The sequence below is a fragment of the Schistocerca cancellata genome, chromosome 4 (assembly GCF_023864275.1).
Source record: "Schistocerca cancellata isolate TAMUIC-IGC-003103 chromosome 4, iqSchCanc2.1, whole genome shotgun sequence".
Lineage (NCBI taxonomy): Eukaryota > Metazoa > Arthropoda > Insecta > Orthoptera > Acrididae > Schistocerca > Schistocerca cancellata.
In genome coordinates this window covers 585,313,586-585,819,336 of record NC_064629.1, presented here as the reverse complement: position 1 = coordinate 585,819,336, position 505,751 = coordinate 585,313,586, and the positions used below count along the sequence as shown (strand labels likewise).

Below are 505,751 nucleotides of genomic sequence, written 5' to 3'. Positions count from 1 at the left end.
ATGCATTGTATACATAGTTTGCACGTTTGAATACGTGAATTTACAATTCAAGAGCATGCAATAACAAACAGGAACGAAAAGCTACAGCGCTTTTTCCCCATATCGACATGAGCAATATTTACGAACATATCATTTTAGTTTTGGTATAATACGCTCTAAGAAAAGAAAAGGCGCACCCCGAAGGACTTACCCGAATGGGAAGGAAATCGGTAGATGTGATGTACATATACAGACAAACAAACGATTACAAGGTGTACAACTTTGCTTCCGCTGTTTGCCGATAGGTGGCGACAACGGTAAGTAGCGGTCGAAAGAAACAGATCGCAGACGTCAGGCATTTAGCTTGCACCTCGGTCAACATAACCTCATTCAAACATTAGTCGATTTGTGTCTGCATCACAAAGTTGTTCTTGATTGAAAATGCCAGTTTACGAGTCTAATTCTCGTCATTTGCTGGAGGTGTTACTGTTTTGTTTCAATATGAAGAAAACAGCGGCTGAGTCTCATCGAATGCTCTCAAGTACGTATGGTAAGGACGCTATTAGTGAAAGAACGTGTCGTGAGTGGTTTCAACGATTCAAGAACGGTGATTTTAACGTCGTAGACTGGTATAGTGGTGGAAGAGAGGATGCTTTCGAAGATGCAGAACTGGAGACATTGCTGAGTGAAGACTCTCGTCAGACTCAAGAAGAATTGGCACGATTAGTGGGTGTGACACAGCAAGCCATTTCAAAACGTCTCAAGGCTATGGGCAATGATTCAGAAATAAGGAACTTGGGTCCCGTGTGAGCTGAAACCAAAAGACGTTGAACGGCGTTTGTGTGTTTGTGAACAGCTGCTTCAGAGGCAAAAACCGAAGGGATTTCTGCATCGCAGTGTGACCGGGGACGAAAAATGGATTCATTACGATAATCCTAAACGCAAAAAAATCGTGGAGATATCCCGACCATGCTTCCACGTCGACGGGCAAACCGAATTTTCACGGCTCCAAGATCATACTCTGCATTTGGTGGGACCAGCTCGGCGTCGTGTACTATGGGGTATTAAAACCAAGTGAAACAATCACAGGTGCTCGTTATCGAACACAGTTAATGCGTTTCAGCAGAACGTTAAAAGACAAACGGCCGCAATACAGCGAGAGGCAGGATAAAGTGATTTTGCAGCACGACAAAGCTCGACCCCACGTTGCAAAAGAGATCAAAACGTACTCGGTAACGTTAAAAGGGGAAGTCCTACCCCACCCGCTGTATTCTCCAGACATTGCTTCCTCTATCACCCGTTTAGATCAATGGCGCATGGCCTGACTGACCAACACTTCCGATTTCATGAAGAAGTCACAAATTGGAGCTATTCGTGGATCGCTGCAAAAGATGAACATTTTTTTCGACGCGGGATTGTACATTGCCCGAAAGATGGGTGAAAGTGGTGGCTAGCGATGGAAAATACTTTGAATGATACATGTGTAACCAATTTGTTTCATTAAAGCCTCAAATGTTGGGGAAAAAACGACGGAAGCAAAGTTGTACACCTTACAAAATTTCAGGAAAACTGGATGATCTGCTCAAAAGAAAGAGTTTCACAAACTGAGCAAGTCAATAAAGCGTTGATCCACCTCTGGCCTTTATGCAAGCAGTTATTCGGCTTTGCACTGATTGGCCGAATTATTGGTTGTCCACCTAAGGGACATCGCGTTAGATTCTGTCCAAATGACGCGTTAAATCGTCAAAATACCGAGATGGTTGAAGGACCCTGTCCATAATGCTCCAAATGTTCTCAACTGGGGAGGGATCCGGGAGGGCTCAAAATAGGGTCTGGCAAGGTGACAGAGTTTGTTACAACCTCTCCGTCCCCCCTTCCACGAAATTTTACTTACCGTCAGTCTCACTTTTAATGTGACACAGATGCTTACGATAATAATAATATTAACAACAATAAATTGTATAAATTTTTTTAATATAATAATAATAATAATTTGATTACATCAATGGTCAGTACATCTCTTTGGCAAAAACCAAGAAATTGCAGTTTGGAGAAGAACGGTATTTGAAAAGCATTCGTTCAAAAATCGGAGAAGTAAATGTGTAATTCAATTGATTTAAGACTATAATAGCAACAGACTCACACAAATTTATACTATGTAAAGTCGAAATGTGCTTTCACCATTATCAGAATTTCACTTAGTATTGCGACTATGTACCCAACTCCGCCCATTATCGCTGTACGAATGTGTAAATGAGAGAAATACTACCATTTTTAGTGAGAGGTAAGGGGTGTTCTTTCTATTTATGTATTGCTTGACTCAGATTCCTATGGTTAGCCCGTTCGCATTTGTGACAGTTGCGCAAAGTGACCCTTGTGCGGAGATGGACTGTGTTGACATTTATGAGGATCCTACAGATAGATTTTTTGCTTCCACGTGCGATGGCTTCACCAACTCACAGCCGACCTGTCACATTCCAATCTAAACTAAACCTCGAACTAAGTTACAGGTCACTCTGTCACCACAACCAGGTTCCTTGTTTTCACGTTAGTTGGCTTCGCCATCTCACAAACAGACGACCTGTGAAAAGCCGTTTATCCCAGCAAGAGCTCCAGGCTCCGCATAAATATCTCTCGCCAGATATTCCTCACAAGTGTTCCAACTCCAACCAGACCTCCCTGAGAACTCTCGAACCTCGTCGGATTTGCTGTCGGCAGCAGGCATGGTCAGCGAATCCCCGATAGCTGAGTGGGCTGGCACGGTAGCTCAGCGTGTTCGGTCAGAGGGTTAGCTACCCTCTGTAATAAAAAAAACTGAGTGAATGGATCAACTAAGAACATAAACGGGTGTCTTCGGATGTCCGCCCCGAACAAATTCAACGAACAATATAGAGTAAAATGAAAAAGAAAAAAAAAAGTGGTCAGCGTGACGGATTGCCGTCCTACGGGCCCGGGTTCGATTCCCGGCTGCGTCGGGGATTTTCCCCGCTCAGGGACTGGGTGTTGTGTTGTCTTCATCATCATTTCATCCCCATCCAGCGCGCAGGTCGCCCAATGTCGAATGTAATAAGACCTGCACCAAGGCGCCGGACCTGCCCCGTAAGGGGCCTCCCGGCCAATGACGCCAAACGCTCATTTTCCATTTTTATGGTCAGCGAATGGGCGCCTTTCCTGGCCGCAGTGTTTTCCGCTGGCGGCAAGGACGAAAGCCCATCCAAGTGGGCAAGTAACTACAATGTATCCTGCGTTAAGCATAGATCGTAATTTTTTAGAATTCCTTGCCGTTTTAGAGACTGTTAGTTTTCACGTTACTTTAGACTCCGAAAGTTAGCTGAGAAATTTAAAAACTTGTGTATGTAAAAATATAAACGCTTTTATAGCACGTATTATGTAAGTTCTTCAGAAAGTAAGTTACATATGTCGTCCCACGCTAAGACCATTGCGCAAAAAGAATAGTGAATCGTCAGGAAAAAGTAAAAACGTACATATTCCGGGTTAATGCACATACAGTACTGCTGTGGTGTGGATAACTGGTGCATCACAGTGCGCAATTGAAATGGCGCGGGAACTGGAAACGTACATAGAAGTCCAGATCTTGTATCATGCGGTTTTCATCTTTTCGGTAAGTTGTAAAAACGACTGGGGAAAGAGATTTTCCAAAGATAAGGACGTTCACGCAGCGTTTATCGAATAGTTCCGTGACAAAGGAGCGGATTTCTGTCGCCGAGAAAATGAATGATTGGTAAAATGTCCTGACCGTTGCTTGAAGAGAGTTGGTGACAATGTTGAAAAATACAGTTATCTTAGTTGTGTCAGTTTGAAGTGTAGTGAAGGATTCAATAAAAGTTACTTGGCCTGCCGTAGCAACGTGTAATTTAATTTTTGAAGTATCCTCACAACTAATCTTGATGCATGAATATTCTAAAATCGCGTGCTAGTGTCAATAATTCAATGAATTCCTGGATTCCAATCCACTCATTGGGTAGCACACGATCTATTAAATTTAACTGATGAGATGATAAAATACAAAAATGCAAGGAATTAAGTAAGACAAAGGGAATACAGAAGGCTTAAAAATTATATTAACTGACAGTTCAGAGTGGCAAGTCAGGTATGGCTGGAGGTGAAAATTAAAGTTGTATAAGCTTGCATTACTACGGCATAGATAGAAGCTTTGAATATGGAAATATAAGAAGCCTTTGGGATCTTTGCTTTTCGCGGGCGAGCGCTCTACCGACTGAGCTATCTAAGAATGACAAAAAAAACCTGGAGAAAAGGGAGACAGTTTCATAAATCTCAAGAGCTTAGATAACAAGCCAGTACTAACTAAAGAAGGGAAGGCAAATAGGTGAAAGGAATATACAGGGTGTCAGCGGTATAAGTGCAAATATCTTTATTGGTGACTCAGGACAGTGTACCGAACAACGTTGTATCATTATTTACTTCATCTGGTTAGTACCTCCAAGTTGGTTATTACCTCCAAGTACATATGGCACGAGCAAGCCATTAATACTTGTTTTCCCCTAGGAGCAAAACGGGGAGTCTATACTGATAGCTGTAGTCCACTTAAGGTGTAGTTACGACTGTGCAGAAAACATCAGGTAGTAAATTATGTGACATGTTTGTGGGAAGACTGTTAGATGCAGAGAAAAAACAACTAACGCTCTGAAGTGGGTATATATTAAGGTACTAATGACTACAATATCTGCACTTACATCCCTAACACCCTGTATAGAAGTTCCACATAAAGAAAAGAAACTTAAAAGACACAGTTATGGAAAGGGGAGAGCACGTAGGTGAAAATGAGATGACTAATACGATATTGCGAGATGAATTTAATAGAATATTGAAAGACCTATGTCTAAATAAGGCACATGGAGTAGACAACCCTACCTCAGATTTTTTTAGATCCTTGTGGAAACCAAACATGACAAAACTGTTCTTCCAGGTATGCAAGGAATATGATACAGGCGAAATAACTGTAGTTTTTAAGAAGAAAGTAATAACCCCAATTGCAAAGCGTGCAGGTGATGGGTGGTGTAACTATTACCGAGATATCAGTTTACTAAGCCATGGTTGTGAAATGCTAAAACGAATCATCTACAGAAGACTGGAGTAACTGGTAGAAGCCGACCTAGGGGAAGATCAGTTCGGGCAGAATCACGCTGAGCAATACTGACTATACGACTTACTTTCCAAGATGGATTTAAAAAAGGCAAACCCACATTAATAATATTTGTAGGTTTAGAAGATTAAATAATTTGGACTGAATTACACTGTTTGGAGCTCTGAGGTCTCTAGAGGTGAAATACAGGAAGTGGAAGGTTATCTGTCGCTTATACAGAAATCAGACTGTAGATATGAGATTCGAAGAACACGAAAGGGGCACATAAGTCGAGAAAGGTGGGAGTGAAGATTGTAGCCTATTCACCAATTTATTCCATCTATACATAAAGCAAGCAGTAAAGGACATGAAGAAAAGATTTGGAAAAGGAATTAAAGTCTAGGGAAGGGGAAACAAAAACTTTTAGATTTGCCTCTGACATTGTACTTCTGTTAGAGACGACACATGACCTGGAAAATTAATTAGATAGAATGGATATAACTTAAAAAGAGATCATAAGGGGAACACAAGAAAAAGCATAACAATGCTTATACAGAGTAGTCTCCATCAGGAAATGGAAAGCAACAAGTAATAGATCGGTTTTGCTATTACGGCACCAAAATGGTTGGTTGAGTGGTTGGTTGTTGGAGTTAGAGGGAATAAACTACGAGGTCATCAGTCCCTTCATCCTATATATATCGAATCAGGAACAACCCTCAGAGGAAGGATACAAAAGGCACATCCTAGGAAGCCCGATTGTAAGCAAGATACAATAAGACAGAGACAAAATTAAGGAGAAGTAGGAGTGGAGTGAGAATGGGTAAGGTGGGCGAGCCGCTCTGCCCACAAAGCAACAGGAGGTCCTGGGAGCACGGTATGCAGTGGGAGACGCACCGTCTGCATCCCACCAGCACCACCTCATCGTCTGTCACCCCAAGGAAACGAGCAAAACAGAAGAGATGAAAAAAGTTTAGGAAGGGTAAAACATTAAAAACGGCAAACATAAAAGAACAAGGAGAAGAAAAAGGTGGGAAGGGTTGGGAGCAGGCTAGACCACTGAGCATGGGCCGCCATGCGACCTCTGGGCGAAAGCAGGTGAGGGGTGCCCCTCCAACCCCTCAGGCAGTCAATGACGCCAAAGTGCCCCCTTCACAGAGATGAGTAAAAACCACCTACACAGGTGAAATGTAAAACCAGGTAACAGCTTTGGCGTCACCTGCTAGCACCAGAGGAAGTGTGTCAGGAAGTTTGAGATATCACCACAAAGCAAACAAATTTGGGCAGTCAAGTAGGATGAGATCCACTGTTAGGCAGGCACCACATCGGCTGTAAGTTAGGTCCTCACATCAGAGAATGTGGCTGTGGGTCAGCCAAGTGTGGCCAATGCATAACTGACAAAGCACATTAGATTCCCTGAGAGAAACATGAAGGGAAGACTGCCACTTGATCATGGTCTGCTTTATTGCCCTCAGTTCGTTTGGGGAGTCCAGGGTGAAGCATTCTGAGTTTCACACATCCAAAAACTGATGGCATAGAGTCAACCAAAGAGCCAGTGCTGGGACACTCATTTCCAAAATCGGTATCCTAGTAGCAAACTTTGCCAAGTGGTCGGCATGTTCATTCCCTGAGATTCCATGTCCAGGGGTCCAAAGAAAGACGACTGGCCATCCAGTTTGACAGATGTCAGAAAGAAGATCCTGGATAATGGTGACCAATGGGTGAAGAGGGTAGCACTAGTCAATAGCCTGAAGGATGCTCAGGGAGTCGCTGCAGATTAGAAGCATCTTGCCAGTGCAAGAACAAGCATAGCTAAGAGCTCGTTTGGTGGGCATTAATTCCGCAGTGAAGATACTGCATCCATTCAGCAAGGAATGTAATCCACTGCATGTTGCATGTGTGTATGCAATACCAGTTTGTTCATCGACTGTTTAACCATCAGTGCATATGACTTCTGAACCTGGAAATGCATCAAGGACAGCCAGGAACAGGTGGCAAAACACCACAGGATCAACTGAATCTTTCGGTCCACAGGATAAATCTAGACAGATATGAGGTCAGGACACACGCCATGAAGGTGTACACAATTGATCCTTGCTCCCTGAACAAGAGGCAACAGTGGATGAAGTTGGAGTTCAGAGGAGAGCCACTGTAGTCGAACTGCAGTTGTGACCCCAGTTCTGGGTCTCTGTTGTGGGAGGTGGACCTCCGTACTAGGAAAAAGGACATGCTAGTTTGGAGGCTTAGGGGGGCTATGTTGACACCTGATCCATAGCGGAGGGACCCCAGCCTCTGTGAGTAGGCTGCTCAGCGGGCTACTTAGAAAGGCTCCTGTTGCAAGTAAGACCCCACCGTGGTGTATCTGGTCCAGTGACTGTAATGCTGAGGGTGATACCGAACCACATGCTGGACTCCCATAATCAAGACAGGACAGGATCAGAGCCTCATAAAGCTGCAGAATGGTAGTGCGATCTGCACTCCAGTTAGTACTGCTGAGGCAGTGATGTGCATTAAGTTGAAGCCAGCACCTCTGCTTAAGTTGGCGAAGATGGGGAAGCTACGTCAGCCAGGCATCAAAGACCAGTCCCAAAATCGGTTATGTTTCCACCACACTGAGTAGCTAATCGTTGAGGTAAAGTCCTGGTTGTGGATGAACAGTATGACAGCAAGTCTTGGCAGCCGAAAGCTGAAAGCCGTGGGTGAGGGTGCAACACTGTGCTTTTGAATGGCGCCTGCTGTCGGCGTTCAGCAACACCCACATTAGAGGAGTAATAGTAAGAGCAAATATCATCATCATAGAAGAAGGGTGATACTAAAGACTCCACAGTTCTGCTATACCGTTGCCAGCCGGTGTGGCCGAGCGATTCTAAGCGCTTCAGTCTGGAACGGCGCGGCTGCTACGGTCGCAGGTTCGAATTCTGCCTCGGGCCTGGATGTGTGTGACGTCTTTAGGTTAGTTAGGTTTAAGTAGTTCTAAGTTGTAGGGGACTGATGACCTCAGATGTTGTCCCATAGTGCTCAGAGCCATTTGAACCATTTTTTTTTTTTTTTTTTTTTTTTTTTGCTAGCTAGACCATTGATGGCCATTAAAAAAGATGGGCCCTTAAAATAGATTTCTGAAGAACCCCATTCTCCTGGATATGGGAGGTACTGTGGGAAGCACCAACTCTAACACAGAAAGTATGGTGTAACGAAAAGTTCTGAACAAAAATCAGAAATGGGTCCCACAGATCCCACTAATGTTAGGTAGTGAGGATGTGGTGACATAAGCCTTTTGTAAGTCGAAGAAGACAGCAATAAGGTGTTGATGTTGGTCAAAAGTTGTCCAGATGGCAGACTCCAGGCAAACCAAATTATCAGCAGTGGAACGGCCTTGGTGAAAACCACACTGGGATGCAGCCAGAAAGCCATGAGACTTAAGAAGCCAACACAGCTGCTGGATCACCATGGATCATGCAGCTAACAGAGGATACTGGTGGGACTGATAGGGCAATTGCTGTCCATCTCTGTGGGATACTCACCCTGCTTTAGTACTAGGACGGTGCTGTTCTCTGACCATTGAGGTGGGTGATCACCCTCGCTCCAGATACAGTCGAAGATGGCAAGGAGATGATGCTGACAGTCCACTGATAGGCGTTTGAGCACTTGGTTGTGGATGTGGTCTGTTCCTGTGGTTGTATCATGGCAAAGGGCTAGGGCACCGAGAATTCCCACTCTCTGAATGGAACATTATAGGGCTCCAGGTGGTGTGTAGTGAAAGATAAGTGCAATCGCTCAATCTGCTGTTTAAGGACATGGAAGGCAGGTTGATAGTTCTCAGACACAGAGGCTTGAGCATAATGCAGAGCAAAATATTGGGCTACAGCATCTGGGTCAGTGAAAACAGCACCGTTCAAGGAAATACCAAGTAGTCCTGCAGAGGACTGGTATGCATAGAGGCGTCTGATCTCCACCAAAACCTGGGAAGGACACATACGTGGTTCAGTGGTTGAAATGTACCATTCCCAGAATTCTTGCTCCATCGTTTTATTGCGTGGTAGACTCAGGCACAGAAACAGTTAAGGGCAATGAGGTACTCGACTGATGGATGTTACTTATGAAGAGCCAGCTTATGGTCTCTAATGGTCTCGGCAATTTCCGAGGCCCACCAAAGCACTACCTTCCAATGGGGGATCCCAAAGAATAGGGCGTTGCTAAGTCGGCTGTTGATAGAATGGCTGCTGTTGCATTCTGGACAGCCTCATCAGTGCATTTAGTGGGGGGCTCAGAACGACAGTGGAGGTGAAAACATCCCAGCTGACATTGTGTAGAACCCATCTAGGTGGGAGCCTAGAGGAGTGACGCTCAGAAAGGGACAGGAAGACTGAGAAGTTTTCGCTACCATACAGGTTATCGTGAACCTTCCAGTCGATGAATGGAAGAAAACCAGGGCTGCAGATAGAAAGACGAATGGCCAAGTGAGTTTCATGTGCCACACTTAAGTGTCTGTAGGCACCAGTATTCGAGAGACAGAAATCAAGATCTGCCAGTAGGTTTTCAAGGTCTTTACCACTGCCAGCGAACGTGTTTCCACTCCATAAAGGGTCATGGGCACTGAAGTCACAGACGAGTAGGAGAGGTGGGGAGAGTTGAGAAGCCAATGCAGACCATAGTTCTTAGGTAATCCACCATCATGAGGAAATTAACGCTACACATGGGAAAATCCTGAAATGCCCTGATCTGAACAGCCACAGTCTCCAAAGCTGTATCAAGAGGCACAAGATCGCTGTATACAGTGTTCAGGACACATGTGCAAACTCCACCTTACTCCCTATTACAGTTGGCACAAGTTTTAAAATACCCCTGGTAGCCATGAAGGACAGGGGTCTCTGCCGCTGGAAACCAAGTTTCCCGAAGGGCAATGCAGAAAGCAGCGAAGGAGCTTAAAATAAATCGTAGCCCATCCAGGTAGTGGAAAAAACCACTACAATTCCACTGGAGAATCGTACTGTCGGTATACTGTGAGGGTATGAAGAGACCAAGGAGGCAGGTTATGTCCCAGGGTCACCTGCTGCCACTAGTTGAGAGGGTACAGAATTATGACACATAAGTTTTGAGACATGTTGAGTGTGGTGTGACCTGGAGCCTCAGGAGCCACCAAGATCGCTGCCACGACCACAGAAGCAGAACATGTGTGATCCGGTGGTGGAGGGCCACCAGAATTTCCTTCATGTTGGAAGACTTCTTTTTGTCTTTCTTTTGTTTAGGAGTTTGGATGACTGGGAAGGCTTCTCCGAATTAGTTTCAGGAACTGAAGAAGAAGATTGTGAAGCCCTATCAGCAGCAGCATGTGGCTCCTTCAACCACTTGCTGGTATGCGGTTGCAGACCAGCAGAAACCTCAGAGGGGAGTGGCCCGAGGGACCTCTTCCTAGCGCGAGAAGCCAGTTGAAGGTGATGTGTCTCCACCTGGGGGATGGGGAACAGCGTACCCAGTGGGTGGGAAGCCTTTATCCCCAGAGTAGAGGAAACAGCAAGACAGCCCACAACCATCAGGGGACAGGTATGCTCATGTGGCCCTGAGGGCTCACTGCAGAATGAATAGTGGAGGACACTACTCTTGGCAGAGAGAGCGACATCATCGTATTTGCAGTGTACGACTTGGTCATGCATGCAAGATGTAGATGATCATACTTTTTCCTCACCTCTTGGTATCTCAGTCTGTCCAGAGTCTTATATTCTTGTATTTTTTTTCTCTGTGAAAGACAGTGGACAGCGCAGTCTGGTGAACAGGGAGAATGGTGCTCTCCACTGCTGCTGCACATGTGAGGCGAGAAGCACAAGGACTTTTACATTTAATGCTCGACCACAATCCCTAAAGACAGGGCTGGCATCGCAATGTGAAGACATGTGCCCGAATTTCATATGTTTGAAGCTCCACATTGGTTTGGGGAATATACAATTTCATGTCACATCAGTGTACCATCACCTTGATCTTTTCAGACAGCAAATGGCTCTCAAAGGCCAAGATGAAGGCCGCAGTACCAACCCTAACGTCCTTTGACCCCCTGTGAACCCGACTGACAATGTGTACAACCCACATCGCTCCATGTTAGCACATAGCTCATCATCAGACTTCAAGAGGAGTCACAATCGAAAACGATGCCTTGAACACTCTTTAGACTGCTATGGGGAGTGATAGTCACCAGAATGTTACCTAGTTTGTTACAAGCAGGCACCACCAGTAACTGGGTAGGGGATGCTATTTTAAACAAAACTGATCCACTCTTCATTTTGGAGACAGTTACAACTTCCTCAAACTTGTCCTCTATAGTCTCTACAAAGAATACGGGCTTTATGGCCAGAAAAATCCGCATCTGTCCTTTGTCCTTGTACAAACCAAGTATTGGGGGGAGTGTTCTCTGCTTATTGCTTAACCAGATGTTCCTCCCAGGGCGTTGCCAGGGAAGGAAACGTTTCGGGGGTCATCTCTCTTTGCACTGAAAGAGTTCTTTCCTTCGGAAGAGATTGCTGGGGCCATGTGACTACCAGTGGGAGAAAGCTTCATCCGCTGTATATCCAAGTCATCTTCCATGGTGCCACCCACTCTGAACGGGAGCTCTCCCCATGGGGGCGACCTAACCTCAGCAACAGCTAAACGGCCAGTAATCCATTGCTCGGAGTCGCTGTACGCCAGTCATGACAGGCACATAGTCCTTGGCATACATGGGGAGGTATCATCTCAGGCACCAACAGTGCGATCTCTGCATGGTCAGGGGCCTACTACTGTGCAGCTGTTTGACAATCCCCTCACAATGGGATGGCTATCACGTTGGTTTTTGGCTGTAGTACCTTATTGGAAAGGAAATGTGCTAAGATGGAAAGGCACAAAGGTGGAACAGACACCACACTGGGCGACCTTCCCTGCACGATCCGCATTTCTGAAAATTTGAAAAAAAAGCGGTGGCAGATAAAACGCAACAATGGGGACCATGTATTTATCGACGAAAAGGTGTAGAGAGTGCTGGAAATGAAAATTAAAACCAGGACCCTAAATCATGCACCACATCCAAGCGCTTCTACACCAGGAAAACCATCCAATGGAAAGGCAGAGGGAGAAAAGGATAGTCTTGCAGCACAGAAAGGGAAGTAGTATTGCAAAGACTGGGGCCCCAGGTAGCCAAGCATATACTCACAAAAGGATTTCGAGCTTTTCCGGGGGGGGGGGGGGATTTGCACCCAGTTTACCTGAGGTTCGTTTGAACTGTTGTCCGAGGGCTCACGTGCATGAGCAGAGCGTAAGTCGTGTATGACCAGCACCGTCTTCCTCTTCTGGGTACTTGAAGTGTGGCTGCTGGCTGTATGAGCAGTAGCAGCAAGCATGCAGATGCTACCCAGGAAAATATTTTAGGCGCGCCAAGCTACCAGATTCACATAATCATGGAATACTAAAATATGTTTTTATTTTTAGTTTTCTGATTTTATTTCCACGCTATTAGCAACAAAGAAACAATCGTCTTGCAGAACAACAAAGTCATTTTTGTCGGTTTGCTAAAGAAATTTGGCTTTTATTAATCTTCTCGGCAGAGGCAGTGAATTTATTTGAAACGAAGTGCTTCATTCCACATTATTGCCTAGTCTGAACTGTTCGCTCAATTTTAAATCGACATTTTTGTGTTCTGACACGTATGGCATTATGCCATAATGAAGAATCAAACATAAGATATACTGTACTAGTACACCAAGAAAATTGCCAACCCAAAAACCAGACTGGAAAGCTTAGTGCCAAGTACTTCATCACTGCTCATACGAAGGTGCACTTTAAGTTGAGTTACTCATTTTAGTACGATTTACGAAATTCCCATGCCCTTGGAGTACCCTCTGATCTGCTTTTTTATGACGTAATGTAAGATCTCTTAATGCTGTACACATACGAATATAGATAAATGTTCACTTCAAGATGACTAAGCAGAAAAATTTGGTCAGCAGTATTAAATAGAATATTTTGTTCCGAATATATTGAAAGCTTTAACAGAATTTTAAAAATCTTCCGTTTGAAAAAAAAGAACGATCTTTTTCGATCACATGACATGTTTCAACAGTTGTGTGGTACCTCCTCCAGGTTTAAGTTATTTCTTAATTTGTGTTGTTTACATCTTAAATTGGTGGATTATAGGAGTGGCAGCACACTGTGTTTTATCGTTGTAACTCCCCACATGGCTTCTTATTTATTCCTAGAGTAGAATATAAACCGCGTGTTGAACAGCTTCTTGGCTTCACAGATAACCTTTTTGTTTTATATGATTGGAAGTAGTCATGAAATAAGTTACTGTCCCAAGATCTAGTGTGTACAAGGAACTGTATTTTTATTTTTTATTTTTGCAAGAAATTTGTATTCCTTCTTACTAGCGTATTACAGTACTGTGTGGATGTAAACCTCATTGGAAATGCTACATAACAGTATTGCAGGGTACAAACAATAATTAAAAAAGTCTATGTTAAAGTCTCCACATAGCAAAATATTAGGATGCTTTGAGCTGTAGAGTCTAGTTCTGAAATGACTATTATGCCAAGAACTGCTTCCTTATTTTGCATTCCTTATCTGGAAGCTCTGATTTCTCTTATTTTATTAAGATGATCATCTCTCAATAAAGCAGTTTCGCAATAGGGGGAGAAAACTGGAGATTAAAATTTCGTGATGAGAACACGCTGCAACGAAGGACGCCTTTCTTTTAATGATTGTGACCCCAACTTGCGTGTCATATTCATGACTCTCTCTCCTATTTCGTGATAATATAAAACGAGCTATCCTTCTTTGGACTTTCTCGATGTTCTCCGTCAATCATATCTGGTAAGGATCCCATAGCGCACTCCAATATTCTAACAGAGTACGGACAAGTGTGGTGTAGGTCTCTTTAGTAGACCTGTTACAGCTTCTGTTCTGGCAGTAAGACACAGTTTTTGGTTTTCCTTCCACACAAAATTATGTATCGTTCCAATTAAATCAGTTCGTAACTCTTGTCTCTAGATACTTAGTTGAACCGACAGCCTTTGGATTTGTTTGATTTATCATGTAACCGAAATTTAACGGATTCCTTTTAGTACTCATGTAGATTACCTCACACTTTTAATTATTTACAGTCGGTTACCACTTTTTGCACGTTACCGATATTTCCGTTAAAACATTTCGGAATTGGTTTTGATATTCTGATGACTTTACTAAAGGATAAAGATAGTATCAACTGCAGACAGCCTAAGAGGGCTGCTCAGACTGTCTCCGAAATCATTTATATGGATTAGGAACAGCAGAGTGCCTGTAACACTTCCTTGGGGAACGCCGCATATCACTTCTGTTTTACTCGATGACTCTTCGTCAATTACTACAAAATTTGACCTTTCTGACAGGAAATCACGAATCCATTCGCACAACTGAGACGATACACCGTCGCCACGCAATTCGATTAGAAGTCCCTTGTGACGAAAAATATCAAAAGTCTTCTGAAAATCTAGAAATATTAAATTAATTTGGGATCCCCTGTCGATAGCATTCATTACTTCATGAGAATAAAGAACTAGTTGGGTTTCACAAGAACTTACTTTTGAATACATTATGGGAGTGAACAGTGATCAATGTGTTACAAATATTTACTATCAAAAACAGTCTTGATCACAATTTATTTTTTACTGTGATCATCTTCAGACCAATGAGTATGAACCTCCTTCTGCTGGAGAATCATTACTGAGTGATAGTAATTATTTCACAAGAACGATTGTACCGAACCCTTGCTGTGTGTGTGTCAATGGATCCTTTCCTTGGTGATAATTCATAATGTTTGAACATAGTATAATTATGTTCCAAAATCCTACTGCAAATCGACGTCCGTGGCATGGGTCTGTAATTCAGTGGATTATTCCTATTTTCTTTCTTGAGCATTGGTGTAACCTGTGCAACCTTCATGTTTTTTGGTACCGGTACGGATCTTTCGTTCAGCGAACAGTTGTAGACGATCGCTAAATACGGAGCTATTACATCAGCATATTATGAAAGGAACCTGTTAGGTTTAGGATCTGGACCGGAAGATTTTCCTTTATTAAGTGATTTCAGTTGCTTCGCCACAGGATATCCACTTCTCAGGTACTCATGTTGACAGCAGGTCTTGGTTCAAATCCTGGGCTCTTACTTCGTGTCCTTAGGTGAAGGAATTTCGGAAAACCGGATTTAGTAATTCCCCTTTAGTGGCACTGTCATCGATAACATTAGCATGCGTACTCTGTCCTAATATGAAAAATCGTTGTGCTTTGTCACCTAGAAACATTTTTGTTCTTTTTTTACTTAAGTTATGATGTTAAGTAAGTTGTGATGAATACTCTGTTCTTTTAGTGCAACATCCGTAGTATAGAATTTTATAATGATTATGTATCTTCGAGTTAGCAATCACGACAATGAACTGCAGAGTTAACCAGGACTATTTCTCCTACGTAATTCTCGCACCATTACAAAGTTTCATCTCCCGCTGGTATCCCTATCAGATTCTATACCAGAGTTCAGTCCGAATTAGTCTCCTTTTAACAAAAACCCATCGTAGTTTCCTCGAACAAAAAACGCTGCTCAGTGGTTGGAAGAAAGCACAGGTCACACCCATAGACAGGAACCGTATCAGAAGTGAAGCATAAAACTAACGTCCAACATCCCTGAGATCCATTTGTTGTAGAATCTTAGAACATATTCTGATCTCAAACATGATGCTGTATCTCTTCCATGACAAACAGCATGGATTCCGAAAACATCGACAGTGTGAAACCAACTAGCAGTTTTTCCATCTGACTTCCTGAAAGTCGTGAATCAAGGCAGTCAGGTAGATGCAGTGTTTCTTCACATCCGAAAAGCGTTTGACTCCGTCCCACATCTATAAATTTCAAATGGCTCTGAGCACTATGGGACTTAACTTCTGAGGTCATCAGTCCCCTAGAACTTAGAACTACTTAAACCTAACTAACCTAAGGACATCACACACATCCATGCCCGAGGCAGGATTCGAACCTGCGACCGTAGCGGTCGCGCTGTTCCAGACTTTAGCGCCTAGAACCGCTCGGCCACTCCGGCCGGCACCACATCTACGCTTACTATCAAAAGTGCGATCGTATGGGGCATTAGACGAAAATTGTGGCTGGATTGATGCTTTCTTGATAGAGAGGACGCAGCAGGTTATCGCAGATGGAGAATCAAGAACAGATGTGGAAGTAACTTCACGTGAGCCCCAAGGGAGAGTGTTGCGCCTCTGTTGTTAATGTTGTATATTAATGACCTTGTAGATAATATTTTAGGCTCTGAGCACTATGGGACTTAACTTCTGAGGTCATCAGTCCCCTAGAACTTAGAACTACTTAAACCTAACTAACCTAAGGACATCACATACACCCATGCCCGAGGCAGGATTCGAACCTGCGACCGTAGCAGTCGCGCTGTTCCAGACTATAGCGCCTAGAACCGCTCGGCCACCCTGGTTGGCAATATTTTAGGAACCCCAGACTTTTCGCAGATGATGTAGTTATCTACAATCAGGTGAGGAAAGTCATGGGATACATACTAGTATCGTGTAAGACCTCTTATTGCCTGGCGTAGTGCAACAGTTCGGCGTAGCATGGACTCAACAAGACGTTGGACGTCCCCAGCAAAAATATAGAGCCATGCTCTCTCTACAGCCGTCCATAACTGCGAAAGTGTTGCCGGTGCAGAATTTTGTGCACGAATTGACCTTTCGATTATGTTCCACAAATGTTCGATGGGATTCATGTCGGGCGATCTTGGTGGCCAAATCATTCGCTCCACTTGTCCAGAATGTTCTTCAAAGCAATCGCGAACAACTGTGGCTCGGTAACATGGCACATTGTCATCCATAAATACTCCGTCGTCGTTGTTTGGGAACACGAAGTCCATGAAGGGCTGCAAATGGTCTCCAGGTAGCCGAACATAAACAATGCCCGTCAATGATCGATTCAGTTGAACCAGAGGTCCCAGTCCATTCCATGTAAACGCAGACCACAGCATTAAGGAGCCGCCTCCAGCTTGCACAGTGTCTTGTTGACAACCTGGGTCCATGTCTTCGGGTGGGTCCGCGCCACACTCGAACCCTACCATCAGCTCTTACCAGCTGAAATCGGGACCCATATGACCAAGCCAAGGTTTTCCAGTCGTCTAGGGTTCAACCGATATGGTCACGAGCCCAAGGCAGGCGCTGTAGGCGATGCCGTACTGTTAGCGAAGGACACGTGTCGGTCGTCTGCTACCATAGCCCATTAACGCCAAATTTCGCAGCACTGTTCTAGCGGATCGTTCGTCTCATGGCCCACATTGATGTCTGGGCTATTTCACTCAGTGTTGCTTGTCTATTGGCACTGGCAACTTACACAAACACCGCTGCTCTCAGTCGTTAAGTGAAGGCCGTCGGCCACTGCGGTGCCCTTGGTGAGAGGTAATGCCTGCAGTTTGGCATTCTCGGCAAACTCTTGACACTGTGGCCGCGGAATATTGAATTACCTAACGATTTCCGAAATGGAATCTCCCATACGTCTAGCTCCATCGACAATTTCCCGTTCAAAGTCTTTCGATTCCAGTCGTGCAGACGTAATTACGTCGGACACCTTTTGACATGAATCACCTGAGTACAAACGACAGCTCCGACAATGCACTGCACTTTTATACTTTGTGTACGCGATACTACCGCTATCTGCATATGCGCATATCGTTACACCACGAGTTTTGTCGCTTCAGTGTATAATGAGGTAGTGTCTGGAAGGAACTGCACAAATGTTCGGTTAGATCTTGATAAGATTTCAAAGTGGCGAAAAGACTGAAAACGTGCTTTAACTATTAGGAAATGTAAAATGGTGTTCTTCATAAAACGAAAATAACGTGGTATCCTATTATTACAATATCAACGAGTCACAACTGAAATCAAAAATGCTTCAAATGGCTCTAAGCACTATGGGACTTAACATCTGAGGTCATCAGTCCCCTAGACTTAGAACTACTTAAATCTAACTAACCTAAGGACATTACACACATCCATGCCCGAGGCAGGATTCGAACCTGCGACCGTAGGAGCAGCGCGGTTCCGGACTGAAGTGCCTAGAACCTCTCGGCCACGGCGGCTGGCACAATTGAAATCGGTCGACTTATACGAATACCTGGATGCAAAACTTCGCCGGGATATGAAATGGAAAAATCACAAAGGCCGTGCAAGGGAACACTTCGGCGCATTCTTAGGATACTAGGGAAATGCATTCAGTATACGAAGGAGACTGCATAGAAAGTACTCGTGCTACCCATCCTAGAATACTGCTCAAGTGTGTGGGACCCGTACCAAATAGAACTAACAGTTTATATTCAACGGAAAAGAGAATGATAGCACTAATGGTCACAGGTTTGTTTCACTAGTGGGAGATTGTGACGGAGACATTGATGAAACTGAACTGATAGACGCTTAAAGATGGAGGCCAACTATCCCGAGAAAGCATGTTTAGGAAATGCCAAGAACCAGCTTTAAATTATGAAACTATGAATATACCACAACCTCCTACGGATCGGTCCCTTAAGGATAGCTAGGACAGTTTAGACTAATTAAATCCCCCACTGAGGCATTTAAGCAATCATTCTTTCTCCGCACCATACGTGATTGGAACGGGAAGAAATCTTAATGGCTGGTACAGTGGGAAGTACCCTCTACCATGCACTTCACAGTGGTTTGCACAGTATGGATGTAAATGTAGACTTTTTTATAGAGATAATTGTTTTCACATTTTACGTCACATATAGAGGACGCACACGCGTTGGAGTGGGAGAAGAAGCTATGCACATCTGATGTCACCTAAACAGGATTAACCACAACTCCACCGACAAAATTTCAGAGTTTGCTCAGGGATATTTTCTCAATATTTTAGTATAAAGACGCGTAGTCTCCGGTGGCGCGTTACGAAGTAAGAGTGTAAATATGACATAACAGGCTTTGTTACTAGAATTATCTTTGTTTCTGTGAAACTGCTTTCTCAACAGTGAAAAAGGCGGTAATATGTAATCACGAAAATCTAATAACGCGAAGAGATGAGGTTATTCGTGGACGCCCATGTAAAGATGCAAAACTGCTGTTACGGGCCTGCCAACGCTGCGGGAACAACTGAGCATATCGTCGTGGTGCCGTTTTACCATTGTGTTCAGTGAAACCACAGACGCGATTCGTATGTGCAGATTCTTCATGAGTAAACCTGTCCATACCGTTGTATATTCACTGATAACTTACTAACACTGCTGGAAAAACCAACCCGAGACTGAACCGAGAAGTATCGAATGCAAGCTTGAGAACAAAGGGTAAAGTAGGCCTTACTATTGTCAATAGCAAGTACCGTCAGTGAATGGAATAAGTTTGTCTCCAAACAAGACACACAGCTCATGTCATCACCAGTGTCACTGCTGTGCCGATATTTTCAATTCAGTAGCGGTAAAAGGGATAAAAAACTAGCGAAGGGTAATTACTCTATAACAAATCACTGGCTACCAACATAGTCGGAAAACATCCCAGTGCAACCTGCGAAATTTTGTTGGTGAAATTCTGCTTAACTCTGTATACGTGAAAAATAGCCTTTTCGTTAGAATGAAAAAGCATCTTATGCACATTACACGTACCGTATGCTGATCCACGATTACAGATCATATTTTATTTTAAAGTATGCTTTGTCGAGTAGAAGAGATACGATTTTTAAAACCCGTTTTTGTAGTTCGGGTTTAACTTTTCCACTGTATTTTCTGAAGATGTGTTCGTAAGTAAAAAAATTATTATTGAGTCCGACAGAAAATAAAAAGCTATAATCGCTTCCGATTGTAAAAATTTGGGCGTTACACTTCTGGTTCGAGCGTGTCCAGTCCTCTTCGTCAGGTCACCATGTAAGGGCGGAGCGGCGAGGTCCCTCGGTGCTTCTGCGTGCCACGCAAGTCGTGGATTTGGGACGGTGGGGTTAGTGGACCCTTCCTCGACCTTTTCTGGGTGCAATTTACAGGACACCCAGCAAAATAACTGACAATAGCAGGATTAATGCAGATATAAAACACTGACTGACAACAGGAAGAATAGTATTTCTGAAAAGGATATGTCACCATCGAACATAACTTTAAGTTTTAATGTATCACTTCTCAGCCTAAAGGGGTGAGGATTTGGAGAAAATATTAGCTCAACCCGATTTCAGTGTGGGAAGGATTTTAAGTTTTTGGTTGTTGTTTCTTTATTTATACCTTTAATCTTGCTTGATAGACGGCCTCGCGTTTCTATCCTTCTCTGTTAGGTACAGCCACAGTTTTGGTCACTTGTACTGATGGTAATGTAGAGACCGACGCAACGAAACACACAGTTTCTGAGGCGAATGACAGGAGAGATCACGAGGTTTCCAATAAGGTGGAGCCCCTCCACGCCCACACCGGCATGATCGCCAACACGAAAGTTCTATTGCCATCTCTTCATAGGGGTTAGTGTTCACTAAGTGAGGTCTTCGCAGGATGTGGGTACTGTGATGTTTCTGTGCGTCTTGTTATGCTTAACAATTAATACGCGCTCATTTTGAGATAGATTGGGTCGAAAATTGTAGGAAGTGTAGCGGTTTGAAGGGCAGAAGCTGGAAAAAAGTGTCACGACAAGAGACAAGAGAAAAAAAACCTCTGCGATAATCTGGTCGGGTAGTAAGAGCAGTAGCGGATTGCTTGCTGTCTGCAACAGATCATGCAAGAGTTAGGTAAGTTAGTAGTGGAGTATCATGCAGGCGGACACCTTTAACGTTGCGATGCGTAGTCATTCGTCGGCTGCAGCTGGGTACCGGCGTTGTTTTCTCGGTCAGCATCAGCATATCTGTAACAGTTGAATTCGTCAGCGGTTAGTGTCCGATAGGTCGTATACCGGATGCACAGTGTAGAAGGGTGGTATTGGCGGTTTGTGCGTTACTGTGCTAGTTTTTCCTTGTTGTTGCCTGTTGGTCGGCTGTGATAACATCTGCCATGTACAGTCAATATTGCTGATATGCAGGGGCGTTGTCGCTTGTGGGTATGTGTTAGGAGGGAGAAACACCCAATCGCAAACGTAAATCACGCAAGGTCTAAACTTTGCTATTCAATGGTACGTAACTAAGACTTGAGTGACTATTGAGAGACAGGTTGCAAACGTCGAGTTGCAATATACACTCCTGGAAATGGAAAAAAGAACACATTGACACCGGTGTGTCAGACCCACCATACTTGCTCCGGACACTGCGAGAGGGCTGTACAAGCAATGATCACACGCACGGCACAGCGGACACACCAGGAACCGCGGTGTTGGCCGTCGAATGGCGCTAGCTGCGCAGCATTTGTGCACCGCCGCCGTCAGTGTCAGCCAGTTTGCCGTGGCATACGGAGCTCCATCGCAGTCTTTAACACTGGTAGCATGCCGCGACAGCGTGGACGTGAACCGTATGTGCAGTTGACGGACTTTGAGCGAGGGCGTATAGTGAGGATGCGGGAGGCCGGGTGGACGTACCGCCGAATTGCTCAACACGTGGGGCGTGAGGTCTCCACAGTACATCGATGTTGTCGCCAGTGGTCGGCGGAAGGTGCACGTGCCCGTCGACCTGGGACCGGACCGCAGCGACGCACGGATGCACGCCAAGACCGTAGGACCCTACGCAGTGCCGTAGGGGACCGCACCGCCACTTCCCAGCAAATTAGGGACACTGTTGATCCTGGGGTATCGGCGAGGACCATTCGCAACCGTCTCCATGAAGCTGGGCTACGGTCCCGCACACCGTTAGGCCGTCTTCCGCTCACGCCCCAACATCGTGCAGCCCGCCTCCAGTGGTGTCGCGACAGGCGTGAATGGAGGGACGAATGGAGACGTATCGTCTTCAGCGATGAGAGTCGCTTCTGCCTTGGTGCCAATGATGGGCGTATGCGTGTTTGGCGCCGTGCAGGTGAGCGCCACAATCAGGACTGCATACGACCGAGGCACACAGGGCCAACACCCGGCATCATGGTGTGGGGAGCGATCTCCTACACTGGCCGTACACCACTGGTGATCGTCGAGGGGACACTGAATAGTGCACGGTACATCCAAACCGTCATCGAACCCATCGTTCTACCATTCCTAGACCGGCAAGGGAACTCGCTGTTCCAACAGGACAATGCACGTCCGCACGTATCCCGTGCCACCCAACGTGCTCTAGAAGGTGTAAGTCAAATACCATGGCCAGCAAGATCTCCGGATCTGTCCCCCATTGAGCATGTTTGGGACTGGATGAAGCGTCGTCTCACGCGGTCTGCACGTCCAGCACGAACGCTGGTCCAACTGAGGCGCCAGGTGGAAATGGCATGGCAAGCCGTTCCACAGGACTACATCCAGCATCTCTACGATCGTCTCCATGGGAGAATAGCAGCCTGCATTGCTGCGAAAGGTGGATATACACTGTACTAGTGCCGACATTGTGCATGCTCTGTTGCCTGTGTCTATGTGCCTGTGGTTCTGTCAGTGTGATCATGTGATGTATCTGACCCCAGGAATGTGTCAATAAAGTTTCCCCTTCCTGGGACAATGAATTCACGGTGTTCTTATTTCAATTTCCAGGAGTGTATTAGTGCGCCTGACGCTGCTGTCGTCTGGACCCGAGTGTCTTCGACGTGTTCTCTCTTATCGATACTCGGGCGGGAAATCCGCATCACGCTCGGATACTAACTAGCCTTGAGAACATGATCTTGGCTGTTAGCGGTGCGAGGGCTGGCGCCCAGCGGAGTTACCCGAACCCCATCAGTTAGAGGTGCTCCCTTTCAGGCCCAAAGCTGTTTCTTTAATCTGCGCAAAGCGCGTTGTACGGGAGATACAAAATACAGACTAAATGTTATGATCGCAGCCTACTAGGCTCGTTTAGGGATTAGAGATCTTTCCCTTCACTTCCCACCGACTTCCAACATCATTGACAAAATATGATGAGAAGTTCTGGCAAGACACGATACTTTTCAGGGAGACTGTGTACTGTATACTTTTTCCAAAGGAGTGCTGGTAGCGGGGGTATGGAATGACCAATGAAACTGCACGCATTCGAGTAACAAGCCAATCGTTCTGTGTGGCGGGCCTGGGTGGTTGAAAAGCCTCAATTTTTAAAAAATTTCGGGGGTGGCTTGGAGCTAACGAAATCGAGGAATCGGGGAGAAGTCCAAGTCGTGGGTAGGAATGCTGTTTGAAAGTGTGATTGGGTTCTGATTTCGAAACTTGACTAATTCATAGTGGTCGAGAAACTTATTCGTCCACTACAAAAAGCTTTTAAGAATTTTCAAGTGGGTTCACTTCTACGAGCGTGGATTTCTGATCAATTTTTTCCCGGTGGTTGTAGGCGCGTGTCGCGGTTCATTGAGTGAGCATGTAATTGAAAGGCAGCGGCCTCGTATTATACCATTGAGCTTTTACCAACGTGGACATAGTGTTTCAGGAAATAGGAAGCTTGGCGAGGTTTAATTGGAAACTTCATCTATTTTTATGTTCATGTGTGCATTCAACTGCTACCCCAATTTTGCCTTTATGGAGATTTCTGCGGAAGATGCAGAGAAGCAGATGGTAGCGTTATATTTATTGTTAACGGTGTACGTTCTCCAGTCCAGTGGCCGTACGTCGGAATCTTTTAGGATGCAGTTAAACTTCTACAGGGGATTTACCACTGATGTCGAAGTAGGACAATTTTAACCGTACCGTGCGAGTATTAAGACATTTTTTGTTACTGTAACAGTGCCGATAATAAAACCAGGTTCGCCAATAACCTTTCCCTAGTTCATCAGTAGTGCTATGCATCGAATAATTAGTACCCAGGATCCCGACCGCTTGCAACAATGAGAAATGGCGCGAAACTGCGTTCTCTCCGAACACGAAACGAAGAAATATTTCCAAGTCTTAGGAAGTCTTTTCTGAAAGTTTTTGTTTGGGTATAGCCTTACACAGGGTGAACATTAATAAAACCGACAAACTGCAGAGATGGATTCCTGACTGGAAGTGGAGGAAAAAAGTCCTATGAACATGTATCCGAAAATGGACGATGGGCGTGCAACGACAGCAACTCGTCCCGGAACACAGTACAGTACAGTACAGCGTCGCATCAACTTCACAACAGTTTTTCAAAGTGGCCTCGGTGGGATGCAATACACGTCGCATCATGTACTGCCGCACTCTGATGACAGAAGTCCCCCGGCGGAGGTTCGAGTCCTCCCTCGGGCATGGGTGTGTGTGTTTGTCCTTAGGATAATTTAGGTTAAGTAGTGTTTAAGCTTAGGGACTGATGACCTTAGCAGTTAAGTCCCATAAGATTTCACACACATTTGAACATTTTTGACAGAAGTCCTATAACTGTGATGGTCTGGTGCTAATTCATGGACAAAATCCTTCCCGTAGAGGGAAATCCGCTGCTGATTATCCGTGCACTCGTTTCAGGTGATAAGTTTAGTAGCGGTTGCCATACAGGACACACATAATGATACTTTGGCTCACACCATGTTGCCGGCTCACTTGCCTGGAACTTGTACGAGGGTCTGCCTCAATATCCTGTAGAACTCAGCCCTCCAGATCTGGTGTACACACAGTCCGCTGCCTCTCTGCACGGTCTTCTGTCTCAAAGGACCAATGGTCACATAGACGCCCAAAAAAAGGCTTGAACTGTTGTGTTGTCTGGTTAGTGTCTCTGAGGGTATTTGTTTTGGTATAGTCTTGGTGCTACCAACTTCCATCTGCTTCGCCGTACACACACACACACACCGTCTCGGCTTGTTCTCAACATGAATACCAGATCATTCTGCTTACAGTACACTGTGTCAGTAACACAGCCTGCTACACACAAGGAACACACGGCATGTCGTCAGAGGAACTCTCATTCGTCAGCGCTATCTACCGTGGCAACGATGCATTTCCGAACACACGTTCACAGGCCCTTTTTTTCTCCATTTCCAGTCAGGAATCCGTTCCTGCAATTTGTCGGTTTCTTTCATGTTCACCCTGTATGGAAGTGAAATGTGTTTAGTAAATAGCACAGGCAGGACGAGAATAGATTATTTTGATCTGTACTGATACAGAAAGACGCCGAATATTAGATGGGTAGATTGGATAACTAATTAAGAAGTACTCAACCGAATCGGGCAGGAATGAGGTTTATGACACAACTTGACTAAAATTAGGGATACGGCGATAAGACACATCCTGCGGCATCAAATAATATTAATATAGCGATGTGGAGAACTGGATGAGGTAAAAACTACAGAGGGAGAACAAGATTTGAATACATTAAGAAGCTATAAATGGATGTAGGTTGAAGTGGTTGGGCAGACATGAAGACATTTGCACATCATAGAAAAGCGTGGAGCGCTGTCTTAAACTAATCTTCAGACTCTAAAATACTGCAACAGGGAAGTCAATAAGATACAGTATATTCTTTGCCTCAGTAGGTGGTGCTGATTACTGCAACTGTTTCTCACACAAGTATGTTACTGTAGAGACCGGCTTTGACAAGTGAATTTGAATTAACATGGTCTGGTATTTGCATGTTTTTTATACAGTGAGTAAGCTCGTTTTAGGTAAGCAATTATCCTCATCTTCCTGAGGATTCAGTGATGTACTTTTATAGCTGTCGTGCAACGCTCGACTTTTTTTTTTTTTTTTGAGTTACCTGCAAGATGCATACGATATATTTCCTTTTAAGACCTCGTCGCAGCCTGAGAGAGCTATTACGTTGACAACAACAGATTTTTCGGGTTTCTAAAGTCTTAAGGTTTACCTGTCCTGAACTGAAAGCACAGTGCTGCATCGTCATGATCCTACTCGATGCCTTCCTACACCATTTTAACATTCGTATCATTACAGCTACAGGGGTAAATAAAATGCAACGTCGAATCGGTGCCAAGGTGTAACTTGGCGTTTCCTCACATTTACGATACTACCATCAACACTGTTGTTATATTTTTAATGTTATTACACCTTCAATAATACTGTTTTATTATTATGGTATATTAATGTAATCATGATACAGTCCATCATGTTCTTACTGGCTAATCACATAAAACTGGAAACTAAAATAAAGGTAATTAAATTCTACCCCATCAAAAGTATCAAGTCATTCTTATGTAAAGCGGCATTGATCACTAGATGTCACAATAGGCAGACCCGCCAATATAAAAGGAGGCAAGGAGTATTTTGTTGACAGTAGAGAATAGCCGTAAGGGGGATAAAAGATTTTTTTTACAGGGAAAATTATGTTCAGTCATAAAAATGCTACAGAGTTTCATATTTCCAGAGCCACAACCATCACGAGGGGTATTTCCGGTACTTCATTCAGAGTCGAATGTCTTCGGATTGAGACTGCAATCGTAATATTTTATTGTAAGTACAGTGATAAAATGTGGCTGGTTTCATAGGATGATTCTGCTTAACTTACGTGGAGCACGTAGCGGCTGTGGCCTGTAGCAGGAACAATTGACATTCGGCTTAATGGCAGGAGCCGTTTGAACTGGCCAGGCTGGAGTACAAGAATGCAGCCGACCTAACCGTGTCACCCTCTGGTGGCTGAATAGAGAACTGATACTCAGTATGTGTTGAGCAGCCTTCGTGATCACGTGTGTTCTCCATAGAAATTTGAGAAGATTCAATATGGAGACTGGTTGACAGCTTCTGCACATTTCCTGTCTTTATTTGGTTGAGAGAACATCGATTGTGGTGTGTACTGTCTGCATCTAGATGATGAAAGACTTGTGGAAGAGATGTTTACTGGTTCTCTAGACTTGAGAAATGTCTTAGTTGACTTTGCAAAGTAGATGGAAGATTCGGAATCTGTTGCATCATTACAATGAGTATTCGTTAAAAAAATGGATCGGAGATTTTCTCAGCTTAGGGACTGGGTGCTGTGTTGTCCTTAAATTCGTATCGTCACTACTGACATGAAAGTCGCCTCACACCCACTGTCGCATCGTCTTTCGACTACTGAAATGGATGCATGGGCACAAACCAAAAGCCAATACATTGGGAAAAAAGAGCAACAACATAATGGAGCACAACGGAGACAAACAAACGTATCACCTATAGGGGTGACCCCACCTACCTGGAACGACAGAAGGGCAAATGAACATAAACATTGTAGTACATAAATTAAGCCTTTTTTAGTACAAATTTCTGAATTTCTAAATGAATTGCTTTTTTCCTTTGTAACTGCAGTTGTACTGTTATTAGTGTCTGTATGTATGTATGTATGTATGTATGTGATACGTAGATAATGCATGTACATAGTACGCATAGTACGTACATAACACCCAAAACGGATTATTACTAAAATGTGAGAATTATGGATGGCTCTATCGTGAAACGAAAGACCAAAATGCAGGACACCAGAAAAAGGATAAAGACGTGGGCGTACAGAGGTATTTTTCCGTCTCTCTACAAAACAAATGGATCACGACAGATAATCGATAATAGAGTTGAGTAGGGTAAGTCTGCGCGGCGGGTACGATTCCGCAACGCTAATATCTCAGTTTTAATAAGCCAGCAGTTGGCTACTCTGCAGGACACGAAATAGCCTCTGTGGTTGACCATTTGTTGCTGTAGTTTAATGGCTGTCCTCGTGTTAACGGCTGCGTTTTATGTTGCGGAAATATGCTACAACTCAGGCAATAATGGGCTACGAATTTTAACTATTCCACTGTGTACTACGATGTATTTTCAGTCTTGTGACATACACTCTTGGAAATTGAAATAAGAACACCGTGAATTCATTGTCCCAGGAAGGGGAAACTTTATTGACACATTCCTGGGGTCAGATACATCACATGATCACACTGACAGAACCACAGGCACATAGACACAGGCAACAGAGCATGCACAATGTCGGCACTAGTACAGTGTATATCCACCTTTCGCAGCAATGCAGGCTGCTATTCTCCCATGGAGACGATCGTAGAGATGCTGGATGTAGTCCTGTGGAACGGCTTGCCATGCCATTTCCACCTGGCGCCTCAGTTGGACCAGCGTTCGTGCTGGACGTGCAGACCGCGTGAGACGACGCTTCATCCAGTCCCAAACATGCTCAATGGGGGACAGATCCGGAGATCTTGCTGGCCAGGGTAGTTGACTTACACCTTCTAGAGCACGTTGGGTGGCACGGGATACATGCGGACGTGCATTGTCCTGTTGGAACAGCAAGTTCCCTTGCCGGTCTAGGAATGGTAGAACGATGGGTTCGATGACGGTTTGGATGTACCGTGCACTATTCAGTGTCCCCTCGACGATCACCAGTGGTGTACGGCCAGTGTAGGAGATCGCTCCCCACACCATGATGCCGGGTGTTGGCCCTGTGTGCCTCGGTCGTATGCAGTCCTGATTGTGGCGCTCACCTGCACGGCGCCAAACACGCATACGCCCATCATTGGCACCAAGGCAGAAGCGACTCTCATCGCTGAAGACGATACGTCTCCATTCGTCCCTCCATTCACGCCTGTCGCGACACCACTGGAGGCGGGCTGCACGATGTTGGGGCGTGAGCGGAAGACGGCCTAACGGTGTGCGGGACCGTAGCCCAGCTTCATGGAGACGGTTGCGAATGGTCCTCGCCGATACCCCAGGATCAACAGTGTCCCTAATTTGCTGGGAAGTGGCGGTGCGGTCCCCTACGGCACTGCGTAGGGTCCTACGGTCTTGGCGTGCATCCGTGCGTCGCTGCGGTCCGGTCCCAGGTCGACGGGCACGTGCACCTTCCGCCGACCACTGGCGACAACATCGATGTACTGTGGAGACCTCACGCCCCACGTGTTGAGCAATTCGGCGGTACGTCCACCCGGCCTCCCGCATCCTCACTATACGCCCTCGCTCAAAGTCCGTCAACTGCACATACGGTTCACGTCCACGCTGTCGCGGCATGCTACCAGTGTTAAAGACTGCGATGGAGCTCCGTATGCCACGGCAAACTGGCTGACACTGACGGCGGCGGTGCACAAATGCTGCGCAGCTAGCGCCATTCGACGGCCAACACCGCGGTTCCTGGTGTGTCCGCTGTGCCGTGCGTGTGATCATTGCTTGTACAGCCCTCTCGCAGTGTCCGGAGCAAGTATGGTGGGTCTGACACACCGGTGTCAATGTGTTCTTTTTTCCATTTCCAGGAGTGTATTAACACACCGACATTTCTGTCAACCAGTTTCCATGTGCAGACGAAAGCTGCAGTCTCGTAGCACGGGGCAAGTTTACGCGTCGCAAGTGGAGTAAAACTGCGCAGTGCGTTCTTACCCCACCCGTTATAACGTTGATATGATTATGAACGTTACAGGTGGAAGATATGCGATAGTAGTCTTCAAAGACTCATTTTTTTCTATTTAGTGTTTTCAAAAGGAAAATCGAACGGAAGCCATGCACTCCAGAAACGCTAGAAGTTGCAAAATAGGGCTTGAAAAATAGGACATATGAACTACAAGTAGCGAGGGGGCTTCGAATAGGTGATGCTGCCCTCAGGAATCGCCTTAAAGAGGTACGAGGCCATTCCAAATGTACTTTTATATCTATACTGTTTTTATTTTTATTTTGGGGACTGTTGACTACGTAAATGTAAAATTAATACTCCTGCCCCTAATTTTTTTCATGGCTTTGGAGTAAAAAACCTGGGAAGGTTCGGAAGAACTTTTAAGAATGAACAGGAACTGGAATTCGCCGAACATTGCAGATCTTTGGGTAGACATTGTGTATGACACTGAAAGACTTCAGAAGATTAGTTCATGACTACTCTGAGGGGAATAGCATAAAAACAAATTTTGACAAAAATCTTAGAATGGCCGGAAAGGACTGGACTTATGATTTCATGCAGAGACGAAACCTTAGACTTCGCATCATATAGAATCCTAGTCTCGGACGTGAGATGTGGTTCAACAAACAGGAAACGAGCATGGCCTTTGATAATTTCTCGACGCAAATGGAAAGATATAAATTTGAACCTCATCGCGTATTTGACACAGATGACTCGGGGATTACAACTGTTCCTAAAAAAAATTCCGGAAGTGATTGCAACATGTGGCAAGAAGTACATACGCAAAATTGCATCTGGAGAAACAGGTCAGTTGATAACGGTTGTGTGTTGTATGGGAGCTGGGTAGAGTTAGTCCCTCCAGGAATAATATTTCGTTAGAAAAGGATGAAGAAGCGTTTCAAGGATGGTGCCCCTTCTGGGTCGCTAATTATGTGTTAGGACACTGGGTACATCAACTGAGTGGTTGGTTGGTTGGTTTGGGGTATAAAGGGACCAAACTACAGGGTCATCAGTCCCTTTTTCCTGAAGCAAGCAAGGCTCAAGATACAAAAACGCCCAAAGTACGTTTGAGAAAGTAAAAGGGGGAAAAGAAATAGGGAACCACAACTAAAAAGAAAACGAATGGAACGAACAAAAAACGGGGAAAACATACACCACAAGGAAAAGTAGAAGAGGGTATTAAAACCATAGAGCGGATGGTCTGGGCTGGCTAATCACAATAATAAAAGAGGATGAGCTAGCCACTCTGCACCACATTAAAATGTCCACCCCAAAAAGACAAGGTGAGATGAACACATGTAGGGAAAAGACGACCACCAAGACAAACAAATGCAAAGAAAGTGCGACAGAGTTGAAATGGGGGGAGGGTGGCGGCCTCTGAGAGAATGCTAGATTCCCACACTTAGATAGTACGATAAAAAAAAAAACCTCAAGAATAAAACATAAAACTAAATCTACTGTTGAAGCATTGTCGCCCAACACCGAAGGTAGGGTGCTAGGAAGGTTAAAAGTCCGCCGCAGAGCGGCTAAGTGTGGGCAGTCCAGCAAGATGTGGACGACAGTCATATGTGAGCCACAGTGACAGCGAGGTGGGTCCTCGCGACGGAGGAGGTAGCCACGTGTTAGCCACGTATGGCCAATGTGGAGCCGGCAGAGAACCACAGAGTCCATGCGAGAGGCCCGCATGGATGTCTTCCACAAATTCGTAGTCTCTTTAATGGCACGCAGTTTGTTTTGCACACAGAGATTATGCCATTCCGTCTTCCAAAGCTGAAAAACCTTGCGGCATAATAATGGTCGCAAGTCAGTTACAGGGATGCCGATCTCCAGAAGCGGTTTCCGCGTAGCCTGTTTGGCCAGCCTGTCAGAAAGTTCATTTCGTGAGATTCTGGCGAGGCCTGGGGTCCACACAAACACCACAGACCACAGAACAACTGAACCGTTCCAGGGCATAGATGGACTCCTGGATGGTCGCTACCAAAGGATGGCGGGGGTAGCACTGGTTGATAGCTTGTAGGCTGCTCAAGGAGTCCGTGCAGAGAAGAAACGAGTCGCCAGGGCATGAGCGGCTGCGCTCAAGAGCACGAGAAATGGCCGCCAGCTCTGCAGTGAAAACACTGCAGCCATCTGTCAAGGAGTGCTGTTCAATATGTCCTCCATGAACATACGCGAAGCCAACGTGACCATCAGCCATCGAGCCGTCGGTGTAAACCACTCCATGGTCCCGGTACATGTCGAGAATCGAGAGGAAGTGACAGCGGAGAGCTGCGGGGTTAACTGAGTCCTTAGGACCATGTGAAAGGTCCAGGCGAAGCTTCGGCCTAGGTGTACACCATGGAGCTGTACATGAATGGACCTGGAGTATAGGTGGTAAAGGTAAGACTCCGCTTCACACAGAACAGATTGGACGCGAATCGCAATCGTAAGCCCTGACCTGGGCCTCCGATGCTGGAGATGAACCGCCGTGGATGGGAAAAGGAGACGGTTATTCGGAGAACTACGAATGTGTGCAACGTAACTGGTGAACAGTTGTGCCCAACTAACCTTCAATGGAGGGACTCTGGCCTCCACCAGGACGCTTGTCAGCGGACTCGGCGGGCATTGAGGCGCTGCCAGCACATCCACTTCAGCTGACTAAGATGAGGAAGCCACGTCAATCTGGCGCAGAAAACCAGTCCTAAGAATCGATATGTCCCCACTACAGTGAGTCGATCGTCTTTAGGGTAAATATCTGGTTCTGGATGAACGATACGACGCCGACAGAAGTGCATGACACACGACTTTGCGGCTGAAAACTGGAAGCCATGGGCTACAGTCCATGACTGAGCCTTGTGGATGGCTCCCTGTAGGCACCGCTCAGCAACACCAGTACTGGAGGAGAAGTATGAAATGCAGAAGTCGTCTGCATACAGAGGTGAGGTGCTGCTAGACGGTTAATGGCCACTAAAAATAGAGATACACTCAATACAGAGCCCTGTGGGACCCCATTCTTCTGGACATGGGGGGGGGGGGGGGACTATGGGAAGCACCAAGTTGGACGTGGAAAGTACGGAGAGACAGAAAATTTTGGATAAAAATCGGGAGTGAGCCCTGGAGACCCCACTCATATAATGTGGCAAGGATGTGATGTCGGCAGGTCGTGTCATAAGCTTTTCGTAAATCAAAAAAGACGGCAACCAGGTGTTAACGTCTATTTGGATGGCAGACTCGAGGGAAACTAGATTATCAGTGGTAGAGCGACCCTGACGGAAACCGCCCTGGCATGGAGCCAGTAAGCCACGTGACTCCAGGACCCAATACAACTGCCGAACTTACCATAAGTTCTAACACCTTAAAAAGAAAGTTGGTGAGACTGATGGGCCGATAGCTATCCGCACCAAGTGGCTTTTTACCGGGTTTGAGCACTGGAATGATGGTACTCTCCCGCCATGGCGATGGAAAGACGCCATCGCACCAAATCCGGTTGAAGATGACGAGGAGATGTCGCTTGTACTCGGAGGAGAGATGTTTGATCATCTGACTTTGGATCCGATCTGGCCCAGGGGCTGCATCGGGGCAATGTGCAAGGACGCTGAGGAGCTTCCTCTCTGTAAATGGAGCATTATAGGGTTCACTGTGACGTTCAGTGAACAAAAGGGCTTTCCTTTCCATGCGCCGTTTGAGGGTGCAAAATACTGGGGGATAATTCTCCAACACAGAGGCTCGAGCATAGTTTTCAGCAAAGTGCTCGGCAATTGCGTTTGCGTCGGTAGATAACACGCGTTCATGTTAATGCCAGGAACACCTGTCGGGGTCTGGTACCCACAAACACGTCTGATCTTCGTCCAGACTTGGGAAGGTGACGTATGGCACCCAATGGTCGAAAGGTACCTCTCCCAACACTCCTGTTTCCGTCTTTTTATAAGCTGACGAATGTGGGTACGGAGCCATTTAAAAGCTATTAGTTGCTCTTAGGAAGGGTGCCGCTTACGTCGCTGTAGAACTCGCCGACGCTCTTTAATGGCCTCCGCGATTTCCGGCGACCACCAAGCTGGACTTTAACCGGGGCACCCTAAAGAAGAGGGGATCGTGTTTTCCGCCGCAGAAACGTTCGTTCTAGTGACTTGCTCAACTACCACGTCGATGGAACCATGTGGGAGAGATTCAACAGTGACAGCATAAGTGAAAGTTTCCCAGTCTGCCTTGTTTAAAGCGCATCTTGGTAGACGTCTGGGGAAATGGTGCTGGGAGAGTGACGGGAAGATGGGAAAGTGGTCACTACCACACAAGTCATCGTGGGCTCTCCAGTGGACAGATAGGAGAAGTCCTGGGCTGCAGAGAGATACATCAACGGCCGACTAAGTGCCATGAGCCACAATGAAATGTGTGGGGGCCCCAGTATTTAAGAGGCAGAAGTCGAGTTGAGACAGGAAAGTTCGACATCTCTACCTCGGCCAGTAAGCACAGTGCCACCCCAAAAGGTGTTATGGGCGTTAAAATCTCCCAAAAGTAGGAAAGGTTTATGGAGTTGATGAATCAGTGCAGCCAATGCGTTCAGGGGTATTGCATTATCTGTAGGAAGATATACTTTGCAGACAGTTATTTCAAGCATCGTCCTTATCCCGACAGACACCGCTTCAAGAGGCGCTTGAAGGGGCACAGGTTCACTGCATACTGAGTTCAGGACATATACACGAACTCCAACACTCTCTTATGGTCGCTACGGTTTTTGTAATATCCCCTATAGATGCAGAGGGCAGGTGTCCGCATTGCCAGGAACCAGTTTTCCTGGATGGCAATGCAGAAAGCAGGTGTAAAGCTTAACAGTTGCCATAGCTCAGCCAGGTAGTGGAAAAAACCGCAGCAATTCCACCGGAGGATGACATTATCGTGAGGCTGGGAAGGCATGAAGCATGCAAGGAGGCTGGTTGTGCCTCAGGGTCACCTGCTGCCACCGACTGAGTATTTGTATCCATTCCTATTGTGGATGAGGCATCAGTGAGTTCCAGGTCCTCAGGGGACGATGAGATCTCCACCTCATCCGCAGGTGCAGAATTGGTAGGGAGAGGTGGTGTTAGGGTCACTGGAGTGTCCTTTTTCTTAGCAGACTTCTTTGTTTGCTTGCCCTCTCGCTTCTCTTCAGGGGCTTGCTGGGAGGACTTCTCCAAAGTAGTTTCAGGCACAGAGGTAGACCGTGAAGCTCTTCGTCCAGCAGCTTTTGGCACCTTTAGCCACTGGCAAGTGTCCGCTGTGGCATAAGTGGAGTCCTTGGGAGAGAAGGTTCCAAGGGACCCCTTCCGCACAAGAGGAGCCAGAGGAGGCTGTTGCTTCTCCGGCTGGGGCGAGGGGACTGATGTCCCCTGCATCTGGGGGGCCCTTGTTCCTGAAGTAGGTACTTTGGGAGCAACGGAAGGAGATTTTCCCCCTACTACCAAGGAGGTGGATGTATTCTGGAGGCCCAGAGGTCACACCGTTCGTGGCATGGAGTGTGGTACGACTGGTACTTGTGACGGCAATGGTAATAGAGTTGCAACATATGTGGACGTCAACCAAATGGGGTGTAATCGATCAAATTAACGTTTAGCCTCTTGGTAAGTCAACTGCATGATTTTCCGCTCCTTTTGGAGTACTGTGCAGTCTGGCAAGCAGGGGGAATGCTGCTCTCCGCAGTTGATACAAGTGGGAGGAGGCACACATGGAGTATCTGGATGCTGTGGACGTCTGCATTCTCGACATGTGGCGCTGGAAATGCAGCGGGAAGACATGTGCCCGAATTTCTATCACTTAAAGCACCGCATGGGAGAAGGGACGTATGGTTTAACGTCACAGCGATAAACTATCACCTTGACCTTTTCAGGCAATGAATCACCCTCAAAGGACAAGATGAAGACACCAGTAACAACCTTGTTGTCTTTGGGTCCCCAGTAAACGCGCTGGATGAAATGAACACCCCGCCGTTCTAGATTGACGCGGAGCTCGTCGTCAGACTGCAAGACGAGGTCGCCATGAAAAATAATCCCCTGGACCATGTTAAGACTTTTATTGGGGAGTGACAGTAAGAGGAATATCACCCAGCCGGTCACAAGCGAGTAACGCCCAGGATTGGGCTGGGGATGCTGTCTGAATCAAGACTGCACCGCATCTCATCTTGGACAGCGCTGCCACTTCCTCAAACTTATCCTCAAGATGTTCAACAAAAAATTGAGGGTTCGTAGGTAGAAAGGAGTACCCGTCCATTCTGCTACAGACTAAATACCGAGACAAATATGGCTCTCTTCTTTCTGTAGCCCTACATTCCTCCCATGGTGTAGCGAGAGAGGAAAACGATTTAGGGTCATATCTGTCAGCAATGTACTCGATCTTGCCATTTTTAGAGACTGCTGGCGCCGTACAGTGACCAGCAAGACATGACTTAGTCCGATTCATTGCGGGTCATCCGCCCTGATGCCACCCACTCCGATCAGGGGCTCTCCCCACAAGCGCCATCCAGCCATAGCAAATGCCACCTGGCATGATGGCCGTTGCCGGGAGTGCTGATGCCCCAGGAAAATAGGCATCTACTCCTTGGTATACGTGGGGAGTTTACAGCTCAGGCATCAGCAGTGCGATCCATGTGTTGTCAGGGGACTATCACCAAATAGGTACATGATGGCCCCACCACGGACTGGCTACAGTGCTGGTTATTGGGTGCAGAGAAGTCCAATATTGTCATGGGGGTGAGAGGACAGGAGGCTACGGAAAAAGATGACATACCCCGGAAAGTGTCCTTGCCCAAATAGTTGAATTGCAGGTGGAGATGTAAAGCCATGACAAGAGGTTCAGGAGATTGAATCTAAGGCAGTATGGATAACTCATGCACCACGCAAGTAGTCCTTCCCCATATGGCCCGCACTTCTGTAGAGTTTGGAAAGTGGCAGGTCGAACCATAAAATGGGACATGAACTCATGGGGCCGAAAAGTGTGAGACACTTTTTAGTCGCCTCTTACGACAGGCAGGGATACCTCGGGCCTATTCTAACCCCCGGACCCGCAAGGGGGATACATCAACTGAGATCTGTATTTCACTTGGCTACAACATTTTGAGAAACATACACAGCCGACGCAAGAAAATCCAGTCTTGTCAATTCCGGAAAATCACTCGTCACGTTTGTGTCTCAAGGTCGTTCTTTAATTCACAGACCATTTCTCGACACAGCAACCACAAACTGCTGTAGTCACTGGATCGCTGCTTATTCAAGCCGCTGATGGACTTTTATTCACAAGAATCCGACGAGTGGCTTACTAATCGCGCTGGATATGTATTTGCGCAAGAATTTATTGCTGAACTGTTTGGAAACTCTTGTCAAAAGACGGCCACTAAGACGAAGGCAACAAAGGCGTTCAAGATATGCGGCATTTACCCAATCGATCGCGACATATTCCTCGAAGATGATTTCCTGCCTTCGGCCGTTATAGAACAAACTGATAAATCTAATGATGCATCCACAGTTGAAGCTGGATCTCTCCTGAGCCAAAGTTCACAGACATCTATAAATGAACCACAAGCAGCACGAAGTACTTCAGTTCCTTAAAAGAAATAATTCCTTTTCCAAGAAGAAAAGATTACTAAAAAAGACAGAAGAAAGGGAAAAAGTCAGAAACAGTATCTGGGACGCAATCGAGAACCAACAGGAATCCCAATCAACAGAACAAGAAATAAAGAAACAAAAGAGGAAATTGTTTGATTCAAGCAAAAAAAAAAAAAAAAAAAAAAAAAAAAAAAAAAAAAAAAAAACTTCAATACGTCGAAGGAAAATCCACAAACTTTTCACTGTCCAAGCTGTCCACCAACACAAGGCTGGATTCAATGTCTTAAGTGCGAGGAGTGGTGGCATGAATCTTGCTCTTGGTGTGAAGGTTCTGGATACTTCATTTGTGATCTCTGTTAAATAGGTTTTCCTCCGGCTGGAAAATTTTTGCAGATTTTTGTTCACCGGCCACAGAATTGATCATTAAATCAAAGTATCAAAAGTAACTAGATGCTGAGAGACAAGGTAAATTATTTTTATGTACGCTATAAATGAAATAAAGCAGAAGAACTGAATGGCACATATGTTTTCTCATTTAACAACAATGAGCAAATTTACCCCACTAGAAATGCGCTCTTACCCTAAGGTCGGGTAATACGCCACATTTGCATTATTTTTTACTTAGTGCGAATTACAGTTTAAATTAAGTCAGTTAAAATTCCAGTTAAAATATAATTGTAATTCGTGAAGTCTCCTTCAGTAAAATATTAAACCCTATAGTATTAAATAATATATAAATAATATATGGCAACGGATTTGCCGCAGTGGCTACACCGGTTCCCGTGAGATCACCGAGGTTAAGCGCTGTCGGGCTTGGTCGGCACTTGGATGGATGACCATCCAGGCTACCATGCGCTGTTGCCATTTTTCGGGGTGCACTCAGCCTCGTGATGCCAATTGAGGAGCGACTCGACCGAATAGTAGCGGCTTCGGTCAAGAATACCATCATAACGACCAGGAGAGTGGTGTGCTGACCCCATGGCCCCTCCTATCCGCATCTTCCACTGAGGATGACACGGCGGTCGGATGGTCCCGATGGGCCACTTGTGGCCTGAAGACGGAGTGGTTTTTGTATAAATAATATATAATAAATATAATAAATAATATTATATTATATTATAATAATACATAAAGATATAATAAATAAATAATATATAATATTAAATAATATAATAATATAAAACCTTAAGTGCGCACCCTTGCCCCTCTTAAAACTATCGGCACGAAGCTCCACAATGCACTGTAAAATGGTTTGCGGAGGCTGTAAGTAGCTTAAAACAGCAAGAATCGTAGACATCTGACGATGGCAGCCTACTGTCAAAACTTTTCTTTTTCAAACCTACTTGCAGTTCAATAAAGCACGAGTGAAGCAGCAAAAATTGTTTCCGTATGAGCGGTGCGTACCTCCCGCTACTGTTGGGGCGCCGCCGCCGCTGCCGCCGCATTGTCGCCTTGGGAAAGGCGGCTGGTGGTGGGGGTCCCGGCCCATAACACCAGCGCTCCAGCGCGGCCATGCTAACAGTATTCCGCTGGACTCCACCGCAGCTGTACGCGATCCAAGATGGCCGCCGCCTGCATCGCTGTGTTTGCAACATCCTTGTAGTATCCTCGCTCCAGAGTACCACATTTCGTGTCGAGCAGCTGCTTCAGCGTCCATGTATCCGTCCGACGTACCAGGTGAGCGTCGCCTGCAAACATTCTCTTGCACAGCTGTTGGTTGTCGCTCTCGAGACTACTCGCTTTTTCGTTGCATGGCACACAAACATCTGCCGGCATTCCAAAGTTCATAGACCAAGCGCGTGTGTCATCACTGCCGGGCTCTCTTTTTGTTGTTAGAGCCCCTGACAGCAACGCAGAAAACTGCACTAATCTTTAATCGCTGTACGCTTGTATGTTGTTCAGATAAGCTTAAATGGAGTATGTTAAGTGCGTAATCAAGCGCTCTTTTCATTTAAATAAAGAACTATATGTGTGAGTGTAGGATAAGAGAAAAAATTGCCCTTTCTTTAAAATGTGATTATTATTAAAACAGTTTTAAAAAATTAGACGAACTAATTTGCTTGAGAGAACCAATTACTTATGGGATACTGATGACTACTTGCTAGACAGTTATCCCATAATAAATATTGGTGCCTTCTTACTAAACGAATCGATATTTAGTTCATGCAACAAGTTCATGCAATATTTTAAACTTCTCAGCGGACCCAAATAGCCATTTTTCCACGTGTTTTCTTTTTCATATTTTTGAAATTATAACTTTCAGACCCGTGTCCTATAGTGTAGACGATGCCAAATTATTTTAAAAGTTGCCGTGTTCATTTGTGGAATACATGAGCAGATTTTGTATCTGTGTAATCCCAATTAGCAACAGCAAATTCTTCATACAGTTTTTGTAAACTGATGTGTTGCATTTTATAATTCTGTGAGCGGATTGTAAACCTTTACTTGTCTAAAAGAATGTTTTACTGGAGAGGTGGCACTGTAAAGAGCTCACCTGTTGCTTTCAGCAGACACCGCTGTCTGTTCTGAGAGCAGAAAAAAATAGCTATATTTCGGATGTGAACACTGGAGAAATATTTAAAGCCGTACCAGTGTGTGTGTGTGTGTGTGTGTGTGTGTGTGTGTGTGTGTGTGTGTCATTAGAGTTTTGTCACGTACGGCCTGTGTCCGGAAAGCAAAGGTTCATATGCTTTTCGTAGCAAGTTGCTCTGAGTAATTTACAGAACTTGAAAGTAACGGACTTTTAATATCTTATCGTGGTATTGATGCTCTCATGCGTAAGATGCTTGGGTTGAAAGGAGGCGAATCGATCAACGTGACTCTGGAAAAAATTCTGTTGGGACGTAGGACATGCAATACATGTAACTTGGCTTTCGAGAATTGATGGCCAAATTACGCGAGTTAAATGATTTGGCCGATAAGTCTCTCGTCTCTGTGGTGGATTATACAGCAAGTTTTCCATTCATTAGGCTAAGGAGGATACAAGGAAGGTCATAGGGTTTTCGCTAGTTTTAAGCAGTTCAGTTTAGCAAAAATTTTGATTTCCGTGTTAGCCTATGAGCAGGGGTTACATGTCAGTCACTGTTGATTTCGCAATAGCATAAGATTTGTGTCAAAGGGTGATTAGGTACTGCTGTCATTTGCTAATCAATTCGGTAGTAGTGTGAGGGGAAAAAAGCCTGCATGCCTCCGTATGCTAATCGGCGCTGCTAAGAAACATCGCTCCCTCCTTTATTCTGTAAGCTGTCTCGTTCTTGGGGGAAAATAAAATTTTCTTCAGATTCTTCCAGTGGATGTGATGTCTGACTTCCTTACTAGTTTCATGTGGTGGTTTCACTTTGAATACCATAGCTACTGCAGCATAGAACTAGATACTTGACGATTGATATTTTACAGGAATTGATCACAAATCCTCAGATCAGTGAGTATCTCCGTCTATTTATGCGCAGTAATTTACAATCAATCTAGGCCACGAACATAGAATGTAGAAACTGTTCACTCCGAAATACGTTTAGAGTTACAGATTAAAGATGGTCAGAGTAGAGATCTTTTAGACTAATGCCTAAAGCGGAGTAGAAGTAGGGGAGATTAGGTAACGGAGCACCAGTCTAATAATTCAGACCTGCATACAAGCTTTAATTTCTGTTTAAAGTTTCGGTGACTTGCGCTGCTGAAAAGGCTTTGTTTTATAAAACATGCTGCATGGTCTGATTTCTCGTTGAATCTTGTACGTCGTATCTAATAAGCTCTTTCATGCTAAGAGCAATATTCGGACGGATAACTAACTGCTGCTCTGGGTATATAAGAATAACAATTATTTCTTGTAGTGGACTTAAGAGTATCTTGAAAAAAATAAAATAAAATGTTTTTATCTTATCATGAATCAGTTCAAGCCTCCCTAGTCTCTCTCTCTCTCTCTCTCTCTCTGCGCCTGCTGATACCTGCATCATTACAATACTGTTTCTCTCCTCCTCCCCCCCCCCCCCCCCCAAATTGCATTCTTTGTGTTTTCATATGTCTGAAAAGGTGGCAACAGGCTTTGGCTTTCGTCTCAGTGACAGTCAACGATCTGGTTTCATCATCTAGACTTGTCCTCGATTCCAGGGGTTACTCAGAAATCTGAAGTTGCTGCCTCTTTTGCTTTTGCACTTTGACGTCTTTCCGGAAGTTTTTTGTTGTAGCACCTTCTACGAACTCCAAATTGATTTTTTCTGTACTTACAACGGAAACGTGCAGAATAGAAGGCAAACTGCGCGAAGATCGCGGTACACGTTGTGCGGTGTTTAACTCGTTTTAATGAAATCGTTAAAGTCGGTTATTGCTATTAATACACCCCTGAAAGCACTACAGTTCTCAAGGATCAGTATTTACTCATGTGCACATAATGAATACTTTAAAAAAGTCTTCCACCCACAACGCCAAGAATTTTAGAACCACCTTCGTGGAGGTTGGATAAGGACGTTAAAAGGTAATTATAGCTGCATGCAGTATTGAGTTGTTTGAGCTTTTCATTTTTCTCCTTAAATGAAACAATCGTATGGCATTGATGGTCAGGAGACCTCACGTGGGGAAGTTTGGGCGCCGAGCTGATAGTCATTTCAGATGACGCTACATAGGCCGACTTGCGTATCGATGGTGATGAAATAACACACCTAGTCCCTGAGCGGAGAAAATGTCAGGCTTGGCCGGGAATCGAACCCAGGCCCACTGCACATGTAAAAAGGGCTGATCACTCAGCTAAGGAGGCGAGATTTTTACCAACAGTTCGATTTACTATGTAGATCAACCAAAAACAGTAGTTAAGTGTTAGTGTTAAAGTACAATCGCCACAGTCTACTTGTTAATGGAAGGCAAATAATAAATGTGAAGGATTACACTGATTTGATAGATACCGCATACAAAATGTTGACTACCAGGTGACAGAGAATAAAGCTGTTGTATCGGATATATTTGTTGCCAGGGCGTATCAAAACCTGAAGACCTAACTAAATTTTGATGCACCCTGTTTACTGTCGTTGTATTGAAAATAAGCCCGATAAAGGTACGAACTGAAGAGACTGAGAAAGCTTGTGCTTAAGACACAAAGATAATTTAGTTGAAGGAATGAAAGTTAAAATGGCGAGAAGAGGCGAAAGGGAGGACTGTGCAGAAAAAAGTCAGGTAAGGATAATTTCGAATTAGACGAACTTTGGAATGAACAGAAGATAGATGAAGAATCGTGGGAGTGTATGGCGGAGTGTCTACGTCAGTATGAACGACTGCGGCATGTTTAGTTGGCGTATAGAGCCTGGGAAGTCACTGCCTGCCTCAAAAAGCGTCCTCAATTTCTTATTCTTACGGCACGTATGCACGATATGACGGAAGCTACACCGAGCGAGGTGGCGCAGTGGTTAGACACTGGACTCGCATTCGGGAGGACGACGGTTCAATCCCGCGTCCGGCCATCCTGATTTAGGTTTTCCGTGATTTCCCTATATCCCTCCAGGCAAATGCCGGGATGGTTCCTATGAAAGGGCACGGCCGACTTCCTTCCCCATCCTTCCCTAATTCGATGAGACCGATGACCACGCTGTCTGGTCTCCTTCCCCAAACAACCAACCAACCAACGGAAGCTACAGAACTGTCTGCCTCGAATGCCGATTGTGTAAACTTCCCCAACAGTTTCGCGAGAAAAACTTCACCTTTCTAACAGTTCCTCGGTTCCCCATCACGTACAGGACACGTCTTATCGCTTTGTAGTATTACACCTCGATATTTAAACGAAGTGTGACCTCCAGAAGTTCGCCACAAAATTTGTAATAGAATAATATCGGATTATTCTTATTTGTTGTGGTTGTTACCTTGCATTTACCCACAATAAAATCGCCTAATGAGGGCGGTGCCACAAAGAAGTAGGAAAATATGTCGAGGAATTGTCATGCTAAATATCTTAAAATCGTACGTCCGCCGGAAGTTGACGGGTATTGTCCATTACTGTTGTTGGAAAAACCTTCGCCCTTGCAATATCACATTGCAGGCCGGTTGTTCGCCCCTGTCTGCTTCACAGCTACGAACCGGTTTTCCCGGCCCATTTGAGACCTTATATTTTACGTGGAACGGAAGCCAAAAGGAATTCCCTGTCCTAAGCCAAACTCAAGAGAATTTTGAGTTTAGCTTGACCCCTGACCGTTATGAACATTATTGCATTGCCTTCACTCACTGAAACAGCTATTTCCCGAAAGGCACTCTGACCTACACAGCGCAGTGACAGGAGAGTTTACTCAGGACGAATTAGCTTGGATCCTGTTCTTGATCGTTAGTTAGAACCGTAACAGATTGCTCGTAAGATACATAATCTGTAGGCAAGTCTTGTCTACATCACGGAAGTGTTCCTCGTAAAACGAGTCGTTAGAAGATATGAGGCCCAGGACTACGTTTCTGGAGGAAAGCTGACGCTTGTCCTTCCGGCAGATAATCCTCCCTGTGCCCCTTGGCCAGTTTTTGTGAACGTGAATGGTGCCATCGGCCCAGCGGGACTCCTTCCAGAGGAATGTGGCCTTGGAACGCCCCACACGAGCGCCATATTTCTGCGCTTCCTCACGTTGTATGGCTCTGACAAGAATGTGCTGACGTTTCTAATCGCAACTCTTAATAATGTGTATTGTGTAACCAGAAAGTTCGACAAATAATTTCGCAATTATCAAGGAAATGTTTGTTCTGTGTAGACATATTTGAACAAATACCTTGCTCGGCCTTAATTTTTCCCTACTGTGTAAATTTTCTCATTAGTGAAGAGGTAATTTCCAGTCAGGATTATTCGATAAAACAGTATTACTTGTGTGTTGGGTCGTCTGAGTGGTAAATTTGTGAACTTTCTCCTCGTTGAAATAGCACTTTTTACAGAAGCTTAGCTCTTGCGTGATGCAACAGTTAGGTGGTTAGAATTCTGTTGCTCGTGCCACTATAGTGAATATCTGAAATCTAGACTTTTCCACAGTTATAGCTTAAGTGCTGAATTTCACGACGGAGAAATACGAATAAGTGTCTAGAATTCGTAGAAATGGTGGAGGAAAACTGTCTACTATAAACAGAACTCGCGTTGGTGGTCATTATGGATTACTGGCTGCGCTGGTCGGCTAGGTAGAGTCGCTAAGATTCCGTGCCCAGCAGCATAGCTCGGCTACACAGCAAGTACTCGACGAGCCTGATAACACCTTTACACATTTATTTTATGCATGGTTAGCCGTACTTGACTACTACGCTCTCAAGAACGTATTACGTTAATTCTCTTCTTCCTGCATTTCCCCTTCTCATAACTTACGAATGGAGCTTTTCATATAAGTCTCGAATGACCTTGTCGTGGTAGGGAAGAGACATAAAGCCCTTATCTTGCTTGTTCATGTACAGGTATTTAGTACTTAACTCCTGGCGCAGTATTCTGAGTACCCATAAAAATGCGATAATTCTTGAATTACAGAATTCTGCAGTAAAGTGATATGAACCACATAAACTGGACTCTTTAACACTCTGATTTTATTGGGGTATTGTAATGTTGGCTCCGTACATATCGAGTGTACAGGTGGCGTAATCTGTGCGACCTGATGTTTTCCCAGGTCATTTCTATCTTCGTAGCGCCTGTCAATCATTTCTCTCTCTCTCTCTCTCTCTCTCTCTCTCTCTCTCTCTCCTGCTAATCTTACCCTATTATTTCTTTTTCTTCAGACTAGTTAATTTAGTCTCAAAACTTAATTCCTGATGTACTATTGCTGTACATTTGTTAGATGTCATTACTTCCATTAGGAAAGAAAGTAACGAGTAAATTACTTAATACAAACTTAGACTGACATTTCTGAAATACCATAAATTAATTGCCATATGTATACTACTATATTTCTCTTCTCGGATGGGCCGCGTAAGGATCACTTGCCAAATTAAATTCCTGATTCGTTGTTCTTTTCCTATTGGTCAGTACTGTTAACACCTGTTAACTACATTTTGCCTTCCTTCCATGCACTAAACACATTGTGATGTTAGCTTACTCAGGATGTTTGGTTAAATGTAAGAGCGGACCTGAAGGTCCCGAATCTTCTCAGGAGGAATAAACAAGTAAAAGTTAAGGTTTAATAGCATTGCTTTATTTTGCCTGAAGTAATGCACAGACTGTCGAATATCTTGAATCTTCCTGTACTGCACATATTTAATTGGAGTTTACATGGCCGTTTCAGAATTGTCGATTCACGAACAGCTGTCCTTCTGAAGACACATCTGTTTCGAATGAACAGCAACCTGGTTGTGCAAGCATGCTTAAATTTATCGGAGACTGTTCTGGCAAGGGTGGGTCAGCAGCACCACAGCCCCTTATGATCCTGCAGTTTCCCATACCTGTACTTCGACCACCATTTTTCTGAAGTCACAGTGACAAGAAGATGCAGTTTCAAAAGTTTGATTAATCATCATGTTATCCATTTTGCTTGGGGAACACCGCAGCTGTTTTCGTCTGCTGGAATCCTAGCTTTTCCTGTGGCTGCTTGCAGTATTTCCTACAGTGTAATTTGATTATTCACCGACTGCTCTTAGCTGCCCGTGAAGTTCTGAATGTCCTGGGCATGTTCGCGAGACTAAGAACTTCAGTGATGACTGGTCTAATTCAGTCTCATATGAGGCGTTCGGGATAGTTTCATGTTAGTAATGAGAGAGCGTCCACAGAAAACTGGACACACATGGCACTTTTGGGTACTATGTTGCATGATTTTAGGAATGTTACCTCTGGGATTATTCGCTTCCGTGTTGGTGGATTATCAGACCACGAATCGGAATGATATGAAGACTTCCTAGCAAACAGGACTCAGCCGTTCTCAGTGCGGAGATGGTTAGGAGCAGAAGTAGCATAGGGCGTGCCTTGCAGATATGATATGGCCGTGACTGTTCTCGAGATATAAAGTGTTTCACAATTCCTATGAAGGTCGGATCACTTTCAAATCTCCCGCTTCACGGATCGCAAAAAGCGGAGATAATGAGCTCTGCCGTGCGGAGTGGCCGCGTGCTTTGAGGCGTCATGTCACGAACTGCGCGGCCCCTCCCGCCGGAGGTTCGAGTCCTACCTCGGTCATGGGCGTGTGTGTTGTTCTTAGCATAAGTCAGTTTAAGTAGTGTGTAAGTCTAGGGACCGATAACCTCAGCAGTTTGGTCCCTTAGGAATTCACACACATTTTTTAATGAGCTCTGACCCGTGTATTCTACAGGAGCCCATAGCATATGGAATGTTTCGTGTACTCGTCAGGTTCTCTTCTGCGTAACGAAGGACGTCATTCAAAGGCTAGAGTGCGGCGCATCTGTGAAGTACCACGCTCTTATTTGCGAACGTGCCTATTTCTCGCAGCCGTTGTTGTAATTGGACGAAAATGGTATGTGATGTTATTACAGTAGGGACTGGGGAAGGCGCCCTCTTCTCAGTTTGTGTGCTTATCCTCATGAGGGGAAATTTTAAAGCGGTTTATATACAAACGACACATTTCTGGACATCGGTTCCATACCATAGCTTCATCTACGAAGTTCCCTCTACAACCCCATAGAAACCTGAATTGGAATCGTGGAACACCATGTGTGTAGGCTGTCCACGGATGATGCAGATCTAATTTAAACTGGAATGTAGCAGATTCGGTTTCACAGGAATAATAATTGCCTACAGAAATCTCGTGCAATATGTTTCAGAATACTGTCATTGCGGGACCATTATTTAATAAGTAGAGACCGGATTATATGCATCATAAAAACCTTAAAATGTGCATGAAAAATACGTAAAAATGCATGAAAAGTGTCGCAATGTGCAAGATCGAATGATAAAAAAACATGGTAGCTATTGCGTGCTTTGATATAAAAGTCGAACCTGTGCACATCAGTCACGAGGAAGAGCGCCGGCTACGCGAAAAATCGGAACATTTAGAACGCTGATTTTTCTGAATACTTCCTGGTAGAGGTTAGGAAGGGGGCCTTCCTGGGATTATTTGCTAAAACTTTGCAAAATGGGGAGGCATACGGTGCTTCAAGAATTGTTCTTTCTTTGCTATTGTTGTCGGTAACAAGCAGATGCGATGTGAGTGAGTCGCAGCTACAGGACCAACTTCGAGCTATATTGCACGCAGAGGGCACACTCAAAAACTAATATTTTATTTAAATACATACAATCATGAATTTTTTGAACAGCATTAACTTTTAATTGATACTATTGGATGAAAGTATCATTTACAATATGTTTTACATTTTTCTACTACTGTAAACGTAAACGACAAAGTACTGTTCCAAATGTTGGGTAGTACGATTGTGTCGTCGTTCACTCAAAACATTGTTATAAGCAGAAAAGGACCGTTCTACATCAGCTGAGGTAACTGGGCAGTATTTGAATTTGGGTGATATGTTGGCAGTTATTGTTTCTGGTAGAAGTTCACCTGTCCCATTATTAAAACTATGTTTGACACAAGGGTTCAAAACCTGGGTTACTGTTTAAAATGTTTTCAAACTTCTAAGTTTTCCTGGGAATGTCTCTGGCAATGAGGAGTGTAGTAGAATAATTTTATTCATTAACTGAATAGATTCATTCAACTCCAAACCGTGAGTTTCAAGCTTTTTAATATTTGTAGATATATGGGAAAAGAGTGTGCACTATCGAAGTCGTTTGTTACCCCTCTAATGGCCTCGAAATGTTCATTGTAAAACAACTCAGCGTCGACCCACGTACCCCAACGAGTTACCACTGGTTCGGGAGGTAAAGGCACATTTAAGTTTCTCTTTGTAAGTCTTGATGCAGGGGCCTTTAGAAACACTTTCTTTGTGGACGAAATCAGTTTATTTACATTCACAAACGTGGAACGTACTTCAGCAAGGCGATGTATTCCATGAACAAAGCACGTCACATGAATCAAATTGGAATAAAATACTCGGAGGGCTTTTCCTGCTTTGATCATGTAGGGAGCAGCATCAGAAGAAACACAAACATCCGTTCGTCTGCCGAAGATTCTGGCAGTATTTTTCTAATACCCTCATTCACAAACCTGGCGATCGTAGAAAGATATACTTTCTCAAGTTGTTTGCAGGCCACTAAATAGGAAGAAGGCTCTTCTTTTAAGGCACCAACAATTAAATTTGAAATGTAACGGCCACATGTGTTCCGATAATGCTGTCCTTCAGTTCATTGCGTATTTCTTCCAGAACATTTACGTAAATTGTCGGTATGTAATTTTTACGCAATATTGATTTATCTGGTATATTTTGACCTAAGCAATATTTGCGCAGGAAGCCTTTGAGGATAGGGTTTGTAAGTTTGTTGAATAGGAATATTGCTTGCAATGAGTGCTTTACATAGATACCGGGAAAAAAGTCCGACGGATGGCGCTTCATCTGTTCAGAATAGCAATAATTAGCATAAGAAAGTAAGACAAAGCAAAGATGATGATCTTTACAGGAAATGCTCACTGTCCACCATCATTTCTCAACAATAGCTGTAGTCGAGGAATAATGTTGTGAACAGCACTGTAAAGCATGTCCGCAGTTATGGTGAGGCATTGGCGTCGGATGTTGTCTTTCAGCATCCCTAGAGATGTCGATCACGATACACTTGCAACTTCAGGTAACCCCAAAGCCAATAATCGCTCGGACTGAGGTCTGGGGACCTGGGAGGCCAAGCATGACGAAAGTGGCGGCTGAGCACACGATCATCACCAAATGACGCGCGCAAGAGATTTTTCACGCGTCTAGCAATATTTTTTTTTTGTTCTAATAAAACCTCATGTCATTCCAAGCATGTGTGTCAATTTTTACCTCTCTATCTCCGTGGTTTATTAAGTTTCCAAATTTATACTGACTTTTTGATCACCCGGTACATGTTAAACCGAGTTTTTGGTTACCTTTCGACAAATCCCTGCTACTGCAACTTGCTGTTGTCAGAAATTGTTGTCGTAGTCCTTTCTTGTGCACTGCTGCGATATGAAGACTTGTCTTGACATGCTGATCTATTTGAAACTTTTTTTTGGACTAAACGTTTTCCTCGCAAACTCGACAATGTAAAGCAAACATGTAAATGTTCCAGTATGGTTACCTATCCACGAAACTTTTGTTTCTTCGGGCGGCATGGCGCACAACACGTTACACACTACACGTCGTACACACGTTCAGTTGTGTATAAGTAAACAGAAAGATAAAGTGAAACAATGGACGTGCGACTAAAAGCTTGCGTAGTTTGTTGCCGACGCGTACGGTATGACAGCGGAGGGGATTAAGCGGGAGCACGGGCGCAGGAGCATTGACTCTGTCTGCCTGTTCCTCTTCTGGAATGATTTCGCTAGGCAGTGGCCTCTCGGTTAGCGATTGCACGCAGTTCTATGTCGCGGTCAATTCGTGAGACATCAAAACTAGATCGAGCTAGAGACCGCCCGTCTAAATTTTAAAATGTTCTAAACATAGAGCGAAAATATGCATAGTAACTAGGTTTTAGTTGAAATATGCCATAACCGATGAAAAGAAGCCAAATATGCAAATGCATATGCAACATGGAAATGCATATAATCCGGTCTCTATTAATAAGTTAAGAGAGGAGTAATGAGTTCGTGAAGAGAGGCATGATTCAACTTCTTTTACTCAACGCGAGAGCAACACAGAAATAGTCAACAAGTGGAGTCGAAGACGCTAAAAGGTAGACGTTATGCGTCATAGAAGGCTTACTCTTACAGTTCAGATGCGGACGCTAAGAGACCAGACAATTCTTTCTTTCTGAAATGTATTCGCAAATTGCGAACACGACTGTGCGCGGAGTATACGACATACTAGTAACATACGAAAATTTTAGATGTGACATGTGAAAATTACCGAACTATCAGTTTAATAAGTCACGGGTGCAAAATACTAACGCGAATTCTGTACATACGAATGGAAAAACTGGTAGAAGCCGACCTCGGGGAAGATCAGTTTGGATTTCGTAGAAATATTGGAACACTTTAGGCAATACTGATCCTACGACTTATCTTAGAAGAAAGATTAAGGAAAGGCAAACCTACGTTTCTAGCATTTGTAGACTTAGAGAAAGCTTTTGACAATGCATACTGGAATACTCTTTCAAATTCCGAACGTGGCAGGGGTAAAATACAGGGAGCAGAAGGTTATTTACAATTTGTACAGAAACCAAATGGCAGTTATAAGAGTCTAGGGGCATGAAAGGGAAGCAGTGGTTGGGAAGGGAGTGAGACAGGGTTGTAGCCTCTCCCCGATGTTATTCAATCTGTATTGCAAGCAGTAAAGGAAACAAAAGAAAAATTCGGTGTAGGTATTAAAATCCATGGGGAAGAAATAAAAACTTAGAGGTTCGCCGATGACATTGTAATTCTGTCAGAGACAGCAAAGGACTTGGAAGAGCAGTTGAACGGAATGGACATTGCCTTGAAAGGAGGGTATAAGATGAACATCGACAAAAGCAAAACGAGGATAATGGAATGTAGTCGAATTAAATCGGGTGATGCTGCCAGAATTAGATTAGGAAATGACACTTAACGTAGTAAAGGAGTTTTGCTATTTGGGGAGCAAAATAACTGATGATGGTCGAAGTAAAGAGGATATTAAATGTAGAATGGCAATGGCAAGGAAAGCGTTTCTGAAGAGGAGAAATTTGTTAGCATAGAGTATAGATTTAAGTGTCAGGAAGTAGTTTCTGAAAGTATTTGTATGGAGTGTAGCCATGTATGGAAGTGAAACGTGGACGATTACTACAGGGTTACTACAAATGATTGATTTCACAGCTCTACAATAACTTTAATATTTGAGATGTTTTCAGAATGCTTTGCACACACATACAAAAACTCAGTTTTTTTAGGCATTCACAAATGTTCGATATGTGCCCCTTTAGTGATTAGGCAGACATCAAGCCGATAATCAAGTTCCTCCCACACTCGGCGTAGCATGTCCCCATCAATGAGTTCGAAAGCATCGTTGATGCGAGCTCGCAGTTCTGGCACGTTTCTTGGTAGAGGAGGTTTAAACACTGAATCTTTCACATAACCCCACAGAAAGAAATCGCATGGGGTTAAGTCGGGAGAGCGTGGAGGCCATGTAAAGCCCTACACCCCATTGTGCTATTCTTGCTTTGACTCCTGACAGGTCGACCTTGTCTTCTCCCACTTCCTGGCCTGGGGGCAGAAACCTGAAGTGTGGCTTCAGCCGAACAAAACTGAGTTTTTCTACTTATCTGTAGTGTGTCGTGATCATATGTCAATGAATGGACCTACAGTGAATTTACGAAATCGCTTCAATCATTTGTAATAGCCCTGTAGTTTGGACAAGAAGCGAATAGAAGCTTTCGAAATGAAGTGCTACAGAAGAATGCTGAAGATTAGATGGGTAGATCATAACTAATGAGGTGTTGGATAGGATTGGGGAGAAGAGGAGCTTGTGGCACAACTTGACTAGAAGGGATCGGTTGGTAGGACATATTCTGAGGCATCAAGGGATCACCACTTTAGTATTGGAGGGCAGCGTGGAGGGTAAAAATCGTAGAGGGAGAGCAAGAGATGAATACACTTAGCAGATGCAGAAGGATGTAGGCTGCAGTACGTACTGGGAGATGAAGCAGCTTGCACAGGATAGAGTAGCATGGAGAGCTGCATCAAAGCGGTCTCAGGACTGAAGACCACCACAATAACATGTAAATTTCTGCCGGATCGGGAGTCGAATCCGGATTTCCTGTTTTACGCGAGCGGTTGCCTTAACCACTTTGGCTCCCCGTGCACGACTCACGGCCAGTCCCAAACTGCCGTATGTGCTGATGTCCACTCCCCGTGGTTCTTGCATGCGAATCTAATGATTCCCGCACAGAGAGAGACATTGTTTTTGCTCTCCAGATTGCCGTTTTTGGCATGAAATTCAGTAGTACAGTGTCTGTCCGAAGGAACATTACATCGAACCACACACACTCCTATAATTTTTTCTGTCTATATATATCTCGTGAATATATGTTTATACTCCGGTAGCCACCTTATGGTATGTGGCGGAGGGTACTTTGTGAACCAGTCGCTTCCCTCTTTCACTATTAGTCGTGAATGGATCGGGGGAAGAACGGTTGCTTGTAAACTTCCGTGTTACCTTCATGATCTTCTCGCGAGATAAACGCAGGAAGAAGAAATATATTGGTTGATTGTTTTAGGAACTTACGCTCCCGGAATTTGAACAGCAAACCACAACCTGATGCAGAACGCCCCTGCAGCGCCTGCCACTGGTGTTGGCTGGGCATATCGTTAACGCTTCCGCGCTTACTAGATGAACCTGTAACGAAACACACTGCTCTTTCTTGGAACTTCAGTTCCTCAGTCAATCCTATCTAGCACAGATCTGACTGACGAGCAAATATTAAAGTATTGGTCAAACGAAGGTTTTATAAGCAACCTTCTTTGTATGTGGACTACATTTCCTAATTTCCAATAAATCTGGCATCTAAGAATTTGAAGTCATTTTGACTATTTTTCGACCGTGACTGTCTCAAGTAATATGTAATTTTTTTTAATTACCGCTATCAGTCACAAAATTTGATAACTATTGTATTATTTGTTTATTTTGCTACATGTTTCGAGGGAATACCTCATCTTCAGGCTACATGGCATTACAAAAACAATTTCACGATAAGATTATACTGATGTTACATAATCTCTTCATAAGTTTGACACGTCTGAAAAATTTATTTTACTGGTTCGAAGTTCAGATCATGACTGGCTACTGCTAAAAGTGGTATTTTCCACATTCTACGTGTATGTTATTGACAGAAAATACATCATGTTACATGCACTCACTCAGACAGGATATTATGAGTAGATGCGTTTTTCAGCATATTTGTTCTTGTGGATGCGGATTACAATTTTCTATATATAGGTGTTGGCTGTCAGGGCAGCATATCTGATACCGATGTCGTCAGAAATAAAAGGAAACTTTGGTAAAGGCTCTATGGAAAGGCTTCAGTTACAAATTTTGAAGAACAAGTAGAGTGGTGGAAAACGCTTTTCGTGTTCCAATTTCTGTGGTTAGATTTTTTAAGAAAACCGAACTTATTGAAACCTTAAAAACGAAGGCTTATGGCCACACTATTTACAAGGGAAACTCCCCATCGCACTCCCCTCTGATTTCGTGGCAAGCTGGCCAAGTGGATAACCCGTCAAAAACTTAACACAGATCAAGCACGAAAACACGAGAAGGTGTACTCAACTGTGGAAAAAGAAGCAAAACAAACAGTGAATGGTCCAAGCCCAGGATCTGTAACATCGAGCTTAATAGATGAACCACGGCGTCGTGGTTGTGTGATCTGACTGCGAAGGAGCGTTTTCAAAGCTCTCTCGTGCCCCTCTTTTTTTTCCCACAAAACTGAAATTTTCGTCCGGTCATTGGCGTGTCTGTTCGCCTTCTGCAGTTTTGGTAGTCTTGCCATAAGTTAAAAAGATAAAGAAATGTGGTACACGTGTGGAGGTTCCTTCTTTACACCTGGATGTCGCAAACGGTCATTACACCACGACACAGAGAAATCTGAATACAACGAAGAGACAGTTCATAATTCTGTGAAGAAGAAAAAAAAATGTGGGGCACGAGGGAGACTTGAACACGGATCTCCCCATTCGCAGTCCAACACCGTGACCACGCAACCATGACGGCGTGGTTCTCCCAATTATCTCGATGTTTCACATCTTGAGTTTGGACCATTCACTGTTTCTATTTTGCTTCTTTTCTAACATTTCGGTACACTTTGTTTTCATGATTGATCTGTGTAAGTTTTTGACAGGCTATCCATTGGGTCATCTTACCACTAAATCTGACGTGGTCGCGTTGGGGATTTTCCCTTGTTAGGCCTACATAACTTTTCGAGAAGACAACAAAGTTCACGGGCACTTTACACTTCTGTAGGTAGTCTCTATACGAAAATCGATGGATTAGTAATTCCCGGTCGATGGAAAAACGAATGTGAGGGATCTTTATTCAGGCCATTGAGAATACTGCGCTAATAGCAGGCAACAATGACAAGCAAAGCCGTTGGCGCCTCGCAAGACAAACAGCATAATTCCTTAGCAGTACAATTATAGCCCAAATATTATGAAAGTGCTTTCTTTGCATTCCTACTCCTCTTCCCTTTCTAACATTAAAACTAGCGTAATGAAAAATACGCTCGCCTTACAGTGTATTCACAGTCTAGTGCGATTGCTTTTGTCTGTCATAAACTCGTGGAAAGTAAGCCACCTTCAGACATAACCAGTTCCTCAGTAGCTGTTAATTTATGTGGCCCTGGTATCTGTGCTTGCTGTATAAATGTATGGTTCCACCTTTAAACACTAAACACAAATTTTCTTCACCGAAAAAGTTTCGTTCTAATGAAATATCGTCAATGCTAAGCGAATTACGTGTATTTTATAATCATTTTAAGACTTCAAGTTTCGTAAATGAGCCTTTTCCATCTAAAAACATATGCAATCTGCAGGCAACTTCAGATGTTTTTTTCCAAAAACAAGACTTTCCGGTGAAAATCTGCATCTAGTAAATGCACAGACGGGTATCACATTGTCGGTTTTCTAAGTGCAATCTCAGGACTATGTATCTACATATCATTCATACCCAGAAGCTGCTGTGTGACGTTTCTTCATTCAAGGCTGCTCTCTTCTATAGGAAGCTACTAAAGATGTTTTCTTTAGCATGTCAAAAAAATGGTTCTGAGCACTATGGGACTTAACTGCTAAGGTCATCAGTCCCCTAGAACTTAGAACTACTTAAACCTAACTAACCTAAGGACATCACATACATCCATGCCCGAGGCAGGATTCGAACCTGCGACCGTAGCGGCCGCGCGGTTCCAGACTGTAGCGCCTTTAACCGCTTGGCCACCACGGCCGGCTTAGCATGTCATTTCCTCTTTTTGTCCTTCCATGCGTCTCCACGTGTATCTTTGCTGTGGTGGTCTCTGCTTTTCGGGCCCCACGACACGTCTTTCGTACAGCTCTACCAGGGCAAGGCACGTCTTGCTGTTTATTTCTGCAGCGCATAAGAAGTAGAACTACCGTCTCGAGTGCACGAGCAGAGCACACTGGTATCTCGGTAGCTACGCGATCAGCGCGGCGGATTGCTAAGCGAAAGGGCACGGGTTCGGTTCCCGGCCAGGTGAGAGATTTTCTCCTCCCAGGGGCTGGGTGTTGTGTTGTCCCTACCGTCATATTTGACATTGCTCTTGAAATAACTGAGTGGCCACGGCTCGAAAGCCAATAAATAAAGCACTAGAATCTCTGCCGCGGGAGCGATGCGCCGCAAGTTCGACCGCGGCGACCGCCACATGCTGCAACACCACAGCAGTACAGACCGCGTGAGGCGCTGCCTCGCTCAGTAGGTATGTGCTCCCAGCTGCGAGTCCCCGATCAGTCGGGCCCGTGTAATGAGCAGGATCTCCGGTTTCACGCGGCCAGCGCTGCGATGGTCGTAACTGCCGACAGCACGCTTTCCCGGCTCTCCCCCACAGCTTTCCTCTCTAGCGACGGACACCGATAAGCTTTACGAACACAGTCCTCTCGGCGTGGAATATATCTCCATTATCTGCATCTGCTTTCCACAAGTCAAAGTACAGTATGTGGCAGAGGCTACATAGCATGCCTGTATCATATTTCCAACTCCGTATTCCTGTCGTGGATCGTGTGCGGGAATGAAGACTGTCGACAGGTCTCCATTTAAATCTGAAGGGCTCTGAATTTCCCGTTATGCTCTGTTCTTCCACGAGACGAAGAAAGCAGATACCGGCGCCCAGGCAGATACAGTGTTCCCTGGGTTCCGGAAAGCGTTTGATACAGTTCCTCACTGCCGCCTAACGAAGAAAGTACGAGCGTACGTAATCAGATCCGCTGTGTGACTGGACTGAAGAGTTACTAGCAAAAATAACACTGTCATTCTCAACGGAGAGAAATCTTCAAACGTAATAGTAACTTCGGACCTACCCAAAGCAGGTGTTACAGAACCATTACTTTTCACAATACACATAAATGACCTAGTGTACAACGTCGGAACTTGTATGAGGCTTTTCGCGGATGATGCTGTTGCATATAGAGAAGTCGTAAAGCTAGAATACTGTAGTTAAGTGCAGGAAGAGGTTCGACCTTTGGAACAGGGATTCGTAGCTGACCCGCAACGTAAATTGAACGTATCCCGCATAAACAGGATAACAGATCCATTATTACTGTCCGCCGCTCGTGGTCTCGCGGTAGCGTTCTCGCTTCCCGAGCACGGGGTCCCGGGTTCGATTCCCGGCGGGGTCAGGGATTTTCACCTGCCTCGAGATGACTGGGTGTTTGTGTTGTTCTCATCATTTCATCATCATCCATGAAAGTGGCGAAATTGGACTGAGCGAAGATTGGGTAATTGTACGGGCGCTAATAACCACGCAGTTGAGCGCCCCACAAACCAAACAACATAATCATCATCAGATCCATTATTATACGATTATATGGCTGCGGAAAAATCACTGGAAGCAGTCATATCCATATAATATGTAGGCGTATGCGTAAGTATCGATTTGAATTTGAAAGACCACATAAAACTAGGCGCAGGTAAAGCAGATGCCAGATTTATGTAAACGTTTCTTTTAATTTACCGCTACCAGTCACAAACTTTTAACTATTGTATTATTTATTTTGCTACATGTTTCGAGGGAATACCTCATCTTCAGGCTACATGGCATTACAAAAACAATTTCACGATAAGATTATACTGATGTTACATAGTCTCTTCATAAACGCTGTGGTTATTCTGTCGAAGAAGAGGAAACTTAGTAAGATGCGATATCACTTTGGAAGCTGGACTGATGTTTGCATGGAAACGTTTTGTAACAGTCACTCATTTTGTTCTTGTGGCGTGGCAGTCTCGTGCGGTAAGCTGCGGTGTTACCATTTCCGTGCATCTCTTGGAAATACCGCAGCTCATCGCGACGAGACTGCCACGCCAGAACAAAGTGACTTACAAAACATTTTCATGCAACCATCAGTCCAGCTTCCAAAGTGACATCGCCTCTAATTTACATCTTCATCCACGAGATAACCACAGCGTTTATGAAGAGACTATGTAACATCAGTATAATCTTATCGTGAAATTGTTTTTGTAATGCCATGTAGCCTGAAGATGAGGTATTCCCTCGAAACATGTAGCAAAATAAACAAATAATACAATAGTTAAAAGTTTGTGATTGGTAGCGGTAATTTTTTAAAAAAAAGAGCTGAGAAAATATGATCTATGTATATTAGCACAAGTGAGGCATCCAATAAAATAATGTAATTTTCGATGCTGATCTGGGAAAATATTTGTACAATTAGATCACTGAAAATAACACCAGTTCCTGAAGTTTCTGACAGCGCTAAAGGCTCTCCAGCAACAATTTTACGTCGTGCTTCTGCTACGTATTATATGCCCTAAAATAATGGTAATGCAAATCTTGTATTCCAAATCCTTGAAAACACATCTGGATTCTTGTGTAAATAATCAGTGTAAAAGTCCAATAAAAATTCGAATTCTACGTAGATTTTGATTAAATGTTCTTTCAGGGTCTCGTAGATGAAATCACAGATCCCAAGCACAAATTTTTATACATTCTGGAGACGCAGATAAAGTATTTCAAGCTTGTACAAGTGTCTCGTGTGGCTGCAAATCTAAGTAATTGTGAAAGTATCTGTCATAGTAATTGCTTCTCGAAACTGGGTGTCTATTTTTCTTCCTTTTGACTCGATCATCGCGTTTAATTGTTCGAAATCTCGTAACAATAATCTAGTAAATTTTTAATGGTCTCTTTCATCACTTTTCAGGTGTCTGATACCATACTACATTCTTTGGAGATACAATTGTCTTCAAGCTTCTGAACATGGCAGCACTTCAGCAACTGTACATGAAAGCGCTTCAGTGGGTTATAAATAACAGCCAACCAGTTGAAAAATACACGTTTATTAGACCTTGACCACGGTTTCGACGGTTTCAAAACAGTCTTCTTCAGAAGATACTGTACGCAGAATCACATTATCTGTAGCCAATGTGGGAGTTGCTGGCTCTTTCTAGTACATATCATCCACTTAATCACCCTTTAAAATACATTATTTAAAAGTAGTAGCCTTCTACTATTTTTTGACTGTTTTAAGACAAAGCCCTACAGTAGACGTCTACTACTTTATATAACTTATTTAAAATGGTGACTAAGTGGATGACATGTACTAGACAGTCAACGACTCCCACACTGACTATAGGTAATCTGATTCTACGTACAGTAGCTTCTGAAGAAGACGGTTTTAGAAGCATCGAAACCATGGTCAAGGTCTAACAAACCTGTATTTTGCAACTGGTTGACTGTCAACTCTAATCTCTGCAATTCTCTTCTAATAACGCACTTCTGGTTGCGGATTCCTAGCGTTTTCGATGTTATACGTCAGTATTAAGGCAGCCGCTGCATGTGTCGTGTACATAGTGTTTCCGCGTGCATTGATTACCCAGCGATCAGCAGCGAGTAAAGTCGCGTATCGACAGGGTGGCCACCGAGCACGAACTGTTAGACACGCTAGCGGGGTCAGTCGATAGGTGGCTTCGATGGATGAAGAAAGGCAAATCTAAGTTTATAGCATATGTAGACTTAGAAAGTTTTTGATAGTGTTGAATGGAATATTCTGTTCGAAATTCTGAAGGTAGCAAGGGGTAAAATATAGGAAGCGAAACGCTATTTACAACTTTTACCGAAACCAGACTGGGGGGTGTGGGGGGAGGGGAAGGGAGGGGAGTGGAGGAAACAGTGGTTGAGAAGGGAGTGAGAAAGGGTGAAACCTATCACCAACATTATTCAGTCTGTACGCTAAGAAGCAGAAAAGGAAATATAGGGGAACTTTGGAAAGAATAAAACTTTGAGTTTGCCGAAGACGTTTTAAATATTTCAGCTATGGAAAGTGACTGACGGGCTGTTGACGGAATGAGTAGTTTCTTGATAACAACAAAAATAAAACGATGATGATGAAATGTAGTTAACTAAATCAGGCGATGCTGATAAAATTAGGTTAGGAAATGACACTAGCAGTAGTAAGAGTTCTGATATTTTGGCAGCAAAATAATTGGCGATGGCCAAAGTAGAGAGGATACAACAGTGAGACTGGCAATAACAAACGAATTTCTGAAAACGAGATATTTGTGAACTTCGAACATAAATTGAAGGATTAGGAAGTCTTTTTTCTGAAGGTATTTATCTGGAGTGCAGCCATGAACGGAACTCAGACATGAACGATAAGCAGTTTTGAGAAGAAGAGAATAGAAGTTCTGAAAATGCTACAGAAGAATGCTGAAGGTTCAGTGGGTAGGTCGAGTAATGAGGTGGTAGAGTATCGAATTGTGGAAGAAAGAAATTTATAGCACAGACTAGAAGAAGGGATCTGTTGATACGTAGAACACATCCTGAGGCATCAGGGAGTCGTCAATTTGGAGAGGGGGGGGGGGGGGGGGGAGTGAGTGTGGGGAGTAAAAATTAGAGACCAAGAGACGAATAGAATACATTAAGCAGGTTCAAATGGGCGTAGATTGCAGTAGTTACAGATACGAAGAGGCTTGCACAGGATAGACTAATCTGCATAGTTGCAGGCAAGTAGTTTACTATGACCTCTACCACTTAATACGAATTTTACATATTGTTTTAGACGCAGATTTCTCCTAAAGTGTATTCGCGAACAAAATCAAAGCAGACTTAAAACGTATAGCACGATAATGCCTTCTAAGGGACTATGAAGTTGATATAAACAGCTAAGTATGTTACTCCTACCTAAATGAGGCATCGGTTCAGTGCTAGCGGAATACTCTCGTCGCTTCTTAGTAGAACAACATAATTACAAGTGGAAAACCAAAATATTGTGTACCTACCACAGGATTAATTTATTCAAATAATAGATTTTCCGCTTAAAAGGTCATTAGACTTTCAGTGACTATAGTCATCAGAGTAGTTAAATATTTGTAAACAATATTGGATAAGATGTTACTCATCTAGAGTCAGGCACGAACACTAAATAAATGTCATCGTTGACAGTTGAGTCGTAATGAAATTAAAACCTGAAAAGGTGAACAGTATATAAATGTAAAGGGAGCAAACAAAGACAAACATTAACACAAAATTCGAAAATTTTGCTTTTATTACAATTTATCAGCAAAATAAAATTAGTAGTGGACAAGAGTACTAAAAATAGTTTGAAGAGGTTTTGCGTTGAGGAGAAAAAGATAGAACTGACAGTTGTAACAACAGATAGTATGGGTTACATAGACAATCAAAATAAAATCAATAAATACAGGAAAATGGAGGAATAGAAAGACACATACAGAGCGGGAAGCCTTCGAAAACTGTTAGAATTTTGTGAAGTTTAGAAGAGGGGGGAATTATTGAGTTGTGCTTGGTAGTTTGATATTAAATCAGGACTGTGAGCCTGATTTTTATTGATTTCCAATGTTGAGTTTTTGGTCTTTGTTCGCTAAGTGGAGGACATGGATCTATCTGTGGCGGGTAGCTATGGCCCTTTCTCAGTACATGCTCAGCAAATGTGGAGTCATAATTCTGCAGTCCCCAGCAGTGTTAATGTTCATGCAGCCTAGTTGCTATGCCTTTGCCTGATTGACAAATTCACCATTTCACAATCAGGACAAATAATTTCATATAACCCTCTGTCGGCTAGTAACTGGGTCTTGTCTTTGCTTCTGAAAATACACTGGAATGTCGTGTTCCTCACATAGTAGGAAATCGTGTAGTTTCAAGAGTTCAGTGTTTTTGCAACGTTCTGTGATACCTGTCGTAGGTGTGGGATTGTACACTGCAGGAGGAACATAGAAGATGGGCATAATTTTCAATTGAGGTGGTCAGTCAGGATAGGATTTTTGCCATTGGTTGCGGCAATAAGTTTTATAATTTCACGAAGAGTTTATTAACAAATCACAGTTGCAGTTCATACGGTTGGCGACTAGTTCATTCTCAAGCCTGACCTACTGAGGCTACACTGACAGTGCCTCATCTTAATAACAAACATCAAAATGACAATAGATGTTCTATAAAGTGATCGCAGGTGACTCACAATACTCAGCAAGTCAGAATCAAGCTGAGTTTTATGCTAACTATCTAAGTAGGCTCATGAAGGTGACAGTCATCTGCGATCACCCTATAGAGCATGTACTGTCATTTTGATGTTTGTTATTAAGATGAGGCACATTCAGTGCAGCCTCAGTAGGTTATGCTTGAGAATGAACCAGCTGGTTGGAAACGTGTCGCCAAATATATGTACTGCAACCGTGACTGATATGTTAATAAACGCTTCATGAAATATTAAAAAGGTTGCTGGTTCTGTATCAACAAAATGGTGAAACTGAAAAATTTTATAATGTCTAACTCGGCTTTGAAATCTTCTTCGAACAACGGCTAATTCGATGTTAAAATCAGTGTCCGTCTATTATGATGTATATTTTACACTGTTTCCAAAAATAAATTTGTGTGAGTATGGTCTGTACACAGCGATCTGTTCCTGTTCTCTTCGTTGAGCTTAACTAGCGTTCAGAGTCTACTGACGGCTACAGTACGTTAAATTGTCATCTACCCTTCTCAGAGTGATGAGACCTCTCCCCCACCCTCACCTTCCTTGTTCAAGGAACCACCTTAGTGTCAGATATTAAACCGCAAGTGCAATTCATCGAACGATCGTACTATTCAGCGTCAGAAGAATTATTACTGTGGAAGTATTTGCAGCAACAAGTCACTGTTTGGATTATCAAATATATTTCGTTACATTGAGTTTAAGGTAGTTTCACAACAACGTACTTATTTCGTGTAGCAAAGCCAGATATTTATCTTTCGTAGATGGATTTGTAAATTTCTGAAATCGGTAAAGTGAAATAAATAATGTAGTGACTAGTTGCTGCAGATCCTTCCTTGTATTAGATCACTCACGGTGTTCCTTAATGCACCATTAAGAAAGTCATGTCAAAATAAATCTTCTTGAAAAGAGTAGAACCACCACTGGAAACCCTACATCCTTGGTTACACCTTCATAAACGAATGATTTTAAATATACAGAAAGAGTGACGTGTGGTTGAAGGAAGCGAATTTGGTGTAATTGTTCACATGGCGGCGGTGTATGTACTGATTTCGTGGCCGATACACTGTTGTAGGTCGCGAGTAGTACCGCTTGGCTCTGTAACCTTGGTCCACGCTCCACAAGGGAGCGGTCACGGAGCCACGTCACTCGCTGGTCTTTCTGCCGACGAAATATAAAACCCGACCTACAGGACCAACGAACGAGCGCGCGATCAGACATCATTGCTGTTACACAATTGACGAAGAAACTGAGCAATAAGCACGCAAGCGCAGTAGAGTTAATAGCTTATGATGGGACTTATTTATAGAATCGGTGGTCTAGTGCTAGAACGGGAGAGCGCGTGCCGATAGTTAAAGGTCGCGGGATCGAATCCCAGTCGGAACACGAAATGTTTCAGTCTGTCTTCACCTCTTCGAATTCCCCGTGAAACTTTAGCTACCCTTTCTCCAGTAGCATTACTGAAGTGAAGTGTCACGTAAGTCGCCGAAGTTCTATCCAATTGCATCAGGCCATTGAGCCATACGGATATAATACTAATAACGATTGTTCCCCTTTAGGAGAGTGATTGAACTAGAATTCATAATTTCGTCTCCGGACGTTTTTCTTCTTTGCTTCCCAAAAACTCATCCTCTCAGAATGCTCCTTCTTCCGTTCTTCTGTCCATATTTTACCAGGCTGGCGCGATGTTCTTTCCTCAAACTTCACACTTGTGATTTTATTCCGGCACTCAGTGCAGTCTTAGAGATCTTTTATGTTGATTTGCTGCAGATCTCTCTGGACTTCTTTCAGCCATTCTGTGCCGCATTTACTCTTTGTTATAATACTGAAAAGTTTCCTTGCTGTTCTGGAGTATTCTGTCCTGTAGATGTGTGTGTAAAATTTGGCCCAGCGTTTTCTGATTTCGTCTGGTCTTTATATAGAGCTCGTTTTGTGGTCTCTTCATCCAAATGTAGTTTTTGTTGATTGCCCCGTAAATCTTCCTGAGAATTTTTCATTCCTGCTTTTCTATTTCCCTAATTTTTGACTGACCATCAATCACCATTGTTTCGGCTGCGTAGATTGCTTCTGGAAGAATCGCTGTTCTATAGTGTCTTAATTTTGCGTCTGTCGAAATGCACTTCTTGTAGCAATGCGTCCATGTTAGCTTGTAGCCCTTCTGGAGCTTGATGATTCTTTGTTCATTGGCGATTCGGTTTTAATCCTGAGGACTGTATAGTTTCTCAGAGGTATTTAAAATGGCAGACTTGTGCAATTTTACCATGTTTTGTGATTAAAGGGGATTTATCTTCTCGCTGTATTTGTTTTTTTTTTTTTCACAAAATATCTGTAGTCCGGTTTTTTGTGAAATTTAATGTTTTTTCACTGTGTAAATTGATTTTGTTCCGTTATTGGTGATAATTGCAATATCGTCAGCGAAAGCAAGGCACTTGACTTTAATTCGGTTCTCTTTTTGATACGAATTTTGATGCCCTTTACATGAGATTCCCATTCTCTGATCTTTTCTAGAACAATGTTGAAAAGCATTGGGGATAATCCTCCCCCCTGTCGGACTCCAGTTTTGATTTCAAAGGGTTCTGATACTTCGCCCACGAATTTCACTTTGGATGTTGATCCTGTAAGTGCCTGTTCTGTGATTTTTCGTGACTATCGGTCGATCCCAAATTCTTCCATGAATTTAAACAGGGTTTCACGGTCCACTGAATCGTATGCTTTCCTGAAGTCGATGAATGTAATTACTGTGTTTCTGCATTTCCTTATCTGTAATATCGTCTTTAAGCACTATGTGTGTTCCGCACATGATCGTCCTTTTCTGCATCCGGCCTGGTATTCACCAATTAGGGGATCTGCTTGAGATTCTATATTGTTTAATAGTGCTTTGGAAAGGATTTTGTAAGCGACTGGGAGCAGGGAAGTTCCTCTGTAACGTATTTGCACCGTCATCCATATGTCTGATATTATATGATGTAGTTTCTGCAATGATCGATCTTCTCTTGGTGCTTTGTTATTTTCCAGCTGTTTGACTATCTCCATAATTTCTTAGAGATCCGGGGCATGAGAGTCTAGGTGTGTGAATACTGGAGAAGACAAGTTTTGAGGTCTGTTTTTGGGTTTTAAGAAAGTTCTCCCAGTTTTCTTCAGTTTTGTGCACATTGATAAAAGTGTAGGATTTATTAGCTGGTTTTACTGAAAGTAGGGAGACTCTTCCGTTGGGAGACGTGAATTCAAGAACTGAGTCGAGTATGGAAATGTGTGTGGCGAATCCAGTTCCGAAAAGTGGTAGTCTGTCTCTTACTTTTATGGCAGGTTTGCTCTTGAAGATTCTGTAATTATGTGTTAAAGTGTCCTTCATCCATGACTCTTTTCTCTTGCAGTGCAGTGATTTGCCGGCCGGTCTGGCCGAGCGGTTCTAGGCGCTTCAGTCTAGAACCGTGCGACCACTACGGTCGCAGGTTCGAATCCTGCCTCGGGCATGGATGTGTGTGATGTCCTTCGGTTAGTTAGGTGTAAGTAGTTCTAAGTTCTAGAGGACTGATGACCGCAGATGTCAAGTCCCATAGTGCTCAGAGCCATTTGAACCATTTTTTGCAGTGATTTTCAGGTCAAATGTTCTCGTTGCGTTGGTGAGTTGCTTTAATCTGCCCGTTTTAGTAAGGGTGTTCACATTAACTGTGCCAATAAAGTTTTTACGCTTCGTATTGGGATTGTGAGAAGTCTTTGACAAGCTCCGATTCTTCTCCGCATGGTGTCCCTGATCTCCCAGAATCAGGTGAATTCAATCTATCGACTGGTGCCTGGGGTAGTTACTCTGGGGTCGTCTTTTCCATCATGCCTGAAAGTTAAATTTTGGTTTTTGTGGTGATATATGCTGAGAACACAGGTATACGACTATATTTTTGAGTTGGAGAATATTTTAGTGCAGCCGCCACAACTAGAGGAACAGATGCTGACCACTGGCCGCCAGATGCTGAACAGACACCACTGGGTTAGTGTTTTTTGTTGGTTTTTGGTCCGCCCTGGGTGTTTCATTTCCCCAGTACCATCTATATCTAGGAAGCTTTCCCCTATCCGCCACCCAGGGAGGCGCCCGATGGGGTTTCCAACAACCACATACGTCTTATTATTATTATTGTTGTTGTTGTTGTTGTAGTAGTAGTAGTAGTAGTAGTAGTAGTAGTAGTAGTAGTAGTTGTTCAATTAACTTTTGTAAATCCCGTGTTTGTATGTATAGTTTGCTTCCTAAGTTTTGTCGTGTTTAAATCTCTCTACGCTCAGTCATACATTATTTATTTTGATTTAACATGCAAAGACCTGCAACTGGAATCGGCGCAGTACCGCGTTGGAATGATGGTAACTCCGCTTCGTCATAAACAAGTCCCCAGAACACATTGCAATTTATGGTTTATAGTGAGAGTGTATTGATGCCACATTGGTACGCGTACACCACTTTTCGGTCTGCAAGAGTTAAAGTTTTTCCTTGTCTCACGCAACGTATTTTCTTATCTACTTCAGATTTACTCCGGTAACGGTATTCTATTGGTCCGATAGGATTGTGGGACTGCAGTTTTCGAGGTGAAACAGGACGCAGCAAGAAGTACGCAGATCTGAAAAATTCATTAATTTTGTCAGAATCGAACATAATTTTGGAACATTCTAGCTATATTTGTCAGTAATGCCTGTTCAGACACTTCGAAAATTCAATCTCAACGTTTGAAAAATGTAACGCACAGAGGTTTAGGCACAAGGGGGTGAAAATTTACCAAGCTCACGGTGGAGGATCCAGGCATTTTCAGAGACGACAAGAAAAACTAAAGAAAAAGACATAATGAAGAAAAGGGCTGTTCCACAGCGTGATGTCGCTGTTGACACTGAGACAAGGTCTGTTACGATAGTATGCTTCATGCTTATTTTGCGGCTTGGATTACGCAGATGTCAAATGACAAGGTAAAACGTCCAGAGTTGGAGCACGAGTCGGTAATATGCCCATAATACTCTGTTTGGCCGTTCTTTTCCGATATCAAGTAAAACACTGTGCTACTGAAATTAGTCCTCGGTATGATCACAGTTGTACTTACAATTACCAGTGCCAATGTCCGGTTGGTTGGTACGAAACAGCGTGGTCATTGGTCCCATAGGATTTAGGGAAGAATGGGGAAGTCGGTCGTGCCGTTTCAAAGGAACCATCCTGGCGTTTGCCTGAAACGATTTAGATAAATCACGGAAAACCTAAATCATGATGGCAGGACGACAATTTGGAGCGTCGTCGTCCCGAATCAGAGTCCAGTGTGCTAACCACTGCGGTACCTCGATCGGTCCCCTTCCTTCTCTTTTCCCCGTCTCCCCCCCCCCCCTCCCTTTTTCACCCCAACGACCATAAGCTTTCTTCTACCTGCACTAAAACAAATATAAATGCGCCTGGTGTGGCCAGCCGGAGTGGCCGAGCGGTTCTAGGCGCTTCAGCCTGGAACTGCGCGACCGCTACGGTCACAGGTTTGCATGCTGCCTGGGGCATGGATGTGTGTGATGTCTTTAGGTTAGTTAGGTTTAAGTAGGTCTAAGTTCTAGGGGACTGATGACCTCTGATGTTACGTCCCATAGTGCTCAGAGCCATTTGAACCATTTTGCGCGTGGTGTAACAACTACGTAACTGTTGATGTATCTTAAGCACTGGTGTTTTCATTTCAACCAGACCAGGAGAGCTACCACATCTGGAAGGAGTACAATATTCTGCAGCTCCTTATGGAATTGTCGTTGACCATGGCATGTTGTGCTTTTTCGTATCCAGCTGCCCAGTGTGGTTGACGCCGAAGTGTATCAGTCAGCTGTTGTATTGGTGATGTGTAGAAATGTGAAAAATATGAGAATTATCAGGGGCTTGAGGAGTACTGTTTTCTTCTGTATTCGTGCTATCAGGATAATCATTGCCAGACCTGAAGACGACCACCTCCCCAAGACATTCTTGGTAAAATTAGCCTTTCGGTGTGCTTAGAAAGTGCCCCTGCTAGCCGAACCACGGCAGCATGGATCTGTTTAGCTACAAAGTTTCGAATCTGCTGAAAATGCCAGCGCGTCATTGTGACTTATGTCGTCGATAGAAAAGAATTTTAACTGTTGGCAGAAAGTCTGACTGGGTAGCCATAGCATGAGAATTGTCAAAATGCACAGAGCAGGCGAGAAGTTCTCCGTATTCAGTAGTTTCTCGTGGAAACTTACAGCAGTGCATAAGAAATAGAGAATATGCACCCAGCACCAGATGTTCAACGAAGATTGTCTTATTGTCACACAAATAGATTCAGCGAGGTCAGAAAGTGTGGCTGACAGAAAGCTGCCGCTGGATCAGATGCGGAAGGCGCATGCTTAGTGCTGCCAGGTGTTCTCCGCTTATGCGTATGACAAATGGTACCCTGCTTTGACCGCTGCCCACGGCACGTGTTTAGCTGCAGACAATTCACGTTGACGTGCTATCCACTGTTTCTCTTCCTGCGGGCTACAAACTGATTATATACGTCTTAATAATTTAGCTGATATTGATGGCTGGGAATAATGAGTGGTGACGGATAAATCACCTGGCAAGTACTAAAGAAAGTGGAGCATAACAGAAGACAGCGGGAGGAATGGCAAAGAGATTACCGAAAGGGGAAGAAAAGCACTTGGATTCTGCGAGGAGTGAAAGTCCGGTCTGCAACAAGCATGTACCACCAAAAATAAAAAAAAATGTTACACCAAGCATATTATGCTCCAATATCCAGGAAATATTGAAAATTTTTGGTAAGGTCTTATGAGACCAAACTGCTGAGGTAGTCGGTCCCTAAGCTTACACGCGCGGGAGCCGAGCACGTTAACGCGCAGCTTCCGGGATTTGAGGGCGAGCCTGCCCCAGATGGAATCCGCCTCGCAGATTAACGACGTTTGCTTGCAAACGGGGCAAACCGAAGTTTGTTTTTAGGCTGTTTCCCACATCCAGGTAGGAGAATACTGGGTTGGTACCCACGTCGTGCCTCAGATACACGCTACGCGAACATTTAGAAACCGTTCTCACACTTGAATACGACGTTTGCTGTAAGGCACAGACAGGCGTGTACACAATTTCCGTCCCGGGATTTTGGTAGCGTCAGGAAGATACCCGCCCATCAATTGTCACTACCACTACAAAAACCCGTATAACAATGCCGACCCCGTAGGAGACCGGGCGAAAGGAAGGAAGGAAGGAAGGAAGGAAGGAGAGGGTGAGGGGAAAGGGAGGAGGAAGGAATAATAAGAGCCTTGCGGTTCTAGGCGCTACAGTCTGGAAACGCGTGAACGCTACGGTCGTAGGTTCGAGTCCTGCCTCGGGCCTGGATGTGTGTGATGTCCTTAGGTTAGTTAGGTTTAAGTAGTTCTAAGTTCTAGGGGACTGATGATCACTGCAGTTAAGTCCCGTAGTGCTCAGTGCCATTTGAACCATTTTTGAATAATAAGAATAAGAAGAATAACAAGAATAATATTTAAACTAATACAGTGGAAGTTGCTTTTCAGAGCTTGCCAGCATTTTAATTGCCTTTAACTATACATTGTTTTGAAAGAGGTGCATCGCAAACAAATCAAATGTATCAGTGAAGAAGTCAATATTTTTAATTTAAAAAAAAAAAAGCTTAACCAAAATGACCGTTTCCGTCAAGACCATACTATAGTTGGTGGAAAAATTAGACGATTCGAAAGGTAAGTCTTCCGACGTTAAACCTATGGCCATAGGAAAAATTCTTGTAGTTTGGTCTTTGTAGTAATAAATGGATCATTCATGCTCGAGAAGGTTGAAATCTCCATCAAGCTCTAATGGTGCGTTTGAAATAAAACCACGAGTTCTTGGGATATATCAACAATTACGTAGTAGTTGTTACACCATGCGCATTTATATTTGTTTTAGAAAAGTGTGAATTTTTCTCTTCTAGGAAGCATACGTTCTTTTCGTTGTTCACTAGAATTTTCGATTCAATGGTGACATACGTTACAATGAAAAGTGTTCACAGTTGCTGACTTTGTTATACTGGCGACAGAGCTGAAGATCAACACAATGATTGTGAATTTAGTTATGTGATACTCTTCGAAATCGTCCCCCCCCCCCCCCCAGGCATTTTGATAACGCATTTTATAATGTACAGTCTTCCATCACAGTTGCGTAGTATTCATACTCTTTTTTTAAGGATGACTGTTGTTTTGTACTGTTAAGTTTCTTGCCTTCTTGGAAAACTTATCTCTGAAGCTGGAAATCATTATGACTTTCAACTTTTGAGGACATCGTTTATAAGGGAAATACATTGAAATGAGTTTTTGGTGTAATAAATATATTAATCCGAAGCTTTGTAATAAACCAACAAAAGTTAGGTAGGAAAGAATGCATTCCCTCTAATATTGGAAAACGTTGATTTTAGTGAGCGTAGATACATCTAAACGTTACTAATCATAGTGCCCTGACTTATGTTTTTGACAAACATTTTTTAATTAAATGTTAATAACTGTTTTCGTAGGGGAATAAATACGTATTCTTTTCAACTGTACAGGCAACATTGCTTGTCATGTGTTACACCTTTGTACTCAACGAAAGTGGTTCCGAGTTAAGACTTGCATCTTTTAATACTTATATTAACGCAGCTCCTCGAAAGGTGTATATTTTGTAACATTTTACGTTGTCCAATCCCATTCCTTAAATTCTGTGTTCCCCTAGCAGTATCTAGACTAAAGTAATTTATGGTAATGCTGTAATACACAAATTTCATTTGTATGGCGTGTAAAATGTCGTTTCCGCGCCTGTGGGGCTAGGCTGCCATAACATTGAACTGGTCGCTCTAGATTCTTATTCTGATAGTGGCTTTGCATACACAGTGTGATGTGAGGGAGCCACCGTAGCGTTGGCGTGGTTACTGGTCATTGACCCCGTTGCAGGCATTTGTGGCCCATCTGCGCTACACGTGTCATGCCCTCATAGCCAGTTGACGCCTTGTCACCGTACCATTCGCAAATGGGAGGATATCTTAGTCAATTAGAGATGGCTTAGAGAAGGTAACAATACTCACAGAACAGTCTTGTATGATAGGTCAGAGGGTTTTTCACATCGGCAGTGGAAAGGTCTGAACGCTAGTAGTAAGGAGAGGTCCTACCAGGGACAGCACCGAACACAAAGTGCGATTACCAAAATAGGAACGTGAGAATACCTATCACTGTGGCTGAAGTAAGTCATTTGTGATCAGTGCTGAATGGCTAAAAGGGCAATTGTTAAACAAATTTAGGATGTTGTCAAGTACTAAAAACATCCAGAAGTTGGTTGCTGACCTTGCTTAGAGAGCATATTTGCAGTACTGTCGGCTGTTGGGCGAAGAGTTTTCAGCAATTTTGATTTTCGAGGGCAAATTATTGAACCTACGTATTTAGTTTCGTCAGTAACTTTGTGCTAGGTAATAGGGGTAACTGAAAATTGGAGAAGGTTTAGAAAGAAGAGACGTTGGACTTTGCTAGGACTGTCAAAAGTTACGAAAACTGCATTGTTTCCGTGGAACATAAAATGTGTTTCTGTGATTCTAATTTTTAAATCTTTGGGAACACTTTTTACAGATCTGAAGATGCAGCAAGAAACGAATCAAAGATAAAGTGGAGACTTTCCGAGGTGCGGTTCAGGAATTCCTAAGTGTATTCCATAGTAACAGGGTCCAAATAAGTGGAGTAAGATTTGACACTAATTAGTCTCGCATTTTACAGCGATGCTGGCGACCCTTTTTGGGAAAAAATGCCGTAAGCATAGTGATATAGAACGTGGAGCAGGGACCATCGTCAAAATATTTCTTGTGCCGTCTGTGGAATAATAGGGTAATCGTGTGCGTCGCAATCATTTGAAACATGTGAATGACTGTAGTGGACAGCCTTTAGGCTTCATAGGAAGAATGAACATTAAAGAAGTGGTGATCTTTAAGAATGGGGTTTACGTCAGAGGAAAAGCATTTAGCCAGACTTGACTGTTGTTTCACTACTTTCTTCTGTACACTAAGTATGCAAAAGACAGTTACAAGGAATATTAGCTTATGTTTATATTCGCAGCTGTTCCCTCAAGTACAAATGAGGAATTATAAACTGGGAATCGTGGCGTAATACAGTGAAAGAGGGAGTACTAGCAGAAAACTTCAGTGATCCATAAAGATCAGAATAGTAATTAGTGCATCCTTCTATGAGAACGACAATGACAGAGCTGAGAGCGACGCATGTCTTGGAGGAGGGAACTGATAGACGTAACACAATTCACGTGGCAATCTCAATCTGGTTGGATTGTATACTTTCTGTCTAACAGTGAAGCAGTAATTCTATCACATTCTTAACACTATTCCAATTTTTCCTATCCTTGTATCGATGTCTATTTCTGCTTTTCTGTTCATATCATCTGCTAATTTCACCATTTTTATTTCTTGCTCTTCATTGGACCAGTCAACCTCATGCTCAGGTTTGATTTCCTTCTGTGCTGCTGCTATGCACGTCAGTGAGTAATACTCCCATCAGGCAAGAACGTTCTGTTATAGAATATTATTTAATGTAATTTCAATAAGTTAGATATTCCAGTCATTATTATTATTATTATTATTATTATTATTATTATTATTATTATATAAACCTGATATTAAACTCACAACAAGGTCCCCTCTGATCCCTGGTTCGACGTACGAGAGGACCTGAGAACCCTAAATTGCCAGGTAAAATAAATACATGGATAGATAAATGAGTAGTACTAAACAAAAATTACATGCATAATATGCACGTCATCAGGTGTTCCCCCAATGTTTTTAATATATGTTGTTGTTTGTAGATAAATTGGAGATCATCACTGACGATGTGGCCTGTTTGGGGCTGTATAATAAAAAAGTCGAACTGTTGGAGGTACAGGGCAGAAACAGTTACGGCACCACTTGCTGCTAACCAATACATACAATTCTGATATACGTTTCTGTCGGCGGATTTAAGTGCGCATGCCACCTCGGACCAACTTGTATTCATTCTGACAGTACTCCCATTCGGCTCTAGAAGTCAATAGAAGGTTTCATGTTACCTGTAAAGGTATAGCACCCATAGGTTGGAGACTGTAGCAAAGGATCGACTTAGCCAAAGACGTTGGGTTAGTTCCAAAACGTGTCTCGGGATAGCACTGAAGTTAGCCATATGATACTGACAGGCTGAAGAACTCAGTTGGTTAATAGCTCTCCTGGTGCGAGATTGCTTTTTGTGCAGAGTATTAATCCGTCTGAAAGTCTGCGTGGAACCCGCACTCGCTGAAGTTTCTGCAGGATGCCTGTTTTGCGTAGCGGTCGTCATTCACATACACGAGTCAAAAATTAAGCGATTATGCAGTAATCTAGACTAACATTGAGGTAACCGATGTCAGAATGCCGAATTATAGCAATTCTGCTTGATAATATCAGGCCAAATTTAAAGTGTTGCACCGAGCAAGCTACCGAGGATTGACAGTTACATACGTCAGCCATCCAGCTCAGCTTTTCCTAACCACTTCATGTGAATACTGGAATAGTTCCTTTAACATGACTTCGTCGATTCCGTTTCTCATCACTGTGCACATAAGCAAATTCTCTTTCGTGACATCGGCGCCGACGGCGCGGTAAACGCTCAATATATTTTGTTCATATTTGTCACAACACTACTATCTGACGTCGCAGAATATACACTGTAGCTATAAACAGGCCGGATCTTACCGACAGTGTCACTATAGAGACAGTGATTAGTGATCATGATACATAACTACGATGGTTACTAAAGTTAATAAATCCATCAAGAAGGCTAGGAGAGTATTTTTACTGAAAAAAGTGGAAAAACAGTTGTTAGCATCTTACTTGTCCAATAAATGGACATCATTTAGCTCCAATGTGATGGATATAGAGGAATTAAGGGCAAAGTTTAAACACTGTAAATCGCGGTCTGGAGAAGTATGTACCGAGTAAGTTAAGTAAGAACGGAAAAGACCCAACGTGGTTTAATAATAAAATTCGTGTGCCGGTCGTTGTGGCTGAGCGGTTCTAGGCGCTTCAGCCCGAAACCGCACTGCTGCTGCGGTCGCAGGTTCGAATCTTGCCTGGGACATGGATGTGTGTGATGTCCTTCGGTTAGTTAGGTTTAAGTAGTTCTAAGTTCTAGGGGACTGATGACATAAGATGTTAAGTCCCATAGTGCTTAGAGCCATTTGAATAAAATTCGGAAAACGCTGAGGATGCAAAGATTGTTGCACTCCATCCTAAAAAAAAAAAAAAAAAAAAGCGCAAACGTCGAGAAGCAAAAGTTAACAAATTCACGCGTCTGTAAAAGGTGGATGTCCAAAGCATACAGCTACTACCAACTGTTTTACCACAGCGGAAGATCTTACCGAGAACCCTAGTAAATTCTGGTCCTATGTAAAGTTTTAAATTCCGCGTTACAGAAATCATTTAAGCAGCAGGATCATACAAACATACTGTCGTTTGACCGTCGCACACTCTCCCGTGCGGAGAACGTAGTAATAGACTCTGGCGTAGAGCAGCAACTGATAGTTAAAACAAATAAATCTCTAGGACCGTATGGAATAGCAATTCGATTTTATTGTGTGAGTAGCAAAACACTTCAGTTTATTGGGAAATTTTAGGAAAATGCGGTTCATCTATAAAGGGACCGCATATAGGAAACGAGTGTGACCCATTCTTGAGTACTGCTAGTGTGTTTGGAATCCCCACCAGGTCGGATTAAAGGAGGACATTGAAGGAATTGAGGCGTGCTGCTAGATTTGTTGCTGGTAGATTCGATCATAACGTATTATAAAGATACTTCGTGAACTCCAATGGGAATCCCAGGGGGGAAGACTACGTTCTTTCCGCGCAACACTTTGGGGAAATTTAGAGATCAGCATTTGAAGCTGACTGCACGACGATTTTACTGTCGCCTACATACAGTTCGCGTAAGGACTGTGAAGGTAAGAGAAATTAGGGCTCATACGGAGGTACATGCACAGTCGTTTTCCCCCCTCACTCTGTTTGCGAGCGGAACAGCAAAGGAAATGACTAGTAGTGGCCCGAGGTACCATACACCATGCACGTACGGTGGCTTGTGGAGTAGGTATGTAGATGCATATGTAGATCTATCTGGAAAATGTATGTTCTGTTGAGACCCTCCGTAATTTCTTTTTCACCGTGCTTACGAAAAGTTTACCCGTTTCATTATTTATTTATTTGATTTTGTGTGATCCAATTTTGCCATTTCAAAGCGTATTTAGCCATTGCTGCTTGGAGGGCATAGTTTACATATGCACCTTACAGTAATTGCGTCATTCATTCTTCTTCGAATATAGAAGACAGAAATTTAACATGAAACTACAGGAACAATGCACGGATTTGATTAAAACTGCAGAGATTTCTAACGGTTTTGCCTTCGGTGGTCCTTTTGGTTGTAGTTTAGAGCTGGATATTCGCTTCATCTAAAAATCTGTCCATGACAGCGCACTCAGCAGGACGTAGCTGACGGAGAATTCTTGCAATAGCAGGTAACAGAGGTATTCTTGCTTTGTGTATCCCGTATAAAGTCCGTTCCGTTGACTTTCAAATCTTGAGCATCCCATTATCATGCAGTTGAGATATGAAAGTTAATATGGCTGAGCTTCGCTGATCGAAGATTGACAATCTTTTCATCCTGTACGTATATGAAGGGTAACATCCGTACTCCAACTTACTACAAATGTACGGATTTAGATCATCTCTTCTGACACAGTTGAGGTTATATGAAGTCTGGATTTCACACAGCGTTAACCGTTCGGCAACTGGAAAATATGCAACACGCCTTTCCGTGCTGTATCTGCATCCATTATTTGCAAATCACTGAAGTGGATGACAGAGGCTACTTCAGTTTTACCATATATTAGTTTCTGCAAGTTCCATTATGCATGGAGCGCAAGAAGAATGACTACTTAAAATTTAAACGCCTCTTTCCATGCTGTAATTTATTTAATCTTGTCTTAGCGCTCCCTGCGGAAACGATACATGGGGATGTGTAATATATTCCTAGATTCGTCCCTTACTACTGGGCCCAAAAGCCTTATAAGTAAGCTTTCAAGAGATAGTTAACGTCTTGCAGTTCAGGTTTGTCAGCATTTTAATTGCGCTCTTCAGTGAATGAAACAAACGTATGACCATTCGTGCCAGTCTTCTGTGTAAAAGTCTACATCCCCCGTTACCTCTTGACTGCAAGAATGCTTTATAAGCAATGTGTTTCCCTAAAAAAACGGTTCTGTAAGTTGGTGAGTATGAGGATTCACTGAAATACTCAAAGTAGTAAGTGGCATAATGCCGAAAAATCAGGCTCTTTCGTTGTAAAAGCTAGATGTTTAATAGCATACTTATAAACTAGGAACATCTGCTAAAAGTTACATAGGATGTCCCACACTGCACCTGTTGCGCAAGCATACCTCTAACAGCGGCCTTGTCTAAGGCTCGTTAAACAAGGAAAAAACTTGAAAGAGCTGCAGAATAAACCTCGTCCGCAGTATATGCCTGTCTTACTTGTGACACACACAACTTCAGCACACGGAGATGTGAATTACTTAAATATCCCAAAGGCCTCTGCACATGATTACGTCAAACCAATATTAATCCAAAATGCATATAAGTTATATGGCATTTAAAATTATAAACAATATATGAAGGTAGTAAAAATTTTACACGCTGTAATTTATCGCTTTCTTTGTGTGCGATTTGTGTCTTACTAGGTTCCCTAAAAACCCGAAGCATTGTACCACCTAAAAACTGAAACGGGATATACACTGGTGTCCTAAATTAAAGCAGCAATCAGAAATTTTGCAAGGTTGCATTTATTTTGTCACAAAACATATAAACATTTGATAGTAAAGTAGAAACACTGTAAAGGATACAGACTATAAGCAACTGCAACATGCATAAATTCAGATAACTGGTTAATGTGCTCAGTGTTGGTTGTGACCACCTCTGGCAGCTTGACAACGACGGGGCGTACTACGAATGATGTCATCAATCTCATGTTAAGGTAATAACGCCCATTCTTCCTTCAGAACTGCTCGCAAGTCTTGGAGAGTTGTCGGTGGATGCTGACGTGATGGAACCGTCTCCATAGCGCATCCCATACGTGCTTTATGGGATTCAAATTGGGAGAGCGAGGCGGCCACGCTTTGCTGCAGTATATTTTGTTTTCAAGAAAACATAAACAACCTGTGCTCCATCAGGTGGGGCATTATCGTCCATCAGTACGAAGTCTGGACTCACATGAGGTCCGGAGATCTCGCCACAATATCTGACTGAAGTTAAACCTTGCCGATTCACCCGTACAGTTTAATGAAGAGGTGTTCGAGCTGTCAACATTATCGGTGCCCACACCATTCGGGATCCTCATCGATATCGGTCTCTTTATATAATGTTTGGGTCCCGAAATCGTGTTCCTTCAGATATGAATCCGTTGACAATAATTCTCCAGACGTAATCGGGACTCAACTGTGAAAAACTTTGGCACACATTTCGACCGTCCAGGTGGCATTTGGAAGACTCCACTCCAGACGTTCCCTTCTGCGAAGACGCGCCAGAGGCACACATACAGAAGGTGTCAGAGATTAAAGGCCACTCTGCCGAAGCCTTCTGTACACCATTTGCCTCTAAACAACACGTCCAGTGGATTCTGCGGCCGGATATCAGTTGGCTTGGAGTACTAAGGGGGTACCGTCGTGTCCTTAGGACCAAAGAACAATCCTCTCTTTCTGATGCTGCACGTGGTCGGACCTGCCCTGGTCGTCGGGATACAGCTTTGGTCTCTCTAAACTGTCGCCACGTCCGAGAAACAGAACCATCGGGCCACATCAATTTGTGACTGTCTTGTTTCCATTCTTTCTATGGCCTTCCACCGCAGTGTGTCTGGTAGGAGTCTTCTATGTGCCATATTGCACAGTCTGTGACTGTATACACAGCAATTGTGGATGTGGGACTACCCGACAAACACTTCCTTGTTTGATAGGTGCCCTTACACCATCGTTGACATGGTTGTTCGTTGACCAGAATGCCATCTTCCATGCAGAACACGGTCGTAATGACGTCTGTTGTCAGCTTGTATGATTACATCGTGAATTAGACACAGAACCGTGATAGCGTTACGGAGATGTTTAACAAACTCAAGTGGCAGACTATGCAAGAGAGGCGCTCTGCATCGCGGTGTAGCTTGCTCGCCAGGTTTCGACAGGGTGCGTTTCTGGATTGAGGTATCGAATATATTGCTTCCCCCTACTTATACCTCCCGAGGAGATCACGAATGTAAAATTAGAGAGATTAGAGCGCGCACGGAGGCTTTCAGACAGTCGTTCTTCCCGCGAACCATACGCGACTGGAACAGGAAAGGGAGGTAATGACAGTGGCACGTAAAGTGCCCTCCGGCACACACCGTTGGGTGGCTTGCGGAGTATAAATGTAGATGTAGATGAACGGGGAAATAGCGATTTGTTGCTTCAATTTTGGACACCAGTGCGCAAAGGGCCGGGTAACCTACGGAACATTTTTGTTCTACATAGTTATTCTCCGGTCTGTTACTTGAAAATAAACAGTATTCATAGCGAAACTGATATTATCATTGTTTAATACAGGTTTTATTCGAAACCTGTTGATTTGTAACGTTAAACAGGGGGTGGCTATAACAAAAATACAGAAAACAATACAGATATATCATATAGCTCTAGTAAACGCAATTTATTCAACATACAGGTAAAATTAAAAAAAGAAAACGCTAAACAAAAATATATCTGACATCGCTTTAATACTGTGTCGAACTTACGTGAAACACGTTTCTGTTATTAATAAACAGTTTTCGCATTTATCAGTAATAACAGGAAAATCTTGTCCTTGAGCATGATGATGAACGTTCTGTTGACTACAAAATAACAAATGGCTCTGAGCACTATGGGACTTAACATGTGAGGTCATCAGTCCCCTAGAATTAGAACTACTTAAACCTAACTAACCTAAGGACATCACACGCATCCATGCCAGAGGCAGGATACGAACCTGCGACCGTATCGGTCGCGCGTACAAAATAACAATCAAATTTTTTTGTTTCAGCGTGTAAATTGTACTTGCATCCAAATTAATTGCTTTGGTTACACAGAAGAGCAGAAGTTACGCAATCATCTCACTTCTCTTACTTACAAAATGTAATTTATATTCTGTAAAGATGTAAAACACACAATGGACTAACATTATGCTCTAATTATGTGCAAAACCAACCAACCAAACAATAGTTTCTCTCGTACGCATTAATTTGTTTCTTTCTCTACCAATTCTACCAATACTGCCGGTAAGCCAACCAGTTACTACGTAATGTATGTAGTGTGTCAACACTGCTGAATCGTAGTTTTGGTAGAGCGCAACTCTACATAGAATTGTGCGCAGAATGCAGGGCAGGTCTCTCCAGAGGCGGACAGCAGCATCACCAATATCTCTCTCTCTCTCTCTCTCTCTCTCTCTCTCTCTCTCTCTCTCTCTCCATGAATGGGCACAGCTAGGATACCAGATAGTAGGATCCTGTGTTTGAATCACGATGCGAGGTACTGGCGTGCTCTCGGATTGAGGAACTACTGAAGTGGACGTGGCGTATGGTAGAAGCCTGACTTGGCTGGCTACAAAAACCCAAACTGGGCGTATGAAGCGCTGACATGGTCATGTAGACGGATGTAGCAGATGTAACGCGCGAAGTATTCATGGTAAGTTTTAACCGTTTTTCACTACTCCTGCCATGCTGACTTCAATCGTAATAGTGGAGGGTCGGTATAACGATCGGCTGCACTAGTTTACCTCTAAAATCCTCTGAATAAATGTTCAAAAAAGTTTTAAGGGCGTAGAGGCAAGCGGAAGCCTTTTAATACACAGCGACAGTATTATCTGCTCAGTTGAGATTCTCATCCCGAGCTAAATCTTAGTTCTTCACTGATTTCTGTTATGGTATTAGAATGCCGTCAAACAGAACATAAGGTAATTATTCACAGAACTCTGAACTTAATAATTATGGAATACTTAAGGTTAGTTGTGGCTTCATTGTGTTCAAGTCCCAGGTTCTGTGGCCGTGTTACCATTCATCTGGACGATCGCAGTACTGATACCTTCAGGTCTGGAACTCAGTTAAACCTGGAGTTCGTCGGCGTGGAAATGTTTACAGGGCTGAATCGACGAAATATCATTCATGTACTAGGACGGTTCGATAAGTCTGATAATTTCCATGGGAGACTGAAAATTTTTTGTTGTACCTTCATGGTTGCTAAGCTCGATTATTCCAAGGATCGTATAAAGAAGTTGAACACTGTGCAGCGTATAGTTCATTCTTGACAGCCGTCTGCATTGATCAGTGTGTCGACGGCGATTGAAGTTGGAGAAAATAAAGTTTCGTGCTGTTATTAAACATTATTTGAAGGGTTGAACTGCTGCAAAACTCAAAGCAGAATCGGATGAAGTTCACGCCGGCTCTGTACCATCATTGAAGGCCGTTTACTTTTGGATTAATGAATTCAAATGAAGTCGGACAAACACCGAAGACGAAGTGCGCTGCTGGTGTCCATTTGGGGTCACCACTAGGAAAACCATTGACAAAATCCGTGATCCCTTACTGCAAGACTGCCGAATAAAAATTCGTGAGATAGCTGACACTGGAGGTATCTTAATTAAGCGTGTGCGTAACATCTTGCACGGAGAATGGCTATGAAGAAACTGCGAGGTGAGTGCCACGATTGCTCAGTCGATCAAAATCGCATCCGGCATAACATCTCAGCACAGTGTCCGGAGATGTTGAATAGCAATCTGCAAAACTTCTTGAGTCGATTTGTGACTGTTGATGAAACCTGAATCCATCGTTACACACCAGAGTCAAAACGGCAGTCAAAACAATGGGCAGAGGCTGGTGGTTGTGCACGAAGAAGGCAAAGAACATTTTATCAGCTGGTAAGGTGATGGGATTGGGATTCCCAAGGAATAATCCTCATAGATTACTTGGAAAAAGACAGAACCATAATTGAACCCTATTGTGCTTCATTGTTGGATCATTTGAAACTTGCATTGGCTGAAAAAAGACCAAGATTGCAATTAAAATTGTGCTCTTTCACTAGAATAATAGCCGTCCGAAGTGGCCGTGCGGTTCTAGGCGCTACAGTCTGGAACCGCGAGACCACTACGGTCGCAGGTTCGAATCCTGCCTCGGGCATGGATATGTGTGATGTCGTTAGGTTAGTTAGGTTTAAGTAGTTTTAGGTTCTAGGGGACTGATGACCTCAGAAGTTAAGTCCCATAGTGCTCAGAGCCATTTTAACCATTTTTAACTAGGATAATACACCATCGAACACATCAGCAATAACAATGGCGAAAGTGCATGAATTTGGCTTTGAATTGTTTCCCCATCCACCCTATTCACCGACTTAGCCTCCAGTGACTTCTTCCAGTTCCGTAACAGTTTAGCTTGGTGGGAAGAAATTTTCATCAAATTAGGAAGTGGTAGCTGCAGTCAACGGGTATTTTACAGAGTTTGACAGAACCTATTTTTCCGATAGGATGAAAAAAGTTGGAGCATCGCTGGACCAAGTGTGTCTCAAAGGATACTGTCAAGTGCGGTGAGTTGTTTACGCTAAAAGTATTCTTTCTTGGTTTTTTACCACACTTAAGAAACCACTTTCGTACCAGCAAAACAATAATGAATCTAGATTGACCGCTGTGAGACTCCTTAGGGAATATGCTTACAGGGAGACTTCTCATTCCCACAGATATCACGAATATCGCGTTTCACGTGGTGTTTGGCATTTCCCCGGTCGTCAAACTTTTCTACCGTTATACTCTGTTGTTCCACACATTTAGTGTCGTTCGTGGCTCTGTCCGGATTTTACTCACTTTATTAATCGTTGTAGTAAGAATAGTAGCCTTATTGGTGTGCGAAATTATTGATAAAGCAATGCTGAAGGTACTTCACAAGCACTTGCGCAAAGCGAATGTCGCAAGCGGAACTGGTGACAGGGATGACGCGTGCGCGCGCCTTTCCGTTAGCGCACCGCCAAGGCCAACATTCGTCACCTATACCATACGGCTTCGGGGAGAAAGCGCGCTCCGCGATATCATCAGATAGCTTCTGAGTGGCCCGCGCAACAGCCCACTCACCTCGTGTAACTCTACCGCCTGGTCCTCCGTGGCTATAAATAAACACAGATATCCTCGAACCATTGCACAGTACATGCCGGCTTATACTTCTTACCATTATTTGTAGCTCTCATTCTGGTTTCGATTCGGGTAACCATAGTTTGGAATCCGCAGTAAACTATAGGTCCAACTGTACCTAAAAGATCAAGGGTAGGCAAGTACGTACGTAGCACATGCAATAGGACCTGCGAACCGTACAAACTTCCCCGAGCCGAATTGATTCATATTGACTGTGTGTGTGTGTGTGTGTGTGTGTGTGTGTGTGTGTGTGTGTGTGTGTGTAGGACAAGGCTACGACTTCAACATTTGTAAACGGGAAGGCGCAACTCTCAACCGTTTTCGAGAAAATAGTTCGAATATTATATACGTTCTCATTTATGCTTTGTTGGGCCGCTAGTTTTCACGGAGTCCGCAGCTGAGAATGAAGGGCTTTGTTTCATAAGCGCTAGGGGTGTCTATCGAATCTCGCTGTTTTTTTCCATTTCCGTGTAGTTCCAGCCATAGATTTGTCATGACCGTACAAAGTATCAATACTCAATAATTCAGTCACTATTTTCCTAATCTTTAACATGAAAACAGAAGCAAAGTTTTTTTCTTAAAGAAATTGGAAATGAAAGCACACACGAGAACTTTCAATCATATCTGTGTAGTCATTTTGTTGTATTATTGTACCTACAATTTTGAGAAGTATAATGTGTAACCTATGCAGCACTGCACGAAGCAGGCTGATGGTGATAGTAGAAACATGGAAAACTAATTATCGCGACATACAGCAGATGTAATGAACACCTAATATTTGCATTTCCACGAATTTTTTCAGTGCGTTAATTGCAAAACCAACTTGCTTCCAGTCATAAACGGTTATCCATCGTCATTCAATATCGAAGCATTGCACCGGATATTAGTGTAGGTAACTCTCAAACAGTAGTAGTACTGACAGCGCGATGCGGTCTAGAGACCTCACGCTTATGAAACTAAACGTCAATTCGCTCGGATGCTGACTCCGTGAAGACTAGCAGATCTTCAAAGCAGGCAGCATAAGCCTATAATTTTGAAAAATCCGTTTTCTCAAACGGTTGAAAGTGAAGTCTTCCCGTTTACCCACGTTTAGTCCTAGTCGTATCCTACACACCCTGTCAGTACGAATCAGACCGGTGAGGGGTAGTCCGTACCGTCCTCTCGTAAGCACTGCGATCTTCAAACCAACATGGAGGTTTATTCAAAGAAAAAAAGATTGTGCGCCTCCGTACATAACTCTAGTCTCAACGATTCTCTTCGAACGTTGATCCACAATTCCTATGAATTTTAATTATTCCATATTGCCTGCAGTTGTTAAGCTAAAAGCTTTGGTACAGTTTCGATGACCAAACAGCTAAGAAATGTAGCTACGCATTTCAAAATAGCGTGAAGCCGAAAGTTCATAACCTAAAAATTAAGTTGCAGGCAGCTTTAAATAATACTAGGCATCGTAAGTATTTGGTGCTGTGCCTAGTAATAGACGTAATTAGCAGTGAATGCGCGACAAATTTGCAGAACTCCCCCAGTAAATACGAGTATTCACGTGGCCTATAGTTAAAAGAAAAAAGACGTGAACTTCAGAGTGTCCCGTTGGCAACGAGGTCATAGACAATCACCACGTCGAATGGGATATGGGTAGAGGAGGAAATACAGTATTCTTTGAAAGGAATGATTCCGGCATTTGTATTAAGTGGTGTAGGGAAAAGATGGGAAAACATAAATAAAGATGACCGAAAGTGGATTCGAACCACCGCCCTACTGAGGGAGTCCAGTGTCTTAGCACAGTTCCACCTGTTTCAATCACTCCGTGTAACCAAGTTTGCTTATCGCTCCCATTTACGTTCCTGAAAAATGAAAATCCTACTTGTATTGCCGAAAATTCCTGTAACTACTAGCAGCTAACGTTTTTGCCTTTTTGATGCACAGTTTCTCACCTTATTTTAGCGGCTGATTAGCACTGTCTGTTGGTCCGCCTTAACTGAGATCATCTTTCAGATCTTCTTGGTGCCCGTTCACTTGTACCATAGAGGGGGTTCAGGGGTGCCCATGATTGCTTGACCGCAGCATGCAGGGGACAGCCTGCAAGTCAAGTTTCTAGTTGGTCGAAAACGTTCGTCCGCCCCAGCTCCAAGGGAAATGTTAGTTTCTTGTACCAGTAGTGCTAGTTCCTCCTGCCTAGGGTTGCCACAAAACTGGGAGATTTTGTCTTTTTAAGAGTTGATGAAACTTGCTGGAAGTGTCAGCTGCACTGTCATAGAACGACAGTAAGATGACAGTTTGCGACACTGGTCTTGCGTGTGGAGCACAAGGGTTTCGATATCCCTGCCGGCGATAAGACTGAATATTTTTCTACGATCGTGGTTTAGACGGTTTCCATGTTAATTCCTTCGGGTGTCTTACAGTGTGTTCCTACATCTATCCTTGTTCTGTTACATTGCTGCTCCGCCATGCTCATCAATCTTTACATCTACATACAAATAGTTCGCAAGCCACCATACGGTGCATGGTGGAGGGTACTCCGTATCACTGCTGTTCATTCCCTTGCCTACTGAACTAGCTAATGGAATGAAGAAAAAAAGACTGTGTGTATGCTTCTGTACGAACCCTGATTTCGCTCGTCTTCGCAGTCATTACGCGAGACGTACGGTGACGGCAGTAGAGTCGTTACACAGTCAGCCACAAATGCCGGTTCTCTACATTTCCTCAACAGTGTTTCGCGAAAGGAACGTTGTGTTAATTCCACGGATTTCCATTTGCGTTCACAAAGCATTTCCGTAATATTCGCGTGGTGAATGAACCTACCAGTAAAAAAATCTAGCAGCAAGCCTCTGAATTGCTTCTGTCTTTCTGTAATCCGACGTGCTGGGGACCCCAAAGACTCGAACAGTACTAAAGATTAAGTCACACTGGTGTACTGCACGCAGTCTGCTTTATTGATGCCGGCCGCTGTGGCCGAGCGGTTCTAGGCTCTTCAGTCCGGTACCGCGCTGCTGCTACGGTCGCAGGTTCGAATCCTGTCTCGGGCATGGATGTGTGTGATGTCCTTAGGTTAGTTAGAACTGCTTAAACTGAAGTCTAGGGGACTGATGACCTCAGATGTTAAGGCCCATGATGCTCAGAGCCATTTGAACCATTTGTTTATAAATAGGAGATTTATTTACCGCCGTTCGCTAGACCACTAGGCAAGACTGGAATCTAAAGATGATAGATTGGTGCTAATACGCTGTGTACCAGCCACTTGCCGAACACAGCAATGAAAGTTAAAGTAGTCCCTCAGTGATAGCATGAGTGAAGGGTGGCAGAACCAGGAAACATGCACCGCAGTTCTAGCCAAGGTCCTAGTGGAGATGGGTTGCTGTTGCCTTCCTCCGACGTGCTATGGAGTGTTAGTCTGTATCTGCCTCATGTAGACGACTGAGTATTTGTATAGTGTGGGTTTGTGTTGTTGTGGACGAAGCTCGGTCCGGGGTGCCAGCATATAGCTGAGCTTTGTCACCATCTAGCGGACGGATCACAGTTGAGTCTCGCATGCCCTCACTTCGTGAGGAGCTGTGGAGAAATCTGGATTTTAGTCCAGTGCATTGGCGCGAATACTGGTGATCAACTACTTCACACCACCGCTTCTCCCTTTGCCGGCCAAATACTGGCAGTGAAAATTTTCCCCCACCATGATTCGAACCCCTAGAACTCCCAAGTCGAGCGCAACAGCACAGGCGTGCGTTGGGGAGCTCGCCTACGGATGCGGGTGTTAGAGTAAAGTTGCAAGATATGAAATTGAAATTGGATTGTGGAGCGCGCGTGTGCTGTGTGTTGCTGCCGGGTCAGCTACCAGTCGCGGCACGACGCTCTGCGCTTTGTTCGCCTGTTGGCCACGTCTCCCTTCTCGCGGCGCGGCACAGTTGCCGAGTCACTTTGTCACTGGACTTCAAAAGTGATAAAACTCTGCCAGTTGATATTACCACTCTGATGTGGGCTTCCATTACAAAGATGCTAGTTTCCTCTTTCTTCAGTCGTATACGAAGAAGGGTGACACGAAAGGCCGTAGGTTAGACATTCGAGAGGGAGTCATGGGCATGAAGAAAACTCTGAATTGGCAGACACTTGAAAAATGACATAAATTACACCGCGAAAGCCTGCTGACAAAGTTTAAAGAACCAGTATCAAGTGACTGGTCTAGAACCACGAATTTAGGCAATCACGACACATTCACAGTTGGACGGGTATAAACCCTTTCGTGTAAGATTCTAAGTGCTCTCCACCTTGCACTTCGCAGTGGCTAGTTTGTAGATAGTATATATACTAACACGTAATTTCTTTATCTAAAAAATGATTCAGTGTAACGCACGAAAGTCCAGTGTCGTTATACGAAACTGGGAAATAATTCAGTCGTTACGGCGTAAACGTGCCACTCATACTGCGTAATAAGTAGTTAAAATAATGACGATCGTCTAAGTAATTGATTGTGATCTGTGTTCAGTTCCCTGTAGGACTCCATTCAATACTGTGTCCTCAGTGGAGATGATATCTCATTGCACCACGAAGAATGAGTAAGTAAACGACATTAGGCTGTGTCGAGAAATGATATTCAGTCATTGAAATACATCCATAGTCTGGTATGTCGCATATCTCATGACCTACATTCCCATGATGATGTATTAATGGTATGGAAAGAGGAATACATCTGAAAAGAAAAAAAAATGTATATTGCGGCTGGATGTTATTTCAGTATAAACCTCGGCATCCAGTCGAAACGTATATAAGGTATTTCATCAGGAAAATTTCGTGAAACACAAAAAAGTAGTAAGTCAAGTGCGTCACAATCTGATGCAACCCTGTTGATATGACGCTCTTTGGCGACATCCGTGACAATTTCTCTGCTTCTTTATTAAAGCAGCTTCTTATTTGGCCTCTGTAGGCTGAATGGACCCCATACTAGACCTTCCCACCAAAGAAAAACCTGAGGTAGTACCGGGAATCGAACGTGGACCTCCGCGTCAGTACTTAGACCAAGGAGGCGACCTATAGTTAAGAAAATTTCTTGAACCACCCAATTTCTAAATTTGTTTGGAAATCAAAAGTATGTATTCGAAATACGGATTACAATTATGATTATTTATGACTTGAAAGAAGTTACATCTTGGGAGGGTCCTTTCATATTTTAACCCCATTGCAAATAATGTTCAAACGAATATCGTATCGGTTTAGAATTAGCGTTTGCACTCAGTTTTCAAGTATTTCGTCACATGTGGCCACGTAGCATTCCCATCTCATCAAACTGGTAGACTCTAATGGTTTCCTACGTATTTTTTTCGTCATTTAATTAGTCACCTTAATCTAAATCTTCACATGCTGTAAAGAAGAGACTAGCCCCCCCCCCCCTCCCGAAATGCGGCATAAGTCTTGGATTAGTGCTTTAAGAGAGAAACTCCTCGGGAATCCGTAATTGCTGGCACCGGGAGCCGCGACTATCAGAATGCCGTTGACGAAACTCCTCGCCTTCATCCTTGATAAATTGCGCAGGCCGCGGTGGCAAGCAGCGTCGCCTGTGAATCTTAAGCGGCCGTCAGACGTGCCACATTGGACCCGCTTAGGATTCATCGCGCGCCGCGTTTCGTTGCAAAACTGGCGGCGGCCGTTTACGCCAAGTGTTACACGGGGACGCGGCTTTTGCTGTGCCAGCACACCGGCTAATGTCCCAACTGTCTCTGCGAGCTTAATATGCTACAATCATAGGAGACAAGTGGAGCAATCCATGCGCCGCTGTGGTCGTATTTGAAGGAGTTAATTTCTGCGGTTTTCCTAAATAACTAAATGTGAATGCCTGGACAGTTCTTTGAACAAATTGATGGGCTGATTCTGTCTTTCATCTTCATCAAACCCAGCTAGAGCTCAAATTCGGTTTGAACATGAGAATACTTACACTGATGTGACAAAAGTGGAAGGGTACCTCATAATATCGTGGCGGACCTCCTGTTGCCCGGCGTAGTGCGGTAGATCGACGTGGCATGGACTCAGCAAGTCGTTGGGAGTGCCTGCAGAAATATTTAGCCATCCTGCCTCAACGGCCGTCCATAATTGCGGTGCTGCCGGTGCAAGATTTTGTTACGGAACTGACCCCTCGATTATTTCCCATAAATGTTCGATGGAATTCATGTCGGGCAGTCTGGGTGGCCAAATCATTCACTCGAACTGCCCAGAATGTTTTTCAAACCAGTCGCGAACAGCTGTTGCGCACTCTCATCCAAAATCCCATCGTTGTTTGGGAACGTGGAGTCCATGAATGAATGACTGCAGATGGTTTCCAACAGAACATAGCCATTTCCAGTCAATGAACCAGAGGACCTAGTCCATTCCATGTAAACAGAGCTCACACGATTATGGACCCATCACCAGTTTGCAGTGTGTCTTATTGATAACTTGGGTCAAAGGCTTCGTGGGGTTTGCGCTAGCCCCTAACCCTACCATCAGCTCTTACCAGCTGAAATCCGGACTCATCTAACCAGGCCACAGTTTTACAGTCGTCTACGGTCCAACTGATATGGTCACGAGCCCAGGAGAGGCGCTACAGGTGATGTCGTGCTTTTAACAAATGCCCTCGCGTCGCTCGTCTGCTGCCATAAGCCCATTAACGCCAGGTTTCGCAGCACTGTCCTGACGGATACGTTCGTTGTACGTCCCACATTGATTTCTACGGTTATTTCAAGCAGTGTTGCATATCTGTTAGCACTGACAGATCCATGCCGACGCCGCTGGTCTCGGTCGTTAAGTAAGCGGCCACTGCGTTGTCCCTGGTGAGAGGTAATACCTTAAATTTGGTGTTCTTGGCACACCTTGACACTGTAGATCTTGGAATACTGAATGCCCTAACGATTTACCAAACGGAATGTCCCATGCTTCTAGTTCCAACCACTGTTCCACGTCTAAAGTCCATTAATTCCCATCGTGCGACCATCACCACGCCGGAAGCCTTTTCATATGAATCATCTGAGTGCAGATGACAGTTCCGCCAATACACTGCCCTTTTACCTTGTACGCGTGATACTACCTCAATCTGTGGATGAGCATATGGCTATCCAATGACTTCCGTCACCTTAGTGTAACAGATATAGTTACGTAAGGGTCCTTCCCTTCTACAGCCTTATGAACCAGCCGCTCAGTCGTATGGACCTATCGCGCAATATGACATCCAAACGACGAAGTTGCGTGGCACTTTCCTTTCCGTCCCTCTGATTTCTACCTGGCTCTCCGCCTCTGGTCGGCCGCGGTAGCCGAGCGGTTCTAGGCGCTTCATTCCGAAACCGCGCGACTGCTACGGTCGCAGGTTCGAACCCTGCCTCGGGCATGGATGTGTGTGATGTCCTTAGGTTAGTTAGGTTTAAGTTCTAGGGGACTGATGACCTCAGATGTTAAGTCCCATAGTGCTCAGAGCCATTTGAACCATTTTCTCCGCCTCTAACGCCGCCGCAAAGATCAAATTGACAGCCCATCCTTCCCTTCTCCTATAAACTTTAAGGCTTCGACTATTAAAGTTTCATGACGAGTGATGATCTCCAAGTTTATTTTCTTTAAACCCCCAAAAATTCATTCATTTCCCGTTTACATAGATTCTTAAAGAAAAGTAAAGGAAGGCCACTTACTACAGCTCTGTTGCTACGGTATATTAAACCTCAGTTATTGCCTTCCTCAGACCTTCTAACTCGCCCAGTATCATTTACCCAGTCAAATATAGAAGGATCGACAGCTTAATCTGAACTCTGCATGTTTAAAATTAACAAACTGCCGGAAGTTAAAGAAATAGATAAAGTTGCAGATAAAAATATACTAGGACGATCTGGAAATCGAACCCGAGATCTTTTAATTAGCAGTCTGCCACTTAACCACCGAGCAACCAGTCATTCTATGCGTTTACGATGTAGTAGTTCATTTAAGTAAGCCCGTTGTAGTCAGATACTTTGAGTGCCAACTACCGGGTAAGATATGTCTCGGAACATGTTGAGAGCAACTGTAGGCTGCATTTATAAATATCACAATTTGGTTCTGCAGGGTTTGCCTTATCAAAGCATAATCCTCTACTGACATAACGAGTAAACTTCGCAGACAGGCTGTAACAGTTGCATTGCACTTCAGTGTGAACTGATCTCACCGAGGTAAGAGTTCACACCTCCTTGAACAGTAGTTGAGACATCGGCGACTGCATCCACGTCTCTAAAGGAACATGACGTTGAAGAGAACAATAATGCTTTCCAAATAAATTCCGAACTAGTTTTCAGCCGATTATCTTAAAAGTATTTGCTGTCGTCAACCACACGCACGTGATTTCGGAAAGACTCTGTGCTGTTGAAGGCCACAAGAATCAGAACCCCAATGGAATACGTCTTCGTCGCAGTGTAGATTGAAAAAGGCGACAAGGGTATCCATCATTTAATAGCCGTCTAATTTAAGTCCTGGTTCTGATGTCTTGATCTAGGAAGCTGTTGTGCCATCCAGAACGATTTCTCATGCCGGTGAGATCACCATGAGAGTAAGGGCTCTGGAGTTAGGCGTACCAGGGCTTGAAAGGAAGCATCGTGGATTTATGAATTTGAGGAACATGTTGCAATCTGACAGCTCGAACGTGAGAGGTCGAAACGCAGCTTCCAAGCACTTCTGATCGGTGATAATACTGATATCATCGTTACGTTTGATAGCAGGTCGTATAGACAAATTTGTCCACCTACAGGTCCCGCAGTAGACCTGTACGTCTACACAGCCATCTCATTTCGCCACTGAACTGAAGTACATCGATGATGGACGGTCTACTGGCATGGTACTTTGCTGGTAGTCGATGCCTTCTGATACCTGTCCTATTGAGTGTAGGTGTATTTGGGACGTTAGCAAGAAGTACGTATGCGGCTCACATGCATGTCCCATTCAGTTGTTTTAACTACAATATTTACAACATCATTTTGTGTGCTGGGGTCCACATCAGATTGTAACTGGCGCACTTGTGCACGTCATAACATCCTAAAATACGGTGGTCATTGATTGCACGTTTGTCTCAACATCATTCTTGTTGCCGGCCGGTGTGGCCGTGCGGTTAAAGGCGCTTCAGTCTGGAACCGCGTGACCGCTACGGTCGCAGGTTCGAATCCTGCCTCGGGCATGGATGTGTGTGATGTCCTTAGGTTAGTTAGGTTTAATTAGTTCTAAGTTCTAGGCGACTGATGACCTCAGAAGTTAAGTCGCATAGTGCTCAGAGCCATTTGAACCATTTGAATCATTCTTGTTATCAAATAAACGTGCGAAATGAACTGCGGGGAATATGGAATAAAATGATATTCAGCTGATTGTAAACCAAACGAATTTGCTTTGTTCATTAGTCCTTTTTGATAAACAGTTTTGTTTACGAGTATATGTACTGCCTAATGAAAATATCTCGAATGGCCACAGGGTTGATTCGTGGAACGATCTCACAGAAATACTGGGAAATGCGAACACAAATCCGAATTCGAATATCTCACGAAAATGTATTGAAGAGAAGATTATACCAGCAACACTTCACAGAGAGGCAAATAAGCAACCACTCTGCTTACTCTTTACGATTATGCAACAGGAATAAACATGACTATATGGTACAATAAAAGCACCCTCTGCCACGGACTTCAGTTGTTTGCAGAGGCTGTATGTAGAGGATAATGGGCTCTGTCAGCTTCAGCTTCTCGGGATGGGATTGCTAAGCTTTCCCCTTTGCGGGGCTCGCACGTACTCGTCAGCTGCAGAGGTACGTGTTAATTCCTGCAGCATCCAACAAAACGTCGAGGAGATAATTTAGTTTGGAGGACGTCTGTGCGTCGTCGAACATCCTTGGCCGTCCGATGACGTACCGCATTGAGCTCATCGCTGGCAACAAACGGGATTTGCTTGTGACTAGTTTGCCTCGCCTACACGAGTAGTCATTTCCCCACTATTTACACGGAGCTCGTCGTGAAAAATACACAGAGCATGAAATGTGAGGGTGGAAACAAGGAAATTAAAAAGATATAGTCCCTAACTCGTACGAGTTACCTCCGTTAAATACGACGGCCCTTAATCATCAGAAGTCTTTCACTGTTAACGCAAGCGGTGTATTTTTGATACGTAATGTACTGAGAGCAGCATGTGAACTGAGAATAAGGAAGAAGTCACCGATACTCGAATTAGCATTTTTCTTTTCTTTATGTGTCCGAGTGCTTAAACCTTGCAAGGACGTATCCGAATATTTGCAGTGTTGGAATTTTAAGCCATGGTTTGATACTAGGCGCCTGGAATGAATAGTTGCCACAAGAAACGTGAGCATGCATCACGTTCTCTTCCCCGATGAGTGTCGCATATGCCCTCAACCAGACAATCGTCGGACATGTGTTTGGAGGCAACCCGGTCAGGCTGAACGCCTTAGACACACTGTCCAGCGAGTGCAGCAAGCTGGAGGTTCCCTGCTGTTTTGGGGTGGCATTATGTGGGGCTGACGTACGCCGCTGGCGGACATTGAAGGCGCAGTGTATTTTTCACGTCCCAGTTTCCTGGTTCGAAGTCAATTGCCTGGGTTTTTGCCAATTCAGAAGTGTTATCGATGCATTCTAATGAACTGCCAAACAACGAATATAATAGTACCAAAGAATTAAGCGATAATTCTAAATAATTTATTGGGATCTTACAATATACGTGTTGAATATATCGATTACAACAACACCGCATTGACGAAAGTTATGTTTAAAACAGAACGCCGAATACACGAAGTAGACAAGGATCTTCTCTACCCTGACAGTATTTGAGTATGGTTTGTTACTGTACAGTATATACCCACGAAGTTAAGGACCCTTCCAGGTACAACTATCTTTCTTTATCCAGAAAGGGAGAGGGGAGATAAGCTAATTAAGTTTGTTCACTAGGTAGCGTAACAGAGGCATAACTGTGTTTTCTTGTATTATGTCGATGCATAAGTCTGTAGCTTTTTCTTAAGTTTAATAAACACAGCAGATACACACAACAGATTTTAGTCATAAACACTCCTTCACTACTTACAACAGTCTGCCAACACAGGAGTAACTTTCCGATTCCGCGTCAGTAGAAATCACGTGGTTTTGAGGTGAAGAACACGTGGAGCCATGTTCTGAGGGCATTTTCATCCGGAAAGGAAGTTCTGTCTAGGTTGTTAGAGAGCGGAAAAGGTGAAAATCTGAGAGCGCTAGATCAGGTGTCTTTTGTCAGTCTAGTAGGATGCGGACGGGAGTTCTCGTTGAGTAGCACCACTTCACGAAGTCCTCCTGGACTCTTGGACTGCCTGTGCAAGACGTCTCAGTCGTTGACGTCAAATGTCAGCTGTGATGGTTACACCTCGGGGAAGCAACTAGTAGTAAACTACACCGTCTCTGGTCCACCAGATGCATATCTTTCGTGGATACCCCAGGTCTTTATACGGGGAGCTTCTGTTTTGTTTGTCCTCAGTATTTTCTTTCTTTTCCTTATGTTAGCATAAAGACACCAGTAACGATACAGGATAGGAATGGTCGGTGTTCTTCACGAGCCAATTGATGACAAGCAGAGATGCACATATGGTCACACGCTGATTTTTGTGACTGCGGATTAGATCATGCGGTACCCATAGCATGCAAATTTCACATAACGGTGGAATGATCACAGTTCATCACATTTGCGAATTATAGAGTACGCTTATGTGGATCATTGTGTATTAATGCGTTTAAACGATCATCGAACTCCGAAGTTCTTCCTGAACGTGGAGAGTCACTAATGTCTCCTTAAAACGAGAAAGTCTTCTTTCAGTTTTGAGATGATCAGTTCTTCTTTAATTTTTAATTTCGAACAGTGTTTCGCAAGCATAAATTTCGTCCGGGAGATTTCCGGTTTTATAGTGTTGGTCCTCGGTGTCCATTGAAAAGCGTTTCTTATAGACTAGTCAGATTAGAAATTAAGCTTTTTCATTTTGTTGGTTATACTGTATTTATCCATGTTTTTTCCCCTTAAATTGTGCTTGATGAATTCTCAAAGAAGACTTTACTTACGCACAGGGGTATCATGGGCGCGATCTCTGTTTGGTGAAGGATAACTGTAGTTGTACACTGCCGGAATAAAATGCAACATCCTCAAGGACTATGTTCAGCAGTATCGAGGTACAATACGTGCATACTGAGGAGTGTAGTGTTAGTGAACCATTTGCACGGTCATCGGCGATCAGCTGGCGCTTAGGAGGCTTGTCTTTGCCGAATTCAGAGGTGAACAGTGATCTCAACATCCATTGTAGGGTTGTAGGGTACAACAATCCCCCACCGACAAGTACGTACACCTGTTGAACAACTGTAGCCATTTGAACAGGGTCGAATTTTTGGCCTGCGGGAAACTGGATGGACGCATCGACGGATTGCTGCACTTCTTGCGCACAGTGTATCGGTGATGTGTAGCTGCTTTCAGCAGTAGTATGTGAAACATTACCATACATGCGGACCGAGTTCTGGACGTCCGCGTAGTACAGATGAACGTCAAGATCGACGCACTGTTAGAGCAGTGGGGGCCGACCGATGACCATCCTGGGAAGAAATTTGAGCGCATGTTGCACTTTGTGTTACCGAGGAACATTGTGAACCACTTGCTTGCAGCAGGACGAGGATCACGTGTGTGTCTGGCCGGGCACCCACTGACATCACTACACGCCAAGCACGACTAATATGGTGTCGTGATAGGGTCGACTGTAGGGTGGAATGGTGCTCTTTCGTCTTTAGAAATGAGAGTGGGTTCTGTCTGTATGCGAGTGATGCACGTACGCGTGTGTGGCGTAGACTTTAACTGCATATTCCAAAGTGCATGTGCCCATGTCACACAGGTGCCATCCCAGGTGTCATAGTCTGAGGAACCATCAGTGACAGCTCGCGTCACGTTTGGTGTTCCTGCAGGGTAAAGTAACCAGTGCCGCTACATTGCTATTTACATTTCTTCAACAGTTAGGTGATGAGTTTTTTCAGCACAACAGCGCACGTCCACATGCGGCTGCTGCTACGCAACGTGCTTGCTGTGCTGTACTGCTACTGTCCTGACCTGCAAGATCACCAGGTCTCTCGCTAATTGAGAATATATGGGACAGAGCCTGCAAGAACCGCTGCCGGATTGCAACAAAGGGTGCGAGATGGTTGGGACAGCTTATTGTAGGTGGTCATTCGGCACCTTCGTTGACCATCTGCATCTGAGAATACACACCTGCACTGCCGACAGAGGGGGCCGTGGGGTTACACTGTGTATTGATGCGGCAGTTTGGGCACCCTTAACTGTGACGTGTGTGTTTAATTTAGTCTGAATTCATCATATGCCCCATAAATGGTGAACTACCTGCCACGTCACTTGTTACAAAAACGTCCTTCTCCTTGAGGGTGTTACCTTTCTTCCGACACTATTTTTGAGGGGATTTTTTTTTTTATTTAGTGGTGGTTTGAGCATAATCTTCTTCCAAGCCAAGAACTAAGAGCCAAGTCATCGGTAAGCCCCAGGCAGTTTGTGCTTGTTGAGGTTTCGCTCCAATTTTGATTTCAGCTGAGTTATCATTTTTGCCAAATCTTCATGATGTTGTCTAGGGTTACACTGAAAAGCAGTGAGGGTAATCCATCATCTTGCTTAGGCGCTGGTCAACAGCAGGTACGAATTTTACAAAATGCATAATACAGTGTTATGCATTTTCTAAGATTATGCTCCCCTTCAAATTACACATGTAACTGCTGCAGTAGAAAATGTAGGTTGTAATGTTTGGAAACAGTAAACTGTGAAATCGACAGCTTGTTTGCAGCCACAGAGCTGTTTATTTTCAGCTGACGATTGATAGTACTACTGATAATTACATGCGGGCGCTTCTCGTCGTGACATGAAGGGAGGGGGAAGCGTTCTTTTTGGGAAAACATGAATTCCCGCAGCAGGATTCTTCAGTGAAAGATGACGCTCTACGAAATCTTGGTCTTCCTCAAGGTCGAGCACCTTTTAAGACAGTGTGGTCCAACAGTTACTTGGCGGGTCTGAGCGGATAATAAGGAAAACAGTTAGACAGCCTTAAGACGTCGTTGCCTCCCGCGTAAATTACGTTGACCAGGAAAGCGGTGCTGCGACTAACTTGTGGTTTCACTCACAGTGGCAAAAACCGATATGATTAGTTCCAAGCGGTGACATTGCGCAGCTATTCCGTCACGCATCTCATTTTTAATTAGAACGTGAAGATGATGATACTTGATCTGTGACGAGGAAAATGAGATTTATAGTGGTGGCGTGGTGACGTAGCTGTTGCCAACAACAATAACTTAAATGTTACTGCATTCTTACATAAGTCTTAGCACTTGTTTGGTGGATAGTATACCTTTATCCCCACGATATTAAATAATTAGCGAGGACGGGGAAAAGATTGCCGTATGTCCGCGCTGTGCGTAATGGAATAAATTTTCAGCACTTACAGATTACACATTTACCAATGTGTGATAGCAAAAATTCAAACCGGCATTTTACACCGTGGGATAGTATTGCTATACTACTCATTTAATATTTACTGTGCTCCAGTGGTAGGTAAATGCCTGAGTGAGGTGACACACTGGTTACCACACTGGAGTCGCATTCGGGAGGACGCCGGTTCAGACTCTGTTTCCTTCCCCATCCTTTCCTAATCCGAGCTTGTACTTCGTCTCTAGTGACCTTGTTGTCGACGGGACGTTAAACTCTCTCTCTCTCTCTCTCTCTCTCTCTCTCTCTCTCTCTCTCTCTCTCTCTCCCTCCCTCTCCCCCCTCCTGCTAGTGGTAGGTGAATGAGCAAAATACTGGTGCGTGTTCAGGGCAGTACGAAGTAAAGTATACCAAATGTGACGGATTAAGTGGAGCACTAGTCACAGACATTGCTTCTTAGCTTCAACTGAAATCCTGGGTGTTTATTATCGAAGTCCATCTACTCACAAAGGTCCAGTGTGGTCTGTAATTATCGTATGGCCGCGAAACTTGGTAGGCATGTTAATGCTTAAAGCGGAACCGATTTACGCCAGAAAAAATTAGTTCCAGTTTTGGCCACCAGGTGCAAATCTCCCGCTGTGAATGCAAGAAAGACTTAGATCTATTTCCATCTGTAATACATTAGGAAAGGAACGTGGGCACTAAAGGTCAATCAAGTGAGAAAGGCACAATGTTGATCTTATTATTAATCGCCGCTTACGCAGTTTGTTTCATATGAACACCGGAGACCTTGACGAGATGCTGCATCCGTAAACGGACATGATTAACAGTTGCTCGCAACTGTTCCGGGGTGGAATCTGACCAACTTGTTCCCGTATACTGGTCTTCACATCAGATAGAGAGCAAACGTGTCCTTGGTAAACGCGTTCTTTTAGACATCACTAGACCCAAGAGTCACATGGATTCAGATAAGGTGATATTGCAAGCCATGCGTCTGAGAAACCTCTGGAAATAATACGTTCATGGAAGGTCGTATGAAGCAAATCTTCCACTGGGCGAGCGACGTGAGATGTTGCCTCATCTTGCGTGAAAGCACACAGCTGGGCTCGTCCAGAGCAGGAATCAAATACGATACGAGGTCGTCTTAATAACGTGCAACCGTCACGGTATACCTGCCTTGCCCTCTGGGTGTACTCTCTTCGAAGAAAGGACAAAGAATAAAGGTGCTTTTGAGTCCACACCCCAGAGTCCCATACGGCGAATGCAATGGCTCTTCGTGCCCAACACGCGGTTTAACGGTTCCGCAAATTCCACAGTTTTCTGTATTCACTGCAACATGTAGTGTAAAATGTGCCCCGTCATTCTATAGAGTATTGCCCGGCCATACGTCATCAACTTTGATCCGTGCCAGAAACCGAATAACAAATTCAGAACGTTCCTGCGGATCATGATATTCCAGTTGCTGCATCGTCTGGATCTTGTAACGGGTACTATTATAATATATGCCGCAAAAATTTACGTACTGGTGACCATGGGATGTAAAATTCATGACACTACAAGAGCACTTAGCATTACGCGGGGCAACTGCTGCTTGGTCAGTTACAGCCACAGCAACCTCGTAACTGTCGTCGGCCGGATTAGGACGCTTTCCTCTTCCAGGTGCCACACCAAGCTCACCCGCGTTCTCGAATTTCACTACCATCTTCTTTAAATCATTTAAGGACATTGGACTCTCCTCAGACCTTTGTCGTCATACTTATTCAATTCAGCACTGTGATTGCTGCCGTTCACATAAAACTGTTTCACTAACGGCGCCCGATCTCTCTCCTCCATAGCTATACTGTTAACTCACGTTATAGCTTGTAAGACGACAGCGTGTGTGTTATACAGTCATACAAACGGTGTACAACGCCACACTTGTACCTGGCGGCCCAAATTGGAACCATTTTTTTTCCAGCGTTAATCGATCACATTAACGCATTAGCACATCTACCAATTGTCGTTACCATAGAATAATTACAGTCCACGCTGGACATCCGTGGGTAGCTACACTTCAGTTATAACCATCCGGTATATTACGCAAACGTTGTAGCCGGTAGTGTTGGCTGGCAGTTGTGACCGAGCGGTTCTAGGTGCTTCAGTCCGGAACCACGCGACCGCTACGGTCGCAGGTTCGAATCCTGCCTCGGGCATGGATCTGTGTGATGTCCTTAGGTTAGTTAGATTTAAGTAGTTCTAAGTTCTAGGGGACTGATGACCTCAAAAGTTAAGTCCCATATTGCTCAGAGCCATTTGAACCACAAAAAGGGGTCTGACACGTTATTAGGAGGTATCCAATGTATTGTATACCTAGAGCCAATAGCTCGGGAAAACACAGATAATGGTATGTTATAATGCTTGCCAGTGTTCGCAGAGGAGGGTTTAGAAAGAATACCCGGAAAATGTGCTTAATGCGAGACGGAAGTACGCCTGCACAGCACACTCCGTGCACAGTCATGCAACGTTTATATGGCAATGTACTTGAAAACCGCTCTCTCCCATTAATATTCTTTTGGAACCGTTTTCTAATAACTAAAAACTTATCACGGCACAATCCATTTTTAGATGTATGGACGCGAGAACGCTTCCATAAAAAAGGCATGGTTGCTTCGCTAAATTATAGAGTAAAAACATTAGTTGATTATCCATATTGCGAATTATTGCCCTGCCTCTTTGCGAAATGTCAGTTTACGAAAGCTTAGAACTTTAATGTATAAAATGGCAGCGGCCCCACAGTTCGTAAAAATGATTCTGATCAAGATGCGGATTCTCAACCCCTCCGACCTCGTCACTGGTCAGGGACATTTTCGTCCGAATTTTAAACGTTGTTGTGAATTAATTTAATATTTTAATCTTTCCGAACTGTTAATGTGCTTCCAAACAAGTCGATCCCTGAAGCTTAAGAATACTTCTCTTCAGAGCCAGAAGAATCATACAAGACGGTAACGCAGAAAAGTTAAAAAGTGCCTAAGCATCAGTTATCATTGTTCCCCCTTTGTAAAAAAGAACAAGGAAACTACTGAGTTTTCTGTTTACACGCGCTTCATACGGCTGATTCGACGTGAGTGAAGAATGGAATAATTATCTACCGCAGATAACGTGCTGACAGTATTTTGCAGAACAGAATTGGCTAGGCTTATCAGGTAATGGGTGTGTTCTGCACCGAAACGGAAGCAATGAAACTGGTTGCATCGTGTAGAAAAGGGAGTGAATTAGTTGGGCCAATTTCTTTACGAAATATGTTGGATTAGTAGTGGTCGCGTCTGCATACGTTCCTTTTATTGCTCGAAACGTTTGTACGTGTCTTTTCAGCAAGGCGGTGCATAATTTACTTAATGTCTGCATTTTTGGCACCCAGGTGATAGGTTTTGATGAAACTTAAGACAGAGCGAGGACGAGAGCAAATTGACATTACAAAGTAAAAAGAGGTACGTACAGGCACCACCACACGAAACGTGCATCCTAGGCCCTAGAGTATGCTCTCTCCCAATAACACAGAGAAACGTGTGTCGGATCATCTCACGTTTCAGGAAGGCAACCACCTCTAGTCGTTTAAGGTTTTTGCCCCAAGCACGCGATAAACTAACAGTAGTTGGACGTGTGGGCTGCCTACACACAACATGCTGTCTATGGCACGGTGGTATTGTAATTATATTTTAGAGAGAGAAAATTTTTTGTAGCATTTAGGGTGTAAAAGTGTTGTTTGCCTCGTTTGGAATGTCTCGTCATTAAACTATTAACTGGCCGAGCGTGGGGACCAAACCCCACGATATGAAAGTCTGTCACCCTATTCCTTCTGATTAAGATTTCACACCACTTAAAGTACCTGTAACGTGATATATTTTCCATCAACTTAAATTCAAACGTCGCACTGAACACCGTGGCCTATTGCCGTAAATATGCAGTACATCCCACCTTTACTCCATTGTCACACGCTCTACATCTTTCTCCAGGGAAATTTCAACATCCTTAAACCTCCAGGCCGTGAAATTCTGTGAAATCTTTCCATCTAATCAACAGTAATCTGTCCGACTTGTCTCGTTGCAAACGAATGCCATCCTCCAATCTAACTCGTCCTAATCACCTTTGGACAAGTATATGCCCACCTATTAGATCCTTCTGCTGTACACATCCTACAATATTTTGTACAGGGTGATTCCGCTACGTGGGGGCAAACCGCAGGAAACCATCCTTGAGAGGATAGCTGGCAAAAACGGCCATGTGTGATCATAAGGTCAGAAATGCGTTCCAAGGGAGGTACACCCAGTTGCTGACGCTAACACGTTATCAGCACTGAGCATGTGGCCCGCTAGCGTGGGGTGAAACATTTTCCACGAGGACTGACACTGTCCCTATGCCGTACAAGGCGTCCAGGCCTTATTGCCTACGGACTTAAGTCTACTGCACCGGTTTTGTCGGTGGTTCTCGTACAGACGACCACGGTTCTCGATTTGTCATCCATCCAATTGAAAGGATTGCCTTCACGAGTGGTAGTATTGTCAACCTTGAGAACACCTACCTATGGGCTACGGAGAATCTCCATGGAATGTTAACAACGAACAGTTAGCATCTAATCAGCCTCAGTGTGTGGGCGGGGATTATTAACGATCGCCTCGTGGGACCACTCATCCTCAAACGCCTCAGAGGCGAAGAGTGTCTGAATTTCCTGCGGGTGACATTGCCGCCCCTGTTGGAAAACACGTCTTTGGTGGTATGAAGGGTAATGTGACTTTACATGATGGTGCTCTAATTTGCCATCTTCAGTGTGGGGCTAAAACACTAGTACCTAGTACAGGCAGAACATTCCTGCTTATATCGTGTGTTCTCGCATGTGCTTTTAATCATGAAATCTTAGGCTGTCAAAGTATCAAAGATCTTTTATCTCCACCGTTAAGTGAGTATACCTCAACTGAAAAGCATTTCTGGTCGCACAACCATATGACATTTATTTGCCTCCTACCCTACCAGGGACCGTTGCTTACGGTTCGTCGCCATTTAGTAAAAGTACCCTGTATAATATTAGTACCAATCCTATACTGATCCGTTTACTAACCAAAATTATCCTAAACACTCGCCCAATCGTCGTCGTTGTCGTAGAAAGCATTTTACGCGGTTTCATCACGTAAGTGTTTATATACACTCTCTCCTTCAATGACTGAAAAGCGGCGGCTACGAGGCTGCCAGCCCACCCCCAATAAGGCGAATGTAAATAACTAACTACCAAAAAAGTCGGATCGTTTATGTTCGGAGTAGGCTTATAATGTCGCCTAACATAGCATACATCTAGCGACAGTCAGGTTTACCGTAAGGCCTCGTGTTGAGAACGGATTGCATTGTCGTGTTGGAATTTCCGATATGTCTGTGTTTTGCACAAACCCAGATGAATTCGAGTTAGTCTTAAACTTCATCTCGGTTATTCTGTAATTAGTGTATATGTGGTCTTCTGTGATATTTCCTCCCAGTGTGTAAGATTGCTTCAGAAAAGGTAAAATTCAAAACTGTAGTTGTCGGGTGGCTATAATTGAAGTACAGCTAGTCACGGAGGGTCCAGAGTGGTCTGTAGTAATCGTATGGCAGCGAAACTTGGTAGATATGCTAATGCATAAATGCGGAACCGGTTAACGCTGGAAAAAGAGTTCGAATTTTGGCCACCAGGTGCAAATCAGCGCTGTACACTATTTGTTTGACGGTATAACGTCCACGCTGTCATTTGACAAGCCAGTACAGTTAATAGTAAAATCATCATTCCTTTCTCACTTGTTTGACCTTTTCTGTCCACTTCCCGTTCTTAATCAATTACATATAGAAATATTTCTATACCGCTTTCTTACATTCACAGCGGCATATTTGCACATGGTGGCCACAACTAGAACTTTTCCAGCGTAAATCGGATCCACATTAACGCGTTAGTATATCACCAACGTTTCGCTGCAGTATGATAATTACAGCCCACACTGCACCTCTGTGAGTAGCTACCCCTTCATTAAAATCACCTGGTACCACGATGAAATGAGTCAAGTGTAAGTTGTCAATGTCAGTGCCCACTCGGCAGTACACCAAAACAAAGCTTTCAAAGTATTTGAATGGTGCAGCGGTTAGACTGGTGGTACAGAAATGCCAGTACTAGCCACTAGAGGCCGCCTGCAGCAAATGGCTCAGTCGCAGTTCTACGGCAAATCAGTTTCCCGCCACAGCCGAATGGCGTCCTACACCCAAATAGCCAGTCTTGCTTGTCGGGTACTTCCCTTACTAAGGTCGTTATTGTAAAGCAGCCTGCACTTAATTCAGTTTTCGTAAGGCGCTCTTGATGCTCCATTTGACATCGAGGTGAAGCTGGGCAGGAGTAACTACAGTCAATCATTGCATCCGATCTAGTGGCAGTTTCGCGTGGTAAGATATCGGGGCGTGATCATCGTTAACGCACGTTGTAACAGCTTGAGATGCTTATTTGGCAAGCATATTTACCGTCTTCAACAAATTTCATTTGTATTGTGGAAAGAAAAATTTATGAAGCACTCGTTCTCGACACGTAATACCAGCAACTACTAAATTAGCAATACACCAATAATGTTACTCCTGCGGAAGGATACTCATTTGACCGTGGTCGCGCATAATGGAAAGTTGTCGGACTATTATTGTTTCCCTAAAGACTTCTATAGCAAGCAAGCAGTAGGAGAATAAACGGGAATCGAACCAAGGTCCTATTAGTAATCAAGTAAACAGCAATTACGTAAAAGGAAACGGTCGCAGCCTAATTAGGTAAAGTTGTACCAAGTACTAGGATGGTTTATAAAGTAAGTTAACTATTGGGAATGACATTACTTGATACTGAAATTCTGTTTTGCTGATAAGACAACTTACACACTTTAGCAAGTAATGTACCAATGATTTGACATGAACTACACAGGAGTATTAATAAGTTTTGGCACTAACTTTCCCTCAATAACACTATCTGTACATTAGAGTAGGAAGCTAATGATCTTTATGGGTAAATGATTACTAATGGTGGGGGACAACTGACTTGGACAAGGTGTTCTTTTGTAAGTTGAATTACATGAAATTACTACCGTTGAAATAGTTATGAAGTAGTTTGTACTGATTATTATTTGTATTCTCAAGGAATATTCACCTCCTTATACTGTTTACTCAAATGGGACATGGGATACCTGAATATAGCATAGCTTGAATAGTTTTAGCTATTTGCTTATCCGTAGTACGCACCCGTTATAGGAATGGAAGTTGCACCTCTTGAGTACTGTTTCTGTAACATGAAATTTAAATCTGGCTCATCTATTAACATGGGGACCCAGAAAATAGTTTATCATTAGACTTAGATCTAGGCTGAACATTTTAGTGACAATACAATGTTAGAAACACTGTTAAATAAACAACACATTGAGTAATGAACAGTTATTTCAATAAGAAGCATCTTTAAACTGAATGCTTCTAACTGTACTTTGATGAAACTTTAACTATCATTTTAAGAAAATTACTTGGAGTATTTGAAAAGTTATGGTCAGTAAATAATTATGAACTATACAACTCCGCAAAATTTATTAACTGTTGCGAAAGTTTACTGAAATGATTTTTAGTTCAATAATATGGGATACTCGAAAATATCGTAGCCCTTGGGATAGGATCCTGTCCAGGTAAAGGACTAAGGATAAAATACGGGTGTTAAAAACGAAGTTTACCACCGCATAACTAGTCCATGAAATTATACAGTACTCAACTTGTAATTTGAGATGGTGATGGCAGTGTCGGTCTTCTGTGCTATTCAGAAAAGACGGCAAAAGTATCCATGGCTCCTGCTGTGTAACAAGCTCTGAAAATTCTCGTCTTATCGTCGGATTTTCGTAGCACAGTGCTAACCAAAGTATGTCATGAATAATAAACTATATTATTTCCGCATCTGAGGCTATATTATATAATCTTGCAGTTCTTCTTGCCTCTTCCTGTTCACAAGATGCGCACACTTCGTCTGCTAGCCACCGACTGACTCGCCATACAGGAACCTTGCAGTTCGACCGCCAGATCCACCTTTTCTGTTCCCAGCTGCCCAGTTCCGTAGCGGAAAGACTTCCCTCCAAGTTTTACACGATTACAAACCTACTTTCCCTATGCATGGACCAGTCTTAGTTTTTACATTTTATTTGGCTGTGTACTACTTTTGAAATTACATAGATTGATAACAATGACTATTTATGTCATAAATAATGAATAAAACATTCACATAGACGTAACATCAAAGAGCTTTGTGATATAGAAGTCACGTTAAGTAAAAAGAAGTTACATAAGGCCATTATAGGTGATATCGATAAGTGTTATATACAGTCTTAACTCTTCATTTTCGATCACCAGCAGATATCCAGCCTACGTTTCAAGCTGAAAGCCATCGCTTTCTTATTAATTTGATCGTTGTAGCGTTACAGTTCGGCTTACGGGAATCATACTCTTCGCCTGTACTTTATTTCCGTTTATGTAGAATTTGTCCTCCCTGTCTCGAAGTCACCATACTCTGGAGCGTTATTCATGCTGTAATCTATAGCAAGGCAATCTTACTGTAATATGGGCGTAGCGAACAGCGGAAAGCAGGCTAATGCTGCAGCGAACACGAGAATAGTTGCGAAGCGAAGCTGCTCCGAAGTTTCGTCATCGGTTAGTGCCATCCTTGCAACTAGATTTGCTGGTGAAATATTCAGAAAAAAAATGTATTTCGCAGCGAAATCTAGTTCTTAGAATCTTACTTCAAACACTTTCTGTCTCTGAGATTTCTTGATGGTGTAAGCATACAGTTTGATAGCGATAGTGGGTATACGGGATATTTGTGGCGTGGCATGTCGTGGGCTGTGGCTGTCGTTGGTCACATAGGAAGAAGCTAGTCTCTTTCCTGATAAAAAGTACACTGACACCCCTATTCACCCCTAGAGATCACGAGAGGTGGAACTGTCAGTGTAAAAGGAGACGAGGAGTATTGTGTTCTCAGCAGAGAAGCAGAACATCAGAATTGATCGGTCAGGAATGCTCAGGGACTTCGAACCTTGACTAGTCAATGGATGTCACTTGCGTAAAAAATCCATCAGGAACATTTCAACCCTTCTAAAGCCGCCCAAGTCGATTGTTGGTGACGTCACTGTGAAGTGGAAAAGCGAAGGGACAGGTGCAACGAAACGAAGACCAGGCGGACCTGTACCGACGGACGGGGACCGTCGTACAATGCGGAGGGTAGTTGTAAGAAAACAAAAAAAGTCACATGGAATCAGCAAAATAAATCACTAGAGTTGAAAACTGCTACCAGTAGTCCAGCTAGAACAATGACTGTGCGTAGGAAGTTAAAAAGAATGTGGTACAATGGTCGAGCAATTCCTCATAATCCACACATTTCTGCAATCAATGCTAAGCTACGCTTGAGGTGGCGTAAAACGCGACGCCACTCCACGGTCGATGAGCGTAAACTAATCATTTGGCGTGATGAATCGCGCTAGACTGTGTGGCAGTCCGGTGTGGTAGGGCGTGGGTTGGGGGAATGCATGCTTGGAGAACTCTGCTTGCCATCCTGTGTAGTGCTATCAGTAAAGTATAGAGGCGGTGGATTGGATTGGGGGTGTTTTTCATGGTTAGCTTGGGATCATTTTACTGCGCTGAAGAAAACGCTAAATGCGGAAGAATATGAACACCTTTCCCAGCTTTGTGTACTGCGTACTCTACAGGAACAGGTCGCAGCCGATGATTGATTGTATCACCATGGCAATGTAGCCTGTCATAAAGTAACATCTTTAAGACAATGGTTTGTGGGCAATAACATTCCTGAAATGGAATTGGCCTGTCCAGAGTCCCAACGTGAATTCATTGGAACATCACTGGGATGATTTATAACGTCGACCAGTGTCCAGATCCTAACGTCCAACCAGACTACCTTCTGCAGTTTCGTCTATTGAGGAAGAATGGGCTGCAATTTCTCCGCACACTCTGACACCTCATTGAAAGCGTCCCCAGCAGAGTTTAAGCCGTCATAAATGCGAAGGATGGACACACGTCACATTAATGTCCACTGATAGGTGTCCGGATACTTCTGATCACATGGTGTAGTGTGTAGCTGTCTGTGAGGTGGGTTCAGGGGTGACGGAGTTACTGATCAGCGATTTACGAAGGTAGATCCTTGGAATACTGATAGCTGAGCAATTCAGTACTGAAAACAAGAAGTGAGGTAGGTTTCCCGAAAGAGTGTATAATTCGATGGTGCCTGCACTATCCGTGGCAAAAAACTCAGTGAAGAGTAACTTTATCTCTGTGGCAGTGATCGCTGAACATTTAAGATTAATACAAGGAACCGTAGCCTTAATGAGGTACAAATGACGTCAGAAATGAATCAGCATTTGGAACATTTGTGTAATGCCTGCTGGAGTTGAACCGCACGGACTCCACTTGCGCAACCGGATAGCAGTCAGCGAAGCCTAGACCACTAAGAATACGTCTTCTCGACAGGAATGGCGAAAACGCAATGTAGCGTCAGCCAGAGATAGTTGAAAGAGGGTAATAAATTCGATGACACATGTATCACCTTGTTTGCAGCAACAGATAAAGTATATTGAAGATGGAATATAAACTTCCAACTTACTGAACGTGTAACGTTCTGTCCGTTCGTAGTACAAGCAGCGTTTCGCGGCTTCCGCTTGTTCAGTTACTCTTAACAACTAATTGGTTGCTCGGAATATGAAGTGCATTCTATAGTACAATGATGATTCGATTCAATGGACATGCTCTTTAAAGATGTTCTGAAAACATTGCTTGTATTGTCCACATGTTTGTTTCCTTCTTTACCCAGTAAACCACATGGGTTGTTGTCGCTTCTATAAATACCAGCATGAAGAGCTTTTCCCCTATCATCGTCGACGCAACTGGGTGCTCCCTTCGTTCTGAATGATACAAAACTCCTCTGAAAACCATTCGTGAGTTCGGAGCATCCATTCCACTAAATGTGACATTAACGATGTTCTTTTCAAAAGAGGGCTTCGAAAGTTGGAAATAGGTGGCGGCAGATTGAGGTCGTGATAGTTCAGTCGTTACGAGCACTGCCATGGAAAATTGGGTTCGGGTTAAAGTCCTGTTCCAACATAGAGCTTTAAACTGTCATGAAATTTCACTAAGTGAATTTATTCGGTACATAGAAGTCGAGTATTGTGAAGATAACCTCACGTCCAGAACTAAGTTTGTTTTTGAGTGTTATTCTTCTCGAGCTAGTGAGAGAAGTCTCATATTCCGACCAAGTCGTAATTTTCGGGCAGCAGGCATCTCGTTTGACATCAGCTAACTTGGAGGCATCAGTTCCTTCCTCGATGTATATATTGCCAGTAGTGCACTTCTTGCAAAGCACCTATTAGCGCAAGCTGAAAGATAACAACATAGAAGGCGCCTCACTTTGGTCTAATTACTTCGTAAGTAACGGGACATGTCTTACAGTTAGTACCTCGAGTAAGTTGGCACAGTGATGACGCAATAAATTAGTATTCTGAGGGAAATTATGCCCAAATAACTCCATCATTAGTTCTTCCTTGGTTTTCCTAAAGTCTCTCTACGCGAATTTGGGAATCATTACGGTAGATGGTTTCTAGTTTCCTTATTAAACTGAACCAAAGCTTCCATAAGATGACAAAGATCTTCACAGGACATTAACTGTAAGTCTATTGCCCTCCATCACTACCCTTCCTTTTCTTGTAATCGTCGTCTGATCCGTGTAGCACGGTTACGCCCGTGCTGACCAAAATCTTTCTTATAGCTCTGTTATTCTTTGGTTGTTATGGACGAGTAGATAATAACGCAGTCATCTACCACTGTAGTAGAAAAGGCCGGTTTGCATATTTTTTATACGACTCACGCTCTTTTTAAAGTTAAACTGAAACCAGAAAAACAAGTTGAAACTGGCTATCTTTAATAGCTTGCCGAGATCTCTAGTATTGTCTGTCATTTATTACTCCGTGTTATAATTTTGCCCCTCCCGTTTCCTTGTGTCCAGTCATAAAATATCTCTTCCAGATGCAACAGGCTCTTATCCAACTATGTGCCATACCACCGCAAGTGCAGAACCTGCTCTTAACTGGAGGGTAAACTGTTCTAACGGGGAGTACCTTTCACTTTGTGCGGGTGATATCAGCATTGACTGAAAAGTGCAAGAACCTCCCCGTCACCTCAATTTCCGCAAGCACCTCCCACTCTGAGGAATCGCTACTATTGCCTCTTCGGTAAATTAACATCATAAAAACAGCTGCGGTGCTCTGGCTCACATAACGAACAATGGCCGAGAATTAGGCTCTTGTATAAACCATGACACGGTAAATACATTAGGGCATCCCTTCCAAAATAAACGGTTAAAGTGAATAGCCGTCCTATGCAAATCAGGAGCTTAGCTTCGGTGCGTCATGGCGCATAATGCTCGATAGAGTGGAGAAAACGGTGGAGGCGAGTGACACGTCGTGATGTCTGCTTTCTCCTTAGCGGAAAACCTGGCAGAAGCCCGTGTTCGTGTATTCCGTTCCGTTTTCCCGCTGAAGTAAAACAGAGTAAGTGATCTTTGGATGAAGTTCAGGTACCACTCACACTCGTGCACCGATGACGATTATGTAAAAAACTTATTGTGGCTGTAGGAGAACTGCGAAAATATAACTCCGCGGATATGAGAAATACGAGAACACACATGAGAAAGAAAGGTTTACCATGATTAATAAAACACACACACACACACACACACACACACACACACACACACACACACACACACACACATACATTTTCGACATATCATATTGCGAAAATACAGAAATCGTAGATAAAATTGTAAAAGAGACATGATAAAATGCGATCCGGAGATGTAAAATGAAATTTTAATAGTGATTACAGCGGCATTAATAGCCGAGTGTGTCTGTATGCGTCAGTAGATGTTCAGTCGCCTTGAATATCATTCCGAAAAATATTTTTCGTCGTTTCTATTAATGACCAGTTGACCCGTGCGAAACTTTCGCACTTTTATAGTTTTAAATGACAGTATCTCGAATGAGTGTAGTCGTTGGGATAAAGGTAGTTATGGGAATGAAAAGAAAAATCTTTAAAAATGAACCGAAAGACGTGAAATAATAATCAAGAATTTGATACAACCTTGTGTATACATTGTCATGTGTCCAAAAAGGTTTTGCACTCGGAGTGTTTGTCCTGGCTTGTACGACGCGCGAAGATAAGGGGCTGTCAGTAGAGCCACTTAACCTATAATTTTTACTCTACAACCGTGAAAAGTATATTCATTTAGGAAAGTCAACTTGTACGACGGGCAGAGATAATGGACTACCGCAGTGGTCACAGTTATTATCTATGACAATGCTGTATAAAAATTACTCAGTAAAGAAGTACTTTAAAACAGATGAAATGGTGTTTGTTATAAGATAATACGAATAGGCAGTATCGTATTTCTGATTAATAAATAGCTTCGTAAAAGTAGGTATGAAGCTGTGCATCTGATGATGCCCTTTTGCCTATGATAGTTAAGTCTCTTCTATGTTGAAATGACCCATAAATAGTAAATTGTAGTGTAAAATCGGTATGCAATGTCAGAAGAAGGTTAAAGAACCTTTCTAACGATACCTAATTAATCTCTGTACGATTAGTATATGTTCAGAGAAAGGGATGTTGATTTGAGAAATAATATGTATGAATCGTCTACTTCAACAGACGAAATTTAGAATGTTAAGCACCTCGCAAACTTTATAGTACGTGCGATGAGTGTGGACAAGCATAGCATAAGCATGGAATTTTGTAAAGCATCTCTTCCGTAAGTCCTCATAATTTTTAGGTCCAACTACACTCGCGCCATCCTCAGTCGTACCAGGGACTGACACCGCAGAAGGCATATCAAGGCCGTGTCTGGAGCCAGTGGTCCACGCATGGGGTAAGCGCGTTGGGGAAACCTTCTACCAGAGTGCAGTGTAACCCACTGTGGCTCACGACGTAGGTGGGCTAACTACACAGGTGAAATTTTGATGACAGATGTGATCGAAAAGTCTTCTCAGTTTTCAGTCTCCAAAACCCACTGTAAAAATGTTAAATTAAGAAGGCGTGCGAGTCTGACAATCAGCTGTTAGAAAATGCATGATTCGTACGAATGACAAAACATCTGCAAATTTCTGAATGTGAGAGTAACACTCAGTCGTTCAAACAATAACGTTCCCAGGAGTTCTCCATGTTCCCATTATAACCGCTAAGCTAGGTTAGATTCAGTTGCTTAACACACACAAGATTTATTGAAGTTGATTTTCTCGTAAATGTAAGTTGTGTAAAAGTTATGCGAATTACTCATTGCGGTTCATAAAGTGAACTAAAAGACAATCAAATGTGACTGATGGCGGCATATAAAAACATTCAAATAATATTCGTGCTCATGTTCGCCATTGAAGTCACAGCTACGTTCAATAGGCCTAGAAACCTTGAGTACTTCAATTTTAGGAATATAAAAGCAACTAGTGAATACTTCCGTATAAATTACTTGTATACGGAATTCAGCTATGGACTCCAAGGAATAGGTGATAGCCTTGGAGAATGTTGAAGATATAATGGATAGAGGACGTTATAAAGTAAGCAAGCATACAGAAAATAAAGAAGCCACATAAGTTGAACATCACTAGCAGACAGTAGCCACCTCTTTTCAGAAAAGGTCTATAGTAATCTTCCTAAAAGGCACAGTGACGAGAAAAGGTGCAGAGAATTTATCAGCCACAAAAAAAATGATCGTATGGCATTGTTGGCCGGGATGCCCCCATTCGGGGGAGTTCGGCCGCCGTATTGCAAGTCCTTTTTAGGTGACGCCACATCGGTGACTTGCGAGCCAACGATGATGAAAATGATGGACACACCCAGTCCCCTGCCGGGAATCGAATCCGGGCCCCCTGCGCGGTGGGCGGTAACGCTATCGCTGCGCTACGCAGGCGGACTATCAGCTACAGAGTTAACAGCACGGCAATCAAGACATTTACTTAACTAAGGAGAGTAGCTGCAGGCCATATCTAACGGAGTATCTTTTTTTAGCATAGTGAACCAGAATAAGTAATCTGCAGTAGTATAATTAGTACCTTAAGTACCAAGTACTACTTACGGTAAAAGTTACGGTGTAGTGGTAAAAGGCAGTGCCTTAATCCCACACATGAAGTACATTAGTCTATTTAGGTTTTCTTGGGCAGTAGAAAACATAGCACCACCTCCGTAGCCGAAGTCGCTAACGCACGTTTCTATGGATGTCGACTCGAAGGTGGCCTATTTGCAATCTGCTGGTAGAAGAAACTTTCCTCATCAGGTTTTGGGCGGCAAGAGGAGGGGAGAGAGATGTCGAGGTACAGCTTCTGAACAGTGTCTTACGTCAAATTTCAAACCTTCCCACAACGTGTCACAGTATGAGAGCGTATAACTTGGTTGACTGTGATACATTCGTCCATTTTATAGGGTCATAACGCTCGGTAGCTCCCTATTTGCTTCTGGAGAGAAGCAGTTTATTTGCTGACATCGAATTTTACCACCTCCCTTCTTTCTCGTCATAAACATCGTACTCATAACACTAAATTTCACACGCGTTCATCAGACATCTACAGTGGACACATACTCCTACAACAGCAACACTTCTATGAGAAAATGTGCGATTGTGCACGAGGAACGAAAGCTTTCCAATTACGTGGTTGAACATTATGTCATGGGGTCTCCCAGCCAGCAGTGCCATATAACTTCGATAAATCGTGGTCATAAATACATTTAATGTGACATTAGAGTAGTTGGAAGTCTTCTTAAAATTACTTGGCTCAGAAATGTCTCCCAGAACCTATTATTATATAAAATGTAAAAAATTTAGAAGTTGATACTTTATTAACACGATAGCCCGGTTTTAATATCTCTGTACAAGTTTTGGGATTCGATCCTCCGTCTGTCCTAATATGGTATCTGCCATGTCACGTGACTTTCTCTTCTCACAACGCTTCGTAAGTGAAAACGAGATATTGCACTTGATTTGAGTCGCCGTTAAACACACGTTGCACAATATATGCTGGATCTGACATTCCATTTCGAGGAAGCGAAGAGCATGTAACTTCTAGTACAAGAATGCGTAGTAAATTTGTGGTCAAAAATCCTTCAAACTGACTTTCATTTTTGTCTGCCTTATGCGTACTAGAGTACCAAAGAAATTCTAAATGCGTTCCATTGGCATCAAGCGGTTCCGTTGTGTATTATTCCAGCTTCCCTTAAGAGATGTAACCGTGACATTTAGTCTGGCACATCTGTGGATGGCGTTGAACTCTATAGAAAGGCAGGCGTTAGAGAAATCTTGGCGGTAGCTCTCGGCCGCATCCGTCACTGCCTGGGAGTCACGGAGAAACCTCCGTAGAGTTTAGGTGTGAAAAGCGATCGTTCCGGAGCAATTTTCAATCTTCGAAGAAGCATAGGGAAATTGATATTCTACGATCGCATCCGTAACCGCCAAGGGGCTCTGATCATTAATTAGGGTTGTAGTAACGAATTGTGTTGTTTCTTCTTGGGTAACCACACTTCGTGAGCGCAATTTCAATCTCCGTTAGAGCAGCTGACAACCGTTACTGTCTCAGAAGCTAGATATAACCTAGGCAGAATTTGTTGCGTGGTTCCGTATTACTTCTCAGTGTACGGAGAGTTCCAAATGCTTGCTTACACACACCACACACACACACACACACACACACACACACACACACACACACACACATTGGAGCAGAAGATGTATATTTAGTCTTAGGTGTCCGCCAGTCACCGTGTCAAGACTTTCTCTCTGTAATGTCAGTGTATGAAGTGCCAAGGTCTTGGATGTGGAAATATTAGGCATCAGTATTCTAAATTAGTCATTTGATTCACCGCTGCGGCAAGTATGCAGATTTTGTGGAACTGTCAGCTGGGAGTTCTGTACCACACCGGTCGCAGAACACTAATGTTAAGACTGAGCGAAATGGCGCTATAGCTGTACATTTTACTCGCATTAGAGTTACAGATACCCATCTCGCCACCCTTACTTGAAGTTTTCCATAGTTCCTCAAAAGTATTCAAAGCTAATGGCGGGGTATATCTTTCAATGTCACTACCGATTCCTTTCTCCATTGTAGCCAAAGTCCGCCTATGTGGCTGAGCCGCCAGTTTGCATGATTACTAAGGAAAGGACGTGTGTTCGAACCGTGGTGTCGCCAATGAGTAATTTTTTTGATCGTGAAACTAAGCAACTGCCGAATGGTATTAACTAAAGTGCAGCTACTCACTGAAGTCCAGTGTGGGTTGTAATTATCGTATAGTAGCGAAATTGGTATATGTTCTAATGCGTTAATGCGGAACTATTTACCCTCGAAAAAATTGATTCCAATTTTGGCCAACCGGTACAAATCTGTCGCTGTACAGCATGTCGTCCACGTCTCTGGTGTTCATATTCAACGAACTGTTTAAGCAGCGGTTAATAATAAAATCAGCAATAACCCTTTCTCACTTGTTTGACCTTTCCCGCCCACGTCCCGTTCATAACCAATTACATATGAAAACACTGCTATACGTCTTCCTTGTATTCACAGCGCCCGATTTGCACCTGGTGGCCAAAATTGGAAATAATTTGTTTCCAGAGTAAATCGGTTACGCATCAATGCATTAGAACTTCTACCAAATTCCCCTACCATTCAATTACAGCCCACACTGGACGTCTGTGAGCAGCTGCACTTAAATTATAACCACCTGGTTGATGGTGATGGTGATGGTGATGGTGATGGTGATACTCTGCAGCATAACAGAATGTGTTTTGTGCTGACTACATGGGCCAATAGCGCCGTAGACAAGGAAGCAGTGACAAATCAACGCATCTATTGCCGTATAACCACAATAATGTCAAAGAATTCAGTTTATCTTTGTGAACCAGTGCTGTGCGTATGACTGATCCTGACGGGACAATAAATGCTAAGGAACGATACACACTAGATGCTACACCGTGTCAAAGCATTCCTCAGTGTACTTCATGCTTCTGCACACAAACCAAACATCAGTGCAGTACGTACTTATCACGCCACATACAGAATCCTGTGGAAGAACATTTCATGTCGCAGCCACATCGTCTGTTAGCATATTCTCGGTACGCTTCGTGGTCTAGTGGCTAGCGTTGCTGCCTCTGGATCACGGGGTCCCGGGTTCGATTCCCGTCCGGGTTTGTGATTTTCTCTGCTTGGGGACTGGGTGTTTGTGTTGTCCTCATCATTTCATCATGATGATTCGTGACAGTGGCTAGACTGGACTGTGTAAAAAAAAAAAAAAAAAAAAAAAAAACTGGACTGTGAGCAAATTGGGACTTTGTACGGGCGCTGATGACCGGCAAGTTGAGCGCCCCACAAACCAATCATCATAATAATCATCATCGCCGCGCTTATTCATGTAATAGTAGATTTTGTGCTTTTGTATCTTTTTAATCTCTCTCTCATTACATGCTTTTTCTTTACACCAAGGAAGGTCGCATAAGAACTTGACTTTCCTACTTTATAGACCCAGAGTTTAGAAACGAAATGTTCAAGTTGTTGCAATACTTGCACAAAAAACGGCCATACGCTGTACATAAACAGTAACGTAGACGTGTTGCAACATTTTAACGAAAATTGGTGCAACAGTGAAAGTCATCTCCATTCAAGAAGAAAGGTATCATTGACGTTATTTGGTGATTCGAAAGAAAACAATATGCAAAGGGTAAAATGAAAAGACGATATGTACTGCCTTGTAAATTATGCCTGTATGTAAGTACATCATTGAGAAAATTTTTTGTAATATTTCTAAGACAGTTTTTCTGCTTCTCATCCCGTAAGTGTATAGAATTTACGATACGACCTTTTCAAGAACTATGTCTACATTTTTTGTCCATTAATGAAGTCAAATAATACAGCTGCCAATTCCTGAATGCTGAGACTATGTCCTGACCTTTTGTAAGATTGTTGGGCTTTCAGAACTCTTTACTTAGCAGTGCGATGAAGACTGATACGTTCCACGTCGTGTGAAGAAGAAGCAGCAAACACCACACACACACACACACACACACACACACACACACACACACACACACACACAGTATGACGAGTCGTTATCGTACATGTTTCTTTGGCGTCACAGTCCTCCTTTCATTCCATCGTGGTCGTGATTATGGGGCGGGCAGGAGGGGGGGGGGGGGGGGAGGAGGAGAAAAAGAGGCCAAGAGTTGACACAGCAAAGCGAGTGTTTCGCAGCTCTGTTCGAAAGTCAGACATTGATACGTAGTTCTATGGAATGTCGCTATAAATGGCGTAAAATATGTTGCAGTTATAAAAATCTACCATTCAGTGACCTAATCATGACTGTAAGAAATGAGTCTATATTTTGCGATAAGTGCCGCTATTAGATCGCACTTTTTTGTATTGGGAGCAGAACGAAACTGGCAGACCGGAAATGTGACAACAAAGTTCATCGTTCCCGCTGCGTCATATCGCCGAGTCTAAGGTCAATAGGCCGTGGAAGCAATTGAGTCTCCATCCTCGTTGCGAGTCCAAGGTTTCGCATCTGCGCCAGCGGTCGTGGCCTTTGTGGAGTGTGTTGCCCGAGTCCGTCGGGTGTTCGCGTAAAAAGTGAGAACAGGCGTAACGTACACACTTACGCATTTTTTGGAACAGTTTGTTGTGCCACTGGTGAAGTGTGCGAAAACTACAGGTGCTCTTACATAAAGTAGGTATGTGGTACATGACAGGAGTCTCTTTCCAGGCGTTATTCTGGTGTTGCAGGGTTTCCGTAGCATGAATGTTTGCCATCAAATGATCTTCCTGCGGATAAAGCAACGTCTTTAGCGAAACCACGAGTGCCGTCTGTGTATTGACAGTTAGCTTATTACGTATCTGTGGTTAAGTTGAACAACTCTAGTACCCGCCTAGAAAGGCGAAAAACACAGAGTATCGCAGATATATTTTCAATTAAATTGGCGCGCAAATTCATTACGTGTCTGGTTAAATTGCATCTCGCTAACAGTGAAACAGTGTAAGAGGTGGTCACATTCTAATGATATTCGTGGGACGTCGCGAGGATATAGGTCATTGCAGGAAACAATGTACAGGGTGGTTATAATGAAACTTCTTGAGCCAGTGTAGACGGAAAACTATTTATCTTTTGAGTATCGGACTTCATAGGGATGATAGTCAAACTGTGCGTTGCAGGATTTGTGTGGTTACTAGTGTTACGTGTCATTACTTGCCGTTTGGTGCCGATATTAGTACGGTGGCGTTGGAATCAAACAAAAGCACAAGTGTGCATTACAGTTCTAGTTTCACATGGGCCTGGACAAGGTGAGCAGGCCCTCACCCGTAAAGTCGTTTTATCAAAACAACAGCATTAGTGCTGGTGCTCTTCGTGAGTATCGACGCATTAAAGGCGTACGGAAAGGTCCTCTTTCCGCACTGGGGTTGAACATGATTTGGAAGTTCGAATGAACTGGCGATTTGGGGACTACTACTGGGGAAGGCCGACGCCCAGTTGCGCAACAAATTGTTAAAGTAGTTACTGCTGCCATGGCTGAGAATGCTGGACGCAGTGCGCGAACTTGAAAGAGGTCACGTGCTTTGTCGCGACAGCTAAACATTCCTTGGTCCACCGTTAGAAAAGTGTTGCGTACAGCTGTGAAATGGTATCTCTAGAGCGGTTTCAGGCTGTCGTTGATGCTGAGGGCCGTCACATTGAGCTACATTTTTAACGTGGATGGTAAACACCGTACGCAATTAACAAATGTTACCCTCTCTTGTGGAAATTAAAATGTTTCTTTCAATGGTTTGTTCGTTATTTCTCTTCCGCATGTCCTTAAAGTTTCCACAAAGTCTTTGTCCTACGATCACTCGTTTCCCTAGTAGAGTCCCCTCATATAGCGGAAGTTCAATTATAACCACCCTGTATCTCGTTACTAGGCCGGTGGCGCAAACCGGGGCGGTTCTAATTTAGTGTGTTTGCTCCGGTCGGCCGGCGGCCGAACTCCTGAGGGTCCCTCGCTGGACGCAGCCGATGCCATGCCAGCAGGGTTGCCAAACGTCGCCGACCCGCCTCCTCCCAGAATCAGGGAAACGGCGACACATTGCCAGGCACACATGTGCGGTTGAAGAGTTTTACGGGCTCAGCAAGTAGCGGCCTGGAACCTCACGTGGCTACTTTGAATAAGCACCGTGAGTACGGTGGCATTTGTTTTGGGTACATGTTTCCTAAGAAGTAACAGGAAAGCGGCTGCATTATTGTGCATTTCAACCGTGAGAATTGCTATAATAAACGCACTAGACAAGTACCGAATGATCAACACGGTCAAAATCTTAATTGCTGGACGTCTATGTATAATACGTGCAATATGGAATTAATTTTTTTCATTTTTGCCTCTAAACCGGAAAATATAGAGCTTTTGCGGATGGCACTATACGTATCCCAGTGTCAGGTTAATACGAAAAGTGCCACACGATGTAAGCACTCTCTGAGATCAGACCGAAACTGTTGCATTACAATTCCATTACAATGAACTGCAACCCTGGATGGTAGTATGAAGGGTAAATCCGAAATCCACTGATAAAATATCGGAGGCTGTTCAGGTATATTTTCAGCGTATTTTGGTATGAGGGATCGGCCGTCTTTGGTGGCTCTTTACAGAGTAATAATGTAATTATGATTTAGTCTTCGTTACATCAGTTACATTTGTGTGTCCGAAGATACCTCTACAAGAGTAAAATAGCCTTAATATGCAATCACCAAAATGTACAGCAGACTATGGAAGAGTTCTGTTGTGGCTGCCGTCGCTGTGGGAACAGCTCAGCGTAAAGTCGTTGTGGCGCTCTTCCACTGCATTCCCTCAAGTACAAGAGGTGCATATCGTCCAAATATTTCCATTAGTAACCTATCCATACTGCCATGTGTTACTGTTAACGTGCAACTAACACAGCCCGAAAAACAAACCCGAGATAAAATCGAGCAATACTGAACGCAAGCTTGAGGTCGGAAGGACGAAGTGGGCATTACTATTGTCAACAGCAATTACAGTGAGTGAATGGAATAAGTTTATTTTCAAATAACACACGCAACGCCTGTTGCCGACGTTTGTACTGTTCAACAGCTATTGTCGGTACAAAAGAAAGATAAATCCGACGAAATGCAATTACTGTAACTGTCCACTGGAGACCACCGGTTCCTTACATCACAGTACTCGGTAAATATCCCAGCCTTCGAAATTTTGTCGGTGGTGTTCGGTTCCACCTCGCATAAAAACGTCGGTTTGGCGAAAGTAAAATCCATTATCAACTGTTCATTGAAAACAGGGACTACGTGACATTCGGTCGCCAGTCACAAAGTATTATACCGCTGACAGTCTTTGAATAATGTAAGTTGGTAAGGTTACTTTAAAGACCATTATTTACTACTACAGTTCCCATTAGCTCATTTAAACGAATGTGGGAGGATACCAGTGATAAAGTATGATCTTTACGACCTCCTGTGAATAGAATGTTTCCTGTAGGTAGAGAATCATGAAAGAAGGTTGTATTCATGGAAGATCCCTGGAGATACTGGAAGGTTTCAGATATATTATATAATGGTAAGACAGAGATTTAGGAACCAGATCTTAAATTGTAAGACATTTCCAGGGGCAGATGTGGACTCTGATCACAATCTATTGGTTATTAACTGTAGATTGAAACTGAAGAAACTGCAAAAAGGTTGGAATGTAAGGAGATGGGACCTGGATAAACTGAAAGAAACAGAGGTTGTAGAGAGCTTCAGGGAGAGCATAAGGGAACAATTGACAGGAATGGGGGAAAGAAATACAGTAGAAGAAGAATGGGTAGCTTTGAGGAATGAAATAGTGAAGGCAGCAGAGGATCAAGTAGGTAAAAAGACGAGGTCTAATAGAAATCCTTGGGTAACAGAAGAGATACTGAATTTAATTGATAAAAGGAGAAAATACAAAAACGCAGCAAGTGAAGCAAGCAAAAAGGAATACAAACGTCTCAAAAATGAGATCGACAAGAAGTGAAAAATGGCTAAGCAGGGATGGCTAGAGGATAAATGTAAGGATGTAGAGGCTTATATCACGAGGGGTAAGATATAATGCCTACAGGAAAATTACAGAGACCTTTGGAGAAAAGAGAACCACTTGCATGAATATCAAGAGCTCAGATGGAAACACAGTTCTAAGCAAAGAAGGGAAAGCAGAAAGGTGGAAGGAGTATATAGAGGGTCTATACAGGGGCAATGTTCTGAAGGACAATATTATGGAAACGGAAGAGGAGGTAGATGTAGATGAAATGGGAGATATGATACTGCGTGAAGAGTTTGACAGAGCACTGAAAGACCTAAGTCGAAACAAGGCCCCGGCGGTAGACAACATTCCATTAGAACAACTGACAGCCTTGGGAGAGCCAGTCCTGACAAAACTGTACCATCTGGTGAGCAAGATGTATGAGACAGGCGAAATACCCTCAGACTTCAAGAAGAATGTAATAATTCCAATCCCAAAGAAAGCAGGTGTTGACAGGTGTGAAAATTAAAGAACTATCAGTTTAATAAGTCACAGCTGCAAAATACTAACGCGAATTCTTTACAGACGAATGGAAAAACTGGTAGAAGCCGACCTCGGGGAAGATCAGTTCGGATTCCGTAGAAATGTTAGAGCACGTGAGGCAATACTGACCCTACGACTTACCTTAAAAGAAAGATTAAGGAAAGGCAAACCTACGTTTCTAGCATTTGTAGACTTAGAGAAAGCTTTTGACAATGTTGACTGGAATACTCTCAGATTCTGAAGGTGGCAGGGGTAAAATACAGGGAGCGAAAGGCTATTTACAATTTGTACAGAAACCAGATGGCAGTCATAAGAGTCGAGGGACATGAAAGGGAAGCAGTGGTTGGGAAGGGAGTGAGACAAGGTTGTAGCCTCTCCCCGACGCTATTCAATCTGTATATTGAGCAAGCAGTAAAGGAAACAAAAGAAAAGTTCGGCGTAGGTATTGAAATCCATGGGGAAGAAATAAAACTTTGAGGTTCGCCGATGACATTGTAATTCTATCAGAGACAGCAAAGGACCTGAAAGAGCAGCTGAACGGAATGGACAGTGTCTTGAAAGGAGGATATAAGATGAACATCAACAAAAGCAAAACGAGGATAATGGAATGTAGTCGAATTAAGTCGGGTGATGCTGAGGGAATTAGATTAGGAAATGAGACACTTAAAGTAGTAAAGGAGTTTTGCTATTTGGGGAGCAAAATAACTGATAATGGTCGAAGTAGAGAGGATATAAAACGTAGACTGGCAATGGCAAGGAAAGCGTTTCTGAAGAAGAGAAATTTGCTAACATCGAGTATAGATTTAAGTGTCAGGAAGTCATTTCTGAAAGTATTTGTATGGAGTGTAGCCATGGATGGAAGTGAAACATGGACGGTAAATAGTTTGGACAAGAAGAGAATAGAAGCTTTCGAAATGTGGTGCTACAGAAGAATGCTGAAGATTAGATGGGTAGATCACATAACTAATGAAGAGGTATTGAATAGAATTGGGGAGAAGAGGAGTTTGTGGCACAACTTGACCAGAAGAAGGGATCGGTTGGTAGGACCTGTTCTGAGGCACCAAGGGATCACCAATTTAGTACTGGAGGGCAGCGTGGAGGGTAAAAATCGTAGAGGGAGACCAAGAGATGAATACACTAAGCAGATTCAGAAGGATGTAGGTTGCAGTAGGTACTGGGAGATGAAGCAGCTTGCACAGGATAGAGTAGCATGGAGAGCTGCATCAAACCAGTCTCAGGACTGAAGACCACAACAACAGGTAGAGTTCGTATCCACCGCGTCGATCAGTTGTTGATAGAAAGAAAAACATGGGTTTCTTGTCGCGGCCTTTACTTTGACGTGTGTTTAAGTTCTCTGGTAGGAAAATTACCAGTAGAGTTCTACATCTACATCTACATCTACATTTATACTCCGCAAGCCACCCAACGGTGTGTGGCGGAGGGCACTTTACGTGCCACTGTCATTACCTCCCTTTCCTGTTCCAGTCGCGTATGGTTCGCGGGAAGAACGACTGTCTGAAAGCCTCTGTGCGCGCTCTAATCTCTCTAATTTTACATTCGTGATCTCCTCGGGAGGTATAAGTAGGGGGAAGCAATATATTCGATACCTCATCCAGAAACGCACCCTCTCGAAACCTGGCGAGCAAGCTACACCGCGAAGCAGAGCGCCTCTCTTGCAGAGTCCGCCACTTGAGTTTGTTAAACATCTCCGTAACGCTATCACGGTTACCAAATAACCCTGTGACGAAACGCGCCGCTCTTCTTTGAATCTTCTCTATCTCCTCCGTCAACCCGATCTGGTACGGATCCCACACTGATGAGCAATACTCAAGTATAGGTCGAACGAGTGTTTTGTAAGCCACCTCCTTTGTTGATGGACTACATTTTCTAAGGACTCTCCCAATGAATCTCAACCTGGTACCCGCCTTACCAACAATTAATTTTATATGATCATTCCACTTCAAATCGTTCCGCACGCATACTCCCAGATATTTTACAGAAGTAACTGCTACCAGTGTTTGTTCCGCTATCATATAATCATACAATAAAGGATCCTTCTTTCTATGTATTCGCAATACATTACATTTGTCTATGTTAAGGGTCAGTTGCCACTCCCTGCACCAAGTGCCTATCCGCTGCAGATCTTCCTGCATTTCGCTACAATTTTCTAATGCTGCAACTTCTCTGTATACTACAGCATCATCCGCGAAAAGCCGCATGGAACTTCCGACACTATCTATCAATGTATGGTAAATAGACTGGTGTGCAAAACTTGAGGACGAAAGTAATTTTCACATACTGTATCACTGCTACTTAAATAGTGATGAAAGTTGCACCATACACAGAAAAAACTGCTACAGTTCAGTAAAAAAGTTAACTGAAAAAAAATACGCACTGAGACGAACAGAAATGACACTTCTCTTCGAAGACAATAATTAAACTTTAGTCACTGTAATTCATAACGGTCCACTGGACATTACAAAGGGCGGGACGAGGTCCTTTATAGGCTGTGTGTGACCACAGTGAACGGCTGCTCATGCTCTGAGACGTGCACTCCTGCTGGCCACACGGCTGGTGAAGAGTTCTTGTGGTAGGCCGATCCATTTCTCCACCAGTGCGGTTTACGACTGCTGGGTCGTCGTTGGTGCACGCGGGACCTTCTGAAATACGTGTCCCCAACGCATCCCACGTGTGCTCCGATGGGATTTAAATCTGGGGAACGAACAGGTCAGTGTATTAGCTGAATATTCTCTCTTTCCAAGAGCTGCTTCGATTCGGTCGCGCATTGTCATCCATGAAAATTAGGTCAGGGCCGAAAGCCCACCATTACAACACTGGCTTTTACTGCGCTTCTCCCACTTTTACCTAACGAGGAACAACTAATTACGTCTGACAATTTTCTATAGGGAGTTACAGCGTCTGCATCGGAGGTCATAAACTGTACTCGCAAACTACCGCCTAGTTTAACGTGATCGTCTGTCTTCTGCTGCTCTCCCTCTACGCCAGGCCTTCCCCTCTGAATACTTGCACCATCCCGTATCAGTGTTCTGTATCACATTTCTCCTCCTTCACTGTGTCTCCTCCCCCGCATCCCCCCGCCCACCCCATTTTCGAAATTAATTACAGTGGACGTTTGTTCTCAGTACTGTCTCATTTTCCCCTGTAAGTTCCTGATAATCTCGTGTGCCAAGATACGCTCTTATTCTGGATGAAAGAGTAACATTCAACGCTTTACTAACAATGCGATCATCAAAACAAGAAACCAAATGGATAAAGACGAGTGAACGTTTTGCATTCATCATGTGTAAAGGAAGGAAACGGCAGATAAATTAATTCAATACTGCTAGCCATGACATGAGCGCAACTACACTGATGTGCAGAACGTACGAACGAAAGGAACTTCTGCATAAAGCGTCACTGCCAACGCTGCATAATGCGTCACTGCCAACAAACTCGGTGAAACTTTAACCCTACATGGAAGGACCTGTTACAGCATAGTACAGAAAGTAACAAATACCTAATGAAACTAACAGAAATGACACTTTTATTCAAATACAGTAATTATACTGAAGTCACCACGATTTATGATGGTCCCCTGGATATTACAAAAAATGGGGTGTGCATGACGCTGTACCCTTTCTGCTAGCGCTTATTTTCAGAAATAGCACCACGGGAAGGGGTACAGTGTTACAATAACGTTGACCAGTGTGAGTGCGCCGTGTTAAGTTCTGGAGGCCAATTGGTCGATGCAATATTATGCGCCTCCACACTATACCACCTGGACTACCAAAACGCTCGTGTTCGACGAGAGTGTTCCTGGGTGCATTACGTGTTAGATTGTCTCGCCGTATATGAGGGTAGGTCAAGCATTGTCGAACACGTTCGTTTTGATGGTCTAAGTATTGCGGTGTGGGATGACATTGCGTTTCGTGGGCATACTGACCTCCAGTGTCTTTGAAACTGTACACTCACCGGCTCCCAGTGTACTTCTATCCTATGTGAGTCTCCTTAGGGGTGCATTCGGCTCTAGTTTAATTTTTGTGGATGACGCATCGAACAGCGCAGGTGGAAGAGCTCTCGGAACGAGAGGATATCCGCCGAACGGACTGTCGAGCCTGTTCCTCAGACTTAAATCACATCGAGCACGAGTGGGATGCATTGGACACACTTACAGTATCTGCGGCGCGTCCACATGCGCCACCGACCATTCGGCAACTGTCAACTACGCTGTTTGAGGACTGGATCGCCATACTGCAAGAACTCCTTACAAACCTTGTGACCGGCATGTGAGCACGTTGCCGTGCATGCACTGCATTCCGTGGTGACTAAACACCCTGTTAAGAAACATGCCCTGATTTTTGTAATGCCCACGAGACCATCATAAATCGCGGTGACTTCAGTATAATTACTGACTCTGAATAAAAGAGTAACTTCTGTTCGTTTCGTTGGGTATTTGTTACTTCCTGTTCTATGCTGTGACAGTTCCTTCTACGTATGGTTAAAGTTTCACCGAGCTATGTTGCCAGAGACGCTTTATGCAGAAGTTCCTTTCGTTCGTAAGTTCTGCACACCAGTGTAGTTGCGCTCATGTCATGGCCAGTAGTATTGAATTACGTAATCTACCGTTTCCTTGCGTCACACATGACGAATGCAAAACGTTCGCTTGTCTTTGCCCATTTGATTTCTTCTTTTGATCATAACATTAAACGTTCATCATCATCATTTAAGACTGATTATGCCTTTCAGCGTTCAGTCTGGAGCATAGCCCCCCTTATACAGTTCCTCCATGATCCCCTATTCAGTGCTAACATTGGTGCCTCTTCTGATGTTAAACCTATTACTTCAATATCATTCTTAACCGAATCCAGGTACCTTCTCCTCGGTCTGCCCCGACTCCTCCTACCCTCTACTGCTGAATCAGAGTCTCTTGGGTAACCTTGCTTCTCCCATGCGTGTAACATGACCCCACCATCTAAGCCTGTTCGCCCTGACTGCTACATCTATAGAGTTCATTCCCAGTTTTTCTTTGATTTCCTCACTGTGGACACCCTCCTGCCATTGTTCCCATCTACTAGTACCTGCAATCATCCTAGCTACTTTCATATCCGTAACCTCAACCTTGTTGATAAGGTAACCTGAATCCACCCAGCTTTCGCTCCCATACAACAAAGTTGGTCGAAAGATTGAACGGTGCACAGATAACTTAGTCTTGGTACTGACTTCCTTCTTGCAGAAGAGAGTAGATCTTAGCTGAGCGCTCACTGCATTAGCTTTGCTACACCTCGCTTCCAGTTCTTTCACTATGTTGCCGTCCTGTGAGAATATGCAGCCAAAGTACTTGAAACCGTCCACCTGTTCCAACTTTGTTCCTACTATTTGGCACTCAATCCGTTTATATTTCCTTCCCACTGACATTACTTTCGTTTTGGAGATGCTAATCTTCATACCATAGTCCTTACATTTCTGATCTAGCTCTGAAATATTACTTTGCAAACTTTCAATCGAATCTGCCATCACAACTAAGTCATCCGCATATGCAAGACTGCTTATTTTGTGTTCACATATCTTAATCTCACCCAGCCAGTCTATTGTTTTCAACATATGATCCATAAATAATATGAACAACAGTGGAGACAGATTGCAGCCTTGTCTTACCCCTGAAACTACTCTGAACCATGAACTCAATTTACCATCAACTCTAACTGCTGCCTGACTATCCATGTAAAGACCTTTAATTGCTTGCAAAAGTTTGCCTCGTATTCCATAATCTTGTAGAACAGACAATAACTTCCTCCTAGGAACCCGGTCATATACCTTTTCTAGATCTATAAAACATAGATAAAATTCCCTGTTCCATTCATAACACTTCTCCATTATTTTCCGTAAGCTAAAGATCTGGTCCTGACAACCTCTAAGAGGCCTAAACCCACACTGATTTTCATCCAATTGGTCCTCAATTAATACTCGCACTTTCCTTTCAACTATACATGCGAAGATTTTACCCACAACGCTGATTAAAGAGATACCTCTGTAGTTGTTACAATCTTTCCTGTTTCCATGTTTAAAGATTGGTGTGATTACTGCTTTTGTCCAGTCTGATGGAACCTGTCCCGACTCCCAGGCCATTTCAATTATCCTGTGTAGCCATTTAAGACCTGACATTCCACTGTATTTGATGAGTTCCGACTTAATTTCATCCACCCCAGCCGCTTTATTGCACTGCAATCTGTTGACCATTTTTTCCACTTCCTCAAACGTGATCCTATTTCCATCATCATTCCTATCCCATTCTACCTCGAAATCGGAAACATTACTGATCGCATTTTCACCTACATTGAGCAACTCTTCAAAATATTCCCTCCATCTGCCCAAGGCATCCACAGGATTCACCAGCAGTTTTCCTGACCTGTCCAAAATACTTGTCATTTCCTTCTTACCTCCCTTTCGAAGACTGCTAATTACACTCCAGAATGGTTTTCCAGCAGCTTGACCCATGGTCTCCAACCTGTTTCAAAAGTCTTCCCACGATTTCTTCTTGGATGCTGCAATTATCTGTTTGGCTTTGTTTCTTTCTTCAGCATAACTTTCTCTGTCTACCTGGGTTCTGGTATGTAGCCATTTTTGATACGCCTTCTTTTTCCTTTTACAGGCTGCCTTGACTGTATCATTCCACCAAGCTGTTTGCTTCATCCTACTTTTACACACTACTGTTCCAAGACATTCTTTAGCCACTTCTAGTACTGTGTCCCTGTACCATGTCCATTCCTTTTCCAATGACTGTAATTGACTACATTCAACTAACTGGTACCTTTCTGAGATCGCTGTTATGTACTTGTGCCTGATTTCCTTATCCTGAAGTTTCTCCACTCTTATCCTCCTACATATGGACCTGACCTCCTGCACTTTCGGCCTCACAATCCCAATTTCACTGCAGATTAAATAATGATCAGTGTCATCAAAGAATCCCCTGAATACACGTGTGTCCCTCACAGCCTTCCTGAATTCCTGATCTGTTATTATATATTCAATGACAGATTTGGTTCCCCTGCCTTCCTAAGTATACCGGTGAATGTTCTTATGTTTAAAAAAGGAGTTTGTGATTACTAAGCCCATACTGGCACAGAAATCCGAGAGTTGTTTCCCGTTCCCGTTGGCCTCCATATCATCTCCAAATTTACTCATAACCTTTTCATACCCTTCTGTTCGATTTCCAATCCTGGCGTTAAAATCACCCATGAGCAGAACACTGTCCTTGTCCTTTACTTTAACAACTACATCACTGAGTGCCTCAAAAACTATCCATCTTACCTTGATCTGTCCCTTCACAATGCGAATATACTGACACAATCCTAATTTTCTTGCTAGACACTGTCAAATCTATCCACATCAGTCGTTCGTTTACATACCTTATTGCAACCACGCTGGGTTCCATTTCTTTCCTGATGTAAAGCCCTACACCCCATTGTGCTATTCCTGCGTTGACTCCTGACAGGTAGACCTTGTATTCTCCCACTTCCTCTTCTTTCTCACCCCCTTACCCGAATGTCACTAACAGCTAAAACGTCCAGCCCCATCTTACTTGCAGCCTCTGCCAGCTCTACCTTATTCCCAGAGTAGCCCCCATTGATATTAATAGCTCCCCATCTCATTACCATTTGTTTGCCAAGTCGTATCTTAGGAGTCCCTGGTTTGTCAGTTAGAGGTGGGACTCCGTCACCTCCAAAGGTCCGAGGCATTTTGCTCTGATTATTGCCAGCATAATATTTAAAGTACCAGGGAAGCAGGTTGCTAGCCTTACTTGTCCCGAGTCCATTGGGTTTTACCCCTAACGGCTGAGGGACTAACCGGTGGATTTGGTAGTCTTTGCTGTATGAGCACAAAGGTGACCACGACTCAGAATATGTCAGAGATGCCCAGCCTTATTCCGAAGTAACTGGTATCCAGACTGTCGGGACCACTTACTTGGCCACTCATACGTTGCCCGTGGTTCATGAACTAGGACATGACTACAGGAACCCACACCATGAACCACAAAACGTTACTCTTTCATCCAAAATAGTAGCGCTCCTTGGCACAAGAGAGAATCAGGAACTTACAGGGGAAAATGAGACAATACTGAGGGCAAGCGTCCAGTGTAATTAATTTCGATGCGGGGTGGGGGGAGGGGATGCGGGTGAGAAGATGGAGAAGATACAGTGAAGGAGGATAAATGTTGTGATCTTAACACAGATACAGGGTGGAGCAAGTATTTTGAGGGAAAGGTCTGGCATAGAGGGAGAGGAAGAGCAGCAGAAGACAGACGATCAGGTTAAAGTAGGCGGTAATTTGCGAGCACAGTTTATGATCTCCGATGCAGACGCTGTAACTCCCTAAAGAAAATTGTCAGACGTAATTAGTTGTTCCGCGTTAGGTAGCTGATAGTGGGAGAAGTGCAGTAAAAGCCAGTGTCGTAATGGTAGGCATTAGCGCATCTGCTGCTCTTGCACTTTCACTTTCTCCGTGCCTGATCACCCCGGCGCTCCGTTTCAACCTGCCTCGCTGCGAAATGGAAATTTTCCAGTCTCTTCTTGTGATCGACGAAACTGTGTACTATTCTGTTCCTCCGGTGCTGGCATCTCCGATAATCGGATAGCAGATGATATCGAAGCTGTTTCGTACAGATACGAGAAGTTGGTATATTTTGCCCACTGTCCGATTTTACTCTTTGTATTATTCGCTCGTGTACTTCAAAAAAATGGTTCAAATGGCTCTGAGCACTATGGGATTTAACATCTATGGTCATCAGTCCCCTAGAACTTAGAACTACTTAAACCTAACTAACCTAAGGACATCACACACATCCATGCCCGAGGCAGGATTCGAACCTGCGACCGTAGCAGTCGCGCGGCTCCGGACTGAGCACCTAGAACCGCTAGACCACCGCGGCAGGCTCGTGTACTTCAGTGGCTTCCCCGTTAGCACTGTATAACACAATACCGTAGTATTACTGTCAGCTTTTTTTATCGGGTCTGTTTTAATACAGAGCGAAAGTCGATGTAGTTACGACAGATTGCATGTACATAATTTAAATACCATAAAAATTATGTCAGAACTGTTTTCTGATAAAAGCTGCTTTGTCAGAAGTTCTGTAATTTAGCCTCTAGTCACGCCACATACATAATTGCTCGAAACTTGAATGTGAGTGGTTTTCAAGAAAGTGAAAAAGAACATTTTTCCTTAGGTACAGTTCGTCATTAATGCATCCAAGCGTGGTTGCGAGTCGTAATGCATACTAAAGATGAACGTTATACGAATGAATTTAACCCATTTTATACTGACTTCTTGAATTATTAACGTCTAACTTGTATGTCATTTCGATCCCATTTGAAAAAACTTTGACTTGACTCAGGTGAATTACTTCGGACAACATAATTTTCTTCACGAGTAATACCGAGCATGCTTACCGAATTTTTATGCAGGTTTCCATAACCCACTCATTGATGCAACCGTTCCCTAACTCGGTAACACAGCTGACTTCGTTAAAAAGTCCAAAATATTGACACTTTCGTCCCAATGTGGACAGGACCATCAGAATTATTGTATATAATGGAAAACATGTAATTATTTTCGTTGGGGCCCACAGAATTATTGTTGGAACGAATTGATTATGTTCCGGTGTCAATAAAAGGATTAGAGATTCCTCAAAATACTAGCGATAACGTGTACCGAGACACAGATTACAAAATTAATGAAAACATTAATTTTGATTGAAGAGGGGGGACTTAAAACTGATATTGCATACCATGTTTTGCGCTCCGAAACATAGAGGGTGTCAGAAGACGAAAGGTACCTTTGAAGAGTAATAGTATTAGTGACTCGAATCAAAAACTTTAGACGGACATAGGCCCTATACCGAATGGTTTCAGAGGTAGGCAACATTTAATGTACGTTGTTTATTTTCTGTATTATTCAAACAACGTACCACTGGCCTATAAAAACTACTTCAGGTACAGAGCATGTACGTCGCGTGAGATTTTCAATATCCTCGCGCTCTCTTCGCGAAAACTATTAGTCCTAGAGAAAAATGAACCTTTTTTGTAGGAAATGTAATGTTCCGCAGCTCGTGGTCGTGCGGTAGCGTTCTCGCTTCCCGCGCCCGTGTTTCCGGGTTCGATTCCCGTCGGGGTCAGGGATTTTCTCTGCCTCGTGATGACTGGGTGTTGTGTGATGTCCTTAGGTTAGTTAGGTTTAAGTAGTTCTAAGTTCTAGGGGACTAATGACCATAGCTGTCCCATAGTGCTCAGAGCCATTTGAACCATTTTTTTGAAATGTAATGTAGTTTAATTTTTTACTGCAACACGTTTTCTATGGGGAGTGCTGTTTTTCGAGTTATTCAAGGAGAAAGTACAAAGGTCATATTAAATGTGTTCTACCTCGGAAATCATTCGGAATAGGGCACATGTCCGTGTGAAGTTTTTCGTTTGAATGACAATCACCCCTAAAAGCATGTACCTTTGCTCCTGACTCGTCCATTATATACAAGCGCCCATAGAAAAAATAAGTATTGCAAGAAAACTCGATATCCTTGAAAAATACGTTCGGAATCAATGAGACCAATAAAGGTACTAAGGTACTGAAATAGTTTCAGAAGAAATTTGGTTCGGCAGGTGCAGAGAAGCGAAAAGTCGTGGAAGAGGAACTGCGAAAGGATACTCAATGACTTGAGACAAGGCCTGTCAACAAAATGAGCATGTTTCGTAGATTCTTATCGTTTCTGTTGCGGAGCAAGCTATCTGCAAAGTAATCTCCACAGTCGTTAAATGCATATAACTTTATAGCTGTCTGTTACCCTGCAAGACATCAGGAGGCGATTACTGCAGCGATATCGCAGATCTTAATTATGTTCTCTGTCCTCTGAGACGCGTAGTGTGTACTCTTATCACAGCGTATTGCAGCTGCCAGGGAGGGATACGCATGCTGCTTGTCACAGGATCCTTGCGACACCGTACCTGTGCACATTCAAAGAATAGGAAAAATTAACTTCTTTTTGTATTAATATATTGTTTGTATACAAACGGAAAAACCCCTGTGGCTGTGGTGGTTGGTCAGGTCCAGTGGACTGTGCGTTGGCTTTTGTCATCTGTCCCCAGCTTTTTTTTTAATTTTATTTATTTATTTATTGGCTTTTGGGACGTGCCCGTACAGCCATCTCAACTGTGGAATTTCAATTGTGACGATACAAACGTAAGAGCAATACAATATCCAGTTCTCGAACGGAGAAAATCTGACTGGCCGGGAATCGAACACGGTCTCCTTTGTGCGCTCTGAGAGTTTCGCGGTGGCATGCTTCAATAAAATATGTTTACAAGCCGCATCATTTCGAATAAAACACTCGAACTTTCGACATCTGTCTCTACCACCGTCATCAGGAGTTGAAATAACTGGCCTCCACGACTGGACGTTGTTCGTCTTATGTAGACGTAATGGTAGCGTCTGGAACCTTCCCGAGGAGTGACGCATGCGCAGAAGACAAGGCGGGCGGCGGCTCCGTCCCACCGTGGGACTGAGTGATGTCACATGGCACGAGCCGCTGGCGCCACGTTAGAAACTGCCGCTCCTGCGTCCCTACAAGCGTCAAGCCTACGTTTGTGCTTTTGCTTAAATGTCCAAAGCCCGCCCCCCCCCCCCCCCCCTTCTATGACCTGTTAAGTTCGTATCTCTGGTCTCTGTTGAAACTTGCTGTTCATTTTAATTTCGGCCTCTTCTTTGAGAGCAGAACACCGTGCCAGCCCTAGAAATCATTGATATCAACTCCTGATAACGATGGCAGAGACACCTGTCGAAAGCTCAAATATTTTATTCGGAACGACGCGGCTTGTAAACAGATCATTTTATTGAACCAGGTTCCTTTAGTTAGCAATCCGCCGCGCTGATCGTGCAGCTACCGAGACGGATATGGCTTCTTCCTTCCATCATCTCGTAAGTGTACCCACTTGTTCCTTGCCTACTACTGTCATATTCATACGTATCTTTGAGAATCATTTTCGCCTGTGCTGAACACTCAGTTCCTATCCGCTGGAATTCACGTTAACGCCTATGTTTTCCTCCCAGTGCAATTGTTCCATATAGCAGATATGGCGTCTGCTATGCTACACGATTGCTGAAACTATAACAGTTCAATTAAATTGGACGAGAGTGGTTTTGAGAATAGATAGTTTGGAAATGGTAGAGTCGTAGAGCCAGGGTATGGATGGATATTTCAGTAAAAACAGAGCACAGTAACATTCTCACTCGCCATATAACTGCTTTATATCCATGCCGCGATGAAGAACAGGCTAAAGTTGACAATCGTTCAGAAGAATCACTGTGGAAAGAAGTGTGACACTGAAGTACTGGGAATTATGCGATGCGTTTGACGTTCTCTAAGGCAGTAGATACTGCGATAATAAAGAACAGTTCAGTTGAAGAGAAATTCATATTCTAATAACGGCAATCACAGTAGATGGATGCACAAATATAGGTGCAATGACGGTAATGGGGTGAAGAAACGTTGCATTGTGGATAATATATTTCATCTGATCGACGGAAGGAAAAGTACAAAAATATTCAGGGAAAGGTAGGAATGAAATAAATAGGAAGCTCGGGGAATCCAACGCGAAATGACGGCAGGAAAAATGTGAAGAAGTAGAAAAGTGTTGTTGGAAGGACTGTTTCAGCATACAAGAAAGTCAAAACCACCTTCGGCGAAAGTATAAAAAAGGGCGTTAATATTAAGAGTGCAATGGGAATTAGACTCTAAATACAGAGGAAAGAGCGGAAGGGTGGAAAGAGTACACTGAAGGCATTTACGCGTGGGAAGTCTAAATAAGACGACATACGGGGTCACGTAATTTTGAGAAGAAAAAAAATTTTTTTTGAAATATTTAAAATCAGGTACGGCCGAAGGGATAGATAGCATTCCACCGTTGTTTATAAAAATCATTGGGAGAAAGTGGCAACAAAACTGCTATTCAAGTTGGTGTATAGAATCAGAGACTGGCGAAGCAGTTTCAGACTTCGGGAAAAACATAATCCACACAATCCCGAATACAGCAAGAGCAGATAGGTGTGAGAACTAAAGCACAATCAGCTTGATAGATCATGCATTCGAACTGCTGGCAATAATGATACACAACACGAGAAAAAACTTAGCACATGTTAGATAACAACAGGTTTATCTTTATGAAAAGTAAAGGCACCAGAGGCAATCCTAACGTTGCGCTTAATAACCGAAGCCAGATTTAAGAAAATTCAAGACATTTTCATAAGACTTGTCGGTCGAGAAAAAGCGATAGACAACCTAAAATTATGCAAGATGTTCAAAATTTTGAGACTGGGAATAAGCCATAGGGAAATGTGGGTAACATACAGTATTTACAACAATCTAAAGAGAACAAAAGAAATGAAATGATCGTATGGCCTTATTGACCGGGAGACCCCGTCTGTCGTTGTTCGGGTGCCCATTGGACGCTACTTCGGCGACTTGGGCGTCTTTGATGAAATGATTAGCACAATACACACACACATCCAGTCACCGAGCGAAGAAAATCTCCGACCCGGCCGGAAATCGAACCAGGGACCCCGCGATATAGAGACACGACGCTACCACCAGACTACGGGCCGCGGACAGAACAAAAGGATGCAAAGCTAAGAGCGAAGTTCTCGGATTAAAAGCAGTGTAAGACAGAAGTGCAGCCTTTCGCCGCGTACTTTTCAGTCTATACGTCGAAGAAGCAATGACTGAAATAAATGTTAAAGAATGGGATTAAAATGCAGGGTGAAAGGATACCAATGATACGATTAGCTGATGACATTGCTTAATGAAAGAGAGGAATAATGGAAAACCTGTTGAATAGAATGGAGATCAACGACCACGCACTGTGAATTGAAAGTAAACCGAACGATGACGAAAGTAACGAGGATGAGCAGAAATGAGGCTCGCGATAAACTTAACATCAAAATTGGAGACCACAGAGTAGACCTTGGAAGCAGAGTAACACATGACAGAATAAGCGAGGATGACATAAAATTCAGCACAGGCAGAGACGGCATTTCTAGACAAGAAAAGTCGACTAGTCTCAAGCAAAGTCCTTAATTTGAGTAAATTTATGAGAATGTAAGTTTCGAGCACAGCATTGTATGTTATTAAATCGTGGGCTGTGGGGAAAACCAGAAAAGAAGGGAATCTAAATGTTGGAGAAATGCTGCTATGGAAGGATGATAAAAATAAGGTTGATTGGTAAGATAAGGAATGAGGAGATTCTCTGCAGAATCGGAGAAGAAAGGAACGCTTCGAAACACTGACAAGAAGGGACAGAATCATACGTGTTAAGACATCAGGAAATAGCTTCCACGGTACTAGAGGCAGCTGTAGACGGTAAAAACTGTACGGGGAGACACAGAGGTATTTATCAAACAAATAATTGAGGAGTTGAGTGCAAGTGCTAATCTGAGATGAAGAATTGGCACAGGACCAGAATACGTGGTGGACCGCTTCAAACCAGTCAAAAGGCTGATGACTCGCAGAAAGTCTAAAACTCTTAAATTATTTTACAAAATATTACCACGCGTTATATTTTAAAACATTTTAAAAGCTAACGCTTGACAATCTTCTGTAAAATACACACAAACACAAATTAGGTTAAGAACATTATTTGACATTAAATATGACACAAAATGTCGTACTAATGTATATCGCCATTACGTTTGGCGGAGTGGCCTGATTCTGACAGTATCACTCAAACAGTAGGAAACTTCGCGATGATATCTAGCGTAAATCACAAACTCGACAAGGTCTCAGACGACGAGACACGTTAAGTCACACTTTGTGTGTAAGATGCGGTTACAGAAACAAATTCAGTATAGAAGCGGCTGTTGCATTTGCATGTAAAGCAAAGGAAGTCCGCAAAATGCAAGCCAAAAGAAGAAGCCAATCGTTGAATGGCTGCGGCCAACAATTGCTTTCTTCGTCTTAAAGATGGAAAGAAGAAAAGAGGCCATGTGCACACACATCACAAAAGGCTGTGAAAGATTAAGAATATCACAAACAGTAGATCTGAGACGATTACCTATCTTCCAAATTTTCTTAAACTTTGTTGGTTTGCTAGTGCGTCAATATAAGTACTGCTAATTATATATTCACAGTTCGCTGTAACTCAATTTCTTAAACGCGTTGAGAAACTAGGACGTTATCAGACGAGTGACTCGCTTATGATATGTAAGTGTTTATAGCCTGAAAGTCTCCAAAGACAGTGTCTGGAAATACCTTATCTGGTACTATTTGCAGAACATTCGTTGTCGGGGCTTATCACTCAGGACTCTACCAGCGATTTAGCATTTGTTCGTTAAACTCTCTTAGCTCATCGAATCGCTGACTTTCAGACAGAGAATGTCTCCCCTCGTAGACATGTGTTGCACGCGGTGGCTACAGGAAACTGTCTGCGCGTGCTGCACACACATCTGCTCGGGGAGTGGTGCGAAGTGGCTTCGTCCTACTGCTACGACCTGGCACCTGTCTTTAAACGGTAATGTTATCCAAATTTTCAACCAAGACGAGAAGAGCCTGGAGCTGACAATTTTCCTTTATTCGTTGCACATCGTTTTAAGTGAATTTCTAGTGCAACGAGGAGCTGATGACCAAGATGTTATAGTACTTTAAACCTATAATTATCATTTATCATCGATATTAGAGAGTTCTATGACGTATTCTGCTGGTGGGTTTAGACTGCTCGCTACCTTCCACTTCACAATCAATATTAAGCGGCACAAGCAGTAGTCAGTCATCTACGTGATACATATAAACATTTGCCAGCTCCAAATAATAAAACTGCCGTCCACTGCGAGCTCTCGCAGAAGGGGATTTCAGCTTCGTTGCACATCCTTTCTGTGACTGATTAGTTCGTATGTACTAAATAAGCGGGGCTATAAAGCTGTAAAAAGATTAAAATACGAAACGAAAACGCGATATTCTATACATTATTTAATATACGGTACAAAGTATGACAAAACGATGTTATTAGTTTCCGCTCTACGCTTGAATCGGCTAATACAGTGGAAGAAAATAAAGGAGTGAGATAGAGGAATGACAAGTTCCTTATCCACTTAGACGTATAAAGTAGTGCGGAAATCTTTCCCCAAGTCCCAGTTGTAGGGTAAAAGTGCATAATACGTAGTGACTCTAAGTAAAAAGTAATTGGGAATAATAGTGATGTAGTCTTGGGGCCTGGTATGTCTTTACAGTTTCTCGTGCTAACTCCATACTGTCGCGGAAGGCAGTCAGCTCTCGTCCATTAACTTTATTTTCAAGGGAAATTAAATTCTGAGTACTGGGGGCGGATAGACGCGTCATTGCTCCTACGAAAGCACGTCCTAGTACTCTGCCGTCAGCAGTTCCTCAGGCGGGAAGACGCTTCGTGACATTCTGCTAGCGAGGGGAGTCTAATGTGTTTTCTCTCTGTGCTGTGGCCAAGTGAAAGCCGCGCACCAAGTAATAGCAACTCCAGAATGTGTTACGTTCCGATCCAAATTACATACTGGGATGCAAACAGAAGCAGAGGTAACTTTATTCACGTGGTGGTCTGAATCCGGCAGGAAATTTCCTCATCGCAAGGACGCAAATCAGCTACAGTGGCGAAGCGGGTGCTTTCACTTGCATTTCAGTTTCGTGTATTAATACTACAGCTCAAAGATCGGAGGAGAGCAACGGTATATTATCTCAAACAGGACTGTGCTTAGTAAAGGGACTGATGACATCTTTACTACGCACTTGGCGTGTGTACTAGAAAAATTGTAACAGATTACGATGGGTGTCACGTATCAACTTTCCGTGAACTGTCGAGTTCTGTATTAGGTAAATTCGCCGCAAAAGTCAACGACATCAGTTATTGTAAGAGAGGTGGCCAGTTAAGTTATTCCTTGCTCTGTAACGTCGTGTCTTGGAGCGCACGGCCATATAAAGTACCTGTTGAACACAGGCGTGACCTGGACGCTAACCGTGGTACTTTTGCGCTCCTCAAAAGAGCGGTTATAGCATCCAGTATCGGAAACATCCCTTTCTGCTGTCTACGCCGTAAGTTGCATCGAATGAACACTACAAACATCTGTGCATTAACGCACACAAAATTCTTGTCTGTTGAAACGATGTGTCAAGTAAAAAAAAAATATATATTCCATTAAAATGACAGGACAAAAGTGCCTGGGTTGGTACTTAAATGCTACGTCTCGTAGCTGAACAAAATACCTGGATTGGACTTGGCAGAGGCTCAAGTGGGCGGAAGAAGTTGTTCGTCACGAAGCGGTCTTTTTTTTCTGGTGGCGGAAATTTCGCGCAATTTGTCAGATCCCCGTCTTCCTCTGCTGAGTTGGACTCGAGAGAACTTCAAATCGTTTGACGACTGCCTTTTCTGTTTTCGTCATTGCGCACTTTGTTTTCGTCATTGCGCACTTTGTTTTCGTCATTGCGCACTTTGTTTTCGTCATTGCGCACTTTGTTTTCGTCATTGCGCACTTTGTTTTCGTCATTGCGCACTTTGTTTTCGTCATTGCGCACTTTGTTTTCGTCATTGCGCACTTTGTTTTCGTCATTGCGCACTTTGTTTTCGTCATTGCGCACTTTGTTTTCGTCATTGCGCACTTTGTTTTCGTCATTGCGCACTTTGTTTTCGTCATTGCGCACTTTGTTTTCGTCATTGCGCACTTTGTTTTCGTCATTGCGCACTTTGTTTTCGTCATTGCGCACTTTGTTTTCGTCATTGCGCAATTTATAAACAGTTTCGCTGCTGCTCTATTTGAGATGTAGTGAAAAAAAGCTTAAGTCCAGCGCAAATATGTAATTCGTCTTTTGTGCAAAGTAGGAAGTTATCACCACATTACTGGCAGTGATGTCCTGGATGACATCAGTGTTCGGCCATGACACACTCGGCACAGGTGTGAGATCAGTTAAGTTATTCCGGTCACTGTACGCATGGCCTTTACAACATCGTCGTGTGCGCAGGTGTTTGACAAGCAGCGCAGTGTTTTATCACATTCTGAAAGTATACTAAAGATAAAATGCTACAGTAACATTGTACACTGCAACTGCCTGATCTTCTCTGCAAGTCTTGGAATTCAGAAAATAACTTCGATTAAGAGTAAACCCTGGAGAAGGTGATGTTGGACGCTGGGGTATAGAGGGAAGTTAACGTACTACAGATTCCCAGAGGTTGCATTGGGTTCAGATAGAGATTCTGGGAAGCCCAGTCATTCAATAATGTTACTGTCCACGCACTGTTGCCTCACAGATTCTGATTTATCACAGGATGCGTTTTCATGCTCATACAATCGTTTATCGTCTCTGGACTTTCCTTTTGTGTACACAGTACACAAAACCGTAAACTGTGTTCATATTCCTCCGCATTTAACGGATTCTTAAGGGCAATAAAGGGACTACACTATAAGCACTCCAAACACCCGCATACCGTAATACCACCACCTCAGTACTTCACTGTTCTTACCTTATACCCTTCCATCAGTTTTCCACAGGCTATGGCGTGACTGATGACTCCAAATCACTCGTTTACTGTTATCCACTGACCAGTGACGTCGGTCGTGACACAAATCAAGCATTGCTAGCACTGATTTCAGATATGTGTGAATTGTGGGAAACTACTTGATCACTGTAATCTATTCTTTCTAAATCCTTACGCACAATCAATGTACTAGCTGGACTGCTGGTAGCACTTTGCAGTTTTTCCGCTGATTTCATGCAATTTTTTTTTCAGCCACCCTCCGCACTATTCAACGGTCCCTGTCCGTCACAACATGAGAGCTGCCTGCTCTCGGTTTGGCTATGGTTGTTCCCTCGCGTTTCCACTTCAGGCAAATCACCTGCAGTGGACTTGGGCAGCTTTAGGAGGATTGAAGTATCCGTGATGGATATATTACACACATGACATGCAATGACTAGTCCACGTTTGAAATCACTAAGCTCTCTCAACTGACCCATTCTGCTGTTACTGCTTCGCCACTGACTACATAATACTCATCGCATCGGCATTTATATGGACGGATCTGCCTCCCGTGAAATGTAATGATCAGTTCCACATTGCATAGGACTGTTCTGATAGGTACATTAGATAGTGTATAATGAAAACTAGTGGTGGTCAGCCTGTTCCCTACCGCCCATTGGTGGGCGTGCCAGGTTTCATGGTAAGTGGGCGCATAAAGGTAAAGATATTTTCATTATGTTTTCATAAAATGTTGGCATAAAGTATTTGGTAAGTAATTACTATTACATGCTTTAACTTGCTGCAACTCTGCTTTCTAAATTTTACGACTTAGAGTTCCTTCCTTATTTCACGAATCATCATTACTGTGGAAGTGCTTTGCGCTCAGAAAATTTTGCTGCTAACAGAAATGCTGCTAAGGAAATGCAGTCCAAAAACAAAGGAAGTAGGTTGCAGTACACTTGTTCGCCCACTGCTTGAATACTGCTCACAGGTGTGGGATCCTTACCAGATAGGGTTGATCGAACAGAGAGAGAAGATCCAACGGAGAGCAGCGCGCTTCGTTACAAGATCATTTAGTAATTGCGAAAGCGTTACGGAGATGATAAAGTCTAGTGGAAGACTCTGCAAGAGAGACGGTCAGTAGCTCGGTACGGGCTTTTGTTGAAGTTTCGAGAACATATCTTCACCGAGGAGTCAAGCAGTATATTGCTCCCTCCTACGTATATCTCGCGAAGAGACCATGAGGATAAAATCAGAGAGATTAGAGCCCACACAGAGGCATACCGACAATCTTTCTTTCCACGAACAATAAGAGACTGGAATAGAAGGTAGAACCGATAGAGGTACTTGAAGCACCCTCCGCCACACACCTTCAGGTAGCTTGCGGAGTATGGATGTAGATGTAGAGATACAAAACTGGGTCCTGTAGGTAAGAAAAGGTTGACTACCCCCTGATTTAAACGATGAAATACCGGAGACGTTTCTTGAGAAACTGATTTCAGATTTAATAGCTAAAATGTGTTATTACGCCAGGAGCCAGTTTCGGGAGAGTGAGTATCGCTGTGAAGCAGTCTAAATGGTGTGCAGTGGGTGCAGATGCTGGCTGCAGCGGTTGACATTTGCCCGCAGTCGTCCTTGCGTTGCTGCAGACGCTCCGACGCTCCGGCCCGTGCCAGCACTGCCTGCCAGGCTGACATTTTTGCTCCTCCGCGGCCGCCCCAATCGCGAAGGACTCCCCGTCGTCGTGAAAGTGCAGCTGCCAGTCTGGAAGGAGATACGTGTAATGCATGAACAAGAATTTGCGATCTGGTAGTACATTCGCGCGTGCGGAGCTTAATATGCAAATTCTTGAGCCTGGAGTTGATCTCGAATAAGAACGCACCTAGTGCAGTCTTACATGCTTATCTAATGTCTTTACAGATTTACCCTTTAATACGTTAATTTAAGTATGCAGCGGAAGGGAGTAAAAAGATAATCTTTTACTGTCTGAAAATATTTTTATATATTTACTACCAGAGAAACCCGGCATTGCGTGGGTGACAATACATGGCATGGGAGGAGGCATCAGTACCATTTTTTTTTTGTATGAGATGCATATAGTCTTATATCTCTGTAACGATATTATAAATGGAGTTACCCTGTTAATAAGATAGTTTGGTCACGGTGCGATGCAGTACTTGTGTGTGGTTGGTAAAAATCCACGAAATATGGAGCAATAAATATTCTTGAGTAAAGCTAAATAATACGTGACTTAAGAACTTTACCGTGTGTGTGTGAAAATGTTTGCATTATTTCATTAACGATGAAATGCAATGGTGATAGTCCCAGCCTGTTGCATCCATACTGTGGTGGGTGATAATGGGTTACTGTGTTCGGCAAATACCTCTCAATATAATGCGCAATGTGGAACACTTCCCTACACCTATGACTTTTGAGCTTTATCGTATTCGTGAATGTACTTGCTTACACAGTCCTTACTCTTTTCCATGTCCGCAGCTTGTGGTCTAGGGGCTAGCGTTGCTGCCTCTGGATCACGGGGTCCCGGGTTCGATTCCCTGCCGGGTTGGGAATTTTCTCTGCGCGGGGACTGGGTGTTTATCCTCATCATTTTATCCTCATCATTTCATCATCATCATCAGTTGTGAGACTGACTAGATTGTATTGTGAAAAGAAAATGGACTGTGTAAAAATTGGGACTTTGTTCCATCCATACCGGCATTAACATTGCGTTACGCCGACATACTTAACCGCGGGTAATACCACGGGGCCAATGCTGGTTTAGTAATATGTATTGTCTTAACATAATTGTGTTTAAAAAAAGCTGGAAGGGAATGAATGTTGTTAATTTATTTCATTAGGCACTTATTTTCTAATGCATACACATAAGTGTATCATCTTACTTTCACAGTGCTTACTAACAGAATATATTTGCAGTGATTCACGAAAACACGCCAAATTACTAAATAAGCGAAATGTTTATCCGGAATCACTGTAGTGTACCATTCGATAATTCATTTGTTACTTAAGAGCATTTTTATCTTTGAGTCTAACTAGATGGTTTCCTCTATGTATGTGTTGATCGTCGGTAAAGTTTCATTGATGAAAACGGGTTCACGGATTAAAAACTGATGTATTTGATATCACACGTCGTTATTAAAGTATGAACGAAGAAACCGCGCAAGCATCGTACTATGTCGAACGACTGAAACAATAAACGCGTTTTCACATGTTCGGTAAAGTTTGTCAGAGTATAAAGCTTTTTCGAAGAGTATTTATTGCTTCATATTTTGCGGGTTTTTGTTCGCCACACTAACCCATTGCAACGTACGGCTACTAAAACTCCCATAACAGCAACACGAGTGAGCTAGATCGTACAAAATATTAAAATTATCTCAAACAACAAACTAATATCAATGCCACGAATATAGCCCATTGATACCTCCATCATCACCAGGAAAGTAGAGTGAGTTCTAGGTCACATTTGATATCAAATTGATATGCTAATTAATTAAATTGATATCAAAAGTGGCATATAACTCTGCATACTGCACTACTTGGGTCACGAGAGTGAAGCCTACTTTTGCTAATGCTTACAATGTCCGTGTGAACGGGGCTGTTAGCATTTTTCTGTGCTTTTTTGTATTCCCTTGCAAGTATACTTACCCGCCGCAGTAATCGAGGTGGTATGTGGCGAAGTATGCGTAACCAAAAAAGTAGGTATGGGTCTGATGGTACCAGTTAAAAGACGCATGTTATGGTTGAGCTATGTATCAACACGATTTGTGTGAGGACTATTCATCCAGGCTGGTGTCCATGATGTGCCAAAGTTTTTCTGGAGGATGTTATTTATAGCTTTGATTCTGGTAGCTGTTCGTAATAGATTGTGCTCATAACTGAGCGTTGTGTCAACGTTCCTCTAACCAGCTCGGGACTTTGACGATCTAACTTGCCGATTGGACAGAATTTGGCATGGTATTCCTCTAGAGGACATCCATCTCTTTAAATCAGTGCCAACCCGAATAACTTCTTGCATAAGGGCTAGAGGTGGACCAACGTATTAATTACTTGCTCAGTTTGTGAAGCTATTTCTCTTGAATAAATCACCCAATTTTTCTGAAGTTGTAATTTGTCTGTCTCTACATGTGCATTACATACCGATTTCCATACTATTCGGAAAATTGTTTCTTGGTGGCGTTTTTCACTTACTCTTTGAGTTGGAGTGTATTTTTGGTTTCTTTTACGTAAGAGTAATCTTCCGACAAGGTGGACAGCGAACTCTTTGTCGGCCATCTTGTTGTTTAGATGAAATGTTGAGACATCTGTCTTAGTGGCACTTGGCTGCAACCTCCATTTCAGAAAATATTCACCAGTAGTTAATAAATCATTGGTTAATACGGACTTCTTAACTTAAAGAGCTCTATGCTCCGTTGCGAGTACCCAGTCATCATACTCAATATTTTTTGATATGAACACTAGGACAGATCACTGTGGTAGACCATTGTTTAGCTTCCTCTGTGAACTCATCTTGATGCCCATCAGTAACATCGGTTACTGCGTATATAACTGATTAGATTGCAATTTTTAGGCTTCGGATGATTTGTAGATGTGTCAGAATGACACATTGCTTCCAGACAGTATCATAATGCAGCTGGCAGATCAGTGTATGCGACTGGCGTTGTCTCTACATTGTGGAAACCAGCTTCACGTTGTTAGGGACAGGACTTGATCTGTGCAGCTGCGGTTAGGTCTGAATTCTGCCTGTTCGACCGGGAAGATTTTGTGACAGCCTACTGTACACAATTCTTTCCACGAGCTTATAGAGAATACTAAGTAAAGCTATGGGTCGATAACGTTGCGGCTTGTCGTTCGCTTTACTTGGTTTCAGTAAGGCTACGACTGTTGCACGTTTGACTTCATGCAGTATGTTGGCCGTTTGCAGAATGTTTGTAAAGAACTCAGCCAGCCACTTTTTCAACTACTTTGCCGCAGCACAAAAGGAATTCTGAGTGAATGCCATCAAATCCTGGGGCTTTCCTTGGTTTCACTTCTTTTATGGTGCTCGTTACTTCTTCAGTGCTGAATGGCAGAGTGTATTCAGTTCGTGTCGTAATGTATTTTGAATGCCTTTAATGTCTCCTTGGCCGCAGCAGTATGTGCTCGGACTTCAGGAGCTCTGGAAGTGGACACAGAGTTGGCGGTAACTTGCTTAGTGAAAGCATCATATGTGCGGTCTATTGGGGTGCTATTTTCCTGCAAATTCTTAAATTAGAGCGCCTCGCCCCCCTCTCGCCTCAACACGATCGTTTTTCAAACATTTTAACAACAAAAACAATGCTCAGTGAAGGATTATAATACTAAGGGAGGTGACTGACCTCTGCGCTTAAAAGGGATGAGCCAGCCATTCTAAAACTCAAACTTACAACCTGTGAGCTTAAGCCTGAGACTCGACACTCACAAAATTTTAATAGCTCTTCCAAATACGTCAATTAAAATAGACGGCAGATGTCCATTTCGCACAAACTTGGGATCCTCCAATCGAAAAATGGGGTCGTGCTAGTTCGGAGTAGGGTAAGAATGATTTCTGCCTTTCGGAATGGCTTGTCTCTAGTGTGCCATGGTCAAAGTGCAGCTTATTGTCCCTCAGTACCACCTACTCCTGCGCGCAACTACTATGACCTCTTCACTCAACAGCGAGATTACGGCCTGCAGTTGAGACACACTGTCTCCTGAATGCATCGTTGGCTGCTTTTATGTCAGCGCATTTCTCCGACTTCCTAAGTATTCAGTAGAATAATTCTCTTACATCTTCCGTTGAAGCAGTAGGAGGAGTTGTATGTATTCCGGATCACTGTCTTGATGGGCACATCTTACCACCGTAATTTAGGTTTCATGTGGTTTTCAGGCAATGCCTATAAGGCTCTTTCGACAAGGGAACGGTAGACTTTTTCTTAAATCTTGCTTCTTAACTATTCGATCTCTGTTGAGCAACAGGCGTATTCTTCTAGATTAATAAAACACAAATTTTTGAAATACTGAGGGTATGGTTAACAGCAAACTCTGAGTGCAGAATACTTACAATACCAGCGAAGGAGTCTATTGTGGCCATTTTGATGCAAATATGCCGTAATGATTATCAAATTGTTTGGAGGAACGGTGCAAAATGTTGATCACGTAGGCGAAGACAGGTTGTAGATCATGTCATAAGCGTGGAACCGGTAGCAACACATTTTTCCAGTTCGGGCCGTGATGCAGTGCTTCAGAGGTATGCAGTATGAATTTGTAACAAAAGACAAACTGCCTGGTGATACGCTCTTCGCTGACAGCCAGCAATTCTCACGACATCGCCGCCTCTTCCTCATTCTGGTTACCTCTGTTCCCAGATCGCTGCGTGAGCCGCAGTTAGTGCAATTACTGTCATGGTGCTTTGCTTTCCGGAAATACGTTAAAGCCTTGTTCTCCCTACCATTTTACTTGACACCGAATGTTGGCTTTACCAGGTAAGCACAGCTAAACAGTTATCTACCGTTGCAGCAGTTCCTGCCAGTATTCACCGTTTTAAGTATCGTCTTGTTTTTTACCTGCTGTCAGGGAACGAAAATCAAAGCAATATGAAGTTAGTTTTGTTTGAAAGTGCATACCGTTGAGCGGCTCTTGCGAACAAACTGCTTTACTAGTTACAAAATAGCTTTTAGATCCCCTTATCGTGACGCCATCTTGCAGGTAAGTGACCGGTACTTAAACGGTTGCGCTTGTAAAATGTTTAGTCTTCCAGCACTCTCTATAGTTTTCGAGATCAGTATTAACGCTGTTTTCCGGTGGGAAGGTGCCCGTAAAGCTAGCCAAGGTAACATGAAACCACTGGACATGATCTGGTTTTCGGATGGAGCATCTCAGGAGCCGCGAATGTAATACATAATCTGTCTTTTCCTTTCTCATGTCTTACCTTGTTAGATCTCTTCGCGATACGATGATGGAGGATGATGATGTTTGGTTTGTGGGGCGCTCAACTGCGCGGTTATCAGCGCCCGTACAAATTCCCAACCTTTGCTCAGTCCAAACTCGCCACTTTCAAGAATGATGATGAAATGATGAAGACAACACAAACACCCAGTCATCTTGACGCAGGTGAGAATCCCTGACCCCGCCGGGAATCGAACCCGGGACCTCGTTCTCGGGAAGCGAGAACGCGACCGCGAGACCACGAGCTGCGGACATCACGATACGAACGTAGTTCTATCGCGTCGTAAACTATCTAATAAATGTACTACTCAGGGCACAAATAATACGGCCCTATAAGAAGTTTCCTTGTTTTTCTTTCGTCCCTGAAGATGGTTTGTGGCCGCAGTGTGCTGTATAGATAAATCCCTCTGCCCCCTTCATCTGTGTGGTTAATGCTCATGACGAGGGTAGGCAGTTATATAAATAAGTGGCCGCATTTTGTCTACTTCGTATACACTACGCGTGTACTCGGTTACTTTAATGTGATTTATGATTTTCTTTATTACACTGTTCAATGGCGCGTATACACTCCTGGAAATTGAAATAAGAACACCGTGAATTCATTGTCCCAGGAAGGGGAAACTTTATTGACACATTCCTGGGGTCAGATACATCACATGATCACACTGACAGAACCACAGGCACATAGACACAGGCAACAGAGAATGCACAATGTCGGCACTAGTACAGTGTATATCCACCTTTCGCAGCAATGCAGGCTGCTATTCTCCCATGGAGACGATCGTAGAGATGCTGGATGTAGTCCTGTGGAACGGCTTGCCATGCCATTTCCACCTGGCGCCTCAGTTGGACCAGCGTTCGTGCTGGACGTGCAGACCGCGTGAGACGACGCTTCATCCAGTCCCAAACATGCTCAATGGGGGACAGATCCGGAGATCTTGCTGGCCAGGGTAGTTGACTTACACCTTCTAGAGCACGTTGGGTGGCACGGGATACATGCGGACGTGCATTGTCCTGTTGGAACAGCAAGTTCCCTTGCCGGTCTAGGAATGGTAGAACGATGGGTTCTATGACGGTTTGGATGTACCGTGCACTATTCAGTGTCCCCTCGACGATCACCAGTGGTGTACGGCCAGTGTAGGAGATCGCTCCCCACACCATGATGCCGGGTGTTGGCCCTGTGTGCCTCGGTCGTATGCAGTCCTGATTGTGGCGCTCACCTGCACGGCGCCAAACACGCATACGACCATCATTGGCACCAAGGCAGAAGCGACTCTCATCGCTGAAGACGACACGTCTCCATTCGTCCCTCCATTCACGCCTGTCGCGACACCACTGGAGGCGGGCTGCACGATGTTGGGGCGTGAGCGGAAGACGGCCTAACGGTGTGCGGGACCGTAGCCCAGCTTCATGGAGACGGTTGCAAATGGTCCTCGCCGATACCCCAGGAGTAACAGTGTCCCTAATTTGCTGGGAAGTGGCGGTGCGGTCCCCTACGGCACTGCGTAGGATCCTACGGTCTTGGCGTGCATCCGTGCGTCGCTGCGGTCCGGTCCCAGGTCGACGGGCACCTGCACCTTCCGCCGACCACTGGCGACAACATCGATGTACTGTGGAGACCTCACGCCCCACGAGTTGAGCAATTCGGCGGTACGTCCACCCGGCCTCCCGCATGCCCACTATACGCCCTCGCTCAAAGTCCGTCAACTGCACATACGGTTCACGTCCACGCTGTCGCGGCATGCTACCAGTGTTAAAGACTGCGATGGAGCTCCGTATGCCACGGCAAACTGGCTGGCACTGACGGCGGCGGTGCACAAATGCTGCGCAGCTAGCGCCATTCGACGGCCAACACCGCGGTTCCTGGTGTGTCCGCTGTGCCGTGCGTGTGATCATTGCTTGTACAGCCCTCTCGCAGTGTCCGGAGCAAGTATGGTGGGTCTGACACACCGGTGTCAATGTGTTCTGTTTTCCATTTCCAGGAGTGTATATGAAGAATAAGGAACTGTGCTCTACATTGAGAACTGCGTCTATGGAATGTAGCTACAAACTGAAATGAAAGCGGAAGCACTTTAACTCAGTTTCGCAGACGAAACAATATTCCGTCTAGTTAATTTCCGTTACAGAGTTCTTGAAACTTCCAACAAGTGGTCAAGGCAGATGACAAATGCAAGAGACGGGCGAAGGCACACCAAAACGTGTTAGTCTCAGGAATTTCTTCTCTTTCAAAAAAAGTGAAAGAAGACGTTATATACTGAACGGAGTAAGACGAAACTTTACAAAACGAACTGGCACATGTAGTATCTGACGTGCACATTATTTTAGCACTCCCGCGTAGTTGCGTAGCTATTGTAACATAAGCTTAGGACAAATATAGAAATTGCCCCCCCCCCCCCCCGTTCTCCCCCATCACAACGTCACCACTATCGGTAACTATCAATTTTTTAAACTTTTCCACTTCTTAGTCTGTTTGTTCGTTTGAGATCAACACTACTTTCTAATGAAGCAAAACATAACCCAGGAAGCATTAGGCTGCTAGCCCGTGACCACACGTAGTACTCGTTGTCAGCACGCCGATAAAACTTAAAGTATCACAATTAAAAGGTACACATTTCAATAATTTTTGTGAGATACGAATTCAACCTATGAAAAGTTCAAAGTCCCATTGCTCACAATTATAACGCGATTACTTCTTCATTGTTTCTTTGCCGATCAATCCATAGTCGTAGTATACAAAACAACAAACACTTCAGCTCTGTTGACTCACTTGGCATAACGAGTGTGTTTCCATTTAGTAGCCGAAAGCAAGACCATTTTCGTACCAGAGAGAGGTTGATCTTACGGAACTGTTCCTCAAAACAATCCAGTCAAAATCTCTTCATAATTTTCTTTCAAATATCTCCACGTGGGACGAACTTGGCGGCAACGTGACGCATTCCAAGATGCTGTGTCAGGATTTTGACACGATCCAACTGAAGTGTTACATTCTTCTGCAATCTCTCGAACAGTCTGTCTTCGATTGGCACCCACAATTTCGTTGACGTCCCTGACATGAGAGTCATCGGTAGACGTCGAAGGGTGTGCTGAATGAGGATCATCTTTAACTTCCATCCAGCCAATTTTAAACCTTGAGCCATACGCAACTAAGAGTACAGCGTAAGCACTCATCACTGTAGGCTTCCTGCATCAGTTGGTGTGTCTCTGTAAAGGTTTTCTTGAGCTTCACGCAAAATTTAACGCAGACGCGTTGCTCCTCTAATCCTGCCCTCTTGAAATTCGCGCACTGTGCGACACAACGCTCTACTCATTACCGCACTGAATAATAACTAATACACATGCACATTAAACACAGGCGTGTGCAGAGATCCCAACCGCATTTCGCTCCAACACATCATTGGCGCAAAATTACGGACAGACCTCATTTCTCTTAGCCCGTCACAAAAATGTTGCCCCACGAAAACGGGCGCATACGTATGCGCAATGTCTGTCGTCTTCTAGTTAAGTAACTGCTCCCTGTTGTGACTTTGAGATCAAATAACGAAGACAGATGACACCGTAAGTTTCTCTCTGTGAAGCGCAGTAGCCATTTTAACTTACAGTTGAGCCACTGAGGCGATAAAGACCGAATTACACGAGAATGAGCGTGTGAACCATCGATTACACTACAGCTGTCGCGCGCTATCTGAGAAAGTAGCATCTACGATCAGGGCAGTAGTTAGTTCGTGCCCTCCATCTCATAATGCGGACATACCTCTTACTCTCAAGTATTTAAGGGGTGAAGAAGTGAGTTTCGGTATATGTTTTAGGTATGGCGGCCACAATTGTCCCTTCTTGCTTTTTATTTGGTATTATATTGCAGTTCTAAAATAGTTATTGTTCAGCGTTTGATAAACAAAATACATGACCAAAAATGTCTTCTGTAGGGTTACCCAATACTTTCCTTCTTCTCCGTTTCAGTGTTACAATTTGATTTTCTTTTTGTATGAAGTTACAAATGTTTCAATTTTAATATTTTAATACAGAATTTCATATCGCTGTAACCACATCAAATTAAAACGTTAAATTTATGTAAGTTTTATTTATATAAGCTTCTTAAAATACTTTACTTTTGTGTATTTCTTGCGAGGGTAGAGGAGTTCTCATAAAACTTGGAAAATCACGAAATGTGTTATTCTTCAATTATTGCGGTCTAGGACTGCCAGCTCACTATGCAAATTAACATCAGTTTCGTCACATGTTATTTTTATTGCAGCCAGTCATTGTCAAGCTTTGCAGAACATTGACAATAACTCTACCAGTGGCGATTTGTCTGTAACCAACTCAGTGTTCAGAAATATTACCTTCCATAATACTGTTGGAGAATTTTCGAGTGGTGTCACTTTCTGATAACGTCACTTGGTCATATCAGATGTATAGCTCCAAAGAGCAAATTATAGAACGTAATGCCTAAACTACAGTGTATCTGTTCATAGATTCTATGTACGTAAGGCATCAATACACGCTAAAAATGCTGGCAAGATCATATTCACTGAATTTCGTACACACATTATACGTACATACGAAACGCAGATGAACATATATCTAGCTACAACTTTATAACAGCTCCTCACCGCTTTTTATTTTTTCAAAATTTCCGTGAAGGGCAGCTGTTTAGGGTCGGGTCTGCATCCAGAACTCTGTTTCAACTTCCCACATTTCAACGAAACACTGTACGCTTCGCAAAAAGTAAATATATACCATATGATTTATCTTTAAAATTCAAAGTGGGAAGACGACAGAACTTTCTCGCTGAGATACCACAGGGCAGAAATATAAACCTTTGGCAAACTTCCACATAGTTTCTCTGCACATCATGAACATGCACTGTCTATTTCCGTGGTTTTTAATTTTTTAAATTGATACTACTTAAGTAGTGCAACACATTTTTACCTGTATGTCAGCTGTATTAGAACATTTAAACGCCAGAGAGAGAAAAGTATGCACTTCATACTAAACTTGAAATTCAGCTAGAGTAATGGTATTACACAATCAGTTCACAAGAACTTTATTCTAATAAGCAGTTCTTATTGTCGCAATCTGCTCATATTTCTAGTAGAGGTAAATACATAGGTCCCTTCACGGGCGGAGAAGCTACCACAGATACAAAAGGTCTGCTGTACGGTTGGTGCCTCCGCTGTCGGGAGGTTCTAGGAGACCGCAAGCCGGAGAATCTCCTCCGATTTTTGTCTTGCGACCGGTCGTTACACCCGACCACAGCTTCCCTGCAACCTGGCATTAGACTCTATCGTCTATCGCAACCGTAGGTTTTTAACCCGCTTGTGATCCAACGTCCGTATGAGGTAGCATTCCTACCTGCTGCTGTTACTGTTCTTGTTCTGTATCGCTGGAAGTAATGTATGATAAAGTGGAAACGGTGATATTACGTAACAAGGGTCGTCGGACAAGTTTCTACCACAGTTAAAAACAATATTTTGTTTTGGACAAATAGGTTAATGTAGATTTCAAGTATTCACAATTTCTTGAGCATTCAGACGTTGCAGTATGTCTTCCCAAGCTCTAATATTTATTCATTTGCTAGCTAAGTACCCGGCGTTGTCCAGGTATGTATTCTAATCCTGTTAGTCCATCTCCTCCTTCCCCCTCCCCTCCCCCACCCCCACTCTCTCTCTGTGCATCTCGTGCTCTTTCCTTTGCCTGTCCATTTCCTTCTCTCCCTCTCTCTGTGCAATTCCTCCTCACACTATATGGGTCCAAGATATCCTTTGGATACTGTCTGTGGAATTTGTTGCGAACAGTGATAGTACGAAAGATGTAATAAATTAAAACGCCGTGTATTCGGAATTTTTCCAGCGGCATATGTCTGCGGAGTACCTTGCCCCTGTGCTTTGCTGAGAATGGTTTTACCGTACCCTTGATACGATCAGAGACAGGACTGGTACACCCGCACGGGTTAGTCAATCGCCTAATTGAAAAGGCAGGTTTTCGTCATTCGCCCCCCTAGCGGCACTCATCCTTCGCATCGTAGTTCGCGTTTATTCTATCCGTTCTATGCAAATAACAGAGTGCATTCAGTGTTTGTGTTACTGAGAGAGGGGAGAGGATGAATCTCAATGTCGTCACATATCCTACTTCTCTCAATTAAGGTCGTAGAGGCCGCGCGCTTAACGTTCCCATCCAGCAGGCGGATCGCTCCCAACATACGCAGATCTTCTCACTCAGCAAAACACTGCGGCGAGCTTTGGGGTTTAACTGAAGACATTGATGATACAGAGCTGTTAACCATCACGTCTCCTCGTCTATCCGGCTAATGCATCGTGATGAAAATTTTGTCCACCAGCAGAATTTCTACCGGTTGCCTCTACGCCGAGTGCTACTGCCCCTAGCCCCTGTTAGAACTCTGTAGCGTAGAAGACGTAATAAGAAAATCGTAAGAGTGGATCAGGACTCCATCCTTCGTCCCCCAATATGAAAATAAAGCAGCGACAATTGAGGTACATCGTAACCTTCAAAAAGTTACAGTAATCCAGAGGGCAATAAAATTTTTATGTTTTTGCCTTGCAGCGAAAATCGCGAAGATAAACGTGTGGGCTTAGTATTGGACACAATAAAGAAAAAGAAATGAAAGAAATGACGTATGCTGTGTTTCGAATAACTATTCTGCACTAATGCTATACATTTTTTTTAGTTAAAGTAGGCAAAGTACGGTACAATTGGAGAAATAAGTATGTGAAAAAAAAACAGTAGGAGAAATTACGAAAAACAATGGGGATAAAAATATAGTATTGAAAAAGTTGTCATAGGACTTGTGGAAGGATTGGTACTAGATAAACATGTGAAGCATCAAACCAGGAAAGTCCAACAAAACAAAAATTTCTATCATTTTGAGCTTCTTTGGCCAGAAGTAAAAATTTGCCGTACGTATAGTTAATCAGTCTCTGAAAGCAGTCGAATACAACTGAGTGTATACGGTAATGCTTTCATCGTAATATCCGAAACAGATTTGTATAATCTGGACACGGAGTTAGAACAGCCTTCTATTGTAGGAATTGAAGCGTGTTAGCCGGCCGAAATGGCCGTGCGGTTAAAGGCGCTGCAGTCTGGAACCGCAAGACCGCTACGGTCGCAGGTTCGAATCCTGCCTCGGGCATGGATGTTTGTGATGTCCTTAGGTTAGTTAGGTTGAACTAGTTCTAAGCTCTAGGGGACTAATGACCTCAGCAGTTGAGTCCCATAGTGCTCAGAGCCATTTTTGAAGCGTGTTGATAGCTTCTGTAAGGGTCGTTAACGATACACCCTAAATACCGTATTGAAGTTCGATAAGAGTGAAGTGACGTCGACACCTATACTCTGCGAACTACCTTGGGGTTTGTGGCGGAGGTTACTTTATGTACCATTGTCACTTCGCTCTTTTCCATTTCCAGTCGTAAATGGTTAGCAATCAGAACGATTGCTGATATTCTCCGTGTGAGCTCGAATCTCCCAAATTTCAGCTTCTTGGTATAACACACGTAGGAGGAAGCAATATATTGGTTAACTCTTCTAGGTGAGTACGCTCTCTGTATTTGACAGTAAAGCACATCGTGATGCAGAACGCCTGTCTTGTAGTATACGGCACTGGAGTTGGCTGAGCATCTCCGTGACGCTTTCGCACTTACTAAATAAACCTGTAACGAAACGCGCTACTCTCCTTTGGATCTTCTCTTTTCTTCTATCAATCCTACATGATACAAATCCTAGACTGCCAAGCAGTATGAAAGTGTCAGTGGAATGAGGCTTTTGTAAGCTGTCTCCTCTGTGGATGGACTGAATTTCCTGAGGATTCTTCCAGTGAATCTCGGGCTGGCATCTGCCGTGCCTGCGATTACTCTTTGTGATAGTTCAACTTTCAGTCGCTGCAAGCGCATAGTAATAGATATTTTATGGGTCTCCCTGCTCCCAGTGATTGTTGTATGAAGCAATCCTACAATAATGACTCTTCCTGTCTATTTGCGTGCAATGCGTTAAATTTGTTTAGGCGATGAGGATAAAATGTCAGTGCTTGTACCAAGCGTCGATTCTCTGCCGGGCTTCCTGCATTTCGCCCCATTTACTAGCGTAGCGACTTCTCTCTATACAAAATCATCTGCGAAAAGCCTCATGGAACCTTCGACGCTGTTCATAGGTAATTTATATATTGTGAAACGTAATAGTTAAAAAACTCCGTGGTGAGGTACGCCCAAAGATATTTCCACGTCTGAAGATTCCTCTCTGTTAGAAATGACATGCAGTGTTCTGTTTGCTAGAAACTCGGTCCACCCATACAGATGGTATGACATTCCGACACTCCTACGTCGTTCTTTAGGGGCAGTGCGGAACTGTATCGGACACCTTCCAGAAGTCTAGGAAGACGTCTTCAACATGAGCACTGGTATCTACTGTTTCCTAGAACCCGTGGACGAACAGAGCGACCTGGGTTTAACACGATCGAGGTTTTCTTTCGTTCCTTCGAAGGTAAACCTTTTCATCAGCTTTAAGTACAGCAGTTCTGTTTCATCCACTGAAGCTATGCCAATACAGCATATGCAAAACTCTGGTTTCTATTCATCATTTTGATTTGCCTTGTGTTGGCCGTGTTTGCAGTTAAAATTGTTGGATATGAGGTCCACCAGTTATGCAAAACACCGTTTTTTCTCAGTTCCTAAACATGTTTCGGCACTACTATGCCATCAGTGGGTTTTCTGTGACGTGAACATTTTTGCAAGTGCTTGCCACACGAAAACGTAAGTAAAAACGAATATAGGCGCGAAAACATCGCGACAAACTAAATTACATTCCATAAGATAGTTTTTTGCTGGGAGTTAACCTTTCTCATCAACATCGTTTGGTTGCAGATGACAAGCTACCTGTAGTAACACACAGGTGATCCGGAAAATTCATGCACACCAAATGTAAAGGTATTTTCAAAAAGAAACGATGTATTGTTTGAACTAAACATCCACGTAATTTTATAATCACTTAACAAAAATGTTCACATTACGGAATAAATAAAAACGAAAACCCACTGATAAAGGTGCCGAAACATGTTTGGGTACTGAGAAAAAACGGTATTTTGCTTAACTGACGGACCTCACATCCAACGGGTTTCTATTATTTACGATTTGCAGATCTCTGTTTCTTCGTCAGGGTATGGAATCAAATGCGCCTCATACTGAAAAATTAAGTGGAAATTCTTTAAATTGTGGCTTGGGTTTCAGGAAACCGGAAAAACCCATTTCATTTCATAAAGAACTATTATTACGAATGTCGTCCTTGAAATAATCATTTTAAAAACTTTCTGACGTGTCCAGTTGCTTCAGATTTCTTGCGAGGTTGGTTGCGCGTGTGTAGCACCCACTTGTTTTCACGTGGCTTTCGGTGTATGTAAATCACCCGCACGTTATTCCACGAAAGTCACGTGCCCTCCTTTTGTCCTGAGTTTACCTAACATTCGACTATTTATGCAAGCTACAAATGCATTAAGCCCTCAACGGCCTGTTGAGATATAGAGCAATAGCTTCGTTTGTCAGGACGGTACGCTTTTGCTGTTCACCAGTTGAAAGAACTATTTGGCACCCGTCTGACGAGGTTTAGAAACGCTGCGGGAATCTTAAATCGGGATACCTTCATGTGTTTATAACCTGTCTGCTCCAGAACAAAAGACCATTGTTTTATATCGGTCGTTGGTATTAACCTGTTTCATGGTATGTTTACTGTTTCTGTCTCTCAGGGTCGATGCAGATAAACTGGCATTTTGAAACTTAGTTCTGCTGATTTCGTTACCCTACAGACTGCGATATTAGGACCAGATAGAACCCTTGAAGCTATGCTATATACGCAGAACGATGTGAGAAAACAGGTCTTCACAACAGGTAAAGGCAGTTTTTTTCCGTAGGTGCGGGTCGCTTGAATTTCTGTACTGCGCCCTTGCACGGCGGTTATAGAGTATAACATGGGAGAGTGTTCATACTGGTAGTAGCACACAGTGGGAGATTAATAGGCCAGTGGCGTCATGGTTGAAGTTTTGAATGAGGTATTTTGCCACGGACGGAAGCTCGCAGTAAAAGCTCTGTTTCTCTTTGTTAGGAACGACGAGCCAGCGTCGCTGTCCTGACGCTGCAGCAACGTTACTCTGCTGTCAGCGATCGTGTAAGCTAGCAAACAAGCTCGCTAGAATCACATGGTACACTTACAGGGTGTGTTCTAATAAACAGGGAAAACTGACACAGCTGAAAGTATAAGACAACGGAAACAAAAACTTATCAATGAAGATGGGTCCGCAAACGAGCTGTCTGACACACAATTACGAGTTTGTGGTTACGGGCCGTCACGAACTTAACTAGGACAATATTTCATATTTAGTACAGAGTGGTTGTAATTAAACCGCAGCTACTTGCAGAGGTCCGGTGTGGGCTGTAATTATCGTATGGCAGCGAAACTTGTACATACTCCAATGTGTTAATGCGGAACAGATTTATGCTGAAAAAAGAATTAGTTCGAATTTTGGCCACCAGGTGCGAATCTGGAGCTGTGAATGCTGGAGAGATTCATAGAAATGTTTCCATATGTAATGAAGTAGGAATGGGACATGGGTAGAAAAGGTCAAACAAGTGAGAAAGGCATAATTTTCAGATCATCATTAATTGCCGCTTACACAGTTTGATCAGTATGACCACCCCAGACGTCGACGAGATGCTGTACAGCACCAGATTTGCACCTGATGGCTAAAATTGGAACTAATTTTTTCCAGCGTAAATAGGTTCTGATTTAACACATTAGCATATCTACAAAGTTTCGCTACAGTACGATAATTACATCTCACACTGAACCTCCGTGAGTAGCTGCACTTCAGTTGCAATCAGCCGGTACTAATGAGCTTGAAATGTAAACTTTATTATGATGTCCCCGTGTAATTGTTGTCGAATTCCACCAGCTGTGGTACACGAGTTACGGGCACCGCCACATTTCGCTACTGGTGTTACGACGTCAAATGCGATAAAGTGGACACATCAAGAATAACCTGCAGCTTAGCCTCGAAGACACTCATTCTAGTCCCTAGATTTCCTTCTTTGGTCTGTGGTCATCACAAAAGTGAAGTGTACAGCAGTCCCGTTAATAGGGTTGTCAAGATTTGAGAGATGACCCGGAGCTGTTTAAAAATATCGTAACTCGCTGCAGGCACTAGTGCAGTATTGCATCCAATGCGAGCACGACAATTGGACCACTTCTTTTACAGAGAGCAATGTACAGTAAATTGTATCACGTAACGTTTTGAAGCAGTGCTCTATTTATTGCTAAGACAGGACATTGGTGAAATTTTATCGCTATTAGGTGGGGATTTAATTGAACTTCACATTTCAAATACTTCTGTTCTAACCGGGCCAGGATTTCGTACTGAAGTCAGTAGCGGTTCGTAACCACACATCCGCAGTAGTCACGCAAACGGCCCGTTCGTGCACCCATCTTTAATGCAACTTGTTCGCTTCTGTTGTCTACCTTCATTCTTGTTAGTTCAGCTATTAATATGTGCCGCGTGCTGACGTGCTAATTACAAACATGTTCTAGACAATTGCGGATGGATTACACTACTTGACGTTAGCAAAATAATAATCATACAGTCTAGTTATTGCTGCTAGTACAATGAACGACACGATCATTTAGATAGTATAAAAGGGGCGATTAAAAGTTTCTGTTCGAAGGCCGTACAGTCAAGAATCGGTAGGGCAGTCGGGCAAAATCGCCGTGAGCATTCAGGCAATCATTCCACCGACGCACCAGTTTCAAGATACACCGCGCCCTGCTGCGTGAAGAAGTCCGTAACTGCCTGCTGCACATCCACGTCCGACAGGAATCTGCGACCCTCCAAGATCTTTTTTAAGGGACAGGCGTGAAAATCGCATGGGGGTGAGACCAAGACTATGGGACGGGTGCTAATGTGTGTCCCACATGAGATGGTGTTACTCCTGCGTTACGACATTTGCAATATGGATACTTGCGTTATCATGAAGCAGCAGCGACCACCACAGAACTTGGCGCTCCGTTTCACAACGGTGATTTTCGATAGACAAGCTGCACCATACACGCTCTTCATTCTTCGATGGATGTCTACCGGTGTTTGTTCTTCGGCAGCCAAGAAAAGGATAACAGCACGTTGATCCTGTTTGGACGCATTTGGTAATAACATCGCCATAGTTAATTTCCGCAGTTACCGCACGCACTTAGGAAAAACACGACTGCCACACTGATTCCTTGTCTACATGTCGGTGCATTGGAGTCGAACTACGTTGCATATAAACTGCACCAACGCCCACAGACGGAAACTTTTTTGATCGCTCCTTACACAGACTTCATTTCCCCTTCCCTATAGGGAAGGGGAAAATGCATTTAAAGTTATATTGTGCTGTGACGGGGGTTGCTTAAACCTGATAGATATCAATAAAACAGTAAGAAGCGCACCCACTGTTAACAGCAAAGCATTATCCGCATCTTTTTTGAACACACTTAACGACTGTTCTTTAGTACTTCACTTCGGCAATTTCCTGAATCCAAAGGTACTGGACAGTGGCATCGCCTGTATAGTGTGCCTCACGAGAGCTGTTAACGCATGCTCCATAGGATTCAAGCCTACTGTACAGACACGTAGGTTCACGCGGTTTCGGAACATTATAGTGTCTCCACAGCGCGGGCGATTCACTTGGGGGCGGGCGTTGTCTGTTGTGAAAATGTCAGGGCCCACTGCTCCAAACTAAAGTCAAGCGTCCCTCCCCAGCAACTGTAAACAATACCGTTCGCCCATGACCGACCATATTGTGAAGATACGCATTAGTATTGAACGCCCAAGTCATGAATTTGCACCCATTATGATTGGACGTTCTAGTACATTTCACGCATAGTAACGGATTCCTTCCACCTGCAGTATCAGGACTCCTTTCTTACATGGGACCCAGCTTTTGAGCACGTAATCACACTGCACAAAAATGGTTCAAATGGCTCTGAGCACTATGGTACTTAACTTCTGAGGTCATCAGTCCCCTAGAACTTAGCCCGCATCTCGTGGTCGTGCGGTAGCGTTCTTGCTTCCCACGCCCGGGTTCCCGGGTTCGATTCCCGGCGGGGTCAGGGATTTTCTCTGCCTCGTGATGGCTGGGTGTTGTGTGCTGTCCTTAGGTTAGTTAGGTTTAAGTAGTTCTAAGTTCTGGGGGACTTATGACCACAGCAGTTGAGTCCCATAGTGCTCAGAGCCAACCCTAGAACTTAGAACTACTTAAACCTAACTAACCTAAGGACATCACACACATCCGTGCCCGTGGCAGGATTCGAACCTGCGACCGTAGCGGTCGCGCAGTTCGACTGTAGCGCCTAGAACCGCTCGGCCACACCGGCCGGCCACACTGCACAGCCATCGTAAAATGTTTCTACTGGAAATATGGGTTGGAGGAATGACAGTAACCAAAAACTTCAGTTCTTGAATAGTACAACTTAATTCACTGCTGCTTTGTCCACATGACCACCTACGGGTGAAAAGAGTTGAAATATATATATATATATATATATATATATGTCATTAAAATATAAGGGACAGTAACATGAAAACGAGACAAATGGAAGAAAAGTGAGCTAACTTTTTATTCGTTCAAAAGTAATCGCCATAACTATTAATGCCTTTATCCCGCTGTGAGACAAGGTGGTAAGTACCTTCAACCTACATAGAAACCAGACGGCAGCTGTAAGAATCAAATGGTACCAAAGGGAAGCGGTAGTTGAGACGGAAGTGAGACAGGATTGTATGTAGCCTCTCTCCAATGTTACTCTGTCTATACGCTGAGTAAGCAGGAAAGGAGAAATTTGGAAAAGGTGTTAAATTTGAGGGAGAAGAAATAAAATCTTCGACATTTACTCATGACATTGTAGTTCTGTCAGACGGCAAAGAACTTGAAAGAGCAGTTCAACGGAATGGACACCTTCCTTCAAAGATTGTATAGATGGACTTTAACAAAAGTAAAAAAAGGATAATGTAGTCCAGTTAAATCGGCCGATACTGAGGGAATTATATTAGGAAGCGACACTAATAGTAGTAGATAAGTTTTGGTATTTGGGCAGCAAAGTAATGGACGGTGGCCGATGTAGAGAGGATATAAAATGCAGACTGCTAATAGTTTGAAAAGCATTTACGAAGAAGAGAAATTTATCATAGATTATAGATTTTAGTGTTTGGAAGCGCTTTCTGAAGGCATTTGTCTGGAGTGTAGGCTTATATGGAAGTGAAACGTGGCCCATAAGCACTTCGGACAAAAGAAGAATCGAAGCTGTTGGAATGTGGTGTTACAGACTCTTGAAAGTAAGATGGGTAGATTGAGAAACTAATGAGATAGTCCTGAATCGGATTAGGGAAACAATTACTTTATGGCACATCTTGATTAAAAGAAGGAATCTCCTGCCAGGACACATTCGGGGGGGGAGGGGGGAGGGAGAGAGAGAGAGAGAGAGAGAGAGAGAGAGAGAGAGAGAGAGAGAGAGAGAGAGGGGGGGGGATGTGACTAGAGGAAGACAAAGGCATGAGTACAGTATGAAGGTTCGGATGTTTGTAATAGGTTGCTTTAGTTACATGGAGATCAAGAGGCTTCCACTGGATAAAGTAACGTGGAGAAAATGCACCAGACCAGCGTTGTTCGGACTTCGCCCATAAAACTGTTAGGCCAAAGGGCAACGCACTAGTCGTTCACTTTGTGCTTTGTGTCAGTGTCGAATCAACACGAGTGTGTGATAGACTTTAGAGGCCTGAAGCAGCTACTGTAGGAGAAGCGAATTTGTTAGTTTTCGCCAGCTGCACCTTCCGCGATTAGCACAGTTATGGTAACTGCAGCTTCCATCTGCCGTGAGATGGCACTTTTCTGCCGCCACCACTGCAGTCGCACTGTAGTGACCAGCCGCACTCCTGCGATCATAATCGCTCCTGTGGTGCCATGTCTCCGGCAGTATTATTTAATGCCCGCGGCAGTATCGCACTGCCGCCCACTGCTTCCGCCTTCGTCACTCACGGGATTGCGCCGTGCAGCAGATCTTCCTGATTATCGCAGGCGCCGCTGTTGCATGTGCCGCTGCGACGGACGGCTTGTCAGTGGCTTTTACCGATAAGTTTACACGGAGAGCGTAGGGCCGCAGCGGATAGTTGTCCCGTTGTCCCGTAGCAGATGTGAACCAGTGCGCAGTAAAATACACTACTGGCCATTAAAATTGCTACACCACGAAGATGACGTGCTACAGACGCGAAATTTAACCGACAGGAAGGAGATGCTGTGATATGCAAATGACTAGCTTTTCAGAACATTCATACAAGTTTGGCGCCGTTGGCGACACCTACAACGTGCTGACATGAGGAAAGTTTCCAACCGATTTCTCGTACATAAACAGCAGTTGCCGGCGTTGCCTGGTGAAACGTTATTATGGTGCCTTGTGTAAGGAGGAGAAATGCGTACCATACGTTTCCGACTTTGATAAAGGTCAGATTGTAGCCTATCGCGATTGCGGTTTGTCGTATCGCAACATTGCTGCTCGCGTTGGTCGAGATCCAATGACTGTTAGCGGAATATGGAATCTGTGGGTTCAGGAGGGTAATACGGAGCGGTGTCGTGGGGTTTCCTACGAGCTGTGGCGCACTAAACCTGTCAGAGGCCTGGACAGGCAAAACAAATTGAGGCTCCCCTTGCTGCCCCCTCCCACCCTCCTCACCACACAGGAGTTCTCAGAGTTTCAAACGCAAACGGAAGTAAGTCTCACTTTGCTAATCATCTTCATTTTGTGTCGTGATAATTTACAAGGTATAACGTTATTTTACGTAACACTGAAAGTAATTGCTCTCGTAATCTCGTTGCTATTATTTAATAGCTATGTTGCCCCTTATACTACAGAAATCATTACATGATTTCTGTTGTTCGAATCTATTATTTATGTTTCGCAACTAAGTCGGCATAGAGCGAGCAGGGTGTATAAAAATGAATCCCTATTTCCCAAACTAAGAGGAAGGTCACTGTCTACATGAAACTTCGTTCAGTGCATGATGGAGGGTACTTTACTTACGGATTTCAACAAAGGCCGCAGTGTTGCTCCGATCTTGATGAAAGTTTGTACATTCGATCTTCAAACAAGGGGAATCTCACCGTCTACGTGAAATTTCATACGGTGTATGGCGGAGGGTACCTTATAACAGAATTACACACCGTTTGACTGATTAGCTTGGGAGTTGGCTCATGTATGTATGTATGTATGTATGTATGTTTTCGTGGTGAAGGCATTTACACAAGCCAATGTGTTCTGGATTGCGGAGGGTTGGCCTACCTTTAAATAAATTCAACATCGTTTCGTCAATCAGCATGAAAGTTGGCAGATATACGTATTTTTTCATAGACGGGGAAAGAGGAGATGGCATGACGGAGGCGGAGGAGGAGATATACGGAGAGAGGAGAACGTGATGGGGGCGGGGAGGGGGAGGAGGTGCATCCAGAGAAGTGAGAGAAGCAAATTAAGAGAGAGAGAGGGAGCAGCAGGTAAACAGAGAAAGGGGGAAGGTGGTGAATGACTAATGGAACACTGTAATAAATACATAAATTAGGGGTGTTATTGTGGATTTGATGTACTATTAGAAAAAGCGGAGGAGGAGGTGGACAGAGACGGGAAGGTGGATGGTGAAGGAGAGGAAGAGGAAGTGTTGTGAGAGAGGGGGACATATGGAGGAGATGGAAAGAGAGACAGATGGTCGGAAGGAGGGGGTGGCTAGAGAGACGAGATAGGGCTAAATGGACAAGAGAGATGAGGGAAGAGGGGGATGAACTGACATAAAACTGGGATGAATAAACACCCGCGCAGCGCCGGGTTTACTGTTAGTAATTAGATAAATATTTATGCGACAATGGGCGTGTTCATCTGAAAGAAATTACAGAATATTTTCCTATGGTTAGATGCGGCGTATTAAGTCTCCATAACTAGAGTATTGTTCTTGATGTCTACAGATGATAAAATTCGTTGCTTAATATAGAAGACTCCACCAAAGTTAATCTAGTTGGAATTTCATCTTTATAAAATGAACTACATAATAATAGGCTGAAAAATGCTCTTGTTGGAGCACAATAAAGGCAAATATGATCGTGTTTAAAAGACTCGACAGAAAAGTGGGCAACCAGCTGTCTGAGTCCTCATTCCGCCTTCCTCACCAAAAATTCTGGATGCTTCACAGGACGAGTGACCGTCTTATGTAAGAAATTTACCAAGTAAAATTTCAGTTTTGTTGAATTAAAAATTCAATAAATAGCAGATTTTGTATTAGAACTTTAGAAATACCGTTAAAGGCGCACTTCAATCTCAAGAGTCTTCATATGTTTTCATAATGTCTTTTAATCTTTTGTCAAGATCTACGTACTTTTTTCTTTCTTTTTTGAAGAGGTAGGTCAATGGAATCTCTTTTAATTTCAAAAATAGCATTCGCTGCCTTCTTCAGATTTTGAATCAGGAAGTACACATTTGGATGTTTCTGATTTATTGAGGAGTTCAGTTTTCTATGCCAACCTTCCACAGCATTAGTCGTTCTGTGTCGTTGGTTAAAAAAATTATACATTTCAATAGGTATATTAAGATTTTCCATCCTCTGATCAACCATATAGGCTGCAAATGCTGTGATCTTCTCTCCACTGGGCATTTGTTCCATTATTAAAATCCACGCTTCGTCGACATTGGTAAGTGGAAGATGTGCCACTGCAACACCCATGCGACAAAACAATCTGACTTCCTCCCCATCCCTGTAGTCTTCCGTTAATCCCAGTTCCTGTATCTTCTTCCGCAGACATTGGTTAAAGTGAACATTACAACCGGAAAGTTGTGTTCCAGGGAACACTGAATTCATTGCTTCAATTGTAGCCATTTCAAAATCTAGCACTGCAGTTTTTAGTGACCACCCAGGCATCTTAGATTTCAATCCAGAAAAAAGTCTTTTTTATGAATTTTGAATTTTGTTTGGCAGCAAAGAAAAAACAGGAAATATCTTAGCTGCCTCTTCTGTACTTCCGATGTCGACATGGATTGTGTAAAATTGTTCGAACTGTTTCGAGCAGCTGTCAAGTGTCCCATCCATAAGCATAGTTCCATTGTCACAAAGGATTTTCTCTGCTTCTTCACAAGCAAATACTAGAAGTGTCTTGCCTGGAACAGAGCCATCATCAATCTTCAAAAAACTATTACCTTCCATTAATTTCAAAAGGTCTTCGCTAAGGTGAATTTCCGAACTAGAGCCAGGGTTCTGGGTTGTCCCAATAGCTCCTCCTCTCGCCTTACACAATTGAGTCTTGGAGCTGTCATAGTTCAGAATATATGCCACGAATTCTAACCCTTCATTTTTCAAATCTTGAAATTCCTGCTTAAAAATTCTTTTCTTCAATAGCTCTTTTTCTGCAATTGTGTATTCTTTTCTTTATCTCTACATCTGTTTTGTCAGGTGGACAAGAATGTTGCTGTTGAGCAACGATTTCACCATTTGCAATTTTTAAACGGCCTTTGCACCTACTCCGTTCATAATTGACGCACATCCAGTTCGTATATTCTTCATTTTTCCTATAAATACGGTAGCGATGACAATCCTTGATAAGACACAGCCTCCCTTTCGTTGTTATCACTTCCATCGTGTATACTGCATAGAACAGAAGTCGTATAGGAAAACGCACTGAACGAAACGACGACGACACTGTCTGAGAAACGGTGACAACACCTGCACTGGGGGTGAGCGACTGGGGTAGACAAGCAGTGGGGGAGGCTCAGTTGGCAAACACCTCGTTAGGGACCGGTTGCTCGGGACAGCTTCGCTACCTGCTGCACCCTTGTAGGAAACCCCACGATAGGAAACCCCACGTAGCCTACGGAACGTCGTGCTGGATCCCAACGGCCTCGTATCACTAGCAGTCGAGATGACAGGCATCTTATCCGCATGACTGTAACGGATCGTGCAGCCACGTCTCGATCCCTGAGTCAACAGATGGGGACGTTTGCATGACAACAACCATCTCCACGAACAGTTCGACGACGTTTGCAGCAGCATGGACTATCAGCTCGGAGACGATGGCTGCGGTTACTGCGGTTACCCTTGACGCTGCATCAGACAGGAGCGCCTGCGATGGTGTACTCAAAGACTAACCTGCGTGCACGAATGACAAAACGTCATTTTTTCGGATGAATCCGGGTTCTGTTTACATCATCATGATGGTCCCATCCGCGTTTTGCGACAACGCTGTGAACGCACACTGGAAACGTGTGTTCGTCATCGCGATACTGGCGTATCACCTGGCGTGATGGTATGGGGTGCCATCGGTTACACGTCTCGGTCACCTCTTGTTCGCATTGACAGCACTTTGAACAGTGGACGTTACAGTTCAGACGTGTTACGACCCATGGCTCTACCCTTCATTCGATCCCTGCGAAACCCTACATTTCAGTAGGATAATGCACGACCGCATGTTGCAGGTCCTGCACGGGCCTTTCCGGATGCAGAAAATGTTCGACTGCTGCCCTGGCCAACACATTCTCCAGATCTCTCACCAATTGAAAACGTCTGGTCAATGGTGGCCGAGCGACTGGCTCGTCACAATACGGCAGTCACTACTCTTGATGAACTGTGGTATCGTGTTGAAGCTGCATGGGCAGCTGTACCTGTACACGCCATCCAAGCTCTGTTTGACTCAATGCCCAGGCGTGTCAAGGCCGTTATTACGGCCAGAGGTGGTTGTTCTGGGTACTGATTTCTCAGGATCTATGCACCCAAATTGCGTGAAAACGTAATCACGTGTCAGTTCTAGTATAATATATTTGTCCAATGAATACCCGTTTATCATCTGCATTTCTTCTTTGTGTAGCAATTTTAATGGCCAGTAGTGTATTTTGAGACATACACGTAAATATTCTTCTTCTAAATACTCTTTTACGCGATCGGCTTTGTGTCAGCTGAATACTCCATAAGTGTGTGCACTGCAGCGCTTACGTAGTTTTATTACTCTACGGGATCTCATCTGTTTAGAACGGTCATTTTCGTTCACACGTCAGCGTCAAATTGCGTTTGTTGAGAGACAGTGACAGGTGTGGCATCTAAGCGGTGAAATTAGATCATTCTTTTTACGAAATAATCTAAATATAGAAACAAAATGCGGGGACAAGCAATGACGATCGTCTATTAACCCTAAAACACTAAAGGGGGCGGGGTTACTGTAGCATCCTAAATTTTACGACTCTATATTTTAATGCAAAGGAACTCATAATTTATAGTTTATGCTCTAGCTGATTGCAATTATAAGGTCTCCAATGATATGTCACATACGAAATGCCCTGTTTTACATCCTATATTGCCAATACGAGAGTGGCGGTAACCTTGGATTGGTACCAACTGCGATCGTAAATTATACAGTGGAAGATCTTGTAAATGGTCGTGTGGTACATTCCTCACACTCTTGAGAATAGGAAAATTGTATTCAAACGTTTCAGAAATTTATTTGCTCTAGAAAACATTCACTTGCAAACCATCAAACAACATAGAACGCACTAAATAGCGCCTTTTTACTTTATGCTATGTATCTCGTTTTCTTGCTAAATGCCAAATATCATAGAAAAATATTTTCTCGTCAAATCATTGACCTTTTTCACTGTTGAAATAATTTTCCTTAAAACATGTTTATCTATTTACGTTCTGAATAGTACATGGAGTAGGCTTTTTCTCTGTAAAACGTACATACCTTTTTGCTTCCAAATATTTCGTGGCAGAACAAAAGTAGGAAAAAAATTAGGGCTTTGTTTGCGTGACACATTGCAAAATTACACAAAGCAAACAATACAATGTTTGAGAGAGACGAAAACATGAAATGCATTTCTATAATGGGAGTGAGCTCGGGCAGAATAGGATAACTTCGGATGTTAGCAGACGCCGCCATAGTCCCCTGTGTATGCGCATGCGCAGAGTGCAGCATACTCGCAAATTTAGAACTCCACCCTCGGCACAATGTATAGACCATTGGAATCATATATACATTCGCGTCGTGGTTGGTTGCTGATTTACAACACAGGCAGGAAAAGCACACGCACTTAGAGTAGTCGATTTTGACCAGAAAACTGCTCGCGTGGAATGGGCGTCAGGTTTTGTGTTGTCACTGAAATGAGTTAATAAAATACTATGGAACTTGCATGTGTAATTCAGACTAGTAGCGTTAAGATCTGTGAACGTATGCGTGTCGGCGGATCTCTCTCGTTACATATACAGGATGCGATTGTAAACTGTAAGTCTGTGCTGGCTGCGGCTCTCTAGCGAGACAATTTTGGAAAGTGTGCGCATGAGTGCGGTGCATCCGGACAGCGGGTTAGCGACTGCTCAAGGACAAGGCCGCATAGCGGCTGCCGGCCGTGGCGCCGCTACCGTACAGCCAGCGACCTTGCAGACGTCGCAGGCCGCGCCGCGCCGCTGAGGTCGCAGCTCCTCTCAAGGCTGTACAAATCTTGCCCAATTATCTTCCAGCTAAGGCGCTGTCAAAACGCGATGCAACTTTTGAATCCATTCGTAGACAGAGGTGTAGTAAGCATCTACAGTGGGAGTAACTGTATCAGCAGATCAAAATCCTGTCTCCGAAATTTATAGTCTTGTTGCGAAAATAAGAGTCGTAAAATCACGGAGTCCGAATAGTGTGTAAGAGTTCAATAAAGATTAATATATTCAAATTTTGTATCTATCGTAGCTACTTGTGAACACATGCCCAAGGTGACTGTCATTCACCCAACTAAAGCTGGGAGTGAAGGGGTAGGGTGGTGGTCGTCGTCGCTTTGGTGCAGTCCTCCAGAAGAGTATGGGCGTATTATTTGGAGGTTACGCATCCTAGCCGGCCGCTAGTGGTCGTGCGGTTCTAGGCGCTTCAGTCTGGAACCTCGTGACCGCTACGGTCGCAGGTTCGAATCCCGCCTCGGGCATGGATGTGTGTGATGTCCTTAGGTTAGTTAGGTTTACGTAGTTCTAATTTCTAGGGGACTGATGACCTCAGAAGTAAGTCCCATACTGCTCGAAGCCATTTGAACCATTTTGAACTATCCCAATAGCTGGAAGTGTACGCCACAATCTCCATGTTATATTTCATAGGATGACCTGTGCCAAGACGATGTTTGGCAATAGCGGATTTGCTGGCTGTTGTAAGAGTGTGCGCCACTTACGCTCACAGGGGAAACTCCCATTGGATAGCCTGTAAAAAAAAACTGTACACCGTTCAAGCATGAAAAGAGGAACAAGGTGTACTGAACTAGGAAAAAAGAAGTAAAAACAATGAACAGTCCCAGCTGAAGACATTCAACATACAGCAAATTTAAAGAGCAACTGTGCCGTAGTTGTGTGCTCACGGCGTTGTATTGCGAAGGGGGAGATCCGTGTTCAAGTCTATCTCGTGACCCTTTTATTTATTTATTTTTTTCTCACAAAGTCTTGAACTATCAGTCTGTTCGACATGTCTGTTCGCAGTATTCAAATTTCTGTCAGTGCCATGTTGTAACATCGGTTCGCAACAGCGAGGTATAAGGAATGGACGTCTTGACGACTGTACTTCCTATTTGTTCTAAACAAGTACATTATGTTATGACTCATGCGTTCCGTTTTGTAAGTTTTGACTCTTGAATTCCTGTGTTGTAACATAGTTTGCCCCCAATTATTTGCTGTTTTCATTTCTGTGCGAGCTCTAGGCAGCATCTGACCTGTTCTCACTATACATCATTTATTTGCACGAGTCTTACTCTATAACCGACGTATAGTATAGCAATCGCCAAACTACAGAAGAACTGACACATCATCGACTGGGCGGACAGTTGATAATTTTGTGAAAAGAAAAATGGGGCACGAGGGGGATTCGGACAATAATCGCGCGCTTTGCTGTTAAACACCGTGACCACACGACGACGACACCGTTGTTCCTTAAATTCGCTCCATGTTGAATGTCTTAAGGTGGGATCGTCCATTGTTTCTATTTTGCTTTTCTTCCTAGTTCAGCACACCTCCTTCCTGTTTTCATGCTTGAACTGTTCAGTTTTTGACAGGCTACCCACTGGGTCATCTTACCACAAAATCTGAGGGGCGGGCGATGGGGTGTTCCCTTGTCAGTACACCCGTCGTCCACAGCCCTGACTAACCAATATGACACGCCACAACTCCAAGGAATACGGTTAACACCAGCCTTACACAAAGATCGTCCTTTACGGAACCTAAAAGGACCCTGATCTTAGATGGTGGTCGAAAAAACAAACTTTGCGTCATATGTACACAAAATACCACCAATCCTATTCGAAATATCCCTGTGTAAGCGAAAAAGGCCGTAGACTCGGGTGCCACCTCGGTATTATCACTCACCCGGTGCATAATTCGTCGATAGTGCAACGCACGTCTGCTATGCCTTCCACTATAACCGTTCTGACGAAAGATGACTTAGAGATTGGCTAACTCACCTGACAAACTCTCAGGGTCCCAGATGACACGGGTCCTGTGAACCAAGGTACAAAGTACCCCGTCACCTTGGGCCTATTGGTGACAACTATCTGCGTGCAGATATGTCAGTGTGAGTAAGCTTCCTATAAACAGCATGTCGCAACGTACCATCATCCTACCTTACGGCCAACACGCAAAGAAGGTAAGACAGCTATTCTTTTCCGCCTCCATCGGGAAACACAAATGGCTCTGAGCACTATGGGACTTAACAGCTGAGGTCATCAGTCCCCTAGAACTTAGAACTACTTAAACCTAACTAACCTAAGGACATCACACACATCCATGCCCGAGGCAGGATTCGAACCTGCGACCGTAGCGGTCGCGCGGCTCCAGACTGAAGCGCCTAGAACCGCTCGGCCACCAACGGCCGGCTAGGGAAATACACATTCAGGTGGATTGAATTCAGGTGTTCTTAAAAGTTCAAATTCTCAGTGCCATGAGGCAGTTTGTTCGGGAGAATCTCAGCTCCAACATAAGATTGTTCTCCTCGCTTTCCAGAAGCGCTAGTTTCTACAGGTAATGAGCGAGTGGGCTGGCGCAGTTGTCACACACTGGACTTGCTTTCAAGAGGATGGGTGTCCAAACACCTGTCGGGCTATCCAGATGTTGGTTTTCCGTGGTTTCCCTAAATCACGCAAGGAAACTGCTGGGATTGTTCCTTGGAGAAGGCTATGCCATATTTCCTTCCTTTGCCTTCGATTACCTCGTGGTCGACGGCAGTTAAACCCAAATGTTCCTTCTGTGTCACTGCAGATAATGCACAGACTGCCTCTGCGAAATGAACTGGTACACAACCAAGGTGATTAACCTTGTTCTGCTTGGTGACAAGACTGGCAAATCGAGTAGAGCAGGATTATGTACAGTGGTTGTCGCATTGCAGGAAGCGACGTGTTGGAACCAGAATATGTTAGATGACGTGGAAACGTAGTGGCTCTGTAGTTCTTACATGGATATCCGTCCGCCCACATCCGATCTGTATATTTCGTCTCGCGTTCATTGGCCTTGTAGATGTAAATTTTTCAAGAAACAGGGAATTTAAATTTACGTTGTTAACATAACACTATCAATGATGCACCTTAAGTATGTTCACTAGATTCTGCTTATTACCTGCACCCGATATGGGTGGAAAGATAAGGTAATTGCTCTTGTAGCACAGTCCGTACGAGGTAATAATAAACACCGAGCTTATTTGTGATTAGTCATTCACTCGCGTGTTGATTACAGTGAAGTCTGTACCCTATTAGGCTCTCACAGTCAGTCCGCTTTTGTACTGTGAGCAGAGCAGTTATTTATTACAGATATTAGGTACACATTTGACACATTTCTAGATTTCGTAAACTGCCTTCAGCTGCAACAAAAAAAAAGTGAATGCGCTCGATTTCATTGCAGGAGTAGGTTTCACCTTCCTACGACGTTAGACATGTAATAATTAGCAAATAATGTAAAATTTTTAGTGTTTACCCTTACTTTTCCTGCATCAGTGAGGCTCACTTTGGGTAACTTTGACCTAACAACCAGGTTAATTACTTACTGAATGTTAGGCTCAGTGACTTCACTGTATATGACATATCGTTCATATCCCAAACTGTGCTACGCTCTTTCTCTTTGGACGAGCGAAAGTCTGAACCACGGATTCTGCTCAGAACCGATCACCTCGCACGTACTAAGTTCTTTATTGTACATAAATTTCCGACGAAAATAGCACATAATGCTACAACAGTTGCGATCTCGAGCCATAGCACACTCCTTCATAACTTACGTTGTTCTCTTCGTAACTTGATTTGTTTTATTCCATGTTTTAACGAACTGTTTGAAATTGTGACTATATCTAAGTTGTGCGAGGTTTTCATCCTGCCTTTTTGCGGTTGGCTTCCTCACACAACGTAAAGTGATGCATAATGTGTACTGAAAAGTAGACTTGAAAGCCGTAACTGCGTAATAAAGAAAGCACAGTGAATAGTCGAGGTTTTCACTAATTTTCTACCTTCTGCTGGGTTTCGATATGAAAACATAAAAGGAGTTGTATGCCGGATGACTTTGTCTATTCTGTGAGGTCTCTCTAGACAGGAACACTGTTTCCGGTGGACGATGTGGCTGTGCTGTCCCAGCACAATGACATTTAGTGTGTGGCGGCGCCGGGAGTGGACTCCACCTACCTGGAAATTCATTCACCCGCAGCTGGCCTTGGCTGTGACGTGTCGCCCGTCTGGCCACACTGGCCAGCATGGCTGCAGCTGCCGCTGTTCCGTTCAGGTGGTCCCGCTATGTATTGCTCCCCTCCCACCACCTTTATTTTTGGTATCAACTCGGCAACAAAACGTTACAAAAATGTGACAAACAGTATGTGTGAAAATATTTACAGCATCACGAAATTGTTTTTGTTTTCCGGGAAATGTGCAGAAAGTAAAGGATACTTTTTTAAGTGGAATCAACTTATTGGTGGAATAGATGCACAGTGCAGCTGGATAGGTGGTACTGTACAGGTCCCGTCGTTACTTAATTTGCTGGCTGGGACCTGTGAAAAAATAAACTGGCTTTCACACAACCTGCGGACACATGACGGTAAATGCTTTGAAATGTAGCCTATACTTCCACATTATGTACAAACTACTGGCTAAATTGAACAGTTTAAACTGGCTACAAGGACGGGCTGTAAATGTACAGAAACTTAAAACTGTACTTCGCCGAACATATGTAGCCTTTGACCACACAGTTAGTCGCAGCTGGAGTCTCACGAGAACGCAAGACTGCTAGTAACACTGCACGTGGTAATGAAATGGAACAAAATGTATCTCCAATAGTGGATAAAGCTAATGGTAGACCTTTTTTATAGGCAAGTTGCTAGGAAATGGCACTTCATCTACAAGAAAGAAACTTTCAGATCATATACTTGAAGACGGCGCAGATGTTCACTGTTCCAGTCGTATTGGTCTAAAAGGGGACGTAGTGTGTAAAATGAATGGTAGCACGATTGTCAGTGGAATTATTCATTTTCGGAAATATGTAACACTGACTCTGATCGATCGAACTGGCAGCCACTCTACGAGAGAAATCTAACTATAGGAAGATTTCAACGAATCAACTTTTAGGAAGAAGTCTAGAACTATCATAAAGCCCCCTAAACAGCGCTCCCGCAGGAATGTTGTATAAACATCAGACTAGTATCAAATAAAAACATACCTCCCTTGCTCCGACAGTGAATGGCACGGGGAAATAGTGTTCTCAGTGCTTTTTGTATCTCTGAGGAAATCTAAGCTCACGAGACTAAATAGCATACAGAGATTCTCATGTTGGTAGCAGATTTGGCACAAACTAAATTTGTAGCTAAGGGTGGTGATGTATAGAGGCGCAACGAACGGTAAGACTCATCCCGATCCTAGTTTGTGGTACCTCTAAATTGTCGGAGGTAACGAGACACTGAGAGTTATACGACTGACACATCTGACGATCGTGAGCGATTGGATATCAGAATTATGACTTACTGAAAATGTAACGGTCGCACGGCATGAAACAGCTTTGTTAGATTTTTTCGATAATCTAAATTGTATGCGTTACAGCAGACATTTATTTAGCCAGACCGTGACTGCAAAACGAGAACGCAACAGTGCAGCAACCACACTTAGCTTGAAGTTGAAACCTGGAAGAAAATTTATCCTTAACGTGAAAATAGAGGACGGAGGACGTAAATGAACGTAAAGGCATATCACAAATATTGAGTATTAGACACCTTTTAAAATACACATTCGTTTGTCTTATCCCGAAAGAAAGTATGGAAGAATGAAATACAATGCGTCTGATGCAAATACGGGATAAAAAAAAAATGGTTCAAATGGCTCTAAGCGCTATGGAACTTAACATCTGAGGTCATCAGTTCCCTAAACTTAGAACTACTTAAACCTGACTAACCTAAGGACATCACACACATCCATGCCCGAGACAGGATTCAAACCTGCGACCGCAGCAGCCGCGTGGTTCCGGACTGAAGCGCCTAGAACCGCTCGACCACAGCGGCCGGCACTGGATAAAAAGAAATTTGGGGAATGATAAACACGTAATTTCAGCCACTATCTCACGAAAGTAAATAAGGAAAGTAGTTACGGATTTAGATGACAACAATGTTAGCTGCTGTCTGAGTTACCTACATGAGCTGGAAGCAAGCTTGTAAAAATTCTCACTCAGCGGAAAAGTCGGAAGTAGTTGGGTTGAATTTCCAGTCCGGTCATCGGGTGGAAGCGAAAACGACGCGTTTTAGGAGGCAAAGATTTACAGCATAATCAGGAGAAAACAGTGTACTGTGTTTCTGTGTTTTGATGAGATGAACATGTGCATCGCGAAATCGTACCTAAGCAGCCAGTCACGGCTTCAGCGCATATGTTACGGACTGAACACGCAAACAAAAACGTAAGACGTTTTAATAAAGTTAAGGACCACTGATGATGAAATAGATGTGCCAAAATATTTATGGCCAAAACAGTGAGGACAAACTTTGTTTAGCCAAAATAGGTTTTGACAATCAGTTTTCGCAAATATGGCTACTACGTACAGTAGGGCCTGTACGATGTACTTTAAACAGGTTTCTAGTAGAACTCAAAATTTTGATTGATAAATTCGAGACGGCAAATCTGAGTTGAAATCCTTTCTTGTGGCAAATTGCTTTTGTTCTGTAATGGAGTTTCGCTACAGTTTAGAGGCTTTTGTTGTAATGCGTTATATATTTGTATATATTATCGCAAATCATTTGGTTTCGTGTTTTTAATTATTGAGTTTTTATTTTAAACTATTTATGTGAATTTATGAATTACGTAGACTTGTTGCATGATCGTGTAACATTGGCTCTCATGGGCTCCAGGAAGTTCAGGACTAATGATCAACAAACGGCGATAATAGCATTCATTAAATCTCAAAGTAAGTTTCAAGAGGTTCTAAACTGATGTGTGTGTGTTTGAAGCTTATAGACGGTATATTTTCCCGGTTAGCGCGAATTTAAATATAGCCAGCTGCAGTGTTGCGTATGTCCTCAGATAGCGTTGTTGTGCTCTCGTGGACGCTGGGAAGTTTTCAGTGCTTCCGTCGCCACAGGTTCGTACCGCGCTCACAACTCACTCCCCTCCCCTCCCCCCCCCCCCCCCCAAGCCTCTCGCACTCTACTGCATCTTCAATGTCCACAGAACTTGGCGAGATGAGTATGGTCACAGGAAACACGTCACTTCTTTCCTCAGAAAACCGCTGTCGACGTCCAAGACCAGATTGAGTAACAATTCTGGCAGCTTTCTGCGCAAGAAAGAGGCCTGCGGTTAGAGAATAGCCGACGCATATGGAACTGCGTGGCACGTGTTTTCCATGCGCTGGAGCCAGCCCAAGCAAACACTGCTGCCATTTCTTTCATGCTACACACATTGTGGACGGAAAGCATAGATTTGTTTTCCCGCGACAAGCAAAATGATTTTTCAAGCGGAATTTTACGTGCCAATTAGACAGAGCGGTCCCAAAACAGTCTAGTGCGATATTTGCTTCAGCGCCGTGAACTAAGTGAAAGTAAAACACGAAGAATAACCAGTACCCCATCAGCGAATGTGTAGCGCTGCTACACGGCGGTAATTGCGCGGGCCGGGTGGTGCTCAAAAAATGGTTCAAATGGCTGAGCACTATGGGACTTAACATCTGAGGTTATCAGTCCCCTAGAACTTAAAACTACTTAAACCTAACTAACCTAAGGACATCACACACATCCATGCCTCAGGCAGGATTCGAACCTGCGACCGTAGCGGTCACGCGGTTCCAGACTGAGGCGCCTAGAACCGCACGGCCACACTGGCCAGCGTTGGTGCTCAGTCTGTCACGAAACACAAACTATAAATTTTTTGAACTGAGACCGGAAAACAGAGGAACTATTTATAAAGATTGTTTTACAATGGACGGGTGTAATATCTTGGTAATATTATGGCTAAAGAACCGTGCAATATGCGATATGGTAAGATTCTCCTCCACCGAAGTAAATGCCTCCTTAACAGATGTCCCTTATTATTTTTCTTGTTTCTTAAAACTTCATTTGTGAAGTAGACTTCTTGAGAAGGAAAAGGATTCCGATTCTCGCCATTCAGTAGCTAAACTGAATTGCTGGAGGTGATACAATGCTCAAAGTGTACAGTCTTAGTTACCCCGGTGTCTCATTGTACTCAGTAAGGCACAGCCCGTATGCAATGGTAAGCCAAAGCGCTGGACAGTACCCGGCGCTACTGGTTTGCGGAGCGTCAGCCGTTTGTGTGGAAGTGTCCACTCAGCGGCGCGGTGCCTTTGGTGCGTGCTGCCATGTCCCGCTAACACGGCTGACCTACACTTACCAGGAAATGAACTTCCGGGAGATGAACATTTTACTTTTCCTTTTCCTGCGCGTAATTTGCTCTCAAAGATAATTAACAAAGACTGGGCGTGCAGGGCGCAGTTACGTAGTGGATAGGACAACAGCATTTACCATGCAGCACACAAAGGCGCACTATGAAGTATAAACTGCTAGATTGTTTTGAGAGAGAGAGATAGACGGAGACGTTATTTCCTGTAGAACTGCTGTCCTGCTGTGAGGCACAACCATCTTCTTCAAAAAGAAACAACGAATACTGCTTCTAATTAATAGCTGGCCGTGGCCGGGTGGTTCTAGGCGCTTCAGTCTGGAGCCGCGCGACCGCTACGGTCGCAGGTTCGAATCTTGCTTCGGGCATGGATGTGTGTGATGTCCTTAGGTTAGTTATGTTTAAGTAGTTCTAAGTTCTAGGGGACTGATGACCTCAGATGTTAAGTCCCATAGTGCTCAAAGCCAATTTTTTTTGAACCGAAGAAGCCACATGCCACTCGACTCATAAAATTAGTCTTAGCCTTATGTACTACTCATTAACCGGCGAAAAAGTTGTACTGAGTGTACCCGGCGCGTCTATGTCGCGTTTGGTTATTGGCTCTTCAGCGAAATTTGAAAACGGTCTTAGTATATTTCTGAGAGAGCCGGATAAATAGCCGTTAGTTAGGGCTGTGTGGCATACAGCTGTGGTCAGGTGGCAGCATCGGGGTCGCTTTCACGGAGCGTGACCGGAACGGTGGTCGTCGCAGCCCGAATTAAGGCTCATGACGTTACAGAACGTACCCAACTCTCCACAAGTATAGCTTGTGCCGCGATTACTGTGTTTGGCAACTGCTACGCGTTTCCCAGTTATCCAATGTGCGTGAAGTTACCGGTTGTATGCAGCAATGCTGTCGTTATGGTCAGTTCAAGATTCGTTGTTCCACTAATGTGACAATGGCGAGGAAGGTCATGTCAAACCAGTTTCTCTCACATCATTAATTTCTTCGGGAAACAAGCAGTTGACTCAGATACAGTATATACATTTGAAATTCAACATTGTCTGTAAGATGAGATGGACAAACTTTGACATAAATTATTTTAAAGCTGAAAACTAAATCTACCGTAATCCGTTAATTACAATGGACCATAAATGGCCTTGCTTCCTTTATTCACGTTGTTGTAAAATTGAGCCAATCAGGAAGGAAGGAAGAGTAGAATTTTTACTGTCGACAACGAGGTCATCAGAGGCGAGGCACAAGCTCGGAATAGGGAAGTAAATCGGCAGAGTCATTTTCAAAGGAATCATCCCGTCATTTGTCTTCAGCGATTTAGAGAAATCGCGAAAAACAAAATTTTGGATCGCCGGACGGGAGTCTGAACTGTCGTCCTTCCGAATGAGAGTCCAGTATGCTTAACACTGCGCCACCTTGCTCGGTTTAAGCCAACTCAGCATTCTTCTGGAGGAATCCTAAGGCCTGTACGTTTCGTTCAGAAGCTGGGGGGGGGGGGGGGGGGGAGAGATAATGTAAGCGTTATAACATGAAACACAAGTTTTCAGTAATGAAACGGATGGACGTTACTGGAAACTAGTTTCCAATAATCTCTGTACAATCGTCTTCAAGTCTGGACTTGAATTTTTGTTTTTCATGAAGTGTAAAATAGTTGATTGGCGACTCCATGTTGTCTTGTGCACTACGACCAGGTAACAGGTATACTTGAAAAAAGAGACAGCATTGGTCGTATATTTTTCTATTGCAAAATAGATTTTCTGTCACTGAGTGACCATCTTCAGTGCTATATTGTATAACAAATTGGGATGCACTGTTGTTACTAACGGCAATCACACAGACTGAGCTGGACATAAACTTTATCGTTAAATGTGAAGTAGTTATATTTTAAGCAGAATGATAATAATTCTATGAACTCGTTTATTTCCACGCTGGACATATTACTGTGGTTTTTGAAATTAGCGTCAATAATTTGTATTGTTTCATCAATCGGGATATTCGTATAAAATTGACAATGTCTAGCGAAAGAAACGTCATAGTGTCTGTAATAGGTATATCTTTTATTTTCTCTACTAATTGGGTACTATTTTTAACCGAGAACTGTTGCACAAATTTATAATGCTTATTCAAAATAGACATTTTTTCGCAACATTCACCAACGGACCCCCTCTCCCATCAACTATCGGTCTAACGGGATTAGATTGCTTATGAACCTTGAATTGTGATCTATGTGATTGCCGTTAGTAACAACAGTGCATCCCAATTTGTTATACAATATAGCACTGAAGATGGTCACTCAGTGACAGAAAATCGATTTTGCAATAGAAAAATATACGACCAATGCTGTCTCTTTTTTCAAATGTAAAATAGTTGCTGCAACAAACAGGAAAGATGGCTTGTACTCCTTAATGTAGGTTTGAAAGTTGACATATTAGATTGAATAATATTGAGGTTTATTGTTCTCAATCGGAAACGTACTAAAATTCTTTGTCTACACACTAAGGAACAGCTGGAGGCCTTCCCGTTACACTGCGTTATGATTAAGAAGAAAATGCCAGATAAATCCAATTTATTTGTTTACATCGCCAAAATCAATCAAGTATCATTTTATGATAGGAATAATAGAACACGATGACAATGCTATTGACACCTTTCGCCCCACATAGCGAATGGACTGTAGCAGACAACAGTTCGACGTGCGACGCATAACCTGCTACGTAAAAATACGAACGCTGTGTCGAGACGGGCAATAAATAGTAATTCAGTATATCTAAAGTGGCGCAGGTTTTTTCCTAATAGAACGTGGTGTCATTTTCCCTACTATTTGCAGCTCATTGACTTCTGCAAGCGTTCAAACCGAATAAGGAAAATATATAATGAAAACAGACATAACGCCATATCATTTACAAGCGGCTGATAAGGCAGCTCCGCTGATTACAACATGGTTTCACCTTGTATCAAGCGTGCTAATTTTTCGCTGATCTGGCACTACAGTTCTTGACAAGTGGTTATAGTTAACTGGCTTTGACTCTGAGAGAAGGTCGTAGCGTGTTGTCGAGCTAGTCGAGAGTAAATATAGTTTCCACGGGGGACACGTGGCAGGTCCCTGCTGTCCAGTATAGCTGGGATGTCACTGAAGATACGACACGGTTCTGTCGTTACCCGGGAGTACACGGCACGTTGTAAACGACGGAGGCACAGTGGTCTACCTTCACACATTGCGCATACCCTCGCCAACACAGAATAAATTTTCGCGTAGACACAGATTTATTCGCACGACGGGAGTCTGAATAGGCCACCCTTGGGATCCCAACCATCAGAATGAGATGATAAATTAAATATGAGCTGAAATGCCCTGCCGAGAAGTTTAGCTAATATTTGACTCAACAGATAGGAAAAAACCTGGCTCACAAATAGTTATCTGCTTTTGATATCCTTTCCAATTTCGAACCCAGTTAGTATTAACATTAATATGTATACTTTCGCAGAAGTCTGTAAGATAGATATCTACCGTTACAGAAGTGATACGCACACACTTACATAAAACCATGGGAGTGTCTACGATTGTATAGGCTATCGGTACAGTTGGTGACCATAAGTCCTACTGATAAATCGGTCAAGTATGTTTACTGAGATTTTCGAAATAAGTAACCTTTATACTCCAGGAGCGCCTTCCGGTGTAATTTGATGTTTACGTGTTATATACGTAATGCCTCTGAGGCGGACAGAAATGGGTTTTAAAGTTCCAGATAAGTCATTTTATTACTCATGTCATCCTGCGTCTGAAGGGCTACCTGTGAAACCACTCACGTGATTTACAAGCTAAGCTGCAACCTCTGTGCTGCATTCTATGTAGGCATGACAACCAACAAGCTGTCTGTCCGCATGAACGGCCACCGACAAACTGTGGCCAAGAAACAAGTGGACCACTCTGTTGCTGAACACGCCGTCAAACATGATATCCCTCATCTTAATGACTGCTTCACAGCCTGTGCCGTATGTATCCTTCCCAGCAACACCAGCTTTTCTGATTTGCGTAGGTGGAAACTTTCCCTGCAATACATCCTTGTCCTCGATGGTGAGTGTTAATCGGAGGTGAGGGTATCATCTGGAGTGCCCCAGGGAAGTGTGGTAGGTCCGCTGTTGTTTTCTATCTACATAAATGATCTTTTGGAAAGGGTGGATAGCAATGTGCGGCTGTTTGCTGATGATGCTGTGGTGTACGGGAAGGTGTCGTCGTTGAGTGACTGTAGGAGGATACAAGATGACTTGGACAGGATTTGTGATTGGTGTAAAGAATGGCAGCTAACTCTAAATATAGATAAATGTAAATTAATGCAGATGAATAGGAAAAAGAATCCTGTAATGTTTGAATACTCCATTAGTAGTGTAGCGCTTGACACAGTCACGTCGATTAAATATTTGGGCGTAACATTTCAGAGCGATAGGAAGTGGGACAAGCATGTAATGGCTGTTGTGGGGAAGGTGGATAGTCGTCTTCGGTTCATTGGTAGAATTTTAGGAAGATGTGGTTCATCTGTAAAGGAGACCGCTTATAAAACACTAATAAGGCCTATTCTTGAGTACTGCTCGAGCGTTTGGGATCCCTATCAGGTCGGATTGAGGGAGGACATAGAAGCAATTCAGAGGCGGGCTGCTAGATTTGTTACTTGTAGGTTTGATCATCAAGCGAGTGTTACGGAAATGCTTCAGGAACTCGGGTGGAAGTCTATGGAGGAAAGGAGGCGTTCTTTTCGTGAATCGCTACTGAGGAAATTTAGAGAACCAGCATTTGCGGCTGACTGCAGTAGAATTTTACTGCCGCCAACTTACATTTCGCGGAAAGACTACAAAGATAAGAGAGATTAGGGCTCGTACAGAGGCATATAGGCAGTCGTTTTTCCCTCGTTCTGTTTGGGAGTGGAACAGGGAGAGAAGATGCTAGTTGTGGTACGAGGTACCCTCCGCCACGATTGCGGAGTATGTATGTAGATGTAGAAATATCGCTTTAAACAAAGAAATAACTGTAATTTATAAAACAACGTACAACATGAAACTTCCTGGCAAATTAAAACTATGATCTAACCGGGACTAGAACCTGGGATCTTTCCCTTTCGCGGGCAAGTGCGCTATTAACTTAGATACCCGAGCACGTCTCAAGACCCGTCCTCGCAACTTTACTTCCGCCAGTGCATCTCCTACCTTCCAAACTTCCGGAAAAGTACAACACGTCTACAATTTAACTACACGTACTGGACAAATTGTTAATTTGGTAAAACACGTACTAAATATTTTCAGTCCGTTGTGTAATGCATTTCGTCGCGTAATATATTTCGAAGAGCGTAAACAATGATTTGAGTAGCGGGTGGTGGGGTGGTGGTGGTGGTGGACACTGAATGGTTACGGCAATAATAAAGACGGAGAATAATCTATTTTCGTTTTAACTCTTCACCATTTTGATAAATATTAGTCTGCCACGAAGATTTTTCGAAAACTGTACTTCCCCCTCACCAATTTTGAACGCAGCAGGAAAGATCAGGGTGACGTAATATCAGTACACAAAGTCCCATTTGCGACATATCCGTAAAGTGGCATTCGGAGCGTACGTTCAGAGCCTTGCAGAAACGTGTTAATTCCCTGTAAAATGATAAATTTGTTGCCTTGAAGCGTAAAACCTGGTTGAAATTTTCTCTAAATTCCTTCCGGTCGTTCACTTTAGAGCTGACGCGACTCAATTTTCTTTGTAAATTAAAGGCGATGATGCGGTTCCTAGCTGCCTGCTAAAATTACACCGCGTAAATGCAGGAAGTATCATAACTTTCACGAGCTGTCGTAAATCTATGGAGGAGGTTGCGTTATTCTTTTTTTATCATGACGCGGTTTAGCACCGTTATCTCTCACGAAGTTGTGCTAATCCTCGTAAGGCATGAACCAAACTGACGTCTTATTGGAAATACTTTGCGGCTTTCTTTTCTTCTTAGGATTGGTTTTTCGTCTGAGCTCTTGATATTCATATAGATGCTTCTCTTTTCCTCCAAAGCCTCTTTAATCTTCCTAAATGTGGCATCTATTTTACCCCCAAGTGAAATATACTTCTAAATCCCACAGTTCGAAAAAGGCGGGAAACTCAGTTGTCAGAGGAATAAGGAAGCTAACTGAGATAGGAATCCAATAAACCATAAATGTACTTGACGAGTATGGTGTCGAAATGGCACGATACAGGATTCGTATTTGGCGCAATGACAGTTAAAATATCCGCGTGGCCAAGATGATTTGTTTTCCGTAGTTTCCCTCAGTAGCTTAAGGCAAACGTCGGTACGGTGCCCTTGAAAAGGGTACAGCCGTTTTTCTTCCACGTACTGCCCCAACACAAGCTTGTGCTCGGTCTCCGATGATGTTAAATGACAGTCTTCTTTCTTTAGCTCTTCTTCCAAAAACGGACATAGAAAGTTGAAATCGCACTTACCAAGACGTTACTGTTACTCCACATGACCCCTTCGCTGTTCGGTCTACAATACAGATGATTTATCCTGGTCAAAAATCCGGTCCATGTGATATACGATATGATATAGCGGAACGCTTTATCGGTAGGAATTTTCGCGACATAGATTTGTATTTCATTAGGGTAAGACCATAAATTAATTGTTTCGGTATTAGTCTCGTTTGGTTCCAGAATTTTTCTTGCTTTGAGTGACGTATGTGTGGGGAAAAATGGCATGTTGCTGTCCTCAAGTCACCTCCCCCTAGAACTTCGGCTGTGAGAATACATTGAGGTGACGGAGGGCATGGGATACCTCCTTTTACAGGCGTAGTGCAGCCACTCGACGGGACATGGACTCAACAAGTCGTTGGAAGTCCCCTACACAAATACTGAGCCATGCTGCTTCTATAGCCGTCCATAATTGCGAAAGTGTTGCGGGTGCACGCACTGACCTCTCGATTATGTCCCCTAAATGTTCGATAGGATTTATGTTGGGTGATGTGGGTGGCCAAATCATTTGCTCGGATTGTCCAGAATGTTCTTCAAAATCAGCCGCGAACAATTTTGGCCGGGTGATATGGCGCATTGTCACCCATAAAAATTTCATCGTTACTGCAAATGGTCTCCAAGTAGCCGAACATAACCATTTCCAGTCGATGAACAGTTCAGTTGGACCAGAGGATGCAGTCCACACCATTATGGAGCCACCACCAGTGTGCTCAATGCCTTGTTGACGACTAGGGTCCGTGCCTTCGTGGAGTCTGTGACACACTCGAACCATACCATCAGCTCTTATCAAATGAAATCGGGACTCGTTGACCAGGCCAAGGTTTTCCAGTCTTCTAGGGTCCAACAAGCATAGTCACGAGCCCATGAGATGCGCTGCAGGGCCGGCCGGTGTGGCCGAGCGGTTCTAGGCGCTTCAGTCTGGAACCGCGCGACCTCTACGGTCGCAGGTTCGAATCCTGCCTGGGGCGTGGATGTGTGTGATGTCCTTAGATTAGTTAGGTTTAAGTAGTTCTAAGTTCTAGGGGACTGATGACCTCAGATGTTAAGTCCCATAATGCTCAGAGCCATTTGAAATATTTTTTTGCGCTGCAGGCGACGTCATGCTGTTAGCAAAGGCTTTCGCGTCGGTCGTCTGCTACCATAGTCCGTTAACGCCAAATTTGTCCGCACTGTCCTAACGGATTAGTTTGTCGTACGTCCCACAATGATTCCTGCGGTTATTTGACACAGTGCTGCTTGCGATAACTCTACGCAAACGCAGTTGCTCTCTGTCGTTACGTGAAGTCGTTCGGCTACTGCGTTGTCTGTGGTGAGAGGTAATGCCTGGAATTTGGTATTCTCAGCATATTCTTGACGCTATGGATCTCGGAATATTGAATTCCCTAACCATTTCCGAAATCGAATGTCCCATACGTCTAGCTCCAACTGTCATTCCATGTTCAAAGTCTGTTAATTCCTGTCGTGCTGTCATTAACACGTCGGAAACCTTTTCACATAAATCACCTGAGTAGAAATGACAGCTCCGCCAATGCACTGCTCTTTTATGTCTTGTGTATGCGATACTACCGCCATCTGTATACGTACATATCGCTATCACATGAATTTTGTCATCTCAGTGTATTATCAAGTGAAGTTATAATGTAAAAAAAAGGGTACTGAAATGCAGCCGAATTAAGTCAGGCGATGTTGGGGCAGATAGACTACGAAATAACACTAAAAATAAATCAGTTTTTATATTTGGTATAATTAATGATGGCCAATGTAGAGGATATAAAACGCGGAGTGCCTACAGCAAGGAACGAACACCTGAAAAAGTTAGATTTAAGATGTAATATAATATTGTCTTAATAAGTTTTTCCTGAAGATTTGTATCTGGAGCAGTATGTGGATGGTGGGGACGTTATTGGTGCAGCAAGATTTTGACTCCACCGTTGAGCAGTAGAGTGGTGCTATGTGGGCATACAGGCCATTCCAGTAAGGTGGCATAAGGCCGTCGCATTGAACAGAGATTATGTTAATAACTGGAGTGGCGAATATTATGGTATATTAGAATCCAGAATAAAGCCAACCTGCTTTCAGGAAAAAAAAAGTTGCATTGCTTATTGAATGCTCCTTGTATAAAGGGAGACCTAGGGATGAATACAGTAAGCAGATTCAAATGCATGTGGGTTGCAGTAGTTACTCCTAGATGAAGAGGCTTGCTTAGGATAGAGAAGCGTGGAGAACTGCGTCAAACCAGTCTTCGGACTGAAGACCACTACGAAAACGAGAGTACCGCTTTCAGTAGGATTGCTCCTAATGGGGTGCTATCGTGCTTAACCCACTATTTGAGTTTATCAGTAATACAGACGAGGAGAGTAAATTTCAGGATACTAATTTCGTTGAAAAAATGAAATGATTTGACGTACTGAGTGACACAACTGTGACCTTTAAATCAGTCAGTTACGGAAGACGACCTGCCGGCGGTCCCTTGCGCGAACCCGTCACGAGGTGGCCGAAGGAGCCTTGTCTGGCGGTGGTGAAAGGTTTGCGCAAAGTCAGTGGGCCGGCTGCACATCTGCAGGGCGGAGAACGGCACAGATTGCGGGGGCGGCGGTCGCCTTGCGAAACGCGACACGGCGCGCCGTCTGGAGATGGCTATCGCCAGGGACCACGCCCTGTCCGCAGTTCCTATAGCCCTGCCCAGTAATTCTCCAGTCATGTTGCTAATTCGCTCCAGAAAATCGAGCCCTTAATCCATTTAATCGGTTGTTGCACTATTATCATCTGTTAAGTCATTATTAGTGCGTTGGTGGTGGGTAGGTTTTCCCTCCTCAGGCGGAAGCTGTATATCTTGGAGAGCTCCTACAGGCGTCCCTTGGATTTAGTTCTAAAATCTTCATTTTTATGAATGTGGTATCTGTCCTTCAGGACATCTCCGAAAGAAGACACCACATGTATAACTAAGGCGATAACGGTCAGTGATCCTTTCAGTGCAGATGCACAACGGGTTCAAACTCGTACGGGAATCGGCGAGATGCCACGAGTAATGAGGCCTATGAGCAGGGGCACTGCGCCAGTAGTGTGTGGTAAAAGGTAAGAATGTGATTCTGACGGGAGGCGTGCTAGGGTAGCCCGTGCAGTTGTGGTGACGACTGTGTTGAGATTTCGTACTGGTCAGCGCATCTAGTAAGCAAAAGACCTGGGTTCGAATCCCGGTCTGGCACAAGATTTTCAACTTGCCACATTGATATAAATCAGTGGCCACTGCCAACTAATGTCTTTAATTTCGTCGTGCCTTAGTTTTTAACCGAGAGTACGCCAGTCGTGGCCTTAGTTGAATAAACCTCATATTTGAGCTAAACGCTGAGTCCTCACTATGGCGTGCTCGAACGATTCTTCTGGAAAAACAGACCCTGCACAAATCGATACAATCAAGCGATATGTAAATGTTACCTATAAACAGGGTTTAGGTTTTCGATCAGTATAGTGTAGAAACACTTCTTAAAAAATAAAAAGTTCTAAAACCTGTGTGTAAATACAACATCTTATCAATAGTAATGCTGAACTGACCACTAGATTTCACGAGAGGTGGACCTGAATGTATCAAAGGAGGCAGGGAATATTGTGTTGTCCGTAGAGAATCAGTAGAGGAGAATGGGTCGGCCAGACCTCAGTTACTTCCAACGTTGACTATTCGTTGGATGTCACCAGAGTAATAAATCCATCCGTGACATTTCAACCCTTCTAAAGCCGGCCAAGTTGACTGTAGATGCTGTGATTATGAAGTGGAAAAGCGAAGGAACAACCACAGTTAAACCAGACCGACCCCATGTACTGACGGACAAGGACCGTCGAGCTCCGCGGAGGTTGGATGTAAAAAAAAATCTCGCGAGCTCAGCAGGAGGAATCACTAGTGATTTCCATAGTACTGCCAGCAGTCCAGGTAGCACAGTGACCGTGAGTATCCCGATTAAAAAGAACGTGGTAGAAATGTGTACTGCATACATTCGGAGACGATGACTGCACCAACGTGACAATGAATTCTCTCACAAAGCAGTATCTCTTGAGACAGTGGATTGTGGACAGTAACCTCCCTGAAATGTGCTGACCTGCCTAGATTCACGACCTGAATCCAGTGGAAAAACCTTTGTGACGAGTTAGTGCGTAGACTTTGCTCCAGACCTCAGCGTCCAGCATAACTATCTTCTCCTGTTCCGGCTCTGAAGGGAGAATGGGCTGCCATTCCTCCAGTCACTGATACTTCATTGAAATTGACCGCTGCAGAGTTCAAGCGGTCATAAAGGGGAAGGGTTGACACACCTCACGTTAATGTGCAGTAATGGGTGTCTGGATACTTGTTAGCAGATGGAATATTTCGTAATAAGCGAATGATTTAAGGTTCGACTTCTGTTAGAGAACGATGCCGTGTGACAATACTCGGTTAGTATCTCTTACACACCCTTCAATCCGTAACTGTACAAAAGGCGTTAATTACCTAAGTTTCTAAGCTAACTTCTTGCCTTCTCAGTCCGCATATGTGACCGTACTGTTCTAGAGTTACGTCAAGGTTCATCATCAGCGTAACATTTATTCCACCGTTTGAACAGGACAATCTGAAAAGAAAAAAAAAAAATCTGTGCTCTCCTTGACAACTTTATTAATATCGTTGTGCTAATGCCCTTCCCTATTGTTGCAGTGACGATTACTTTTCAGCACAATCGCCACAGTTACCCATAAATCACTCTCGTTTATTGTATAAATATGCAAACCACGTGAAAATTAGTTTTTTTGTCTACCTTATTGTCCTGAGTAAAACATTGAAATCGATACTTAAAAAGAGGCGATACGGATGAATCGCGGAGCTCACCAACTGGTAGATTCGCAATGATACGTGCGCGCCGGCCGAAGTGGCCGTGCGGTTCGAGGCGCAGCAGTCTGGAACCGCGAGACCGCTACGGTCGCAGGTTCGAATCCTGCCTCGGGCATGGATGTGTGTGATGTCCTTAGGTTAGTTAGGTTTAACTAGTTCTAAGTTCTAGGGGACTAATGACCTCAGAAGTTGAGTCCCATAGTGCTCAGAGCCATTTGAACCATTTGTACGTGCGCTACTCGTACGTCTGGCTACGTCCCAATGGACGTTGTCCAGCCTCGACTGTGCTGGATATTTATTTAAGCTCTTTTCGTGGATCTTCTGGGTTCGAAGACAAACTTAGTAAATTCGGTTTCTTTTCTATTCTATCTGCCGATGGGGACGAGAGGAAGCGATCTTTCCCCGAAAAGAATAGCGCTTTTATTCGTAGGTTTTCTATTTTCTGTGTTACTGAATCTTTCGTACGATACGTACAAAGAAGCAGATTAATCATTCTAGGAACAGCTATCTGCATCCCAACTTATTTCAGGCCACCTTCAGGAATGTCACTCAGATTTTCGCACGAGCCTTGTAGTGTCTAAGAAGCTTGCACATTCGGTTCGCTAGACAATCAATCAAACAAGTCGTATGAATGAGTTTTACCACAAAAAGAAAATTATAATACTTAACTTTGGCAATTAGACAGATGTGTCGCAAGCAAAGGGCGACATACTAAATAATCAATCTTCTTCAGTATAAACAGTCCCGAGTCTGTGCTACATAGTGTGTACAAGCGAAGTGTCTAGCGTTGACCCTGCTATCGAACTGGCTAATCTTGAAGCTGTTATTGAACTACGCCGTCAGCAGTCGGTCGCGGCGTTATGTCCTCTTCACATAGGGGCCGCTGCTATCGCGTTGTCCTGGAGGGAGCTCCGGTCAGCATACGATTGCCTGATGTCTCCTCACAGCCTTCTCTTCCCTGTCGTTCCCGACTGGTGTGCCGGCGCTTGACTTCACGTCTTAACAGGCCTAATACGTGATCGGGTTTTGCCGGCGCTCTGCTTGTCATTTGTCTCCAGAAATTGGTTTTCCATTCGCAGTCCTTCCAACTGTTAGTGTGCTGTTGTCGCATCATATCGTTTCGTAGCGTTACCCCTAGACGTTTAATCAATATGACTGAAGAAATTAATTATGAACGCTACAATGGAACACTTGGGACTTTCTATCCCTGCTCTTCACGTTCGTAGTCGGTGATTACTCTGTATCTTTTTAAGGGTAGAAAACACTCTGGCTGTCAGTTGCATGTTGTTCGTTCTGGATTTCTTTAGTTACCCGATATAATACTGCTTTATACAGAATAAAGTATTCAGCAACAGTATAAATGAGCTGCTCACTCTGTAGATGTAGATATACGTGCAGAATACGGAAAACAGTACGTCGTGTTGAGTGATCGGAGCGCTCAATTGCTGGCTAGCCACGCAGACTTGCACTGTGTTACGCAGTCATTACGAACGTTTGGGCGCTGCTGGTGGTGTATCCGGGTTTTGCAGGAGCTGCGGCGGAGCGCTTTGTTAAGAGATCCGTTGGCTCGGGCGTGAGTCAGCGGCAGTTTGGTAACCAGTTGGGTAGAAGTGATCGAGCCAGCCGCGCGCGTGACTCACTTCCGCACACGCTGGCGTGCGGTCGGTCGTCTGCAACGCTAATCTGAAGCACGCGTGCAAATGTCGTACAGATATGGTAGGTCATGTGCAGATTGAGAACCGTGCCTGCTCTCTACCGCGAGAGTATCACTCTGCAAAATGCAGTTGAGTGCATGGGATTTGTCCGTCATACTGTACACACAATCTGGCCCAGACGGATAGCCGAGCGTGTCAAATCGCCGCCCCCGGGATACGGGGAGCCTGCCGCTCATCGAATGCCCCTCGCGGATGGACGAGGGCTGGTGAACCGGTCAGCCTGAATAAGATTTTATAGGTGAGTTCCTAGATCCATCTGGGTAAATAACGCGTCAGGAAGAGCATCCGGCCAACCAACTACCACAGATTTTAAATTCTTCTCGACATGCAGTGTTGTAAGGACATTACATGTATAGTAAGCCAGAACGCTGCTATATTCATAGCCTTTTTATTATTGCTTTATTTTCTGGATCTATAAGCTTATTTCGGCTCCATGGTCATTGTCAAGCTATCTGCAAACGTACGGAGTAGTTAGTGCATATATATCTGTAACTAATAATTTTGTTTGTATCTGTCGTAGTAGTTACTTCCATAACGTCGTTGACGCTGTCTCTGTCTAATACATCGTATTACTATGTATCGTAGGTGTAGCGCAGATGAAATTGTTGTTCTCTACATATGTAACGTCTCAGCAGAGTAATTTGTTGCTAAACGATATTCGCCAAGGTCTATTTAATATTTTCCGTAAGTTTCACAGCTTCAGTTGACAGTTAAGTCTACGAGGTCGCTTGGTTAGATAGTTGGCTTATTCATGTATGGAAGTGAGTGTGATAGCAGTAAATTCTTTGCTGGTGGTCGCTGGTGCTGTTTTTTTGTAAATTTGTTTTATCCGTTGCAGTGTTCTATAATTTAAATGAAATTTTCAATACAATTGTTTTGTTTCTGGTATGTTCTCGATATCTAATTTTGAAATTTCTGCACGTGTGGCACACAACCTCAGAACAAGAATCCACTCAGGAAAAACGAAACTACTAGTGCACACATGCTCAGGCGCACATAAAATTGTAATGGCTGCGAAAAATTCTGTATAGGCCAAATTAAAAAATCAGATACCGAGAACGTACTAGAAACAGTAACACAAACCCATCCACAGTCTTGAGCCACACAAAAACTACAATGTAAACCAGATCGAAAATGCGATGCAAATTTTGCACATAATACCAAAGGGCCAATAATGAACTTCCTAGAAGAAATAGAAATCTACGTACACACACTCAAATATCCAGACAAAGTTCTTAACGAACAAGCAGACGTAAAACATAAAAATTACATTCACAACGTCTATTGAAATTGTAGAACACGATAACGGATAAAACAGATTTACAGGAAAAGACAACACCAGCGAACTTCAGCAAAGAATTTACTACTACATGCACAACTCCATGGATGAATAGGCCAACCATGTAACCATGTAACATCGTTGATTTAGCTGTCAACTGAAGCTGTCAAACTTAAGAAAATATTAAAGAGATATTAGCGATTTTTTCAGCAACAAAGTACGGCACGTAAACGCACCTGTAATTATATATATATATATATATATATACTCCTGGAAATTGAAATAAGAACACCGTGAATTCATTGTCCCAGGAAGGGGAAACTTTATTGACACATTCCTGGGGTCAGATACATCACATGATCACACTGACAGAACCACAGGCACATAGACACAGGCAACAGAGAATGCACAATGTCGGCACTAGTACAGTGTATATCCACCTTTCGCAGCAATGCAGGCTGCTATTCTCCCATGGAGACGATCGTAGAGATGCTGGATGTAGTCCTGTGGAACGGCTTGCCATGCCATTTCCACCTGGCGCCTCAGTTGGACCAGCGTTCGTGCTGGACGTGCAGACCGCGTGAGACGACGCTTCATCCAGTCCCAAACATGCTCAATGGGGGACAGATCCGGAGATCTTGCTGGCCAGGGTAGTTGACTTACACCTTCTAGAGCACGTTGGGTGGCACGGCATACATGCGGACGTGCATTGTCCTGTTGGAACAGCAATTTCCCTTGGCGGTCTAGGAATGGTAGAACGATGGGTTCGATGACGGTTTGGATGTACCGTGCACTATTCAGTGTCCCCTCGACGATCACCAGTGGTGTACGGCCAGTGTAGGAGATCGCTCCCCACACCATGATGCCGGGTGTTGGCCCTGTGTGCCTCGGTCGTAGGCAGTCCTGATTGTGGCGCTCACCTGCACGGCGCCAAACACGCATACGCCCATCATTGGCACCAAGGCAGAAGCGACTCTCATCGCTGAAGACGACACGTCTCCATTCGTCCCTCCATTCACGCCTGTCGCGACACCACTGGAGGCGGGCTGCACGATGTTGGGGCGTGAGCGGAAGACGGCCTAACGGTGTGCGGGACCGTAGCCCAGCTTCATGGAGACGGTTGCGAATGGTCCTCGCCGATACCCCAGGAGCAACAGTGTCCCTAATTTGCTGGGAAGTGGCGGTGCGGTCCCCTACGGCACTGCGTAGGATCCTACGGTCTTGGCGTGCATCCGTGCGTCGCTGCGGTCCGGTCCCAGGTCGACGGGCACGTGCACCTTCCGCCGACCACTGGCGACAACATCGATGTACTGTGGAGACCTCACGCCCCACGTGTTGAGCAATTCGGCGGTACGTCCACCCGGCCTCCCGCATGCCCACTATACGCCCTCGCTCAAAGTCCGTCAACTGCACATACGGTTCACGTCCACGCTGTCGCGGCATGCTACCAGTGTTAAAGACTGCGATGGAGCTCCGTATGCCACGGCAAACTGGCTGACACTGACGGCGGCGGTGCACGAATGCTGCGCAGCTAGCGCCATTCGACGGCCAACACCGCGGTTCCTGGTGTGTCCGCTGTGCCGTGCGTGTGATCATTGCTTGTACAGCCCTCTCGCAGTGTCCGGAGCAAGTATGGTGGGTCTGACACACCGGTGTCAATGTGTTCTTTTTTCCATTTCCAGGAATATATATATATATATATATATATATATATGTGTGTGTGTGTGTGTGTGTGTGTGTGTGTGTGTGTGTGTGTGTGTGTGTGTGTGTGTGTGTGAGAGAGAGAGAGAGAGAGAGAGAGAGAGAGAGAGAGAGAGAGAGAGAGAGAGAGAGAGAGCGCTTGAGCTTGTAAGCCCTGGAACTCGCAGCAAAAATCAGTAATCGGAGAGTCTGTGAAGTTCCCCAATCTTAGCAATTCATTTATATCTAGTCATAGTGTTAGATGCGTACAGAATTGAGTGGGAACAGCAAGAAAAGGTAAGTTTACCCCGGTAATAACAGCAGTCATCGAAGGAAACTGACACACTTGCGCATCAGGGTAAAGGCCCCGCAAATGTCACTTCCGACAAAGAAGTGTGTGAGCGTCCTAGAGTGAAACAGTAGGATCCCCCTCGACGACTTACCAATTTTATAACTTGAATATAGCCTTGTCTCAATGAATATGCGGAAACAAAGGAGCTTTGCTCCCAACTGAACGACAGGCAATAGAGATAAACATTTAGAAAGTACTACAGTTGTTTTTGCGTCTGATGTGGCCAGGGTACCGTTATTTTGGAGGGGCGTTATTTCGATTTCACGAAGTCATCTCTACGTACTTTCGCTCCGCAGTTTCTCTAATCGTATTGCAGCGACTGTCGAGGTTGTTCCTTTCGTAATGACGTGATGCTATTTTACACCCTCACCTGTTTCCTTCAGCTACTTTGCTAGTAATTTCGATAATGACGGTATGTAGAGTTCCTGTACAGTTCCGAAGTATAGATCATGGCAGACGCTGGTACATCAGAAGAATCTTCCACACTGAATAGGTTACTAATGACATTTCTATGTCGGCACATTATACCTGTCCGTTTTAGAGAACATTGTAGCGAATATAAGAAAAAATTATTAAATAAAAAATGTGCGTTCGGTGAATTAAAATGTTTTGGTGTATCATTCTTAAATCGTTCAGGGCATAAAGAAGGCCGCGTGAAACTTGACTTGCGTTTGAATTCCAAAAATTTCATAACTATTGTTTGCAAAGAACATGAGGTAATAGGGCTCTGTAGTACTTCCCAGAAATCTCAGTGCGCCTTACGTTTGCGGGAAGGGTAGATCAATGCATAAGCGACATCTGAGTAGGAATCGGATTTCATACTGTGGCGGTGAAAGAGACCGTTGATATTTTCCGCAGTTCCTTTCGAAATCCATGCAGAAACGGGGCAAGTGCTGAACTACTACTCAACGTTAAAGGTGCAAACTAAGAGAAAATTGAACAGCCACTTAGAGATGTATTCCGAGCGGAATATTATCGTTATTTTCAAATTGAACTACGTGCAAAGTTACAGATTCGACGAAGTAATTTGCCATCAGGAAACTTCATAGAGGGGAAAGAACGTCTTTCCAAAATATTAGATATTACTCGAAAGTTTAATTCGTAAATCATATGGACAAAAACGTTGTGGGCAAGAAGACTTTGTCATCGTAGATTTTTTCACAAACAACATTGGGAAACTTAAAAAATTCCAACGTAAAATACAAAGGAATAAATATCTGTTGAAATCATCCAGGGCAAAACATCTCGTTGGCTTCACCTCCGACTTCTGATCACGCCTACCCACTTGCGGACAAGTGCTTCTTCTCTCCTATGCACGTCTATATGCACGGCTTGTTCATGCGTTGTTCCATTGTGTGGAGGTCTTGAGCTGTCACTCGAAAGATTCTGTAATTTTGCTGAGGATTTACAGCCGCACATTCTCGCTCCTCCTCCCCCCCCCCCCTCTCTCTCTCTCTCACACACACACACACACACACACACACACACACACACACACACACACACACACAAAAAAACCACATCGCATGAAAACACAAACTAAGAAATGAACAGAAACTCCAGTGTAGTACACTAATTCATTTCAACTGACATTACTTTTATCTGATATTAACTACAGTGTATTTGTTTCACTCCCCCACTAAACTGAAGTTTCTAATGAATTTGCTTTCCACGGTAGAGACCGGTCTTCGGTCTGGTGTATCGCAGATTAAGTATCCGCAATTTGTTGAACAACGTAACGTCCTGATTTAATGCGTCTGGGCTACTGTTGTGACCGAAAAAGATCGGCTGCGAGGAAAATCACCAGATTCGAAACAAAAGGAAAGTAGTTGTTTACTTCTTACCTTCATGCTTAAACTAGACTAGTGTTAAGACTCCTCAAACCTGACGTAAATTGTATACACACATTTTCTAGCTTTATACCGTTACATACAGATATGCTCTAAAAACATCAACAGGACATTGCCGTTCATTAGTCTACAGTTAGCCAGCTCCGCGCTGCATATTAGTCCTGTTAAGAAAAGTTCTCTGCAGTCCACAAATCTTGTCTACTTAGAGAATTTCTCCTTGTGGAAGAAATGCGTTTCGTAACGGAGAGAACTGTTTACTTCAGTACTCTCACCAGTCCCAGCAAGTATGTGTATACAAGCAGACGGATCGGAGAAACTGAAAGACAGACGTCTTAGAAAAACGATAATATATCAGTGTTTTGTTGTGCTGTTAGAGAGTACGCGCGTTGGTATGCACAACATACAGCAAGCGCAGTACGACGAATTGCTGGCAGCTACCTCTCATCTTTCCTTGCAAATACCGACGTAAGGTATTTCGTTTGAGAGTATTAAGACCAGTGAACCAACTTAGTCACCAGTTGGCGACTAATAACACCTGTACACCGATAAAATCCACTTTCCGAGGCAATTGACCAGTAATAAATGAACCTTATGTGCCCATTTAGATACTTCGTGGTGTAGACAAAGGCAGACGTAATTTTTGTTAGCAAAGACATTATCTGGCAGGTAATGGCATCCACCTGATTGGGAACCCAGAGGAGCATCTATATACAGCCGAAATGTGTATGAGTCAGTTTCTAAGCTGCTTGGAATTACTGCTGGTTTAGTCCTTGTCCCATGTAAGACTCTGACGCCTGAAAGTCCAAATCTGGTCTGGCTAAATAAACACTACATAAATAAATGAAACTGCCTAAAATAATAATGTTGACAGTGATCTCACAAGCGTCCTCTAATCAAATTGGATGCCAGTGGAGCACATCACAGTTATGCAACTGGATTGTGAAATGAATGTCATCGAGAGAAACAAAAGTGCTACCTGTAGTTCACCAAAGAAGTGTTATAGTCCATCTGCTGTTCGTAATTGATATAAACAATTTAGGAGACGGTCTGAGCAGCCCTCTTAGGTTCTTTCTGATAATGCTTTCGTTTACTGTCTAGTAACCTCGTCAGAAGATCAGTATGAGTTTAGAAAATGATTTACACAAGATGTCCACTCGTACATGGTGCGTAAAGTGGCAGTTGACCCTAAACAATTGTGTGTTACTGTTCCTGTACATGAGTACTAACAATGTGTTAAATTTCGATTACGGAATAAATCATATGAATTTAAAGGTTGGCGGTTCAGCTAAATACCTAGGGATTACAACTACGAACAACTTGGAACCATCACTCAGTGTTGGGAAGGCGAACCAGACTGGGTTTTATTCGCAGAATGCTTAGATGATGCAACACCACTACTAAAGAGACTCCCTACACTACGCTTGTCCGTCGGCTGCCAGAGTATTGCTGTGCAGTATGAGATCCTTACCGTATAACACTGACGTTAGACATTAAATAAGTTCAAAGAACAACACCTTGTTTTGTGTTATGGCGAAATAAGGGAGGAAGAGTGTCACGAATATGATAAGTGAGTTGCAATGGCAGTCATTAAAACAGACGTTTTTGATTATGACGAGATCGGTTCACCAAAAATATTTTGTTGACTCCTACCTATAAAGAGGGAAGGAAAGAAAGAAAGAAGATTAGAGTTTACCGTCCTGTCAACACCAAAGTCATTAGAGACAATACATCGGGAGAAACGACCATTTTTCTACGTGCTATTCGAGAGCGGAGCGGTGGAGAAACTGTCTGAAAGGGGTTCCGTGAACCCTCTGCCAAGCAGTTAAGTGTGAACTGTAGAGTAGCCGCGTAAATGTAGATGGTGCATGGTAATAGTGTTCTATTTATTAGATTAGACGTGGGTACCACGCTTCAGTGGCTTCAGCATTTATTAATTTAAATTTAGCGCCAAGCTAGTTCAGTATAAGCTGGCGATCTTGTAGGACAGACTTAAGCTGGAACTGTTCTGGATAAAACAAATTCGTAAACTTCTCAATATCAGATACATAAAACTTTGTTTGAATCTTGTGCTTTACTTACCAGGGAAATCACACAGCTCGAACGGCTACAAAGTGAATAAAACGATTTTAAAGTACGGTGACGTCTGCTCTATTATACACCAGTCCTTTATCTTTAAAACTACGTTTGTATATAAGGAACGATCAAAAAAGTTACGTTCGAAGGCAGTACAGGCCAGAATCGGTGAGCCAACCAGGCAAAATCGCCGTAAGCATTGAGGCAATCATTCCACCGACGCACCAGGTTGAAGGTATCCGTTTGGCGAAAGACCGTGTCCCGCTGCGTGAAGAAGCTCCTAGCTGCCTGTTGCATATCCTCGTCCGACAGGAATCTTCGACCCTTCAAGGCTTTCTAAGGATCGAAGGCGTGATAATCACGTGGGGAGAGATGAGAACTATAGGCGGGTGCTAGAGTGCCTCCCACTTCGGTTGGCGTAACTTTCACGTTACGACATTTGCGGTATGGGGACGTGCGTTATCATGAAGCAGCAGAATCCCTTCACGAACCATTCCACAAGGGAGGTTTTCGACAGACATGTAGCCCCATACGCACTTCCTTCTCGGATGGGTGTCTACCGGTGTTGGTCCTTCGGCGGCCAAGAAAAGAACAACGACGTTGGTCCTGTTTGGACGCATTTACTAATAACGTCGCCATAATTAACGTTTCCGCGTTTACCAAACCACACGTCGGAAAGACACGAAAGCCACACGAATCCCTTGCTTACAGGCCGGTTCTTATTTACCCGCATCGGAGTCGCGCTACGTTGCATCTGCCAAAAGCCTGATCACTGAGAGACGTGCACGTTCTGGAATGTGGAGCCATGCCGCAGCAACTCTAGCTAGGTGCTGCCACAGGTTCTCGATTAGGTTTAAATCCGGGGAGAAGGTTGCCCAGGGGAGTACAATAAACTCATTCTGGTTCTCATCGAGCCAAACACGTAGACTGAGAGATGAGTGACTCGTTGCGTTGTTCTGCTAGTAGATGCCATCGTTCAAATGGTTCAAATGGCTCTGAGCACTATGGGACTTAACATCTGTGGTCATCAGTCCCCTAGAACTTAGAACTACTTAAACCTAACTAACCTAAGGACATCACAGACATCCATGCCGGTGGCAGGATTCGAACCTGCGACCGTAGCAGTCGCGCGGTTCCGGAGATGCCATCGTGCCAAGGAAAAAAAAACAAACTGCATGTATGGATGGATAATGCCCCGAAGAACAGATGCATACTTTCGTTGATCCATTGTGTCTTCCAGAATAACTAGATCACCCAGGGAATGCCACGAAAATATTCCCCAGACCCCCTCCTCTGGGCTGGACCCTTCCGACGATTGTTGCAGGGTGTTTACTTTCAGATGTTTCACGCCGTGAAAACCAACGTCCATCTGTATGATGGAGCATGAAATGTGATACATATGAAAAAGCCACCAATCGCCACTAAGTGAATATGTAGCTGCGTTCGTCGCCGATGAACAGCAGTGAACATGGATGCATAAATCAGGTGCTTGCTGCGGAGGCCAATACGCAGCAACGTCGTTGAGGGGAGACGATTGGTAAACCCTTCGTTCATCTGCATTTTCAGTTGCTCAACAGTTGGACGTCTACTCGCTCGTAGACATCTCCGCAGCCGTTATCTATGGCCAGTGGTGCACCACGGTTGCCTCGGCGCCGGTTTTGGGCAAAATCATATTGCCATGCACGGTATAGGTTACTTTCAACACGGCGGCAAGCGAACAGTTTACAGACTTGCTGTTTCGGAAGTGCTTCCATCCTTGATCTCAAAAGCTAATGATCACGTCCTTTTGGACGTCAGGTAAATCGCTCCGTCTCCGCATTACGACTACTACGACTACACTGTTTCCTGCGTCGCGCGACACACCTCATGTACGCTTCACTGCTAGTTCTGGCACATGCCGTCTGTGGGTGGCTATTACACGTTGACGTCAAACATAAGTGGTGGTTTCATTAATGTGATTGGACAGTGTATTATCGCGAATATATATATATATATATATATATATATATATATATATATGTGTGTGTGTGTGTGTGTGTGTGTGTGTGTGTGTGTGTGTGTGTGTGTGTGTGTGTGTGTGTGTGTGTGTGTCACGGATATGATACACGGGATAGGGTGGCAATCATTAAAATACGTATTTACCACACTGAGTTTACTTCCGTTTGTCAAACGTATTGTTGAATGTGAAATATAAAAGTCCTATATTTCCTCCTACCGTAGCGGCAGATTTAAATAGTTATTAGCCAAATGTTGTTTGAGAAAAGAACACACGTGGTGATGCTTCGTTGGCTGAGAGCGTTACGTCAGAGGCGGCGGCGAGAGCTGCGGCGGTGTCGTGCTGCACGAAGCCATCAGCTGGAGGCGCTTTCCGGGCCACACGCCGCCGCTCTTCCGCTATTGCTGATGAAACCAATCGGCAATTCCTCCTGGCATCATTGTAGAAGTCACGTAAATGATGACTATCTCAGATTACCTTGTTCCTCTTGCGCTAGCCCGCAGCCTGCGTGCGACGTTTAAACTCTGTTCATAATGAAAAATTGTGTACAAACCAAAGTATGTGGGGAACCGACGTGATATGGGCGTCTGGAATGTACCATATTCCACAATAATTCGGGCAGACGTTTTTTGCGTACTGGTGTGCTGGAGCCCGAGAAATAATGCAGCCGAGGACTTAAAAAAATATCCTGTTGTGGCAAAAAACGCATTAACAGCGTCATTTATTTCAGTGAAACTCCAGTTCTGGCTAAAGCTGACAATTAGCGCACTCTTTTTGTTTTAGAACAACTACTGAAATACAAGAATATGACGAGAACTTCGGCAGGATGGAGGATACCGAAAAAGAAAATGCGCATGGAAATAATAGTTGTCAATCCTCAGTTTATTCATAAGCAATAAATGCAAAACCTGCTAATTTCCGTGTATAAAATTTCAGTCTGCTAGAGTTAAGTATCTGTTAGAATAATAACAGCAGCTAACGAATAAAGAAGCTGTGAATATCAGCAGAAGAAAATTATCAGCATCTACGCTAGAACCGTGTAAGAGCAGGCCGCCGTCGTAGTAATACGAAGAAGTATTTCCATCTGGATGTGTTGCATGTCAAGCATGCCTGTGGTGCAGAATGTCAATTACTGACCACTGTTCCTGACCCCCCCCCCCCCCCCCCCCAACTGGTGTTTCGACTTTCCTGAAGTCGACGTAGGAGTGCTTATAGGGATAGGTCCCCCTCCCTCTCCCCCTGCTCCTCTTCCCCCCGACCCCCCACCCCACCCCCCCACCCCTCACTGCACGTTATCGCAGATAGGATCGGATCGGATCGTGTCGTGTGTTGTTGACTGGACCTCTTGGAAATCGTGATAAGGATGCTGGATGTTCGTACATAGAGAGGATGGCATCAGGAGGGTTGGCCTCGGGTAGATCACTCTGTATGCAAATGCCCGATAGTTAGTGAAGTTAGTGGTACTCTTCTCGGACTCAGTGCTTAGCCCATTGAACTTGGTTTCGCGCGGACGGTGGTCAGATGCCCGTGTGGCCATTAAGATTTACGTGATTTTCCTAAATGGCTAGGGACAAATGTCGGGATGGTTCCTTTGAAAAGTGACGGCCGATTTCCTTTCCCAATCAGAGCTATTTCTCAAACGACCTTGTTTTCAACGAGACGATCTATGAAATTCGATCCTCCTCTTTCCTTAGAAGACGGAGGGGGCAGGGGCTGTTTGCGGCTGAATCGTCAAGCCAAGTTGATAAGAGGAGCATCGCACGTTATTTCAACGGTAGAGCCTATGAAGTCAACCTGACAGTGTTATTGCATCCATCATTTTCGGTAGTCTAACAATAGCAGTGTGTTGAGAACATCATTATGTTGGTCCACTTAATTGTACGATGCTTTTCTTAGACAATACAATAGACACGGTGTTTTACGCACTAAGTACTGGATCTCCTGCATGCTAAAACACAATATTTACTATCAGTGGTTTGCTAGCAAGTTCATTCACGTAAACGTCGAATAGCGACGTGAATGAGCATGGTTACGTAAGCATTTCACGGAAACTCAAGTGACACGGGTTTCTGCGAAAGCATTGCGTGGCTTTTTTGCGAAGCATCATGAGGATGAGTAGACAGATATTGCACTTGTTGAATGCATTCGACAGCACTAAGAAAGAGATTGAAAGACAGGGCGAGCGTCGTAGTGAAAACGAACATGTGCATTTATACAGTAGAGGTCCTACGTAAGAGACTCGAAGAGGCTGAACTGATGACGCTAACGAACACTTTTGTCTGATTAGCCAAAAGATACTGACTTTTCAGGAAAAAGTTCTAATTTAACAAACAATATAAAAGATTCACGCGTGTTGCACACATTTGACGTTCGTACTCTCAACATAATGGAGAGAATTTTGTCTTACTTTCGCGCTTCAAGAAAAGGTAGCGCAGATTGTTAAATAGTCAATATTGTCAAAGTTATGACCACTTCCTCTAATTATCCACAATCTCTCATCATTTTTCCCTTTCCCATTTTATGATTCCTTCTTCTCTGCCTTGGTCCCCATGTGAAACTTGAAGCATGTGAGGTTCGTAGGAGATCTTTATAGAATCTTCAGTGTGTCAGAAGCGTATTATTAATATCGGAAGACACAGGCACACGAGCATATTAGGCACCTTCGGTCTTTCTCTTCAGTTTGAAACTGTAGTTGCGGAGGAAAAGAGTGTAATCCTCTTGTATGCAACAGTTCTCGGGAGAGATTTTCCAAGGTCACGTGATGCTTCTTGATATCACTAATGCAGAAATTAGCCTTGGTTAACGTTAAAGAGCAGCAGGTTGGAGAATATGAACTGTAAATGGTAAGCTTGAGCGGTCTTACTAAAAGGAAGAGTTTAGTCTTAAAACGGCCTACTGGTTCGTACATGCATACCAGTTACATTAAGTTTAAAATAATTAACGGATAACAGGAGTGCTGAGGAAGATTTTAACAGTTCTATAATGCCAAGAAAACGAGTGCATGTATAAATATACGGATGTTTTATGTCTGAGAAACATTTATTTTCAACAATGAGCTGGGTGGGCTATTCCCGGTCAGTCTATATCCGTCTCTGCGACGCCCGGCAGAACGATCTTCACTTCGTTCGCCACACCCGATTCCTCGCATTTGCGGCGTTCCCGTCAACTTGATCTTGGGTTCTGCAATCGTTATATTACGCTTTTTGGACTGTTTCCATAGTTCTGTGCACTCTAGCCCATTTTTGGTGCTTTTAGCATATCTTGTTCCTGTATTTGTACTTAACTGTACGATATTTTCAGAATTTTTAACATTCTGTAGCTTATTTCTTACAGACTTCTGCTCATGAATGCACGAGTAAGTTTACAAAACGCAGGAAGCTCTATCAGTACGTGTAAGTATCACGTGTGCGTCTTGTTCTATCACGGGGCTACAGCTAATACACTAGTGTCAAAAATTAAAGCAACAAGCCACTATTTCCTCGTCCTGTGTCTAAATCACGATATAATAATAACAACCCTGTCAACAGATGACCGTACGATCGTGTCCTGCACATAAGATGGCATCCCGGTCAACGGACAACCACGCCGACGAGGACGTCAGGGCACCTATCAAACGGTGTAGCGTTTTCCAGCAACTCCCACATCCACAGTCGCTGTGTACACAGTCACAGACGGTGCAGTATGGCACAGAGAAGACGCCTGCCAGGCTCTCTGCGGTGGAAGGCCATGGGAAGAATGGAAGCAGGACAGTCGCAAGCTGATGTGGCGCGATGGCTTAATGTGAATCGTTCGGTTATTTTTCGGATGTGGCGTTAGTTCATAGAGATCGAAACTGTGTCCCGAAGACCACAGAGGTGCCGACCGCGTGTAACATAAGAAAGAGAGGACCGTTGTTTGGCTGTAAGGGCACGACGGTATCGCCTTAATACTGCACGGCAACTGGCATCGGAATCACAGAATCCACTGGACGTGTTGTATAGACAGACGGTGTAAAGAAGGCTTCGGCAGATTGGCCTTCACTGTCGGAGACCTGCTGTGTGAGAACCTCTGACATGTCTTCACTGAAGGGAACGTCTAGAGTGGAGCCGTCAGCATGCCACCTGGACGGTCGAACAGTGGGCCAATGCTCTTTTCACAGATGAGTCCCGATTTGGTCCGGAGAGTGATCCACGACGGATTCACATCTGAAGGGAACGTGAAACAACATTTAGGGACCGAAACATTGTGGAAAGAGACTTATATCGAGGAGGATTCGTAACGGTGTGGTCAGGGATTTTGTTGACCACTCGAGCATCTCTTCATGAAATCGTACGGTTAAATCGGCAAGGTTTAATTGCTGTCAGGTATCGTGACGAGATCTTGGGACCTCATATGCGGTTGTTGCAAGGTTCTCTGGGCCAAGACTTCGAATTGCTGGGCGATAATACTCGACCTCGCAGAGCATGGGTGGTTGATGTTTTCCTGGAAACGGAAGATACTGCACACATGGCGTGGCCTGCTCGCCCTCCCGATTTGAAACCCATAGGGCACGTCTTGGATGCAGTAGGGTCACGGGTTGCGTCACGTCAACATCCACCAACCACTCTCCACGATTTGCGAGCTGGGGCGTTACTGCCTCAACATGAGACTTGATGTCATTCACAGCATGTCCTGTCGTTTGTCAGTCCTGTACTGCTGATGGAGGTGGTCACACCCGGTACTGAGCGCTTTAACCAGTTGCCGGAATATGTGTAAGTCCGTTACGTTGGAAAAAACGAAAACCATTTTTGTCTACCGTTACACGTGTAGCAGTTGTTTACGTTCTGTATTCTTTATATTGTTTCTACTTTCTGTCACATGTTTCTACTGTTGTGTAGCAAAATAAACGTAACCTTCTAAAAGTTCGTTTGGTTTTAATTTTGGACACCAGTGTATAAATAAATATGCGTAACGTTGCAAAACGATACAAAATCGGACAAGCACATCGCGATAGTGGTAGAGAAGGCGAATATTCGACTTCGGTTTATTGGGAGAATTACAGGAAAATATAGCTCATCTACAGGGTGGAGCAAATAAAAGTGGCCCAAAAAACAGAGTTCCAGGCTACAAAGAAACACAGCAGAGGAAAGGAAATACAGTATTAACCTGACTATGGATGATGTTGAAATTGACAACCATTCATCTCTTGGCACTTTTGGACCCTGGTCAGAAAGTTGCTGCAGGCGGATCGAAGCTGAACTGCTGGAATTGCTGCTGTCTCAACCGAAATGTTCTGCTGTAGTTTTTCAAGACTGTGAGGATTGTTGCGATACACATTACACCTGAGAACTCCCCACACAAAGTAATCGCACACTAACAGATCAAGCGACCTGGGTGGGCAGCTAGGGCCGCGGCCAGACTGAGAAGATGGTGTAAACGTGCTCCAAGGTTCGGTCGGCTATATGGGCAGTTGCTCCATCCTGTTTGAAGTAGTTGTAGGTCTGCACTTCCTCCGTTAACGCTGCCACATATGGTTTCAAAGGGTTGCTCATGAAACGCGCTGAAGTCAGCGTCTGATGAAAGAAGATTGGACCAAAAATCCGGCGTGCGGACATTGCACACCTTCTGATAATGCAATGATGTTTTGTGGAAGTTATTCGGATTCTCCGTTGCCCAGAACCTGTGATCCTGTGAGTTAACATAAGCACTCAAGTGAAACCAGGCATAATCAGACATAAAGAACAGCCACTCACCAACCTGGAGGCGCTGAGGAGCATCTGCTGGTTTTAATGCACGAACACCACACACTCGGGAGGAATGCATGTGCATGTCAAGTAGGAGTATTCGTCCGCACGATCGACGTGATATGCCGGTTTCGTGCGACAGACTTCTGCTTGATTTGGTACGACTCTGAAGCTTTTCCTGGTGAACTGCAGCACATTTTCTGGTGTGCGGTCACGTTTCGGAATGTTTTTTGACTTGTTCAAAACAGATTCCGTCTGACACCATTTTCTGACTAAGCATTGCATGGCACTCTTTGCTGGCACTTTGACACCATTTAAAGTTCTGAGCAGAAAACTGCCTAAGCGGTTTCCACGGCTTCGTTGTCACGTAACTTTCCACAACGAACACCCACTGCGCCATTGTGAATACCATCTTCCCCTTTACACTGTTCCACTCACAATCACACTCACACTGACACAGCCCGCACTGCATGTGGATCACGTGGCGGGCGTACACGTGGTGTGCGCGTCGCGGGATATGGTTATATGCATACATTCACGTCGTCATATCCACTCGTCCTGGTCACTTTTATTTTTTTATAGAACACTCGTGCGACCAATTCTTCAGCACTGCTAGATTATCTGGAATCCCCACCAGGTCGGATTAAAGGGAGATAGAATCAGTTTAGAGACGGGCTGCTAGATTTGTTACAGATAGGCTCGATCAGCACGCAAGTATTGTGGAGATACTTCGTGAGCTCAGGTGGGAATCCCTGGAGGCAAGACCACGGTCTTTTCGCGGAACACTATTGTGAAAATTTAGAGATTCAGCATTTGATGCTGATATGATTACAGAACGATTCTACTGCCGCCAACGTAGATATTGCGTAAGGACCACAAATTATGGCGCATTCGGAGCATTAAACTTAGTTTTCCGCGCTTGGTTTGCGAGTAGAACAGGAACAGAAATGACTAGTAGTGGTACAAGGTACACACAACTATTCACTATTCGATGACTTGCCGAGTAAGTATGTCGATGTACATGAAATTCTTCTCTACCCCGGATCGTAAATAGAGGCCTCACATACCCATCCTTTCCCACACTCGATGACGTAAAAGCACAATTCGTCGGATCCGCATATAAAGAAGTGGCTTCTAACTATTTATCAACGACATATTGTTTTTAATCAAGTTGTAACGAAACCAATGAAGATGTGAAAAAATTATATCATTTTAGGGATCTTTGCCGGAACGATATTTAACGTAGATTTCGTGTCATGAATCTCCCGTAGTACTGGAATCGAGGGACTAATTGTTTGTATAATCACAAAAAGTCTAGAAACAGTGACGGACAAGCTTTAATTTTATACTTTTTATTAGATACATCATGTCAGTTTATCTTTGAACCTCTTAAAAGGATGGACCCGCGTGATGCAATCAGCCCAAGACCCAGCTAAGCTATTTCTCCGCTATATTCTTAATGCCTGAAGTACTAGTCAAGCAAGGCATTCGAGACACCTCCTTTGAAGGTGGCAGAGTAGAAGGGTGCTGGAAGAAGTGAAGTCGTGGTGGCGGATCGTGCGTCATTAGCCCAGACGGATTTCGAATTTGAGTACTGATCTGGCACACACACTAGGTCTGCTGCCAACACACACAGTCTGCTACCAAGTTTCGGAATATTGCACTCCCAACTGCACAGTGAAAAATACATTCTGATCGCCTTATGATGTTTCCCCTCCGCCGATCACCACTGCTGGTTGTATCGTCTGAAGACTCGTGTGATTCACTAGCATCATAGCTCGTCAGTGCAAAAAAGATTAGAGGCATGATTTATGAAAACAAGAGAACAGTTAAGATGAAAAGTCGAGTGTGTGCTCTTAATACTTTAGGTGTTATACATAGCTCTTATCTCCTCCCCAGCCCCCCACCCAGTGCCACTCTAGTGCAACGCCCAGAACGTTCGTACAACCAAATCAATATGTCGAAAAGCCCTTTTTTTGGGATATTGTACAACTCGCACTCATGTTAGCTTGAACGTCGATTATATCGTCAAAGCATTGACCTTTAATATGAATTACTGCCCTTTGTCATTTTGGGATAGGTTCGTGCTGATAAATTTCTTCACCCCCGCTACTACCCTGTCACCTGAAGAGTGCAAGGATTATCAGCAGCGTATTTCCCTCTGCGGCAAGGACTTCGTTGATAGTTTTTTACACCAGACCATCACAATTATGAGATTTGTCATCAGCCCTTTTTACCGACGAAGCAATCTTTACTAGAAATGGCATCATCAATCTGCGTAATCGACGTCTGTGGGCTACAGACAATTTTCGGGGAATGGTTGAGGCGTCTCATCAACATCGGTTCAGCATCTGTGTGTGGCCGGCCGGCCATGCCGGTGTGGCTTCGCGGTTCTAGGCGCTTCAGTCTGGAACCGCGTGACCGCTACTGTCGCAGGTTCGAATCCTGCCTCGGGCATGGATGTGTGTGATGTCCTTAGGTTAGTTAGGGTTAAGTAGTTCTAAGTTCTAGGGGACTGATGACCACAGGTGTTAAGTCCCATAGTGCTAAAAAAAAAAAGTGTGGCCGGAAATTCTTGGCGATCACGTACTTTGACCGGTTATTATTCCACAACGTCTCGACGGAGTAAAGTACGTGGAGTTCCTGCGGACTACTCTGCCTCCGCTGCTTGAGAATGTGCCTCTGGAAATACCACAGGTTATGTGGTTTCAGCATGACGATGCACCACCCCACTTACGCATTACAGTTTGCCGACACCTAATCATCTTTCCCGGACGTTGGATAGGACGAGGAGGGCCTGTAGCATGGCCTACTAGAGCACCGGGCTTAAACTCCTTGTATTTTTTCTCCGGGGGCATATGAAAAACTTCGTGTATGCCCAACCAGTTACTGATGAGAAAACGCTGTTCAGGGGTCTGTGTGACGCCTGTGATGCTATGCGGAGAGAGGGCCGAACGTGCGAAAGGGTGTGGGAATAAATGGTGCGACGTGTGAACACGTGCATTGCAGCCCGTAACGGCCCCTTTGAACATCTGTTGTGACGTGAATGCGATGCAGCTTTGTGCTGTGTTCCGGGACGATTTGTTGTCGTAGCATTCACACCGTTCATTTCAGAACACGTTGATAAGGACCTTTTTGCCTCCATTTCCAGTCAAGAATCCGTCCCTGCAGTTCGTCGTTTTCATTAATGTTCGCTCTGTACATAGTACTGCAGTATGTCTTTCGGGTTTAGTACTAACACTTCCGCAAAGTGTGTAGCCGACCTAGAACTTCCTGCAACATGGCTGTTGTGTAAGTAATGTGCAATATTTTTCCTCGTGTGTGTTCGCAAACGCTATATTGAACTCTTTGAAAATTACAGCAAAAAGTACAGTCGCAACAGGATTTTAGGATACACGTTTGCAAAAAGACATGAAGGGATAGATATCTAAGTATTGTTTCTGTTTTTTAAAGTATGTTTATCAAGAAAGACAGTTAGAACTTTAAATCTAAAATCTGTCAAAGTACAGGAAGAAAGACGACTCCCAGATAGTGCCTTTTAAGTAGAAGAAAAGAAAATATTAGAATAGGTGCTGCATTCTTCCACAACCGCTAGAAAGGACAATTAATATCCTTGCATTGGTCTGGGTAAAATTAACATACATTATATGGCTAAAGCATTAAAGTTTTCTTTTCCTATTCCCGTTACTTTTGTCTTGTTCTCTTTTCATATCTTTCCATTTACAGTCGTCTCTTGTTTCCCCTCAATGTTATCGCCATTATTAGACTGTCAGATTTATTCAGATTTCTGCTCCTCTGTGTAGTGTCTTGTAACTCATAATTTCGATGCGTTGAACAAGCCTCGACTTCGACGGGAAGGACGGGTGACATTTGGGAGTGTAATTATTTTTTGACATAAATGGTCGACTGAATCGTTGTTGTTTTCAACATGCAATGACTATTCTATATAAAGAACTGTTGCGGTTACCAAATACAACGTGATTCAGAAACTAGGACAGAATCGATGTAGCGGGTATTGTGATCGAAGTGCATCTATCCCAGCTTATGGAGCAACAGTGTGAGAGGAAATAATCTAAAACACTGCAAGGAATCTCGTAAATGACATTCCTCTTATTTTGGATTTATTTTGTGTAGTGATGATGTTGCGTATTGTTGCAAGCTAAACTTTCATTCGTGTTTCATTTACTTATCCAAAATTAGCTTAATTTATAACTATGGAAGATGTCTAAGCAAAGTTACGTGATAGCGATTAATGTACATGACCAAGCGTCAGTGGAAGCTGACTAGTGTCTTCAAAATGGCTCTGAGCACTATGGGAATTAACACCTGTGGTCATCAGTCCCCTAGAACTAAGAACTACTTAAACCTAACTAACCTAAGGACATCACACACATCCATGCCAGAGGCAGGATTCGAACCTGCGACCGTAGCGGTCACGCCGTTCCAGACTGAAGCGCCTATAACCGCACAGCTACACCGGCCGGCTGTCTACAAAAGCTGTCAGCTACAACATTCAGTGCAGCCATCATATAGCGGTAGGGTACTCCGGTGCACGATGTAACGCATGAATCTCATCAACACACAAACCAAAACCGTAGCACTGTTTATTCAGACTAACGCCGGCGTGCTGCATCAGAGAGAGAGAGAGAGAGAGAGAGAGAGAGAGAGAGAGAGAGAGAGAAGGGAGGAGGAGGATGGGGGATATCTATTGATAGTAGAAGAGACGACACGTCATGGGATGGTTGCGCTGAGGTCTTCTATATATAAATGCACGTTTGCGTGCGCTCTGGGTGTGAAGGCTGCGCTACTTTCGCCACACGTTCTCCTCGCTGCGAGAGCCCTGCTGGTACGCTTGAGTAACGTGATTGTCGGCTGCAAGCGGACTTAACGTGGCTAATAACACGCTTGTGGCCTCCCTGGCGCAGCAATTCGTCGCAAACCAGTTCGCCATGCCAAGTGCCCTGTCAGGCGATTGTTCCTGTTGTTCGCGCGTTATGACAGGGGTATGGCTATACTTAGGTCGTCAGCTGGCCTATTGTTGCCGTTAATTTGATACGGAAAACATTAACGAGAAAATAGTGTTGCTGCTCCAGTGTTCATGGTCTTCATACGTCTGCGCGAAGAAATAGGCGAATAGCTGCTTACTTGAATGAAACGGGAAATAGATGATTTATAATGGCATGATGATAGCTATGCCACGCACGGATAAGTGAAATGCGGGATATGCCTGTAGATGAAGATACTCGCGCAATTATGTGACAAGCTAACACTTGCGTCTAAAGCAAAAATGGGTATGTTTTGTGTTTAGCAAGTCATGTAGGTAAAACCTTACAAAAGATACTGAGGAGCCGAAACATTACAGCTACCCGCTTAATCGCTTGTTTGTCCGTCTTTAGAACGAAATAGATTACGGATTCTGCGTATTAGGGTTCCTACGCTTTGTTGGTAGGTTTCTGCAGGTATGTGGCGTTAGATGTTTGCGCACAAGTCATGTAGTTCGCGTAATTAATGGGCCGCTGATTTGCGTACGCGATGATGGCGCCCGATAACGACCCAGATGGGTTCCATAGGATTTACACCAGGTGAACCTGGTCGCCGAGTCATCAACGTGAGTTTATTTAATGCTCCCCAAATCACTGTAGCACGGTTCTGGCTCAGAGACACGGACAATTATTATGCTGGAAGATGAAATCGCCGTCCGGGAGACATAAAGCATAAAGAGATGCGCAGATGGTTCGCAGTAGTCAGCGTGTCTTCGACTACAACAACAGGGCCGTCCCGTACCCACTGCAATCGTAACTGATGATGTCGTTGGGTCAACATGTGAACACGGAGGGGTGGTCTGCTGCGGAGCTCCATGTTCAACAGTGTACGATAACGGCGTGCCCCAAAACACTTGTGCGTGCTCCAGCGTTGTACTCACTGTACTCTTTTCGCAGAGATGCCACAGATCGGTCAATCCTACTTTCCAGAGCAGACAAGCCTCCGTACCCCACGTTCTGTGAAGAGTCGTGGACGTCCAACCATCTAGCGCCTAGTGGTAGTTTCACTGTCCTCCTACCTCTTTCCGTAGCTGCTCAAGATAGTCGCCCGTGAACATTCGACCAGCTTCGCCGTTTTCGACACACTCGTTCACAGGCCCTGCGTAATAACAACCTTCCCTTTGTCGAAGTCGCTTATTTCAGTGGATCTCCTCATTTGCAGCCCATCTCTTCGGTAGGGTGATCTCCCGCCCTGTCTGCTCTGCTTACATACTTTTGTTACTGCGTTACATGCACGCAACGCCACCAGGCGCCATCCAACGCCGCTGCGAACAATAGTAATGTTGTTTTGGCTGATCGGTGTACCTCTGACAATCAGTGTGTAGTGCTACCTTGTTTCCAATAACCGAAACCCGCTTCGCAACTGCAAAAACTACGATCAAAGGTGAGAAGTTGGTTCAAATCCCGGGCCGGTCGTTCTGAATTTTTTGTGGTTTATCCCACTGGCGTCAACCGAATCAATCCAATCGGGTTACTACCGAGGAATCACCCCTTGCGGTCGAAGGTGAAGGAAGACAAAGGCTGCAATGTCAAGAGAGACTTTAAAACTTTCCCCATACACAGTAAAAATGCTAATGTCTTCCATCGTGATGGAAGGCGAGGAACACAGACATGTGACGAGTCCAATTTTTTAGCAATTGTTAGTCAGCGGTGCAGAAATTATCGAGACAGCGTAACCAGGTGTACGCATTTGCGTGGTCTGCTAAGGTAGAGGTAACATCAGTCTTTCCTTACTTATAGATTATAACAGAACTACCACTCAGATATGTTGGAAACTACAGCTCTGAAATACGAAGCAACTGCGCACTTTACATATTAACAAACACTTCGAGAGCCGAAAGAAGTGATATTCGTAAAAATACCGACGATTTGGGACTGACCTGGAATCGAAAGTAGGATCTCTAGAACCATAGTCCAGCATGTAACCACTGAGTCACGAACACAGTTTTTTTTTGTGTCGACAGAAAAATACTACGTTGCTAATTGATTTACATGGTCCTACTATTTATGTTCAACACGTGTGCAGTTGTCATAGCAGTGTAGGCACATATACGGGACATCAAAATTTAATACGATTTCTATAGTTGCTGCTTTTCAAGCCTGAATAGCATTTTTATAACAGATGTCCAGTCATTATTGGCAAATTTCGAACGCCATCACTTACCTGTTAACTGCAAATAGTTCGAATTTCCATGTCGTACTCGTCCAAAAGAACTGTCACGGAAGCAGTATCGATTCTCAGTACTTAAATCGCCGATATTCGCCTTAACCTAACCTAACCTACAGTTCGAAAAAATTACTTCGAACTTCAGCAATGTGTGAGAGCTAACTAATACTTCTCTATTATTTCTTTCTTTTCAACTTCCATTTGTGCAAAACGAGATACATTCTTTCGTTGTGTTACTAGCCTGCGAACCGACGACTGCAAATTGATCGACGAAATTTTGCTCGTCTGAGATTGTTTACACAACACACATGGTTTTTCTTGCTAACTTAAAGTAGTTTTATAGACGCTATCCTAATAGTAACACACAATTTGTAGAAGTATTGTTTCCTGAAGGTCTCTCTCAATAAATTGGAGTCTTAACATGTTCCCGGTAGGTATTCATAGATAACTGATAAGTGTGATTGACCCCAGTGCGTGCCCAATGATCACGTAGTGAAAGGAAATAGATCCTCTTCGTCTACTCGCGCCCACCTCAACTGCACACCATCTGGTCAAGATCAGTAATTGTGTCCCGATAGCATGATTTCTCCGCTGATTTCACTATGTTTGACTTCTTTTTAAAAGGCTCTGAATTAAAAAGGTACCAGCTGCCTCATTCTGCCTTCCTCAGCATCCTTAAAAATTTTCCCAAAAATTCCCGCTAGCAATGTCTCCTTCGCTCTTTTTATACCACAAGCACTTTCTATTATCTTCCAGTGTTTATTACTTCACCCGTCTCATCCCCACTGCCACTGCCTCCTCCTCTCTCAGCATAAGAAAGCGCTATTACGTTTGTATGCCAAAATTTTTGGGCAGATTTTTGAAGGTACTGAGGAAGGTAGACAGGGGCAGCCAGTACACGACTTCCCAGTGTGTCTTTTAATAAACAGGATCATATTCGCCTTTTTTGTGCTCCGATAGAAGCATTTTTCCGCTGGTTCCCTTCTTTCTCCTACCACAGCGGAGCATATAATTCATACGGAAAGAACTTCATGGGTCACTAAAATTCTGATAGTTTATTTAGGTGAAACTGAAATAACGCAAGACTAATTTTACACCTCAGACCGGATTTTACGGTGGCAGAAATTTTGCATGTGTTTCAGTACAACTCGGGGTTCTCAGAAGCCTTCTGATAATAATGGAGACACTTGACAGCATATTTCTCTGTGCTATGTCACACAGGGCCTCGCTTTGAATATTATACATATATTTTGCGAGTACAAGTAGGGTAACTTTGAACACCTGTTCTCGGAAAAGACAAAGGTTATCAGGAAAATTTTCATCATTGTTAGAGGTAGGACCTTAGAAATATGTCGTAGAAGTTACAGCCTTTTGCTGTGCAGTCGTCTTGGAATCCGTGACTCGGTTTCGGTACCCAAAGACCATATTTTTCGTTTTATCTCAGGAACCATCCATGAACTAAATAGTGCCTATGTAAATCCATGAAAGTGCACCGTAGACCACATCTAATGCGAAAAAGAACCACCCGATTTGTTCCATATCCCTAAGCTGGAGGAAGTGTGTGTTATTCATACTTTGGCCCTCTACTGTAGGATAGTTACAATAACACGGCGGTCGTTCTGTTGGGTACACAGTGTCCCTAGCCCAAGGGCTACCCAAAACGCTTCACCCGATCTTCCAATTACAAATAGAATCCCAGGTATGAGCCCCAGCGTTGCGTTTTGAAACATTGATAACGCACGCTGTCCCAGGCGTACCTATCATTTGAAATTGTCTGTTGCTGTCAGTCGATGCGCGATAGCTAGTGCTCACTGTGTACTGTTAGCACACGTCAAGTGAATTCCTTCCCCGCGCGTGGAACTGTGTTTGTTTCCTTCATCGATCCGACATGTGAATTTTTGTTCGGTAACGTCGTTAGAGAAGGAAAGTGCTAATTGGATGAAGTAGTGCAGGTCTTGATAGAAGGTGGTGGTAGCTGAAGACCTGTGACAGTTCCTTAGTGGGAGTCAGGAAGCTTTCATCATGCAGGGCAAGGCTCACGGTGGTGTCGCTCGGCAGTCGCTAATACGTATGATAAACAAGGAACGTAACCCGCGCGTTGCGCAGTCCTGCGTACCCAGGCGCACCGCCGGCTGCAGGGCCAGTTTTTACAGTCTCCCCTCTCCCTCCCGCCTTTCCTCCTCCCCCTAACATTTTTACTTGTATTTCTCCTCTTTGGTCTGTCGTGACAACTGACTGGGCTGGATCACACAGCTTGTATTATGGCCCTGGAGCTGGTTGCACCACGACAGTCGCAGTAGCAGACCAGTAGTAATGTCGATGACAGCAGTGAGCAGATAGAGGCAGTTTTAAGAACGTCTGGTGAAATGCAAGTAGGTTCGAGAAGAAGATTTCACTTTGATGAAACGAATGTCGATACGGCTGTTGTCACAGCGTCGAATACGCTGCCAGACTGAGATTCATTGGAAAAATCCTAAGGAAATGCAATCCGAAAACAAAGGAAGTAGGTTACAGTAGGCTTGTTCGCCCACTGCTTGAATACTGCTCAGCAGTGTGGGATCCGTACCAGATAGGGTTGATACAAGATATAGAGAAGATCCAACGGAGAGCAGCGCGCTTCGTTACAGGATCATTTAGTAATCACGAAAGCGTTACGGAGATGATAAACTCCAGTGGAAGACTCTGCAGGAGAGACGCTCAGTAGCTCGGTACGGACTTTTGTTGAAGTTTCGAGAACATACCTTCACCGAAGAGTCAAGCAGTATATTGCTCCCTCCTGCGTATATCTCGCAAAGAGACCATGAGGATAAAATCAGAGAGATTAGAGCCCACACAGAGGCATACCGACAATCCTTGTTTCCACGAACAATACGAGACTGGAATAGAAGGGAGAACCGATAGAGGTACTCAAGATACCCTCCGCCACACACCGTCAGGTGGCTTGCGGAGTATGGATGTGGATGTAGATGTAGAAGTAACCTGAACTAAATCAGCTGGCCCGAGCGAGACGCTTCGGGTTTGCCGTTCTTAGTTAAGCTCCCCGATGTCACTCATATGAGTGCTGAAACGATACTTACGGCGAGCAACTTCAGATTCTTTCGATCCACTCATACTAAAACACGTAACAAGTTCGTTGGAGAGGCCATTTTCTGCAGCAGGTATATGAACTGTCACGTTAACTGAGTCTTCCGTCGCTTCTTGGTAGAACATTATTATAACAAATGAAAAGGGCTAGTTTGTTTTTGTTCTGCAGTGTTACTTTTATTGTGTTAACCGCTTTTCGGCTTCCAAGGCCATCTTGAGACATTTTACTAACTTGTAAGCCGAAAAACAATAAAAATAATAGTGTATAACAAAAGCGAACTAGCGCTTTTCATTTATATGAACTTTCGTTTGAGCAAAATGCCATTTTCTTGCTGCGGTATTGGTATATTCAGAGATGTGCTTTGCATTTCATGCGAAAGGCATATTCAGTATGATTGTTTTTTTTCTTTTTTTACCTGTATTAATCGTAGCCGGCCGCTGCGGCCGAGCGGTTCTAGGCGCTTCACTCCGGAACCGCGCTGCTGCTACGGTCGTAGTTTCGAATCCTGCATTGGGCATGGATGTGTGTGATGTCTTTAGGTTAGTTAGGTTTAAGTAGTTCGAAGTCTAGGGAACTGATGGCCTCAGATGTTAAGTCCCGTAGTGCTCAGAGCCATTTGAACCATTTTTTAATCGTAGATTTAAAATGGTTCACGTCTTATTTGCATAAATGAAAATTTGACGCATACTGTCACTGGAAGCTTTCGTATTCGTGCTGTTTCAGAGCTTGTTCTGTCCATCCTATGTGGTAGGAAGACGTCACTGATGATGAGCTCATCATTTAAAATGGTTGTCTTTTGATGGCATCTCCACAACTATTGTTCATTATTAGAATGTGTAGAACAAGGCGACGGAGGGAGAGTGGATAACATATTTGTCAGAGGGACTTTGTTACGACAGTAGTTCAGTGAACTTAAAGGATAGGAAGGGAGGGAGTTGTAGAAATGTGGAGCTGCCATTGCTTTAAGTGAGAAGGGACGGTGGGTGTTTCGAGAAATGTAATGACGGTAAAGATTATTTGAAGGGATCCAGGGGGCAGTGAGGGGAAAGGGATATTCTGATCACCACCACTGGAGGTTATGTGCTATTTATTTCTGTCAACGTAAAAAGTGAGTTGTCACGTGCATTAGTTATTTAAAAGTTTCTGCATTGGTTTGGTGTACTTGAAAAGTTCATTATAAAGTGATATGTTTTTTGTTTCATTCTTACGATTTTCATCTCTTCCCATCTAGTGATCGGCTTGTGATTATCTTCTCAAAGGTTTTCTGCAAATGTAGAGGGATTCGTCCTATATTTCCAGGTCCTCATGTTTCTATTTCTTTGCCCCACATACTTCGCGCCACGTGTGTTCTATTATAAGAGGTACATTATTTCTTTCTACAACATTTGTTCCTCTCGTTAGGTATAAAGTTTTCAGGATTGAAGTGTTATAGTCGCTATTTTTATACCTCATCTTATTAAAATGTGATTTAGTGAGTTTAAATAATTAAGACATGAATTGTTAAAATCTGTGATTCATAGATTCTCTTAGTCCAGAGCACAGTTCAATGTGCCTTCCTCATTAAAGATTAAATAAGTCTGGGAAAAATACTAATACTGCAGCAAGTAAGAATAAGCTATTTTTTATAAATGAATTTAAAACAAACTTGGAACAGTTCACAATGGTTTCGGCCTGGATCTCGAAATCAGGTCTTCGTAAGACTATTGCAGAACCATTTCTTGTCTTGCAGGATTGCTAACCAAGCAAGGTATGTAATGACATTTCTGCAGAGTTCGGTAGGAAGGAAGAGGTAATTACTGGCTGAAGCTTTGAATAGGGCCGTGATGTGTTCAAATGGGAAGAGGTGGGAGGGAGGGGGATCTTCAGAGATACTCGTTCCCCACGAAAGCAAAGGTCCCGATTAGTTGTGGTTAGCACACAGTTTTAAACCTCGTTTTATTACAGCGTGCACCTCGCTGCAGACTGACAGATTTAGTCTTGAGTACTGTCTGTTATCGATTTTCCCGTGCACGCTACATTTGACTATAAAAGTAACAGCAGCATTTAATGCAAATGACTGACAAGTCTTTAACGAAATATTAAACTAACCGTTATTTACCTTCAATGATGTTGCTGTTTTACTGCCATGTTTTTATTGCCGCTCAACTTAATGTATATAAAGTATTCCACGTCTTACCTAGAGCAGAAATTTTTTCTGTGTGTCCGCCATTGCACTGCGAAAGGTTTTCATCTGTTTATTGCTTCATTAAAGCGCGAAGTTGGAGACGACAGCTCTCTGTCGTATTATGTACAGAGTTAAAAATCACACGACGCAATGCGTGAAAGATGAAATCTTCTCACAGCCCGATTTCCGCGTTGGTACCTTTTTCTTATGGATAGATAGTATAACAAGGGACTCAAGGAAGGATTCACTTTTGTAGTGAAGGCACGCAAGAAATTCCATGCTTAATCTGGGGCTGCTTCCGACAAGACGAATGGAGCAGGGTTCACCTGTATGTGAACCCAGTCGCCAAGCAGCGCCGCGGTTTGCAGTCTTACTACCAGTCAGACCGACGCATGAATCATCCATCTTCGATCAAGGCGGCGCTTCTCGGAATGTAACTCATCAAGGAGTTTGAGTGTCAATGTGTATATTAGCCACCGTTCTTCCTGCGATAGGTTTTTTGTATTTGATCGGAAGTGCTTGTTTCAGTAATAGGTTACTCCAGCGCACGTATTTACCTGTAAGGAGCAGTCAAATGAAAAAGAGACAAAGGGAAGAAATGTAACCCGTTTATTTTAAAAGTAATCGCCACAACTGTCAATACATGCATCCCACTGTGAGACAAGGCGGTTAATCCCTTTACAGAAAATGTTTGCGATTGCTTAAGGAAGCAGCTTTGTGCAATTATTTTAATCGGAACGAGGGACCGATGACCTTGCAGTTCGGTCCCCCCCCCCCCCCCTTTTAAACCAACCAACCGTAATCCTGTATCATTTCACTGACTCGCTCTCCCCTATTTCTCTATAATACAAAACGTGCTGCCCTTCTTCGAACTTTATCGATGTACTCCGTTAATACTTTTATATGGTAAGGATCCAACACCGCGCAGCAATCCTCAAAGACAGGACTAGCAAGTGTAGTGTAGGCAGTCTCTTTAGTAGATCTGTTGTATCTTCTAAACGTTCTGTCAATAAATTGCAGTCATTGGTTCGCATTCGCCACAACTTTTTCTAAGAGTCCTTTCCAATTTAACTTGTTTATAATTGTAAATCCTAGAGATTTAGATTTGACAGATTTATCGTGTAACCGAAGTTATACGGATTCCTTTTAGCACTCACGTCGATGACCTCAATTTTCCGTTATTTAGGGTCAGTGCTAATTTTCGCATCATAAAGCTATCTTTTGTGCCGGCCTGGGTGGCCGAGCGGTTCTAGGCACTACAGTCTGGAACAGCGCGACCGCTACGGTCGCATATTCGAATCCTGCCTCGGGCATGGATGTGTGTGATGTCGTTCGGTTAGTTAGGTTTAATTAGTTCTAAGTTCTAGGGGACTGATGACCTCAGAAGTTAAGTCCCATAGTGCTCAGAGCCATTTGAACCATTTGATATCTTTTGTAAGTCATTTTACAATTTGTTTCGAGCTTCTTATGACGTTACTCGACGATAAACGACAGCATCATCTGTAAACAACCTAAGATGACTCCTCAGATTGTCTCTTAAATCGTTTATATAGGTAAGGAACAGAAGAGGACCTACAACATTACTTTGGCGAACGCCAGCAATCGTTCATTTTACTTTAATGACTTTGTCTATTACTACGAACTGTGACCTCTGACAGGAAGTCAGTCGCATAACTGAGACGGTATTCTATAAATATGCAATTTAGTTACAAGCTGCTTGTGAGGTACAGTGTCAAAAGCCTTCTGGAAATCTATAAATGCGGAATGAGTTTGAAATCTCCTGTCCATAGCACTCAACACTTCGTCTGAGTAAAGAGCTAGTTGTCTTTAACAAGAATTGTATTTTCTAAATCAGTGTTGCCTGTGTGTCAATAGAGCGAACATTATGAAGTACCTCGAAGAGAACGAACACACTATGAAAATAATGCTGCATATCGACGTTAATGATATGGGCCTGTAATGTAGTGGATTATTCCTATTGGCTTTCTTGAATATTGAATATTGGTGTGACCTGTGCAACTTTCCAGTCTTCGTGTAGGGATCTTTCGTCTAGCGAGCGGTTGTATATGATTAAGTATGGAGCTATTGCATCAGCATGCTCTGAATGGAAACTAATTGGTATACAGATCGGGCCGGAAGAATTGCTTCTATTAAATGATTAAAGTTGCTTCACTACTCTAAGCATTCCTCCTCATTTTCCGTGACACTATTGGGTCGGCATTGTTGTATGGGATGAGGTAATGTTGGTGACAGTTGGCGACAGAACGCCCTTCCCTACGCCGCCCCTTTACCCCTGTCATCCGGGACAGTACCATGTCTGCGTCTGGAGTAAATCTCATGTTCGAGTGAGGACGTTTCCTAAATTTTGTCTAGCCTATATCTCAGGCGGAACGTGGATACCAGCCCGGCGTTCACCTAGTTGTAGGTGGGAAACCGCCAAAAAGCACATCCACTCTGGCCGACTTATTAGCCCGCCTCGTTGATCCGGGGCTGTCTTGCCTCCCCCGATTACGTTAATGGCAGGTTAATGCGCTCGGCTTTCCGGGCAATTTTTAGGGCATAATACCTGATCGTAAAGATTCACGTATTAAAATGTCACTAGCACAACTGCTTGATGAAACAGCAGATTAATTAGTTGATTGATTGGCGGGAACTCAAGAGGGTTTTGAAGATCGGATGACTATAAGACACTACATAAACCATAACTCAAAATAGACAATTCCAGATGTACAGATACCTCAGGGGAGCAGTGTAAAGAGACGGAGATCAATGCAGGCTTCAGACAGGGAGGGGGTAATCGGCAATTTTGTTCGCCACATTGCTGGATGAAATAAGTGAAGTGTGGAGAATAACAATAAAGGAAATGAACATATCAGACGCACCTTGGCGATCAGACCACCACCAGGACACATTTGGATTGTCTACCTTTTGCAAACACTAAGTTCACTGATAGGAGGAGATTGCAAAAATAGTTAGTCAGTTTGAATAAAACTACAAGTATAGTATATCTTAGAACATTGCTGAATATACTAAAGGTAGAAATACTGGACGGGACGTGAATGAATTTAAATCCGTGAGTGAATGTGTAGCGGGAGAAAGAAAAGCAATGAGCTGATACGAATGGATGTAGAAGATAACGGTTTGTTTCATAACTTGTGAAGTGGACAATAAAAACAATGTAGAAATTCGTGACAACTAGAAACTACACGACAACAATGACGCACATGGTTGTAAGACAGGCTGAGATGAAAAAGCTTCGAAGAGAGGGCGTTGAGCAATTAGAGTAAGAAGTTTAAAGACGACTCTTTTGTGCTAGCCTCAGCGGAAGATACCTACCACGACGAAAGTATCAGCAAAAATCATAATGAAAATATTGGCTGGTCTTGTGATGAGGGTGGAAACAGATAGGATGATCAAAGTGGTCTGGGAGACAGCCCGCAGAAAGAAAGAAGGCAGAAGCCATGTGGAATATGATAAACACCGTGACAACTGGAGTATGATGTCATTCAAGGTGGAAAGAAAGATAGTCGGGAAATATATACGCCCTAGCCTTTATGAAAGTAAAACTCTTCAAGCCGAAGGTTGGTTTATACGCCGCAGGTCTTTACTGGGCGAACTCTATTGGAGGTAGTATGCCCTCGGTTTCCTCTGACCATTAAACTGATTTTATCTACCGAGCTAGTTACGTACGTTGGAACTTGGAGTGCAAACGACGGTATGGATTAGCATTTTTCACAAATAGATGTCATTGAGTTGAAAGAACCGATAAGTGAGCCTAGGACGGCCTGGAGCTCGAACCTCGGATCTTTTAAGTTGTCAACGTAACCACACCCAACCTTTATATCCGATATCGACTTACATACGGGATATCTCACCTATAGCGGAGAAACAAGAAGAGACTGAAGATTTCAGAACCAGCACAGAAAGATATGATGTTTGGAGTCGAGGAGGAGGAGAAATCCGAAACCACGAACGGCAGTCCATTGTTTGGAGACTGCAACGAAAGAATAAAAATTTTCAAGCAGCAAATTTTGTTTCAAACTGATTATCGTATCAGTGTATAATGGCAGTGTTGACTTGAGGTACGAAAAAGTTGGATAAATTACGTAGACCTGGAAAATTAGTTCCAGACTCGTTAAGTTATCGGTATCATTCATTCAAATGGCTCTAAGCACTATGGGACTTAACATCTACGGTCATCAGTCCCCTAGAACTTAGAACTACTTAAACCTAAGGACATTACACAACACCCAGTCATCACGAGGTATCATTCATTCACAGATGGAACTGAGAACATAGTGGGAAAGCTACAAGCTGCAAGCGTTATATTGAGTGCTATTCGTTGTAACGGCAATATCATGACGCGTTCGTCAGTTAAGTTTCTTAGAGGTGCACAAGACACTCTGGAGAACTGTCAGCGGACGGCGTTTGCTGCCCGGTCTCTTTCTTGTCAAACTAGCGATTAGAATCGCTGTATGTCAGATAGCTTGTCAAGGAGAGCAGGTTACAAAAATTTTGGCTTATCAGAAACTTACAGGGACATTTTTAAGCTGATACGTGCCTTAGTTTTCAAACTTTTTCGGCAGTAAGTGTTGCTCTTTAATTCCAGTTTGCAATTTCTTGCTCAACTGGTTAAGTTAACATTACTTCCACAGTTTACAGACAATCGTCTCACCGCATTATCTTTAACATTACCCTTTCAAACAAAACATTTCTACTGATTTCTTTTAGCAGGTCCGCAAAATTCATTAAAATTGTCTCGTAAAGAAGTTACCCTTCCGGGCGAGACAGAGGAGACTGTGAAATTTCCTGCCTTTGCATATGCGAGAGTACTTATAAATACTGAAACTGCTTAAAAAGATACTTACGTCACCGCTATCCATTACGTGCAAACATTAGCTTCATTCTCAACAGCCTTTTTCAACACAGAAGTTCTCGGTCGAGCTCCTGAAGACTCTGCACCTCGGTCTATGGATTGCAAAAAGTTTTTTTTGTTTTTTTAATTGCGGCGTTGATGTTAATTGTGACGTTTTCCTTGTTCCAGGGGCGATGGCAGCGAGGGACCCATCAGCGCGTAAAGTGCGCAGATAGCCACGCATAAAGGTACGAATCGAGGCTTGACTGCATTCTCCTTTGGAACCTGTTCGTCATAACATGTTAGTGCCCTACTGTTTTCCGATCTTCAGCTGTGTCCTTACTCCGTGACAAGAGGTTCGCAACATTAACTCAGTGGACTGGAGGAGCAGTTTATTACTGTAGTTTTTTAGCTCCGCCGGCTGGTAAAACCGGCGCAGCTTGCAGCACCAGTCTGGTTTCTCCAGTGTTGCATCTAAGAGTAGTACACGGAATTTTACGGTGGAGCATACATGCACGTATGTAGTAAACTGCCACAGAGCTGAAAGATTTTAACGAATCTTCTCGCAGTGTAAAGACACAGTTGAAGATCAAAAGTAAACGCAGTAATACGCCACAGCAATTAGTTCCGTAGAAATATGGACAGTCTTGTCTTTACTGTATCGAGATAATCGCAGTGCTATACAGGAAATTTACATTATTTTGATGTGTCGTACGTTTTGTATTAGTAGATTTTTGTGCACTGATGAACACTGTCGTGAATAGTAGTGACAGATTAGGGAATCCAATATTAAAGATCCACAGTGTCAGGAGTGTATCGAAGATACGAAAGTTTGGGGACATTTACGAATCTCAGCGTAGATACAAGCTAGTGTCTTAAATTTTGGTAGCACAAGAGCATATGCTGCTGCCATAAATAAACATTCCGCTTAAAAATCCACCTGAAGTTTTAAACATATTCCATTTCTTGTTGCGCTTGAGCGAATGTAACACCAGTTCAGACGTAGAACTGAAGAAATTGACAAATTCAGTCATTTGGACCAGTGAGACCTAATGCACACCACTACTCTGAAGTGACAAGTCATGGGATACCGACATGCACATATACCGATGGCGATAGTATCACGTACACAAGATAAAAAGGGCAGTGCATCGGAGGAGCTGTCCTTCGTACTCGGGTGATTCGCGTGGAAAGATTTCCTACGTATATATGGTCGCAAGAAGAGAATTAACACTCAAAGCGGAATGGTAGTTGGAGCTACATGCGTGGGATATTCCATTTCGAAAATAGTTAGGGAATTCAGTATTCAGTATCCACAGTGTCAATAATGTATCCAGGATACTAAATTTCAGGCTTTTCTTCTCACCACAGGTAACGCCGTGGCTGACGGTCTTCACTTAACGACCCAGAGTAGTGGCGTTTGTGTAGAGCTGTCAATGCTGTCAGACAAACAACACTGCTTGAAATAACCGCAGAAATCAATGTGAGGCGTACGAAGAACATATCCGTTGTGACAGGGCAGCGAAATACGGCGTTAATGGGCTATGGCAGCAGACGAACGATGCGAGTGCCTTTACTAAAAGCGCGACATCGACTGCAGCGCCGCTCCTGAGCTCATGACTAAATCTTTTGGACCTTAGAAGAATGTAAAACCGCGGTCTGCTCAGAAGAGTCCCGATTTCAATCGGTAAGAACTGATGTTGGCGTTAGTGTGTGGCGCAGGACCCACGAGGCCGTGGACTCAAGTTGTCGAGAAGGCACTGCGCAAGCTGGCGGTGGCTCCATAATAGTGTGGGCTGTGTTTGCACGAAAATGACGGGATCCTCTGGTCCAACTGAACCGCTCGTGGCTGGAAATGGTTTCGTTCGGCTACTTACGGACTATTTGCAGCGATTCATTGACTTCATGTTCCCAAACAACGATGGAATTATGGTTGACAGTGCGTCAGGTCACCAGGCCAGTAATTGTTCACAACTCGACAATTCGAACGAGTGATTTGGCCTCCGACGCCGCCCGACTCGAATCCCATGGAACATTTGAGACATAATCAAGAGGTGCACAAAGTCTTTCACCGGCAACACTTTTTCAAAATGTTCAAATATGTGTGAAATCTTATGGGACTTAACTGCTAAGGTCATCAGTCCCTAAGCTTACACACTACTTAACCTAAATTATCCTAAGGACAAACACACACACACCCACGCCCGAGGGAGGACTCGAACCTCCGCCGGGACCAGCCGCACAGTCCATGACTGCAGCGCCTGAGACCGCTCGGCTAATCCCGCGCAGCACACTTTTTCAGTTACGGAGGGCTGTACAGGCAGCATGGCTCAATATTTGCGTAGTGGACTTCCAAAGATATGTTGAACCCATGCCACGTCAAGTTGCTGCACTACGCCGGGAAAAACTTGGTATCCCATGACTTTTCTCACCTAAGTGTATTAATAATGGTTCCCGTGCATCGATGGTTTAATGTAGCTACTTCTATTAATGCTGTTGACGTAAAGCTATCCACGTCAACCTGAATGTGGGCTTAAACATCTTTATGCTTTGAGGCATGGTCTTATAGGATGGGTGTTACGCGCTTGCAAGTTTAATGCAAGATCCGATTAAAAGAAAAGCAGGAATGAAGATACCTCATGCGACGAACGAGATAATTATTTCCCGTATTGGTAGCCTGAAGTTGCATACGCCAGTGTGTAGTATCCTTTATTCGGAAAGCAGTATAGCATGTCAGCGTTTTCTGGCGCTGTAGTTCCTCTGCTTTCAGCAGAGGTCAAAGTTCACCGAAGTTAAAGTAAAACTCATTAATCTAAAGCCTATTCTTCTTCCACTTTATACAATCGCTAAACAGTGAATAACATTTTGTGTATATAGAGCCGCAGGCATATCACCTCCATTCAGATTAAGATTAATCAAGGATAGACTGTATTGTGTATGGGGACACTCTTAAAATTGGTCTCTCAGAGTATTTCCGGAGGTATTAACATTGCACGCCCCTTAAAATGTTCATCTCTACCTGTTGCCACGAAAGGAATCCACCGAGTCCATTACGGCGGAACAAATCTGAGTCGCCATAGTTCTTCTGGGTTGCTTCTTTGTCACCCTATAACGAACGCTGTGTGCCGGGCTGTGGTCTGCAGAAGGTTCTGCATGAGCTGACACAGCTTCAACAATAATGAAGTCGAGCCCTTAAGATTTTCGTCGCCTTTCTGCGTCCCTGTCACACTTTGACAAATGACTTATCCTGTGAGTTTCAATTCTATTTACTGTCGCCCTTCTGTCGGTCTCACTAATGTTCATGGAAAGCACATCGACAGTCAGATAAAGGACATTCGTATGTCGATGATTCCTGAAATTTTCATTTCAACCATTCAGTCATTACACGAAGAACGTGTCCATCAGATAGCATTCTCTCCTCCCTTCTTATTTCAGAAGAATCTTGAGTGATGTCAAGATAGTAAGATTCTGGGGAAGGAAGAGCCGTAAGCTGTAGCTCCACGCAAGTCGTTTGGTGCACGCCACGTGCACGCAAGAGTGAAAGCTGAAGAGAGTTGACGGTTCCGCTACTCGCTAACATAATGTACAAACTAAATTTCTTGGCGAGGACGCAGGGGATAAAGAGCTACGCGTACCTATGTCTTGCAACAGCATTACTGTGCAGTGAAAGGAATACGGTACTGCAGGGACCGCAACACTAGACCCAATTTTATGGCTGAAAATGGCATTGGGGCGGTTGTTACAGTATTGGTACCCATTTGGTTTCCAACCATCACTGTTAGCAGAGATGCACAACTGTTGGAGGCTCACTGAAGGCGTGTGGACGATTAGCTCTCGATATACGTTACAAATGAGAATTATTTAGTCTCAAGTGATCCATAGTAGATAGTATAAGATTTCAGGAAGTCACTCCACAGGGTAACCACCATCAGTATTGCAATCAAGAACCATTTTCTTTGACAGTGTGCAGAAACCACCCCCATCCTCTTCCCTCATTCCCTTTTTTTTAAATTCTCTAGTCCCCCATTGTAACAGACCATAGAAATTGAGATCAGCGTGGACACACAAACATCGCCTCTAGGGCGTGGAGAAATGTGTTCGATCAGCCGCGGTACACGGTGGTAAACGCTAATGCCAGGGTACGGTTTCTTCGAAAAACACGTGAACCCTTGCATATACAACTTGCCAAAAGGGCATTTTTAGTCTCAAGTGGAGGATGTTTACCTAGGATGAAATAGTGCCCTTGATGAGCCCAACCCACCATCGTGTCTGAGTGGCGAGTGATACAGGTTCTATCGTCCGGTTGTGAGCATAAATTTTTTCATCCACAACATCCCTTCAGAGAACTGGTTCCCGCATTTGTCAGGCTTCTGCGGGGAAAGAAATACCCAGTGCATGTCAATAATACTTAAAGACGATATGCCTAAGCTGTAAAAGAGGTATAATTGTGCACGAGAGAAAGCCATTTGAAACAACATTCATCCACATATCTGCACAAAAATGCATTGAGGTAACGTAGTGCTAGTGAAAAGAGTAACAATCAAAGTTATTTTGCTGTTTTCGTTAATTTAGTGTAATTTTCCTGGGTACTACATTGTACATGTCCTTCCCTTCATAAAACAACTTCTAGGAGTAAAAGTTTAGAATTAACATTGGTGTCCTTTTTATGGGCGTTGCAGAAGTTCGAAACCCTACCAATAAGTCGCTTGTGTATAGCCGGCTGCGGGAGGACCTTGAAGACATTGTGTTGGTATTCGGATGTCGGGTGTTCTCATCAGCGCCCAAGCATCGTGACTATGTGTTTTTCATTTCCCTGAATCACTTATAGCCGAATAGAGTGATGGTTCCTTCAGTATGTCAATCGGTCTTGTCCTCCTAACTAACCTCCCAAATACTGACGACGTCGTTATTAAATGGGCGTCTTCTTTACTCGAACTTTTTCCCCCGTCTGCAACGAGAAACGCTCCTACTACCTCTGCTTTGCATTTCCAGCGTTAGTCGGCTTAATGAGACACTATGTATACACAATTATGCGTGGCAAGCGGAGCGCGATGTGCGCTTAATAAATCGGGGCGGCCCGTGTGGGCGGCGGCGCCGATCGGCGCGGCGCTGCGCGCGGTCGATGACCCGCCAAGGGCAGGCACAGCCTCCTCCGGCGTCTGCGGCGCCGCAAAAAGACGGCAATGGCGCTGCCCGGTCGGCCACTGGCTGTCCACATCGAAAACGTGTCGGCGTCTCAATTCGTAGATTGGGTGCGCCACCTATGTTCTAAGTGTAACTAAAACAGAGGCGGGATGTTGCGCTCGCGTATTACGTCTGTAGCTGTACTACGCGAATCGCTATAAGGTGTGTAACAGAGGATACTTCAGTTTTTTAATTCATTGTGCCCTGTAAGGAGCACACTCGAACTTACAACTTTTCTATTCTTTTCCTCTCAACATTTTTTCACTGTTTCTTTTTACGTTCTTCTGCCCATCCTGAATTTTGTCGGGTATATTTCACAGAAAATTTGTGTTCGTGAATTAGGGTTTCGAATTTTGTTTAGTTTGAATGATTTCTTCACGAATAACAATTTCTTTCTTTAGGTCTTCAACAACATCCGTTAGCCACTGGCTATGGTTTTCGATAGATAAGGCTAAGATAAGAATTTTCATTATGAACCTATTGTCCGTTCTGCTTAACTGACCGTAAAACTATAATCGTTTTCTGATTGTATCTGATTTTTGCTGTAACTTGTAGATCTTCTGTGATTCCTATTTCTTTCAAATTCGAGTGTTGGTTATAGTTTTTCTGAGAATTCTCCTTTGTCTTTCAATGCTTTTTAATGGGACATGCCTCCACTTATCATAGTTTCAGGTGTGTAAAGAGCATTTGTTTCAACACGTGGGTTTACAAAGTCGTAATTTCCCTTTTTCGATGATCAGTTTTGCTATACTTTTTTTTCTTGCTTTATCTGTTCCAGGTGACACTGTATTATCTTTATAGTTATTCCCACGTGCTTATATTTCTTCGCTTCAGAGATTTTTCCCGAATATGGTAATCAAAGATTGATAGTTGAAATTAGATTTGGTCGCTCCCATACTGTGCGTCTGCCGACAGGGAATCTGGAGTCCAGTTTTTGTGCTGTTTCATAGTTTCTGCACAGATTAGCTTGCTTTTGGTCTGTTAATGGAGAAGATTGAAATGTAATCAATAAATGCTACATAATGAAGGTGAATTTTCTTTTGGAGACTTCTGCAGGTGTTTGTACCGTTAGTTTAATCACTTTTCCCCGAACTAAATTTACAGTGACTGTGATAACTATCCCTGTATCTGACACCTGTTCTGATTTCGGACGTTGCACTCACGGGTGAAGCATCGGAAGGAAAACTGCTTGTGCGCCTCTGTGCGAGTTGGTTTGCGTATTTTGTCTGCAAGATCTGTACACAATCAGTACGTAGGCCGAAGATGATTTGTTGTTCCCTGTCACACAGTTCTTGCAGTTCAGTACAAAGCTCGCGCGATATTTAGGACATATTCTTTTAGGTATTTGCCAGTTATGATTTCTCAAAAAGTTCTTTAACCATACAAACAAGACTCTCAAAGTACAATGTTCTCTTGGGTATGCTGCAAGTTTTTCACTTTTTAAGACAACATTCCGCAGCATACCTACACGATAGTAGTACATCATCCTCGGCAAAATGAGAGCTTACGAACCTTCAATGGAAAAGTTTTTGGATGCAGTCTCTTTTTGTAGAATGGCTGCTGTTTTCCAGTATCGTACCAAGAAATAAAAGTGCCAGTTGATTTATCAGCAATTGAGCCTATGAAGGCGTTCCACTTTATCTCCACACTTCGTGGCTCCCAAGGAGTTGTAAGACATAACTGATTTCAGCTGTACTTCACAATCTTGTAGTCAGAGATACCACGCTATTGTGTTTAGTTAAGTGTGTATCTTGCATTTCTCTACATTAAGACTTAATTGTCAGTCCTTACACTAGTCATATATTTTTTTCGAGGTCTGATTGGATCCAGAATGAGATTTTCACTCGGGCAGCGGAGTGTGCGCTGATATGAAACTTCCTGGCAGATCAAAACTGTGTGCCGGACCGAGACTCGAACTCGGAACTTTTGCCTTTTGCGGGCAAGTGCTCTACCATCTAAGCTATCCAAGCACGACTCACGCCCCGTCCTCACAGCTTTACTTCCGCCAGTATCTCGTCTCATACCTTCCAAACTTTACAGGCTTAGCCACAGCCTGGGGGATGTTTCCAGAATGAGATTTTCACTCTGCACTTTGTAAAGTTTGGAAGGTAGGAGACGAGGTACTGACGGAAGTAAAGCTGTGAGGACGGGGCGCGTGTCGTGCTTGGGTAGCTCAGATGGTAGAGCACTTGCCCGCGAAAGGCAAAGGTCCAGAGCTCGAGTCTCGGTCCGGCACACAGTTTTGATCTGCCAGGAAGTTCCATGTCCGATTGGATATTTGTAAAATCATCATGGGATAGAATTTCCTCATAGGCAATCTGCGAAAAGTCGGATATTGCAAACTGCACTATAGTATAACAAACTAAGACTTATAAAGATTTACGATTCCTTTCTTTCTCTTATGGTTAATTAAAGTGAGTTTTGGAGAATGACAGCGTTCTCTGGTAGGCTCACTTAGCAAGACAGCGTAGTGGTAGGATACTGGCCGTTCAATTAGGAGGACGGTGTTCAGTTCCCCGCCCTACTATGCACATTTGGATTTTTAGTTGTTTCACTAAACCGCAAATGCTCCGATGGTGTCACTGAAAAAGACACAGCCGAAATCCTTCCCTGTCGGAGCTTTTGTTCCATCTCTGTTGGATGTTAAATCCTAATCTCCCTCTTTTTTCACCACTCACTGTCACGACAGGTGTCATCACGTCTCCGTGGCAGGTTATCTGCGAGAACGTGACACCCGCAGCGTACTTATCCCGCCAATTTGTGAACGACCCACACGAACAGCGAGCTGTGAGGGTAAAATTGCCCATCAACTTCTACTAGTGTCTCGACGCGGGTACGTGCTCTATCTTAAGTGTGTGGCGTCTATGGAACGGGAGAGGTGAGGTGAGCGAACGTAATGCTTAATTTGACACAATGTAAACGTTGTTACAGCTTTTGAGGTCCTCCACCCTCTGATTTTTACAAATCAGTGAAAAATCATATTTATTTGTCGAAGTTGCTGAAAATAGCCGAATTGTAAGCTACGTAACACGGTATAAATAAGCATAGGAGCACAGTTCCGGACATACGATTTATTCAGATGTGACTTTCATGAAGCAAATCAAATGGATGTGGTAGTTCGTATAGTTTGCTTACGCCACGCAGCAATACAGCACAAACAATAATCCACGATGGTGTTAATGATAGGGTCTTTGTAGTCCATAAGAATCGGATGATGTTATTCTTGTGAAGCACCTCTCAACTCGACTACGCCCGTGGCAAAATCCTACAAGCAACAAAACATACGCTAACTTTTGTGTGTTCTGTTTGAGACTTTCCCGACGTTACAACTGCTTAAAAGGCACAGTCGTACTTGAAGAGGCACGTAGAAATATTTTTTAGCGAAGACTATACCATCTGACACTACGCTCGTGAACCCTTCAAGCTGCTTCTATACGATTCAGATCAGAAAATGGAGATGACAGCTCCATACGCTGAATACATTACTGTGGAAGGTACTCGTTGACGGTATGAATCCTTCGTGGTCGAACGTTGTCTTACAGGATGAAATCACCTACTTCAGCGGCAAAAGGACGTGAAATATCAAGGACACCATGTCTATAGACAAGTTGTAACGTGGCTATCCGTGCCTGAACCTTCTGAACACCGTGCTTGTATGTAAATTATTGCTACAGTCAGCGAATAGATGGCGCGACTGGAATCGATGAAGTTGTTTGCAACAACTAGCGTCCTACTAACAGGTTGGTGTCTTCAAATTACCAATGACTCTAGTGGACTGCATCGCATCCGTTGTGCGTGTAGTAGTTATGTGTTGCACTGTTCTTTGAAGAATGTATTAAACAGTTGCGTACACATAAGGTAGATGACCATCACAAAGGTTGCAGGAAGTGAATCCCCCGCCACAGATACATGTACGTAGATGGTGTGGCCTGCTGGCACGCTAGCTACTCTCTCTTCACAGGGCAATAACCCTACAATAGAATCATGGCGTGCAATACACGAAATAAAATAATAATAATTTAATATAAGGATATACATCACAAAATATATAATCAACTTTAGCTTTGTGAGAAGCGTGGCACTGACGAAGCTGATCTAACCCAACACAGCAGATTATTTCTAACTGAAGTTCAGAGTGTTTAAGTTCAGTCTCTAAAATAGTAAACACGTTATCCATCACGTTAGGAATGGTAGACAATCCGCGTAACTGTATGACGACTACACTGGTCGCCGCTGCAGATGACTTGTAGGCACCTGGTGAATATTGCGGCTTTGACTGCTATGGAGTGTTGGGCGATAACTGAGTTTTATCTGTAAGTGGCCGAATGTTAGCGTGCAGTCTTTTGAATCGTATACTCGACATATGAATGTCCTCAAGTGAACTATTTGGCGGATGCATCAGATAGTTGCGGATTTCAGCGCTCTGTCGAGGCAGTCGTAACTATTGGCCGATGCATGGCCTATTTGAAAGTCCTGGAGCAGAAGCATAAAGTGGTGAGGTGACTGCTCATACTGTGTGTGAGGCGCCACTCTGTTACTGCGCGGTTTATGGCGCAGATAAGGCTATGTACCGCGTCTGGCGGAGAGACAGAATAAACTCCATTCAGCTGTTCTTTATTCATTGTCGTTTCAATGAGCTCTCTTGTCATCTACACAAATGAATATATTGGAAACCGTTGCAAAAAGCACGCGTGTCCAGAAAGAAAAGTTTCTGCCTAATAGTTATCGGAGTTTGCATTCAAGCTTTTTTATTTTTTATCAGCTTCTCATTCTCAACCATGAAGGGTGGAGCAGGTTGTCACAGATAGGACCCTTTGAAGACCCCGGTTCTTATCAAGTGGCGTGTGAGTGGAGCAGAGCGTGTCCCAGTTCAGAAAATGTGGGAGGAGATTTCCAGTTGTAGCACTTACACATGTTACAACCAAGGGAAACCTCCCGGAAACCTTGATCGGAACCGGGATGTACGGAGTGATTAACAAAAACGTTTACAAAATGACACGGCACATCGGACACACAACAAGGATCAGTAATAGCATAGGAACCAGGGGTCACAAACGCCACGAGAGGACGCTAAAGTGCCTTAACGGCTGGCGTCGTCAGATACTTTTTAAGTGGACTGTACGTTCTCCCGGATTGACTTGATGGTCGCACGTATCTCGTATTGCTGCGAGAGGTTCTGCTGGACAAGCTTAATGATGTTCTCATGCCTATTCGTCGCCGCATTCGAGTCCAGCACAACGGAACCCCCGCGCATTTCAACAGACAAGTGAGGCCTCATCCGCAGCCAACCTCTCCCGGCCGCTGGATTGGTCGCAGTGGGCCAGTCGCATGCTCACCACGATCACCCGATCTGCCTCCAATAAATTTTTTTCCTGTGGAGGTATTTGAAGGACCTTATGTATGAAACACCTGTTACGTCCCCCGAGGACCTAGTGGGCAGGATTGTTGCTGCAGCAGTCTGTCTTCGAGACAGCGTCGATGTCAGGCGTGTCTCGATGCATATGGAACAAACTTTGAACATCCCCAGTAGTGAGCGTCCATTTGTAGCATCTGACTAAATAACTGCAACGCCATAACAGGTTCTCGTAATGAGTGTTCATGTGAATACGTCTCATTTCTGTTGTTGAACTTACCACAATCGTCTTTCGAACACAGATTGTGCATTGGTGTTTGGTCAGTGGATGGTTCGTGGAAAAAAATGCCCATAGAGCACGCCTCATTGCCTCTAAATTGTGTGGTTTTCCTGATAGCTCTCCCATAAAATAACTGAAGAGAATCAATTTAATTTCTTTCAGAGTAAGCCTGCCTTTTCCTCCTAGTGGTTTCAACTTTCCTATTGTTGTATTGTACGGATTTTTATCTGTTAGTTTTGAACGAAGAGGAGTGCCCATCACCCAGGTATTTAGTATATCGAACACCATACTAATCCTCAGATCTGGAGAACATCCTCACAACTCCAGCAGCCTCCATGCCCCCACTTGAGCCACTATAATTTTTAGAGCATGCTACTGCATGCTTTTCTTGCCACAATTTCTCACTGTCTTCATTGTTGGACATTTTCCTTGTTGCACACTGGTGGCAGTATTTAGACATAACTTCTGTATCTAAAACTTTACCTGAGTCAATAACAATAATAGATGCAACTCCATACAAAGATGTGACCCCTTTTCATCCACGTCTCATCTACAGACACACAGAGGTCAGTAACATTTGTAGGAGATTCACGGTCATGGCAGTATCGCATACAGCATCAGACATTTCTTTATTTTTTCAAACCTTGCACAAGGTGGAGGCGTATTCAGAAAACCACACAATTCCCCTGTCCCAAGTTTAGATGCTGAAGCCGAGAGCGTATGTTCTTCATTTCGAGCTGCTTCCTCTTTTTTGTTGGCAAACAGATTTCCATGAAACCTCAGTTTCCTAAACAGTTTTTCCACCACCCATTATGCATAAACCTTGACTACCACGTACAAGTTTGCAAATTCAACCTTCCACCTACTAATATGTGTTAGTATTGTCAAAACGTAAATAAACCACACGCAAGAAAGTTTTCAGGCAAAGATACAGTCAGCCAGAGATATAGATGTCACACAAAGATATCGAAAGAAAATAACCTTCACTCTCACAAAAATTCCGCTGGAGCAAGCAGTTTCCCAAATGTCGGAAAATGTGGGAGTCGCCGCCAGTGCTGAGTTACAGTTCAACAATTTAAAGGCATTTCTAAAGCTGCTATCACGATAAAATTCACACACAACATAGATTGAACTGTGCAGATCAAGAAAATAATATTTCTGAGAAATCGATTTTTTTGGACCAAAATCCAGTACATCCCCCCTTTATCCATTGTTTGATGACTAGAGCACTTAGCGACTTCCAACAAACTTTAAGCGCATTTCGGACCTTTCGCCTTTACATGCTTAGTGTCACATAGGAATTAGACGTTTGTAGCCGTTTTGTACTTGGAAGTTACATTCTTCCAAGAATCGCGAGTTTTCTGGTAGATAGGCGTTTATATTGATGAATAACTACTTCTCGCACAAGTACGATAACTGAAGTTCCTTCAGCGTGTTGCAAACAGAACGAAAGGATCTACAACCAATTAGCAGCAGACTTGGACTGTACCAGGATGCCAACCAGCGTCTGCAGCCGAAGTACCCATTATCGCAGGGAAGATTTCTTGCAGCCTACGGCGAAGTACTTTCACCACTCAGTTACGGAGCAGGAAGAATGCAGCGAGCGGACGCTTCTTACATTGCAGCTAAAAAGCTGAGAGGTTGGCAAGGAAACACCGTATCATCAAATTGTACCCAGTCTACGTCGCAATAAGATTACGTCACAAAGCTGTACACAAACAGTCCACAGGTTAAGCTAGGGCTCAGAGATGAAGAAACGCAGATAGACCCGAGAACAGGATCGACGTGCATGGTTGAGGATCACTTCTCAGGCGAGAAATGCGAAGTAATAGGCTCTGAATCCCAGTCTATTAATCGACGTTTCGTGCTTTCTCGGTCTGTTTTGAATGATTATCGTTACAAACAACTACTTCTTACGTTGTTCTATAATCTGTATTAGAAATAGTACTGCAATATTCTCGCGGTTTGCGGGACGTTAATACTGTTATTTTTACGATTTCGAATTAATGTAGTATATCGCCTACTTAGTGGCGAGTCTCCGTGCCATCACTGAGAGGAAGATCTGGGCAGCACCTAAACTTTAGTATGCAAAACCTGAGCTCGATTTCGACAGTGGCTCCGGCGATTCGTCACAATTCTTGCTTAAATTCCTAATATCTTCTATCTTTCTTCAAGAATTGCCGAGAATTTAAACATTCGTAGGAATCACTTAGGTGCCAATGAAAACTACACGTAACAAACGAAAACTGAGTGCTTCTGAGAAGCTTAGGATGGCGTAAGACGTGACCTTATATACTGCTAGTTTCTAAGGAGAAATTCGAAGTAGTAGATACTTTCATAGTATCTTCGAATACTTCGTGTGTAAATCCTATATGAGCTTATTGTCACGATCAACTGTTGAAGAATTAAGATGTTGCCCGTTTTCACCCTCTGCACTTTAGACGTGTAATCTAGTTTTGCGACAAATATGTGAAAGTTTTCCTATCCACCAGACACATGCATATCGTGTGACGTTTCCGCCTTCTTGTAGAACTTATTCCATAATCACCTTAGAACAATTAAATTTCGGCAACTGACTTCATTAAAATACTGTTCGAACATCAGTTTGGAGTAACTGATAAAACAGTTTTTAGTGTACAGCTAAATATGATCCTGAAGGCATTAGAGCAAATGAGATTTTACCAAGAGTAGTAGTTTGCGTATTCAAATGGCTCTGAGTACTATGGGACTCAACTGCTGTGGTCATAAGTCCCCTAGAACTTAGAACTACTTAAACCTAACTAACCTAAGGACAGCACACAACACCCAGCCATCACTAGGCAGAGAAAATCCCTGACCCCGCCGGGAATCGAACCCGGGAACCCGGGCGTGGGAAGCGAGAACGCTACCGCACGACCACGAGATGCGGGCAGTAGTTTGCGTATTCAGTCCTGTAGTGTCGACCAGCAGATGGAATGGCAAAATATATAAAGGATGGTCTTCTGCAGCAAAAGTAAGAGAAGGATGTGCAATCCTGGCGGATGCAACCCTACATATAAAATTTAAGGAACGAGCCAATTGCTGCACAGTATGCAGAGTTAAATCGTGTGTCATTTCGCTTAAGTATTCATCTTGATGTTGTCAGCTCATGTTTCAACGATTAAGTCTCCTCTTAATTTTTTAACACTCCCAACCTACGTCCTTCATTTGTGACGTTAAGTTTTAATTTTCAAAGATTCACTTCATAAGCTGTGTGCATGTCGTGTCTAGAGATCTGCAAGCTATTTTGAAACAGATCTTAAATCTGTACGCACATTTTTTTTATAGATTGTAAAATACAATGCTGCTTTTTCGAAAAAACTTTGTCATAATTGAAACACATCTGAATTACTCACACAGTGAAGACTCCATGCTATGCGACCTCGAGAGGAACGTTGTTTAAAGGAAGAAACGAATCAAAACGACGAACCGTTCCGTAATATTGTTTCTTTCACTTTTTAAAAGGAAAAAATTACATGACGGAGGGAGGAAGAGCGGGGGCGGGCTGGGGGTTATAGGCTAGAGACAGACGCAGAAATGTCCAGAGCGAGATTCCCCAAGAATGCTGCTTTTTAGCTCATGCGTGAACGTACGTACTTGCGTTCGCGCGCGTTGAACCAGTTAAGCTCTATGGTCACGAAGGAGAGAACTGACGAAATGCCAAATACAGAATGCTCGTTGATTTACAAACAAACACTACAGCTCTTAAATAGTTGTCGCACGGAAATGCTTCCATTTAGATCGTATGGTTGGTAGACTAAATGCGATGTTCAACATTACAGTGAAGGACATTCCTTTATTAATGCTCCACATAGTTAAAATTTGTAGCATTATTGTAATGTAGTGCATCATTCATTCATTCATTCATTCATTCATTGAAGTATAACAACGAACCGGAAAATTTGTTACCCTTAAAATTAAGAGGTCAGGAAACAGGCCTGATAAATAAATAGCCCAGTCAAGGAAGACCAAAAAATGACTGGGAGAGAAATTTAATTTTTGTACAGTAGTAGGGAGGGGGGGGTTGTGGTCATGAACAGTGTTCTAAAAGTCCTGACTGGTGTGGGCGAGGAGGGGAGGGTAGGCATGCAAAGGTCACTTTTTAGAATTTTCTTGAATATTTCCAGAAGCGGGGCTTCTATCCAAAATATTTCCCAGTACAAGATTAAACTAAATTAAATTTCCTACAAAAAAGGTCCTATTAATTTTTTCTCTGGTATGAATAGCTTCTGCATTACAGAGGATGGCAAAGCCCATATTATTAAAAGTAGTGTCTTAATGATATAAAATTTGTGTTCATTGTTAAATGATGTAATTTAGAAAAAATATTAAAATTTTATACCACGTCTGAGTGCAACAACCGTAGGAAGGGATGAATTGTGTACTGGAAGTGTAACAAGATAGAAAGGCTGGGGTGGGGGTCAGGAGCGTGAGGGAAGGTAGGTCGCTGGGTTAACGTTATGCACTTCGCTCCTCCATAGCTCTAAAAAATGGAGAGCGAGCCGGCGATTCCCCGTTCTCTGTACCGCACTTCGTCACAAATAGTAACTTCTGGGTATTTCACGAAGTTACGCCAACAGTCCCGCAGCTCGCCTTACCAGTCACTGGCGTCGCAGTGAGCAGACACTCTAGGTTTGGGGTTGGGAATGCTTATTTTCCACAAAGTGCGTTAACACTAAATTGAACACAGATACGAGTTTCTAATAATACAAAAGCAAGAAAAGCATATGGGCAGATTCAGCGCAAGTCTCTACTCACTGCTGTAGAATGCTACAAGGGAAATTTCTTTTTAGTCATCTCGTATTACAGTTGTAGCTTTCTTCCAGGAAGGAAGACTTCCTCCTCCACAAGTGCTGGTCGCTTTTCAGTTTAGTCTCTCTCATTTCCTGTCTAGTTCTCTTACGAAAGTAAACAAAAGAACTTCACTGAGCTCGTATTTATACTGTGGAGGCATTTCCCGTTTATTCAATACTTGTTTAAAATTGTGTGCTTTAATGTAAAATACGTTCCCATAAACAATGATAGAGAAGTGGTTCAATTTGGTGGTGGTGGTGGTGGTGGTGGTGGTGGTGGTGGTGGTGGTGGTGGTGGTGGTGGTGGTGGTGGTGGTGGTGGTGGTGTCAGTGACGTCAGTGACGTCAGTGACCTATTTAGAGTTGGTGGAAAGGGACTGAATTAGTAGAAGTGGCATCTTGCTGCCGTCTGCCCTTGAGAGCATGTTGTAAAGCTACGTAAGTGCTGTAGTCACATAGTGGTGAACTAATAAATGACCAGAAATTTACTGCATTTCTTTCGCTATTAAATGTGTTGCTGGTAGAATGCATAAATCTGTTCTATTCAGGAATTGCTGTCACTTCCAGAGCGGGTTGCACTGAGTGGAGCCACTTACCACACACTCACAGTATATCTTGCATGGTGGGTGTCAATGTGTCTGATGGAATAGGAGTGATAATGTTTAAATCTAGATCAGTAATTTGCTGTAACGCAGTGCTTGACTTCGTTTGAAATAATTTGACGTTACATAATACCTAGGTGACATATTTCTATTACAGAGGGAACGAATTTAAGCCCCTGAGCCTCCTCAGATGTTGGAGAGTGCTGAGGGTGGTGTGATGCGTTTCATACGCTAAAGCTGCGAGAAGTGTTCCATGCATTGATAACGGAGACAGTGAAGAAGACATTATCGAATAAATATTGACAGCCGTTTCTTCAGTGTGGTAGACAAAAATGGTTCAAATGGCTCTGAGCACTATGGGACTTCACATCTGTGGTCATCAGTCCCCTAGAACTTACAACTACGTAAACCTAACTAACCTAAGGACATCACACACATCCATGCCCGAGGCATGATTCGAACCTGCGACCGTAGCGGTCGCGCGGTTCCAGACTGTAGCGCCTAGAACCGCTCGGCAATTCCGGCCGGCAGTGTGGTACACAGTTTTTAGCTGCAGCTGTTGAGTTTTTCATATGATAGCTCACTTTTATTTATTTCTCCGAGCCCAAAGAACACTAAAACGCAGTATGACTTAAAACTACGTATAATATAATTTTAATTACAGAGAATTTCACACTAGTTTTGCACCTTTTCGTCTATGTTCTCAACTTGAGAGCTTCCAGGTCCTCTATGGGAGATGGTAGTCCAATCCTAGAGGATTATGTTTAGCAAAGGAGAAGCTTCCAGAATGAAATTTTCACTCTGCAGAGTAGTGTGCGCTGATATGAAACTTCCTGGCAGATTAAAACTGTGTGCCGGACCGAGACTCGAACTTGGGACCTTTGCCTTTCGCGGGCAAGTGTTCTACCATCTGAGCTACCCAAGCACGACTCACGCCCCGTCCTCACAGCTTTACTTCTGCCAGTACCTCGTATCCTACCTTCCAAACTTTACAGAAGCTCTCCTGCGAACCTTGCAGAACTAGCACTCCTGAAAGAAACGATATTGCGGAGACATGGCTTAGCCACAGCGTAGGGGATGTTTCCAGAATGAGATTTTCACTCTGCAGAGGAGTGTGCGCTGATATGAAATTTCCTGGCAGATTAAAACTGTGTGCCGGACCGAGACTCGAAATCGGGACCTTTGCCTTTCGCGGGCAAGTGCTCTAGTGGTAGAGTACTTGCCCGCGAAAGGCAAAGGTCCAGAGTTCGAGTCTCGGTCCGGCACACAGTTTTAATCTGCCAGGAAGTTTCATATCAGCGCACACTACTCTGCAGAGTGAAAATCTCATTCTGGAAGCTTCTCCTTTGCTAACCATAATCCTCTAGGATATTTCGTTCTCCACAGCTCAGGTCGTCGGCCTTTGCCGAATTTGTCATTGGTGGTGTTGTAAGTAGGAAGCTTTTTCTGGATTTCAGTCGTGATTGACAGGCTTGAGTTTTGGACAATGGATGCTATGTACCTGTTTCGTCCTTTTTATTTTCCATTCTCTGCCGCTACTTGTCTTATTGCATCTGGAGGTACTGTGCCCATGATTGAAAAGACCTTATTTGACTGGGGTTGGTCTCGGGCAGCCGGTGACTACGCGCCCTGTCTCATGAAGAGCCATATCAACTTGGTTAGCATTTGCAGAGTTCTTCCAGACTGCACGCTAGGAGAGTCCTGAACTGTCTCCACACATTTTCAAAGGTTAGCATTTGCAGAGTTCTTCCAGACTGCACGCTAGGAGAATCCTGAACTGTCTCCACACATTTTCAAACTAACAATGTGTGCTAGAATAACGGAAACACAAGGCAGCCAGTACAAAATTCTCAAGGTGCAGAAAATATTATGAGACATGAACTGGTATGAGGGATCCGAGTTTATTGAACACTTCACGCAACTCTTACGATAATAAAGCTGATTAAATTTGTAACATATTACAAAAATTCCGAAGTTCTAAATTAGATATTCCACTCACGAAAACTAAAAGGTTTAACAGTAGGGTCAAGCTGGACCCCACATAGCAGTCTGAAGGTTAAAGTTGGATCGTGACTTAACTACAAAGGACACTGTAGACAACATACAAGAGGTATGCACCAGACGCAGTCCTAACCGCAAACTGACAACACGTAGCCATGTTGAAATGGAAAGGTGAAACTTCTCATTCAGAAAATCCAGGGGATCGCGCGGGATTAGCCGAGCGGTCTCGGGCGCTGCAGTCATGGACTGTGCGGCTGATCCCGACGGAGGTTAGAGTCCTCCCTCGGGCATGGGTGTGTGTGTGTTTGTCCTTAGGATAATTTAAGTTAAGTACTGTGTAAGCTTAGGGACTGATGACCTTAGCAGGTAAGTCCCATAAGATTTCACACACATTTAAACATTTGAGAAAATCCAGGCATTTAGAGAACGTTGTGCAGATAATAAATGACGGCAATGACGAGGATGAATATGACATGAATGGTGAAAGATCGGATTCATAGAATGAGGATGCATTAGAAGCAGAAAGGAAGAACTCCAGGCATACAACAATGTGGAAATGACAGTGAAGATAAGTGACGGAGACAGAGAACACTACAATGTTGAGTGCCTCATTGCTAAAAGTGGTAAGGTATGATCGTCTGACGCGACAAAGACAACTCGACGGACTGCGCACAATATAATTACTGTGCCTCCTGGTTTGACCTCGTTTCAAGGTGTTAGTTCGTGGAAGACATTTTGAGGACGAGGAGGGGGTGATTCACACAGTGAAGCACTGGCTCCGCAACCAAGCAAGGATTCGTACCGACAGGGCATACACGCTCTCTTTTCGTGCTGGAGGAAGGCCATAGAACGGGAAAAATAGGGTGTGTAGATAAAATACCATTACTTCGTGTGTGTAATTCTCATTATGTTTGATAAAGAATTGTTGAAGGAAAAAAATGTGGTGCATTACTTTCTGGGCAACCCTCGCATCATGGAAGACGAAAAACCCTACATGGGAAACAAATTCTATTGACCGTGGAGACATTTTCTTCTAGAACTAGGAAAGGAACTGGTAATTTCAAACGTGAATAAGAGGATACGAACTCCAGTCGGCCTATACAGATGCTATTAGAGATCTGATCTCGGAAGATAAGACTGCAGAGGTTGCAGGAGGACCATTGAAACTAAAACGCCGATGTCATTTATGTCCAAGAAAAAATGACTGAAAAAGTAGAACAAAGTGTGAGAATTGCAAGAAATGGATTTGCGATACCCGCTGTAAGAAAATGTATAGTAGTATGTCTTAGATGTTGCACTTAGTGAGCATCAGTCGCAAAAACACTTCAACGTTAGTCGCAGTACATCATAAGTGTGTTCAAATGCAGTTGTGAATTCCAGTGAAAAATTAAAAAATAAAACATTACTACATCTAATGGTGTAGTGCTGAAAAATAAAAATATTGTAGTTTGTAATTCGGTTTTTTGTTTGACAATGCAAGTTTTGAGGTACAGTGTTCGTAAAAAAATTTTGAGACATCAGAACTGTTGTTCTAAAAGATTTTATTTGTACTCAATAGAACATAAAATGATTATATTGTGTAAATTCGAGTTTTCAGCCTAGGGTCCATTAGGACGTATATTTGGTTTAAGGAGGTATAAACACATTGCAGTCTGAAGGCTAATCCTAGTTATTGGAACTGGACACAGTGATTCAGATGGTGTCCTTTCGGGGTGATCTTCAGCTTTCTTCTTGCCTCTTGAATGCGTAGGTTGAAAAAGAAGTTTTATCCGGATGGAGTTTGAAGTTGTCAAAGGCAGAGAGCAAGTTCTAACAGAGCAGATGTTAGTTTGGATTCTACTGCTTCAAATTTCGCTATCTGCGTAGCGACAGTTGTCATGTGCAAAAAGGGTCGGGTTCCGGTGTTAAGTGGCTGACCATTGGTATGTACAGTATGTTACATAATACTGGAGCCCTGGGAAAGCCATTCTTCTGCGTTCTGACACTTCTTGTCATTTATAGTGACAAAAATAGACTGTCCTGCAACAAACACTGAATAAACTAAGTCAGTCGGTAGTCCTTAGTAGTTGTGTAAAGATTCTTCGTTAGTTTCTTATGATTCACGGTATCATAAGCAGCCGTAAAATCGATTAAAGCAAATGCCGTAATCTTTCTTTCATACCCTTCCTCGATGTGCAGGATTAAATTAAGTACCTGATTAGTAAATGATTTCCAAGTCTGGAACCAGACTGTTCTTTAATGATTTTCCTGTCGACAGACTCAGAAATTAGATTCAGAATAATTCTCTCCAGAACTTTAAACAGGTGCCGCAGAAATGATAGTCCGAAGTTCTTGAGGTTATTCTGTTCTTTGCCAGGTTTAAGCAATGCCACGACTTCAGCCTTGCGTCAGATCTTCGGGATTATCATTCTAACGACTCAAGTGGTCATCCTGTTCAGGTTCCAGATGATTGTTGGAGGGCCAAAGTTATTTATTTCTTCTGTTCTCATGTCATCTAAATCTGCAGCTTTTACCTTTCATCCTATGAATACCAGTTCTCTGATTATCATCTGTGAATTTAGTGCTAAGGTAACCATTCTCCTCCTCCTCACATCCTTTGAGTTTTGATACTTTCGCTCTTTTTGTGGTTTTGACATTCAACAGCAGTTGGTGTGCTTTTTTTTTTCCTCAGGAATGTCCTTGCTCATTCCTGAGGATGAAATTGCAGGATCACCGTTAAGGGTCCTCAACAATTCAGACTTGTCGACTACTAAGTTTCGTTTCCGAACTTCCGAGGAGGTTACGCCATTTTTCTGTTCGTGGTATATTAATATGGCTTGAATAAGTTGCTCTCCTGTTTGTATTGCCTTTCCTCAGTATGGATCAGTTTCCAGAAGCTGTTAATATTCATACGTTTTAAGCAGCTCTTCTCTTTTGCGTCCTGGAATGTGCTTACGAGAGATGCACTTTACTAGCTCAACAGTCTCCTGATTTTCTTGAGTTAGTCGTCCAAATTCTGAGAAAATAGACCCCACCGACCTTTATTGAAGTTGGTCTGTTTTCTGAATACAACATTTTTAGGTTTAACAACTGCTTCTACAGTACATAAAAGAGCTCGGTGTTGTGTTCTTGGGAAAGTTTCTGCAATATACTTCCTGATTCGGTGAGCAATATGTTCGGAAGCAAAAATATTAAATGGGTTGTAGCCCCCACCTCCATCGTGTACTGCTAAAGGAATAGGGCAACCCTGGATCATGTATTAGCTTCAAATCCATGCACTCCACCCAGTCTTCTAGGTTTTTGCCATTTGTGTCTCTCTCCTTACATTCTCATGAAGTACTATGACAATTGAAGTCACCAGTTACTAGTTTTGGTGGCTGAGAGTAAAAACTAAAAGTTCCCGTAAATTTTTATTCCTTATTTGGAGGTTTGTGATAGCGGAAGATGTAATTTCTACTGTTCGCATTTCGATATTGTCTACACAGTTTGTATCAGCATATACAGTGTATCAGCGCCCAGTTTTGTGAAAATTGCGCTCTCATATTGCTAATTAGGTATCTCTAAGGCAAGTGTCATTCCATTCACCCTCGGTCGACATAAGATATAACATACGCGAATCGTGAATGAATCTTGTACTCTGAAGCGGAATGTGTGCTGTCGGCAGCATAACTTTCAGCAAAAGTAAAGGGTTCGAGTCTCGGTCGGATGTGCAATTGTAATGTCATGAAATACCTTTCATGAATCGTGTCAAAATACGAATATGTACTACGAATTCGCTCGGATACGGGATCGATATTTTTTAATACCCTTTGCAGCTTACTGAGAGGGATAGCCTTCATTCAGTTGGAAATCTGGTTGAGACAAGTTGCGTTCACTGTCTGTGCAATTCTTAATGAACTTAAGCTATATTCTCTTGGAAGCCTGACAGTGGCAGGAAAGCTGTGCTCCACGAGCCGAGTGCTCGGCTGCCTCACTGGAGAAGTAGTAGGCGACTTCTGGACGTCATCCTGTTTCCCAGCCAGCCTCCACCTTATTACTTGACCTCACAGCGCTGCTTTTTAGCTGACAGACTGCAGCATGTTCTTGCAACTGGAGAATCATCTACTTAAAAGATTAGATTGTTCGTAAACCAGTTTGAGGCGACTATTTACCTTAATATATTAACAAAGTGATCTTTTAATATTAGGCTCACCCAGACTTACGACAAATGATGCAGCTGCGTGCGTAAATTTTATTCAACATCATGTAATAATATACAGTGCGAGATGAAGACATCAGTCTGCTGCAAACAGAGATTAGTGTTTATCCCGTCGAAGGAACCGAAGGAAGATTTGGGTTTATTTAACATCTCTCCCGACGAAGAGAGCAGTACAGACGAAGCACAAGCTCGAATGAACGAACGTGGGGGAAGGAAACCGGCCGCATCATTTTTAAACGTACATATTGGCATTTTCGTTTATTGCGTTAGAGAAATCTCGGGAAAACTAAAACTTGATCTTCGTACGCCACTAGTTGCGAATGTTTATCCAGCTATCTCAACCAATGCGCCACCTCAGAGATGGTGCACTAGGTCGGTGGAAGAAAGACAGATGAAAGAAATCTTCGTTGGGCATTCCAAAGTGCACGGGTGTATTTTCGTCCTCCTCTTTAGGGCCAACTGCATAATGTCAGATAATGAAATGATTATTAGAAAGATGCATCAGAATAGCTACTTGTAATAATTAATCTTTGTTAACGGCAGAATGCTTCGGTATTTATCACCATTGTCAAGTATCTGTGAATACAATCTTACTGCATTATCAAATGTTAACGGACGTTTGGGTCACTTTGTATTTTTCGCAATAGTATAACAAAGTACCAACTACGGCGCATCTCCTTTGCTTTGAGTGACAATTTGTAGGTGAAAGTACCATAGCCCTCGGGAGTTTATTACCTATCAGTCTTCTTCTATTCCATATGAATTTCCCGTAGACACGTCGTCATTGGAATCTGGAATGTGTCTTATAATTTCGAAGACAAGTTGGTTTGAGATTTCTGTGAGCGCCATTGCATTTCAGACGCTTAAGAGGCGCTTCTTCGTAGTTTCATGCGTGTTCTTGTCGTTTCAATACGATTCTTATGTCACTGAACTGTTGAACTACCCCTGTCCCATTGCTCAACGGTTTAGCAACCCGCGAAGGTGTAACGGCTTCCCGATCGAATTAGCAATTCATAGAACATGGGTAGGCCTTATTGTGCTTGCAGATTTCGTGCTCAAGTGTTTCATCCCATCTGCTTCGCCTGATCTGAGCATCAAACGGTGTGGCTGTCTTCTTCACGTCAGTCACAGAAGTAAGATTTCATTATTTTTCTGCTTACAACCTAAACATCTGCATGCCAAGGCACAAAACAAGTTCCGGTAGGAAAAAGGCAGTTTTCTTTACAAGCTTAGACGTCTCACTTTGCCTTTGCTTTTATAGTTTTCCCTCCTATTAGAAAAAAATTACTTCTTCCTGTTTCCGCCCAAGTTTTAACAGTATTCTGCTGTTCGTCGAAGAATGGTTTTAACTGCCATAGAGGCAACGAAACTACATCTGTAATAGTAAACTAGCTTTTGACAGATGAAGCATACTGAATATTTTATCAAAGGTTACATTTGTCAGAAATAAATGTTACGGAAGTACCACTCGCATTGTGTTCTTCTATAATTTTCCTTTTCTTGTATAACGCCCATTACGAGGATAGAAAATTCTCAAAATAAGTAGTACAAATTATAAATTTGTTACAGCATTTATTTTGCTTGACTTGAACTACTGAAATGGCAAAAACTAGAAAATAATTTGGGCTGAAGTGTTTGGAAGACTCAGTTTGAAAACAGTTTATCATGTGTCAAGTACCTACAACATAATTAACCCTAAAGGATCGTTCTAACGACGTCATATTTGCTCTAGTAAACTTATGTCGCCCGTAAAACTCTCAATCGCTTTCGAATGTGTGCAACGTTTAAAACTAGTGTGGCAGGCCTCCTTATAAGCTGCCAACTACTGCCAAAGAAATTTTATACATTGCACTTACAGTCAACTATTCCTTATTCTGCGAACGCAATATTGTTTCCATAGCATCTTCTCGCTTGCAGAAAACCGAATGACCTGCTTTTGGCAGTGAGCGTTGAATATTCGAGAAGCAAGACAATAGAAGGCAGACTGAAAGAGCAGCAGAACACTCCTTTTGAGCCGCGTGTTTCCAGTGAAGACTGGCTACACACTGAGCAGCCAGGTTTAGAGATCAGTGCGGCTACGCAAATCTGTTTTTCGTAGTGATCCTGGACAAGGTTAAATTAATGCCGTAGCGGGTCGTACAAAGAAATGGTGACGCTGTCGACGCTGCTTCAAGTCGAAAGTTTCTACAAATTGTAGAAAAACTATCATGGCATCCTGTCTCGTCTACGTGATCATCATGCAAGCACGGCGCACACTGGAGTGTAGCAGCTTAACTCAGTACACACACATATTTTAACGTAAAAATACCATCGTCGGATAGGCCGCTCGCTGCTTAATCGCATTATGGATTCTTCCCCCCCCCCTCTCTCTCTCTCTCTCTCTCTCTCTCTCTCTCTCTCTCTCTCTCTCTCTCTCTCTGACATGACACTTAGTGGCCTTTGTCTTGGAGATTCACCGGCACCTACAGTTAAGTGGGAGGCTATTTCCAGCGAAGGCCTTACCATAGGTTATTTTACATGCTTGGAGATCGCTGCAGTTTACGGTCCAGGAGATCAGAGAAAGAAAGGTTTTGCTGCTACCTGGAGAGTGAGCAGGCAAACCGCTGACTGAGCCTGCGGCTGCGGCTCGGGCTGTTGTAACAGCCACGCAACTTGCGCCCACTCTCGCTTCACGCCGTTAGCTGGCCCACGCTCCCTGCCAAACTGTGTCGCGCTTCACCTCCTTCCAGTTACTTCCTTATTCTTCTCCAGACTCGCGCAGCGCATGTGCATCCCACGAAAAGTAGCAATTAAAATTCCGTTTATACAGGGGGACACCTTGCGACAAATTGAATTACGAGGTAACGGTCTCGTTGAAGTGGTAACGCGTCTGTAGCCTTCCCAAATTCCATGGTGTCGTGCGCGTGGCAAGTGAGCCCGCTTTCAGATTTCGGAACTACATATGCATGTGTAACAGTCGAGGTGCTGGGTCTCGGCGCATAACGATGATAGTCATGTGCTTACGTCGATAGCGTCAAGATTACATCTGAGTGCATTGTCTGCTGCTGCAGCGAGGCTCAAATAGCGTGATCACCTCTGTGCGGATAACTTTAGTCGAAACAGCTGATAGTCTAAACTGGAGATGCTGGTACTGTCTAGAAATACGTCCTAGCTGTGAAACGCGGAAGTCACTGTACCGACAGACTTAGACAATAAACCGCTGGTCGATGAAAGCACACATTAGCTTTTACGCAGCAATACGGTCAATGGACTTCCACTATCGGCTCTCTCCCTCTCTCTCTCTCTCTCTCTCTCTCTCTCTCTCTCTCTCTCTCTCTCTTCATCTACATATACGTGATTACTCTGCTATTCACAATAAAGCGCCTGGAAGAGGCTTCAATGAACCACCTTCAATCTCTCTCTCTCTACCGTTCTACTCTTGAACGGCGAGCGGGAAAAACTCGCACTTAAATTTTTCTGTGTGAGCCCTGACTTCTGTTATTTTATCGTGATAATCATTTCTCCGTATGTAGGTGGGTGCCAACAGAATTTTTTCGCAATCGTAGGAGAAAACTGGTAACTGAAATTTCATGAGAAGATCCCGTCACAACTAAAAACGCCTTTGTTTTAACGATTGCCACCCCAATTCACGTATCATGTCTGTGGCACTATCTCCCCTACTTCGTGATAATACAAAACGAGCTGCCCTCCTCTGTACTTTTTCGACGTCATCAGTCAGTCACATCTGATGCGGATCCCACACCGCACAGCAATACTCCAGAATAGGGCGGACAAGCGTGGTGTAAGCAGTCTCTTTAGTAGACCTGTTGCACCTTCAAAGTGTTCTGTCAACGAATCGCAGTCTTTGGTTGCCTCTACCCACAACATTATCTATATGGTCGTTCCAATTTAGAGTATTTGTAATTGTAATCCCTAAGTATTTAGTTGAATTTACAGCCTTCAGATTTGTGTGACTCATGGCGTAATCGAAATTTAGCGGATTTCTTGTAGAACTCATGTGAATAACTTCACACTTTCCTTTATTCGCGATCAATTGCCACTTCTCGCACCATGCAGATATCTTATATAACTCATTTTGTAATTCGTTTTGGTCATCTGATGACTTTACAAGACGGTAAATGACAGCATCGTCTACTCAGATTGTCTCCTATGTCGTTAATATATTCCATAGGCACGCAGTTCGGTTAGAAGACGCTGGTATGTGTGGTGTGTGTGTTTCAGGAGGGTCTTAATCTTCCCTTCGTCTGCTCATTTGTAGCCGTAGGCTTGTCAGTATTACTGTGCTGCTGTAGGGACGCAGCGTAAACTTAAATGACGATGGCTAGATGAAAAATTTAAACCCTATGAGTCTCGTGCATTAGTTGCTTCGAAACGGGACAGATGGGACAGTAGTTCACACACTTGTGTATTAGGAAAGACTGGTCCGTTATAGGTCTATTGAAAAGGTCATGGCCGATGTTCTTTCCCATCATTATCAAATCCGAGTTCGTGACAGGTCTCCAATGACCTCTTCATCGAAAAGACGTCATACCTAATCTTTCTTCCTTCTTAATTACTTCGTCTACGTCCTGTTATGCACAGCGTCGCCATTCATGAACACTCTATTCAGAGCCTGTGCGGTGCATGCTTTAAATCTTGGATACGTGAGGAAAGTGTAAAACTGCATTCTTATTACACTTTGCATCTATTAACGTTAGGTAACTGTGACCTCAAACGCATAAGTGTAACGGTATTATTTGTCTTTAATACCACATACTAGCGGAATAGGAAACACTGGTTAAGGATGGAATACGAGGCCATATGAAGTTCCTAATACAACGCTGGTGTTAAACTCGTGCTCGATAAGGAAAATAAGAAATGCATCTAAAAGCTATCTATCCATCTGAATTTAGAGCTAAAATGCTACGGCGTTGCGAGGTCTTTTTTTTTTTTTTTTTTTTTTTTTTTTTTTTTTTTTTTTTTTTTTTTTACATATTGTGTATCGTTGTAAAAGGACCGCAAATTAGTCGACTGTTTAGAGATCTGTCCTCTAGTAATTTACAGCAGTTTTTGCTTATGTTCAGAGAAAAACTGTCAGTTAACAGCTGTCGTCAACTGATGACTTTTGCTGACGAAGGAAGATATAATAAAGCTACTGTACTTCAGTGATTGGCTAGAAAAAAGGATAACCCGTCTCTGTAAAGTTAGGTTCTCCCGTCAAACGCGTTCACTCGAAATCAAAAAGGCTCTTGAGCACTATGGGACTTAACATCTGAGGTCATCAGTCCCCTAGAACTTAGAACTACTTAAACCTAACTAACCTAAGGACATCACACACATCCATGCCCGAGGCAGGATTCGAACCTGCGACCGTAGCGGTAAACGGTAGCTCATTAGCTGAACATGACTTTAGCCTCATTCAAAGACGCTTCAAATTTTTTTTCTTATCTGTTGTATCTCTTACTTTTAGACAAAACATTTGACCTTTTTTGTTTAAAAATTATTTTCAAATCTTGTTCAGAATGTATGAAATATATTATAATTAAATATCGATCGGTATTCTATTATTAGTAAGAGTATATAGATTAGGAGAAAAAAGACAAGTTTCAGTTTATGTTGTGATTTGACGTTTATTGCAAAACTAGACCTTCATATGATCAGTTGGATATCCCCTTTTGTACATTCTCACTCTTCATTTGGCTATGAAAATTCGGACAAAAATCAGTTGGTTAATTTCTAGGAGTCTTTAAACATAGTGTATAGACTATTCGTAGGTCAACCGGAAATATGATTTAAACAAGAAGCTTAATTTATTAATACTGATGCCTTGGATCGCTTCATTAGTTGTATTCATTGCCTGTTAATTATTCAGAGCTCTCGTTCTTCCGCGTGCCTATTCTCTTCGTTATAAAGACTGTGCATTTCAGGAACCTCAAACGCAACTTGTTTCCGTAAGAGCTGGCATGTGGCAAAGTAAAACTGAAGCAGCAGTTATAGTTTTTGTAGCGAGGAAGTAACTGTATTGTCTCGTAGGACAGCTACCTCATTTCATTTTAAAGACAAATTTTCTTTTTTATAGTATTACGACAGTAAAATATAGAATTGGTAATGAATTATAATAAAGTCTATGTAAGGAATTAGCTTTTTGAGCTGTAGACGTGCGTGGTTTCGTGCTTTATTTTTTTGAGTAATCGCTAGTTGTAAGTCGTGGATGTTGAATGGTGTGCGGGACGGGGGGAAGGGGCGCCGAAGTGGTGGTCCTCGGGAGAAAATGGTTCAAATGGCTCTGAGCACTATGGGACTTAACATCTATGGTCATCAGTCCCCTAGAACTTAGAACTACTTAAACCTAACTAACCTAAGGACAGCACACAACACCCAGCCATCACGAGGCAGAGAAAATCCCTGACCCCGCCGGGAATCGAACCCGGGAACCCGGGCGTGGGAAGCGAGAACGCTACCGCACGACCACGAGATGCGGGCTCCTCGGGAGAAATTTCGGGAGTTATTAATGTGGCAACCTGCCTCAAGAGAGTACCCTGTGAGAGAAAACCGCCACATTATGCTCACCGGAAGATTCTCATGTAAGCAGGAAGCGCAGATTTCAGTGCAGGTTTTGGGAGATAAGTTGGAATGACTCTGCTGTGATTCTGTGACTTTAAGTCCCGGTCGGTGAGCTTACAGTGGTCAAGGTGCCTGGTACAGTCCGCTCCACCAGTTTTGTAAAAGTTTTTTTCCAGAAAGAAAATTAGTAAACTATGGCTTAGCAATTACTGTATCCGTTTTCTTGGAGCACTCCTGCTGATAAATCGGTGTTTTGCAAGTAATTTCAGATGCACGAGGGTTATTTGGAACGATCGGTCGCGGAATGGAAACCACACTGTAAACAAAAATTTGTGACATTTAGCCACGCCTTCCACCTCCTCCTGTACATAGTCGCCGCTACGACTTAATCTGCCGTAGCGTTACGCAAACTTTCGAATACCCTCGTCATAGAAGGCAGCCTCCTGTGCTTTCCGACAATTTTCTACGCTGGACTGCAGCTCGTTGTCTATGCCAAAATGTTGTCTTCATAGAGAGAGAGAGAGAGAGAGAGAGAGAGAGAGAGAGAGAGAGAGAGAGAGAGAGAGAGAGAATAATAATTCTTAACTGAGCTTTCAAATGCATGCAAGCTCTTGATAACACACTACAATGTTAAGACTTACAGTGTATACCTTTCCGTTGACATATTGTTTTGCCGTGGGCTCTGCACGGAGCCTACCGCTCGCGAAGTTTGGTGGACATGCCGACTACTGTGACGTCACAAGTTCGTTGCGGGGTCCGTATGTTTAGAGGGCCACAGATCGGATTAATGCTTGAATCATTGTGGTATGCCGTCGATGAGATCAGCTCTGGTCCAAATTGTCCCATTCTACAATGGTGATTGTGCGTAAGTCGCACACAATACGTGGTCGTTGTCAGCGTCAGAAAACGCCTCATTTCAGTTCATCCTACACATACTCGATTGGGTTTGTGTCCGGCTAGCAGGCAGGACACTCCATTCTGGTGATCCTAACACGCTGAAGGCACATGTTCAAGAGAACAGCATCATGACCACGAGAATCACCCATCAAACTGAAGTTGCCACCGAAATGCTGGTGATGCAGTCCCATGGTTGGTTGCAGGGTCTCGTTCCTGTAGCGTAGAGAAGTGAGATTGCTCTCAAGAAACTCGAGAGGTTTGTGGTGGCTCCATGTAATGCCAACCCATATGTGGCACACAATGTTCGCGGCGTTCGATATTACGGGGTTGTCTCCAAACACATTGTCTGCCATTATCAAGGTACAAACAGATCAGAATGTAGACTGCCACTTCCGGTGCGTCCATTCAGCATGGTTTCTTTCCTATATATAATGGAGTCCGTGGTGGTGTTGTGTACGACATGACATTGCCATAGTAATCAGGAATGGAGATACGCATTCATCAAATCGTCTCCTAACAATCTGGTGCGATACATGGCGTCCTGGAGTCTCCTAGAACGCAGGATTCTGTTCTGGGGCACTCAGCCCACGGTTTCTTCGACTAAAAAGTCCTAGATATCTGTCATCATGTGCACCTCTCGAATGTGGACGGCCTGTGTTGTTAAGTCCTCAACACTACCTGTCAACTGTAACCGATCCCATGTCCACAAAAAGTTACTTTGACTCCGGTGCACACGCCGTGCAGCTTCCTTGGTTAACAAGCCGCCTTCACGTAACCTGATGATGCACATTGTCCTCTGTGCCATGATGGATGTTCATTGTAATGTTCCACACACGCATCTAATGCGTTCTTACTGGTGCATCACTTTCAAATGAAATGTTCTAATCCATTAGAGTGCTGCGTTCTACTCGTTGGTAGTGCACATGGTAACTGTGCACGTGGTAACTCTATGTACAGGGTGATTCAAAAAGAACACCACAACTTTAAAAATGTGTATTTAATGAAAGAAACATAATATAACCTTCTGTTATACATCATTACAAAGAGTATTTAAAAAGGTTTTTTTTCACTCAAAAAAAGTTCAGAGATGTTCAATATGGCCCCCTCCAGACACTCGAGCAATATCAACCTGATACTCCAACTCGTTCCACACTCTCTGTACCCCCCTGCATGTCCGGGGATTAGAATAGGCCCGAGGTATTCCTGCCTGTCGTAAGAGGCGACTAAAAGGAGTCCATCCCCCTCACGGGGGTAGTTAGCGCCTGCGTCCGGAGACGGACGGTTTCACGACCTATAATCGTGGTCTTTTTGGTTTTTCACTTCTCGTTTCTTCCTTCCTTTTGTTGGTCCCTTTCTTTGCTCTTCTCCACCTCACTGTCTTCCTTACTCTTTCCCTTGACTTCTCCTTGCCTTCTCATTGCCTTTTTCTCCTTGCCTTCTCATTGCCTTTTTCTCCTTGCCTTCTCATTGCCTTTTTCTCCTTGCCTTCTCATTGCCTTTTTCTCCTTGCCTTCTCATTGCCTTCTTCTCCTTGCCTTCTCTGGTCTCCGCCTCGGCGTTTGAGACAGTCTGTCCTCTTTCTCCCTCTCTCTCTTCTTTTTCCTCTTCTTCCTTCCTCCCTGTGCGTGTCTGAAGGCCGACCCACGCGTTCGCACGCGTAGCCGGTGACGGGGTAACGCGTAAGTCCCCGCCCTGGGTAGACATGTAAGGCACGCGCGTACCCCCTGGTAAAGGCCAGGCCCGGGGAGGGGTGATTGCCTGAGCTGATACCTTCTGACCATGCCGATTGGTCCCTCCGTCTGTTTCTCGGGAGGTGTGACCTGAGGTGTAAACATTCACCTAAGGCGGGAGTGCCCTCTGAGAGGGTCCCCACAAGGAAGGAGCGCGCCATCGGAGACGCTGGCAATCATGGGGGATTCCTCCGCAATGGATTCTACTCCATCGCTTTCGACTTCGACCCAAAAACGGAAACGTGACCAGCCAACAGTGACAAAAGTACTACCGCCTGCCCCACAGTTCCTCGTAGTTTCTCGCACTGAGGACGGAAAGGATTTTTCCTCTGTCAACCCTTTTGTTATTCAGAAGGGCGTTGATGCCATAGCCGGATCTGTCAAATCCTGTACCAGGTTGCGTAACGGCACCTTATTACTCGAAACTGAGAGTTCCTTTCAGGCACAAAAACTGCTTCGGGCCACCCTCCTGTACACGTTCCCTGTCCGGGTGGAGGCCCACCGAACTTTGAATTCGTCTCGTGGTGTAGTGTATACTAGCTCCCTCGACGGATTGACTGACGAGGAGCTTCAATCTTTCCTCGCTGAGCAGGGCGTGACGGCTGTCCATCGGGTCATGAAAAAGGTCAACAACGACCTTGTACCGACCCGGACACTCTTCTTGACCTTCGATAGTGTTAAGCTGCCATCGCGCATCAAGGCGGGCTACGAGGTTATTTCTGTTCGCCCCTATGTCCCGACACCTACGCGCTGCTACCAGTGTCAGCGTTTCAATCACACTCGACAGTCTTGTTCCAATGCGGCTAAATGTGTCACTTGTGGCAGGGATGCCCATGAGGGTGACTGTCCACCTCCGTCTCCTCATTGTGTGAACTGTCAGGGTGACCATGCCGCATCCTCCCGAGACTGTCCTGTCTATAAGGACGAACGTTGCATCCAAGAAATTCGTGTCAAAGAGAAAGTGTCCACCTCGGCTGCTCGCAAGCTATTGGCTAGTAGGAAGCCCACGCTGCTCCCAGCGGGGAAATATAGTACTGTCCTCGCCTCTCCTCGGACTACCCGGGAGGTCGCAACCCAGACATGCGATCTGACCTTCAGCACCACGGTCGTCCGTTCGGCCAGTGCTAAGATCGCGCGGTCGACGTCTCCTCTTCCTCCCATCACACCACAGACACCAGCCACTTCCTCAGCTTCTGCTAAGTCGAAGACCCCGAAGTCAGATGCACGGTCCTTCAAGAAGGAACCATCCCGTGCAGACTTCCTCCGTCCCTCGACCTCCCAGCCTTCGACCGGTACTTCCACCAAACGTCCTTCCAAAAAGGCGCATAGGAAGCACAGTTCTCCTTCTCCGCCACGGCGCATCTCTTCTCCTGCGCCACCCAGCGGTTGCCGCCCCAGGCAGTCATCCGTTTCGCCTGGCCGCATCGCCGGTAGCCGTACATCTGGCCGTTCACCGGCGGAGGAAGCTCCCCCTCCCGGCCATCCTCCCGAGATGGCCGATGACCCTATAGACCCAATGGACGATGACTGTCCGCCTACTGATAGCGGCGGCAGTGCTCGCTCGAAGCCAGGCCCTAAGCGGCCTTCGAGGTGACCCCTTCTCTCATCTTCCTTTTCTTACGATGGCACTTATTCACTGGAATATTCGCAGCATTCGCTCCAACCGAGAGGACTTGAAGTTGCCGCTCCGCTTGCATCGTCCGCTCGTCGTAGCCCTCCAGGAAACGAAGCTACGCCCATGCGATCACATTGCCTTGGCACACTACACCTCTGTGCGTTTTGACCTACCCCCTATGGTAGGAATCCCAGCTCATGGAGGGGTTATGTTGCTGGTCCGGGATGATATTTACTACGATCCCATCACGTTGCACACCGGCCTGCAGGCAGTCGCCATCCGCATTACTCTCCCCACTTTTACGTTTTCCTTTTGTACCGTTTACACTCCCTCGTCATCTGCCGTTACCAGGGCAGACATGATGCAACTTATTGCTCAGCTACCTGCACCGTTTTTGTTAACTGGAGACTTCAATGCCCACCATCCCCTTTGGGGTTCTCCAGCCTCCTGCCCGAGGGGCTCCTTGTTAGCAGACCTTTTCAACCAGCTCAATCTTGTCTGCCTCAATACTGGCGCCCCTACTTTTCTTTCGGACACATCTCATACCTATTCCCATTTAGACCTCTCTATCTGTACTCCCCAACTTGCACGCCGGTTTGAGTGGTATGCACTTGCTGATACTTATTCGAGCGACCACTTCCCGTGTGTTATCCATCTCCTGCAGCATACTCCCTCTCCGTGCTCCTCTAGTTGGACCATCTCCAAGGCAGACTGGGGGCTCTTTTCTTCCAGGGCGACCTTTCAGGATCAAACCTTCACAAGCTGCGATCGTCAGGTCGCACACCTCACGGAAGTCATTCTCGCTGCTGCTGAATATTCCATCCCTCACCCTACTTCTTCTCCACGTCGCGTACCGGTCCCCTGGTGGACCGCAGCATGTAGAGACGCTTTACGTGCTCGTCGACGTGCTTTACGCACCTTTAAACGCCACCCTACAGTGGCGAATTGTATTAATTATAAACGATTACGTGCTCAGTGTCGTCGTATTATTAACGAAAGCAAGAAAGCCAGCTGGGCTGCTTTCACAAGCACTTTCAACAGTTTTACTCCTTCTTCTGTTGTCTGGGGTAGCCTGCGCCGGCTATCTGGCACTAAGGTCCACTCCCCAGTTTCTGGCTTGAAGGTCGCGAATGAAGTCCTTGTGGCCCCTGAGGCTGTCTCCAATGCCTTCGGCCGCTTTTTCGCCGAGGTTTCGAGCTCCGCTCATTACCACCCTGCCTTCCTCCCCCGCAAACAGGCAGAGGAGGCTAGGCCACCTGACTTTAGCTCCTCGAATTGTGAAAGTTATAATGCCCCATTCACCATGCGGGAACTCGAAACCGCACTTGGCCGATCACGGTCCTCCGCTCCAGGGCCTGATTCTATTCATATTCAGATGCTGAAGAACCTTTCTCCTGCGGGTAAAGGTTTTCTTCTTCGTACATACAATCGCATCTGGATTGAGGGACATGTTCCCGCATGCTGGCGCGAGTCTATTGTTGTCCCGATTCCTAAGCCGGGGAAGGACAAGCACTTGCCTTCCAGTTATCGACCTATCTCGCTTACCAGCTGTGTCTGTAAAGTGATGGAGCGAATGGTTAACTCTCGATTGGTTTGGCTGCTCGAGTCTCGACGCCTACTTACCAATGTCCAATGTGGATTTCGTAGGCGCCGCTCTGCTGTTGACCATCTGGTTACCTTGTCGACCTTCATTATGAATAACTTCTTGCGGAAGCGCCCCACCGCGGCTGTGTTCTTTGATTTAGAGAAGGCTTACGACACCTGTTGGAGGGCGGGCATTCTCCGCACCATGCATACATGGGGCCTTCGCGGTCGCCTCCCTCTTTTTATTCGTTCCTTTTTAATGGATCGACAGTTCAGGGTACGTGTGGGTTCTGTCCTGTCCGACACCTTTCGCCAGGAGAATGGGGTGCCACAGGGCTCAGTTTTGAGCGTCGCTCTGTTCGCCATCGCGATCAATCCAATAATGGATTGCCTCCCAGCTGATGTATCAGGCTCTCTTTTTGTGGACGATTTTACCATCTATTGCAGCGCGCAGCGTACACGTGTCCTGGAGCGCTGTCTTCAGCGTTCTCTTGACCGTCTTTACTCCTGGAGTGTCGCCAATGGCTTCCGTTTTTCAGCCGAGAAGACGGTCTGTATTAACTTCTGGCGCTACAAAGAGTTTCTCCCACCGTCCTTACGACTTGGTCCCGTTGCTCTCCCAATCGTGGAGACAACCAAATTTTTAGGCCTTACCTTTGACAGGAAACTTAGCTGGTCTCCACATGTGTCATATTTGGCCGCCCGTTGTACCCGTTCTTTAAATGTCCTCCGTGTTCTCAGTGGTATGTCGTGGGGAGCGGATCGAACCGTCCTACTTCGTCTATATCGGTCGATCGTCCGCTCCAAGCTGGATTATGGGAGCTTCGTATACTCCTCTGCACGGCCATCCATCTTACGCCGCCTCAACTCCATACAACATCGGGGTTTACGACTTGCGATCGGAGCATTTTATACCAGTCCCGTAGAGAGTCTTCATGCTGACGCTGGCGAATTGCCACTCACTTACCGGCGCGATATACTGCTTTGTCGGTATGCCTGTCGGCTACTGTCAATGCCCGACCATCCGTCTTATCGTTCCTTTTTTGACGACTCTCTTGACCTTCAATACGGGTTGTATGTCTCTGCCTTGCTACCCCCTGGAGTTCGCTTTCGTCGCCTCCTTCAACACCTTAATTTTTCACTCCCTGCAACCTTTCGAGTGGGCGAGAGCCACACGCCACCTTGGCTCCAGGCTCAGGTCCGCGTTCACCTTGACCTCAGCTCGCTCCCAAAAGAGGTCACCCCCAGTTCGGTCTACCACTCCCGTTTTTTGGAACTTCGTTCGAAGTTCATCACCATGACTTTCATTTATACAGATGGCTCTAAGACCAATGACGGGGTCGGGTGTTCCTTTATTGTCGGGGCACAAAGTATCCAATACCGGCTCCATGACCATTGTTCGGTCTTCACAGCTGAGCTCTTTGCACTCTACCAGGCTGTTCTTTACATCTGCCGCCACCGACATTCTGCTTATGTCATCTGCTCAGATTCCCTGAGCGCCATCCAGAGCCTCAGTGATCCGTACCCGGTTCACCCTTTCGTACACCGGATCCAACGCTCTCTTCAGCGGCTGGTGGACGTCGGTCCGCCGGTTAGCTTTATGTGGGTTCCTGGCCATGTCGGTATCCCTGGGAACGAAGCTGCAGATGCCGCGGCCAAGGCTGCGGTCCTCCAGCCTCGGACAGCTTCTTGTTGTGTCCCTTCGTCCGATTTTAGCAGGGTCATTTGTCGGCGCGTTGTGTCGCTGTGGCATGCCGATTGGGCTGCACTTACCGACAACAAGCTTCGGGCCTTAAAACCTCTTCCCGTGGCTTGGACGTCCTCCTCACGCCCTTCTCGGCGGGAGGAGGTCGTTTTAGCAAGGTTAAGGATTGGACACTGCCGGTTCAGCCATCGCCATCTGCTGACGGCTGCGCCGGCGCCGTTCTGCCCATGTGGGCACTTGCTGACGGTTAGACACATTTTAATGTCCTGTCCCGATCTTAACCAACTGCGCCTCGATCTTAACCTGCCTAATACTTTCGATGACATTTTAGCGGATGACCCACGAGCAGCTGCTCGTGTTCTTTGTTTTATCAATTTGACACACCTCGCTAAGGACATTTGATGAAGTTTTTTAATCCTATGCCTGTCAGTCTGTCTTTTATTGTGTTTTCCTTTTAGTTGTTGTTGACTTGTGCCTCGCGGTGCATTTTTAGAGTAGTCAGGGCGCTAATGACCATTGAAGTTGTGCGCCCTAAAACCACAAAAAAAAAAAAAAAAAAAAAAAACACTCTCTGTAGCATATCAGGCGTAACAGTTTGGATAGCTGCTGTTATTTCTCGTTTCAAATCATCAATGGTGGCTGGGAGAGGTGGCCGAAACACCATATCCTTAACATACCCCCATAAGAAAAAATCGCAGGGGGTAAGATCAGGGCTTCTTGGAGGCCAGTGATGAAGTGCTCTGTCACGGGCTGCCTGGCGGCCGATCCATCGCCTCGGGTAGTTGACGTTCAGGTTTCATAACTAACCTTTTTCGTAGGACTCTCCATACAGTTGATTGTGGAATTTGCATCTCTCTGCTAGCTCTGCGAGTCGATTTTCCTGGGCTGCGAACAAATGCTTGCTGGATGCGTGCTACATTTTCACGACTCGTTCTCGGCCGTCCAGAACTTTTCCCTTTGCACAAACACCCATTCTCTGTAAACTGTTTATACCAACGTTTAATACACCACCTATCAGGAGGTTTAACACCATACTTCGTTCGAAATGCACGCTGAACAACTGTCGTCGATTCACTTCTGCCGTACTCAATAACACAAAAAGCTTTCTGTTGAGCGGTCGCCATCTTAGCATCAACTGACGCTGACGCCTAGTCAACAGCGCCTCAAGCGAACAAATGTACAACTAAATGAAACTTTATAGCTCCCTTAATTCGCCGACAGATAGTGCTTAGCTCTGCCTTTTGTCGTTGCAGAGTTTTAAATTCCTAAAGTTGTGGTATTCTTTTTGAATCACCCTGTATAGTATTTTATCCATCCTCAGCAACTGTAGTCACATATAATGAAGTAATAAGCAACCAGTTGCGTAAAAGAAATTAATTTCTTTATCGCTTTCGAGCACTTAGTGCTTTTCTTCAGGAGTTTTTACCTCTCGCATTATTTACGAATGTCAGCAATAAGGCGCATACAACAAAATGCCGTGGTCATGTGGTTAATAGTCACTAAGACACTATGAACAACATCAATGGCATTTTGTTGTATGCACCTTATTGCTGACACTCGCAAATAATGCGATAGGTAAAAACTTCTGAAGAAGAGCAGTAAGTGCCCGAAACCGGTAAAGAAATTAAATTTCTTTTATGCAATTGGCTGCGCACTATTTCATAATAATTGTATGTTCACAAACTGACAGGGGGCGACCTTCCGATCGATTCAGGAACAGTCACAATAGCAACACAAGTGCGCGACATGTCGGGGTGAAGCAAAACTTTTGTTGATGTGTGAATGTTTCATGTAATGAAAATCGCAATTGCCTTACAAACTGTAACGCACATAATTGGATGTATTGTCAGTCAGTTTCATGTTATCCACTGTGTGTTGGGGGCAGCCAAGGATGCCGCAGAGATATTCTTTTTCATTAAGGTACTAATTGAAGTGGTTTTGTTGTTTTTTCCTCCGACCTATTACGAACCATCAAATTCTCTCTGTACTGAGCTGAGATAAATTCTCATTCATATCAACGTTGGGGGGGGGGGGGGGGTGGAGAGAGAGAGAGAGAGAGAGAGAGAGAGAGAGAGAGAGAGAGAGAGATGACATAAGAACCTAAGTGCAACTTCGAAAACAGATACTTGCTTGCAGGCTTGACGACAGTTCTTTGATTTACGAAGTCATTTTAGGACAGACTAAAACGCTCTCACTTAGTCACACACCCTGTATGCAACAGTGAAAAAATCTGTCTAAAATACGTTTTGAAATCTGAACCGTGAGATATTCTTATATGGTCATGCACCCAACCCAGTCTTAATCCCCCCCTCCTCCCCCTTCGATAAGTGACTAGTCTACTCGGCAGATTGGTCTTTAACCTCCCGACACTACTGCCAACAGCCGTGGGACAGTCGTCTATTCCGTCTTAAGTTTTACCAGCATCTGTCCCATAAGCTGCGTTTAGCTCTGAGCGCGAACCTTCTTTTTTTTTTTTTTTTTTATGAGGCTGATGCATATGTGTGTTGAACTGATTTCGAATTTAGTAACAGAGCGCGTCTGTTTTGAGTGTCTAGGGTTTTGTGTACAAGATTGATTAATTAGCACGAATGAATTAAATGTCCTACTAAACGAAAATATGGACATCAACCTTTCTTTGTTCGTCTACGCTGAACGAACATTAAATGTCGAATTGCTGAAGTGAAAACTGTTTTGTTGTTAATACTTACTTTAAAAGTTATGAATGAATGCGCTCATTGGCAGAGGACTTAAAATAGTTTTCCTCTATATGAAGAACGCACCTTTGCGGACAGGAAATGGAAGTTTCAATTAGTTTCTTATAGTGTGTGTGTGTGTGTGTGTGTGTGTGTGTGTGTGTGTGTGTTTTTCTTTTTTTCCCAGTGTTCGTGCATATCACTTTATGCCATTTCAAACTCTTACCGACGAGTATAGAGATATTCTGTAGTTCTGGGTAGGCCATCAAAGAAACTATGAAAATGCATTTTCTGGCACATTAACTCTCTGCCAGACACTCACTCGAACACCAGCCTTGTCTTTTGCGAGTATTTCGATGTAGAGTAAAATTAGATTATGGTGACAATGAAAATTTGTTAAGAGATGCAGAAAAACACATTTAAAATATTGCGGGCTGCTACGGTGGTGAAGCGCTGAATTGCGTGATGGAGTACTCGTAGATCAGGCTAGAAGGTTTCAGGGGATGCGTTCGTTAACATTGTCAAGTACGTGACTTTCATTCTGTTCTTCAAAACTGGTATTTTCCTTTTCATAATCAACTCCATGCATCCTCTTTCACAAAATTCCGAGGCCTTTGTTCAAAACTGTGCCGAGAAATATACTTAAATCTCACGTAATAACCACGAAGTTAAAATTAGAGGAAGTCGGACTCGTCGTAAGAGTATCGATAGTCTTTCTTCTTGCGTAGCGTATGCGGCTGGCGTAGGTAGGGTGGGATCAGGTAAATATACTGTCACATACAGTACGATCGGTTTCGGAGTAAAGAAGCAGACCTATTTCTACTCACATTGACGTCAACGGAATTTTAAAACTGCGGGTGCACTATATATGGGTAGTTTACATATTTTTCATTATGCCTTGTGAAGGTCATTTATAGCTTAAAGTTGTATTATTTATGCTTGTGAAATCGCCATTTAACTCTGCGATTTTGCAATCTTTCTGAGATACACTACTACATTCAGAAAAAATTGTTAAGGATAGAAAAGAAAAACAAATATTAGTTTGCTTTCGTGGTGAGCGGGACCGTGTGATACACTAATGAACAGCTTAGTGTGCGTCCGTATGATAAGAACGAAAAGTGATACCTTGTCACATACTTTTAGCAATTCGATCCAACGTGATTCACGTCACGTCTGTTCAGAAGCCATGTCCTTAGCGTAGCACGTGGGTTGCGCGGGCGAGACAAGCTTGCCCAAGTTGGAGGGCAGAGTTGGCACTGCTCGTTAAAGTTGACACGTCACTTGGCCATCGTCCCAAGGTGCCCGACGAATGTCGATGGCTGCTATAGGTCAAAAGCCGGAGTGTCCTGCGTGCACGCAACAGACCAGTTCCGAGCGCGCACGTCTCTCATCCTGTTGCTTTCGCGGAGCCTGTTATGGGCAATTAAATATACCGATGACCGAGTCTGTACTCACTGGCAGGTACTAACCGTGGTCTTCATTAAAATCTGCTGTTACTGACCCGTACTTACTGAGAAGGAAAATCATACTACTATGTTCCACTGAAGTAATGCGAAGCTTCGAGCATTAGCACTGTGTAAGAATTTTAACTTAAATAACTCCAAGAACTGAACAGAATTAAATTCTTAATTTTAAAGACACGTTATGACGAGAGTCTTTCAGATGGTTATTACAGGTTTATTTGATGTCATGTTTCAGTCTTGCCATTATGTGATGCCCTGAGATGCCACGTTATTTTGTAAAAGTCACCGATCGCCCTACTACATTGTTTCTCCGTGGTTTCCATAGGTCGCTTAAGGCGGCAAATGGGGGAATGGTGCCTCTGAAAATAATGCAGCCTATTTCTTTCCGCATCCTTCCCCGGTCTAAGCTTTGCTAAGTCTCTGAAGAACTCATTGTCGTCAAACTATAATCTTTCTTCTACAAGTTAAAAGAAAAATTAACTAATTACAATAGCAATGTACTTGGCAGATGTATTTCAGTTACATGAGTCGTGAGTCGAAAAACATACTGGAAAGACGAAATCGTCTCATAATAGGATTGCGAATTTGCAAAATGTAGACTAATCCTTTACGTTTGCGCTCCTAATTATGCTGCATATCCCATTTAAATCAGTCAGACATAATACACAACATTCTCACTGGTAATGGTTCTCTCCCTCCGCTGTGAGTACGTAGGTGGATGTTGGAAGTTCTAAGGTGGTGAGGTGGCCATTTTCGAATACAAGGCTTGCGAAGCCATTTGTACCTTTTTGAGATGTGCATAGCTAAGTAATTGCTAAATACATGACGTACCACGCTGTCGCACTAATTAGCAGAGCTTAGCTTTAATTGTGTTCGAGAAACAAATTGCGGAAGAAGATGGTTAAAGTTAACAGAAAAGGATTTTAGAGCAAGCACTGTGACTGACGCCCGAACAACAGGAACTTACATGCATTGAGAATAGAAAATAGTGCATTGAAAATGACTAGCTACTAGCCGAAATCTGGATTTGCGTAATTAAATCCAAAAAAGGAAGACTGATTGCTGCACTCTATAATTTATAAGTCACATAACAGTTGCTGAGTGCACCCGCTTTCCCAATGGAAGGTAACCTGATGGCCTTGTGCGGGCTTAGGACAGATACAGCCACAAAAAATAATTAAACATTATCTTTCAGTCGAAATGAAGATTATTACGTGTAGAGTACTAGCTCAGTCGAACGACGGCAGAGATGGAAATGGCCCATTTCTTTGCTAAAGGAACAATCCCACTATACAACTGAAGCGATTTTAAGGAAATCTCGTATCTAAATTAGGACAAACGGTCGATACGCTCCTCGAGATTCAATTGCAGTTTCTTTAACCTGAGCACCACCAACGTTGGTGAACAGCTGGTCATTGAGTGCTTTCTGATTAGTCAGTAACTTACAGACTAAGAGTCTGAGTGCGTGTTGGCCTTACATTCGACTGGCTCGCCGTGAATGCACATCCTATGTAATGTCCGGATTGGTCACGCCAATCTGGCCCATGGCTACATCAGACGGGAAGCTGTCCCACCCCTTATCCTGTTCAGTGTGTTTCACTGCTTCGCAGCTGGCAGACCCCCTGAAACCCTGGCAGCTAATACCCAGGCGGGGAATCAGTTTTTAAATTTTGTCCACCGGAATGGATACTTGTACGTGAAGCCTTCGTTGCCTGCTGGCTGCCTGGGTCGCCTCCGGCCGCATTCTTTGCCTTGAGAGTAGGCTACGGCAGTGTCCCTAGTAGCTATGGTGGCTTAAGGAAGGTCGTACCCGCGTTACCTTTACGTTAGGTGTGTTGCATAGCTCGTGGGCGTTACCTCATAACGATCACTCTCTCTGCGTACGCGATCAGTGTAGTACGATTTTTCTAAAAACCGGAAGCGGCGATCCGTCTAGAAAGAGCGAGGATATATAAATGGCGGGGTAACTTACAGAACATTTCTGTTCTATATGGTTATCATCCTGTGTGTTACTTAAAAGTAACTTTGCTATAAATAACAAAATTTAAATTGTCGATGTTTAATTCAGGTTTTATTCGAACATTATTGATTTGTAACGTGAAACCGAGGGATTTTATCATATTGTTCTAGAAGACGCACTTTCCTCAACAAAAAGGTAAAAATTAAAAAAATATGGAAAACAAAATACATCAAACATCGGTTCAATAATTCGTCGAACTTTTATAAAACATGGTTCTGTTGTTCATATACAACTTTTGCATGTATCAATAATAACAGCAAACTCCTGCCTTTGGTCGTGATGGAGAATGCTCTGTTGACTACAAAATAACAGTAATTATATGCATTTTTCTTGCATTTAAACTGTACTTGCATCAAAAGGCACTTTGGTTACGTAAAGGCGCAAAAGTGGCGCCATCAGCTAATTGTAATTACTTTCAAAATGCAGTTTATATTCTGTAAGGATATAAAATAAACAATGGACTACCACTGAAGGACGTGAGGTCCTAATTACATGCAAGACCTACAAAAAACAAAGCGTCGGCTCCCAGTTTCTCTCTTAAACATTCATTTGTTTCTTTCCCTACCAATACTACTAGCAATCCAACCATTTACTTCGTAATTCATGTAATGTACCAAAAGTACCGAACAGTAATTTTGATTGAGCGCAACTGTACCTTGAAGGCTTCTGGTTGGCTCTGGACGGAGTGCTGGATTTTTAAATGTTTTACTGCTCCTATTATTAGATGGCGATCTGAGAGATACAGCGCGTGTGGAGGATGGTGGGAGGGGGTTGGGCGGGAAGGCTGGTTGTGTGCGAGCACCGCATACAAGCCACGCCGGCTTGCAATCGCTCCTGACTGACGTCTACCCCAACCTATTATCTTCTATCCCCCGACACTCCTAATACTTTAATCTTGAGCTTGTAACTGCCCTATGCTAGAGTCCTTTTAACTATTCTTATTTATGATTTAAAAGCAAATGGTTTTCGCCCATATTCCGACATTCACACAATGGAAGGAACAACGACCATATTACTTTGGTCCCTTAAAACCTCTCACATCCATCCATCGATTATAGTTCGGATGGTACATGTGCTATTAAATGTCATAGAGTAATTATATGAGGTGGTACCGAAAAGAATTTAGAAGAAACAGCTTCACTAAAAGCAAGGGCTCTGTTGAGACGACACATTCTTAGTCGTTAAGGATTCGTTAGTTTACTGATGGAGAGAACTGGGTGGGCAAAAATTGTAGGATGATACCAGGGCCTGGATGCTGCAAACTGATCCAAAGGTATGTGGGATGCGGTAGTTACGCAGAGACGAAGAGCCTCGCACGGGATAGACTAGCGTGGAGAGCAGCATCAAACCAATGTTAAAACTGAAATAACAGCAATGACAGCAGCAGGTGAAGTGGATACAGTAAAACTTAACAGAAGAGTGGCATCTTCTGCCAGCCAGACGTCTTCCTATAATTCATTGTTAGCTTGTGTGCTTACATAATATTTCGCTACTATCGTGACTAGTCTGAGCCATGTGTGTCCTTATCGTGCCTGCTCGCAAGGTCGTTATCGCTCCATCCACCAGAAATTGCTAGTTTCCGACGGGGCCAAAGTACTGTTCACAGTGCATGCTGATGCTTAACGTGGGAGGCCTCACACAATTGTCTTGAAATGAACACACGTGTAGTGTAGTGGTAGTTGTCTTGGAGAGACAAATTTAATGTAATTTCAAACCTTGACATCCATTTTGGTTCTATGGATGAGTGATTCTTTGCAGATATGTACTGACTAACCTCTTTTGAATCATTTTTCCCCTCTACACTAAGGAATGAAGTTCATTTTACTGCAGTATGCATCGGTGTTACTGGTTTTCCAACTGGAGTGAAATGTGTATAATTAGTTAATTGTCAGTTAATATTCTGAACTGCTGTGCATGTCACTTCTAAGTGTTTAAATGGCGGACACAAAGATGACGACATTAAAAAGTCTAATCGTACGAAAAGTTACGAAAATTGTGATTAGAGGATTGAGATCACCCATTTGTTGCACTGACAGAACATGATTACGGAAAGCGAGAAACAGTGTTTTCAAGGCAAATTTTTAAGGGTAATGTGACATCTGCCAATGATAAACGTTCTTGTACACACGTAAAGTTTCTACAAAACGATGTAGTTATTAGTTGCTCTGATTTATCTCCAGTGCAGTTCTTTCCAAAGACATTATCTTGCGGTAGCAGCAGACTGATGTCGATTTCGTTTGCACTCAGTTTATCGTCGAGAACATTTTCATTTCTCTTTGTCAGTCGGCAATCCCGAGCGATGTAGTGCAGTAGCAGGACATCGAACCCGCATTCGAGGTCTCCGATGTTCCCGTAAACTACGTTCATAAAATTGATGATATACATAAATTTTTTGTTACATTGTACCTGTTTGAATATTTATTTGCTTTTATTTTCTTCACTTCTACGTGGCCCTGTTGGTCTAGAGGCTAGAGCAATGGACTCCGCCTCTGGAGTTGCTGGTTCAATCCCGAATAGGTGTACGGAATTCTCCTCCTTTCAGGACGGCCCCAGGTCCACTCAGCCTGCTTTCAAATGAGTACCGGGAATCGATTCTGGGGGTAAAAAGGCGACCAGGGAGATGGACCCGCCACCCACCCACTCCTAGTGTTGCATTGAAGAAAGCCCGCACTCTACCTGCAGTCAGGCGAATAGCTACAGGCTTTACCTCTACTTTACCTTTTCACTTTTACCCTGTATACATCGCGTGTGCGCGCACGCATTTTTCTCAATTGACTTTACTCCTCGTACATAATATATGTTCATTATTTGATCATTATTATTACACTGTCCAGTCCTATTGTGACCACCCGCCAATGGACTAAATAACCACCTTTTGCTGCGCGGACCTCCGCGAGACGTGCAGGAAGTGTGGCAGTGAGGTTGTGGAAGGTACCGACTGGAATGTCGAGCCATGCCGACTCCTTTTGAGAATCCATCGCGCAAACAGCCTGATCACGTGGTCACACTGATTCTCCATTCGGTTTAAAAACGGGGAGTTCGGCGGCCAGGGGAGTACGGTAAATTCTTCCGGGTGCTCGTCGAACCACCCATGTACACTGCGTACTGTGTGACACGTTGGATTGTCGTGCTGGTAGATGCCATCGTGCCGAGGAAAAACAAACTGCATGTAGGGGTGGACATGGTCTCAAGGATAGATCTATACTTGTGTTGACCTATTTTGCTTTCCACAATGACGGCATCACCCACGGAATGCGACTAAAGCATTCCCCAGACAATAACGTGTCCTCCTTGTTCACTTTCAGACGTTTCACGACGTATGCACCAACGACCGTCTGTCTGGTGGAGCGTAAAACTTGATTAATCTGTCACCACTCCGTGGACATCCAGTTGCGTTATTGGCGTGCAAATTCATCGCCGATGAACTGCAAATCTCCCGAAGAGCGAATGTGTTGTGAAGCGAGCTTGCCAGACTAATTTTTACCGTTCGTAAGTAGGAAGAGGTGGAGTCCGTGTGTGAGTTACTTGAATCGAAGACCACGGAGCGTGTTAAACGACTTTCAGATGGAGAAGGGGACAGACAGACCTGTTTGACGGGAGTGAGTGGCGACAGAGCCAAAACGGAACAACTTTGCCACGCCCGGATATCCCTCTGAGATTACCGTTATTGGGCTCACAAAATTTCTCTGTTACAGTCCCTAACTCGTTCATTTTATTTTCCGAAACATTCTACTATTCTTTATCGCTTGAGACACCGCAGCAAAACGTCGTATTTGTAGAGCTATGATGTTCAGTACAAGAAGCTCTTATATCCCGCTTGTATGGCTAATGCCTATAACTGCACTTCTATGCCGACCGCGCTGGCCACGCGGTTCTAGGCGCTGCAGTCCGGAACCGCGCGACTGCTATGGTCGCAGGTTCGAATCCTGCCTCGGACATGGATGTGTGTGATGTCCTTAGCTTGGTTCGGTTGAAGTATTTCTAAGTTCTAGGGGACTGATGACCTCAGAAGTTGAGTCCCATAGTGCTCAGAGCCATTTGAACCATTTTTTTGCACTTCTGTACTACATTTATTATGTTGTACAATCCTGCTAATGGCCTGTGACTGAAACGAATTGTAAATAAAAAATATTGATATAGCAGTTTCAGGTTGAGGTAATTTGACGATGTCATTTCAGAAACAGTTGAGAACTATGAACAAGAGTCTGCAAATAGTATTCGAACCTTTTCAACAGAATTTCTCTATACAAATGATGGGTTTGACGAAACTAGAGGAAATATTCATGAAGGAGATAAACTGATATCGAGCATACATATAATTTTGATATTACCGGTGATACGTCGCGCCACTATGTCTTTAGGTAGTTGCAGGCATAAAACAAGAGTGGAGCGAAACGTGTATTTCAATATATGTGGACAAAGATTCTATCGTTCATTCACCCGACATTTTTGAAACAGACCGACACATCAGATCAGTCTTTTTCTGAAAGATTCTTCGTTAGTATGCTCAGGTTATCTTTATTCTCATTCTGCTACACATCACTTTCGTCTTTTTCTATTTTACCCTCAATTTACACTGTTCTATCAAAAATATCCGGCCGCCCCTATATATTGCGTAATTGACCACGAGAAGTCGCGATAGGCGGACCAACCAGTATAAACGAGAGAAGCAGTAACAGCCGACTGGGTCGATCAGGAGAGCACAGTGATTTGGAACGGTGAGTATTGATTGGATGTCAAATGGCTCTGAGCACTATGGGACTTAACATCTATGGTCATCAGTCCCCTAGAACTTAGAACTACTTAAACCTAACTAACCTAAGGACATCACACACATCCATGCCCGAGGCAGGATTCGATCCTGCGACCGTAGCAGTCGCGCGGCTCCGGAATTGGATGTCACCTGAGTAACATACACATCAGGAACATTTTCATCCTTCTGTAGCTGTCCCGGTCGATTGTCCATAATGCGATTGCGAAGTGGAAACGCGAAGGAAGCTACGAGCAGGCAGACCTCGTGTACTGACTGACTGGGACCGTCGAGCATTGCGGAGTGTGGTTGTAAAAAGTCGCGTGAAGCCAACGGAAGTTCCTAAGTTCTACCAGCAGTCCAGGTAGAAAGTTGAAGAGTACGGGATATGATAGTCGGGTAGCTCCTCGTAAACCACACGTTTCTGCAGTCAGTGCTACTAAAAGTTTGCGGTGGGTGACTGGAAACGAGTGATTTGTAGTGGTAAATCACGCTATATCCTGTGGCAATGCGATGGAAGGGTGTTACCTGCCATCGTGCTTAGTGCCAAGAGTAAAGTACGGAGGTGGCGTTACGGTATGGGGGTGTTTCTCGTTATTAATGTGCGATCCCCTTATGTGCTTAAGAAACCGCTAAATGCGGAAGGATTTGAACATATTTTACGGCATTGTCCTATGCACATCAGAGGAACAGTTCAGAGCCGATGATTGTATCAGCATGACAATGCACCGTTTCATAAACCAGCCTCTGTGGGCGATAGTTAGTGGGCAATAACATTCCCGAAACGGACTGGCCTGACCAAAATTTATTGGTACAGCTTTGGAATGTGTTAGAGCGTTTACTTCGCTCAAGATCCCAATGTCCAAAATCACTATCTTCTCTGGTTTCTGCTCTGAGGGAAGAAGGGGCTCCCACTCGTCCACAGACATTGACTCCTCTTCGAAAGTTTCCCCGTCAGCGTTCACGCCGTCACAAAGGCGAGTGGGGACCCCAGTCCATATAAATGTCACTAATATGTAACCGGATACTTCTGAAAATATAGCACGTATTCTGTGCTTATTTCAATACAAGTATTGTAATTGTTCCTCACTATCTCTGGGGATATCGATATCACTAGCAAATTTTATCATTGATATCCTATCACTCGGAGTTTTAATTTCACTTCTGAACTGTATTTTCCTCATTACTGTTTCGATTTACAGTTTGAGCTGTAGGTCAGAAAGACTGCTTCTGTCTTTCGCCTCCTCCTTAATCTGGACAGTTCCTTGGTCGTCGGGCGCTGATAACCTCGCTGTTGTGCGCCCTAAAACACCATCATCCTTGGTCGTCGTTTGTTTTTTTGTTTCCTCTTGTTTCTTTTAAATGTTACTTAGTATTCATCTTACCCTATAGAGTATACCAGTTATTCCCACAAACAACATGCCGCGCGTTACATTGTCGAACACTTAGTCTAGGTCAACAAATCCTATGAAAGGGTCTTGACATTCCGTAAGTTTTGCTTCCTTCATATAGCGTGACCATGTCTCAGCCTGTAGACAAACCGACTGTCATGTAACAGACCCTCCATTTTCTTTTACATTGTTCTGTAAATTATTCTTGCAGTGACCTGATTGCATAAACTGTCACGCAGATTACACGATATTTTTTGCATTCATATGCCTTTAATATCTACGATATTGTGTGGCTGATATTTTTCTGAAAGCTAAATATACGGTTCCAGTTTTATAGATTCTAAAAATGAAATTGAATAATCCTTCAGTGGCCACCTCCCCCAATGAATAGAAATTCCGAAGGAAAGTTTTCTATCCCTTCTTTGTTCGCTAGTCTTCCGGAGATACGTCTAACTATGGTTCTGATGCTGGATCCGTTAAGTCTTCCAAATAGATATTAATTTCTTCTTCTATAACCCCATGAGACATTTCCTCTCCTTGTACAGCTGTTCGATGTACTCTTTCCGAGGGCGTTCCTCGCTAAAATAATTCTATTACTAAAATACACATTAATTTGCGGAAAACTTTTCTGAGAATGTGCACTTAAAAGCACAAACACTGGCCGGCGGAAATACCAACCAGAGTTAGTTCGGTAAAACACTGATGTGAGTGAATTGCAAGATGCCATATTTTTCTGTTTATCTTGGGAACATGCAGACGAGGAAATATTACTTCAAAAATTATAGGAAACTGATCTCAGTATTACAGATCTCTTCCATGAAGGCACAAAGTATTTCCTCCAAATATGCTGGTATTATCTATAGATATTGTCCATGTTAACTGAATAGAAAAAAGTTTGTAAGTGTTCACTTTGACTGAATAAACAACGTGCTTGATTTGTATGAAATGTGTCACGGTCGAATCCATGGTTTTTTCCGTAAGACACACATTCTTCGGGTTCAAGAATTAGCTGCATATGAAGCCCTCCATTTCACTATATGAAACTCATTTTAAGATGTGCAGTTAATTTCCTACCGAAGAGGGACCGAGATTTTGGCTGTAAGTCAGTGAGTCACTAATGGCGGGGAATGGCGTCACTGGAGTCCTATTGAAAACTTATGGGAAAGGCGAAACGGACCATGAGAGAGAAGTTTTCTGACGCAGCGCCAAGAACCTTTGATGATTTCTGGGACGTCACGCTAGCTGTCTGGGAGGTGTTAGCAGAAAATGATATATTACTCTCCTCATAAACTCCATTCCTCGCAGACTGCGGGCTGTCATTGAAATTGAAGGGCTTTGGACGCGATATTAAGTGGTAAGGAACCCTCATGATGTGCCCTTTTGGCGGCCGAAAATACGTTAATGAGAACCGTGAGCGGTGTATTCTATTAATTTCTTGATTTTTACAGATTACTCCAATTAATGAAGTAACACAAAAAATTGGACTAAGCTGGATACGAACCAATCCTTGTCGCAAAGCAGTTGCTTACTAGACTTCAGACTATGCTACTGAGCTACGCAAGCATTATGATGCAGTTGCCGACATTAGACATTCCTTCAGTTGCCGACATTAGACACTCCTTACTGCTCTTGACTCCACGTCATGAAACCAAATCTTTCGTAGGCCTGCAATGCTACGAATGACGTGTATTTCGAGAGTACGTCTTGATGTGTCAAACAGTTGTCGAATCGACTACAACCACAACTGCAAGTGCTCTTTGCCGTTGAGCAGCTGTGAACCTCCCTGCAATATGACAGGCTCCTGCGTAATATGACGGGAAATTCTAATTTCAGCCACGGCCTTTTTTTTTTCCTGTCAAGTGTACATATGAAAAACAGCATTGTATCGGAGTGAATCACGGACAGTGTTAAGACCGGAAAAGAGAATATAACGGTTTGAGATGTGGTGTTGCAGAAGGTCGCTGAAAATTGATTGAGCTAATAAGAAGTGATGAGAGAATTGTGTGAAAACGCTGACCAGAGGTATGGACAGGGTGATCGGGTATGTATCGAGGCATCAGGGGAGAACTTCAGCGGTACTAGAGTGAGCTGTACAGGGCAGAAACTGTAGGGGAAGATATCTAACAAATCATCGACGACGTTGGATGTACGTGCCACTCTGACCTCTGCAGCAGGGAGGAAAGTTCATTTCATTGCGCAGCTTTAATTCAAAGAAAGGTGTCAATCGAAATAATATCGAGCGACTGCATTAAACCCTTGCAATGTAATTCTGAAGAACGCCCATGTACATTAAATTCGGGTTTTGGATGTCACTGCCTTTTTTGCATTACATCCCTTACTCTTGATGAATGTCTCATCTGCAGTGGCACCTCACCGCGGTAGCTGTTAAGACAGAGAAAACACAGATGCTCACAAAACTATGGAATGGAGTTATTTTAATTTGCCGCGAAGCAGAGATTTATTTATGAAACTGCTTAAATACATAACGGTACTGAATAGAACAATGGACGCGAAGTTGTTGTTAGAGTAGAGTATACCGATGGTAGGCAGTAAACATTGCGCACCTTACTTCCGCTACGACTAAAATATTTTGCACAATTAGTGCAGTCTTTTGCTATGACCTTCAAAGCATTCTGTGTAAAGAAAAAAAAGAGAGATTATATAGTTCCACAAACCGGCTTCATCTTTCTTGCTCAAGGAGAGGCTGTCGGCTTAGTCCGGGCAAAAGCTACCTTCTCATCCCTGCCTTGGATGTCGTGTGCCTCAACGTCCTTGAGGTCTGCGTTGCAAAACTTGTTTGGTCAGTTTGTTTGTTCGACGTGTACTTCCCCATGACGTTTATAGTGTTTCATTTTAACCTCCAAATTGAAAATGCATAACTTCTGCTTTGCTTGTGTAGCGGATATGATTTGTCTAGGTACGTCGTGTTATAAGCCTTGAAGTATCATTCTTGCTTCTCAACAGTTATGGGTCACGAAATGTCATCCCTGCTGGTTCAATTTTTCGTTTTTCTTCTTTACTAAATGCTTATCAGTTACTTCAGTAGATGTGGACAATACTTCAAAAAAATTTCAGTGTAGTTTCTTATGATTTTTTTTCCTTGATAGATAGGTCTGTAAATGGCTCCCCAGTTCTGCTGAAATATTTTAGATTTACCTCTTCATTGTAAGGCCTTAGGGCAGGCTGTTCCAGCTCGTGGGCTCCGTTGTGAGCCGCGGAGCGCTCCCTGCTCCAGGGAGCCGTGTCGCTCGCTGCGACCATTCAAGTGGGCCGGCACACCGGCACGTGGCACGGCTGGCTGAGGCAGGCGGCAGGGCAAGCGTTTTGACGTGCCAGCTGCGTCTCACAAGATCGACAACATCATACTCTTAGGTGCTAAGATGTGGTGACATACTACACCAGGAAATACGATGTCCAGCAAATAAAAAAGAAACAACTGTTTTACAAGAAATTGCATACTAAATTTATTGGGCCTCTGCAGCTTGAAATTTTCTTTTCATTACAAGATCGGAAATATCAGTCGTCAAAGTGTTCGCAGCGTTAACGCGGAGGATGGCCTTCATTGTTGCTTCCTGAAGAAACGATCGTTCCTTACTTTTTACTCTTTTCATTGCTGAGAAAAGCTGCTCACAATAGTAAGTAGATCCAAACATGCACATGATCTGAGCCGCATTGTTGTGTAGCTTGGGAAATGTTTTTTGCTGTAATGAACGATACCATCGTGACAAATGCAACGTGTTGTAGTACCTCAATTTCAACATAGATGAATTTTGCAAGTCAATAATCTCCAATTGTACTGACGATGACATGTCATCGGAGGAAACTGAAAAATGAGTTCTGAACACCTTAAGTTCTATTTCCAAACTAGTGAGGTATCGGAATCGTGTTTCAAACGACGTGATGAGCTGTTTCAACTTTGCTTGGTCATCGCCGAAAGTAGTACCTTCACGTAGTTTTAAAGAAGCAAGACTATTGAAGAACGTTAAATGTCCATTACTCATCTGCCTCTCAAATAAACGTAACTTTCCCATGAACGATTTGATTTGGTCGTGCATGTCAACGATTAGCTGCCCTTTGCCCTGCAATGACAGATTTAAATTATTCAGATGCATAGTTAGGTCAGCTAGGAACGCCAGGTCTGATATCCATTTTATATCTTTCAGACAACGCATTTATTCCTCTTTCATTTCGAGAAAAAGGGATATTTCCTCACGAATGGCAAAGAAAACATCAAGAACTTTTCCCCGACTCAGCCAACGAACTGTACTGTGGTAAGGTATATCCCCATACTCTGCTTCCATATCTTTCAGGAATCCTTTGAATTGGCGATGATTCATACCGTGACGCCGCACAAAATTCACACACTTCACGACATCTTTCATTACGCCTCCTAGCTCTACTGTTTCAGCACACAGTGCCTCTTGATGAATAAAACATTGAAGAGTCAAAATGTCTTTCCCGAATTCGTCCCTGAGTTTATTTTTCAAACGAGAAGAAAAACTTGGTGACGCCCGATAATTTGTGGTGCACCGTCTGTCGCTACAGAATGGAACATATCCCACGGCAAATTCATATTGACCACTGATTCACAAACAGCTTCAAAAATGTCACGTCCTGTTGCGGTGTAATCGAATGGTACCACATCCAAGAGTTCTTCAGTTACTTGAAGACGTGTATAATGTCGTATATTGTACCTCTTCGCAGAATTAAATACTTTATGACATACAACACGACCTTCCCTCTCAATGGATAGAAAGGTATCCTCCAATAGAAGTACAGGGCTCCCACGGCTAGTCATAGCTGTCATTGAAGACGGATTATTGCGTCAGTTGCGGATGTATGCGGCCAGGGGGCAGTGAGTTCGCTTTCCCCCTCCACGCGGGCTCAGAGCTGTCGCAGTGAGCGCTCCGGAGCGCCCCGGCTCCCTGGAGCTCGTTTGGAACAGCCTGCCTTAGGGAGCCGAAATAGTAAATGTTCGCTTGGTGTATTATCTTTAACCTAACTGTAGCTTTACGTTTGAAAATAACTTGAGTTTTGGTCACTGAGATTTTTAAATTATAGTTTTCTGCTATTAACAGTAACAGAGAGCGTCTTTTTGGAAATTATCATCTGTCTGTATAAGGATAACCTGGCCACCAGGAAACAAAGTAGTGTGTAAACCTGTTAGCCCGCTTTAAAATTTTGATTTGATTTCCACTGGTGAAGAACTATGTCAGTTCGTATAAATTATTCATTGATGTAGATTTTTGTTGTTTCTGGGTAGCATGGAGAGCTGCTTCAAACCAGTCTCAGGACTGAAAACAACAACAACAACAACAACAACAACAACAACAACAACAACTGTGAATGTCATGCTAAAAATTCAAATGTTCATCGTTAAACCTTGAGTAGATCCTAAGATTTTTTAGTTGCTTATCGCTTTTTTTTCCCCTTCGGCAATTTCTATGTGGGAAACATTCAAAGTTGCACCGTAGTTCGGAGTAAGTGTGTGCGTTAAACTGTAGACCTCCCTAGACTGGCTGGGTAAATCCGTTCGAAGGTTGGAGGAAGGCAATGGCGTACCACCTTCGACGGGACCATGCGGTTTTCAAACCATCGTCCGGATGAGGACAGCTTTACATTTAATGTTAAAGGGTGAAGACTTTAGAATTCTATTTCTAACGGTACGTGCTCAATAGTTATGTCGATAAGTTTGGCATGTGGCTGGCGAGCGCGTTATTTGCGCGCAGATGTGCGGTACATGCTCAACAGGTGTCCGTGTGGCGCTTAATACGTGTGTCACAGGGCCGCCGTGATGGGCTCAAGGTATCAAAATGTAAAGCCTAGAGGTTTCAATAATTCAGTAAAGAGCTGTCTGGTCATTATATGATAAGAGTTTCATCTATATTAAAACTCTAGTATACACTGCCTGACAAAAAATAGTAAAAAAATCCGAAAGAGGGGGGGGGGGGGGAGAAATGAAGCTTCTCGGGTTGCAAGGTTGTATAATGATACTACAGTGATTACAAAATAGTAAAATTTACAAAGAACGTGGCAGCACGAACCGACATATCAGTATGCCGTTGCACCCCCTCTGGCGAGGGTGCATTCACTAATTTTGTTGGTATAAGGGTCTCAAAAAGCCTCCGTATCTTCTCCTTAGGCAAGTTGGCGCACAGCTGTCGTAATTGGTTCTCCACTGGGTACCGGCAATAGGACGGAGTTAATGTATGATGTCGGGAATGGTCCCACGTATGTACTGTCGGGGACAGATGTGGGGATCTTTTCGGCCCCAGGAATACTTAAACATCGGGCAGTCAGTACCTAGAGCAAGTGCTATGTGTGGACGAGTATTGTCCTGTTGAAAACTAGCACCACTATACTGTTGTAGGAGAGGTAATACATTTTCTAAGTCATCTGATTTTTACGAACTCTAAAATTTAACAATAGATCTCTCCGTAATGCACAACGCCTCTCATGTGCCCACAGCAGTTGGATAACAACTTAGTGGTCTGAGGCGAAACACGCTGCTTTTCATTTGATTTTCTATATCTCCTGTACGAATCCAATCTGCTACAGAAAGAAACAACACCCACGGTAAATTCTCAATAACCGTTCGAACGAACTGTTCACAAGCTACCACTTCAGAGGATGAATCTGCATTTCCTGCAACTAGTACTGTATTCCACTTTAGGTCAATACGGACGCATACTCTAAAGTGTCTTACAGTTTCAACTGTGTCTAATGATTGGTCACCAAACATGGAAATTAACAATAATGAATAATTTTCTTATTTATATGCAATACGATAAATTTATGTTGAGGACAAGCGGCCAGCTACTGCACCTAGCGCCAATCCTCTTCAGGCCTCCCTGCATTTTGTAAAAAATTCCTTGCTTCCTGACATAAAAACAGAAATTTCTCTGAAAGGAGTATACACGCTGTCTGATAAACTGACACAAATGCAAAACAATTCAAATTTCTTCACTCACGGTCGACAGGTATGGCCTCCTTTCCCCTCTATTTCCCAGTTGTGAATTTTTCTTTTAATATGCTCCCAGTTATAGTGACTAAGGGTTTTAGAAGAAACGTTTCTGAGACACATTAATACACAAGCGGGGATGCTACCACATTCATCAAAAAATTGTATTATTAGGAAACTGAAGTATCAACAAAGTTGAGTAAAAATCTGAACGATCATATTTCTCGTCTTTGTGGTAACAGAATTAACGTAGCTTAGAACTGTCTGTTTAAAGACAATTCATTAGATGGCCACAACAATCACAATTGAGCTAAGCAATACTTTGTTCACTAATGGCGAGCTTGATGTATATTGCAACATATTTTCGAAAAAGTTGACTCGAACGCGACGTTTGCGCTCTTCAGTCAGATTCGAAGAGATCTGCGTTAAGACTACGAAGAATTATATATGATAAACCGAAAAAGAGATCGAACATTATTATCCGTTGCTGTCCTCAAGTTACTGTAATATGGCTTCTGAAATTATCATTTTCGATAAGTCGTTTTAAGGTGTACTGACTTTTTAAAAATTACTGTGTCGGTACCTATTGAGGTCTTGCCAGTGAATAATGATATAAACTGCATCGTTGCATACAAATCATATTCTATTAGCAATACGGAAGACAGAGTTCTGCAGTGTACATGCCAATCTGGCGAATGTTGCCATGATGGTTCGGCAAGATCAGGGTCAACTGTCAAAAATGAGAAGACGTTGTTAACGATTCAAAATCGAAGTATCTGAAAGTTACTTCGGGAGGACGTCAAGACAGTATTATAGGGGCCGCTACTGTTTACACTTGGGTGACGAAAGTCGTGATATACCTCATAATATCGTGTCGGACCTCTTTTTGCGCAGCATAGTGCGCCAACTCCACATGGCATGGACTCAACAAGTCGTTGGAAGTCGGCTGCAGAAATATTGAGCCATCACCTATAATCGTCCATAGCTGCGGCAGTGTTACCAGTGCAGGATTCTGTGCACCAACTGCCCTCTCTATAATGCCCCATACATGTTCGATGGGATTCATGTCGGGTGATGTGGGTGGCAAAGTCGTTCGCTCGAATTGCCGAGAATGTCCCTGAATCCAATCTCGGACAATTGTGGTCCAGTGACATGGTGTATTGTCATCCATAAAAATTCTATCGTTGCTTGGGAACATGACATCCATGAATGGCTGCAAATAGCTTCAAAGTAGCCAAACATAACCATTTGCTTGAACCAGAGGACGCAGTCCATTCCATGTCAACACAGCCCACACCATTATGGAGCCTTGGGCTCGTGGCGTGTACATTTCACTCGAATCATACCACCAGCTCTTAAGAACTGAAATCGGGACTCATCTGAAAAGGCCACGGTTTCCCAGTCGTCTAGGGTCCAACCGGTATGGTTACGAGGCCAGGAGAGGCGCTGCAGTCGATATCGTGCTTCTTATTAAAGGCGCTCGAGTCGGTCGTCTGCTGCCATAGCCCATTAACGCCAAATTTCGCCGCACCGTCCTAACGGATACGTTCGTCGTACGTCCCACATTGATTTCTGCGGCTGTTACAGGAGCAGGAGATACTGCTTTTCTGTTAGCACTGTCAACTCTATGCCAACGCCACTGCTCTCGGTCGTTAAGTGAAGGCCGTCGGCTAACTGCGTTGTCCGTGGTATGAGGTAATCATTGAAATTTGGCATTCTCGGCACACTTCTGACACTGCGGATCTCGGAATATTGAATTTCCTAATGATTTCCGAAATCGAATGTCCCATATCTCTAGCTCCAACTATCAGCCCACGTTCAAAGTATGTTAATTACCGTCGTGCGGCGACCATCACGTCGGAAACCTTTCCACATGAATCATTTGAATAGAAATGACAGCACCGGCAATGCAGTGGCCTTTTTACCGTGGATTCGCTTTACTACCGCCATGTGTATATGTGCATACGCTATCCCACGACTTGTCACCTCAGTATATATTGATGATCTAGCGGACAACGTTGGGGTTTCGTGACGCTATTCGCGGGCGATGCTGTTGGGCATAAGAAGGTTGCAACGGCAGAAAACTGTAGCGAAATGCAGGAAATCGTGTAGAGGATCGACAATTAGCGCAGGGACTGGCAGTTGACTCCGAACGTAAATAAATGTAATGTATTGCGCACAAATAGACGAAGAGATCCACCGCAGCTAGATTATACCATTGTCGGCAAACACTGCAGACGGGGGAACTACAGTAAAATGTCTAAGAGCGACATGAAGTGGAAGCACGAAGTACGAAAAGCAGATGCCCAGCTGAGATTTAAGGCGAAAATCTTGAGGAAATGTAATTTATCCACTAAAGAAGGGGCTTAAAAAAAAAAACAACTTTGCACCATCGATTCTTGAGTTTTACCAGTCTGGGACTCGTCCCAACTAGGGTTAATAAGAGATCGAGAAGATCCTACGTAGGGCAGCGTGTTTCGTCATCGGATCCGTTCGTCGGCGCAGCAGCTATTCGAAAATCGTGAGCTTATGCTCCAAGAAGTCGGACACCATATTACTTCTTCCCGCATACGTCTCCCGGAGTGACTACGATGAGAAAGTCAGAAATTAGATCTCGTACGGAGCTTCACCGAGGATAATTTTCCGCACTCGTCGTTCGTGAACGGAACTGAAAAAGGAGAGAAAAAGAGAGACAAGGGTGGTATCGGCAGTGCCCGCTTGCGGAATACAGATGAGGATAAAGAAGTGGAGCCTGTGTTGGTGGCTGTCTTCTCACAGGGATTTTCTCACCCACGGGAGAAAGTAAGCCAACAATGGCGTTAAGCGACAATTGCGGATTCTGCGCAGAGCTGTGAGTTGTCGCGTATCGTGGCCGCGTGTGCGCAAGTATAAATAATGAAAGCACCTTCGCCCCGGCGCATAGCCGTCGCCGGTTGTTTAACGTCCGCGGCATGCACGAGCGCGACCCGCCGCCGCGTGGGACGAGCGCACATGCGTGGCGTATCGCGAGATGGCGCGTAATCAGATGCGTGCTCGTCTGGCGGCTCGCTTATCTTACACTTCCCACTGCATTCTTCGCGCCAGAAGGCGGCAGAGAACACACGGGAGTCAGTTAAGGTGCTCCTGACTGCTTGCACGTCGATCTGCATCCTCAGATCACTTGTCTGCACGCCGGATTTCTATCATGTATGTATGTATGTATGTGTGTTTCACTGATTTGTGGAAGTTGGTCACGAAAAGAATTCATCTGTGTACGATTTCCTGTAGAAGTCGTCTGCCCCATTATGGTTAAGCTTCGGCTGTAAATCTGTGCAAGATTAGCCATTAGATGGGGTAGGATGTTCTATACATCGGGTCACTGCTGTGTGTGTGTGTGTGTGTGTGTGTGTGTGTGTGTGTGTGTGTGTGTGAGGGGGCTGCTTTCTTTGTTACTTTGTGTAGTGGAAAGACACAAAATTCAATCAGTGTAATCAAAGGAGAGTCGTCTGAGTGGGGAGAAATCACGTATGGGGTTGCCCAAGGTTCGGTCTTAGTTCCGCTATTTTTCCTCATATATGTAAGCGATCTTGGAGCCAACATGCAATAAGCAGAATTAGTTTCTTTTTTTTTTTTTCGGATGAATCAATCGAAGCATACCTATAGCAACAGAAGAAATTGTAAACAATTTTCAGAAAAGTATCATCGGCTGGTTTTCTGCGAATGTTTCGAAAAGACGCAACCTACTGATTTCCGCACATCTAGACGTACTACACCAATGATAAGTGTAAGACATGGTGGCGGAATAATAAATAGGGTGAAAACTTCAAAAATTTTGGGTGTCCATATTGATGAGAATTCAAACTGGAAGAAGCATACTTTGAAACACCTAAAACAATTTAATACGGTCACACTTGAATTTAAAATTGTGGCAAATCTTGCGCAGAGACAAACCAGTGAGTTGTCATATTTTGCATATATTCATTCAATAATCTCATAAGAATGAATGTTCTGCGGTAACTCATCTTTAAAAAAAGAAGTCTTCATTCGGCTGGTCCCGGCGGAGGTTCGAGTCCTCCCTCGGGGATGGCTGTGTGTGTTTGTCCTTAGGATAATTTAGGTTAAGTAGTGTGTAAGCTTAGGGACTGATGACCTTAGCAGTTAAGTCCCATAAGATTTCACACACATTTGAACTTTTTTTTTTTTTGAGGTCTTCATTGCTCAAAAACATGCTGTAAGAACAATACGTGCTCACCCACGTCTTGTAGACATCTCTGTATGAAATCAGGAATTATGATTACTGCTTAATTGCGGGTTTATTCCTACATGAAGTTCGTTGAAAATAAAACTCTGCTGTTAGACAGGAGAAAGATGTATATAATTACAGTACCAGAATAAAAAATGACATTCAGGACTATACATTAAGTACAAAAAGACGTGCACAATGCTACAACCGAAATTTCTGCTCATTTACCCATTGATATAAAATATCCGACCAAGTAAAATTTGAGAACGAAAACAAACTAAAACGTTTCTCCTTGAGAAATTAGTCTATTTCGTAGAATAATTTCTGCCATTGTGACGTGTAAAAGGTGCTTGTTAGGAATTATTGACATCTAGTCTATATATTTTTAAAAAAATGGTCAGTGTGTAGCATATTTACAAATTAATTTCTTATTTGACAGTAAAATAACTCATTGCACACCATTACGATTTAACGTACAAATGATGCGTGGAACATGACTGACAAAGCACCCTAACCGTATGCACTTGTATTAGTGAAACTGCAGGTGTTATGTGACATTGTCCTCTGAAATCTCTTACTTTTATGCTAAAGGGCTATAACTGTTGATCTGTTGAAATGACTCGTGTAACGTACGTTGAACATTCGATCCTGCAAACTATCCTCGCTCCCATTATCCTTTTTGCCACTCTCGTATTATCATTATTTATTCACTGCGTTCTCACAAACAGCCGTTTCTAAGTGTCAGCGTAGACTACTATTATTTTAGAGGGCCGGGCCAGATTATAGTTTGTACTTCTCAATTGGGTTTCCCCTATTTTTTCCCCCCTTTCCTGGAGACTCGTGGAGGCAGCCAGTGACTATTCTTTCAAGAATGAGGATTAATTCCTTACCTTCATCCGCGTGTGGCACGTTGTTGTCTGATTTCAAGACAACAGTTGACTGTACACACACACACACACACACACACACACACACACACACACACACACACATTGTTTTCTTTTCTTCACTAAAAAAAAAATTTGCTTTCTGACGAGACTGCTGTGTGATCTGTTTCTCCAAGCCGCTGCACGTCGCCCAGAAATCTTCCTGTTTGGTCGTATCAGATCGCAAGACTTACGTGTGACCACACAGTGCAGGCTTTCATGGCCGGTGACAAATGTTTTGTGGGAATCGGGTCGTTGTCTTTATGCCCCTAATGTTCCATCTGCTTCTGTGGCGGACATCCTTGGTGGCTATAAAGATGAAGTTAGTTGCCGGCCTATGTGGCCGAGAGGTTCTAAGCACTACAGTGTGGAACCGCGCGACCTCTACGTTCGCAGGTTCGAATCTTGTTGTGATGGTGAGGCAAGGGATATTATGAAAGGCATGTAGGGTGTCTATTTGGTCCACTCCTCTTTCCAGCGATCAACTAAGCTGAAGGCATTTCCAAATTTTTTTTCACTCATTTAGGGGTGGATGTCTGTATTGCAATTTGGTTCCCTCACTGACTGTGTTGTCTTCGTGGATTTGTGGAAAATGATTGTTCATCTTTCTGAGTTCTCTAATGAATTATTTCGCTCGTCGCAGATGGGGAGCAGCTATATTGCTTAGTGCGAGTATCTAGAGGGTGGGGTTGCCTTTGTTGTGCCTGTAATATGGTGCATAGTACAATTTAGTTGGACGCCGAAGCAGCTAGTGCGAGTATTGTTAGCTATAGCAGTGGACTGTATTCGCTACCGGGTGGACTGGATCTAAAATTAAAGTTCGCAGCGTGGCGTCTGAAGACACCCATAAAGTGCCGGCAAATTTCTGCAATGTACTCTCCACAATGGTGGTGACTCTTTAAGTCCCCGAGATTGTTGGGTAGAGATGGATGTTTAACTGCTGTTTTGGCGAGGTACAGATGGGAGGCTTGTAGACGTTAACGCTGGTGACGTAGCCAATCCTCAGTTACTTCACGAATATGGTTGTCAGTAGAAATGGCAATAGGACGCATTTTCAATATTTGATCCCACATGTGTCGCTACGCCATAAGGTCGGTTGTATGTGGCACCCAGTAAATCAGTCAGATGTTTTGCCCCTTCAAGTGTCTTCTTCGGATTCAGCATGTCTCCCTTCTGTGGCGACCAGGCCTCTGTCGTTGTACTTAAAATTTTTCGTGGGATTTAACATTTAGCTGTACTTATTTCCTCTAACTAAGAGGATCCGAGCTTCCTAATAAGATGGTCCTTACGAAATTCGTGAGCTGAAATCCTGTCGCGACATGTGACGTAAGTGCCAGGCGATATCAAAGATGGATTGAGGCCAGTTGTGCTATTTCATTTAGTATTATCCGGGTTACACGTGCAGTAGTCTACTACGAAAGCGAACTGCCCTCGATCCTCATAAAATAGCTCTACTCAGACGAAGATCGAGGAAGAAATTTCTTGCATGGTCACTTCAGCTGACTTGCAGCATTAGATTGCTGAGTGTTCTTTTTCGACTAATGTGTTGCGTTGTGAGATACTCCGCATGTATCGGCATTTGTGTCGTAGGATAGACATAATCAATGCTGCTACTTAAAAGTGACTCATTCTGTGTTTTATGTAAAGACAGTGAACTATGCAACGTTAAATGCAAAGAAATTGTTTTGAATCAGACTACTTCATTCTAAAGTTATGGCTCGTAATTGTGATATTAACGCTCGTATGGGGGAATGGAACGTAAAACTTTCGGGCTGGGACACGGTACGGCGGTTCTCTGCTTATCATTTGACGGTAGGTTGGGCGAGTTTCTAAGAGCTGGCGAACCCAGTAGGCGTGCGGAATTGGACTCCAGTATGTTAAAACACTGGCCCAAGATAATGAATCTGTCGAGGGTCCTGTGTCTGTAGTGGGGACAAAGACGGAGCTGGGTGATTTGCATAACAGAACTTAATTGTGCTAACGTAAACCCTACTGAAAACCTGTAGACGGAGAAGGGAGGAAGCCTCGTCGACGATGTGGGTTTTAGAGAAAGAGCAGGAACTAGGTTTGGAGAAGTAAATCAGCCTAATGGAAGGAAAACCAAAGATGCGTAACAGACTTGACAGTGACTGACAGTAATTCAGGATGACTTTCGGAACTTCGCTTTATTTTCCTGTGATGCTGTGTCACAACATAGCTATTTTTCTCCATTTTGTAGAATCTCTTTTTCGCAAAATGGAGACGGTAATTGATGCCGAAAGTATTTGTAGAAGCAATAAACAAGCGAAGAAAGGACACGCAACGCGCAATGAATCGCCAAAGTATTTTATTAAATAATATTATGTCTTCGCTATATTTATTCCGTATTCCATACTTTTGAAGTCGGCTTAAAATGTGATTGGAGGTGCGCGAATGAGTGCCATACTACAAATCTGGGGTGTCCTTAGCTCATTAAAGTAAATTTCATCTCGGGCCATACAACAAAGGTGCACTGTAGTTCAGTTGTCACGTTAAACTGAAGGTCACTCCGACTGTTTTCGTTAATCGTACCTCATCTGAAAGAAAAGCAAGGCCAGATCACCTTCAGTAGCACGACGTGTAGTAACGAGATGTGACATCAGATTCTTCACATTATCTGCTTTACAAAGAAAGACACAATATTCTCGCAAGATGAGATTACACACTTTCATTCGCGTTTCACCCAGCTGATTGGCACATTGAGCCACCAAGACATCAAGCTAGTAATTGCGACAACCTGAAATTTTGCCCCAATTTTTTTCCATGACCACACTCCATACCCTCTTTAACTACAGGACTACTAAAAATCATTCATTCGTTTCTCAAAGTTCTATATTTTCCAAATTATTGCGTGTACAAATGCGATTGCTGAATGAATAGAACCGAAAGCACAGAGTTTGCGTTGTGCCCACCAGTTAGCGTTACGATTGCACTGCCTTGACAAAATAGCGACAAAACAAGAAAAGAGTTTTTGTGTTAGAAAATGCGACGAGATGTTTATATGTTACAACAGTGCAGCGTGTATTAAGAAGGAATCTTGGAAAATAACCGCCATGTAAACAGAGCATTGTGCATTGCTATCGACAATTTAGCGACCCTGATTGTCTCTGTAAACTGAAAAACACCTGTCGACCAAGCGCGCTACATGCAACCGTGACGCGGTTGAGGGACAGTTTCGTTCGCAGTCCAAAAAAATCAACGGTCCGCGCAAGGCACGAACATGCAATGCGCCTGGAAACTGCGGAAGATTTTGCGACGGCGGCTACATTTAAAATCACACCGTCTGCAGCCCGTACAAGAATTAAAACCGGAAGGTTATGGCCGGTGCCTACAATTTTGCATCACAGTACAGGAGCACTTGAGAATGAACATTTCGTCTTTATTCGGTGACGAAGCAACCTTCAATTTATGTTAATCACCACAATGTGAAAGAGTGGGGAATTGAAAATTCGCATTAAATTGTGGCGCATGAAAGAGATTCGCCGAAGGTCACGATTTTTTGTACACTGTTACAGACGAAGCCGCATGGGCCGTTTGTCTTCTGGGAGAAGACTGTGACGGGTAGCTCTTACCTTAATATGTTTCAGTTGTTTTCCACAACTGGCTCCTGGTTCAGAGAATTTCATCCCCTCATTGGAGCATCGATGTTGGTCGCTACCCAAACGAGTAAGTTGAGAATCGCTGGATTGGACGTAGTGGTAAACATAATAGTTTTGTTCCTTTTGTTGCCCCACCCCAACCCACCCTCTTCTCATCGCCAGACCTTAGGCCTTGTGACTTTCCTACACCAAGGACCGTGTTTACATACCCCGACTGCCAAGAACACTTGAATAGCATGTGTAGCTAATGTTCCAAAATCCCGCGCATAAAGACAGGATTTCCCCGTGCTTATTGATGGTGGTAGGGTCAAGTGTTCCGGATAGCCCTTTGGCTACGGACCATTTGTATACCCTACAGAAGGATCGTCTTAGTGTCACTATCCTATAGTAAAGGTTCAAAGTGTGAATATTAAACACTTTCTCCTGCTTAGGCAAATGCAGCAAATCGGTTGATTCTTTTTGCATTTGATGTGCTGTGCGGTGGACTTCATGGAAATTATGGAGGCACCATTAGTTCATGGGCGGTTCCTCGGAAAACGCCACAAAAAGGGTATTTTTGCTATATTTTCGCCGTCACCAGCGGACAAAAGCCCAGCCGAAGACTCTACGACGGCTGTGCACAGAAAATGACTGAAATTTTTATGATATATTCCTGAGATCCCGATCCCAAACAACGTTGAAAATTTTCTTCGCATCTTCATCAGTTTCCGAGGTATAGGGGTTCAAAGTTACTCTGCTCGTACATGTAAAACATGCTGGTATAATCCGGTGTGAGGAGAAAACATACTTTATAAAGTGACTGAGAACCACATGTTGTAATACTGAAGCACATGCATAATTGTTTTGCACGTAAAACTAGTCCTGCGTTTCACATAAGTAAACTATCTAAATTCTACTCACGAATACACTTCTTTTCCTATTACTTACATGCTCTGCTGCAGGAGGGAAAAAAGGAACCAGCAGAAAAATGCTCCTGTTGGAGCACAAAAAATGCGAACGTGTTCCTCTTTATTTAAGAGATTCTGACTGAAATGTGGGGTACCGGCTGCCGCATTCTACCTTAAACACCTTCAAAAAATTTTCCAAAGATTTTGACATACTGACACATTTACACCTCTTTATGCTGTGCAAGCATACAGTGGCAGTGGCAGTGGCAGAGAGACAGAAAAACGTAATAAACAGTGGAAGATAGTAGACAGTGGTTGTGGTATAGAAACAGCGAAGGAGATAATGGCAGTGAGAGACAGAAAGAGGAGCACAATGGCAATGGAACATAATTGACAGTGACAGAACGGTACTAGGAAAAGGGTGAAAGTGTCGGCGCCAAAGAGGGGGGAGGGGGGGGGGGAAGAAACAAAGTGGCAGTTGGTGAGAGCTAGTAATAATGTGTGTGTCTATGAGAATCGACAACAAGGAAGAGGTACAGCAGCAGTAGGAAAGAACGAATTATATATTAGCAGTAACAGACAGTAAGAGGAGACAGTGACAGAGAGACGAGACTAGTAGTAGTAGTAGTAGTAGTAGTAGTAGTAGTAGTAACAGAGGAGTCTGTGGCTGTAACACAGGAGACAATGTCAGAGAGACGCAGATGGATAATGACAACGAATATGGATGGATGGATGGATGGGTGAGTGAGTGAGTGAGTTAGTGAGTGAGTGAGGGTAGTTGAGAGTGGATGGCTATGAACGACTTACAGCGATGGACTAGTGGGTGTGACTGAGTTACAGTTAAGGGATTTTGTGGAAGTTTGAGGTCAGAAAAAAAGCGAGTATGTTTGCATGCCAAGATTTTAAATATTTTTAAAGGTGCCGAGGACCTTAGAATGAGGCAGCTAGCATCTCCACTTCTCAGTCTGTCTTCCAATAAACAGGAACATAATCAAATATTTCGAGCTCTGATAGCATTTTTTTCTTTCCGCTGGTAACGTAAGGAAAGAACTTGACTACTGCTTGAACGTGTGTCTAGTGATCGGAGAAGCACTCACAGAACATTTGTAGAGTGCGAAGTACAAATGTGGTTAGTTTCAGGTTTCATTCGTGCATCAATCGTATTCGTAGATGTGATACCTTCGAAATCGAATGGCTCATTTATAACAGCTCTGTGCTTTCCGTTTGAAGAAAGCGTATATCCTGCAGATTACGTCTCCCGCTTACTTCCGCAGAATTTATCACTTATCACCACAATCAGCGACGACACCTCGCAACAAATGGAATCGAAATTCACTAATCAACTCGCTACTATCACGTTTAATAGTTGCATTAGCTACGGCATTCACAGCACAGCGCTCAGAACATGGTGAACGCTCATTGGCTGTCGGAGCATACGTGACGTACACTATGTGATCAAAAGTATCTGGACACCTGGCTGAAAATGACTTTCGAGGCGCCTTCCATCGGTAATGCTGGAATTCAATATGGTGTTGGGCCACCCTTAGCCTTGATGACAGCTTCCACTCTCGCAGGCATACGTTCAATCAGGCGCTGGAAGGTTTCTTGGGGAATGTCAGCCCATTCTTCACGGAGGCCTGGCACAAAGTCAGCGTTCCAAAACATCCCAAAGGTGTTCTGTAGGATTCAGGTCAGGATTCTGTGCAGACCAGTCCATTACACGGATGTTACTGTCGTGTAACCACTCCGCCACAGGCCGTGCATAATGGACAGGTGATCGATCGTTTTGAAAGATGCAATCGCCATCCCCGAATTGCTCTTCTACAGTGGGAAGCAAAAAGGTGCTTAAAACATCAATGTAGGCCTGTGCTGTGATAGTTCCACGTAAAACAACAAGGGGTACGAGCTCCCTCCACGAAAAACACGACCACACCGGCCACCGTCTCCGAATTTTACTGTTGGCTCTACACACGCTGGCAAATGACGTTCGCCGCGCATAGTGGCCGCATGGTTTGAGGTGCCATGTTATGGATTGCGCGGCCCTTCCCGCCGGAGATTCGCGTCCTCCCTCGGGCATGGGTGTTTTTTTTTCTTTTTTGCAAAAGTTAGTTTAAGGTAATTTAAGTAGTGTGTAAGTCTAGGGACCGATGACCTCAGCAGTTTGGTCCCTTAGGAATTCACACACATTTCATCATTGTTTAGATGACGTTCACTGGGCATTCGCCATTGTCACATCGTGCCATCGGATCGCCACATTGTGTACCGTGATTCGTCACTCCACACAACGTTATTCCACTGTTCAGTCGTCCAATCCTTACGCTCCTTACGTCAAGCGAGGCGTCGTTTGGTATTTACCGGCGTGATGTGTGGGTTATGAGCAGCCGCCCGCCCATGAAATCTGTTCTCTCCTCCCGCCTAACGGTCACAGTCCTTGCAGTGGATCCGGATGCAGTTTGGAATTCCTGTGTGATGGTCTGGATAGATGTCTGCCTATTTCACATTACGACAGTCTTCAAATGTCGGCGGTCTCTGACAGTTAACAGACGAGGTCGGCCTGTACGCTATTGTGCTGTACGTGTCCCTTCGTTTCCATTTCACTAACACATCGGAAACAGTGGACCTAGGGGTGTTTAGGAATGTGGAAATCTCGCGCACAGACACATGACCCAAGTGGCGCCCAATCACCTGAATACGTTCGAAGTCAGTGAGTTCCATGGAGAGCCCCATTTTGATCTCTGACGGTGTCTAATAACTACTGAGGTCGCTGATACGGAGTACGTGGCAGTAGGTGGCAGCGCAATGCACCTAATATGAAGAACGTATGTTTTTGGGGGTGTCCGGATACTTTTGATCACATAGTGTAGGTGCGCAGAACAAGCCTAAACTCAACCGCCATCGTTCGCGACTTCAACTGTAGCTTGAAAGATGATTCGAGCTCTCGCGAAGCCCTTCCTTTGCTTGTATTCTGCAAGGCTGACATAAACATGTCTGTACTCGTGGCACCCTCAGTGATAATTTTTGTTGTTTACTTCTGCCATAACGTATCTCTGAGCCTAAAATGCTGTAGTCCTTGCAATGCATATCATTCTGCAAGAACTTGCTAACTAGACAGCTGGTCTTACTGTTTCTTAGTTTAGTACCCATGACAGTTATTCAGTTATAAATCTTTTCGTTCGCAGCCCGCTATAAAAATGCTTCTGAATACAAGTGGAAGAATTTTAACCTGCCATTTGGAATCTTACATAAATCAGAAACCAAACACAAGAAGTAACGCAAATAATTTCCTTTGTGACGTTGTCAGAAGAAGTGACTAAATGTGATCATAGGTTTTCTCGGCGTGATTGGTGGCGAGCTTCCGGGTCTTCTGCCGAGTTGTTAACATTGTATGCACAATATTTCGATGACCGTCCCATTCGTCTTCGTGAGGTACCTCTTGTTTCGCTGTTTTGTGTTCACGCTGCCTGGTCTCCTACCAGACTCTGAACTATAGTTGGCCTCTGGCCACTAATTATAGCCGAGTTCGATTCTCGTCGCCTGCTAAGTTCTTTGATGCTCTTTCGTTTTACAGAGATCGCAGTGATACTCTGTGAAACGCAATTTCTCTCAGCGTTTTCCTTGCTCCGGTGCATGTAATGCTCGGCGAGATCCTTATAAAGTGAGTGACAGACCCGAAGTGAAACCTCCGCCCCTGTTTATTAGTTTCCCTGACGCCTTTATTTCGAGAGACTTCTTAATTATGCTGGCCCATAAACTTGGCGTTTGCGCCACCATACTGGCTTCATCCTATTTCAGTTCGTGACTGGATTCTAGGCAGAGCGATATACACCCGTATTTCGAAGACCTAGATCAGTTGTAGTCAACCTAGTCCCTGCCGCCCACTGGTAGGCGTTCCAGCTTTCAAGGTGGGCGGCAGACGGCATGGATTTTAAACATACTTTCATTAGCGTTCCATAAAATTTGGATATAAATTATTTGGTAAGTAATTACTATTACATGCTCTAATTTACTGTAACTCTGCTTTATAAATTTTATGAACTTACTTCCCTACCATATAAATCACCATTACTGTGGAACTGACGGGCAATTGGAAAATTTTACTACTAGCAAAGGTAAAGAAGTGCGCGGTAGGTAAAAGTGCTTGACCACCCCTGACCTAGATAGTCTAACGTTGCAAAGAAAACTTTTGATCTTACAAGTTAGCTGAAGGGAGTGAAATACACTGGATGTCATGTTACAGTAGAAGTCTGCAAATCTCTCCAGATATTGTGCCAGCATAATGTAGATATGCGATTTTTGGTTTATTTTCCTCGGTCTCTGTCTCAAAAACGTGAAGATTTCCTGGAACATTTAAACTCTGTCTATAGCAATGTAAAACCCACCATGGAACTTGAAAAAGAGCCACGTACATTTCCTCGACGTATTAAGAGAAGAACGAATTCCCCGGGTCACTGTGTATATAGAAAACATTCGCACACTGACCGCTGTCTCAATGCCTCGAGTCATCACTATCGGTCACAAAGAAATTGAATGACAAATACTGCGTTCATAGAGCTCTAACACTTCCAGACAAGGAGAGTCTCGCAAATGAATTAAATAACGTAAAAATAGTGTTCCTATGGAATAACTGCTCGTACTGTTAAACTGAGAGGGTGTTGGAGTCAAAATCAAGAACGGTTGAGGAATAGGCTGAGACAGAGACAGAGGAAGAGAAGTCAAAAATGGCTTACCTACCTTATTCTGGCCCAACATTCCGAAAAGATCAGTTGACTTCTATTGGAACATGACGTCCCATGTATTTTGCTCCCTTCAGCAAAAATAAAAGCGTTCTTTGTAATGTTGGAGACGAAGTAGGTCTCGACAACCGGGTGTGTATCGCATTCCATGCGAAAGTGACACGAATTATATGGGGCACACTAAGAGAACAGTCGAAGGGAGACGCATGAAACGTCAGCGGCACAGCAGAGTGAAACAACCGAGCAAATCAGCTGTCGCTATGCAGTGGCTCGAATATAATCGCGAAATGGGATATGATGGGATCAGTATCGTGGCGCAACCACCAGGTTTCTGAGACAGCATAATCAAGGAGTCTATCGAAATAAAGATGTCGGAAAACTAATAAATAGGGACGGAGGTTTCAATTTAAAGGGGTTTGGGGAAAAAAAACTACCCCTGCCGGTGTGGCCAAGCGTTTCTGGGCGCTTCAGTCTGGAACTGCGCGACCGCTACGGTCGCAGGTTCGAATCCTGCCTCGGGCATGGATGTGTGTGGTGTCCTTAGGTTAGTTAGGTTTAAGTAGTTCTAAGTTCTAGGGGACTGAGGACCTCAGAAGTTTAGTCCCATAGTGCTCAGAGCCATTTGCACCATTTTTGAAACACCGTGAAGCACACCATTAACTGACTAGGTGTGAAATCTTCACGGTCGCGCTTCTAAACTTTGTTAAGGTGCAATTTTCAGTGCCAAAACTAAAAACTGTTGCTTAACAGAAATCGCAGTTATCAATCTATTATGCTAAACATAAATTCCACGATTGACGCTGTTCCTAACCATAATTTTGTACTCCCAGTTACATGTTCGAGTATTCCGTTAGTTTTGTAGGTATTAGTGCATCTTCTATTTTTGTAGTCGTGTAATACATCGTGTACATCTGTTTCAACTAAAATGTATGTTGCATTCCTAGGTTTTTCCGATGATTGACAGTTTGTGAAAGAAATCACGAAAAGTTTTTTTTTTCAGGAAAAGGAGGGTTATTTGTGCTTAGCATTTTTTTTATATACTAGTCCATAGCATACAGAAAGAGGAGCGATAAATAAACTCTCAGAACCGAATACAGCTTCTCTACTAACAGCTATTAGTCAAGTCAGCGAAGATTGTCCAGGAAAATTGCACTTTTGTAATCCTCATTTAGATAAATCTTTCGTTTTTATGTTCACTTTTATAGCTTTCCGTTGCAGGAAGATTTGCGAAAAGTGCTTCCGGAAGACAGTAATTAAAACGTAATGTGAATAATCAGTAAAGGACCCTGCTTGAAAAATGCTGTAAATATCGCTGTTGGGTGTTTCTTCGTACCTGGGAGACCCTTCAGTGGTAGTACTAAACCCACTGGGGAGAAACGGGGAAACAGTTACTTCACAATAATAGCATGCTTCAGCTGCATCATTATTATATGTGTAGGAAAGAGTTAATGTTGTAATTAGTCCCAGTACATTCGCTGATGGTGCGCAGGAAGGTGGTGTCACTATATGCTGCCATTGTCATTGTGTGTACCAGAAAATAATAATTCTTGTAATAGTAAAAGGCCTCTGTGCGTAACTTAAAGGCACGCCCTTAAAATTCAAATAGTCTCTCGTACCATCTTCCATCGGAGTTAAATATTTTTTTGGCTACCTCGGTGTGACAATGCAATCAACAAATAAATCATGCAGCCCTTCCCTGGGTCTTTCCTTTCTTCCGCCAGTCTAAGCTCGGTAAAGGCTCCTCACCAACGAGTACTAAAAAAAGAAACGGTTGGAGGCGATAGTCTTCTAAGCTGCCACCTTCTTGGGTTGGTTAATCATAAGATTGTCAATGAATGTGTGTACCATTTTCTTTTCGAAAGAGACAGATTTGTGTGGTTGTTCCATGTTAAGTCAAACCCGATGGATATTACGAGGTATTTGACAGCCATGGAGGAATCCAGTGATGAAAGAAATTTCAACTCAGCGCCCCCCTCCCCCAGTCCCACCCCCCCTTGCTAATTGGTAATTACGGCCATCTACTCTACTCTACACACACACACACACACACACACACACACACACACACACACACCCCGGGTTCCCAAACTGTAGTTCAAATGGATACCTAATTTACCTTGTAGACAAGTTCTCTTACGCACTTAACTTTAACATAAGTTGTATATTGTTTTTTGCAGATGGTGAGTTCAAAGTCCTAAATTTTCACGTAAATGTAAATTCACTTCCGCTTAAGTCCTAATTTTTTTTAATTCGACGAAGTTTTTCAAAGTTGACTATTCTAACACTTAATCATACATTCATAATTTGGACGATGTTGATGTTAAATTCGAGTTTTTTCCACATCAAAGATCATCTTATCGATACTTCTAGAAAATGTGTTATTACTCACAGGAATTGATTTCATCCTGGGACACATAAGTCAGGCCTCAGCATATTAATGGTAACTGATGGTAATAAATTTTTACGACTGTTCCCCATGTTGCGCTATTAATAATGAGATTTTGTAGGAGATCTTTGTCAGCACTGAGAATTAAGTTTCTCAGACTTCAGTTTTAATGCATGAAAAATGCTTTCCCACGTCGTCAGAGTGCAAATTTCCAAGCTGATCAATTAGTCTGTAAAACATCATAGCTTCATTTCAAAAAGTCTTTCAGGAACTGAGGTGAACTGATAGTTGTCCATTTTAGGCGAATCCGTGTTTTAATTCCAATATTGTCAACGTTACCTTTTCTAAGGTATTTTGAGAAAATGTGGTTGCAAAATACTCCGGTTGTTTGGTTAACTAGACGCTGTAGATTTTCAGTGCTAAGCCGAATATAGACGCAACGTACAACAACATAGTTTCATCAGTCTTCATACTGACTCTTCCCCGCTGCTAAATAGGTGGTCAGTGTCAACAGGGTTCGTGGAACTCCAGTGTCGGCGCTTTGCCTTGGTCAAACTTGTCCACTTCGTGCACGCGTACTAACCCAAAGACATTCCAGTGGCTTGTGGTAGTTATTTAAATTCACCTCCATTCTTTCGGTCAGTAACAGAAAGAACAGTCAAACACAAGACACTCCCTTTTCGTTACAAGCCTCATCATCCCCTCCCCACGTCGGGTTACCCCTTTCATTCCACCGTCCTTTCAAGACGTGAAGACTGTATCTCCTCCCGATCGACAACGAAGGCTTAGCCCTACGGGCTGTCAGATGGTCGTCCCTTCTTTCGTGTCGTTTCTGGTGTCCATCTGAAAAACATGAAAAAAAATTTAGGTTAATATGTTACAAGAACATGTTACCTGTCAGCGAGGTATGACCACCTGATAGCATAATGGGGGTACGTTCTTGGGTGCAATGTGGAGACGTCTCTTCCGCAACTCCCTACATTTCCTTTAGAAATCATTGATCGATTACCTACACCTCTCCTGGATGTGAGGTATTTCGGTTACCTGTGAGTTCCGCCGTCAGGAAATCCAGTGGTAGGTGCAGTGTGAGTTTGAGATCGCGATTTTAGTCGATAAGTGTGTATGAGCCGGGTTTCCTCGGACGACAGCTGCTTAATACAAACCTTGGCTTCGTAGCAGTAAAATTTCGCGGTTCTATTGGGCGGACACTATCTGGACATGTATTAGTAGACATTAGTATAGGTGGTATCCACCGATCGTCTTGATTGCCGCTTGAACTCTGCTGAGGACACTTTAATGAGGTATCTGAATATCTGTGGTGGAATGACAGCACATCCTTCCTCATGATCCGAAACCAGGGAAGTTAGTGATGTTGGATGCTAGGGTCTTGAGCTAAATCGACGTTCTGACACATCGTAAATGTGTTCCATTGGATTCAAGTTGAGACTCAGAGCATTCCAGTCCATTTCAGGACTGTTATTGCCCGCCGGCCGGAGTGGCCGAGTGGTTCTAGGCGCTACAGTCTGCAACCGCGCGACCGCTACGGTCGCAGGTTCGAATCCTGCGTCTGGCATGGATGTGTGTGATGTCCTTAGGTTAGTTAGGTTTAAGTAGTTCTAGGGGACTGATAACCTCAGCAGTTACGTCCCATAGTGCTCCGAGCCATTTGAACCATTTCATAGCCTCATCGGTGCTGCTTCATGGAAGGGTACACTGTCATGCTGACGCAAGCAGTCATCGTTTCCGATCTGTTGCCGACCTGTACATACTACACATCCTTACACATTTAGCGTTTTCTTAAGCCCAATAATGGGACCACACCCAAACCACGAAAAACACCCCCATGCTGTAAGTCGACCTCCTCTGTACTTCACTGTTGGCACTACATGTGATGGCAGTTAACGTTCTCCATGCATTTTTCAAACCTAAACGTTGGTCAACATTGTCTACAGAAATGTGTGGTTTGCGAGAAGCTGCTCGACCATTGTACCGCATCCTTTTTAACTCCATGGGCACAGTCACAGCGGTAGCTAGACTGCTGGTAGAACTCTGAAACTCTAGAGAGATTCCTCCATCTGATTTCATGTGTTCCTTTTTTCCTCCTTTCTGCACAACCACCCTCCGCATTTCTCAACGGTCGCTGTCCAACAGTACATCTGCCTGGCTCTTGGTTTAGCTGTGATTGTTACTTTTCATTTCCACTTCAGAATAAAATCACCAACTTTCGGCTTAGACACCTTCAGAAGGGGTGATATGTTCCTCATGGATTTGTTATTCAGATGACATCCAACGCCTAGTCCACGTTCAAAGTGATTGAGCTCTCTTAGCCAGCCCATTCTGATGTTTCTGCTTCTTTACTGACGCCACAATACTCCCCGCCTCTCCATAATGGCGTGCTCGCCTCTCGTGACATGTAGTGATCAGTTCTGCATTACAGTGTAGTGTCCAGATGTTTTGCATCATATAATGTAAGTGGTGACACCGTCGCACCTCTTCTTTCCACTATGTCTCCGACGTGCTGGCGCTGTGATGGATGCCTGCCGAGCAACTCTCACCTCGTCAAGTACACTACTGGCCATTAAAATTGCTACACCACGACGACGACGTACTACATACGCCAAATTTAATCGACAGGAATAAGATGCTGTGATATGGAAACGATCAGCTTTTCAGAGCATTCACACAAGGTTGGCGCCGTTGGCGACACCTACAACGTGCTGATATGAGGAAAGTTTCCAACCGATTTCTCATACACAAACAGCAGTTGACAGGCGTTGTCTGGTGAAACGTTGTTGTGATGCCTCGTGTAAGGAGGAGAAATGCGTACCATCACGTTTCCGACTTTGATAAAAGTCGGATTGTAGCCCTTCGCGATTGCGGTTTATCGTATCGCGACTTTGCTGCTAGCGTTGGCCGAGTTCCAATGACTGTTAGCAGAATATGGAATTGGTGGGTTCAGGAGGGTAATACGGAACGCCGTGCTGGATCCCAGCGGCCTCGTATCACTAGCAGTCGAGATGACAGGCATCTTATCCACATGGCTGTAACGGATCGTGCAGTCACGTCTCGATCTCTGAGTCAACAGATGGGGACGTTTGCAAGACGACGACCATCTGCACGAACCGTTCGACGACGTTTGCAGCAGCATGGACTACCAGCTGTGACACCATGGCTGCGGTTACCCTTGACGCTGCATCACAGACAGGAGCGCCTGCGATGGTGTACTCAACGACGAACCTGGGTGCACGAATGGCAAAACGTCATTTTTTCGGATGAATCCAGGTTCTGTTTACAGCATCATGATGGTCGCATCCGTGTTTGGCGACATTGCGGTGAACGCACATTGGAAGCTTGTATTAGTCATCGCCATACTGGCGGATCACCCAGCGTGATGGTATGGGGTGACATTGATTACACGTCTCTGTCACCTCTTATTCGCATTGACGGCACTGTGAACTGTGGACGTTACATTTCAGATGTGTTACGATCCGTGGTTCTACCCTTCATTCGATCCCTGCGAAACCCTACATTTCAGCAGGATAATGCACGACCGCATGTTGCAGGTCCTGTACGGGCCTTTCTGGATACAGAAAATGTTCGACTGCTGCCCTGGCCAGCCCATTCTTCAGATGTCTCACCAATTGAAAACGTCTGTTCAATGGTGGCCGAGCAACTGGCTCGTCACAATACGCCAGTCACTACTCTTGATGATCTGTGGTATCGTGTTGAAGCTGCATGGACAGCTGTACCTGTACACGGCATCCAAGCTCTGTTTGACTAAATGCCCAGGCGTATCAAGGCCGTTATTACGGCCAGATGTGGTTGTTCTGGGTACTGATTTCTCAGGATCTATGCACCCAAATTGCGTGAAAATGTAATCACATGTCAGTTGTAGAATAATATATTTGTCCAATGAATACCCGTTTATCATCTGCATTTCTTCTTGGAGTAGCAATTTTAATGGCCAGTAGTACAGATAATGCTCACGTAAAGAACCACAACAGTAACCAAAACTTATCGCCTGTTTCTCTTTTTGTAATGCTGTGATTTGTTGTTGTTGTCGGCAGGCGCTATGAAGTCGATGTGGGCGTGCCGGTCGGTGCGGCGGCTGGTGGTGGCGCTGGTGGCGTGGGGCCTGGCGCTGGTGGCGGTGCTGCAGCTGACGTCGGACGCGGGCGGCGCGTCGCGGCCCGTGCTGTCGGGGCCCAGCCGGCTGCTGCTGCACAAGATGGCGGACGCGCGCACGGCGCGCTCGGAGCTCACCACGCAGCTCAACGCCACGGCCGACCAGCTGGACGCGCTCGTCAGCCTCGAGCCGCTCGTCGACAAGTCGGCTGCCTGGTCCGAGGCGCGCATCGTCCAGGAGGTGCAGCGCCAGATCCCCAGCCTACCCATCGCCTACTGGAACCGCCACAAGAACAAAGCCATGTACTACAAGAACGAGAGCTGCGCCAAGTTCCCCAGTATCTTCGAGCTCGAGTTCAACAACGTGTACTGGCAGACGCTGCAGACGAGCAACGGTAGCTTCCAGCTGTACGGTGCCTATTACGACGTGCGCAGGTTCAGCAGGATCGGTCCGGCCGTCCGTATCCTGGGAATGATAAACAGGATAGAGCCCACCGTCAAGACTTACTGCCAGTTCTGGTTCGAGTCTCAGAAGGAGCCAGTGTTCGTCAAGACTCTGGAGTACAAGTACGTATGGTACAGGAAGTGGGGCAATTACAAACAAGGTATCTACCAGCCGTACTTAATAGCGTGCCAAATTCCGCACAAGTTCCACAAGGAGGTGCCCGCCTCCGTATCCCTCGTCGAGAAGTTGTGCGACACCGCCACGAACAACCTGAGGGTCATCTACGACCGGCCGGAGAAGAAGAAAGACTTCGCAGTCTGCGTCAAGGGGCTGGACTTCCTTCACGAGGACCTGTCCGTCAGGCTAGTGGAGTGGATCGAACTGCTGGGCATCCTGGGTGCGGACAAGATCTTCTTCTACGAGCTGCAAGTGCACCCCAACATCAGCAAAGTGCTGCGTTACTACGAGAAGCAGGGTCGCGTTAGCGTCACGCCACTGACTCTACCCGGCGGCCAGCCCAATGTGCCCGGCTTCCAGCACATGTATCTGGTGCGCAAGGTAAACCACAAGCGCCAGAACGAGCTGATTCCCTACAACGACTGTCTCTACAAGAACTTGTATACGTACAAGTACATAGCGTTGCTGGACGTGGACGAAGTCATCATGCCCATCAACACTGCCTCGTGGAGGGAGCTCATGGACATCGTCGAGCGCAAGTCATTAGAAATCAGAAACGAAACGAGGGCATCCTACAACGTCAGGAACGTGTATTTCCTGGACGACCTGATCCACAATCACGGCTGGTTCAAGAACATTCCGAAGTACATGCACATGCTGCAGCACGTGTACCGCAGCAAGAACTTCACGAAGCCGAACCAGTACGTGAAGTGCTTCCACAACCCGGAGCGCGCGCTCACGCTGCACAACCACTTCCCGCTGGCGTGCCTCGCTTCCGGCTGCACCTCCTACTCCATAGACACTGCCGACGCGCAGCTGCAGCACTACAGGGCCGACTGCGTCAAGACCCTCAAGAAGACTTGCACCGAGTACAGGAAGAACAGTGTCATTGACACTACTATTTGGAAATACAAAGACAAGCTGATCCGTAGAGCTACCGAGACCCTGAGGAATCTCGGTTTCTTCGACATTGGCAGCAACAGTATTAAGTAATTCTGTTAAGTCTGCGTGTAATTTATTTTTCCGCGATGAAATATTTTGCGTATGGAGTGAACGCAGTGTGTTTGCGTGTGAACTTGAGTTTTTTGACTTTCCTCTTTGATGCTCCATGCGCGACGGTTTTGTGCTACCCGAAGTGGCGCACTGCGCACTGTCATGTACTTAAGTGAACTTGTGTTCGTGTGCGACTAACTTTTTTTCGTTTTCCTGCAAAAGATTATGGACTGAGATTGATTCCTATTTATCGACGGCAGTGTGAAAGCAGCTTATTTTTTCGCTCGCATTTACATGCGAGAAACGCATTTATTTTTCTTCTTCGTTGAATAAAGTCGATGAAATAAACGATGTATTTTTTCTCTTGTGAAATAAAAGCGCAGCAGCTTGCAGTAACAATTTTCTAATACTTTTTGTAACCTCAGTAACAGATTCCCTTGTTGCTTCATTACCAGTAGAAATTACCTCACTCAGCACTTCCTGAGTCCAAAGCTTGTTTTACATGTTGAGGACATGAAATTGTTACAGTACTGCTAAAGCATTAATAAAATACACACAGAGATTAACAACAAACAATCAGTTACAGAGGAAATTCAACAAAATACAGACGGAAAGCAGTAACAATAAAAATACAGGGATTAACATGTAAACAAGAATTTATGAAATCTAGAAAGGAGATAGACCAGTATCCTAATGCTACAGCTGTAATAGTGCTGCAGATATTTTCTTTGATGAAAATCGAACTATTCGTGTTTCTGAATTTTTGGCATTATTTTCTAACGTAGGTTCAAAAAATGGCTCTGAGCACTATGCGACTTAACTTCTGAGGTCATCAGTCGCCTAGAACTTAGAACTAATTAAACCTAACTAACCGAAGGACATCACACACATCCATTCCCGAGGCAGGATTCGAACCTGCGACCGTAGCGGTCGCTCGGCTCCAGACAGTAGCGCCTAGAACCGCACGGCCACTCCGGCCGGCTCTAACGTAATCCTACTGTTAATTTTTTGAATACTTCTATGTTACATCACACTGTTTTCTCTTTCTTTAAACATGACTTAGTACTACAAAACTCTCACAGGTGGCACAGCCAGAAAATAAATTAGCAGGTAATTTATATTCTACTTACAAGGCATAACGATTTAGATACACAACACGTTTTCGGCATGTCAGCGGTTTAAATTCTGTTCTGTTTTTAGGTTTAGTTCGCTGTGAGATTTTATTGATACAAGGCTAGGTTAGCGGCATTTCTGCCATGTTTTTATCTAGATCTTGTAAGAAAAGTGAAAGAAAGAGTGCTAAGACGCCTTAAATGCATTTAAAAATTGCAATCATTTCTGTTTTGTATTTTAGAATATTAGGTTTCTCGTTCATATTCCGCAGAGTTTGCTGATCACGACTGTAAAATACAGGTTCTATGAATAGAAAGAAAAACCGTACACGGCTCATTCTAATTTTGTTGACGAATTTCTTGATTTGAACCATCATCAGACTCGAGAAATGCCCTCCATTTTAAGTTACGATTTTGGTACGAATCGGAATTCGTCCCAGAGTTCTCACTGGATTTTAACGTTTTGAACGACTGGCTGCTTTCTGCTCTCTGATAGCGATAAGAGTGGTCAGCCAGCGATGTTCACCTGGGGAAAGCTTTTGCCTTTATCCAACAAATTTTCATTACCTGAAGCAGTGGTCTTTTGTTAAATTTATCACAATTTTATTTAAATGTGAGGTCATGTGCATGTGCGTGCTTGGTGGCACGCACGTTCACGCATAATTTTGTTAGTTTTATTATACTAATGATTTTAATAATTTACAAAACACTAGTTTTCTTCAGTCACATTTTTGTTCCAGTGTTCATTGACACGAAGAGTCACGGTAGCATACTGCATCATCAGATGCCTAACTATTATTTATACGTCAATTATTATATTACACATTCCCGGGAAGTGCACAAGAATTTTGCTGGTTGTGTCTGCGAGGTTATATTCCGAGATATTATTGTTCTTGTCCAGGAATATGCATTTTAGTTTACACGATTTTTGTGCGTTGTATGATTTAAATAATGTCAAGATATTTTTGCTTAGATGTAGTGGGAATATATCCTCACTTGGCGCTCACACATCACTACCACTTCACAATTTCTCCTAAAGTTTTTCACAGTGGCGTGGCTAGAGCGTGGCAGATTCAACTGCTGAGACAATAGGTACACTGTGGCTACAGATACTTTTGTAAAGGTATGTCTACATAATTTTACTTATCCAGCGTGGTTTTCAGTGTTCTTTTCCAAAAGATATTTTCTCATTATTGATAGGACAAGTACTGTTAAGCATCTATACTGTTAATTGTACAAGCATTCGCTAAAACCGAAATTTGCACACAATGACATCTTAAACATGCAAAACAAAAAGAATGACATAGGTCCGCTATGATAAGACTCCGTCAGAGGAGCGCGATGTGACAATAGGCACAGTTGAGAGGTTTGTATGGTGGTACATAGACCGCACGTCTACAGCATCCTACCATTATCAGAGTTTACATGTCGGCTGGCTGGTGCATGATTGCGACTTCTTTGCTCCATCGAGAGGCAGGTGGGAGGCTAGTGCTAAGACCCTCCAGCCTCTCTCTCTCTCTCTCTCTCTCTCTCTCTCTCTCTCTCTGCCTCTGCGTCAGTGCGTCAAATCAGCGATCTGTTTGCAAGTTTTCAGTTTATCCTCAATTTGCGTCATTTTAAAATTATTGACCTCTTTCCTTTCTCCCCATTATTCTTGACGGTTCCTGTTTATTCCTCATATTTCCCCCCACTGCTACGAGTAAACTGAAGATTCCTAGGTGCCTCAGGATGTGTCCTGTGGATTGGTTCATTCTTTTAGTCGTATGGTGCCATAACTTCCTTTTCTTTCCAATTAGATTCAGTACCTCCTAATCAGTTACCTTATCTTCCCATCTGCTCTTATGCAATCTGCGGTAGCATCATATTTCAAAACTTCAATTTTCTTCTTGTTTGAAAATACCTTCAGAAAAGACTCCACCACTTAAATTTGTGTTCGATGTTATTAATTTTTTTTTTTATGAAGAGCTTTCCTTGGCTTAGCCAGTCTGTGTTTTATATCCCCTTCACTTCGGCTATTAATGGCTTTTGTTATGCACAAACAGCAAAACTCACCTAATATTTCTAGTGTGTCATTGCCTAAACTAACTTCTTCACCATTGTGTGACTGATTAAATTAAGTTTCATTACCCTTGTTTTACTTTAGTTGGTATTTCTCTTATAACCTCTTTCAAAGGCACTAGACATCCGTTCAACCGCTCTTCAGAGTACTTTGTCTTCTCTGAATGCATTACAATGTCGTCAGCAAACCTCAAGGTTTTAATTTCTTCTCCCTGTAATTAAATCCGTTTCCAAATTTTTCTACTTCCTTTGCTGATAGCTCAATGTACACATGGAATAACATAGGGGATAGGTTACAACCCTGCTCACTTCCTTCTCAAATACTATTTCCCTTTCATGTCTTTAGACTGTGACAATTACAATCTGATTCTTGTACTTGATGTAGATACTCTTACACTTCCTAAATTTTATCTCTGCTGTCTTCAGAATTCGTGTGTGTATTCCAGTCAACGTTGTCAAAAATTTTCTCTGCGTCGACAAATGCTGTAGACAAATGCTATAAACAAAAGTTTGTCTTTCTTTCTTTCTTTCTTTCTTTCTTCAACCTGTCCTCTATATGACAGGTAAGGTGAACCAGAACTCCGCTGACAAACTCTGAGACGTGGAAGTGTGAACCAAAACCAGAAAAAAATCCAGTTACCATGGGCCCTAGAATGCCTCCCGTAAAGAGCTACGAGCACTTGTTCAGAAGAGACACGTCTCGTAGTAGCAAATATGTAGTGCCGAGAACTCTTTAAGTATACACTTTGGAGCACGTTTACTGGACAGTTTTGTTCTTGTTTTAGTCCATACTACAACCTCTGAAAGTTTGTCGGTGGTGTTCTGGTTCACCCAATTTATCATTGGACATGACTTCTGAATCACCATGTATATTCCATCCACCTTTTAGCCTTCCCTTCTTTGCTTGGTACCGGCTTGCCATGTGATCTATTAAGATTCATACAAGTGCCTCTCTCTTTTCGAAAGACCTCTTTAATTTTCCTACAGGCGGCATCTACGTTTTTTACAGTCATGCATGTTTCTAAAACTTCACATTCTTCCTCTAGCGACAGCTACTTCATCACTTCATCACTTCGCACTTCGTCAGTCTCATTTGGTTTTATTTGCTGTAGTTTTATATTTTCTGTTTTCGTCAGATAAATTAAATATCTCCTGTGCTATCCAAGGATTTCTACTGGCAAGGGGACAGCGCCTACCCGTCGTCACCGATTTCGTCCAAATTTATAGTAGGTCACCTTGACCAAATAACGTCACGTACAACTTTAACACCGCCCAAGTAATTTCGTGTAATCGTACTAGGCAGCGCTTGTGGAACGTATGGGTCTGTACTGTGATGCCAACGAGCCGCAGAAAAATGTATTAAAACTTCTCAATCACCCTTCATCCCAACGTCACGCACACCATTGTGCCAAGCAACTGAACGGCTGCTGTTATATTAAGGTAAGCATTATTGGTTGGTGCTTGGGTAGCTCAGTTGGTAGAGCACTTGCCCGCGAAAGGCAAAGGCCCCGAGTTCGAGTCTCGGCCCGGCACACAGTTTTAATCTGCCAGGAAGTTTCATATCAGCGCACACTCCGCTGCAGAGTGAAAAATCTCGTTCTGGATTATTGGTTGTTTTTGCCGCTGTATTAATGAATAACTATATAAAACTATACATTTCTGTGATCAGTCAAGGTCTCCTTTAAGGTTACAAAACTTAATTCTTAAGAGTTATTTGTAATACACAGGGTGAATCACTAACTATTGCCACCAAGAATCACTCGGAAAGTATGATAGGAGCTGATGAAAAGTTTGTGGGACAAAAGTTGCATGGGACTATGGGGGCCATTATATGACGTTGGTTTTTTGTTGCTAGGTGGGGTCGCTTCAGAGATATGAAGGCATTTTTTTTATTTTTTAATGAGATGCTGTAGTTTGATATTTTTTCTGATAACGGCTATCGAGAGGAATTCAATGATGTGTAACAGTAAGGTGTTTGAAAGTCAACAGTCACAAACAAGAATCAGCTGAGGAAATTGTAAATAATGTCTTCAGAAAATTATTAAGATGTTCTCAGCAAATAGAGCTGTGGCCGAGCTGTTCTATGCGCTTCAGTTCGGTGGTGGTGGTGGTGGTGGTGGTTAGTGTTTAACGTCCCGTCGACAACGAGGTCATTAGAGACGGAGCGCAAGCTCGGATGAGGGAAGGATTGGGAAGGAAATCGGCCGTGCCCTTTCAAAGGAACCATCCCGGCATTTGCCTGAAACGATTTAGGGAAATCACGGAAAACCTAAATCAGGATGGCCGGAGACGGGATTGAACCGTCGTCCTCCCGAATGCGAGTCCAGTGTGCTAACCACTGCGCCACCTCGCTCGGTGCTTCAGTTCGGAACCGCGCTGCTGCTACGGTCGCAGGTTCGAATCCTGCCTCGGGCATGGATGTGTGCGATGTTCTTAGGTTAGTTAGGTTTAAGTAGTTCTAAGTATAGGGGACTGATGATCTCAGATGTTAAGTCCCATAGTGCTTAGAGCCATTTGAACCATTTCTGCAAATAGAATCTCACTAAATTTTAAGAAGAGACAGTATATACAACTCTGTACAGAAATGGCATAACACCATTGATAAATATAGACTTTGAACATGCGTCTGTTGCTAACGCAGAAATTCAAAATTTCTGGATATGTGCATTGATGAGAAATTGAATTGGAAGAAAGACATCGACGATCTGCTGAAATGGTTAGGTTCAGCTACTTATGCTATTATGGTTATTGCAAATTTTGGTGACAACCATATCAGTAAATTGGCCTACTGTGCCTATTTTCATTCACTACTTTCACATGGCATCACATTTTGGGGTAATTTATCATTAAGAGAAAAAGTATTAATTGCACAAAAACGTGTAATCAGAATAATAGCTGGAGATCACCCAAGATCACCTTGTAGACATTTATTTAAGGAACTCGGGATATTCACAGTACCTTCGCAATACATATATTATTCACTTATGAAATTTGTTATTAATTACCTGTCCCAATTCAAAAGTAATAGCGAAGTGCTCAGCTACAACATTAGAAGAAAGGATGGTCTTCACTATTCTGGGTTAAATCTGACTTTGGCTCTGAAAGGGGTGAATTATGCTGCCACAAAAGAATCTTTCGTCATTTGCCAAATAGCATTAAAAGTCTGACAGCCAACTAACATTTAAAAACAAACAAAAAAAATTCAGAATATTTCCTTCAACTCAATAGATGAATTTTTAGATATGAAGTAGTAACTGCACACAAAATAATTAATTTTTTAAAGTAAACTTGTTTAACTGACACGTTCGACATCATTACGAAACGTCGTATTCATGATCTATGGAGCACTATTCATGTAATGTAACGAGGGGGCGGGAATGCTGTGAATTGACTTGCCCTCCTACTTGAGACAGCAGTAGAGCACGCTCAGTTGGCTTTAGCAATGATTGAGAGGGGAAAGTGGTGGGGAACCGGCTCCTTTCCAGGCTTCGATAGACTTCTGCGCCACGAATGTAATTCATTCTAATAAGGGCAATTACAAGCGTGCCAATTACTGTTTGTTTATTAGCAATAGTTTCACCACTGCTGGCAAAACATGTTTGCTCTAGCTGGAAACTGCTGCATAGTGGATAAACTCATTGGATACTACTAGCGGGTTGTGGCAGTATGGAGAACACTGACGGATTATCTTCCCGTCCCACGAATTTGCGTGACTTCGACTCCATGCCTGATCACTCCTCGCACACTATACGCAAATCGGCGGTCGCGCCATTCGAGTATCTGACTGTTCTGTGCGTTAATTTCAAAAAATTATATCCAAGGACTCTGTCTTTAATATTATTTCACGCTGTTCTGATTAGTACTGAACCAGGTTTGTTTTCAAATTAAAATAGCGTACCACAAATTTTAATTCAATATTTCACACTTCATGCACACATTTTATGAATGGTATTTTTTGTAATCTATAGAAATATTTGTTGACAAATGTAGCAGAGCCATTACTATCAACAATAGTATCCTGATAATGAAAAAATTTCATTGCGGTTGAAAGGTATGACCAAACGTGTTACTTGGGTCCAGTTGTACTTACACACACGGATGATGCAGGTACGAAATGAAATAAGAAAGACGTGCAAGCTACCTAAAGCGAAATAGCTGCAAGAAAAACGTGAAGAATTCGAGAAAAGAAGGGTAGGCAGAAAACAGATTACTTGTATAATCAAAACAAAGAACTTCCGAATAATTTAAAAGTAAAAGTGTAAATATTGACTGCAAAAGGAATTAAATTATTAAACGCGAAAGAGAGAGCGGATAGCTGGACGGAGTACATAACGTGCCTCTAAGAGGGTGAGGAATTTTCTGCTAACGTGGTAGAAAAAGACGTGTATAAATTTGGAGCACTGTAGGGAATCCAGTATTAGGTTGACAGATTTTTGACAAGACTGTGATCAAACAATTTAGAAGGGTTCATTTAGAATTTCTAAGATCATAAGGGGAAAATTGCAAACAAACGTTTATTAATGAGCAGAATATGATAGACTTGGGAGATACCATCGACCTTTCGAAAGAATGTCATCCACACAGTCCCGAAGGTTCAAAAATGGCTCTGAGCACTATGGGACTCAACTGCTAAGGTCATAAGTCCCCTAGAACTTAGAACTACTTAAACCTAACTAACCTAAGGACATCACACACATCCATGCCCGAGGCAGGATTCGAACCTGCGACCTTAGCGGTCACGCGGTTCCAGACTGTAGCGCCTTTAACCGCTTGGCCACACCGGCCGGCACAGTTCCGAAGATAAGAACGGCAAATAAATGCAAAAACTGTCATAAAATCAGTTTAACAGTTCGTGAATCAAAGTTGCTGACCAGAAAAACATGAAATTGAGGCTCTGTTAAATGACAGAAGGGATTTTTGAAAGGTAACAACAGCAGAGATGCGGTAACGCTTGCTGGTGGAAACAAGGTGAAAGTAAAATCAAGACACAACGAAAGTGTTTGACAGTGCAAATTGGTGCAAGATATTTGAAATTCACACAAAACAGAAATACTCTGTCGGGAAAGATTGGAGCTATTCTATATGTCCAACAACAAAAAAAAGAACAACAGTGAAAGACCGAGCGAGGGGCTCGAATTAAAAACGGCATAAGGCAAGCATGCAGCCTACCCCCGCTACTGTTCAACCTACAGACGGAAGAAGCAATGAAAGAAATAAAGTAAAGGATCGAAATTGGAAATAAAATTTAGGGTGAAACGATACCAATGATAACATTCGCTGGTGGCATCGTTATCCTTTGTGAAAACGAAAATGATTTGCATGATCTGTTAAATGAAAAGAAGACTCTATAAACTAGAGGAAGTGAATGGGAGAGTAAAGTTTTCAGTAGCAATAACAATGAGACTGACGACAAAGTGAACATCTAAATTAGGGACCTCGTACTAAATGAAGTCATAGAATGCCATCTTGGAAGAAAACAACGCATGATTGACGAAACATGGAGGACAGGAGCAGCAGACTAATACAGTCCAAGACCGCATCCTTCGCCAAAATAAGTCTGCAAGTATTAAACATGTAAATAGAGAAAGAAGTTTGTATGAAAGTACTTGCGGAGCGCAGTGTTGTATGGAAGTGAATCATGGACTCTGGAAAAACGGACTAGAAGAAAAATCGCAGCGTTTGAGATGTGGTGTTGCAGAAGAACGGTGAAAATTAAGCTGTGGGCAAAACTTGTAATGGGAGAAAAGATCTGGAAATCATGGTGAGCCACATCAAACTAGTTAGGAGACAGATAACCATTAAAAGTAGTTAAGATACTGATAACCAAATAGAGAGTCAGGAGAGTGATTTAAAAAAGAATAACAAAAAGGGGAACAGGATATAGGAGTCTTACATAGAACCAAACCTAATTACAGATGTTAGGTGTAACGGGCTCGGTGGTGAGTGACTTTTTACGAATTTCGTAAATTATTTATTCACTTTATATCTGCAGATTTTTTTTCTGGAGAAACACGCCACAGTAGCTAACTAGATAGAGAATACACGATAGATGAAGCGTGAATAGCAAATTTGCATACTTTTTCTCAGATACTGAGCTGAGTACCACATCTTCGTTTCAGAGACAAGTCACAAACAGTTCAATCTTGGACACGCAAAGAAATTTTTATGCGACCTATATATACAAGGTTCCCCTGAAGGAATGGTCAGTAATCATGGATATTACAGGAACGATCATTTGGAGCAAAAACTTAGCATGGACATATGTCCTATTCCGAATTGTTTCCGAGGCAGAAGACATTAAATGTATATAGTTATTTATTTGATGTTTTATTCAATATATTGTCAGCTTGACACATATACCAATGTACAACAGTTATTAAAACATGCGTTTTACAAATTATCACTTGAAAAAGACGTGTTTTTAACACATTCACCTCAAAGCATTACCGTACACGTCACATTGCAAATAGGATACAGTTAACAAGAAATGTTCGAATATCTCACGTTCAACTTCAACACATTTGTGCACTCTCGATACAAATCACGTTGCTTGTCCGAGTGCCTCTGCACGTTCCCTAACGAGAGCAGCAGCGTCCATTATGCGACCAAGCGGTTAATCTCGTGTGTTCATCTTTCGTTTGTACACCTCAGAGTTCATTCAGTCCCATAAACGAAAATTTAATGGTGTAAGGTCTGGCGATCTTGGCCAGCTAATTGTACATCCACGATCAGTGCAGCAATTAGCGTAAATGCAGTTGGTGTTCCCTCACAAGTGTGGTAAAATGTGGAGAGGCTCCCTCATGCTGGAAGTACACTATGTGATCAAAAGTATCCGGACACCCCCAAAAACATACTTTTCCATATTAGGTGCATTGTGCTGCCACCTACTGCCAGGTACTCCATATCAGCGACCTCAGTAGTCATACATCGTGAGAGAGCAAAACGGTGAGCTCAGCGGAACTCACGTACTTCGAACATAGTCAGGTGACTGGGTGTCACTTGCGTCATACGTCTGCACGTGAAATTTCCACACTCCTAAACACCCCTAGGTCCACAGTTTCCTATGTGATAGTGAAGTGGAAACGTGAAGGGTCACGTACAGTTCAAAAGGGTGCAGCTACATCGTCTGTTGACTGGCAGAAACTGCCAACAGTCGAAAAGGGTCGTAATGTGTAATAGGCAGACATTTATCTAAATCATCACACTGGAATTCCAAACTGCATCCCCTGCAAGTACTAGGACAGTTAGGCGGAGATGAGAAAACTTGGATTTCATGGTTGAGCGGCTGCTCACAAGCCACGCATCACGCCGGTAAATGCCAAACGACGCCTCGCTTGATGTAAGGAGCGTAAACATGGGACGATTGTCCGCCTCCTGTAGTTTTAGCGGTCAGCGCGACAGAATGTCAATCCTAAGGGCCTGGGTACGATTCCCGGCTGGGTCCTCCGACTCCGCTCAGGGACTGGGTGTTGTGTTGCCCTAATCATCGTTATTTCATCCCCAACGACGCGCAAGTCGCCGAAGTGGCGTCAAATCGAAAGACTTGCACCCGACGAACGGTCTGACCGACGGGAGTCCCTAGTCACACGACATTTACATTTTATTGGACGATTGGAAAAACGTTGTGTGGAGTGACGAATCACGGTATACAACGTGGCGATCCGATGGCAGGGTGTGGGTATGCCGAATGCTCGATAAACGTCATCTGCCAGCGTGTGTAGTGCCGACAGTAAAATTCGGAGGCAGTAATGTTATGGTGTGGTCGTGTTTTTCATGGAGGCGGCTTGCACCCCCTGTTTTGCGTGGCACTATCACGGCACAGGCCTACATTCATGTTTTAAGCACCTTCTTGCTTGCCGAAGAGCAATGCGAGGATGGCGATTGCATCTTTCAACACGATCGATAACCTGTTCATAATGCACGGCCTGTGGCGGAGTGGTAGAATCTTGACCTGAATCCTATAGAAAACCTTTGGGTTTTGTAACGCCGACTTCGTGCAACGCCTCACCGACCGACATCGATACCTCTCCTCAGTGCAGCACTCCGTGAAGAATGGGCTGCCATTCCGCAAGAAACCTTCCAGCACCTGATTGAACGAATGCCTGCGAGAGTGGAAGCTGTCATGAAGGCTAAGGGTGGACCAACACCACATTGAATTCCGGCATTGTCGATGGAGGGCACCACGAAGTTGTAAGTCATTTTCAGCCAGGTGTCAGCATACTTTTGATCACATAGTGTACATTGCAGTCCGCATCGCCAAAGGAACGTCATCAAGGTGTCCAAAAAAAACGAATTCTCAAATAATAATGCAAGTAATTCTGTCTCGTCATTCGCTCTCCTAAAGTGACTGGACCTATCCACACGTTACCGTTCATGCCGCACCAAACACTGATCGGAAAACTAACTTGGAAATCGGTTTCCACTGTAGCGCGTGTATTTTCCTGCGACCATCACTGATAATTACGTGTGCTGTTGATTCCATTCCATGTAAACGTGGATTCATCAGTAAGCAGCGTTAATGAAAATAAAATTATGATTGTCGTTTAAACAGGGACAAAATTCAAGTCGTGTTGCATTGTCACCAATGTGAAGATTGTGGGCACTTTGTCTGAAGTGGGCACAAGTTTTCTGCATGTAATGTTCACCATACATGTATTCGTGGAACATCGATACGTGCAGAAAGTCGCCATGTTCTCGTAGTAAAACTACGCTGCATCATTCCGACAATGTGTCCGCCGCTCGTGGTCTCGCGGTAGCGTTCTCGCTTCCCGAGCACGGGGTCCCGGGTTCGATTCCCGGCGGGGTCAGGGATTTTCACCTGCCTCGAGATGACTGGGTGTTTGTGTTGTCCTCATCATTTCATCATCATCCAGGAAAGTGGCGAAATTGGACTGAGCAAAGACTGGGTAATTGTACGGGCGCTGATAACCACGCAGTTGAGCGCCCCACAAACCAAACATCATCTCATTCCGACAATGTGTTGCTGTTACTTCACAGGTTCTTGCACTACACGTTCAGAAGGAAAGTTCGAAAAATAACTGTTTCTTGGAATATGCTGCAGACTCTGGTAATCACTCTAGGATCAAAAATTCGACCTGTGGAAAACGCCGACAGTATTCTTCGACAGTAGCAGGAGCATTATCATAGCTGAAGCTGATCTGCATACTCTTCATTGGTGTAGATGTGCGGCATTTTAGCCAGCGGGTGTGCAAACACTGTCACATTGCAGGTCAAATTCGATGACATTTGACATTTTCTGTTTTCTATTCTATTATGTACTTTGGCCTTTCCTAAGCATTTTGGTACACACTGAGGTCACAAAAGTCGTAGGTTAGCGATATGCACATATAAAGACGGCGGCAGTATCGCGTACGCAAGGTATAAAAGGGCAATGCTTTGGCGGAGCTGTCATTTGTACTCAGGTGATTGATATGGAAAAGTCTCCGACGTGATTATGGCCGCACGACGAGTATAAAAACATACTTTTAACGCGGATCGGTAGTCGTAGCTAGACGCATGGCACATTTAATTTCGGAAATTGTTAGAGAATTCGATATTCCGCGATCCACAGTTGTGTGAGCTAAGAATACCAAATTTCAGTCATTACCTCTCACCACAGCAAACGCAGTGGCCGACGGCCTTCACTTAACGACCGAGAGCAGCAGCGTTTGCGTAGAGTTGTCAGTGCTAACAGAAAGCAACACTGTGTCAAATAACCACAGAAATCAATGTGAGACGTACGACGAACGTACCATTTCGGACTGTGTGGCGAAATTTGGCGTTAATGGGCTATGGCAGCAGACGACTGACACAATAGCCTTTGTTAACAGCACGACATTGGTCGCGTTGCTTCTGCCGGGCTGGTGACCACATCGGTTGGACCCTAGACGACTGAAAACAGTGACCTGGTCAGATGAATACTTATTTCAGTTGGTAAGTGCCAATGGTAGGGTTCGAGTGTGGTGCAGACCCCACAAAGCTATGGCCCCAAGTTGTCAAAAAGGCACTCTGCAAGCTGTTGGTGGCTCCATGACGGGCTGTGTTTACAGTGAATGGACTGGATCCTCTGTTTCAACTGAACCTATCATTGACTGGAAATGGTCATGTTTGGAAATTTGGAGACCATTTGCAGCCATTCATGGACTTCATGACAAAGCAGCCGGCCGGAGTGGCCGTGCGGTTCTAGGCGCTACAGTCTAGAGCCGACCGACCGCTACGGTCGCAGGTTCGAATCCTGCCTCGGGCATGGATGTGTGTGATGTCCTTAGGTTAGTTAGGTTTAATTAGTTCTAAGTTCTAGGCGACTGGTGACCTCAGAAGTTACGTCGCATAGTGCTCAGAGCCATGACAAAGCACTATGTCACCACGCCACAATTGTTTGCATTTGGTGTCAAGAACATTCTGGACAATCTGAGCGAATGCTTTGGCCACCGAGAGCGCACGACATGAATCCCACAAACATTTATTGGACATAATCAAGTGGTCAATTTGTCTACAAAAATCGTGCACCAGCAACGCTTTTGGAATTATGGGCGTATATAGATGCAGCATGGTACAATTTTTCTGCATGGGACTTCCATCGACTTGTTGAGTCCATCCCAAGTCTAGTTGCTGCACTACGCCGGGCAGGAGATTGTCCAATACGATATTAGGAGGTATCCCACGGCTTTCGTCGCCTCAGTGTGTCATACACTAAACACAAACAATTGTAAGAGCTTCAAATAATATTTTGAAAGATGACATGTAACACAACTTTCACCATGCACGTTCACTGCCACAGTTACGCAGTCATATTTTGGGAACTGCACAGTCTAGAAGGCTGTGAATTGCCTTGTTTTGTGCCTGATGTTGCGTCTCAGAAGTTGGCATTAGGAATAAACAAATCAGTCCGTTGTTTGTGGCACTAATTTTGCTTGAAAGTAGTACAATAGCTAGCGATTTCATAGGAGTAAACCAGTTCAACTGCTGTTCTTGTACTTAAAGTGCTCGGGCTATGCATGGCTCTGTTTAAAAAGAACCGCTCGTTGCAGTCATAGGCCGAGCCTCGCGTGTCTGCTTTCATGGCCCACCGCTAATTTGCTGCAAGTAATAACCAATAGCTATGATACCGCAATCAGATAGTCTATGCATTGGATAGAACTGCGAGTTAGTTAGATACACAGAAAAACAAAATAAAAGTTAAACGACTAATAATAAGGGCTCTATTCTAAATCCTGCAATTGATATAGACGACAGAGAATTATGTTGAATAATGTTTATTCAAGAAAGAGCTTCTCAAGTAAATGGGGAGTGGTCCTACGATATTCAATTAAAATGCGAACAGAAAATTCCATTACCAAATGCAGATAAGTTGAGAGCATTACGAGAATGGTACCATAATCCCCAAACTAAATAGTCATCAAACATATGGGAAAAGTAAGTCCATTTAGTAATCACGATACACGAAATATTCACCAGCTCAGAACAGTTCAGAGTTCAACATGATGATTCACAAATTATCACACTCGATACAAAGAGTAGTAACTCATACTCTTTCTATCCGCAGTTCCGTAATACAAGTAGAAAAGTTAAGAGTCCTACAATGGGACACATTCAGGTCTCTCGAAATATAAAATCACTTCAGAAGTTAAAGTATGGTAGTGGCCGTTCACTGCCCAGAATCAATCACTTACACGATCGAATACGACTCGTTACCTCAGGTAGGTCTGCCTCCTTCAAGCACAAACGTAAGTGTGTCCAGAACCGCTCCCTTGAGCTCATCACTCGAAAAAGTCCCAGTCTCCACTTGCCTCACAGTGTTCCGCTATTGTCTGCTTTCCCTTTCCCTTTCCCTTTCCCTTTAAGGCCGTCCCCACGTCGTTCGTAAGTTCTGTCGACATGATCTGATTCATCTTGACCACTTTCTGGGTTAAACTAACATAGTACAAAGATTGCCCAGAAAGTAATGCACCGCATTTTTTCTCTCAGTGAAACAAGTAAATGACAATTGCCTTTCTCGGTCAATGGCGTCACTGGATGCGGTATGGAGGAGCGTTAGGTCAGCGTACCGCTCTCCCGGCCGTTGTCAGTTTTCCTGACCTCGAGCCGCTATTACGCGCTGAAGTAGCTCCTCAATTGGCCTCAGAAGGCTGTGTACACACAGTTCCAGTCGTCCAACCAAGGAAAAACTCATGGCAGTAGCGGGAATCGCACCTGTGTCTTTCGCATGGGTCTTACCCACGCAGAGGGGGTTGGGGTTGTTTGGGGGAAGAGACCAAACAGCGAGGTCATCGGTCTCATCGGATTAGGGAAGGATGGTGAAGGAAGTCGGCCGTACCCTTTCAAAGGAACCATCCCAGCATTTGCCTGGAGCGATGTAGGGAAATCACGGAAAACCTAAATCAGGATGGCCGGACGCGGGATTGAACCGTCGTCCTCCCGAATGCGAGTCCAGTGTGCTACCACTGCGCCACCTCGCTCGGTTTACCCACGCAGACCAGTCAGCTATAGAGGCGGACTATGCAATAGGTCACAGTAGAAAACACCCTAATACAGTAAATTGTATCATCATCTCTAGTCTCAATAGTGCCCTAAACTCGACAAATAAAAGAATTCACGTTCCTTCGGGTGTGCCATATTCAGTTGAAATAACTCATTGATGATTAGAATCCGTAGAGCTACCGTATTGCGGGGATGTTGACTGCTTCGTTTCACTGGCTATTCCAAACAGTCCCGGACGTTTTATGGTATTACGATAGGTTGGTTTAGCAGGTCTGTCGAAGTGTGACAGAATGCCTAAAGTGTACATCAAACCAGGAACGTAAGTGTGCGACCATGTGAACACAAATGTTGACATATTCGATGACGGGAATGTTCACAGCATGCTCACCATAAATATCTGTATTACTAAGCGACCATCTTGGAACCCAGTATCAGTTGCAGGTTGCCTATTTAACGGCTGCCAGGGCCAACAAAAAAAATTTTTCAATATTTTGCGAAATTATTGACAAAGCTTAAAAATTTTAAATGGTTTCCTCATGTATTCATTAAGAGGTACACTGAAGATCCAAAGAAACTGGTATTAGGCATGAGTGCTCAAGTACAGAGGTATGTAAACAGACAGAATACGGCGCTGCGGTCGGCAACGCCTATATAAGACATCAAGTGTCTGGTGCAGTTGTTAGTTCGGTTACTGCTGCTGCAATGGCAGGTTATCTAGATTTAAGTGAGTTTGAACGTGGTGTTATAGTCGGCGCACGAACGAAGGGACACATCATCTCCGAGGTACCGATGAAGTGGGGTTTTCCCCATACGACCATTTCACAAGTGCACCGTGAATATCAGGAATCCGGTAAAACACCAAATCTCCGCCATCGCTGCAGCCGGAAAAAGATCCTGCAAGAACGTCACCAACGACGACTGAAGAGAATCGTTCAATGTGACAGAACTGCAACCTTTCCGCAAATTGCTGCAGATTTCAGTGTTGGACCATCAACAAGCGACAGCGTGCGAATTATTCAACGAAACATAATCGATATGGACTTTCGGAGCTGAAGGCCCAGTTGTCTACCCTTGATGACTACACGACACAAAGCTTTATGCCTCGCCTAGGTCCGCTAGCCCCGACATTGGACTGTTGATGACTAGAAATATGTTGCCTGGTCGGACGAGTCTCGTTTCAAATTGTATCGAGCGGATGGACTTGTACGGGTATGGAGACAACCTCATGTATCCTTGGACCCTGCATGTCAGCAGGGGATTGTTCAAGCTGGTGGAGGCTCTGTAATGGTGTGGGGCGTCTGCAGTTGGAGTGATATGGGACCCCTGATACGTCTATTGTGCATTCATATGGACTTACGCAATTGCAGCAGGACTATGCGACACCCCACACTTCCAGAATTGCTATAGCGTGGCTACAGGAAGACTCTTTTGAGTTTAAACACTTCCGCTTGCCACAAAACTCCCCAAACATGAACATTATTGAGCATATCTGGTATGCCTTGCAATGTGCTGTTCAGAAGGAAGAGATTACCCTCCCCCCCGCCGTACTCTTATGGATTTATGGACATGCCTGCAGGATTCATGATGTCAAATCCCTCCAGCACTACTTCCAGACTTTAGTCGAGCCCGTGACACGTCGTGTTGCGGCACTTCTGCATGCTCGCGTGGGCCTTACACGATATTAGGCAGATGTACCAGTTTCTTTGGCTCTTCAGTGTATAATCCGATGTGAAAAGTTTAACACATTCAGACTTCGTGTTTGTTTTGACGTAGCGTAACTGAAGGCGTACAAATACCCAGACTCTGATCGTCCAGCATTTGACAATGATAGCACTTTGCGAGTTCCAACAAACTTTACACATTGTTTAGAAACGTTACGAAACTTTTTCTCGTTGGCATCCCCCACAACATGATGAAAGAGAAAAAGTTTATAGCTTACTACATTTTGACAGTTCACAAAGAAAAAATTCTACATCAGATATGACGTTTTAATTGATTACATCTTTGCTACGAACTCTGTTGGCAACGCATTTTGCAGACAATATCTAAATATACCACAGAATGTACCTGCAAAATTATATCTTTGCATAACACTGAGTTCAGGAGATATGAAGTACACATTGAGATGCGCAAAACTTGCCTTTGCTTTAAATGTAGCGGAAATTGCCCAGACTATATCCGTCTACTGGTTCATAATGAGAGCACTTACAAGGGAACCTCCCCATCGCACTCCCCCCCCCCCCCCCCTCAGATTTAGTTATAAGTTGGCACAGTGGATAGGCCTTGAAAAACTGGACACAAATCAATCGAAAAAACAGGAAGAAGTTGTGTGGAACTATGAAAAAAATTAATAAAATATACAAACTGAGTAGTCCATACGCAATATATGCAACATCAAGGAGATTGTAAAATTAGGAGCGCCGTGGTCCAGTGGTTAGCGTGAGTAGCTGCGGAACGAGAGGTTTTTGGTTCAAGTCTTGCCTAGACTGAAAATTTTACTTACTTTATTTTCGCAAAGTTATGATCTGTCCGTTCGTTCATTGACGTCTCTGTTCACTGTAAGAAGTTTAGTGTCTGTGTTTTGCGACCGCACCGCAAAACCGTGCGATTAGTAGACGAAAGGACGTGCCTCTCCAATGGGAACCGAAAACATTTGATCGCAAGGTCATAGTTCAACCGATTCCTCCACAGGAAAACATCTGATATATTCTATACGACACTGGTGACGGCATGTGCGTCACATGACAGGAATATGTTGTCGACCCACCTAACTTGTACACTTAGCGAATGGGTAAAAAGATTCTTCTACCTTGCCCGATTTAGGTTTTCTTGTGGATGTGATAATCACTCCGAAAAAAGTGATGAAAACATAAGAGTTTGTCACATAAACTGAAAATAAAAAATTAAACTTTTCACTCGAGGGAAGACTTGAACCTAGGACCTCTCGTTTGGTAGCTGCTCTCGCTAACCACGGGACCACGGCCCTCCGTGACACCCATTGTCCTTGATGTTGCCTATCTTCGCATGGACTACTCAGTTTGTATATTTTACTAATTTTTTTCATAGTTCCACACAACTTCTTCCGGTTTTCTCGATTGATCTGTGTTCAGTTTTTCAAGGCCTATCCACTGTGCCAACTCATAACTAAATCTGAGGGGGGTGCGATGGGGAGGTTCCCTTGTTAGTAACTTCCAACAAACTTTATGTATAATTTCAATCCTTTTCTAAAATTCCTCTCGCTTACATACTTAACATGATACATTTAACATATTAACTCATCTGTAGAGTAAAAAGCGTCTGAGCCTGTTTTACAAGTATACATACCAGTTCGATAATATTAAGAACCGGGGGTTTACTGGTCTTAAAGGAAAGACAATACTTAGTCACTATTCTGAAATAAAAATCGTGGTTCAGGGTCAGGTAACCTGTGTGAGTGAGACACACTCACGGTACGAAAAACATCATACAACCATCTTCGGCCTGAATCATACCCTTCACACACTGCGAGTTAAACACCTCACTAGGCCATCGTTTCACTCGATGCTTCGCATAATTAGAAAAGAGGCAAAATCACGACTCGTCGGAGCACAGTAACCGTCTCCAGCCAGCTACTGTGCAGTTTCTGTGTTGTTTGAGCGAAATGTCCATAGCACGCAGCTGCCTGAGCAATGTTCGTTCAAAATGGTTCAAATGGCTCTGAGCACTATGGGACTTACCATCTGAGGTCATCAGTCCCCTAGAACTTAGAACTACTTAAACCTAACCAACCCAAGGACATCACACACATCCATGCCCAATGCAGGATTCGAACCTGCGACCGTAGCGGTCGCGCAGTTCCGGACTGAAGCGCCTAGAACCGCTCGGCCACACCAGCCGGCAGCAATGTTCGTTCAGAAGATGGTTGAGGTCGACCTGCATTCAGTGACAGCAACAATTCGTGTCGGGTGTGAAACCAGTTGTCATTTGCATGGCGTGATTCGTGTCTGAGGTCATTGTCTTTTAGCATCCTTTAATGACCATTGTTCTTATGCCATGTTACAATGTTGCTAGTGCTACACTATTCCTTGAAGATGCGTTTGACAGTCCTTGTTTATATACCACCGTTGATACACCAAAAAATTGGGCAACCTCTCTCACGGTGTTTTCGTCATCAATGGCCTATACTTCGTAACGGATGACTGAAGTAGAGTCAGCAGGCACTTTCTTTGGTAACTTGGCGCCCACAGATGGGACAAGCGTATACTACACCAAAAAGACGAATTCGTCGGAGGCGATTGTCTACAAGTTCGTTTTGTAGCTAAGCTGTTGAGCCAGTCGCCGTCGTGGAACCTGTTGCCATCCTTGATGAGTTTCCTCCATGTGATACAGTCTTCGGCGAGCTCCTTCCATTTGTCGCAGTCGTATTAAATGCGTTCATATCACGCTTGACCGTAAGGTGTTTGTTACCCCATACTCCTGTGCGGAGCTTCCCGAAACTGTTCGCCGCTTTCCCAGTTCTTGCGTCTACAGAAAGATCTGACACTGGCGAACCGATGTAACAGAGTTTGTCAACTACGTTCAACAAGGAGCCATCTAATCTTATGGCAGGCATATCTGTGTATCCTTGCACCATAATCACAGATTTCTTTGCATTCACAGAAATGGAGATGGGCTTGCACACAGCAGGAAATTTGTCCACAAGTCTTCGAAGGTCGTCATGAGGATCTGAGTAACGAAATGATGTAAAGTTTCTCATCAGCCCTGGTATGTAGATGGATGCCCAGGTTTGCTTCGCCGAAAGCAACTTTGAGGAGCAACGAGAAGAATATACCAAACAAGGCAGAGGCCGGTACTCAGCCTTGACGAACTCCTCTTTGCACAAAAAAAGGATCTGACGTGCTTCCACCAAATATCACAGCACCCTCTACATCATTGTGAGCAGCGCTGATCATCTTCAGGAGTTTTAGAGGACACCTTTTCCTCACTAGTAAAGTATAGACCCTCCCTGATAACTGTGTTTTACTTGGGTAGATAAAAGCAATGAGCGATTGGGTCTTCTGCTCGAGGTATTTTTCCTGAATCTGTCGGAGTGTGAAGATCATGTCAGTAGTAGATCTCTGGGCTGGAACCCCACATTGAGACTCAGGGTACACACGCTCCGTAAGTTTCTCCACTCCGTCCAGCACCACATGCAAACGCTTTTCCACGCCAACCCATCTTACTGCATTGATTCCATAAAACCGACTGGCACTACAAACTTCACTGTCGTGACTTATGTAAACTGTGAAGGGTCTCATAACCGCCTGGTACCAGTTCTACGCCATCTACAGTGCTCCAAAGTGACTAGTTTGCTCTTTTAAAGGGCTAACTAGTATTTTGTCCAGTGAAATCATGTCCTGCGCGCCCAATAAGGCTCTCGTGCCATCCTGGTGACTGCCATCAGTATCCTTGGCCAATATCAAGAGCTTGTTGCCCGAAGCTGCGAACTTTTTAGTGCGATTGGCCCCCTACACTGTAAAATTTGTGCAAAAATCACTTACTAAAGATGAGAGAAACTCTGAAGGTTAAGTATTCGATTGGCATTGGGGTATCTGCATCTGAGGAATGTTTAGACATCTCAAAAGAAAGCAACTGGCCTCAAGGACAGAAAGTGTAAAGAAGTGTTGATGCAAATACATGCTAAAAGTGCAATTATTGTTGGCGCTTTCCAAGTGTTATAGCCTTACGCATGCACCATGTAGGCAAAAAAGGTTTTGCTCCTGGGAATACAATGGGTCGTAATTCTTGAGGTAGGGGGAGGGGTGGGTTGCACGAGAGTTGGTCACTGAACAACACTTGAGAAGGGAGCGGGCGCAGGAGAGAAGACTGAAACACTTACACAATAAAGAAACTCTGGAAGAGCAATTCTCGTAAATCACGTGATGCAGGCTACGACGCCCAATATTTGAAGTTTTGGTGATATTTCTTTTATGGGCATTAGGCAATAATGCAAAGTATATTTCTCTGCCTAGCGTTTCCTCTTTCAGTGCTGGAGACATCATCAGAGGCTACAACAACTCAGAAAGCAGTTACTATCTTTAAAAAGCTCAGGAAGCCATATTGTTTATACGTATCCACGCAACGATTGTGACGTCATCAGACAGCTGCCAAGGATCGCGCAGTCACACCTAAGTGTGCTATGGACTATGGTGTTTTATTTAGTACTAAGGCCAACGAACTGTCTAATTTAAATGCTTCTTCTTTTCTGATAAAGTTATTTTTGTGTTTTTTAATTTCTATGATCTCTCCGTACACCCTAGCATCGTAATGACTAGATCTCGATTAAACCATGGTATCGGACAAACGAATCCGGTGGCCCTAGATCCTGCTCAGATCTTCAACATTGATTTATCTATGTTGGCCGGATAATTGCTCTTGTGTTCCTTAAGGCGAGTGTTAATGCTTTTTGTAGTTCATATGAACGCTTGAGTTCATGTGAAAGGGATTTCATATACTCCAGTTGTTGCAAGGGCCGGACAAAGGTCCTTTGCACCGTTCAAATATTCGCGCACCTTTCTCATTGGTAAATACTGGGTCAATACTCTGTCTTCTGATTACTCTGCTGGAAAACTTTCCCTGTAGTTGCTTCTTATTCATTAGATGCTCCTGGCCATTTAGGGTGTAGTGCAAGGATTCATCTCTTTGTCAAAGTAGCCTTTACTTCTGAAGGTAGTTCTTAAATGATCAGGCTTGTCCTCCAATTACTGTAGCTCACAGATTCTTTTAGCCCGGGCCATTAACGTTTTGATAACTCCCCTTTTTCTTATTGGGATCGTGATTGAAATTCCTGTGAACTGAGTGTGAGTGGGCTAGCTGTAGATCAACCGATCAACTCTTTTAGTCACGTTACGCCACAAATTTATTTTCTCCCAGTTAATGCATCCTCATTAGTTACGAGATCTACCTATCTAATCTTCAGCGTTCTTTAGTCGCGACACATTTCAAAAGTTTCTGTTCTCTTCTTGTCTGCCGGCCGGAGTAGCAGAGCGGTTCTAGGCGCTACAGTCTGGAGCCGCGCGACCGCTACGGTCGCAGGTTCGAATCCTGCCTCGGGCATGGATGTGTGTGATGTCCTTAGGTTAGTTAGGTTTAAATAGTTCTAAGTCCCATAGTGCTCAGAGCCATTTGAACCATTTTCTTCTTGTCTAAACTGCTTAGCGTCCACGTTCAGTAAAACATTAAGTTGCAGATAAATGCTTCCAAAAAAGACTTCTTAAAAATTAAGTTTATATTCTGTGTTAACAAGTTTCTCTCCTTCGGAAACGCTTTTCTTGCCATTGTCAGCACCCTCAGTTATTTTACTACCCAAATAGCAATACACATCTACTACTTTTAGCGTCACATTGTCTAATCTGATTCCCACAGCATCGCCTGATTTAATTCGACTACATTCCATTACCCTTGTTATGATTTTGTTAATATTAATCTTGTATCCTCCTTTCAAGATTCTGTATATTCCGTTCAACTGCACTTCCAAGTCCTTTGCTGTCTCTAACAGAATGACACTGTCATCGTCAAACCTATCATCCGCCATCTTGGATTTTTGAATTTCCCACTGATTTATACTAAGGAAAACAGTCTTACTTCCACAGCCACATCGTAGGAGTGGGGGAAAACCCAGTAGCACAATTGGGCTAATTTTCAATTTCCCGCCATTTTTTTAAATTTCCCGTCATTTTATACATAGTCCAATTGGACGTCGTCAGAAATATGGCAACAGCACATGACAACATCGATGATGCATTGTATGTCTGGCAACAGCGCATTCTGTACCTGTTCTGTCCTTGTCTGCCTACTATTGGAAACAGTCCAGTAAGTATTTCAACGTGGATGTGGAAAGAGCTTGGTTGTCACTTGATGGAATCAGACTTCATCTGAACTGAGTTGGGGACATAAAGGAAAACAAATATCAGAATTTTTGGATAGAGATTTGAATTCTGTTCCGTCCCAATATGAGTCCCTGTATGACATTGATCCAGAGATTGCATATATTGGCCTAGAACCACTGAGTTTAGTAGATTCCACAGACACAGTAAGTTAGCTAGGTTGTCCAACAAATACGTATTCATCTTCTTTTACGCGTCACTTACCTTTGGGTGAGAACACTTGCCTTGTAAGATGGACATCAATCCCAAGACCTTCACATGCGTAACAACCGGTATCACATAGTAGCACATAACGTCTGTAACTTCAATGCGCATTTTATGGTAACAGGAAAACTGCTACACAGGAATCTTAGATTACCCAAGAGTTTTTATTCAACCACAACAAGCAGGGGCATTCAAAAGTTAAGGACACAAGTTGCTAAAATAATTTTACAGACAATGAAAATCACCCACTTACTGTTTCTCTACAACCTTCCTGAATTCGTCTACATCACACGAAAGATACGAATATACCCGTGGTCTAAGGGTAGCGTATTGGATTACTAATCCTTGGTCTCGGGTTCTAAACCCGCCACCCCTTAAATTTTGATTAACAATAGTAAGCACTGGCGGCCGAAGACTTCCGGCATCATAAGTCATCCTCATAAGTTACCCTCATTCTGCCAACAGCCTTGTCAAAGAGGGCGGAGGAACGGACAGAGGTTCAGGGCACTCTCTCGTCCTTCGGGTGGGAAACTGCCCCTAAAGGTGGAAGAATCAGCAATGATCAACGGCATGAGGATGCAGAAGGCAATGGAAATCACATAACGTGTATCCACAGGACATGTGGCCTGTAATTGAAAAAGTGTCATGATAACCTCTCCAATGGCAAAATATTCCGGAATAGTCGCCCATTCAGATTTCTGGGAGGGACTGCCAAGGGGGAGTTGACCATGAGAAAAAGATTGAATAACCAACAGAAGGTCAACGTTCTACTACTCGGGGCATAGACTGTCAGAAGCTTGAACGTGGTAGGGAAGCTAGAAAATTTGAAAAGGGAAATGCAAAGGCTCAATCTAGATATAGTAGGGGTCAGCGATGTGAAGTGGAAAGAAGACAGCGACTTTTTGTCAGATGAATATAGGGGAATACCAACAACAGCAGAAAGTGGTAAAATGGGAGTAGGATTCATTATGAATAGGAAGGTAGAGCAGAGAGTCTGTTACTGTGAACAGTTCAGTAATAGGGTTGTCCTTATCAGAATCGACAGGAAACCAACACTGACAATGATAGTTCTGGTATACATGCCAATGTCACAAGCTGAAGACGAAGAGATAGAGAAAGTATATGAAGATATCAAAAGAGTAATACAGTACGTAATAGATGAAAATCTAACAGTAACGGGGGACTGGAATGCAGTTGTAGGGGAAGGAGTAGAAGAAAAGGTTGCAGGAGAATATGGGCTTGGGACAAGGAATGAGAGAAGACAAAGACTAATTGAGTTCTGTAATAAATTTCAGCTAGTAATAGCGAATACTCTGTTCAAGAATCACAAGAAGGGAGGTATACTTGGAAAAGGCCAGGTGTTATGGGAAGATTTCAGTTAGATTACATCATGGTCAGGCAGAGATTCCGAAATCAGATACTGAATTGTAAGACGCACCCAGGAGCAGATATGGACTCAGATCACAATGTAGTAGTGATGAAGAGTAGGCTGAAGTTTAAGAGATTAGTCAGAATGAATCAATATGCAAAGAAGTGGGATAGTACTAAGGAATAACGAGACATGCTTGAAGTTCTCTAAGGCTGTAGATACAGCAGTAAGGAATAGCCCAGTATGTAGAACAGTTGAAGAGGAATGGACATCTCTAAAAAGAGCAATCACAGAAGTTGGGAAGAAAAACATAGCTACAAAGAAGGTAGCTGCGAAAAAACCATGGGTAATAGAAGAAATACTTCTGCTGATCGATGAAAGAAAGGAGTACAAAATGTTCAGGGAAATTCAGTAATACAGAAATACAAGTCAATGAGGAATGAAATAAATAGGGAGTGCAGTGAAGCTGAGACGAAATGGCTGCACGAAAAATGTGAAGAAATCGAAAAAGAAATGATTTTCGGAAGGACAGACTCAGCATACAGGAAACTCAAAACAACCTTCCGTGAAATTAAAAGCAAGGGTGATAACATTAACAGTGCAACGGGAATTCCACTGTTAAATGCAGAGGAGAGAGCGGACAGGTGGAAAGAGTACATTGAAGGTCTCTATGAGGGGGAATATTTGTCTGATGTGATACAAGACGAAACACTTTAGAAGAGATACGGGATCCAGCATTAGAATCGGAATTGAAGAGAGCTTTGGGGGATTTATGATCAAATAAGGCAGAAGAGATAGATAACTTTCCACCATTATTTCTGAAGTCAATGGGGGACGTGACAACAAAACGAATATTCACATTGGTGCGCATGTGGCAACATATCATCTGACTTTCGGAAAAATATCATCCACACAATTCTGAAGACTGCAAGAGCTGACAAGTGCGAGAATTATCGCACAATCAGCTTAACAGATCATGCATCCAAGTTGCTGACAAGAATAATATACAGAAAAATGGAAAAGAAAATTGGGGATGTGTTAGATGACGATCAGTTTGGTATTTAGGAAAGTTAGAGGCACCAGAGAGGCAATTCTGACGTTGCAGCTGATAATGGAAGCGAGGTTAAAGAAAAAGCTAGACACGTTCATAGGATTTGTCGACCTCGAAAAGCATTTTACAATATGAAATGGTGAAAGATGTTCGCAATTCTGAGAAAAATAGCGATAAGCTGTAGGGACAGACGGGTAGTATGTAAAATATGCAAGATCCAGGAGGGAATAACAAGAGTCGACGACCAAGAACAAAGTGCTCGGATTAAAAAGGTTGTAAGACAATGATGTAGTCTTTCGCCCCTACTGTTCATTCTGTACATCGAAGAAGCAATGATGGAAATAAAAGAAAGGTTCAGAAGTGGGATTAAAATTCAAGGTGAAAGTATATCAATCATACGATTCGCTGATGACATCGCTACCCTGAGCGAAAGTGAAGAAGAATTACAGGATCTGCTGAACGGAATGAACAGTCTAATGAGTACATAATATGGACTGAGAGTAAATCGAAGAATGACGAAAGTAATGAGAAGTAGCAGAAATGAGAACAGCGAGAAACTTAACATCAGTACGGATAGTCATGAAGCAAATGAGGTAAGGAATTCTGCTCAGTAGGCAGCAAAATAACCAATGACGGACGGAGCAAGGAAAGTATCAAAAGCAGACTAGTACTGGCAAAAAGGACATTCCTGGCCAAGCGAAATTTACTTAGTATTAAACATAGGCCTTCATTTGAGGAAGAAATTTCTGAGAATGTACGTCTGCAGCACAGCATTGTATGATAGTGAAACATGGACTGTGGCGAATCCAGAACAGAAGAGAATCGAAGCATTTGAGATGGGGTGTTAGAGGCGAATGTTGAAAATAAGGTGGACTGTTAACGTATAGAATGAGGAGGTTCTACGCAGAATCGGGGAGGAAAGGAATATGTGGAAAACACTGACAAGGAGAAGGGACACAATGATAGGACATCTGTCAAGACATCAAGGAGTGACTTCCATGGTACTAGAGCGAGCTGCAGAGGGCAAAAACTGTAGAGGAAGACAGGATAGGAATACATCCATCAAATAGTACAGGGCGTAGGTTGCAAGTGCTACTCTGAGATGAAGCGATTGGCACAGGAGAGGGATTCGAGGCGGGCCGCGTCAAACCAGTCAGAAGATTGATAACTCAAAAAAAGAATCATTTTTCAGATAACTTTTTGTTCAATTTATGAAGAGTCTGACCAACGGTGATTAAATTTTGAACGTTGTGAGTCATTTGCAACTAAAACTGTATAGCTAGTCTTAGGCACAGTTCTCTGTCTCCCTCCTACTTTTAGTTTTATTGTATCTTTCTCTGTTCTCTGACAAAGCAGTACGGGTGCAAGTGGGTACGCTCGTGTTTAGTTGTTATTGGGGAAGTTACCGGTGGTACATTTCAGAGTGTGGTTTCTCTGCAGTGTGGTTATACTTGAGGTCTCTCGATTAGAGATCAGCTTTCCACTGAAGATATTGACGTTGACTCGAATATGCACTTTTAAATTCTGAAGATAGCAATGGTAAAGCCCAGGAAGCGCAAGCTTATATACAACTTGTACAGAAACCAGACGGTAGCTATAACAGTGGAAGTGAACGAAAGGGAAACGGTGGTTGAGAAGGGAGTGAAACGGGTTTATAGCCCATCCCATTAAATCTGTACATTCAACAAACAGTAAAGGTAACCAAAGAAAAATTTGGAGAAAGAATTAAAACAAGTTCTTCGAGAAGAAATAAAAACTTTAAGGTTTGACGATGACAGTGTAATTCTGTTAGAGACAACAAAGGACTTGGAGGTGCAGCTGAACGGAATGGACAGAGTCTTGGCAGGAGGATACAAGAGTACTATTAACAAAATCAAAATAAGGGTCACGGAATGTAGTGGAATTAAATCAGGCGATGTTGAGGGAAACAGACAATGAGGTACTAAAAGTAGTAGATGTGTATTGCTATTTGGGCAGTAAAATAACTGAGGGTGCTGGCAAAGGTAAGAAAAGCGTTTCTGAAGAAAAGCTTGTTAACACTGAATATAAATTTAATTGTTAGGAAGTCTTTTCTGGGGGCATTTATCTGGCATGTAGCTTTTTACAGAACGTGGACGCTAAGCAGTTCAGACAAGAAGAGAACAGAAGCTTTTGAAATGTGGTGCTACGAAAGAACGCGGGAGATTAGATGGGTAAATCGTGTAACTAATGAGGAGGTATTGAATAGAATTGGGAGAAAAGAAATTTGTGGCATAACGTGACTAAAAGAATTGATCGGTTGAGTGTACATATTCCGAGACATCAAGGAATCGTCAGTTTAGTAATGGAGGGAAGTGTTGGGGGTAAAAATCGCAGAGGGAGACCAAGAGCCGGGTACAGTAAGCAGGATCAAATGGATGTGGGTTGCAGTAGTTATACATAAATGAAGAGACTTGCACAGGACAGCGTAGCGTGGGGAACACATCAAACAAGTCTGCGGACTAAAAAAACACAACAGCTGCAACCTCAAAAGATGTTAGTAATATAAAAATAAGATGGCAGCAGCAGAATTCTGTATGTATTTTTTACTACTGTATGGAGTATGATGCGTCAACTCCATTGCTATAGATTTGGTGCAATAAAGTTGGATTTGACCTAGGCTTGAAGAGATGAGTGCTGTGTTCCTATTTCGTAAACGGCTTTGTCGCATTTCCGTAAGTTACCTCCCTTTCAATAGCAAGCTAAAGCACTAAGGTAACCAAAATCATGGGATACCCTAATATCTTGTCGGATCTCCTTTTGGACGGCGTAGTGCAGCAACTCGAGGTGGAATAGACTCAACAATCCGCTCAGAGATATTGAGCCATGCTGCCTCTATAGCCGTCCATAATAGCGAAAGTGTTGACGCTGCAGGAGTTTGTGCACGAACTGACCTCTCGATTATGTCCCATAAATGTTCGATGGGATTCATTTGGACGATATGGGTCGCCAAATCATTCACTCGAATTGTCCAGAATTTCTTCAAACCAATCGCCAACAATTGTCTCTCGGTGACATGATATAATTATTTCGGAACATAAATCCATGAATAGCAGCAAATGGTCTCCAAGTAGCCGAACATAACTATTTCCAATCAACGACCGGTTCATTTGGATCAGAGGACCCAGTTCATACCATATAAACACCATTACGGAGCCACGACCAGCTTGCACAGTGCCTTGTTGACAACTTGAGTTCATGGCTTCATGGGGTCTGTACCATACTCGAACCCTACCATTAGCTCTCACCAACTGAAATCAGGACTCATCTGAGCCGTCGTCTAGGGTACAACCGATATGGTCACAGTCCCAGGAGAGGCACATCAGGCGACGTCGTGCTGTTAGCAAAGGCACTCGCATCAGTCGTTTGCTGCCATAGCCCATTAATGCCATATTTCGCCCCATTATCCTAACGGATACGTTCTTCGTACTTCTCACGTTGATTTCTGCGGTTATTTGACGCGGCGTTACTTATCTATTGCCACTGACAACTATAAGCAAACGCCTCTGCTCTCGTTTGTTGAGTGAAGGCCGTCGGCCACTGATTGTCCTCGGGGAGAAGTAATGATCGAAATCTGGTATTTTTGCCACACTCTCGACTCTGTGGATCTCGGAATATTCCAAAACGATTTCTGAAACGGAATGTCCCATGCGTCTAGCTCCAATTACCATTCCAAGTTCAAAGTCTGTTAATTCCCGTCGTGCGGCCATAATCACGTCGGAAACCGTTTCACATAAATCACCTGAATGCAAATGACAGCTCCACCAGTGGACTGCCCTTTTATACCTTAAGTGAACGCGATACATCTGTGCGTATTGATATCCCATGACTTTTGTCACCACAGTGTATACCCAAACTATCGCTGCTTCAAACACGTTTGGTGTTTGCTACGTATAAGTTTAGTTAGATAGATATTATCTGCGACAGTGAAATGTGGGATTGCTGCCTATTTGAAGCCGTAATAAAAACAAATTATTTCTGTTAATCTCTTCCTATCCAGGTCGATTTACTTTATGCCGACATACTTCCTGGTGAAGTTCTCGGTTTGGTGCAGATCGTTTATAGTTTGATACTTCGGCATTTCTGATTATGTAGCATATAGTCCCGAACTGTTTTAGCAAGTAGGTATCATCTTCTTACCTTTTATCCTATCTCACGACAGTAATAAATCTCTAGAACTTCGAATAACTCTTCTAGCTTCCTGATAAACGAAGAGGGGATTGTCCACCCGTGGACTGTGACGCGATTTTATCTTCTTTCCAGAAGCATTTTAATTTAATTTCGGTGACATTTGTTTCATTGGCATTAGGCCGTGATCCAAGGCACATTTCTCTGTCAAGCGTTTCGTCTTTCAGTGCTGGAGGCATCATCAGAGACTATAACAACGCAGAAAGCAGTTACACTCTCAAACAAGCTGAGCGACCCGGATTGCTTATACATATCCACGCAGCGGCCGGCTCGTGACGTCATCATACCCTCGCCAAGGATAATCTGAGAAGATTCCTACAACTTAGCTTTTACGGTCACTCGCATTCAGCTTGATTACTGCAGTGAGTCACACCTCTTACATAGCTGCATTAACATAGCAGCAGCTTGACGAATGGTTTCGACGTTGGTGATCTGGAGATAATTCCGCATGCTGAATTGATTCTGCTCCGATGTATCAGGTGCACTATGTAATATTGGTGGTTCAACGATCGGCATATATTTTGGATATATTGCAAAATCGAAATCTCAAAACAATTCTGTGTCCTGCTTTGATACATATGGCACTGCATCATTGAGTCAGTCTGCATGCTGACTTGATTTCTGCTGCTGCTGCTCAGATGTATCAAGAACTGCATCAGATATGACAGGGAGCTGTTGGACTGAGGTGAAATAAAAGAAAATAATCAAGAACACGCACATACACATACAGACTTAACGAATAATAAACATTGAAAGAGAGGTATGGTTTAATACTTACAATCGACTTTACGGGTAATTATTTCCTGTCTGGAGGTCGTGCATCTCTGATAATGCTTCATGATGATGATGATGTTGATGACGATGATGATAATGATAATGATGATGATGATGATGATGATGATAATTATAATCAACCTCACACTTTGGCACAAACGGCAGCTCTGTTTGATGGCTAGTATGCCTGGATGCTGAGCATGAGTGGTGGGGTTAGATGACTGCAGCACCAAGGAAATTGATTAACTATTTTGCGCTGACGACGTTGAAGGCTGCATCCATATCCCCAGATACGCCATCTTGAATTATGACGTTATCAAAGACGTGTCCATTATAATTATCCGGGCTGTTATGCCGTGGTCGGTTGATGAATTCTGTGGTGATTCCCAACGTTTTCGTCTCCGACTGCGGGAGACATCTTCAAGGGGGTCCGTAGCTTGATGGAAGGTCCAACACACACACTGGCTCGCTACTGACTGATAGCCAATGTAGAAGCAGGAATTCGCAGTGTAGATTCTGTAACAGCTGAAGAAATCCGTATAGAAACAGTGAGAACTTGTCCACACGTTCGTTATCAAAGACGTCATGGATCGCCACCTCGGAATACCTGTAGAGCAAGATCATAGAAATATCATTAACCTACTAAGTGGTTTACAGTGTTGGAGTGTCACAAGTGAATAATATGCTACAAATTCATAGCTGAGACTACTTCTGAAGTGTTATCACGGATGAGTCCGTATAAGGCTTCACCAGACAATTCAGAAGATGTTTATACACTCCTGGAAATGGAAAAAAGAACACATTGACACCGGTGTGTCAGACCCACCATACTTGCTCCGGACACTGCGAGAGGGCTGTACAAGCAATGATCACACGCACGGCACAGCGGACACACCAGGAACCGCGGTGTTGGCCGTCGAATGGCGCTAGCTGCGCAGCATTTGTGCACCGCCGCTGTCAGTGTCAGCCAGTTTGCCGTGGCATACGGAGCTCCATCGTAGTCTTTAACACTGGTAGCATGCCGCGACAGCGTGGACGTGAACCGTATGTGCAGTTGACGGACTTTGAGCGAGGGCGTATAGTGGGCATGCAGGAGGCCGGGTGGACGTACCGCCGAATTGCTCAACACGTGGGGCGTGAGGTCTCCACAGTACATCGATGTTGTCGCCAGTGGTCGGCGGAAGGTGCACGTGCCCGCCGACCTGGGACCGGACCGCAGCGACGCACGGATGCACGCCAAGACCGTAGGATCCTACGCAGTGCCGTAGGGGACCGCACCGCCACTTCCCAGCAAATTAGGGACACTGTTGCTCCTGGGGTATCGGCGAGGACCATTCGCAACCGTCTCCATGAAGCTGGGCTACGGTCCCGCACACCGGTAGGCCGTCTTCCGCTCACGCCCCAACATCGTGCAGCCCGCCTCCAGTGGTGTCGCGACAGGCGTGAATGGAGGGACGAATGGAGACGTGTCGTCTTCAGCGATGAGAGTCGCTTCTGCCTTGGTGCCAATGATGGTCGTATGCGTGTTTGGCGCCGTGCAGGTGAGCGCCACAATCAGGACTGCATACAACCGAGGCACACAGGGCCAACACCCGGCATCATGGTGTGGGGAGCGATCTCCTACACTGGCCGTACACCACTGGTGATCGTCGAGGGGACACTGAATAGTGCACGGTACATCCAAACCGTCATCGAACCCATCGTTCTACCATTCCTAGACCGGCAAGGGAACTTGCTGTTCCAACAGGACAATGCACGTCCGCATGTATCCCGTGCCACCCAACGTGCTCTAGAAGGTGTAAGTCAACTACCCTGGCCAGCAAGATCTCCGGATCTGTCCCCCATTGAGCATGTTTGGGACTGGATGAAGCGTCGTCTCACGCGGTCTGCACGTCCAGCACGAACGCTGGTCCAACTGAGGCGCCAGGTGGAAATGGCATGGCAAGCCGTTCCACAGGACTACATCCAGCATCTCTACGATCGTCTCCATGGGAGAATAGCAGCCTGCATTGCTGCGAAAGGTGGATATACACTGTACTAGTGCCGACATTGTGCATGCTCTGTTGCCTGTGTCTATGTGCCTGTGGTTCTGTCAGTGTGATCATGTGATGTATCTGACCCCAGGAATGTGTCAATAAAGTTTCCCCTTCCTGGGACAATGAATTCACGGTGTTCTTATTTCAATTTCCAGGAGTGTATGTAAGGATATCAGACGCTGGACGGTTTTGCTGACATACGCCAAGTTTCTGAAAGTGAGTGCACTGTGTGGTATTCTCATTTTCTACGTTTATTTTCACTGTTCTGGGATAGTTCTTACACACTATAATCCAGTAACACTATCAGCGCTTGAGCGCTGAACGTTGCAGTTATTTGTGCGGAATTCTGACATAATTGATATCTATCATAGTCTGACAACACTACTTTCACGTCAGCAAATAGCGGATTTTCATAAATTAACACTACATTGGACTCTCGACCTGAAAACAATCCTATAACAACACATTCAACTTTGTAGAGGGTAACACCACTTTCATTGTTGTGCTATGCGATGGTAGTGGTGTAGATATTGGAGATAATGTAAACTCAAAGTCCAAAAACAATTGTGTGCGTCATGGAACTTGTACAGTTCTGTGTGCTGCTCCAATAGTGAGCCAGGACACTAGGGGTGAGTGGTGGATAGATATCTTCTGGAAATATTAGATGTCCTAAGTACAATGTAACCCACTCATACTCGTAATTTATCTGAGGAATCACTTAAAATGCAGTGCTAGCCCAGACACCAGATCACATTCTGCTTGTAGGAAGGATGGTTGGCGTTTAACGTTTCATCAGCATCGATACCACATTTTTGTCACATAAAGACGTACCTACTGCGAAAATCAGTGTTCGTTAAAAAATAATAGTGTCACCATCAAAAGAGGATCTGATCGCTCTGTTACAGTTGGCTGAGAGGTTATGAATCTACAACAACCGCTAGTTGAAGTCAATTGCAGTCTGTAGTATGAATCTACCGCTACCACCTTACTGAATGGAATCTACTGTTTGAATGCATCGAATCTACAATTACTACTACTTCTACTGCTCTTACTACTAATATCACTATCATTACTACTACTACTATGATCACTATATTTTACCAACTGAGCCACATCGCCCCAAATGTCTGTATGGACTATTATAGCATATTTTCCTATACAAGCACCCTTACAGTTCATCAGAAATGATTTAGAAATCCCTTGGAAACATTTGATGTATATGTCAGTGGTTTATGGATATAGAGATGTAGGACATTCATAGTTCAAATGAAAAGGGCTACTTCGCCATGTCTAGAACTGTTTTCAACATTTGTAATTACAAGACTTCCACTTTACTTCTGCTAAGATACAAGCTGAAACCTTATGAAAACTACTATGAGAACAGTAATTGATTTAGGTTAGATACAAACCGCTGAGACGCTAAATCGAAAACCAAAGTTGCATCCCCTCAAGACGTTACAGTCCATCAAACGAAGATGTATGTGGGACGATGTGGAGTACACCATTACTCTGTAACATTTTGGTTACAAACCAGTTCAGTTTTATAGCTGTACGATTGCAAGTCAGAGACAGAAAGTGGTGGGGCTCTGTCAGCTCTATGCATACGTTTCTCTAGGCATTTCTTGACAGTCGTGTGTGTGTGTGTGTGTGTGTGTGTCAGATGCTGATGCTTTGCATTTGTCTGTTCCCACCAGGGAGCTTGCTTTAATCGTATGTATTGATAACAGTCTTTTTTTATGTATAACTGGTAACGAATTGTGGAAAACCTATGTAGCTCAGATGAAGTCGCATCCTCTAGATTTACAGAGATTTGAAAGATATATCATTAACGAATCTATTTCGATTTTCAGTACTTGAGTGTGTAGAAGACTTTCATGTTTCTTCTGTCAAGCTACGAAACTGTAATCTTAGACGATGTTAGTCAGAAATGATTTAGAAATTCCTTGGAAACGTTTGATGTCTGTGTCTGTCGTTTATGCATATTGAGATGTAGGACATTCTCAGTCCTGTATAATGAACTGTGTTCTGTGAATTGCAGCGAATGTCCTAATGTGACAAATTATAGCCGGCCGTTGTGGCCGAGCGGTTCTAGGTGCTTCAGTCCGGAACCGCGCGACCGCTACGGTCGCAGGTTCGAATCCTGCCTGGGGCATGGATGTGTGTGATGTCGTTAGGTTAGTTAGGTTTAAGTAGTTCTAGGGGACTGATGACCTCAGATGTTAAGTCCCATAGTACTCAGAGCCATTTGAACCATTTGCAAAATTATATCAAACTCCTATATAGGATGAGTGACTAGAGTTTTGTGTAAGCTGCATACCAGTGCAGTACTGCTTCATTGATTTTACTTTAACATATGGACTTAAGGGCTTTTGGATGTCGTTAAATCATCATTGGCACGTTTACATTGTGTTCTCACCTTGTGTGTATATGTCGGATTCAGTAGGAAGCACCGAGCGAGGTGGCGCAGCACACTGGGCTCACATTCGGGAAGACGACGGTTAAAACCCACGTCCGGCCATCCTGATTTAGGTTTTCCGTGATTTTGCTAAATAGCTTCAGGCAAATGCCGGGTTGGTTATTTCGAAAGGGCACGGTCGCGTTCCTTCCCCAATCCGACAGGACCGATGACCTCGTTGTTTGGTGCCCTCCCCCCAAATCAACCAACCAGCCAGTAGGAAGCGTTTTCATCTCAATATATGCCACTCAACAAAGATGAAAAATGAGCTGCCAGTTCAAAAATTGCACATTACAGTCCCTTTCAACCTATTGAGGGCTTACCCGATCTACGTAACACAGAATCACGACACTGTATTGGGTGCGAAAAAAGATGAACCAGCAACGCTAGTAAGCAGGTGTTCCCATTTCTTTCAAGTACTGTCATTGCGTTGCTGCACGCAACTATGCGTCTAAATCGCTAACTCTGACCGACTGAAGGATGTTGTCTCCATTAATTTTTACCTTAAAATATGGACCTAAGGAGTCTTGGACGGTATTAAATCATTAGCAGGTTCATATTGTGAGTTCCGACTCAGAGTGGCTATCAAAAACCAGGCTACACTTTCCACTGTCGACCCTTTCTCTGACATTTCGAGAGTACTGTGTGAACTATCATTGTGTTGGTCCACACAAGTAAAGGTATACATGGCTAGCGCGAGTTGGCTGTTCAATTCTAGAACATTTCTTATGCCATTTCTGGAGACAGAATAACAACAAGCATTCCATAAAAATTGATAGGTTTAAGTAGTTCTAAGTTCTAGGGGACTGATGACCTCAGAAGTTAAGTCTCATAGTGCTCAGAGCCGTTTATACATTAACGGTGCTGCAGGGATGGTTGGTCAGTGACGGTGTGAGAAGGTTATGCACCCTCTTTGTAAGTGAGTGAATACAGTTATGTAGGCATGCATGGAACAACCACAGCAAATAATCCAGAGATCGATAATGGCGGTGTGTACATGAGGAAAAATGTTTATTATCCAATATACAGTTCTAATACTGTAATGTTATCATTACAAATTATGTAATAATAATCGAAACATATTTTTGATATTTCAGTGTTATAATGAGCTATGATATAGAAATCTGAGGCCACTCAACTGATGCAATTAAAATATACAGATTACAAAAGAGAGCAATCAAAACAATTAAAATACACAGATTACAAAAGAGAGCAATCAGAACAGTGGGAAACATAAGAATAAGATGCAGCTGCAAACATATATTCAAAAAACATAGGATTCTAACTGTCTACTGTTTGTACGTATACAAAATTCTGCTCGTGGTTTGGGAACAGAAATATAAATTCAACAAAAATGAGGATATACACCACCACTGTACTAGAAACTGCATGAAATTAAGAATTCCACAGCATAACACAGCTAAACAAGAGAGGAGCAGTGGGTGTGTGACAACATAGCTGTTCAACAGTTTATATCACTCATCACAAACGCCAAATCAAAAGTTAAGTTGAAAAATTTGATCAGACAGCTATTATCAGAAATCCATTTGTATTCAGTCAGAGAATTTCTTTCACATAAAGCTAACTGAAGTAAATAAGCAGAGTATTAAAAAATGTCCACAGAAGGAGAGAAAAAAGAAAAGTAAAATGGGGTACATTCTTAACAGCATTATTGTATATCAATGTTGTAACTTTGGTACAGTACCATTGTTTTTAAATTTTTTATTAATTTAAACTTAATGCAAGCTCGAATATATATGCCCATATGACTGTTTTTGTTGTATATATATAATTATATAACCATGGTATAAAATTGTTGCAATTAAATTTTATTTTATTTATGTACATAGGATATGTCTGCCTCATAAAATCTATTTGAATTACTGTATCTAAAATTATGTAACTATTATAGAATATTACAAAAGTATTGTGGCTAGTTAGTCATCTAAGCAAATCGGCAGTTTGATTCAGTAATAGTTATGTATTTTAATCTAAAAGTAACAAACCAAATGTGTAGTTGGGTATGTTCTGTAGATGTACATCATACGCTGCTTAATAAATAAACTAATAAATAAATAAACATTTATTTCATTAAGGATAGCATTGCGGTTGTACTTCACCTCCGGCATCCTGGAGATCCGTAAATGTATACTATATTTTTGTTTTTCAACGAACTTCTGCTCCATCTGAAATGACCTCCTTAGCTTTGGGACTTAAATTTCAATCTTTCTTCCTGCACCTTCGACTATATTCATGTCTGTTTTGTAGCCTGAGGCACCTACGATACTTTCTTTTATTCGGTATACTGTTCGAACGTTGTACTGGATAAACCACTGAAGTGATTTTAGAAACGTGGTATAGATTATCATCGACAATGACGACTGCTGTGAATGGCAGCTGCTCTCAGTATCAATTGCTACACCAAGGAATTTAAAAAGGCTAGAGCCGCATTGTATGTCCAATTCACTCCTGGCACTAGATTCTAGCAAGACAACGACGAAAGAAATAATACTTAATGTCTACGTCTTCTATGTGACGCAAGAGGAAACGCTTCTTCCTAGGTCTGCCTGATTAGCAGGCAGGTCGCACGTGCGATTGTCTGGCTGTGTTGCTCGGCATCTGGCCCATCAGGCAGTCAGTACCAATGAACTGTGGACATGGTTCGGCAACCTGGACCGCGGTACCTCGGAAATACAGTTACACTTTTTTTTGTTCCATGTTCTAAAGTGAGGTATCCTGTAACATCATAAAATATCTTTCAGGTAACAGTAATTTAGTAACATTGCCAAGAAAAGGGTGGAGATATCAAATAGTAACTTCACAATGGCCACAGATGCACTCAACAAAAGGGAGTAACAGGCAAAAGCTTAATACTAAAAGAAAGAAGAAGATACAAAGAAACTATAATCTTCTTAATACTACTAAAATACTAATTTCTTTGCATTGTTCCTATTGTCTAACTATTATAGCTTCACGGTGCTACACTTCATCTCCAGTAGCGCAGTAACTGAACTTCTAATGCCGTAAGTGTTGAATTATAAGGAGAGAAGGTGAAGGATTGAAGGGACTCGCTAGAGTGCTCAAATCTTGGCAGCATCTGAACAATGACCCCGTACTTTCACATCATCATCTTTGCAGGTCTTGCGTTCACTAAAGCAGTTGAATTATACAACATTAAAAATTATAGGAATAGTGGTATTAGAAACTTGAGCTTAAAGCAAGGAAGATTAGGGTTTAATGTCCTATCAAGGACATAGTTATTAGAGATGGAGCACGAGATCGGATTATAGAAGGATGGATGAGAAGTCGGTCATGTCCTTTCAAACGAAGCATATATTATTTAGTGATCTTTTTACAATATGACGATTTTATATCTGGCATTTCGTGGGAGCCAATATTTTCTTAATTTTGTGGCCAATTTTGAGCTTGATGTCCTGCAATATATGTTGATGACATAAACTCAAACACTTGAAAATGCCATAAAAGGCCGAAACATAGAACGTAATTAAATAAACAACAATAGAGTCAAATGGCGGTGTGTTCATTTTTAAAGAAGCACTGCTCTTTGTTGGATTTTGTCTACCTCTTCTATCTATCCTACCTGCCTAGGATCCCAGATTGATGACACATGCTCAAGAATCGGTCGAACATGCGCCTTGTAAACCACTTCTTTCTGGATGACTTACATGCCCTTAAGATACTTTCTATGAATTTGAATCTGGCATCTGTTTTTCTTACTATTTGTCTTAGATGGTCATTCCACTAAAGGTCGCTTTGTATAAATTCTATTTCCAGCAATTTGTCATTGATAGTGTAGTTGTACAGTAGTGGATTTCTTTTCCTATATATGCGGAATATGTGACATTTATTGGCGTGCGAGCTCAACTGCCAGATCCTGCACCATTCAGATATCCTCTGTAGGTCATTCTGTGAATTGATGCTGTCTCCTGGCGTTGCTACTTTCTTGTAGGCAAACACGTAATCTGCATCAGCCTTCAAAATCTTCCAACGTTTTCTACTAGATTATTTATATACAATGTAAACAGTAATGGTGCCACACTTCATTTGAAGTACTGCGGAAATTATCTTTACGTCTGTCGATTTCGTTCTGTTAAGAGCGACGTGTTGAGGTCAGTCTGCGAGGGTCTTGAATCCAGTTGCAAATCTGATCGGATATTCAATAGACTCACATTTTCTTCACTAGACGGCAGTGCGGGACGGTTTCAAATACCTTCCTGAAGTCAAGGAACACAGCATCAACCCGAACGCCGTTGTTTACAGAGCTATGGTTCTCATGGAGGAACAGATCGAGCTGAGCTTCGCAGGATCTCTGCGAAATTCACGTTGAGTTGTACAGAGGAGATTTTCGTTCTCCAAAACATCATAACTCCTGAGCATTAAGCATGTTCCATAATTCTACAACAGATCGACGTCAACGATTTAGACCTATAATTACGTGCATCTGTCCTGCGACGCTTCTTGATAACGGAAATGACTTGCGCTGTTTTCCAGTCGCTAAATACCCTTCGTTGCTCCAGCAGTCTAATGCCTTTCCACTACTAAGCGATTGTAGTTGCTTTTATATTCCGCGATCAGCTATCTCAACATCCACCATTTCGACGTTCGTACGATGCTTGATGGGAGGGACCGTACTACAATCTTCCGCGGTAAAACAGTTTCGGAAGACCGAATTCAGTATTTCGGCCTTCTCCTTGTTATCTCCTGTTTCGATGCCAATGTGGTCACTGAGTGACTGAGTAGATGATTTAGAACCGCTTGCTGATTTTACATAAGACCAAAGCCCCCTTAGAGTTTATAGTCAAATCGGTTAAATTTTACTTTCATAGCCATTGAAGGCTTGTCTCATTGCTCTCCTAACGTTCATTTTCGCTTCATTCAGCGTTTGGTTGTCAGCTAGGATCTGACTTGTCTTGAACCTGCGATGGAGCTTTCTTTGTTTACGCAACAGTTTTCTGATACGACTGTGAAACCACTGTGAGCCTTTCCCATCCATCAAGACCTTACTCAGATCTTATTTGTCTAAGGCATGTGAACAAGAACGACTAGCCAAAGAGTCCATTTTATCAACTGAAACAAAAGCTTCAAATGAAACAGATTTCAACGACGTTATTAACAATTTCAGTAAAATAAAGGCACGAAAACGTACTATAATAATATCAATAATAGCCTCTATCTCGTACTTAAGTGACGAAAATAACTGATATTACAATTGTAGAAGCTTTGTTTCCAGGCAGTTAAAATAAAAGATAATTTTCTTTTTCTGCTCTTTATTATTTCTTTGCACTCTACATGATGGTTGCTGTGCTAAATGATGACTCATGTTCTAAGTTCCTCGCCCATATCTTTCAGTATGTATATTACAATTACTAACAGTTGATTTTTTTATTGGCTATTACGTCTATAATATTCAGCTTTTACAAAATGTCCATTACAAATACACCAGTTTCTAAGCAGACCAGGAGCCTCATTTATAATCTGTTCATCATAAGAATAAATTGGCCGGCCACTGTGGTCGAGCGGTTCTAGGCGCTTCAGTCCGGAACCACGCGACTGCTACGGTCTCAGGTTCGAATCCTGCCTCGGGCATGGAGGTGTGTGATGTCCTTAAGTTAGTTAGGTTTAAGTAGTTCTAAGTCCAGGGGACTGATGACCTCAGATGTTAAGTCCCAAAATGCTTAAAGCCATTTTCAATAAACCTGATGTAAACATTGCACTGTGTATTCTTCCGCGTATGCTGGAGCCTCATTGGATTTCCGTTTCAAGTGGGACTGCACCCAATCTGTCTCGAGTACTGTCAAGTACGATAATAAGGGCACTTTTTGTGCTGTGCGTTAAGGTGCGTTTACACTGAGTTCGCAACATTGTTCGTGGCTAGTTCAAATGGCTCTGAGCACTACGGGACTTAGCATCTGAGGTCATCAGTCCCCTAGAACTTAGGACTACTGAAACCTAACTAACCTAAGGACATCACACACATCCATGCCCGAGGCAGGATTCGAACCTGCGACCGTAACGGTCTCGCGGTTCCAGACTGACGCGCCTAGAACCGCACGGCCACACCGTCGTGGCTAGTAATGGACTACCGATGTTCGCAACATTTGGCAACATGTTCGCAACACAAAATCAGTGTTTCACGGCTGCATCGGTAGAGATCAAAGAAACATTGTTCGTGGCGTGCTACCACTGAATTCCGCACTCAGTGTTTTGCTGATTGTTTTGCTGTGAGTGTAGCGGGGCGTTTATTTCATTTCCCTTCGTTTTTATTTGAAATGGAGTGGTCACGAGACAAAATTTCCCAATTGATATCGCTCTATGAGGCAGAGGAGTGCCTGTGAAATGTACGTTGTGCAGGTTACAAAAATACTAAAATCAAACATGATTCATTACAAAAAGTTGCTGCGGTGCTTGGTACCAGCAGCAGTGACGTGGACAAAAAAATTAAATCTCTCTTGTCTCAGTGCCGACGAGAGAAAAGAAAAATAGAGGACAGTAAAAAATCTGGATGTGGTACTGACACACTTTACGAAACGAAGTGGTCTGGATTTCAATATCTACGTTTCCTAGATGATATCCAGGAACCAAAGGAGACCCGGGACACAACTGAATAGGTAAACAAGGTTATACTTGTGTATGATTAATTTTATTCTCTTGAACAACAATTTTAACTGTAATTATTTTGTCATGGAACAGCTTCTTGTGCGCTCACAAAGTAGTTGGCAAATTCATCGCGAATTTCCTTGAATGTTTGAGAAGTTCTCCGTGGTATATTTGGGAGTGAAGTAATAGAGGATGCATTCGCATCTCGTCTCCATGCCCCTGGAATGACTTCAACTGTTTGTGGGAAAAAAGAATGGAAGCTTCCTGGTGGGCTGTAATAACTTCTTGACTCCGAATTTCTTCTTAAAAATTGTGCAGACACACCGCTGTCATTGTGCCTTCAGTGGCTTTAATAGCATCGGTTTGCAGAAGACACGAAACACTGAAGCCATAATACCAAATGTGTTTTCCATACTCATCCTTGCCCTTGACAATCTGTAGTTATAGACTCTCTCTTTCGAGCCTCTGTTGTGCCTACCTGGATACGGCTTCATGATGTTTTCCTGTAATGCTCCATCAAAAATCCTCCCTTGGCAGGATATAAAAAGCTGTAGTTGGCGTCAACTACAGCAAGCAACACAATGCTAAACGACCCTTTATACTTATAAAACTCGCTCCCATTAGCAACAGGGCACTGTAGAACAATGTGCTTCCCTTCAATTGCTCCCACGCCATGAGGGAAGTGGAGTGCTTGGCGGAACACACTTTCTTTTCAATGCCATTCGTCTTCAGTAGCTGGCATCCGAAACACGTAAATTTGGCTTCAGGAGCTACCTCAACATGCAGCAGCTGAAACAGAGGAACCTGCGGAGAAAGTGAAGAGGACAGCACACCACCTCCACAAAAACGGGCTAAGAGGAGGGGGAGGAGGGGGGGGGGGGTAAGAAGCGACCCCATACTTAACGCAGCAGAAATGTTGCATAATATTATGCAGCAGCAACATCAACGCCTACAACAACAGGACTCGGCAACACATTTCGGAAAATTTGTTGTCACTAAGTTGAAAGAGCTTCCGCCCCATGAAAGGGCGCTGGCTACAAAACGAATAAGTGATGTGCTGTACGAAGAAGAACTGAATGCTCTGAGGAAGCAGCAGCATACAACAATAAGCATAGACGCAGCAGCATCATCAGCGTCAACTTCAACCGCAGATTACCCTGTCACATTCATTGGCAGCATATCTGAGTTGTATTCTGAAGAAATTATCTTCATGGAATGATGCAAATATGTAAATACTAATATAAAAACAAATATCTAATCAATTAAATACGTCGGAACGTGGCAAGAACAGTGACACAACTCAAAAATACAATATTTGCGAAAATACTTTTAAAGAATTATACGAAACTTTTAGTGAAGTAGTACAAGCTTCTTTTACATTTCAAGTAAGTATTTAACGGCAGTATATTCTGTTATATTACGTACAAAAGTAATATTGTAATTGTATCCATATTTTTCAGTGACATAAACTCAAAACTGCCATTTTCGAGTTGTGTCACTTTTCTTGCTGGGGTATGTGTTTCAGTGCTGTTAACATAGCTTAATTACCTTTACATAATCCTTCAATCCCTCAACCAAAGCTTCACAAACTTGCGGAACTATTTGAGATATGGCTGACTTTGAAATGTGGAATAAATATGCAAGGCTTTGATAGGAGTCTCCTGATGCCAGAAAACGAAGAGTAACAGCAAGTCTTTGCTTCACAGGGATTGCTTTTCTGAAATTTGTATCTTTCTTTGAAACAACTGGTCCTATAATATTCAACAATATTTCCAAATCTGACGGCGACGTCGTAGTGAAGTTACGAAAGCCAGAACCGTCTTCCAAATTCAGCTCACTAAGGCTGTCATTCCCGCCATGTCTTCTATACTATGTTTTGGTCCACCAACGACGACTACGTCGTTTCCTTCATCTGTTCATTTCGTTAAGTATTATTAATGCAGCACCAAATGTCATTACTTCTTCCTCTTCACTTGACGTAGCGTCTCTCTTGATGTGAATACACAAAGTAACCTATCAGTTCATCGTTGCAGACTATGCGAATACGTAGAAATGTTGGTCGCTAGTGTAAACGGAAAGCGAACAACGAACAATGTTGCCAACATGTTGAGGGATTTCACCGTATAGTGAAATACTGAAGCCACTGAAGTATTACTTACAGTCAGTCGTCTGGTAATCAATCTCTTAGCTCCTCCCTTATCCAAATCCGAGAAATACATTTCAGTTCTGGAAGTGTCACCTGCTACGTTGATAACGAGCATATCAACAACAGAATCCATGAGGCCAACAAAGCGCAGCGTTTTCCCTTCTTCTTTTATAATGAGCCGTTCTACTGTATACAGGGTGTTACAAAAAGAGTACGGCCAAACTTCAAGAAACATTCCTCACACACAAATAAAGAAACGATGTTATGTGGACATGTGTCCGGAAACGCTTAATTTCCATGTTAGAGCTCATTTTAGTTTCGTCAGTATGTACTGTACTTCCTCGATTCACCGCCAGTTGGCCCAATTGAAGGAAGGTAATGTTGACTTCGGTGCTTGTGTTGACATGCGACTCATTGCTCTACAGCACTAGCATCAAGCACATCAGTACGTAGCATCAACAGGTTAGTGTTAATCGCGAACGTGGTTTTGCAGTCAGTGCAATGTTTACAAATGCGGAGTTGGCAGATGCCCATTTGATGTATGGTTTAGCACGGGGCAATAGCCGTGGCGCGGTACGTTTGTATCGAGACAGATTTCCAGAACGAAGGTGTCCCGACAGGAAGACGTTGGAAGCAATTGATCGGCGTCTTAGGGAGCACGGAACATTCCAGCCTATGACTCGCGACTGGGGAAGACCTAGAACGACGAGGACACCTGCAATGGACGAGGCAATTCTTCGTGCAGTTGACGATAACCCTAATGTCAGAGTCAGAGAAGTTGCTGCTGTACAAGGTAACGTTGACCACGTCACTGTATGGAGAGTGCTACGGGAGAACCAGTTATTCCCGTACCATGTACAGCGTGTGCAGGCACTATCAGCAGCTGATTGGTCTCCACGGGTACACTTCTGCGAATGGTTCATCCAACAATGTGTCAATCCTCATTTCAGTGCAAATGTTCTCTTTACGGGTGAGGCTTCATTCCAAAGTGATCAAATTGTAAATTTTCACAATCAACATCTGTGGACTGACGAGAATCCGCACGCAATTGTGCAATCACGTCATCAACACAGAGTTTCTGCGAACGTTTGGGCAGGCATTGTTGGTGATGTCTTGATTGGGCCCCATGTTCTTCCTCCTACTCTCAATGGATTTCATACGGGATACTCTACCTGTGCTGCTAGAACATGTGCCTTTACAAGTACGACACAACATGTGGTTCATGAACGATGGAGCTCCTGCACATTTCAGTCGAAGTGTTCGTACGCTTCTCAACAACAGATTCGGTGACCGATGGATTGGTAGAGGCGGACCAATTCCATGTCCTCCACGCTCTCCTGACCTCAACCCTCTTGACTTTCATTTATGGGGGCATTTGAAAGCTCTTGTCTACACAACCCCGGTACCAAATGTAGAGACTCTTCGTGCTCGTATTGTGGGCGGCTTTGATACAATACGCCTTTCTCCAGGGCTGCATCAGCGCATAGGGATTCCATGCGACGGAGGGTGGATGCATGTATCCTCGCTAACGGAGGACATTTTGAACATTTCCTGTAACAAAGTGTTTGAAGTCACGCTGGTACGTTCTGTTGCTGTGTGTTTCCATTCCATGATTAATGTGATTTGAAGAGAAGTAATAAAATGAGGTCTAACATGGAAAGTAAGCGTTTCCGGACACATGTCCACATAACATATTTTCTTTCTTTGTGTGTGAGGAATGCTTCCTGAAAGTTTGGCCGTACCTTTTTGTAACACCCTGTATGCCGCCAGCGTTCGGCAGTGACTTGTGAAAAAGCTGCGTGCGTTAGTTCCATTCGTCTGGCAACTTAACAGTCTTGTTACTTCTCGGGCCGAATCCAACAGCTTGGCTCCAGATCAGTTCTGTTGCGTTGATAATGTGATTGTACAGTAGCAATGTAAAAATGCAGCATTTTTATGATGTACTCGATGCTGTGAATATGACTGTTTGTCATGTTTTCACGATACTTATCTACCTCTGTGGTATAAAACGATCGACATAGTCCAAATAAAGAGGATTTGGTTTTTCATTTTTGCCTTAAAAAATAAAATTTTAGGTTTTCTGAAATTAAACAACTTTTATGAACAATCTTCCATAAAACATCGATAATTAAGAATTTGTAGTTGAAATGTAAGTCCGCAGCTCGTGGTCGTGCGGTAGCGTTCTCGCTTCCCACACCCGGGTTCCCGGGTTCGATTCCCGGCGGGGTCAGGGATTTTCTCTGCCTCGTGATGACTGGGTGTTGTGTGACGTCCTTAGGTTAGTTAGGTTTAAGTAGTTCTAGGGGACTGATGACCATAGATGTTAAGTCCCATGGTACTCAGAGCCATTTGAACCATTTTTTTTTTTTGAAGTGGAAATAGGAATTTCGCGTCCAGTATGTAATTAGAAACAAAAGACGTGCATTATTCATAAAAAATGATGATGAGTTTTATAATTACGAGACTTAATGAGACTAAAATGATAGTGGGATGATGTGAACCTACGCACGAACAACCGCCTTTGGTTCATGGTCCGTTACGCTACCGGCTGTGCTACATGTTAAATGTATACTCATTTATTAACTAAATCTTATACAATGCTGGGCAAACTTCAAAGCCAATTATCTCCATAAGTTTATGGAAAACATCAATTACAGCCTATTTACGGCAGTTTTTAACCGTGTTCCACACGCGTGTTTCACTATGGAACAGAAAGCAGCCTCGGCCATTTCCATACTGCGCATTACAGCGCGACAATCAGAGAACAACGATGCAGAGGCTGTGGCTGTACACGATTTTTGAAATAAAACTACGTAGCTAAAGCTTGATTAAGAAAAACGTTGAAGGCTGTTAATACATTTGGATATCTTAAAGTTTCAATTAACGTAACTTAGTAATGTTGTTGTTGTTGTTGTTGTGGTCTTCAGTCCAGAGACTGGTTTGATGCAGCTCTCCATGCTGCTCTATCCTGTGCAAGCTTCTTCATCTCCCAGAACCTACTGCAACCTACATCCTTCTGAATCTGCTTAGTGTATTCATCTCTTGGTCTCCCTCTACGATTTTTACCCTCCACGCTGCCCTACAATACTAAATTGGTGATCCCTTGATGCCTCAGAACATGTCCTACCAATCGATCCCTTCTTCTAGTCAAGGTGTGCCACAAATTTCTCTTCTCCCTAATTCTGTTCAGTACCTCCTCATTAGTTATGTGATCTTCCCATCTAATTTTCAGCATTCTTCTGTAGCTTCTATTCTCTTCTTGTCCAAACTATTTATCGTCCACGTTTCACTTCCATACATGGCTACACTCCATACAAATACTTTCAGAAACGACTTCCTGACACTTAAATCTATACTCGATGTTAACAAATTTCTCTTCTACAGAAACGCTTTCCTTGCCATTGCCAGTCTACATTTTATATCCTCTCTACTTCAACCATCATCAGTTATTTTGCTGCTCAAATAGCAAAACTCATTTACTACTTTAAGCGTCTCATTTCCTGATCTAATACCCTCAGCATCACCCGATTTAATTCGAGTACATTCCATTATCGTCGTTTTGCTTTTGTTGATGTTCATCTTATATTCTCGTTTCAAGACACTGTCCATTCCGTTCAGCTGCTCTTCCAGGTCCTTTGCTGTCACTGACAGAATTACAATGTCATCGGCGAACCTCAAAGTTTTTATTTCTTCTCCATGGATTTTAATTCCTACTCCGAAATTGTCTTTTGTTTCCTTTACTGCTTGCTCAATATACAGATTGAATAACATCCGGAATAGTCTTCAACACTGTCTCACTCCCTTCCCTTTCATGCCCCACGACTCTTATAACTGCCATCTGGTTTCTGTACAATTTGTAAATAGCCTTTGGCTCCCTGTATTTTACCCCTGCCACCTTCAGAATTTGAAAGAGAGTATTCCAGTCAATTTAGTAATAAGATATCTAATACATAAGTAGGACCTAGGCCTACTTCCAAGAGCGTAACAACACCAGTGTACGTGTGCTACAGCTTCTGACCAATCATCGCGTTTGTGTTTGTTTACATTAGGTTTATTCTTATGATGAACGGATTATAGTTATGCCGCCACGAGCCTGCGACGGGCTTACTCTGCCATTGCTTCTCAGCAGCCTCTTAACTTGTGAAACAAAAGAAAACTCACACGATGCAAGGTAAGGACTATTCGTGAAGTCATTTATAGCTTTAAATCTGTAGATAATCAGTTAGTACATGCGCCACTTCCTCAAGGCTTAAGCCTCCTTGTATGAAACAATTTTATTCCAATAACGAGATTCGAAAACATAAGAACTTCCTTTTCCTGCAACGAGATAAAATGTTCCCTCTTCCTGTATGCGTTACACACATGAAAGTGGTTTCACACAGACGCCGATCGTAATGTTTTGGACCACCATTGAATGTAACATTTGGCCTCAATTCTCACATATTGACGGGTATCTGACCAACAATAGCTAAATCACTGATGTTTCAGAGCTCTAAGTACTGGCATCTTCCAGACAACTCCACATACCATAGTTCAGTAGGGCAATGAGCGTCCACGCGTGTTGAGGAATGCATAAGACTTCATCGAAAAATGACAAGTATCACTGTTTCACTGTCGTGCACGTTATTCTTATATGACAACCATGGAACATGCCTGGGATATGGTTGGTCGACACCTTGCTCGTCATGGTCTTCCAGCAACTGTTGATGTTTCGTTAACTCCCATACAAACCACATACTGGGAGATTCCCCAGGATGGTATCCACGCCCTCTTTGATTTCATGTCATGGCGTCTAGATCAGTAGTCGTCAAACTTACTAGCTGAAGGGCAGGCACCTCGAGCTGCATTTGAACCAATGTTATGATTAAATGGTTCAAATGGCTCTGAGCACTATGGGACTTAACATCTGTGGTCATCAGTCCCCTAGAGACTTAACATCTGTGGTCATCAGTCCCCTAGAACTTAGAACTACTTAAACCTAACTAACCTAAGGACATCACACACATCCATGCCCGAGGCAGGATTCGAACCTGCGACCGTAGCAGTCACGCGGTTCCGGACTGAGCGCCTAGAACCGCTAGACCACCGCGGCCGGCAATGTTATGATTAATTGTTAACCTACATAAATTAGTGTGTCCTGAGCTCCCAATAAACTAACTATAGTAAGGGTGCGAAAAGTTGGCTACTGGCCCCCAAGTACTGATCGTTATTTGCCGGCACCATTCGGAACTATTTTCTGTTATAAATTGCAGCCAGGCTCAGCGAACGAACGATTTGGCACTGTAATTGCCCGACCAAGTGTTGTTGAGCGTCTGTGTGAGTGGATGTTTAACTGATTAATAACAGTAACTGTACTTACATTTAAAAGCATTATGCAGTATACGACACGATCACAAATGTTTACTGACTGTTTTGAATGTCGTTTTTTCTTGCACTCACTGTAGTATATTACAACAGCCTTAATGCAGTTTAGTATTCCTCGCTACTTTTTACTGTATCTGAAGAGAACTACTGTATCTGAAGATGACTGTGTCTAAGGCGCTGCAGTCATGGACTGTGTGGCTGGTCCCGGCGGAGGTTCGAGTCCTCCCTCGGGCATGGGTGTGTGTGTTCGTCCTTAGGATAATTTAGGTTAAGTAGTGTGTACGCTTAGGGACTGATGACCTTAGCAGTTAAGTCCCATAAGATTTCACACACATTTGAACATTTTTGTTATTGTCGTGTAACAAAAATGGTTCAAAAGGCTCTGAGCACTATGGGACTTAACTTCTGAGGTTATCAGTCCCCTGGAACTTGGAACAACTTAAACCTAACTAACCTAAGGACATCACACACATCCATGCCCGAGGCAGGATTCGAACCTGCGACCGTAGCGGTCGCGCGGTTCCAGACTGGAGCGCCTAGAACCGCTCGGCCACCCCTGCTGGCTGTCGTGTAACCACTCAGCCACAGGCCGTGCATTATGAACAGGTGCTCGATCGTGTTGAAAGATGCAATCGCCATCCCCGAATTGCTCTTCAATAGTGGGAAGCAAGAAGGTGCTTAAAACATCGACATAGGCCTGTGCTGTGATAGTCCCACGCAAAGCAACAAGGGGTGTAAGCCCCTCCATGAAAAACACGACCACACCAATACACAACCGCCTCCGAATTTTACTGTTGGCACTACACACGCTGGCAGATGTCGTTCACCGGGCATTCGCCATTCCCACACCCTGCCATCGGATCGCCACATTGTGGACCGCGGTTCGTTACCCCACACAACGTTTTCCCAGTCTTCAATCGTTCAATGTTTACGCTAATTACACTAAGCGAGGCGTTGTTTGGCATTTACCGGCGTGATGTGTGGCTTGTGAGCACCCGCTCTACCATGAAATCCAAGTTTTCTCACCTTCCGCCTGACTGGCATAGTACTTGCAGTGGATCCTGAAGCAGTTTGGAATTCCTGTGTGATGATCTGGATAGATGTCTGCCTATTACACATTACGACCCTCTTCAACTGTTAGTCTACAGACGAGGTCGGCCTGCACGCTTTCATGCTGTACGCGTCCCTTCACCTTTCCACTTCACTATCACATCGGAATCAGTGGACCTAGGGATGTTATGAACGTGGAAATCTCGCGTACAGACGTATGACTCAAGTGACACACAATCACCTGACCACGTTCGACGTCCGTGAGTTCCGAGGAGCGCCCCATTCTGCTCTCTGACGGTGTCTAATAACTACTGAGGTCGCTGATATGGAGTACCTAGCAGTAGGTGGTAGCACATTGCACCTGATATGAAAAAACATACGTTGTGGGTGTCCGGATACTTTTGATCACATAGTATATGTATATACAGGGTGGTCCATTGATAGTGACCGGGCCAAATATCTCACGAAATAAGCATCAAACGAAAAAACTACAAAGAACGAAACTCGTCTAACTTGAAGGGAGAAACCAGATGGCGCTATGGTTGGCGCACTAGATGGCGCTGCCATAGGTCAAACGGATATCAACCGTTTTTTTTTTTAAATAGGAACCCTCATTTTTATTACATATTCGTGTAGTACGTAAAGAAATATGAATGTTTTAGTTGGACTACTTTTTTCGCTTTGTGATAGATGGCGCTGTAATAGTCACAAACGTCCAAGTACCCGGTATCACGTAACATTCCGCCAGTGCGGATGGTATTTGCTTCGTGATACATTACCCGTGTTCAAATGGACCGTTTACCAATTGCGGAAAAGGTCGATATCGTGTTGATGTATGGCTATTGTGATCAAAATGCCCAACGGGCAAGTGCTATGTATGCTGCTCGGTATCCTGGATTACATTATCCAAGTGTCCGGACCGTTCGCCGGATAGTTACGTTATTTAAGGAAACAGGAAGTGTTCAGCCACATGTGACACGTCAACCACGACCTGCAACAAATGATGATGCCCAAGTAGGTGTTTTAGCTGCTGTCACAGCTAATCCGCACATCAGTAGCAGACAAACTGCGCGAGAATCGGGAACCTCAAAAACGTCGGTGTTGAGAATGCTACATCAACATCGATTGCACCCACACCATATTTCTATGCACCATTAATTGCATGGCGACGACTTTGAACGTCGTGTACAGTTCTGCCACTGGGCACAAGAGAAATTACGGGACGATGACAGATTTTTTGGACGCGTTCTATTTAGCAACGAAGCATCATTCACCAACAGCGGTAACGTAAACCGGCATAATGTGAACTATTGGGCTGCGACAAGTGGAACATCAGCGACCTTAACGGGTTAATGTATGGTGCGGCATTATGGGAGGAAGGATAATTGGCCCCCATTTTATCGATGGCAATCTAAATGGTGCAATGTATGCTGATTTCCTACGTAATGTTCTACCGATGTTACTACAAGATGTTTCACTGCATGACAGAATGGCGATGTACTTCCAACATGATGGATGTCCGGCACACAGCTCGCGTGCGGTTGAAGCGGTACTGAATAGCACATTTTATGACAGGTGGACTGGTCGTCGAAGCACCATACCATGGCCCGCACGTTCACCGGATCTGTCGTCCCCGAAGTTCTTTCTGTGGGGAAAGTTGAAGGATATTTGCTATCCTGATCCACCGACAACGCCTGACAACATGCGTCAGCGCATTGTCAATGCATGTGCGAACATTACGGCAGGCGAACTACTCGCTGTTGAGAGGAATGTCGTTACACGTATTGCCAAATGCATTGAAGTTGACGGACATCATTTTGAGCATTTATTGCATTAATGTGGTATTTACAGGTAATAACGCTGTAACAGCATGCGTTCTCAGAAATGGTAAGTTCACAAAGGTACGTGTATCACATTGAAACAACCGAAATAAAATATTAAAACGTTCCTACGTTCTGTATTTTATTTTAAAACCCTACCTGTTACCAACTGTTCTTCTAAAATTGTGAGCTATATGTTTGTGACTATTACAGCGCCATCTATCACAAAGCGAAAAAAGTGGTCCAACTAAAACATTCATATTTCTTTACGTACTACACGAATATGTAATAAAAACATCTACATCTACATAATATATTGCTTGTGCTGAACAGAAGGTATTACAGAAACCAAACTGAGCTGCAGTTAAAAGGTTATTGTCAGGATGAGGGTTCAGTATTCTATTATAAGCTGTCTGAATCATAACCTATTCAAGTATTGCACAGTGATTTTTCCTACTTACCTGAGTCTCCACATGCTGCCAAGTCGTGAAAACTTGGCAGCCCCAGGATGACAGTTCTTGATTGTACAACTTGTGGCCTCTATGAGTGCTCTGCCTGCAACCCAGATTGAGCTATCCTTGGCATGCCAACTTTTGTGAGTTGCTCTACATCTACATCTACATTCTACATCTACATTTATACTCCGCAAGCAACCCAACGGTGTGTGGCGGAGGGCACTTTAGGTGTCACTGTCATTACCTCCCTTTCCTGTTCCAGTCGCTTATGGTTCGCGGGAAGAACGACTGCCGGAAAGCCTCCGTGCGCGCTCGAATCTCTCTAATATTACATTCGTGGTCTCCTCGGGAGGTATAAGTAAGGGGAAGCAATATATTCGATACTTCATTCAGAAACGCACCCTCTCGAAACCTGAACAGCAAGCTACACCGCAATGCAGAGCGCCTCTCTTGCAGAGTCTGCCACTTGAGTTTGCTAAACATCTCCGAAACGCTATCACGCTTACCAAATAACCCTGTGACGAAACGCGCCGCTCTTCTTTGGATCTTCTCTATTTCCCCTGTCAACCCGACCTGGTACAGATCGGACCTCCTTTGTTGATGGACTACATTTTCTAAGGACTCTCCCAATGAATCTCAACCTGGAACCCGCCTTACCAACAATTAATTTTATATGATCATTCCACTTCAAATCGTTCCGTACGCATACTCCCAGATATTTTACAAAAGTAACTGCTACCAGTGCTTGTTCCGCTATCATATAATCATACAATAAAGGATCCTTCTTTCTATGTATTCGCAATACATTACATTTGTCTATGTTAAGCGTCAGTTGCCAATCCCTGCACCAAGTGCCTATCCGCTGCAGTTCTCCCTGCATTTCGCTGCAATATTCTAATGCTGCAACTTCTCTGTATACTACAGCATCATCTGCGGAGAGCCGCATGGAACTTCCGACACTACCTACTAGATCATTTATATATATTGTGAAAAGCTATGGTCCCGTAACACTCCCCTGCGGCACGGCAGAGGTTACTTTAACGTCTGTAGACGTCTCTCCATTGAGAACAACATGCTGTGTTCTGTTTGCTAAAAACTCTTCAATCCAGCCACACAGCTGGTCTGATATTCCGTAGGCTCTTACTTTGTTTATCAGGCGACAGTGCGGAACTATATCGAATGCCTTCCGGAAGTCAAGGAAAATGGCATCTACCTGGGAGCCTGTATCTAATATTTTCTAGGTCTCATGAACAAATACAGCGAGTTGGGTCTCACACGATCGCTGTTTTCGGAATCCATGTTGATTCCTACAGAGTAGATTCTGGATTTCCAGAAATGACATGATACGCGAGCAAAAAACGTGTTCTAAAATTCTACAACAGATCGATGTCAGAGATATAGGCTTATAGTTTTGCGCATCTGCTCGACGACCCTTCTTGAAAACTGGAACTACCTGTGCTCTTTTCCAATCATTTGGAACCTTCCGTTCCTCTAGAGACTTGCGGTACACGGCTGTTAGAAGGGGGGAAAGTTCTTTCGCATACTCTGTGTAGAATCGAATTGGTATCCCGTCAGGTCCAGTGGACTTTCCTCTGTTGAGTGGTTTCAGTTGCTTTTCTATTCCTTGGACACTTATTTCGATGTCAGCCATTTTCTCGTTTGTGCGAGGATTTAGAGAAGGAACTGCAGTACGGTCTTCCTCTGTGAAACAGCTTTGGAAACAGGTGTTTAGTATTTCAGCTTTACGCGTGTCATCCTCTGTTTCAATGCCATTCTTATCCCAGAGTGTCTGGATATGCTGTTTCGATCCACTTACTGATTTAATGTAAGATCAGAACTTCCTAGGATTTTCTGTCAAGTCGGTACATAGAATTTTACTTTCGAATTCACTAAACGCTTCACGTATAGCCCTCCTTACGCTAACTTTGACATCGTTCAGCTTCTGTTTGTCTGAGACCTTTTGGCTGCGTTTAAATTTGCAGTGAAGCTCTCTTTGCTTTCGCAGTAGTTTCCTAACTTTGTTGTTGAACCACGGTGGGTTTTTCCCGTTCCTCACTGTTTTACTCGGCACGTACCTGTCTAAAACGCATTTTACGATTGCCTTGAACTTTTTCCGTAAACACTGTCGGAACAGAAATTTTCGTTTTGGTCTGTTAGGTAGTCTGAAATCTGCCTCCTATTACTCTTGCTAAACAGATAAACCTTCCTCCATTTTTTTATATTCCTATTTACTTCCATATTCATGGATGCTGCAACGGCCTTATGATCACTGATTCCCCGTACTGCGCGTACAGAGTCTGCACTAGTCGGTTCCCTGTTTAATTGCTCGAGGTAATTTTAGGATTGTGCACTCAGTATAATGTCACTCGATGTTCTGTCCCTACCATCCGTCCTAAACATCTCAGTGTCCCAGTCTATATCTGGTAAATTGAAATCTCCACCTAAGGCTATAACATGCTGAGGAAATTTATGTGAAATGTATTCCAGATTTTCTCTCAGTTGTTCTGCCACTAATGCTGCTGAGTCGGGAGGTCGGTAAAAGGAGCTAATTATTAACCTAGCTCGGTTGTTGAGTATAACCTCCACCCATAATCATTCACAGGGACTATCCACTTCTATTTCACTACAGGATAAACTACTACTAACAGCGACAAGCACGCCACCACCGGTTGCATACAATCTATCCATTCTAAACACCGTCTGTGCTTTGTAAAAATTTCGGCAGAATTTATCTCTGGCTTCAGCCAACTTTCCGTAGCTATAACGATTTCAGCTTCGGTGCTTTCTATCAGCGCTTGAAGTTCCGGTACTTTACCAACGCAGCTTCGACAGTTTACAATTAAAATACCGATTGCCGCTTGGTCCCCACATGTCCTGACTTTGCCCCGCACCCTTTGATGCTGTTGCCCTTTCTGTACTTGCCCGAGGCTATCTAACCTAAAAAACCGCCCAGTCCACGCCACACAACCCCTGCTACCCGTGTAGCCGCCTGCTGTGTGTAGTGGACTCCTGACCCATCCAGCGGAACCCGAAACCGCTTCACCCTATGGCGCAAGTCGAGGAATCTGCGGCCCCACGGTCGCAGAACCATCTCAGCCTCTGATTTAGACCCTCCACTCGGCTCTGTACCAAAGGTCCGCAGTCAGTCCTGTCGACGATGCTGCAGATGGTGAGCTCTGCTTTCATCCCGCTAGCGAGACTGGCAGTCTTCACCAAATCAGACAGCCGCCGGAAGCCAGAGAGGATTTCTTCCGATCCATAGCGACACACATCATTGGTGCCGACATGAGCGACCACCTGCAGATGGGTGCACCCTGTACCCTTCATGGCATCCGGAAGGACGAAGGAACAGACAATGACTCGCACTGCAGGCTGCCGCGTGCGCCGACTGGCTCAGAGAAAAATAACATAGACGCTAACCTTGAGAAAAATTCCAGTATTCTTTACCGACGTATACCACATGATAATTGCGTTAAAGTTGAAACTCTGCGTACTAGGAAGAGCAAAGGGCTACACCACATTTCACATGTGAAACCATTAATTGAGAGATAATCTGCTTTTTAACTTTGTCTTTGCCATAAAATGTTTCACTTCACATTTCTAGTATGCATTGTCAGACTTAGAAACTGTTACCGTGCAACAATGTTTGAAGTTAAATATCCAGTCAAGAACCAAGAGAACTTATTTAAACAGAAATTACGAATGCATTGTTATTGCGAACAGACGACACAGTGTTATTGTGTGTGTACATTCTTGCTTGTTAGTTGCACGATTACGTAACGACTATAAGGCTTACATACTTAGAACATATACTGCCAATGAGATTTTAATGCAACATTTTGGTTTACTTGAAAATACATTCTGGATTCAAAGTACTTTCTGTGAGATACCAGATGAGACAGTGGTTAGTTTATGTGACAGCTACACGATTTTATCACGACGCTACTAATGAGTGACAATTTACAATGTTGCTTTTGCGGTGTTTCTGTTTCATATTTGCACAGTTTTTCTGTATTATTCTGGAAAGTAAAACATGTTTTAGTAGTAACTTTTGTGGTATAGCTACAATGAGACAGCCTTTTCCGTAGCACAACAATACGTTACAGCACAGTAATTTCTTCATCACAACAATAAGCGTAATAACTAAGATATCTATACACAAAGCATTTCACTTTTGTTTATCATGAGGTAAGTACATTGACTTCTGCAGAACTTAGCTTTCAGAGGACAATAACTACGACACTTCCACAGAGATTATCTTACAGCAAGATGCACATTTAGCGCTACAGGACACGTATTTGAGTGATTAATTTTGTACTTAAAACATTTATTTTTAAAGATTTTTGAATTACAAAGAAAGTTTTCCGTGATACATTTCATTCCATTGCTGTAATCTGTAACACCTGAGGGTATAATTACAATAATCCTCAGGGGGGTACACGCTTACTTTGTGTATCATGTGTTTGGCAAGCACAAGGAGCCCTAGCTAATATGATATTTGCCTATACAACTTTACACATCGGTACCATATTTCTCTGACACATAATTACACAGCTATCTGATCATTTAACTGAGAGATAAACATTTTTTTTACTATGTCAGTGACACATGTTTACACAATTACACAGTTGGATAACTTCACACTTATGAAACTTTATTTTGTCTGTATTTTGTGAACTGTTCATATTTTTTCGGACCCATTGTGATATTATAAGAGCTTTGAATGATATATTTGGTATGGGATCACGATTTTTAAAGTACGTTTGAGGTAGATGACACTATTGAAATGAGCAGAGAAATTTTTTTAGGTTTTGAAATTATTAGAGGAAGCTACGACGATTTTGAGAGTTGACTGAGGTGTTATGGTGTTATTATTACGATGACTATGTGTATTATGCTGTTGCGGTATGTTTATGATCAATAAGCTGATGCTATATGAGTAATTTGATTAAGCTACGTATCTGTTATGATGAAATATTGAAGAAGTGTCGACGAATTAGGTAAGGAATAATGAGTAGTGTTTAGGGACTCTGGTTTGTGAAAAAGGTTGTTGGAAACCAAGAATCGTACTTTAAGAGTTATGAAATGTATGTAAATGTGTGAATGTATCACAATGCCGACGAAAATTTTATGGACACTGTTATATTTACAGGATTTTGTTTCTACACATTTGTAATGCTAATTCTCGACCTGTGAAATTTTTATATGAGACTGTCACTGTAGCGGAAACTGCTATCGTAAATATTTCCGTAAGAAAGTGAAGTGGCCACCTGCACGTAATGCGTCGTGGGCACCCAGCTGCGACAGACACCCGAAAAAAAAGCCTTTCAGAGGCACAGGTAGAAAAAAAAAGGGAGGCCCTTATCCTCGCTATTGACATTCCTTTGTAGAAAGCATCGCAAATACGACACACTCAAACTTGAAAACATATAATTACACTGTGGAGCTCTTAATTTATGATATTTACTGAAATGCCTAATGAAATGACGAGAAACATTTTATATCTATTGTCTTCCTAGTAGAGAGATTGCCCATTTTGTTTAATATCTAGTTTCTAGCTGCACTGCAGCATTTGTTAAAATAAAATTTCATAGATGTATTAATATAGATATTTTATGCCTACAGATCCAGTTAATAATCAGTTTATGATGTACTTAAAAAAAAAACGAAGGAGCACAAAACATTTCAGAGGAATTGCATACAGAATTTTCTTTTCGAGTACTTGGTAATTTTTTGTAGAATTAGTTTTTGTGGTGCACCACTTTAATTACATAGACATTAAGATGTGAATATACATTTCCCTTATCTGCATTGTTGTTTTTACTGTAATATTTTTTCTGCTTGAGCTATTTCATGTTTAGATATAAGTTATTTACTGAATTTGGCTTTGTATTATGCTGTTAAGCTAGTTTTACTACTGATTTATTTTTCTTGTTTGCTGCACAGTGCCTTATACACTCCTGGAAATTGAAATAAGAACACCGTGAATTCATTGTCCCAGGAAGGGGAAACTTTATTGACACATTCCTGGGGTCAGATACATCACATGATCACACTGACAGAACCACAGGCACATAGACACAGGCAACAGAGCATGCACAATGTCGGCACTAGTACAGTGTATATCCACCTTTCGCAGCAATGCAGGCTGCTATTCTCCCATGGAGACGATCGTAGAGATGCTGGATGTAGTCCTGTGGAACGGCTTGCCATGCCATTTCCACCTGGCGCCTCAGTTGGACCAGTGTTCGTGCTGGACGTGCAGACCGCGTGAGACGACGCTTCATCCAGTCCCTAACATGCTCAATGGGGGACAGATTCGGAGATCTTGCTGGCCAGGGTAGTTGACTTACACCTTCTAGAGCACGTTGGGTGGCACGGGATACATGCGGACGTGCATTGTCCTGTTGGAACAGCAAGTTCCCTTGCCGGTCTAGGAATGGTAGAACGATGGGTTCGATGACGGTTTGGATGTACCGTGCACTATTCAGTGTCCCCTCGACGATCACCAGTGGTGTACGGCCAGTGTAGGAGATCGCTCCCCACACCATGATGCCGGGTGTTGGCCCTGTGTGCCTCGGTCGTATGCAGTCCTGATTGTGGCGCTCACCTGCACGGCGCCAAACACGCATACGACCATCATTGGCACCAAGGCAGAAGCGACTCTCATCGCTGAAGACGACACGTCTCCATTCGTCCCTCCATTCACGCCTGTCGCAACACCACTGGAGGCAGGCTGCACGATGTTGGGGCGTGAGTGGAAGACGGCCTAACGGTGTGCGGGACCGTAGCCCAGCTTCATGGAGACGGTTGCGAATGGTCCTCGCTGATACCCCAGGAGCAACAGTGTCCCTAATTTGCTGGGAAGTGGCGGTGCGGTCCCCTACGGCACTGCGTAGGATCCTACGGTCTTGGCGTGCATCCGTGCATCGCTGCGGTCCGGTCCTAGGTCGACGGGCACGTGCACCATCCGCCGACCACTGGCGACAACATCGATGTACTGTGGAGACCTCATGCCCCACGTGTTGAGCAATTCGGCGGTACGTCCACCCGGCCTCCCGCATGCCCACTATACGCCCTCGCTCAAAGTCCGTCAACTGCACATACGGTTCACGTCCACGCTGTCGCAGCATGCTACCAGTGTTAAAGACTGCGATGGAGCTCCGTATGCCACGGCAAACTGGCTGACACTGACGGCGGCGGTGCACAAATGCTGCGCAGCTAGCGCCATTCGACGGCCAACACCACGGTTCCTGGTGTGTCCGCTGTGCCGTGCGTGTGATCATTGCTTGTACAGCCCTCTTGCAGTGTCCGGAGCAAGTATGGTGGGTATGACACACCGGTGTCAATGTGTTCTTTTTTCCATTTCCAGGAGTGTATATATATTGTTGCTTAATTTGCCAATTTGAATTTTTTGTCATTGCTGTCCGTGTTAATTGTTTTGTGCTGCTGCATTGCCTCGTCCCTTAGTTTATGCATCTGAGCTCAGTAGATTTAAGTTAGCTTAAGAGGAGGTAGACTATATAAGAGAATGAGTTGCGATGAATTGGAAGAAATGCATTGAGAATTTATATGAAAAAAGTACAGAAATCAGGTATAGGAAGGATTTTCTTGGAAATAAATGATGAGGTAAGATAATGAAAAATAAATAATGATGTAAGAAAAATGTGAATATATAAATACAGAAAGCATGCTTGGATAGGATTTTTTGGTGGAAACAAATGTTGAAATAAGACGAAAAATCTATGGAATGAAGTTTTGGGTTGGACTGCAGTACCAAATGTTACACTGAAAACGAACCTTGTCCTTTCCTTTTGTGTTATCCCACTATGTGTTTGTGTACCCTTGTGTATTTGTTTTCTTCCTGTCTCTGTGTAGTTTCATAGAATTTTTTCTTCTTCTAATACTAAGCTATATTCACTATGATGAAAATACTGTTATCCTCAAATGTAATTGGCATTAATAATATGTTATTTACCTTGTAAATATGCTTAGACATTATTTATTCTGTTTTGTTTTAATGCTCATGTGTGAAGTTGATGTTTCGAAAATTATTCTGATCTTTTATGTATGTACTCATGTCATAATTCCTGTAACACTGATGTATATGTTATTTCGATTCTTTGGTAAATCCTGTACTACACATGTTAGCTGTATTGTTATGTTCGTTAATGATGTATTTTGTACCTTCGTAATTGTATTCTATTGTTATAAAATTATAATTGACACCAGTTCATCATATTATTAACTTATAAGTTCCATTTCACTGCACACGTTTCTGTTGGTCATAGTATATGGACAATATGTGAGAAGTAGGGACTGTTAGTGTTTGCACGTGTGTTGATAATTCAGCAAGGGACTGGATAACAGCATTGCTGGTTCTAAGGACAATTCCAAAAACTTTGTGAGTGTACAAGTGGTGGTTTATGGACTTGCTATATTCTCCGCAAGACTCTTCGGTGGTGAATGTGCACCTGCACAGTCGCAACAGATGGCTGCTGGCTGTCTCTATAAGGACTACAGTGGGTCTACACCTTTGCTGACTCACCAATACCATTATTTCTACATGGACTACAGTGGGTCTGCATCTTTGATGGCCCACCAGTACCATTATTTCTACAAGGACTGCAGTGGGTCTGCACCTCTGGTGGCCCACCAATACCGTAATCTCTACCAGGACTACAGTGGGTCTGCTCTGTGATGACCTAGTTACCAATATTCTTCAAAACGTCGAATGACTCTGCTGTGGGTTTGCTCTGTTGTGGCCCATTACCTGTCAGCATGTCATGAGTCAGCACTGTCTTTCAGTTGGAAGGACAACACTACTTCTTCAAGACTGCATGGAAATCCACTACTTCCGTGTGCATTGTCTTTTACTGCCTAGACTTTGAAAAAAAAAAAAAAAACACAGAAATTTTACTGTGATGAACAATCTGGACTGTCTTTATGGACTGTGAGAAAATTTTAGCTTTTGACCAACATTGTATAAATAAGTGTGTGCATTTGATATCTTTGTTATTGTAATTATGAAAATTTTTTTCAAATCACTATTGGCCACTGCCCAAAACAATTTGTAAAATTTTTTGTGGGGGAGCATGGGGGCTATGTAAGTAGGCTGTTTATGTTTTCTTTATGTAAGTAGGCTGTTTATGTTTTCTTATTGGCAACGTTACGTAGCGCTTTATATGAAAATCACTGGCTGTGCTGTGTGCAGTCTGTGGCTAGTTTGCATTGTTGTCTGCCATTGTAGTGCAACGGCAACTGGATGTGAACAGTGCGTAGCGTTGCGCAGTTGGAGGTGAGCCGCCAGCAGTGGTGGATGTGGGGAGAGAAATGGCGGAGTTTTGAAATTTGTAAAATTGGATGTCATGAGCTGCTGTATATATTATGACTTTTGATGACTATTAAGGTAAATACATTGTTTGTTCTCTATTAAAATCTTTCATTTGCTAACTATGCCTATCAGTAGTTAGTGCCTTCAGTAGTTTGAATCTTTTATTTAGCTGGCAGTAGTGGCGCTCGCTGTATTGCAGTAGTTCGAGTAATGAAGATTTTTGTGAGGTAAGTGATTTGTGAAAGGTATAGGTTAATGTTAGTCAGGGCCATTCTTTTGTAGGGATTTTTGAAAGTCAGATTGGGTTGCGCTAAAAATATTGTGTGTCAGTTTAAGCACAGTCATGTACAATTGTTCAAAGGGGACGTTTCATACACGTAGCCGATTTCAAAACGTGACAGGAACATCAGCACTTAATTAGCTTCTGGGTAATTAACACTTTATGTATGGTATTGTTTATTTAGCTGTTTTTTGCAGTTTCGTCATCAAGAAGGCTTATTTCAGTCAAAACTCTTATTGTAACATAGAATTCAGACCAAAACCAATTTTTCTGCCCTATTCGATTAATTTGAGATATTTAAACTCGAATTGAAAATTATCGAAATTTTACACATTTAACAATGTGAAACTTTATTAGCCATTTTTGCATAGCTATATAAGCACTGGGCCTGAAGTCATTGTGATCCGAGATTTCGAGCGTTGAACCCGTACCAGTCAAAACAGCAGTAATGTAATGGTGCAATGATTTGTTGTTGTGATTAAGGATTCTTGAAACTTTCGTGGGATAGATAACAAGGAGACAGTGAAGAACAATTAACAATGACTGTTGATTAATGTGCCACACGTATCGTTCATCTGAGTGAGATTGTTGTAGCTTGTTTATGTTATAATGCGAGTGACTATTGTCGTATAATCAGAAGTTGCCGTATGTGCATACCTGGTAAATGATACAATTACGTAATTAAGACACAGGCTGCTCATAACTAATTCAGTGAGGAGGGTCTGATGTTTCTGGAAGTAAAACCTATGAAACCAAATGTGTGTGTGTCGACCACGGTATTGGATGTACGTAGATAGTGCATATATGCACAGCCAGTTTTTCGCCATGATCACTGCCACCGAGGAACTACAAGCTGATTTATGACCAGATATGTCACATAGGCTCATTGCAATTAGCGTAGTCGTGTCCTTGCGGTGCACATAGCAACGTTAATTAGGGGGTTGTGTTATATTCTTAGACTCCTCGCTTAATACGGATTCTTGAAACTTTCGTGGGATAGATAACATCTTTCATCTTCCAGCGTCTTCCAGTTCATGTTTTTTTCAGCATTTTCGTGAAGCTCTCCTGTGAGCGAAATAAACCAGTCACCACTCATGTTGTCCTTCTTCGTATACGTTCAATATCCCCTATTGGTTCTATTTAGTATGAGTCCTACACACTTGAGCAATACTCTAGAGTGGGTGATACAAGTTTTTATTTCAGTCACTTGTATCATTCCATGTGTTGGAGCTTTCACAAACGTTGGTATATCAAGACTTTTATCCTAATGGCAGGGAAAACTGTCAGTTTACGCAGAGGTCTCTCAGCCGCAGTTAGAATCGTAAATGTGTGTATTCCTCACATCTCATTCCTCAATCCTTTCACGAATTTCTTGTTTAGGTTACCAAAACATCAAATACCAAATCTGTTGCTTCAGATGATGATGATTAATGATTCTCATGCTCCAGGATAGAATCTGTGTAATCCAGTAGTAGGTGTCTAGTAGTTTCAGCACAGTTTGCATTCACCAACTTTGACTTCATACAGAACCATTGTACACAGCAATTGTATATTATTATAAGGAAAGATAGGAACACAGCAATCAATAGTAGTCCCATTGTTTTTTTATATTCTTGCATATCCAGATTTCAGCTATAAATAAACATTTTCAGAGGACTAGAGTGAGTTACAACTAGTGCTCGGATTTATATGCACTGAAAAGTATGAATATATCCATGCGTCTATGCATTAAAAATCTGATAAATATGCTCCAAAAACTTTAAAATACGCATAATACATAAGGTTCATTATTTCAACTTTCTCACAGCTTTTAATCCTCCTAAAGTAATCTGATTATACAATTATTCTTAAAACATTAATTAACAAAGTTAATATTTATTACTGTATGTTTGTCTCTTTCTCTTTGTCTATTTTAGCATCAGTTGCTATTATTGCAATAAACAATTAAATATTTTTCACAGTTTTCTGGAAGAAATAATTTCCTTCTGTCGCTTAAAATGTTTTTGTACGAAGAGAAAGATCTCTCTACATCACACGAAGTCACAGGACAGTACCGAAAAGAGGCTATGTCACTTACAGAATAACCATTAAGCTGTTTTTCAGATTCTCCTTGTAACACCTTATTCACATTCTGAAGAAACATTAAACCTGGATTCCTTGCTTCAGTTTTCTCAATTCTGTTGCGAAGACACTTTCCTATTTCTCCTGGTATGTCTCCGACGACAGCTGTTTCGTATACCTCAAGGGCAGATGGTTCAAATGCCTCTGAGCACTATGTGACTCAACTTCTAAGGTCATCAGCCCCCTAGAACTTAGAACTACTTACACCTAGCTAACCTAAGGACTTCACACACATCCATGCCCACGGCAGGATTCGAACCTGCGGCCGTAGCGGTCGTGCGGTTCCAGACTGAAGCGCCTACAACCACTTGGCCACCACGGCCGGCTCAAGGGCAGAAAAAAAAGGCATTGCTTTTTCTTCCAAACGTGTGATTGTGGCTGGGAGTTTACTGAAATAGGTCCTAATAAACACTAATTTACTCTGGAGACTCTCCTCATTGCAAGCACTAATTGCAGCTGGGATACTTGCTGCTTTGTTTCTGTACATCACGTCCAGCACCCTTTTCACGTCTTCTAAATGCTCCCTGTAATACAGAGCTGCTTCTATCCATGTTCCCCACCTCGTGATGATCAGCTGTGGGGGTAAACGAATACCTGGCATTATTTCAGTAAATAATTTTACTCTTGATGGCGCCTTCACAAATACTTTTTTCACAGAGGAAATTAAGGCATTTACTTCTGGAAAATACGCTAGAATTTCTTCAGCCAGTCGGTGAAGAGCATGTGCTAAACAAGTTATGTGAACTGTCTTGGGAGCCGGCCGCGGTGGTCTCGCGGTTCTAGGCGCGCAGTCCGGAACCGTGCGACTGCTACGGCCGCAGGTTCGAAGCCTGCCTCGGGCATGGATGTGTGTGATGTCCTTAGGTTAGTTAGGTTTAAGTAGTTCTAAGTTCTAGGGGACTGATGACCACAGCTGTTAAGTCCCATAGTGCTCAGAGCCATTTGAACCAATTTTTTGAACTGTCTTGGGATAAAATAACTGCAAAGCTTTAGCAGCCTTAATCATATATGCTGCTGCATCTGTAACTATCACCAGGAGTTTTTCCTCTTTTTCTTTAGTGGGCCACAAAACGCGTAATGCACCACGTACAACCCTAGCAATAGTAGAATGGTTTGTTTTTTCCAGTAATCTAGAGACAATGAGATGAGGTGTTCCTGGTTCAGATTCCGCCATTTTTCCGACGACAACGTTGGCAATATATCTCCCACATGAGTCAGTCGTTTCATCTACAGATTACCACACGTCTGAATCCCCAATATCATCTCTGATCTCTTGTATTACCCGAAAAGAATTATTATATTGAAAATTTGTAAAGAGCAGCCATGGTAATATGGGTCTCACTTTTTTTTGGAGGGGGTGGGGGGAACACAAGTGTAAAATGGGGGGGAGGATAGGTATGACAAAAAATATTAAACATGTTTCTTGATCGTAAACTCGTTGACACTACAGGCCATACGAAATTTTATGTTCGATTTTAAAATATTTTTGTGTAATAGATTTAAAATTCTTAAAAAAATTGAAAAGTTTTAATGAAACTTAAATGGAGGGTAGGGGTTATGGAGGTAGACGACATGCAAACTAATTTCATTAAATAAATGTTTAAACTTACCTCTTCGTAAACTTTGCCAAGACAGTTTTTCCTTATTGTTGATTCATCATGAACTTTTCATTTGGTATATTTTTCGAGGAACCCTGAAAATTCTACATTATTTAATTTATTGAAATGGATGTTGGCTGAAACTAAGGCTTTGCAGCGATCTTTCGAAAAATTATCATTGCCATCATTTCCACTTCTGCTTGCAGAAAATGCCGCTGGTAAGGTTGTCTGGATGTTGGAGATATTTTTATTAGCAACATTTCTATGAGCAGCTGTTTGTAAATGTTGCGTAATCTGGAATTTTTTATCACAGGGCACCTATAACAATGGTATCAAAATAAAGTGAGTTTATTTTCATTAAGTAAAAAACTAACTCGAAAATCACATTGATTTTTAATTTTGAGAAAGCAAAAATAGAACTTATGTGCTTCTGACACACTTGACACAATACTACATTTCCATCTGTTGTTAGAGTAGGATTTCCATCAATCCACTGTCGAAGTAAATAAGCTTTACTGTTCTTCTCCTTCGGCATTGTGGTAATATGGTCTCCTGCGCACACTTCAGAAATCACTAAGAACAGCACACTAGTTACTGATTTATAGGTAGCTGACAATAGAACTTTTTCATTCTTGTAAATATCATTGTTGCCGCCGGCGGCTTCGTTTGTTACACAGTATAAACCGTACTGACTTTTATGACGCGATGGCCGACCGAACTTTAAAGGTTTGCCGCATGATTGTTGATTGCTATTTAGTTTTTGTTTAGCTGTCGAGAGACATATTTTTATAGTACGGGAACTGCCTCTTGCTGATTGCTATGTTCGCCTCATTGTTGGGCGCCCTTTTATGGATTTGTTAATATGACAGAGAAGTAATTCTACACAAACAGAGCAATAAAAGAGAAATTCACTCAGGTCTTACTCTTCTTCTTAAACTATTGTGGGGAAATACTTGTATTTCAAGAATCATTGCTGCAGAAGTAAAATATGTGCATAAATATGCAAAAGTTATTTATATATGCAATAACCCCTTAAACATGCATTTGTATGCACTATCATGCAAGTATCCAAAAATCCTAGCTCTAGTTATAACCCACCGGACTCCCAGAAGTACCTGTCACCACACGACTATTGCTGTACAGGTACTGCACACCAATAAAGTTGTTCTGCTGGGAGTTTGTTATAACTCACTCAAGTGCACTCAAGATGGCTATTGTGTGCATTGTTTTCAGATTTATGATGACATCATCAATGATGTAATGCATTGTTGTCACAATTCCCCTCCCCCACCACTCAATTGTCACAGTAGGTTTAGGCCAATTAACATATTAAATAGTGGGAAACTCAAAAAAATGACAGGAAACTCAAGAATCCAAGATGGTTGACAAAAGTCACTTGTCATAATCGTTTTCACAAGCCCTATGGCGTCAGAATCCAAGATGGCAGACATTAGCACAGTCCTCTGATGACGCAGACCACTTGTGCTAAGTATAGACGCAAAGATGACCAACAAATCCAAGATGATGGACGTTGGCACAGCCCTATGATGTCAAAGACCACTTGTGCTAAGTAAAAATCGAAAATGGACAGTTGTAAAATCCAAGATGGCGGCCCTCAGCATAGCCCGCATGGTTGCCAGATGACTTCTGCTAATTTTAGACTCCAAGATGGCCACTTGTCCCCAGTTGAAAACTGTGATATCACAGATCGCTGGCACAGGCTGCATGGTTGTCAGATTTACAGGATTTTCTCGACCCCTCTGGCATCACAGATCACTGGCACAGCCAGCATGGTTCTCAGGCCACTTACTCTAAGTATAAAATTCAAATGCCCAGTTTAAAATGAAGGTGAATTCAAATAGCGCAGTTGTCCTAAATTTTAAATAGCATCTAAACAATTTCCCCCGCCTCTCTGATTTCACAGTTCGCTGATGTACCTTTCATGTTTAAACAACCCCAGCTGCTCTAAGTTTAAACCTGTGTAACACAGTTGCAGGGTTTAAACATTTATGGTGCGTGTGTGTGTGTGTGTGTGTGTGTGTGTGTGTGTGTGTGTGTGTGTGTGTGTGTGTTTGTGTGTAGTAGGATTGGAACCATTGCATCTCTATTTAAACGAATGTTGGACAAACCAGGGAGTCCCTCCATGTCACCACTACCCCAATACAGTTGTAGACCATGGGCAACAAGTCCCAAGATTAAAATACAAGAGCCTACCTGTGTCTATAAACTGGCAGGAAATTCTAATTTAAAGTGACGAGATAGCCCATTTATGGGAACGTCTTCCACATAGCCCCTCCACCTCCTCGTCCCACTTCACATCTTCCTCATAACCCCTCCAGCTTCTCGTCACACTTCAGCTGCCGCCGTAGATTGCAGACACGCAGTCCCAAATGTAGACTCCAAGAGGCGAATAAGTTGGCGAGAAATTCCAGTTCAAAATAAAATGACGCTGCTGAAAAACCTTAATTTTACAGGTTTATTCTAAATGATGGACCCTCTTTTCATTGGTATAAAGCTTGCTCATTTTGGATTTGTACTTGAATAAATACGAAGTTTTGAAAATGGATCCATCATTTAGAATAACACTGTATATTGTTGTGTTCACAATGTGTACACTTCACAGTGGATCCACACACAGAAACCAGAAAGCGAATAAACAAAGATGTACAAAGAACAGTAGCACTGTAAACAGAATCACAGCTACTATTCAAGTAATCAGAACAGATCACCAATAGGTTCTCTATTGTGAATAACGTTACAAGTATATGGTGTGCCTGGACTGCAATTAATAAAGTCAGACCTAGCTGTCACAATCTGAAGAGTCCAACGAGGCGTCATTCTGCGATTCATAGTCGTTTTTCGACACAGCAGTCATCACAACAATGTCCTTTCTAGGAACACTCCCTCTGCAACTGGACACTAGGAGGTAAAGAACCCTACGATACATTATGGATCCAAGACTATCATGTGGAGTTCTTAAAAAGAGCAGCACAGAAGAAATCCATGCCACAACTGTGGCAAAACCAATGGAAATCTGCAGACAGTTTATATAAAAAATTAACGAATTTCCTCTAAACATTCAGCACCTGACTGCTGCAGACATGTTCGTAATTTACCTGTCAAGCCATCAGAACGACATGTGGCAGCGTGCTTGCACCTGCGGACGAACTATGTAACTGCACAGTGCATGAGGACGTAGCGAACAAAGATAAGCAATAAGTGATAATACCGTATCGTAAACTATTGTTTAATTAAAATTACTTGATAGTAGACGTCTGTCAGTTACCGCTACAGTGTAGTCACATCGACTGCCTGCTACTGCTCGATTATAGGTGACACACACACACACACACACACACACACACACACGGCGGGTCACTTCACAAATGCTGTGAATCTGTAACTCGGAGCAATGTTGGAAATGGCCGCCGCGAGGTATGTCGGTAATGTGAATTGCTCTGGGCAGACAACGCGTTTTGTGGCCCTGAATTTAAACTCATTTTCTAAGCTAACCACAGCTTCGCGATGTCCGATGTATCTGAGAAAACGGCGGTCAACAATCTCTGACAGAACTAAAATCACGATCACTTTGTTCAGGGCGATTAAAGCTAACCTCTGCCAGCAAACTCAAGACAGGAAATATTGTTTCAGCGCTAAAAGCAAACTGTGATTTCTCGCTATCGTTGGTTACCTGTAACTGTCCTCACACCAGCTAAACGAGCTGCCGCGTTACCAGCCGATGAACGGTCATCTTTGGCACTCGGCTACATATTATAGGCGACACAGGCAGCTTCGAAACAATAAAAGTATGATAGGAAGAAAAATAAGAGCGAATGAAGACAGTTTGATGATGAAACTGACGCGGCAAAGACTTAGAAATAAAAATTTACATTTAAACCAATTAACTCAATAAAAATAATAATCAAACTTTTTTGGTTAGATTTCGAAATTTAAAAAAAAATTGATACAGTGGACGAATTCGAACCTATGACCTTTTACACTTCAGGTTAATACGCTAATCAAGAAGAGTAAGTTCAACCGTATTGTTTACGATTCTTGTCTCCAGTCGCAACGATGAATTGCAGCACAAAATTGTTAAGGGTTTCGTGGCCATTTGTTGACAAACTGCCTGTTGGCATCTGTCTCGGGTTCACGCAACATCGTGCGAAGCGTATCTAACATGAGCCAATCACTGAAACTATGATAGTTGCGTATGTGACGCCGCATCGCGTCTCGTGCGGAGGTATCCAATGCTATGTTGTTAGCGCTGTGTTTGAAGCGTGTATATTTCATTAACGTCGTTTTGTGTGTGCGTTGTTTTTGCTGTGGTTATCATGTGTCATGAAATACGAAATAAAAGTGCCAGACCCATCATTCTGGATCCAATCACATCAAGGAAGAATGCCGGACAAGGAATTGGGAATTAAGTATGAATTGTTGTGGTAGTTTGGCAACGGCGAACGGTTCGCGAGTGACGTCGACCGCTCTGATTGGAGGAAACCAGCTCCAATGCGTGAAGTGTCAACTACACGGATGCGCCAAAGAAACTAGTATAGGCATGCCTGTTCAAAAATAGAGATATGTAAACAAGGAGAATATGGCACTGCGGTTGGTTACGGCTATATAAGACAAAAAGTGTCTAGCGCAGTTGTTAGATCGGTTACTACTACTACAAAGGCAGGTTATCAAGAAAGTGAGTTTGAACGTGGTGTTACAGTCGGCGCACGAGCGATAGGACACAGCATATCTGAGGTAGCGATGAAGTAGGGATTTTCCCGTTCGACTATTTCACGAGTGTACAGTGAATATCAGGAATCCAGTAAAACAAGAAATCTCCAACATTGCTGCGGCCGGAAAAAGATCCTGCAAGAACGGGGCCAACAATGGCTGAAGAGAATCTTTCAACTTTCATTGTGACAGTAGTGCAACCCCTCTGCAAATTACAGCAGATTTCAATGCTGGGCCATCAACAAGTGTCAGCGTGCAAACCATTCAACAAAACATCATTGATATGGGCTTTCATAGCTGAAGGCCCACTCAATGACTGCACGACACAAAGCTTTATGTTTCACCTGGGTCCATCAACATCGACATTGGCCTGTTGATGACTGGAAACATGTTGCCTGGTCAGACGAGCCTCGTTTCAAATTTTGTTGAGCAGATGGATCCGTACGGCAAGCTGGTGGAGGCTTTTTTAATGGTGCGGCGCGTGTGCAGCGGGAGTGATATGGGACCCCTAGTTACGACCCTCAAATGGTTCAAATGGCTCTGAGCACTATGGGACTTAACATCTGTGGTCATCAGTCCCCTAGAACTTAGAACTACTTAAACCTAACTAACCTAAGGACATCACACATATCCATGCCCGAGGCAGGATTCGAACCTGCGACCGTAGCAGTCGCGCGGCTCCGGACTGAGCGCCTAGACCACTGCGGCCGGCTACGACTCTCACAGGTGACGCATATATAAGCATCCTGTCTGATCACCTGCATCCATTCATGTCCATTGTGCATTCCGACGGACTTGGGCAATTCCAGCAGGACAATGCGACACCCCACACGTCCAGAATTGCTACAGAGTGGCTCCAGAACACTCTTCTGAGTTGAAACACTTCCACTTGAGCATATCTGGGATGCCTTGCTACGTGCTGTTCAGACGAGGTTCATGGTGTCAGTTCCCTCCAGCACTACATAAGACATTAGTTGAGTCCATGTCATGTCGTGCTGCGGCACTTCAGCGTGCTCGCAGATTGCCCTACATGATTTTAGGCAGGAGTACCAGTTTCTTTGCCTCTTCAATGAATGAAGTACTTTTAATCAGACTATAGAGTTGAAAGACGAATCTATTGTGTACATTTTGGACGATACTGCAGCTGCAGTATTTCTCAAGGCCAGAGAAACTACGCAGCTTATGTGACTGCACCCACCAGTCAGAGTACCTTGCACAAGGAGCTGACAGTGTGTGTGTGCTCAGGAAGCTGAAGGCTGTTGAAAATAATGTGCCACAGTATGGAAGTCTCGTGTCAGCGAAAACGCCCATGGAATCCAGTAGATAATGACTGTTGGCTGTTATACTTTAGGAAGAATAATGACGGTGACCAACCACAGATGTGACTGTAACATAAGCACATTGTACAAAAAAATTGTCGTGATGCCCTGGGACACATCATATTAGGCCTAATACCAGGTAACATCGTCTCTAGCCGTGATAACGGCGTCAGTTAGACGAGGATGAAAGTTTAAAAGTTTCTTCAGTTAGTATGTCATTTACAACTGAAGTCGCTCATTGATTAATAGATCCCATAGAGATACCAAAATGCGGCGATGTTGAATGCTACAAGGCATGTTCAGAAAGTAACTGTAGTGTGACCATAAGAGTCTGTGATTTCTTTTTCTTTTTTAAGGCTTGGCCACACTGAAGAGGAGGGGGGCAGTTCCTGATCACAGCGAGTATCGCAGGTACAGGGTTGTAAGTAAACTCACGTTGCAGTGTCCAGTTGCGTGAAAGATGTCCGTAAGAAATATCGCCAAGATCAAGCCACATTATGCTATGATCCGCTTCCTGCTCGCGGAAGGAATAAAAAAAACTAAAGTAAAGTAAACTCCTCCCGCACAGGCTATGAAGGCCCAAAGGTACCGACCGGCCGCCGTGTCATCCTCACCCCACAGGCGTCACTGGTTGCGGTAATGGGAGGGGGGGGGGGCATGTGGTCAACATACCGCTCTCCCGGCCGTATGTCAGTTTCTGAGATCGGAGCCGCTACTTCTCAATCAAGTAGCTCCTCAGTTTGCCTCACAAGGGCTGAGTGCACCCCGCTTGCCAACAGCACTCGGCAGACCGGATGGTCACCCATCCAAGTGATAGCCCAGTCCGACAGCGCTTAACTTCGGTGATCTGATGGGAACCGGTGTTATCACTGGGGCAAGGCCGTTGCCGCGGAAGGAATAACTCCTACCGAATTTTTTACGCAAATCTAAACAGTTTACAGTGAAGATGTTATGAAGAAAACGAGTGTGTTTAAGTGGAGCAGGGAGTTGAGTGGAATCAGATTAAAAGTTCATGACTAACAGAGGAGTGAAAGGCCTTCCATTTTGACTGGTGGGTTGGTGCAAAAACTCGAGGAAACTGTTTGTGAGGGCCACCAATTGGAAGTGGATGAAAAGCTAGTTGTTTTTGTAGGCAAAACAGTACTCGTGAAGGCTCCTGTATATTGATTAACAATTTGTTGGAATACAAAGAAAGAGGCGATTTTAAATTTCTAAATGAAGAGCTTGTATTTGAAAGTTGTTGTGTAGAGCTAGAACAATGGAATATCATCATCATCTCTATATACAGAATTCCAGGTAGTGATGTAATTACCTTATTCTTAGATAAATTCCAGTGTCTCCTATACAAACTCACTAAAGAAAATAGGAAAAAATTGTAATTGCTGCTGATTTTAACATAGATACAGCAAGCAAAACAAACATGTCAACTAAGTATATTGATGTAATTCAAGAATATGGTTTAGACTAAATTTCACTGACTTGGCCAGAGTAAATGAGCGAACAGCAACTTGCATAGACAATATCTTAACAAATTATACATTTTAGGACACTGACAAATTTTCTTTAAACCCAGGTATCTCAGATCACTCTGCTCTGCTTATAGAATTAAACTAAAAAGAAATAAATAGCAAAAAAATGGGAGGAGATGCTTCATAAAAAGACAGTTCAGTGAAGAAAACATAAACTTGTTCTGTTATAGATTAACTGAGGCAGACTGGTCATTACAACAGGAAAACTCATGTTCAGAAAATTTTTATAAGTTTTTAAACAGCTTTTTACATGTCTTCGCCGGCCGGTGCGGCCGAGCGGTTCTAGGCACTTAAGTCTGGAACCGTGCGATCGCTACGGTCGCAGGTTCGAATCCTGCCTCAAGCATGGATGTGTGTGATGTCCTTAGGTTAGTTAGGTTTAAGTAGTTCTAAATTCTAGGGGACTGAAGACCTCAGATGTTAAGTCCCATTGTGCTCAGAGCCATTTGAACTATTTTTTTTTACATGTCTTCAATGGAGCATTTCCACCCATAGGCTGCCCAAGAAGGGCAACAAATAAACTAAAGTGGATTACCACTGGCATAAAAATATCTAGTAATAGAAAGAGAGAGCTACATGCTGAGCTGAAATCAAACAAGAGTCCTGAGTTCATAGACTATGTTAAAGCATATAAAAAACTATTTAAGAAGGTTGCAAAAGCAGCAAAGGAAATGGCAAACACTAAATTCATTAAAACACACACAAATAAATCTAAGGCAGTATGGACAGTTGTCAAATCTGAACTTGGAATCAAACCTAGCAACCAGAAAATCTCCAAAATAAAGGTACAAGACAAAATAATTGTACATCCTGCTCAGATATCAGAAAATTTTAATAAATACTTCATAAATGCAGCAAAATCTGATGCTGATGTAGACTCTTATCAAGATAATGTACATTTGTTTGGCTCAAGTCAGAGCAAGAAAGAGAACCTAATTAAATTTAACTAAGTAAAGTAAAAGATGTAGAGAAAACTATACTAAACCTAAAAAATAAAAATTCTGTGGGATGGGCTGAAATACCTGGAAAGTCATTAAAGCAGCTACAAATGTAATAGCACACCCACTACACAAAATAATTAATCAATCACTTGAAGAAGGATACTTTCCAGAATTTTTAAAATATGTAGAAGTCAAAACAGTATTTAAGAACGGCTCCAAAGAGGATATCAGAAATTGCCGCCCAATTTCCCTTCTTCCTGTGTTTTCTAAGATATCTGAAATGATTGTTGCAATTCAAATTCAAAATTTCTGCTACAAATACAATGTAATCTCAAAAACTCAATTTGGATTCCAGAAAGGCAAAAGCACAATTCATGCAATCAATGAATTTGTAACTAAAGTTAGTTCCACTTTGGACAAGTCACAAAAAGCTGTGGGAATCTTCTGTGACTTATCCAAAGCATTCGACTGCGTGAATCACTCCTTACTATTACATAAAATGAAAAAATATGGAATTACGGGTAGTGCCTTAAAGTGGTGTAAGTCATATCTAATGGAGAGAAAGCAAAGGTTTGTCATAAAATCAAGCAAAGGGAAATACCCCTAGAACTGGAGAACCATCTCACAGGGAGTACCACAAGGCTCAATTCTGGGCCCAATCCTCTTTCTTTTTTATGCAAATGACGTACCCATAAATGTAAATTATCATTCAGTTTTATTTGCTGATGACGCATCAGTACTGATAGAAAATAAAAACACAGAAGAAATTCCTAAAAATGTCATAGAAACTCTAGAAAACCTAGATGTTTGGTGCCATCTAAATGGCATAAAGCTAAATATTTCAAAAACACAACTGATGCAATTTAAGATAAAACAGTCTCGAATAAATGATATTCACATTACGCACAGAAGCCAGGAGCTAAATGAAGCAGAGCATGTTAAATTCTTAGGAATGCAATTGGACAGAAATCTATCATCATCCTCACACACTGATTATCTAAAAAATAAACTAAACAGCCCGGCATTTGTCATGACAATCTTAGCCAATGTCACTAGTATAGAGACAAAAAAAGTAGTATACCATAGTTACTTTGAGTCAGTACTGAGATACCTTATTGTCTTCTGGGGGAATGCAAGCAACATGGCAAAAATATTGACCTTGCAGAAAAAAATTATCAGATACATATGCAGTGCATAGCCAAGAGAATCTTGTCAGCCATTATTAAGAGCTCTTAATATACTAAGCGTTCCCTCATTGTATCTGTATGAAACAATTATTTTCACAAGTTATAACCCTAAATTCTTTTCTTTTTTTCAAATAATTTCCAGCATAGTCACGAAACTAAAAACTAAGAAAGCTTCATGCTGCCTACACAAAGGCATAATTTTTTTGCACAGACTCCACAATATATGGGAATGAAGGTATACAATAAACTGAAAGACACAAATTTTAGAAAGGTCCAAACTGCAGCAGCAAAAAGAGAATTGTGTAGCACCCTGGGGCAGAAATGTTATTACTCTGTTGATGAATTTTTTAATGATCTGAACAGGATAAAAACTATAATAATAAATAATATTCAGATTTTATTGTGATTATATAAAAAAATATTGTATTCCATGTATAATTTATCATAGTTATAAGCTGACCAGTCTCCTGTACATAAAATCAATAATTTAACTTGTACATTATGAGACAATAAAATTCTGATTCTGATTCTGATTCTGTCTGCGATTTTACCACAACTCTCCAGCGCTCTCTTAGATGAGACACACACAGAAACACTGGGATACCATAAACAGTGCACAAGATGGGTCCCAAAACAGCTAAAAGAGCAGCACTAGAAAAATCAGGTCCATAGCGCCTGTGAGTTTCTTGAGCAACATGAATTGGAACATAAGGATTTCCTGAGTTATATTGTGACTGGAGGTGAAACATGGTTCACTCAGTACAGTCCTGAGACAAAAAGACAGTCATCACAGCAGAGTCACACCAATTCCCCATCTGCCAAAAAAATCAAAACCTCAGTTTCAGGTAAAAGATCATGACCTAGTGTTTTGAGACTGAAAAGGCATCATTTTGGTCGAATTTCTGCCTCAGGTTGTGGGGAGGGGGGTGGGGGTGGGGGGAGGGGGAAGAGAGTCCATCAATGCACAACAATATTATGAGACCCTTAAAAGCCCAAAAGGAGCATCCAAAACAAAAGAAGGGGAATGTTGACGAGAGGAGTGTGCTTGTCACACGACAACGCCCATCCTCACACAGCTTTAGCCATCAAGGCATTCTTGGACTCATTTGGATGGGATGTTTTGAACCATCCCTGTTTTCTCCTGACTTGGCACCTTCGGATTATCATCTTCTCACCTCCCTGAAGCCACAAAAGAGCGAAATTATATTTTTAACCAATGAGCAAATGCAGAAAGAAGTTCTGAAGTGGGGGAAGGAAATGACCAGGAAATTCTTCGAGGAGGGCATAAAGAAGCTTGTGCCATGGCTCACCACATGCATTGAATGGGATGGTGATTATGTGGGAAAATCATCAACAACTGTATAAACAATATCCCATAATTTTTTTCTTATATAATTTTTCTAAAAAAATATAAAAATGTGGTACATTTTCTTACTAAACATGCCTTACACATTTTGCCTGCTCTTCCAAATAGTCCCCGACATTTTATATGAGACTAAGAAAGGCTGTATTAGGAGATAAGTCAAGGTGTGATAGGGTGCCTGACTCTTCATCAAGCAAGGAAGTTATGCATGCAGCACCATGAAAAAAGCTGTTGTCATCTTGGACGACTTGAGTGTCCCCAGCACACTTATCATCAATATATAGAAAAATACCCAACACCTGGCCACCAAGAACGTTGCAATAAACATCCTGATTCCTGTTCACGGTAACCTGCCTCAGTGGGCGCAAGTCACGGCATGAAAAACACCCGCAAAACACAACAGAATCACCTCTTATCTTAACTGCACTCTGCACTCTGTGTCATTAGAAAAGGGACAAAACTGCAACTCTTTGGTTGCACTACACTCCTGCAATCAGCTGCTACACAGTTTCTGTTTTGTTTGCTCCATTGAAGACATGTAGCTCCATGTACCACTGTCAAGAGTGAACTGTTGGGAGGAACCCAACAACAAATATCAAGTGAGGTTGCACAATGGTTAGTACACTGGACTTGTATTAGAGAAGATGATGATTTAAATCCATCCGATCATCCTGGTTTAGGTTTGCTGTGATTTCCCTACATCACACCAGGCAAATGCCAGTATGGTTCTGTTGAAAGAGCACTGCTGGATTTTGTTCCCAGTCCTTGAAACAATCTGAGCTTGTGCTCCATCTCTAATTATGCCAATATCAACAGAACGTTAAACCATAATCTTCCTTTCTTTTTCCATCTCCTAATGTCAACTGCATTTAGTTCCTTTCACAACATTCGATCAGAAATTGATTGAGATGGGTCTGGCCTGACAGCAACAATTCCTATCAGATTTGAAACCTATGTATGTTAAAAAGCCATGACACTCATCTCTGATGCCTGCTAATTATGATCCCTTTATGACCACTGTACCTAGACTTGTGTTACATGGCTGTGAGTGGTACACCATTCCTTGTAGATGTGTTGGAGAGTTTGCAACAACAAACTGGGCAAATTCAATCATGGTGTGGTCATGGGCAAATCCAAACAAGATAACTTCTTTCTGCTATTCTGGCATCCTTCCACATTGGGCCATCTTACTGCACTGATTCCATACAAGAGGATAGGATTAGTTTCATTTAGGCTGATCCAATGTGAACTAACACCAAATGAATCCAGACCGTCCCTAAATATGTTATTGATATAAGAACATAAGTTGGCAGTTGACATGCAACCTACCATAACATTAGTAATCACAGAAAATTTTAATAAAATTACTTTTTCTGTTTTATTTTATTAGTGGACAAAGAAGAGGATCCATAGGAGGAGAACTTTCAAGCAGTCAACAACTGTGAGATTTAGTCTTTCTTCAGTAGAGAAATGCAAAGCTAGTTTTTCATTAAGAGTAGATATCAATGCTCAAGCAAAACAGTGCAGAAAATGTGGTTAATATTTTTAACTGAACTATTGTGTGTCACGTAGAGCAAACTCTAATGAATTTGAGGATTTTGTTGTGACCAGTCTGTGTTATAACAAATGCAAAAAGTATGCACTATATGCAAAAAAATAATATACTTAGCAAATAAAATAATAACTACACAGAATATTATTGAAGAAGAAACAAATAAAACTTGAGATATTAAATTAGGCTGAGCTCAAGCAAAATCTTTTTTCATCACACACACACTGAATTCTTCTCAAAAGTTTTGGAAAAGGGCATGTATTTAAGAATGGTTGAGTGTACACTATCTGATCAAAAGTACCCAGACACCACTACATAATACAGAATTGACCACTAGATGTTATGAGAGGCAGATCTGCTATGGAGGCAAGAAGTATTGTGTTGTCAGTGGAGGAGCAGTAACAGCAGAATGGATCAGTCAGGAGAGCTCAGTGGTTTCAAATGTTGACTAAGCATTGGGTGTCACCTGCATAAAAAATCTATCAGGGAAATTTCGACCCTTCTAAAACTGCCCAAGTCGACTGTCAGTGATGTCACTGTGAAGTGGAAATGCAACTCAGATAGACCAAGGCCGTGCAGACCTCATGTAATAACAGGCAGAGACCTTTGAGCATTGCAGACAGAACTTGACAACAAAAAAAAAAATGCATGAAATGAGTGGAAGGAATCACTTGCGAGTTCCAAAGAGCTACCAGCAGCCCAGTTAGCACAATATCTGTTTGTAGGATGTTAAAAATAATGGGTTACAATGGTCGAACAGCTACTCATAAGCCACACATTTCTCTAATCAGTACAAAGCAATGCTTGAAGTGGTGAAAATAATTATGCCACTGGACAGTGGATGACTGACAATGAGTGATTAAGCAATCCAGTGGCAGGTTTTAGGTTTGGTGAAAGCCTGGATAACATAACCTGCATGGTGTGTAGTGCCAGAAGTGAAGTATGGGGGAGGTGGTGTTACAGATGGGGGTATTTTCATGGTTAGGCTGTGACCCAATTACAGTGCTTAAGAAAACAACAAATACAGTATAAGAACACATTTTACAACATTGAGTACTGTTTATATTAAAGGAACAGCTCAGAGAAGATGATCTGTATCACCATGTCATTGCATCCTGTCATGAAGCACCAACTGGCGGGCAATGGTTTCTTTCAAGAAAATTATTTAAAAGTGGGTATTAAACAGTTTTTTAAACAGGGTCATAACTGAACTTTTCATGGCTGCTTCTAAGTTGCCATTCGTCTTCCACAATATAAAATATATACTCCATACCCCCAAGTCTATCCCCATCCACCCTATGTCTACAAACTAAGTATAGGCCTCCTTACTGTGAGGACAATATCTGGCAGCCAGTCTTAAAAATTCATGTTGGGAACTGTTTAAGGAATTGGGCATACTTGTTACAGCCTCAAATTAAATTAACTCCCTTAAGAAGTTCATTGTGAAGAATCAGGCACTGTGCGAAAACAATAGTAGCAATCATAAATATAATACTAGAAACAAAAGTAGCTTACACTATTCAAAACTTAACCTTACTCTTGTGCAAAAAGGTGCCAAGTATAGAGCCATACTGAACATCTCCCTTGTGAATTATGGGTGTTGACAGATAATGAAAGTTTTAAAAACAAACTTAAATCAGTTCTACATGACAGCTACCTCACAGATGAATATCTGAGTAGATAGTATGTATGTGGTTGGGTTACATTTACCAAACATTATTGTAGATTAAAATTAAAACAAAAAAATCAGGTATGTACATGACAACACATAGCCACATTTTCACAGAGAAAATGTATCTTGAATGAGATTTTGACTCTGCAGTGGAGTGTGCGCTGATATGAAACTTCCTGGCAGATTAAAACTGTGTGCCGGACCAAGACTCGAACTTGGGACCTTCGCCTTTCGCGGGCAAGTGGTCTACCAACTGAGCTACCCAAGCACAACTCACACCCCATCCTCACAGCTTTACTGACGGAAGTAAAGCTGTGAGGACGGGGCGTGAGTTGTGCTTGGGTAGCTCAGTTGGTAGACCACTTGCCCGCAAAAGGCAAAGGTCCCGAGTTCGAGTCTTGGTCCAGCACACAGTTTTAATCTGCCAGGAAGTTTCAAAATGTATCTTATTAGTGAACCTGCTAACACATTCCACACCATGGTGAGTTGTTGTTAATATAAACCATGTGATATGCAAAAATTTAACGAAACTTTGGTAATGCTTAAAAAAAGCATAGAGACTAAAAACACACAATCAAATGTAGTTGCAGTGGATTTACTCATACAAATGTTGCTGCCACCACAGACAGATGCAAGTCTGCAAAGCAGGTGTGAACAACAACACAGTTAATTCCTGTGCTGACTTAGCAGCAGCACCTATATTCAGCTATATGTCTAATCATACAATGATAATGTGGAGTTGCTGTTTTCAACTACCTTACTGAATTGGTGTTAGTCATCAAGACGTTCTGATAGCTGTCAAACTCCACTTACATTAATGCACTTTCACTGAAATGATAGGAAAAAAAGATAAGATCAGCAGTCTGCATCTGCTCTATGAAAGCACATAGAGAAAATGAGATAATGGTTGTATGGCACCCCTCAAGCTCCAATGCATGGCACAGTTATGTTTCTGGTACATGTGACTGGGCTATCAAAATTTAGACCTTTCAGAAACTGCAGAGGTCAACAGACACTGTTAAAATTATAGCTGGAACAGGTTTCTAGCTAGCACATAGAAAACAGCTTAAAGACTTAACCTTACAAAGTACCATATTAAGCAGTACTAAACTAATAAAAATGATTTTTAGATAGAATAAATATTATCATGTGCAATTTTTAGACAAAAAATATCTGTGAAATTTCTTGGTGTTCAGATAGACAAAAACTTTATAAACTATGACATTGATTTCAATTATTATAGGACTTCTAGAGACAAGGACTGCATGATATCAGTTGGAAGATGGTAGCCTAGCCAGTTTCATAAACTTAGAAAAACAGTTTGACTAAATGTTAAGAAATGATTTTGGGCATTGTGTGGGGTCAAGACAAGCTGAAGTGTATAATAAAATAATAATTGATACATGAAGGAGGTTGCATATTCACAGCAGTTAGCAGGAACTTTAATCGATTGAAATAAATATTGAGCTGGCATGTGAAATGCTTTGGGCAAGGTTAACAATCAGGGGTAGGATAAAAGTTGCAGTTAGATCCTTCTACTGGCTATCACTGCGTGTGCACAAGTAACTACACTCCTGGAAATTGAAATAAGAACACCGTGAATTCATTGTCCCAGGAAGGGGAAACTTTATTGACACATTCCTGGGGTCAGATACATCACATGATCACACTGACAGAACCACAGGCACATAGACACAGGCAACAGAGCATGCACAATGTCGGCACTAGTACAGTGTATATCCACCTTTCGCAGCAATACAGGCTGCTATTCTCCCATGGAGACGATCGTAGAGATGCTGGATGTAGTCCTGTGGAACGGCTTGCCATGCCATTTCCACCTGGCGCCTCAGTTGGACCAGCGTTCGTGCTGGACGTGCAGACCGCGTGAGACGACGCTTCATCCAGTCCCAAACATGCTCAATGGGGGACAGATCCGGAGATCTTGCTGGCCAGGGTAGTTGACTTACACCTTCTAGAGCACGTTGGGTGGCACGGGATAGATGCGGACGTGCATTGTCCTGTTGGAACAGCAAGTTCCCTTGCCGGTCTAGGAATGGTAGAACGATGGGTTCGATGACGGTTTGGATGTACCGTGCACTATTCAGTGTCCCCTCGACGATCACCAGTGGTGTACGGCCAGTGTAGGAGATCGTTCCCCACACCATGATGCCGGGTGTTGGCCCTGTGTGCCTCGGTCGTATGCAGTCCTGATTGTGGCGCTCACCTGCACGGCGCCAAACACGCATACGACCATCATTGGCACCAAGGCAGAAGCGACTCTCATCGCTGAAGACGACACGTCTCCATTCGTCCCTCCATTCACGCCTGTCGCGACACCACTGGAGGCGGGCTGCACGATGTTGGGGCGTGAGCGGAAGACGGCCTAACGGTGTGCGGGACCGTAGCCCAGCTTCATGGAGATGGTTGCGAATGGTCCTCACCAATACCCCAGGAGCAACAGTGTCCCTAATTTGCTGGGAAGTGGCGGTGCGGTCCCCTACAGCACTGCGTAGGATCCTACGGTCTTGGCGTGCATCCGTGCGTCGCTGCGGTCCGGTCCCAGGTCGATGGGCACATGCACCTTCCGCTGACCACTGGCGGCAACATCGATGTACTGTGGAGACCTCACGCCCCACGTGTTGAGCAATTCGGCGGTACATCCACCCGGCCTCCCGCATGCCCACTATACGCCCTCACTCAAAGTCCGTCAACTGCACATACGGTTCACGTCCACGCTGTTGCGGCATGCTACCAGTGTTAAAGACTCCGATGGAGCTCCGTATTCCACGGCAAACTGGCTGACACTGACGGCGGCTGTGCACAAATGCTGCGCAGCTAGCACCATTCGATGGCCAACACCGCGGTTCCTGGTGTGTCTGCTGTGCCGTGCGTGTGATCATTGCTTGTACAGCCCTCTCGCAGTGTCCGGAGCAAGTATGGTGGGTCTGACACACCGGTGTCAATGTGTTCTTTTTTCCATTTCCAGGAGTGTATATCTATAGAAAAAAACCTCAATTCAATAACACATAGGCTAATGTTCCAAATCTGTACCATAACAGCTGGAGAAGATTTGAACAACCTGACAATAGATTTGGAAAACTGTTAATTCATCACTGGTGAACAAGATAAAACATACTGAGAAACTGCTCTACAAGCTGTATCTGAAAATTACCCATAACCCAAAGCTCTGAGAGTCACAGAAGCTGGAAATAGGATTGTTGATTATATACAGAGCCCACTGGATACAAAAAGCTGAAAAAGCAGCAATCTATACATTAGTAAACTGAATGGGGAGGAGGTTGCATTATTACTCAAATGGGAGCTAGAATTATTTTATTCATGCAATTAATATATAGAGGAAGCGCTACAAAAATGATTACTTGAGTTTATGGTTAAGGATGCTATGCTTACAAGAAATATCAGGAAGCTTCTTCTAAAACAGATGCTGTTGCACAATAGACACAGGGCAAAGAAGCTTAAAATCTCAGATAATAATCAAATGACAATGCATGAACCCCTATCTTAGGAGATTCTAACTGTGGGAGCCACTCCCTAAAACCCTGAAGAATTATGATAATACTTGTAAAGACTACCAGTAACACAAAAATTAATGTCTAGGCATTTGTTGATAATATAAGTAGAAAAAGAGTCAAAAGTAAAATGAAAGTTAAAATACTGAACCCTCTCTTCAAATCAAAGAATGTACACAGAATACAAAAGTAGTGTAGACAATGCTTGATACCTTTAACACCAAAAAATTACTGAAATTGAGTAACTCCAAAGTACTTCAGGGTCCAATTGTGTCCCTGTCAGGCTCTACACAGAATATATGATTGAATGAATTAGCTCCACTTTTAACCATAATTTGCTGCAGATTCTTCAAGCAGATAACTGCATGCTAGTTTTAGGAAACCTATATAGGTCACATACCTATATAAAAAACAGCAACAGAACTTATCCATAGAACTGCTGTGTTATACAGGGTGTCCCAGGAGGAATGCTCAATATTCAGGCATATGACAGGAATGATCGTCTGAAGCAAGAATGTCTAGCAGACATGGGCTCCAAAATGCATATCTTATGAGCTGTCACTACTTCTACATCTCTGATGCTGGGGAACAAATCTCTTCTACTGCAAGCTCTTTTCTTTCCATATTTTGAGAGGTAGTAGCTTCATTCTTGGTCATCCACTCCTATTATTCCCTCTTGGCTCTTGTACACATTGTATATTATCCATCTCTCCCTATAGTTTACTACTATTTTTCTCAGAATTTTGAACATCTTGAACCATTTTACATTGTCAAACGCTTTTTCCAAGTCAACAAATCCTATAAACATGTCTTGACTTCTCTTTAGTCTTGGTACCATTATCAACCGTCATGTCAGAATTGCCTCTCTGGTGCCTTTACCTTTTCTAAAGCCAAACTGATCGTCGTCTAACACATCCTCAATTTTCTTTTCTGTTCTTCTGTATATTATTCTTGTCAGCAACTTGGACGCATGAGCTGTTAAGCTGATTGTGCAATAATTCTCGCACCTGTCAGCTCTTGCTGTCTTCAGAATTGTGTGGATGATATTTTTCTGATAGTCAGATGGTATGACACCAGATTCTTACATTCTACACACTAACGTGAAGAGTCTTTTTGTTGCCAGTTCCCCCAATTATTTTAGAAATTCTGATAGAATTTTATCCATCCCTTCTTCCGTATTTTATCTTAAGTCCTCCAATGCTCTCTTAAATTCTGATTCTATTACGAGAACCACCATCTCTTCTAAATCAACTTCTGTTTCTTCTTCCGTTACATCAGACAAATCTTCTCCCTCATAGTGGCCTCAAGTGTACTCTTTCCACCTATCCACTCTCTCCTCTGCATTTAACAGTAGAATTCCCATTGGACTCTTAACATTAGCAACCTTGCTTTTAATTTCACCGAAGGTTGTTTCAACTTTCCTATATGCTGAGTCAGTCCTTCTGCCAAACCTTTCTTTTTTGATTTCTTCACATTTTTCAGGCAGCCATTTTGTCTTAGGTTCCCTGCACTTCCTATTTATTTCATTCCTCAGTGACTTGTTTTTCTGTATTTCTGAATTTCCCTGAACATTTTTGTACTCCCTACTTTCATCAATCAACTGAAGTATTTCTTCTGTTACCTATGGTTCCTTCACAGTTACTGTTGTGGACTGACAAGACAGCCAGTCCACAGTGACGGGTAACTGAAATGCACGCGTACACACATGCTGGCTGGCGTGAGGTCTGAAACAGGATACGTGATGAATGCTATAAAGAAAAGTACGTAGCTGCGTTAATACTTAACTTTAATTCATCCTTGTGGTACATCGCTATTGTTAATACAAGTGAGACTCTCTCCAGATATGGTTAATGGCGCCTTGCTAGGTCGTAGCCATGGACTTAGCTGAAGGCTATTCTAACTATCTCTCGGCAAATGAGAGATTGGCTTCATCAGTGTAGTCGCTAGCAAAGTCGTCGTACAACTGGTGCGAGTGCTAGTCCGCCTCTCTAGACCTGCCGTGTGGTCTGCGATTACTGACAGTGGCGACACGCGGGTCCGACATGTACTAATGGACCGTGGCCGATTTAAAGCTACCACCTAGCAAGTGTGGTGTCTGGCGGTGACACCACAGTTACCATATTTGTACCTATGTTTTTCTTTCCAACTTCTGTGACTGCCCTTTTTAGATATGTCCATTCTTCATCAATTGTACTGTCTACTGACCTATTCCTTATTGCTATATCTATAGCCTAAGAGAACTTCAGGAATATCTCATCATTCCTTAGTAGTTTTGTATCCCATGTCTTTGTGCATTGATTCTTCCTGACTAAATCTCTTAAACTTCAGCCTACTTTTCATCACTACTATATTGTGAGCTGAGTCCATATCTGCTCCTGGGTACGTCTTACAATCCAGTATCTGATTTCGGAATTTCTGTCTGAAAGTGATGTAATCTCACTGAAATCTTACCATAACACCTGGCCTTTTCCAAGTATACCTCCTGCTCTTGTGGTTCTTAAACAGAGTATTCACTACTATTAACTGAAATTTATTACAGAACTCAATTAGTCTTTCTCCTCTCTCACCCCTTGTCGCAAGGCCATATTCTGCTGTAACCATTTCTTCTGTTCCTTCGTTCCTTCCCCTACAACAGCATTCCAGTCTCCCATGACTATTGGATTTTCATCTACCTTTACGTACTGTATTACCGTTTTTATATCTTCATATACTTTTTCTATCTCTTCATCTTCAACTTATGACATTGGCATGTTTACCTGAACTATCATTGTTGGTGTTGGTTTCCTGTCGATTCTGATAAGAACTACCCTATCACTGAACTGTTCACAGTAACAGACTCTCTGCCCTACATTCCTATTCATAATGAATCCTACTCCCATTTTACCACTTTCTGCTGTTGTTGATATTCCCCTATACTCATCTGACCAGAAATCCTTGTCTCCTTTCCATTTCACTTCACTGACCCCTACTATATCTAGATTGGGCCTTTGCATTTCCCTTTTCGGGTTTACTAGCTTTCCTACCACATTCAAGCTTCTGACATTCCACTCTTAGAACTTTATCCTTCCGTTGGTTATTCCATCTTTATCTCATGGTCAACCCCCCTCCCCTTTGGCAGTGCGTACCCAGAGATCCAAATGGGGGACTATTTTGGAATCTTTTGCCAGTGGAGAGATCATTTTGACACTTTTCCAATTGCGCGCCACATATCCTGTGGATGCACATTATGTGTCTTTAATCCAGTGGTTGCCATTGCCTTCTCCATCCTCATGCCACTGGTCATTGCTGATTCTTCCACCTTTAGGGGCAGTTTCCCATTCCAAGGACAAGAGAGTGACCTGAACCTCTGTCTGCTCCTCCACTCTCTTTGACAAGGCTGTTGACAGAATGAGGGTCCTGTCATACCCCTGAATATTGAGCATTCCTCCTGGGACAGCCTGTACAACTCATTTAAATTTCTATCATTTCTGTTTGTAGCAGAATTCTGGAACATAGCCTTAGTTCAACTACTGGAAGACCTCGGAAAAGACAGGAATGATTTTGTTTGGAACAAGCAATAGTCTAATCCTTGAAAGGAAGATAATGATGATAATTCTTAGCTCAAGTATAATGACCTATCCGGAACAAATTACATTAACTGCATCAGTGTAGATTGCAAAAACATTAAAACACATGTTGGTAAGGGAGTTTCAAATAATATTTTTTACAGAAGTAGTGAGTGTTGGGGCAAGTGAGAGCTGATGAGCATGGCAGCAAAAGCTAAATGTATCAATAATTGACAGATTTGTTTGTTTATAAATCTTACATGGATGAAAGGCCGTAACCATGAAACACTGTCTTCTGTTTCCAGTTGCATTGAGGGTGCATTGTGTGAAGGCAGAAATGTATGACTTAAGAATAAGTGGTTAACAGATTTGATAAGAGTACTGAGATAACAAAACAAAATATAAACCTCCCTTTTAATGGTATATTTCCTCCTGGTACCACTGATTAATGTGCTTCAAATTACTGGTGCTTACAAGTTCCAGACAATTAAACAACAAGAAGGCTAGTTGTCCTGTCTAAAAGTAACACACAATACCTAAATTTATCTGTGGTTTGTGGATGTTATATCGCACAGTTTTTAAGCAAGCAGAGAATGTTTATGAGCTAATGGTGGTCACATGGCTTTAATACAATGGAGCACATGGAAATTCTTTCCTGAAATCAGCACCCAACATTAAAAAGTAGAGCCTGTAAGAACAAGTATATGTCATAAACAATACTCCAGTTGCTCCAGAATCTGTAACAATGAATTCAATGAAAGTTCCTGATCTGGTGCAAAAAAGTACCCATCAGTCTACAGGCACACAGTGTCCCTCACAGGAATGAAAAATTGAAAGTAAAAGCAGGAATAATATGAAAAGATAACTGAACTGAAATCAGTGGGCCACACTGTACAAGACAAATTTATAATACTCATACATAGTGGTCATATTCATCGATATGATGGTCAACTGTGGACCTGAAAAGGACCAAGATGATGTTTCTGGTGTGAAAGGAACAGCCGCCACAGAAACCTGACGCCCAGGGTACGCCCGATTGCAACGCCCACCTCGTTAGACTACTCAGCACCCTCCTCCAAAACTGCAGGTTTTTGTTGAATTTCAAGGACAACGCAGTCACTGGAGAGCGCAGAAAAATGGTCTACCTCAGGGAAGCATCTTGGCCCCACTTCTCATCAACATCTATACCAACGACCAGCCATTGACCCCAGGCACAAGGAGATTCTTATATGCAGATGACCTAGCCCTCGCTACGCAGAGCTCATGCTTTGAAAGAGTGGAAAGAAACCTGACAACAGCACTTAGAACACTGTCAAGCTACTACAATTGGAACCAACTCAGACCAAACCCTTCGAAGACACAAGTGTGTGCCTTTCATTTAAGGAACAGGGAAGCTAATCGTGAGCTACATATTGCATGTCATGCATCCAACTCCAGCATAATCACGCACCTAAATACTTGGGAGTCACTCTCGATAGGACTCTGAGATTCAAAACTCACTGCAAGAACACCAAAATGAAAATCTCCGCTCGAAACAACCTAATTCGCAAACTAGCGGGGACACAGTGGGGATCACATCCACAAACTATTCGCTGTTCTGCAATGGTACTGTGCTTTTCTACTGCTGAATATGCTTCTCCAGTCTGGTGCAGGTCATCTCATGCCAGACAAGTAGACATTGCTCTCAACGAAACCTGCAGGTTGATCACAGGTTGCTTAAAACCTACCCGAACTGATAAGCTCTACTGCCTGACTGGAATAGCACCACCATGGATACGCAGAACAGTGGCTGCCAACAAGGAGAGACTGAAAGTGGAACAGGACAGTGCCCATCCACTGCACGGACATAATCCACTACAGCAACGGCTGAGACCATGAAAGAGCTTCCTGAGAACATCCGAGAAGCTCACCCTTTCACCAGAGAAGGCAAGGGTGGAGTTATGGAAGAAGTCGACACCTCACCTGGAGACACCAGAAGCTGAAGAACTACCACCTGGACACAATGAGAGCTGGCTGGCGTGGAAATCTTTAAACAGATTACGATCAGGAGTTGGGCGATCCAGAGACAACCTGAAGAGATGGGGCTTCATAACAGAAGATACGTCCTGTGATTGTGGACAAGAACAAACCACAAGTCACATGCTCCAGTGCCTTTCGTGTCCTATATCCTGCATGGAGATTGATCTCCTGCAAGCCACTCCAAGCGCCTTAGAGGTTGCAAATTACTGGGCACATGTTATATAAATACAATTTGTGTACATATATGTACATACTTATTGATGTGTATGGCTACTGTAAATTTGTATGTTTCTGATTCGAGAATATAGTGGTAATATTATGATAAGGATAGACTGCTACTCACCATAAAGATGATACATTGAATTGCAGACAGGCATGACGAAAAGACTGTTACATATAAACTTTTGGCCACAGCCTTCTTCAGAAGCAGCATACCTCACACACACGATTGCTATCTCCGGTTGCACCAACTGGAATGCAATTGAAATGTGTTGAATGTAAGCAACAATCTGGAGTGGGAGGTAAAGGTGGGAGGGGTAGTAGGTTATGGGTGGGGAAGGTGAATCAGCACAGCCTGGTGGAGTGTGCAGGGCCTCAAAGTAGCAGGACAAGGCTGCCAGGCACAGTGTTGGATGACTGTGGGGAGGGAGGTGGGTGAAACGGTGAGCAGAAGGGAGAGGAACAGAGAAGAGGGAAAGACTGGAGGGTGCATAGACAGAGAATAGCATACAATGAGGTTGAGGGAACATGAGTTGGAAGGAAGTGATAGGACAGAGGGAGAACAAACAATTGGGCAGAGGGTGTGGAGAAAATAAATTACCTAGGCTGAGGTTGGGATGATTTCAGAAGCAGAGAATATGTTATATGGACAGCTCCCATCTGTGCAGTTCAGAAAAGCCAATGGTGGACGAGAGGATCCACATGGCTGTGATATGTAGCTGAAATCAAGCATGCTATTTTTAGTTGCATAACTTGCCTAGGATGTCAATAATTCTAGGGAATGATAACAGACAGTCAAAGCCCTGATGAAGCATGTGGTTCAGCTGTTCCAGTCTGGGGTGATACTGAGTGACAAAGGGGGTGCTCCTTTGTAGCTTTTGTAGCTGGTTCTTGGGGATAGCGTGTGGATTGGGGGTGTGTGGTGATACAGCAGGGGAAATCTGTTTGCGGACTAGGTCTGGGGGATAGTGCCTGCCTGTGAAGACCTTTGTGGGGCCTTCAGCATACTGGGCAAGGGAGCTCCCATCACTGCAGATACACCGTCCTCAGGTGGCAAGGGTGTATGAGAGGAATTTATAGGAGTGGAAAGGATGGCAGCTCCTCAGAACTGGGCTTCTCTGAGTATTTGATTGAATATGGCTCCTAATATTCTCTTTGCAGAATTCAACAATCATAGTAGAAAACAAAAGTTGAAAGTACTGCATTGCACAGGTTTCAGCCTGGCTTTCATAGCCCACCTTCTCAATAATATACAGACCTTCGCATCAACTCCTCAACAATAAACTGTAAAAGAATTATCCAGGCATCAAAGGCTCTTCTTGAGTAGCTCATACTACATCACAATTACTTCTAGAATAGAAACAGAGCTTTCAACTTTCTATTGAAATGGTCATATCTGAATATTTCTAATTTCCTCACACAAATACAGCTCAGCATGGAACTTTTCTAATAAGACACTGATGCAAAATTAAGTTAGTATTAAACCATAAATAGCATATTTGAATACGTTTTAAAAGTTTAAAGGGAAAAATAAGGAAATTTAGTGTCTTGTTGAGGCTCAAGTCATTATAGATGTAGCTCTAATTCAGTACAAGTATGTAGGAGATGAGGGGAGCTGTCATTCTGATATCAGAAGAGTGGTTTATATTATAAGAACCATGAAATATCTGGTTCAGAGTAAGGATTTTAACTTCACTCCTCTGGAATATATATCCAGTACCTTTACCAAGGCTGTGGAAGAGAAATGACAGGTAGTTGAAAATGTATCAACAGTCTGTCTTTAGACAGAATTTGAAAGACCTCTAAAATTATCAGGTAAAAGCTTATAAAATTATTCCATATAGAGTAGAATTCATAAGAGGCAATGATCTCCATAAATCTGAAATGTTAAGGACATATTCTTTTCTACTGAACATCCAAATATCTTAAACAGTGGTGTGGCTCTGGTGTAAGAGTGGAATTAGTGGTCTTTTAAAAATGATTCTGGCATAGATGTAATAAAAGTAATGAAAACACTAGTGTTTTAGAACTTAGTATTTGAATCATTTGTTGGGTTGTAAAAGAAGAACACTACAAGCAGAACTGAATTAGACCCACTGAAATGTAAACATGGGGTTTTTTAGGCATAATTTGTTGGTGTGCTGTGATGTGGCAGAAAAGGAGTGCCACAAATATTGGTACATTATCCTATAAACATTAACGTCATGGACACTATAGTTTTGGCATATTACATCACATGATGAGGTGGCTTGAGGGCTTAAGTAAGTATTTGGATCAGGCCTGTGGGTCACCAAAGGATGCCCGTGCCTGATTTAGAGTATAACCACATCAGAAGTTCTTTGTATTCCTGTACCAGATCCCACTAGTGTTTATCGATAAAGCAGAATCAAAAATTCAAACTATGTAACAACAAAGAGTCATCAAACCCACTGTGAGCTCATACAATAGTCTGCAGTTGGGCATACACAAAAATAGATGAAGTGATATGGCTAATGTTCCACTCATGGCAAATCTGTACAGTGACAGAACCTGAATAAGATTGACTTGGGAGCATGAATGAACTGTTACAGAAGTTCCACTGGCTTCAGGTATTGTCGTCTGTGGTACAGTTATTGACAAGTTGGCCTACACCATATTGCCAGCAATACACTGCTTTCCATTGTTATGTTAGGTATTTCCAATCAGGAGTTTACATTTTGGATTGAATGAATCCTCATTTGCCATCATCAGTGGAATACTGGTGATTCCTGAACAATTGCAGTAAAAAATAACACAATATGTAGACAATGTTTTGATTGCTGAGAGGTTATAGGTGGAACACAATTTGATGCTGGATGAGCTGTTTTGTGCCTTTTGTGCAAGTGGGGTGGTGGCAAATCTGAGTAAATCAGAGCTCATACATAAAGAGTTCAATGTTCTTGGCCACACTGTATTGTCTGAAGACATCCAGTCTGACAGAGAGAAATGACATGCTACACATTGGAATTACCAGTGCCTTGATCTAAGTGTCAAGTATGAGCCTTCCTTGGACTCATTAATTTTTATAACCACTTTCTAAGGATTGAGAATTAGATGATACCTCACCTGTGTAAACTCATGGAAGAGCAACAGGAATTTGAAATGATGAAGATGGCACTGTTATCAGCACCAATATTAGTTCATCCTGACCTAAACAAGTATTTCTGCTTATCATCCTGTAGTTCACACTATAGCCTAGATGTGACTATGTCCCAGAAAACTGAACAGGGTGGGACAGTGGTATCAAAAACTATAGCCTTCATGAATCACAAGCTTAATAAAGCCAAGAAAAACTATATGGTCACAGAACTAGAGGCTGTATTCGAAGTTTGGGGGTTTATTTCGTTATTATCTTTTAGAGAAAATGACAAAAGTCTGTTCCAATCACAAAGTGTTGTAGTTCTTGATAACCAAAAAATTGGCCCATGGTTGCTTGGCACTTTGGGTGCTCTACCACCAAGAATTTAGAATGTGCCAAGACCCCAAATGTGGTAGCTGATGCCTTGTCTCATGCAGAAATAGGGATTGAATGAGGAAATAACTGGAATGTGAATGAGAACTTGTATGCCCTTATGTATATGAAACAGGCCACCTTTGAAAATTACATACGGAGAACATTGAGCAATTTGGTGAACGCACAAGTTAAGGGCCCTGTTCTGAAGAGCTTGAAGGTGAAATTAGGAGACAGAGGGAAAGCAGCACTATGAAATTTTTATATAATCAAAAACCCTATTTTATTTTGTAGAATGAACCCAGAGAAGGACAACTTAATTATGTGTGTAGCAGGTGACTTTTTCAACATGTTGATTTGGTATATATACCTAAGTCACGGCCATTCTGATCCATGCAAATGGTTCCGTAACCTACATGAATCAGTGCACTTCAATAGGCTAGAGAAACAAATTTGGAGGGCTACCTGCAAAATTTGTCAAAAAGCAAAGACACCAATTGTATCGCATAGAATGTCTTTATTTCATATAATTCCAGTATGTCTTTGGAAATTTGCAACTGTTGATCTGTTCAGGACACTGCCAAGAACCATATGGTGGTTTCAATGCATTTTCATTGTAGTAAAATTCATATCAAAGTTTTTAACATTTATCCCTTTGAGGAATGCAAGGGTAGGAATGGTGACACTCATGTTTCGAAATCGTTTTTTGAAGAAGGTAGGTCATCCAGAGAAAGTCATCTTTACTAACAGTCTGCAACTTTAATTGAAGTTCATGCAGATGTATATGACACAGCAGTGGATTATCATGGTATCATCCTGCCTCAAACCCAGCTGCATTTATCATAAAAGAATTGGGAAAATTATGCTGAATGCAATGTAACAAGATCACTGTACTTGGAAAATCTTCCTGGAGGATTTCCAGGATTAATGAATGGGCTTTCTTATGGGTCAACCGGATTGCCTCCCATCACCTTCCACAAAAATAAGGCACCACTAGATTGGGCACAAGAGTTAGTACACTTATGCAAAATGAACAAAGGAGACACATTGAGGTCCTGCAACTTGCTGTCAACCAAATTAAAAGCAAGTTGAGGGTTGCAAGCATAAACAGAAAGGGAAGCTATGTTGGGACAATGTAAAATCAGAAGGCAAAGCCTTGGTGAGCTCACACAGACTGTCAAGGAAGCGGAGATCCTTGTGACACAAATTCTTCAGTGTGTATGCTGGATCTTTACATATAAGGAGGATTGAACATCCCAGTGCCATGATCATTGAACAGTGCACTCCTTTTTTTTGCTGTTGGAGTTTCAAGATTTAGGATTTTGTGTTATTTAGTGCCATTGGTTTTCGGTTGAGGAGTACAGTGTTTATCTTATGTTTTATTGAGTTGTCTTGGAGGCAAGACATGCACTAAAGAGTACAGAGAAGGCAGAGTGAATGGACTATGACAGACACTGTGTTCTGCTCAAGTAGTCACTGGAAACTGAGAATTAGGTACCCTGAAAGGAGAATTCTTGTGGAATTTATGTTTCAGGTAAGCTGTATATGTCTCAACCTTGTAAAAACAAGCTGTTTGAGAGAATAGGCCACTAAGGAAATGAGGACCTGAAGAGTCAATAGGCACATTGAACTACCCAACACACATGGAGAAACAAAGTATGTTTGGGAGTGGTATTTTGTGTATGGATGTTGCACATTACAGCAGTTATTTTATATGTAAAAAAAGGAGAAACATTCAATGTTATGTAGAAGGTGGTTATGTATGTCCTTACTCAACAGGTCTGGAGAGCTACAATTGGAATGACATTGCAGTTGGGGAAGCCTGAGGAAGATGGAAAGATGAAAATGTCTGTCTTTACTCAGTAGGTCTGGAGGGTTACGATCCTAATGACCTTGTTCATGGATCAGCCTGAGCAAAATGGAATGACAAAAGGGGACTGGGTAGGACCTCAAAATGGTTGGGAGAAGGACTGAGTCATTATCATTAACCATGAGAAACTTCACAGCCTGACAATACATGGTAAATATACTGTACCATGTGGAAAAATAGGTACAGCCAAGGTGAGCTTATGTAAAATCATACCCTTTCTTTCAATATACAATGTGGCATTCTGTTTTGGAGCTGACCCCTGGTTTGAAACCTTGTGATCAGTCACCTATTAATTATTGTGGCTGCAAGCACTGTTGCAGGTCTACAAATTACCAGAAGTGACTATGGACTGAGCAGTGAAAAACAGGATTTGGTAGTGACTCCATTGTCAAACCAAAGGAATATAGGTGAAGAGGAAGTCTAACAGATTGGTCTAGTGTAAATAGTTACAGGTCCTTCATGTAGAAAATTGAGTCAAGAATAAGCTGCAGAGTGAAATCTATACTCGATTTTGGAAACACATGAATGAGTGTGCATCTAGTTTATGAGTGGGGTAAATGCAGATATGTGAATTATGGCAACATTATTATCAAATGCATCCAAAGAGAACCAACCTGCTGTTATTCTTTTCTTGGCTGCCAAAAGACAAATATGGTAGACATCTATTAGAGAATGAAGAATGCGTGTGTGGTAGCATGTCTGTCGAAAATAATCACTGTGTGCCAAGTTCTATGCTGGTCTCAATTTGGCAAAAGACACCATTTGATCTGGGATGCTAGCCTCATCCATTACAGACAACAACAACAGGGCAGTTGATGACGTGATTAGGGTGGACCACTGCAAAACCATTCATGCACTAGCAAAGGATATCGAAATCAACATCGGTAGAGGTACTCAAGGTACCCTCCGCCACACACCGTCAGGTGGCTTGCGGAGTATGGATGTAGATGTAGATGTAGAACACATAATCTGGGTTGATGATTCCCGTCAGCGAGGATGTGCAGCAGGTATTTATGGACTTCTTCACACCACAGGACAGGGTGGTTTACCAAATGGGTATCTCCAACCTGGTGCATTGCTTGGATCATTTGCCTCAATACTCACAGTGACTTTTGGCGATTAGCATACAATTCTAGAATGAACAGCCTTCGAAAGGAAACTTTATGATTGCCTTTTATAACACCTCCAAAGTTTCTACTAACAAATAGGAGGATGAAACAGAATGGAACTTTTGTAAAGTATATGTCAAAAGTCTTTAGTGTCCACCATGAACTTGTTTTAGCAGCTGTGATGCTTTGAGAAGGAAGGTGATGGTCAGATGGTGGTGGCTTGGGCTAGACTCCATCAGTCGCTGGCACCACAGTCACTGCCACGCCTAGGAGTGGCCCTGCCTCATGCCAAGCTGTGTGGCCCTGGTACTGCAGTCGCCACAGCAGCTGCTCCAGCACAGGTTGCTGACTGGATGGGACTGCTGTAGGGTTGGTGCTGCTACCACTGCACCTCTGGCTGCCACTCTTAGCCTGAGAATGCAGACACCACCTGATCGGTCGCTGCTATCTCTGGTGGCAGTTTTTAGTGGTATGCCAGAATGAACTTTGCAGCCCACACAGATGTCGATGACTGATGCTCGTGCCATTCTGTTCTGGTAGACAGTTACCACAACAAGGGAGGTCTGAACATTAGTGCCACTCAGTGCACTGATCTACTGAGTGCCAAACTGGACAGCCATTGCACATACAATTTTGCACAGTGGAATATATGGTTTTTGATGAGTGCCTGTAGTTCTGGACCACCCTGTTAAACAAAATTAACTCAGGTGATAAGTGATGACTGTGATGAACTGATAGTGAGTCGCCATAATGCAGAATTCCCTTACAAATGACTAGCAGTCACTGCACATAGGTAAGGTGTACTGACTGGTACATGAACAATTTAATTTTAGTACCAGCTGTCATGCCTATCACACATCAAAGACGTCATGAACAGACCCACATCAGCCAATCTTTATGGTGAGGACCATCAACATGGCTGATTTATTCCAATGCTGTGGTCAGACTGGTGTTGGAACAGATTAATTTTAATAGCAGCTGTTGTGCCTATGACAATCTCAAGACATCAGGAGTGGTGTCACGCCAATAAATTGCGTCTCACCCACACGACTGACTTGTTTCCGCATGGTGGTAGTCATCAGCGATTATAGGTAGCTATCATGTCTGCAGGTGAGCCTGGCTGACCACATGGCAGAAGATTGGTGTAGAGGATGCTGCAGGAGTGGCATCGAGAGTACTTCAGGAGCGAGACTGAAGATGACTGGCACTGTCACTTTCGAACACAATCTCATCATTGAGTCCTTCCAGTAAAGTTGTCCATTCAGGTTTTCCCCAAAGGACACACCTAGTTTGTGTGTGATTTGTGCTGCATGTAAGTTGGGAATATAAAAAGGCCATACTGATGTGTGCTCCATGTCGTGTAGCCTGTTGTTGTCGGTCTAGGGCACTTAGTGTGCATGTACGTTCTTCAATGTGTGAGTGACATATCAGCTTAATTATAATTTTTTAACCATTGCCCAAAATGATGCTCTGCATATGAGGTACCATAATTCTGAGCAAACATCAATATTCCAATCTCACATTCTTTGTGCATAATTCATTTATTTTGCTATATATATCGTTTTCTTTTACCACACTTTTTGTCACAATTATAAATCCTACACAAACACTTTAAACACTTCCGAGATGGAAATTTTCGTTTGTGGTGTTGTTTTGTATTTGACATCAAACAATATTTTTAGGTGTTAAGTTTATCTAAGTCAACTATTATTTTGGGGCCAAATTGAAATGAGCCTTGTAGGTAATTTACACTGTAGTTCTACCCCCTCAGTCTCAACAATCCTTTTAGTTTCAGTCCAAATTAGCACTGGAGATGCTATTGGACATGATATTTTTGTTTATCTTTCATGTGCTTGTGCATGCGTTAGTTGAAAAACATATGGGTCCCCCTCCTCTCTAACTATGAGAAAATATTTTAATGAAACGTGAACGTTGGTTCTTTTTGTATAGACTGATGAAATATGTCTGACTAAAACTGTCACTTGTGTATCATGCTTGTTGAATCATATTTTGTCTGCTACGCTAAATTCTTACCGTGGTAAGAGTGCATTAAAACGTCTGGAAGCAAGCTGGGACATGTTAAATGTTTATTTCATTTACAACTATGGACACCATTTCAAGTTCCTACTTTCCTTATTCGATGTGTGATTGTCGTTGAATGAGAATTAAAGTGCCGTGGTGGCAGAGAAAGGAAAGAAGCCACAACCGGCGGGAACGTTTTTTGGATACCAAATTTTAACGAAAACTTTTCCCCTAGCATTCAAAACAGAGCGTCGGTTTGTACTTGAGGGAGAGGCACGAAGCGTGAGTGAGACAGTCAAATGTAGGGCCGCAAACGAGAGGATGACTAGAGTGTTCAAATCTAACGAAAATTTTCTCCCGCCCCTCTAAAAAGGACATCGGTTTGGACGTAAAAGAGAAGCTTGAACCATGAGTGAGACAGCCAAACACGGAGCTGCTTCTCAATAAAGAGAACGACTGGATGTTTTAAAATCTAACGAGCCTCCCTCCTCTTCCTTTTGAACACAGGAGCCATGCCTGCAGAGGTGGAGACGGGAGTGGAAAAGAGGGTTTCAAATAAGGATGAAGAAGTTACGATAGAAGGGAGAGAGGCTATTTGGTCATTTTCAAATTTAACAAATCTATCCCGTACTCCTAAGAAATGGTTCAAATGGCTCTGAGCACTATGGGACTTAACATCTGAGGTCATCAGAACTTAGAACTACTTAGAACTACTTAAACCTAACTAACCTAAGGACATCACACACATCTATGCCCGAGGCAGGATTCGAACCTGCGACCGTAGCAGTCGCGCGGTTCCGGACTGCAGCGCCTAGAACCGCGTGGCCACCACGGTTGGCTACTCCTAAGAACAGCGGAATGGCTACACTTGTGCGAATCTTCCACTGCAGTGATCTGTGGGCTCAAGACACTTAGTGGCGTCTGCCTGATGTAGTTGAGTACACGATCGTGATCGCCGGAGCGCTTCTTTTGTCTTGATGGGAAGGTGTTCAGATCACGCCAGGGTTGGGTTGCTTTCTCGTTTGGCGACGCTTGTTCAGCGCAGTCACATCAGGGAGGCGTTTGGTGTCTTTCTGATGTCTCATAATGGTTTTGGATTCAATAAGAGTATCACGTTTTCCTACAGAAACACCCTTATAATTGAGTGTGTTGTAAGACCTAATCGTGCTAACATTATTTGAGGAGCACTAACGTTCATGTCTACCCATTAAATTCGTCTGAGCTGAATGCATCTGAGACACCGTTGGACGTCAGCTCCGCATCCGCAATTTACGGGAAATATGTAAACATGTAATGTCAGATATCTCTGGAAACCTGAAGGACCTGTTGTAGCATGTTTGATCCGTCGACAATCCGAAGCAGTCATGGGGAGTGCAGCGCAATTTGTAACAGCAGTAGATCAAGACATGGAGTTGGATTTTTCATTACAAATGGGTGTTTTTTCATTGACTATATGTAACTCTTACACAGGTAATCACTCTTATGATGACACTTCACAGTGATATCTAGAAAGAAGGGTGAATTTTTTATAATATGAAGCAAACTTTTGTTTTTGGCACTGGTGATAAATTTTTGTTGCCGTGTTTCCAGAGCCTTTATACTGCTGAGTGTCAACATTCTTTTATGGAGTTACATTGCATTTTCCCTCTCACGTAATTATGTTGTGAGGGAAACGTTAGGTGGCTGTACATCACTTAAAGGAGTGTGTCAAACAGACTCATGTAGTACCGCTTGTATGACTTTACTTTAAAATAAAGGATCTATGGATTGCAAGATGGTGTTGAATCATTGTCAAGTTAGCATGTGGGCTCTGACACGCGTTTAGTGCCGCTGCAAACACATTTCACTGGCGACCCATTCTTCAACTCTCAGTGGTTACTATGAATTCTGTTGGAATCTGTGACTGTCGAATTGGAGTTATACCCGGATTTCATAAACACTTTATGCCATGAAACTATCTGGCAGATTAAAACTTTGTGCCGGACTGAGACTCGAACCCGGGACCTTTGCCTTTCGCGGACAAGCCATGTTGCCATTTTGTTTGCTGAGTGAATAACTGTATTTGATTCGTCTATCTATAGGTTCAGCGGTAGAGGGGCGGGTTTGATGTAAAAAAAAAAGTGAGATATGTTATGTACTGCAAAGGAAATGGCATAGAAGACGCTAGCACGACAAGTTCCAGGGATTTTTTTTGGAGTGCTTATTAAGAACGTATAACAACAAATGTTGCTGTTGTGGTCTTCAGTCCAAAGACTGGTTTGATGCAGTGCTCCATGCTACTCTATCCTGTGCAAGCAAGCCTCTTCATCTCCGATTAACTACTACAACCCATATCCCTATGAATCTGCTTACTGTATTCACCTTTTGGTCTCCCTCTACGAGTTTTACCCCACACGCATTCCTCCAGTACTAAACTGGTGGTCCTTTGATGCCTCAGAATGTGTCCCATCAACCTATCCCTCCTTTCGGTCAGGTTGTACCGCAAATTTCCCTTCTCCCCAATTCTATTCAATGCCTCCTCATTAGTTATGTGTTCTACCCATCTAATCTTCAGCATTCTTCTGTAGCACCACATTTCTAAAGCTTCTATTCTCTTCTTGTCTAAACTATTTATCGTTCATGTTTCACTTCCATACATGGCTACAGTCCATACAAACACTTTCAGAAAGGACTTCCTGACACTTAAATCTGTACGCGATGTAACAATTTTCTGTTATTCAGAAACGGTTTTCTTGCCATTGCCAGTCTACATTTTATATCCTCCTTACTTGACCTCATCAGTTATTTTGCTTCCCAAATAACAAAACTCATTTACTACTTTAAGTGTCTTATTTCCTAATCTAATTCCGTCAGCATCACCTGATTTAATTCCATTATTCCCTGTGCTTTTGTTGATGTTCATCTTATACCATTCTTTCAAGACACTGTCTATTCCGTTCAACTGCTCTTCCAAGTCCTTTGCTTTCTCTAACAGAATTTCGGTGTCATCGGCAAGCCTCAAAGTTTTTATTTCTTCTCCCTGGACTTTAATTCCTACTCCAAAATTTTCTTTGATTTCCTTCACTGTATGCTCAGTATACAGGTTGAATAACATTGCGGATCGGCTACAACCCTGTCTCACTTCCGTCTCAACCACTGCTTCCCTTTCATGCCCCTCGACTTTTACACCAGCTGTCTGGTTTCCGTACAAATTGTAACTAGCCTTTCGCTCCCTGTATTTTACCCATGCCACATTTAGAATTTGAAAGAGAGTATTCCAGTCAACATTGTAAAAGCTTTCTCTAAGTCTACAGCCGCGCGGAGTGGCCGCGCGGTTAGAGGCGCCATGTCATTGAATACGCGGCCCCTCCTGGCAGAGGTTCGAATCCTCCCTCGGGCATGGGTGTGTGTGTTGTTCTTAGTATAAGTTAGTTTAAGTAGTGTGTAAGCCTAGGGACCGATGACCTCTGCAGTTTGGTCCCATAAGAACTCACACACATTTGAACATTTCTAAGTCTACAAATGCCTTTCCTTAACCTATCTTCTATGAGAAGTCGTAGGGTCAGTATTGCCTCGCGTGTTCCTACATTTATCTGGAATCCAAACTGATCTTTTCCGAGGTTGGCTTCTACGACTTTTTCCATTCTTCTGTAAAGGATTCGTGTTAGTATTTTGCAGCTGTGACTTATTAAACTGATAGTTCGGTAATTTTCACACCTGTCAGCACCTACTTTCTTTGGAATTAGGAATATTATATTCTTCTTGAATTCTTAGGATATTTCACCTGTCTCATACATCTTGCTCAACACATGTAAGAGTTTTGTTTGGCTGGTTCGCCCAAGACTATCAGTAGTTCTAATGAAATGTTGTCTGTTCCCAGAGCCTTGTTTTGACTTAGGTCTTTCAGTGCTCTTTCAAATTCTTCACACAGTCCGTTGTTAAGTAGTGAAAGTGCGACGGTAGTGTGTCAGTCTTGTGCGGCAGATCGCAATGGAATCTAAATCAAGTGTTCAAGACATTCTCCACAATGTTTTGAAGAAGAGAAGTGTGTGTGGAAAGTTGGTCCCCCACACCCTGACTCTCATACAACGATTCCTGGATACTTGCACACTGAAATACAAAATAATTTTCTCCTGGAAAAAATCGTCACATGAAACGTATTGGTAGCTGCAAATAGTCTACGATCAACCATCAGCTGTTGAAGAGGATGACAACAACGAAAATTTGTTGTGTAATTCCCATACAGGTGATGACATTTTAATTGAAAGTCGCTGCCCGGTATCGGCGGTTAAACACGATATTGCAGTGTCTGTGTTGTTCAGAAGAACGATGCAATGTTTCCTCGAACATGCACTTATGTCCGAAGAAACATTTGAGCGTTCTTCTTAATAACACAGACACTGCAATATCGTATAAAATCATCACAGGTGGCGAGACTTTGTGTTATCAAGACAAACCTACCACGAAAAGACAAGGTGCACAAAATCACATGAAGGATCAACACTTTGACGAGATAACCGACACTCAAGCCAAAGTGACGTTGGAGATGAACAACATCCCAAAGCAGAATTTTTCTGACAGTTTCACGTGGTTGTATGAACGTTCTGCGCGTTGTACTGTAGTGGGTGGGAGGGGGGAAGAGGACTGTGGAAAGCACCTGAAGCACTAAAATCAGCATCTTAACTTTTCTCTATTTTTCATTAATACAGTGTTGATACTTTTTTGGACAGATGAGGAATATCCTATGGTACGTTTATATGTATGGCAAGTATTTCACCTTGTTGCCCGCAGCATGAAAGCTATATCCACAAAGAAAGATCGAGCAATGTTTTGCATCACCCCATTTCCCAGAACTCCTGAAGATAGACGTTGACTGTGGATATTTTATCACAGACACAATCCCTTTGACTGTTCAGAGATGTCACTAAACCCGCCAAATAATGTAAACAACCATGCATGAGCAGCGCCTGTTCGTTGGAGGTGAATCGATAGCCGATCAGTTGCAGTCATTCCACCAGGAAGGAGGTACACGGCTCGAATTGTCTGTGGTTCAACCATGCCTATATAGATGGTCTATAATGTGGTTCGATCGTGTCCGCATTGTTACTTTTTGCCACGAAGGGCTCTCAATAAGGGAAGTGTCCAGGCGTCTCGGATTGAACCACAGCGATGTTGTTCGGACATGGAGGAGATACAGAGACACAGGAACTGTCGATGACATGCCTCGCTCCAAGGGCTACTACTGCAGTGGATGGCCGTTAACTAGGGATTATGGCTCGGAGGAACCCTGACAGCAACGCCACCATGTTGAATAATGCTTTTCGTGCAGCCACAGGACGTCATGTTTTGACTCAAACTGTGTGCAGTAGGCTGCATGATGCGCAACTTCACTCCCAACGTCCATGGCGAGGTTCATCTTTGCAACCACGACACCATGCAGCGCGGTACAGATGGGCCCATCACCATGCCGAATGGACAACTCAGGATTGGCATCACGTTCTCTTCACTGATGAGTGTCGCATACGCCTTCAACCAGACAATCGTCGGAGACGTGTTTGGAGACAACCTGGTCAGACTGAACGCCTTAGACACACTGTCTAGCGAGTGCAGCAAGGTGGAGGTTCCCTGCTGTTTTGGGGTGGCATTATGTGGGGCCGACGTACGCCGCTGATGTTCATGGAAGGCGCCGTAACAGCTGTCTGACACGTGAATGCCATCCTCCAACCGACAGTGCAACCATATCGGCCGCATATTGGCGAGGCATTCGTCTTCATGGACGACAATTCGCGCGCCCATCGTGCACATCTTGTGAATGACTTCCTTCAGGATAACGACATCGCTCGGCTACAGTGGCCAGCATGTTCTCCAGACATGCCTGGAGGAGACTGAAAAGGGCTGTTTATGGACGACGTGACCCATCAGCCACTATGAGGGATCTACGCCAAAGCCGTTGAGGAGTGGGACAATCTTGACCAACAGTACCTTGATGAACTTGTGAACAGTATGCCACGACGAATACAGGCGTGCATCAATGCAAGAGGACGTATTGCTGGGTATTAGAGATACCAGTGTGTACAGCAATCTGGACCACCACCTCTAAAGATCTCGCTGTATGGTGGTACAATATGCAATGTGTGATTTTCATGAGCAATAAAAAGGGCGGAAATTATGTTTATGTTGATCTCTATTCCAATTTTTTTGTACAGGTTCCGGAACTCTCGGAAGCGAGGTGATGCGAAACTTTTTTTGATGTGTGTATAAAAATGACACTTATCAGGGGACAGAGCATCTCTTCAAGATTCGATTCGTTGCACGTGCATGGTTAATTACGACTAGGTGTCAAGCATTGGGGGCCAGTGGGCTGTGGATTAAGAGGGGGTGGCACGTCTGTCCAAACAATTGCATGCAACATTTTGTCTCTTCAGAACGTTTCTTGAATGGAGAAACTACAGTTTTTAGTGTACTAGCAAGTGACGTGGTTCAAATCTCCATCTAACACAACTTTCTGCTCTGACGCCAAAATATATAAAAAAAATTATGCACAAATATATACTTTCTAATGTTTTCTGCAGGCAAGATTAAGTTATGGAATAAAATTAAATCAATGTTCTTACCTTAATTAATAGGTTTGTAAACGAAGTCCATTCTCCTCTCTTTCCCTTCAGCAAAATGGTCAATTTCGAGCTCATTAAAATTATGCACATTCAAAAGTGCACGTGGCTTTAAACCTCTTAATCCCCATTCTGTAAGCTGTATCCACCTGACATCTTATATCAACTTTTCCAAGCATAGCAAACTGCCGACCAGAGTGGCCGTGCGGTTCTAGGCGCAACAGTCTGGAGCCGAGCGACCGTTCCGATCGCAGGTTCGAATCCTGCCTCGGGCATGGATATGTGTGATGTCCTTAGGTTAGTTAGGTTTAATTAGTTCTAAGTTCTAGGCGACTGATGACCTCAGAAGTTAAGTCGCATAGTGCTCAGAGCCATTTGAACCATAGCAAACTCGATGCTACTGTTTGTGTAGTTCATTCAAGTTACGTTTTTTTTTAACTTTGTCAGCTAAGTGTCTGACGTCTGTCATTACATGTGTGGTCCAGGCACTTTCTGCAACATTCACTACCACATACGTGTATCAGAGGAAAGCATTTCTTGTTTCATATCCACACAGCCAGTCTGCATATTTATATAGAGAAGGAGAAAATTTTCTGATAAAAGTACTTTTGCTTTTGCACGCGTTTTGAGTATGTACAACGTTTAAATCAGGTCTTGGCAGTCTTAACCTTTTCAGTACCAAATTTCTCTCAAAAGTAAGATTTTTACTACCATTAGTTAAAATACTGTTTACGCGATTTACATCATTCATTTTCAACAGGAATATAGCAGATCAGTTAGTCACTAGGTCGCAATTTCAAACAGTCTGATTCACAGGGAAACAACAAAACTACTGCCACGGGTCCGGCACTACTGTTGCCTTCGACCGCTTCGCGGGGGCACCATCCGAAACAGCGCTGCACAACGCACTGTCCCCACCCAGCTCCCACTTCCTCCATTCTTCCACACACGTCTATCGCCTGCTTTTAAACCGCCAGGACGGTTCGCCTAGACTAGAGCCCGACAGACAACTTTCTCTGCCTCGTGATGACTAGGTGTTGTGTGCTGTCCTTAGGTTAGTTCGGTTTAAGTAGTTCTAAGTTCTAGGGGACTGATGACCATAGCTGTTAAGTCCCATAGTGCTCAGAGCCATTTGAACCATTTTTTTGACAGACAACTGATTCCAAAAACATTCATGGTTTGCTTATGGAGGCTGGTAGTTTACCCATTCTAAAAACATTTATCTTTCGGGTACACGGGTTGGTGGTCTATAAAAATTAAATAAGTCGATTTTTTATTCACGATTCATGCATAGTGCAGCCTTTCAAGTGACAGGAATTACTGGGAGGGCGCCGCCCTGGAGTCCTCCAGGAATAGCGTGTCAAGTGTATCAGAAGCCCGGCAATTCGCGTAAGTGACTTTAATGGCCTATTGAATAGTCGCATCTCAAAAGGTGCTCGTACTGAGCACCAGCAATGTGAATTACGAACTCGGAGCTGCGCTCTGTTCACTGATATATCTATTTTCTTTCTGTATTATAGTCTTCGTGTAGTTCTCTTGTGAAACCTTCCAGGTAACACGTACAGTTAAATTTAATAATGTTCAGTACATTCAGAAAAAGGATGTTGGTAGATCTCATAAATTCATATGATCTGATGCAGCGTGTTTTTTTCCCCACGAGGGTGCTCAGGAACAGTAGCACAGCCATAGACAACATTTTTATTCATTCTTCATTATTGGCTGGGCATTCTACATTTAATTATAAACTGTGTAGGAAAGTTAATCCAATTGCAATAGAGAGTTTTCTAAACCTTGTCAAAGAACAAGAGTGGCAGGATGTTTATAGTGCCGATAACATAGATCACAAATATAATGCTTTCCTTAATACATTTATCACGCTCTTGGAGAGTTCCTTTCCATTAGAACGTTCTAAACGGGGCACTAGCAGTAATAGGCAGCCCGGGTGGCTGACTAGTGAGATAAAGATATCTTGTAGAACAAAGTGGGAATTATATCAAAATATTAGAAGCAGTCACAATCAAACTACAGTAGCCCATTACAAACAGTATTGTAAATTGCTTAAAAATGTTATTAGGGAGGCAAAGAGTATGTGGTATGCAAACAGAATAGCTAATTCACAGGATAAAATTAAAACTATATGGTCAGTTGCGAATGAAGTGTGTGGTCAGCAACAGAAAGTCAACGATGTAAAGTCAGTTCGTGGTAAAAATATTCCTGTTACTGATAAATCAGATATATGCACAATACTTAACAATCATTTTCTGAGCATTGCTGGTGAATTAAATAAAAATTTTGGTTTCTACAGGGAATCATATGACTTTCTTGGCAAATGCCTTTCCGAGATTGATGTCTGAAATACTCCTCAGTGATACAGACAAGAGGGAGATTGAGTCAATAATTAAATCACTGCAGACCAAGGACTCTCATGGTTATGATAGAGCGCCTAGCAGAATATTAAAGTACTGTGCTGCACATGTTAGGCCTCTACTTAGCCATATTTGTAATTTTTCCTTTAGGAATGGTCAGTTTCCTGAACGATTAAAGCACCCAGTAGTAAAGCCACTCAATAAAAAGGGCGAAAGGGATAATGCAGATAATTTTAGACCTGTTTCTATGCCATCAGTGTTTGCAAAAGTTATTGAAAACGCTGTGTATGTAAGGATGATTGATCATTTTATATCACAAAAAATAGTTCAAATCGCTCTGAGCACTATGGGACTTAACATCTGAGGTCATCAGTCCCCTAGAACTTAGAACTATTTAAACCTAACTAACATAAGGACATCACACACATCCATGCCCGAGGCAGGATTCGAACCTGCGACCGTAGCAGTCGCGCGGTTCGGGACTGAGGGGCCTAGAACCGCTCGGCCACCGCGGTCGACTTTATATCACACGATTTGCTATCAAATGTACAGTTTTGTTTTAGATGTCGTTTAACAACTGAAAATCCTATATTCTCTTTTCTCTGTGAGGTACTGGATGGGCTAAACAAAAGGTTTCGAACACTTAGCATTTGACTATTTGTGTTGATCACAAAATATTGCTCCAGAAGTTGGACCATTACGGAGTATAGGGAGTAGCTCACAATTGGTTCACCTCTTACTTTAACAACAGACAGCAAAAGGTCATTATTCACAATGTTGAAAATGGCTGTAATGTGGGGTCTGAGCGGGGTACAGTCAAGTGGGGGTGGGGGGGGGGGGGGTGGGGGGGGTGCCCCAGGGATCAGTGTTGGGGCCACCCCTGTTCCGGATTTATATTAATGATATGCCCTCTAGTATTACGCGTAACTCTAAAATATTTCTGTTTGCTGATGACACTAGCTTGGTAGTAAAGGATATTGTGTGCAACTTTGGCTCGGTTTCAAATAGTGCAGTTCATGACCTAAGTTCATGGCTTATAGAAAATAAACTAACGCTAAATCACAGTAAGACTAAGTTTTTACAGTTTCTAACATACAATTCAACAAAACATGACGTTTTAATTTCACAGAATGGGCATATGGTTAGTGACATTGAACAGTTCAAATTTCTAGGTGTTCAAATAGATAGTAAGCTGTTGTGGAAAGCCCACGTTCAGGATCTTGTTCACAGACTTAATACTGCCAGTTTTACTATTCGAACGGTATCTGAAGTGAGTGATCGTTCGACACAAAAATTGTTCTGCTTTGCTTATTTTCATTCGCTTATGTCGTATGGTATTATATTTTGGGTAACTCTTCTCATTCTAAAATGATATTTTTGACTCCGAAACTGGCGGTTCGGGCAATAAGTGGTGTAAGTTCATGAAACTCTTGTCGACCCCTGTTCACGAGTCTCAATGTTTTGACATTGGCCTCTCAATATATATATTCCATACTGTCATTTCCTTTTAACAGTGTTAGCTTATTCCCAGGAATAAGCAACTTTCACTCAGTTAATACTCGACAGAAATCAAACCTGAATTTGGATCAGACTTCCTTAACTCTTGTGCAGAAATGTGTGCAGTATATTGCTGCTTTCATTTTCAATAAGCTACCACTGTAATCCAAAAATCTTAGCATTGATCCACGCGCTTTCAAATCGAAACTGAGGAGTCTCCTCATAGGTCACCCCCGCAACATACTGGCATATGATATTATTAGTACTTTATTTATTTATTTTTGTGGGAGGGCCTATCGATTCATGATGATCTGCATTCTGTTTTTAATGTTGTTAACGAGATTCTAACTCGAAATCAAATAATTGTAAACCATTCCGAAATAAGTATAAAACCGTTTCTAATCCACATAAACCCGACATAAATATACGTTTTTAGTAAGATACCTTTCCAAATCCGTATCATGCACCCACCAACTTCGTTTTCTGAAAAAGTCTTCAGCATTACTCGATAACCTTTTACGCTTGCTACTACTTTTCAACCATTTTTCACATGAATGAAACCAGCTCACTTTCTTTGTCTTCTGTTCCTGAATTCAATCATATCTCTTCTGCTCAGGCGGTACTAATAATGTCTTACCTCTCTCTCTGCAGACAACAGCGATTTTGAAATATTGGATCCGCATGCACATATCAGTCTCTGTCTACTCCTGTTTGACAGACTTAGACTCTCAATGAAATTCGTAGCACCTATTTACAGGAGGATTAAGTTTTCGCCATAGAGTTAACTCTCAACAAACACAAAAAAGTTGTTCTATTTACACAGGTACAAGGCACTGGATCACATCTAACCAGGAATGGTTGTTAAACCTCCGCCTTTTCTGAAGATTAATTTCCGAACTGAGGCTCATACATTAGATTTCCAAAAGCAACATCTGCAGAATAATTGAATTAAGCCCCATCAGAATAATCAGAGCGCAGTGTTTTCAAGGATTTAGAAAGATTGTAACGTGCCACAAGAAAAGTGTGCTCCATAAAGAAAAACTTATTTCATTTGTGGATCCAGGACCCACAGATGTTAAACAACACATCTGCATTCTTTGTGACGAAAATGCCGTTGACCAGGGTACTAGAAGAGTCTGGTCTTTATCAGGCTAGGTATGATTACGACTGATTGCCTAAGAAATTTCGCCTTGGCGTGCTCAAGTTTTCAAGCTCTGGTAGCGCCGAAGCAAGTTTCGCTGCAGTGCGGCGCATCCCACGAAACTGTACCACTGCCCCTATAGTGTCTCCGCAACAAATTTCGTCCGCCGCGAAGCCCGAGTCAGTAAGGAGAATGCCACGAGAAAGAAGCCTTTCACCACGGACAAGGAAAATGGAAACTGCTTATCAACTATTGTAACCAAAAGTGTATACATGAAGAAATCAATATGGTATTAACAGAAGTCACGGCACGATATTACTGCAAGGTCTGCTTGAGGAATTACAAATAATACAAAGACAGATCTTAGGGAAATTCTAGGTTCAGTCAAAGACAATTGTGGATTCAGATGACGCAACAACCACGAACTCCACGCTCATGTAAAAAGATCGCAATTCGGTTACATTGCTCATACGAATCCCGCAAGGTTGAATAAACACAAAATGGCTCTGAGCACTATGGGACTTAACATCTGAGGTCATCAGTCCCCTAGAACTACTTAAACCTAACTAACCTAAGGACATCACACACATCTACGCCCGAGGCAGGATTCGAACCTGCGACGTAGCGGTCGCGCGGTTCCGACTGAAGCGCCTAGAACCGCTCGGCCACTCCAGCCTGAGTAACATCTTCGCTACTTTCTCAGTAATAAAACCAAGGTGATGTGGTTCACTGGTGTAGAAAACGAGCTGCAAAAAGTGGCGAAAACGCAGCAGAATATTCAGAAACCCATTATGCTCAAGAAGAAACCCCCATAGGCACCTTGGTTTTGAAGAAAAGCCGAAACTAAAAATTGTCAGAACACAGACTGACGCGAGGAAGCATGGGTGTGAACTTTGTTACAATAAACGCTTTCAAGAGTCAAAACTTCCAAAACAGAATGCAACTTCAAAAACTTTAAAAAGATTTGGTTTGACAGAACACAGAGAAACTTTGAGATTGTGAAACTGTTATGTTCATTTATTGCACCCTATGTGACAAACTATTATGGTTTTATCGTTTCCTTGGGAGTGATGACATTCACAAGAACACCTACATCAGGCAAGGAGGTATATCTCAATCACTTTACCATGCATACAAATTATGTGCGTCGGTGAGAGATTCCTATCACATGACACACGTACTGTCACTAATGCCGTATATGAAACACCAGACGTGTTTTCTGGTGGTGGTTTCGGTTGACTTGTCATCAAACATTTGATGTTCCCATTTGAAAGCCACTACTACCTTTCGCCTAGTAATAGAGTAGCTGTGCAGAATGAACTTTCATTATAGGTCCCTTCCTTACACTTCGCTGTTGCAAAAGGACGTTACACCACGACACAAACACAGGTTTGAATACGGCGAACAGCGGGAGGGCGGTGGGAGAGAATTGGCTCTAGGTAGGTATGAACCCGGCTCGCCCGCATGGCAGTCCAACACCGTGACCACTGATCCACGACGCTGTTTCAACTTCCTGTGTATTGCACTTCTTATCCTCGGACCGCTCACTGTTCTATTTTGCTTCTTCTTTTTCACAGTTCAGTACTGTATATTTAATTTTGTTGCATCGAATCTCATATATACCGAACCGCCAAAGTAACTGGTATAGACATGCGTATTCAAATACAGATATGTAAACAGGCAGAATACGGCGCTGCGGTCGGCAACGCCTATATAAGACAAGTGCCTGGCGCAGTTGTTAGATCGGTTACTGCTGCTACAATGGCAGATAATCAAGAGTCAAGTGAGTTTGAACGTGGTGTTAAAGTTGACGCGCGAGCGCTGGGACACAGCATCTCCGAGGTAGCGATGAAGTGGTGATTTTCCTGTACGACCATTTCATGAGTGTACCGTGAATATCAGGCATCCGGTAAAACATCAAATCTCCGACATCGCTGCGGCCGGGAGAATATCCTGCAAGAACGGGACCAACGACAACTAAAGAGAATCGTTCAACGTGGCAGAAGTGCAACCCTTCCCCAAATGCTGCAGATTTCAATGCTGCGCCATCAACAAGTATCAGCGTGCGAACCAATCAACGAAACATCTTCGATATAGGCTTTCGGAGCCGAAGGCCCACTCTTGTACCCTTGATGACTGCATGACACAAAGCTTTACGCCTTGCCTGGGCCCGTCAACAACGACGTTGGACTGTTGACAACTGGAAACATGTTGCCTGGTCAGACGAGTCTCATTTCGAATCGTATCCAGCGGATGGACATGTAAGGGTATGGAGACAACCCCATGGATCTACTGACTCTGCATGTCAGCAAGGGACTGTTCAAGCTGGTGGAGGCTTTGTAATGGTGTTCGGCATGAGCAGTTGGAGTGATATGGAACCCTGATACGTCTAGATATGACTGTGACACGTACATAAGCATCCCATCTCATCATCTGCATCCATTCATATCCATTGTGCATTCCGACGGACGTGCACAATTCCAGCAGGACAATGAGACAACCAACACATCCTCAGAAGAGATCTCTGACCTCTCCTACTCTTACGGATCCATGGTGTCAGCTCCCTCCAGCACCACTTCAGACATTGGTTGAGTCCATGCCATGTTGCAGCACTTCTGCGTGCTCGGAGGAGCCCTACACGATATTAGGCAGGTGTACCAGTTTCTTTGGCTCTTCAGAGTAGTATGTCCGGCCACTAATGTTATTTCTGTGTACAGCAAAACTTGCACATGTGGATAATTCAATACCATACTATACAATTATCACTGCTGTTAAAGGGCGAAGACTATTGGTCCTCAAATGCTACCCCAAGGATGTCTTTATACGAATATAGTTTAGATCTGATCAGTGTTACACTTTGAAAATAGAACTATTTTATCCCTAAGCCATTAATCCTTTTATGCCCATTTCCCATATGATGAGATCACATCAGTCATTGTGTGCTATCTTATTTCTGGGGTTCTAGCTTCTTTACTAAAAGTTAACAGTCAGCACTCACAAAGATCTTTGCACAATCTAAAAATATGCATAACATAGCTATCCCATTGCACATAAGTGTCAACAATGGGGGGGCTGTGGGGATAGGACACAAGTGGGAGAGGGGGGCTGGGGGAGGGGGAGGTTAGGGTTACACCAATGATGATAATTCTTTGGGATATAAGTTTTTCTTGTGTCACATGTAAAATTTAATTCTTGGGGCATGACACATCTCGAAACTGACAATCTCATTTATATAAAAAAAAATGGCAATTTTAGTCTTACTCCCCCCCCCCCCCAGATAAATCTCTGTAAGCACCCATATATCTCTTTTTGTTGTAACAGTTTAGCTCTTCATTTACATCTCAGGACTTCATTTTCCTCAAATTCTCTGTGCTAAATAACATAGCTGTATTTGCTACAATTTATTTTTACAGTAGTGGCACTTATTTTTGGCAATTTTTGTTGAATACCTCCACAACACTGAAAATAAACTTATTCACAAAATATAGTTTCTGTGGGCCATTTATTTGCCCACTTCAATGAAGTTCAGATGGAATGCAATTTAATTTTATTTTAAATGTAGGTAGTTCATTTCACATTGGATCTATGAATTTTAAACTCCTAAAAATGTGAGAACTAAAACAAAATAAAAAAATAACATTTTATAGTGGATTTAAATTTACAATGCATATATCTGTTAAATTTAAATATTACTGTAAGAATTAATTTGCTTTCAGTTTTTCGTCTCTGGCAATATCATCATGGTTCAGGGTCCACATTAAATTGTAGATCCTGCTATAACAGGTTGACAGACACTCCAAATGTCAGGCATACCACACTCCAATAGGACCAGGACATGTAAGGCATTATGATGTTCCAACCTTTACCTTTAATGAATACAGCATAAGATTTTTCTAAAAATCAAACTGCATATAGTAATGAATACAGACTGATTATTTATCACCATGGCAGTTATAAATATGTGATTAGAAGCAGCTTGAACAGTTCCTTTCTCAAAAAAAGTTAGAAAGTGACAAAAGGGTTTTAAAGGAGTCTGTGGCAAGAAAATGGAGGGTAGGAGATGTGCTGCCTGAAGTAAGGTCGTGAGGACAGATTGTGAGTGAAGCTTAGTCGGTAGAGCACTTGCCCATGAAAGACAAAGGTCCTTGGTTCAAGTCCTGGTGTGGCACACAGTTTTAATCTGCCAAGAAGTTTTGTATCAGCACACACTCTGCTGCAGAGTGAAAATTTATTTTGAAAACATTACACTGCTTTAAATAACATACCTAATACAAGAGACCTGACATTTTCTCTCCTGTAACTCATATTCACGGACTATCTTTCGTTTCCTTCCGATTTTCTTGTTTTAATTTGTACACGAGATAACACTGTCTAGCTGAAATTGTTCAGTTAATCAGATGCATTTAGATCTCTATTCAGAAATATCTTTGAACTTATTATTTCGATCCTTACCAGCAAAGCTCTATCTTACTTTTTAGGAGAAATAACTATTTCATCAACATGCAATTCTATTTCAAATACATTCACCTGTAAAGGTATCTTGCAGTTCCTCTGCTTTCCATTTGGTGTAGTTTTCACTACTCAGGTTGCAAATATTTTGTGGCTATTTATATTACAGTCAAAACATAGACCTTACATAAAGGTATTAAATGTAAATTCTCATAGCACTGCCACAAATTATCATTAACACAATAGATTTATCCTACTGGTAATTTCAGCTTTGCAACCATGTAGCCATAATAAAATCTCTTTTCCACAACCAGAGATAGCACTGTCCTGGGGTACAACGGGTGCACTGCAGTCAGGTGCAGGATCCAGAAGTGCCGAAGGTATGGCACACAACTGATTACTAAGCTAATTATCAACTGGTACTCAAACCATTTAAGCATGGAAAACAGATAGTTTTATGTCAGTGACAGGCTTAGAAACACTTTACAATTAAAATTTGAAACACTTACATGTTTAATTAGAGTCTCCTCTAAGCAATTCTGATTCTGGAAATTCACTTATTTCATACTAGATATGGCCTCAAGTTTTGTACAGGGAGGGGAGAAAATACTAGGGGTAGAAAGTCAAAGCCAGGAGCATACAACAATCACAGCCAGTGCTGCCACTACACTGTTTCCCTTCATACCTTATCATCGCTGGCAGCTAAGCTCCCCTGACAAGATGATTGCACCGAGAGGAAATTTGCATATGTTACTCTGCCAGCACTACGACTCTCGTGTAGACGATGGAGCAGTGCAGGTGGTACTCATGTTTGGGCAACTGTAGAAAACAAACCTCTCACTCATGTATTGGAATAACTCTAAAAGCATTCTGTTCCAAGCTGCCGCAGTTGGCAGTCTTGTGCGTGTTAGGTATGTTTCCCCCCTCTTTTTCTGGCGAAGGCTGCTGCCGAAAGCTTATGAGCAAGGTCTTTTAATTGTGCTTGTCTACAACTTAATGTGTCACCTTTATGGTAAGTAGCAATCTATCTTTTCCTACATTGTTGATATTAAAAAAAAACAAATCTGGTCTTGTGTGGTACTCAGTCACGTAAAGATGTATTATACTACTGCACCATACCAAACTGCAGATTGTGTAACTTCTTCATAGTTGGAATTTGAACTCAATCCCCATTTGGAGAAATGATCAGTAATGCAAAAGAAGTGTGTGATGCAGTTGATGCCAAGAATTTCCCCAGACCATCTTAGCCACAGTACAGGAAAAATATATTTTATGTATGGGCTACCGCTGAGATGGTAACAAATCCAGAAACATATTTCAAAATAATTTTTTTCTTTTACTTCCTGGACACCTTTATAACAAAATTTCACTAACACTTCAAACTTCTAAGTGAAAAATGACACCACTTTCTCTTTTCCATAAAACTTATGATATGTGGAAAAAAAATAGATTCAGGAGAAAGGATAAGGCTCTGATCAAATTCACAAGATTGAGCAGCAGCTTAAACTCTAACACTGATTTAAACCACCCCCCCCCCCCCCCCGAGATAACTAACACTACAAGTTACAGCAGTCTACAGTGAAATAAATAAATATGGTTATAATAGAAGGAAACATTCCACGTAGGAAAAATATACCTAAAAACAAAGATGATGTGACTTACCAAATGAAAGTGCTGGCAGGTCGACAGACACACAAACGAACACACAAAATTCAAGCTTTCGCAACACACTGTTGCCTCATCAGGAAAGAGGGAAGGAGAGGGAAAGACGAAAGGATGTGGGTTTTAAGGGAGAGGGTAAGGAGTCATTCCAGTCCCGGGAGCGGAAAGACTTACCTTAGGGGGAAAAAGGGACAGGTATACACTCGCGCACACACACACACACACACACACACATATCCATCCACACATATCCAGACACAAGCAGACATAAATATAAATATATATATATTATAAAATTAAATGTAATGAATTATCTCAGGTCAACATTATCACAAAGTAGACTAACAAATTTGTATCAGATTATCACTGACAACAATATCTATATAGAAATTATTTACTCTGTCAAGGATTTTGACAACCCTAAAACTTGAAAAGTAGATTTTCTTTAAACTTTTTTTAAACTTGGATGACTAATTCTATGTTTTAGTATTTGTGTATAATAAATGAAGAACCTGCAAAATATGTCTGAGTGTAAATCTTTTTAAAAGAAAAAAAAAGAAAGAAAGAAAGAAAGAAAGAAAGAAAGAAAGAAAGAAAAATCCCAATAATATGAGAATACTGGAAATAGATTAGCTACTCCATTTAACTTCATTATCAGCTGGGAACACCTTGTTAGTGCTCGTACCTTGGCATCAGATAGGCTAAGGTCACCTACATCCACAACTGTTGTTATCTGAAACTACTTTAACTGGAAACTGTGTTTCATTGCAGATGGAGTAATTACGAGGATAAGGTTAACTGTCCTTGCACACACATGGCAATGATTCGGTGAACTTTTTGTATGTTAGTACTCATTGTGCAATAACTGAAATAAAAATGGAACAACTATCATCAGGTCTAGTGGCATTTAATTATGCAAGCAACAATGTTTCCATTGTATGTGTAGCTTTCCAACTAGCAAAAACAATGTTAACGACAAACACAAGTTCTATATACAGATGAATGAAGTGGAATGTAGCACTGGTGATTTTAATGTAGCAGTACTGCGTAGTCTGTAACTACAAAGTATACACACACTACCATTTCACTAACACAGCATGCCCAATATATCCACAGAAAGATCAAATGATAGTTTCACATTAACTTTAACTTTTATCTACACCCCACCCAGGTCTCTCAATTATTTTGGGCCAAATGAATTTATTTTGTTCCTCTTGACTGGAGATAGTGAAAGAAAATAATGGCCATACAATTACTAACTTTTACTAACAGACCATTTCACTGAAACCATCGGGACATCTAATGATTATGTTAATCTGTAACTCAAGGAAGAATACATTGCTGTTTCACACAGCAAAATATAAGACATTTAATTCACAAACAATAACGAAGTCTATAAGCACACTCCAGCAGTATCCACATTCTGCATGATCATTTATGATTTATTATGTATAATTTTCTATTGACTATATAGGCTTGCATCAGGTATGGACCTCTTAACACGAAGATTGCCATGAGGCCACCAGTGGCCACTGACTGCATACAGTGCCTGGTATGAGGCTTTTCTGGGTCTGTGGGTGGCCTTGTGACAGTCAACACATTACGTACTTTCACAGACTGAAAATGGCTTCCTAGAATTGAATGAAACAACTCTGTGTGTTGAAAATATTTGTCCTTTTTATAGTTATATAGCACTCCGCTATTTGCTATATCATTGAAATGCGTAAAATAGGTAACATGTATCAGATAATGCCGTCACACCACCTTTTTGGCTCCTTTTACAATGCTATGGTATCTTGAAATCTTCATGAACTTACCTCTGTTCCAGTAACTTTCCTGACATTTCTAAGAACCTTCATTAGACTGAGTGTGTACATGTTGGCAGCCTTTCAGTTTCCTTTTTAACATTCTCCACGCAGTTTATCATTTTTACTTTGATGAGATCTGTGATAATACACTAAAATTTTGATTTATTTGCAGAAGTTTTATAGTTTTTCCAGAGTAATTATAGTTCTTATTCTACCTCAGATTTCAACCAAATGTGCAAAATATTTCATGAATTAGTCATTCTCCTTTCATCAGACTCTGTTGTACTTTTTGCTAACAAACTTCAGCTACTGTGTCTATATAAGACGTGGAATGCTTATCAGCATAGATTTTTGCAAAGATGTCTTTGGAAGCAGTACATGATGTATTTGACTGCTCTAAATATGACATTTCTTAGACCTATGCTTTCTAAAAAAAAAAAATGCCCCACTTGACTAAGCTTGTGTACTCTGCCTGCACCAGACAAGACTTTGGCACTGTTAAAATATGAACATACCCCTCCTTTCACTGCACTGTCCCTAAAGCACTGGGTTTCTGACCGATGCTCTGGATCTCTCAAATACCGGGCAATGATTAAGCATCGTCCATTGATACTTGTGCTATGACAGTACTCATGCCGAGTTGTCCTATGAGGCGATGTATGAATATTATGCAGCAATGAGAAAATATCATTCCCAACATATGCAGAAGAAAGGTTCTTTAGAAATCAGCAGATGTTATGGATTAATTTGGAAAAACAGAGAGACACTGGATAATTGAATTACAAGTGGTACTGGCAAAAACTGCGTTAGTAGCGCACATTATCTCATACGTACATAGATTCATACAATTTTTGACGTGTTATCTTCCCTGTACTAGAAATAATGTACCCCCAAGAATCCCAGACACTGCAGAAGCAATCCTGTTAAGACTTGGGTAAGTTCCATAATTTATATATCACTTAAAATGTGTGGAGGGTAATTGCAACTCTTTAAGGAGCTCATTTTCTCACTAAAAAGAAAGTAATTGAGGTTCAATGTTCACTGTCTGTTAGGAGACAGCCACTATGTTTCATAAAACCATTAAGACTCATAGAATTTAGACAATAATGCATATCTGAAACACCTGATATCTCAAAGTATTTAGAATCCACTGCCATGGTTGATGAGGCTGTCTGACAAATTTTGATCATTTGAAGTAAATAAAACTGACACACTTAAGGGCAGGACTCCAGTTCACTTCTGTCTACTTCCTTGAATTTTTATTGTGGACGCGAATAATTTCTTAAGAAGTGTCTTTATGGGGATGGAAATATAGCCCAGTGTGTCTGGAATGAAGCAAACTTACTTTACCTGTCCAGAAAGATTGAAAATTGCTCCATGAGAAGGGTAAACTATATCCACTATTTCTCTGCTTGGTAGACTCATTTATATTTATTCAAACCAAGAGAGACAACTACTACCATAAACACAGCGTGCCAAACACTGAAGTCACAGTACAGAGCTGTTATCACGTACCATCATAGTGGTGCATCCAGTGTATTAATGTGTAAAATTTTCAGCCATTAATGACAGGAATGCTGCAACGTAAATAATGACTTACCTAAGCCTTAAATCATTCCAGACTGACCATAGCTGCTCACAAAACGATTGCAGCGAATATTACACATACATGACTAAGGACAAAGAGTTGGTATTTTTTACTTTATTAGGTATCAATCTCACTGGTATCAGTAATATCCTACAGTCGCCAAAAGTTTGATATGGCATATATTGAGTAAAAGCCTCACTGCCCCTCTCTGTAATAGGAGAATTGGAAAAGCAAGGTTTTCTGATTACATTTATTAATGACAAGTTAAACCAGTCATTTCCTGTCCCATGAGGATGGCTACATAAGATGTGATTCAGATACTGCTGTTGTGTGTTCATATGTGAAGTTACTTCAAGACACAAGAATAGGGTGGAAACAATTGAGACACTGTACACATTGTCGGCAAGAGACGAGTTATATCAAAATCATTCATCCGGACATCCGGAGAGAGGGGGAGGTGGTCGTGGTAGGTATGTAGGTTTATAGGACTCCTGGTAATGATTTTGCTTGTGAATCTACATTTTGCACACACAGGATTTATCTATATTCATCACTGTAAACTACAATATCAACATTCCCACAGAAACGTAGCTTGATAAGCATAGATTCCAGCTTCACACAGCAACTGTACGTAATCTTAATTTGTACTGGATGTAACATGTTCAACCTGCATTCATCCAGCAATGCTTGTGAATTTTTATTAGAATAGAATTTGTATTTCTGGTCGAAGTTGGTCATTCAGAACTCCAGATGCAATCAACAGTGTCTCCCATTCAATAACTTTGTTAATTCTTTTTATGAGAAAACTGAAAGCACTTGTACTTCAAGGCTGTCAAATTACAGTAAAAACAGTGAAGCAAGTTGCATGCCATTTCCCTTACTATTATTGTCAAAGCTTCTGTCAAGAAACAAGCAAACCAAGATCTGTTGCAAAGTATGCAGTTTACAGATATTAGTATTTTAATGTTCCCAAACCAAGAGATTTCAAACAATCTCACAGTGTGAAATAGATACTCTGACATTGAGAGGCTTATCATTTGAATATGTAAGGCTTTGAGACAGTTTCAGGGATATAAAAAGCAAATACAGGGTCAAGCATGACATCATAAATTAGTTACGCAACTACCACTAACAACATACATAACTTCAACAATATTTTATCCTTCTGAGCACCAATATAACCTCCTTTGACATAAAGTACTTTCAATGGTTTTCCTCAAAATATCTGCCTTGACATGCTTCTGTTTGTGCCAAATGTCTTACTCTGTAAAGTTTAAGACATAATGAATTAAGTCTACAACTCAAGTAGCATTTGTGAAAGCATTAGAAGCCTTATTATTACATTAACACAAGAGAGACAGACTTTTCATGGAAAATTAGCTAGAAGGTTTCTCTGAATACCCACAGGTTTTCAATGAAATTAATGATAACCTTCGTTAGCCAGTATACCATGTGTGTCCAGGAATGACAATTTCTCCTACAATTTTTGCTCATTTATCAATCAACATGTCTCACATTCACATTAACCGGCAAAGAAATGCATGCAGTGTAGGAAATGAGACAATATTTAATATGAACTAATACTGTGGTCCTCCCAGAAGCATGGGCAAAGGATTTTAAACACGACACTTTTGTCTTCGTCTCTCCCACTTTTCCTCTTCTTCTATCTTTTAAATAGATTTTTACAGCAATTTTCACTAATTTGTGCAAATGAGGCAGTACTTTTCAACTATTTTCATCAACCGAACTTCTTTCCCAGTCATAGTTATGTAGCTTACACAGACATCAAATAAACAACAAAATGTGGTTTATAGCAGCAGGTAGAGTGATGGCTTTTATATCATGCAAATCTATTGTGTATTTCTTTGATGAAACCAACTGACAGGAAGCTGCAACTTTCTCTTCAAATGCTAAAAATTACAGTTTTTTTCTATCATGACTCCAATTTCAATTAGTCATGAAACTGTGTGAAGCTTGTCATATTTTCACAACATTCTCAGACAAAAAAATTCATTTGGTATCAAATACCACTAATTGAAATAACCAAATCACTTTAAATTAATTTCAAATAGCTTGGCACTGGATTATGTCATGATCTACAGCAATTTTAGTTCTGCAGTGCCATCATGTTAATCAAATATGCGGGTCTGTCATGCAGTTACAAGGATACACCCAAATCATATCCATCCTCATATAGATGGGTATGCTGCCTCTGAGTGAACCAAGATGAAAGATGTAAACAATGGCACACCAAAGTGAGACATGCAATGGTTCCTGTCAAAACACACATTCTTAAACACGGGGCCAACAGAAACTGAATCACACTTAAAATATCAGTTACAAAGCCACAGTGTTACACTGCCCTGAGACTTTGCAAATCACTCCCAGGGCAAACATGAGCTCAGATAACACTCACCAGACCCATTTCATACTAGCTCAGGCACAGTTTTTTTTATCTGAGCAGCAGTCTGTAGTCTGGTTTTTAAGAAATAACTGCAGTTACTGCACATTTATAATGTGTGAGAAATCCAGCTCAATAATACAGCCTCTTTTACAAAATCAACACTTTAACGTAAACAAGCTACACAATACACACAGATAAAATGAGTAGGCATACTCATAACATCCTTTCAATGCCAATGTTACAACAATTAACATCTAACACAAGGGCAACATTTAGGCAAAATTGGAAATAAGGCATACAAGCAACTTATTTCAATGACAAATGTATGTCTTGGCCTACACTACTCATGAATCTGCTGTGACAATCCTATTTTTGTGTCCAGATTCCTTGGCTTTGCGAACACTCGAACCAACCATCAAATCCAACCTAACCTAGACCTTGGGCTAAGCTACAGATCAGTGTCACCACAACCACATTCTTTCACTTTCATATTTGTTGGCTTCAGTGAATCATAACTGTCACAGGCCAAACTAACCTAGGCCTTAGCATTCAATACAAGTCTGTCAGCAGATCTTGTTTTTTCCAGTAACCAAATGAATATGAAAATCAGTTAGCAAGCCTGAAATTCATAGTAAGAGATCAGCAAAAGTTATTCTGGCACTCTCCATATCGAAAACAACTAATCAATTTGTATCTTCTGCTGTAGATTCAACAATTCTCATGGTTACCACACATTATCACCCAATTGACCACTGCCAACGTCCACAAATTGCCAATATTTGGATGCAATGCAAGAGCTGCTGACACTAAGTGCACTTTATCCCCAGATGCTACCTAATCTTATCACACACATGTTCAGTTGTCAACTTTCTACATGTTACAAAAGAGAAAATATCAGAAGTGACATACAATGAACTTAATACCTCCATAAAACAATGGACAGCTCCAAGTGAAATTTCAGTACTGAAGGTAAATATAGCTGATGCCTTTAATCTGTTTTAGATTTTCTATACCACACACAAAAATTGCCAAATTAAGCAGCAGAGCCTCAGAAAATATGCTTCCTTGGAATTCACAATAGCTGTTTCTCACAACTTATTTCACTTCTGCTCAACACCTCCAACGAGAGGGACTACTATGATGAAAACCAAACTATCAGATTTACAGTGTTTAAATTTTTCCCCCTTCCACAGCCAGTATTACACGTGACCTTTTTTACTCTCATCAAATGTGATCCCCCTATAACACTGTCACCATGGCTGGTGTTCTGAAAACTAGGAAGACAATGATATTTAAAGAGGAAGGTGTTCACCAATTTGGCTGACTGAATACTGTTTGCTCCACATGATACCACTGTTGGGAGTTTGGTATCCACATCATTTATAGTATTATAATAAACTCATATACTGATATCCAACAATACTTCTGTGTTGCGTTGGTTTGAATGTAGTTGTGAATACAGAGGTCCAGCTCCCATTCCTGGCAACCAAGTTAATATTTTCTGGCGTGGGAAGGTCACTAATACAGTCCACTAAGCCTTGAAATTGCATCTGAGGAGCTGTTTAAACAAATAAGTGGTGAAATTTATGTACAAGCTGCCAAAAAAGTGTCAAATTAAATGGCATACATCTAGCTAGGTGCCAAACAAAATTATTTTTACAAGAACTGTAGTATGTTTTCTCAAGGTACATTTTCGTTAAGTTGAAGTTAATGTACAACCATTTTAATGATACGAAGTGTGAAGTTAATTACTATCATATATGGAAACTAACTGTAATCTCAGTTATAACAACTGACTTTCTCCTAACACACTCCATTACCTATCCTACATCTCCGAAAAATCTCTTGCATGATCAGCAGAACATGATTTGTTATCGTCTGTGTTTACTTAATTTCAATCACCTTTCACAAAGCCAAGGTATTACTACATTTATTACGAACTTTGTAGTTTTTTACATTACAAAAATGCCGATAAAGGAATCATAAGCTGCACTGCACAACAGGAACGATTTAATAATTATGTACACTGTTGGTGAAAACGCAGATAATTTTTTAATTGCTGCAAACCTAAACCAGAGTTTCTGAGATGGTGGTTGAACTTCACAGTCCTCGATATGGATCCGTTTTCATATTCCTTCGATCTTGCTCGTCAAAAACACGCTGATGCTTTATGCATGTGACGCTTTTATTTATGCTACTACTAAAAAATTTGGACGTTCCTCTTATGTTTACAAATTTATTCATTTTTTAACAAGTTAATAACAAAATTAATTCCTTGTTGGTTACTTTTAGCCAAAGTAATAATGGAAATTATGTTAAGAACTGCATTATGCAATACACAGCTGTAATAGCATATTTTATGACAGATGATAGATTAAGGTCTAGGATCAGACCATCATCGCGCCCAGAAACAATCTCAGCTATTACCTGCGTCATTATAGTACCAGTTATCAAATGTACAAAGTATCATCAATACTATTAGCTGTATAAAATTATCAAATGTGACAGGTTGTGTGCACGTTATACATATACAGCTAGTAGTGACGATGGATCATTGTACATCTGATAAATGGTACTACAAATAAGCAGATGCGTGTTGAATTAAATTTTTTGGACCTAATGGTGGTCTGATCCTAGATCGAAATCTAGCGTCTGTAATACAGTATACAGTTACCACTGTGTATTGCATAATGCAATTCGTAACATTCATTATAGCTGTACCATTTCCATAAAATAAAATTTATCTAAATCAGTGCCAGGGAAAACGCGTTAGATTCACCATTCACGTTATACATATCACGTCTTCTGTGAGAACTTCGCGTACACAAAAGCAATTACCTTGTTCATATTTTTAAACTTTTTGTGCCTATCTTTCTCTTTTTCTGAAGCTTGTATGCTTCAAGTTACCTATCAATTAAATCATTTCTATAAAAAAGGGAAACAAAACAGCAATTATTTTTGAAACTGAGTGTACATATAACCATTGCGGTATTCAAGACATATATAACAACGTCCAAGCTAACGAAATTAAAATCGCCTATCCCTATTCCACTACCATTGCCCTTCACCAGTTCACTGTCACCGCTAAAGCCTAAATGTCTGAAAATTCCGTATACAAAGATATGTTCACATCCACCAACGATAAATTTTAAGAGACACTTAGTCATCTGCGGTCAGTGACATTACATTCTCAACCAACTGTGGGACCATGACAACAGCTGGCAACAATAGGTGAACCAATTAAAAGGAGCGTAATATACGCACAGCCAAGCGAGAAATGATCAATCAATTAGGTTCCGAGTTGTTAAAAAAACTGTAAAAATTTTGGTGGCAAGTAAAATTAGTCAGCGGAACACGGTGACATGTGAATGGTAGGCACTAAAAACCTCTTAACTCCATTTTGTTAAATTTTTCAGGTAAAGCAAAAACGATTTCATAAAAAATAATATAACGTGATACAGGAAGTTGCTACGTGTGTAACTGTTTGGTTCAAGCCTCGTTATTGACAGATTAGTGAAATCCATGCACTTTCAAATCTCTTTTTGAATATGGAATTTCTGATTATTGGAATTACGAGTTTTCACAGACGGATGGAGTTACGAGTTTTCATTTTCTGCCATCGACATTCAGATGCTCGTTGATGACGATAGAGCCGCGACCGAGTACAAAATTCTGCTTTCTAAAATAACTTGACCGAATACCACAACGCATTTCCTACTTTCGGCTGTCGCACAGTTTCAAAAATGGCGACATACTAGAGCACAGAACTGAAAATCAACTCAAGTTGCTCAATAGAGGAAAGAGCCCTGCACATGATGAGGTTTCACATGGATCAACTAAGCGTGACACATGACTGGAAAAAGGGGCAGATCATTCCAGCTGATAAGAACGACCACAAGACAGATTTGCAGGACTACAGACCTATCACACTGACATCAATATTTCCTAAATTTTTTTTACCGTTTTTGTGTTCTGATATGATGACTTACCTGAAGATTGAACAACTCCTCTATAGGATCAACTTGCCCTGTCTGTTCATGATGTCCAGAAGGCAGTGAATAGTGGAACTTGCAGCTCAGGGAGATGGCACGCTTCTTGACTTCCAGAAAACTGTCGCTTAGTAAACAAAATACGCACATACAGAACAGCCACGCCGTACGCCATTATGACCGTTTTGTACATCATTAGTTTCAAGAACTCCTAATAAACATAGCTTAGCACATGGTTCTTAATGGGAAGGCATCTTCAAAGGCAGAAGTAGCGTCTGGATTAACTCGCGGTATGGGGGTGCAACCACCACTATTGCCTAACTCTAAGAATGACCTTATGGACAGCATTCGCAGTTTTCTGAAGGTGTTCACAAATGGCACAACTGGAGCAAATAGTGTTAGGAAATTGTTGCGAAGTACAGAAAGACTTGCAGATGATCAGTGTCTGGTGCAAAGATTAGCATCTGTCCCTAAAAGAAATTCGACGTTGTTTGACAATGGAGTCAGCGATCAGTCAGTGGAAAAATCAAAATCGTTAAATATTCAAGTGTAATTCTCTATCAGACCCTTGTTCGACCAATTCTGGAGAATCGTTTGACCAGTTCTGGAGAACTGTTCCACAATCTGCGATCTTATTAAGGTGGTTTAATGGAAGAGTTAGAGAGTATTCAAAGAAGAGGTGCACGCATCGTTGAGGGTTCTTTGTCAGTATGAGAAAATTAAGAAACGTTTAACAAGTTACTATGGGATAAATACGTTATATAATGGAGACAATTATAATAATTTCTCCAACACACATTTGCAAAATGACTATGACAGAAAAGTTAAAGAAATTAAGGCTTTTAGAGAAGGATATTGGCATTATCTCTTCCAGCATACCACACACGTATTGAACATGAAGGAGGCAAGTGAATGTTGTACAATATGTTCCCTCCATGAGGTGCCTTGTGGAGCACAGATGCCACTATTTGACAAAGCTTCGGATGTGTCTACATTGTAGCATTCTGCATGAACAGCACCTAGAAGTCGAGTCACTGCCATTATCTGGCAGATTACTTACATACACACCAGGATCTGAGACAGAGAAAAGGACAATACATATTAGTTTCGTGGAAGGAGGAGAAATTGAGTGGTTTGAAGCACAAATTCTCGCAAAATAAAACTCAGAATTATTAAAATATTATTTTTATTAATCACCAAACATTATAATAGATATATTAAAATATTATATTTGTTATTTACCAAACATTATAGTAGGTACATTACAACTGGCTGCGATGTGTTCAACTGGTATTGTGTGGTTTGTATAAGAAACATGCACATTGTTTTGCTGTCAGACAAGTAGCATTTAGATACATGCGAATACTTTCTATATTCACATTTTAATAGGTTTGAAATTGGTTGAAAAAAATTTGAACTGAAAGCACAACGCCTCTGAATGCTCTTAGAATCCAGAGCTTCCTGGCATTTTCAGCTGCATGGAGAATAGCTGCAAACGGCGAAATAGTTTCGAGATTCCACTACAAATGGTTTTGGGTACAGGTTCCACTAGTCGGTATCACTGACTATTAAAATGCCTGGCTTATGAGGAGCTGCTCGACCATTGTACCACATCCTTTTAACTCCTAACACACAATCATTGTGCTAGTTGGACTGCTGATAGCACTTTGGAACTCACGAGTGATTCCTTCTGCTGATTTCATGCAATTTTCTACAACCACCCTGTGCAACACTTGACAGTCCCTGCCTGTAGTACATGAGGTGTGCCTGGTCTTGGTTTAGCTGTAATCGTTCCTTTGCGTTTTCGCTTCACAATCACACCACCAGCAGATGACGAGGGCAGCCTTAGAAGGATTGAAATGTCCCTGAGGGATCTGCTACTCAGGTGACATCCAATGACTAGCCCGTATTCGAAGTCACTGAGCTCTCTGGCTGGCCCATTCTGCTGCTATGGCTCCTCTAATGACAATATAGCGGATAGTCCATCTCTTATGACATCTAGTGGTCAATTTTACGTTACATAGTAGTGTCTGGATTCCTTTCATAAGACAGTGTACATCTTTGCACTATGCTGTCTTTACCTCTGCTTCTGACTATGGCACCTGGTTGAAAATGTTCTGAGTCCTGTTTTGTTAATAATGCCATGTCTGGACACTGGACTGATAACCTGCCAATACTTATTTTGTTTAGAAGGTGACAATTCTGAACTACGGAGAAAGCTTTCCGATAGTCAACAGTCATGGCATCAACTTGGAATCTTCTGGATTTTCTGAATGAGGAGAACGATCTGTTTACCATACATCACAACAATTGTTGAACGGTTCTACATCAGACTGAAGCCAGTGGTAGAAACCTGTGATGCTGGATACCTGTGCCTCGAACTTTCTTAAAAAATGAAATGATCTATACAGTTTCTTGATTACTTGCAATACTCCTCTGCTCCAGAGATACACCATAAGCTGCTTTTTGAAGAAGGATCCAAAAGCCTTCGTCCTACTGAGTAACTTTAGTTACTTCTTTTTAGATTCGGCAAATGCCATTATTTTAGCATCTATCCGATACTCTCGGGTAGGAACCACTGTCTTCTGCAGTGAAACTCTTTCTGAAGACATAATTTAGAATGTCAGTCTTCCTTTCATCGTCTTCCGTTTTTGTGCCAGTACGATCGAGAAGCGACCATATAAGTGATTTTGGTCCCCTTTCTTCATATGCAGTGAATGTCGCTCATGTGCACTAAGGCAAGTTTTAACTTCATATAGCATCTGTTGGTTATCTTTTGGCATCACTTGTATCTACAGGGAACACACTCTTTCCTAGCATTGCTGGCAAATCACGAACATTTCTTCCCATCTCTCTTTGTCTTCAACAGCAAATTCTCTGCAGTATTCTTGGGTTTGTGCTCTAGATTATCTACATTTTCCTTCCAAGGGCTGAATGTTTGTTGCTGGTCTCAGATGATATGCACTAGTTGATCAAAAATAGTTCATTGCTTTTCATCACTGATAATAACTGATTGTACAACAGCCTTATGGCCACTGATTCATTCACTTATGGTCGCTGAATTAGAACGTTTGGCCTTTTTTACTGTCAAGAGACCTGAGAAGGTACCATCGTGAGTTGACTCTGCAGCTAGCTGTGCAATACAGTCGCCAAGGAAGGAAGAAAGATTAGACGCTAAAGATTCATCAATGGCAAGGTCAATAGAGGAGGACAACAAGATTGGATTAGAGAAAAATGTGGAAGGGAATCGGCTATACATTTCCAAAGGAACCATCCCGGCTTTTGCCTTAAATGATTCAGAGCAACTAAAGCAAACCTAAATCTTGATGCCTGGATGTGGATTTGAGTCACTTACCTTTCAAATGAAAGTCCAGTGCCCTAACACTATGGCACTCGACTCAATAGCGCAATAGTCAAGGAACAAATGTAGCACAATATTAAGAATAGTTGTCCATGCTATCATAACATTCCAGACCAAAAGAATAGTCCCCCCCTCCCCATCCAGGGGACATGACGCTAGTACATCGCCACTGTACTTGATAATGGCATTATCCCAGCGAGGAAGAGAGTCCACAAGTTTCTTCTTATGTTACCTACATACAGCTAAAGCTACTCATTAATGATTAGATCTGAAGCGCTACCACATTGTGGGGATGTTGATTGTTACATTTCACCCACTGTTCCAAATAATTTCAAACTTTTATGTGGGAAATTAAGATTGTGTACATCTCTGTTAACATGGCTGTCGTCATCTTTGAAGACAGGAGTGTCCACAGCATGCTCACTATGAGGATGTCGAAAAAGGGGAAGCACCTGCTCATCGAAGATGTTGAAATAAACATATTGTTGCATGCAAAATATCGTAAAACCACCTCTGGCCTGAACTACAACTTCCACACACTGCTAGTTAAACGCCTCATCAAGTCATCACTGCACTTGTCGCCTTGTGTCATTTGTCAAGAGGCAAAGTCGTGACTCTTCAGAAGATACAACATGCCTTCAGTCAGTTACTGCCCAGTTTCTGTGTTACGTTCATATCAAAGATGTGCAGATTTATGAGCTGCTGTAATCGGTGTCCTTATGTGAAGCATCTGATTCAAAATGTCTGACACTTACGGTTTCCTTCGCGATTTTCGCACAGAAACAGGTTGAGATGGACCTACACTCACTGACAGCAGCTATTTCTAACAAATTTTAAACCTATTGTCACTGACATGGTGTAACACTGTATTTCGGTTCCTGTCAGTTAAGATCTTTCTGATCCCTGTACTTACATCAAACTACATTGCTTCAAGTTATATACAGTTCCTGGTAGACATGCTGCACAGTCCACACTGATACACAAAAAAATCAGGCAGCTTCGTTCATGGTGCAGTCCTGCGCACATCTAAACATGGTAGGTCTTTTCTGCCATTCTGTCATGTCTCCATGAGTAGTATGATAACACGGGGCTGGTACATTTTGTTACTTCAGGTTGCATACATTCAGGAGCAACCATATATTCAAGGGCAAATGTGATTGATTTATGACCCATCCCCTTAACCTATTGTTCTGTTAATTGATTCATGACTCCCTGGAGATAATCCATCCTTCTGAGAAGCTGCCCCAAAACCTTCCACTGCTATGGAAATCTGCGGTGGATGGGAAATACATTCAAGAAGAAGTAGGTTGCATCTATCATGTGCCACACTAGCCCCTCCTTTCGTCCTGAACAAAGTAGTGGATATCTGGGAAACTCCAGACCTTCCGAAAATGCAAAGCTGAGGATATCTTGGAAATATTACCTCTCTCTATCAGATTCATTGACCAATTTATTAAATCGATACCTTCTGTGTGTGGGCAGTTTTTTCTTCCATCCTATTGGTGGATACTTGGACTGGTATATTTGGTGGGAGTCGATCCTGCAGCCACCCAGTTACCTAACCCTTCTGGATTTTTTCCCTTTGCCTGCTATTGGTGGATACTGGCACTGTTCTGTCATTTGGTAGAAAGTCCATTACATTGGAGGTAGCTGAAAGTTTTGTCAGATGTAGAACCTCTGGCTCTACCCCCCAGTAATATCGCTGCATTACCACAGCAAGAACAACTACATCTTTGTCAGATGAGTTCCCTGTAGTACGAGCTCTATGCTACGATATTGTGTATATGCTGTGAGAATAAAAGTATTCGCAGTAAGTGAGGAGGAGTGCGAGTGACTATTTATCGTCATAATTTCCATGTCTACTCACCACTACCTACAGTTTCAAATCTCAGCTCAGTTGCATGCTATGTCCTTAAACCACCTGCAGAGGGGATAGACTGACGTGGGTGCTCGCAATACCGCTATCGAAAACAATAAACTGAGCCATAGGGAATTTGGTGTTGTGAAGCGTTTTTGAAGCACTATATAATTCCTAAGTTGATCCTCTCAGTTACACCAGGACAAAGAATGAGGAGGAGGAGGAGGAAGAGGAAGAGGAGGAGGAGGAAGTGTCAACTCGTGATTAGATAGTAACAACAACGAATACCGCTGCAGGGCAGAGTGAAATGCAATGTATTCAAAAGCAGCGAACACCACACACTTAAACCACATTCCATTCCAAAGTAGTAGTAGTTGTCATGGTTAGATATCGGAGATCTCTGAAACACTCGTACATCCCATGCACTCAGTTCCTGATGTGCACACCTGCGTCCCAGGCCAGAGGTGAGCTATCGCTAGTTGATTCCTTTTGATCACACATACACTCGCGATCACGAAGCGCGTCCCATCCGCCGACTGCCGGGTATCCGCTATAGCACCGGCCGGGAGGGACCCGTACCCATGACTGCCATGCCACCAGCTGCACGCCCATCCCCTGGCATCCACACACCTGCTGCACCAAATGCTCACAGGTCAGAGAGACTGTCACTAAACAGTCAACTGATCAGTTTACAAAAAATTGTTCAAATGCCTCTGAGCACTATGGGACTTAACTTCTGAGGCCATTAGTCCCCTAGAACTTACAACTACTTAAACCTAACTACCCTAAGGACATCACACATATCTATGCCCAAGGCAGGATTCGAACCTGCGACCGTAGCGGTCGCGCGGTTCCAGACTGTAGCGCCTAGAACCGCTCGGCCACCAAGCTGGCATCAGTTTACATGGGAGGGAATAATCGTCCAGCGCAAACACCTTCCATATTGAATCTTCTCACGTAACACACACATCCACTTTTGCCACAACTCTACCATCATACTGGCTAGTACCCTATTCAGCTATCCTGAGGGTGCTGTGAGCGTCGCCGCCAGAACATCTACAAACTATAGCTTTCAGGTATTTATTTTTTATTACCCCAATAATAAGTTATTTGGTAGTGGACAGTGTGCATCCACCCCTGGACGCAGAATACAGCTCCATACGTAACGTGTTGTGGATTCACCTGCAAACCCTATCCCAGACGTAACACGTTTATGAATCGACCCCTAGACATTGTTTCGGATATAAACTGTGGTGGATCCACATTCGAGCCGTATGTCAGATGTATCGTTTCATGGATCCGCCTCCTAAGGTCGCTCCATATATAATGCATGGCACATCCGCACGTGAACACTAAATCGGGTTTAGTTTGGGTCATGGGAGCCATCTGCAACACACACATAGACTCAGACACACAGAAAATGGAGCAAATGCGCTGCAACTGTAGAATATGTGGTTGGAAGTGACTGGATACATTCGAGTACAGTTCTATACCACACCATCTGACTAATGTGTTGTTCCATCTCATACATAAGAATGATACAAAGGGCTGTTTCCCTCCATCCAATGGACATCTAGCACACAAAATAGTGTGACTGGGGTGGCCATGCACAGTCATTGTGCATCTTTAGAGTATAAAAGGATGTATAATGGGCGCAGTGGGGCGCCTTGGATGGTTATTATTACTGAAGAATCTAGACAATCTTATTACAAGTATTGGTAATATAAATTATATCGAATATGTTATGCTCTTTAGCAGGATGAATTTAAATGTGCTTATGCCCACTGCAAAACCATTTTGCAAAGGGTGTTTCGCTATTTGCAGAGCTGTAGCATTTTCGGAAATAGCATACAAGTGGCTGAAATCGAGACTTTCCAATTGGTAGTATACATGCAGAATCTCTATGTGTGTGTGTGCAGTGCTGTCAGCACTGGATAGTAGCGGTTCGTACATATAACTTGCTAACTAATCATCTGTATATGACGCTGTAGGGGAGATGCACTCTGTAGGTAGAGAGAGAGAGAGAGGGGGGAAACTCTTATGGCTCAAGATGCTGTCTACAGTGAACTAACTGTTAACTGACGAGTAACTTATTATTGGGGCAATAAAATAATAAATACCCGAAAGCTACAGTTTGTAGATGTCCTGACAGTGTTGCGGGTATGTATCAGACTTGGGAGATATAAACAGAAATAACGAAACATATCTGGTAAGCAATAAGAGCATACACTTACGGGAAAAAAAATCAGAGCAGCAACAGAAATCAACTCTGTACACATGTCAGTTCCCTGTTGTAGAACTGTTTCCAGACTTCGACTTTCCATCAAGTGCAGCACTACTCGAGTCTGCAGACAAGCTCTCTGATGGGTCGCAGCAGTACATGGAATTGTTTTTTGACTTCGAGTTTCCAATACATCCATCATCTGCACAACTCCTTGAGCCTCATATAGGTACAAAGCGTCTGTTACTATAATTTCCATGATCGTCCTATCCACAATGCACTCATGTGGATCATCAGGAAGAGAGGAAGTCTTATGACTTTTTAGTTGGTTGGTGTATAAGACAAGCAATTATTCTCGTAGAAAATCAAACAACACATGGGTATGTCAGCAATTTGACCATATACATACGGAAAACAGTAGGAAAAATACGAAGAATAACATAAAATCGTTAAAATTCGAGAGAAACCTGTTACAATCGCGTAAAATTGATGTGAAATACGTAAAACTGAGGAAAATACGATGAAATATGTGAAATTGCGAAAGCCTAGCAAGTTTATGGAAATTAACTGAGTGTACACAAAATTAGAGAAAAAATACCATGAAATGAGTACCGGCCGAAATCAATAGAATTGTTTGTTCTGCAGGAGAGTGGACTGATGTAGGTATACACACCTTAATAGTGGAAAGAAGAGGCACTATGGAGACATAGTGTCAAGACGAAACGGCCATATTATCCTGCTCATGAATAAAACAACCTAACATAGGACACGACTTGTGTGTGCAAGAGGAGGATTGCCAGGGGCAGTGGTAAACAGTGATAAGACTGTTACATCTCATCTGGCTACTGATGGTGGTGTTTATTTCCTCACATTATGTCGCTTTTTGTTTGTATGCATTTTCAGTTGCCTATGATCATTTTAGAGGACTGTTTTGAACATATCATAATTTCCTAACCATAATCAGTCTTGGACTCTGTAAACAGCAGACATCATACACCACTGGAAACCTATGTAGTGTTTCTGTTACAAAGAATGGATGTTTTCTTTGGTGTGCAAGGTAGTTGTTTTATCACCTTACAGGTTGTCATCATAGTTTATTGGAGAGAAACTTGCAGGAGGACTGTATGTCATGTACTGGAAAAATATTTCTTAGATTGGAATATTAACAACGTTGCATTCCACGTGGCTAATAAGTCACGAACTACACAGCTTTAGCATTATAGCATGTTTAAGTGTAGAACTGTGTAGCCATTGGAATGTGTATTTATGTTGTAAAGTCATTTATCTCTATCCAGTACCTTCTTGGTACAGACTCCAGACACTAGAACAATACCTGGAAACTAATAAGGTAAGTAATTTATATGAAGTGTTTCAAACTCTGTCCATCTGCAGCTCCATCATGGACAAACCACTCATTTCCTCTTCTTCTTCTTCTTAACTGTCAGCTATATAATCACAACACTGTCAAATGTTTTGGGATCATACCTGTTATACACCAATTAGGAGAGCTATCCTCCTCAGTAAGCATGCATCCAGAGATATTGGGATTGGTACCGTGAGTAAGATTGGTCTGGAACAGTCTTTGCTGAATGGTAGTTATGATACTGGGATGAGAACGCCGGTCTGTATCACTGGCGTTGGTCAGTTGAGCCAGTGTGGAACACTTATTTTGATCTTTCGAAAGCAGAATATCAGATTCTATTGATTACCTCTTCCAATTTCCATATGTTGCAATGTCTTCCATATTCTGTCAATAAAAAACACTGCCTCTGTCTTTTTTTCTACTACCCTGTGTGTGTTATGGGAGCAGCTTACCTTACACTGTGCAATGTCCAGCAATCTGTGATAGCCAGTGGATCAGCACGTGGTAATGTCGGTTTATCAGCTGCCAGAGACCTCGAAGTCAATGTAGAAAATAAAACAAAATGTTCACTGCTGTTATACACTGATTGGCTGAGTTACAGGGAAAAAACACTGTATGGAACTGCAATGACAGTCTGTGTGTGGGATATGATCTTCTTCCAGTACAAATGATAAAACTTCACACAGGTCTGTGGGAGCGACTTTGATCACTTGCCACCTGCTCCAATGAATCAATATGTATATATTTAATAACATTAATATTATTATATTAATATTATATAATATTATTATATAATATTAATATCATAATATTAATAATCAACAACACATTCTCGATGCTGACATGCATACTATAATTTTTTCGATGTATTGGAATAGAGACACATGATGAAATCTCATTGAGTTCTCTTGCAGGTGACGTTAGCAGTGCTATTACAGTGCCTATTATGGAGCTTAAAAGTTTGGTTGCATATAGTTCACAGTTTTTCTTTGTCAGCTGATATAAAATAACGAAGAGAGAGAGACAGAGAGATAGAGAGGAGAGAGAGATGTTTGGGTGACTGGCATGAATGCACCCTGAGAAACACAGATCTCCTCTGGACAGCAGAACCTGTATGTTGTTCAGAAACTCACTGTTCCTTGAAAAATTAAGGTGTTTGCTGTGTTATATTGTTAATTTCATTTACATAAACTCATAGCTGTCTTTTTTGGGTTCATAAACATTTTATTTTACCTGTTATTACATTTATGTTGTAATTTCATGTACTGGCGTGGTCCATGACCTTGGAGATTTGCTTCTCAATTTGGTCTTCTAGAACTAGACGTGTAAAATAAAATAATAAAAATAAATATTTCCATAGGATTCAATGCAAGTGTGTGGTTGAATGGAGAGATTGATTCCAAATTGCAGGCAGAATTTCTATCAGAAAGCGTTAAATTATAGATATGATGAGTTCAATCTAGCGTTGCATTTTTAAGTGATTCCTCACATAGCACTCTTTCTCCTGCATGTGATCATTATCGATAAACCATCATCCTCCCTCGCCTATAGCACCGTGATGTATTGGAGAACCTGTGTTACACTGTCTACATGGTACTGAGATAGAATGCATTACAAATGCTGTGTGGTAGCGTGAGAAATTTCTAGCAGTGGAATGGGAGCGTTTCAAATATAGGCTTAATACCACGTTCCACAACAAAATGACTTTCCAAATTTGTTAAGATGGGCGATTTTATAACGAGCTTAACACTCTGGTGATGTGTACCTGCACTTTCGGTCTGTTAATACACCCCCAGCGATCACTGTCTATATTCAATGTCGCAGTATTTGTGTGGAAGACCACTTCATCCGGAAGCAACACCATACCTCAATTTATAAAGCACATATAATTTTTAACATGGATATCGTCAGCGATACCTGTGTGTGTTCCTACAGTATCAAGACAGATTCTTATGCAGAGTGACAGTAACATAGCCGCTGTGATCGTGTTTTTAATAGCTAGTCGATTATAAAACGATTATATCTCTCTTTCTAAGACACACTGGTGCCACTCACAAGAAAAACAAATGGAGTAAGTCCATCCATCCCAGAATTTGGTGCCACCAGCATTCATTTATTGGCGAAATATTAGATATAGTGGTGGATATGTGTTTCATGCGCTCTGATCAGCAGGCTTATGACGTATGTGTTGGGGTGTAATGTTACTGTGAACAGTGTTCTGACGTGCGCAAAGAAAATAACTATGTCTGGTCGTAAAGGAGGTATGGATTTGACATGGAAAACTGCGATTTCAACGTATCGATTGCTCTAATGGATATGAAAGTTTTCACTTGGAAAGTTATGTCCAATCACGAGAAGGATATAGATTTACATGGGTAACTGATATTTCCAGAGCCACGGCGATCATGAGAAGGTATTTCAGATACTTCACTCATTGTCCAGTGTCACCTGATTGGGACAGCAGCCGTAATATTTAATTGTAATTACACTGATAAGTATGTGGCTGACTTTCTAGGACGACGATGATGACCATCAGGCGCGTGGCGGGGGCAGCCAGTGACCAGAACGAATTGACATTTCTGGCTTTATGCTGTCACCAGTGGTGGGCACAAAGATAAGTTCTGGCGGGCCGGCTAGTTAGCTCATGCCCATAGCCACTGGGTCAAGTGTGCTGGCGGCCCTCGTGGCCCCCTTTGAATAGCTAAATAGTGAACTAGCCAGTATGATGGTAGAGCAGTGACAGAAGTGGATGTATGTGTTGCGTGAGAAGATTGAATATGGTAAGTGTTTGCACTGGACGATTATTCCCTCCATGTAAATTGATCAGTTGACTGATTGGTGACAGTTCGGTACAGCAGGTGTGTGGATGCCGGGGGTAGGCATGCAGCTGCTGGCATGGCTGGCGAGGGTGCGGGTCTCTCCTGGCTGGTATGAGCAAGGATACCTGGCTGACAGCGGATGGCGTACGCATCGCGATCGCAAGTGTATGGGAGATCAGAAGGAATCAACTAATGATAAACGACCACTGGTCTGGGGCACTGTGTGTGGACATCAGAGCATCACTGCTCGAGATGTACGACTGTTTCAGTGATCTCCATTATCAAACCATGACGACTACACTACTACTACTACTACTACTACTACTACTACTACTACCGATGGAACATGGTTTAAATGTGTGATGTTTAGTGATTCTCAATACATTGCAGTACACTCTGTCCTGCAGTGGTATCTGTTGTTGTTGCTATTCAGTCACATGGTAGACCTTTCCTCCTCCTCCTCCTCCTCCTTCTCCTCCTCCACAACCACCTGCTCATTCTTTGTCCTTTTTGTAGCTGGGAGAATCAACACAGGGATTATATAGTGCTTTAAAAACCGAGTCACAACATCAAATTCCTGATTGATCAGTGTATTGTTTCCAATAGTGGCATCCCTTCCACAGATCCCTTCCAACTGAGCTGAGATTTAAACCTTTCAGCTACCTCAAACGTAATGGACTTCCTACCAAATGACATAACTGCGCCAGTAGCGACCAATAGAAGGCAAGGGGCAAAAATCCAAAAGGTTTTGGAAAGTGGGTGGTTGAAGGATCGAATCACACCAAGTATACCAGTCCTAGTATCCACCAATAGGATGGAAGAAAAAACTGCCCACACACAAAGGGTATCGATTTAATAAATTGGTCAATAAATCTGATAGAGAGAGGTAATATTTCCAAGATATCCTCAGTTTTGCGTTTTCGGAAGGTCTGGGGTTTCCCAGATATCCACTACTTCGTTCAGGACAAAGGAGGGGCTAGTGTGGCACATGATAGATGCAACCTACTTCTTCTTGAATGTATTTGTTCCATCCACTACAGGTTTCTATAGCAGTGGAAGTGTGAGAACAAAGAGATATACTGATTACCAGCTGCAGGTCTGCAAGAGTTGCGTGGGGGGGGGGGGCGGCGGGGGACGCAGACGAGAGAAATGGAAGGGAAGGGGTTGGGGAGGACATCCTGGTCTGTGTGTGTTTTCATACATTGGTTCATGCACAAACAGGAAGTAACCATTTGATAGCGAGGGGAGGTGGTTTCCCAGGTATCAATTATCGAAAGTGTCCCAACTTGTGCTCTGGAGTCACTGGACTGTCCAGGTGGAAAAGCTCAAGGCACTATCTGTGTGGGCATTTACCGAACTACTGCTCAGTATTCGTTTGGCTGCCTTCTTGACCGCGTGTGTTACGAACAGTGTGTGGAGGAGTGTGCTTTTGTTCTCAAACGTCCTTGCATACAGGAACCACTATAAATGGCGAGTGTTCTTGAAATTTAATTACTTGATTTGCTTGTGTCTTTCTGCACACTTGGGAATGGACCACGTCACTCTTTGTGATGTGATCTGCAGTAAGTAGTTCCCACCGATGTCACTTTGGAATGCTGGGATTTCTCGCCAGTTGTCTGTATGCATGGGCACAAAGCATCTAGACACTGTGGTAAGCAGGAATGTTGTCGTGGCAGTCCCAGCAAAGTGCAGTAAGGGAGTTATTTTTCTAGCACTGTGCATTTCCTTGGAGCTGTTAGCAGGTGCGCGTTTTATAGGGACTATTTGCAATATACGTGTTTGGCTGGGGCTATTTCAAGATCTTTGTGGAATGTTAAGATCTTTATTAGCGATTTTTTTGTGATATGTTATTCCCATCACCAATCTGTAGCACTGTAATCAGAGTAGGACACCACATCTGATGTTTGTGGCAGCAGAAAGTTAATGCTTGCTACCACCTTTCACCAGTCGGCAAAGCATTGCGAAGGGTTGCTGTCACCTGGAAGTGGGCTACTACATAATATGTATCATGTAATACAATATCAAGTGATGAATTTGCTAATACTAGTCCTGTTAGTCCACCAATCGTGAATAGAAAAATAAATCCTAAAGCTCATAATAGTGGTGGATTGAACTTGAATTTAGTTCCATATAGTGTAGCTAATCATCTAAATACCTTAATTCCTGTAGGTACAGCAATAATTATTGTTGCTGATGTAAAGTATGCTCGTGTATCAACATCCATTCCTACTGTAAATATGTGATGTGCTCATACGATAAATCCTATTAGTCCAATTGATAATATAGCATAAATTATACCTAATGTTCCAAATGATTCAATTTTTCCTCTTTCTTGACATACAATATGAGAGATAATCCCAAATCCTGGTAGAATTAAAATGTAAACTTCTGGGTGCCCGAAGAATCAGAATAGGTGTTGATATAGAATTGGGTCACCCCCTCCCGCGGGGTCGAAAAATGATTTATTTAAATTTCGGTCTGTTAATAGTATAGTGATAGCTCCTGCTAATACTGGAAGTGAAAGAAGAAGAAGAAGAAGGGCTGTAATAGCTACAGATCATACAAATAAAGGTGTTTGATCTAAAGTTATACTTTCTGATCGTATATTAATTGCTGTTGTAATGAAGTTTACTGCACCAAGAATAGATGATACACCTGCTAAATGAAGTGAGAAGATAGCTAGGTCTACAGATGCACCCCCGTGTGCGATAGCTCCTGCTAGAGGTGGGTAAACTGTTCATCCTGTACCAGCACCGTTATCTACTATGGAAGATGTAAGAAGAAGAGTTAATGAAGGTGGTAATAATCAAAAACTTATATTATTTATTCGTGGGAATGCTATATCTGGTGCACCAATTATTAATGGTACAAGTCAATTACCAAATCCACCAATTATAATAGGTATTACTATAAAGAAAATTATTACAAATGCATGGGCTGTAATAATAGCATTATAAATTTGGTCATCCCCAATTAAATATCCTGGTTCAGCACGAATAAGTATTCTTATTGATGTTCCTACTATTCCTACTCAGGCTCCAAATAGGAAGTATAAAGTACCAATATCCTTATTGTTTGTTGAGAATAATCATTTTTGCGGTAAGATGGCTGAATTTTAGGTGGTAGACTGTAAATCTACTTATGAGATGTTTTCTCTCTTACCATGTTTTATGCCTTATATTCAATTATGATTCTAGACTGCAATTCTAGAGGTGTAAAATTTTACTAAGGCCTAAAAGATTATTCTTTTAATTATAACTTTGAAGGTTATTAGTTTAATTAACTTAAGTCCTTAGTATAATGAGATTAAGGTTGATGTTGAGACTAATCCTATTGTTGAAATTATTACTGTTATAGGAAGAATAATTCTTGATTTTTGAGACTTTATCTTTATAGATCACGAATTTTCTGTGTATGACATAATTAGGGCTGAGAATCTAATACGTATGTAATAGTAAAGTGTAATTGTAGTTAATACAACCATAATGGTTATAATAGTTGTTATGTTGTTTTCTATTAATGATTGTATTACAATTCATTTTGGTAGAAACCTGAGAAACGGTGGTAAACCACCTAGGGATAGGAGAGATAAAAATATTATGAATTTAATTTCAGTTTTTATATTTCTGGCCAAATAAATTTGGTTTATAAAAAATAGGTTTATTTGTTTAAATAATAAAACCATAATTAATCTTAATAGTGAATAAATAATAAAGTATAGTTCTCAGACTTTTCTCTGACTGTTAGGGATCTAATTATTCACCCTAAGTGTCTAATTGAGGAATATGCTAGAAGTTGGCGTAGAGATGTTTGATTTAAACCACCTATTGCCCCAATAATAATTCTTAGAATGATAATTGTTCAAACGAAAGTTCTTAGTTGAATACAATAAGATAATACCATTATTGGGGCAATTTTTTGCCATGTTATTAGTGTCAAACAGTTATTTCATCTTGAAGCTCCTATTACTTCTGGAAATCAGAAATGAATAGGTGCAGCCCCAATCTTTAATAATAATCTAGATCTGATTATTATTGATGGAATAAATTCTGTTTCTCACCCTATTGGATACTTTATTTGAATCAGCAAAATTGAAAATAATAGTATTGTCGATGCTATTGCTTGGACAATAAAATATTTAATTGACGACTCATTTATTATTATATTTTTATTTCTTGTTAGGAGCAGAATAAGTGAAAGTAAGTTGATCTCAAGTCCTATTCAAACTCCAAATCAGGAGTTTGATGAAATGGATAGGATTGTTCCTATCATTAATGTTGATAGGAAGAGAAGTTTTGTAGAGTTGTTGGTCATTAAAAAGGAGAGGATTGACACCTCTATAAATGGGGTATGAACCCATTAGCTTGTTTAGCTTACCTTTTTACATTAAGGTGTATGATGCACGTTAGTTTTTTATACTAAAGGAGATAGTTTAATTCTGTCTTATGTAATTTTTAATGAAGGTAATTTTATTTACTTGATTTACCCTATCAAGGTAACCCTTTAATCAGGCACTTCATTTATATTTAATATATAAATTAAAAGTTTTTTTTTAAAAAATTGTTTATGTATTATTTTGGTTATTTCTAATTAATTTATCTCGGTTCGGATAATTTGAATATATATATATATATATATAATTTATATTAATATATTACATTTAATTAAATTTAAATACCTATAATGTTATTTTATTATTATTAAATGATTATTTTAATACATTTATTTACCTAGGATTATAGCTACTTATGTTTTTAGCTTAGAATAGGTTATTATATTATAAATTATATAATAATATGTAATTTAATATTAAATATTATTTTAATTGGATATAATAAATATAATTAATTATATTAAATATAAATTATTATAATAATACAAATAATTATATTAATTATAATAATATAATTATAAAATTATCTATAATTAGATTATTTAACTAATAGATATTTAAGTTAATTTAATATAAACTTAATTTTATATTAATAACATATTACATCAAATTACATAATTATATAAGATAAATTTATTATACTATTTAATCTTTCTTCATTATTAGTGAAAAGAAAGATTAAATAATAAAGAATATAATACATTTATCTGTATACATGTTCCATATTAATGTTTATTTATATATAATAGAGAAGTTGTTGTGGTCATACGTGGCTGCGTTTCTTTTTTTTTTTTGTCAATGTTTGTGATTTTTTTCTTTTAATATTTGTATCTTTTATTTTTTCTTAATTTTATAAATTTTAAAATTTCTTATTTTGTTTCCAAAAGTTTTATTCTTGCTTGTTTATTCACTTTTTCTTTGTATTATATGTAAGTTTCGTTAAACTAAATGTTCTTTTTGCAGTAATTTGATTTAATTATCAAGTGATTTTGGATTTAGCTGGCATAATTCGTGCCAGCAGCCGCGGTTATACGATTGATACAAGTGAATATTATTGGTTAAAACAGTTGTTTATATTTTAGGCTTAAAATATAAATTTGTAAGGTGAAATGTTAAAATTTATTTGTAGCTCTTTTTATGAATCTGTGAAATTTAAATAATAAACTAGGATTAGATACCCTATTATTTTAAATGTTAATTATATTTACCAGGGTACTATTAGATAAGGTCTTTAAACCCAAAGAACTTGGCGGTACCTCATTCCATTCAGAGGAACCTACCCCGTGATTGATAGTACACGATTTACTTTACTTAATTTATTTGTTTGTATATCTCCGTTATCAGAGAATCTTTTTAGAGCTATAATTCTCAAGATTTATGATTATAAAATATTTCAGGTCAAGGTGCAGCTTATAGTTAAGAGGAGGTGGGTTACAATAGATATTTGTTTATAACGGATTTGATGGTGAAATACTATTAATGAAGTTGGATTTGATAGTAATTTAATTTATTTAATTTAACTGATATTGGCTCTGAGGTGTGTACACATCGCCCGTCGCTCTCATTATTGATTATTCTATTTTATTATTTTAAGGTAGCTTCAATTTAGATGAGATAAGTCGTAACATAGTAGATGTACTGGAAAGTGTATCTAGTAAGAGTTTCAAGATATAACTTATTAGTAAAGTGTTTCACTTACACTGAAAATTTTTCTGTGCAAATCAGGATGTCTTGATTATTAATTTTATTATATTTATTTTTTATTTATTTAATTATTTAATAAAAATAATTTTGTCGAATTTTGTCTTAGTATATTTTGTAGAATTGATTTTTTAGATTATAGTTTATTGGTAATGTAAGTGTTTTATGAAATATTACTTTAAATTTTTAAAAGTAGATTTTATTTATTGTACCTTTTGTATCAGGGTTTATCAAAATTTTGGTATTTACTTTACTTGTCTCGATTTGGGTTGATTTATAAATAATTTATAGTTAATGTATCATAATTATTATTAAATTATTTATAGAAATGAGATGTTAATCGTTTCCCAAGATATCTAGTTTCTTAAGAAAAAGTTTAATTTTTTAAAGTTAATTGTTTTATTTAATTTTTTAATTATAAATATTAACTTATTTATTCTTTAAGGGATAAGCTTTGAAGTTAAAAACCTATAATTTATTTTATGAAATATAATAGTAAGCTTTAAACCAGCTAACTTAAAGATTACGTTTTAGTTCATTATTTTTTATTTTGATTTTATAAATATTTTAGGTTTTTTATTAATATTATTAATTTAATTTTCAAATGTTTGTAATAATGATAGAATTAGTATATTTATTTGTATAAAATTTTTACCTTGTAAATTTATTATAAGGAACTAGGCAAAATTGATTTCCGCCTGTTTATCAAAAACATGTCCTCTGTAAAATACTTTGAGGTCTGGCCTGCTCACTGAGCAGATTTTTAAAGAGCCGCAGTATTTTGACCGTGCAAAGGTAGCATAATCATTAGTCTCTTAATTAGTGGCTGGAATGAATGGCTTGACGAGAAATCAACTGTCTCATAATAAATTTTTGAATTTAACTTTTGAGTCAAAAGGCTTAGATTCTTCTTTAGGACGAGAAGACCCTATAGAGCTTAACATTTTACTTTTATATAGTTTTTTGTTTGTCTTTCTATATTTAATGATGATGTTTTGTTGGGGTGACATGAAGAATAAATAAACTCTTTATTATTATATCATTTATTTATGTTTGTTGTTTTGATCCATAATTTATGATCATAAGATTAAGTCACCTTAGGGATAACAGCGTAATTGTTTTTGCGAGCTCATATCGACAAAGCAGATTGTGACCTCGATGTTGGATTAAGAAAAATTTAGGGTGCAGGAGCCTGTTAATTAGGTCTGTTTGACCTTTAAATTCTTACATGATCTGAGTTCAGACCGGCGTGAGCCAGGTCGGTTTCTATCCTAAGATTATTAATTCATATTAGTACGAAAGGACCATATGATTGAAATATTTTTTATTATATTGATTAATATTAATTAGATTACTATTTTGACAGATTAATGTGTTGAATTTAGAATTCATTTATGTTGATTTTTTCTACAAAAAATGGTACTGATACTTTATGATTTATTTATGTTTATTTTGAATTTTATTTTATTAGTTATTTGTGTTTTAATTAGTGTTGCTTTTTTAACTTTATTAGAGCATAAGGTTTTAGGTTATATTCAAATTCGAAAGGGTCCAAATAAAGTAGGATTTGCAGGAATTCCTCACCCTTTTAGTGATGCTATTAAGTTAATTTGTAACGAGCAGCCAATTCCTATTATGTCTAATTATTTACTTTATTATTTTTCTCCTGTTTTTAATTTAATAATTTCCTTAGCTGTTTGAGTAATTTTTCCTTTTTTTACTTATATATGTTCTTTTTCTTATGGATTTTTGTTTTTTTGATGTTGTACTAGATTAGATGTCTATACTGTTATAATTGCTGGTTGGTCTTCTAATTCAAATTATTCTTTATTAGGTTCTCTTCGGTCTGTTGCTCAAACAATTTCATATGAAGTTAGTTTAGCTTTAATTTTATTATCTTTAACTATTTTAATTGGTAGTTTTAAAATGTTTGATTTTATAAATTATCAGCTTTATTGTTGATTTATTATTATTTCTTTTCCTTTAGCTTTAGCTTGTTTTGCTTCTCGTTTAGCTGAAACTAACCGAACCCCTTTCGATTTTGCCGAGGGTGAATCTGAGTTAGTTTCAGGTTTTAATATTGAATATGGTGTGGGATGTTTTACTTTAATTTTTTTAGCTGAGTATACTAGAATTGTTTTTATAAGAATATTATTAGCTATAATTTTTTTAGGTGGTGATTTTTATTCTTTTAATTTTTTTATTAAGCTTGCTGTTATATCTTTTGGTTTTATTTGAGTTCGGGGTACATTGCCACGTTTTCGTTATGATAAGTTAATGTACTTAGCTTGAAAAAGTTTTTTACCTTTATCTTTGAATTTTTTTATTTTCTTTGTTGGTTTAAAGATTTTATTTATCTCATTTATTTAGTGAAATTTTTTAAAAAAGTTAATAGAAGAGTTAAACTTCTAGTTTTATGTTTTCAAAACATATGCTTTTCCTAAGCTAATTAACTTATTATTCCTTAATTAGTTTATCTCATGCATTTGCAACATGGACATTAATTAAGAAGTATGTGAAGTAGATAATTGTTAAGATTTGTCCTGTTATAATATAAGGTTCTTCAACAGGTCGTTTACCAATTCATGTTAATAAACATACAACAACTACTATAATTCAAAATAAAATTTGATTAATAGGATAGAATTGAATACCTCGGAATGGTGTTTTATTATAAAATGGTAAAATTATTAAAATTCTAATTGATAGGAATAATGCAATAACGCCTCCTAGCTTATTAGGAATTGATCAAAGAATTGCATATGCAAATAAGAAATATAATTCTGGTTGAATATGAACGGGGGTTACTAACGGGTTAGCAGGTACAAAATTATCTGGATTTCCTAGTAGGTAAGGATTAATCAAGCATAGTATAATTAATAATGATGTTATTAATACAAATGTAATAGAATCCTTGAAAGTAAAATATGGGTGAAATGGAATTTTTTCGACATCTCCATTTAGTCCTAAGGGGTTATTTGACCCTGTTTGGTAAAGAAAAAATAAATGAATTGCTGCCATTGCAGCAATAATAAATGGTAATACAAAATGAAATGTAAAGAATCGATTTAATGTTGCATTATCAACAGCAAACCCTCCCCACACTCATTGAACTAAATCTGTTCCTAAATATGGGATTGCTGATAATAAATTAGTAATTACTGTCGCACCTCAAAATGATATTTGACCTCAAGGTAAAACGTATCCTATAAATGCAGTTGCTATAACTAAGAATAAAATTACTGTACCAATTATTCAGGTGTGCATGTATATGTAAGATCCATAGTAAATCCCTCGTCCTACATGTAAATAAATACAAATAAAAAAATATAGAAGCTCCATTTGCATGAAGGGTTCGAATAATTCAACCATTATTTACGTCTCGGCAGATGTGTACTACACTACTAAATGCTATTTCAATATTTGATGTATAATGTATAGCTAAAAATAGTCCAGTTACAATTTGAATTGCCAAGCATAACCCTAGCAGGGACCCAAAATTTCATCAAAATGAAATATTTGTTGGTGCGGATAAATCAACTAAAGAGTTATTAATGATTTTAATTAAAGGATGTCTTAATCATAAGGGTTTATTCATTAGTAAATTATCTTATTTTACGAATTGGTCCCTGGTTAATATTAGTGATTTTAACAACTGCTAATAGTGCTAAAAATAAATAAATTATTATTATTATTGTAATAATAAATGTTGGTCTATTATATAGTTTTTCTAAAGATATTGTTATTTCTTGATAATTGATTGTATTATCAATATTTATAGTTTCAGTATTTTTGAAAAAGTCTATAAATATTGATATATCTAAGATAATTAATGTTGATATAATAAATACCCATATTGTTAAGGTAATAATTATGGTAATTGATTTAGGTTGAAATATTTCGTTTGATGCAATTCTAGTAATCTAAATAAATAGAACTAATATACCACCAAGAAACGTTAAAAATAAAATATATGATAATCAATAACTTTCCATTATTGTTCCTGTTATTAGTCCAACTAGAAAAGTTTGTAGGATAATGAAAAGCATTATTGATATTGGGTGTCTTAATTTAATAAAATTAATATTCATTACATTTGATAGCAATATAATTATTATTTTAATCATTTCAGGGGTTAGTTTATTTAAAATATTGGTTTTGGGGACCAATGATGGAAGCTTTTTCACCTCTGAAGTTTTAAAAGTGGAGGCTGGACTTATTTCCGGTTTACAAGACCGGCGTTTTTTTTAAACTATTAAAACTAATGTTTATATTCTCTGTCTTTACTTCTTTATTGGTTTATTTTGCTGGTGTTTATGTTTTTTCTTCTAAACGTAAGCATTTATTAATGGTTCTTTTGAGATTAGAATATATTGTTCTTTCTTTATTTATATTGATTACTAGTTTTCTTATTGAGTTTGATTATGATTATTTTTTTCCTGTTATTTTTTTGGTTTTTTCTGTTTGCGAAGGTGCTTTAAGTCTTTCTATTTTAGTTTCAATAATTCGTTCTCATGGTAATGATTTTTTTAATTCTTTTGGTTTATCTTTATGTTAAAGTATTTATTTATAACTATTTTTTTGATCCCTCTCTGATTAGTTAATAATTGTTGATGTTTGGTTCATTCTTTAATATTTCTGTCTAGTTTTGTTTTTATAATTTGTGTTTATTCATATGCTGATTTATATATAATTAGATATTGTTTTGGTATTGATTATTTTTCTTTTAGTTTGATTTTGCTAAGTTTTTGGATTTGTTCTTTAATAATTACTGCTAGAGGTTCTGTTTATTTAAGTTCTTATCATTCTAATTTTTTTATCTTTATGGTTTTAATTTTGATGATTATGCTTTATTGTTCGTTTGCTAGATTGAGCCTTCTTTCTTTTTATATTTTTTTTTGAGGCTAGATTAGTTCCTACTTTGCTTTTGATTTTGGGTTGAGGTTATCAACCTGAACGTTTACAGGCTGGTGTTTATTTAATTTTTTATACTATGGTTGCTACATTACCTTTATTATTAGTTTTATTTAGGGTTTATGTTTTTTCTAATACTTTATATTTTCCTTTATTGGTTGATTTTTGGTTCTTATTATTTTGTATTTTATGTATTTATAATTATTGCTTTTTTAGTTAAGATACCAATATTTTTGGTTCATTTATGGCTTCCTAAGGCTCATGTTGAGGCCCCTATTTCAGGTAGAATAATTCTTGCTGGTGTTTTATTAAAGTTAGGTGGTTATGGTATTTTTCGTGTTATGAAGGTTATTTCTTATCTTGGTTTAAAGTTTAATTATTTTTGATTGTCTTTAGGTTTATCTGGCGGGGTTATAGTTAGGATATTTGTTTTTGTCAGGTAGATTTAAAGTCTTAAATGCATATTCTTCTGTTGCTCATATGAGAATGATTATTGGAAGGTTGATAACCATGAATTGGTGAGGTTGTATAGGTTCTCTTTCTTTAATGGTTGGTCATGGTTTATGTTCTTCTGGATTGTTTTGTTTATCTAATAGTATTTATGAGCGTTTAGGTAGACGAAGATTATTAATTAACAAGGGTATAATTAATTTGATACCAAGAATGGCTTTATGATGATTTCTTTCGAGATCATCTAATATGGCTGCCCCTCCTTCTCTAAATTTGGTAGGTGAACTTAGATTATTAAATAGAATTATGTCTTGATCTTCTTTTAGATTTTTTGCTTTAATTTTTTTGTCTTTCTTTAGAGCTGTTTATACTTTATATATGTATTCTTATTCTCAGCATGGTAATTATTATTCTGGTGTTTATACTTGTTCTCTTGGTTATTTTCGTGAATATCATCTTTTACTTTTACATTGATTGCCTTTAAATATTCTTTGTTTAAAGGGTGAATATTTTTTTGTTTAAGTTGCTTAAGTATTTTAATTAAAAATGTTGTATTGTGGAATCACTGATATGAATCTTTTTCATCTTAGGCCGTGAATTTATTTTCTATTTGTTCTTTGAGTTTTTTTCTTTATTTTTTCCTAGAACTATAATTTTTATTTTGGGTATTTATTATTTAATAATTGATTATAGAGTTTTTGTTGAATGAGAACTTTTTAATTTGAATGGTTCTATGGTTGTTATGACTTTAATTTTTGATTGAATGTCTCTTATTTTCATGTCTTTTGTTATATATATTTCTTCTTTGGTTATTTATTATAGAGAGGATTATATATCAGGAGAAAAGAATGTAAATCGTTTTATTATTATTGTTTTAATATTTATTCTTTCTATAGGGTTTTTAATTATTAGCCCTAATTTGATTAGAATTTTATTAGGATGAGATGGTTTGGGTTTAGTTTCTTATTGTTTAGTTATTTATTATCAAAATGTGAAATCTTATAGTGCAGGTATATTAACTGCACTCTCTAATCGTATTGGTGATGTTGCTATTTTAATTTCTATTGCTTGAATATTGAATTTTGGTGGTTGAAATTACATTTATTATTATGATTTTATTTCTAATTCTTTTGAAATAAAGCTTATTACTATATTAATTGTTTTAGCGGCAATAACTAAAAGAGCTCAAATTCCCTTTTCTTCTTGACTTCCTGCTGCAATGGCAGCTCCTACTCCTGTTTCTGCTTTAGTTCATTCTTCTACTCTTGTTACTGCTAGGGTTTATTTATTAATTCGTTTCAGACCAGTATTGGATACTTATAATTGTGGTTGATTTTTACTTTTAATTGGTTGTATAACTATATTTATGGCTGGGTTGGGGGCTAATTTTGAATTTGATTTGAAGAAGATTATTGCTCTTTCTACTTTAAGACAACTTGTTTTAATAATAAGAATTTTGGCTATAGGTTATCCAAAACTTGCATTTTTTCATTTACTAGCTTATGCTTTATTTAAGGCGTTATTGTTTATATGTGCAGGTTCAATAATTCATAATTTAAAGGATTCACAGGATATTCGTTTTATGGGTTCAATTGTTAATTTTATACCTTTAACTTCAGTTTGTTTTAATGTTTCTAGTTTGTCTTTATGTGGTATACCTTTTTTAGCAGGTTTTTATTTAAAGGATTTAATTCTTGAAATAGTTTGTTTAAGATGAATTAATTGTTTAATTTTTTACTTTATTTCTTTTCTACTGGTTTAACTGCTTCTTATTCTTTTCGTCTTTTCTATTATTCAATATCTGGTGATAATAATTTTTATTCTAGATTTTCTTTTGATGATAGGGGTTATTATATTTCGTTTGGTATAATTGGTTTATTATTTGTTGCTGTTTTTGGTGGTAGCCTTTTGTCTTGATTAATTTTTCCTATTCCTTATGTGATTTCTTTGCCTTATTATTTAAAGTTTTTAACTATTACTGTAATTGTTTTAGGTGCTTATTTGGGTTATCTTATTTCTAATTTTGATTTTTCTCAAAATTTATTTTCTACAAGCATACTTTCTTTTGTCAGATTTGCTGGTTCTATATGGTTTATGCCTTTTCTTTCAACTAAATTTATTAGATATATTCCTTTAAAATTGGGTTATTATTCATCTAAATCATTTGATCATGGTCTCCTACACGAGACGAGATACTAGCAGAAGTAAAGCTGTGAGTACCGGGCGTGAGTCGTGCTTCGGTAGCTCAGATGGTAGAGCACTTGCCCGCGAAAGGCAAAGGTCCCGAGTTCGAGTCTCGGTCGGGCACACAGTTTTAATCTGCCAGGAAGTTTCATATCAGCGCACACTCCGCTGCAGTGTGAAAATCTCATTCTGGAAACATCCCCCAGGCTGTGGCTAAGCCATGTCTCCGCTATATCCTTTCTTTCAGGAGTGCTAGTTCTGCAAGGTTCGCAGGAGAGCTTCTGTAAAGTTTGGAAGGTAGGAGACGAGATACTGGCAGAAGTAAAGCTGTGAGTACCGGGCATGAGTCGTGCTTCGGTAGCTCAGATGGTAGAGCACTTGCCCGCGAAAGGCAAAGGTCCTGAGTTCGAGTCTCGGTCGGGCACACAGTTTTAATCTGCCAGGAAGTTTCATATCAGCGCACACTCTGCTGCAGAGTGAAAATCTCATTCTGGAAACATCCCCCAGGCTGTGGCTAAGCCATGTCTCCGCTATATCCTTTCTTTCAGGAGTGCTAGTTCTGCAAGTTTCGCAGGAGAGCTTCTGTAAAGTTTGGAAGGTAGGAGACGAGATACTGGTAGAAGTAAAGCTGTGAGTACCGGGCGTGAGTCGTGCTTCGGTAGCTCAGATGGTAGAGCACTTGCCCGCGAAAGGCAAAGGTCCCGAGTTCGAGTCTCGGTCGGGCACACAGTTTTAATCTGCCAGGAAGTGGTCTGCAAGCCATGCAGCAACTCTCCTTGCTAGTGCAATCTCTGGAGTTCTCTACAATATTGCACATGTGGTATATGATGGGATGAGAAGTGATTTGTGTGACATACCAACCAACAACTTTTATAGAACTATGTGAACAGGTGGAGCAAGCATGGAATAGCATATCCCAGGACAATCTTCACCATCTGTATGACTGACTGGATGTCAGGGTCAGTGCCTGCATTGCTGCCTCTGGAGGCTACAGCAAGTACTAATATGAGTGTTTCAGCATGGGTCAGTATCTGGTACCTCAGAACCACTTGTGCCACTTATCTGTAAATGTAATCATTTCGTGTACTCAATATGTACTGTTGCAACAATAAATCTTCAATGAACTGGAAACTTGTAAAATGGTACACTATTTTTTTATGTAGGTTATCCTCCTCCTGACCAGTTATGTTATAATGACGGCAAGCATTTTGTCTACAATCACCTCTATGACTTAGTTTAGCAACTAATACTTCGTTTGCCTAATTTTAATTCAATTATCATTATTTTTGCCATTTTTTTAGATTGTTCTCTACAGTAGTATCATTGCTGGGAAATTCACTGCTATCGATGTATACACCGATTTTTGAAGTGAAACTGACTTATACACATCTGCAGATTCTAAAGTTAGTTCCTCTTAGACATTCAAAGATGCAAACCTTGCAAATAGCGCTCATATCACATTGCTACGTGGTAGGTCAGGGGTGCCTTGGCTAAATTGTCAGAGCCACCGGCAGTACTAGCTATCTGTCAGCCAGCGAGTGTCTTTCTATGTATTATGGTTTTAATGTTGAACAGTCAGCACAATGCAACAAATACTCTCTTGCTATGAAGTGGAACTAGCGAAGGATTAGCTCTTTTTAAGCATAAAAAATATATGTACTGCAAATGTCATTCTATGGTAGTAAGAGCACATAAATTCGACTGGTTTAGAAGTACACTTTCCAGACAATTATGATGGTGAATCAGGGTTATAAACTATGCTCTGTCCGCATACAGTTTTAATTAGTTATGGATATAACCTAGGAGGAGATAGTAACATAGATGATATACATATTACACAACAGGCTTATATTTCAGCTGGGTCACAGTATGCCATAGACGACTGTAGCTTTTAATGGAACATTTTTGGTAATGGCAGGAGGCAGCAGCGCACACAGCATTATTCTACTAAAAAATGGAAGTGAAAGACGTATTGTATACTCTGTCTTGGTAGAAATCTTTGTTACGAATCTCATTCCATTGCTTTGCTATAGTACAGGTTATTCTTTGTAAGCAAATTGCTTTTCAAAATCATTATGGTATATGTATCTATAGTTTAAATGGAACATTCCGTAATGGCAGGATACTCTATCATACACAGAGATCTACTTAAAAAAGAGAACTGTAGTGTATATGATCTTTATAAATAAAGACTCCAACGAAGACGACATAGGTGTTACACTAGAGCTGGGAAAACATAATTTTTTCTCAGTACAGGACCTTGTTAAGGTGATATTCTACACATTGAAATTCTATATTCAGATGAATACTATTTAAATGAACCAATGTGTCGATCGACATTCTGCAAATTTGTCTACAGGGGGAATACTTTGTCTTCCTCCAGTTTTTTTTTACGTGTATACTCTTCTCCATAACATAGTTTTGATAGCTCGTCTAAGGGCCACTTTTGCTGACACGCAGTGCCAGTGGCAAAGAACGAGGTGAAAGTCAGGGCCCACAATGCGAATGCCAGTGATGCATTCTGCAGGAGGTAGCCTGGCGGATGCCCTCGTCTTCCTTAAGAATAGGCACCTAGCTAAGAGCCTGGGAGACAATGAGAAGAGTGCAGATATATAGACCCTTGCAGGCACTAAGACAGAACATAGATATTCAACAGGAATGCACTCCGGGAGGCATGTGAAACTTCTGGTTGGCAACAATCATTTTCGCCTGCCTTAAAAAGCAAGACACATGTTGATAATAACTGATGGTCCCCTGTAGCGTATATACGAAGCACTAAAAATTCGTGCAGGAAGGCTTGTGATACTAAAGAACTGCAGAAGTCAACCTGCTTAAAAATGTTTTCTGGGTGGTAAGAACGTTGCTTATAAATCATGAACGCCAGCAGATTCTTAGATAAAGTACAAACATGAGACTGACCAAGTCTCACCTAGAGACAGTCGTTACAAAGAAGTGTGTGGCTGCTTTTACAGCAACTAAGGAATCCAGGAAAGCATCAGAACAATGTGTGACCAATGCACAGTGTATATGTGAGAAACACGCCAATTCCCGAGACATACACCAACCCTCGCAAGACAGAACATTTCCACCCTGCCCTGGGAGGCTTGCTCAAAAAATGGCGATCAGACATTAGGTGGCACTGTAAATTTAGTTCGTCAATGACAGCGCCGACAGAAGAAAAAATTCGAAGAGGCTGTGAGCTCAGCAGATTGATGAGAAGTGGAGTTGGTGAGACAGCGCGAAAGCAAGAGGACGTAACATGTTGACTTTGAATACGATCCTGACTCCCATTCTAATGTTCATCGTCACTTTGTGACTTATTCTTTTCCTGTTCTGTGTTAAGCGGACGAATTCTTACCATCCGATGCTTGTAAATGAAGTACTCGACTGAGTATTGCAATTTCTTACTAACATCCACCTGCACAGCCGCGGGACAGCAGGGGTGGCAACTGATGCGCGCCGCACAGATCCGTACCGACCCACTACCTGCTGCTGACGTCATCACATGACGAATGACCACGAAGAATGATGAACTGATTCATTCCCCCCTCTTTCGTCTTAATAGCTGAGTCGCGCCCATTCCCAGTCAAAGCAGCCCTGAGATTTGTAATTTTTTTGTGTGTATGTAAAAGGTGTGATAATCTTATCAATCTGTTCCAATCTCATAACCTTGTGATTTTTGAGTTCACTTAATTATTGATGTCGCTTAATTATTGGCTTCCAATATGGACGATCTCATTAGTAATTTGCATACGATGTAATATCACATACAGATTTGTAGGACTTACTAAATTTTGGCGCCCAAGAAAGGGCAATATGATTAGTAATATGCATGTCATTTTACACAAGATATCAAAGTGTTCTCGATTCATGACAATTTAGGTATATACACTACTGGCCATTAAAATTGCTACACCAAGAAGAAACGCAGATGATAAACGGGTATTCATTGGACAAATATATTATACTAGAACTGACATGTGATTACATTTTCACGCAATTTGGGTGCGTAGATCCTGAGAATTGAGTACCCAGAACTACCACCTCTGGCCGTAATAACGGCCTTCATACGCCTGGGCATTGAGTCAAAGAGAGCTTGGATGGCGTGTACAGGTACAGCTGTCCATGCAGCTTCACCACGATACTACAGTTCATCAAGAGTAGTGACTGGCGTATTGTGACGAGCCAGTTGCTCGGCCACCATTGACTAGACATTTTCAATGCAGTCGAACATTTTCTGCATCCAGAAAGGTCCGTAGAGGACCTGCAACATGCGGTCGTGCATTATCCTGCTGAAATGTAAGGTTTCACAGGGATGGAATGAAGGGTAGGGCCACGGGTCGTAACATATCTGAAATGTAACGTCCACTGTTCAAAGTGCCGTCAATGCTAACTAGAGGTGACCGAGACGTGTAACCAATGGCACCCCATACCATCACGCTGGATGATACGCCAGTACGCTCAGTCCGGAACCGCGCGACTGCTACGGTCGCAGGTTCGAATCCTGCCTCGGGCATGGATGTGTGTGATGTCCTTAGGTTAGTTAGGTTTAAGTAGTTCTAAGTTCTAGGGGACTGATGACCACAGATGTTAAGTCCCATAGTGCTCAGAGCCATTTGAACCATTTGATACGCCAGTATGGCGATGAAAAATACATGCTTTCAATGTGCATTCACCGCGATGACGCCAAACACGAATGCGACCATCATGATGCTGTAAACAGAACCTGGATTCATCCGAAAAAATGACGTTTTGCCATTCGTGCACCCAGGTTCGTCGTTGAATACACCATCACAGGCGCTCCTGTCTGTGATGCAGCGTCAAGGGTAACCGCAGCCATGGTCTCCGATCTGATAGTCCAAGCTGCTGCAAACGTCGTCGAACTGTTCGTGCAGATGGTTGTCGTCTTGCAAACGTCCCCATCTGTTGACTCCGGGATCGAGACGTGACTGCACGATCCGTTACAGCCATGCGGATAAGATGCCTGCCATCTCGACTGCTAGTGATACGACGCCGTTGGGATCCAGCACGGCGTTCCGTATTACCTTCCTGAACCCATCGATTCCATATTCTGCTAACAGTCATTGGATCTCGACCAACGCGAGCAGAAAAGTCGCGATACTATAAACCGCAATCGCGATAGGCTACAATCCGACCTTTATCAAAGTAGGAGACGTGATGGTACGCATTTCTCCTCCTTACACGAGGCACCACAACAACGTTTCACTAGGCAACGCCGGTCAACTGCTGTTTGTGTATGAGAAATCGGTTGAAAACGTTGTAGGTGTCGCCACCGGCGCCAACCTTGTGTGAATGCTCTGAAAAGCTAATCATTTGCATATCACAGTATCTTCTTCCTGTCGGTTAAATTTCGTGTCTGTAGCACGTCATCTTCGTGGTGTAGCAATTTTAATGGTCAGTAGTGTTTGTACATATCCAAGATTCGTTCACTATGAAGAAGGAGGAGGTATCGTCCAAAAGGCGAGGTGCCAAAGCATGGTTGATACCTCGCAATGCAACCACAAGAGAAGATAATCGCTGTAAGCCGCATCGACGAATGGGCAATGCTGGCGTAACCATGCCCAGAAACGTTTCGCTATACCACCACAATCACTCTTCTTCATATAGCCGGGCACAGTATTGCTCAGCCCCAGTTTGGGATCGTCAAATAAGATGACAGTATCGTCTCCTAGTAGGTCAGTTGTGTGTTCAATGTATTAGGCAGAAAGATACATGAAAGATATTATTAAATTTACTCTGAGTGGGGGATTGAATTTTGTCTGCCTCAAGTGATATGACAATGCTCATAGACAGCTGTAAATGCTTGTGACATTCCTGTGGAAATGGATTGTAGAAAGTTAAGCAATTTTTCTTATATACGTTGTGAACTAATACACTGAAGAGCCAAAGAAACTGGTACACTGGCCTAACAGTGCGTAGGGCCCCTGCGAGCACACAGAAGTGCCGCAACACAACATGGAATGGACTCGACTAATGTCTGAAGTAGTGCTGGAGGGGACTGACACCATGACTCCTGCAGCACTGTCCAAAATCTGTAAGAGTACGAGCGCATGGAGCTATCTTTTGAACAGCATGTTGCAAGACCTCCTAGATATGGTCAATAATGTTCATGTCTGGGGAGTTTGGTAGCCAGCGAAAGTGTTTATACTCATAAAAGCAACTCTGTAGCAATTCTGGACGTGAGGTGTCGCATTGCCCTGCTGGAATTGCCCAAGTCCGTCAGAATGCACAATGGACGTGAATGGGTGCAGGTAATCACACAAGATGCTTATGTACATGACACTTGTCAGAGCCGTATCTAGACGTACCAGGGGTTCCATATCACTCCAACTGCACACGCCCCATACCATTACAGAGCCTCCACCAGTCCTGCTGCCATGCAGGGTTCATGGATTCATGAGGTTATCTCCATACCCGTACATGCCCATCTGATCGATACAATTTGAAACGATACTCGTCCGACCAGGCAAAATGTTTCCAGTCTTCTACAGTCAAATGTCTGTGTTGACAGGCCCAGGCGAGGCGGGCAGTTATCAAGGGTACACGAGTGGACCTTCGGCTCCGAAAGCCCATATCGATGATGTTTCGTTAAATGGTTCCTACGCTGACACTTGTTGATGGCCCAGCATTGAAATCTGCAGCAGTACGTGGAAGCGTTGCACTTCTGTCACGTTGAACGATTCTCTTCAGTAGTCGTTGGTCTCGTTCTTGGAGGATCTTTTTCTGCCTGCAACGATGTCAGAGATTTCATGTTCCACCAGATTCCTGATATTCACGGTACACTCGTGAAATGGTTGTACTGGAAAATCCCCACTTCATCGCCACCTCGGAGATGCTGTGCCCATCATGTGTGCGCCCCCGACTATAATACCATGTTCTAACTCTCTTAAGTCTTGATAACCTGCCATTGTAGCAGCAGTAACCGATCTAACAATTGCGCCAGACATTTGTCGTCTTATATAGGCATCGCCGACCACCGCGCTGTATTCTGCCTGTTTACATATCTCTGTATTTGAATACACGTACCTTTACCAGTTTCTTCGGCGCTGCAGTGTACTTTGTCCGTTATAGTATCCATTCGATCTCCTCCCAGAGCAATGTACAGAACTCAATATTGTGCCAATGAGTGTATTTTCGTCCGGTACAACAAATGACGCCAAGTCTGGTTGTTTCTATATACTTGACTCACCTGCCTGCAAAATGTTACAATGTACCTATTCCCTTGCATTAACCTTGGTTTGTCTTTTGATTATTTCTTTGTATTATATTGAGTGTTTAACCATATCTGAGCCACCACAGGAAATGTCTCTAAACGAAGTTGTTCAGTTTCAGGCGTAGCAGATTGGACGACTGCTGCTCGAAGTACAACAGATGACAACCCACCCCTCCCAGCTAGCAGCTCCGCTGGCAGTTGCTGCACTTAAGTTTTCCCATTCAGTGGTAGGGAAAAGGAATAATCCGAATACTGAGCGCAGTTGGAGGCTCACTTTGCCGCATACGACATTACAATTACGGCGCAAAGCACGTTTTCTTCAACAGTTGGAGCTGACGTGTACTGTCTGTATTTAAAACTGTGTCCCGACTCTCGTTCAGAGACACTAGATAAGACATACTGGTTTGACTGCTCAACTAACATGACAGTTAGGTGCATGTCGCGGCAGCAAAGTTTAAATGTTTTCAAATCAAGCAGCAGTCAGCATAAACTTTGAAACAGTGGTTCGCCATTCTCAGAGGGCTCACAACCCATTATAGGTTTAAGTGTCCGTGTGTACTCAGACATAGTGATGTCATGTTACGTGATGCATGCCATTCTCAAATTGCTAGCCAGATCCTGATCTGAAACCAGTTACGCCTATTATGGAATCTCAAACTATTGTGGACACAATTGCAGTTTATTTTGAGGCTCTGTGTGTTTCTGTTGTTCAGGGTGCATATGGCAAGCAGTCTATAATTAATGCTAGTGTTAAAGTGTTAGAAATAGGACTTACACAAACACCAAGTATAGGCATAAAAACTTTCACTTTCGTGGTAAACTACATGCGCTACAGAACATTGTGAGGAAGTCCTGCCCTCACGCTTTCCGAACCATGACCGGAAAGCTTGTACTAATTTGTGACGCAAAGTGTTCCAAGTGTGGAAAACAAGGTCATATTTAAAGTGTTTACAAGAACACCCAGACTCGAGCAACGGCCGACGTGCGGGCGCACTGCTGCAGCATAGCTGTCAATAAGTGCGTTCTGTAATGGCAAGGCCACTAAGGCCAGCACAAGCAACGGCTTGCACTTCCGCCTTGTGGAGTATGTAGACAGGAGAACAAACTTTTTGTTCGATTAAGAGTGGCTCAAAGGACAATTAAATTGCAGTTGGACACTGGTGCATCTACTTCCCTTACTAATAAAGACACATACGAAGGGATCGGTAACCTACAGCTACAGCAGCCTACTTCTGTTTCGTCTGCATACAACGGACACGAAATTCCAGTATCTGGGGTGTGCAGTTTGCCAGCAATTTTTTGTGGAGTTACGAAATGTGTAATTTCATGTACTAGTTCTAGAACCAGTGCAAACACTTTTAGTTTAGACTTCTTTGATTTGCTCAACTTTTGCATGGGAGACAATGTGCTACAAATCAGTGTTTCAGTGCCTCACACTATGACTTGTGCAATAAGTACAAGCAACTGTTTAAACTAGGTTTAGGAAGGGCTAAAGATTTTGAAGCGCTCATTACTGTTTAAGACAATGCGCAACCGCAATATTTTTCGCACACGGCCTGTCCCCTATGGGAGCAGGTTGCTCTGGAGTTGCAGAGATGGAAAGACAATGGGGTTATCCAATCTGTCTCTGCAAGTCAGTGGGCATCGCCCTTGGTAATTCTCAAAAAGCCATCAGGAGGTCTACGTCTCTGTGCTGATTTTAAAGCAACAGTAAATGCACAAACCGCCATGGCTTCTTTTCATCTCTCACGACTAGAGGAATGAACGGATTGACTGGGACCGGGAAGATTCTTTTCCAAGATTGATTTGCATGAGGCATACGTACACTTGCCGCTAGGCTAGCACTCCAAGCAATATTTTAAGATAAACACTAGCCTATGTTTGCTCCAGTTTCAAATACTGCCATTCAGAAGTGGCTCAGTTCCTGCTATTTTTCAGTAGGTCCTGGAACTATTTTGTGGTACTTCACTATCTGGAGGAAGGTAAACGTTGCAGATGGTAATTGCCTGCATTGTCCTCACCCTGACACCTACAGTTTCTAAAGGTGTATGAAGGGGCACAGGTCCTCTACAGACAGAGGTAAGGACATATATACATTCTCCGCCTGACACCCTGCATTACGATTTTTGTAATACCCCCGATAGCCACGAAGGGCAGGGATCTGCATTGCTGGAAACCAGGTTTCCTGGAAGGCAATGCAGAAAGTGGATGTAATTTTTAAGAGCTGTTATAGCCCAGCCAGGTGAGGGGAAAGAAACCACCGTATTTCCACTGAAGGATGATGCTTTCTGTAGTCTGGGAAGGCGTGAAGGAACCAAGGAGGCAATTTACACCTCAGGGTCACCTGAAACCACCTGTTGAGGCTTATGGTCTCTGCATCCATCGGTTCTGATGAGATCTACGTCCTCAGGGGACCTCTACCTCATCCTCAGAATTGGAACTTGCGGGAAGAGGTGGTGTGGAGGCCACTCGGATCTCTTTCTTCTTTGTCGTTTTTTTTCTCCTGTCCTCTAGCTTCCCTTTCGGTTTCTTCGACTGGTGGGGCTTCTCTGAGTTTGTCTCAGGAACTAGCGATAATTGTGAAGCCCTATGACTAACAGCTTGTGGTTCCTTCAGCCACTGGCTGGTGTCTGGCTTCACACTAGCAGAATCATTGGAAGGCAGTGTCCTGAGGGACTCCTGCCTTGCAAGAGGAGCTGGAGGAGGCAGTTGCTTCTCTGGTTGAGGGGTGGGGATCGATGTCCCCAACAGCTGGGGGCTGTTGCTCCCTACGGAGCAACCATAAACGGGGCAGCTACAGTCTAGTGGCACTGGAGGCCTGCTTTAAGAGGTGTAGCTGATGGGGCTGCCATTTTCATAAAGGGCAATGTTGTCTTCGCCTTAGCATATGAGGATGTCATGTGTACAGGGTTAGAGAGTCTTATTTCTTTTTTGCCTCTTTGTAGGTCAGCCCATCCTGGGCTTATATTCCATTATCTTCCTCTCTTTCTGATAAACGGTGCAGTTCGGCGAACAGGGGGAATGGCATTCTCCGCAGTTGACACAAATGGAGGAGGGGCACGAGGAATGCTTGTGTGTGATGGATGTCTGCATTCCTGACGTGGGGCTGGCGTTACATTGAGAGGACATGTTCCCAAATTTCCAGCGTTTGAAACCATACATAGGGGGAGGCACATAGGGTTTAACGTCACACTGGCAGACCATCACCTTCACTTTTTCAGGTAACATATCACTGTCAAAGATCAAGATGAAGGCACTGATGGCAACCCTGTTGTCCTTAGGTCCTCTATACACATGCCTGATGAAGTGTACACCTTGTCACTGTAGTTTGGTGGGCAACACTCCATTAGACTGCAAAAGGAGATCTCTATGGAATATAATCCCCTGGACCATGTTTAAGCTCTCATGGGGGGCGATGGAGAACAGGACATCACCCAGCTTGGCACAGGCGAGCAATGCATGGGACTGGGCAGGGGATTCTGCTCTTATCAGGACTAACCTAGTCTGCATTTTGAATATTCCGGCCAGTTCCCCAAACTTGTCCTCGATGAGGCTTTGTTGCCACAAAGGATTCCCCATCAAACCCTACACAAACTAAGTATTAAGGAGAATGTGCCTCTCCTTGACCTTTGGCCCTACATTCCTCCCACAATGTAGCCAGGAGGGAAACGATTTGGGGTTGTATCGCAGCATTATATTGCATCTTACCTCTCTTAGAGACTGCTGTGGCTGTTCGACCAACAACATTGGACAACTTCATTCGCTTCAGTGGGGATCACCTGCCCTTCCCTGCCCTGATGCCACCCACTCTGATCTTGGGCTCTCCCCATGAGTGCCACCCAGCCACAGAAAAGGTCACCTGATGAGATGGCCATTGCTGGGAGTCCTGACGTCTCAAGAATACAAGCATCTACTCCTTGGCATACATGGGAGTTTGCAGCTCAGGCAACAGCAGTGGAATCCCTGTGTTGTCAGGGGGCTACAACCAAGAGGGTACATGATGAACCCCACACGACAGACTGGTTACCACACTGGATACTGGGTGCAAAAAAGATCAATTATTATCATGGGTGCTGGAAATGACAGCACACAATGGATATAAAGTGTGCACCCCATATGATGTCCTTGCCCAAAAGGCTGGATAATGGGTGCAATTAAATTTCCATAATAAGAGATGGTCTCGGAGCACAATGGTCCATACTTCTGCAGAATTTGAAAAGATGGAGGTCAAACCCAAAACAGGGACCTTAACTCATTAAGCCAAGAGGTAGGAGACTCCTTTTAGTTGCCTCTTACGACAGACAAGAATACCATGGGTCTATTCTCGACCCTGAACCTGCAGGGGGGCACAACTTTACTAGTGGAAGTAGTATATTAATTAGTTCTGGAACTATCCTGTGGTGACTGGAGCTTCTTCTGGGTGGGAGGTACATGTTGGGGTGCTTGAACAAGCAGCCAGCAACCTCAAAAGTGGGACTCCACCTCGCATTTTTAATTAGGTATTTTATATAAAGTGCTTACCTATTTATTCTCATCCTATCCCTGTGATGGGAAAATTGTTTACATAGTAAATTTTGTGATGTGTTGTGAACAGACTTTTTTTCACTGTTATTTACAAGTCTCAAATGGGCACACTTAGTCACAGACTACTAATGCAGGTACAACATAGACTTGGTAGTTACACAGGGAACCACCCATCACAACCCCCTCAGATTTAGTGGTAAGATGGCCCAATGGATAGCCTGTCAAAAACTGAAAAAAAAAGCAAAATAGAAACAGTGAACGGTCCAAGAACAAAAAGTGCAATAAAGAGCAGCCAACAACAGCAACGGCGTCGTGGGTAAGTGGTCATGGCGTTGGACTGTCAAGCGGGTGACCTGTGTTGAAAACTCCCTCACGCCATTTACTTATTTTTTTCTGTCTGGTCATTGAAATGTTTGTTCTCTTTCTGTAGTCTTGGTAGTTGTCATCCTATACACTGGTTGTCAAATATGAGTCATGTGGTAAGACTATGTTACTGTCACAAGTAAATGTGATGAATAGTGAGAGCAGACGAGAAATCAAATAAATATTTCACAGAACTGAAAAACAACAAATAAACGGGTGTGAACTATGTTACAACACTGGAATTCTAGAGTGAAGCTTCCCAAAAGAGAACACAACTTCAAAAATATTAAAAACATATGTTTTGACATAGTGCTGTGAAACCGTTGCATTCATTTGTTGCGGCTTATGTGCAAACTATTATGTTTTCATCATGTCCTTGGGAGTGATCACATTTATGTCCGTATGAACACCTATATCGGACAAGGAGGCATATCTCACTCACTCACCAAATGTACAAGTTAGGTGTGTCGACAAGAGATTCTGACATATGACACAAATACCGTCACCAATGCCATGTATGAAACACCAGACATGTTTTCCAGTGGCAGATTCTGTTGACTTGTCACCTTGTCATAAAACTTTTGAGATTCCCATTCAAAACTCACTTCCTTTAGGTTGCTAATAGAATAGTTGTGCAGAATCAACTGTCAATATAGGTCCCTACCTTACATCTCGCTTACGGGCATTACATCATGAAACATACAAAAATTTGAATAAATCAAAGAGTGGAAAAAAAAAAATTGGTACGAGGGAGGTCTGAACACAGCTCGCCTGTTTGGCAGTCCATCACCATAACCGTGACGCCATTTCTTTTGCTGATTGCTCTATATTGCATTTCTTGTTCTTGGACTGTTCATCGTTTCTATTTTGAAACTAGTAAACATGTAAAAATTGGAACTATTCAAGCTGTATCTCCCAACGCTACCAAGCTCTACTCTGTGCTCTACTGTGCATGTGCAGTTTCGTGTTTTGGATTGTCGTGACACCTTTGTCAAACCATATGTAGCGTGTTTTGTCATTTGGCCACTTGTAGCGCTAGCTGACACCTTCACTCACTTTTCACTGCTCAAATGTTTTTTTGTTTAAATACAGTACCAATTACTTATTTCTTCATGTTGAGCAAAACGTGTTTCGAGTATTTAGTCTCGTTGTCACTTGCAGTATTTATGTACGTATTTTTTGTGATGTTACACACACAATGTAAGTGATAGTTTGCATTTGTGTGGTTTTCTATATAACTGAGGAGGCACAGTACTTGATAACCTCAAAAAGACAACTACAGTGCGAGAGACCCAGAACACCACATATGCAAACACCACACAAAATACATATGTAAATATTTGCACACTAGAGCAAGAAAAAAATTCTCAGAACGTGTCATACTGAGCATGAAAAATTACATAACTGATGCAGTGTTTCATTACTGAAATAATGAATGATAGCTGCAGGTTCCCATAAACATTGACTATGAAATATGAAATTGAAAACGTTTCTGCTTTCCAGACAATTATTGATTCCAGTTACATCAGTGATTTTTATTAATGAATAAACCTTCATCAGACAACAAACAATTCCCCAACGAGTATTTTGATGCCTTTTATGTGCATATATCATACATAAAGTGCAAAAATGTAAGGGAGTAACATATACTGTCAAACAGGGTGATTTTGGACATGGGGGCGAATTTGGACAGTATGGCTTATTTGTTCTTTGTTACTGCATAGAAACAAAGAGTTGCTTACTTTAACATCCGTGCGCCAGTTATTTTAAGTGCAAGACTGCATTTATCGCTTTCCACAACTTTTATTTTGCGTCAATTGTTTCCCTAGGTGAATAATTTACCAACAGTCTCAGTGTTAAAAATCCATGCATTACCGTAAAGAGCAAACCTTCTATTGTTGTGCCGAGCGGGAAGTTATTGTAACCATGATTGTCGACGCACTCAGTAGCTAACAGCTTTGAGACAATTTCTGTACAAGTTTGTCAAGTTTCTCGTGGAAGGTTATAAAATAATGACGGTTTTTGTAAAACTGTGTACTGTGTGGGGTGATTTCGGACAATGCCAAGAACATATAAGAGCAGGACAGGTGCTATAGTCTGTTGTAATTATGACCTGGAACTTTTAGATAAAGCTGTTCGTAATATTCAGAGTGGTAAATTGTCGTACAGAAAAGCATCAACTCTACAAAATAAAGTGCAGGAAGCACATCCGAAAAAAATGGGAGGACAGTCAGTGCTAAATAAAAAAGTAGAAAAAATGTTGAAGCAAGGTATCTTGAGGTGTGCACATTGGGGATTTCCCTTCACTAAATTGGATATTAGATATTTAGTTAAAGGTTACCTTGATAAATCTAGCCGAAAAGAGAAGAAATTTTGTAATAATTTGCCAGGAGAAGAAGATCTTTCAGTTTGCTTAAGCAAAAATATTAAATGAGCTCTTGCAGAAGTGAACAAAAAGACTGTTTAAAATAAAAACTTATCTGTGATAGACAAAATTCATTATATCATTCCATATCACTTATTTGTAACAAAGGGCTGCTTTAAAATGTGTAAAATTTAACCAAAATCAAATAAAAAGCATGTAGAATTTAAAAAAAAGGGCAGTAACTGTCCCAATTCGCCCTCTATATACTGTAACTTCGGACAGATTTAAAAAACTCACGTGTCAGAAATCACCCCAATCCATGGGGTGACTTCAGACACTATTTAACTGCCTCAGATAAATATACCTAAACAGACACTTTCTGGTTCTGGGATATTTTATTTTTTACACATATACCCTACCACTTCCATAACAATCAATTTAATCTAACAATATATACGAAAGTTACAATCAAAATAACGACAAAACAGTCCGAAATCACCCCATTTGACAGTACATAACTTTACAGCTCAAAATATTATTTTCCACATTTTATATTTTGTTTGGAGCCCCTTGAAAAATGTAAAATCGGGGTTTCATGTATTTTGTCTTACTTACTCCCATCACAATCAATACCAGTATTCATTTCATCACTCTCACTCATATCATTTTCTTCATTCTCTTCCCACAGTACATCATCCTCACTGACATCTAGCACATTTGATATGCAGCATTTTTTGAGCCCCTTGATAGATCCTGGCGAAGCAAGAATCCAATTGCACAAAAGTGTGATGGGTGGATTCTTAATCTTACCAGACAGTGTAAGGACATGGTATTCTTCCAGAAGTCAATCTGAATACATTTTTCGGAGGTTGTCCTTGAATGGTTTGTGCATGGCCACATCTAGTACCTGTAGTTCGAAAGTCATTCCTCCAGGCATTATGACAAGATCTGTCTTTTGTGCTGCAAGTTTATCTTTTACTTCAGAAGTTAGGTGTCCTTTAAAAGTATCCAGAACTACCATGGCTGTCTTAGCAAGCAGTGCCTCATGTCTGCGATTACAAACAGCAGACAATCAGTCAACCATCACTTGCGTTTTCATCCAGCCCTTTTCATGGCAGCAAATCACTAAGCCCATAAGAAAGTTTTCTTTTGGCACGGTTTTTCTATTCAGAATGACATAAGAGGGTAACTTTCCCACAGCAGCTGTAACACCTAACATCACAGTTATTCTACATTTTCATTCCCAGTTCCTCTTAATGAGATACTTCTGTCCCTTTCATGTCTACAGTCCTATTGCTCAGCATGTCATAAGAGACTGGCATTTTGTCAACATTGCCAATCTGATGAATGAGTGACACTTTTGTAACTGGATGATGTTATGCTGGAAGTTGACCAGCTTCTCCTCGAAATTTGCTGTGCTAGTGTAGTACTTCATCGGAGAGCAAGATCATTTCTCTGCATAAACCAACAACACCAACTACTACTCACACGGAATTGTCGTTGTGCAACATTTAAGACTTCTGAGACTTCCAAAGCCTTCAGTTGGGAAATTTCTTATGATACAGGCATTCCATGTTTCCTCTTATCTTGCACACTGGAAAAAAAACCTTAGCTTCAAGTTCTGGATACTTGCCACATTTTGGTCCCTGTACAATTTTCTAATTGAAACTGCCTTTTTACATTTTTCTTCTGAAGCAATCTAGTGTTGCCCATTAGATTCATCCAATCCATACTTTCTTCCAGCCTTTTTGTTGGTGGTTCTGGCATAATGCACAACTGTAAGTTTAAAGCTTGCATCATAACTATGTCAAATTCCTTGGTTTGATGATGCTTTTCACTCTAAATAGTTGTTCATATCATCATAAATCAGATTTTCTTATCAATATCCAACTGAAACTGATTTAATGAAATAATACTGGTCGACCTACACTGTGTCAACACCAATAAAACACTGGCAAAAGTTTGCATTGCTGCATAATAAAATGCATTGTCAGCAAGTTTGGTTATAAACACTAGCTATATTGTTGCACGTGAGCTTGATTTTTGTACAGCAATGGTTTATAAAACAAAAGGTAGCAGATATAAGCTGCACCCTAATTTGGATAAAACATGTGGCTTATTTTCGGGTCAATACAGTTGTTTTCTGCACTTGTACTTCACTTTTGTATGACTGCCACTTTTGTTCCATGTAAAACCAATACATTTACCCTGTTGAATGCATTTGCTTCCTTCATATTCCTCCTCCCTACCTACCAACAACACATATTTTTAAAGCATTCTTTATACAATTGTACTAATGATTTGTAATATTAAGCATTCATGCTCAGTGCTCACACTTTCTGTAATTTGAGACGTCCTCTGTCTTTCAGAGGTCTTCTGGAAATTCACAAATAAGTGCCAAGAGAAAAGTACAGGGTTTTTAATTTAAAAAAAAGGCAACTGAAACATTTCTACAAAATGATAGTAAGCTTTTTACTATTTACAAGGAAAACAGCACAGATCACATAGACAGATCTCTCATTACAGTAGTGAGACAGCACCTCAATCTTCATCTTTTAACTGCACCACCACTTTGCCTGTTGTTTCATGCCCCTCCATATATTCAAATGCTGAATTGACATCTGCTAAGGGAAATATTTTGGAAATTGCAGGTGCTGTTAAGCCCTGCTCACACATGTCTATGGCATCTTGGACAGTTGTTCTGAAAGACAATTAGAAAATGCAGAATGTTTCAAATTAAAATAGAACTAAATATAATTATATAACATATTTAAGTAGATAACTACATTTTTAAGACATGAAAAAGGATGGGTGACAAAGTGGCATCAAATACTTTGAACTGAGTTACTCTCATACTGTTTGTGCACAGACATAAGGTAGCACAAGAGGACAAGAAATAATCAGGGGTAAGTGTGAGTGTGTGTGTGTGTGTGTGTGTGTGTGTGTGTGTGTGTGTGAGAGAGAGAGAGAGAGAGAGAGAGAGAGCAAAAAATTAAGAGAGAACAAAAAATAACTATGGGATGTATGGAAAAATCATTTGATAGAACGTAGACAACTTGGGAAACCTACTGATTACCAAGCAACGTTCTGGGAGGAAACTTGCAGGGATGTACAGAAGGACATGGTAGTTCACAAAAGGAAAGGTGGAGTAATCTAAAAGTTTGCAGACAAAGCAAACAATAGATATGTCTCCTCCAGCTACTCTCAACAGCTAAAGGCAAACTGTTATCTTCAAACACATCCAACAACTACACATACAGATGGTCTGGAATGTGTATTTTTTATTTTGTTTATTTATTTTTTTCAATTTCCTCCCCACACCCAACACCCTCATTTTGTATTTACACACACACACACACACACACACACACACACACACATGTGCTTTATGCTCCACTGTGATCCCTTCCAACTTACATACTCCATTCTCTGGATACCTCTGTGTTAATAGAAACATTCTACTTTTATTTTTCTTATTTAGGTTGTTTTAAACAACACAAATATTCATACCATTCTGATACACAGGCCACCTGTGTGTTCTCTCTCCAACCATCCATGACACAGTAGTGTCAAAAACTTTGAATAAACTAAATCTTGCCAGCAATAACAAATTTAATGCATATCTAAATATTCCAGAAAAAATTGAAGATTTAGAACCTCTCCATTTTTACTATGTCCACTTTCCTGTTAAGTAGTTTTACAGTTTGTTTCTCCTATTTATCATCAAGGATTTGCCAACTATAAGTTATGTATTTTACATAGTCTTGTGTACAATTAGTAACTGAAGAAGCATATCCAAGATGTTCAAACAATGAAATTAAATTTAAAAAATCAAGTTGTTTTGTCATCCTCTCTTTTGTATAGCACAGACCTTAATAAATTGTCATATAACTAAGAAAACTAATTGGTTTCTGTTGAATTTTGAGGTATAGCTGAGCTAGTTTTTTTAAGCACATTACATACTATACATACCTATAAATTTCTAAATCTGCTTTCCGGTATGATCCCAGAGAGATTCCAACAAGACTCATAGAACATGGTAAAAGAATACCAGTAGCAACTTGTTGCACAGTTCTGGATGCAAAACCTGCCAGGATGACTGTACCTTCATGGGCTACACTGAAAATATGCAGAAAGAGCTGTGTTATAACAAGCTAAACACTGACAAAAATCATCAGTAAAGTCACTTGTTAATCTTTCTACTAATTATGAAAGTTTCAAACAGAAGAAATAACACTTTATGCAATATTGCAGTGCCTGTGTTAGTCTGATTATGATGCAAAGTTCCTTTGGACATGCTTGTGTGTCCAAAGGAACAGGCACTGTGACGAATACACCTGTTATGAAATATGTGAACAATTGCAAATTTGTTTCATAACACTTTGAGTCACAGGTGTATCTAAGATGAGAACTACAACACTTTACTTGTAACTAAGGGCAGCATTCCTCTTCAGTAAGTTTTCGGACAGGACCAGTGATGAATAAGTGTGATTTCAGTTGTGCTCAAATGCACTTGACTACAGGATCTCCCACAATGACAAAGTATTCTGTTGAAGCATTTAGTTGTCTATAAGAGTATCCCATTAAATTTGATTTAAAATGATGTAAAGACTAAAATAAATACATTTTAGAGAGTTCTGCCTTCAGCAAAACAAAAATTCTGTATTTTGCTCCTTTACCATATATATTTCACTATCGCTACATTATTGTCAGTAAGTTTATTTTTATTTTTATTAGCAGCACATATGATTACCCATATTGCCATCTGTCTTTTTTAGTTTAAATGGATGTTTTTATACAATTTGTCATCTGCAGTACTTTTTGCATTATTAATTACATCAGACTATAAAAAGGTACAGCTGTTATTAACCCAAATACCACAGTGCTTTACTCAGCATGGACCTATTAGAGGTGGTATATTGTTGCCAATGGGATCCAGCACGGCGTTCCACATTACCCTCCTGAACCCACCGATTCCATATTCTGCTAACAGTCATTGGATCTCGACCAACACGAGCAGCAATGTCACGATACGATAAACCGCAATCGCGATAGGCTACAATCCAACCTTTATCAAAGTCGGAAACATGATGGTACGCATTTCTCCTCCTTACACAAGGCATCACAACAACGTTTCACCAGGCAACGCCAGTCAACTGCTGTTTGTGTATGAGAAATCAGTTGGAAACTTTCCTCATGTCAGTACGTTGTAGGTGTTGCCACCGGCGCCAACCTTGTGTGAAAGCTCTGAGAAGCTAATCATTTGCATCATCATCATCATCATCATTCCTGTGAATGTTTTTGCAATATCTTTAGTATGCGTTGTTCCTGGTCAGCTGTAATTAGAGGGCCCTAGGGCACTAATCTCATCAGGCTAAGTAAGTAATAAATAAATAAATAAATAAAATAAACGAACACCATAACACAGTTTGGCACAAAGCATCAGGCTTGGACAGTATACCTTTATAGTTTAAACTGAAAATACTGCAAAACTAAGCCCTTTCCTAACTCACATTTAATGAGTAGCTCTTGTCAAGTTCACTTCTGTCAATAAAGAGAGGCACAGAACCACAAATTAATATCCCTAATACCTGTCTCATGATCCCATGGCATACAAACTTGAACAAAATAAGTTTTTCTGAAGAATCATCATGTGTTCAGGATAAAACTGCTCACATGAAACATAGCTTAAGTTATTAACCCACAATATCTTGCAAATAGTGTATGCTGGTGAACAGACAGATTCTGTCTTTCTAAATTTCTTAAATACACTCTCTGGCCCCTATGCATGCAGTTATTTGGCTTGACATTGATTGACAGAATTGTTGGATGTACTCCTGAGGGATATCATGCCAGCTTCTGTCCAACTGACAACTTAGATCATCAAAATCCAGGTCTGGTTGGAGGGCCCTGCCATAATGCACCAAATGTTCTCAATTGGAGAGATATTCGGCGACCTTGTTGACCATGGTAGGATTTGGCAAGCACGAAGACAAACATTAGAAACTCTCACCGTCTGCGTTGGGGGGGGGGGGGGGGGGGGGGCATTAGCTTTCTGAAATGCAAGCACAGGTTGGCTTGCCATGAAGGAGAAAAAAACAGGGCATCGAATATTGTCGAAGCACCACTGTGCTGTAAGGATGTTGAGGATGACAACCAAAGGAGTCCTGCTATGAAAAGAAATGGTACCCCAAACCATCACTGCTTGTTGTCGGCCCACATAGCAGGTGACAGTCAGGTTGGTATCCCACCACTGTTCGGAGCATCTCCAGCCACATCTTTGCTTGTCATTGGGGCTCTCTTTGGTTGTTAATTTGTGGCACCCACAACACAGTACAGCAGTACACCGACTACATTCTATGCCTTGTTTTGTTTCCCTTCATGGCAAGTCATTCTGGGACTACTTTTCACCAAGACAATGCCAGCCAGCACACAGTGAGAGTTTCTTCTGCTTGTCTTTATGCTTGTCAAACCCTATGATGGCCAGCAGGGTCACTGGATCTCTTGTCTTCATGCTTGCCAAACTCTGCCTCGGCCAGTGAGGTCACCAGATCTCTCTCCAACTGAGAATGTTTGGTGCATTATGGGCAGGGCCTTTCAACCAGGTCAGGATATTGATGATCTAAGGCACCCAATGAACAGAAGATTGCACAATACCTGTCAAGAGGACAGCCACCTACTATCAGTCAATCCAACTGCTTGCATATTGGCCAGAGGTGGACCAATACATATTGACCTTTTTGTGTGAATGTTTGGCACTGTACCACTCTGCTGACTGATAAATAAAATGTGATGGTACAGATTATATTCTCAACTATCTCAATATATCAAAGAACTTTTTACTTATACAACTAAGCATGCTATACTGGACAGTGAATGTTCAACATGAAGTAAAATAACATCAGATATGCCAGCAGAAAGTACAACAGGCCTGTTTCTTGTTCTTAACCCTTTCAGTCATGGCGACCTCATATAAGGACATACTAAATAAATGCTTAGTATATTAAAATTCGTAAAATTTTACCATTTTTGATTGTTGTCCTCATATCATCAAAAGCAGAGAGTCTATTTGAGAACAGTGTTGACATCTCCTGTCAATCTGTAGTACCACAAAACAAAACTGAATGTGTACAGACACATGGGCACTTCCCAGTAATCTTTGTATCTCCCATCAGCCAGTTAATATCTTCTGAGTTTAGGTAAAGAAAAATTATTTATGTGTAGAAAGGTGCAGTCTTGAAGATGAAAACGAAAGGTGTCTTTCAGAACGAAAGGTAAGTGACATATTTATAACTTTATACATGTCTCCAAATGAGGACATTGTGCTTGAAAAGTTGTAATAGCATAGAAATTTAGAGCGATTTCACAATGTCCTGAGTCCAAGATAGATGAAGGCCACTTAAAGAAGAAGAAGTTATAGAGCTCCTGAATTCATCTGAAACTGACAATGTATCTGAAGATCCTGGTAATAATTTTAAACAAGAGGATAATGATGGAGGTAATGTTAGACAAGTTGTATCATTCTGTATATTGTAAGCTGAGTAGCCTAGATGCAAAGCCCACTAACTGCATGGTAAGTGACACTGAGATAATTACAAAACACTTGTCCCATCCAAACGACTTTTCATTGACTGCGAGAAAGCCATTGTTCCATACGAATTTGTTACAGTGCAGCCAACTTATAGCTGAATAAGAAAAATATCCATTCTAATCATAACAGAATGAAAGGTAGCTTTGAATGTCCAGATAGGTAAGTCTTATGTCTGTTCACATGCTTTGCATCCGGACATGGCAGGGTGACAGCCATGCCTACTGGACATTTAGCGGGCTTTGCACCCGAAGACAGCAGTTATCTGCTTTTGAAACCGAACAAGATTTTCGACAGCCATTTTTCGACAGTTTGTACCCAGTTCTGCAACCTGGAACATATTCTATCACTTAGGCACTGAAAAAATCTATACAGCTGTGTGCCCACCTCAAAATCGATATAAAATTAATTTAATGGCTATTTCACCTGGGTTACTCAGATATATGTTTTTTATGAGTTTCTCTTTTCGTAATAGCATTTTTTATTACAGGGTCTGGAGAAAATTGTTGAAATCAACTGGCCAGATATTATTCAAGTTTACAATCAACATATGGGAGGGGTTGAGAAGATAGAATTTCTGATCACAATTCATTGCAGTCACCAGATCACGAAAGTGGATGCTTCGGATGTTTGCTCATGCAACTGATATTGCGTGTGCAAATGCACGGATTAAGTACAAGAAAAATGTATCAGAATTAGGTGTTCCTAAAAATAAGACTCTCGATTTGCTTCACTTTAGGGCATGTGTGGCCAAAGTACTGACAAAAATAGATAAGCCACCTGCCAGGAAAAGGGAGCGTCCCACTTGTGAGAGTCCAACACTATCTTCAAGAACTTCAAAACGAGCCAATGCGGAAGTTCATCCAGAACTGATGTTCCTTTGGACAACATTGTGCATCTTCTAGTGGACAGTGACAAAAATCATTTGACAGGTGCAAGAAACTGTGTTGCAATGGCTGAACCACATTTTATTCTGTAAAACATAACATTCACTTATGTCTCAATAGAAAATAAAAAAAATGTTTCTTTGATTATCATTCTTCACAAGTGTAAAACCATAGTTTATGTATATAATCAATAAGTAAGCTTTGTGTAATTTATGTATTTCTGTGAAATAAAATCAAATAAAGTACTTTGACTTTCTGACTTATACTGCACCCACTTGAACACTATGTACTCATTTGGGGACATGTTGTATCCCCCCTTGAGGGGCACCTTGGAATATTTTATACATTTGAAAAATCATAATTTAATTCAAAGAACTGGATAGCAAAGCCATGACTTTTTTTTTTTCAGGAAAAAAATAATTCATGACCGAGAGGGTTAATATAGACAAATTATCAGATGGGGTAGGCAGCACTATTGTAGTGAATGGCATTAATCAGTACAGCAAAAAAGGCTATATATATAGGATGATTATAATTAAACTTTTGCACTTGAGAGGGCTCCCATGAAAAACGAGTGATCACAGGACAATGAAACTTAGTGGAAACATTTGAAAGGAGATGTAGAAAAGAAATAACAAATAAACGACTGAAATAAACACATTGTAATTTCCACAGGAGTATCATTTGTCAATTATGTACTGTTTATGGCCCAGGTTACAAACATTGCTCAGTGTTATGACCATCTGTAACCTTGACAGCCTGGACATTTGTTCAGATACTACAAGGGCAAATCAGAAAATCTTTGCTCTTACTTTTTTTAGCCAAATTATGGCTGTAAATCCAAAGTCAACATACCCATTCCCATCATTGGACCTTTCTTAGTTTACACCGGCCTTATTTGGCAATAGCTCCACAGCATGGTGCTGCTGTCACTTGTTAAAGATGGCAGTTGTGCTTAACATGTCCACAGTATTAGAACCGCGAAGTGTGATTCATTTTCTATGGAGCAAGGGACAAACACACACAAAGCTCTAGATGGAAATGCAGCCCACATATGGGGAAAACTGTCTCGCTTTGAGAACAGTGAGGTGAGTTTGACAAATGCCATGAAGTCGCTGCTTGATGACAACATTTCCTGTGTGGATGCAATGGTGAAAGCAGATCAGCATGTGCACATCATGGTTGTTTCCCAGGAGCTTGGCATATTGTATGGGAGTGCTTACGACATCTGTCACGGGTCCTTAGGGTGCCTAAGTAGTCTGATAACACAATGAAAGGCAAGCAAATGCTGTCTTCACTGAATCATATGGAATGGTACTTCAAGGAGGGTGCAGGTTTCCTGGGCTGTTTTGTTACTGGCGATGAAATGTGGATACTGCATTTGACGCCAGAATCCAAGCAGCAGAGCATATTGTGGAAACGCCCAGGTTTGCCTGTGACAAAAAAAAAATTCTGTTCAGCTCCATCTGTTGGGAAAGTGATGTTAATAGCCTTCTGAGATAGCTGCGGACCACTCCTGCTGAAAGGTGCAACCATCAATGCCGATAGTTATTGTTCCACACTGTTTTGTCTAAGGGCTGTCATCAGATGAAGGCGCCGAGGGATTCTAAATGTGGATAATGTGATTCTGCTCCACAACAACGTGAGACCACCTGTGGCAATCAGAACTGCCGGAAAGTTCTGGGTATTTCATTGGGAGATTCTAGACGACCCACCATATAGTCCAGACCTTGCCCCTAGTGAGTTCCATGTTTTTGGACCACTGAAAAAGTTACTGGCAGGACAGCAACTCACAAGTAACAATGAAGCCACGACAGCAGTCTGACGGTGGTTCCCATAGTCAGCCAGATGAATTCTACTGCAGGGGCATCTCAAACTTAGTGCTGCAATGGTACAAATGTGTGAACCAGAGTGGGGGCTATGTGGAAAAATAGCATAAGGTACGTAGAATAGGATGTATATTTGTCACTACCTGTATGTTCCCTACTTTGGTTAATAAAAAAAAGAGGGGCAAAGACTTTCTGATTTGCCCTCATATTTCACAGTTGTTCGCAGCACATTTTGAGCAGTGTAACTTGGAATGTTTAGTTGTCATGACCGATCTCGTGCACTGCTTGAGGATCAGACAGTGCATCCAACATTCCCAGCCATGGAAACAGTAACTTCTTCAACAATTTGTGGCGCAACTGGCTGTCGGGCTCTCCCAGGAGCACTTCTCAATTCGTCAGTTAATTCAAACTTCTGAATCATGTCCTTCAATCCCACTGTGGAAAGACTGTATTCCTTTAATGCATCAATACTTGTGAAGAGCAGTAGCACTATTGCTGTTGTTTTGATAAAACAGCTTTACGAGTAAAGCTCTGCTCACCTTGTCCAGACCCATATTGAGTGTCTTGCTGAAGAACGTTTAATATTTTTTGCTCTTATTCTCCTATGAATATAATGATTCTCATAATTTTTTAATTTGTTAAGAAATGTTGATATGAATATGTGTGTACAGAAATACAACTTATGATTAATTCATTTAATGACTGAAAATATGCTGATAAATGCAACTCAGATTTTTTCATATGACAAATTTTTTTTTTTTTTTGATCCACAGCTGGCAAATCTTTGCGAAATTTATATGCCACAAGAATGTAGCTAATAGCTGACTACTAAATTTAAATGTGGAATTTACAGCTGCATACACTTTGAAGTCATTCTACACAGACACAGTATGTTATGTTTAACAAATTTTACGATAAGAACACATGCTGACATTGTTGCGGTGCTGATATACGCACATTTCAAATGAAAATTGATTGAGTTGTCTGGAAAGATAGTCATTTGAAACAGGAAGATGGGTTGCTACTTACAATTACCACAGCCACTATGTGAACAATAAATTAAGTGGAGTAATTGTCACATTGCTGTCAGAGCAACTCATAAAAGTTGGCATACCAAGGATAGCTCAATTTGGGTAGCAGGCAGAACACTCATAGAGGCAACAAGTTGTACACTCTGCCATGTGCACAATGATCCTTCTGTGTCTTTTTCCCCCAGATTCACAGATCCCAAGGACAACACGGCCACAGCAGCCGCCAGTGAGTGTCATCACGACACCGCGGGTCGACCCCATGGAGACAGACCCTTCGTCTCCTCTCGTCCTACCAATGGAGCTGGACCTTAACATGCCACAGCAGCCAATGCCTTCTACAGCTTGCTATGGGCCTCAGGCGGTGGGCATGTACCATTCCGGTCATTTTCCGGGGGACGTTTCAGCCAAAGCACTGGCCGGATAGTGGTGTACAACTGCAAGCCTGACGTCCCCTGCAGCCACACCTTCTGGTTCAGAGCAGTGTCCATGATCCTGCCTCCCCTCCCATTATCGAGCTCCTTATCCAATGACGGCTCATTGCTTTGGGCGTGGGTGGGTGGGTTGGGGGGGGGGGGGAGGGGGGAATGTTCTGGTGTAAAGTCAAGCACCGGCACACCAGTTGGAGATGTCAGAACAGAGAGGGCTGTGAGACAGTGTCAACCAATTGCGTGCTCACTGACCCCTCTCCAGGACGACAACGCAATGGCAGCAGCCTCTAGGTGAAGAGGACATAATTGCCACACCGACTGATAGCGGTGCAGTTCTTTGAGTTCTACAGAAGCATCAAGACCAGTAACCTGGATAGAAGCATCCACTGTATTACTTCACTTGTACTGGAATTGTTATAGGCCCTACTGAAGGACATTGATTATATAGCATGTCGCCCTTTGCTTGTGACACATATATGTATTTCTCAAATTTAAGTATAGTCATTGAGTCATTTCATAATAAAACTCTTTAATATGATTTGCTTGAATTTTTGTCTAGGGATTCTTTGCAATAGTACCTGGCATCTCATTGCCACTTTGCCAGTCTTGCTTTTTTTCTGCACAAACTTTTCATCTCCTCTGGGGCCATTTTTGACTTTTCTGAAGCTGGAATTTATTGAAGAAAATGTCTTGAGTCTGTTTACAGGTGAACTTTTTGGGTGGAATCTGAGTCAATGAGGCCATCTTTGTTTATCAAAGCCTCTGCCAATTCAGTAATGAACTCAACAAGATGTTTATTAGTAGGTCTCTACTTTTTATATAGAACACACGAAATTATGATGATCAACACGGGGAAAACATTGTCTTTCCTCTCAGATGGGTAGTAGCAGATTACATGATCACAGTGGTCCACACCAGCCTTGATTCTATTGTAATTCAAGACACAATCAGGTTTCATCTTCTCTATGATTCCTAGCTTCATTCTGACACTGACATTTGATGCTGTCATTTTGTGTTTTGTTGTCAAAGTAAGTATATCCCTAGTGTATTCTCATTTCACAAACAGTAAATGGTCTCATCTGTGAAAATGAAGTTCACTCTTTTCAGTCTCTCTGCTACTATATCTTTAGCTAGCCCTTTTCTATTTTTCATTGCTGTACCAACTGCCTTGGTTTTGTTTCTCTATAAGTGATCGATTAGTTCAGGGATAGTGTAAAAGTCATCCATATATAGAGTACAGCCTCTATCACAGAAACTTTCACACTGTCTGTTTACTACATGCAAAATGCTGTTGTTATCATTTGCCTCACTACCAGAATACATTTCACATTTCAAAATATATCCACTTTCACTTTGACATAACGTTAAAAAAAATGCTATTTATTAGGCTTATTTTTCAAGTAGATCTTGAAACTACATCTGCCACAAAATGGGTAAATTCCTTTTTCTATAGCCACATTTGATTCTGGTTTGTAAGCTCTCTCACTTTTTGTCACAAACGTATCAAGGGTGGGTCTTGCCTTGTGAACAGGATCATGCCCTTCTTGATTTTTTTGAAATAAAAGTCACATTATCTATGAAATTTAACATTCACTTAAATGGAAAGAAAGGGGGAAAAAAGAAAAAAAACTCTCTTGGTAAATACTTTCCTGCACAGGAGGTCTGCAGTATGGAATCTGTAGACCAACAGTTGGTCAATTTTGGTTTTCTAACAAAGCACATATGCACAACCACACCAAAAATATATATAGTTCACTGGGTTTCACAATACTCCACTTATACCAAACTGAGTGTGGCTTCAGGTTCCCAGTTGCATTTAGCTCGTCAACAGTTGTTCTAGTTGTTCTCTCTTTTTACCATCTTCAGAAGTTCTTAATCGAAAACAGTAGGTGAAACAATCAAACACAGAAGAGTTCAGTCAGTTTGAATTTGATTTCTGCTACATTCTTGAAAAACTAGAAGCTGTGCAGCAGTAGTGTTATCATCTGTCCATAGCCCAGTTGAAAGAGGCACACTGATAGGTCAAGAAAGGGGTATCTCTGATGCAGCATCAGCATCAGGTGCTTCATCGTGATGGCTCACTGACTCTTCACCATCAGAAATGCCTTCTTCTTGTATAGCATAAATAATAAAAATTAGCTTTCTGGTGTACAGTAGACAATATATACACTTACAGAAAAGATGCAACAAAACAAATAGCTTACCGCAACTGCTTTTGACACTAGAAATTTATTCATCAAGCTCACAATCACTACTGTTCAATAAAAACTCTATCTCAGCATCATGTAAGGCCGCCTTGAAGACAAACACAAAGCATAAAACTGACAACACAGGCAAAAATTAAGGCCCTTTGCTCCGCACGTGACTCATAGGCACTGCAAATGACACCAAGATGAATCAGCACGCTGCAAAGCAGGTAACATTTCTTTCCCGCCAATATGAGTGACAAGTGCTGCCAACTGTATTTTTTCGTAGTAGCAAAAACATAACAGAATGAATGGCAAATGTAAAACAAATGTTGGGATGCATTTACAAACTGAGAAATGGTCGACGTAGCTCCTACATCGATCGTCTCTTTGGAGTAAATTCGTGCGACGTAGTACAAGCTATGTTGCTTTTCTTTAATGTGTTACCAATATAAAATGGAGGGATAACATTAACAAATGATACCACAGGAATAAGACTAAATTTAGAATGGGTAAATGTTTAATGTGGTGTCCTAAAGATTTGGTGCTTATTGCGTTCCTGTCCTTGACCTATGTAATTATTTGTCTGTGCATTGGAGGACTCTTCAAAAACTGTAAGGTTTGTTGATGACACAAGTATACTGATAACTGGGCCTGACACAGTGAATAAAGAAGGAGAGGGGGGGGGGGGGGGGGAAGTGCTCGCGCGAGCAAGTATACTGATAACTGGGCCTGACACAGTGAATAAAGAAGGAGAGGGGGGGAAACACACACACACACACACACACACACACACACACACACACACACAATAACTGTTTCACAACAAAGACATTAAGGGTTAATCTTACAAAGACTCGTGTTCAGACATAAAAATGATTTACAGGTACAAGTAGAGGCCAGGCATACATTGGATAATGCTCCTTGTATGATGTTCCTAGGCATCCAGATGGATAATAAACTAAGATGTCACCAGCACAGGAATAACTTAACCAAAAAGCTCAGTCATGCCTGCTTTGCACTTGGAAATATCTCTCACTGTGTTTATTTGCAGATGAGGTTGTTAGCATAAATCGAGTACTTTCACTTGATACTGTCTTGTGGCATAATCTTCTGGACATCTAAGGCTAAAATAGTATTTATTCTGCAAAAATGCCCAGTAAGAAAGTTATGAAAAATTGATAACTGAGCATCCTGCAAAAACAAATTGATAACTCAGCATCCTGCAAAAACCTGTTCAGGGACCTAGGGACTCATACTTACATGGCAATACATTTACTCCCAAATAGTATTCCTGGTTACTAATAAATGGGACTTTAGGAGGAACTGTGCAATTCACGACCACAATACTAGAAGTAAAAATGATTTCCATGTAGAGTATGCATCCCTGTCTAAGGTTCAGAATGGAGTTTTACATTTTGGTACAAAACTTTATAACGCATTGCCAGTAGACAGCCAGGAAACTGAAAATCCCTACACATTCAAACACTAAGCAAAAGCCACTTCTACCGTAATATGCTACAATATTTGGACTCAAGGATATAAAATCTGCTTAACTCTAATGGTCATATTAACCCTCAGGTGGGCATGCCTGTGTATAAAGTGTGGCAATAAAAAATAAAATGATTTTGCACAGTTCCATTTTTGTTTCACAACTGCAGACCTGTACCTATTCCTTCAGTAATACTTCAGGTAACACAATGATGATTTGTGTTGTCATACGTCCAAGTAAGCCAGCAGGAATATAAAATACAAAGCAAGCTAGGCAAAAAAAACCAGATTATGAGCTAGCAGCCTAACGCCACAATGAGGCAGTTGTCTATGAGATAGTTAGTGATCGATTGAACAGCTCGATGGGATCTGATGCTACGGCACTGCTTAATGCTTCAAGTGGGTCGTTACTGTCTCTGTAACACCTGTCCTTGGCTACAGGATGTTGTACTGAAAATTTATTTCATTATTGTTTAATAAAACAATGGTGTAGCTCATATTATGTAAGTTTATTTTCTTGTTGTTTAAATAAACTAAGATTAAACTGTGATTTTGGTCATACATGATTCACCTTGGTGACATAAATGAAGCTATGCTATACATGTGTACAAAGTGTGCCGCATGGCCGCTCGTGTTATGAAAAATGGCACGCCCGCTCGAGGGTTAAAAAGTTTTTACTTTGGCAGAATACGAACAGTTATTATGTTAAGTATGAGCTGTTTGGCACTTTCGCGGTTAACAAAGAAGAGAGCAGCTAGCAGTAGCAATATATTTCATTTACAAAAGAAATGATAGCTGTGAATAGTCACTGGTGGAATAACAACCCAAGAAATAGATTTATTGGCCATGTAGATTATGTCCCATGTACGCAGTTTCTCTCCATATATTCTGGGGAGCTACCTGGAGCCTTTCCAGCAAGGATAAATGATTTGGGGACATGGATTTCTTCAGAAATATTTATCCTCTTTGTAGGATCTATCATTTCTTTGAATTTATCACAGAATCCTGGTCATCTTGTAATGAGGATTGCCTCATGTGGATAAGACAAGAAAACAGCCTTTTGATGTAGTTTCCAGCTGATGGTGAAAGATTTACCATCAATCTCCTCAAACTTCGTCATTTAACAGTCAGTACTGTGAGAAGATGGCCGCTTTATTTTGTAGTTTTTCTTTACTGGAAAAGATTTGTAAGTGATAGGAAACTATCAATATACACGACATAATCAACTGTAAGAAACTTGAATGTTTTGCATCTTATCACTGAAGTCATTAAATATGGAACTTTAATACAAATGTATCAGAGAAGGAGGGGGGAAATCGGGCCATGGCCTTCCTGAAAGAACCAACCAACATTTGCCTCAAGTGATTTAAGGAAACATAAGAAATACGAGTGATCAAAAGTGTATAGTTGTCACAGCATGTGAAACTCACTGTGTCTTATATCATGTGTGTAAAACATGAATAGTGTCTGCAGATGTAACAAGGAAGTGTGGGAGAATGAGTGACCAATTCTAAGGGACTAAAATACTTCAACTTTACTCATCTTAGTATGGCAGTTCCTTCACAGATCACTACAAGGCCATTTTTACTGCTAACTTGCTGCACAAAACAGAAAACCAATTCACAAACGAAAATTGGTTGTTTCATAACAACTAAGTGCTGGTAAATGGCTGGCCTGCTCAGAACCATCAGCTGTGCCTAGCGTAACATTCACAAGATATTCTTAAATGCTGATTTAATGTTAAACAACAAACATCCATTTCAATACCTGTTCTCATTGTTAACACAAGTATGTCTGCAAGATTCAAGGCTCTTAAAATACAGAGGAGGATGAAACCTCTTATTAAAATCAGTACATCAGATTGCAAAATCTAAACTGAAATTTGAAGTATTAATATTTAGAGATGAAGCTCAAACAAACAAGTGAACATGGGCATTTACTTGAACTAAAATGGTTTGTTTCCTTTTTCTTGCTATATATCCAAAAACTGGCAGTTCTTATAGAAAGAGACCAGTTTCACTGCTCAGAGATTTGTTTGAGTACATAGCCTTCAAATTGTCACCACCAGCCCCCATCTCACCTGTCTTAGTCCAAGTTCTCCAATATTCTTAAGTAATCTTTGGCGTTACAAATGTGCCACACTGAGTTTGTGTATTGTATTTTGTCGGAAGAATGAGTATTTGCAAGAACATGGAAACATGTAGGAACATTCTGACCCAAATGGAAACCTAAATTGCTAGAGATACTAGACTATTCTATTGTTGTGTACCTCACTAATATTTATGTTTCCAATTTAAACATATACATCAAATATTTTGGAAATTGAAGCAGTGAAGCCTGTTTTTCAAATTACAACCAGTAATTCACTGGTATTCATTCACAATAAGTTACACGACTTTCCTTACCACTGAAGTTTACTATACTCAAAATAATTCAGTGCAAATAAAATCTCCCAATCATCTCTATTTAAAGTTTTACAAACACTCACCATTTAGTAACATGTTCAAAAACTTTTCCACCAACTGCGTCAAACACCAAATCAACACCTCTACCGTCAGTAACTTCATCTACTTTCTTAATCACTTCTTTTGGGTCATAGGTGAGGGCAGCCCATGCTCCTCTTTCACGAAGTAAACTCGCTTGTTCCTCACTTGCACACACAGCAATTACCTGTAATATTTAACACGTGTTACACTCTCTTTCTTTGTCACATTTTCACACATGCTACAATGCAATTTCAGATTCTCAATATGTTCAAAGTGTAATTGAAAAGTCCAGTACACTGCTAAACAACATACCATTGTTTGTATCATCTAGTGGTTATTGAGATGATTTTGAAATTCATTTTAAGGAAGGACATGTAAGAATACAAAAATTAAAAGACTGAAACATTTGAAAAAACTACACTTATTTTCCATTTAGCAGTCACTGCTGTATGTATTAGGCACATCATAATCCTTCCTTACATTGTGAACTGTGACACTCACATTTCCAACTGCAAAAGTTTTATGTCTTGTTTTTAAAAAATGAGTGAAGTACATGAAATATGAAAATCTTCTTTGGGGAAAAAAATAGTATGAGGAGGGACAAAATAAAAAAAAAATCTCAAACCTGCATTCTTTATCAAACCATAAGTACACAGAGGTACTCTTTTCTACTCTGACTGGGGTCATTTTTTGGTTTCAGCCAGGGTGGGTGGTGAGAACAGTGAATCCAGTCATCTCCACCCTCATAACTGTGACCAAATACATAATAATGTCAAATTGCTTTTCCTTAAAAACAGTTTTAGAAGCAAATCTGCAACACACTCATGGCCATTTGCAGTGCACCTTAATTTACTAGCCCAGTTACAGACCCTCTACAGCAGGTTGTTCCAATGCTGCCTCATAGGTCACACGGTCCTGCTAGTGCACACAGGCAGGCACAAGTGGTGCAAGCAACCTGCCACATGGCACAATTGCATGTATTCTGCGAATGCATGACCTGCTTGGCCACCTCTGGTTGCCTGAGCTCAGTCAGTGCACTATAATCAGCTGTGCCGCAGCCCAGCTGCACGACTGGCCCCATGTCAGCTGTTTGCCCAACCCTGCCTGTCCTGTGGGAGGATGTGTGGGACAGGTCTTGCATCTAGGTCTATTACAGGGATATGAGCCATGAGGTATGGGGATGAGAGCAGGGGTTTTGTAGGGATGGATAAGGAAGTTGTGTACATTCAGTGGGCAGTGGAATGCCATTGTGGGAGGGGTGGGAAGAATAATGGGTAGGACAGTCTTCATTTCAGGGCATGACGAGAGGTAGTCTGGCTGCAGGCAGATGTGGAGATTGGTCAGAGCATCTGTGGACACCTGTTATCAGTGGGGGGGATTGTCATTCATTTTGTGAACCAGGAATAGTAGTAACAGGTTAACAGGTACATATGGTGCAGACAAAGTGACAGCACCTGAGTACACCAGATCAACAGATGATGGTGTCTCAATTTCAGTTCAAACTATTGTGTCGCAGTGACATTTCATCACTGGTATGCTTATAATCTGTGTAACAGTATAAAAATAAGTAAAATATCTTACTTCACACATCTATGATACATTATTCACAATTTGTATTATGACTGCTTTGGATATACATGGAGAAATGTTTGTGCTTTTTTAAAAAATGAGAGGACCTGACTGCTGTAACTAATTATGTGAGACTTTAGATGAAATATTTCACAAACACTGCTGAATTAGTTGTAACTGTGAAAGTCTGGACACTGAATTTCATCATTTGGAGGCATATTTCCAGTTGTGCTACCAGATCAAAATTTCTCTCACTGTTTTCAGTATATAGCACAACAAGATGCTCTGTTAAGTCTCTCACTATATGCATGTACTTATACACAAATTTCCAACTTGGGCTTTTGATGGTGGTTGTGTCTTATGGCACTTTTGTGTTACTGCAGCTGGTTTATGCCTTGGACATGTATTCCAGTCATAATTCTGCCTTTTTATATTGATTAAAACTTCCAACATTTACTTCTTCCACTAGGACTTAATAACATTCACTGTTTCCATTATGACTATAAGCATTATATCTAGTCTCCTCCTACTCAAACAGCTTACTAACATCACATCTGGACACTCTAATTACAGTATCACCAAGATATATTGCGTTTATCATGAATTACTCTTAGCAAACACATTTATTGTGACATTTACCACATATTATCCCTACTTATTTTTCGCAATGTTTCAGCTTCTCATTTCATTAAAAAAGTTACATACACAATTTGAATGTAAATTACCTTGGCTCGATAAACATTAGCTGCAACATCCACAGCAGCCAATCCCAGCCCACCAGAAGCAGCAGTGACTAGAACAGACTGTTTCTCTTTCAGCCGGCCTCGTCGTGTAAGCCCAAGCAAAGCTGTAGCATATGCATCAGCTAGAACACAGCCCTTGCGTAGCTTTATGGATTGTGGAAGTAACCATACATCCTGCAACATTAAATTACTTTTCAGGAGAAACTCGGCAAGATATTAATATAAGTTTGGTAACGTTAGTCTGAATACTTTGAGAAATGAACATCAAATTCAATAAAAATGTAGTACTGCAAGCAGAGACATGTTCACTCTTAATGGTAGTTCCACATCCAGTTTTAAAAAGCATTTCTGTAATGTTAGAATATTGTGTGTTATGTATTAATATACAGAGCAGATGACTCTGATGATTATGTGTAAACTGTAATGTCATGTTTTAATAGCTGAGTGACATGAGAGAGAGGGTGAATTCTGGAGTTGGATTCTGGCTTATTCATCTCACATCACTTAAGGGTTGCTTGTACATACTTAATCTTACCATCCAAAAGAAATGTCACCATGAACAATGTCTTAAACTCTCACATTATAGGACATCTGAGACAGACCAAAATTTAACCTGGGACATCAGGACCATAACTATTTATCAATCATGTTATAACTTTCAGTTAATGACCATCTTCAGATCTGAGTAAATGCAATATACTACACGTATAGTGTCATTAGATACATGTTATTTTGATTAAACTTTTGCTGCTTGAGCCAGTGCAGATGGAAAACTATTTACTGTATGGGCACCCAACTTACAGGAATAGTGTTCAGATTGTTCATTGCAGGATTTGTGTTATTAATAATATTAGTGTCATGACTTGTCATTAGGCGCCGGTACTGGTACAGTGATGTAGGGTTGAAGTACAAGCATCCTTATGCATTAGCCTACAGTCACAGACAGTCAAAATTGGTCTGGAGATGAGCAGGGCTTTCCTCATAAAGCTGTTTTTAACACAACAACAGCGATAAGTGCTGCTGCTCTATGGAAGTGCCAACACATTAAAGGAATACAGAAAGGTCCACTTTCCATATCGGGGCTGAAGAACATGATTCAGAAGTTTGAATTAGGTGGCAGTTTGGGAACTGCTCCTGGGAGAGGCTGACTGACAACTGTACCACAAATTATTGGAGTAGTCACTGTTGCCATGGGTGAGAATACGGGACACAATGTGCGACCTTCAAACAGTGCATGAGTTGTGTCGCAACAGCTGAACATTTCAGGGTCCACCATTGTTTCAGGCAGCAGTAGAGCAATGTCTAGTGTGGTTCCAGATTGCTACAGAAGCAGAAGGTCATTACATCGAGCAACATTTGTAACATGGTACACAAGTAACAAAAAGTTACTCTCTCATATGTAAATTAAAATGTGTTTCTTTCAAAGTTTTATTTGTTATTTCTCTTCTGCATGCCCTTACAAATATTTCCACAAATTTAGTTGTCCTACAATCACTCGTTTTTCATGGGAGCCTTTTCAAACAGCGAAAGTTTAATTATAACCACCCTTTATATATATATGTCGTACTGTCACAAGATTTGGCCGCACAAGCTTGGTCACAAAGCTACAAATTTGTGACATACACATTAACATTTTGAAGAAACAAGTTATACTTTTTTTTTCCTGGTTGTGCATGCGAGTGGCTGCATATGGTTATGTGTGTGGTTGCCTATCATAGATCTGGTCTCTCAGCAGCTTTGATTAGTAATTTTTGGTGGTTTTATTTGATTGTTACAATAGTATGTGTGGTAAGTGTTACGTACAGCAGTACTATGTTTCGGAGTTTACTGTGGGTTGACGGTATCTCGGTGTTTGTTCGCACTATATAGATCAAGTGACATCTGCAGCGTTGGATTTTGGAGTAATGTGTAGGTTTATGGTACTGCTGATTACGTTTGAGCAATACAGGTCAAATGACATCAAAGGCCCGCATTTCGTGGTCGTGCGGTAGCGTTCTCGCTTCCTACGCCCGGGTTCCCGGGTTCGATTCCCGGCGGGGTCAGGGATTTTCTCTGCCTCGTGATGGCTGGGTGTTGTGTGCTGTCCTTAGGTTAGTTAGGTTTAAGTAGTTCTAAGTTCTAGGGGACTTATGACCACAGCAGTTGAGTCCCATAGTGCTCAGAGCCATTTGAACCATTTTTTTTGACATCAAAGGTACTGGTTTTGGAGTTGTGTGTGGGTTTGTGGCATTGTGGACTTTGTTTCAGATGTATATATATCAGGTGACATTTCCAATAATAAATCCCCCACCCCGTGTTGGTTTTGTCTATTGCTGAGGATTTCATTTGCTTCATTTTTATGTTCATATTGCTTTTGGTATGTCTCCATTATCTGAATTGTTAAGTATTTTGTTTGACTCCACCAAAGACCCCATAATTCACACAGTTGGCCTAATAGTTTATTTGTACTGATTTAATTAAGTATTCTGCATATTATTTATGTCTGTTTGCTGGTGTAGTGAGTAACATCATGGTTGCCATATTGTTTACATTTGAAAAAGGGGTGTCCACTGTGTTGATGACGTCACAGGTCAAAGCTGACATATTGTACCACAATCTTCGTTTCTGCCAAAATATCAATAAAGTTGTCAAGTATGGATTACTGTGATACAGAATGTCAGTGTACATGAAAATGAATCCTTGAAGAGTAATAATGAGTGGTTATGATCTGAGTTGAATGCAAGATATCACGCTACTAATAAAATGCTATAAAAAACTTACTGTTGCTGATAATGTGATTTGTTGTGCTAATCCTCCATAGTCGTCCTTGCTAAGGCCTATTACTTTCTGACCATTGGTAAAACCTTCTTTTGTTGCTTCAGATCCAACTTCAATTATCTCCCCCGAAATTTCATGACCAGGAACAAATGGCAGTTTTGGTGTGAAATCATATTCTCCTTTACACATCAATAAGTCTGATTGATTCAAACTGCAATAGCTAACTTTAACTCTAACCTGCAATCAAATACATAGTATTAACAATTTATGACAAGTAGTACAAATACCAAAAATAGTGACACAGATCACACTGACAATATGGAATATGTCCACTTATTTACAAAAATGACAGTTTCTCAGTGAGTAAAGACCTGCATAACAATCATTTACAAGGGGTTATTGTATTTATATTCAATGAAGCTTTTAGAATACAACTGTAACCAATAAATTTCTTCTGCAGATATTGACAGTGAAATGTCCTGTAATTTTCTGAGTCAAAAGACTGACAGAACAGCACTAACTTCTACCTTACACAAACCATTAGCTATGTCAATACATATGCCGACATACTCTTATCAGCTGTACAGTTAGTTAGGTAGTTACTTAGACCAGAGTGCCAAGATATACCTTGCTTGCATGCTCTCTATGATGAAACTCTAGATCTTGAGCTTTGGGGGGAGGGCAGGAGGGGGGTGGGGGGGGGGAAGAGGCAAAGAGCACTGAACACAGTCTTAAGAGGACTAAGGGACACAAATACGAGGATAACTGTGCACAATGCAGACTATAACACTGATAGTTCAAACATCAACACTATCCAATAATGCATGGCAGTTCAGATCGACATTAGCCTATAAGTGCTGGGTGCCATGCATGCAGACCTCACATTATAAAATGACAGATATGAGTAATGAACCATTAGTTTCTTTCTTTCTTTTTTCTTTTTTAAAAAAATCAGATCTCTCACACAGAAATGACACTTATTGAAAAGATTCATGGCTTCTGTTGTTTATTTCATGATAATTGGTCCTGAAATGGCTAACAAAACAAAAATACATGTCATTGACAGTCCATTCAAATATTTTCAAGTATTTTTTTTTTATATATGTCAGATGCATCACAACAAAGAACCAAAAATATTGCAGAATACATAAAGCATATTACATAGAGTAAACACATCTATGTATAAGGACAGGGGGGATTGCAAAATGGATGACCAAATGCAGGCAAGTTCAAAAGCATCTGCAGCTCCCCCGAAGTAAACCTTCCTAGCGCAAGCCATGGGACAGAGCCTGCACCAGAGCATGTGCTTCAGGGTGTGTGCTTCTCCACATTTATAGTAGGAAATTATAGGTGGAAATCAAAATTCTTGGAGATTAACTTGCAGATTTCACGTGGATCTTTCAACAATACAAAGTAAGCAGTTGTGGGCATGCCACATAATCCACTTATCTTAGTGGCCTGGAGGGAGTTTTTCAGATGGTTGAGGCCAGTAACAATGGTTTGAAGTTATTACTTTACATGTTTCCATTCTAGCTTTGTGCAACATGCAACATGTTACTGATTTTTATAAAAGTTTTCTGGATCTCAATCTCAAGTGATAGATAATGACGTAACAAAATGCCTATGCTTCCTCTGTAGGAATCAACATGGATTCTAAAAAAACAGTATTGCAAAAACCAACTGACTCAGTTCATCCATAAGACCCATAAGGCAGTAGATATCACTGATGTATATTTGAGATGGAATCCAAAATTTTCGGGACTGGTGCTGCCATCTGGAAAGTAGGAGTAGTAGATCTTTGCACCACTAGGTGGCGAGAGCTGCATATCTGATGAGTCAGTGTGCGGAGTGGAATTCAGCTGGGAGGACATGTTGCGTGTCCACAGTGATTTCCGTAATACTCTGTGTTTGGTGTGAGGTGATTTTACAATGGATCCGTGAACAGAACAGCACATGTGTATCAAATTCTGTGCAAATCTCGGTAAACGTGCTATGGAGACCCTTGCAATGATTCAACAAGTGTTTGGGGGACAGAGCATGAGCCGTACGCACGTGTTTTGAGTGGCATGCTCAGTTCAGGGCCGGCCGTACAGACGTCGAAGATGATGCTCACACTGGAAGGCCCGTTAGCCACACAACACCACTGTTGCCAGAATTCAACAATTGGTTCGTGTGGATTACGTCAAACCATTCAAGACCTTGTGGATGAAGTGGGTATTGGTTATGGGACATATCAACAAATGCTGACTGATGAATTGGGCATGCATCGTGTCGCCACAAAATATGTGCCAAGGATCTTGACTACCGATCAGAAGGCACAGCATGTTGAAGTGTGCACGGACCTTCTTCAGACCGCATCTGATGATCCAACCTACTTGTCACGGGTTATCACCGGCGACGAGAGCTGGATTTATGGTTATGACCCAGAGACAAAGCAACAATTGTCCCAGTGGAATAGCCAGGGCTCTCCAAGACCCAAAACAGCGAGACACATGAAGAGCAAAGTGAAGAGCATGATCATTGCTTTTTTTTCTTTGTTTTATACCAAGGGAATTGTGCACAAAGAATTCGTCCCATCCAACCAAACAGTCAATTCCGTGTACTACTGTGATGTTTTGCGACGGCTCCTTGAAAATGTGTAGCGACGACGGCCCAAACTTTGGCATCAAGGGAACTGGCTGCTGCATCACGACAACATGCCCTGTCACATGTCCTTGCTCACCAGGACCTTTTTGGCAAAAAACCAACATGGCGGTTGTACCCCACCCACCGTAATCGTCAGATTTGGCACTTTGTGGCTTTGTGCTATGTCCAAAACTGAAACACAGGTTGAAAGGCCATCAGTTCAACACTTGAGAGAGGATTCAAGAAGCATTGCCGGCGGTGATAAACACCCTCAAAGAACAGGAGTTCCAGAAAACGTTTGACCAGTGGCAGAAGCACTGGGACCGGTGTGTACGTGAGGATGGGAACTACTTCAAGGTTGATGGTGACCATTAGTCCAAAGGTAAGGTTTTCAACAGATGGCAGCATCAGCCCCGAAAATTTTGGATAGCACCTCATATGTAGACTGAAGAGATGAATGAAAATCTGTAACAAGACTGGGGTTCAAACCAGGGTCTTCTGCTCACTAGGCAGATGAACTAACCACTAAACCCCCTTGGCACAGTGGCTTTGCACAGCTGCACAGAACTACATTAGCAAGCCTCCTTCTTCAATCCAAATCCCTACTCAGGCCTGAGGCTGCTCATAAAGCATTGCAGATGGTCTCCAACTGTATTGGAAAAGCACTTTTAATTAAATTAAACTATATGGTTCTAGAAACCTTTTCAAGTCTCTAACATTTATGATGTATATATATATGGACTGAAGTGATGAATGAAAACTGTCATTCATCGTTTCAGCCTGCACATATACATCCTAGATGTTTCAGACTTGAAAAGGGTTTTTGCATCCATATAGTTTCATTATACAGGGTGAGCACAATGTCTTGTCCTGATTATAACAATTTATTACAGAATAACCATTTGACATAATAATTTACATTTGATGCCATTACATACGTTAGTGTTACTAGTTTTTTTTTTAAAGACTTCTTATGTTAGTAAACCTCAATGTGTGCTCCCTTGGTAGCTCGGAGAATGTCGAAGAGGTATTCCAGTTCCCGCCAGATGATTCGTAACATGTATTCTGTCACAGTACCCACAGCAGCTTGTATCCCAGCCTTCAATTCGTCGATGTCAGCAACTGGTGTGACGAAGACTCTGTCACTGATACGGCCCCAGAAAAAAAAGTCAAGGGGCGTCATGTCCGGAGAGGGGAGTAATGTCTGGATCGGATTGGAAGGAACGGTCCTGGCACACGAGTAGCGATGAAGTGGGGATTTTCTCATACAAACATTTCACAAGTGTACTATGAATATCAGGGATCCAGTAAAACATCAAATCTTCAACATCACTGTGACTGGAAAAAGATCCTTCAAGAATGGGACCAATGACGACCGAAGAGAATCATTCCACATGACAGAAGTGCAACCCTTCCGCAAATTGCTGCAGATCTCAAGACTGGGCCATCAACAAGTGTCAGCGTGTGAACCATTCAATGAAACATCATCGATATGGGCTTTTGGAGCTGAAGGCCCACTTGTGTACCCTTGATGACTGCACAACACAAAGCTTTATACCTCGCCTGGGCCTGTTAACACGGATATTGGACTGGTGATGACTGGAAACATGTTGCCTGGTCAGACGAGTCTATTTCAAATTGTATCGAGCAGATGGATGTGTACGGGTATGGAGACAACCTCAAGAATCCATGGACCCTGCATGTCAGCAGGGGACTGTTCAAGCTGGTGGAAGCTGTGTAATGGCGTGGTTTGTGTGCTGTTGGAGTGATATGGGACTAATGATACGTCTAGATATGACTGACAGGTGACACATATATAAGCATCCTGTCTGATCACCTGCATCCATTCATACCTATTGTGCACTCCGATGGACTTGCGCAATTCCAGCAGGACAATGTGACACCCCACATATCCAGAATTGCAACTGAGTGGCTCCAGGAACACTCTTCTGAGTTTAAACACTTCCACTGGCCACCAAACTCTCCAGACATGAACATTATTGAGCATATCATGGGAGACCTTGCAATGTGTTGTTCAGAACAGAGCTCCACTTCCTCGTACTCTTACGGATTTATGGACAGCCCTGAAGGATTCATGGTGTCAATTCCATCCAGCATTACTTCAGACATTAGTCGAGCCCATTCCATGTTGTGCTGCGGCACTTGTGCATGCTTGCAGGGGCTCTACACGATATTACACAGGTGTACCAGTTTCTTTGGCTCTTCAGTGTCTTTCCACAATGTCTTCTAATGCCATTCTTAATGGAGACAAGCCTTCAAATGTAGAAACAGTTTTGGGCACACTCAAAGGAAGTATTATAGAGCAATTACTGTTCACAATATACATAAATGACCTAGCGGATAATTCTGGAATCCCATGAGGCGGTTGTACATAGAGAAGCTACAATGCAAGAAAATACTTGCAAAATGGAGGAATAACTGCAGAGAACTGAACAAGCAAAAAACTTACTGCCTGATAATATGATTGCCAAGCATCCATTACATATCTGGGTGTAAGCATATGGACAGATGTAAAGTGGAATGATCACATAAAAATAATCATAAGAAAGGCAGATGTTAGCCAGTCACCAGAAGAATCTCCACAAAGTGTAATTCACCCACAAAATCTTCATTCAGTTCTCATTGGTGTATTGTTTCTCAGTCTGGCAGCTCACCCAGTAGGAGTGTCTGAGGAAACAGACAAGATAAAAAAAATACTGCAGCACATTTCACGACAGGTTTGTTTAGTGAGCACGAAAGCATCATGGCGATGTTTATTCATATCCAGTGATAATGATTAAAGGAGAAGTGTTGCTCACTGAAGGGTGGCTAGCTATGACTCATGGTGATGATGATGATGATGATGATGATGATGATGATTATGATTATGATTATGATTAGTGTTTTAGGTCACACAACAACGAGCGTATCAGGCTATGACTCATGATGTCAGCAATATGGCAGATACCCTACTTAAAGCTTACACAATACGCTGACCACAATGTCACACATGAACAGACAGACACTACATGAAAAGTATTTAACTGCAGAAATAACATGAAACAAATGGGGCAAGTGGAAGAATTGAGGGTTATGGGTGGGAGCAAACAAAATATACTGATCAGCCAGAACATTATGACCACCGACGTAATGTCGATATAAACCTGCCCAGGTGATAGCTGTGTCACCTGGTGAGGAATGACTGCTAGTCGGACACATGCACAGTGAATGTAATATTAGTAAGAGTGTTGTCCATGTGTAGAATGGGAAAGGCACATGCCCTATCTGAGTTTGACTGAGGGCAGACTGTGATGACCCGGAGGCTTGGCACGAGTATTTTGGAAACTGCATGACATGTCGGGTGTTGGAGTACCGTAGTAAGTGTCTTCAACACATGGCGAAACGACGTCCAGACATCGTGCGGTTAGGTGGCCACACCTCATTACGGATGTCTGACATCATAGGCTAGGCAGACTGGTAAAACAGGACAGGCAGTGAACTACGGTGGAATTAACATCAGACTTTAATGCTGGGCAGAGCACAAGTGTGTCTGAAAACACAGTGCACTGAACACTCCTAACGATGGGCCTCCACAGCCAATGAACAATATCTGTGTCAACGTTACACAATGGCACTGGCAAATACAACTGAAATGGGCACATGACCACTGGCACTGGAAGTTGGCATAGCAGTTGTAGCATGGTCTGATGAATCCCAATACCTCGTTCATCATGTCAATGGGAGGGCAAGAATCCATCCACTTCCTGGCAGTGGCACCACTATACTCTAGGGAACATTCACTTGGGCATCCATGGATCCAGTGGGGCTTGTGCAAGGCATCATGATGGCCAAGGAGTATCGTGCTCTGATCGTAAATCATGCAACCCCTTCATGATGATCATGTTTCCCAACAGCAATGGCATTTTTCGAGAAGATAATGCATCACGTCACAAGGCTAGGAGTGTGATGGAGTGGTTTGACAACACAATGGTCAGTTCGAGTTGATGTGCTGGCCCGTGAACTTTCCAAACCTGAATCTGATCAAACACATCTGGGATGTGATTGGACATGGCACCAGAGCTCCTCGCCCTCCTCCCGGAATTCACAGGAATTAGATGACTTGTGTGTGCAGATGTGATGCCAACTCCCTCCAGCGACCTACCAAGGCTTTAATGCTTCCATGTCATGATGTGTAACCACTGTTATCCATGCCAAAGGCAGTCATACTGGCTATTAGGTAGGTGGCCATTATGTTCTGGCTGATCAGTGTATATCACAATCTTAATATTGAAGACATACCAAAAGAAACACTAATGCAAAAATCAACTAAACAAAAACCACAGCAACCAAAAGTAGAAAACACAAAAATGAGTATTGGAAACTTTGCTTGACCTATGCAGCTTAAATGAAGTCTATTATACCATGAACCTACACAATTATGAAACGCAATACTGCAAATTTCACATCATCTATATAGCTCAAATAAAGCAAACAATACCATTATGGGGGAAAAAAAAGGAAAAAAAAAAACAAAAAAACCTACAAAAATAGCAGTAATGGAAAATTCACTTAACCTATACAGCTCAACCAAAATTCACTATACTACCAACCCTCACATACCTATAAGACCAGACCACAATTCACGATACTCACCAATATAAGCTAACACGAGGGTTGGAACTTAAATAGTAGCAACTATTTATTCACAACCAATACAAAAGAGTTTGCACCCGTTACTGTCTTTCAAAGTAGTCAGCAATGTTGTGTAGAACCCCTTGCCAGTGATATGGAAGGCGTAGTATACCATTTGCAGAGCATGTTCTGTTGATAGTCCAAATGGAGTGGTCTAAAGTTATGGTCATTCTCGTGTACAACGGTGATGGTATTACCCTAACGCATTACGTTCCTCCATGGCAGACCATCAATGCAAAGTATTACTGTTCATTTTTGGAGCATCACGTGCGACCAGCTTTGCGAAAGAAGCAGCGACACTTTCTATACAAACCATCCATCATTTTGCACTACAATGCACGGGCACATACAGCGCAAGCTGTGGCTGCTCTGTTCGGTCGATGGGACTAGGAACTACTGTACCATCCACCATACTCCCTGGACTTAAGTCCTTGTGACTCTGATTTGATTCCGAAGATGAAGGAACCACATTGTGGCATTCGCTTCAGAACTGTTCTAGAGATCTGACAGGCAGTAGACTGCTCCATTCGCACCATCAACAGAACAGGCTCTGCTAATGGTATACTACACCTTCCACATCGCTGGCAAAGGGTTCTACACAATGCTGGTGACTACTTTGAAGGACAGTGACAGGTACAAACATGTAACTGTTTTGTATTGGTTGTGAATAAATAGTTGCCACTGTTTAAGTTCCAACCCTCATAATTATGAAGTTCAACTACCAACCCAAAGCTCAAAATTATAAACTAGTCCAACATAAATTACGATACTCAGAACACATTGACACCGGTGTGTCAGACCCACCATACTTGCTCCGGACACTGCGAGAGGGCAGTACAAGCAATGATCACACGCACGGCACAGCGGACACACCAGGAACCGCGGTGTTGGCCGTCGAATGGCGCTAGCTGCGCAGCATTTGTGCACCGCCGCCGTCAGTGTCAGCCAGTTTGCCGTGGCATACGGAGCTCCATCGCAGTCTTTAACACTGGTAGCATGCCGCGACAGCGTGGACGTGAACCGTATGTGCAGTTGACGGACTTTGAGCGAGGGCGTATAGTGGGCATGCGGGAGGCCGGGTGGACGTACCGCCGAATTGCTCAACACGTGGGGCGTGAGGTCTCCACAGTACATCGATGTTGTCGCCAGTGGTCGGCGGAAGGTGCACGTGCCCGTCGACCTGGGACCGGACCGCAGCGACGCACGGATGCACGCCAAGACCGTAGGATCCTACGCAGTGCCGTAGGGGACCGCACCGCCACTTCCCAGCAAATTAGGGACACTGTTGCTCCTGGGGTATCGGCAAGGACCATTCGCAACCGTCTCCATGAAGCTGGGCTACGGTCCTGCACACCGTTAGGCCGTCTTCCGCTCACGCCCCAACATCGTGCAGCCCGCCTCCAGTGGTGTCACGACAGGCGTGAATGGAGGGACGAATGGAGACGTGTCGTCTTCAGCGATGAGAGTCGCTTCTGCCTTGGTGCCAATTATGGTTGTATGCGTGTTTGGCGCCATGCAGGTGAGCGCCACAATCAGGACTGCATACGACCGAGGCACACAGGGCCAACACCCGGCATCATGGTGTGGGGAGCGATCTCCTACACTGGCCGTACACCACTGGTGATCGTCGAGGGGACACTGAATAGTGCACGGTACATCCAAACCGTCATCGAACCCATCGTTCTACCATTCCTAGACCGGCAAGGGAACTTGCTGTTCTAACAGGACAATGCACGTCCGCATGTATCCCGTGCCACCCAACGTGCTCTAGAAGGTGTAAGTCAACTACCCTGGCCAGCAAGATCTCCGGATCTGTCCCCCATTGACCATGTTTGGGACTGGATGAAGCGTCGTCTCATGCGGTCTTCACGTCCAGCACGAACGCTGGTCCAACTGAGGCGCCAGGTGGAAATGGCATGGAAAGCCGTTCCACAGGACTACATCCAGCATCTCTACGATCGTCTCCATGGGAGAATAGCAGCCTGCATTGCTGCGAAAGGTGGATATACACTGTACTAGTGCCGACATTGTGCATGCTCTGTTGCCTGTCTCTATGTGCCTGTGGTTCTGTCAGTGTGATCATGTGATGTATCTGACCCCAGGAATGTGTCAATAAAGTTTCCCCTTCCTGGGACAATGAATTCACGGTGTTATTATTTCAATTTCCAGGAGTGTATTTTTAAAAATTGCACCACACTAACAACACGTCCCCTAAACACTGCCTATCCTCCAACTGATAGCCAACCCCTATCTTCCCAGAATACCAACCTAAGACACACCTACCACTCACACCAGTCATACGCACATAACCAGACAGACAGACAATAACAGCAATGACACATTAGCAAAACAATATACTGTATGGACAGCCTAGATTGCTCAACCCAAGAACCCCTCACAATCGACCTCCAAATGTTATCACAACAGCACCACAACATGTGGTCCCTGGTTCAAGAAGCAGCAACTTTTGTCAACGTCATAAATTCACCACATTGATGACATCTCATACACCCCATGAAGAGGCCTGATAACTGTAGAAATTTTACAGTTGCAGCCACATCCTCAACCATTGCAGCCAGTAACAAACAACTGTTAAATTTAATTGTCAGATCCGTACCAATCAACGAACGACAAACACGAAAAATTAAATTCCTCAAATGAGCAAATTTCAAATGATGATCTAACAGTTCCAAAACGAAGACAAATTGGTAGCCAATAACTAATGAGATTAAAATAACTCACTGACAAGTCAACAACAACACCAATCACCTACAAAAACACCAAATACTACACAGTAAAATGCTCAATGCCACACAAACATCACCCACAAAGAAATTATAAACATCCAACACTACAGTGTGCCACCACTGCCTCCAACAAGCCTTCTGCAAACAAGATCCATTTCAAAGGTGCTGCACTTGATTGACATCACAAAATACAACACAGTAAATTAGGGATCAAAGCTGAGGGGTGGTATCGCAACAATCGGTTGACACACATGTTAATAGAAGAGTCAGCCAACATAATGTTTCCTCTTATATATACCGAATAAAAAGACCATGCGGGTAAAATTGGAGAGATTTAAGTTCATATCATATGAACTTAAATTGATTACTGTTCCTGTGACTCCATGGTTAAAGTATACTGATGTGTTGCTAGAGGAGCCAACACCGTGTTGCTAGAGGAGCCAACACCGTGTTGCTAGAGGAGGCCGAAATGCACGCGTTTAAGCTCATGCAGACTGGCGTGAGGTCTGGAACAGTTAAAGGAGTTGAGTCTAATAAATAAAGTACGAAGCTCTTGGAATACTTAACTTTAATCCATAATTGGTGTACATCGCTCTTGATGATACATAAGTGCAATCTCAATATTAACTGTTAATGGCGCCTTGCTAGGTCGTAGCAAATGACGTAGCTGAAGGCTGTGCTAACTATCATCTCGGCAAATGAGAGCGTATTTGTCAGTGTAGCTTCGCTAGCAAAGTCGGCTGTACAACTGGGGCGAGTGCTAGGACGTCTCTCTAGACCTGCCGTGTGGCGGCGCTCAGTCTGCAATCACTGACAGTGGCGACACGCGGGTCCGACGTATACTAGTGGACCGCGGCCGATTTAAAGGCTACCACCTAGCAAGTGTGTGTCTGGCGGTGACACCACATATACCATGCATGGAAAAATGGCACTATTCAAAACTGGCACCAAGCCAACTGTGATGCACACTGCCCCTATATGACATGGGTGAATGACAGTTGTGGAGATGTCTACAGGTGAATAGATGTGCAACTGATTGCCCTGATGAACCTAGCGGCTACCAAAAGAGTCTCCTCAATGACTGATGCCTGGTTCATGCACCCATGCTGACTGCTGTTCATTGGTGACAAACCCTGTAATTTGCAAGCCAATAATGCAACTAGACGTCCACTGAGTGGCAACAAGTGGCCTTTTCAGATGAACCATATTTTATGCTCCATCAGACAGATGGCCATAGGCATGTACTGCGTGAAATATCTGAAAGCAAACACCCTGCAACAATCAACGGAAGGGTCCAATCTGGAGGAGGGACCATTATGGTCTGGGGAATGTTTTTGGAGCATTCCCAGGGTGATCCCATGAGTCTGCAAGGCACAATGGATCAACAGAATTATGCCCCTTTCCTTGAGGACCATTCCACCCCTACATGCAGTTTGTGTTTCCTCAGCATGATGGCATTTACCAGCATGACAATCTATCATATCGCAGCTCTCGGTCTATGTATGTGGTTTGAAGAGCACCAGGTTGAGTTTACCGTACCCCCCCAGTAATCAAACTTCCTAGATTTAAGCCCAATCGAGAAATTGAGAGACCTCCTCGATCAGGCCGTATGCATCACGGATCACCAAATGAGCTACTGCGGCTGGCCATGGTGCTAGAGTCAGCATGGCTCCACATCCCTGTTAGTACCTTACAGAACCTCATTGGCTCTCTTCCTGCACATCTCACAGTGATCACTGCTGTAAAAGGTGGTTACTTAGTATTTTGAAAGGGTTCTCACATTAATGTGACTGGACAGTGTAGTTAAAACACTTTATAAGCACATGCAATCAATGAGAGTTCAGCATCTTAGCTCATACATTAAAATGACATGAATCCTACCTACATCTTTTATGGTGATATTTGGTTAAGTTTTATGCCTCAAACAGCAGCGGAAACTACTGCAGAAGCTTTGGAGTTGATTCACAGTTTCTAGGACTATCTGGAGTGAATGTATTATTTTCTAAAGAATAATACAAAACCTGGTCTAGTGTTGAATTCATGACAACAAATCTAATTACTGTCACGGAACAAATGCCACGATTATATGGCACAGCAAAATTTGTGACAAACAAATACCCTTTTTTCCTATTCTTTGTAGTTAGTGCAGGTTTGAGTCCGATGGTGTTAGGGTAGGACTAAAATATGCAATTATTTAACTGTGAACACAGATGTCTAAATGAAAAATGCTCATGTTACTATTGTCTTCAGTGAAGTATGTTTGTGTCCGATATTTCACTATCAACCCAGATACCATCTACTGCGTAGCCCACGGCTGGCGACATACAGAGGTTTGGGTCTGGATGTGAGTCATGCACGTATAGACAAATGGTATGGTGACTGTCGTGATAAGTGGGAAATCCAGGTTCAAGTTCCGGTCCAGCACAGATTTTCATTGTTGTCATTCCATTCTACAGGTGATGGTAGTCCTCATTCACAATTGTGAATTCATTTGAACAACTAGAAAAGTTGTATCTTCTTTGAATAATTTCTATACATCAAGGGATCAAGTGAAGCTAATGACAACTTGAAGCCATAACAGAAACAGTGAAGACATGTTGCATACTTTCAGAAGAGGCAATCACTATACGTTTCTGTGCCATTCAAATTAATTTTATTTTATTTATTTAGCAAGCTCTGTGGGTCCATGCAAGCCAATCTGCTTCATAGTTTACAGAATGTTCATTGGAAAATTTATGAGAAAGTATTACTCAAAGACAAACAACATTATGACAGAGTATAAGAATAAATAAAACATTACAGAAAGAATTTTTCAACTACTGTGAGGAAGCCCTTACAAAATAGGAGTGTGCCACAAGGAAATCTTCCAACTTAAGTCTTCTGACTGATCATTTTTTTTTCCAGTTGTGCTGGAAGCATACTGAAAATGAAACCTGTGGTAAAACTTTACAAAGGGGTGTCAGCTCATTGTAAAGTTTAGCCAAATCTGTTGACTAGTGCATACTGTACAATACTAAAGAAAGTGTTATCCAGGTGAAAATCATTTTTCCATTTGGTGTTCATGAAATGAATACTGCAGCTTGTTCTGTGTGAGCCAACACTGGCAACAACATATCTCCTGATGGAGTATATGTACAGGGATAGCAGAGTTAGGATTCCATGATGCCAGAACAACAGCCTACTTGAAGAGTGCTAATTGACACTGCACATCTACCTGACCATTCTTTTGTGGGATAAGAATCTTCTTAATGAGAGTACAGAGTTCCCCCAAAATATGATACCACAGGCATAACACAGTGAAAAAGGAAAGTAAACAAACCTTTAAGTTTCAGTGCCATTTAAAAATCACAGCAAAGACAATGAACACATGTTGATATTTGTATGGCAAGTCATGGGAGCATTCATGGGATTACAGAAGCATCCAATTCCATCCATCTGCTTTGACCCATGACATCATCAATATGGCGGAAATGACCATTCTCAGTTTCTCCAATAAGGCACCTATAACATCACTACATAAATACGACAACAAACAAGAAAATAAGTAGAAATACAACAATAACATCTCCCTCCAAAAATATAGTCAAACTAACAGGACAAGTGAGGGAAATTAGGGGTTTTAGAGTGGGGACGAGCTAAATATAAACATATAAATACGCACACCATGATCCCAAACCACACAAAACGACGAAAAACAACTCAAAATTCCCACTTTTCGCTATACTCACAAAATCCACAGGAATCAGTCACTTCCTTTCACCTACATAGCTCAACAGCAATTGTGGATACCACAAAATAAAAACCTACAACTACAAATATTAGAATTGGACTGCAACTATCGATACCACAAAACCAATACCTAAAACAACAAAAATTGGAACCGGACACTTTCCTTAAAATATATAGGTCAACCACAGTTGACAATACCGAAAAACAAACACCTACAACTCAGATAAATAAAACCAAACCCACAACACATCAAAATCCCCATAAAACGACTATTTACCACAAAAAATTCCAGCGCTACGCACTACGTTAGCCACCCCAATATCTCTCTCACTCTCTCTCTCTCTCTCTCTCTCTCTCTCTCTCTCTCTCACACACACACACACACACACACACACACACACACACACACACACGCACACGCACACGCACAAATCCAGAGGACACAATCAACCACAAGATGACATCTACAAACACAACCAACTCATAAACTAAACTTCGGGCAGTAATGATGTCACGGGTCAAAGCAGACAGGTAGGATGGGACGCCGCCGTTGATCCGCATTCGTTCCGTGCAATTCCTCTCCTGTCCTACTTTGGAAATACGAAAGCGTCCGATCCCGCCCGTCTGCTTTGACCCATGACGTCACAAATATGGCGGAAACAAAAACAAACACACACACTTTCCACAAGAAGCCTAATGACACTAACGGGACAAGCGCGGGAAATGGGTTGTTTTGGGTGGGGGGGAGGCAAACTAAATATAAACAAATTTAGATGCCTTGCGTAGCTACAACGTGTAAGTGAAGACAGCCATGCATGAATACCCACCCAACTCCCCAGGGGTCGTAACCCCTGCAACCCATACAAGATAAAGATGCTTCAGTAGCTGATTAGTGTTTTTTGTCTTTTTTTAAAAAAAATCTCAGGGATAGAACAAACAGATCAGAAAGATAAATATAATAAACTAAAACAGAAATTGGAGGAAACAGATAATTAAAATAAGTAATAAGCGTTTTTAAATTAAAAAAAAAAAATCTCACGAGATAGAACGAACAGATCAGAAAAGTAAACAAAATAAGATAAAACAGAACTGGAGACAGCCACACTCAAACCAAACTACGCGCCGTCATGACGTCACACACGACAACACCCTTATGTCACGGGTCAAAGCCGACGCGTGGGATCGGACGCTTCTGTCGACCCCCTACTTTTTATGCTTAAACATGCAGCATCTCTTCATTTGCTTAGTCCATGAAATCATGGTGGAGAGGGCACTAAAACGAGCAAGAATCAGTTGTGCAGTTGATACATTCTGTCACACAGAAAAAAATCCAGAGATCCTGTGCACTTACTACATGATGACAATTTTCCTGATGTCACACTTTACACAGGAAGCTGATAGTGTCATTTGCAAGAGAGTGATTAGAAAACTGCAAAAAGCACTAACAGTACAATATACTGAGACAGTAAAACTGCTGGCCATTAGAATTGCAATACAAGGAAAGATAGCAAATAACTAAATTATACTTGTGTGTATACAACATACTGTAGTTGGAAGGTAATATAATTCAATTTCTGGGAGTTTGAGGGTAGCCAATACGCTATAAAGTGTGACATTTAGTACACTGAGCTGCAACCTCTGGAAGCAACAACAGCTCTAGCTCGGCTGGGCATCATGTTGAACTGACCTTTGATGACAGATATTCAGATATTCGAATACAGATACATGTACATCGTTCCATTGTGCTTGCACTATATGTCAGACTTCATTAATCATAATGGCAGCCAAGTGGTGGCCTGGGAGTGTCTCAGTAGGCAATGAACATATGTTTACAATGGGTGAGGGATCGGAGATATGGGCTGACCAGGTGTATGAATGTAGGTGGGCAACATACGAGTATGATCTTCTGTTATATTGTTGAAAGGTAATGTCATAGAGGCCTGAAAGATAGAGTACAGCCATAAGTGCTGGTGTGTATCGTAACACTTGCCCCTAAATTGCTGGATATCTGAACTGGAGTTCATTGTGTTTTGTACCCAATGACACCCCATACCATAACACCAGGTATTAGATCGATATACTGATGATGAATGTAGTCTGGCAACATCACTTTTCTTTGGTGCTCCCACACATTGATATGTCCATCATGATGATGTATCATGGGACTCATCTGAAAAGCTATGGTGCCACTCCCGTCTCCAGTGTTTCTACATCAAGATTAGCTGCAACAATGGTAGTTGTGCTGACAGTCTGCAGGGCTCCAGATGTCATAGCAGTGACCACGTAAATAAGTGTCTTGCTGCAAACAAACCCATTTCCAGGCTTAAAGTACGTGTAGAGGGTGTACGATTATGCATGGCAAGTGAAGAATATGCCTGTTCTTTCAGGAGCTAGGCATGTGTCCTGTTAAGATGCTACATAGCATTGAGTATGGCCCTCCTGAACCCATCCATTCCATATTGGTCCAGATCAGAAAAGAAACTTAACTGCATCACAGAACAAGAAAAGAAATTCTGATATGCCAAGATTATACAGTTGTGTAATTATAACGTCGGTAGATGTTTCTCCTTCTTGCAAGAAGCACAACACGATCTACCTGAGAAACAACATTCGAATGTGATTCTGAATTAGGCCTACAAACTCGATGTGTAATGTTTCCTTATATACAGAATGCAAATGGCATTACTTCTACCTACTTTGTGTGGTTGTCATGAAATGCTAATCATTTGCACGTCCAAGCATGTGGCACATTTCATACCAACTTGACATTTGTTAAATGCTGTCTTTATATGTTGAAATTCTAGTGGTACTCAGTGTATTTATAATTTACATACCGCTGAGTATTCAATAAAAACCTATAGCTGGAATCTTCTACAGCTTACTGAAAGTAATCATTACATTCTATTGAAGAGTTTACATTTTAAAGGGAATACTGTCTAGCTACTGCCAAATTCATGTCCTACTTAAATTATGCGGAAGGAAGGAATATTAGGTTTTAACATCCCATCGAAATCAAGGTCACAATTATTTACAGTTTTCGCACAAACAGGACAGGGGTGGGAGGCGAAAGAAAAAGAGTCATCCCGTTTTGTACTGCCCCCCCCCCCCCCCCAAAAAAAAAAAAAATCACACTCCATGCAGCAACAAGAATAAACAAGGTAGACTGTTCATAAATGTTTGACTGGATAGGTCTACATAGACTGATGAAAACTTACGCCTAAAAGGGAAAAACTACAGAGTTGAACAGCTAAAACATTTAGGTTAGATTACTTTTGCATAACAATAATAATTTTCTAGTTTGTGGTATCATAAATGAGCATGTCAACCTACTTTCATTAATTTATGAAAGTAATATTTAGTGCTAACTGCACAGATAGGTAAAAAATATTCATTAAATAACTAAGAAAAATAATACGACAAAAACACAGCAGTGAATCACAATACAAATTAAGGTCTAATACAGACCTATGTCTGGAAGTTGATACGGTAACTGATGTAATGAGAAAAAGAAGATTAAAATTATATGGGCACACATCCAGGATGAATAATGACAGGATAAGAAAACAGGTCTTTGACTTAGGGCCTACTAAACAATTACAAATTCAAAATCACATGGCCGAGAGAATTAGGAAGAGATATCGAAAGTGCAGGAGTTAACTTGGACAAAATAACAAGCAGAACATTTTTTAAAGAACCAAAAGAAAAAGAGTTGCTTTCAGGACAGCAAAAAGGAAAAACTGGGAGAATGTGCACAAAAGATGAGAAGGAAACTACATATATGACAACAAAGAAACAGAAACAATGTTGATTTGTCGAACCCTAGAAAAGAGTTACTCGAACCGAAATAAAATAAAACTAGAATTGTTTGTAATGTCTACAGATCATGGAGGACCCTATAGTGGTAATTGGAACACGAACCAACAGTTTCAACAATTCGTTTGAGCTTGCGAGTAAGAGAGATGCCGCATTCAAAAATGCAGTATTAAGAAGAATAATGATCTCCGCTACTCTGTAACAAATCTATCTTTACATGAAGTGGTTGGTTAGTGACCGAAATAAGGAGGAATAAAACTTCCAAACAATGTGTTCAAAAATGTGAAGCGTGTGTCTGACAGCAGAAGTATTCTCAAATACAAGTTATTATTACAATTATTTCTTCTTGACAACACGTATGCCCCAAAAGAAATGTTGAATACAAGCAAGTATGTTTTTACAAACCTGTAAACAGTCATAAGTAGCGACATAAATACGTCTTTAAAGACGGGCGTGTAACTTTTGTTCAATTGACACAGTCCACATCAGAACGTTTATCGTGAATACGTGTGAAACACACAAACAGTAACTAAACTATACGAAGTACCTCGTTCTTGCGCAATTTTTTCAGCGGTATCTCCTTAATATCCAAATTTTCCTTGAATTCACGAAGAACTGCTGCCTTGACAGATTTAAATCTAGCACTAGTTCCTACATCAGAGTTCGTAAGTTTCCCGAACAAACGAAACTGATTGAAAATAATGCTAATGCCTTTTCTGTTTACAGCTGACATTTCGAAAAAGTTTCTTCTGGCACAACTGTCGATAAATTAAAAAGATCGCATTGTAAACAACCCACCCACACTCAATTTCAAAACATGTTAAACCAAAACAAAGATATTCCATATGAACTGACCCAGTGAACTCTTCAGGTACTGTTAGACGCATCTCGCCAAAGACTCACTGAGCATTACAGATTGGGTATCCGACAAATTAAGTAATAGTCATCAAATAGCCTATAAGGCTGGTATCTTCTATGTTTTCACATTACATCACTTCATTTTATTGACATTATATCCCTCGCTTATATCTTAATAAACTCCATGAATGCTTCTTATATGACACTAACACCCTTCTTCAGGAATTATCTTCTAAATAGATTCCGGTAATATACGAAATAGACGCTTGAGGGTAGCGTAGCTGTTA

At 42.5% G+C, this 505,751-nt stretch overlaps 2 protein-coding genes, 1 non-coding gene and 1 pseudogene across 3 annotated transcripts; 2 read left to right on the top strand and 2 right to left on the bottom strand.

Annotated features, from left to right (window-relative positions):
* The first annotated feature begins 38,450 nt into the window (after positions 1-38,450).
* LOC126184524 (uncharacterized) lies at positions 38,451-298,644 on the top strand. The gene is made up of 3 exons (XM_049926924.1): positions 38,451-38,594; positions 220,171-220,229; positions 296,580-298,644. Exon 3 carries the CDS (start codon positions 296,585-296,587, stop codon positions 298,250-298,252), a length of 1,668 nt encoding a protein of 555 aa, XP_049782881.1. The 5' UTR covers positions 38,451-38,594; positions 220,171-220,229; positions 296,580-296,584; the 3' UTR covers positions 298,253-298,644.
* Positions 298,645-302,880: 4,236 nt separating this feature from the next.
* Trnas-cga (transfer RNA serine (anticodon CGA)) lies at positions 302,881-302,955 on the top strand. The gene has a single exon. It is a non-coding gene; the product is annotated as a tRNA-Ser (tRNA).
* Positions 302,956-371,504: 68,549 nt separating this feature from the next.
* On the bottom strand, positions 371,505-371,622 carry LOC126185748 (5S ribosomal RNA; annotated as a pseudogene).
* Positions 371,623-466,409: 94,787 nt separating this feature from the next.
* LOC126185201 (quinone oxidoreductase-like protein 2 homolog) lies at positions 466,410-505,442 on the bottom strand. The gene is made up of 6 exons (XM_049928078.1): positions 505,154-505,442; positions 487,004-487,237; positions 484,226-484,417; positions 481,934-482,115; positions 467,978-468,124; positions 466,410-466,706 (listed from the first exon to the last, which is right to left on the bottom strand). Exons 1-6 carry the CDS (start codon positions 505,337-505,339, stop codon positions 466,547-466,549), a joined length of 1,101 nt encoding a protein of 366 aa, XP_049784035.1. The 5' UTR covers positions 505,340-505,442; the 3' UTR covers positions 466,410-466,546.
* Positions 505,443-505,751: the final 309 nt, after the last annotated feature.

Coding starts and splice junctions, on each gene's coding strand:
- LOC126184524 (XM_049926924.1), top strand. CDS start 296,585: ATGAAGTCGATGTGGGCGTGCCGGTCGGTGCGGCGGCTGGTGGTGGCG.
- LOC126185201 (XM_049928078.1), bottom strand. CDS start 505,339: ATGTCAGCTGTAAACAGAAAAGGCATTAGCATTATTTTCAATCAGTTT. Junction 487,238..505,153: donor AAAAATTGCGCAAGAACGAG/GTACTTCGTATA, acceptor ATTTGATTGCAG/GTTAGAGTTAAAGTTAGCTA. Junction 468,125..481,933: donor TTTGAACATGTTACTAAATG/GTGAGTGTTTGT, acceptor GCATATTTTCAG/TGTAGCCCATGAAGGTACAG.